Here is a 491,457-nt window from a genome sequence, read left to right as displayed (position 1 = left end):
GGCGAATTTTACTCTATTTGAGGATTTATGGATTGTGTGCACTAGAAAAAGACTCTAAAACATTTACAGTGGCGCCAGCGAAAATGATCGATAAAACCATCCAACCAGATATAATAATTGTAAGCAATAAATCGCGCTGCAAGACTACGGCATCAAACGATAAAAGCGTTTCATCGCTCAATTACCTCTCTTGGTGGATAAATAAATGGTTCAATCAGCTGCCATGTGCTGAAAACTGAGTAAAATATTTCTTTCTAAAGCTCATTTTAAATCTTATCTTCGCTATTAAGCTTCACACATTCTATAGTTCTCACTTCGAAGGAGCGTCATATCGGAAGCAAAACTCTTCCCCGCCGAAAACGGTATCGCCTGGGCGTCCTTCGAGCAAACTTTGAACCTTTCACGATACACACAAACCACAATCGCTTGACAAACCGGAAATCGGTAACAAAGTCACCGAATAGAAAACAGTTCCATCCTCATGGCGATCACCAGAAGATTAGCAGATGAAACGGGAATAACCAGTTCTGGTTCTGGTCTAAGCACAACGAGCGGAAAGACATTTCTTCGCTTTTTTGAGCGACCTTCACGCCAAGCGAATCCGCAACACGCTAGTCTAGCCGTTATCATAGCACACCCAAAAAAAAGGAGAAGAAAAGGAAGTGTACGGAAAGTTGGTGTGGCTGGTACGGCGAACGAGTTATGGTTACGATTGCAAATAGCGGGTTATTATACCCAATCAATGCCAAAAATGGTGGTTTTAGGAAGAGGGAATAAATTATACGTAGAGTAAGGATTATCATTAGTGGTAGCTAGTAGTGTATCAAAGTGAGCTGATAACAAGCACTATTTGTTGGTGGTAACGGGAAACTCCTTTCCAGACAATCCTGCATGTAATCAAAAGGTATTATCAAGCAGGACGAAAGAGTTCGGAAAAGCTTCACCAAACAACACCATCGCTTCAGTTTGTTCCGCAAAAGAGGGACTGTTTTTGGGTGGAAGAAACACGACTCCATCTAGTCAGACTTGTGTCAGTCATGTGAAACGATTTGTAGTGGCCGAAGATGCTACGCCTATCTCCTGATCGTTCGATCAACGATCAAGCAGACCACGCGTAACTGCGTCGTCCGGTTTGAAGGGCAAGTGCCTGCTGCGATGAGTTTCAACTTTTCGGTCATTAGTTCGACAGCGGAAGAAGATTTTGTGATATTTTGAGCTTAGTTATTGCAACTAAACCATTTAAACGCATGCAAAGAATAAGAAAGACACTCACTCGCTTAGTCTCATTTTTAAAGTGTTTTTATTTTTGAAATTGTTAAAATTGTTGTAATGTTCTTTTTTCTCTCTTTCTCTCTTTTTCTCTCTTGTTGCGTTATTTCTCTTTTTCTTTTGTCACTGTTACGTTGTGTTCTTCTGTAACCTGTGATTGTGTGAGTTTTATCTCTTTCTTTGTGTGTGTTTTTTTTTTTCATCCCACCCATAACGTCCCGCTAGCGATCATGAAACAAAACCAATCTATAAACCGTTTAGATTAGAGTTTGCAAGGGAAACTTGATAATAGTGTTTAAGGTTAGTTTTTGTTTTGTTTTGTTCTTTGCTTTACTGTTTACTGTCATAACTAGTACGTGAACCTTTGCCGAAAGAATGCATTCTGTTTTGTTTTTATCTGGCGGCGGATGATCTAATTCCTTTCCAAACACGTTTCTACATAATCCCAAAAAGGTACAGAGTGTGTAAGTTGGAAAAGGGAAGAGGTTACTTTAAGTATATTTATATATGTTACAAATAGATGGATACTGACCGCACCAGTGGTGAGCTGGAAGTTAAACAAGTAACGCTTTCAGTGCTCAATTTGTTCTAATAGTTTGTCATTCTTTGAATGAATTTGCTTTGCAAGTAGAAAACAGTTGAAAAGAGGGTATTTTTATGAGGGTATTTTTTTTATTTCTTCTCTTTTATGCTTTCTTTGGGGAGAGATTCGGTTTGTAAGTAAAGTGCAAGTGGTTTATACAATTTGGAGAGCCTTCAGGGTGTGTGTTTGTAATTGCACAAGTAGTTCCCGGCTTTTGCACTCCTTAGATCATTTATATACGACCACACGATGACCGGAAATTGTAGGATATGCTTTTCAGTCGTAAAGTTTGCTGTTCGGTTCTGTTTGCCAAATTGAGATGCATTTGTTTTTTATCTGTGTTTCTATCCCTCCCAGAGCTAAATGATCATCATGGTAATTTGATTCGATTTTCTCACAAATTGGGCTTTATTTCACTCAACGGTTGGCTTGAATGTGTAAGTGTGGTTTTGCTTGTTTGTTTTGTATCTCATATTTACAATTACTTTCTTAAATTAAATACAGCACAAAACACAGTAAGATGGCCAAAGTGCAAACAAGCATTTCCATTTATGAACGCAATGGTGTGTCTTGTTGTTTAATGCTCATTCTAGCGTATTTTTTTTTTTTTCATTTTCAGCTTGTTATATGCAACTTATTTACTTTGGTTTTCATCTTTCTCAGGGGAGCCATAACAAAAAGCACAGTGCTTATCTCGTTTTTGTTAAACCATTTCCTTCCAACTTTACTCTTTGATAATCGCTTACTAGCCATTTGTCTGTTGTTTTGTTTTCTTCGTTTTTGGTGTTCTATGTTTATGTTATGTTATACCTTTTTCTCATCATCACCTCTTTTACTTATATTCTCTCTTTTTGTTTCGTTTTTTTACCTTCTTTTCTCTTTCTCCTTAGACTTGTGTACGTTGTTTCTATTGCTAGATTCTGTTTGAATGGTGCAGTTTGACTTCCAACGGTGCTGCTGTGCAAATCGCTTACTTAAATAGTATCCGTCTTCGTTACTCCTTCTGCATCTTTCTTATCACTACACTCGTTCTCGTCCCCAAAACGCGTGTAAATGTATGTCAAGATTGTGAACCGTGCATTTGCATTGTCATGCATTATTTTCAATGTGTTTGTTTGCTGCTTTTGGTATTCCTGTTACCCACTGTTCCTTCCATTTCTTTCATTAAACTTTACCAATATTAACACGCACTATGCATTAGCAATAGGTAGAATAGGAAGATGTTTTAACGCACACACCTCTTTCTAATACCACTAGCAAGGTGACTTCTTTTCTGTTTTTTTCTGACCCTCCAACGTGCACAATGAATGAACAGCAAATGGTACAAAACTAAAGTAACGCAGTAAGTGAAGCACGTGCTCGTTTTGTTTTACTTTTTAATTCGTTTCACACTGGAGCAAATAGACCATTTGGCTTCACCATTTAAGAGAACGCTTAAAGATGCAAACTGTTTTAAAGCTATAGTTTCTTGCCTGCCTGCACAATCTTACACGAGTGTTAATGCTACGTAAGTGTTCTCACTTCTTGCCGGTTGACGACCGGCATTTAGGGAGCTTTTTTATTCAGTAGGAAAGGTGACAAAACTTGTCTAGCTTAATCGTTTGAACAAGAAACAGGAGAACACGCTTTCCGATAGTGCTTATAGACACGTTAAAGTACGCTAGTTGTATTCGGTGCCTTAGCCTCTCACTTTTCTGGGAAGGGAAACGAAACGTTTGCAAAAACGGGATGGATGCAGCACGGAAGCTAAACTGCTCACAACCGAAATGCTTTTCATCTCTTTATTCTTTATTTGTTTCTGTGCTGTGTGTGATTTTGGGAAAGCTTTCCTGTGTCTTCCTTACCTTCAGTGTTTCATGGGGAAGGGTTGTGTTGTGTTCTATAGACTTTGCACCTGTGCATTACTTTTAGACGTACACATCAACCGACCAGGTGATAAACAAACAAACTATCAGACTTTTCTCAAAATTCTCTCCGATGATTGCTGATTTATCGACTTCGACGATGTAGGTATGTGAGAGGGTGGCCGAGCTAGAGCTAGAGAGATGAACGAAGCGCACCGCTGCGAAAAGCTTTCCGCAGCCAGGCGTCAAAAACGAGTGCTAGTAGTAAGACAAACAGTACTCAAGTGAGTGTGTGGTATGGAGATTTGTCTCTATTCAATTATCAAAGGTGCATCTTCCATCTGTTGCCAGTCAACATACCGCAGGCAAGCACGATCGAGTTTGGTTTGCACACACTCACCCACACACACACAAAACAATTCAGTATGGTTTGAAAGATTTTTGCTTTATTTTGTCTTTGTTTAGTTGTTTCTCTGCTTGCCGCTTGTTCAGCTGCTTGACTTCGTCTCCGCGCAGTGTACAGAGACACGCCACTAAACTTGATTTGTCACAGGAAATGCCATTTTTATTTAAATGTTCTTGTTTTGTAACTGTTTGCTTGTTGTTTTTTTGTTGGTGTTCCTTACTTAATGTTTTTGTTTTTGCTGTTGCATATTTTCACTTTCATTTCTCGTGTCTTGCCACTGCAATTGCACACGTTACTGCTTTTTTCTTGTTTTCATTCATCGAACTTTTAGTTAATTGTGTATCCATTTCGCATGGGATGTGTGGAGAATTTATTTATAATATTTATTTATACCTTTGTATTCCTCTCCTCCTTTGCTTTTCGTTTTTTTTGCTTATCTTTTATGTCATCGTGCTTCTGAGCGTATGCATTCGTTTAAAAATATGTTAAAGCTTGCTTGTTTATTTTTATTTGTTCTCTTTTCTTTTTCTCTTTTTTTTGCAATCTTTTCACGTTCTCTGTTTTCCCTTTCCGTTCTATCCGTGCCGGGTGTATGTGTGTGTATTTGTTTCTTTTAGTATATTTAAGTGCTTGTTTGCTTCATGCTCATTTCACCTCACTATTTACCGCTTCTTTTTTTAACTTCTTCTCTAACTGGATTCATTCTTTAGTACCATTTTTCTTGCTTTGCTTGCACGAGTAATTGGTAGTTGAGTTGATGTTTAGGGGTTAGGTAGATGTCACCGGTTTTATTTAATCGTTTGATAAGTATGTGCGCATCCTACAAGACTAGGGCTCGTGGAAAGGCGTGGACTCTGTTCAAACTATTAGCTTCACTGATTCGTGCTGATTAGTTTCTAAAATCACTCGTTGTCGTCCTTTCCAGGTGTGCAGGTGTGTTTAAAGTGTTTTATTAAGTACTCTATGTTGAAGAAATTTCATTTTAATTTCGGTTTTGTTTTGGAAAGAAGTACAGGACAGTGATCCTCGAGAATCGAAACAACTGTGTGTGAGTGAGAATTGTGTATACGTGCATCTCAAAACAACCCTGTCCTCTAGCGTGATTGGGAAACGTTATCACCTCCTTATCTCTGCTTACAACATGACAACAGATTAAGGTAAGAGAAGAGAACAACGAGCGGGATAATAAAGGTAGTTGCTCTTTCCATTGCTCTATCTGTGTTCCATTGCTCGTATGTGTGTATGTTTGTGTAGTTTTTCGTGTTAAAGGTTAAAGCGATCTTCCAATGTTAGCCAAAATGGAGAGAGAAAATGCTCTTCATTGGGTTGTGATATTTGTTGTATTTTCGTCTTCCTAAAAACCTACACTACATGCAGAAAAGCTACTCGACAATCGCTCTCCACGCCGCCCCGATCGCCGCTACTGGTTTGGAAATGGTTTGGAATGAAAGAACACGTTCTTGGGTAGATTGTTTAGAGAGGGGAAAAGGTTCATTTTGGTTAGTTGCTCTATCCACCTGTTTTTTCTTCTTCTTCTTCTGCTGCTGTTTGCTCACTGGCTCATCCGTTTTTCTTCCCCTTTTGTTTTGCTGTCAATGTGTTTTTTTTTTCTCGATCGATCGCGAGAATCTTGCTAGTTAGTTATCACTATCAGTAGTAGAAGAAGACCCATGATTGCTTATAGCGTCTTCTATCGCGTGTTTTTGTTCCACCTTCTTCTAAACGCCTAAAGTGCTAAGAAGAAAGTAAGCAAGCGGCAAAGAGCGAGAAGGGAACGAGAGAATAATAAGTATAATTGTTGTAAGTGTGTACGTGCAAAAGAACCCCGTCTCGTCTCTTTACACTTTTGTTTGTATAGCTTTGCTTATAAGTCGCTTTGCCTTTTGGTGTATAAAAATATAGTTAAACTGTTTGCCGTTTTCCCAGTTCCAGCTATCCAAATGTGGATGTGGTTGTGTCTCTGTCCTCTGCGAGATTTACTAAAGCGGCTTGGACGGGTGTGTACCGCCGTTTTTTGTGTGTGTATGTATTTATTTGTAATGTTTAAAGTAGAGTGAGTAGATAGGTAGAAAGAAGTTAGTTCAAATTGCATACTCTACATCACTATGAACACCCTTCCCATTCGCTTTGCAGTGTTCATTTCTCTATATCAAAGGTTCTGCATCTACGCAAAAGTGGGTAAATTTGGTTGCACTTTTGTGCGCTACAAGGTGGCCCTAGCTAGATAAATTCTTCAATAGATCACTCTAGATGCTGCACACTGGGAGATGAGATGTGCTTGTGGTTTGTGTTCGTTTGTGTAGTTTATTTAAAGGGAAAGTGTTTGTTTTTAATACTTTTGGAGTGTTTTTTTAACGTGCCTGCTGTCTCTTGGTAGGTTCAAGCTCCTACTGAACCTGAACCGGGGAGGAAGAAATGTTCGTTTCTAAAAAAGAGAGAAATTAAACTGGAGAAAAAACACACACACAGGAATGCTGTGTGGTTTGAAACGTTCTTGCTAAAGCAACTCCTCAAATCTGATTTCTGACACAACCGTTGTTTTATTTCCTTCTCCCTTTTTTTAGTGAGTAGTTTTGCGTGTGTGTTTGTTTACCTCCTAATTGTAGCATTGAGAAATTGCATCCGTGCACTGTGTGTTTAGTGGTGTATGATTGTGGGATTTTTGTATTGTATCTTTTTTTTCCCATGGACGTATTAAGTTGTTTTTTTAATGTGTTATTTGTTTGTTTTTGCTTACTTGTTTTATACATGGCTTTAACCTCAACAACATTTGCCATTTTCCCTGATATGATACTCTTTCCATACTGTTCTACGAAATCAAAGCTACCAGCGAGCTGCTTAGGGAAAATGAAAATGAAATAAAGAGCAAAGGAGGTCTGCAAGGCTGTAATTGGGGCTCATATTGCACCCAATGACACCCAAAAAGGATCAATCAAACGTCGCTTATCTTCTGGTTTTTTTTACCTATTACAGTACCACGATGTAATCCCAAGTCGGGCCAAAAGCTATCAGAAAGATGCTCCGACCTGGCCTTAACTGACAGTGACAGGGGGAGGGCAAAAATTATGCACCAGGCTAGCCTCATCTGTCACGCATCACCGCTTCCTTGCATCATCGTTGGAGTCGCTTGCGCGCGTTTGTACTTCCCCAATTAGGAATGCTGCTGTTTTCTCACAGCCCACTGTGCCTTGCGAGTTGACTTTGAACCATTTCTTTTCGTGTAAAGACTACGCACACAACAACAACAAAACTGCCGTGAAAATGAGCTCACACGTGCCGGGGGCGTGATTTTCGTTTTTCGTTAAAGAAGGAACTGATGCGTAACTTTTGCTCCAATCGGCACCTCAATCCTCCCCCCGCTTGAGCTTTGATATGATTTTAGTAGCCAATTGACACGCTGGCTGCTGCTGCTGCTGCTACTGCGCGTTTGTGACCGCTCGTGGCCGGAAGCCTTCTTTCTCAAAGTTTCTGACAGGTGCTTTGCCGTGCAGGGAGGGTGCAAAAACAGAGCGGTACAGGTCTGGGAGTGCAATCGATTTGATCGATTGAATTAGTTTTGGGTTTATTATTTATTATTATTATTTTGTTCAAACAAGGAGTTATTATTGCTTTCAAGAGTAGAGGTTTTGTGAACGAGATTGCTGCTGCATTCATAATTTGCGAAAAACTACCAAAAATTCAAGAGCAAACGCTTCACAAGCAGAACAAGAGTGGCGATCGAAAGGATCGTGGATCGTTCGATCCCAGTTCTTTTTTTTTTTGTTAAAGCTGTGCACCGTACGATAGTTATTGCTGATGAAGTAACCGTGTCATTCACTGCTCACATAGCTGCAATACTGTTCGTGTTTCGTGGAAGCGAAAAGACAATACGTCAACGAGCAAACGGGACCGCAACCGTACGGTGTAATAAAAACGCGTTACATTTCATTCTTCAATCGTTACAACGTTGGAGAGAGATTTTATACCTTTTTTTCTGTGTTAGCATTCCGTTTGTTTCTTCCTTTGTGCTGCTGTCGGTATTAACTTCATAAAACACTCAACAAAATAGTTCCACAATATTGCGCCTGTCGTTTACAAAAGCTCGAAATGGAGCTATCTTTTGACCGACATACTGCTTTTGCTTTTGCTCAATTCCCCTCCAATTGTGTTGGTTGGCTCTTCTGTTGCTAACTTCTTGCTCGTTCTTGTTTTATTTAAATGTATCCTTATACTAGCGCTATCCTATTTGTGTTGTTTTCTTTCTTTTCTTTCGCATATGTTTTGCTTCCTTCTCATAATTTGCGTTAAATGATGCAATGATTTGAAGATTTGATGTTTTGGTTAGTAGGTTTAAGTACGCAGTTTGTCTGTTTCCTGTTTTTATGTGCTTTTTTTTGGTTTTTCATTTTTTGTTTTTCTTTCTCTTTTTTTCGAACCGTTTTTTTGTTATTCCTATTCTACTTCCTATCGCAAGAAGAATGTAAAGAATGCTTAAACCGTTACCTATCATTTGTCATCTATCAATTTTTCTAGTGTTGTGTGTTTTATCTCTTTTATGTTGTCGTTTTTTTTTTGTTTGTTGCAGATGGAGAAAAAGGTTGTTTTTTTTGTTTTGTTTTGTTTTTGTTTCAGTAACTGGAACTCGTCTTTAACTTTGTCGCTTGAACTTCGCGCTTAAACTGTAAGGTAAGTAGGTAATAGTATGCACGTATGTATTGTAGGTATGTATGTATATGCATGAATTGTATGTTTGCATGTATGTATATATATATAGCTATAATCGCTTCTCTCTGTCAAATATATAGTTTTCCCATCTTTTTTTTTCTACAATCGTGTACGAATGTGCTTCAATCAACGTTACTTTTTCCTTCTTTCTCTCTATTTCATCCTTCATTCCATTTTTCTTATTCGCTTAGCATTATTATATTATTGTTTGTATATATATATAATCATTAAAGTTAGTTAACGATCCGCTTGTATGTGTAGGTGTGTGGATTCGTGATTTGGAAAGTCGAATAGTGCAAAATGGCAAGTAGCTGAGAGAGTGTAAATTGTTTTTAAGTTCAAAAGTTCTTCTTTTTTCGTTTTGTCACATGATTTTGCTTTGCTGCTTCTATTCTCCTCTTTTCATTTCCTTCTGAACTCCGCTTCCTTTCTGCTTCTTTTTCTTCTTTTTCTTCTTTTTCTTCTTCTTATTCATCTTCTTTTTCCTCTTTTTTTCCTATTTATCTAAACTCCACCATACAGCACCTCGTTCTTTGCTCGAGCAGATTGATTTGCAGTTTATTTTGCTTTCGTTTCGCTTTTTCATCCGCTGCCTGCAAAACGGCTCGTTCATCCTTATCAGTTATGGAGGTTTGTTGTTTTTGTTGTTGCTTTGATTTGATTCAACCGCGACCTCGTTTGACCCAGTCGTACCGACAGTTTGCTTGTAGATAGATTTTTGAAATTTTATTACTCCTTTTCGAAAGTCATAAGATGGACGCACACAGTGTCACCCTGGAGAGACTGAACAAAACATCGAAAAACTACTCCCTGCCTCCCTCCCCCTCTTCCGTTGTTGTTGCTTTCAGCATTCACTGCACTGCACGTCCTTTTGCTTTCGGCTTAACTACGATCGGCAAATGGGGGGGGGGGGAAAGGCGAGGGATGAAATTTACTCACTAGATCGCGTTTGAAACAGACGTTTTTGAATGGCGTATGTGGCTACGTTGTGTCAGTTTGCTTTTGTTTTGGTTTTCTTTTACACACTTTTGTCGCTTCGAAACGTTGTAAAAAAGAGATAAATAGTTAGCTTGTATATATATCTATATATGTATATGTCACTTTAATGTATATAATGTCTACATTAGGTAGCTTCGATCGCTTTCGTTTGCTTGTGTTTGCTGTTTTTATCATCCTTGTCCTTCTCTTCTGTTCGCTAAAGAGTGTGTAATTATTAGCAATATCTTTACATAAACACACGTACACATGTCACACACACACACACACACACACACACACACACAAATTCACACAAACTAGGTGCGTTATACTAGCACACCGTTTGCCTGTACGTGCTTTTCGTGTGCCATGTGTTTGTTTTGATAGTTACCAGTTTCTAGCATCTAGATCAATTTAACAAAAGTTAACAATCAAATAGAAAATCACTGTTTGACGCTCTACAACCCCAGCTCCAACTATTTTGCTATATACATCAGCCCGTCAGGTTGAAATACTCGTCTACTCGTCCGTTTTTTGCCTTAGAAAGAGAAAAGAGCTAGCTTAGACTCTAGTTTAGTAGCTTATTTGCTCCTATTTATAGCGTGTAAGTTTAGGTTTCTCGATCTCGTCAGATATAATAAATAGATGTTGATTCTGTTTCTGTTTGTTCTACGCCTCAACAACCGCTACGCTTTGCTCTAGTAGTGTAAAAAAGTTGATTTTCATCAGTTAAATAAAACAATGAACCAGTAACAACTGCTCTACAATCTGCTGTACAATTGCGCCCAACTGGCCCAAAACGCGCAAACCTAATCACTCGGTTTTGCTTTGCAAACTACGCTTCTCTCCTTTCCTATTTACAGTACCTTACCACTGCTAACATTACCGTAATCGACCGAGAGGATGGCCAGTCACTAGTGTTTTTTTTTTGCTATAAATAATTATTTCTAGCACTATTTCGTACCGTTCAGTGTCGAGTTCAAACTTTTCTAAACTCTTCTGTCTAACTCGTCTTTTTATCTCAACCACATCGCATTCCTATCACGGGAAAATAAGTCTATCTCTGGCTGTACAGCTGTACTATGGCAAACACTGTCTCGGCTGATTCTAATAACAGTCGCTCGCGAGATAGGCGAACATTTTACACGTGTTTTAAAAAAGAGCTTAAATCACATTTTTCTCAGTGTTTTGTTTTGCTTTTGTGTTGCTGTTGTTCTACTTTCTGTCCCCATTTCTCTCTCAATGTGTGTGTGTTGTTTTCCCAACCACCCGCACAAGGTGGTGTGCGAGAACGTTATTTAGACTAGATTTTCTACTAAAAGTTCAGGTATCAGATTAAACGTCTCCCATCATCAACACGCTTTAGTTGCAATATTTTTTGTTTCACAATGCTGCTGCCGCCTCATCATTATTTTAAACGAGCTGCTCGTTCAAAAGATTCCGCACTGAAATCTCTCAACACAATACTAGCGCCATCTAGCTTAGCGGTTTCAGAAACATTTCACGCACCGCACAGCGCTTGCTGTGAAACATTTCAACCACACCGGGTAACGCCGCTTGAAACAATGGTAACGCAACATAACGCAACGTTGGGACGGTTTTGCCTTTTTAATGTTTTAAAACGTAACTTTGCTTAACTTTCTACAAGTAACAAAACAACAGAAACAAATTAACACTCACACTACATGCGTAACGTCAACGGGTGTGTGTATGTGTGTGTGAGAACCCAAAATCGGTTAAATAATCAAAAAAAAACGTGAACAAGTGTCCTGACAAAACAAATCGTTGTAAAAAGTAACGCAATTAATTCGACAACAATTTTCCTTTCTTACACGCCTACGCCTAGCTTCGATGAGTTTCCATCAAACTGGCTGCATTCGGGCGAGCGTGAACAGTGTTCCGTGTGGGTAGCGCCATCCGTACGCTCGCGTCCTGTTTCAGTTCACCTTGGAGCGCTGGTAGGTGGTGGAGCCTCGGGCTGTTCGTGACACTGCAAGCTTTGGAGGTACTCCACCCTGCGTAGGTGGACCAGCCTCTCTTTTTCGGCTCGTTCTCTCTGTAGCCTGGATGGGGATGAGAAGCGAGGAGAGATATGTGAGTAATTTCAACCGCTACAAATGAACCTTTTTCAATGTGAGGTAAATTAATTGAACATAAATATCACTTTTTGCTATTAAAAAGGATACGCAATAAAATAAACATTTAATTGAACCAAAACGTATGACAGTAGGATGAATATCTCACCAAGTTAGTCATTTGCTCATCCCAAGTACTGAAGGTAAGCGTATGGATTAGAGTGATTTCACGGTTAGTATGCATAGTCCGCTCATGTAAAACACTCTTTACTGAATCGTTAAAACGCATGCCGTGTGTTACTTACTTGTTTTTCGATTGTCTCATAAACTGCTGGATCTTCCTAGCGGCCTGATTTTGTGTTCGTTGCGAATAAGTTCGTCTAGAGGAAATGAAAGAAAAACATATCAGTATTGCCTGAGTCACTGCCACTGCTCGCTCACTGTCTCGAGTCAAACCACTCACTTCAGGGGACCCGACGGACTCGGTTCCTTCGAGCCGGAACCACCTGGCTGATTGTTCTGCTGTTGCTGCTGAGGCGATTGTTGCTGCTTCTGCTCGTTGCGGAAGTTCTGGTAGTACGTCTCGAGACACTGGGCGGACGCCTTGTCCTCCTCGCTGCTCGTCACCGGCTGCTGCTGCTGTTGGGCGGTTTGTGACTTTTTGAACCGCTTGTTCTCACAGTACGAGCGATAGCCGTTCTGGATGACGAGGGCGGCCTGCGTCATCTGCCGGTAGTACGCGTACTGCTTGTACCGCCGGTAGTAGTTCTGTATCACGACGGCGGCTGTACGCTCCTTGTCCTGCTCCTCCATGCGGCTCTTGCGCCCCTTGTACGATCGGTACGCCTTCTGGATGCATTTGGCCGCCTCGTACAGCTCACGCTGCTCACGATCTGTAGTAGTTTGCGAGAAAGTTCGTTCAGTATTTGTTCAATTTTTGATAGTGTACAAAGTGTGCCTCACCATTTAGCTTTAGGTTAGAGAAATCGGCTTCAAACGGCCGTACAGTTGCGTTCGATGATTGGAGAAACTCGGTGAAATCCTGCGTAGTTGGAGGTGGACTCGGCGAGCCGACGGGATGATCTTGCGGGATCGAATAGCTGGCAGGAGACTGTAGCGGACCGGACGATGCCGGGCTGAGGCTTGAGCAGGGTGTACCAACGTCATGGTAGCTGTGGCAATGAATACACAACAAAACCGTTAACAAAGGTCCAAAGCTGCCTCGAAGATTTTATAAAGCCTTACCGGTAGTTATGATCACTGAACTCGAAATTGAACTCCTGATCGAACTGCGACGAAGGGAGCGAATCGAGCAACGGTTCCATGAAGGTGTCGTTCAGTATGCCCATACCGGCCGTATCCTCGTTCAGGGAGTCCGGCAGCGGACTGCCAAGGTACATGGTTTCTTCCGATTCGTTCTATAAGGCACAACAAACATTAGAGACATGCTTCACGCCTATAGAATTTATACTAACCTTGATACGCTCTGGCATTGCGGCTATGATCTGTTCGGCAAGTGTAAGCACCTTTGCATCGGAATCCCCTGTGAAATAAGGGAAGGGCAAAACAGAACCGAATCAGTGATGATGTTCCAATGTTTCGAAACCGTACAGTAGTTCAGTAGATCTAACAACACATCACGACACAACATTCCACTACGAAGCACAAGCAAAAGCGATATCATAAAGTGAAAAACAAAACCAAGCAACGGTGCAAAACAACTTACCTGGTGTAATGAGAAAAAAGTGTTCTTATTTGTACAAATACCTTTGCATGTGTGGTGTTGTGTTGGTTGTAGTGTCTTTTTGCGGTGCGATTCAAGTATTGATTTCATCACATAGAGCAATGAGTTGTTTTCGTTTAGAGTTATTGTCTTGTGAATGCTTCAGACACAATACCCTATCCAACGTATTTACAGTTGAAATAATAATTTAATATAAAGTGAAACAAAGGTGCAGGTTGTTTAGTTTTGAGAATCGAAAGATATCCTTAGACAGCACTTTGAGATACACTGGAAAACTAAACACATATTAAGACATCAAGAAGATAGCTAAAAACACATAAAAAATCTCTTCTAAAACACAACAAAAAACCAACTAAATATAAACAAAACAAAAACGCAAACATCTAACACACACGCGCGCACACCGAGAGATAGTGAAAGAAAAGATACACGAAGAAAGAGAAAACTAGAGAAAGACAGGTAAAAGGGATACAGAGGAATAACTAAAACTAAACAACGACCAAACCAAACCATCTATTCCTGAAGGGACAAGAGAGAGTGAGAGAGAGGAACGGGGAATAGGATAACTAAACACAACTAACAAACAACCAAACAAACAAACAAACCCACAAACGTATAAAACAGAACGCCTAAAGGAACAAATCCCCGACTGAACGGCGACTGACAGTGGTGGTGGAACTGACCTACGGCATTCGTCACGGCACCGGCACCGTTCCCACTCGTCCCCGGACCCATATCCATACTGTCAGGCAGCTGATGGTGACAGTCGTCCTCCTGCAACGAGTCGGCGTCTTCGCACATCGGGCTGGTTTCCGTAGCCGAAACCTCACCTGTGCAATCGAAACACGCGGTACAGTGGTGTGTACAACCGTGTGTACAGTAGTAGTAATAGTAATTGGCAGGAAGTACGTAAGTACGGACGAATGCAAAATAAGAATTTGGAAGAAAAGGAAAAGAAAAGAACAAAGAATTGCGATAAAGAAAACACGATAAACGAAGAGCAGATTTGTTAGCAAATGTAGGAAAGAACTTGAGCGCGATCAGAACGCATCAACAGGATAAATAAAGCGAGAACAAATGTAAGTAATCCTGTTCGTAAGATTGGTTCACACACTTGTGCAGGATTGCCATGTCATGGCTGATAACCAATCTGCAACCTATAATAGTGGGAAAAGTTCTACTACTAAATGGAAGAAAAAATCGATATGCCATTCCCGAAAAAAGCGTTTCAAATTTGAACCCAAAGAAAGGTCTAAATACTACAATGTATTACTACCGATTGAAAACGTATACGCCAGGGTTAGATATGAAATTTAAATAATGACGAAAATTCACACCTGGTACGGTGTTCAGACAACAAAAACTGATAAGCAAATCGATAAACTGGCAAGAAGGTGAAAATAGCAATGCAAGAAAGCCATCCTATACTAGCTAGTGATGTGTTTTATGTTGTGAAGTTTCAACAAGAGAGCTAGATAAGTACGCGTAGTCGCGAGTAGTGTCAGTCATGTAACAGATTGGATTATAAACAAGTTAAAAGAGTTGTAAAATGCACAGCGTTTAAATGAAACAGAGCGTTCCTCCTTCGTACCCCATCCCGTAATATTGATCATCGTATATCCTGATCATTGGATTCACATAATATTTTTTTTCAAAGACAGTATCAAAACTACAAACGTGCCACTACTTACACAGTGCAAAGTCCATCTTGCGCAACGGTGACAGCAACGAAACATTGCTCGAAACCTGCGACGGCGACTCCGTGGTGCGTTCGCTTAGAGATAGCGAGAAGCTGTCCGTCTCACGATCGCCCCCGGCCGTGCTGGACGGTGTGCCGGGTTGATTCTTGCCACTGGGCTGTCCACCACCACCACCACCGCCGCCAGATGCGAGCGGAAGCGACATGCTTCGATCCATCCGGTTTGTGCGCTGTGCCTCGCGGAACGCTTTCCCGGTGCGGCTGAGCGCCACCGAACGGTTGTCCATATTGATGCCACTGTCGATCGACGAGCGCTTGGAGAGCCGCGCACCCGGTGGGCTTTGACTGTGGAGTTGAAGCGAAGAATGCAGATTCAGCACCAAGAAAGATCCAGCATTTCAGCACTCAAAAACATACCTCGAGTAGACGGCACCGGGCCGCAAGAACACACCGTCATGGCTGCGGTTGCTGTCCGAGTTCGGTGACAGTGCGTTCGAGAGCATCGGATTGGAGTTGGTGTTCTCCAGCCCGTAGTGTAGCCCACCGCCGCCCTGCGACCCGGTGGACGAGCAGGAACCCTTCATCTCGCTGTACGGCGAAAGACCCGTCGGCGAGAGGGACGGATTGAAGGCCGCCACCAGACCGAAGTTGTCGTTGCTGCAGCTATCGCTGTTCGCCCCGTGCAGGCCCTCGCCGTAGCTGAAGATTTGGTTCAGGTTCAGGAAGTTGTGCATCGTCCCGGATGCATCGTTCGTCAGCGAGTGCAGATCACTGCTCATACCACCCGACTGCAGGTTGTTATTACCGTCCGGGGCTTTACAGTCAGCTGTACTACTGTTGCTGCTGGTGTTGCTACCATTGCTACTGCTACTATTGCTTTCGTTCAGATTGCTGAGCAGATCCTGGGACGCTTGGGCCGGCGAGGCCGACGGTGAGGAGGCGCTGGAAGAGTGGTTCGAGCAGCTGGTTGGCAATGCGTTTGGCGAAGCGGAGGAAGCGGAGGAATGCGTGCCGGAAGAAGCCGTCGTCGACGACGTGATGGAGGCAAGCGTCGGAATGGAAGCACTGGTTGGTGTGCGCTGCTGCTGGCTGAGCCGCTCCTTCTCCTGCCGCTCGAGCTCGCGGGCCAGCTCACCGTGGCCGTAGTCGCGCGCCACCTCGACCGGGCCCTTCTGCGCGTTGTTGCGCACGTTCAGCGCGTTCTGGTTCCACTTGTACAGTATGATCGCCGTCTCGGTGTGGCCCCGGGCGCAGGCCAGTGTCTGAGGAGATAGGGGAGAGTTGAAACAGAGCACGTTTGCGCGTGGTAAGATAGACTTGCTTGAAGCCGAACTTACCAGCGGCGTGTAACCGTCCTTGTCCTGGCTGAGGGCATCGATTTCAGCCTCCAGTATGACATTGGAGTTCTCAGCCTTCCAGGTAAGCATCGTGCGTACCAGCTTGGCATATCCGAGAGCTGCCGCCAGATGTAACAGCGTCATGCCCTGGTGTTTATCGATGAACGGACCAGGTGTTACAGAGCGCCACATTTTAGCGGTAAGCGTTTCACAGTAGTTCACAAGTCGATCCTCAAAGTTATTCTGCTTGAAGAGGAGCGTATCCTCCGGCTAAGGAAACAAGCGAAAACATAAAGAAAGGTTAACACCCGGTCCCAACGATCGACACACGAGAGCCAGCGCCCTACTCACCAGCTCTCCCGGCTCAACCTTTATCTGCAGCTTCTCGTCGATCGACTCCAGCCGGTTGAGCAGATTGAACTTGTACAGCATATCGTTCCCGTTGCCCTCGCACTTCGTCTCGAACTTTGGCGGAGATTTGTACTCAAAGTTGACCGCATTGGATATCACAAAACCATCACAGGCGACCTGCAGCGTCACGATGCCGACCTCGTGCGCCGGGCAGTAGCACCGCAGCACACCGTCCTGCACGAGCGTGGTCGGCACCGGGAACGAGTCGAATAATACTGTATAGGCGGAGCTGGCACTCCACGGCCCGGTCACCAGCACCTTGATGCCACCCTCCGGGTACGCCCATTCCGGGCTAAAGTCCGTTATGGTGGACGCGTTCGGCAGCGGCTGCGATGACTGTTGCTGCTGCGATGCACTCTGTACCTGATGCTTGTACTGGCCGAGCTCACTGCCACTGTCACCGGCGAGATCGCCCGCCCCACCGGCAGTGTCGTCCGTCCCGTCATCCGAGCGCAGGAACTCGCTCTTCGCATCCAGCTCCAGCTCGGGGAACTCTACCAGCATATCGAACGCGTCCAGATTCACAAACACATCGTCATCGACCGTGCCGTGATTATCGCCACAGTTCTCGATAAAGTCCATCGGATTGATCTCCCCGTTCATGGCGTCATCGGTCGGCGCAGTGTCGTGGCCGGCGACATGCCCCCCGAGCGGCATGTTGGCGCTCAGCGTCTTCTGTATATCTTCCTGCGACAAATCGAGCGTTTCGTTGAAGAACGGTAGATTGTCGTGGTGGTGCGTTGTTGGGGCACCACCGGAACCACCAGCGCCACCGCCGCCACTGCTACTTTCCATGCTTTGTACCGGACTGGCCATCGGTGTCTGATCCTGATAGCCAAACAGACTATCGAACGATTGCTTATCGGAGCTGCCGCCAGTGGCGGATGACGGGGAGCTGTTCGACTGCTGGGACGGCTGTCGCTGCTGATGGTGCGATAGTGAAGGGACGGGCGAAGATGACGCGTCCATCATTTCCTGCTTCGCCACCGAACCAGCGGATGATTCGGTCTTGATCGACCCATCGTGGTCCTTGCCGTCGTTCGCTTTCTGGTGCTGCGCCTGCTGACAAACGTACGACTGCTGCTGGTTGCCTTGGTTCAGTATCAGCAAGCTGCCCGGTCCTCCAAGGTTCTAGAAATGAATGGCAGCGAAAGAAAAGGGTCATTATAGTAATTTTCCTCAAGTCCTTAACACTCCCTTCGAAAAAGAAAAAAAACGCACCTGCCCCAAGCTAAGCACCAGCGGCGGTGTCGATGTTGCACCGTTACCATTGACCGAGATTCGATTATGATGAACCGTCGTACCCTGGCTCTGGCCGCCGTTGCTGCCTCCACTATTCGACAGCGTGCCATTGGTAGCGTTCGAATCGCCGCCGCCACCGCCGCCGTTCGATGCACGATTGCTGCCCTGACCGGTGGAACCGATCATTGATATATGATTCTCGTTGCTGCCGTTAAGATTAATGTTCGCATCGCGAGCAGTCGCAGGTACGCCGTTCGTAGCGTTCGGCCGGTCGGTGCCGTTCGACGCCGTCACTTGACTCGAGTGGCCGAGGGTGGCTAATTGATTGCTACCGACACTGGTGCTTACGCTGGTGTTGCTGTTGTTGGTGTTATTATTACTGGTACTGTTGTTGCTGTTGCTGCCGTTACTACTGCTGTTGGACGAATTACTGTTACCGTTCATCGTAAGCGTATGTTGCTGTTGGGCATGAGGATGCCCGTGGTGAGGATGCCCATGCACATTGGGATGCTGCTGGGGATGTTGGTGATGTTGGTGCTGTTGTTGATGATGTTGCTGCTGCTGCTGTTGCTGCTGCTGCTGCTGATGCTGATTGCTTGTGATAATCATGGCCGACCGATGCCCACCGAGATGATTGGCTTGCGAGCCGACGATGCCGTTTGTAATGTGACCGCTGACACTTGTTAATTGTGAGCTACCGTTGCTGATGCTCAGCGTCCCCAGGGCGGAAGCGTTCTGATTGCCGCCGGGCCTAATTGAATTCTGCACCGAGGTAGGAATGACTTGGAAGTGTATCGACGTGTCGAGCGTCTTGGGCGTGATGGCACGCGCCCCGTTCGGGTCGAGGATGGTGTGCGAGGACGGGTGTTGCGATTGCTGCTGCTGCTGCTGCTGCTGCTCGACCCGTCCCGTCGCCATCCTTCGATTATCCAACCATCGGGGATACATCTATGGAAATGGCAAATGGAGTGTACATCAATAGATTGTGCTCAAACGTAATTGAGATTTTGTGGTTTCGAGTGAGCGGGTGAGCGTAATACCTACCCTGGAACCGATCAGTACGTTCGGTGCCGTACCACCACCACCGCCCGCATGCCCATCCGACCGCTTGCCCAGCTCCTGGACGCTCTTGGCCGCGCTGATACGGCGCATCGGATGCGAGCAGGACTTCCCGTCGGCACAGTTTGCGTCCGGGCAGCCACACTCGAGTTGCTTCACCAGCGCCGTCTGGCGGGCCATGCGTTGCTTCTCCATCAGCTGGCTCACGATCGCTTCCACCGTTTCGGCGGTCGAGATTTCGATCTCGTTCGCCGTGTCCGGTTCGTCCTCGCTGAAAACTGTGGGGAAAACTAAACATCCAGTGTCGTCAATAAATGTTTCACCCTCCTGATTTTGGTGTTCCAAAACTTACACATTGGCTTCAGCTGACTGACCAACTCCTCCTTGGTCCACTCCTTCTTGTCGCCCCACAGCGCGAGGTTGGGCGTGATCACGGCCATCTTGTTGTCGTCCGGGTACGGCACGTTCAGATAGTGCACCAGCACAATGTCCGGATTTTGGAGCAGCCAGTAGCAGCGCCGATGAAAGGTGGGCAGGATGGCCGAATGGACGTAGCAGCCGTAGATGCACTCCGTACCCTGCACCTTCAGCTTCATGTGGTCTTCGCGCGTCGTTTTGCCGTCCTTGCGCTTCTTCCAGCAGTAGCCGTCGCGCCGGTAGCGCACCTTTTTGCGCGAGTACAGCAGCATCGAGCCGCTTTTCGGTCTGCAGCAAAACGGGGAATAGAGAATGAAAAAATACCATCACTTTCCATTAAAACGACAGTGTTTAGTGTCATAATAATGTTGTACCAGTTTTTGGAGGTTATTGAATAACAAAAACCCTAACACTCTTAATCTTCCCGTGCGCTTATTCCACTTCATCATTAACCACTTAACTTTGATGCGTTCCAGGTATCCCCTACCTCCCAAAGAAGTCCCTTTTCGCACCAATCTTCCCCCATCAGAAACACCAAACCGTTCCGGTAGAGCGACCTCCTAAGTCTTACACACACACACACACCTCACACAAACCAACCACCAACCGACACAGGTACGGGAGTGGAAAAGAAAACGGATCGTTACCGTCGAATGAAATTTAATGACCCATTTTAATTTCCATTTGCTTGCGCCCGGGCTTGGCACGTGGCGATGATAATCCGGCAAACGTGCCGGCACTGTTTTGGTCCTTCGAGCCGGAGCGGAGAAAAAGGTGACGCGTGGTAGAAACCCTCCTGCGGTACGGTAAGGTGTTTAAGGGCAAATACATTCCCTTCAGAGCGGAAGGTATTTAAAGGTTTGCGGTTTGCACACGTCCCGTTGGTCCGTCCGTTGGGACGACTGTGTACTAAAAATGTGAAAATTGGGCAACCTCTCCCTCTCGTGGGGTGGTTTTCGGTTGATTGGATATGTTGTTAAATTTAATTATATTGACATCAACTTTCCGGAGGCGTGGTAAGGTTTAAGGAGTGTAAAGATCAATGAGCTGGTAGAGAGTCCATTTAGCAGACCATCTTTGAGTGCAAAGAGCTCCCTGACCATCCCTTTCGGGTCAGATCGTAATGACATAATTATCAATCGCTTTTACAGGTGCTTCAGTATCAATTACGAAGGCGTTACACCCGTTTTAACTGAATGTCTTTCATTACGGACGTGCAATTAAAGGACGTGAGGGTGATTTATACAAAAACCTAAGTATTAAACCCGTTTTGTTGTAACGATGCACGTATCATGTTAGAAAATGTGTTCCGACACCATTCACTTCCGGCCAAAAGCCGGTCTGAGGCGTTACAAAAACACCTACCTAGAGCAGTTGTTTAAACGCCTTTAATCGCTCGTTTTAAAAACAAACCCCTCGCCATAATTACGCGAGAAGGGCTTACCTTTAATTACTTCTTGCTTCTTGTGCTGCAAACTATCTTCATCTACTTTCCGCAGTTAATTAACTCCCATAGGCCGGGTTGCCTGTTAAGCAGGGACGTGTTGCCATTTTTCACTCCTCACTCAGACAAGCAGCACAGGCGTGTGCTGCACAGTGAAACGTATTACACGCAAAACTATTGTATTGCATACCATTAGCTAACCAGCGCACCGGGGTTTCCAGACTAACTAGCTTAACCCAATTTATTTGTCAACCGATGGGAAAAAGCCGACGCCAAGTAGTTTATCGGTGATGCTAATAAATTTCCAATCCTGCACACATCCATACGCACCCCACATTGAGCTGCGCCTTCGAAATGGCCGGCACACGGGACCCACCGCAACGTACACACTTCCGGGTGGAAGCGAATAATTAACTTCTCACATATTTTTCCCAAGCACCAACGAACGCAACCGAAATGCGCGGGGCAGCGATCGCGCGCGGTACCGCTCGAAGAACAAACGCGCGACAGTTTATTTTCCACCCACCCCTTGCTGAAAGAAGCCACCCACATAGTTTGCCAGCGGTACGGCAGCAGTACGGTGCCACTGCTTGCCACAGTTTCCAGTTCCAGTGGGAAGAGCAGCGAACGAACGCACCTAGCGGTAGATCCTGGTAGGCTAGGATTTCTAAGCGCGCGCGAAAGGATATAAATTGCCTTTTTAGTCATGCATGCTTCCTCCGTGTTTTCCATCTCACACACACACACACCCAGACACGCATACACACTTATACAGCGGAACCGGAAAGCGTACAGCCTAACTTGTTCCCTCGAACGGCTCTGTTCGCAAGCCACCCGGAGCAGGAATGCGTTCGTCGAAACTTTCCCATCCGGTGGTGCATGGTAAAGGGTCTTTAATTAATTCGCGATGCAAAGTGCATACCCGGGTGGGCCTGTACGGCTGGGTGTACGCGTATGGAACTGGCACACATACACTCACACACTCAAACACACAAACACACTCAAGCAGAAAAGCTTTGCCTTTCCGATTCTAAAGGCTGCTAAAGTACGCCAAGCATTTGAGTTTTGAGTAATTGGTCCGAGCCAATCATTGTTGAGGGAAAATGTTTGCTAAATGGTGCTGTGACCTGTAGCTGTACCGGCAACACTTAACGCATCACGCATCATATCGGAAAAGGCTAATAGGAGGTGAATTATTGGGCATCAAAGTGTATGAGAAGTAATGAGGCTTCAAGGCTCGTAGAAAACAAATAACAATCAGAATTGTCAAAATTGAAAGATTGCTGAAGCAATGAGTTCTCAGACAATTGGGAAGAATTAAAAAGAATAGAAAGAACTTTAAATCATGCTTCATAGTCATTGAAAACAGTAAAAGTGTGAAAATATAACGCCAAGAAATTAAATAATTAACAGAAAAAAGAATATCATCAACAAAAAAACAGCAAAAAACACAATCATCAACTAAATAAATGAAGCGTACTACTAAACATAAAACATATTCCATTGTCCGTATAACCTCAGAACAAGCGATAAACTTCGCTGACCAGTGTCACTGTTATCTAAATCCCATTTGCTGCCCATTCATAACGTCGGACTTATGAAGAATAGCGCTAAACAGAACATAAAATGCCACGGAAAAACGCACACAGCACACGGAAACCTTATCGGTCAACGAAAAACTAGGTCGTCCCTATCGTAAGGTTTACCGAGCAGGAGAGGGGTCAGGGAACCCCCAAAAATGACCACATGCCCCGGTAGGCACACGCTTCAGCACCGTAAGCCTACGTCAGCTCTTCAAAAAAAAGGGATCACGGCAATAAATTTGCTCACTAATGCAAACACCCTATAAACCATTCGCTACTCTTCCAACTGTGTCTGTGTGTGTTTTTGGGGACACTAAGAAGAAGGGTCCTTTATTTACACCTTCCATCAACGGAACGGCACGAACGGGTGCAAGCCAGCTCATTCCACCGAAGACGAAAAGTCCGTTCCATCGGGTTGGGAAATAAAATGTTTAAAATTACATCACACAATAATCATAAATAGGTATATCTTCCGGTGTCCACAGCTCCACACAGACACACTGACACGTTTATGTTGATAATGTTGACAAACCTGTATGTGTGTGTGTATGGGTGCCCCAAAGTGTGGAACGCTTTGAACTGTGTGTTGAGGGAAACGAACCCCACTGCCAGCAAGAATCCAAGCATCATCCGCGCCCTTGTTGAGCGAGGTGATAAAGTGAAATTAATATGTGTTTGTGCGAATAAATCTTCCCTCGAGAGTCGAGCAAAGGAAGGACAGGAATGAAAAAGACACCCTCCCCGAGCTGGCTGGTCCCGAACAAGATGTCCCAAGATGTGATGAGTGAGTCGTTTATGGTGCGCTTCGGGGTGGGCGAAGGATGCCACCTGTCTGGCAAAAGAAACCGTTCGCACTAAACACGCTTGACAGGCACGCCGGCCTTTTTTACGGCACATCACTAACTCCCTCTTGTTGTCGCTCTTTGGTAGCGAGAATGAAAATCATCATAAACCGTTTACCTCAGTTTGTTACGCGACACGGACAGTTAACCTGCTAGGAGAACCAGTCGTCTTCATCGCGCACTGCCGCTGAATTTATGAAATATGTTCGTTTATGTTTGTCTCCCACGGGTGCTGCCCTACAGCCCAGAGTGGGAACAGTGGTGGCTGTGTCTCGACATATTCTTTTCCATTTTGTTCGCGAAAGGAGGGTTTTATGGTGACAAGAGTCTCTGTGTCTCTGTCCAAGTTTATTATTAATTTGTTCATGCTTTATACTGAATAAGATGGGTTGTTTTAGAAGAGGGCAAAGAGGGCAAGGGACACATTAAGCATACATCTAGAGCGATATGGTATGGCAACTTTAAACGTACCTCGTTTTAACTTCCTTCGACTGCCACTCGGAATGTTTATCGAAGCTGATTAGGATGGCCGCAATTTCCTGCAAATAGAATGAAATGCAGAACGATAAGTAACAGTAAACAAATACATGAATTTTGTCTTCATTTAGCAGTGTAAACTATAAGTTCACCATCATCGATTGTAACTGATTAAGATATGTTTGATAAAAGATAAAAATCGAAGTCATTCATTGTGCTAAAACTTGTTTGTAAATTGTGTTTAATTAATAATTAAATCTATTTCCAAACTTTGTTTTTTTTTGTCATTTTTTGCAACTTATAGCCCTTTTATAAACTTCCTTCAAATACACGAAAATTACCTTAAATCACCCTCAAAAACCATCCTTCTAACCCATAACAACTTCACCTCAACCACCGTGGGTCGGTTCGTCTCAGCTGCAAGCATTTAATTTACCCAAAAACACACACAGACACCATCCACGATCACCAACACGGACGCCTCATCTCGTTCTCATTAAAAGAAAAAAAACAGAAACACATCACCCGCCACCAGTCCGTTTTGCTTCGAAAAGTTTGCCCCTCGGTTTTCCCATTTCCCATCAAAACCCCACCCCCACGATCCACCCACGCAAGAGGAGCAAAATGCTTACCACGCAGGTACAGAAACGGATCCTTTTTTTTGTGTCTCACATCTCACAGCACATAGTGCCATCCTGCTTTGGGGAAAACAGCAAGGCATCCACCCTCCGGTTGGAATGTTCTGCTCTCGCCTCGCAGCCCGTACACACGAACATAAAGCACAACTTTCTCACGCTTCACCCACTGCACCTCATCCTCAACCGGCTCCGGGTGCCCTAATTGGGGATGTTTTATTTTGTTGTTTTTCCCCCCCAACACCAGCCACCAGCCGGGCCGATAAAGACGAGACGATGAGCGAGCGCGTCCTTTTGCGCTTACCTAGCACCAGGGAAAAGCAACTATGTTCGTCGTCGTCGTCGTCGTCCGTCAGTCGTGTTATCAGACGTTTCATCGTCGTTAGGTCGTCTCGTTTTCCGACGACCAGCACCACCAGTTTCCCACGCAAGCTCTCTTTTTCCCTACCGCGCGGGCAAAAAAGCAACTTGCTCGCTCGCTTTTTCCGGTACGGCGCTCAACCATCCCGTTCCTGCCTGCTGTTATCTCTATGGCGCGCCTGCTCGGGCCCCCTTTTTTGTTGCTATCACACACATTCGCTTCCTCCCGCTCACACGCTCTGGCGAAGGGATGGGGATCGTTTTTCCACCAACCAAAGCGCTGAAGCTTTTTGCCGAAGCTTCTCGTTTTGGAAGCAGAAAAAGAAGAAGAAGAAAAAACAAGAGACGAACCAGCCAGAGGTCGTGTCACCCAACCAACCGTTCACCGTTTTGTTCTTCGTTCTTTGGCTACGTAGGCGCAAGAGGGGTTTTTTTTTCGTCCGCGAAGGCGTATGTGCTTTTCTTCTTGTTTTCCGGCGGACTCGTTTATCTAATTATTTCGGGCTGGCTTCGGTTGCTGGGGTCGCTCCCCGGGGTTAAATTTATGCATTCCAAATTCCGTCTTCAGCCGTGCGCCGATTTGTGATTGTGAAATTCTCTTCCGAAAGGGGGAGTTTACCCACAAACTTCCGGCATCTGGCCTAGCACGGCCACTGGCACATCAAATGGGCGTGGGAAGCAGCGCTACGTGAAATGCCTTATTTTTCTGAGACCCACGAATATCCGATAAGACATTGAAAAAGGCGAAAGAAAAGGATACGATTGCACCGAAGCATTGAGAAGGTAGTTCAATTTACTGTGTTTTCGTGCAATTGGCTTCCTCCAGCAAACTTCGCGGGTGGAGTAATGATTTTTACTTTCCCGTCGTTCCTTATCTGGCCTCCAACAAGCCGCTCCAAAATCGCGCTGTGGATGTTTTAGGGACGAATCGAGCAAGGCACGAAAGAAATTGCCAAATAGCAAACTGAATTGGAATAAATTTAATGTTGCCGCACGTAAGTAAGTAAGCGTGCGTTAGCTTCGGAGCAAGTGGAAGAATGCCTTTTTTCCGACGTTGGTCGTTTTTTTTCGAGTGGCCCAGTTCTTGCAAAACCTGCACTCTTGCCGGCTACGTGTGCCAAAAGTAACCAATTCCGGGGCGACATTTACTGTGACATGCACTCTACCACACTTCCTGATTTGCTCTGTAAGCATGAAATTCAATCTTCCTTTTCCGCTTTCCGTTCCGATTGAGACTCCTGGGAAAGCTGGGAAAGATGCTGTCCCGATGAAACGGTCCACTTCACTACCGCTTGTTGCTGTTGTGCGTCTTGTCTTGTCTTGGCTAATGAGATGCAAACGACAATCTTTTGTTGCAGTTTTACAGCGCCCAGAACATCGCTGGCTCATCTCGCTAGCAAACCGAGGACGCAAACCAACGTGGTTAATGTGCGATTCTGTTGTAGTCTGCCGTGCCGTTGCATTACCCGATTTCAATCAGGAGAAATTGAATGCAATGAGCATTGCTTTGCCATCGTGCGCGAGTGGAATGACTTTGTACAGATTTTCATTCCCCTTTTGCAGCATATGGTTTCTTTTACATGTCCGTGTTTTTTTTTTTTTGTGAGGGACACTACAGCAAGCTGCTTGGTCGTGTAATGCCAGCAATCTGATAAGTAAGTGGTGCTCTCTGGCAGTGTAGTTTAATTTAATATTTGCATATGGGGAAGTTTGGTGAAGCGTTTGGAGCGCTTTGTTCGGGGGAAAGTATGCATGGAATGGGGAATGTATGATGACAATCGCACATTACGACGAACGATAAGACATCATGTATGTTTAAACTTCCAAACGCTTTAAGGTAGAATACATCGTTGAGCATAATCCATATCATTACCAGTCTTACTCATCTTTACCCATACACACACTGTACAACCTTTGGGTAGCTCAAGTACATCAAAAACAAGCCATTCCGATCACATACTCTTTCGATTACACAATCAAACATGGGAACACAGTAAGCAGATCCGCTTACGGTTCCTTATTACTTCCCCGACCCTTCAAACCGTCCAACTTCATCCCGGGAAAGAAGTCACCCGCTTTGAAGAACAATAAAATAACACTAACATAAATCATGTAATCGCTTACTATCGAACGTGAATGGAAAGCAAGCCGAGCCCGCTTGCTCGTTAGAACAATGTGAACGATGAATCTTCACGAGCCGGCAACGAAAAGTCTGCTGCCATCAACCGATCCCGACCACTCGCACCGAGTGAAAGCACACACCCTCCTGGAAAAGGAGCATAAAACCTGTACGACAAATAGTAATAGCCCAACAACGGCCATAACAATTTGGCATCCCGTTTGGCCGCTCGGGCGACGGTACAAAGCTGAGCCGTTCTATCTTCATCTCGGCCAACCGATGCACCTTTCTAGTGAGATGTATGGAGAGGCAGAGTAAGTACGGGATGATGCTCCTTTTCTTCCTCTTCATGCGTGTGTGTGTGTGTGTGTCTCTATGGATTTGGCGTCGATAGAATTGCTCCGATAGGCACACACTTCGTACCCAATCGTACCGAGCAATGGAAAGAATTGTGAGACATTCCTTTGCCAGCAACGAAACCGTCCCATCGACCGACCGACCGACCAGCTTCCGGTCTGGCTCGCACATCCGCACATAATAACACACTGAATGATGTCCTATAAAATTTAATGTATGATTATATTAAAACCGTATTATTGTTTTTATGGATTTTATAAATCTGATAAAGTAGGTGAGCTCCGGGCCGGCCCCGAGCGAGCAGACGTAGAACCATTCTCATTTTCCAACCCATTCACCCGATTCCGGGGAAGAACCATTTGGCGAATTTTCCACACCGTTCAATTCATCCTACTCCCAGGGGCAAGGGGGATGAGTAAGTGTCTTGTAAAAGCGCTGAGCGCTTTGTAGGGGAAGCCATTCAGGTTCGGTTCCTTTGCTGCCTCCATTTCCTTTGCAAAGCTGCTGCTTCTCGCTAGCAATGAGCGAGAATTTTCAAGCAAATATTTTATGCGCTCCGTTGTGATTAAAGCGTGCGAGACCAAAACCAATCGAGATAAATGATTATGTGGCCGTTTTCTTTGCTTCCCTTTTTTCTGCCGTTCTGGAAATGAATGTTCCAATCGTAGTCGTACTAGTTGTATGGCTCTTTTATACGGCTTTTCTTTCGCTCCGCTTCTCTTTCAATAAAGAAATGTACGACGATGCACTTTTGATCGATTTGAGCAACGAATCAATTGAACATGCACCAAATCTTCCGTTTCTTGAGTGAATTTTAATGCACCGAACGTCGGTGTGGGAAATTGAACAAACACGCGGAACAATGGTCTTTTTCATTTTCGGTCCTTCCCGCTTTTGGCTTCGGTTTGGCCTGATTTTGCCAATGCGCATCTAATTCGAGCTCACGAATAGGCATGAATTTCAATTGGCTGTTTGATCAAATTTGAGTGGCTTTTTTTGTCTTTCGTCTAACTCCTTGTAGGCATTTTGGGTGACAAGAGTTTTAAAACTAAAGGCAAACATTTTTAACGGCTCAGATTGCACTTCATCCAACGCCTTCCACGGATAGAAATTGCAGGTTTAAATCTTTCCAAGAGCAGTATAAAAAAAACATTGCAGCATCACATTGCATACTTTTAGGCGCTACAAACCGTATCTTTTTTTAAAGCTTCGTTGCATTGAACAGCAAATTCCAAAGTGCTTTAAAATATCCTATAAATTGTAAAACTCTTATTGCAATAAGCTCGTTTAATCCTTGAAACAACCAGCAGCCTAACGCTATGAAAACCTCAATCAAAACACACTTTCATAGCCCAAAAGCCCTTATCAGAACGCTACCCTTAAGCTTACGACCTTTTCTCCGCTCGGCAAGGCCACGATTCGTGCTGGGCGCATATTGCATGCGCCCTAATTATCACTTATCGGCAAATAATCGTTACGAAATTATGTAAATACTACCACCAATTTTCGTTCGCCTCGTGTTTCACCTCTCTCTCTCTCTCCCTATTGTTGGCTGCCACCAATTTGTACCCACAACAACAACGACCGTCCAACGGGTCCGGTTCGATAACGCACCTCGCACGCAGTTCCGCTGGTGGAACAGAAGCAGCAACACACAGAGAGCACGCCCCACTCACCATTGACGGCTTATCGAAATCAATTTAATCACTTTATCCAAGATCAACGGCAAGCACAGTGGGAAAGCGTGAAATGCCGCCCGCTGGACAGGAGTTGGGCCGGTTTGCCGGGCCATTTCTTCTTCCGCCACGATAATTATCGCTGGGGCCATAAAAATTACAACCATTGCACTAAGCCTTCCTGCCGTGCGCTGGAGTCATTGAGCTGGCGTTGTTTTTGTTTTGCTGTGTGCCATTTTTTCACCCCTTGTGTTGATTCGTTTTCCGCCACAGTACAGAACACAACAAACAGCAAAACGGCCCCACCAAAAATAGTTGCGCTCTTTGGCCTTTTGTTGAAAGGCTTTCTTTTAAATCCAGCCGCGATTGAGCCGCGGTTCTAAATGTAGCAAAACAGCGTGGAGTTGTTGCTGTTGTTGCTGCGTGAAGAATTCTACCAATCTAGCTTCGATTTCCACGGTACGGTAGGCCCCGAAAAAAAAGGCCACCAAAGCAACACGGACACGGGCGGAGTGATTAATTTTTCCTGTTTTCCGTTTTACTTTCCAGCGCTTTCCATCTTTGACGCTTTCTGGCATCAGTAAAAGGTTAGCTGTGTGAGTGAGTGTGTGGGGTGTATTTTCCATACACTTTACCTATTTTGGTCCTAGGTGATCGGAGCGGTAGGCTAATCGGCGCTAATTTATGACCATTTATCGTGATTCGCGGCCGAATACTTCCGTCAGAACAGATTTACCCCCAGAATGTCTTAATAAATTAATGGAAGGGAACGAGGACCGTGCCCTCAAGGAATGTGTGTTGAGAAGCATTTTTATTGCGGGTCGATTAGGGGAGCATTTTTTGTAGCATGATCAGCAAATTAAGGACGGAATGATGTTACACATTCTTAGCTGATAGTGAGAAAACTAAACACGTGGATAATATGGACTAAAAGATGAAGAGTGACGTAAATTGATGAAGAGTTATTTCAATGAAAAAAGCTGTAATAGTGGCAAAAATTCTACGGTTTCACCGAAATACTGTTACATATTAAAGTCCTTAGGTAACATTCAGAGAGTACTTCACCTCATGAGAGTTGCTAGAAGAAAAACAACGAATCCACGACATGAAAAATATCTCATCTTCAGTCTACCACCAACAAGAGTCATAAAAAATGTATCTATTCACCACATGCCTGCGAGGTGCTTGCTGTGACGACATCAAGTCGTATAAATTTCATCCCTGGAACCTGTCCGACTATTCCGGCACTGTTCAAAGTTTAGGATGAAATGGGAATAAAGAGCACTGAACGAACAAAAAAAACGCTTCGAAAAAAGATTGCACTGAGCAGTACGTTAAGCAACGGTACGTAAATAAAAACCATCTTCACACAAGCACAGCACACAAAACCCCCCCCATTCCCAACAACACAGTCTCAGGCTGGCGAGAACGTCTCCACGAAAGCCACGAAATAAAAACACATACATCCTCCACGACGTGAAAATGAAACTCGACAACACTTGAGCCGCTGGTGCCGAGTTTTTGCTGCCCTTTCGCGCAGCAAGATAAAGCCGGTCGGTCGCACAAATTTCCCGCTCTTCCCGCGGCACCAAACATAGTCACATACACGTGAAGCGAAAAAACAACAGAACAACCGACCCCGACCCCGTCTCCGGAAGGATGAGATTGGACGCTCGGCACCAGCGAACCAAAGCCAAGTCCACTGACCTGTAGGATGCACTTGTTCCACCCAAATGGGGCAAAAGGAAGCCACGGCGCTGACATATCTTGTCGCCAAATCTAACCCCACCCAGCAGTGTGTGAGTGTGTTGGTCCCCCACTGTGAAGCTCCACAGTGAGGCGGTACACACATCGGACACATTGGCAAGGCACCATGAGCCCGAACTGAACGGGCAAACTTTATTTATTACATAATGAGAATTTTGATAAAAATCAAGTTGCACATCCGGCTTTGCACGTTGTAAATTTTCCCATTCACAACTGGATGGGCCGGCATCCTGTTCCGGCATTTCGCACCAGCGGTGTTTGTCTTTTCTTTTTTTTTTCAGCACGGGACATTGTTTTTCTTTCCCTCATTCTCGCTCTCCGGATCTGCGAGATATTGTGAAACCCTTTTTTGTCCCATGAGCTCGCTCGCCTTGATCCGCCTTGGTGTAGCGCGGTAACGATGCTGTGGGATAGCCTTTAGCCTTGATCCCACCCCAATCCAGCACCGCTTCGGGAGCGATTTGGCGATAAAAGTGGAAGCTCGTCCCTGTTAGATGAGCAAGTGCCGTCCCTTCCGTTTGCCGTCGTGTGTGAGTAATAAGGGACTAGTAAAGTGAAGTTCATAAATTTTGCATCGGCCCCGTTTGGGGTCAATTATGAGCGAGGTGAGCGATAAATTATTACCGAAACAATGAATCGTGTTCATTAAACGTTCATTATTACACACTCACACACACACACACACTCATTTTGGTTGCGAGTGCTGAAGTTCATCGGTTAAGCATTTAATGCTTTGTGTGCGAAGCGTTCTATGTAAAGATTGTATGGCCTTCCGATCTAAACAATGAAGAGTATCCTCGATGGAGGCCTCGAATGTGATTTGAAATATTTATTAAAATAGTTTTATAGTTTATTTTTTTGTCTCCAACATTTTATGGTTGATTGTTGTTGTCAAATGGTAAAAATAGCCATTATGAAGTGTTATTTTCAAAATAAGTGGCATTTTTCTTGCTCATTGCATACCTTTAGGCGTCTAGTAATGTAATCAAATATCAAACATCATTTTTCAATACAAAATCAATACCTGTCTTTCTTATTCAGATACATGTAATCTCATAAACAAAATGAATAATACTTAACAGTTGTAATTGTCATAATCGACTACAAGAGCATCAAAGACTGGAGGAACAAATTAACCCCATACATAACTACAATCCAATTTACACGATCACCTTTTCCAGTTTGTAAAGCAAATTGTAATCCCTTTTTCATGAGCACATTCCAAACGGAAAGATTCTCATTCTTTGCTCGTTCATTCCGACCCGTAGCCCAACGACAGCTTTCTCGGAGAATCCCCTGCTAACAGTCCCGAAGGGCGACAGCAATTATGACCACCACCACCACCCGGCCAGCAAGAAAACGCTCCTCTACTCCCATCGTCTATTTTCACATCTAATCCCACTAATCTTGTTCTTGCCCGAAGTGCCAACCGCTTTCTCAAAGACACTGGCAAATGGCCTTGCTTTATCCGGCTCTCGTGTCCATCATATGGAGCCAGCGTGTATGTCCCGATTCTACACAACCTTTGATATTCGTGTCCCTTTGGCCCATCCCCACCCTCCCCCACGAGGTAGAATGTGAAATTTATTTTAATGTGCCACTATATTTATATCCATTTTCCTAGATTATTTTTCGCTTCCGTCCGCCGGTGGCTCGCTTCACCAAGCCCATGACAACCCATGGCCTTGATGACAGGACAAATGAATCCGTCCCGAACATTACCATCATGGTGCACGGTACGATAGGCGCCGGGGCCAAGCAGAAGCCGATAGCTGAACGTCGCTGCTGCTGCTGCTGCTGTCTCAGCATATCCCGCCAGCAATCAAACCGTTTACCGAGACCCGAACGAAGCAAATAAAGCACCTCACGTCGTCCATAAAAATCGGCCCATTCCGCCTCGGTCTTTGAGGCCGGCACGGTCTTGGACCGTTCGAATAGTGACCCACACAAGCCGCCCAATGGGTGAAAGCGCCCCATGTGCTACCGGGAGGTCAGATACTCGTGCAGGGAGCGGTAAAAGAAACACACGTTGCTCCCTCACGCCCGATGCCAAGCTTGTCACACACATACAAACGAACCGGGCGGTAAGGCAAGTGAAACAACGAGCTGGCAATAAATTAAGACATAATTCACCTCACTCGAACTAAGAATGCTGCTGGGCCTGTTGGGACATTTTTGTGTGTGTTTGTGTGTGTTTTTTTTCTTCGCTCCTTCATTCTTTTCTTTTCCATTTCGCTTGGCTCGAGAACTCGCGCGCAACAACAAGCGAGGGCTAGCTAAAATTGCAAATAAATGTCCATTCTAAACGTGTGGAGCAAAATACAATCGGTGTGTGCGTGTTTATGTGTACGTGTGTACGTGTGTATGTGTGTGTCAGATAAGAATGCTTTTTGGGGAGACCGGAAAATGAGAACGAACCGTAGCAAAAGCGGAAACTGAATCTTAAGGAAAAACACTCAACCAAAAGAAAGAGAAAAATCCAAAAAGTCCCATATTTCATTCGAATGTTTACGGAGCTCAACCAAAAATCACTTAATGTACGCTTCAAAACACCCCGGAACGTGTCTTGGAATCAAGACCGCCACTTGTCCAGAAAGGATAGCATAGCACTATGAAGTGCACTTGCCATTGCCGAGCGAGCGAGAAGTGATACCAGAAAAAAAACTAGAAGTTTGCACCACAGAAAAGCAGGAAGATAAAATTAACCGTTCCGTTTTGTTTGGTACAAATTTATGGAGAGCTGCTTCTGTTCGCTACCCCACTAGCGAGTGTGTTTGGGGGAGCTTTCTTGGTTGTGGCCCTTCCAAATGCTAGGAGAAGACAGCGGGTCAAAAGCATGAGCATGTGTCCAGTTGCTACTTTTTTCCCCTCCTGAAGAGCTTTTTAGACGTCTGGATGGCGTTGCATCGTCAAGAAATTCGTACACATTCATTGCCTTTTATCTGATCGGACACGCGGCAGCCATTCAGCCTGTGCCTGTGCCGTTCCTCAACAGAACGTTCCGTACGTTCTCTATCTCGTTCCTCATCTCTCTAGCAGCAGCGGCGAGCGGCAAGCTCCTTTGTTTGAGTTGGCTAAAATTCACGCAAACCTCGATGAAACAAACTATCCATTCTGGTAGCTGGAGGTTTGCGCTTTCCTTTTTTTTTTTTTTCTTTTACACCACTTGCCAATAGCGAAGCGCTTTGGCTCGTGTGCACTATATTATTTACGTTTGAAAATGGGAGAAAACGAACTTTCCCCTTACCGAACTTGAACTCGTTTTAAAAAATTGGATGCTTTACTTCTTTCTTTTTTGGAAAGCTAAACAAAACGACATTCCAAGGCACCGATCAAACGGGTGGTTTGCCTTAGCAACAAGAGCACAGCAAATTCCACAACTGCGAGAAACTGCAAATTCAACAGCATCAAACGAAAAACTTTAACAAGCCACAGAGAAAAACAGGTGGACAGGGGAGTTTAGTATGGGTATGGGCCGAAAGTGTTCCAAAGCTGATATGTGTGAGTGTTGTGCGAGAGCACGGCCAAAACAGAAATACTATCATAAACAGTACGTGGTCATTCAATTTTCCACTTCATACCCTTTCGCAACGGGTGCCACTTCCGGTGACCGGTAAGCGAGCCACACAAAAGAAGAAGGTGTATTGGAAATAAAAGTATGTTTAGCCACGAAAACCTCTTACGAAACTGGCTAAACATACACACACACTCATATATACTATTCTGCTTTTTTCATACACTTTTTCCCATCTAAACACACCCATTCCTTCCTTTTCCATCCATTTTAGTATTTTTCTTTTGCTTTTTTGTTGTTGGAAACTCCTTCCCTCCCCCCATCGGTTTACCTTTTTGATATGAGGAATGGATTTTCTCTTTCAACATTAGCTTCCCGGTTTTATGCCTCCAGTCTTGGCGGGGGGGGGGGGGGGGGAACTGTATGCGTTTTGTTTGTGTTGCTGCCTGCTGCTGCCGCCCAACGCTCCACGCCAGCCAGCCTGCTGCTGCCCGTTGCACATATTTTACCGAATTTTATGCCCAAAAGTGAATGGGTAGGAAAGGAAAAAGATGGGCAGGGACCCACGGGCAGGGACAGGCAGCAAAAAAAACCATTTCAATTTCGTGTATTTTTACGATCAAATTAGAATAACTTAATTCGGAACTAAACTTTCACGTTCCGTTTGCCATACGACGTCGGAAACGTCGGAACAGAAGAGCAAAAGAAAGAGGAGCGAAAAAGGAAATGAACCACGCGACCTATACTCCTTTTTTCGCTTTTAGGCAAATGTGTTTCTTTTTTATGTGGTCATGCACACATACACACACACACACACACACACACACACACACACACACACACACACACACACACACATTCACATCCCTTCGGCCCAAATGTGGAGGCGCATGGTTGATTACCTTATCTTGTTTCATCTTTCTTTCCGGCGTTTCCGTTTGCGGTTCGGCCTTTCGCGCTTACTACTCGTTCATGCACTACTCACAAGAGGTAAAAGATCTCCATCAAAACCGCGGTATGTGTGTGTGAGTGTGCTCACCATCGCATCGGCACCGAACGTCAAAAATTGGACATTCAGTGTAGGCCGTTGCTAGCCCAGACGTTAAAGTTCATTTGCATTCGATTCGCGTCATTGGAGGTGTATCTCGCGAGTTGCGAGTCATCAACCGCTTTTCCCACAAGGAAAACTCCCCGGAAGGTATGTGTATATGCGTGCGTGTTTGCCACGGTGAATTTTACGACATTCCTATATATATTGAACTTGAACGAGATGGAACGAGCGAGAGGGAAAACAGCCTGAACTGCACACCATCGGAGCAGTAGTAACATTAACTACCACACATGGATTCGCAGTTGCATTCCCTTCACCGTGCTGATGCTTTCGGCGTGTCGAGTATCGAAAAACGATAAGGGTTGGTTGGCGTGCCGATTGGTACAGTCGTTGTCAAAAATATTACCCCGTTGGATATATTTAGAGAAAAATTAAACATAAAAAGTCAACTGAAGTATTACTCGATAACATAAACCAAGTTTTTATGGAATTAACTCTGTTTACGGCTCTAATTGGAATTTCTCAATTAAAGATTAAAAATAAATTTGTTTGTAAGACACCTTATTGCTCAATACTACTACTGTTGTGAGCAGAAGTGTGCCATGGTTCTGTTCATACAACTGTTCCAACCAGTGCTCTATTTGCCCCAGCAGTACACTTTAGCGGATGTAAGTCAGCTGCAGGCAACGTAGGATGGCACAAAGTACACTCACACACACACACACACACTTGATGCCACAGCACCAAAGAAACATCACCTCTCTTCGGGGACCGATGATGAATATGATATCATTGACTGTAACATGTGCACTTGCCGCTAATACGATGACGCCAACGACACCCGGCGTAGCAGGTTCATTTCGTTGAGTGAAGCCACTGTTATGCCTGTGTACGGCGGTACTCGAGTCGCGTGCAAAAGTGCGCTCGTAAACTTATGCGCTTTGGTAGCGATGCGGCTGCTTATCGTGATGAAATGGCTCGAGCTTCTCTAATTGGACTCGAGAAGCCGGTCGAGCAAGATGCCACTGGTTGTGGAAATGAGTTTATAAAAGGTTGAGCATTTTAGGGAGAGTTTTGTCATCCGCTGTACTTCTACATGCCAGCTATGGCAATCTCGTCTCCAGGACAAGCTCAACTCCATCCCATCCCTTTTTTGTCTAACAGGAACCAGCGAGCCCGTTTATTACCACATAACATTCTAAACATATGGTTTGTCCACTTTGAGCATGCCGTTTTTTTGCTGAACACCGTTTTGGAGAGTAGGTAAAAACGGACTAGGATTTTAGTTGGATCAACTGTCCCAACGCGAATGAAGCGATTGGGGTTGACTCCAGCAAACAACGAACGCCTTCCGAACCCTTTGTGCTCGGAACCACTGCTCACCATACAGACATGGTTTGGTTAGATGAGATTATCTACCTTTTTTATCCTTCCCCACGTTCTTTCGGGTCATTCTTTTTTTCTCACACCTCTTCAAAGCAGATAAGCTGGAAGCCTTTCACTGATAGCAGCGTGGAGAACCGAAACAAAAAACTGACCCAAAACCCCTCACACTCCGGTGAACGACCAACTGTCATTAAAATCACATTCCTATTGCTCAACTGGTGTCTCGTAAGTGCCTTCAAGTGTGAAATTAACTGTACCGGTGGTACTTTCCAACTGGTATGCTACTCTGTTTTCACTCACGTCGTTAAAACACAGCAGCAGTGTGTGCAAAGATGAGCGGAAATGTCACGTTGTTGCCCGCCGGTATTGTTATTTATGGTGAGTAAATTTTAATTAGCAAAGATGTTTAGTAACACGACTGTCCGGTAGAAAGTTAATACGTTGTCTCTTCAAAATGGAGGCATCGTGGATGGTGATGTCGTCAAGCAATGAGTGTAAAATTATGTTTATAACCATACGGATTTCCTTTCAAAAATGGCCCTCTATCAATGAGCACAAACAAATGTAATAAAGGAAACCTTTGCTTAAATTTTCTTGATATAAGATACACCAAAATCTAGTACAGTCATTGCTTTCGGATCATTGTACTAAAGAGAAACCAAATTTGTTGTATTATTTTCCTTGCTTCCACTTGTTAAACGCCTAAATCTATGCAAACAGTCAAACATTTGTCTTACTAATAAGAAATCAAAGAGAAAAGGCGATAGAGACATTGTTTTGCATAACTTTAGGCGCTTTTTATTTCAACGATACATGCAGAGGCTCTCCTGAGCACGTTGCAAAACATTGACTTGTTATACGAACCTTGATAGTACAACTTTTGATCGGCGATTATAACGCTTTAAATCGGATCATCAACTTCGTCAGTTTCCAATCGACAACGTTGTAAGCATAGCTCGAACTAAGCCTATGCCCATAGACTGGTATACCACTCTGAAGGTCATACCTTCTAGAAGAGGTAAACTCTTGGCTTAACGCCATCCCGACAAAGGGGATTTGCGTACCCCTTTCACATATCCGTTCCCCCCAGTGGACTGTGTTTATCGTTTGGCTTTTGGTTTCAACCGTAAAATTCGACTTTTTTTTTGGCGCTCTTACCGAGAAACAGTATCGATGAATCTTCGACAACAGCAAACCAGCGGAAAGCGAATAACTTTCCCCGAGCGGGCAAACAACAGTGGTCGAGAGTTATGGGTGACTTTCGCCTAGCCCCCGGAAGCTGGGCACACATTTTTCAACGACTCACCGTACCGAGTGCGCTCCGAAACCGTTGTCCACCGAACTGTTGCACGAGTAAGCACGAGCCGTTGCTCCGGCCGCAGGGATAAAGGCTTACGAAAAATCATATGCACCGATGCAAACAGTGTACACAGACTGCACATCGTCTTAGGAGGATCGAATCGCATACACACACACACACAGCACGACTGGCTGTGGTTTATTGTAGCGTTACGCTAGGAGGCAGTTTTGTTTTTCTCGCTCCGTCTCCCGATAGTCTCTAGACTCGTGGGAAAGGCAAAATATTTATAGTCACCCCTTCTTCCCTAGCAGAGAGAAGTGTGCTGTCTGCATCGCGGTTTGCTCTGGGTTGACCCTGGACCATGGAATCCAACTTCTGTCGATTCTGTCGAGTGATTTTCTATTGTTGCCCGCGTCCCAAAGGCACTAAATCGAACTGATCGTATTGGATTGTAAACTGTAGCGCCTGCCGAATGCTCTGTTTAGGGAGAGGAAAGGACTAAAGTTGTCTGTTTTATTTGTTTCTCTAGAGGGACTATTTTTTGTGGGGGTTTTTTTTCTTGAGACGGCACAAACATTGATCTTAAATGCAAGGAATGTAAAACAGAACAAAAACATTCGGTTCGGGTGACGTTTATGATGGTGTCTGGAGGATGATATTCATCGTCTTGTTGTCTTTTTCTAGATCTTCATAATGGTATCTGGAAATCCTTTTTCCTGAGTTCCCAAAATACTTTTGGGCATTTTTTGTAACAATTTGTTATATGTATAAAGAAAACAGATTGTAAGCAAATATATATTACTGGTAGGGTATTTATAATAATTTTAAAATATTTTACATTTTATAATCAAACATCATGTTTGAATCATATGATTGCTTTTTTATGTAACCTCTACAACAGTGCTATTCCGCTTCGCTTCCTCGAAACATTGCACAATAATTGTACCACCCGCCACGAAAACCCTTTCCCGATGCCTAATGAAACGCACCGCCTAAATGAGGTTATAAAATATGAATTTTATCACCACCGGGAAACCGGAAGCTCAGCGGAACCGACTACTGCCTGAAGCCCTCGAGGCATCGAGGCGCGAAATACGCACACACACACAAACAACCGAAGCACGATGGACACAAAATTAAACCACACATCATCATCCACCCCTGGGACCAAACACCGTCACCGAAAACCATCTTGGACTGGTGGTTCGCGTGCTCCCAGTTTGTTGCATAGCCGTGTGTTGGCGGCTCCGAAACTCCAACCAAGCTGTGGGGGAGCAGTGAGTGCTCCCGTCGGGCAGGTGGCAAACTATCTGGTCATTCATTGTGGCGACCCTGCCTAAGCACAGGCTCGTTACTGGGCGAGGACACTTATTATTGGCAGGACACGTTCAATCCGAACCGTCCAAACACGCTGGCTACCAGCACTAGAACTGCCGGACTCGAACCCTCTGTCTCGCTCTGCTCTCTCGTCCGCTGTCGGCTAGTAATCCTTTGGCAAGAGTTTATTATTGCACGCGCGCACACATTCCTCCCGCACCAGCACGGCTCGCGCAAATAAGCTGCCACTGACCGTCCGGTCCCCCTTTTCCGGCACCTCCACCACTAGAATGGGTTTCGAATTTTGAGGTTTCGTTTATGCTTCTCGCACCTTTTTTCCTATGCCCCTTTTTTCGCCCCCTTTGGCGCACCTTCCCGTGTGAGCTCTGGGTGGGTGAGTGTATTTTCCGCCGAGCATAACATCAACAACCCTCTTCACGCAGAAAAGCGTCTCCCACTCGTACTGTTAGCGGGGCGAGGCGGTAAAGCGGAAAAAGCGGGTGATTTTCCGCCCGACCGCGAAACACCAAACGACCCCCGGAGGCTATTTACTTCCGCTCATCTATTCCTTTCCGCCCAAAGAGTTTAGAGCAAAGCACGTTACAGCCCGCTACACTAGGGGCTACAGTGTGGGTCTTCCTACCCATCACACACACACACACAAACACACGACCTGCATTCCGTGGCCACATTTGTTGTCGTCCTGTGGATGGTTTGTTGCAGGTACAGTAATGTACACAAAAAGTTGCATCAAAAATGAACTGTGTAAAATATTTATAATTAAAAATCAATTGATCAAATACATAAACTACTAACCTACAAAACATTTAAACTTACATCACATTAAATGATAACACATCAGCCATTCTTACATAAAATTCCAAATTAGCTTATTCAACAGTATTATTTGTATCGATCGAACGTGCTTGAGTTGCATTGTTAGGCTTTATGCACCCAACTGCACCCAACTGCTTTTACTTCACACTGCCAACAACATTGTACACAAAAACAGCGATGCACTGTGCTGTGTGCACCAGCTCGGAAGACGTCAGAAGTTTTACCTGCTCGTCAGCCGTTCTGCAATTTTCAACCCCATCGCATCCACCCGAGCGAGGGCAAAGGCTTGCCCTCCAGTCGGCCTGTCACTTATGCTGACGTCGTACAACGGCACAACCTTTAGCGGAATGCTAGGGATGAGCGAAGAAGTACGTGAAACACAAAACGAAGTCATTGAAGAAAAGCGGCAAATAATGCCACTTCAAATCGGAAAATTTGAACGAACGGGCTGTGAAGGGAGGAAATTTGCCAACTCGCAGGGACATACATCGAGCAAAAGCAGGATACAAAGTTAACAGTTCCACCATTGAACCGTTGCAGCAGTAAGGCGTTACGAAGCTGCCGAAAAGATGGTTGCACATTTTTGCTTAACTTGGTTCCTCGGCACACAATTTAAGGAAAATAATGCCGATCACGGCATCTCACACACCGGGAAAGGTTTTTGTAGTTTCGGTTGTTCTTTTTTTTGCTTCTTTTTTCTGCCTCAAAACGCCAAGGGCAAATGTATAATCTAATAAGAAAAAGGGAAACAGTATATAAAACAATTCAATCGAACTTATGAAACGCCTGCCGCTGTGGCCAAGCTTTATCGACCACACGTCGGCCGCACCAGCCGTACCTGCGGGCGGGAAAGTAAACACAGCTGGCAACGAACCGGGTGCAGCCAAACTTTATTACTAGCTTGCGAGGTGTGAGAGACTCCTTTTTTTTGTGTGTGAAGAGCTCAAACGTGTACTAGAGTGCGATTTTCACGCTTCAAAAAATGTTGATACAAAAATAAATCAATAAGCGCTAGCTTTTGCTGAGTCTTTATCGCTATAAAGTAATCCGGGGGAGAGTTAAGTAAACAGTTTCTCGCTCCAAAATCTGCTTGGATTACTGAAAAATAAAAACATCCGATAAAGCACAGGCTAAAACATTGCTAAACAGTCCCTTTTTAGTTCGTCGATAAGCGCTGCTATGTTGTATTAAACAGGATGCTAAAGATGGGGGGGAAACCCCCGTTTGTCTTTCACTACTAACCTCATTGGTATTCCACCGGTGTCGCTGGGTTGGGAAATGGTCTGCCCGGGGTAAACTCTCCAAATTGTCCGGAAGTTTGATCGGCTCACCATCTGAAACGGCATCACAGGCATATCGGAAGGGATGGGAAGAGAAGAAGAAGAAGAGGAAAAAAATGCTCTGATTAAGATCGCGTTCAATCGATGCAATTGCAATGCTTTGCTGGCAATTTATTGTTGTTCGGGGAAGGGTCATATTTAATTAAATTGGATCCCAGTTTCTGTGTTTTTTTTTTGGGATTGTTGCTTGCGTTTCATTATTATGTGTGCAGTTGAGTTTGTGTTTATGTGCTTAGTGTTTATAATATTTTGATTGTATATTATTTACTCAGAAAGACATGTTTTCCCCTATTCCTCTAATGACATTCCTTGAGGCGTTGCTTTAATGAATTAATATACCTGATTTGCATGATAAAATCAAATTTCCTGCCACAACCAACACCTTCGCCGATCGCATTGAATGATGTATCACTTGGGCACTGCCCACCAAACCAAGAAATGAATAGAAAATACAAATGACAGCAAAGCACACAGCACGCGTCCATGTTTAGTTTCCGCATTTGCACACCTTGCGTAAGGCTCCGTTTGCCTGCGGTCCAGTGATAATGGGGAAACGATAAAGCGAAATGTGTTTCCGGCCACCACAAGCGGCTACTAACGGTGAACCATCAGCTTTCACGCTCGTACAGCCACAATCGCTACTCGAAAGCGAAAAACCGAACCGGAGCAGTTTGCCTTCGATTTCAGCCAGCCAGCACCAACACAGCTAACACAGCTAATTCCCCCCCCCCCCCCCCCCAGCCCTCCATCCGGCGTGGCTAACGAGGCCTAATCCACGGATCGTTAACAAATTTCCTTCCGCCTGGTGGAATGTTTCCGGCCGTTCCGGCGCGCTTGTGGATGCTTTGCACCAGCAACTGCCTAAAACCCGATCGCTACCGGTCACTTTCCACGCCGAATGCCACCCCAAGATGCCTTAATCCGTTTTTATCAATAACATAATTTTATTTTGCCACTTCGTTTTCATTTCCTTGTCGGCGTGACACGTGATCCAGACGGGGGAAACAACACCTGGAAGGTGATTGATGTGGGCCGTCTCACGCGGCAATGGTTTCTGCGCGACCTATTTCGGGACCATGCGTAGTGCATGTCAACTGTGTCACTGTGTCAACACTCTGCTGTGCAAGGCGCTGCTGGAGCGTGTCGACGTTGTTGGCCACTGTTTGGACAGCGCAGGCTTCCCGCGAAGCGCTTGAGAACGAGCTTATAATTGATTATGATGTAACTCCGGCTTGCGTTGTTGTGTTTTTGCTGGGAACTGGCAGGAATTCCGGGAACGTAAAGTCACGTCACTGACACGAGCTTTCCCGGCAATGCTGACGGATATCTATGCAAATGAGCGGAAATTTAACGTCAACTTAAGTCAATGCTTTTTTTAGGGTTCAAAAAGGGCTGTTACGTTAGGCGTTTTTAAGAACCTGAACAAAGGATACAGCTTTGTGTGCTAGTTAGCTACGAGGATGAGACTTTGATTTGAACAATGTTGTCTAGTATGTGGAATTATACAATATAGCATTATTTTGAAGTATCTCTGTCTATAGTTTAAAGGATCTCTTTAAAATAATTATACTATCTTGAGAAGTAACTTGAACTCCACATTGCATCTCTCTATCGGATGAACGTCCTCCAGGTCCTTCCGCTCCAAGAATCGTAATTGAAAGGATCAATTTCACTGTCTTTTCCAGCACGTGCCAAGACCTGCAGCAAACTCTGCCCGGAAACTAGCAATCAGCCCCAAGTACTGAAGCTGTTCATTCCCTTTCCCAACCCAACCGCAAAGGGCGCTCGCCCCAGTCAATCGACCGACAATCACAAACAGTTGTAGTTGGATGCTGTAATTGTTGTGACAGACGCCCTGGCAAACGGTAAAACTTTGTCGTCGTCGGGTTGCTGTGGAGTTAACTCTTTTGCTTCCCCTCCAGCGTTGGAAACCGTCGGACTGGAGAAGCTGCTGGTCGTGAAACTTCTCGCCAACGTACCTTCAAGAATACAAAATGTAACGATTGCCGTTTTGGAGCGAGGCGACAACAACTCACACGAAAAAAAAACCAGCTTGATCGTGCTCCGTTTTTTAGTTAAATGAGCTCAATTTAAACGACCACTTGAAAGTTCCTAGAAAATCTGGTAGCAGGAAGAGGAAGAAGAAAAAAAACCGTTGTTGTAAAAACTTTTCGACCGCGAAAGCGGAAAACTTCCGAAACCCCTCGACAGCCGCCGACAACGGTTCCGGAGTGTGACCAGTTTAAACTCGCGTTTACAAAGACGTCGTACAAGACACTCCTCAACCCATTCCGTCCCACCTGTACCGTGTTACCTCGCTGCATCTTACTTTTTACACCACAACCCTCCCCCACACATACAATCCCACCGGACACATTTCATCCGATTGGCCGCCGAACGCCAAAGCGCAAAGCGAAAGATGACAAATTGATGGTCCCACCGAGAGAGTCACACCAGCCGAGGGCAATATGCCACCCGTCGTTGGCCCCTGCACTTTCCCAACCCGGTGCAGAGGGTGGACATACATTTTTAATGCATTCGCCAACGGTTGGAATCGGTACATTATGTTCGGTGTAGTTTTGTGAGGTTGCGAACTTCTGTCAGCGCTGGGAGTTTGCTTGGCTGGCGGCCGGAAGGGGCAGAAGTTGAAGCATTTTATTTCTATAGAACATTTTCTTACAACTTCTAATCCGAGGAAAGGGTGATCCCGTGTAAACTCAACAGGAGCGTTTTCTTGTTCTTATTCCACCAGAGCTCGCTGTCTTTTAATCTTCCGTTTGGCCATCTGGTGGCTCATCTACAGGATGTCGTAGAATTCTTCAGGTTTTGCCTTTTCTTTCGCTTCAGGCGTCCAGAATGTCAATGAAGTTTGAGATTCCCGCTAAACCTTTCTTTACTTTGTCCTTCCAAAGAGCTTTCCCCATACAGTACAACAGGCTTTTTTGTTTCACAAAAGAAAAGTTCAAATAACCACCAAAACAAAACATTACAAATTAGCCGGAAAAACTTATTATTATTTCATAATGACCCCACGCCAGCCAAACGACACCACCGCCACCACTCGGAGTGTTGATTTTTCGCGTGCTATTTTCCGCTGTTCTGTGTAAAATTTTCTTTCCACACTTTGGACAGTGTGAGGTTTTTATTTTATTTCACCAGCTCCTTTCACAGGGATTTCCTTGGTGTGAAAACTTAACTCAAACCACCTCGCTCTTGTTTTTTTTTGCACCACCAAACGGCTACCGTATCCGTACCGGAGCGAATTAAAAACGACAAATGAAATGGCTTGGCCCGCTTATTAGCCAGCAGAGCATGTTTACACAACATTAGCACCCGAAACTCGCGAACGGACCGGTCTCACGGGCCGTGCGCTGGTCGATGGGGAGATAGTCCACCATCAACACCACCACCGTCGGGTTTGGAAGAACAGTTTAGTTTAGGCGTGAAATATGGCGGCTACTTTCGGTCACGAAACGAGCAGAAACCAGCACCTGGATGTTGGTCACTTTTTTGTAGTCCTTTTTTACAAGTATGTATGTAACGTAGGCTACACTTTGAACAGCAAATAGCGCATGATTATGATTGTTCGAATTGAGTCCGCTTCTCGCAGACGTCCTTTTTGAGTTTGATTTCTCACATTTTTAAATTATAATTGTTCAATTTAAATCTAAAACAAACAGATACTCTTTAATTTTACACGTAAACAGTCATTAGTCAGACGCTTCCCTACAAAGCTGTCCACTCATTAGCATCGCCACCCGTCCACAAAACGGTATTTATCGTGCCGAATTAAGCACGCGGTATATTTTCTTATTACACACAAGCCTCCAGATCAACGCTCGGCGAATCTCTCCCACCGGGAAGCCACGACGCCACGTGTTCCTTTCCAGCAGTATGGCCAACAAGTCCGTTCACATATGTCGTCGCGTTACCGTACATGCACATACACGTACGATTCTGGCAAATTCTCTTTGGCGACAAGTGCAGCACCAGCAACAAAAAATCCCTCCACCCGGTGCTACACAACACTTGCATCCGGACGCCCGGTACCCCGGTCCGGAAATATAAATTCCACCCACTCTGTGGCTTACGGAGTGCCACCACATGGTTTAAAAACGTCCACTTGGAGGCGGCATTCGCGCTCGGCAAAAGGACGAATGCTAGAACTTTGCTTTAGCCCAGCACGCGCGGCAACGTACGGGAGGACATCTTTGGCGAAATTCTCCAGCCCAGGGCAACAGTAGGACAATGCTTCTATTTAGCTTTATTGTGCAGGAGAATAGCTCTTTTTTGTGTGTGTCTGTAAGTGCAAAAAACTTCCTCTTACGTCCAACCGTTACGTGCGAACAAAACGCTTTAATGTCGTAAGGGAAGTGGCTGTGCTATGTTGTGTCGCGCACAATTTGTATGGCGACATGCACCTTCGAATCAAACATGGAACTAGCATATGTTGTAGATTCAAACCGTTGGTATGGCCCACGAATCGTATGTACGAGTGTGCCGATTGCTTGGTTTCGCTAAGCACAAATTCATTGGAATGTACAATTGCAGTGGTGGTAGTAGTGGAACGCTTTATGTGCAACACTTTAACGTTGACGATGCGTTTCTGGCATTCGAGTTATTTTAGGCGTTTAATTGCTTCTCATACCAAAAAATATTTTGTAGTTTTGGAACCTTTTTTGAAAACCCTGATTTTATCGTAATTTCTTATGCCTTTCACTACACTTTATGAATCTTTATTAAAGTCCATTAAGACCTCCAAAAAGCATCAAGAAACTTCAAGATTGTCAACAACCAGTACCTGAAGTTTCAATTTATCCTTTAACAACCTTGCTTTACATTGCACCGAACGGCATCCTCCATTGTGGGGAAGCAAACTGTGCATTCAAGTTGCACTAAAAAAGGCCTCGAGGCTCCAATCGAGCACCCACTGCAAGGACTTTTGCAGAAATGTCGCACGGAATAAGGGACGACCCCTGGCACGTTATACATTTTCTCGCGTGGTGCTGGTGGTAGAGCACATTGTCCAAACCAAACCGAACACACACACACTGTTTCCGCGCATGGTGTCAGTATTAGCGGGAATTTGTAGATTGGATTCGGAACCCATTCGTTTACCCATGGGGGGTGGCGGTTCAAAATGGCGGTACGCCGAAACCATGTAACCGTACACAACCGGTTAAGACAAGGCTGCTAAACCTAAAAGGGTTTATACGAGGCAAAGCACATGGAGGTCAGAATTTACTATTTCTAATTCCCATAATCGTAAAATATACACACTTGAGCGGAATAAATAATAGGCGATCGGGCGAGGCGAGGTTGTATGGGGTATGGGGCCTGAGCGACAGAGTTTATCCTGTCCGCGAGCCTACCGAACTAACAAATCGCCGTTTCGAAATCAAACGCGAGCTCGTTTCATGTGTGTGTGTGTGTCGGCTGAGGCTTTCTTTAGCCGAGAGTGTCCATGAAGAGAAATTATTATTCGATCCATTCTTCGACCTTGCTTGGGCGGCTGGGTTGGCTGGGACGCCAAGACGCTGCACAATTCGTATCCGAAACCGAGTGAGATACTTCCACTGTGTGCGTGGACGTGCAATGTATCGCTGGCGACACGGATGGCATTAGACTTGTAAATCTCTCACGCGCCGCTACGAAAAGTCGTCGATTTACAGGCTTTACTATTATTTTGCTTTTTCATTTTCACCCCCTTGTCGGCCCTCCCGTGTCGCCTGCATTACAAAACGCCCCAAATTGGTCGAAAGGACGAGCTAGTTTTCTTTGGACGAGCACAGTAAATTAGCTCTCCAATGGTCCCAAGTTCCATTGCTTATTGCCTTACAGAGGAACGACAAGCAGAGTAGGCCTAAATACATCTGAAAGACTACAATGAATTCTAAATTGAAGCCAGTTTGTACACACTCACACCAAAAACAGCCCTCATTCGCAATTCGGTACGCTCTCGCTCTCTCGGTATTCTCCAGGCAAAAGGCATGAAGATTGATTGAAAAATCCTGTCACCACCGGCTTCACTCCCAGATGGCAGCTGTTCTGAACAGAGCCCCACACACCCTCAAGATTCTGGCAAAGTTCTGTAAAGGGTGCTCAATATGAATTCGGATGCCGTACGTGTACTTCGGGACAGCATTAACCAACAAGAATGGGTACTTTACGCTGGGATCGTGACACGATTGACGGATGCCTTCGCCCTTAACTAGTTCCGGATAAAATGGAGTGTTTACTTTTGGCAAAAGCAAATAAAAGCAAACGCAACATACACACACAAACCTCCGCCTAATCTGTGAACTCATCCAGCAAATGGATGCTTGAACGCTGCGCGAATAAAAACAAACCCCGTGGCCCCGGACCCTGATGATTTGGCACGGCATTCAAATCGTCCGTTCGCGACCGTATGGTGACGGTAGTTGTACTGGTAACTGCCAGTGCCTATAAAATTAGCTACTGATACTGGCTGGCTCCTTCCTGCCCACCCTCAGCCTCACTGATATTATCCACTGCTCGCACATGCATTACCCTGATGAAATGAGTTTGCCCCCGAAAAACCAGCCACGAGCAGCTCTGCTTTCCCCGAAGTCGGCGCAAAAGTTTTGAGTTATTTCTAGTACATGAAAACGAGCTATGAAATGGAATTTTACGGCGCTGTGTATGTCTGCTCCTTTACCCCACTTCCCACTAAACCCCTGGGTGGGGAATGTTTGCCACCACAATTAGCGGCTTTTTATTGACAAGCGCGAGCCATTTTACTGCTAGACGCTTTCGGATCGGACCGGCTACCACGCGGGGAAAGGCAAGCGTGAGGTTTGTTCCACGCCCTTCACCCAGCGCCCCAGAAGAATCACCGAGGTCACCATATCGCCCGACTTGCCATTTATTATGACCACATTTTGCATTATGACCCGCGGATATGACGCGGGCGTTTATGGAAGCGTTTAAAACTTATGCTTACCGTGCGGGAGGGAGCGGCAGGGAGCAGCCGTTGGACAAGAGAAAACAGATAAATGAAGAATAAAATGAAAATGGTACAACATGAACAGTAAACATGATCGTAAAACACAAACCGGTTTGGCACAAACGTGCGATGGAATGGGCGGGGCTGATTGTGCGCCACTGTTCGGGTTTATATGCGCGTGTTTTTTCCTGCCGGATTAGAACAGTCGCGTACTAGGTTTGCTTTTCCTTTTTTATGACTGTTGCTTTGCTTTTTATTAAGCATTTTTAATATTCTCAACTGCTTTTGTTTGTTTTGGAGACTCTTTCTGTTTGTTACAGATGTTGTTTATTGTGCAATTGACTTTTATCATTTCGATAGTTGGTATTTTGCTTAGTATTTATACTTTTTTTTTCTTTTTGTCCTATTTTTACGTTTTTTTACGATTTTTACGTACGTTATTTACGTTTTGATTATTATTTCTCCAATTTGATGAATTTTTAAACTACTTTTCAGTCCATGTTTTATCATTTGTTACTTTTATATTATTATTTTTCGATTTTTTGTATGTGTAGGTGTATAATAAATCTCCTAAAGCCATTTTTGAGTACCGAAACAATATCACACACTCATTCAATACCATTCAACAAGTAAAAAGCTGCAAGTTGAATGAACGATTGCTAACCAAAACCAACAAACAGTTGTAAACTCATTGCTTTCCTAAATCCATAAAAAACGAACAAAACGACAACCAAACAAGAAAACAAAACGGAAGCGGAAATCTCATTCTCGGAATCTAACGCGTGCAGCGCCCCAACTCCTCTAGCTCTAATCGCTAACTGGGTACACGAAAAACGTGTTAAAAACTAATAAGACACATTTAATTCAACCACACGCCAGCGAATGGGACGAACGAATCGAAGAGAGCACACCCACACGCTCCCGCAACGTGCACAGTCAGTGTGTGCAGAGATTAATGGCTTTCGATTGCGAACTTTTACGACTTGATTCTAATTTTATTGCCCAAAATTATGGCCGCTTCAGCCGCTTCAGCTCCCCCGTTTTTCCGGCATAGGTCACAAACTTTCCAGGAACAAACCGACAAACCCGGGTGCCGCCTATGTAGTAGATCATCAGTGTAAACATAAATATGCTTTCGGTTTTTGGGGTTTTTTTTGTTGCAGGCCAAGCAATAACAAATCATCTCCGGTCTAATGTACTTTCTACCGAGCGTTTGATTTGCTGGGTGCCAAAAGTGTGTCATGGAATGGGTTTTTGTTGCTGTCTACTTTTCCCTTCCCTTTTCCTAAATTGATACTGAAGCCGAAAGAGGGGAAAATCCCTCACTTCAACATCATTGACACTCACTCGTAGCAAAGGGGTCGATTCCTCACCTGAATGCCGTTTAATTCTGCACCAAGTACATAAAAAGAAGCCACAGAGGATAAAACGGGGCTTATTAACCCAAAATGACAGCTAGCGAAACCCGACAAATCGGAAAATCGTGACCGGTAGCATTAAATTTATTAATTTCCCTATCCCTGTTGCAATGTGTCTTCCACCACCACCCACCCATGTACTGACCAAAAATTATGCCAATCTGTTTATCTCTCCCCCATCACTCACTCCTTCTCTCTCTCTCTCTCTCTCTGACTGGCCGTCATAATGATTGGACGAACTTGTGCCTTCCTTCCCAGTGCGTTCGGTTGGATGGTTTGTGGCAGTTTGTCAAACCAATGGCGTCATTAGACCATTTCGTCGCAGCAACCATTTGCCGTGCACGGTTTCGGTGGTGGTACCCGTAGTATCTCTCGCGGTCACTTCCCTCCTCCCCTCCCACCAAAGACCCATATCACCGGGTGACGATCGATCCTCAATGCCGTGAGAGTGCGTGAGCGGGTCATAATTTTTACATTTATTGCCTCTTCTACGAGCAGCGCGTAAATCTCACCACACGACGAGTGATTGACTTCAGCGGGCAAAGGCGTTAAGGAGCAACGCAAATCCTTCATAATTTTCTCCTGTCTTGCCGGCATATCTGCCACACCAGTGCATGTACTTTAGCACCCTTCGCAAAGTCTTAGCCTACTACTTAAAGGCACTAAACCGTGGTGCGAACTACAGATACAGGAGAAAACGAGCCCCCGGTCAGGCAGGGAAAAAGCCATTCCTCCTCGCAAGAGCATCATTAATTAAGGTCGTTTAGAGCGAACACACAAAAAAACAACAAAACACCTCCAATAGTGCTACCGCTAGCTATCTGATTGCCCTGTCGCGAGCGAGCGACTGGACCCGCCGCGAGACAGCTGCTCGTTGTTAATGGGGAATATAAAATCGGACGACGGGTCTCCCACCCAAACTGCGGGGCCCGTCCTTCTGAGACAAAACAAGTACCGATGGGTACTACTGCCGGTGGGGAACGGTAAGGGGACGGCTTTTCATTTGGAAAATAAAACGAAACGAAAACTAAAAATGGACTCACATTCATATGAAAAAAAAAGCCAGAACCCCCTGCGAAACCCTCCCACCCGCTGTTCGGCTTGGTTCGTGCGAGTCCTGCGCCCCGCGTTAAGCACCATGGTCAACTATAACAGATTACTGTTCTGCATGTAAGAAATGCCATAATTTATAGGCGATGATTTATGCTACTCGCGGTCGTAAATCCGAGTTCCGAGCTCTCTCTCTCTCTCCTTCCCCCTTCCACCCATATGGTTGCATGGTTGCCGGTCGCAAGCAAACGGTCGCAAGAGCTCGCGTAAAATTAGGAAGCGCCTTTACGAGCGGTCTACCCTTACACGCCTTGCGTGTCCTTTCTTCCTTCCGGTGCCCCTTGCCCCTCGGGGGTATGTGAGCTGTTTATGAAAGCAAAAAGAAACCTCTGTGTACAAAAAAATAAGCAGCAAAGCCCAAAGCAGCTCGGGAGGGTCGTAAATGTGTGAGCAGTTTGTGTGTAATGAAAATAAAAACCTAGCGGAAGGTCAATTTTGTACCCACTTTTAATTGATAAGACATCGTAAAATAATTGAATTAGAGCACGAGCTGTGTGGAACGCACCGTTGAACTCTGAAGATCGATAAAGACGAGAGAACGATGAAAGTGGCTGGCGGAAAAGGTTGAAGAGCTGTGGTTTGATTATTTTTTGGTTGCCTAAGTCATTGCCACTTAAAGCACCAGAATCATTATCAAAAGGATACTAAACTATGATGAGGTAGTTTTTTCAGCTTTTTATTCTATAGCGAACCTTATACAATTGTTCAATAAAATGGATCTGAATACTTTTTTATGATAAACATTATTATTGCAATTACATAAGCCAGCAGCAACAAAATATTGATTTAAAATTGTGTTTAGACACATTTCGAAAATAACTATAAAATTGATCATACTTCAGACGAATGATACGTCACGACCTTCATCAACAATTCCTATCAACAAATCAACAATTACTAACTTTTTTTCTAAACTTATATTACGTCATAACCCAAACATTTTTTAAGTTTTTTTCTTCATTTTTTCACACTATCAACAATTCATCGAACCAAAAACAAAACATTTCCTAACATTTTTTATTGCTGCAATTCCAACATCTTCCTGTTGCATCCAGAAAGTCCCTGTCACGCGCAACCACAGACAATGTTGCCGAACGGATGTCCTTTCCTCACTGGGGGCCCGCTCGCTACACAAAACGCCGTAAAATTAGCTGTTTGCTCTTCACCCATCATTAGCAACCCATCATTAGCACCAGTGCGCGCTGTAACCAAAGGACTCTCTCTCCCTCTCCCACTTCGTGTTTCTCATTTCGTTTCGTTTTACGCCAGCCAACTGGCGTTGAAGTACTCGCCGAATTGCCCGATCGGAACGTACCCGGAAAATACATGACGCCGAATACCTTACGTGGGGACTCTACCTTTCCTTCCTTCCTTCCCACTTGAGCTGGTGGCTAATTTTCCTAACCAAACAAAGAAAACCCCACCATTGACTTTCGATCGGCAGCAGAAACGCGGTGCACCGGTGTTTGAAGCGAGGAAGAAGTATCGGGAGCAAACAACGGGTATTGGTGTGTTTCCCCATTCCCATTCCGTGCCGTTTGAGCATTTGCACTCCTGCTATTTCTACCTCTCTTTCTCTCTCACCTTCCACCCTTTCTTTCCCCCTCTCTTACACGGTTTGCAGCCCAATCTGCGGGCTTTAAAACTTGCATGCTAAAATTCTATCATAAACAATTTTAATTTGTATACATTATCATATTCAAATAAAAATGCTATTAACTTCCTTGCTTGCACCGCTCCGATACCGCTCCTCCCTTCGCTTTCGCTTTAAACACATACACTCACACACATATACACAGACAAGAGGTTCGTGATTGTGGAGTTTCTGCCTTTTTTCCTGCCTGAACTTCGCCCCAATCACACTCCCAGCGGGGTCCTTGTTGGGTGATTTTTCTCTCTCACCATCCTGACACACCCCGCAGTGAGCAAATGCTCTATCCACACACTCACAGACACATACATACGCTCAAAGCAAACAAAATACAACAAAAAAAAAACAAACGAAAACCGAAAACTAAAGAACTCAATTTTAATGATAAAAGTTGATTTTGCCGTTGCTTTGAGGAGAAGTTTTGTTTTGTAATAGTTTAAAGGTGGTTTTCTAGGTTGAATAATTCCTCTACTTCGCTCCTTGTATAGTATGTGGAGAAGGAGCGGCTTTTTATCCAAGATCTGTTCAAAACATTGTGCTGAAACTCTTTCGCTAAAAAAAACAAAAAGAGAGCTCACCAAACTGCTACAAACTAATTTGGCATAACTTTTTTTAACACAGTTGTTTCTTCCTCTTCATCCCTTTCAAACAACGGCTCTGTTTGGACGGGTGGGCAGTAACGGCGCTAGGCGGTCATAGTTTTGCACTTCCGGACTTTGTCATTTCCCATTACAAAAAACACCTCCGCTCTGCGTAAGCGACACACCGGGCCGGCGTCGAGAGCCTTTGACACGGCGTAATTGATGGTAGTTTAATGCTAATTAAGTTATCAGCAAATGCCACACCACCCTTGTGCGCTGCTCGCCAATTTTTGAAAACAAAACAAACGGTTTTTTTTTTTTATTTTCCAATTCCAAAGGGGACCGTTTGCAACTGTCGGGTGGTGTGAAAAGGTGGATTCTATTTTTTGTGTGTGTTTTGTTAATTTCCCTCGCCGGGGCTACACACTTTTTTTTACTCTTCTAATGTGTGTCACGCTTCAAGCACTGTGATCTGTGTGCAAGGACGCGCAGACAAACACACCGGCACATAAATTCAATTCCCATTCGACTTTAATTGGCTAGCTCTGCTCGGTGCTAATGATTTGATTTATTTTTATAATAAATTCAACAATTAATCCACCGATCGTTTATAACAATTTAAAGTCCGTCAATAATTTACGCAATTTGTTTATCGCACGCTCAATTGCACTGCGGAGCCCTGGAAGGGAGTAGGATGGTACAGCAAAGGAAAGAGTGAATAAAAAAAACAGTAATGGAAAATGCACCTCCCGGAACCTTTCCGCATCTCGTGTATTTGCTGTCCATCAGTACAGTTGGTGATTGTGCTTCACTCACTGCTCGCGCTTCAAACCTCCGTGCACTTATTATTCCGCTCACGATCAATCACGGACGAAGCGCGGCTGAACAGGAAGTCCATTAACACACATTTACCCCAGTGCACTTTGTTAATTGAATATTTTTAGGATGAATACTTTAATTTAACGTACACACGGTGTGTCGTCTGGATACGTTTATTCTCTCTCTCGCTCTATCTCTTCCTGAGCATTGTTGCATCTCCCGGTGCAGGATGCATTTGTTGCCCGCTGGTAGGGCGGGAGAAAATTGGCTCCGTTTTCACTGAAATGGGCATTATTTAATATCAGTTGTTTCGATGTTTCCCCTTTTTATTCATCACGTTTTTTTTTTTAAATCCACATCTTTTTCCCCCCTCTATCCTCATCTTTGTTTGCAGAAATACTTTTTTGTGTGTTTTGCTTTTGCTTCCACACCATCTATCTCGCACCATTTCAACGCGAGCTATTATTTTCCTGTTGGCAGCTTCAGCCTTTTTGCACAAGGACAAACTCGCGGGTGGCGCGATTTATACTGGCCGTGTGTGTGTGTACGTGTCGCGCGCCCGCCTGCATATTAATGCTACTTTAATATGAAATTATACGAACCGTATCATTTACTTTAATTACAGAATAATTAAATTGTGGCCCCCCCTCCTCGAAATGCTGCTTATTACTCGCGCCTGACAGCACGCGTTAAGCTTTTCGCGTCGCACGGCTGAGCGTGTCTGTGTGTTCGTGGCACATACGGTTTCGTTTTACCGGACGGAACCGGCAGTCGATGGAACGCATCCAGCATCCAGCAACGGTTCGTTGCTGCATCCCGTGAAAGCGGCAACACAAATTTGAGATGCAACAACGGAACGGCACGATTAAAATAACAAAATGAGGTGAAACAAGAAACAACAACACGGTGTGCTTGCCACAATTTTCCCATTTCGTTTGGGAAACCAAAAATCCAAATGTGTCCGGGCCAAGGATCGTGATTCGGAGATAAGTGTTAACTGTTGTCCCCTTCCTCCCCCACTTCCCAATTGTTCACATCTGTTTATGCCGGTGGGGGCTTATTTTCGGCGTATCATTTCGGTGACGGGCTGTTGTTTGGGAGATTTTCAATTTAAATTTATGAATTGTTTTAATAAGCCCACGGACAATGTACGTTCGGTTTTGTTTCGGCAGGAATGGGTAGCTTCGCTTGCCATAAACACCGTTTGATTCAACATGGTTGACATTTGGGCAAGTTATCGGAGTGTTAAATGTAGTGTTAAGGAAGGCTTTCAGACAAATCCTTTCAATTTAATTGAAGTATTACTTGGAATTATAGTTTCATTTGATGCGCTTAATACAAAAATCTTTCTTGCTATTGCTTACTTGTTGTTCCCACAGTCATACACCAAACTCCATCGCCAACGACTCCAAAAATGTATCAAACACTGACAAACCGGAAACACGGCAAATCCAAACATTCCAAATGCCAGGGAAAGGAATTCAACAGGAACAGCATAGCAAACGCTCACTAATGCAATACCTCCCGACAGAGACCCATCGATCACCAATTTTCCCCGAAAACAAACTCAACCATAGAGCATTCAGACCCGTGCTAGTTTACACGACCCCAAACTCGCTAGACGAACCAAAAGTAACAATTTAGGAGAGCCGAACCTGGCCAGGAAATGTACTGTTAAACTGTTATTTATTTATACCCAAATTTATTCACACACCGTCTCTCTCTCTCTCTCTCTCTCTCTCTTTCTTTCTTTCTCTCTCTCTTTCTTTCTCTCTCTCTCTCTATCTCTATCTCTCTCTCTCTCTCTCTCTCTCTCTCTCGAGCCACTCGAGCTGAAGAGTTCAGAACGTAAACGGACATGCAAACCGGGAACGTGACCCAAGCGTCGGCTGAACGTCAAAAGACGACGAATGGACCGTTTGCCCCATGTTTGGGTGCCGGTTTCAAATAAATAATTCAAATTTGATTATGCTCATAATTACATTGCTTGAACGGCCCAAGGGGGATGGTTGTGATGGTATCGTGCAACTGAGCTGCCTTGTAGCAGCTTGTGCGAGGAAGGAGTGAAGGAAACATCAACCGGTGGTAGTGAATGTTGCAACTCGTTTGCTTTGCATTTTTCTTCAAAACCAAAAAGCAGGATTTTCTCAAGCCTTTTTTATTCAAAACGTCTCGAAGTATTTTCTTTTATTTCCTTTTTTGGGGGGGGGGGGAGAAGATAATTGAATTTAAATCGTCCTACCATGCAAAACCGACCCGATCGCTGGACGGTGATAAGTGACGGTTTGTGTGCAATTTGCAGAACGAGATGCACTTCATAAATCAAACACCGAAAAATTCGGGGCGAGAACGTCCAACACGTTGCTGACAACGCCGAAGGAAGTGTTTGGAGGGAAGAGCAAAAAAAATAGTGTGCAATTTATTTTATTTCGGGCAGCAAGGTTTTCCTTTCCTATTTCCCCTCCTGCCCATGAAGATGAACCTTGACAATTGGCAGAACATGTCGCTGACAGGTTGGGAATCGCGATAGATGATAAACACACCTGCCGAACGGGGCCCGACAGCGAACGGCAGGATTGTGTTGAGTGATGAGGGTATTTGATCGATTAGGCCAAAGGTCGGTTGACACTGCACAGAAATAAGGGCCGCTGGCTCGTTTCCCTGTTGAGCATCACAATGATGAATCTGTAACATACAGGGCTTAGCAGGGAAAGCAAAAATTGCAGCATAAGAAAGTAATCGTTTGCAAATGTTGTAGCATATTAAATTCGTTTTAAAAAAGGACCTTTTACACTAAACTTAAATACCAAACCGACTTTTCGGTTACTTATTAATCCTTTGCACTAGCTTCTCGCAGACGCTTTGAATAAATTTCCAATAAATCACCCTCGCAACCGTGCGGACCTTTTCGGGGCAAACTTTTGTGAGCAATATTCGCGAAAAGCCGCCCGTTGCCCGAGGCAAACCTCTTTCACGCCGCCTCCGACGTGACAGCCGTCCGACGACCGAGCACAACTTTTACGCTTCCCTGTACCGACGGCGAACGAACATCGCCCGGATGGTCCGATGTGTGAAAAATATTTTAAACGTGCACTCAAATTATAGAAAATAAATCATCACCGCCCTTGCCGAAAAATCTGTACCGAACAGGGAGCGGAGCCGCTTCGGTTGCGCTATTCCTTCTGCTTTCGGTATGTTTTGGCATTTTCCCGGCGTATATTTTAGACAAGAACACGGCAAGATAAGCAAGGGGCCCTAAGCTTAGAAGGTTCCGCCATCGACAGCCACAGTTCACGGTACTCGATTGGGGAGCAAGACGGCGTGGGGTTTCGGCGGAGAGTTGCCCCTACGACTCGATTGCAAATTGAGGCTTTTCGATGCACTCGCTGCACAGAGAGTGCCAGAGTTTGAGGAGATTAGCACAACTCCCGTTCGATCGATCGTGGTTGTCTGCACCTGATAGCAAAATGCATCCAAACTGGGGGGACCCCTTCTTGGCGGGAGCTTGCCGGGCGTACTTTTCATTCACGCACGTCACGCACAGCGTCGAGGAAAAATTAGCTAAAAATATGTATTTTGTAAGGAATCGGCCACGTCAGTCAATCGTCAATCGAACAGCTCTCCGTTTGAAACGGCAAAAGGGGAACCATTTCTCAATGGCAAAAATCCCAACCACACACACACGCGTGGTTGATTTTTTGACAATAAAATAATCCTTCTTTCGGGGCAAACAAAACCATTTAGCTCTTATAAAAAAAAAAACAAACACAAACACACTATATCTAATGCATTTGACAACTTAAAAGAAAAGGCGTGCGTTTGAAATCGGTGCCAACGGTGCCTACGCAGGTGCCAACGGTGCCTACGCAGGTGCCTACACCACGGAAAGGGCGCGCTCGTTTGAAGCGTTTTATTTATGGCTTAGTGCACAAATCACTCCCCAACAGGGTATCACCCGGTTTCCTGGTTGAGGTTTAACCTTCTTTTTTGTATTCTAATCACCTCGCAGTTTCATGTGCTTTTTTGGCACGACTAAATGGTGCACTTGCTACCGTTTGAACGATTTAATGTTGGAGATTTATGTACATTCTTTTCACCCTGTCACTAGGGGTACTGACGTTCAATAGTTTTGATGATGGGTAGATAGTGAAGAGTGAATGGTGGTGAAATGGCGATTCGTTTCAAGAAGGCTCATAGCATCACCATGATTTTTGGAATGTGTTTTTTTCCCGTGCAATAAATACAAACGGAACTTCCAATTAATAGTACAAGTCACATCACAATGCGTCAAAGATGTAACGTAAGTGATGTGCGTAGAAAACGTGAAGCAACGATAAAAGAAACATCATTCCATATGAAACTGTTTGCAATAAAGCAACATTCTATCGGCCGTTATACGTCGGAAGAGTACCGCTCTAACGTATCAATTCACTATTCAGTGCACGGCGCGACCAATTTGTGGTTAATATTCACGCGATATGCTTCCCTATCACGAGCGGCACACGCTTTGGCCAAGCATTTCTGAGCGCTTGATCGAAACAAACCGCATCACCGCATAAACAGCCGAAGAACGGGGGGAACGCTTCATTACGATCCGATCGCTAAATCAGGTTCCAGCAATGCTGGGCGTATTTTTTTTTATTAGTACGAGTGTCATTAATGGTGACGTTTTTGTGCACAAACAAATTACACGCCGTCCGCTTCCGATGACCCCGCGGCAGGCGAAGCCATTCCCAGACAGGGAGCGCTTAATGTTACAGAACATGAAGAGAGAGGGAAGAAAAAAAAACAATAACCATCTAATGGTAAAAAAATGGATAATGGACAATAAAACCGTCCCCTCCCGTTTCGCTAGACGAATGCGTTATTCATGCCAATCATTCACTTCGGTAGAAGGTAAAAGGATCAAACGCAGGAAAACCGCAACCGAGCGAAAGACAGTTAGTGGTGAAAGTGAAAATATAAAGAAACTGATGGCGATTCACAAATCACAAAGCGCTTTCGACGCCCTTGACACGGGGCAGAAGCGAAGTAATTTCGAGCAAAAGTATAGCTCCAACCATAAAAAAGAACTCCCCCGCGTAACGATTACTGCCATTGGGTGGGAGTGAGGTTTTTTTTCTCTCCCACTCCTTCCCAGACTATCTTTACTATCGCCAACACCTTTTTGGATGCATTCGGCCCTATCCTTTCTTCCCAAAACAGGGTTATTTCTTTTTGTTTCCCTTTTTTTAGTTGGTTCACTGAACAAACAAAGCCTCCGATGACAGTTTCAATTATCCGAACAATTAATTTGCTGTCGTAAACATAAAAAAGAAATTATGTTTATTTTATGCTCCGGTAATGTAGTACTACCTTTTTATGCTTCATTACTTTCCCTTTTTTATTTGGGTGGTAAAGCGCCCGCAGTAGGTTCTGCCGCCGCCGAGTGAGATTGAGAATCGTTAACGAAACTCTTCCCTCTCCCCCTCCTACCCTCTGTTAGGTTAATACGACTCTGAAATAAGTGGTACTTAAATTGTTTGATGATCAACTTATCGTACACAACAATCGAACAATCGTTATAAAAGAAAATTATTGCTTCCTACAAATATTTTACTTCATAAGTATAAATATTATTCAATGAATATTTAACTTTAGTGAAAATCTCCGTATAGGTTATCTCAAGAGTAAAAAAATGTAAATTAATCGTAATTGTAGCTAAAAAAGAACACTTTTTGTATATAATAACACCTTTTATGTAGAAACTTACTCACTAACAACACGTTTTATAGAACAAATCATCATAAAAACATCTTTCTAATGTACGAAGCAAAAAAACTCAACTCACACAACATTGAAATTAGGGCCAATAATAAGCTTAAAACTCTCCCTTTTCTAGGTCAGACCAACGAACTACACTTACAGAATGAATAAAATTACATCAAACACGTACATCGAACCATGTTTCCCACATTCCTAAAAAAAACCATTCACATTGGCTCGGCAACAATTCGTCATTCGTTCGTTGACGGAAGCGTTCTTGCTCGGCTCTGACAAATGACAACAGTACACACAGAACCAGAACACAGAAAACAAGCTCCAAAAAACAGCACAAAACATGTTCACACACACACACACACACACACACACACACACACACACACACAGCGATGAATCAACTAAACGGAGATGCCCAGTTGCGAGCTGAGCTCCATCCATCAGGCCGCGATGGAAAACATCGCTCCAAATGCAAAGCATAATCACTCGTTCATCAGCGCACACAAACGGTGGCGCGAACAGCGCTCAAAACATGTTTCACGAGCTTGTTAATTTATTGGTGCCAAAAAAATACATCCAAAACAACAACAACAACAACAAGACACCTTTTGCATGACTTCCCGTTAGCTACGGGCGTCCTTGCTAAACAGGGAAACCATTCGCAGCGGTGTGTAATCAAATGCAAGGATATATAATTTATTTCTGCCCAAAATAGCAGTGCTCTCACGACGAAAATGGCTTTCGGGTTGGTTTTCGCGATCGAACCATTCTCAACGAGTGTGATCTGAGGTAGAAAGAATGAGTACGAAAAACAGACCTTTTAACACCACCGTGTTTGTTTGAGGTGTTTTTGGGTGGTTGTTTCTTACAAAAGCAAACACGCACACCACTATTTACACTGTTTGGTGAAAGATTTTGCCACCAGTCGCCGACCACTTCTCGCCTAGCTGGGCCCCGGATATTTGCCATAATTTGCCACTACCGGCTTCCTTCGGAAGTCCGACCGGCCCATCCAAACTGGTCGCTTCCGGGTGTGAAAGGAAGTGAGAGTGGCCCAGGTTTCTAATGATATCTATTTAACATAATGTTTAGAAGCTTTTTATTCATGAACTGTCCGCGGTCCGGTTAGTTGGGCGAACATTTTTCGGCACTCACGCTGGTCGGTTTCCTTCCCCCCAAACTTTTTGGCCCCACCTTTTTAAGTGACTAGAGGGATATTTAGTAACCTTCCACCATATTTTCGGGTGTGCTTTGTTCACACCAAAAAGGCCAGTATTTTTTTTTTTTGTGTCCTGACAAATCGCGACCAACTTGCCGTGGCAGGGGTTTCCTCTGTTGCTTTTCAACCCGTTCCAGCTGACTGACCACTGGTGCTGGTGAAATGCAATTATTCTGTAATTTGAGACACCCAAAACGCCGTACGAGTCTTTGCATGGTGTTGCTTTTACCGAAACGATAGTTTTGTAAATTCGAGAAAAAAAACGCGAAAGCAAATACAACAACACGTACAGTAGAAAAAAAGCAAGCTAGAATTTCAATTTTCGGGACTTTCGTGCTTCCGGGGCTGGTCAGAAATTCGCTTATTTGACCGCGTTAGCGTTCCCCTAACACAAAACAAAACCCAGCACCATAAATTTCTTCACCTCCGGGCGGGAATGCTGCCATCGATATGCAACTTTCCGCTTCTTTGCATTGTTGTCTTCTCTCTTTTTTTGCTATAAACTTCACCACGACTATTACTTTTCTCCTGCTTTATATTCATTTGACTTTCTTTCGTGTTTTGAGAGCTTTTTTGGGACGTTGTTTCTGTTTCAATTTCAATTGCATCCTTCCGCTGGTAGGTCTATATCAATGCATCTTCCCCGGTTGTCTCGGGAAGCCGGGTTTGCCTTTGCCAGCGCGGTCCAATTATTTTGATTTATCCGTAAATGCATCGCACCACCGCAGGACGCTGAGATATTTATTTATTGAGTGCAACTTTACTACTGGCCTGGCCATCGCACGGTGATGGTATCGGACGAAGGGACAGTTCGGATAAATTATCACACCCAGCTACGGGAAGCGTATTTATGTCTCTCACTCGCTGTCTTTCTCCCTTCAGTACAATAATGAACTTCCTTGTGCAAATAAAGCATTTCCCTTGTGATGGAAAACCGTGCAAGAAAAGGTGCCGTCCATACATTTTATCCTGTACTGTACTGTAAACCGTTTCCGCTTTTGTCCTGCTATGGGTGGAGCCACTATTTTTGGTACAGTAATTATCCTAAAGATAGGTTTTTATTTCCATTCTATGCACATTTGCATAAACTCCACTTGTTGAAAATAATTCATCCGCTCCATTCCTCTACATCCCTTGAGGAAAACAAAATACCATTTTCCCCCAATAGGCAGAATTCAAAGAGAAAGAACGATTACCACAAAAACGGAAAGAAAAAAAACACCTCCAAAAAGCAATAATCCAAACCGGTAAGTAAAGAGTCAAAGCGGTATGCAAATTAACCACCGAAAATTTTTCAACAGCTTTCCACGCGCGCGAAAAACGGAAAGCCAAATACACACACACTAACAACCCTCACGACCATCAGGGCCAAGTCTTTCATCTGTACGAGGAAGAACGAGCGCTCCAGGGATCTAGTAAGTGTGTCCCGTAGACTTCCCGTGGCTTCCGTTCCGTTGGTGGAGGGAGCACCAATTTATTTCCTCGATATTCGACATTTTGTTCATTCTTTATTCCTGTAAACCCTTTTTCCGCCGCCAGCCCCCCCCCCCCCCCCCCCCCCGTTAAAAGCCGTACCCCGGCTCTGCACTGGTCACTGTTGAAGGTCTATCCTTACCACCAAAGCTAAACAAAAAAAACCACCTACAAACAACAGTCAACAGTCATTGCTTACAGCGGGGTGAGATGTTTTTTCCTTCCTTTCTCTTTCGTGTGATCCTGTGTATTTCTGAGGTTCACTTCTTTTTTGCCTCCTCCACGGCTTCCGGGCGGCATCTTTCCAAATCCCGAAACCGGCTACCAAGTGCGCGAGAATGCAAATAAATAAAGGTGCTAACAGCCCGGCCTGACCGGAAAGTGGAGTTTACACCATCCACAAAACGCTACATCGGCCTGTCCTCGCTCGCTCGGTTGTAGGCCGATTATGGGTCTTACAAGTTCGGGGGAAAGGTGTCCCCCGAACGGAAGCATTATGGGAGCGTGTCACACCATTCTTCCTTTCCAGCTGGGAAGGGTGTCCGGGTTCGGGACACAACAGATACTTCACACCGATGGCACACCGTCCTGAGTGGAGAGAAAAAAACAAAGCAAGTCCCGTCCACTGAAGTTGAATATTTATTCAAAAGGTCATACTTCCGCTTTCACACGTAAAGCGGTGCGAGGACTGGGAATCGGGTATCAGGCTTCTTTTTTTGCGCTGTGTCTTCCATGCTAGGTCTTTCTCCGTAGATCGTTTGTTTACAGATGACCTAAGCTTGGAGCCGTCGACGTCGTCAACTGCCTCTCGAACGCGTGCGTGTGTATAACGACAGTTCGAAACTCCCAACCCTTACTCCTGATATGCTGTATGCTCCAACCGGACTGACTATTTGCTTTGTACCGATTTTGAATTTTTTATTTTCAATTTTTCTTCCCTCCTCCCCGCACTTACACAGTACGATTTGTGAAAGTGTTTACAACATCTAAAGAACACCCGGAAGCACATTTACAACAATGCCCGAGCGAGAGAGAGAAAAAAAATCTCAACGCAAGCCACGCGTCCCCGTTAGCGCGCCTTTCTTCAAAGGTTGCCGTTGCCGGTGTCAACGTGTTCTATCTGGATTTTTCCCTCCCGTAGCGCTTCCCTTTTAAACCTCCCGCACCAAGCAAGCGGTGAAGTCCGAGTGCATATATTTATTGGCACCAAAACAAACCCGGTTCGGTCCGGCATTCCTGGCTTGCTTGCTGCTGCTGTCGTCCGACCTGAATATCAAACACGCTGGGACGGGGACGGTAGTTAAGACGGGTAGCATATTTTTCCTTTTCATTTGCATGTCATTTAGCAATCGCTCTTGAAGCGTACATATCAAGTTTGCATGGGAGGTCATCCTTTTCCCTGGGATTTTTAGCTTTTTTTTTTTGCTTTGTTTTGGACAGCACACACATTCACATATCTTTGCGGGAAGGTTCGTGCGTGAATGGTGCAAATTAGCATGCATCACACGGTAAAGTGAGCGACACTTGTGTGCTGAAAGTGGCCCCTCCGGATAGTCAAGTGGCTGATGTGTGTCCTACATGGCTTTTTATGGCTGATAAATTGATGTTATTGCTCTGTGTTACGAGAGGCTACGAGAAGGGTTTTTGACAATGGACTACTATTACTACTACTTGCGTTAGGTGAACAAAGAGCTGTGTTGAACGTCAGAGTCCTTCGATCGTTTCACATACCTGCAGACAAAAAAAAACGGAAATATATAATAAAATTGATTGAAATAAATGATAACGTGTACATTAAACAAAAATAACGCCATTGTACATAGAAATAAAGCTAGTTGAAATCCAAATTTGTTCAAAAATCTGAACGATAAATTAAGCAAAAGTTATACAACTCTAGCTGAGTGGTGCTTGTCTCTGTACTAAAACAAATCAGGACGACCCTCAACTGGGTCACTGTAATCCCATGTGTAACGCAAAAACAAAACACTAAACCCCGATGACCTCGCACACAACGTGCGCATTGGTGTTGCAAATCAAATTTATCACCTAAACTGCCCACAAATAGATAGGTGAGATTAATTTATAGCCTAGGCAATAATTTTTCAAATCACACCAACGGTTAACCGCCCAAAAGCGGACGAGGCACGCAAACCACCAGGAGCCAGTGGGAGAAGGTGGTGTGGGAAGGACCACTGTGGCTTCGCTTCCATGTACAGTTTTTTTGCTCGTTTTTTTTTTTGCAAACCTTTTCCCTAACATTTGCCGTCACATAATCCAAACGGTGTTTGGCGTGTAGGTTTCCGCTTTTTTCCCCCTGCAATTTCAAAAGAATCTACACGCTTACTTTAAGTTCTATAAAAAAGCGATACAGCCCTACTTGCCCATTGTAGTAAACAAAAGCTCGTTTGCGAAATGGAGCCAAACGAAACGGGGTTTAGTTTTATTTTCACTTTGCTGCACAGCGCCGGTAAACCCCGTAAGCAAATGCTTGTCCACAATTCGAATCGGTTTCCAATTATCCGTCGATGGAGCACCATTAGAAAGTGCAGCCCGTTTTCCAGCTGGTTTCACTCAAACCCCGAACCGATTGAGACACCTTCAATAAAATGTATCAACACCAGGTTTCGGCCAACTGGCGCACCTGGATTCAGAGTTCAGCACCGTTCAACCACACCGAAACGGGGGTTTTTAGGCAGCGTAGCCTGGGAACCGAAGTGCTATGTCGGGGAGGGAGGTGAAATAAATAATCAAACGAGCCGCTGGAATTGCTTTCCGATAAATTGGCTTTTTCTCGTTATAAATATTCCACACGCGCGAGAGCCACACACCGACACGCACGCATACTCCTGCCGAGGGTGAAGTGGTGCCGATTTTGGTGCAGCGGGACGCCCGGCTCGAATGTGTCGAAAAATTCAAAAACCACCCCAACCACCAACAGCGCTCTTGCGAGCGTTTGCAGCGATTCGCATCAGCTTGTGGCTGCGGTGACAAAGTGCCACCCGTAAGCATGCCATGAGCCGGGGTGCTTGCCGCCCCAAAACCCGGAACACACCCGGATGAAGGCCAGACCAACCGCCTCTTTGCACGAAACCGCCTCCCGGTGCATCTCGAACGCTGTTGCGTGGGTCACAACACTCGCACACACACACACGGGCAGTGGAAATTAATCATTTTCATAATTCAATGCTGATTACATCTATTCATTTTAATAACTCATCCCGTGCCATCGAATGCCGGGGCAGTCTTTGGGGCAGCCATTATTTGCAGCCCTAGCGTTGCCAATGCCCTTGCGTTAACACTACGAACCTTGTTGCCAGAACGCCGGGACTTCCCGTCCGCTGGACCGGGTGTGGAACCAGAAACATGACCCCACGTGCGTGCCGGTTGCGCCATGGTTGGTCAATGTTTGTTTATTTGCACGATGCTGGGTGTTGTTGCCGTGCGTTGCCGTTTTTAATGATTTTTTGCTGTTGTGCCACTATTTTCCCCTCTCCCCCATACCCTGAGCACACACGTATGTATGTGTGTGTGTGTTTGGTAGCATGTCCATGATTCTAGTCCATAAATTTACTTCCTTCCGGACGTTGCGTTCGGTTGTCGAAACGTCGATGGTGGCAGTATGGTGCTGACCTTTTTCCCTTCTCACTTCATTTTCCCTGCCACTGTTGACCACCGGCTCGACATCAATTTTATTGTTACCGATTATGATTTATTAAGCTATCAAGGCACGTCGTCACTTGATTCGTCCGAGCCCGACTCTCGAACCCGACCAAGCCCTTGCTGGGCCGGGGACGACTATATTTTACACTCATTTTACAGTCACCAACAAACGGGCTAGGGGTCGAAACGGTCACTCTCAATACGGTACCGCCGAATGGGTACGATCGAAAATGATTTCAGCCTGGCCAGGTCACGCCGATAATGAAGAACGCCTTGCCCGCTCCTTTTGCTGACTATTCATTTCCCGGGTGATTGTTGCAGTTTTAGGAACGGCGAAAGCGTTGAAGCCTCTGCCCAAGGGACGAATTAGTTGAGGCGCTTTCCAAGAGATACTTTTGTACGACATCTTACCTTTTATATCCATTGACAAACTACTATGCTGGTTTTGGAACGGAACAGCTATCACTCAATAAACGGAATGCTTAAAAGCTGAAGGTACATAGACAGTCTGGTGACATCTTCTCCCCAGAGATACGGACAAAATTCACAAAAACTCTCACTGGAGCAGTTGTTGTCAATAAAAAATGGCTACAATTTATTGCCTCAATCACGCGCTATTTGATCGTTTAACCTCTCAGGAGATCAATTATTGTACTTTAAAGAGTTTACACATCATGTACTACTTCTTCTCTTATTTTTTTTAAAGTTTGTATATAAAATCCCATGAAAATTTGTCTCTACAAATCAATTTCGCTCATTAATCCTTGCTACAAAATCACCAAAAACCCTTTTCAAGAAAATTTATGTTAAAATTGCCAATTGAAACGCTTACCCTTCAATTGAAATGCCAAAAACAATTTCCATTTAAACAGAAGCTCAATCAAACGGCACCAATAGCTGCCCAGCACAGCCCCGCAGGTCTCCCAATTTGTTGCACATGCACACCACAGCAAAGCGATCACACCCACTTAACTCTGACAAGACGTTTTACCCAGCAGACATTGTTGGACAACAACCAAAAAAAAAACCTACAATAAACGATAAGAGCCATCTTTCCAAATGGGTGAAGTCTAATTTGACACCCAAAATGCAAAACCCAAACAACATTACATTCCAAATCAAAACAGAAGGGTGAAACGATTGACTGAGCAGCAAAAACCACACGAACTAGCTAAGAATCGCGCTCAGCTGCTGAAGACGCTTACAAGCAAACGTGGGCAAGGTTACACACTTCACAAAAAGGGGGTAAGAAAGTTTCACCCCCTTTTTGCTACCAATTTTCATTCGAATTTTTTGCCTCCTTTTTCTGCACTTCGTCGTGGCAGTGTTCACTCATCGTTCAACTATGCTGCCACTTTCGTTAAAGAGGTATAGAGCAAAACAAACAGCAAAAAATCATAATAATGCATAAACGAAATGGTTACACGAAACCAGGCACCATGTAATGCAATCGTAGGAAATTCGCCCGAAATGCTTACCCAAAGCCACGCCACGGGATGAGATACCAGGGGGGCGGTAAGTGAACGCACACGCCACCAAACAAGAACCCTTTCACACACATACAAACATTCCCCGGCGGAGGAATGTTATCGGGTTTTGCCGAGAAAAAGGGAAAAATAATGCACGACTGCTTTTTCCTTGCAGGAGCGTGTTTTCATTCATTGTAGTTTCTTTTTTTTTGGAGGGCTCTTTCGGAGCAAAACCTCGGGAGCAGTGTCACGCTGGCAGCACCACGATTCCACATTTGAGATTGTTCGATTGTTCCGAGGCACAAGGTTGATATCGCGGAGAGGTAGCAGGGAATGAAGCAGCAAGGCAAGGAACGTAAATAGTCACACATCAATTTTTGAAAACGTCTTATTTATGCAATTCCAATTTGCCACCTTTCATTTGCGCTGTATGCTTATCGAGTGGGAAAACATTTCGTTTCGGTTCGGAGGCGGGCATCAGTGAGCGACAAAAAAATGAAAAAGAATCATTCATGTACATGATATGATGTTTCTTTTCTTTCTGCAACTCAAAGAAACTATTCCAGATAATGTAAAAATAACCATTTTTGTATTACAATCTTGACCGAGGAGAGGAGAGAGAAACTCACATACTCGCCAGACCCTTCGAATGTATATCATTATCACAGTGTTGTTTTTGGAAAAGTTAATACACTTTCACCGAAAACAAAAACCGACCCAGCAGATACAATCGTATCTCCTGCTTTGACCAGCCACCTTTTCACAGCTGCCCGGGTAAGTGGTAACACATTTGCCTAATGTAATTATTTCCAACACCAGACCACTATTTTGTCTACCACCATTCAGCGTTCGCGCTCAAGGCAAGGCTGGGTATGGTGTTTTAATTAAACATTTACCCAAAATGAACTGGCATGGTATTCATAGCGCCATCTGGACGTACATCATGGGTAATTTAATACACTAAATGTGGTATAGTTACAATTGAAGAACTATGTTAAATGAATATTCAGCTCCAATGAAAGTAACAATTCTTGATGGATAAATTAAACATATGCTGATGTAAATAATACCACTTGAGAAAAATCTAATCTTTACCACATGAAAACTAAACTTCCTTCATTTAGTAAACCGAATCTACAAAATAGTTTCACCAGCTCAACACGTTTCTATGCCATTTAGATTTTTGCTACTTTGCTAATGACCACCGACCATATATTCACTACGTATTAAACCGTAAAAACCCCAATGCGAATAGAAGGAAATAGCCAAAGCGAAACACAGCCCCAACCATCTTCCGACACCACCACCACACGCTGGCACAAAACGCTAGCCGGCAGACAGGAACATTCTGTTAACAAATTACATTTATGAAATTAATTACTTTTTATCTAGATGAAAATATAGATCCAGCCGGCAGACCCCGACTGACTTCCCGCGGTTGGGGGTGTTTTACTCTCCCACCGAAACCGATGTTTTTGTTAGTGTTTTAGTGTGAAGAGTGTAGAGCGTAGTATAAAACACCAAAATGGTTCACTTTATTCAGCTTTGCGCTTCTAGATAGCCCACAAACTGGCGCGAGTCGCAAAAAAAACTACGGATATGATATCGAAAAGGCTCCACACTGTCAAGCTTTCACTGTCTTTATGGCTGCCACGAGGCTTTTGGCTAGAAAAAAACAAATAGAAGACAAAATAGTGTCTGTACAAAGAATGGCCCAGTAGTTCTTCGGGAAAGAAGTTTGATGCGAAGCACTTTATTTTGATGTCTCATCATCGTTACAGGAATCAGCTCAACTTGATGGTTGAAAAATTACAACTCACTTTAATGATTTGACTTTTTGTGTCTAGAAAAGTTTATCTATAGAAGCCATTCCAGCAATTTCTACACCAATAAAACGTTTGCTGCTTATGATGGCTTTCACAATGCTGGAAATTTTTTCCAAAAGCTCAAAGTTCACTTCAAATTTCCTTAACATAGTTTACCTTCTAAGTCATCAGCGCCATCAAACAGCTGAAATGTAACAAGTCAGCTGGCAGCGATGGTCTGGTGGCCGAACTGTTCAAGATGGGTCCGGAGAGGCTTGCCGTCATCATGCATCGGCTGATTGTTAGGATTTGGGATCAGGAAGAACTACCGGACGAGTGGAAACTGGGTGTCATACACCCAGTGTACAAAAAGGGCGACAGGCTGGACTGTGCTAACTTCCGGGCCATCACAGTCCTGAATGCTGCCTACAAGATCCTGTCCCGAATACTCTTCTGCAGACTTTCGCCTCTTGCTACAGATTTCGTCGGCAGCTATCAAGCTGGATTTGTTGGAGGCAAATCAACTACCGACCAAATCTTTACTCTACGGCAAATCCTCCAGAAATGCCGAGAGCACCAGATCCCTACGCACCACCTGTTCATCGACTTCAAGGCGGCATACGATACCATAGATCGGACCGAACTATGGAACACCATGCAGCAGCACGGATTCCCTGGGAAGCTGGTACGACTGTTGCGGGCCACTATGGACGGGGTGCAGTGCAAGGTGAGAGTGACAAACATGCTGTCAGAAGCGTTCGAATCTCACCGGGGTCTGAGGCAAGGGGATGGACTCTCCTGTTTGCTGTTCAACATCGCTCTGGAAGGTGTCATGCGAAGCGCGGGCTTCGACATCCGGGGCACGATTTTCACCCGAACTCTCCAATTCCTTGGCTTCGCGGATGACATCGACATCATCGGGCGAACATCTGCGGCGGTGTGCGAGGCGTACACCCGACTGAAACGCGAAGCCGCTAGGATTGGATTGAGGATCAATGCGACGAAGACAAAGTACCTGCTTGCCGGGGGCTCTGACCGTGATAGAGCCCGACTCGGAAGCAGAGTATCAGTTGACGGCGACGATCTCGAGGTGGTAGAGGAGTTCTGCTACCTTGGCACGATCGTAACTTCGGACAACAACGTAAGCAGCGAAATCCGAAGGCGCATTGTTCAGGGAAATCGTGCCTACTACGGGCTCCACAAACTCCTGCGATCCAGAAGACTCCAGCAACACACGAAATGCGCGATATATCGCACACTGATACGTCCGGTGGTCCTCTACGGGTACGAGTCCTGGACTTTACTGACGGAGGACGCCAATGCACTCGCCATTTTCGAACGGCGGGTGCTAAGGACTATCTTTGGCGGTGTGTGCGAGCACGGCGTGTGGAGAAGGAGGATGAACCACGAGCTAGCTGAGCTGTTTGGCGGTGCAGACATCCTGACGGTCATCAAAGCCGGAAGGATACGCTGGCTGGGGCACGTGATGAGGATGCCGGACTCATGCCCCACCAGGAAGGTGCTCGTCAGCGACCCGTTCGGCACGAGGCGTAGAGGAGCACAGCGAGCTCGCTGGCTGGATCAGGTGGAGTCGCACCTGTCGGAAATCGGATGCAACCGTGGTTGGAGGACTGCAGCCCAGGACCGAGTTTCCTGGAAACGAATTGGCGACCTGGCCATGTCTACGAGACGTGCTCATTGAGCAGGCCAAGAAGAAGAAGAAGAAGTTTACCTTCTAGAAGTCCCTTTCGCCTAAGTTTAATCTTATCGTTTCCTTTTATACGCCCACCCTTTGCCTTTATATCCCTTTCGAGCAAGCCAGTTTAAGATTTTATTGCTTCCCCTATTTCCCGTGTAGTCCCGCGCGAGAACAGCCAGCCGGGACGATCTGCATCCCAAGTGCAAAAGGTGTCACTTTCGAAATAAAACCCGGGTGTGTGGATTTGACCGGGCGAAAACCCCCCACGTTGACAGCGCGCATTTGCCACGTCCATTTGAAAGCCAGTTTAACGATCGCACCGAGCGACGTATCTTGCTGCCGATCCCGAACCGACACGTGCTTCACGGAAGTGGATATTTCACAAATATATAAACCTACTTACGGTTCGGTTGTAGTTTTTATTGCTTTTACTTTTATATTTACGGCTGGGCAACAACGACGACGACGACGACGTTTGTTCGCCCGAAACAGCTGCACCTTCGGGCAGTGCTCTGAAGGCGTCGTGAAAGTGCTTCGAAACGGTTGGGAAAGACAGTCACTAGCAAAAAGGCATTCTTCAGCAGTCGAATAGTGTCAACGGGATGGAAAGAGCTTTCTTGAGATCAAGCGATGTATCCCGTTGGTTACCCTCCAACTGTAATATCGATTACATTTACGGTAATGCAAATTGAGAAACGGAAACAGAGAAAGAGAGGAAACATATCGATGCAAACGGCTGCATCTCGTAAGCCTGGTTGACATCTAATTCAAAGCTTCTTTTTGCAGGATAGCAGAAAGAAACGAAACGATTTTAAATATCGATTAGATTGCTTCTGAAGAACACTTCCCTTACAACAGCTATTTAAAGCCCGTACAAAAGGATAAATGTGTGCAGGAAAACCTTAAAAAAACCTACTTGTGGAGGAGTTTCTGCATGAGAAAGACACTTCTTTTCACCATCGGCGTAGAGTGAAACCGAGCGAATGGTAACACAAGCAGAACCAGCACAACCTTCCAACACCGGTGACATTTATTGGCTGCATATGTGTCGACGGCGTCCAAGTAATGGCCACCGTGACTTTTCGTCATACAGTGAAGGAGCTCCCTGTCAGCCTGCCTTAGAACCTTTGTAGAATGCAATGCAATCGGAAAGATTGTTCGTTTTAGCAAACCCAGCTAGACACCGCTAGTTGCTGGATGGTTGTAAAAAGTGTAGCTTTAGTTGGTTTCTTTACGTAGGTTATAACACTCTTATAGCATAGGTACGAAACAGAACTCGAAACTCTTTTATGTTCAAACTGGGAACCGAAAATCAGTGCTGGCAGTTTACTTCACTTCGCTCTGGCCATCCCCATCCTGTCGGTTGCAATCGTGTGCAGTAAAGAATCTGACCATCATCACATTAACCTCACATTCCCAGCTCATCAAACATTCATTTTGAAGCGAATAGGTGTCTCGGAGCTGTGAAAAGAACTATGAATAAAAAACGCATTTTATGCTAGTTTGTAGACCAGCTTAACAAAGGTTTTGTGGTATGAAATCGTTATCAATGAGATGTACGTTGTAGAAAAGTAAAGTCTCAGTTGCATTAAGTTATCACTCTCTAAATATTTAACTGAACTATATGTTTACATATTCAACAATAAAACAGTCCACCCGTTTGATAGAATAACAACCAAAACGTAGAGAAAATTGCAAAATTGAAGTGAATTTCTTTTAAAGGTCTAAGAAGGAACTCTCTCAACTAAACGCGATACTCTAACGTAGCAATTCGGTTAGCTAAAACGAAAAACAAAAGTTTCACCCAACAGTTGAAGCTTCCAGCAAAGGGAAACTGAAAACTGTTAAAAAAGTTAAACCCACTGGCGTGCATTTGCGTTCAACTGTCCGTGGGCTGACTCGCATTCATTACTTTACAAATTGCTATTTTTCATCAATCCTCACCTTAAAAACTGTGCCACTGGAGGTCGAAAGCAGCAGAAAATAGAAACGCCAATCGTTGTGCAACAAAGTTTACTTGGTTACAGTGAAAAAAAACCCTCCGTAAACTTATCCGACAGTAGCAAAAACATGTCCTCGCACACACACACACACAAACATTCCAGTGTGTGTCTTTGTGAAAAATTTAAGTTTTCCAACCCACACCACCGTTTGGAGGGGATTCCAATGTACGATCCCATGGATTATGACGGCTTGGCGGCATAATCGAACCGACCAAACGGGAATGGATGGGAGAAGCAGAATGAAGGCAAAAACAGGTTGACTTTTCACTTACAATACCAAGCGTAGTTAGGCAGTGGTGGTTCGTTACAGAATGGAAAAACGGGGGAAAGAGCGAAGCTTCCCGATCGAAGCAGGAAGTCGAACTGGCAAGTTCCGGGCCAAACGAGTTCAACTTTCTGTTTCTTTGGACTTTTCGCTAAAGGAAAGTTTTCCCCAGATGCCCTCCTCTTCCCTTCAGCTCTGCTCTGCGTTACCACCAAACGTAGGGATTTGTTTGTTCTTTCGCTTTCCTTATCCATGGATTTCTTTGTTTTGTGCTCTTACCGCTTTCCTCACTCAATTCAATATGCAACTTGCAGCAAACGAGCTGCCTCTATTGTGGAGCCAGTTTTGGGGCTTCAACAAGAACAAAAAAAACGCTCGTCCGTAATTGATTGTTTGATGTGTGCCCGTTAGCTCGTTGGCACTCGAAGTAAAACATTTGCAGTGCAAAAAAAGCCTTCTCCGTAATCATAACGTACGCCAATGTAGGTTAGCAATGACTCGCGATCGCGAAAGAGATTGGAAATCTTTAAGCGCTGCAAACGCTTACGGCTACTTACTTGCATTCAGTGGCATACTGGAGGTCATGTTGAGCCCGTGCAACCGGGGATGGCCCGCGTGCATGCCGAGGTAGTGCCGCGTCAGCATATGGTGCGGATGAGGCGGATGTGCATGGGCGGCGGCCGGATGATGCGCCTGCGATTGCTGCGGGTGCATCGTGTGCATCGGAGGTAACGGTGGAGGTATCGGTGGTTGATGATGACCAGCTGCTGAGCCGCCACCCTGCTGCTGCTGCTGGGGATGGTGGGAGTGTGAGGACATTTGTGCACCGGGTTGCTGCTGTTGATGCTGTTGCTGCTGTTGCTGCTGCTGCTGCTGCTGCTGCTGCAGGCTGTTCATGGTGGGGCCACCGTGGGCCGGCTGCGGCGGATAAAGCATACCGTGCCCGGCCAGCGGATGGTACATCCCGGGCCGGGCTTGGTGATGCGGTGGTAGATGCCGGTAGCCGGCCATCATGGAAACCGGTGCGTGGTCCAGCTTTCCGGTGTTGACGGGGTGCGCTGTTGGGGTTAGTTGTCGAGGCAGCTAACCGATATGTTTGGTGAGTGTGCTCACCGGGGTTGAATTTTGTTTTATAGTTTATATAGTTTCCCGCTTCGGTTTTTCTAAACCATTCTCTTAACGAGCGCTTAGGCAGCTTCACTGATGCTACGCTCTATTAATAAGCGCTTAAGCAGCTTTCTTTTTGCTTTTATCAACCTTTATACTTATTGTTTTTGGAAGGCTTGTCACGCGCTTCGTAACCACTCAATCGCTGCCGGTTAACCACTAGCTGGCGGACATTAATTCTCGCATTGGCTCAATGCGCCCTTATCCGCCGCCCCGGTAACCGTCAATAAATCATACATTTTTCCAAACCTCTTCCACTCACTCCAAACACCAAACATTTAGCATTTTCATTCCTTGTTTTTCTTCCCACGGGAGGGATTACGGTTTGTTTTTGAAACGGGATTTCGTTCCCGTTTTTTTTTTCTATTTCACGTCACGTACGCACCCACCACCACTGGCGGGCTTAATGTAGCACGATTATCGTTAATATTACTTTACTATTGTTATTAATATGTACGCTGTTCATCCATTTGCTTCGCGCGCATAAATTATCCACTCACATTGTCTTCGGACATAATGTCATTATGTTAAAAAATGTGTTAAAGGGTCCCCGCTCGTGTCGCTTTTCCACCGTCCCTTTGTGTTGTGCCCACTCGGTGCTAATAATTATGTTATTATGTCGACCCAATGTCGGCCCCACTACGTGCATACGTGCAACGGGTGCCCGCTGCGGGTGCAGGTCCACCGCACCGGATTTGGGAATGGGCTGAGCGCGCAATGCTCGACCGTTGTGTGACACGCGTGTGACACTAAGCCGCACGTGATATTTGTTTGAACTGTGCTGAACGAACTAGCGTGGTATGTGTTTTATGCGTTTTTTATTTGCCTCTTCAAACCGCTCGCGTGTTAGGTTTCAAGTTAAAGGAGCATTCTTTTTACATAATTCACTTCACAGAATGCATTACCGTGTTGGCCCAGGTGCGTTCACTTGGCTAAAAAACACTTTTTTCACTTCACTTCACGCAACGATGTTGTCACACTTTGACGTTTCAATTATCAAATCTCGCCGTGCGCTATCGTGCATCATTTCTATTGTACCTTTTATTGCTTCTTTTGATATTTTCTTCACTTGCTGATTTTTTTTTCAATTTTTTCCTCCCACAGACCACAAATCACTCTCGCTCACTGTGAGGATTGACTCCTTCAACACCGGTCTCAGGTGCACTCACTGTTGATTTATGATGATTTTACCGTTTTATCGCTCAATCTAACATAATCTAAAATGGAAGTACGTTTAATTGCTGTCGAGTTTACTAAGTTATTGGGCGCGGCTTACGTTTGAGTTGTTTCGCTACCGTTTTTTTGCTGTTGCGCCCATTAGCAGTAGCAATGGTCCTTGCTAGTTGAAATTGAGTTTGAGCCATTGCCGGTGCTAATGGGCTGTCGGTCGGTCGGTCGTTCGCATACACGCTTTCCCTCGCACACACGTACGTGGTTAAGGATCGATCACGAAAGCTTCAACCAATGCTTCACACAATGGCAATCCCGTGCCCCTTCTCCACCTACCCACACGTACACGCACACACACACATATGCCTCACGCGGTCTTAAAACGGTTAGGATATTTAATTACAAGTCATGCAAGGACCGGCGTCGCACGTGAACGTACCGTCGCGCATTTGTCGTTGGCCGCTTGAAAACTCCAACATAAACCGCATGGAGCATGCGGGGGGACGGGTTGGTGTCGCATGCAAGATGGTTTCAAGGTTTCTCCTCACACCGAGCGTACAACAAAAAAGAAATGCGGGGTAACAAACCGGATAAGATAATGTCAAGCACCGGGGCCAGCTCACAGTCGTTAAGCGCTTTGATGCTTTGAATCCGGTTCAATCTAATCTGCCCGCTTCGCCTGCACGCTTCTCGATAAAGGGGACTGAAAAAGGTGTGATTTATTAGACGCAGATTGTGATAAGTTTCCAGTTCTGCTTGATTCCATCAGCGCGAACGATTAGAATCATATTTCTACCACGTGTCACTCGTGTCAACGATAATACCACGGGGTTTGATCGACTTGATCATCTTATCGATTTGAACTGAACAATTATGCGTTTGATTATGTGTGTGTTTGTTTGTTCCAAAATGCCCGCACTGTTTGAACCATGCTCAAGTGGCGCAGTTTCAACTCAATTGTCCCCTCTTGCTCGATTATACAAATGACCTACAGCCAATCGTAAAATACAAACGACTTTGCACACTTCTAACCCGTTCGCTCAAAGACACGTACCAAATTTGGTTGCCCATTTCATAAATATCTAAAATTTCGGCAGTCGTATACAACCTCATTATCTGACACGCCGGATAAAACTAAAGCTCTCACACACACACACATACAATCACAAGCGCCCCTCGTTTATTTGGTTTCGCGCAAAAAAAATTATCACCGAGGTTAAAAATGTATAATCGACGGCTCGGTTGACCAATTCGATTTCCACGGCAAAGAGAGTTGCAAAACAAAAAACATCCTCTTTTTATCACATCGCGTAACTGGCTAACCCTCTCCGCTTCTCTGGTTGGGGTACCATCTTTACGCGTTTGTCACGTAATGGACTTAAATAAACGCTTTTTTCGGTTTTGGTTAAGTTTGTATTTTATTTCATTTACGCATGATGCTTTTGCACACCCCTTTTCCGTATGCGAAAATCACCAAATACATACACATTCACCAACACGAACACGACGGCAGATGATCCTTATTTATTTTAACAATTTCCTTCCCTGCCCTACTTTCCTGCTACTCATCCCTTTTCGAAACGGCGTGAAAATTATCACCAACCGTAGCTTTTCCTGCCACCGCCAAGATTGCCTAAAATCGTAATATACGCACAAACACAGGCATACATTTATTACGCTACACTTTACTGGTGTTAATATTTTCTCCTGCCCTGCCTTTTTTATGTTTTGTTTGCTGTTTGGCTTCCACCTTTTTTTATTTCATCTCTTCGCAACGCATCACTCACGGCACGGGAAGGGGCGGCGATATTGCCGGCTGCGCTTTTACTGCCATTTTTCAATGGCTTTGATTTGCCTTCAGACACCTGCTGCTTGAACTGCAGCCTGCAAGTTGCTGAATTGCCCACTTTCGTCTGTTTTATGCCGTGCGAGTTAACTTGTCTCGTAAAAAGTACGGACCCACACTCACACACACACATACGCTTGCACATAAACGGCTCTGGATGATGGGTGAAATAAAATTTCCCAAATGTACACAAACATGGTTTATTTGGAGGAAAGTGAAAGCTCCACACTCGATTAGCTGCCTGTCCGCTTTATACGCTTTGCTACACACAAACCGGGCGCACACATGATTGGCGTCCTTCCGCAGCAACTCATTTGCGAGTTCAATTAAAAATTTCATATAGTAAAACGTACGGGCGCTTGTTCAAACAAGCAAAGACTACACACACAAAAAAGCATATCAATAAATGGTAAAGGCATGTTTTATGTGGTGTTGATCAGCTGGGTAAAGCATGCTTTAGCGATCCCCTTTACACAAACAAGCTATAATTTTTCACACTTCCCACTCACTATCAGTACACCCAGTGCGGGTCCCAGTGGATACTAGCAAAGGGATGCAAAAAACAAGGACAACACGACAAGTGTCCATGCAACCAGACCGCACTTCACCCCTACACGAACCAGCGTCATCAGCATCATTTGGTGCGATGAACCCCCGTTTCTTGGCGTACTCTAGTCTATTTTATTTATCGAAAAATACTACACTTCTTCCAACTCTCTCATGCCCATCCGGCTTTTATTAGCGCTCAAATTTTATTGCTCTATTTACACGCTTTCTACGATCCTTTGCGATGTTTCATCACAGAGTACTCACACACTCTGGAACACTGGGAGCACAGCAGAGCAGAAAATAGAAAGCAAATGATCGGTTTCACACCACCGCCGCGGCGGGTGACTTGTGTGAATCAAACGGGTCATTGAAAACGAACCCCCCGTCCGTCAGTCTTTTTGCACAGCAAACACACTGAAGAACAAAAACCCACACGACGGTTTTATTTCATGTTTGACTTTCGATTTCGGTCAATGCAAAAAAATCGACCCCCAATCGTTGGTTTTTGCTTGGGATTTCACTATCGAAATCGAATTCATTTGCACCCGACCCATATTTACGATCAAATCTGAGCTGGGTGGGAAAGCATGCATGGGGGGAAGATTTTGGAGACAGTTTTATTTTTACGACGCCACTAGACACCATCACACCACCGGCCAAACGTCCCATATGGTCTGGTAAATGTGCTTTCTTCCGTTCCTTTCCTGTGAGAAACAGCACAGTGAAATCGACTCATCGAGAAGTTGACACGGGGAAAGGGGTTTGCTGCTCACTTCACACCATTTTTATCGATTTTGCACTAGTTTTTCCTCCTTCATCCCGTTGCCCCTTAGCTTCGCATAAAGTCGTGTGGTTTATGCCCCAAGAATTGACCCGAGCCCCCGGCACTAACTCTTGATTTTGTCTGCTCGATTTTCTGTCGTTTGGCCACACTTTTTCCAATGCCACGTCTGGGGATGACATTTTTATTGCAGCTTGAATGTTGTGCACCAAACGCCACTATCGAAGAAAATCTTCACCCAATCTCAAGTGGCGGGCTTTTCTCTTCTAACAATCCAATAACATTCACATTTGTGGTTTAATTAATTTACGATTCCGATCATTTGAATCGTTTGATTGCAAAAGCAAAAAGAACATTTTCATTTTTGAAAGCCAAACCACAAACAACTCACTTGAACGGTCGCACACTCGCTTAACACGGCGGAATAAAATAAAACGAAACACGACGGTGGTGCAAAAATCACTGCACGCCCAAAATCCCACTACACCTCGGGAGACCGCACGATGGCCTCTGGCAGAGCATCAGACGATTACGATTACACGCGGACACCCAAACAAAGCCGCACAGGGATGGATGAGGATGTGCACAATGAGGTGCGAACCATTCGCCCATGGAGCAGGGCAATCATTTGAGGAGCCAATGATAAAAGGTAACTATCATAATGGCAATTAAATTGTGTAAATATTTACTTCGATTGTTTGAAAAAGTATGACATATATTTCATATTGTTCTTTCATAATTGTATGCTTTCATTATTTAAAAACTAAAATGAAATTATTGTTAAAGTAACAGATTATTGATTGAAAAAAGCTTCTATAATGTTATCAGTGATTTTAATTATTATTTTCTAATATGAATACTTATTATTAACAAAATCATTTAACTTCATTCCACGCTTTCCTAACTGTAATTAGCTCAACGGCCCCGTACCGAACTGGCTATGTGTTTGTTGCATCCTCACCATACCTATAGTACCTGGTCTTATCTGTCTTATCATGGCGTGTATCTAGCTTAAATCCAAACCTCAATCGGCAAGGGTGGCCACGAGTCACGATAAAAACCTCGCGATGCGCCAGCCCAGGGTTTTGACAAACCATGTCCTAGGGAGGGAAGGGTGTACGGCAGGTTGGCCAGCACCCCCTAGGGTGGCGATAGGTTTACGCTACTTCCGATTCAGTTCAGTAGCAGCAGCAGCAGCAGCAGAGAGTACAATACGAATAAAAACCCCCGAAAAACGCACACATACACACAAACAATCGCGCAAACGTTTAGGGGCATCGCGTGCAGAAAGACGCGTACATTTAAAAACAAGCAAATTGCTTTAAAATAAATCTAATCTATTTATCTGCTCCATTAGTGGAGGCCAAGCGCAAGGTTGCAAAACTTCATCAGTTTTAATTTAATTTTGATTAGTTTTTTATCCATTTTTTTCTTCTTTTTTTGGCTCGTTCACATCAGCAAACAAGATAACATAATTTGGTAATTGACACAGACACCTAGCGCCTTGGGCAAGATAAAGGTAGAATGCTTCATTTTTATACCATGTCGGTATCTGTCTCACGAGTGTCCTCCACATGTTTTCACTGTTTAATGGGTCTGTATGCGTGCTTATTATCACTTGTGCGATAAAACAGTATCTCATTCAGTAGGAGAAGGCTGAAGAAATATGCCAAATATGAATACCGCGGACACATAAGTGCTGTGCTGTCCGATACGCACATGTCAGCCGTATGTTTATATCGTACCGGGGAAGCCGTTATGGGAAAAGATAAAAAAACACCATTAGCACTGTAATTAAACTTATTTCTGAGACGCAATACCGGCCCCGGTGAAGGATGATGAAATAATTCAACATAATGCCAAGGTCGATGGGCTCACGTGTACATTAGCGTATTATTTCGTCAATTCTTACGATAAGGAATGTGATAAGTAGTTTAGTTGCGGTTAACATTGGTTCCTTTTTTAAATTATTTAAGTGAACAAGTCATTCATAGTAAAAACAAACGTTTTACTCACACTCTTGCATCACTCACTACAAATCCAAATTCCCCCACAGTAAGAGACCATTACTCATCGTCATACTGCGCCGACAAAATGAGACACAGCGCACGTACAAACAATAACAAACACCTTTAAGCCCTCCTGTCCGACTGACAGATAAGCCTGGTTACATGCTTTTTTGCCACGATTGTTAAACAATCGCTACAACCCCCCGGGACAGCAGCCAGCCGTACTTAATCATCCAATAGGTAGGTTCACTGCCCGCCATTCGCCGAAAGTCGTGCCATTTTCCCACAAGAAGGGAATGTCGAGCGGAATTGTACAAAAGAAAAAATGCAATCGAAAAGCCAAGTGCACTCCATTACGCAACAATTTGGACAAGCAACATAATCTGCTTGCTTTATTTCATAACTCATCGTTTCCTCCCGCGCCGACAATGTGTACAGACACACACACACACACTCACATATCACGTAGCAAAAGAATGGGAACGAGGCTTCCCCGGAAAAAAGCTCCATAAGAAAATAATGACACCGAAAACGGGAGGATGAACATTCCATGTCCTTCTCGCCAAGCCAAGCAAACAACAACACAGCACACACGTATGGCGGTGTGTGTGTTTGTGTGTGTGGATGTGTGCAGCAGGCAATGATAAATATTTATCAACAACTATTTTGATTCATGCACTGAGCCCGTATGATAAATGTCACTTGGCAATAAGTACCTCGAAATAATGGCCCATCACTTATCAGGCCAGCGCCGTGTAGCGCGCCGTGTGTCCGGTAGCGGCATGGCTGGGATTTTATTTTGCTTTCGCCGCTTTCCCCTTACGGTCCGAACCGGCTATTCCAAGCAAACTGCCGGGAACGGGGCAATAGTGTTTAAGTAACTCGAAACTGCCCAAACGACCGTTGGTCCGGTTGCAAGGCTGGCAAACGCTTTAAGGCCCTCCATTTTCGATAAATACAGACATGTGTCAACGGGCGACATACCATTACATACCCGGGAAATGGAAACGGATGCTTGCGATTGGCTTCTGCCCGGTCGATGCATTTCCTCCGCGCGAAGAAAAGCGCCCGGCAAAGACTTTATTGAAAAAGTTTTTTTGATCTATGGTGCATGGTGCGGCTGCTCCCAAAAACCGTCGGCAAAACCGGAACGGTACAATATTTTGTCCATTAACATATTCCCGGGCACGGTTTCGGAAGCCTGGATGGGCTGGGAAGGGTGGGCGCGGTGAAATGGCAGTAATCAATTGTCACCCGCAATCTGGCGTGCGTTTTACCCATCGCCCAAAACCCAACAGCACGACCGGTCGCGTCTCTTGGGAAGCTGGGTACGACCACGGCAACGGAATGCCGAAAACAACAAACCACGTCTCATCAGGCGAGTCACCCAACCTAGGCGAGGGTCATCATCGTTATCGGTATTATCAACACCCACTCTCGAACGCCCACCCCAAAAACGGTGACATCGTTTATCAGACCAGCGGTGGTTGTTCGGAATGTGTGAGCGTGTGTGTGTGTGTGTGTAGGTGTGTATGTGTAGGATGTGGGAAAGGCGACCGACACCAAGCTACTTGTTGGACCGATAAACGATCCCTCGGAGCAGAGATAAATGGCAGTCAATTTGTCACATCAGCTGCTTCTGGCGCTGGCTGCCGGGTGAAAGTGTTGGTGAACGGTTGGAAAACAATGAAATCTGCGAAGCGAAAGTTGACACATTACGTCCTTTTTGGGTGTAATCTTGGGAATTCTAACACACGGGGAATTGGGGGTTGAGCTACTACTAGAATCACATTTATTCTTATCAATTTAATGAAAGACACAAAATTAAAGGAAATTGACCATTTTGTCATTTGTTGTGTGAAATTAAAATGATTATGAATCTTCCGCTATTCCGCTTCTAGCTATTAGAAGACTGCTGAAGACGAGTTTCTTCAGAAGGCAAATGCGATCTTCAGGTTGCTTGAAGTTCGTTGGAAATTTCATTTTCTGTCACATTAGTTCTTTAATGATTTGACAACAATATCTTGTGTATCTACTCCATAAAACCCTCAAATTTAAGCGTCTATCCAACTCCACCGACATCTGTACCTTCCTAACCGGTAATTCGATCATAGATGTCCTCGTTTTCACGTATCATCACACTCCCAAATACACACATTTCATCCTTAAGCCTCAATATGTCACGCATTAGAACCGACGTTTCGATAACTAAACCCAACCCGTTGGACCCAACCATTAGGACCCGAGGACATCCTAACAGTGAGTGCATAAAACAAAGCAAAAAGCCACGGTTAAAAAAAAACAGGACACAACTCATCCATTCCGACGTACCGCGAAAGCGCCACACAGCAGGAAATGCCATTGGCGAGGACTTTATTTTAGCCACACGGTGCTCGGTTTTTGCCTGCCACGCTGCCATTTCCGAGCCACATGTTAAACCGCGAAATGTGCAAATGTGACGCATGTTTTGGCAAAAACTTACGCCCTCCTCCGAAAACCCACGTCCACGAAATAGTCAACTCGCATTGGAGGTTTGCCTGGCTTGCTATCATACAGGTTTCAATCAAGTGCCCACACTGACACACGTGGCATGTCCTCGCCGTGTCTGTGTCGTAATTTTTCGCAACATTCGACACACAGTGGTAGACGTCCACCACAGTGGCTGAGAGGGGTGGAAGTGATGATGTCAAGCAAGGGATAGGTTTTAAAAATCACTCCCAAAAAAAAGAACTAACCACGGTTTAGAATAACCGTTTGTGCATTGGGTTTTGTTTTGGGAACACCCCATTCTGTTTACATATGATTATGATTGGGTGTCACATAACCCACCACACTGTTTGACCCTCCGTGTACTTCACAGCTATGGCTTTTCACCCGAATTGTTTTGACTGTTTAATATTAATCACATTTTTCGGCTTTCATATCTCACCAACGTTCCCTTTTCCTCTTATCCGCTAAACGCTAAATTATAATTTGGAATGTTGGAATGTGTTATGGCTCTTTTCCCCCCTCAATTCTGGTTTTCTCTATCTCTCTTTTTTCCAATTTTCGGGTGCTTCATTTCCTAATTTTATCCCACACAAACGATCCCATTCAGCATTGGCCCGTCAGCCCGAACGCTACTGACGTTTTACCGATCTGCCTCTCCCTATAACCAGCATACCTTGGTCACGGCAGAGAGCGGGTATATATGGTGGCATGTGCAAAACTGCCATACGTCGTCGACGTCACGGTCGTCGCCGTCGTTGGCCATCGCGCCATACCTCAGGACATTTGGGGATGTGGCAGACATCAATGGCATAGGCGCGATCTGGCACAACCGGTTGTCGGGTTGGTTTGTTGTGCATTTTTTCGTGCATGCATGCATTTCCACACAATCAACCCGGCCCAGAAGCCGCCCACTAACACATTTCCGGCACCCGCACCCGCTCTCCCCCAATCTCCTAAAACCATTGATATGTCAACACATGTCGGTGTTCTTCGTTTCCGGTCCTCCGGATACAACTCCGACACCTCACGCGTCACGACTTGCGAGCGATGCGTTCTAGTGATGGAAAATGGTTCTGTCGTGTTTGCTCTCTCTCTCCCTCTCTCATGTGGGAGGAGGGCAGACATCAATTTTGGATTTTGGAATCAGAAAAAAATCCGTTCCTTTCCATAATCTTCCCAACCCACCTCCAACAACTAGCAACCCATCCATTTTATTGGATTTGCAACCATTCCGTGCCCAATATCGTGCCATGTCTTATAGGTTTTGCGTTGTTGGTCTAACCTCCATCGAGCGGTGGAATTAAAAAGTATATGTCCGAGCGTACGTTTGTGTCTGTGCACATTTGCACATCGATCAAAACTAAAGCGCCCAGCGCCGGCAAAAAAGCAAGTCCCAGATATTGGGATCGTGCCAACAACAAACAACAAAAAACCCTCCTGGCACACCCATATTCGTGTGCATCTTATATCGAGCGCCTTTCGATTTGCGCCTTCCACCAGCTTGAAAGGCGACCGACGTACTGGATTTTCCTCAATCAAAACATACCACACACACACACACGTGGTGGTTCAAAAACAATTGCAAAACCCCCAAACTTCCCGCTTCCCGGCCGCACAGAAAGCTCTCGATCGGCGAAAGAATTGAACAGTGCCGAAATAAATAAACAAACGAAAACACGCACCTACCAAAGAAGGACCTCGCCCACGGCGTACCCGACCGGCAGTGCTTCTGACTGGGTCAGTTGGGAAAAACATACGAAACGAAATCCCCCTTTATGCTCCATTGCTCGGCTACGCGGAGGGTTTAAAACAGAAACGCTGTGTGGTGGCTCACAACAGCAATCAGTATCGAAATCGAAAGGAACACATTTGCGCTTTGCATGTGCCTCCGGGCGCTGTCCGGGTAAGTGAGTGACGATAGTGAGAAATTAAATTATATTTATAACATTCTTCGGTGCGTGGGCTCGCCTGGTGACGACGCCAGGTTGGCAGGAGTTTCGGGGGCGTATTTCGTTCACCTGGCCCTGAGACCCGAAAACGGACGATTTCGGGCCAGCACTGTCAGGCTAGCTGAACCTGTGGAAACGTAGGTCACGGTGCCAAATCGACGTTCGGCGCACGGGTGCATGCGGTCGATGGGAAAACAAAGAGGGCTATAAAAATGAAGGGAATGAAGTATAAATTAAATGGTTTATTGTGCGAAAAATGGTAAATATGTCGAGCTGCTTTATTACACTTATTTTTAACCAGCTTGGAAGTCCTGGAGCTCCTGAAGGATCAGTTTATTACAATTGTTTGCTATGAATTTCACATTAAAAGGCTAATGTTTTTAAAAACTTGGGATGAAAGTCTTGTTGTTATTTTCAGAACTTGAATTTGAGGCTATATAAGAAGCATTTTCAAATTTTCAATCTTTCGATACATCAATAGCCAATGTTGTAGACATTCTCGTTCAGCTAAAATCACCTATTGTTTGATGACATTTCATAAACACGACGTGAAACATTCTCATCATATTTGATTTATTCCCCCAAAATGCAACACTCTGTCATAGGGGGCAATATTCTAAAAATAAAAATAAAATAGCTAAACCCTCATCCAATCACCAAAAACTCACAACGTCACATGTTTATCATTCCAAATAGGATGATGCACAGGCGTCCCTAATCCACAACACACATATCGAAGCATAGCATTCTTTCCCTGTATCAAAACATGTCTGTGTGTGTGTGTGTGTGTTTATGTGTGTCCAACTCCTACCAATAGCACGGCCCATTTGTCGATAATAATAAATTCTTCCCCTCCTCAAGCACCCACCGCACCCCCATCGCCATCACAAAGCTGAAACGATAATCTCATTCCGTCGTGGGAAATCTGTTAAAATCCGTACAAAAACCACAAATCACCAGCTAATCTACATAGAATAAATAAACAATTTTCTAATTTTCCTCTACCACCTTTCAGGCCGGCCGCTTCCACCCACTGCTGATTTATCTAAAGCATTGAATCATCGCCCCCTGCCCCCTTTCCTTCTCGCCGATGTTCCCGAACGGTGCTCCACAAAAGGTTCATGGATAGATGAAGTGAAAAATTTATTTTAATAGCAAATTTTCTTCTACCACCATACCGCCCGCCCCAGCATTGAGCAATGAACCGGACTCCCCCGGCAGCGCATCGAAGGGTTGCTTTATCAACTATTTGTTTGAATGTTTAACACCAAAATATACCCTCCCACTGGACGTCCTGTGAATTTTTCCGGCCCCGGGCCCAACCAAAACCGAACCGATTGCATAAATCGTTTACATTCCACCACGCGTGTGTATGTGTGTCTATGTGTGCAGGTGCCTCAACCCTGCCCAGGCGCCTGATGCTGAAATGCTTCACTAACATATGCTATTGCGTTCCAACCCGGTGCCGTACCGTATTGGAAAACCAAACACAACACCCCCAACGCTCCAGCCCGATCCCGAGCTAGCCACTTAACTGATTCTCGATTGGATTCCACCGAACAATCGTTTCGTAGGGTAGTAGGATGGGTGTGCGAAGCAGAGGGCTCCACGCACTAACAAACATGTAGGTGCATGTCTGTGTGTGTGTTTGTTAGGAAAATTGGGAAAATCCTCCCAAATAATATGTAAATATAAATCACTGAAATGTTTAGCATCCGAAGTGCCTCCGAACACAAACAAGCAGCAGGACACCGCTATGCCCAACTTCGCCCGCTCCCAAAGGCATGGAAGCACATGTGATTCATCCAATGGAAGGAGGCGCTTGGTGTCCCACGGTGCACAGGGCAATTTATTTGATCACTGATGGAGAGATCCAATGGTTGTGTGATGGTTGTGGTTTGTAACTTTATCTAGTGGGATGCAATTGATGTTTTTCAATAACACTTGTGTTAATCTAACTTTGAACAATTATCATTCAAAGTTTAAAATTTTCAGTATAAGTTCTTAAATGCAATGAAACTCATCACTTTCATTACCCTAAACCAATGCATGTCGGAAAATATACTCAAACGACACATCACAGACAACTCATACGGGTCTCCAATTACACACTGTGTCTCCAATTACCACCGACATGATTCAAAACGCCCAGTAGATTCAGCTAGATAAATATTTCCCCACCCAAACCCTCTCCTCTCCAAATTCAATTTCAATTTAAATATTCCAAAATTTGATTTCTACCTTCAACTCCGATGCAAAAAGTACGGCGCCTCCGTACGTGCAGCAAACGGTGCAACGCTCACAGACCAAGTCCCTCGCTTTCGGGAGGATATGGGTACCATCTGTTTGTCCAAGCAATGTATGTATGTGTGTGTGTGTGCATTTGTACACATGCATGAGTTGTCCTCTTGCTGGGTGTGATAAATAGACCCCATTTTAATGGCGCGAAACAAATCATCACCCTTCGTTTGATGATGGAAAATGCTGGACGCGTGGAATGCACCTACAGGGGACGGACGGGGAAGCGTGTGTACACATTTGACAAACTATTTAATTTGGCAACTATCGAAATTTCGTTACGAAGCCGAACACACCATGGATCGTGTACGGGAGACCGGCAGTCAAGCAACACTAGAGCTATGAGAAGGAAAAAATCAGTTTCATATGCATGCTGCACAACTAAATATTTTAACCATTTATGTCATGCCATCGAACATGAACAGGCACGTGAGGACAGTGAACAAGGGGACGAGATACGATGTGCATACATTCTAGCAATTAGTTTCTCGTTTGCCACCATGGAGGCAATCACCGATCTCCCACAGGGTAGGTATCGCCATTAAAACCCTACACCCTATCCGAGTACTTCCATGCTTCGAATGATAAATTGGACCAATTGTTGTGGATGGGAATTTGTTGATAGATTTCTACGCCACCACCAGCCTCCTATTTGTTCAAGCCCAGAGCTTCCAGCTTCACCCCTTTTCCAACACAAAAAACCTCGCAACATGATGCTCTCACATTTCATTGACTTTCCACCTAACCTGCTGTGGGGATTTTGTGGGGAAAGCTTTCGCCCACATACACTCTCCCGCGTCCATCGAACGCAAAATTATGTTACGGGTGATGATTTGGGAAAATTGTTTGCGGTAGAAATAAATTTGCGTGAATATTAGGGAACAGGACCCCGTAACCCGATGCTGGTTGACTCTGCTAACCAGCGGCTCAATCGGTAAGCCAATCAATTTCGGGACAACCAGTGCGAATGGTACGTGATATCTCGTGGCTTGGTGTGGTTTGCCCTTGGTTTGCATGTCAACTAATTTCGTGTTAGTGTTTTAATGCAAACGTCATTAACGAAGTGTGGTCAATAACGAGTGACCTTATTAGTGGGTTAGAACAGGTTCCTTGTTCATCGTAACATTTATCCATAATGTTGATATTTGCACTCGCATTTTACAGGTAAAATTGAGTTAGTATTCTATTTTTTCCATTTTCATTGTTAACTTTAATGCTTTAACACACTTGTTTATGATACTTTTTTCTAATCTATCAACAATCAGTCAATATAGAGCAGATTCTCCTCTAAAAATAAGGAAAATTCTTTATCACACTTTATCAAAGTTATAATTATAATGTCAGTTTAAATCTATGTACACTTAACAAAGCTTCAAAAAGGAATAGAAGTAAATTATTCTATACAATTGATCACACACAACCATAAAACTAGTGCACTACAAAAAGGTTCAAATTATGCTTTGAAGCTGTATAACTAGTTCAACAATAACAATCAAATCAGCAATCCATCCCTATGATCTCAGTTATCCTCAACTCTAACCACAACCTTCCTGCTCTTAACGCAAATTCAAGTCTCCGAAGACATTTGTGTGTTCATATCTCAAGATAGGGAACGATTTCAATATCGTGTTTTATCTTAAGATCGTATCTAAGCCTTACGTATCGGCATGGTTTTGGCTAATATTTCCTTTTTTTTTTTCTCAAAATACACTTCAATTTAGTTATTCCCTCAAAATACCCATTGCCATTAGTGCATACGAACGACCGACGTTTCCCTTTTTTATTCTTAAACATTCAATCTTTACAAACTTACAAATAGTTTCATACTTCTACCAATTTCGGAAAGATTCATGCTGAATTGATACCGAAACACTTGCACTGTTGTCCTTTTGGGTGACATTTTTTCACTCCAAACTCAAGACTTAAGTACACGGATATGTCTTCATACAATAATACTGACACGTTTTGTTCAACTCGATGCTCCAATAAAGGGGTTCCTTAACCCATCAGGCTTTCATTTCCATTATTCTTGTACTGTTTTGCATTCATTTCATTGCCGCTCTACCGAACCTCGCTGGTTTAAGCTTCATTAAGCGACATCGACCGACGTTGCACGACATTCAAACGTTGGAAAATCAATGTAACCACATTTAGAGCACACACATGGGAAGCAAAGGGTCGTTTGTTCCCGATTTTCGCACGACACCAATTTTTACACTCAACACACATACACAATACACAACACACGACACGCACACCAAAATGCGAACGTATCAAATCGAACCAAAGGGTCTCTCTCTCACTCGGACAGTAATCGAACCAAATACATTGACGACATTTAGACGACGATCTGCAACGAGCTACTGTTTTCGTATATATTTTCCTTATTGTTGCACATTATTTGCTGATGGTGGCAAATATTTTCTTTGCTCTTGCCTCTAACCACCATCCATGGGTCTGTTCAGGGGTCACTACTGTGCGGGCTGCTAATTCTTTCGATCTTTCGGTGGTGCAAATTCAAGGACAGATAGCACAGGTTGCCCTTCAGATGCAATAATTTTCAATTCCATACACCTTTGTCGGCCGTATTTCGACACCACAAGGGTCTCTTCCTGGTAGGTGGGTTGTCCCTTCTTGCTCTGCAACCTCTGGACCTTCCTGAGGCCGCCTGGAATTTATTGCCCTCCTTTAGGACATTTACACCGAACACACGATCGACACACGGACACACTAGACGGCGATGTACACATACACGAACACACACAGACACATGAACGTATTGACATCAATTCACACACACATAGAGTGAGAGAGAGTGGTAGAGAGTGAGTGAGAGAGAGGGCGCGAGGGCGAGTGTGTCTGGAAAAAGACGCGAGGAGAAGAGAACTAAGGGTGGGCGAACACGCGCGTACGCTCCGGGGCGTTCAAGAGCTTCCTATCCCGGCGGAAGGATAAACGGCACTGAAAGTAACGGGTTGACCCTCCGTTGACAAAAGGCCCAGTTTCTCGCCAGCCCGAGCATTCCGATCCCGAAATTCCGACATTCACCACACCGTGCATGGGAGGGCCGGCGGGAAAACGCATGCACCTGGGAAAGCTCATTACGCGTGGGAAAGGGATGAACATGTGTAACACATCCGTGGAGAGGCAAATGACGCGTACACGAGCAAGACAACCAGTGTAGGGAAAATCTTGAAAAAGGATCGACTCTGTTTTCCCATAAAGGATAATTTCATTGCCGCCAGTAGTGGAACAAAGACAACCGTATTGCGCACCTCCCAAAACTACTAGCTCCAACGAGGGAGCGAACGAGCCCACAGCATGGCTTTTCACCATGTGGAAAGCCGTAACCGAAAAGGACTTCGGTTGGCAAAAGGGAAGAAAACAAGGAAACCCGAACCATTCAGCTGTTTTGTTGTGGTTTTTCCTTTTTCACCCGAGCGCAACTCGTGTATGTTCGGGAATTCGATGTTTGTTTTAACGCGCATCGGCTCCACAATCGGCTGGTTGGCGGTTCGTCGATTTTTATCCTTCACGTGCGGCTTTATCCTTGCAAAGCAGTTCGCCCGGTGTACGGCAAGTTGAGTGCAAGTTGTATGCGAAACTCGATCAAACTTGTATGCGACCAGGCAAATGTTGGTCGATTTTGGTGTTTCGGTGAACGGAAACGAATGCATGAGACTAGGGTACGAGGACGAAAGAGTCGATAGGACGAAGGTTAGTGTGGGCCGTGTGCAGTATGGTGGAGATTTACGTGACGACACAGGCAACGAAAGTGCCGGTTGCTGCTGCCGTTTGCCAGGAAATGCTATGTTTTCATTTCGTATGATCCGGACGAAAGACGGGTACATGGACAAATGTACAATCAGACCAAGAAGGGGGCAGAAAATGGATGTGAATCCTACTTCTGTTTGATTATCTCTTATTTATGTTTCATCCTGGTTTTTATTTCAAAGTGTAGATATATTGGAGATGACATTTATTACAGCACAAAATATGAAATAAAATAAGATAGTTGACAACCAATAAAAACTGTTTTATAAAAAATATACTAAATTTAACATAATTTCAGTTTTCCCCAAATTAGTACCTTATTAAAATGAATAAATAAATGAATCAAGAAATGATTCCACTGAAATCGCCTAAGCTAGGATTTCCATAACAACATTTGTATCTTCTCGTCAAATTTTATACTTTGGAACGTTTTACCATCCATCATTCATTTGATGTTTTCATTCATATGATGTTAATGAGTACTCATTCATATGATGTTAATGAGTACTAGTATTAAAGAGGACCATGCAATAAGACATGGCTGTTTTTAGTACATATATAATAAATAAAGCGGGCCGGTCTGGTGGTACGTAACAACATGCCCGTCATGGGTTCAAGCCCCGAATAGACCGTGCCCCCATACGTAGGACTGACTATCCTGCTGTGGTAATGTCATTAAAAGCCTACCTCACTTTACTAGTGGGTATAGGCAGGCCTTGGTCGACAGCGGTTGTTGTGCCAAAGAAGAAGAAGATAAACAATAAAGATGGGTGGGTATCAAATAGATTCTGCTAATCAAAGTTAAATTTACTGTCATAGAAACAAATTTTGAAGCGATTGTTCTAGAATAGAGTGCATACTACTAAACACTAGCAAACCAACATATCTTCATATCTTCGATGCATGTGATTAGTTCCAATGACTTTTCCTTACCTTCCAAACACTCATACACGAATTAAATATGATCAATGTAAATGATTTCCACTCATCCGCCATCGTCAAGCGCCAGTCAACATTCATCAAAAGAAAGATCCACGCGAAATCCTTCTCATCCGTACGAGATTGCATTATTCACGCTTAAGCTCCAACCTAAAGCTCTACCCATCAAAACCACTCCGCGTTGATCGAATAATCCCCATTGGCTTCCGAGTGTCAACCGTGTACCGTGTTTCCCAATCAACCCCCTCGAACCGTGCCGTTCTGCCACCACCAACCAACTGTCCAGTAACAACACGTGCACCTAGACCAATTGGCACCATTGACCAGCATACGTGCGATTCATCATACGTGTCACTCAATTAGCCAGTAATCCGGTTTTCCCGCTACAAAACCAACCTCACTTTCAACCCACACACCGGCTTGTCCTCCAACCCGATAAAGCGTGAAAATAAGTAAACTTTGTCGCTCTTAAGCTTAGTCTGCCACACCGCTCACCACCGAACCGAACCTGCCCACTACACCAAAAAGCAGATACTTTATGACACAGAATTACGCGACGGGTCCAAAGGAAAGGTATTAATGTTCCCATGGTGTCGAAGGTGAGGTTCCCCACCCCCATTCGCCCTTGTCTCGCATGCTGTTCCCATTCCGCAATAAATTATCAATGACTTCACGGCGTCCCACTCACTCCCCAGCTGGACGGGACATTGCGAGTAAGCGTGTCGAGCTGCCTGGAAAGTTAGCGAGACCGATGCGATGGGGGGGGGGGGGGGCACACAATTTCGATCATAAATCATAAGCACGAAGTGAATTCGGGGGGAGGCGGAGAAAAGGCGACAAGGTTCAAGACACGGCAACACCATCCCGGTCCATGATTGTGTGTATTGGCAGGTGTGTGGGTATGGGGACGCGAGTGCGAAGTTTGTTAGTGGAGCAATTTCCTCGAATTATCCCTTCATCAGTGTGCGATAATTTGATTATTGTTGCAGAGATTTACGCGAATCGGCGGTCGGTTCGCGCGAATCGGCAGCGATATTGTGATTTGCGAATGCGACAGAAATGCATTTGGTTTGCCGTTGATGCGATTACCGATTTGTTTTTATTTTCGGCAGTTTTAATGGCACGGAATGGCACGGCACAGTTTACGCAGCGACAGTCATTTTGTGACAGTCTTAATCGGGCTTTCGCACGCTGATGTGCTGTTGTTCGTAGTGCATTCCTTCAGGAAAAAACACCTCATCCTGATCATGGTTTTAAATCACAAAACATATTCTTTAAACAGCAAACAACCTGCGTTAAACAAGCAGCAAAGTCTGGCTCGTTATAATAGGAAAATTGATTGGTTGATTGATTGGCGCACAGAGCTTGCCGGCAGAATTCACAAGTGGCCCGTCCTTTCGACCATTCTCCGTAACTTGTTGAAAACTTGTGCAACAAAAAACTGGAACAGTCTTGTTGTAGCTGGTTCGCCAAACACCAACACGCTCCCGAAGCAGTAGCGGTTCATTATAATATGAATTTTATTACAAATGAACCAAAATGTGAAGCTCATTATTCTAACTCGCCCAACCGTGCACTGGTGTAGGTCGTGCGAAAACCGGCAAGGAAGTGAGCAACATGCTTCTTTCCCGAAAATGCTTCATGTTGAAAGTTCTTTAAGGCTTCCCCATTACTGAACTGACCGCTTCTGCCCTCGAAGTATGCCTCATTATAAGACGCACATCGGCGCTTCGAGGCGCAACTTTTCCCCTTGAGTTGTGCTCGATGGGAAAAAGTTTCCACAACCACAATATACACTAAATTATTTGTTAGGCTTATTTAAAACAGGCCCCCATTTATGCCTCCTCGTTCCATTCCATTTCCTGCTCCCTTCGTAGAACTTTCCAATGGGCCCGAACTCGGCGATGCCCCTTTTTGGATCGCGTACAATCTTGTCTGCCGTCCGGCGTCTGTTTGGCTCGCGCACCACTTCCAGCACGCACCCAGCAGGGACGGATGCCATCGTTCTTCCGGTTTGAATGGTTGAAATAAATTAAATTTGTTGCTTTGCTGCCCCTGGACCATCTTCACCGTCGGGCAAACCCTACGGCCGGCTAGCCAGCACCGGTTTAGTAGACAAATTAAAATAAGCCTCCTTGCACTCCTCAAGAAACCTGGGGCGGCTAGCAACAATCGTCTGCTTCCAAATGCCCCCGTCAAAATAATCTCGTGTAAAACGGGCTAATAATAAGGCTTGAGGGATGTTAATTGGAACTCGCGGTTCAGTTGCAGACCACGGTTTGCCGAAAAACTTCATCCGTAACCGTCCACCCTTGCCACACAAGGACATTGTATCATGCTGCTCCGTAGACAAGCGGCACATAGTATCCTCGGCTGACTGATTTGTTGCGCGCTCGCCGTTGACTGCTCGTGGAACATTTCGTGGTAGATTTTCTGGAACACAAGCCCGTGACACCCGTTTCTGGCATGTTTTGGCTGGCGTGTGACAGTGGCTTACGCTAGCAACGAACGAAATTAACTACTTGCCGCCACAGACTTGGTAACAAATGCCAGCCTAGTTTTCTAAGGTGGGGGCTTTCAAAACAGCTGCCACCAGCAGCAGCACCGGTATTCATTTCCGGTGTAGATGTTGTTTGCAAAGTTTTTGACAATCAACAAACAATTGTCACCGGCAGACTGTACCCGCGGGACGGGTGAGTCAACGTACCACAATTTGTTGCCGGCGGAAAGAAGACCTCTCGTGCCACAGGCACAAGACCTTGGAAGTTATGGGTGCAGGGTGTCGCTTATCAAATGGCGATCGTTTGCCGCCAACATGAGAGTGTAGGGAGAAGACGGGCTAGGAAAGGAGAGAGGGCTCTAAAGATAATTCCTATCGGTCATTTATGGGGCCAGCGTGTTATACATCGTGTGTGTGTATTCAAGTTGCTTGCATGAGGTTGCTATCTGCCGTACAGATTGCTCCAAATGTTGCTGAGTATGCCATGGGATTCCTCGTTGCCCAGGGCTTAAATCACAATCCAGAGTCCAAAAAGCGACGCCAGATGTGTTATACAACTCTTTACTTGTCAAGCTTATCTTAAAAAAAAAGTGCATGTTGACAGAATTCTATTTAAAGCTTCTTCAAACAATTCCGGATTCGATAAAAGACCTAAACGTATTAAGAGTTTACTCTTCCGACGTTTTTTGATGAAGTGATGTTTGAGAAATATCCTCAAGGTTTTTTATTATTGTTGAAAATAAAACTAACGACTTTTAGAAACTATGCAGTCACATGGAAATCAATCATTTCTTCACAAATATTCTTTCTATAACGCAACAAGAATATTACTTACAAGTCGTATAATTTCAAAGGCACCCGTAATCACGTTATGACATGAAATAAGTGAATTCAAAGTAAATACAAATAGCTATTGTACTGCCATGATTTCTTTTATTCATAATTCTTACAAAGTGGAGCTGATTGCTGCAATGTCTCCTTTCAAATCTCATCACAAAGCCAACAATTTGCTATGCTATGTGATCCACATCTACTTCTTTTGTTGCCTAATGCGCTATGTTTTATTCCACACTCAACACCACAAGAATGTCACCGGTACCAGATCCCACTTCATGACTTTGTTTCTCATTTTGTTCACACTCCGAACCACATGGCACCGCACACAAACACACACACACACACGCCGGTGAGTTATGACAGCCAAGTCCTAGCGTATACGCTATTCTTCCACCGTATCGCCTTCTTATCTCCCGCGGTGTTAATGTCAAGCATCAAAAGTAATGAATTCGTATTGCTTCGACGTTAATGGTGGCACATATTTTGTTGTGTCCCGCTTGGACACTAGTCCGTCCCCGTTCGTGTGTGTGTGGGTTGTGTGTTTGTAGTTTGTATTTTTATGAGTGCAAGATTTGGCGGCTTTTACGACGTTCGGTTCCCAACCGGTGAGCAGCGGGACAACCGGCCCAAACGACGCTTGTCTTCACACGACCAGCCACCAGCGTTCTCGGACCGACCGGTGTGCGGCATTACTGTATTTGTCTCACGTGCGTTTTGAAGCTTGAAGCACCAACCACATCAGCAACAAAAACAAAACCAAACAAACAAAATATTACACCTTTGTGCTAAACACTGTCAACGGCAACTGCTGCGGGAGGCACTGCCGTGGTTGAGGCACTCTCGAGGCAGCATAATTCTTTTATGATATCAAATTAAATGCCACCACCCCTCGTTTCGCAAAACGACCACTCGGGGACAAATTTTAATGGACGGTAATGTCACTAACAAGGTCATTAAATCTTTTCGCCCGGTTCGCTCGGCTAGTGCGCTGCACACTCGGACGAGTGGGCCTGCTGTTGTAGTTTTGTTGCTTAGATTATTCATCAAGTTTGATGGTTTTATTTGCAACTCAGTTAATATTTTACGAGGCCACGAGCTGATGAAAAACAAAACTTTGACTCCATTTTGCAGTGGGGAAGTTAGCGTTTCGCTTTCTTTTTCCCCGCTTTTGTCGCTTTAACGGTTTACCCGCGAAACAAACCGCAGATTATAAAACGCACCGATCCCTTATCTAATATCAAACAAAGCATTGGCGCCACGCACCATCGTCGTCAGCACTCCCGAAATAAAAACCCATCCATTAGTCCCATTTTAACCCCTTTTTTCCGGGTGCCGGTGTTTGAGGTTTAACCCCACCCCCACCCATCCTGTGGGGGAATGCTTTATTATACCAGTCTGTTACTACGCTCTGCTGCTTTTCTTTTTTTTTTTTTTGTACTGTGATTATGAAATATTTACTACCATCAACATAAAAATTAGATGCGCGAAAGATCGACACGGAACTTGCCTTTTTTCGCCTGGTTGTTTGTAAACCCCTGTTCGGCTTTTTTTGGCGGGCCGGATTTCCCACTCCATTCCCATGAATGGATTGAAGTTATTTGGGTGAAAAATCACGTTAGCCAAAATCGCGAGATTGCGGTCAGCATACACACATACACACAAACACATCAAAACCAAACCCGAAGGGCGTCGAAAGTGGCCTCCGTTGGCTAATTTATATCCCGGTAATGGTTCCGGTTATAATAAACGACCGACAATTAGTGGTAAAAAGTGGAGCGCCACGCGTCGAGTTTGGCTACTACTACCTGGTTTTAGCGGGAAAGGGTTAAAAAGGCAGTGGCACTGGAGAGCTCACGGCATTAGATAAAAAAGAGAGGAAAAAAACCCCAAAAAAAACTAACTTGACCCCTTCAATTCAATGATTTAGTACGCTAACTGATTCACATTGACTATTTAGCAGCAGTACAAACGAATCACGCCACCTTTTTTGTTGCGCTTTCTACCATTTCAGATCTGATTCCATTTCGATATGGGGATGGAAATTAATTTGTTTGCTACCAGTGACACTGCCCATGATAAGGGCAGTTGACGTTCGGTTTTATAGGTACGCTTTGGGAACGGCGGTCAGGGTACAGGAAATACCCAATCGGGTGGTGATTAATTGGTATAAAATAGTTGTGTAGGCATTAGGTGATTAAATTGTACCCCTTTAGATTGTACGATAGCGTGGTACATTTTAATGACTGTTAGCCAATGGTGGTCTAAACGATTGTTGGACAATCTGGGCAACATTTGGTGTAGATTGCCGTTTTTATGAACCGTGCTTCGCTGATAAACAGCCAGGTTCTTTGTTTGAAAGTTATGATTACTGTTTAGTGTTGATTAAACACACGCTATCAAATAGAGGGTTTACTTACCTAACTCAAACTTTGTATAGAACATATAGGAATCATTGTCTCATTAACTCACCTGAAACGAAATGAAAGAACCAAAATGTGAATAAACTGATTGTACGGAGATGTCAGTTAGAATAATTGCAATATTTTCAATGGATACATCCTAACAAACCACTAAATAATAACAAAAATGATTCATTTAAAACTTCAAAAATTGTAAAAACATTTCCTAAACACATTTTTCTTTAAACCGCATCCACCATTTCTTTCCTGCTTTAACATGCTACTCAAGCATTGCTGCTGGAAAGCGTTAAAGTGCAATCAATTCGATAACTTCCAACCAAGTGTCCCTTGTTCAACCCCTTCATACCTAAACGAAAGAAGGGTTGAATGAACAATATCAACAACAAAACCTCTTCCCGTCAACTCACTCACTCCGAGTGAACGTTGTGTACCGTCGTGTACGCGTCTCGTACCGTATTCATGAGAGCAGATTTATCCGAACCATACGCTTCCGTCGTTCCCTTCCCCAGTCGTCGTTATCACAAATCATATTTCCCTGCCGTTCGGTTTCGACACCGACCAAGCATACACACACACTCACACTTTACAAGCGACCGACGACAACAGTGGCACTGACTCAAGGAAAGCAACGTTCCTTTCACAAACCGTCTTCAACATCCTCTAACCAAACTAACAGAAGTATCATCATCGGTGGCATATGGTTTTTTTTTTCTGTGCGTAGACTAGCACTCCGACAAGGGCAAAAGAAAGGTCAAAAGTTTGCCCCATCTTCCCCCCTTACGCAAAGTAAGAAAGCTAGAGTCGTAAACTTTTGAAACTGATAAAATAAATTTGCTTCCTTCCGGTCCGCGCCCATGTTTGTTGCCCGTGTTCCCACGGAATGGAGCGCGGAAGTAGACGGCTACTCTCGTTGCTGACGACGTCAACGTGGTTTTATGATGTGATCTGTGTGTGAGGTACAGCACACACACACCCTTAACCTTCTGTGGATCAATCGGGATGTAATGGGATCAATATGATATTGGCATTGCAATATTGCGCTCGAATCTGTACTTAAAACAGATTGTGAAAACATTGATTCTTCCGAAGAGTTATGTCTTTTGTTTATAAACTTTCTATCTTATTTTTTTTTTAATCGTTTTTGTATCTCGTGTCACACACACACTCTCTCACACACACACACACACACACACACACACACACACATTATTTAATGATGCTTGAAAGAATTAACCAAACATAATACAAACAATCACACACGACACCCTACTTTTATGGCTTTTAACTCACACATAAAACCTCAATCCCTTACTCCAAACATCCTATGCAAATGATAAACGTAAACTTAAATTGTCAAAGCAACCTCCTGAAAGAAAAGGTCAACCAGCATGACGAGAGGAGGCAGGAAACATGCCACTTTATTGTACGACATTCTCCGCAACGGAAGCGAATCATTCTCATTCCCCGGGACTTACTTGACTGAAAAGTTTTGTGTCAATATTCTTTCCTAACTTCCGGCCGGCGCTAGCGCGCTTAGCCGTGGGTTGGGTGTTAAAATGGGCAAGAAAAATGCCTCACACCCAATGGCAACGGCTCAGAAGCGTTTTAGATGCAGGGGGTTGGCGTTTCTATCAATGCCTCGGCTTCCCAACGCCCTCGCCCTCTCTGTGTTAAACCAATCGAATGCTATTATTAACAAACGCGTTAACACGCAAAGTTTATTGCTATTGTCTGATGCTGGTCGCAAAACAGAAAAATGTCCAACTTTTTATCAAGTTATTAAAATGGTTTCCTTCCCCTCGAGGAGGTGGCACAACTTCCACGCCTCTTTTTTGGGGTAGTAGCGAGAATGGGTGTAAAAGAAAGGACTTTATGGCTTTATCGAAAAGAAACGTTTGTTTTGTTTTGAGTGTGGCTGTAGCTGTGCGTGTGCATTCAAGGGTCAAGTGGAATTTTATGCCCATTTTAACGAGCTTGTTGACAATAAAGATAATTTAAAATACAGCTATATTTTCCGCACCGAGTCTGAACTCGTTGGGAAGCGCCAAGACAGGAGGATTTTACCGTCCGACTTGGCTTGGAACAGACAAACAACTTAGTCTTTGAGTTCTTGTGCTTGAAAGTCCATTTATTCATGCTTATTCCTGACTTATATACTAATTTTCTGCTGATCGATCGCGATCAGCAGTTTTTATTTGGTCGATATTGTTTACATTAGAATTGCTTACAATTGTTTTCGTTCGGTCGGTCAGTTCCCAGGCCGTGATGACCTAATTATGCGGCGCTGTCATCAACATCCTGACCCCCGTAATTCCTCGTAGAGGGGTTACTATTTGGTGACGGTTTAAACGGCGGGGGGCGTAAAGTGTACATTTTAGCTCGTACTTGTTTGATAATAAATGCTATGGTTATTCCTAATATTAAAGTGGCGACGCAGGCTATTGTACTTGTAATTATTATGAGGTAGAGCTGATCTATATTTGTTTCTTCTTTTTGCTCTGCGCTTAAATTCAGTATTTTGGCCAGCGGCTTGAAATACATTTTTGTTTCTACAGCTTCAATTTTCATGGTTGGCTGGATTTCTATGTTCTTGGTCTGTATTTTACAGTCTTGGCTAAGTGTTATTACCCCAGCTTGATACGCGGGATGTGTCAGTGTTTTGTTACATTTGAGGTATATTTCGTTAGGATGAGAAGAGTAGTATAGGATTTTGTTCGGCTGGGAGAGCTTTACAAATTTGGTTATTGAGTTTTTAATTGGTTTTATACCACACAAGCATTCTGTTTTTATATGTCTGAAAGATGAGGATATACAATCCAAATCTCTTCTAACGGCTACATCGGAGGACACGTGATGAGTGCTATTGTATCGCGTAATATCTGTAGGGTATATATAGTGTATATCGTTTATAGCTATTACATTTTCATCTAAGTCCAGAGTTGTAAAGTTTTTTAGGTTTGGTATTACAGTGATATGGAATATTTCGAATCTCTCTTGCGAAACGATGACGTTTTCAATATGTACTATTATTTCTCCCCTAAATAACTCTTTGCTAGAAATTCGGGGGTGGTCAAGAATTATATACCCATCGGGTAACCTTGATTGTATCTTCTCGGAAATTTTCGTCGAGTCGAATATGCTAAGGGGCTGGATTTCTAACTCTAGATACCTTGTCGTAATGTATTGTACTATGTCTTCAGCTAGCATGATTGTTTCTGTGACATGCTTTATAAGTACGTTTTTTTTGTTTTCATTGAAGCTTTTATTAAGACTCTTAATACCTTCGTTCATGTGGTCTATTTTCATATTAAGTTTGTTTCTAAGTCTGTCACCCTGCTTGATTTTATGAGTCATGTCTTCCGATATATGTTTCAATTTCTGGTCTTCAGAAGCTCTAAAGAGGGCTAACTGTTCGTCAATATCGTCTTCTCCAAAAAGAATACCTTTCAAAAATCCAAATATGCCGCTAGATCGTTTGGTTCGTTTTTTTACTGCAGTCTGTGAGAGTTGAAGTGCGTGTCGAATGTTTTGTTGTAATGTCAATTTCAAATTTAGAAGATTAGTGTCCATGTCGCTCAGTGCCTTGAATACTGTGGTCACCTCTTTCTCCATTGTCAGTAAAGTCTCTGTGTCATTTTCGGGGTGTATTTTCGTGTGGAAGGTTGTTTCCCAAACACCCCTTTTCAAGAGAAGCGTTCCTTCGTGGTCGAAGAATATACCAGCTTCTTCAACTGGTTTAACTGAAAGATTGTCTGTTAGTTTCCATGCGGCTAACAGGCTTATAATGCATAGATACCGGGCCATTATAAGGTTTTACGAGATGCTTCCTCCTTTTTGCAGGAGGAGTTTTTAATTGTTCAGCTAATTTCTTGACGTAGGCGATGTTGACCGGTCTTTTAACTCCCCACGAAGGTACGTCTGCAATTTTCTTGCCCTTTACTTCTAGTACTGATAAGTTGATCACAGGGCGTTTGTATTCGCCGTTTTCAACTTTAATCTTTGCGGATCTAACTTGCCCGTCTTTAGCGGGATAAACTTCTACTACCCGGCCCTTTAACCACCTACCCACGCGTTGTTCGTCTGGGAAGACGACTATGTCATCAGGTTGTATTGGGTCTGAGCGTTCTATCCACTTTTCTCGTTTGGCTAATGTTGGGAGGTACTCCTTCAACCAACGTTCCCAATAGTTTTGGGTGATAACTTGTGCCTTCTTCCAGTTGTTTCTGCTAGCTTCAGCTGCTGAAATCCCGGCTGGCGTAGGTTCGGCCTCTCCGGAACACCCTATCAAGAAGTGAAACGGTGTGAGAGGTTCGTCGTCTTCAGTTTCGAGGGGGATGTGAGTAAGAGGTCTATTATTGAGAATAAATTCGATCTCGATAAAGGCCGATCTTAATACTTCTTCTGGCATATTATCATTATTTGGCAGCAAGCTCTTGACCTCTCGGACCATTCTCTCCCATACACCTCCAAAGTGAGGCGCGGCCGGGGGATTGAAGTGCCATTTGATACCGTTGGTTGCACATCTTTCGATGAGTTCCGTTATTTGCCTGTTTGCCCCAACGAAGTTTGTACCATTGTCACTGTATATGTGACAAATCTTTCCACGCCTATGCTGCACATTTTTTAGGCACATTATGAAGGAATTTGTACTTAAGTCTTTAGCGATTTCTAAATGTATAGCGCGCGTTGTCATACACGTGAATATCGCTCCCCATCTTTTTTCTACCCTTCTTCCGATTGACACTGTCATGGGTCCAAAGTAATCTACACCTGTATGGGTGAAGGGTTTTTTGAACACAGCGGCTCGGCTTTCTGGAAGGGGGGCCATCATCGGGGCAATGGGACGTGCGCGTTCATTTTTGCAACGCTGGCATTTGCTGATCACGCTTCTTACCACGGCCCTAAGGTCGATTACCCAAAACCTTTGCCGGATTGCCGCAATAACTGCTTCCATTTTTTTATGCATGTAGCGTTCATGATAATGCTGTATGATCAATTCTGTCACGTGATGCCTCTTAGGTAATATTATGGGTTGTTTCACGTCATCGGAGAGGTAGCATATATTTGCTAATCGTCCCCTTGCTCGTAGTAGTCCTTCTATTACTTGTGGATTGAGATTCTTTATTGTGCTGTTTTTAGAGACTTGTCCATTGAGTGAAAGCTGAACTAAATCATCTTCGTATATCTCCCATTGTGCCTTTTGCAATAGGAGTTTTTCTGCTTTATCCAGGTTTTCCTTTTCTACTATCGGGGAAAATGCTAATCGCTTGACCTTGCTTTTCAAAAATTCTATATATTTTAAATTGATTGCCAGTGATCTCTTCAGTCTTAGCCAATTTGAACACCATTCGGTTTTTATAAAGTTGAATGTTCTCTTCTCTATGGTTTTAATCATAAGATTTGGACGGATTTCTTCATGAGTAATGATTAGCTTGGGGTCCCTATATTCAATTTCCCTTTGTTTAAGAAATACTGGGCCATTCAGCCATATAGATTTTCTTGTAACTACCTTAGTTGCTTCGTCTGCAGGATTACTTTCGGAGGAGACCCACTTCCATTGACTAGCATTGGTAGTATCTAAAATCTCTCCAATTCTTACCGCCACAAATTGTTTGTACTTTTGTGGATCGGCATTGATCCATCCTAGGACGGTTTTGGAATCTGACCAATAATAGTCCCTATCAGTGGTAATTCTTAATTCCTCTTTAACAGTCTCGGCGAGTCTGACTCCGAGTACTGCTGCTTGAAGTTCCAGCTTAGGAATTGAGAGTGGTTTTATTGGTGCCACTCTCGTTTTTGCCGCCACTATGTTTACGTCAATCCCCTTTTCTGTTAATGTTCTTAAGTACACTACTGCTGCGAACGCTTTCTCCGAAGCGTCAACGAAAGTGTGTAACTCAGTTACTTCGATATTGCTAGCCACCGAGTAGCATCTAGGTATTTGTATGTGTTCTAGTTCCTTTATTCTTTCCTTCCATCTTTGCCATTGTTCCATTATGCGTTCTGGTACTGGGCTATCCCAATCCAGTTCTGTTTTCCAAATTTCTTGGATGATGACCTTCGCTTGCGTAGTATAGTTTGCCGCTAGCCCCAATGGATCATATATTTTCATCAAGTAGGCTAGCATTTCTCTTTTTGAAATTATGGAACACGGGGTATGCTTAAGCTTATACCTTAACACATCGTTTGTTTTGTCCCAGTATTGCCCCAAAATTTTCTCAAAATTCATATCTTTATTAGAGATGTGCAGCAGCTCTTGTTGTGAGGATCTATCATCTGGGATGCTTCTTATTACCTCCTGACAGTTAGAAACGAAATTTCTCATAAAGAAATGCGCTCTATCATGTATGAGGCAAACCTCGTTAATAGTCTTGATTGCATCATTGATAGTCCGAAAACTATCAAGATAATCATCAACATAGTGGTTTTTTACTATTGCTTCCACCGCAGTGGGGTATTTGTCTTTATATTTTAAGGCGTTTTCATTTTTAACGAACTGGGCACAAGCAGGAGAGCATGTGGCACCGAAGGTCATGACGTTCATAACGTATACTTGGGGTTCGTTGCGTGGATTATCCCTGAATAAAAATCGTTGAGCCACTTGATCTTCTTTGCGGATCCGTATCTGATGGAACATCTCCTTGATGTCCCCTGAACAGGCGATAGGGTATTCGCGAAAGCGGATTAATACTCCAAAAATTGACGTAGTGGCGTCTGGTCCGGACAAGAGAGTAGAGTTAAGTGAGATCCCTTCGTTCTTTGCAGCTGCATCGAAAACCAGTCTTGGTTTTGGAGTTGGCTTATTTGGATTGATGACCATAAAATGGGGAATGTAATTGATCTTTGGATCTCTATTCAGCAATTCAAATGGTGTTAGTTTACGAGCGTAACCTTTCTGAACATAATCAGTAATTTGATTTTTATACCAGGTTTTCATCTCGTCATTACCTTTCATTTTCCGTTCTTGACTTTCGAGCCTTCTTAGCGCCTGTGCGTAGCTGCTTGGTAAGGATACATTGGGATCCTTCCAAAGTAGGCCAATCTCATACTGATTATTTGTATATTTCAGTGTGTCATTCATTACACTTAGGGCTCTTTCATGGTCCTTTGATTTTGGGGTGAATTTGGTTTCCCTTACGCCAAATTCTTCTGTTGAAAAAAACCTTTTCATCAGGTCCCTCATTGACTTTTCTTCCTCCTCTTTCTTATCCTGTATTGTGAAAAGATGTTGATTTTCTTTTGCATCACCATCTCTGCACTTTCCAAATACGACCCAACCAATGCGTGTTTTGTGTGCCACTGGTTCATTGGGCGCTCCTGATTTGGACTCCACAGCTTGCGTGTAATAAGCATGTGGAAGTCCTAACAGAATGGTGGGTTTAGCATTTTTGTAGCTTGAAATATTTACCGTCTTTAAGTGGGAAAATTTTCTCTTCAACACGTTTGCATTGATGCTTTGAGTGGGTAGGTCCAGTTCTTTTACTGTCCTAATGTCCTTGACATAAAGCAGCCTGCCGTTTGGACCTCTGAGTTTCAGAGATACCGACGTGCTTGTATCCTCTACCTGGTTGCATCCATTTGTCCACGAGAGTGTTAACGGCTTCCTTGGGCCATGCAGATTTAGTTTCTGTCTTAGGCTTTCTGTCATGAGGCTCGTTGAGGATCCTGGGTCTATCAATGCAAATGTTTCGATGGAGTTGTTTTCGTTATAGACAGTTATTGGCAGAACTTGAAATAGGTATTGTTCCGAGTTTTGATGAAAATTTAAATGTGCTTTTGACGCCGCGCCCATTGAGTTAAATTTTTCTTCATGCAATATGGTGTTGTGTCGTCGTCCACAACCATCCACTGTACACTGCGGCCTTGAGCGACAGTTAATGGCCGCATGGTTAGAGAATTTGCAGCAGTTAGTGCAAACGTTTTTCTCCTTCAGCATTTTCCATCTTTCGTTTACTGAGGCATTCTTTAGCTTGTAACAAGATATGGTTTCATGAGGACGGCTGCAAATTAGACAGCCTTTATTTGAAATTTGATGGCTGGCTGAATAGTGAGTATTCAGCCTCGCCGGTCTGTCTCTTTGTCCACCTTCCATAGCAAGAAGTGTGATCGCCACGTCTTCTGTTGGTTTCAACCATTTGCTGAAATCTTTCAAGGTTTTGATTTTGTCACCTTCCTCGTTAAGTGAATCTCTGAGCCACCTGGTTTTAAGGTCCGGAGAGAGTTTTGCGACCAGATCTGTAAGGAGCCTTTGGTCCATCAAGTACTCCGTTTGGTTCAACATGGTCATATTTTCCACCATGTTATTCAGTGCGTTACAGAACTCAATAATCGAAGATGGATTTTCCAAAGATGCCCGTTTAACCACCATAAGGTCTTTTAGTAAGGCGTTAAAAATGCTAACTGGGTTGCCATATAACCTCCCCAATCTTTCCAAGATTGCATCCACGTTACTTGGGTTCAACATCAACCCGCTAACGGATCGCAATGCATCTCCCTTAAGGTGAATTTGGAGCCGTGTAAGGTTTTCCAAATTCGAAAATTTTTCTGTTCGAGTGGTTTCTTCGAACAGTAGTTTAAAACGAGGCCATGTTCTATAATTGCCATAGAAATCCGGAAGTTTTAAAACTGTCTTCTTGTGTGGAGCAAAACCCAAGTTTGCCATTTTATTTACGTTTGTTGTAAGTGTCTGTAGGTCGTCTTGTAGGTGAGTTGTGTCGGATTGGTTATGTATTTCTTCATTTCTTAATATGTCTTCTAGTCTTTCGATTTCCTTCTCATACCTTTCGTTTTCTTCTCTAGTTCTTTTTTCCGCTTCAGTTTTTTCTTTTAGTAGCCTCTCTGTTTGCATTAAGGCCTCCCTATTTCCCTTGCGTTCCACAGCTATTGTGTAGCATTTTGGACACACATATTTTTTAACGGGACCTTCTAGCTTCAGACATTTGAGATGTAACCATCTGTCACACTCAATACAATTAACTTGTGTGTCCCACTCATCGGGGTTCTTGCATAGCTTGCAATTGCCTTTCGGGTTGCTTTTAAATATGATATCCATACTACTCACTTTGCGTAACCGGTGGATAAAGTAACTGGGCTGTCGCTGCCGATCTGGATGGGTGTCGTCGTGCCGTTGCTGCTCTTACAACGCCCCTGCTTGTCCTCCTCGAGTCGTCTTCAGGTGATCCCCCGCGGTGTCGTCGGTACCCCTGTCTTCTGGTCGCCTTCAGATCCGCTGCTTGGGTAGTATTGCCGCCACGCTTTTTCGTTGGATAATCGGGTCTTCCGGGGCGATGACCATTGGCTACCGAACACCGTATCAACACACGTCAATAAGCTGGACACGTACTACTCCACTAGTTCGCACTCTTATCAACACCTTTATGTTTGTGGTTTCCCGGAAATGCTAAAGCCGGATACGGTTTAGCTCGAAGATTTCTTTTTTGTATGCACGTCCCGTATTGTTACACTCCCCAACTGTTGATCTTTTCTTGATCCGCACATTTACTTGTGTTGTTGTAATTGGAGTACACTGCCGGTGCTTTACGGGAACGTCCGTAAACCGCGGTCGTTAGCGTCTTGTGGGTTTTATTACGTTCTCACTGCGAATGTGTGCCACACGCGTAATTGTTTACACTGCACTTTGTTACTAGTACGCTACGTAATGATTTTCGATCAGATGTTCTCAGGTCGTCCGTTTTAAACGCCCTTTCTGAGGTTGCGTTTCACTGCACACACACACCCTTTTTAACGATATAGCGAACGTCGTTTTTTTTTTTTTTTTTTTTCACTGCACACACACACCCTTTTTGTTTTGTTTACAAACCTGTGGTACGACCGAAACGATATAGCGAACGTCGTTTTTTTTTTGCCACCGGTGTCTTTATTCAATCACAATATATCGGTGATCGTACGGCGCCTTACTGAATTCTGTCTCTGTACCTTGGACTTCTTAAGCACTGTTTCAGGCGTTTTTTGCACTCGTTTGGTTTGTTGCACTTTACGTTTTTGGATACTATTATACATTCGCGATGTTTTCCGCTTTTACGAACCTTCCTCCGTTGGAGCGCTGGTTGTTTTTCTCTATCGGTCAGGAATACGTTCGTCAAGATCGGAAGCTAACCTCCGACTTGTATGTTCCTGCCGACTCTGGGTTTCAAGATCGGAAGTTAACCTCCGACTTGTACGTTGCGAGGTCTCTACTAGTTCCTCTCTGGAGCCACCATATATTTTCCGCACCGAGTCTGAACTCGTTGGGAAGCGCCAAGACAGGAGGATTTTACCGTCCGACTTGGCTTGGAACAGACAAACAACTTAGTCTTTGAGTTCTTGTGCTTGAAAGTCCATTTATTCATGCTTATTCCTGACTTATATACTAATTTTCTGCTGATCGATCGCGATCAGCAGTTTTTATTTGGTCGATATTGTTTACATTAGAATTGCTTACAATTGTTTTCGTTCGGTCGGTCAGTTCCCAGGCCGTGATGACCTAATTATGCGGCGCTGTCATCAACAACAGCCATAGATGATAAATATTGCCCCGCAAACATAATAATGGCAAAAACAGATGCTCGTAATGCTAGATCTATGCTGTTGTATTTGACACTTCGTTCAACACTGGGAAGTATTTTTAGTATTTTTACTCTTTAATTCTTCAATGCAGTAAGTATCTTTAGAAACATAATCCAACTCAAGTGCTTTAAGCTCCTGAACAAAAAGAAATCAGTCAGTTATCACACACACAGACACACATCGATAGGATCGTAAAACTTCCAACACACAATTTTTTCAGCCATTGCTATTGTTCCCGACCGACCACAACAAACAGTAGTGCATCGTCATTTCTCGTTTCGGTTTTATGTCTTTTCGATTGATGTGTCGACTCAGTTAGTTATTGACTGTTCATCTCAATTTGATTCGCTTTTTGTTGAAGATGAAAGAAAGCAACCACACAGAAGTAGCGCTAAAATTTCGCTAGCCCCCTAACCCAATCCTACGGTAGTGCTTGGTGGTTTTGTGCAGAATGGTACTGCTTGGTTTGATGGTATTGAAAATTCCTTCCGAAAAAACTCCAGTAGTTAGTGGGACGTGGAAGAAAGTTTAACTGCTGGGGAAGGAGAACGTATACACAGGGCAATAACTCTTTTTTGAAAGTTAAGTTTACCGAACAAAACGAGTTCGTACAAATCCTGTAGCCAGCTGTAGCCAACGTGCCCTATCAGTATTCGCTTCACTGCAACTCAATCAAACACTGGATAAAATTGGAAAGCGCCACTGTTTTTATCTTGAAGATTGAACGCTCAAGATCAAGTTCCTTTAAGGATGTTTAACGAATCATTTTTCATCAAAATACAATAAAAATATCGTTGAGATGTGAAGTACAATAAGCTTGTTTGATTAAAGCATCAACCTTCTTGATTTGTTTTGGCCTTCTTTCGGAACTGGTCGCTAAACTCCTCCAAGCTTTATAAATTAAACAAGGTAAAGATTAAGATTTGTTGTTCTTCACTATAGATGCAAGTGTTTCGTTCGTTCAAAATAGAAATCATTGAATCGACAGCATCAAATGTATACCTCAATCATGATTGAAACTATAATATATCCAGAGAAATTTGGATGTTTGATTTATTTTCAGATAATTTATTATAAATTCTTAAAATTTCGAGTAAAGAACTACCAATTGCCAAGTTAATTATCAAACGTTATCAACACGCTTTTCCAACCATGGCGTTTATGCTCATCATCCAACCAAGGGCATCTCTCAAAATAGCTTGAAAACTCATTCCTGCTTTCAAGAATCATGCGCCCTCCCACATTCTAAAATCAACAGGCAAATCGTTTAACCTGCCAAATTTAATCAACGAGATTTACACCTCTCAAACTGATTGCCACGAAAAAGGTGTTACACTCAAGCGGTAACACTAACAAACGCAGCTTAACCTGCCCGATCGATACTCCTTATCCCATCAGATAATCTTACCGGAACGGCTCCACACGCCCAACCTTTGCTACCCTTGCTTCAATTTGCAGCAAGATTAACGAAACACGGGCGAAAAATAGCGGAAGCAAAGTTCTAACAAAACAGACATAAAACAGCTTCCCAGTGTCCGCTCGATTTGATGAGAGTAAGCATCCTGAGGCTACTATTACTCTACTATCCCCCGGGGCACCAGCACCATCAGACTTGCTGGTTTTCGGCCGCCTGAATGGAAAACTCATCACTCATTGCGAAGCATTCCCTGTGCCAGTATACACGCGCACACAGCCCGTGTCTGGTATCTTTGGCCATAAATCAAAATAAAGCCTCAAAAGATCTCCAACCCTGCATCCAGCCCCGAAAATCTATTTCCCATTGCTCGCGGACCATCTCGGGGGAGATTTTTGTTTTCTGCAACGGGTGGCTCCCGTGGCAAAGGAGTCATTTCCCGCCCGCGTAAAAACTGCCGACGGCACGCGGCATTCTTGCGAGGCAAATTGAATGACCATCACCCACGACACGATGGCATGGGGCAGCGTTTTCCCAACAAAACGTTCCTCTTCATTTCTTTTGCGATATGACGGCCATAGGCCAAGATTCGCTGCTCCCTTTCGACCCGTCCCTTCCTGTCTTGATGTGCCCTTCTCCCATTTATTCCATTCAATTTCGTTAAGCACCGTCATCATGTCGCGGCAGCTTTGAGCCACCTCCCCGGGGCGGCGAACGTTTCACGCAAACAGGACGAGCTGTAACGGTTCCGTCGCCATAAAAGATAAATCGCCCCAAGGAAATGGTGTCCGGTGAAATTCCGGTGCGGTAACTGGGCGCCGTGGCAAGGTGCACGTATAATGTAAAACTGGTAAAAATGTCTCATTGCTTCCGCACGGTGGAGACGCGCGCTTACGCGCGGGCGAAGTAAAGCCATGTCTTCTTTTCTTCCGTTCACAAGTTGATAATTTAATTAACAACGATTTACCGAACAGCCGGGGAAAACGGGAAATCGCCAGCCCATCGTGCCCTGGTGGTAGTTGGTCCACCAAGTGTGGAGAGGTTTATCCAGGGGTCGAGGGAATTCGTTTCAAAAAGGGCACACAAAACCGTGGGAGGGTTTTTTGGGAAAAACTAATAACAGTTTTTTTTCCTCGTCCGTGTTCTCTTTCTGTCCTCCCCCGTAAAAGTTCTTTCGAGCCGAGCACAAATGATCTTCACGAAACGAGCGAACGGCCTACGCTACGCTTAAGTAATTAGTGTCCTCGAGATGCGACTTGAATTTTAATTTGTTTCCACACGCCGATACTGCCCTGCTTGGCCTTCCTCGCGCCAATCGCTTCATGCGATCATTTGTCAGGCAGAAATGAAATGGTTTTTCGCTCATCTTTGTATTTTAGGATTGTTGTTCTTTTTTTCGTCAGCTAACTTGAACGGAAAACGATATTTAGTTTAAGTGGAGCTGTTAAAAGCACTTGGGATTAAAAAAGAGCTTAGTAGTTTATTTTCTTGTATATTTTTTTAATTTTTAAACAAAGAAATGATTCAAAGAAGCATAATAAACAAAATAATCTAAAGCAGAACACTTTTTCATTCTTTTTATGTATATCTGTTAAATTTTCAACTGTATTTTGTATTGTAACCAATTCTTCTCTGTGTACATATTGTAGTGACTAATTTAAGAATTATTTAAAGCTTCTCAAATATCATTCCAAGGCAAATCTCACGAAACCTGTAAAATATTTTCCTAGAATAATAAACTGAGGCTGCTTCAAAAGTCCAAACAATCTGTCAAGAGTACTTTCGCGATGGTCCAAGTGTTCCAGACATCCCTAGAAGCTGGGCAATTAATGAAAATACGATCTCAACTTGTCGGCTCAACACTCTTTATGCTTATAATCGCAAACAAGGAAGAAAGGCTTTTCCTTCCACAACCAGGAGCTCTTCACATTCAAGGCCAAATATTGCCTAAACTGTTTGCGATGAAACTGTTCTCATTAATGTTTATAGCTCCTCGTGCCAGAAAAGAAGCATCAATCGTTTCAGCAACGGCATATGGCCTCAATTAAAATCTTCAACCACGTCATAACTGCTACGAGAGCGTGTGACAATGTTTTCTAAAGAAATTGGATCCTTATTTTCACATTCTGTAGCACTCGTAAAAGCCTCTTCATTATCCAAAAAACACATTCAACCCCGTTGCGAACAAACCCCCTCTGAAAATCGTCAAACGATGATGCTTGCTCGTTAAGTGCACCTTGAATCATCATAAAGCTGCCGTCATTATGCCGCCTCGTCCAACGTTCGCGCATAATGAGCGTAGCCCGTGGGGAAGGCGGTTACCTACTTTAAACCCGACATTTTCACCTGCACCACCTGATAATTGATAAATGATTCCTTCCACCTTCAAGTGGATCCGGTTTTTTTGCAAATCTTGCCAAAGACCCGACACACCGGGAGCATCAAAATGCTCCCCCCGTGGCGCGCTGTACGACCTCCCACCGCTTGAGCAAAAGTCAAAGCGCGCGCGTCGTCCCCATCGTAAACGCCTTCGCGAACGGAAGGATGCTGGCACAAAAATTTATCCACTGCATTCTCTTGGCAAGCAGCGGCAAGAGGCGACCGAACAAAAGTGTAAAGCTAATTAGTCTTTAATGGGTAAAGTAATGTCATAAGCTTCGCCAGGGTTTTGTTCGCGCTTTTGTCGCGTGATGAGATGAGGTTTTGCCGGCACACCCGCACACGTCGCATCGTACACCATGGCTTGCCGGAGAGGTATACCGGATCTTTTGAACCGTTTGCATTGCTTGTCCGCCCATTTGCTCTGCGCTCTTTCGTTCTGTCGCCGTTGACAGACGGGGCAGCGTTTCATATTTCTTCTTGCAAGTGGTTCAGTCTCCATTGCCAAAGGGGCAAAAGTGGCCAGTGGCGACTGAATGTTTCGGTGCGAAGAAAATGACAAAATCCCCAATAATGAAGGTGCTCTCTCGCTGCGATGAAGTGAAGCTGATGACGATTTGCCCCTTCGGACTTGACCTGGGGAGATGATTGCATCATCATCATCATCAGCAAACAACTATGCCCTTTCCTCTGTTACCGTGCTACTCAATGAACTGGCTTGATCTTATCCTGTTTTTGCTTCGGCTATCGTAAACTCTACCTCGTTCCACTGCGCTGCGAAAGCATATCCACATTCAATGAAACTGACACTCGAAACGGGAGCTTTTCAGAATGTTTCGTTTTTCCTTTCTAACTCGACTCGAGAAATGGGAAAAAACACCTGCACGAGACAAGGATAGAGCGAGAAAGAGAAATAGCATCATCCGACATTGGCTAGAAACTGTCTGAACCCAAACCTGCCCCTCCACTCGCATGCAACTAACCGGTGGATGAAAAGGTTTCAATTGCTCCATTGTCAGAGAATGTCTTCATGTAACTCATTTCCCGGTCCCCGGTTTTTGCCCTACTGATAGAACGATGGAACCGTTCCGAGTGAATCATAATGCGAAAAACGAGACAGCAACTGCCATGCGGTACCGGGCGGCCGGGAAGGTCATTTACTTGCCCTTTGGTCCCGGCTGTGTTGATGAGTGATGACAGGGCCTGACAGATAAGTGACGAAAGGTCCTTGTCGGAGAATGTTGCCGAGAATCAACATTTACTGCTCGCCGGGTTTCGCCTCATCCTGCGCGCCAAAAGCAGCATTCCATTGCCATTCTGACCTTGCAGACCCTTTCTCTTCTAGAATCCGTAGCAACCGACCCGAACCGAACGGTGGACACACGGATGATGATGATGATCGCAAATTAACTGCAGGTCAACTGTTGGACGAGTGTGTGGCACGGGTCGAATGGACCGGTTACAGCTCCGACCGGGTCAGTGATAACCTTTTCCCCATCCGAAGGTTCCAAAGCAGTGCAAGGATCCTTCTTTCAGGGCGGAGATACTTCACAGATTTGTTGGGAGAGATTTACAAGCGCTACAACGCCAACTCAATCGTGCTGGGATTTATCCGGGAGTGGCAGAAATTATGTAGACAAGAAATTAAGTCTTGAAAGAGCACCATTTCGCAATTTTGATAGTGAATGAAGAACTTTCGGGCCCACTTTTTTGCGCTTTCTGATGAAGAACGGTTTCGGGAAAGGGTTTTTTCAGTCTTTCTGATGACGAAACAATTGCAGTGAAAGTTAAGCTATACTGTGTTGTGTTTAATTTAATCATTAATTAACAATTCAATCCAATGCGCCATTTATGGCTGTGCCCTTTTCACATTCAATAAGAAAGATGTCTCTGTATCGGTCCTCAGGAATTAGCTTACGTGAGTCTTTTTTGTTGACTTGTGTTCTTCGTTTCATTGTTTGGGTCGTTCGTTTTAAGAATTGCTTTATAATTTTTTTTATATGATTATTTTAGTCTCGTTTTACATGAACTAATGCATAAAAAGCAGTGTTTCTGCTTTTCTTTTTAATCTCTTTCAGATTTCCTGAAGGAAATACCGAAACTAAATAATCGAAACCGATAACCAATTTGCACACAAACCACGCCACGCTTAGCTCAAACCTACAAAAAATCCCAACAAAAGACAGGTGGAAAGCATATCATAAATAAAATCTATCTTCTAACACTCACACACACTCACACACACTCAACACACATCTGCAGCACTCGCGTCGCACTAGATTCGTGGAAAGGAAGTGAGCTAAATTCGATTAATTATTGATTGGCAACCGGAAGTGCCGGGCCCGGGGTCGCAAATTGAATCCCCCGACCGTTGCCCTGCGGGACCAAACACCGAAACCACAGCTCGAGAGTTCAAGCATGCATGACACACGGCACGGCCGCAAACTCAAAGAACTATCTAAAACCCCGCGTGTCCCGTTCTCGGGAACCGTTCGGCACGACACACCAGCCCAACCGTGATCGCATGTACTAATTATTTCTTATTTAGACAAGTTAATTCATTAGCACGCCAAATTGGTATCGAAAGGACTGGCCCGGAAGCCACAAGGCACCGGGACGACACGAGAGCTATCGACACCGTCTGCCCTTGAACGGTTGTGCTGCCTTGGGAGAAACACACAGACACACATTGGGAAAAAAGAGGGCGACGAGAAAAACGTGTAGACAGCAAAGTCAGTTGGGACTAACGGACAGGGCGAAAAGAAAAAACCAATTGACTTGGGTGCTTCAAAGCCTTCCCGAGGACGACCAGGTCCAGGGAATCGTCCAGCACACCGGAACGAAGCGTTGGTGGTGATTGGTTTCAGCGTGCCAGCGCGCTGATGGTGTCGATAATGACACCAACGATGATGAAGATTATTGCACTGATGGTGGTGTTGATGGTGTCCATTGGTTTGGCTTTCTTTTTGCCATCCCGAGCTAGCCCCCGCGAGGACAGAGCGGAATAGAACGGACAGTCGGGAAATCGACTCTTTCGGCAGGGTTTGGTTTCGTTGGGCCGGTACGGTTCTTTGACAGCGTATTAGTAATTCAATTTCCCGTCCTTTCCATGCTTATGGTTTACGCTCAAAAATTGATAAAGTAGAGACCATACGTGAGAAGGCTGCCCAAAACGGAAAGCGACTCTCGGCCGGTTTTGCACCAGATGTGGTTGACAGAAACAAGAAAGCGAACCGGAAACGTAATCCTCCCAGAAATATTCAAAACAAGGAGTTAAAGAAGAGGAAAGGGTACTACAATAACAATGTTTTGAAGTAGTTCCTTTACATTTTGAATAGTAGAACCCTGTTACTTCATACAAGTAAGTGTGATAATAAAATAATATTACTTCGATAAAATATACAAATTTGTGTTTGAAAGGAAAGGAAACACTTTGAACTAGTAAACAAAATTTGTCAACAAAAATCTAGCTAACCATTTAAACTTACAACATTCCAATACTTCTCCAAACGAAACTGTCCAACATCGCCCTCCCTATTAGTCATTCACCACAGGCAATCAATACCAATACTAGCCGATGAGGGAGATGATACTTTCTGCAAGCGCATCAGAACCGAACCCCTGCCCAACTCAGGGAACTACGAAAACCCAAAACTGCTGACTGTTCAGAATGTACAGGATTTTTATCGGTTGATTTCTGGCAACCAAACCCACCCAAACCTCGGGAAACGAACGTGGCCATCAGGCCACATGCTCGATTGTACAATATTTTGATTCCCACTTCTTCCCCGGCGGTTGAATGTGGTGAAGGCACCACTTTCCGCTGTGGGCTTGTAGTAGGACATCGCCATTTGCCAAGTGGTTGCAATTGAACTTTGCACTTGCACTTCCAGTGCTGAGCCTGACAAATTGTCCAGCTGCCTTACACCACCTTTCCCGCACTTTCCCGCGATACTTCCATTGTCAATGGCAAGCGAAAGAAAGCCATCGTCGGCACACAAGATGTTTCTGGTGATGATTTTATTTAATAATATTTGTCCTTTTCACCCCCAACCCGGATCGATAGATGGCATCGATCGATCGTTCGAGTTTATGTTTTGGTTTTTGAAAGGGGAGGGTAGTTGGGAAAAGATGCTGTGGTCCTCAATGCTATGAAATGATTGGTGTTTGCATGTATGAGAAGACTGGATGTAACGGTAGATGTAACGGTTCAGGCACAGTATAGTAGATGTACGATGCAGTCGTAACATGAGTTATGTGTTCAAGAAAATAAACAATATACAATTAAAACAAAGGAGCAATAATGCTTTTTTACAACATCAATTGAAATCTTAACTCAACACGATTATTATTACTCTTATTATTATTATAATTTCATCCTAGTAATTGCATTTTCCTTCAGTTATTTAAGCAAAGAATTTTTCTTGAGATTCTTTACTTACTATACCCATAATTGAATCGAAAAATTTACATTAAAAAGCAGTATTATTCAATCCAATCGAGAGGTTTCTCATTTTTCTTGTTCTTTGCTCCACAATGCAGTAAAAACAAACAAATTCCAATCAATCCGCCGTTAACGACCTGTTCAAGGTTTGCGAAATCATTTGTCGCCACATTATTTATCTCCCTTCCTTCCACGAACTGATATGTGTTTTATTTGCATGCCAAAACAAACTACCCAACGAAAAAAGGGCCCCAACTTCCTTGCGACGGTCCCATAATTCTTGTGACAGAATGTTTGCCCCTTTCTAGCCCTAGCATGGGAACCTTTTTTTGTTTTGTTTTCATTTCGCTGGCACATCGGCAAAGAACAAGCGAACAGCGAGCTGTCCCACAGCTCCCCTGTCAAAAACGGGAGTTGATAAATATCGTGTCGAAAAGCGTGTTCCTCGTTGATCAATCGTTCCCGTAGCGTTTCCACCCGCCGCCCAAACAAACGCTCGCCACAGAGCAAACGCGCCGTACCGCGCCGATCAATGTCTCGTTACACTCATTACCAGGCGGCTCGAGGACGGGATTCCTCTATTTTTTCCCCGTACTTCTGTCCCCTTGGTTTGTCGTCTATCAAAGCAAACAAAACGCAAACGCTGAACTAAACGAACAGTACAATATCTACAGATCGGTAAAGGAATACCATTCGCGCAACCTTTGCTTTGAGGACGACTGGTTACGTTCAATTTATTCAACCTCCTCCAGGGTTGGATGCTTGTTTTGGTCGTTCCAATCCATTGGTGTCGACTCCCGAACCTCGCTATCCAAAATCACTTTCTTAACCGTTTCGAAAAGATAGAAAGAAAATAGAAACCTCTTGCAGAGCTCTACCGGGGAGAAGGGGAAGCAATTGTGATCGATTTTTCTGTTCTTGTTTTTTGCATTTCTTCTGTATGGAGTGACTCTGCCCAAACTTCACCATTGCTCGCACAAAGAAGGACTACACACACTTTGAGTGGTGAAAAATGGAGCGTTAAAGGATTTATTTTTGTTCATTCGGTGTTTCTTTTTTGGCTTGCCTTTCTTCACCGACTGTTTGATGTAGAATTGCTTTTTTCCAGCTCCTCCACTCTTCTGGGCCCTGTTTACCTCTGCCGAACCCTAAGCAGTGCAGTGTGTGTGTTGAATTAATTTGGTTGTTTTTGTCACTCGCCCAGTCGCACAAAAGAAAACGAAATCAATTTTTCCTTTTTGTCCCGAGCTGCACCCACTCACACCAATTATCCTCGCGTTTGGGGGTTCAGTACGATTAGACGGAGAGAAAAAATCAGATCGCAGACCTCCGCTTAAGCTCAGTCAGATAAATCCAGTGGAAAAAAACACGCCCAACACGACACGCGAGTGCAATTTGGTGATTTATGTTTTCCTGCCTGTACTGTTTTTTGTTTGCCTCCTCCGCGTGCCACTGGATTTCGGTTCATAATTTATGAGGTGTTTGACTTGCAGTTGTTCACCCTTCAGCGCAGAAAGTTCACAGCTCTCACAGGAAGCATTGATTGCGTTCGGAGATCGTAATGATGATCGACCGGTGCCGTGCCGTGGAGTGTTGCACCGTGAAGGAGACACACGGGAGTTTTGTTTGCCTTTCCGCCCGTCGATCAATACTTTTGGGGGTGAATTATTAATGTCCTGCCAGTCGGTGAGTCGGTGTGGAAGGCAAATATTAAAAACCTCTGGTGCACCGTTGAAGAAATCAAACAATTGCTGGTGTAGTGAAAGTGGTGGAGCAAATATAATTTCGCACCAACAAACAAAGTGAAAACTTCAATTGGAAATACTGGCACACCTGTTAGTAAGCGTGGTTTTATTGTTGCCACTGTCGGGTAAGAAACAGAGATTAATGCATACAATTTGTGAAGTAAATCACTACCAACAGACATGAAGTCTTACTCTCTCTTACGTGTCAACAAAACTCAAGAGCTTCAGTCCGGTGAGATTCAATGGGGCAACACTTAGCTAGTAATCAAAATTGAGTCAACAGAATTTTCTGGAATCACTCTTCTTAGAGTTGAAAGTCCAAAGAATGTCATATGGATCTAATCTTCAGCATTTATTAGAGGTTTAATAAGGTCCTAAGAGCTCTAAAATCTCTATAATCATTCAAAAAATATAACCCACATCTTCAGTGATCATCAAAAATGGTCCTTCCATTTCCAATCCTACTCACCTGCACCCAGCGGCATATTGTTCGTCTTGTGGACCACTTTCGCCACCACGGTCGGTTCCTTCTTTTCATCCGCCTCTTCCTGCACGCGCCGTGCGATGGCTCCGCCGCCAACGCTGGCCGATCCAACCGGTGCCGCTGTCACTGTAACCACCGTCGTGGTAGGTGTCGAGACCGGCTTCACCTTCGCCAGCGTAGCACCGCCGGCCGTCGATACCGAGATGCCACCGGAAGCAGCAGCCGAAGCGGCCACCACCGTACTGCCAGCCGTTGCGACCGTACCCGCCGTCGTAGCATTGCGTATCACCAGGATGGACTGTGACTTATCAAGCCGCTTCAACGTGCGCAACAGTATCGGTCCCTCGGTACCGTTCTTGCTCAGCCGCTGCTGCAGAAAGATTGGCCCGGTAGTGCTGCCCGTCGCAGACGACGAACCCACCTCGAGTGTCGTGCCCTTCTTCAGTGCATCGGACTGTAGCAAAATCGTGCCACCAGCTCCACCGACACCGCTAAGGCCCTCGAGCGTGCCGCTCTTGATCGCTGGTTGAAAGAGGATCGTACTCGCCCCGCCACCACCGGTGCCGGTGGTCGCCTCGGCCAGTGTCTTCGTTGCATGTGCCTTGGTGATGGTCGTACCGCCGGACGTCGTTGTTAGGCGCTGGTGCTGGAGAAAGATCGGCTTATCCTCGTCGCTCAGCAGGCTGAGCAGCTCGTGCGTGTTCTGGAGAATGATTTGACCGTTCTCGGAGCGTGAACCTCGCACGAGGATGATGTTGCTGTGCTGCTGCTGCTGCTGCTGTTGGGGCTGCGAGGTAGCCACGGTAACGGTGGCCGGACTCTGGCTAGTCGTGACGATCTGCGAGTGAGCGATCTGCAGCGCGTGCGTTTGCAGTGCGCGGGACGCTTCGGCCGAGATGGTGACGCCGGACTTTTCTAGCCCGCTCAGCAGCGTCGCTCCGCTGGCAGTTACCATTGTGGGCGCGTTGGACGAAACGACCGTAGCCGCCCCGGAGGCCGTCGCCACCGATTTGCTGCCCTGCTGCTCATTGCCACCGTTCGCTCCGGATCCCGATGCATTGCCCTCCTCGGCCGTTGGACCTGCGAGGGAAGAAAGCAAGCGAAAGAGTTAGACATCTTAGTGAGTTGTATATGGTAGATGGTCATTTTATGATATTTATTTTAAATTCCAAAATCATTAAATGCATTATAAAGTGTTTATAAAATACACCAGAATTGTACAAGTACACTAATCAAAGTCGGGACCTCCCAAGGACAACTACTCTTCCACACTCCTGTACAACAAATCATGCTCTAAACAATAACATTTCTACTACAAACACTTCTACAACCCTTTCGTGTCTAATCTAAAACTACCGGAAACGAGTTCATTCCATTATCGATACGTTAGCTCCATGCATTCAGCAGCACTTTCCACCTGAACACGATGCGAATAACATAAAACAAAACAAAAAAGCTACACCCAGAAAGGAAGGAAACCCCTGTCACTGGCCGGATTTCTGCCCGGTTAAACGGTACAAAATATGGCCACACCGGCGGTAATTAATTTCCCCCACGTCCGAAATGGAACATTTAACTAATTTCGATCATTTACAAATGGCTCGCAGGGCTATAAAATTTCCCCAAACTAACTGCCCACTTTCCGGGAATGGGGAGACAAGCAGCTCCGTCTAATGTGCTACATCCCGTTTCCAACGAGCGAGCAAGTGCTAAGGATCAATTTAATGACCGAACTATCGGAAATATCCACTCGCCATACCATTACTCTCTCTCTCTCTCTCTCTCGCTTGCCTTCTGTCACTCGCGCTCGCTACTACCTCAGAGCCATTCCGACAGCCAGCATCCTAAACACAACACACGGCTATGCCACAAGAGAACGTAGAACGTTACGGGTGCACCCAAAATGCCGGAGTTGTAAAATCAGTTAGCATCGATAAACTTCCGGTCTGTGGCAGTTTCGCCGCTGATGGACGAGTGAAGCGAGTGTTTGGTTTCTTCTACCCTCCACAGTGTAACTGTATGTGTGTTTAACTACCGAAAGTTCTCTACCACTTTAGGCTAGAGTCACACACGCTACACAACCAGCCCAATTCCAGGGAAGGGGAAGCGATGGCAGCGTAAAGGTGTAGCAAATGTTTTCCCAAACAAACTATCACCTCGCCAGTACACCGGAACCTTACCACAGCGGAATACAATCCCTCCCGGCAAAACCACGCTGCAGCCCGTCAAACCGCTGTGAAAGTAAATTACGATACAAACAACCAATAAATATCCGTACCGGAGTGGGTGGATGTTTTTGAACCGGGGAGATGGGGCTGATTTTTCATCGGGAAGTTAGCGTAAATTGAACGAGCCGATGGGAGCGATAAGTTGGAATTGAATTGATTTAAAGAATTTTGAGAGGGTTTTTATGCTGCAACGAAACATTAGTGCATCTTTAGTTCTATCTTTGTATTCTTTGGTTGAATTGAATCATCGTTATTACTGCAACTTTACTTAAAGCAGGTAATAAATATGTGTTGATAATAATAAATTAATCATAATCAGCAAATAATGATATAACACAAAAATACCAAAAAAAAGGACTGATAAATGTAAACTAACAACGAAATTCTTAGTCATCTTTTTACTACATAACACGTAAAGTGTTCCCAAACAGATGTTCCTCGAATAAACCTATCGGACAAGAACATTTTGTGCAACAATTTAGGTCTTCAAGTTTTAGCTCAACCCACATAAGAAGAAGATTCATGAAACAAAGATTGATCAATCTTTGCGGAAACCAATTTTGTCTCCTTGTGGACAGTAATGTATTCATGGCGTAATTTCTCCCATTTCTCTCTTCAAACTATTGCCCGCAAACGCATTAACCCTCACCATGCAGCGGGAGGAAAAGACCATTAGTTCTCTTTTGCTACCATCGGAGCACCGTGCACAGCTCAGCCGTGCAAATTTACGCCACCGATACCGATCGCATCTTAACGATTGAACCAATCGACATGCAACCGCAGCAGGATCGCCCTGTATCGCCATAGTCAGTAGTCTTGCAAAGGGGCTCCAACGATAACTCTGTCAACTCAACTTCTCCAAACAGGGACAGAGACAGTCAAACGGGAACGCAAAGCCAGGATTCGATAGGATTCATCCCCGTCGTTGAGCTGAACACAGCGAAGAAGATCCCCTGGAGTAGTCACTTATTAAAAATAAGACATTCCCTTGCAGATCACGTACACCTTCGGCCCCGGAATAGGCTGTGTCATTCGTTACCGAAAGGGGAGTACGTCTTTCCTCCTCGCATGTGCGCGTTTCATCCATGCACGCTAAACGTGCATAGTTTTCCTTAGTGGAAAACTCAAACGAATCGTACGTTGGCCGGTTTTTGGGGAGCCAAAAACAGCACCGGCATTCGAGTCTGAGAGGACGAGCCCTTAGGCTTGCCTAGCATATCGTCTCAAGGGTTATAATTAAAACTTTCTGTCCAATGTCTCCCTGTCTCTCTCTCTCTCTCTCTCTTCCGCCTTATCCGTAGAATCGTTCGGCTAAGCTACTTCGTATGTCCCGCTTTTCTATTCCACACAGTTACCACTTGCCGGGGGTCCGCGAGTCGCATACATTCGCAACGCAAATGAGCTACACAGCGGCTTTGACCGCCACATAAGCTCTCATACCCTTTTCGGTGAAGCAGTCGCTTTTTTGTCCACAGGATAGCCGACTCCACTATTCTCCCTTTTGCTCTACTTATCTCGCCCTGCCACTGGCATTATCCGCTACGGAGCTCAGTTTCGGTTAAGCAAAGCCGTAGGCAATCATCACGAATATGATAATTGAATCTAGGAGGTTGAAACACTCGCCCGGCACGATACACTCTTCCCTACACTCTCTTGCAATCGAACAACTCCCAGTTCCAATTTGCTGGATTCAGCGAGGGATGGTAGGATTGGCTTAGGATTAAATAAAAATCGGGAAAAACTGTCGACAAAACCAGCCAACCAGCACTACCGCGTGGTGGCTTTGTAGCACAGAAAAATTCACTTCTATCTGGGTGGAATTTACCCCGTATTCAACTAGCCCTCGAACGACCGGAAGGGGCGAGTTTCGTTCAAATGGGACGGTCACACAGAAAATCCAAGCCGAAAATTGTTCATCCCACCGCCGTGCGGGAACGTGGGGCACGTGTGTGTACGTGCTCTCGCATAGTGAATATTATGCAAAACTAAAACAAAAGCAAACAGACACCAATCGAAACAGGATCCACTGCGCTGTGACATCAATATGAAAAGAGAGAGAAAAAAGACATCTCAACTAGAGAAAACTGCCAGATTGTTTCACATTCCAATTGTGACGAAAAGTTTCGCGTAATTATTTCGACTTTTGAGAAAATACGGCATGCCGCAGAAAGACCACACTTAAATTGATCTTTCACTTTTTTGTCTACTAACGGGCGTTTTTTGTTATCTCTTGTGATAATTTCCCGGAAATTCCCGTTCCATCCCGTTTCGTTTTGCAAGCCGGCAAGGCAAACACTACGCCGAGTCCGTCCCTGACTTGCATCAGCGTGACAGCGAGGCAGCAGATCTGTACTTGAACTCACTCTCTATTCACTCTATCTCTCTCTCTATCTCTACAATCATCGTAAACTTTGTCTAAAATCAACTGAGATGAATGGTTAATGACGACAGATGTCGTTGAGTTGTTTCGCGGAACCGGTTGAACCATTCTAAGGAAGCGCAGCGTGATACAAAACGATCCCGGCTATGAAACCTTGTGCAATAAAACGAAACAAGGGACAGCAGGGAAACATGAACACGGAAAAAACAACAGAGTGAACAGGGGGTGAGTGCCTTTCGCGAAGTTCACAAACTAGCGAAACGGAGCTGTAAAGTTATGGGTGGAAAATTAAATTCCACCGCTGTGTACCGTTTCGCTGAATTATAGTTGTGTTGTTTCTAACTTCGTTTGTTGTTGTGTAGTTTGTTTTGGTTTTGTTTTTGTTGTCGTTTGTTTTAAATTAAATTGAAAACTAGGAAATGTTTTATTGTTGTGAATTGTTCGTTCAAAAACACGTACATAACATTCTTATAAGCTTCCGATGGGGTCCCGATGGTCCAATAATTGGAACGACAGTTCACACAAGGTCAGAAGTGGATCTTTTCTCATTCAGACTATATGTATGTAGGGAGGACAGTTTCTTCTGCTTTTTGAATCGTCAATACTCACTACAGAAACGGGTTAAACTCTAATATCCTTAAATCTTTTCGATGCTTTATTCACTCCAATGACGAACCAGCCTGTGAGTTAGCAGGCACAAATTGTTTCCTTTCCCTTTCAGCTTCAAGCAACAAGCGTACCTTTTACATCTACCAAAAGCACAAACTCGCCTAACCCACACCAAAAGCCACAGAGAAACCGGATGAAACCAACAAATGAAAATTCCCGCGAAAAAATAAAGTACTAAACAACTGGAAACGTATAGAAGCAAGAGGAAAAAAACACAATGTGCCATAAAAATATTTAATAAAACACATCGCGCACAACTTTACAAAAAATACGGCGTTATGTCTTTCCCATTGCCTCTTTTATTGAAAGGTAAGGTATTTCGCTTCCGCCTTTACGCTTTATTGCTTACGCCGAAAAACGAAACGATCCTTATCCTTTGCGGCCATTCGGCGTGTGGTGTGTTTTTTTGTACTGGCATGGACCAGAGCAGTAACATATTACCCTTTAGCATCGTGACCGGAACTGACACTTTTAGAGGCAATATTAGAATCTTTCAGTGTGTCTTGTGGTGCAACGAAAGCGCTGTGCGCGTAAATGGTTCTTAAATTTAAAGTTTAAAGCATACAACGACTCAGCAGCGGTTTGATAGAGAAAAACATCTCATAAAGTGTTTTAAGGATATACAGTGGAGCGCCGTTTATACGGGTACCTTTTATCCGGCTTTCCGTTTTTCCGTGCTGTTGAGAAATGACAGTTCAATACAAAGGTGACATTGCGTTATGAGGAGGATATTTAAAAAAGCAGAATATTACAAAAAAAACACTATAATTCATGGCAATTTTCAAATATTCTCATGAGAAAAACTGAAGTTAATAAAAACTGGGTTATTTTTATCAAAAAATAGGAATTTTTAAAGAACTAATCAGAAATTGGTGAAAAATATATCATTTGACCGTGTTATTCACTTATCCGGTCGAGGTCAAGTACCGAGAAGCCCGGATAAACGGCGCTCCACTGTATTACATAAAGTACGACGATATATTAAGTTTAACAAATTTGATTTAAAATCTTAATTTAAATTGTATGCTATTCCAGTTGCAAAGGACCGAACTCAAAACATAGCTCTCCGAAATTAACTACCACACCAACTTAATTCAATAATTAATTAAACGATCCAATTACATTTCAACTATCCTCAAACTAGTGCTCAACCCCACACCAAACTACCATTTACATCCTCCAAATACAGGACATGCTCGGCAATAAATGTATTAATATAAAATAAAGCGCATAAATTATGTCCACATTGATTTATACAGTACTGCTTAGACAAAACCCCCTTTCGGCAGTAAAGAAAATGGGACAATACAAAACAGTGGCAACAAATAATGAAAAAAAACACGCAAAAAGACACTCACACATACATTCTGTAGCAATGTGGTCCTTTTAGACACACTGCTACCGGCCTGTCGCGCGCGCTATACTAATTATGACTTTGTGTGGTTTACATTTCTCAACCCACCGCACCCTTTACTCATCGGCTCATCCAGGGCCGATGTGTGTGTGTGACCGGTAGCGGTTAGTTGCCACCTTATCCCTGCTGGATAGCTGAGCTAGTCCTGCAATCAAACAACGAACGAACTGTTTGCTTGTACTGTTTCACCCCGCTCCAGGCACGAAGCAAGCAACTTCGAGCGCCGAAAAACACAGCAAAACTACGGATTTTCCACAAACATGCACAATAAACGAAGAGCAGTTTCCCGTTCCAAGTCCGGCGCGGAATGAGAAACAGAAGCAATGCACTCTTATTGTTCACCACCGACGATGGTTTGCATCAAACGGGCAACGGGCACACTCCGTCGTTTGCATAGAAACGTCCATAAATGGTGGCAGTACAACAGAAAAATGGCACAGAAAACACTCCCGAAACAAGGACACCGACACTTACACCATCCCGTTCCGTGTACCGGTAATGCAACCGAGGATGTGTCCCTCTTCATGTTGTATCTGTTACAGGAATATCGAAAAGCCAACCACTTCAAACCCGAAGGAGAAAAGGAAAAAAGGGAAAAACACAAACCGGCACTCGGCTCACCGCACTAGTCGCTAGTGCTTTGGTTTCTGCCTGCCTGCCTGCCTGCCTACCATAGTGGACACTCCGACAGACACAATAGCGCTGCATTCGGGATGTCCGGTTTTCACCACAGAGCCGGAAAGCTGGCCGAAAACGGACCATCGTCCTTGGTCCCGGGGTTTCGCTCAACGTTAAAACGTCGTCGACTGCACGCCGTGGCTTTTTGGGGTGGTGATAAATGGAACGGTGGTTTGTTATTTTATTAATTTGCTGAAAGCCGTACCAAGACCACAAATGGCCCCGGACTGGCAATTGTTGCCCTTTTATGCTGCCTTTTCCAGTGTCCTTACCCGTTTTGTGACGCTGAAAGATGTTTGTTTTTCCGGGGTGTAGGTTTTGATAGTTTTTAATTTAAGGATGAGTTTTTGCGTGGAAAATTCCAACCGTTTTCTCCACATTTGTCGCTCTGTAAATGTGTGCAAATCCTCCAGAAACGATACATTACTTCACGATTTTTATATCCATCCCTCATCATAATTGCCCCATTGAAGAGCCCCACAAACATTAACTCATCCCATCAATTTCAAAACACTACACACACAGACACAAACACGAAAAAAACAACCCTTCCAAAACAGATATCGGACCGGTACGATCATAAACTGTAATCTCTTTCCATAATTGAGTCACATTAAAAAACTCTTACGGTCACAAGCGGCCGTACGTTCGTTCCCCGTTTGGCCGTTCGATAAGCTCCCAGGACAGATCTGACCGGTGCGATAGGGCGGGCAGGAAATTTATGGCTGACCATTGGCTAATAAATAGAATGCACCATAAATAACCTGCGGAATGACCTAACGGGCCCGGGCGGCAAGACCAGCGAGCCCGGCGTACTGGAAGCTGTGTTTGAAAATTGAGATGGTGACATTTACGAGATGGCTAATAGAAATTTTATTCCTATTGCTAATGGAAATGATGCGAAACTCTTCTCCTTTTGTGGCGCTATCCTTGCTCCATTTAACAATGATAGTGCCATAGTAGTGGTGTTGATCGGATAGTGACCGTTTAATGTATTACAGATTGCAATGCAATTTTACAACTTTGTACAGTATTTCTTCCGTTTTACATTATACGAACAAGCTATTTGCAAACAGCGTATAAATGTTTAAAGGTCATGTGTCACCTCTTTCTCAGCCGCTCCTGGCAAACCACGCATTACCAATTTAATATTAACCCTCTTCACGTAATCCTTAACAAAAATATGTTCCTGCGCACTAGCTGCTGGGTGCGCAAATTTATGACCAACATTTGTATTCCGTATTCGAACAGCCTAATTCCGAACATCCCTTAATCGGTACCATGGGACAACACGTAACGTAGAGTGGGACATAAACAGCTCTTGTTTACATTTTTAACAATTTTTACATTATTTTTCGATAAAAAAATGCAATAAATTGAAATATTAAAATAAAATGCATCATAAACAGTTAAAATAAAACATACAAAGTGGGTATTGTGCTTTACAGGAGTTAAATAAAGTTCAAGAATGATAATTATTAATATGACGAATGTATAATGAAATGACAGCAAGCTAGAGCAAGCAAGTCTATCAGACACATTTCCCTGAACTTTTCCTTAAATTACTTAAAGTACTATTATCACTTAGAATTTATAAAAAGTATTGAAAAAAAAACTATTTACTCCGATAACTCCTTTTTTGTCCCATAGTTACCCATCCCATTACAAACAAAGAACAAAGATATCATTACACACATACCATTGTTTCCTTGACAAGAATCAAGAACGTTTGCTATCCACAGCGCGAAGCTTAGATAAATCTCAGTACTATCCATTGCTCGATACCCCATTTCGCATTTCCCTCCCACCCCCTCACAATCGCTTTGTTTATGAGCAGCTTCCGCAAAAACCAGCTGAACCTAGAATTACATATCTCACCAGCCCAATTCCCCGTCCCTTGAAGGCCTCCGGGGGCGACACAACGTTGTAGATTTGAAATTATTAGCTGCCGTATTTCTTACTTACACGCTCACGCATTTAATCGCACAAATCCTGTGCCGCTGCTCCCACCCCTTTGCTCGTGGAAAGCGACCAAATCCTGGTGCAAAACCAAAACCACCTCCCCACGGATGGATGGCGTTACCCGCACGGACGATCTGACGATCCGCACATTCGGTCGATGACAACTAGCGAGCGAGCGAAGAAAATCCATCTCAAATTTCACACCACACCAAAACGCCGCAGGAACGTTTTTCGGTTTCGGAAGTTGTCTTCGCGTTCCCTCGGGGCGGGAGTGCAAAAACCGCCATCGCCATGCTTGATCCTTACACTTGAGCACACACACACACACACACACACACACACACACACACACACACACACACACACACACACACACACACACACAAATTCCCCCATACATGCATGTGTACATCATCATGGTTCACAGCAGCGACACGACAACGAAAGACAACATTCGCTCGGATTCACTTGTCACCAGGCTCGCCCTCGTCTCTCGGGGCCACCGATTCCTCTCCAACTCCTTGCGGGGTGCGCGCGCGCTGGCACTGATTCAGTAACTTTGCGGAAAAGTTAATAAAAAATTAACAACTACTCCCGGAGAGCGAGCGAGCGAGATGCCGGTCCAAAAACCACCCATGGTCCCCTCCAAGTTCGTTCTCCTTGTTCGCTCCTCTCGTTCAACATCATCACGAGCCCGGTGACTGGCTGCTCGCGAGCGGCATACATTAGGGTACAAGTATCGCTGGCGCTGACAAAATTATCTACTTTCCGTGCAAAACTTTCCTCAACAGTTTTCCGTCCACCAGAACCGGGCGGCTGCCCGGGCTGGAAAGCCACGTGACGTGCGGGAGATTCCACCACGGTGAAACCGCCGCAGCCACGAATAATAAGTTGACACGTTCCATCGCCGGCATCGCCCTGGTTACTGCTTCACGCCCCGCGGTTTGGAAGGTGTACGGCGTCGCTCGGCGCAGTGGTGTTCGCTCTTTTATGGGTTTTGTTTTTAAAACCGTGTGCGGTGCTGTGGGCGAGTGTGGGCGAACAGTAAAAAAAAAGTAAGGGGATTTATTTCGTACCAGCAGAGCAGAACGGCAATTTTTGCTAATGATAGCCGCGAAACATGATGAAAGATTCCGATACTACTTATCGTGTTGTTGTTTTACTGTTTTTCTCCACTCGGATCAGCTTCTTTCTGCGTGGGGTGTTAATTTTAACTTGAGGGAAAGTTTTCCATTAATTTTGTGCTAGCTGATTGACGCTGGAAGCTTTTACTTTGTTCACTGTCTTTAATACAGTAAATATGTTATTTTCAAAGTGATTCTCTTGTCTTATTACATCTTTGTAATCTATTTGTTAAGTCAATGTGATTAAGTTTGATTAACTGCTTCTTTCTGGTCTTTAGATAAGTTTTATTGGACTTGTATTTTATGATTTAGCTTTGATTTAGATAGCTTGAATTAGTTTTCATTATTTTAATATTTAATTTCAATTGAATTGCAGATTTTCTCTACAGTTTCTTCTTGTTCTACGATGGTGTAGATTGTTTCTTCAGTTGTTCTTTGTTTTATAGTTATATCATATCATAGCTATTGATTTCTTCTATGCTTCCATCGCTTTTTACCGTCTTTCGTGTTTATTCTTTCAACTGTGTGGTTGCCGCGCTTAACTACTACAAGGTCTACTTAACCTTGTCGTTATAAACAAATTAATTCAATTATAGAGTAATTGAAACCTATACGGGAAACCTATTCCCATGCCAAAGTCTCCACTCATTGTATATAGACACATAAACCCAAAAATATTGCTAATGCGCCTATCCTTTCCTCAAGTGCTCTCTGACTCTCTCCCCCGCACTCTCTCTAGAGCCGCATAAACACGTCCAACAATTTGTTACCGCCGTTACCGTCCACCAGCGACAAGTACTTAAAAAGTAACAAATGTTCAACTCATCAAGATAATCTCCCCGATCGCAACCAACAGGCGCACAACACTTTGCCTCACGCTTTCATGAAACATGCAACGGGGAGGGCAAAATTGAAATCGCATACCCAAAATATATGCAATCCTGGCACCACGCTCCAAACAGGACGGTCCGACAAACCGGTACTCGCTCGCTGGCTTCCACCCCTCAAAAGCGCTCCGGTGGCGGGTTTGGGTCAGCAAAAAGCGGAGCAATAAAATGTTAAACATACTCGCGTATTATGCACGCTCCTTTACCAGGGCAAAATGGCACCATTCGCATACCGAAACAGAAACACCACCATCGCAACCCGCTCGACCATGCCCGGCATCCGGCACCAATTGGCACCCGCAGAACTCCGGCCAAGCGCTTTACAGCGGTTGGACTATTTCAATAAAATACAAATATTTACTACCCACCACACTCGCCCACGACGCAGGCACCACGCCAACTGCCGATTACTATCGCTTCACAGCGCACACACACACACAAAGGAACACTACTTTTTTCCCATCATCTTCCATCGTTGACGATCCGGCACAGCGAGCGCATTTGGCATGCCCGGGACAGATTAATCTTGTTCAGAAACAGATTTTCCTTTTCAGGTAAATTGAAAATTTGCGGTGCAATAAAGTCGACAAGTAATGGGTTGCTTTCACGCGGCATTTTCGCCGAAAAGCGCGCTGAAACTGTCGTGTCTCGTGTCTTGCGCGTGGACCGCATTGATGTGTGTGTGTTTTGTGTTATTTGCTTGCAAAGTAGTTTTTTTTTTCACTTTGCGACTCTCCTCTCAGCGAGCTTAGCACAGTTTTTGAATGAAAAAAAGGGTTTAAAGGTTGTGTAAAAGGATACTGCATGTCTGAAAAAAAATTGCTGAAAAAATTTCGGGTATAAAAACAGTTAAATAAACTGTAATTTTATCAAGAATTTCATTTCAAAATGTTTTTGAACTAAAATTTCTGCTCCTTTCAGCTTTTTGAGAACAAAGAAGTGATCGATTTTTTAAATGCCTTTTAAATTCTCATCTTTAATGCTTTAGACTCCAGGAAATAAAAAAAATCTGGTATAATTTTAAATCCCATCAGTCAAAAACATTCGAGGCAATTTATTCAATGCGTAAATGAGCAACAATTCAAGTTCCGGAAAGGGCCTGCTTCCCTTATTCCGATAAATATCATTCATAGCCTAACATTCCGACACAATACACCTGCTTATCAAACCTATTTTAAAGCTATTTCAGGCCAATTCACTGCCCACACCCACCGGTCATCAATTCTCATTACGCGGCCATTGATTCAACCCTTCCTTCACACCGTCGAATCTGATATCTGCTCGCTCGCGCACCATTGCAAGATTAGCTACTCCAAATGAAACTCTAATCAATCGGTGCTAATTCTCGGAAACCGATTCACCTGCCTACGAGACTGCTCTACAATAACTCCCCTCCATCCCGTCCTACACGTTTCGATTGCAATCCGCGAGCTGGAGCAGGCAGGGTGAAACGGAAGTCCCGCACCTGGCGCGTAAGTGTCAAGCGTGCCAAATGGCGTATTATGTTCCAATAATTATTCATCATCATTAGTGCATTAATTGATTGATGTTGCGAGAGCCACTCCTCCCTTGAGTGCCGTGTGCGATGCAATGGGAAATTCCACCCCAATTGCACTTGCACACAGACACACATTCACACACACACTCGTGAACAGTATCTACAATCCAGTAGGCATGGCGTTCCGCGCGTTCCTTTGCGCGATCCTTGCGTGACCTGAAATGTGTCTTGTGTGCGAGTGTGACCGACCGAGGGGCACGGATGTTTGCAGTAATTGTGCCAATTGGAACCAATACGCGCCCGGGAACGTCTTCGCGGGCTTGCTCCAAGCATCTAGCGCCAGCACCAACCAAGAGCACCAAACCAGAAACCCGCAAACCTGTCGTGAGTGAAACCGATTCCGTGCAATTACCTTCCGATGATTTATGTGCAGCTAACCGAACCGGGCCGAAACGGGCCCATAGGCAAAGGCGCACCCCAAAGAAGTTGGCCAAACGAAGTCATCACCCGGAACACATCTTCCTGCCGCCGTCCGCGTCCTCATCAATCTTCACCCGGGCCCAGAAGACCGTGGGAGAAAATCGAACGCTTGCAAACGCTTCGCGGCGCACAACCAGCTCGCTCACAGCCCGATAACCCGAGAGGCGCAAATATGCCAATTGGAAAATGGAACGATAAATAATACAGCCATAAGTACCTGTTGTTGTTTATGTGCTTCGACGTTATTTGTCTTCGGGCTCACGCGGGGTTCGGGCACCTCCCGCCAGCGGACCGTAAACCGGTGGCTTCCGCTTCCGGTACAGCGATCCGAAAGTTGCTCACATTTCCGGCACCTTTCATCCCCTTCCTGCACAGGGGAGTGGGGGAGGGAAGGGCGATTGTTTCCTTTCGGTCGCTTCTTACGATTCCATGATTCCTTTTGCCGAAAGGGATCGGGCGACCGGCTAGACAGGCTTTTGAAGAAGATTTAGCCGCTTAGCACACGGTAACCGAGAAGCATACGGTAGGCACGGGCCTGCTTACCATTATTGGCAAAACCGGTAATCGCAACTGGAGCCCGTCCGATCCCTCCCTCTCTCTCACCCGCCTAACCGAAAGAAGATTGGGTTCGCATTACAAGCGGCACGGCACGGCTTGCGAACGAAATGGGGAAGTGAGTTTCGGAATGATTGCGATCTATTTCTTGCGTACACTCCCTTCACCATCCTTACCGACCTTTCCAGTGGAAAATTGCGTGTCCTCAGTCCCGGGGACTACGTGGGGATACAATTTACGCGTGCAGGCATGCGCTCCGAACACCGGGTCCGGGATGGAATTGAGCCGCCACTGTCGAACTGAGCCGTATGCATAAATAAATTAAATCAAACTCAGGCGTTCCGGGTGAACATCCCGGATAAGGCTGGGAAGATAGATGTCGAGCTGCTAATAAATCAATACCAGCTACCAGGAATGGGAAAGGATGGAGGAAGCTTTGTGAGGAGGAGATGAAAGGTTGGTTGGTGTGTCATCGGTGTGGTTAAGTGATTTATCATTTGTTGAATCGGTTCAATTTATGTACATATTTCACCATTGCCCAGCAAGCCAGTTAGCATACTAAGTGGACGACTGGGGTGGGGGAGGAGAAGGCTTTTTTAACGCTTTCTTTACGAGCTTCCGAAGGTTAACCGGGAACGACCTTCGTTCAAGGTTGTTCGTTTTGGGGTTTGGGGCTGGTATTTGGGTACTTTCAATCGATAACGATATCGAGAAGGTAAATCTGGAGCGTTAGGATAACAGATAGAACTGTCACAATATTTTTGACCAATCTACTGGGTTTGTTCACTTAGGGTTAGTTCATCAATGTTAGTTCAGTTACCATTTATTAGGCATTTTCGAATAATCTTTTGATATTTATGAGTTCCAATTACAAAGGCAAAGTTCGTTTGATGCCCCTTTATGTGTAAAGAAATATTGATTTTAATTTCCTTATTCTGAGAACATGTCAATTTTGTCAAGATTTGTAATCCATTAACCATTTTACACCTCGAAGAGAAGGTTCTTAGTTCCTATAGTTGAGCACAATCAAAACTGTCGTTACATACCGAAGGTGGTAATATTTAACTTCTTAGAATCGGATTATGGAGCATTAAAAGATTATTCTAAGATAGCTTCAATACGCAAACAATCCATCAAACATATCATTTTATTACCAATGAGACCGTATTCTTCAACGTAATGATGCAACAACCTGGTACTGTGTCGGATTATTGGGCAGTATTATTCGGAATACTGATTTTCAATATGGAATAAATATTTCTTCTTAAAACGATGTAAAATACACCGTTGTGCAACATGCATTGAACACGTTGTTATAATATTTCCTAAAAAGTGTTTTCAACTATCATTCTGATTGTTTGACTAACAGTATCAACTCCCCAGATGATGCATGTGACCTTCTAGCACCCTTTCCAAAGTAAGACTAATCCGATCCAGTGCTTTTTAAGATGATTATGGTACCGTCAGTCAATAAATCGTTAGCAATCCTCGCTGCCAATCATCGACACCATCAAGCGCACCGACGAATGCTCATTACACATCGTCCTCAATTTCACTGCCACAATTCCTCATCGCCCTGTCCCATCATTCCGTACAGAAGGACCGCTCCAAACACCGTACCAAAACCACCACACAACCGATCAAAGCCGTCCCTGTTGCATTACAGCAGCAGCAGCACGGAGCAAGCCCGACACAGCATACCACAGCGTACTTTCCAGCGTGGAGCCTACCCACCCAAAACCAATCTCTCATTCCCATCGCAAGGCACCCGTGGAGTGAGTGTCCGTGGGGAAACGCCAAAAAGCCTTCACCTCCAACGCACACTCAGTGGTGGTGGTGGTGTGGCCGGAAGCAAACACACCATCAAAGTGCATAATAAATCATGCTCAAGCTCAGTCCCCGTTTTCACTGGCTCTTTCTCTTTCACACACTCTCCCCGTGGAAGTATGTTTGACAGCTACCCCCAAAATCCTCCAATCCACAGCAGTAACGCTCGGTCAGCCACTGGGGGGGGGGGGGGGGGGGGGGAGGACGGTTCCGACTACGAACCAGCTCGTACCGGTCGACTATTTGCTTTACAGCACCGTACCCGTTGGCCACCTTCCAATTGGAATCAATACCGAGGTGTTCGAAAAATTCATTCACTGCGAGTGCGATTCTCTGGAATCCGGTTGGGTGACAGGAAAACGGTTCCGGTGAACAGTGGAAAAGAGGAAACAGTACCAGAAATCAAGTGTTACAACATTTACAACATCCTGCCCATCATTTCCGTGTCATCCGCGCGCTTCCCATGGTTGGGAAGCAGTAACGACCCAGCTAAACAAGCTGACACCGAGGCCGAGGTGGTATAAGGGTGGGTGTTAGATATCGGCATGCCAGACAGCTGGTTTTCGGTGCTTTCACCGGGTGGGTTACCGTGACACCAAGCTGGAACTCCCTCGACGCTGGAATCGGAAATTCCAATTCCAATTGAACTTTGGCAGCAGCGGGAATGCAGTGTGCAGACGAAGAAGCGATCCTGCTCTAACGACGATTGGAGTTGGTTCACTCTTCTTTTTTTATTTTTTGTTGCAGACTTTCCCAGAACCGAGAAGCGGTGCCTTTTCCCATTGGGATCCAGCGAAGCCCTTCGTGGAAGTGTGTTTGTAAATGGGGAAAGTTGGAGGGAAAATGATTTTGTGCAGCAAGTGGACGGCGAATTGCTGCAGGATCAAAATTCCTTGCCAGTTTTAGGTAAATGTCGTTTGAATCTAAACTGTCTGCTACCAAAGGTAGACAAGAGGGAAGCATTTAGGAACAATCTATATTTAACGAATATCACAATACATAAATTACAGAAGGTGGAATAAAAACTAAACATGGTTCATTCAGCCGAATTGACTTGAATATTTTCATATTGCATACATTCAGGCGCTTCAAAACAGCCGAGAAGGGAAGCTTTAGAAAATACACTAATGCTTCATCTTTAATAAACAACTTAAAGCTTATGACTTTGGGGCAAAGAGTGGAAAAATCATAGAACATTTATACCCCTTTATCCCATAATTCATTTCGATACATTTTAACCGCATCGACTGCGAAGAGCAAATAGCAATTTACAAAACCTCCAATACCAATACACCAACACATCCTTTCTTCATCCTTGCTACATGTTTATCGTGCAGTTTTATACGGTTCCCGATCTAGAAAAGTCAACAAAATCCCTTCCCTTTACGACTTACAACGTTTGAGTTTATTTTAAGTAAAATTAGTAACACAACCAAAAACTAAACCTAACCCTTCCATTCCAATTCTAACCACGCAAACGGCGAGGTCGCTCTGCGTTACCTTAGAAAGGATTTGCCGAGTGTTCATTACGATGATATACGGTGCATGACAGGGAGTAATTTATAAAAAGGCAGGAGCGTAACATAACAAAACTCCGTAATAGGTATGATACTTCCTGGAAGAAGGGAACGCCGTGCCGGAGTTAGTTTTTCTCAACTAGACTCCCATCTCGACCATGATGGATAGCGCTCTAACACGACTGAACGTGAGCCCCTCGAGGTTATGGGGACGTGCTAATGAAAGTGGAAGGACACATGTAATGTGGTTGAAAATTAGCTTTACGTAGAAATGGAGAAACAAACTGCGGAAAGAAGTAACGGCCATCGTTCGTTTAAAACAATAATACAGCACCACGATGCAATAATTTAACGTTTTAGCAAATATGTTTCATTGCCGGACATTTCTTAGAACAAAAGCAATCAAATATGACCTCAAACTATTCACACTATCTGACACAGGTCAAAAATGTGTATTGCCCTTCCATACAGTTACAACCAGTTCCACACCAGTCGAAACAAAAACGCTCATAACCTATCAGATGCTTTGATCTTGTACGTCCAACTATTTCACACCCCATTACAGCGCACATAAATGTTCGTTGTGACTCTGTGTGTATGTGTGTGCCTGAGAGTAATTTGAGCGCGTTTGGTTCGTTTTTGTCCTACAAAAGTGAACAGCTTTCCGGATGACTTTCAGCGATTTGCCGTATCGCGTTTCCACCTTCATCCCTCTTTTCTACGCTTTTCAAAGGCAAACTCCGGGACGAAACCCCGGGCGAGATTTACGGATATTTTTATCATCCGAATTCCACTTCAGAAAATTAACTTCTTTTATGAGGCTCTTAAAAAAAGTAACGTTACATTGGCCCGGGCGCCCGCTTCCGGGAAAGGACAACGGGCACAAGGGTGCACAATCGCCCCGGCTATCTGTGCAGCAACGAGGCGGATATGAAGCAGGAAATGAGCATTTTGGGAGGACGAAGAAAAAAGATGGTAAACTTTACTAATCCAACCGGCGGCCCCGGGAGTGTGGTTTATCTTGGTCCTGAAAGCGAACTAATGCCCGGAAAGATGGTCGACGGGCGATTGTTTTGCAAATGCTTGAGGAAGTGAAATGGGAAGTCGTTCTTTTTTTTTTTTTGTTTCTTAGTTTGTCTCTTGCTTCATTTTTAAGCTACTCCAGACGCGTCCAGAAATATTTCTTTGGCTTGTGTTTCCTTTTGGGTGAAGCGCGAAATGGAGAATAGGAAGACAAAACGAGCAGTGGAAAGTTCCACATGAGAAAGCGACTTTTTCTTCCATGCTTTTCGAGGTGTCTATGTGTATGTGCATTTGCAATTGACTGGCTGAAATCTTTTCTTTGGATCGTTTTTCTGTCCCACATTCAATGCAAACGTGCCCTGCGAAAGCATAGAACAGAAACATATGATTGCCGTGCGTTACTCTTGAAGCCATCAATGCAAGCATAAAACAAGTCGTCTTTCGCTCCCGTCAAGTACACGGCCACCGTTACGGTGCCACTGGTGCCATCGGAAAAGTCATCATTTCACTCGCCTGGTGCCTGGCCGGGAAATATATAGAGTCTAGACTCGAAGAACATCTCTGGAAGTCGTGCTCGCCGTACACGGTTGCCCTTTTTCTTTGCCCCTTCTCTGATTGAGTACGGCTGTGCACTGAACGAGGTTTTCCTTTCAAACAATAGAGCTTCCTTCAAACACACACACACACACACACACACACACACACACTCATTCAGACAAAAACACTTACCCAGGATTCCACCCTCACAATTGATACACACCCCCGTAGAGCAGGACGAGCAAAACGATTGTCGTCGTCGTTATCGTCGACTGGTGTCTTCGGCATCAAGACATTTCGCTCCCATTGCCGAGAATGCACACAAATCGTGAAGCTATTTTCCTATGCACACACACACAGAAAACTAAGAGAGTAATGATGCGTGGAGTGAGGTGAGATTAAACGGCCAATATGCCATCCGGATCTTGAACGTTTCATCCTCGGGATGCTCGTCGTTTAACGGACTAATCACAAACGTCAAACAAGCGAAGCAAGGGGGCCATCGTCGACGGTCGTCCTTTTCCTTACCTCGTTAGCAATAAATTGAGCGTAAGTAATGGAATCAATCATCCTCCATGGGCCCGAGCTCAGCCGGGAAAACAAATGGAGTACAATTACGATTGGGGAGTTGTTGTGCGATAATGGCAAGGATGAGTGAACGTAACGATACCAGAGACAGTAATGAGAATGACTCAAAATCAAATGAATTAATGAACTTTGTTATATTTTTAGTATATAAAACCGAAACGGGCAATTGATAACACAAATAATTCAATAAGCGTATTAATTACTTAAACAGATATAAACAAAAAGGTAAGTGGTTTCTTTACAACAACAACTTACACCACACTTAAGGTGTTCTATTTTGATATTCATTGCACCCATTTAACACACAAATGAAACAATTTGCTAGCAGCCAAACAAACATTAATATTTCAATTAATCCAGCGAAAAATCGAATTACGACGCCGAGGCCTCTACACCGAGCAGCACAACGGTCTCGTGCAAAGAAGTCTACAAACAAATGCAATTGCGTTTGCCATTCCTCTCCCGCAAAAAAACACATGCTGCAACTTTTTAGCCCAAAAATTAGATTGCTTTTCTCGACGTTCACAAACACAAACGGTTTGCGGGGCATAATGAGCAACTTTAAACGAGTTCTTCTGCCCGTTATTGTTTACAGCGCAAGCGGGGAGGAAGGCAGTACACAACCTTACGCCCTCCTCGCGCAAGTTTCCTCGCGAGTGCTAACTACAACTAATGACAATTGTTTTGCATTTTCCGTCATTTTGCATTTCTCGTGTTTTTTGTTTTATTTTAATTTTTGTTCCTCTTTCCTTTGCGCCACCCATTTAAATGGACTTTTCTTCTTGTGTTTTGTTTGCCCGACCGGCCCGGGTCCGACTTGCCGAGTTTTATTGTTCTATTTTAGCACTTTTGCGTGCTGTTGTGCACAGCACGCTGGGTGCACTCCAGGTTTTCTCGGGTTGGCGTTTAATATTTTTAAGCAGTTCGTGCCTTTCGTGGGAAAGATTGCACGGGCCACGACGGGCAAGAAAGCAGAGTTAACGAAACGCGGCATCGTGCCGACCGAGCGCACCACGCGGTGCATCCACCACCCACTTTCGTAAGTAATTTACGATGCATTTACCACACACAGCCAGCAGTACAAGGTGCGGCTGGGGCGCACTGGGGTGAGCGTGAGTAAAGTGGCATTTGTGCGGGTATTACATCCACAGGGCCGTACGTGCAAATGTGTAGCACACGTATGGTGGTTCTGAAAACAACAACATCAGCACCGGCACGGTAAATTCCGTTTACATCCAACTCCACACAAGATGCTACGTGGAGTGTACGTGCGCAAACAGGGTTAGTGGAAAAGTTTCACAAAGGTGGTGAAACTTTTGAAGGATTTTTGGTTGTTTAGTTTTTAAATGTAAAGCAAGTACAAGCAAACGTAGAACCACCCAAACGGTACTTTATCTTTTTACTGATGAAAAAGGGCCCTTACGAGAAGCAAAATACTACAGAGTTCTATTTTACATACAGCAGAGTCGTACTAGGTTATAACTAAAGGGCATAAATTGTCCAATTGGATTGTCTTCTTTTAAAAATAATTACAGAAAAATTTAAAACCGGATACTACATATTCTCTCACCAATCAATAAGATTGTGGACTTCATCGAGTGTTCATTGTCAACTGTTGCTCTCTCCATATTCGATTTCTAATTATAAACATCGCCTCATGCCTGGATGGATGGGGCACTCTCCTCGCCTCTCACAAGTCCAGCAGCAAACACAGTGTGCCGATTGATGGTGGCGAGTGTAAACGAAAACAAATCAAACACCCACCCATAATACCAAACAACAACAAACACCACAGTTTACCCCTCAACTGTCAGCAGGGTGGACAGGGCGAGGATAAAAATCTTTCCACCAGAAATTCGTAAACCATTTAGCGCCGTAAACCCAGCTTAAGGAAAAGAATCCGCCACCGTTTGGGGTAAACGTTGTTGTTTTCATGTAACCGGGTAACTAGGTGGTTTGTTTTGGGTGTCATATTCAAGAAAATTAATTGTGAACCATGTAGCCAGGGCGTTTTTCAAATTGAATTCTCTTTTAGAACCTGTATCTTGCTACCATTTTTACCAGAATGCAGTTCAGAAAGTGCGAAATATTTCACTTACGTATCTGAAGACTAAGACAATACACAGCTTGTGACGTCATCGCTGGACGCCAGACGTTCTTCTACTTGATTGACGGATGTTGCAGCAAATTGACATTCATCTTCCCGTACTTGATTAGGTGTAGCGTTGCATGTGGCTTGTTGAGTACGCTGGAAGTAGCAAAGCAAAGGAACAAACGTTGTAGAAAATTCAATAAATTTCAATAAATGGAGAAACAAAAAAAAAACGCGATACAAAGGTAGAAACGGTACGGACATTAAAGTAAAACATAAATGCACCCCCTGCTCTACACACCCGGCATAAAGCTCGAACCACGAACAAAGGCGAATTACATGAGCGAAATTTCATTTTCTAAATGGCATACAACATAATTCCGCCCATTTCCTAGGAGGCATTACCCTCATAATAATTTAGATTATTTTACCTTTCACCTCACTTTATCTCTACTCGGTGTAGGGAGTGCGTTTGCCGAGGCTAAACGAAAAAGGGTTTTTAAAATTACACTCCCACTGCCCCAGGAACCGAAATACCAGCACCAGCACGCGGTACCGGGTTCCGAATCGTTTTTTATTAGTTTAACCTTCATTTTTCTTCCAACCAGCTAAGATGACTTTGGCCATCGCAGCGAAGACTTCATTGTCTTGCGAACGTTCTGTGGGCCGAGGGAATTGCCGGAGAATAATCCCTCGCTTTTGATAAAACGATAACCCCGAGAAAAGGTAACATCGCCCCTTGCGTATTCATTGCTCTATTGAATCTCTCTCGCTCTGTGAGCGACCGAAGACAAAATACAGGTGTGTCGGGTAGATGGTTTAAGTCAAAAGGAAGCGGTATCTTTTATGATAGACCTTTTAAAATAACAGTGGAAAAGAAAACAATACAGCAAAGGGAAACATTTTTATCCAAAAACTTTAACAGATGGTAGATGCATATGCTCAAGGTTAAACGTACACTGAAAAATGTTATCCTACACCCTTTACCCATTCTGTATCACTCCGATTCAACACAGCCTTTAAACATGTTTTATTCCTTCTTAAAAATGTACCTTGAAAACTCACATAACATCCTTTCCTTATTCCCTCCTCTCACAAATCATTTTTCTTTCCACAACCGGTGGTAACGATTGTTGTAACTTCTTCGACGTAGACGAGCGGGCGCTCAACAAATGCATGAATAATAAATAACTTAAAAGATCATCATTATAACTGTCGGGAAAAACGAGGAAAAGGGCGTTAGCCGAAGCCGCAGATCCTGGGGACAGATCGGTTCGATAGAGTAAAGCGATAAGAAAAGTTACCCCACCGGGTAATGTTAAAGCAAAGGAAAGGGGACTTACCTTTCTGCCCCTGTAGCCGCTGCCTTTTATAACACAGTGGACCAACTTTTGGAACACGCGTTTTGTGCATAAATTTACTTTTCCTTTTTGCTCGAACGCTTTTCAGACTTCAGCCGACTTTACAGATATACGGGAAGCGGGAACTTGGCGGTAACGAATGGAAACTGTTTTGATGACAAACCACAAAGACGAGGAACGTGCCGGATCAGATCGGAGCAAAAGGTGTAAACGTGATCACAATTCTTCCCCGGTTGAAAGGTGAATCCGAAATGATCGATCAGAGGAACAGAAGATGGATGGAAAAGTTTTTTGGTGTATAGAAAGTTTTTTAATAGAATTGGCAACAGATTGTTGTTGTTGGATTTAGCAGAAATACTAAATTAAAAATGTTTAGTAACATTATTCTTTAAAGTAACTGGAGTTCTGATTTTTATTAATTTATGTAATTTTCATTACACGTTTTTTGGTGAAGCGACCTTATTATATTTGTATCGAATCTTCAATCACTGTTTGAAAACAATTGAAAGCCTTCATCACGGTGGCAAAAACACATCACGTCTGGCAGGCCTGGTATTGATTTGCCTTTACCCAAATAAGCCACTCAGTAGCAAACGTTAAATCCAAGCTGGAGGTCTATAAAAAATGATCAATAAAATGTAAAACCTCATACGCATAAGCTGTGTCAAGGATGAGAATATATATAGTTTCCCTCTTGATGAAGCGATCCTCGCATATCAGCGACAAACAATAAAAAAGGATCCATATTTTCCCTCCGCGACGGTACGATGATATCTCCAATCAGCGGGAAACCGAAATCGCTCATCGCTTGACAACCCAAGCCACCGTCTTCACCGGCCGGACGAGGTATGTGACTGTGTGTCTGTAAGGGTGTCTGTAAATACTAAACGAACAACAACAAAAAGCAACAACTTCCACTGCACCCGCTTACACCATTAAGTAACCATCCCAAGCTCTCCATTTGCTAGATGCTCCAAGATTTCCATTCCGTTTCCAGTCGCTCGCGAAGAAGCAGCAGCAGCAGCAGCAGAATAACTTTGTCGAATAACTTTTCAACTTTGTCATAAATTTGGAGCCAAACGAGCGTTTCCTTTTGCTGCCGCAATCTCCTCCCCCCCCCTCCCTCTCCTTCTACCCCTTGAACGCTCTTTTGTTCCCAAAGGCTCGTAAGAATGATTAACGGCCCCTTGCAAACCGTGTCCCGTGCATGGGGGTTTGTGGGTTTTGTTTCTCAAAGTGAACGGGCAAAAAGCGACAGAAGCAGACAGTCGTTGCCGGTGAAGACGGTCAAAATGTGGGATACAGACTTACTAAGTAAGTAGCGGAAACCATTTCGGTAGTAAAGCCTGCATGCCTATGCCATGCCTTGTGAGCTGCGGGGCAGCTTCGAATAAGTGGAAATTGGGATCATGCGTGCAATTACCTGCTGTTTTAAACTTGTTTTTAGTTTACACGAGTTTCGATGTGGATAAGTAGAGCTTAAAGAATGAAAACGATTTATTTTGAGTACAATTGAAGCTTAATACTATTTCACATTTTTACAGCATTTAGTCTAGAAATGCTTGTAACTCAATTCCCTAATCTCTTTTGCTCTGTAAGGTTTTACATTTATTCTGCTCTGTTAGGTGTCATCCTTTTTTTGAGGTGTAAAATGACTTTTTGAGGTGTAAAATGACGTATTGCGTGATATCAAGTTATTTTGCTCCATATCATCCAATCTCACACAAACCACAATACTTGGATATTGGAAGCAGTGGATACGAAAGAAAAGTTTGTTTTTTTTGTGTCGCTTTATTGACTAACTTAACACCGCTGCGTTTGCGTCTGGCTAAGCCGGTTGCTACAAACAGAATGCCGTTTCAATTCGAATTTCACCGCTCGCTCTTACCACTACCAGTATAAATTCATCGCATACGCGTTTCTACCTGCTCGCCGGTTTCTAGCCTCGTGCTCTTGCTCCCACACTTACTTGCCAAACAAGGCTACACGTACACCAATACACCTAATGGCGATTCGCTCGACTTATTATATCGATACATACGTACGTGCCTACCGTCAACTACAAATGTCGTTCCGTGTGGCACGATGCATCCCTCTCTCTCTCTCCTCTTCATCTTCCGTTATCAACGGAACAATACTCTAACATTTAAATAACAGTTCTAAAGTTGACGAAATGATGTTAAGACGACGAGATTTTTCTACAATTGTCTACTCCAGAATAGTTTCCATAATATAAATTATTCTAATATTTATGTTAACAAAACAATACAGCAATATGGATAAAAGCCTTCGCCGCTCTGCACACATTGCTCTGCACTTCAAAACATTCTCTTTCATTCATGATGCCTCAGGTTCCTTTGCACTTTAAACATCCTCAACCCATTCACATGCTACATCCATCCTCCATCCATTCTTCCACTTATTATCTTTGTTTTACCGAACGTACAAAATTTTGGATAAAGCAACGAGGAATGTAGGTTAAACATACTCATCCAACATCACGGCGAGATACACACAAAAAAGCCCCCACACCCACAAACCGGGGCTCAGCGCAACAGCGAAGCTCATCAAACCATCCAGCCCCGCGTTCCCCGATCCAACCCGGGCCGTATTAGCTGTGGCTAACCGTTAATTCATGAGCTATTTGCCGCGAGTTTCGCTGTAACTCGATTCCTTCAGCGCCGGCTCAAGGATCGAGCTCATTCGCCGCGTCCGCTCGAAAGCCGCCTACCGGTATTAGCACGATGTGGTTGGCCTTTAGCACATTATACAGACCGACCGAAAGCTCCGTTCGGTTGGACGGGTGTGGGCGAAAACGGGGTCTGGTTGCAGATGATGGAAGGGTCGGCTGTCGGCGGTGCCGGAATTCACTCTGACGGTAAGAAGATTTATGAGCTCGTGCAACAGGATATCTTCATAAGTGTGCTTCCAGGCACACTCCGTACCACCCTGCGTTCCTCATTCGCCCCCCATTAGCGAGAGAGGGAGGAATACCCGAGCACTTCCCGGTTCCGGGGATGAAGACGGTTGCGCTGGTGCAAAATGGTGCCGTTTACGTCAGCGCATAATCGTTGCAACCGTCAAAGACGTTCAAGTGCGACCTTCTTCACAGCGAGCGAGCTGTGTGTGTGTGTGTGTACATGGCACAACCAGCTTTCATATGCAAATCCGTCTCACTGCCTTCTCCTGATGCATGAAAAAAGGCTAACGCTGCTCCGCCTTGTGTATACATGCACCCGTGGTGCACCATCCGCAGTCCTGGAGGGGGGGTGGCAATAATAACAACAGTAATGGAACAGAGCAAAAGCAAAAAAGCCACCGGGACAAGGTGTCGAAAGTTTTTCATCAATCTTTGACTGAGAAGAGTCGCTGTACGCGGTGTGAACAGGGTCGCCCGTACTCGTTGAGGCAGAGATTTATGAGATTTGTGACCAAACTTTCAAATCCGACGTCATCATGCAGCCGCGGGAATCGCATCGTGATGGAGGAGGTGCAACGAAGACTGATGGAAACTAAACGGTGCACTCCCCCCTCCTCCTTTTTTTCTAATGAACTTTACTGACGAGTGCGGGTGCGGCAATATTACGAGTGTTGCGAGCAGTTTTTTGTGTGTGTGCCATCGTTACATTTGCATGATTTATCCAGAGTGCTGCAATTGACGGGCAGGAATTCTTGTGCAAAGATGCAATAGAATTTAATCCACCTGGTTTCTTTGGAATATGTTACAGGATGTATTTCCACCGAGGCGATAATAAGCATTTCTCAGAAGCTACACTACAATGCTCAGGAGAATATTGTTTGCGTTATGGTATGCTGATACTTGAAGGATTTCCAAGAGTTTACAAGAATTTGAAGCAAAAAAAGTGTGCTCCTTATGCGTTGTATATTAACATAAAGCTTTATCATTACATATAGGGGGAACAGTTTAATTAATGTCATTGGAAGAATATGAAGAAAGACACCCGAGATTCTTTGACATCATTCATGATGTTCGTACCTCAAACTCAATTGTTTCCTTTTTTAAATAAATTTAGGTTCCTTAAGTTCCTTAGTTTTCTTTGATTTTCAATGGTTATTCAAGACTTTTGTTATAAAGTGATCCAGTATGGAATGCAATCTGTGGTTTTTAATCCCGTAAGATGCAGGATGCTCATAACAAGTGTTGGTTTATTCAAAAGTTCATTTTGCTCAAGCATCAACGGTTCTTTATACTACTTTATCAAACTTGATAACTAAAATTAACGCAAAAGTCAACATTACACCTCCTCAACATAAAAATAACGCCTCCCACACGTATAGTTCCGTAATAGCTGATGATAATCTTAACCCTACCAGCTGAGCTTGTCACGTCCTGCGTGCTTTAGGTGAGCGTATACTCCTACCAACCATCGATTCCTCCAGAGTGATAAACTTCATCAATACACGAAATGAAGAAAGAAAACGACTGACAAACGAACATCTCAGCCCAAACACGTACACACATACATCTTTCACACGCATTTCATCGGACGAGCAGCTATAAACGGAAACCATCACTCAATAGCTCGATAACTACACAACCAATCACTTACCTACACCAACGCCAACCCCCCCAACGGTGTGGGTCACATGGTCTTCACCAAGCGAAACGATGGCCACCATACCGCCCCCATCGCATCGGAGGACGCAGGACGAATGCTAAGGACGGATATTTGATTATGTTATTAAGTGAACAAATATTCCCTCGAAACGATGTTCCCTCGTCGATGTGTCTTGCTGAAACCGAACTGCTTCGCCTGTTCCAACTTCTTCCGGGCGGCTTCACGTTGCCGTTGTTGACAAAAACGGATACAAACACAATTTTGTGTCTAGCTTCTTGTTACTATTCGATTTCCTTCCTCTTCAGGGTTGTGTTTTTTTTCGCTCTCTCTCTTCTCCTTGCCCGGGTGACACAACACATTGGAATTCCTCGTTCGAGAGATTAAGCACGCAGTTGTCAATTGATGAAAGTCTAACAAAGACACACCAGCGCAGTCGAGGCACGCGATTTAATACATCGACTGGAGCTTTCTGGGCACTCAGCACACTACAGTCAATGTGCTGTGTCTTCGCCCCACCTTTACCAATGCGTGGGAGAAAAACTTCCAAACAGATTTTGTGCCTTTTTTTTGTTTATCTCCCGGACGGATGTCAAGTTTTGTTGCCATCCCCGTTCAAAGACAGCCTGGACACAAGTTTTCCGTCAAACGTAGGGCCCAACCCCCTGTTTGCCGGGCCAAAGACAAATTAACTTTGCAGCGTGGCTGAAGCATGACCGGGCCGGGTCGGTAAAATCGAATCATGGAACGTACAGCGTCCCATTGAAGCGCGTTACCAGCAAATGTCCTACGGCGCTTCGAGTGGCGGTGAGCGTTGCCGAACCGTAGCCGGAACCAACCCGAGAGATGGTCCCATCTTACTGACAGTATCAATTTTCGGTCAAGCATTGCGTAAAAGGACACATCTCTTGTCGCGATAAGAGAGCAAGAGAAAGAGCGAGGGAGAGAGAGATAGAGAGAGGGAAGGACGCTGGGACACAGCCCGAACCACCGCACCGACGTCAATGCCAACGTCAAAATGCGAAGCCTGCCCAAACTACCCCGACTCGTGCCCTTGTTGTACACTTCCCGGTGCGTTCTGGCGTAATGTGCCAGCGTTTCTTTGTGCCGGTGGCATCGTACTTTTATGTTGCCATTTTCCTGCTGCGCCTACCAGCCTCCCAAAATGCTGCCCAAAATGCGACCGCCGGGCATCGTCAGGAAAACGCATGTCCCGGGACGGAAAATGTCAACGTGGCTTGGTGCCTGTGTCCGCTCGGCTTGATGGAAAGATTGAGCAAAGAACAACTCGAAACGAAAGCAAAAACAAAAAACCAACCAAAAAAAAGCCGAACCACATGAACGTCTCATCCCAAAACCCGATACCGACGAAGCGGTAGAATTATCGATTCCATTTGCACTGGGCACCAACGGCAGGACAGCGTAGCCCGATTCCGGGCACGTACCGGCAAAGGGCCGATCGAATAAGCTCGGAAAAATCCACCGAATTAGCATCCGCTTGTAGAATGAGGATTTAAGCGCTTCGATTATTTTGAGACACTGAATCGGTACTCGATCAAAATCCGGCACTCCCGCTGGCTTGGCTGGTGCGCTCTGGTGGGTTGTGTTTTCGAAACGGACAGCGATTTTATCACACACGCACACACACACAAACACCTACCGTACCGGGCTGTCTAATGAAACTTCATGAGGGCACTGGATTTTGGGGCAGATCCGAACGCTGGTTCTCGTCCTGGTAGCAATCGGTCTGTAGAAGAGTGGGTTTGAAAGCCCTTTAAATTGTCCCATGGATTAGCATTTGAGGAAAAGGTTGAGAACATCAATTTTATTTCAAAAAGGGAGTATGTCTAGCACAGCTCATCAGAAGGATATTGTGGATTATGAGGGATTAGAGCAATATTGTGTTAATAATTATGATTTACTACGCGTTCAACTACTAAACATCATTTCATAATTATATAATCATTCATCATTGTGATACAATTTTCTTGTACTCGATTACCACTAACTATTTAAGGTCAACTTTCAAAGCCTCAAGATGTCTAATTAAACTACGCTTAGGGGTTTGTTATTAAACTACATTCTCAACCTTCTCGGTATACGTTCTTACCTTCATTTCTTATGTACATAAATGCCTCCTCCATCCTAACTTCCAGCTTTATCCGGCAAGTGATACTATTTAAATAAATTTCCACCTTCAACGGTATACAACCGGCTTCAAGATGTTACGCTTCGCCTGAGAAAACACCGATTGTCCTTCGCGGCGTAATTTAAACGTGGCGTGCAGTTTACTGCACGCAACATCCCCTAAAGCTACCACCATTTGCAGCGATACGTTACACGCCACGGCACCACCGTGCGCAAGAAGCCGGGCAGGGCAGCGATACATTCTTGCCAACTACTTGCTTCTTCTAGCAAACACCTTCGATGTTCCTACCGGGATGCATTCGATTCTCTACAATCCCGTCTCGCAGCGAACGCATTATAAAGCAACCTGGTGCGAGTGCCAAACCGGGTGCCACACAAAACCGACAAAGACACCAGGCACGCGTGCTGTAAGCGTAACCGTTTTGCCAATAATTTTGCCCGGACCCGGGAAGGTGATCCCGTACAGCCCGGGTGGTTGTGTGTGTGTGTGTATGTACACAGCCGAAAAGGTGCAATACAACGCACAACAATAACAGACCGACGGGAGGATTTCTCCGCGGAAGAATAGAGCCCGGGGAAGGGATGGGAGAAGGGCACGACAGCAACACGGTAGCGAAAATCTGTTCCGCTATTTGCATAAACAACTTCAATATTAATTATGGCGAATTTATTGCTAATTTAAGTCCCTACATTCGACTACCGCGTGCACCGACGAGCCGGCGCGTGTGTGTGTGTGTGTGTGTGTATGTGTGTGCCGTGTTGCCCGAACTCAGTCGTCCCCGTCATTACACGGGCTGATACACACTCGCACGGGACGACACCTTTTGGGGAGGAGGATCGATGGGCAGATGACGGTGTTTGCTCAACGGGAAAGGACGAGAAGTTGCTTCCAATAGAGTCGCATTTTGATACGACACTGGAGAGCCTTCCCGCTTGTACGTTTGAGTGTGTGTGTGTGTGTGTGTGTGCCAAATATCAAACAGTCCCTTTGTTGAAGCTTCCGTGCGGATGGGTCTATTTGTGCAACTTGGACGAATATTTTAGACATAACAGTGGAATTTTTAGTGGACAAATCAACATATTCAAATATTAAAAGTCATTGAGCAGCTTTCTCACTGCTTTCAATAAATATTGAAAAAAATAAACTCATTTTAAAATGAAAAAATGTCAATAAACGATATAATAACATCAGTAAGGACCTCAAAATTGCGAAAAGAACGGTCACATTCGGTACGGCAAAGATCCAGATGAATACATCTGCTCCTAATTATTTCAATCACCTGCTCATCACTTATCTTCTCGTATATTAAATTATGAATATTTATACACCAGCTAATCCAGCCAGGCAGACACATCGTTCCCACTCCCCAACTCTACCCATACCATACCTATACCGAGGGTACTCTTTAATAAGCAAATTAACTAAGCTCATTACCCTGCTCACGGTCGGCTGCACGTACACGGGATCTAATTAATGTCACACCTCTCTCACACTCATATACACACACACTCATAAATGTCTAACCCCGTTTATGTATCATGAGCCGAAGCAAAGCGTTTAATTTATTTAACACTTTAACCACTCGTTCCCCATTAACGATTTATCTTCATTCTAGCAGAGCATTAATTTTACCCAGCGTGTGTGTGTGTGTGTACGTTTTTTCTTTCTTTCTTTTTTGTGCACGATCTCTCACTCCCTTTGTTGTTGGCCAAGTTCCGCCACCTTCTACTGTTTCTAGAGATCATGCTGTGAAGTACACGCTTTCGTCACCTTTACAATTCTTCCTGCTACAAGCACCATGGCTGTACCATGGCTATGATACACTCACCTGGGCGTGGAAGGTAGTGCAAAAGCGACAACAACAAAAAACACGAAACCTTCCCCAAAGTGACGTGTCAACCGGCCAAAACGAAACTTGTCCATAGTGCCCCGGACGAGTTGTGTCGAGTGAGCCACCGCGATGCTTCTCGCACTGCTCGACCGTGTGCTGCTCAAAACCCATCGTCACTAAGAGCCGGGGGTCGTTCAAAGGACTTTTGCTACACGCAATCCCGCCCGCGCAAGGCCCTTGGCAGCGGCGTTTGTTGATGGTGAAGAGAGTCACCCGGCCTGTATTGCTGTCACCGAGCGTTTCGAGCGTCTTCATTCGCTGTGTGTATGTGTGTTTGTGTTCCTCGTTGTGATACACTTTATAATGTGTGCACACACTCGAGCGAACGATCAAAGGACATTATTTCTCGGGGAGCACACACACACACAAACACACAAACACACAAGCAACATATACACCCTACTTATGTTGCTCGTGATACTTTAGCAGTCGACGGGTATTTTGGGGGAAAGGGGCAGTACGCGTCTTTGTAGAAGCGTGTAGCAGCACGAACATGCACGAACCGTGTGCTGCCGCCACACGCGACAAATAACATCATAAACACCGTCGCCGACAATGATGACGATGTTGCCGTGTCCGCCGCCCGACCAAGACGTCCCGCCCAGGCTAACATGCGCCAGCTTGGACCTTCTCTCGGATGGTGTAAAATTATGAAGTCAGGAGCTTGCTGGCAGGAGCAATATGTTTGGGGTGAAAGTTTACAGGAAGCAGCTATGTTACCGATACACTTCCTCTATCGATGGATGCCATTTTGTATGTGGTAGCTTGCGGGAAGGATGAATATTTGAGATGCAAGCATAGAGAAAGGAAGGCAGGAAATAGCACAATGTGTACAGATATGGCAAGAACTATCAAAGAAACATAACACAACATTTACGAAGGCTGTGAGAAGTTGCCAAAATTAATTTCTATAGGAGAAGTCTTAAATATTGGGACAATATTAACAGCTTTCATATATCTCAACCTGAAGCATACATCAATAAATTTAATTAGCATTAGACTAACATTATTACATGATTATTAAACGATTGTCCTCTCTAAAATGATGGTTCGTTCATGTCGAATAGTTTGTTTTATTGTAATCGTTGTACATTTGTTACAAAAAGCCCATAAAAACCGAGCTACTAAAACAACACCGATTGTGGTCAGACAATCAGTACGTATCGCACAACACGCACTGTCAACTCCATCAACCGTAAACTACCAACCATTTACACCATCATCAACACCTCACTAGAAACAGTGCCCCGTGCACCGATCAGTAAGCCACACATTACATTTAGTTGAATTACACGATGAATTAAAAAATCATACAATACGTTCCCATTCCACCCCGTACCTCCAGTGTGGGGTAGAATGCGCACGGAATGGAGTGGAAAATCCCCTAGCCCCAAAACCGCATCCGCGCAAATGCATGCGTAAGCATTATAACGATCAAAACAGTTAGTGGGCCGTTAACTGATACTAACAACCGGTTGACCATAACTGGCTGGAGCGCAAAACCATTATTGCCCTAAAAATAGCTTCCACAGACACACACACAATCCCAGCTGTGTACACCCTTCGCGCACGAAATACGTGCGCACGACCCACAAAACACGCAGCCGAAGCCGGGGTTGAAGGCCTGGCCACTTCCAGGCATCGATTGGAAATTGAAACTAGCACAGTTTCCACATTGCCTGGTTGTGTGTTTCATTGCCAAAATACAAAAGTGGAAAACACAACCTTCCCGTTCATGCGTGAAAACGATTGACGAAAACTTGACGTGTTTGAGGAACATTTTCGAGCGATCGATGTACGGAAAAGGGGAAAGTGAATTTTGGGTTTTTTTTGCTTGCTCCAATTCGCCACACGGGTCATGTTTGATTGGTTGGTTGGAAGGTTAAGTGGAAATGCTTGCTCACCGGAAGGTGAAAGTATCGTTGAACCATTTAATCGATGAGTTGTGTTTTTTTGTGAAATATACATTAGTTTAATATTTTATATCGTATTTTTAATTATTTTTTACCACAGCAAATGCTTAGTTTGTTTTCCAGTTGCTGTTAGTATTAATTTTACTCCATTAATTTGTTTTATAAATTTAGATTAGTAAGCTTAAAGTATACTAAGATTATTTGTTAAATGAATAGTAAATTCAAGTTAAAACTACTGTTGAAGTAACTAATCATACACAAAGTGATACCGTGCACTGATCGATTAATTAAATGTACCTAGCGAATGAAATTGTCACATGTAAACGGCCCCTTGTCTCGAGGCCCCCCCGAAGCAATCAATGGCACGTCCCATCGCCATGAAACAACGCTCGCGAGCAACCAACACCACCGTTCGCAATTGATTTATGCGTGTTGCATGTGCCATTCAGGTCCCATGCAGCCATGCTGGCAGGCGCTGCCGTGCGACAACATGGAATCCCCATCAACATAATCACCATCATCGGTGTGTCATATCGATGCCCCGAACAGTGTGCACTTCACCAGCAGTTCCCTACGTCAACAGTTACTTCGACGTACATATCAACCCACACACCCGTTGTGTGCGAGTTCGTGCGTCAAAATCTGCAAGTTACAATTCATTCACCTCCGCGCGAACCCACCACAACACAGCGCTAATCGCTAACGACATCAACCCGAAATGGTAGTTCGCGGCCAGCCAGCCAGCCAACCCGGTCCGAACCGAGCGAAAGATCCACTAGATGGGCAACAATTATCCCAAAGAGAGTGATAATTACGCTTACAAGCATTTGCACGCACGCCGAATCGTCGACTAAATCGGCCGGTGCAACGTCCAGCCCTGTCGAGCCTGTGTCGGCGCTTTGGCTCCTCCTCTCTCTCTCTGCAATGGAACTACACAAGTCGACGGCCAGTACAAGGGTTTGGGGATACCCCCCGTGGGGGCTTCAGACACGGAAGTGGCGGTACATAATTTCTCAGCTACAGTACAACAATCTACCGCCTCTACAGACCGCTCGAGCGCTCGAGGTAAGAGTTCAATTCCGAAACGATACAACGGGGCTGGCACGCCGGTGTATTTCTGTGTCCAGTGGGCAAGCCTGAGAGGGAAACAGGCGTGCGCTTTCGTGACCCGGGGACACATTCCGGGAGCGATTGCAAACATGCAGTTATGCAATGTTTACTGTTACGGCCGTTTCACTGCGGCGGGCAGGGTGCATACGTGCATACGAGCGCGTGCATACACTTGCGGTCCAGTTGTAGTTGCAGCCAAACGCAGCAATGGAGGCGCCCGGTGGCGTGTGAATGGAAAAGAACAATGAAAAGAGCATTGACAAAAAAATTAACCATTTTTCACTCGCTTTGTACAAGCAGAAAATACAGGTTTCTAGTAGAGAATGCACTCATCGTAGCTTGGTAAGGGTTGGAAAGATAATTACCGAACATTAAGCGTAATTAACATGATTTCCTTGTAGTGCACGTGTATTATCGTATCCAAAAAGAAAAGAATACTATAGTTGATCAAAAAAGTCACCGTGTTGTTTTTTTTTACGAAGAGCAGGAGAATAATTTAACTTCATTAATAAACCGTACGTATGTACGTTTCTCAAGCGAAACGAGCCCACCGTATGTGATCACCACCTACAACGGCTCACCTCCAAACGAGATTGGGGTTTCCCTTTTTTGTTGGCTTTGTCCTCTCATTTCCTTTTTGGCAAAAATGTTAAGTGGTGGTAAAACATCTGCTCGCTTCATGCATGCTCGGCCGCTTATGCAATTGGAAACTTTTTTCAACCACCACCTCACCCTTCTCACCACTGGGTTCACCCAAAAATGTTAATCGAAACACGGATGCACGGACAACCCACGGGGAGGGGGGGAGCAAACTGGACCGGTTGGAGTTTAATGAAAAATTTATAAGCTCGCAGGCACGCAAAGACGACTGACTGAACTATGAATCCCGGTTTAAAAGCTTCCGGTCGCACCCCCCCCAGAGAGCTTTAATATTTAATCCTAGGCCGCTGAGCTGAGGCTCGAGATATGTTCGATGTGGAGTGGAGCGAGCATGGATGGTGGTGCATGTGGGTGAATAAATAATGTTCTGCTGAAAGCTTGGCGTTTCCTTCAAAATGTCTTGCTAAGTGGAAGTTAAAACATTGATGGGCTTTAACACGTGAAAATAGGAAAAGAAGGAAGAAAAAAAACCCTCGCCAGCGCGTGGTACAAGCAATCAAACGAAATTAGAATTCAATTGCATGGAAATGAAGAAAATGAAATAACTTTGTTGTCTCTTTTTTTGGGTGGGAACAAGAGGATTCCAGCGACAGGAATCTCACTGTCATGGATCTTGTGTTATTCACCTGTTGTTGTGCTGTTTGTTTTTGTTTCGGTTTCAACTTTTATTGCAGTGACATTGCTGTGGAAAGGAATGACAAGCAACAATTGGTAACAAGATAAATTCATCTACACGTTAGTCAGCATTTCCACGCCCTACTCATAGACGGCGAAGCGAACGTAATCGTTTTCTATGGCGGTTACATTACAATAAACATTCGAAAGAAATGTAAGACTTGCAACACATTTATTTTGAGCTTGAAGCTCAAACAAGTTACGATAAACTAGTAACACAAGCATCAAAAGCTGTTAGCGATGCTATCTTCTTAATGGATTAGCAAGTAACAGCGTGACCCTAACCTTTAAAACCCAATGTTTTTCAATCGAAATGAGCAAACGCCGCAAGCATGCTAATGAGGCAACCGGTGCAACATGCTCTACACCATCGATCGACAGCCAATCACCTACTCACGTTCCCCTATAGTGGCCCCCAGTCACAATGCAGCTGGTGGAATAAACTTTTCACTCCCTCCCTAAAAAAACTATTCGCAACGCAAGCTTCCGACATGTAAACGGGCACTAATCGACCCGTAATAAACCGCAATGTAAAGCAAACACGTTCGCAAGTATGCAAATAAAGCCTCTGCTTCCCTTTCACTGTATCCCCTACAGGATACGTAGTACGTTCGTTGTTCGTGATAAAGAACACACGAGCTCCAAACCTCCAATTGGGGAGTGTTGCACGTACGCGCGTATGAAAATCGCACTCACCGCTTAAGCAATAAAAGGGGAAACACACACACACACACACACACACACGGCCAGTGCAGCAATTCAATTATTGTCACAAATTGCATCCTAATCCACAATAACGAGCCACATTAACGCAGCTGTTATCTTACTGTACTCTTGTCCTCCGGAACGGTTTAAAAGTGAGAACGGGGAGTGCGGCGGTGGTCGCTTTTGTTGTTTTGGTTTATCCAGCAAACCCCGCTAGCTGATCTGTGATTTTATTGCCGCGGATTTATTGGCCAGCATGCATGCATAATACCTCCTTCCTCTGCTGGCATATTCAAATAAAATCGGCAACCAACCTGTTCAAAATTGACAAAAAAAACCTTAAACAGCCCAAACAACAAGCAATCCTTGTGCCTTTTGGCACCGACTGTATTGTTCAGGTGTGTGAGGGTGTGTTCGAAAAGGTCAAAAGCGGAAAACACGAATTATGCTACCCACCTGGTTTTTTTTAAATTCCGTTTTGTTTTCACTGTACATTAAGCGGGCTTTCTGTAGTTTGCGTTTTTGGGTGGGTGCAAACGGGAAGAATATTTATTGCATTCCATATGCGGGAAGTGTCCGGGAAGTGTTAAAATATTTGACCCAACGTTCGATGCTGGAAGCTGGACTGCTGGAGAATTTATGTGAGGATTTAATTCGAGCCTGCTTTACTACACCGCTCGGCCACTTTTTTGCAATAAATTTTTGCTCCAAAATATGCACGCAAAACCACCAAACATGTACACACTTATCTGGGCCTTTTCTCGCCCTAGCAAACTGGTTTGTGTCCCAGCCTCACCCATTATTACCAGTGCGAAATTGCGAAATCCGTTCATTCAATCTGCTCATAATTTTATGATGCTTATCGTCGTCGTACAAAAAGCCCATAAATATATAATTACATACATCTCAGAGCGAATAAATTAGCCACGCGGTGCTTGCTCTTCGATTTGGCCCACCCCACCACCGGACGGCTGTTGTGACAAATTTTAGCACAATACACATCATTTCTCTTCCCCTCACATACACACACATACAGCGCACAGCACAGCACAGACAGTCAGTGTAGTGTAGCACTTTATTATGATTAGTGTTTTCCGAATTGATTAAAAGCGATAAAACTGCAATAGTGGCAAATTTGCAGAAACATTTCACCTCCACACACACGGCCTGCCACTGTCCATTAGCCGTGTGCTCGCAGTGCAAAGTGTACCGGTGTGTCCGGTGCCACCCCGAACTCCCATTACCCATCGAGATCGAGCAAAACTTTTCGCAAACGCTATCGAAAAAGGGACACCATACACGCTACCAGTGGCCCTTATTTGTTTAACGATATGGTTGGCACACAGACACACACACACACGCGTTTACACGCCGTGTACACAAACTCACATTTATATACTTAGGAAAAACGTTTTATGCACCTGAACCTGAGGCTCGGCCTTTGCTAAATTGGTTATATGAATTAGGGAACGGGGATTGAACCGAACAGCCGGAGGGAAAAGCATGAAAGGGCAGCAAAACCTAATCATCGGTCAGCTGCATTCAACGCCCCCTTTTGTTGAGTGCAGCTGGCGGGGAGCGGCGTGCTAGTGCTTTCCCTCACCGGGTGGAGCCGGGTGGAGCAATCGTTGACGTAATGCAAGCGATAAGCGACCACCACTCTCGCCTTAAGGCGGGCGAGCAGTGGCCAGTTAAAGGGTGGCTCACAGCCGTACCCGCTGCTGTTGGGGCAGACTGGCGCAGGCTGTGGCAAGTAATGTGTGGCACACCGATAAGACTGCTAACAATGCACTCTGATAAGATGTGGCTGTGGGTGGGTGTGTGTGATTGTGTACATTGCCACTCGGGAATCGCACCATGGATTGTTTGCAATCTGTGAAGAGAGCGAGCGAAAGAGCGTAAAGCTTGTAACAGCGAACTCGATCGATCCGGTGCTGGTGGCAAAGGTGAACGTAATTGGATAGGAATTTTTCAATCAGCAGCTGTGTGGTTGCTGCGGTTTGGGTGGATGAGTGTGTGTATGACCGAGGCACCGATACGGTCAGTTTGATAGTTTTTCAATGTCCTCGGGCAAGATTCATTATTTCACACAGCACACACACAAACACACTGCAAGATGTGAGATTTTTGTTATGTTTTGCTGACGGAAAATTCAATTCACATTGTAACAAAACGTGTTTATTCGAAACTAAAAGCTGCTATATCATGTGAACTACAGAAAATTAATCATTTCAATAAAGAATAATGATTTAAAGGCAAACACAAAATTATTTATAAAAAATTACCCAATCATAAAGAATGGCACGCTTCAACATGTTAAGAAGGAAACAAAAGTAGCATAAAATTATATTTTTATTGTTTTGGTCATGGCTCTTTAAAAACAGGTATGTACCATGTTAATGTTCCCAACTGCTAAATATTGTATCGCATCAGTGTAAGGACGCAGATTGATTTGTTTTAAATTCCAAAAATCACAAACATTTCAATTGATTATGCCACTTCATGTTCATGTGGTTACTATATTTTTGTTTTTTAAAGTAAATCTTTTACATTATCTTACCACAACCGCACGAGATGCATTGAAAGATTTCGTATGTTTATTACAAATTAATCAATTGACCATTACATTTCCATAATTTACATTATACTTTCATAGATTGCTTTTTGGCCTCATAAGCCGCCACTAACACACTTCTAGATCATCTCCTATGATTCAATTTCACAAATTTCCTTTATCAACACACATCCATGGAAACGCTGTTGGTAAATCAGTGTAAATTGATGCATGAAAACAAACAAACTCTAGACGAACGCTGAAATTCCGATTTCAGCATCAGCAACCAGCAAGAGCCGGCTACAATCACGCGCACACATTCACTTACAGCACTTTCCAACACACAAAATCATCCTCCATCGCGTGTACCAACCAAACTTGACCTTCACCGCCACCGATTTGTGTGATTAAGATTTAACGCAAATAATCCCGCCAAACTTTGGAAGCGGTGTGCTAGTGTTGCAAAACTTTTCCTTCCACCCATCCACACCCCCCCCCCCCGCCCCCCTTCCAACCCGAACCAATCTGCGCTCACTTCCGGGACAGCAGCACTCGCCGGCAAATGGGATGAGCTTGTAGTTCGAGATGCTATCGAGCTTCTTGCGCCTTTAATGGCCTACTCGACCTTAATCTGCCTTTGCCATTGTATGAGTAGACGCACCCACCACACTTCATCAGTCGGCTTTCCCGCCCGACCCGTGCTTCCCAACGCAGTGCTTTACATTTAGTTTTGCCTTCCAGTAACACGGCCACCCTTTTCTTTGCCATTTTCCTACCCAACCTACCTACAAAAGCGTGCTAAAGTGTGCTATTGTTGGAGGGCTTGATGAAACTTTAAATAAGTTCCTGCCCTATTGTGGGCATGGGGGGGACCCCACTTCATCTCTCCCTCTTTCTCCCTACCACTTGTAAACAGTACGTGATGCGCGATGAAAAGTGGAAACCGAACGTAACAGCTTCGTACGTACGGGTTGTACCCGTTCGGTTGCTCGGAGCGGTTTCCCTTCGCAGGGCAACGACGCCAGTCGTCGAGTACGATTTTCGTCGGGCAATGAAAACAATTACAATAAATTACCATTAAATGAATCGCATGTAACGGCGATATTTATGGTGCTCAGCATAAGCACGAGCCCGGGTGGCCGGTGAGGACGGGGGACAGGTCGATCGGTGTCGCCGAAACGTGCGGGTGTTCGTTTATGCTGAATTGGCTATCGGTATGGTTGGAATTTTGCGTCACACAGCCCCCAAATGAACTTCCGTGTTTTGCCCTTTTTTTCCTCCATCGGCTTTCGCCGCTCCACGATTCCGATTCTGATTGGCTTGCTCGAGCACTCGAGTAAAGCTTTATCGTACCCGCGCCGATGTGTGCTCTCTATGAACACGGACAATTCATAAAACGAAAGCTAAGAATAACAATTGGCTACCGAGCGTAACCGAGGTTCCCGGCAATCGAGTTTCTCCTCCCGCAACGAGAGCTTATAAACGCACCAACACACACGCACACACACACCCGTCGTAATATGGCGGATTACGGAAGCCGGAATCACCTTACCCTCCCGGCGTGTGGAAAGTGTGGAAAAGGAAGCTGCACGTACAGTGGAATTGATTTTCCAACAAGCAGATTTATGCGTCCCAAGGAAGAGAGAGAGAGACACGAATGGTACCGAGGGCCGTTGAAAAAACAATAAGGACGAGGGAGAGCATTAAATGAACAGCTGCAAATCCAATCCCCCCCGGTAGTGCGCGATTCGGGACCGGAGTGTTAATAAAATGGAACAATATTTATTTTCAATTAGACACGGGTAGAACGCCCGTTTCTCTGGTCGCTGGGTTTAACGTTTGATGTAATGGTGGGTCGTTCTCGATGATCGCGTCACCTGTGCGAGTGATGGAACAGTGTAAGGAATAGATTGAACAGTTTATGTTCAATTGTGTACAGATAAAGGTGTTTACACTGCAAATATTTTAGAATGCATAAAAACCCAAAACTACGCATCATACACAATTTGGTGCCGTGACCAGGATCGCCAAACTAAACCTGCGTGTTTCTATTAAACAACACCCCTGGGAGGTCAAGTTCCATACACAACAATCGCTTCATTCGTTTCCTTCCAGTGTTCCATTCCATTACGCATTCTACAACCTCCCCTTCGATACACAAACCAAACCTCAAATTGTCTATCAATTTAAGCTTAATCCCGCGGTAATCAGTTTAGCTCCCGCAGCATACATAAATCTCATCGTAGTGGAAAGTTTTACTTAATTTTCGCTCCACCGTAACACACACACACTACGCAAACCCGCTTATACACGTAATAGGGCCACCACCCATTTGCGCTAGATAAAACATTTTTACTCCCTTAACACATCCCCCCGCACCCCAATGAATGCCCTTCTTTGACGGTAAAACTCGAGTGACAACAATCAACGCGTAGGGGAAGAATGGAGGCCAGAAGAAAAAAAACAGTTCCCATCCCCGCCAAACGTACCGGAAGCAATGGCGCTTCCGTAGCCAAAAGCTTTACTTTTCGTCGGCTTAACATCTCTTCCGCTCGATTGGCTGAAAATCGAGGATTACGCGTTCGCCTTCTCCAGCAGCCTCAGTTCGGAGGAAAATTGAACAAGAAAGCACAGCAAAAAAATCAATCCCGCAACCATCGCTACCTCCTGCTGGGGCGTATTTTTGCTGCTCTAGAAATTACACGTTCCAACCGTAGCTTCGGTACGTCTGTGTGGCCTCTTTATTCCACGCGCCTACGCCTACGTCAACGCCCCACCCGGATTCTCCACCAAAATTCCACCACCGATCATTACAAAAGAACTTGACAATTTTGCTGACTGCCAACTTTTGCCAACCCTTCTCCTCCCTACCCATGTAGCACGCACAACCTTTCAAACCCGCAACTGTTATCGAGTGCCGGTGAAAAACTTTCTCCCGGAACAAGCGGAAATCCATATGATTTTGCCGCAAAAAGACAAGCCCACGGTTGGGTTACGGGTAGACTAAGGAAATCATCGACTTTTAATCCCGCACAGGGAGAAAAGATAGAGCGAGTGAGAGAGAGACAGAGAACGAAACCGAATTTTCTTGGCCAATTTCCGACCGGAAAGGTACACCGGTATCGGAAAATCAACCAAAAAGTCCCTCCCAGCCACTAGCATAAGGGATTGCCCCTTTCGGGAATGTTATCTGTAAGCCCGAAGGCAAAAACGGACTATTTTCCAGTGCTTAGGTATTGTCGAGCAGAACAAAAAATCAAAGATCACAATCCGCTATGCGTCTAGAAATAAGGAAACCCCCCACCGGAAAGGCTGCCCTTTCTACGCATACTCAGGTTCGATTATTTTGAATACAGAAACATAAGCTTTACCCTTCCCGGTGCCACCAACCAGCACCGGGCCAGCAGCGCCGTCAAATAATAAACTGGTTTAAAAGGCTTTTCTTTTTACCGGGACCTACGGAGCATACGGAGATACGACCCGTACCACATGCACGGACGCTCGCTAGCTCGATTTTGTTAGATTAAATTATTAGTCTCGCTCGAACGGCTACGCAGCAGTGCGCCGCAGATAGTGGATGCTGTGCTGTGCTTCACGCATCGTCTGCTGCTAACGTATTGGACAGCCGAACTATCGATAAATTCACATTTTCGGTTTGCTCCCAGCCGAAGGTTTAGAGAATTTAGAGAAAAGATAAACCAATTCAAGTTTAATGCACGCTGAAAGCGTCGATGGTTCCTAATCGGAGGGAAGGAGCGGAAGAAACTTCATTCGTGATCGTGCGAACAGTTGAATATGGGATCGCCTTCCTATGTTTTATGTCTCACGCATAATCTGCCGTGCCGTGCTGTCGGCCGCAATTCGGGAAGTGGATTTGTAAGCTACGGCAAAACACTAAATTTTGATAGTGAAAGTTTTATAGCGTGTGTAGTGTTAATTAGCTATCGTTTAGTTTAGTTTGCTCTGCTCAGCTAAATGTTATATTTCCCATGGTTGTGAAATTCAGAGCGCATTCAGATGAATGCGGTAGAAAATGTACATTATTTACTAAGAAATCGTTTCAATTAAACCGTTTAAACCGATTAACATTTACAAGTTGCCCTCCGGTGTTAACTGGTTAAACAATTAAATTGGATAATTTGGTGCCATGACCAGGATTTATATCGTGCAACGTTTCGCTCTTTCTGTTCAACAACATACCAAATATATCTAAGCAGGTATTGTACGATTTAATAAAAGCCATTTCTCAAGCTATTCTGGTCCTAATATTTTCCTTCAAATTATAATTTGTACTATTTTTTCTTTATATTTTAAACAGATGGCATATATTTGTCATGATTGATTAGCGCTAGAGCTGAAATATAACTCACAGAACCTGATTAGTTGCAGCCGATTTACTTTTAGCAACTACACAATATTATTTATTGACAAAAAGGTGAATTTTCCTTTTCCAATAAAACAAATTATTTTTAACCAATCCGCTCTTTGCAATCACAAATAACAAACGCATAAAAACACAGAATCCAATGCCCCAAACAATCGAGAAGGCTTTTGGTTCGCAAAGAAGCCCCTAAGCCATCCAAAACACGCGTACCAGCTGCCAGGCCACTGGTGTGTAAGCTGATAGCCCTGGGAGCAGCAGGGTAGAAAAATCTGTTTACATGAACGCTCATTTGTGTTTCAATGTTATGCTGGATCGTATCGCTTTCACTCCAGCCACGTTGCTGCTTCCTTCTACCTACGCCTCAAGCCTACCTCGCACAGCATAAACATACCGCATACCATGCCAAGAAGGCGAAAGGGAGCGAAAAAAAAAACGGCACAGTAGTGTGCTTCTTTTTTTATCCACCATGTAAGGAATTTCAACCGTGCACCATGAAGCAGACGGTTGGCGCATTGTTTTGCACATAAATTTACTTCCGACAGGCGGGTGGTCGGTGAATGAAACCAAAAACCCGAAACACCCTTGCCCCGAATCCGACAGCACGAGCACGTGAAAGGTCAGCTTGTTAGCGTAAGCCGAAGGAAAAAAAGCCGTGTCAAGATAACACACCGAAGAAGATGGGAGGTTAGGAAGCAAACAACACAACAGTCTGTGCCCTTTTTTTGTTTTGTTCTTTTTGGTGAATCCAAGTATCGAAATAATGTGGCAGACACAAGGCGTAGAAAAAAAAACGGATACATCAACACAAAACACAACCACGCACCCGTTACGACTGGAAAGGTGCAAGCTCGTTTTGATAAACTTTTCCCATCAACCGTCAGCTTTCTAAATTCGCATATCGTGGAACTGGAATTGTTTTGCAGCTGTCAAGGGCGAGGGAAATATTCCTGCGAGTGCTTCAATTGTGCGAGTGCGATAGTGCTAAAGAAAGTATCAACGATTCACAACAGCGGTAAAACCCAACTCCAGCGCAAGAAAACCCACGTTGAAGGGTAACCATAATCACGATTCTCACGTTCCGCAAGCTGATGTTGTTGCTTCGGCAACACCATTTCCGTACCATTCGGAATGGTGTGAAAATCAACGTTTCGCACAGCTCGGAAAACAGCATCCCAAAAAGCCAGAAGCAACAAAGAAAAAGCGAAAAAAGGCACCACAATATCGATTCCCCGGTTTGGACATGGCGTGATGTGTCCTACAGCTTCACCTACAGAAGCATTGCACCACGCACACACACACACACACTCAGTGGTTTTGTCTATCCGTGGTACGTTTGAATGTGGGAAAGTGGCGCAACGAACGCGGTACCGTGGGACCGTAAAACCGGAAACATCAAATCAATACGACCAATTTACAGCTTGCTTCACCATCTCCATGTTTCCCGACCTGTACCGACGGCGAGTCGAGAGTGGTGGCGAGTTTTACCGAACAAAAAAAAAAGGCAAACGGATAGGAAAAGTTCCGACGAAACAACACAAACGATGATCACAATCGATTGGGTGAGGTCACCCAAATGTATGGCCAATTGTGGACGGTGTCGAATTGCAAGCAAATGAAAAAAGAAAGTGGTTGAAACATACGGTTTGATTTTTGATTACATTCCCCGCAACGAAAGAACTGCTGAAAACTAACTTCAATGAGCTACCAGGAGTAAATACACAAGATTTATGTAAAAATGATGTTTTCGGGTATCTTATCATTAGAAACGTATCAAAAATATAATGTAGAAAGTTGTCTGGTAGAGCTGTTAAATATAATAATTTTGAAGATAGATCAAAAGAGTAATTACTACTATAATAAAAGCAAATGATTAATTGAAAGAGATCTATACATTAAAGTTGAAATGATATGGTTAGTTTAGTACGTTTGATAACACATATTTTTATAATTATTCAGTATACCAATTATTTTGCTTCCAGTAATTCACCCTCCGATGTCCGATCTATTAGAAAACGTGCTTTATAAACCATAAATCAATATTGATATTAATTATTTCAACATTGAACCAAAAGATAAATAATTGGATAGTTTGAAACGTTATTTATTATTTCACGTTAGAAAACTAGATATTACAATACAATTAGTAATAAATTCAATCATAAAACAGTCCGTAAAAGAAGGAAAATGCTAGATTCCTGTTGAAAATATCGTTATTTAAATTACCATCTCAATTATTTTTAATATGAGTTTTGCACTAGTTTCACCAGATCATTTAGCAGTCACCTAATTTAAATACTTGCGAAACATTCTTCCCCAGAGCAAACCCTTTGTGCTTTGCACTTCCGTTCGCTTGAATTCAATCCCTGTGCGCAGCACCGTGGCAGAAAGTTTCCACTTCTGTACCGGACAACAATACAACCGGCACCAAACTCGAAAACACCCTCCACAATTTCTATCCCGCCATATACCGTCTACCGGAGGAAAGAAAAAAAACCCCATCTCATCTACCCACTGCTCTCAGCTAATCGCTCGTGACGTGGAATCCACTTCCTTCCTCTAGCTCTTTCTCCCTCCCTCAATCTCTCTCTGTCTCTCTCCTGCAAGCCAAAAGACCGAGAACAAATCACAGATTTCCCGTTTTATTAACTTTACCATGTCATCCATCATCCGGACCGATCCGGTTCGGGTTGAACGGCAAAAGGGACCGTAGGATGGCGTGAAGAAATTCCCACGAGCGAAAGTGATAGGAAACAGCGTGTTGTTCTACACACAGCACAACCTTTACGAGCCTGGAGAAAAGAAGAAAAAAAACGAGCAGTACGAACTAGTAGCTGCTGTGCTGTTTCACCGGGGAACTAATTGTTTCTCGATATATCCTTATCCCTTTCAGCGGGGAGGGAAGGCATGCAAGGAAAGGAGAGTATCCCTTTCTGTTTCTATTGTTTTGGGGTTAGTAAGACAGCACAAAACAGCACACACACACACAGACGTCGACTAAGCGGAAGCCGTAAGCTGACTGTAAGTCAAACTTCCGACACCGAACTCCAACCCAGCTGCGACGGGACGAAAGAAAAGCGAGAAAAACACATAGCCAAGCAAAAGGGGGACTATCCCGGTCCCGGCGGCCGCTTGACCACTTGCCACATCATGCCGTGCCGTGGCAAGCACGGGAGAAGCGTTAAGCCCGTTCCGACACCTTGCCGAGTGTGAGAATGAAACGTCGAACATCCTTTTTCCCAAGCGCCCCGAGTTTCCCACCATTGCCCTGCTCCACCGCTCATTCTTTCCATTCGTGTCGGATGTTCCGGAGAAGAAAAGCAAACAACCGCCGGCCGGACCAGAACGGAACGGAACCAACAATCCAGAAATCCCCAAAACACGAACGACGCACGTGTGCATTTTATGTACTTGCAGCATACGTCCGCACGGTGTCTCTATGTGATGAGCTGTGTATGCGTGTGCGTGTGTTTGTGTGTGCACAATGGCAACATTCAGAACAAACGGGCTGCCAGCTGCTGCCACCCTTCACCCACTTTGCAAACGAGTCCAACGGGAAGGCTTCCAGTTCCGACACCATAAATAAAGGACCACGTTTCATGTATGTGCGCTTTTCGGTACCGTTCGGCCTTACCCAGCCATGCGCCCAGTGCATGTGCAAATAATTATGATGACGCACGGGTTGTGAGGATTTATGTGTGTGCCAAACCACCGACCAAACGTACCAATTCACACAGGGAGACACACACACACTCACACGCATCGACTTACGTCCCGCGCTGTGCACGTTCCCGGGCCTGTGAGGCTTTTTGCGAAATGCGTACTATCGGCGGGTAGGCTACCGTGTCGACCAGTGACGCTTTTGCGAGCGTACTTTTGATGGATTGAGCAGTTTTGGGAATGAGAAATTCGGTTGTGTCAATTGGTTGATCAGACGCATCATGTGAATGATATTTGTCGCGTGAAGTACTTCTTCACAGCCTCTACAGCCAAATTTTGAAGCTTTCCTGAAGCCTCAGATCAATATCCTCAAATTAATGCCATTATATAAAAACTTAATATATTAATACACGGCACTTAGCTTTAGGAAGTGCACTTGAGCAGACTCACAACTTTTGAGAAGCCCCACATGTAGGTAGTCTCCGAAATACGCGGAACCTGATATACGAATAGTTAGAGATAAGCGATTTTCCAAACTTAACAATTCTTCTAACAAATTGTACCGATTTAACATTAACGGTTAAAAGCAATATGATGTCTAATAATCTATGCCAGGGGATAAAAACACCGACTTCAAGCAAAATGACAAGAAAATAAATATATTATGGCAGAAAGCCACAAAATATAACTTAGTGATTAGAAGTACTCGGTTTCTACACGTTTTGCGTTAATAGCCTATCTCGGCTACAGTCTGCATAGTGTGTGCCAAGTTCCCTTCATCCAAGACCTTAATACGCAGCTAATAATATCAGTTGATCTTGATGCCTTAGTATCTAACGAAGAGTCCTAAAACGTGCTTTAACATGCGTTTACTGGTTGATTAAAGCCACCCATCAAAACTCCAATGTTAGTATTAATAGACAGTTTTATAAGCGTCTTCAGAATGTTTTAAAAGTTTTTCAAATTTCAAGACTGTTTAGCATCTTCAAAAGACATGTTAAAACTGTGTGGCTTAGTACACTAATAATGAAGCATTCTTTAGACATCTTTAAGTGTCAGAAGATATATGAAATGTGTCATGAGCTGTGAAACGATGTAATACAAAACACACACAGGTGCTGTTCTAAAGTCAACAAGTTTTGAAATTCTAACCTTCTATTGGAGTACACAAATAGCCAATAGAAAGTCAAGCTCATATGAAGCTAAAGAAGATCCAAACATACTTTAGTGTAGTGCCAAATGAGCAGAAGAAGGACATGTCTTACTTATGTCTCAAAAAAATACCATTTAATTATCTATTTTATCTATATATGAAGCCTCTTATGAATATGACGTATTCCACACACTTTTCAATCGTCCCTTGTCAACGTGTGCCACTCCCGACACATGCCTGCTCGCAACCAACCCGAAAAGCGACCGTGATCCACCGTCACGCCGCGCTTTTCGGCTTCGATGTGTCCTGCGTCCTACACTCCAACCTCCTCGGTAGGCAGGCAGCGCGAGTTCTAAAAGCAGACAGATGAAATGGCGGTCAATCGAAAATAGTTCCCCGTGGAATTGACCATCCTTCGGCGGGCCCTGGTCGGAACTGGTCGTTAAAGCCGGAAAGCATCCCCTCGAGGGAAGAAGCAGGCAGGCTGATAAACACTGTACGCAAAAGAGAGAGAGAGAGAGAGAGAGAGAGAAAGAGAGAGAGAGAGAAAGAGAGACAAGGCTTACCACCACCAAAGGGTGGATTAAAAGACAAACGGAAAATAGCATAATAAAACCCGGCCGCAGCGTATGTTTGGGTATGTGTGTATGTGTATCAAAGTGTATGTGGGCTTTATGTATTCGATGTATTCGCAATCGGAAATTGCATACGGTACCAGTGAAACGAGGTGAAGACAGCAAGTGGGAAGTTGTGGAGAAGTGGAGAAATGAAAAAGAAAGGTGTGCCAAACACTCCCCTTCACCATTCCCGCTTCTCCCCTCCCGCGCTGTTTTTGCTACACCCATTTAGCCACGACAACTTCAGAGTGATAGTGACCTCTCCGTTCAACCGTTCCCCCGGGTGATTCGCTCTCCATCTCTTGCTCGCTCGCTCTCTCCCATTCGTTCTCTGTTTGTGGTTCTCTTCGGTTCCCCGGTGCTGTTTATAATGCTAATAAAGTTTTGCTTAATTTCCGTGTAGGTCAAGGCTGTGTACCCCTTTTGTGTGCGGGTGGTTGGGTGGGCTCGACGTTGGTGTTTGCCCGTGCTTTCGTCAGCAGTTTTATAGATATTTCGGGTCGTGTTTGAGTGTGTGCGAGGGAGGAATGGGTTAGGAAAACCAAAGCACGGGCACTAAACGGTGCGGAATGCAAAAGGCACCGGGAGCCGGCCAAGAGAACAACCTTGCTCGTAAATTCTGCCCCCCCGGCTCGTCCATCAGCCACAGCGAAAGGTCTTTGCGGGTGCGTAACCACGGCCGACGGCCGAAGGGACAACGGGTTGAAACGGGTGTATCGATTTTCACCCGTAGCACACTTGCGAGCTGTTTCATTTTCATGCCATCACATCGGAACGTACCGCAGGGATCGCTGAGTGTGTATCTGTGTGTGTGTATGTATGGAGGACAAACCTCTGGTGAAACTTTTTAATACCGTCAGCTACCCCCCATAAACTGGAGCACACTTTAATTTGATAGTCAAACGGCATTCGGTAAGTTTTGGGGGAGCTTTTTTTACACCTTTTTTTTGGCAGTTGTTGACTTCTTTCGTGCTCGAAGAAAACACGAACTTGTGTCGGATTTCTACGTGTATGTGTGTGTATGTGTCTGTGTGTTTGAATTTTTATTTTTGCTGAACCTGTCCGTTAAGTCTACATTTGAGCAAACTGGTGCTGGGGGCCGCTCCCATTCCCAGCCAAGCCCTTTAGGTAGTGCCAACTATACACAGCTCGGTTTTTTTTTCCCTCTGCTCTATACTTTTCATTTTCCTCCTTCCCTTTTTTCGTATCAGTGGCTGCGCTTTGCTCCCTTGAGAGTTGCACATAAAACCTTCCCCTCGCCAGCCTAGCTAAATCGAACGCAGGAGCCGCCGGGGTAAAGTTTAGGCCGCCGGGCGAGCCTGTTTGCCATAATTTATTCGCTGTCACCCTGTCACGCTTTTTCGAGAGATGCCGGCCATTTTTGCCGCGCTTTTGTTGCTCGCTGTTCGCTTCCGCGCCGGGGTAAAAGTTTGTGAAACTAAAATTGACCAAAATTGCATTAAATAGAGCAGTGCTGCCGCCACTCGAGCTGCAATCGGAATGGGTTTGCATTTTTTTTTTTGTTGCTTTTATCGTGTACGTTTAGGCAAGACCGTTGTTGCAGGTAAGAGCAGTATTTATTGATGACGATGAGTATGGAACTGTTCGATACAGGATGGTTTAGAGATTTGCTTATTTTTAAAACGATTTAATGTAATAGTTTTTACCTAGAGAATAGAGAACAGATAGAGACAAAAAAAAGAATGCTGCCGTTTAGAAATTGTAAAAACACTAAATTGAACAAGACAACAGAGCTCAGATTATATCCAATAAAATAAAATTTAATTAGACAAACAAGCACACTTATTAACACACTGTAGATTATTAAAAATATATCTGAACCGCACACAACGTTTACATGAACAAAATGGACACAAATGGTCGATTTTTCGCGGGTTTATCTTCACCCGCACTAAGAAAACGTTAATTAACCTTTAAAAAATAGTATCTCATGGGCCAGTAGACAAAATTTGACAATTTTATCAGTCAAACTCTCACCGTGATGGTCAACAAAGTAAAGCAACTTCGTTTAGAAGAGTGCGCGGTCAAAGAACGGCACCCCGTAGCGTCTAAAACGGACTCCGTGCGACAGTTTGTGGACGTCGTATAAGCCTGTTCTGGCATAGGCAGAGTTCTACTACATCTTAACACTATACGACAACAGTCAGAGCCTCGAAAGATAGCCCAGATCCGAATGGCGAACGAGCCTGAGCGACTTGAGGTGCCAACGGAAGCTGAAAATAAAAACTGAGAAACAAGTCACTATTTCGCTGCGTTCGCTAGACCGGGAGGTCGATGCAAATACCGACCAAAGAGTGAAATAGACCCTGGGAAAAATGAAAAAACATATCAAGAATAAAAAATCACGTCTACTAGCTTTCCAGCGGGATGGTCCCATGGTACAGTCGTCAACTCGAACGACTCAATAACATGCCCGCCATGGGTTCAAGCCTAGAATGGACCGTGCCCCCGTAGCAAAGATTGACTATCCGGCTGCATGGTAATGAATTAAGTCTCGAAAGCCTGTCTATAGGCCGGTATGTCTGCGTAGGACGTTACGCCAAATAGAAGAAGAAGAAGCTTTGCAGTGGCAAGCAATGGGGCCAAAACTCAATGCGATCCTTTTACGCGAATTTCGAAGCAATTTCTATATGACACACTAGTTCACGAAATGGCTCAACATCTCCCATCTGGGTCTTTTCGATTGTTTCTTTACAAACACGATCCGAAAGCTCTACTCCAACTAGTTTGTCGCAGAAACTTGCGAGAAATTGATAAAAATTTAACGTAGACCTTAAAACATGCCAACATGTCCTGGTCCGACATAGCGAAAATTCCGGATAACTGACGACAGGCAGTTCGCAAAGTCATATATTTATTTTTCACGTAAGCTTGAATAATTACCTTTCATGAAATTATCTCTCTTTTTTGTATTTTTTTTTTTGTACAGCCAAACTACTCTACTGCAAACGTTTATACGAAGTTAGTGCAAATTTCAAATAATCTTTGAGAAGCAAACATCATTTTTAATTACATTCAAATATCCCACTTAGACCCTAATCAATATTCTAGACCAGATTTGCGTGGCGCTTATTTATAAGTGTCTAATTCTGCGAAGAATACAACTTCCGTGTACAGTAATTTCAAGATCAATTATTTCCCCCTCCCCCACTGTCAAAAACAACTTCCCCATTAACCTCATCCGGTGAATCGCATCGCCTCACCTTAAAAGCGGTTAACAATCAACCGGGTCCACGGAAGCTCCAGCTGCTGCCCGACACGACACGACCCCGTGGCATAAATTATTATTTAACACCGGCAATAAAGAATGGGCGCACGAAGAAACAGCCAGCCCAGTCTAGCAGCCCCAGCTTGGATGGTAGCCGGGCATGTGACGCGTAGATCCACACTGTCCCCGGTCCAGCATCGTCTGCGCTTCGTCTTATTTGCATTTTATTTATGGCTTTAAATTATTCACCCGCGCCACACCGTTCTCTTCGGGAAATTGCTTCCACAGCGTCCACCAGGACATCCGTGCTGCATGGTGGAGTCGGCTCGTGGTCTCATAATAAAAGGAAGAGCAGTCCACTCCACAAAACCACTGCTCCTTCGAAAGCTCCACCAGATACGCATCGATGACACAAAAATGAGTGGAAACAGATTGCCGTCCAAATTTCTAGGCTAAAGGACAGGCATGCAAAAGCTCAAAATAATAGACAAAAAAATAACGACCAACGCATCAGCGTGAGGTAAAATGGAACGTAAAGCTTCTTTGCATTTGCCACAAACAGAAACGCACCACGTGGGAAAGATGTTTCATCACGTGGTTAGGCAAAGGTTAGCCTGCCTACCGGTAAATATGCTGTCGCCTAATCGAAAAGTCCTGTACCAGCTGCGTACACTGCGGAGCCCCCGTTTAAAGGCCTACGCGAACAAAGGCTGGTATGCATACGCACACGAAAAAAACAGAGCAGGAAACGCGCCAGATCGTTTCCCTGTGCTTCGGTTGAGTGCTCTTTTCCAATTTTATGTATCTGTTTCTTCGCTGCGTTGTTTTCCATTATGATGACAGCAAACCAATGAGAAAAAAAGAGTCTCACATATGCTTTGGAATTTTATCACCTACATCGTATCAACAGAAAAAAAAAAACTCCTTCCCATGCCACGAGACGATAGACGCAAGGCAAACAAGGCTCTTTGGTTTCTTCCTGCAGCCATTTTTTCCCTATGTGTGTGTGTGTTTTTTTGTTGACACCATTACCAAGGCTGGTGTGGTTTTTGCATTAGCCCAGACAATGTCCTGCGTGCGTTGAAAGGTGTAAAGAAAAAATGGAAAAATGTCCTCCTCTACCACCAACAACCCCGCGATTCACTTTACAACGCGCCCGAGAAATCAATCACGAAGCCTCGAGGCGGTCCCGCATGTTTGGTGGCTGGGTTTCGGGCAAATCATTTCTCCCATGAGTGGCATTTCACGTGTTGCCGCGTACGATACAAAAGCCTCTCCCTGCCTCTCCTCCCCGCACATCACGCCCACTAACAACACGACCCCCTTTGGCTCTCTTTCTTTCTCTCTTTTGCCCATGTCCTTCGACAACTGCTGGCCTTCTGGCTGACAGGGAGTCGTCATTATTTATTAGCTTTCCTCACCGCGTTCGCTCTCGCCCGATGTACTGTGGCAAACGACATCCACCCATCCCCCAATAACGCTGCTGAACGTTTCCCCGTTGTGAATGGGTTGTCAATATTCGTCCGCTTCCTTCCGTCTCTCTCTTTCGAGCACAAACAAGCGTGTCTGGGGCTGTTTTTAGTGAGGCTCGGGCGGAGAACGGTTGGAAAGAGCTGCATGAAACGCTATCGATCCGTCGCACGGTTGTGTGAGTGTAGCGCACCCGCTCACCCGTTGAGAGGCTTCACATTGTGAGTGGCTTTGAGCGCTCCGAGGCGGTCGCTCACGCTCACCCAACGACGGCACGCACGGGAGAGCACGATTAGGCTTTGTTTATTTGTTTTCTCGCTGTTTCTTGACACACTACTGTTTCAAACACACACACACACACACACACACGATACGAACTCGATGCACGGGACGGCAATTCAATGAGCGCCAATTTTCACAACGTCCCCGTGCCCCAGGAAGGCCTTTGTAGGGCAACATAGCGAAATGGGAAACAAAATGAGAACCGGAACGTAGGCATGAGGAAAACAGGCATAAACGCACACAGAAGCACGGCAGGGAATGGGATCAAATACTGATAAAATGGAAACAAACGAGCTTTTACGGGAGGGAAGGAAGGGGTTGTGGCAATTTGAGAACGCCGAGACTAGGGGGGAGCGCCAGAAACAAGCGTTTCACTTATCTGCTTCTTGTGATCTGCTGCGAGTCGTGCGAGAAGAAATTTATTCAATGAAAATGCGATCGATGATGCTTTGTAACACAAAATATACACTTGCCCACATATCACCGAGCAGACCGTTGCGCCGTTTCCGGGAGTGAACGGGAATCTGTATGTTTGTGTTTATGTGCGTGTGTGTGTGTTTTTTTATTGGCCCACGCGGTTATCGCGACTAGGCAATGGAGACGCATGGTGCTTGATGCCAGTTTTTGGGAGTTTTCATAGCTTTTTGGCACAAAGAATGAGTGGAAGAAAAAAAAATGCCGTTAAAACACTGCTTCCCAAACATCAAGGTCTGAGTAAATAGAACAAAAAAACACACACACACAAAACAAGACGCAATCGATTGAACTCTCGTTTCGAGGGCGAGTTTATTTGTTTGTCGTTAGGGAGCAAATTGCCGGCCGTGGCAATTTAAATTAAACAGCTTCCGATGGGAGGCTGTATATATAATTTTTTTTATATTGTTTTGCCCGCTTGGTTGCTGTTTTTTTTTTTTTTTTTGGAGATGGTGGGAGCTGGGATTTGAGTTTTGATCGTGTAAACCGAACGGATTACCGCTGTTTCACATTTATTGCAAACGAGCTTTTGATGAAGTGCCGAACTGGTGCTCGGGTGGATTAAAATCAATATCTGCTCCCTGGTAGGGCTGTGAAAACGGCGGGAAGGGTGGATTGTGAGAGGTTGTAAATTTCTATTTAGATGTAATTAACTGTGCTGCTGGGGGGGGATTTGCATCATTTACTGTTAAATCGATTAAAAAAAGCGCTACATGGAAAAATCCGCAACAATCCACTGATGCTTTTGTGGGGAGGAAATTAGGTAATGAGGTGTGATGTTGACAATGTTTTATGTATGTTTTTGCACAGCTTTGACACTGTGTGATCAAACATATCTTATTAGTGTCATTTTAAAAGGCTACTATAAAAAAAAAGATTAAAATATGTTTGCGTAGACTTTTGTTAACTCTTCTTATATTACCTTAAACTCTATGACATGATGGCTACTGGGAAGCTGTTCTTGGCCGTTATTTAATAATTTTTTATGCCCAAAAAGATGTCACAATAAATTTTAATTCCGAAAGAACGATTCCAATGAACTACTTATTCTTGCCTGGTGCCACTGCTGTATAAATAGTCCCAATAGTCCACAAAGGTAAACCTAAATATATAATAAATTACGGACGTATTAGCAAATACATTCGCATAAATTTATCGAAGCTGTTTAATATGATGGCTTTCAATTTTTCAGCATTAAAATCATGTTAATTTATTCCCATGCCTACGCTCATTCCAAATCAACTAAATAAACGAAATAAAGCCGCTCTCGCTGTCTGGAATAAATAATCAATTGTTCACGTTCGCTGAGACACACTCGATAAAGCCAAAAGCTCCCTCCACGGTGCGTATCTTAGAGTACAGCATTTTCCGCCACAAGCCACAAGCTACATTATGCGTGACCTTGAAACATCCCATCCTCACTGCTACGGCTTAAGTAGAAAAAGGCTCAAAAAACGCACACTCCAGCAGCAACCGTTTTGGGGGAAACTTACGAAGCGTAACACAAGAGCAGGCACAACAGAAAAAGAAGCCAAAGAAACCCCCAGGTCCATGTTCCGCCTTGCTACATCACGCTCGGGTCGCGCCACAGCAGTTTCTGCATCATAATCTTCTTAATAAATAGCGGATCTGTTACAACAATTTAAACATTCTTCGCATTGCTCGCGCCGTAATCGTGCTGGCAGCAGCATTTCGTGCTTGGAAGAAAGCAGCACAGCAAGAAGCGGAGCGTGCGTGCGTGCGTGCGGGCATGTGGAATGAGAATTTCCATTCGGTCGCAGCAAAACAAATGGCCGAAAGTGCCAGAAGCGATTCCGGCCGACCGCGGTTCCGGCAGGTCGGCTGGAATTTAGGAAGCTACAGAGCAGAGCGGAGCGCGCTACAGAGCCATAAGCGAGCGTCTCAAGGCACGACAGTAAAAAGGACATACCGTAAGGTGGTTTTCTTTTCCTTTTTATGTTCCCTCCCACCCAGCCCTTGTCTATTGGGTACAGGCATACCCTTCGGCGGACTGCGTTTATGTGTCACCGCCCCCCCCCCCCCCCCCCCCCCTCTCAAAACAGGCCCAGACCAGTCTCTTTTGGGTGCTTTTCTGGTGTAGCAAACGCTTTAACCTGCCAAAAAACGACGACCCAAGCGACGCTGTGTTTGCATACAAACGTGCTAGTAGTAGTGGTGCAGCCGATAGATAGCAGCACCCGTACCGCCCACGGTTCGTCGGTTTTCCACCTCGTCGGACGCACGAAAGCAACCAAGTGAGACCCCGCCAGGCGTACGGACCACGGCTCTAAATCCTACCTCGATCGCCTGCAGCAAGAAACACCCGCTGTAAGGTAAACCAGGCGGAAGGGTGGTGGGAGCAACAAAGTGAGGGAAAATAATGAAAAGAAAATATAAAGAGCAGTCAGCACTGAACAAAGCAATGGAAAGACACATTTGCTCGGGGACGCACCAAACGGTTTCACTTGTTGGAAACGCTTTCACGGACCTTTTTCCGATTGCGAATCCGAATTTCAAGTCACACGGGCAACGAACGATTCGGGGGTTTGATGATGATTTCTTTCATTCTGTTTTCGTTCAGTTTCCTCTGTGGCAACGGTGGCAACTGTGGAATGATGACAATAAACGCTCAACTATCGAATGGTGTGGCCAATGTCACAGGCCTCCACAGCATTGATACCACATTTTTTTACGCATCCATAAGTGTGTGTGTGTGTGTGTGTGTGTGTGTGTGTGTGTGTGTGTGTGTGTGTGTGTGTGTGTGTGAATTCTTCACATTTTTACGGTCCCATGTTGCACCGGCCTTCACAAGAGCCGACACGAAACCGAAGCTGTATTCAGTTTCGATTTTTCGAAAGACCCCAAAGAAAAAGGCTGTTGTTCGTATTTTCCCAGGCACAAACTAAGTGTGACGCTTTCGTGATGATGATGATGGTAGTGATGCTCGGAATGGCGTGAATTGCCAGCGTCCTTGGGTGTTGGAAGTTTTCACAACCAACCCGAAAACGGAACGCCCAATGCTTCTTCCACTGTCGCCGGCGATGCTGACGCTCCGGCCGTTTTCTTTTATCATGATATCGTTTACACGGTTCTTTGTTTTGCTTCGGCAATTTCTTCCCGTCTCTCTAATGATGTCTGCATCTGTTTCGCCTCATTTGCATACCCTCCCACCGGAGTGCGCGCGCGGTGTACGCGATGTACGGGTATCATCGATAAGGCTTTACTTTAAAATATTCCAATCCTGTTTCGTCTTCTCCGGCTAGCTTTTCTACCGTATCGATTCAGCTACATAATCATGGCTTTGATGATGTCCCAAGCAAAATCAATTGACGTTGATTTGATACATGCATTAACACTCATTTGAAATTGACGAGATGTTTACTTATTTATTTATTTTTTGCAGCAGAGGAAGGAAGGTTGAGTTTTTTGCATTTTTTGGTGTGTTTTTTTCCAATTATTTCTATTTTTATATCCTATGTTTTCGTTTTTCCCCTATTATTCCGTACTTTAAAGTGTTCTTAAAGGTGATTGGATTTGTAGACTTTTATAGAAATTGCGAAGAACTCATCAATTTCATTTCATTCTTTCCTCATTTCTCTAGCTTGCCCTTTCCAACGCGCTCAAGTCTTACAATCCACCACTGCCCCCAAAATCGTATCGCCCTAACCAAACCACAACCTCCAACAGTCACCAAACGCCCTCCAGCAGCACATCCGGAAAATTAGACACAACTGTCACTAAAATGGAAAACGTGCCTGCCATGGTCATCTCCCAGGAGGGCGGACACCATCCCAACTGCTGGCCTTATCCGGCCATTTCTTCTCGCTCGGCCGTGCCCATTTACGACCATAAAACGTTGGCCTATCTGACCCGGGGTGTGTACCACCGAACAAAAAAAAACGGAAGGAAGGAAGCAAAACCCAACACTTATATTGCCCACAGTGCCCACGGTTCCGACATCGGTCAAGCCAGAGCAAGCCAGAGAGCAAGCATGGTTGCCGGAAACCTCATTCAAATAAATTGAACACATTTCTTCAAACATGCACATGGCGCTCGGTGCCGCTGTTTGGTGTGCGCTGTAAGCGCTTCAGCCTTTTATCGCCAAAATCCAAAGGCTGAGCGGCGTCCGCCTCAGCGTGGACGTGAGCAGCAGCAGCAAGCCACCAGGCGTCTCCACCGGTCTCGTCGGCCGATATATTCTATTTTACACATTATCCGCATGAATAAACACCAGCTGGTAGGGTTTTTTCGCTTTCACAAGTGGTGAAATTTTCCACACACACACACAAACACACACACTTGAGACGAGGAATTGTAGAGTAGAGTAAAAAAAAGCACGTATCTTCCCCGTTGGCAGTTCCACTTTTTAAGTTTATGGTTTAATCCAGGGGCTGCCAAGTTGGAAGATGCCATTGAAGTAAAGATAAGCATATGTAACAGATAGCAAACAGACTTATTCGTATGCCTTTATGATAGACAATATACATCTTTTAATTTAACTCTATTTTATTTCTGTGCATCGTTCTACAAAAAGACTAAATTGAGCCTGTGGGCAGAAAATAAACCCAAAAAAAAACAGAACACACATCTCAAGCCCTACCACCCAAAACAGTAACTAATTAATGCGCACCAACACACATTTTCATTCACTATCAAACAATGCGCAACAACAAATCGCTTCATTTCCTGTAGCAAACGTTGCCAGCGTTGAACAGTTGCCAGCGCAAAACACCTTACCGCTCGCCCAGGACAAATTGCACAATGGCCCTTAAAAATAATATCAGCCATGAATCATAATCTTGAGAACGAATAAAAGGCAAATCAAAACAGGTTTGACAGTCACGTTTGATGGTAATCGTATTTAAAAAAAAAGAAGAAGCTTTGCTATCTAAACTAAAACAAATACGTCCGAATGGTGATACATCCGGTGGGGAAAAGACAAAACCACGCCACAACGAGTCACCAAAATATTATTTGCTCCCATAGCTGCAGCTCAGCTGTTTCGATAAATCATCCAACCGAATACGAAAACGAGCCTGTCAACAAACCTAAAATCAAGCAAAAAACATATATTTTTAAAAAATAAAAGGTCAGCTTCCTTCGGCCGTGCTGTTTGGTTTGATTTTCCAATTGTTGTGTGTTTCGCGGGGGGACGGGGGGAGTTTGCGCGGGTTCGGGCGCGCTCAACTTTAATGTGCAAAATATAAACACTGCTATCGCGCATCGAACAAAGAGCACCAAATCGAGGTCAGCATCATACCGTAGGCGCACAAACAAATTTCTAGTCACGGCGCGATCGAAAAAAGGGATAGCCATGCCATTGTTTTTTTTTTTTTCGCTCACTGGCTTTGTTTTGCATGGCGATCCGTTATCCGGCCGTTATCTGCTGCCTGTGCTACACCCGCGCGAAATGATATTTTTTGCAACTTTCTTCCGAGCAGTGATTGCATCTTTATATCAAGAGTAAAATACAGGGTGAGAGAGAGAGAGAGCGAGAAATAGCAACACAACTATGCAGCGTGTGTGAGTGAACAAAACTTCCCTCATCTGCCGGCCCGACCCCGCCAAAAAATGCCAAACGGCGCTAACCCGAGACCCCAAGACTAAGAATAGAAAACGGGCAGTCCCGGACCCGTGGTCCCCCATCGCACGCACAATGTGGGGCAGGTACCGAGGGGAGGAGGAGGATTATCGCAACAATTGCCGTACCGGTAAGCCGCCTGCCTATCGGACGGCGATCGGACATTTCAGCACGCGCCGGGTCGCTCCCGCTGTGCAAAACATGACGGAATCGGCATCGAATAAATGCGGCCAAGTTTTCTGTTCGGTCGCTTTGTTTTTTTTTTCTCTCACTTTTTGTCTCCAATCGAGGGTTGCTCGTTTTGCTTTTCACACATTTTGCCCGTTTTTCATTCCCTTTTCACACACAGACACACAGACACACATTTAATATCACCAGCCTGTGCACAACGGGTTGCTTTGCGCATTGTAAACCCTTGACTGTTCAATTGCGGCTTATTTAATATTTAAAACAAATGTGTTTCTAAATAGTAAAACACCTTCTTTAGTGATCGTGATACATTTAAGTACTTTCTAATACACATTTTATGTATTGGAACTGGAACCTCCCTTCCTCTCCAAGGGTTAGACAAAGGGAAAATACGCGATGAAATTGTAGCGCATTTTTGGCATGGAATCGCAACGAAATGAAACAACGCGTGGCTAAATTTACGACGACAAACGACGACACCGGCAGAGAAGCATTAGCAGCAGCAGCGGCAGCGGCAGCAAACACCGAGATCATAACAAACAGCCGCCCACATCGGGCCCCAACATCGGCATGGGGCAGCTGGCAGTGTGTTTCTCGAGCTCGAGCTGCAAGTGGGGGGGGGGGGATGCAAGGGTTTGATACGGCGGCGTAAGGAATGCGGCGTATTGCAGTCCGCAAATACGTGAGTAGGTGAATGGTGGTAGAAAAGGGCACGAAAGGGAAAGAATATCCCTCTCCCCCTGTGTGTATATGTATGTGTGTGTATGTGTGTGCAACGCTCGAGCGTTGGAGTGAAAACGAGAAGGACATAATCTTTTATTAATTGTGACTTAATCCGCATCCTGGTTCCGAACATTCACACACGTACCCTGTGCCAATATTTGTGAAACAGAGAGAGAGAGAGAGAAAAAAAGGTGAAGAAAGAGAGAAGTATGGTCAAGTTTTCCTAACAAAACAAACACCTACCTACATGCACGCGTTGACCTCTTTGTGTGCCAATTTTTCGGGGCAACACCCAGCTGGTCGCTGTTACTACCGGATACTAAACAACAATCACCCGAACGACTAAGCCGGAATGGACTGGTGGTACGAGTGTGTATGTCTGGTAGTCGAAGAGAAATGCTAATACAAGGGTTTTACGAGCTACTTCCACCGCAAACATCGTAGCCCATTTTGCTCCAACGATTATTTTGAACGTTTGCCACCTACTTCTATTCCATCGTCAAGTTTTTAGATGTTGTCCAGATGATTTTCAACAAATACTTTGTCATCTAGGCAGTATAAACGCATTCCAGCTGTGGGAAACACTATAAAAGTGGAGTAAAAGGTAAAAATAAACAATCTAATGTTGAAAATCTTCTTGGCGATTCAAAAAACCTTCGGCCATAACATGATTTAGTAAACAATTGCATTTTTTTTAAAGCATAATACTACAATACAAGGTTTTCCGAATCAATTTCAAATGTTTTAAAACATTTTTCATTGCTTGAAAGATGTTTTTCAGCTAGTAATTGCATCACAATAATTGATCAGTACTTCCACATGATTTTCAACACGTCTCAAGCTGGATTGAGTTTGATAGTTCTTTGTGATGTGTTGAAAATCATGCGTAACAATTGAAATGTTATTATGATGCAAATACACCATTTGTCAGCAGTTGAAAAACATCTTGCAGGTGGTGAATAATGATGTGCACATTCGAAAGCGACTTGGAAAACCCTGCAATGACCCTTAAATATGCCTCCAGAAGCACTGTAACAGTTCCAAAAAAACGATCAAGGTACTACCGAAACCTACAGAAATGAGAACCGTTTTCACGGCCACCGTAACAATAGCGATAAGTTCTCCCTCCCCACGAAGATAACCTTGCCAAGCACGCAACGTGTGAAACGAAATGAGCTTTCTTTTCCGAGCAAAGTGTTGCAGCTGGTCCGGGCGCCGAGGGATGCCACAGACCAAACTTTCACCCCCTCCCTCAACCGGTGGGGAAAAAATGGTAGTGCCGGCGAAAAGATGAGCCCAAGATAATCGTTGGCTCCGGTGTTTTTTTTTTTTTTTGTTTTGGCGAGAAGTTGTACCGCGCTGGGGCCAGGACTGTATTAATGCAACACAAACAATCGACACACACACACACACGAACGGAATCCACAATAGCACACTCGTTAATGTTCTGAGACAGTCATATTACCGGGTGGAAGCAGGACCTTTGGGTTGTGTGTGTCTGTTTATGGTTGGTGCGATTGGTGCGATTGCTTGTTTATGTTCGAAAGGCCGCACCAGCTCGAACGGTTCGAACGGTGGAAACCATCTTGCGAAAGGGCCGATTATTTGATTTGATGTGTTTCGGGCGGAGCGACGTTTCAGGGTCACTGGTACCGTTTCTTTCCCACGTTCACTGGTGTTCGCTGCCGGTCGAGTCGACGATTGCGTGCCCGAAAGTCTTTTGAAGAAATAGACAGACATTGATTTCAAAAAATACCCAATCCTAGCTCCCCTTAATGATGTTTAACCCAATTAAAAAAAAGCATTATTCAATGTCAGGCGATGCTGTGATAAGCACCGGACAAGACCATTTAAAGTATCCGGGGAAAACAAAAAAGGAAAAATCGGTAAATTATAATGGCAAAATCGTGCCTTAAAATTTATACCACCCAGCGCTTTGCTGTGCGAAGGCAAATCATTTTCCAAACCTGTACCGTAACCCCCCCTCCCCCCTCTCAGTAACCTTCTATCGCCTGTTTTGCGGAAATAAAAATAAAGCCACACGGCTTATCGCGCGTGAACCTATCAGCCTGCCGACCCACACCCGTTCGGCCAAAACCCATAAAATCAACCGCTCTTTTCCCTTCCTTGCCGCTACCGCTTTGTTCCATTCAGCCGCTCGAATTGCCACTTTAAGCTAACCCTTTTCGGGTTGCTTTTGTGTAGAAACAAAACGAAAACCCAAAGAGAAAAGGCTGGTAAGCTTTCCTATGGCAGGGCGTTATGCGTAACTGTCACAAAAGTCACGTGGAAAACGAGCAACAAGCAACAGGGAGGGAAAAGAAAACAGCACCGAGAAGATTGTGTGTGTGTGTGTGGGTCTCGTGGGAGTTAATAGGAATTGAAAAAGAACGAACCCCGTACGATAAAAATCCCATTCAAAATTTGCTTTCTTTTTCAAATGTGTGTTCTCTTCTCTTTTGTCTACTCTTTTCCCTCCCTGTTTTTCATCAATTTGTTTAAATCGTTTCTTTGTTGTGTCTATGTATTGTTGTTGGTTTCGATTTGTTTCTCTTTTTTCATCTAAGAATTCTTTTTCTTTAATTTCCTCCTTCTTTTATTTACTCTTTTATGTAAACCCTTGTTTGCTATAAAGTTTACATTATCTTTAATTAACAATAAAAAAAGTAAAACGTCAAACTCACCTGCTTGCATATGATGACTGTTGTTACTTGTCGTAGTTATTCGAGTATGTGTGTGTTGGATGTGGGATGGTCTATTAAATTGACTACCCCAAAAAATGCTGCCTATTGTTGTTGTTGTTGTTGTTGTTGTTGTTGATGTACAACGAATTGTTGTTGCTTTAATTTCGCTCGATTCGCCCGATTTCCGCTAATCTTCAAGTCCAAGGATAGTATTGACGTTTTTTCCCCAGGCATTCACAGACAGGCGAAAGAGCGAGACATATGGCGGCCCCAACGATACATGTGCTTTCTTTAGCTCACTTGATACACTTCCACACAATCACATCAACTTGTATCACACACACGCACACGTATGAGAGAGAAAAAAACACACACACACGAACACGCTTACACTGCACACGCTCTCTCTTTCTCTCCCTCTCTTTCGTTCACTTCAATGGTTGGTGTACTGGCACGTGTATGTGTGTTTAATCTTGCCTTCCTTTTCCTTCACCTACAAAATACGTGCACGCTCTGCCGCACAGCACAGCAAAGGATCATCAGCTTTAGTTGAGAAAATGCTTATTTTAACTTAATTTGTAACTTTTCATTCAGGCGAAACCCGCTTGCCCTCCGGCGGTCGGTCCCGGGCCAGCACTCATTCCACTTTTTTTCTTTTTCATTTAAAGGATAATAAATTTTCATTCTTCCTTTGCCACACAGCAAGCGCTTTATCAAGCGGGTCACGCACTCTCCACTGTTTTCCTCGGTTATATCCCCCCCCCCCCTTCCCCACGATTTCACCGATAGTCCCGATGTGTGTGTGTGTTTGTGTGTATGTGTGTGTACACCCCCTCACTAAGCTCACTAAGACCACTCACAGCAGCGGAACTCACCGTAGTGGTTGAACTCTCAGACACCCAGCGAAGTGGTGGTCGGTTAAGGGTACAAAGCAACACGGGGGGAAAGGGAAATTAAATACGAACCTACCGACACACACTCACACACACACACACGCTCACGGGACATAACGTTCCTGCAACAGGAAATTGTGGCGCCGATCTGATTCTCCCTATTTGAGAAGGGACGGAGCTTTACGTGTGGCGCTCACTCCCACGTGGAGCGGAATGCCCGTTCGGAAAATGAGTGCCCATAATCACACATAGTCGTGGCTCGCTCTCTTTCGCGCTCTCTCTCTCTCTCTCTCTCTCTCTCCCTATCCACCAGTGGTCGCTCTCACTCGCACCTGCGAAACACGAAACGGCCTAGCCTGAAAGCCTACACAGCCTGATGGACCGATGCGGGAGCGAGATGGAACCCCGAAGCCCGAAACAAAGGACACCCCGTGGACGGCCGGTGTGCGTGCAAAGGATGCTGACGGCTCTCCATAAGGGGGGGGAGGGGGCATGAAGCAGGGTGGAACAGTGGGAGTTCCAAAACCACGTTTTTCTACCCAGCAAAGGCAGCAAAGGGGAACCCCAGAACATACACACACACACACGCGAGAGTGTGAGCGAAAGGGAACGATCGATAAAATCGAGTACGGGAACGAGTTGGGATTTGTGCTGTAGGTTGGGAGCCCTAGTTCTCGTTCAGTGCAACACAGCAACAACAAAAAACAGAAAGAAAGCGTCAACGGGTTTCCTACAAAGCCACAGCGCACTACAACAGTTTTGGTGACGTATGTGTAATGTAAAGCTTTTCCCCCAAAACGTCCGTTCCAACAAACACAGCGAGCACTTTCAGCTGGCGGAAGTAGCAACTGGGTACATACACACACACGCGGACGCACAGACAGAGCAACGGAACACGGGCAAGGCTAGCACGGTTCCGTAAGGGCTACAAAACACTACGGAAAGCGGATCATGGTTTCGTTTTTCGAGCCCACCGGAATGGGCGGGCGCTCAGAGAGCTAAGAGTAACAAAAAAACTCCACACACACACACACACATACAAACACACAGTTCGGGAACACGGGGACGACCGTCTGGTCTGGTCTGGTCGCGGCTGACACGACTGTGGCGCGTGTGGCGAACCGAAGCGAAACCGAATGAATGGGGCTTGCGTTTTCCGACCGAGCACGGGGCCAGCCAACGCTGGCAGAGGTTCACGCACTCACGCACTTTTTCTTCCCTTTTTTTGTATTGTTGACAAAAAGAATGCGAGAGAGAGAGAGAGGGAGAATGTGAGAGAAAGAACGTTATGGGGAGAGCGAACTTTAAGGATCGAGATTCGAAGATTCGTACCGTAAACAATGTGCGTTTGGCTTTTGCACATTTGTGCAAGACGTTGGCCTGGTACAACACCAACACATCGTCCACAAGACACAACACAGGAAGTTCCAAAATTTTCCCCATACCAAACGGGGAGGTGGATGGGCCAGATGCAATCAATAGAAACAAAACAAACATCCAAAAATAGGTCCCAAGGAAAACTACCCCGCGGGGGCAAGGATATACGGTCTGTACACACACACACGCGCGCGCCTACTGTATTATTCATGTGTTGTTCACCCTGTTCCTTGCGTTGATTGGTTTGGTGGGCGGCGAGCCGATGGTGCGGGAAAGGGAAGCAAGGTAACAAATGCTACTAATAACGTACACCTGTCACAACAAAGCACACGGCACAATGGAATTGGATTTTGTTGTTTTGTCGAAATCCCTTCCAGCGAATGGCTACACTCACGGATGACTTTACACACACAGACACACATTGGAGTTCCAGCTGAGCTGCCTGCTCTCGAGAGGAAGCAGGGGAGCCTCTCACGCCTTAGGCTTCCATCCTAGCAGCCATATCGCTTCTGTAGGTAGGCTTGTGCTCACTCACAATTTCCTTCTCTCTTTTGCTCTTTCATTCACTCCCAATGACTTCCCAATCACACACGCACCCACTACCTTTCTCTTTCGACTGAGCTCCGTAGAGCTGGTAGTGTTCAGCTTCGATCGCACCTTTTTTGCTGTTGTTGGTGTTGTTGTTGTTGTTGCGAAAACTGCCCTTAAATCAACAAACGAACACATGGAACACACTGTTGGAAACAATGAATTGGGGGTTTGCTGGTTTTTTCCATTAAACTGCTACCGGAATGGGGCAGCACTACACACAACACCGCCTCTGGTCGATATCCCGGGAGAGGCTGGTGCGAAAACAGAAAATACGCGAACCCTCCACTCGCACTCGATGGAGACGCCAAACTGTGGGTCACTCACCACTCACCACACGGTGACAGCTCACCAGACGTACCCACTCACGCAGTGAGCATTGGATATAAGTGGGGAGCAGAGGGAGAAGGCGGTTGAGCACTCTCGTTTTTACTATCGCTCTCCCTCTCTCGCGCTTTATGAGCGTGAGAGCCCTGTTTTTTTGTCTGTTCCTCTCACACGCACACCAACGGAGGCGCCTGGTCGTGGATGGATGGCAAAAGTTGTGCCCGGTTCCGTGTGCTCTCTACTGCGAAAGGTACGTACGTGATCACACTCTACTAACCGAGTTTTTAGCACTTTTTTCACCCATTTTGAGTCACTCTCTCCCGCTCTCTCTCGCTCTTGCGCTCTCTTTCATTTGCACTCTTTCGGAATTGTAACATTTTTACTCTCGTTCTTTTTTTTGTTTCGAGATCGAATGGTGGCGCTACTACTACTAACACCATTTCTTCGATGGACACTTCAAGTGCCGGAACAACTCAACAGAGCGATTGCCTCACCAAAGCCATTCTTGAACGTGGCATTATATTCGCCGGACGATCTTTCTTTATCTCTCTTTCTCCCACCGTGAAGATATCTGCTGCTACTCTTTCCTCACTTCCCGGGTTTTTGAAGCAAATTCACCGCAACACACCGAAACACACAGTAAACAAATCTTTTCTTTACACCCATTTGCACTTCACGGCAGCATCACGGGAGACGGCCCGAACCGTCCGAAATCGTGTCCAAATCTTGCTTGCTCACCCGTGCATTGTTTCACGGCACGGAAACGGATTGTAAACAGGGAGCGCGCTTCGATGCAACCACCTTCGAGAAAAGGTAGAAGAAAAAAACGCCTTACCTCCGAAAGTGTGCGTAATCTAAACACTGAGATTAGAAGAGAAGAGGAAGAACAAACACAAACAACAGAACCAACAGCAGCTACCCCAAACAACGGTCGATACGGCTTGTCGTCCGTCGGTCGTCGCTTCCCTTAACTCGGCCCGAACTGACAGCTGCTGGCTGGTGCCACCAATACCGGTGCAGCACGTTTCACGTTGCCCCAGTCTGGGTGGCAAAGGGGTGAGTCGAGCGAGCGAACGTTGCTGCTCTTGCTGCGTGAGTGTGTTTGTGAGCGTTGCTGGGGGTTGCTGGTGATGAAGATATGCGTGAGAATGGGGGGAAAAATGCTCCATTCACTACTCACACTTGCAATGCTCACTTCTCACTCGGAACGTGAAGTTATCCTCAGCAACAGAGCATTCAAAAGGTTTTGAGGTTTAAATATGTTTTTTTTTCAGTGAACTTTTTTAATTAAAATATATTTCTTGAACATACAAATATCAAAAACACTTTTATGTTACTCCGCGAGATGAGACAAGCAACGAGAGTTTAATCTAAAAATGCAAAATAAAATCTATTGCAGCACTCTACCATACAATACGAAACGGTTAGGATCAGCCTCGAGACTGCCTAATGTAATCTTCAATAAGAGTCTGAAGCTTTCAGCGCACCTGATAGTGACGCGAGAGAAAAGCGATAACCACGACAAGCAAAAACAACAGCAACAGCAGATAGTATTATCAACTACGGAAATCTCGTGACGTGCCCTCGCGGGCCAGCTGATCGTGTAGTTTAGATATTTACCTTTACCAGGTGCAACGGCGCCCTACAACCGTGCAGGAAACACACACCGTACAATCTAATCTACACTACAGACTACACCACGTTGCAAGACCTTACAAACATTTCTATTAACTGTTAAAAATCATATTTAATTTTCATAATTTTCTTTCAATTTTCTTTAACCTTTGAATAACACATAACACAACACACATCATCGTTTTTTTTTCACTTTCGTCGACTTTTACTTTCTTTTGTTTTCAACAACTAAGTTTATCATCTTAATAGTTTACGCAATAATAATATTATTATTCATGTCATATTATTATATTCTTATCAACGGTGTCTTTTGTGTTTTTCATGATGTTGTGTTCACCTTTTACTATATTTATATATATTTATAGCATATGCTTGTGTATGTGTTTGTTTGTCTGTAGGTTTGTGTAGGTGTATGTGCTTTTGCATTTCGTTAAAGTTTGCACGCTTGTTTCTTCGCCGCTTCTTCTTTTTTGTTTTTCTCCATTAGCTTCGATAGTTGAATATCAGTATTGTTTTGTTTTCTTTTCTGGTTTCCATACGCAGTTATGTAAAGTTTGCAAATGGGGTGATTGTAGTATAATTTTTTTAAACCTTTGCGAAATGATACTAGTAGTTCATTGGCCAAATAATTAATGTGTTGTTCTTGAGGAGGCTTTTTTATTTTAATTTTTATATGCAATGCTGCAAACAAAACACAAAATTAATCATTTTTAGGACTTTTTAATTTTCACTTTGATTTCAATAATTTATCGCATACAGTTTTGAATCGTGTTTACATCTTTCTGTACCGCTCAAAAAAAAAAAAGAACCTATAGTTATCGCGTCCTAAACCATACGTTTATAACACTCCGTTCAACAGAAATGCCTGGCCCTTTTTCTTTAAATTTTGCTCCGCATTTGCATTTTGAAATTTTCCGTACCTCTAATACTCTGTGTAATAATAGTAGCCAGATGCAGCCAACAATAAAAGAACAAAGAAATCACTCAATACAATTCAGCATACAGTAGTGAAATGTTCGGAATTTCGCCAGCTACAACAGAGAGTATGTTCTCTACATCTCGAACATCTAGGTAGCATTGGAATGGATGGCGATACGATTTAGTATGAGACAGAGGGGTAGGGAGGGAAGGAATAGGGGAACATACATATATACAGAAGCAATAAATTCGGCACAGCTCCAGTTGGTAGATGTGCCCCGCCGTTGTTGTTGTTGTTCGCTTGCTGAATGGAACAGTTTTGCCATCAGTTGTACACGCACTACAGCACGCAATCCCACTTCTAACTAATCCTTTATCTCCACCCTTCTTCTCTAACTCAAGCTTTGCAGTGTTCGCGTTCTAGCCGGGAGTTCGGTCGTCAGTTTGCTCCTGTTACTCAACGATTACTGATGGCATTTTTGCAATAAAGATGCTTTTTAGTGCCGGAGTCGGAAATTTGTCCGTACTACGTCTACTAGAGGTCTCTCCGCTACACTCCCGAGCGCACAAAACGGTCAAAGAGATTCGTCCGGCAAACAGATGCAATGTTTGGCGTTAGCGTTTTGTTCAGCGTCACTCGCAGGCGAAAAGACCGAGACCGTACGTGTTGGATTGCCACGCTTTCGCGGCTTCCGAATACAAGCACGGCCGCCTTAAAGCGCTAGCAGGATTAACGTAATGGGTATGCCCTTTAGTATGCTTTTTCTATACTAAATATTATACTTTTGTTTACGATAGGATCGTCTACGGAACCTAACAAACACACACACATGGACGAGCGGGCGCGCGCTGGCTCGCACATGCATCATGGTGCAGCTTATACACAATGGATTCGATTATAACACGGATAGCTTGCTACTAGTTGCTCGTCAATTATGCTCTCGGCTTTAGTGAAATAACATACTTTAACTTTTATTCGGTCCGGCTGCAGCCGCAGCAGCAACAGCAGGTCGGCTGACCGAACGTACTTGCTGATTGCATTATTGTTTTGTATATTCGACTGATAACGCCCCGCTGCTTAACGCTTTCTACGTGGTTTGCGTATCGCCAAAAATAAACACAAAATTTGCACGTACTTGAAATCGAATCGAATAAATTTCTCTACAATAACCGAAAAACACTGTTTTGTCATTTTGCTACATTGCTTAAACGGAAAGCACCGGGGAAAAGAGATGGAGCCTTTTATCGGCAGCAGTAAAGAGCAGTGTGTGTATCGTAACAAAACAAGTAAGAGCGCAATAAACCTTTTTGCTTACTTTCTGCTTCAAACACACACATCCAACATGGATAGGGGTGTGTGTGTGTGTGTGTGTGAGGGCTTGAAATTTGTATAATAAGAAGAGCAACAGAATCTCTGAGGCGTATTGGGAGTCATTCCTTTGCGGGTTTGTGTCTTAGCAACGCGTTTCGTACAGTCCACTGCGGCCGATGTAGCGCACCCATTTGATCACATCATGATCGGAGTAGTTCAGTTTCGGCTCGAATACCTTTAAGTAGCGGACCTGAAGCGGTGAAACGAAAAGGTATAGATTTACAAAAATGCACAAAATAAATTATCTTTTCTACGAAACAAAAGAACGGCTAACTTACCTTGAAACCGGATGGTGCAAATGGAACCTCAAAGTTCATCGAAATCGGTGGCCGGGTCCATTTCTTTTTGGTATCCGTTTCGAGCAGTTCAATTTCGGCCGACAGCTGCGTTTCCTTCATACCGGCCATACGTTTAATTCTGTTTTGTTTTAGAATGGAAAAATAAATACTGAAGTTACAAAACCATCGCAAAATAAGACAGAGAAAAAGGCAACTCACTTCCATACGATCGCATTCTCGGACGCCTTGTACTTCGCCTTGCCCTTCAGGCAGATCAGCTGCACGCCGGACGTGTTCAGCGGCGTCGGTATCTTCACCTCAATCTTCTGCCCGAGCAGCGACGGCTTGAAGTTCGACTTGAGCACCACCTTCACCTCCATCTTGGTCCGGCCGACCTCCCGCACCAGCGGGATCACCCGGAATGGCAGCGAGATGTCCTTAGTGGTGCGGTAGCGCATCAGCTCGAACTCACCGTCCGGCGGGATGAAGCTGATCGAGTGCTCCGTCTCGAACTTGCTCAGCTTCACGCACTGGTGGAACTGGCAGTCGTCGATCACGACCACCGGCTTGCCCGACCGGGACGCCTCGTTGTCCGCGTTGCCCGAGATGCCGCTGCGGCCCTTCGCCTCCATCACGATCTTATCGTTGATGCCGAACTTGCACTCCGGCATGCCGGACAGGTACGACTTCATCACGACCTTGCCGGCGACGTGCGCGGACAGCACCTGGCCCTGCGGGCTCATCAGCAGATTGACGTACTCGAGCACGTCGAGGAACAGCTCGTTCCGGCGGTACTTGATGCCTTCCCGCCGCCATCCGATCTGGCCCGTCACCTGGGACGTTATCTGGGCCTGCTCCTCCTTCGTCGCCGTCTTGATGCCCTGCTGCGTGATGAACGTCTTCAGCACGCCCGTGTCCGAGTTTTGCGGATAGCCAAAGTCCAGAATTTCTGCGTGGGGAAGGAATCAAAGCACGAGCACAGGAATAGAAATCGTAAATAAATAAAATTAATCTGTCACTCTGCGGCCAATGGCTACTGAGCAACAACATAAATAGGGAAGTGCAAGCAGCTCACCATCCAACAGCTCGTAGATCAGCACGAAGTTGTTCTTGATGTTTTCCTCCGAAATCTTGCCAAAGTACGACTGCATCACGTCGATTATCTTCAGCAGAAACTCAAACACCATGGCGGCGTTCACATTCTGCTTCGTTACGGCCGCCAGCCAGATATTTGCCCGCTGCAGAGGGAAGTGAAGAACAAGAACAAGAGCAAGAAGAAAATACCGCCCGTGCACACGCACAAACCGATTATTTAATTTAGTTAATGCCTGACACTCCCTCCTTCTGACAGTTTGCCAGACACCTCGACCCTCTCGCCTACCTTGATATGGAAAAAGCTCGTACGGGCGATGTTCGTTACCGGCGACCGGACCTGCTGCCGGGCGTGGATCACATTCACGCGGAACGCATCCACCGCATTCCGGCCAATGTCATCGCGGTACACGCGGGAGATCAGCACCTCTCCCTTATGGTTGTACACGAACAATCCACCGATCATGATGGGTGCCTGCTGCCGTCGGTCGGTGCCGCGCTATCAGTATATTGTTGGTCCCAAATGCAATGCACTCGGCCAGGCGATGGAATCTATCCTAAATTCTCTCTCGCTCCTCTCTCTCCTTCTCTCTCTTTCTCTTCTTTACGCAATCAACAGACGCGCTTCCGTCGTACGAGACAGAAACCACCGGATAAAGTGGCTGATTTTATTGTACTGATGGTTGCGCCCCTTCCTGTCCCACACACACAGCCCGTGTGCCTGCTTATCAAACCTCTCTCCGGATGGGAAGGCAACCCGCGCGCACACACACACACTGGAAAAGAAATAAGAGGAGATATGTTTTAACGCCCACTTTGCATACGCGGCTCCATGTCCCCTCTCTAGGGTTGGCAATCCCAAAAAGGGCGGAGAAGGCACGAGGGGAGCATAGGAACCGAACTTTCTTTGCTTCTTTTTATTTCCCTTTCCGTCAGCAGTATGTGTCGTTGGAACTTGTGCTGGTACAATCGATTAAGGGAGAGCAATCACTAGCAAAAGCCTCTATTATTAAATGTTCTCCATAAGGGAGAATTGATTTTTCGACGGCGGAGGAGGGGAACAATCAATAGTGGGGTGTGCGGGCGGTTCGTAACACTGCAAAGGGAGATCTTTTTCCCTGTTTTATCTTCACTGAAGCACAATTCATGCACATTTCCACAACACGTTTCACCATTTGCCGCTTTAATTGTGAATCACGTACTAGAGCTTGCCCAACAAGGAAGGGCCCCATATCAAAAATGTCTTCCAACACGACGATGTTCTCGTGTCTCCACCCGCCGGGATTGATGGGTACGACCATTGCACTGCCCAAGCGCTTCGCTGCTTCGGGATAGCTTTACTTTTCTTCCTCCCTCACTCCACGTTAACCCTTACCTTGGCTCCGAAGACACACTTTTCCGCGCACCAACCGCACAAACACACTTGCGCACCCGAAATTAATCCATTTTCTTGGGCGTAATTAATCGCAAAAACATTATCACCGCGGAGGAGAAAAATTTCTGTACGATCTTTTTCTTTCCCCCTTCCTTGACTTCTCACTGCTCGCCAGCAGCAAATGACACAACCAAAAATTTCTTCCCCCGATTTGACAGCGGCCCCTGCGGCAATGTCGACTGCCGTGGCGCCGTATGTCGACTGCCAATCGGCGGGTCGGCTGCCCGATGGGTAAAATGTTTGATTGTTGGACGGATAGCCGTTGCTACAGCTTGTTAGTGTGTTGGGCCACATACGTTGTTTAAACACCGACGAGCCGACGTGACCGCATAAATAGACATAGAGCGACAACGATTCACGTGACAATATAATAGCTCTAAATTGTACTCCGCATAGATCAAAGTAGCTCATTTCACCCAGTCAACCAATTTGTTTTGAAAGGTTTGAAACCACAAAAAATAAGTTCAAATGTGTTCAATTTTTTTTTTTTGCTTTTGGCTCGTAAACAACCTGAATAATTCTATTCTTTCGGATGCAGCAGAAATGTCGCGCGAGACGAGTAGCTCTGTTTGCCAAATTGAGCAACTTTTTGTCGTGCGAGACGTCATCACACGCGACGTTGTCGCTCTATGTCCATGACACTTGGAACAAAATCAGCTTCCAAAGTTATCCCTTATTTTGAACGAAAAAACATTAAACACTAGCGCCATCTCTACAATGATTCGCATACTACTTTGAGACCAGCAAAAACTGCTGAATTTACTTTTTGTTGTATTTGGAATGTATGTGTTGTATAAAATGATTTTCCCGCCTGTTTTGTCCAAATATTCCCAAAAAATCTTGCCTTACACTTCCATCCAAGCAGCCGCAAACAGAGCTCATTTTAACAGAAGTGATCGCCTCAATAGCAAATGACAGTGCTTTCGTGTGGGACATATTTGTAACGCAGTCGGTTCGTCGGTGGTTTAAGTGTATGTGTCTAGCAGTTTATTATAAATAACTTGAGTCTTGGGACTACAGTCAGCTTTTACACCCGTTTCGAGCAACGTTCGAATCTCATGCCGATTGTATCGAATCATGTGCCGCCTGCTTCGAATCGCAGTCCACTATGCGCGTAAATTGTCATCAACACAATACGGACGTCACACGAAGCGTAAACTCAAAAATTTTACGCTTGATTTGCATGGGAGAGCGTAAACTTCCTGTAAAAAGATTAAAGGGTTGTATGGCTGAAATCCAGTTCACGCCACAGGTGGACAAAGCGCTCAAAGTGAAGTGGAAAAGGAGGGCACAAACGCTCACTTGGAAACGCGCACTGTCAGTCGGCAAGTAGAGTCGGCAGGGGGTAGCGAAAATGAGCGAGATGCAGCGATATTCGAACGTCAAAAACCATCGCCGTGTTGTACGGGCTCGGGCGTATGTCACAATTGTCAAACAGCCGCAAACGGTAGAAAGCAGCAAGAAGAACAACCCCGAAGAAGCGGATAGAACTTTTTTTAATCATACGCCTACTTTTTCCACTGCTTGGTACGAGTTTCCTTTCGTTTGTGTTACCGATTTGTGTTGCCGCTCGGTTTCCCGGTTTTCGGTCGGTTCGTTCTGCGAGACATCCTCCCTTTGTCTGTCCAAGCAATAGCATCCGCGCAGGCCGTTTTTATTTGGTGAATTTACGCGAGCTTACCATTTGCAGCAAGCGCGTCCATCGCCTTCCCTTCCGTTCTCGTTCCGCTAAGGGGGACGGCCGTCGTCCTGTTTTCGCTCGCTCTTCTACCTCGGGATCGGCAGCGGCAGTGTTGTGTAGTTCAGAAGACGGCTTTAGGAAACCGGATTCTGTGCACCACAGAACGGCTTAACGGGTGTGAACAAAAAAAAGTACAACACCGGATGTGATTAATAAGGGTTTCGTTTTCGGAAGAATGTTGCGCACATAAAGTGTTCGGGGCCGGGGCGTCGTCGTTTTAGCTACAGTGAATGCAAATATATTACCGCTACCCCAAGCGCGCGCGTATGTGTTAGTGATTTTCAATCGAATTAATCCTCCAAGCGAATGCGAATCATCGGATCAAGCAATCCGCGAGTGTGAGAGAGCGAGAAAAACGACCCGCAGGGTGCAACCATCATCAAACCGCCGCCAGCCGCCGCAAGTGGTTTATGGCTGTGTGCATCCGCGCTGCACACTAGACCGTGCGCCTGTGCGTGTGTGTGTGTGTGTGTATATCATTGCATGCAAACCCGCGCACTTGGCTACCTGTTCGATCGCACTGCAGCGTAGGAAGCTGTGCCGGAACGGGAAAGGAGAAGGAAGCCGAGCAAAAACACAACAACCACCTTCATCTCGGAACACGTTCCCCATCCCCCCTGTTCCACCTGCTAGCCAGTAGTGTGTGAAAGAAAAAGAAGAAGGATGAGTGGTGCATCCAAGTGTGCTTAGAGGAAAAAGGATTTAGCCGCCAGCAAGCCCTTGAGCTGTGTTTGTATGCGTGTGTGTCTCTGTGTGCTTTATCCGACCGAACGAAACGCCATCCCCCGGCACCAGCATCCGTCCGTCCGTCCGTGCGCCCTTTTTGTCAATTACCCATACACCGCACCGCAAACAACCACCATCCTTAGGCAGCAGCAGCAGGAACCCCCGGGATACGGGACAGGAAAGTTGATCTGTTTACACTTGCTCTTGCCATCCGACGTCTTCGGGGACCGGAAAGGGCAATACAAAAAAGGTAAGTTTACTTTTCTTAAATTCCCTTTTTCTGTTCCAGGTTCTGTAAGGTAAAAACGGCTCTTCATTGGTGCGCTGCTTCCTTTCGTTCCCGATCGATAGGACAGTATAAGCAGGCCGGTAAAAGGAAGCGTGAAATGTAATGAACTTACGCACACGAGCTCACCGGAGGTGGTTTAATTTAGCGGAAAACTAATCTTCACCTTGGAAATGGTGGGTGGGACGGACACAGGCGTGTTCGTACACCGGGTCAAGCGGATTGGTGTGATAAATGATGACCCATCTCAGCGCCTACTGCTACTGTTCCCTTAACGCCGGGGTGGTGTGATGATGTGCACCAAGCACGCACCACTTACTCATACAGACGCACCACGAGCAGCGTGACCGGCACTGGCCATTTTTCGTCCCCCCTTTTATTTCTTTCTTGCTCTTTGGCCCACCTCACGCGTCAAAGCCGAGATGATGACGATGATGTCGAGATGGACGCGGTCGAGTAACAGGAAGAGATGAATTATATGCCACCATACACCACGCACATGGATAACCCACACCCTCCCGGTTTCGAACGGAGGAAGACATACACAGACACTTAAGTGAAAAGAAGAATCCCCAGCTGTTCAGGCGAAGCAAGTCGCCGACGAGAGAGAGAAAAAGAAAACCACGCATAAAAAGGACGCACGAAAATAGATTTTTGCCAAACGAGAGATTGCTGCGCCCCGCTCTACTCCGTTTTTTTAAACCACCGGCTTACATGCGGCAGCCAAAAATTGGCCATTAATGTGGTGTGGAATGAAAGGATGCTGCGCTGTGTGGACCATCAACCTCCACCCAGACTCTGTCCCTGAAGGGGTGTATAGATTGAATGAGATTGAGTGGATGTGTGGATACGCCTAGAGAGAGGGTTCTTTTGCGCTTCTCTAAGTGCGTCCTTTTTACATACCTCAACCCCACCACCGCATCGCCCATTCACATGTGGTCAAAGAAGGCGTGTTTTTGCTCCCTTTTTGTTTGTTTGTACAAGATCGTCACCCGTCGAGAGGGTTTATTAAAGCAGGCCACGATAAGGCATATTTATGGCTGTAAACAATGGCGATATGGGCGGGGAGGGAGGGCACACAGACGAAAGGGTGGAGGAATGATTGTTTAGAGTAGATTAGTAGAGGCTATATTTACTCACCTTGAAATCGTGATACAAAAAAAGGGCCACAGCTCTCGGATTGATGACGCGATTTTTTTCCCTTTCTTTCTTTCTTTCTCGTTATCAAAAAGAAAATAATGCACCGTTTCCTTTATGTTTCGCGATTGGAAAAGTTTATATTGTTCCAAAGCTCGGGGGACCCGCATCTTAGCGTGTCAAAAAGGTTATTAGTCATCGAGGGAGCTATTTATCTTGGTAGGGTTTTTGTTTCGAGAACTCACAAGCGTCTTAGACGCACACACACACACGCATACGGTTCGTTTGCGTGCACTGTTCCGAGCATCCGTTCGCGCGAGAGATGCCTTCGCGTAGTACGTGTTGCAATAAACACTTCTTCCAGTGCTGCTGCTGCTGCTAGGTCGCTAAATCCGTTAAGTGGTGTTGCCCATATATCCCCAGGGGAAATCCACTTTCAATTCACCTAAGAGCTCTGCATCAGGCCCGAAAAAGGATGTGCGTGACACCACCACCAGCCACTGTAGCGGTGCACCAAAAAAGGCGGAAGTTTCGCACGTGACGATCGCTACCAAGACACTCGCTGTCCGATGCGTTCGGCTCAGTGTTTGCTTCTTAAATCCAAAAATATGTATTTGGTGGTGTATTAAATATACATCCTTTAATAGAATAAATGAACATTTTATTTACATTTAAACAAGCACATCTTAAAGTGATTTTGAATACAAAATAATCCCTAACTTATTCTGCTAACAAGCAGTGATGGGAATTAATAGCTGTTTGATTATGGTCCCAGAGAAAAAAGTGCAATCAACCGCACCCGCCCCTAAGACCCGCTTCCCTCGCTTTCTATTGACCTAAAAAAAGGGGAGGTAGAAATTAGTTTGTGATAGTAATTGACCTTAATTGTTTCATTCATACAAGCGCTCAATACTGCCGCATGGATGGCACACACACACATATCATACACGCGAGGGGCGCTAGCAAACGATCAAGCAAATAATTTCATGACTATACTAAACAACAATCCATCCATTGATCCGTTGATTAATCCTTTTGAATTAGTTGTTTCAGTTCTTAAACTTGTTTGAATATAAATAAATTGAAAAATATACAAAACTGGTTAGAATCGGCAAGGAGCTTCTGTTTTCATTTAAAGGAAAATTATAATAGTGTAAGAATTACATGGTTCAGCTCATATTATTGTCAAATTTTAGACATTATTTCTCTTTTTTGCTTAATTTTTGCATGTAAATAAAAACTCAAAAATTTGTAAGAAAACCAGCTCTATTCAACATTCGTGAGATGTTTTTCGACAGCTGTCTTATATTTTTGACACTGTTGTGCTGGTTATAGCGACTTTCACGATAGTATTCTTTTTTTTTTTGCATGGAATTTGACAGTTGGCGGCTGAAATCATGTCAGCGCTTTATTCAAAACAACACGCCAAACTAGACTCAGGTTTTCAGTATGATAAAAATATAAACAAATACCGATTCGTCCCGGCATCGATCAGGTTAGCTCATAAGTTTTTGAATTTTTCTGTTGAAGCTTATACTTTTTGTCCCGAAAGGTTAAAAGCCGTTAGAAACGATGTTTAAAAATGTATTGAAAGTAGTATGACTTATTTCAAGCAGAAAAGTGAGAAATAAAACGATTTTGAAGTGTGTCTTTGTTTGTACACAATTGTCGAAATCCAACATGGTGGTACTGTCAATTGAGTGTGGCAAATAGAGCCTGTAAAATGAATATTGTTCCATCGACAGGCTGAAGTTTCAGCTTTTTACTTAAATCATCTTAGGTACCAATATTGGAAAGTGACAACCGTGTCCTATAACCAGTGCTGCAAAATATCATAAGCATCACGTGATGTTCACCGCCGAAAACAATGAACATCCGTGGTATCTTAGAGTGCTTGATTCCAATGCGATACTCTGACTGACAAGCTGAGCTTAATGGCAGCGCAAGCATAATCATGATTTTTTTTTCTGGCTGTGAACAGTGCTGCCAAATACCACATTTTCAGTCACCACCAACACGGTGAACGACTGAAACGAGTCAGTTCCAGTCAGCACAGAGCGAGAAAGCATGCTCATTTTGTTGCTTGGAACCTCTCGCAAGCATCGCATATCTCTCATGACTAGCGTGATGATCACCGACAGAAAATGTCTCGAACAAGTGACTGACCAAGCGTTGGTTGCACCTGAGTCTCACCTCTGATTATCACAGTAGAGCATCTCGTGACGCTGACATAATTTTGTTTCAGCCGGAATTTGTCATAACTACGTCAGTCAGACATTTTGCAGAACTGATCACAGTAAAAAAAAGTCATGACAAAGCGACTGACCAAGCGTTGGTTGCACAAAATGTCACCAAGCATGTGATGGTTGCACCAACTGTTTGAGTCTCACCTCTGACCATTACAGTAGAGCATCTCGTGACGCTGACATAATTTTGTTTCAGCCGGAATTTGTCATAACTACGTCAGTCAGACATTTTGCAGGACTGATCGCAGTAAAAAAAAGTCATGACATAGTGACTGCCAAAGCGATGGTTGCAAAAATGTCACGATGCATGTATTGATCACATCAAACGTTTTGAGTATCACCTCTGATCTTCACAGTAAAGCGTCTCGTGACGCCGACATGATTTAGTTTCAGTCGGAATTTGTCATAACTATGTCCGTCAGACATTTTGCAGAACTGATCACAGTAAAACAAAGTCATGACATAATGACTGACAAAGCGATGGTCGCAAAAATGTCACGAAGCATGTATTGATAGTAGTGACATTTTGCAGCACTGCCTGTAACTATAACGTGATACTGTTTATACCAAAATTAAAGCAACAACAAAAAACCCTCCAACAACTAATGTTACATGGTCAAGAGTGGTCGTAACTACCTTCAACCGTTTGCCAATTACCTGATAGACCGTGTGTATAGTAAATGATAACACAGAGATTCAAACTTGGCCGGCTTGTTTGCCAACTCACTCAGAAGTTTTCTTTCATTCTGATAGATTTTTATCGGAAACTTCCCCAACCCCCGGCTCCAAGTGTTTGTTGATTGATTACGTTTCTAGGAAGCAGTGCCACTTTCCATTCTTCCGTCCATTCTTTTTTGTACACCATACAAGACCATCATGATCGTTGATAGTTTTCTTTAAGTTTTTCAAGATTCACGATCATTTCGAATCCGATCATAGTTTTATTGTGTTGCAACTGAAAATGCAAACTACTCTCGGTCACACTTTCTTCTTGCTCTCCTCCCCCAATTGGCAAGGGTGCAATTGCTAGAGCGCAATCTTTGATATCGACGTGTCGTGTCTCTATCGCCCGCCTCAGCAAACGAATGTGCATCCCTTATCTTATCGTGTCCTGTCCACTGCGCGATGGTGGTAGCCCCATGCAGTCGTCGGGAGTTAGCATCCGTAAACTTGTCCGCCCTAATGTGACATCATGCTACAATTTACCCTTTTTTTGCGTTTGGTGAATGTTTTTTTAGAACATTCTCACATGCTTTAACTCACTCTTTTTTGCGTTTCTCACCTTTTTTGCAGCTATCTTTCCCCAACACGGCCCCACCGCAGTACAACAACAAGCAAAAAGCACGCGAGACACAAAGCAACGATCGGGGCGGCCCTCATCAACTCCTTATCACAACGCCCACCCTCGCACGCAGCACCCCGACCCCGCCCGACCGAGCTCCGATGACGGCGACGATGCTTGCCAGCGATGCTTGAGCGCGTCCGGTTCGGTGGTTTCAGTGGCACGTACAAAGTAAGGGGCGCCGAGCTGGCTCGCGACAGGAAAACGCAAACGAAACCGGTGACCGTACTTTTCCTCGATGAAAGTACGCACACGTTCCATCTGGACAAGCGCGCCAAGGGCGCCGAACTGCTCGACCAGGTCTTCCAGCACGTGGAGCTGTCCGAGCGGGACTACTTCGGGCTGCAGTTCCCCTCGCCCGATGATCTGCACGCGGTGGGCAAGGGTGCGGCGGCCGGTGGCGGGAGCGATCCGGCCACTGCCGGTGGGTCGACCAGCAGCAGCAGCGGCTCGAGCAGCAGTACAACAGGACCGAAGGGAGGAGGAGGAGGCGGCGGTGTGGCGGACGGTGGTGGCGGCGGCGGCGGTAGTACCGTTGTCTCGCCGGGGCCGGGGGCACAGTTCCCGACCGGACGGCAGCCGGTCCGGTGGCTCGATCCGAACAAGCCGTTGCGCAAGCAGCTAAACGATGCGCGCACCGGCCGGCAGCATGCGGACGGGGGGCCGCTGGTGCCGCTGCTGCTGTTTCGCGTCAAGTTCTACGTCACCGATCCGAGCCGGCTGCACGAGGAGTACACGCGGTACCAGTTCTATCTGCAGATACGGCGCGATGTCTATCAGGGCCGGCTGCCCGTCACACTCAACACTGCCTGCCTGCTAGCCAGCTTTACCGTGCAAGGTCAGTATGATGTTTTGTGTATGTATGTGTGTGTTTAAAATGTAATTCTTCACCTTCCCACCTACAGCTGAACTAGGCGATTACAATCCACTGGAGCATACGGCCGGCTATCTGAGCGAATTGCAGCTACTGCCGGAGCAGACGGAGGAAGCGGAGCATCGCATATCGGAGCTGCACAAGCTGCATCGTGGCCAGCTGCCGGCCGATGCCGAGTACAACTATCTCGAGCACGCCAAACGGCTAGAGCTTTACGGGATCGATTTCCATCGGGCAACGGTAAGCGAGATCGTGCAGGAGAACGTTTTTATTACCTTTTTCTCTTTTACAATCTTTAATCCTGGTTCCTCTCGTTCAGGACTCGTCTGGCAAGGAGCTAGCGCTCGGTGTGTCTTCGCTCGGCTTGCTGGTGTACCAAAACGGTACGCGCATCAACACCTTCTCCTGGTCGAAGGTGGTAAAGGTGTCGTTCAAGCGCAAAGATTTCTTCATCCAGCTCGCACGCGAACCGGTAAGGAGTTGTTTGGATGTTACAGGGTTTGAAAAGTCACAATTAGATGTTAACAATCCATTTTCATGCAGCGAAAGCCTGTGAAGAAGCGCTGCGGTACGGTGAAACTTTAATTCTGACTTGTAAAAAACCATTCTATAATGCTCAATTGAAGATTTGAAATTAAACGTTCTGTTTTCGTTTGCACCTAAAACGCATCTTCCAGTCCGAACACTACGATACACTGCTTGGCTTCAGCATGGGCTCGCACCGTAACGCCAAGCTGCTGTGGAAGGCTTGCGTGGAGCATCATTCGTTTTTCCGACTGAAGAAACCGCACCGTTCACCACGTTCCTTCCTGCCACTGACGCTGCGTTCGAAGTAAGCAATACTAACTGCTCTCCCTTACAGTGATGGAAAAAATAAAGTTTTCCGAAGTTTTCTGGAATCGATTCCTTATAGTAGGTCAGGAATCAGTTTCCGGGTTCGATTCTGGAATCGGCTTCGGAATCAAAATCAGAATCGGTTTCGGAAAAGAAATCGGCTCTGGAATCGAAATTGACTTCGAAATCAGAATCGGCTCCGGAATCAGAATCGGCTCCGCAATCAGAATCGGTTTCGGAATCGAAATCGGCTTCGGTATTGGCTGCGGAATCGGCTTCGGAATCAGAATCGGCTGCGGAATTGGTTCCTGAATCTAAATCAGAATCGGCTCCGGAATCAGAATTAGCTCCGGAACAAAAATTGGCTCGGATCCGGAATCGAAATCAGGTTTGGAGTCGAAATCGGTTCCGGAATCGGAATTGGCTTCGGAATCAGAATCGGCTCCGGAATTGGCTCCGGAATCAGAATTCGCTCCGTAATCGGAATCGGCTCTGGTATCAGAATCGGTCCCGGAATCGGCATCGAAATTGGAGTCGGTTTCGGTATCTCCCTAAGAATAGACGTTTTAGTCCAATGATGCTACGTATTGATAGCCGCAATACGGATTCAGGATCTTACATTAGTCTATCACCGCACGTACTAACGGTTGCTTCTACTCCTCCCACGCAGATTCCACTATTCCGGCCGCACCGAACTGCAAGCCGTAACGGAAAGCCGGCAGCGGGGCAAGGTGGCAAAAATATTCATCCGCTCGCCCAGCCGGCGCCTGCTGGCCACCATTTCGCAGCCCCAATCGCCCCAGCTGAACGGTAATGGGGCAAGCGGTGGTACGGCAGCGGACGGCAGCGCTACGGGCGGCTCGGGCAACGAGGCAAGCAACGGTGGGGCGACCATCGGCTCGGCCGCTGGGAACAAAAACCAGCTCACGTTGCTGGCGATCACAAAAGCGACGCGCACGTACGACAAGGTTACCTCCAAGACGCCCTCGTCGATGCCACGCAAAGCCTGGGAGCAGCAGACGGACGAGTGAGTGTGCCTGGGAATGACGGGGGAATGTGAATCTTTCTCTAAATCGTGAAGCATTAATCCCTGTAATTGTTTTTCTTTCAGTCCTACCTTCATCGAACACTGTGCCCGCACGTCCGTGCCCATGTACGATTCGCCTCCGGCCTACGCCGGCCTCAATGGGAGCAGTTCGGGCAATGGAATGGCGGCCGATGACGACAGTGCCGGCCTAGTGACGATCCACCTGGTGGCCGACGAGCAGGGCCGGTTCGGGTTCAACGTCAAGGGCGGCATCGATCACGGTCTGCCGATACTGATTTCACGCGTCGCACCGCACACACCTGCCGACAAGAGTACGCCGCGCGTCTGCGAGGGCGACCAGGTGGTGCGCATTAACGGGCGCGACGTCGGCACGATGGCGTACGAGCAGGTGGTCAGTTTGATACGGGCCTCGCGTGAGTATCAGGGCGGTGAGTTGCTGCTGACGCTGAAACCGAATGCCTTAATCGACTACCCGGAGGAGGAACCGCTGTACCAGTACGTGCCGGAGGAGAGCGACATCGTGCGGGCGGGCCTGCTGAACGGTGACCAGCTGTTCACGCAATCGCTGCTGCTGCTGCGCGATGGGCTAGCTTCCGGTGCGCTGCTGGCACAGTACGAGCAGCTGTACCGGAAAAATCCCGAGCTCGCCATTACGGAGGCACGCAAGACGGAAAATATGGGCAAAAACCGATACCGTGACATATCACCGTGTAAGTGATTGAGTTTTTCGAAAGTGTATTTGATGGTCTTTTTTCAAAATTAACGTGTTTTTACTCTCCCCCAACCAGACGATTGTACGCGCGTCGTACTGCAGCATGCGGAAAGTGGCGACTACATTAACGCGAACTACGTCAACATGGAGATACCGCCGGCCCGGAAAACGAACCGCTACATCGCGACGCAAGGCCCACTCCCGACCACGGTGAACGACTTCTGGCGGATGGTGCAGCAGGAGAGCAGCCACCTGGTCGTGATGCTGACGACGGTGAAGGAGAGCGGCAGCACCAAGTGCCATCAGTACTGGCCGTCGGCCGAGGACGATCCGCTCGTACCGTCGCCCGGCTTCTCGATCAGCTGCCTTACGGAGAAGCCGGACGAGACGGGCAGCTTCGTGTTTCGCGATCTCGTCATGACGGACGAGCGCACGAAGGAGACGCGCACGATCCAGCACATGCAGTATCTGGCCTGGCCGGACCATGACGTGCCGGCCGACCCGAACTTGTTCCTGCAGTTCACCGAGCGGGTGCGGTCGGCGCGTGAAACCACGCTGCCGCTCGAGATCGAGGCCAGCCTGAAGAACGTGAAGCTGCGCAGCGTGGACGAGAATGGCGGGCTGGACAACTCGGAGCGCCGGATCGTGCATACGGACAGTGACGACAGCCCGAACGATATGCCGTCCTCCACGTCGGTGCATCAGTGAGTTGAAAGCTCCCTTTTGTTAGAGTTCCTTTTTTTATAATGTTCAACCTTTTTGTCGCACTTTTGCACAGGTATATTAGTGCTTCTAATCCGCCCATCATTGTGCACTGTTCGGCCGGTATCGGGCGGACGGGTGTGCTGATACTGATGGACACGGCACTGGCACTGATGGAGGTACGGGAACCGATCTATCCGCTGGACATTGTGCGAGCGATGCGCGATCAACGACCCTGCATGGTGCAGAATGTGGTAAGTAAACGAAGGGGAAAGGTGACAAATGTGAGGTTTAAAATCATTTTTATTATTTGTAAAAACAAAATGCATAACTTCAGGCGCATAGAGTCTATAAGGAATAATTCTTCAATTTGAAGCTTATCAATTTATTTAATTTACGATAAGAGACACAGAAACAAAGCCGTTTGTTGCGTTGGTTAATATATATTTTCCATGCTTTTCCAGAGCCAGTATCGCTTCGTGTGTGAGTGTATCTGTGCGGCGTACATGCAGCAGGCAGCCAAGGAGCAGGAAGCGTCTGTCCCAAATTCTCCCACGGAAACGCGCAAAGCGGCGTCAAAAACAACCCCCACCACTGGCTCACCAAGTAATGCCGCTGCACCAAAGCCCGTGCCGAGCATAGCATCGCCGGAGGAAACGATGCTCGATACGCCCGCCGACAGCGAACGCAAGGCACCGCTGGCAACGGAAACGACTAGCATCAGTACGGCCACCGTTTCACCGTCCAATGGACACGAGACGGTCGCTTAGAGAAGCCCACAGCCCCACAGGCTGAAGCTTGGCCTTGAGTGGTTGGCAACCGTTGGAACAGGAAAAACAAAACGGTATTAATTTATTTCATCTTCGCATATCTCTGTGTTTTTTCCGCCCGACCTCAACCTCGGAAGGGATTGCCCGGTAGTGGTTTGGTAAAAACACAAGTACGTTTAGACTCGTAGTGTGTCCCTTCGACTACGGCGCTACCAGGGGGTCGTGGAGCAGTTGGGGCTCGTGGTTCGTCTTTCTTAGTCTTACACGCTGCGTGCGTATATTATTCGAATTATGTAACCTATCGTGACCTCGTGATGTTGACAATTTGGATCGTGTTCTGCACTGGAAGGCGCCGACACCCGCAAAGCAATAGAGAGAAAGAGAGCGAGTGTGCACGCCGTACGCAAACGAACGAAACGAAGTAATAGAACAAGTTGTGATTTAAACAGTATACCGTTCTTGCGACGCTAGAGACGTAAGGAAAAGAAACAGATCGAACGAACTACAATAACGTGGAATGTCCGGCGGAGCCGCCGCCGGCGTGTGAAGTGTAGTGCATCATCGGCGGTGGTGACACGTGTTAAAGTTTTTCAGCTACAGCATCCCTCTATCATCCCATTTGATAATGCTTCCGTTTATGTTTTTGAAAAGAAAAAAAAACGCGATCGATTTTGATTACAATTCAACAAACAGAACCTTGGATGGATATACACAATCAAACGCACACACACACACTCACTCACACACCAAGCAACCGATCCGACCGAAGCAAGACTATTCTGAACGTTTTTTATAAACTGCACCGAAAGCCTTTTTCGAATTTATGTGAGAACAAATAATAATAATAATAATAATAATTACAATAATAATATTATAATCAACAAATGACGCGAATCGAGCAATGCAGCAGAGCTCCAGAGTATATGAATGAATGAACGATGGAATAGGAAGCGAATAGAGTAGAAAACTATTAGAGCGCACTGCTTTTGGGCAATGCTTCCCGACCTCTGAACCCTCTTGTCAGGATTGTGAATGTGTTATTTATAATCGGTAAGAAATACAAACAACACACAAAACAAAACATCAAGTGCATCGTAATATGCGAAAACAAATACCCGTTGGTACAAGATAGTGTGGCCACACGCGAACAGAGTAGGACCCAAGTGCATGTTCGACGCAGCGATTGGTTGGTTAAGCAGCAAAACAATAATCGAACATTAGAGCGGACGCACCAGGGCTGCAGGAGCAGGAGGCAGGAGCAAAAGTATGTTGGAGTTGAATTGTGTGAAATTTTACGAAGAAAACACTCTATATGTACACGTGCTGAAGCAGCGTTGTGTTACAGCAGGCTTGTTACAACCCAGAGTTAGTGGTCCGTTGAAAGAATACAAACGTTTGAGATTTATCAATTAAATGAGAACGTATTGAATGGCGCAGCTGGCAGCAGCAGCATCAGGGACGGTATTTTATTAAGCTATGCTACGCTGTTTCGAAACCAAACCCCGGTAGCAACAACAGCATCAGCCATTTGTGGGGTACAGCCTCTCTTGGTGCGTACCGGAGCGCAGCAACACAGCAGAGTGCTTGCATAGAGCAATAAACGAATAACAGCAGTCAATGTTTCAACAGTGGGTGTACATTTGCTAAGAAATAGTATTGATTAAGCCGTGAGTGAACAAGGATGCCGGGTATGAATCAATAAATGAAATACGCGATACGCAATGGAATGAAAGAGGCCGGTTTTGTGTCCATGGTATATGAGGTATTGGGTAAGTTATTTTTCCTTTTTACCTTTCTGTTTATGATTTGCTTATAAATTGTGCTCTCTTTTGGATGGTTGAATCATTTTTAAACTTATTCTATTTGATTTAAAAGAAAATCCACTGAACGACTACGCATCCCGCAGTTTGAAATGCCATTCGAGCAGTGCATTTCGAGCACCCGCAATGCAACTGTCAAAAAGGTCGAAAAGGTAAACAAACGCAAAACAGTCGTGCCGCGCGGGCTGCGGATGTGCCTTCCTACGTTGGTAATGTTAATTTATGGCCAAACATTTGCAATTTTCCCGGTTTAACATTCACATTCAGTATGTTTGAAAGTAAAAGAGGCCTTTCATTAGCTTTGTAAGTAATAAAACCGCGTAGCTTAAGCACTGCCACATCCGATTCGAAACGCTTCTAGAGAGTGGTAAGACGATTAACCCTTTGTAGATGAAAATCTGTACAGTAAACGTTCATAAAATAACCGTTTTTTCTTCTAGTGGTTCTGGTGAAACATGCATTTATAATTCTTCCTGAACTGATCCGTTGCAATGCATCGCGATGGAGTTCCACGACGAGATCGTTATAGAACGCACCAAAATAATGGCCGTCAATGCGGAAAATTCGTTCCAGTATGAGGAGGTACAAATCAAAGAAGAAATTGCATCTGATTCAGAGGAAATAGTACCGGTAATAAGCAACGGAAAGAAAGCAGGGGCACAACAACAAAGCAACAGCAAACATCACGTGCACGAAAAAGATATTCCGTGTGGCCTTTACCCATTGGAAGATAACAACAATAATGCAGGCAGGCAGGGCAGTGCTAAGCATCAATGCGAGAATTGCCTCGAATCGTTCGACAGTATCGTTCGCCTGCGTCGGCACGAGCGAAAGCATTGGATGAAAAGCTGCCCAATATGCGACAAGACGGTGCAGGTGGATAATTTAAAGTTTCACATCGGTCGTATGCACGGTAGCGATGAGCGGTGTGCTGAAAAACGGCCCTTCCAGTGCACGGAATGCGATAAATCGTTCTTCCTCCCGAACCACCTGTTAGAGCATGGGCAGACGCACCGGAAGGCAAGCTGCCCGGTGTGTGGGGAATCGTTCAGACCGTCCTACCTCAAGAACCACATAGCTAGAAAGCATCCGGACGGTGACGCGGGACTTTCGAAAACCCTCACCGTGTACCGTTGCAGTGCATGCAAGCAAACGTTTGTCAGTAAATCCTTGCTCTGGACTCACCAGCAGATGCATAAGAAGGTGGAGTGTACTATATGCAACAAAACGTTCCGGCAGGATGGTATGAAAATGCACATGGCCACCACCCATCGGGAGTATCTGTCGCCTTCGGAGACTCCATCGTACAAGTGTGATAAATGCGAACGGACATTCCTGTACAAAAAGCAGCTGACGAAGCACCAACGCTACCACCCCCGCATGGTAAAGTGTGCGATTTGTGAACGGTCGTTTAAAACGAACCACTTCAAAATCCACACAGCAGAGGAACATGGTGCACCGGAGTAATGTGTGATTGTAAAACTTTATCGAAGCAAAAGTAGTAAAGAATTTTGAATTTTAAATTTGCAAAAATCGCCTATTCAACAGTGAATTATTGTTTTTAGTACTTTCTGTATTAATTTTAGTACGCTTCTGTTTGACAGCACCACGTAGTGATGTGCTTTCTGGCGTAGTGGTGGGAGGTCATACTCGAACTCACTCGATTCCGATTCCGTGTTTCGAATCGATTCTGGAGTTCCGATGCTGGACTCGATTCCGATTCCGGAGCCGATTGAAGAGTTGACTCCAGAATCGGCTCGGGAATCGGAATCACAATTGCCTCCAGAATTGGCATAAGCTCCGGAATGTGAATTTGAGCACCTGCTCGATTGGGCATCGTACACACTCTATTCGTCACTCGGCACATACTACACCTTTCGTACTTAATGTGTGCGACAGTGTGCGTGTACACACTGTCGTCCTCCTTGACGGTGACCGGTGGCAGCGCAACTGCCACGCCAAGTCCAGGGGTCGGCACGGCAGTCCACAACACCTTCTAAAAGGCTTCGGGCAATGCTGGTCGGACCTACCTTCTGGAGTTGGTTCCCACATTTTCAGAATCGAATCGGAGACAACTCCAGATTTTTTTGGAACCTTTTCCCATCACTAGAATCGTTCTGTCATTTTTGTACTAAAATCAAATTGTCAACAAAGTGTATTTACGTGTGCAGAATGTAAACAAACAGTAGGCACTGAAACAGTAAAATCCCAGAAAATAAGTTTCTGAGAATGGTGATTCAATCATCCAGGTGGACACATCCTTTCTCGTAAAACAGAAGAAGCATTATCGCACAGCGGTAAAGTAGTTTTGGGACTAGAGAGAAATGCCTAATGTGGAATGTGGAAGCGTTCTGTCTCTAAGTTTGGCCAACCAATCAGTTCAGCAAGCATACATACAGTCTAATCAATTGACTCCTTTCTTTCAAGGAAACAAACGGCACCGGCCAAACAAAAATGGGAAACAACCTAACAGAACAAATGGATATGGAACCGGCTCAAGATATGGATCCATTAGCAATTGATAGCGACACTATCAAATTCAATGAAGTTTACATCAAAACAGAGATGTTTCCATCGGAAGATGACGATCCATCTTACTGTGGCGAACCACAGCACATCCTCCCTGTTTCTGCTGATATACAGCTTAAAGAGGAAGATATATCGGAGGATGATGAAGCTGGTTCGATGTACCCGGATTCTGGTGACGCTTTCGAACCATTCTCTATTGTTGGTGGCAAACAGCAATATTCGAAAGGCATGTGTTCTAGTTGCTCTTCTTTGAACAGATATTCCACTCCACCGAACGAAACACCAATGGAGAGAGAACAGCGAATTCGTCGAAAATATCATACCTTTCACCGTATTCTGAAGCTGCCTGACGAGCTTCGTGACCAGAAATGGGCGTGCCGTTGCTCGCCAGAGTTGGGTAGTAGTGCCATTAGGAAACAGCTTTCCCGGTGTATTGAGGATTACAAACATTTCAGATCCTACATATCCAGATATGACACACCGCCAAGGGAGAGCAAGCACGAGCGAAATCGACGCATAGCCAGAAAGAATCAGGCGATTTACATGTATCGGCAAAAAATGCGGTCGAATGGTATCGTGTATACAATGAAATCCAAGAACGACAGATCCTCCAATAGCTCTGCACGTGCTCACGATAGGGAAGAATATTTTTCCAATGATTCCGTGGCATCAGCACCGACGCTAAACAAGAAAAACTACAGTATCGCACAATTGTCTAGTAAAATCCGTTATAAAAATACACATCGTTCCGAACGCCCGCTAATAAGCGGTTACGAAACTCCACCAGACGAAACGAAAGAGGAGCGAAAGCGACGACTAGACAGAAGGAATCAAGCGATATGTCGGTACCGGAGAAAACTCAAGCTAACTGGTAAGATGCAGACAAAGAAACCAAACAATGACAAAACATGTACATTTAAAAAATCTGCACTTGCTTCTGATGATGAGGAAGATATGGGCAATAACTCTGAGACATCAAATTCCGACGAAGAGGATTCGAAATACACTCATCTTTCCGAACCGCCGCTACCAAGCGGGTATGAAACCCCACCAGAGGAGACGAAAGAAGAGCGAAGGCGACGGCTGGCCAGAAAGAATCAAGCGATGTACTTGTACCGGAAAAAACTGAAGTTATTTGGTAAGTTACAGGCAAAGAAATTAGAGAATGACAAAAGCTGTGCCATTGCTAATTCTGAAGTTGCTTCTAATGTTGAAGAAGATTTAACCAATTACTCCGAGACACTAAAGACGGAACAGCAGATAAACAACATTATCATACAATTGCCCAGCAAAGAATGTGCAAAGAAAACGCATCTTGTCAAACCGCCGCTACTAAGCGGGTATGAGACTCCACCAGAGGAAACGAAAAAAGAGCGAAGACGACGACTGGTCAGGAAGAATCAAGCAATTTATTGGTATCGGAAAAAACTCAGGTTAATTGCTAACAACGTGCACACAACGCAATCCAAGAACGACAAAAGTAGTACCTCCAATAATGCGCATCCTTCCCTACGGCCTCTGATAAGCGGCTATGAAACTCCGCCAGAAGAGACGAAAGAAGAACGAAAGCGTCGACTAGCCAGAAAGCACCAAGCGATTTATTTGTATCGAAAAAAACTCAAACTAACTCGCAACGCGTTCAATAATCCGCATCTTTCCGTACGGCCGCAGTTAAGCGGCTATGAAACTCCTCCAGATGAGACGAAAGAAGAGCGAAAGCGTCGACTAGCCAGAAAGCACCAAGCGATTTATTTGTTCCGGAAAAAAATCAGGCTAACTGGTAAAGTGCAGACAAAGAGATCCAAGAATGACAAAACATGTACCTCCAATAATGCTACACTAGCTTCTGATGATTATTTGGCCAAAAATTCCAAGACATCGAAGTCGTTAGTAATTAAAATCAACAGTATCGCGCAATTGTCCAGCAAAAAGCGTTCGAAAAACACGCATTGTTCCGAACGGCCGCTAATAAGCGGTTACGAAACTCCACCAAACGAAACGAAAGAAGAGCGAAAGCGACGACTAGACAGAAGGAATCAAGCGATATGTCGGTACCGAAAAAAACTCCGATTAACTGGCAATGTGCTCACAATAAAATCTGAGAAGGAAGAAACTTGTACCTCCAATAATTCTGAGATGGCTGCTTCTGATAATGGTGAAGAAGAAGATTTGGCCGTTGACTCTGAGGCATCGAAATCGGTACTAATGAAAATCAGCAGTTACGTGGATTCGTCTGACGAAGAGAATTCGAGCAAAACGAATATTTTCGAACCACCGCTAGTAAGCGGATATGAAACTCCACCAGAGGAGTCGAAAGAGGAGCGAAGGCGACGACTAGCGAGAAAGAGTCAAGCGATTTGTCGGTATCGGAAAAAGCTGAGGCTAACTGGTATCTTGCCGGCAAAGATATCAGAGAATGACAAAAGCTGTACCTCTTATAATTCAGAATGTGCTTCTGATGATGAAGAAGATTTGGCCAATGGCTCCGGGGCATCAAGATTGAAATTGGAGATAAACAACATTATCACGCCCAGCGAAAAATATTCGAAAAAGAAGTATCTTTTCGAACCGTTGCTCCTAAGCGGGTATGAAACTCCACCAAACGAGACGAAAGAGGAGCGAAGGCGACGACTAGCGAGAAAGAGTCAAGCGATATGTCGGTATCGGAAAAAGCTGAGGCAATCTGGTAACTTGCCGGCAAAGATATCAGAGAATGACAAAAGCTGTACCTCATATAATTCTGAATTTGCTGCTTCTGATGATGAAGAAGATTTGGTCAATGACTCCGGGGCATCAAATTCGAAATTGGAGGAAAACAACAGTATCACACAAGTGCCCAGCAATGAGTATTCGAACAAAACAAATCATTTCGAACCGTTGCTCCTAAGCGGGTATGAAACCCCACCAGAGGAGACGAAAGAGGAGCGAAGGCGACGACTGGCCAGAAAGAGTCAAGCGATATGTCGATACCGAAAAAAACTTAGATTAACTGGTAACGTGAACACAACGAAATCTGAGAACGACAAAAACTGTGCCTCCAATAATTCTGAATTTGATGCTTCTGATGATGATGCAGAAGATTTGGCCGTTCACTCCAAGTCTGACGATGAGTATTCGAATAACGCTCGTCTTTTCGAACCGGCCCTAGTAAGCGGGTATGAAACCCCACCAGAGGAGTCGAAAGAAGAGCGAAAGCGACGTCTAGCGAGAAAGAGTCAAGCGATTTGTCGGTATCGGAAAAAGCTGAGGCTAACTGGTATCTTGCCGACGAAGATATCAGAGAATGACAAAAGCTGTACCACGTATAATTCTGAATTTGCTCCTGAGGATGAAGAAGAATTGGCCAATGACTCCGAAGCATCAAAGTCTGATGAAGAGTGTTCGAAAAACGCGAATCTTCCCGACCAGCTGTTAGTAAGCGGGTATGAAATTCCGCCAGACGCGATGAAAGAAGAGCTAAAGCAACTCAGACTAACAGGTAGCGCGCAGGAAAAGAAATTAGAGAATGAAAATACCTATTCCTATAATAATTTTCAACTTGCTTCTGATGATGAAGAAGATTTGGCAAATGAATCAGAGGTATCAAAAGAACACGAAGAGGATTCGAAAAATGCGCATCCTTCCGAACCACCGTTACCAAGCGGGTATGAAACCCCACCAGAGGAGACGAAAGAAGAGCGAAGGCGACGGCTGGCCAGAAAATATCAAGCAATGTACTTGTACCGGAAAAAACTCAGACTTACATCGAAATCTGAAAACGACAAAACCAGTACCTCCAATAACGCGCATCTTTCCGTACGTCCGCACATATGCGGTTATGAAACTCCGCCAGACGAGACGAAAGAAGAGCGAAAGCGACGAATAGCGAGAAGAAATCAAGCAATCTATCGGTACCGGCAAATGCTAAAGCATACTGGCAATGTGCACACAATGACTTCCGAGGATGACAAAACCAGTACCTCCAATAACACGCATTCTTCCGAGACGAGACGAAATAAGAGCGAAAGCGAATATTAGACAGAAGAATGAATCGATATGCCGGCACCGGAAAAAAACTGACGTTAGCTGATAACGTGCATACAAATTACTAGACATCAAAGTAGTACATGAATCATAGTAACCATATGTGAGAAATAAAATTAAGCTGGTTCTGATCTTCAAACGGTACATAAGTATTTGTCCTCTCATTTGTCCGAAGATTCAACAAATAAAGGGATCAGCTTGTCTACACACTGTAATGGGTATTGAAATATTGAGAAAAATGGCGGATGGAGTGCCGTTCGCGAAATTGAATAGTATTACTCTATAACTACTATAGGAATTTTGATTGGATCACCACCAAAGGGAGATACAGGTCCTCAGCACGTTGGAGTGAACGACGAAAACTATGGGACGAAATGGTCAGAAGAAAAAGTAAATGAATGGTTTCAACAAAGTGGAAATATGTGTTTGTGGAAGAGTTGGCACGGCAAACAATTTGCAACTGTATCTTACTATGAATTTTCTTGGTAGTACAAGTGATAGGTTACCGGAATCACACTCACGGCTCCAAACCGGTTCCGATTTTGGCAAAGTGTTAAGTGAGGTTTTCCGAAGGCTGGCAATTCCAAAGATACAACCTTTTGTTTCGCCAAAACCCGTATACAGAAACATGCGTTTAAATTACACCAACGGTTTTAGATTCGCCCGTACTAACAAAATTCGAATTCGCTGAAACCTGTTGCATTCGCCCGTTGACACAAATGTCATTCCTAACAACCTCTTCTGTCACTCCGAGTTTGTTTTGGTTTGATGCTGAAAGAGGGAGAAAATACAACAAACCGTAAATAGTTTTCACCATCGATTGTGCTTTGCAGCAAAAAGGACCTTAATTTAAGGTGATTTGTTTAGTTTGTTGCTGAGATTCGCATTCTTGCAAGTACGAGAACACACGTTGAAGTGGTGATTTAAAGCATTTTAAACAAGTGGTCCAAACCTCCAGCCTGCTGTAAGAATGTCCCGTTTCGTATGTACCGCGTCTCGGTAGAAAGGACAATAACAATCATACAGTGATACAGTGAAGAAAGCGAAAACCAAACCAAAATGGATATATTTCAAAACCAATGCAGCGAGAGCTTAGGCTTCGATTCGATGGTAAGAGTGACGTCATTTTGCCGCAACAACACGTGCGCTCTTGTAAATTAATTCTCCCCAATTCTCTTTGTTCCCTCCGTAGCTTTCGTCGAACCATCTACACTCACCGCTGCACGATTCGCCCTGCTCGCCGACGAACCCGTACGCACCATCGTCGCCCTACTTTTCCTCCATCTCGCAGCAGCCGACCGGCCACACCAGCGGACCTAACGATGTCATCCTGCCGAGTATTTTCGTCAAAATTCCGACCCAAATCAACCAGCAATACCAGCAGCAGGAAAGCCGGCTTCTCCGGTCCACCCATCATAGTACCGCGAGCGAAATCAAGTGTGAGGAACGGTCGGACTCGATCAAGAGCGAGATAGCAGATACGCGTTTACGGCTGGCGGGGAATGGTCTTGCCAGCGCCGACCACCGGCTGCCGGACGTGATCGATAACTATCTGAACGATACGGACCGGGTGGAGCCGGCGGAGATGGAGCCGAACGTGCGCACGTGTGACCGATGCCCTTTTGCCACCCTTTCGGAGGTGCGGCTGAGCGAGCATCGACGCGAAAGGCATCCGGGAGGTGGTGTTGGCGTAGGGCCACAAGAGCCGCTGGCGGAAAAGCTAAGCTGTCCGGTGTGCGAGAACAAATTCTACAAAAAAGCCGTACTGGAGCTGCATCTTACCGAAGACCATGAAATGTTGGCCAGCGAGGTCGCAGCATTGGGCCACAGTACCGTCACAACCCTCCAGTCGGAAAGGAGTACTGCTCCGGAAGTTAGAATCGAACCGGCGAGCCAGCAGAACTGTGTCGAGATTCCGCCGGGACCCCCGGCTGCTACCCCTACGGCAACGTCCACGGCGACACACAGCAAAAGCCGGATCTACATAAAGGACGTACAGTTGCTTAAAAAGCCGGACGTGATTGCACAGGAAAGCCATGACGCGCAGGGCCAGCAGCTGCTGTCGACGGAGCAGGAACCGTCCGCGATAGCGCACGGTACGCTACAGGAAGGCCATCAGCTGTCGCTCGGCGAGGACATGTTGCCATCGCTCGATCAGTCGCTGGAGCTACCACCGCAGCAGCAACCATGCGCCGTCAGCGGGAACAAAATCTTCATCCGCAACGTGTCGCTGCTGCAGAATGTGAATTTCGTCGCCTCGGCGGAAAACATGCTCACGAATGGGAACGGGAATCGGTACGGTACGGCACCACCACCATCACCACAACCACCACCGCCGTCCTCCTACCTGAGCATGGACTGTGCGAACGATGGTTCCGGGGCGCTGCTGGACACGATCAACGGTGGGTATGGTGGAACGATTGCAGCACAACCTGCTCCATCCGGAGTAGCACAATCAGCCCGGGGCAGTCGTATCTACATCAAAAACGTTGATATACTACGGAACCACCCGCTCATAGCGCTCGATGACCCCGGGGTGCCGTGCACGAATTCGCTCTCCACGACGACGTTCAGCGAATCGATTGCGACGAGTAGGGCGAGTAGCTGCGAGAGTATCATCTGCACGTCCACACCACCGGCCACGGCGACGGAACAGCAGCAACCACCGACCGTGCCCGTACCATCGTCCATGACGAACAGCTCCTTAGGAGCAGTGTCACAAGCGAACGATCAACCGCTTTTGCATGGCACCGAAATAAGCTATGCCACCGTTGGAGCGGATGGGATGGGAAACCCGGCCCGGCCATTACCACTATCCGTGGATCAAGGTTCGCAGAACTTGCTGATGCTGTTTTCCACCTCGCTGGACGGTACGCCGGGCGGTGGATCGGTTGGTGAGCCTAACGTTTCCTACCTGACCGCAAGCTCCAACATGACCGTGCAGCAGGGCGGCGAGTACGGTACGCTTCCACCACCACCACCACCATCGGCACAGTGCGATGCTCAGCAGCAAACCACCGACGACGTACCGCAGCAACAGCCAAGGAAGAGCAAAATATTCATCAAAAACATCAGCGTGCTCAAGCAGCCGACCATTCATCTGAAGTCGGTCGACGAGGTGAATCTGATGACGTACGACGAGCTGCAGAACATACTGCCTACCGTCGGCGGGATGTCCTCCCAGGTGGGGATGGACTGTGGAGGAGGCACCATTGGTGGACCATTGGAGCAGCACGAAGCTCACGAACAGCACACGCTGGACGGGGCGAACCGGTTGGACAAACCGTTCGGTGGGCTGATTGAAATGAACGCGCACCATTCGCCCGAGCTGGTGGAGCACGATAATGTCGAACAGCACGGCGATGGCGACGACGATGACGTTATGGATGGGTACCACGAGTCGGATCTCGGCTACAGTGAACTGAGCGATGTGTGCGACTTTACCGAAGGTTTCAACGATCGAGACGATCCCGGCGGAGGAGGAGCAGGAGGAGCAGCAGGAGCCGGTGGTATCGATATGACGGCGTGCACAGCCAATGATGACACGAACCGTAACGGTCACTTGGTGACGGAATCGACCCACTGTGAGCCAACGCTTCCGCCCGGGTCCGGCTTTACGGGCGACGTTATACTGCTGCAGGAAGAATCGGATGCAAGCGAGAAGATCACGCCGAACCACGAATGGACCGCGATCGTCGAGCCGGCGAATGGCGGTGGGCCACCGTTGGGGCAGGACATTTTGCAGCAACCGATGGAAATGTCTGACGGCAACGAAGCTAATCCGTTGCGACGAGAGGAAGATCTGCTGCTTGGCAACTCTCACCCTCATGTGATCAATCTCGATCCTCCCAATGAGTATCATCCACCGGTTGGCGATAGTGAAGCGATCGTACTGGCCGCTGCTGTGAATCCATCGATCGGGGAGACCCAACAACCTGTGGATGCATTAACACCATCCCAAGAAGAGGCGAATGTGCCGGCTGTCACCGCGCTTGCTGAACCAGATCGTCCCCGTACCCGTGGACGGCCAAAGGGGGCGAAACAGACCGGCATCACCAAGCTGAAGAAGCTCTACACCAACCTGACGGTCGAGGAGGAAGGCTACAAGTGTGACCTGAAGGACTGTGGCGTGCGGTTTCGCCAGCCGGATCGGCTCGACTACCACCGCAAGTGTCACGTGGTGGCGCCCGACAGCCCCAATCCCATCCACTGTCCGGAGTGTGGTTCGCTCGAGTTCCGCAACTGGAACACGCTGCACACCCATCTGTGGCGGGAGCACGCGATCGACATGGAGCTGTACGCGTGCCATCTGTGCAGTTTCAAGACGCCCGTCCTGTGCCGGCTGAACAACACGCACATGAAGATCCACTCCGAGGAGCGCAACTTCAAGTGTGCCATCTGTGGGAAAGCGTTCAAGAACAACAAGCAGCTGCGCAATCACCGCCGGTGGCATCGGGAACCACAGCAGCAGCAGCAGCAGCAGCAGCAACCGCAACACCAAGAAGCACCCGTGGTGGAGGAGCAACAGCCGGTCAGTCAACCACCACCGGTGGAAGAACCTCCTGCGATCGGCCCAACCCAATCGAACGATGCGTCCCAGGGCGACAAACCGAAAGCGAAACCCACATCCATCCAGCAATCCACGATGAAGTGCGTCAAGTGTGGGCTGCGGTTCGCGGGCAAACGCCAGCTAAGGACGCACATGGACGCAAAGCATCCCACCGAGGCGGGCGAGCCGGGGTCGACGGAGGTGAGCGCCGCCAAGCATCGCTGCCTACTGTGCGGTATGGTGTTCCGGACGCGCTACCTGCTCCAGTCACACGCGGCCAAGCACTCGGACGAGAAGCGGTTCAAGTGCGAGCATTGCGAGTACACCACCAACGACCACAACGCGTTCCGGCGGCACAAGATGCGCCACAGCACCAAGGGTGGCCATATGTACAAGTGCAGCTACTGCGATTACAGCAGCATCCAGAGCACGACCTACCGGAAGCACCTGGAGCGGATGCATGCGGAGGTCGCCTCGGCCCTGCTGTACAAGTGTGCCAAGTGTCCGTTCGTGTCGATCAGCGAGGCCAAGTATCAGCTGCATCGGACGAAACACCAGGAGGAGGGAGGGGAAGCGCGAGAGAGACCGGCGGCACTGGGGGTGGAACCGTTGCAGGGGAACGACCCTGAGCAGCAGCAGCGACAGTGCGAAAGCGTTAACTCGGACGTGGTGATTGTGGAGCAGCAGCAGCAGCAGGATGCCGTTGCGGACGGGTTGAGTGCGTCACCGATGGATGTGGAGCTGCTGGGCGTGGATGCAGCTGGCGGGGGTCTACAAATCATTCAGCATCCCATCATCCGGCCGGCAATGTTTGCGAACAATTTCTCCAAGGTCGACAACTTCTACGGCTATCAACCGGCCCAGCAGCATGGTCAGCCCTTCGCGCCTTCGCCACGTGGTATGTGCCCTTCTCCGCAAGTGTCTTGCGCGGTCGGTTTGATGCCTACGCCAACCACTCCCATTCCTGTGCCAGTGTCCGGCCAGCTAGTAACCGAGCAGCACGAGTACGTGCATCTAGCTAACGCAGTAACCGGCGATGTCCTAATGAGGGAGCTTAATTAGGCAAAGAAAAGCGGTATTAAGCGCTGCTGCGCTAACAAGGCGCGATATGAATGTGATATTTAAGCAGTACTAGTGGTTAGGAGTAAGTGTAACGCAACGTAACGCAATGTAACGCAAGTTACTATGGAGCAAAACAGTGCCATCTGGGTAAGAATTTTCCCCTGTTCTTATTAGTTTGTGTACTTTTTAACGTTTTCTATTTTACTAGCGTGTTTGTTTGTTTTTTCCACAATAATGAAAATTAATAATCGTGTAAATTCTACCAACTTAATATTTAAGAGTAAAATAAACAAAATGGTTTCCATAAGAAGGGCATTTTTGTTTGTAGGGATTTTTTTCATAGGATGCTATTTAGTAGCAAATGTATTTTTTTTATTTTAATATAGAGCCAGTAGAATCCAACTCGAAACGTTACACCGTGTTCGAATCCTTTGTCGAACGTTTGTCGCCCGAACGGAGTGCCAAAATGGAAACCGGAAAGCCTTACCTCGGTCGGCCCCCGTCCCTTTTACGTGTACAAACGCACCGTATTGTCGGCACCGGACGAGAACACCCACGGCTGGGTCGGATGGAACACCACGTCAAACACGGAGAAATCGTTCACCACCGCATGGTTCTTCAGCCGTCTCAGTGGCACGATCAGTGGGTTTTGCAGTAAATCACTGAAACAGGGCGTAAAAGTGAGATGAGATTAGTACTACTACTTTGAAAACTCCCACACGGGTTTCGAAAAAAAAAAAAACACTTACTTGTACACCATACCGTGCGAAACGATCACGCTGCGATCGTCGCCGGCGGACGCAAACAGTGGATAGCGCGGATGGAACGCCACACTGCGGATGGCGGCATTGTGTATGCGCAGCTGCTGGTACGGTTTGGTCGAGAGGTCCAGATCGAACCACATCAGCCGCTTCTCGTACGTGCCGATCAGGAGATTGTCACCCTTCGGATGGATCGCCATGCTCGAGATCCATTTGCAGCCCGGGTACAGCTTCTTCATCATCAACTGTTTCACCAGATCGTACACGCGGATGTGTCGTTGGGTCTAGAAAGCAAAGCAAAAAACACAAAAAACCGGTCATTGGAACCGTTACAGACTTGGACTCGAACCTTCCCGCGCGTTTAGAAACTTACCGCCACGAACAGACACGGCTTGATCGGATGGAACAGCACGCACTGTATCAAACCCTTGCTCTTCGAGAACGGTACCTGGGACCGGCGCTTGGACAGCTGGTGGATCATCACCGACCGGTACGCCCCGTCCGGCATGACGGTGGCAAAGTAGTCGCCCCGCCCGTGCCACGTCACCTGGCGCACCTCGCGGAAGTGTGTGATCACGATCCGCACGCCCAGCTTCTTCTCCTCCTCCGTCACCTCGCCCCACTGGACCGCCGACCGGATGCGCTCGCTGTCGACCGTGTCGGACCGGGGCGCCTCGGTCAGCAGATCGTCCGTCTTCTTCACCAGCATGTAGTCGCCCACCTTCGGGTTGATGAGCAGCACGCGCTTACCGCTCGCCGCGGCCACCAGCGATATCTTGCTGTTCGGGCACCAGGCAACGGAACGCACAATGTCCCCGGTCGGGATGGTGCGGATGCAGCGAGCGGTCGATATTTCCCAAACTGTCGCAAGAGGAGAGAGAACAATTTAGCTATTTTACTGCACGTTTGTGCACACGCACAACACTTACTCTTAACCGTCATATCGTCCGACCCGGTGACGATGTACTCTCCCTTCGGTTCCACGCTGATGCACCGGATCAGGCTCGTGTGCCCGGTGTAGATCAGGTTCTGGAGCGTCGGGAACGGTTGCAGATCGCGCGGCGACGGCAGCTTCGGTATCAGATACTCAGCCCCGACCGCCACGCGCGACCGTCGCATGCGCGGCGCCAGATACAGATCCAGACAGCGCAGGAACCGCTCCTTCACGTACCGGGTGTAGCCCGGCACCTCGCGCAAGCTGTTGTACTTCTGCGGCACGTACGCGCGCTTCCGCTTCCACGGCTGGTTGGCGAGCTTGTTCCACTCCTCCAGCTCCTTCTCGTCGAACAGATACTCCGGCGGCGGGTTGTACGATTCCGCGTGGCCCGGCAGCATGCGCTTCGGCGCCGCCACGTGATCGTGTATGCGGCGCATCTCCTCCTTGCCGTGGTCGGTCGTCCAGAGCATGTAGAACTTGGGCTGCCGGCGGATCGCCTCCAGCCGGCGCTTCTCCGCCATCGTCTTCATCCAGCCCATCTTGAGCGCGTGCACGTACCGGCCAATCTTGTGCTTTTCCGCCTTGCTCGGCAGGAACGACCGCTTGCTCTCCGGGATGTTGCGTATCGGCATCTTTTCCACCTCGGACGTGAACCACTCGATGAACGGCTCGTAATCGTCGTACTCCGCGTCCGGATTGCGCCCGGACATGATGCGCTTGATCAGCCCGATGTCCTCGTCAGATAGGACCACCTTCTGCCCGGTTTGTGGGTCGGTGACCGTGCGCCAGAAGTTCGGATCCTCCATGCGCTGCAGGAAATCGTCGATCGCGTCGCCCTTCTTCGCCTTGATGATCTTCTTCGCGTCCCAATCGTACCCGACGTGCTTGTACTCGTCGTACCAGTGCATCGGTATGTTGCCGACCGTATTGCGGATGTCCTCCTCGTCCGACGTATCGCCCGCGGCGTACTCATCCTGGGCCGCCTTGCCCTTCCGCTTCGGCACCGGGGGAAACACGCCCAGGCCGCGCGTTTTCTTCTCCCCCGTACCGAGCACATCCTCGATCCGGCCCAGCTTCAGGTCGTCGGGCAGTGGTTCATCGTCCGATTCGAACTGTTCTTCACGCTGCTTTCGTTCCGCTTTCGCTTTCGCTGGTTTTTCCTTCCCATTTTCTTTTGCTTCTTCTTCTTCTTCTTCTTCCTCTTCCAGTTCATCATCGCTGCTATCCTCCAGGTCGCCTTCATCTTCCTCCGGCGAGCTGTCGCTGTTCACATCATCGGCCGAGTCGGCTTCCTCATCATCCTCACCGTCTTCTTCATCGTCATCCTCTTCCGCTTCGCGTTCCACTTCCTCCAGTGTCGTTCCCGCATCCTCTTCCTCGTCCTCTTCCTCCCCGTCCGAGTTGAGGCTCTCAAAACTCAACACATCATCCTCATCGTCGTCCGTGGCGTACTCGCCGTCCGAGTCGCTACTATCTTCACCCTCATTCTCAATACTTCCGAGTAGATTTTCCTGCAAAAACCAAGCAACAAAACAACAAACGATAACCAAAAACACATTCCAAGGATGCTGTTAACGAATTCGCAGCCTTTTGGGCGGTACCGAACCTTGGCCCCATCCATACCTTGTCCGACTCGTAGTCACTTTCGTTGCTGTTGTCCTCGTCATTCGACTCATCCAGCGGTTCCTGTTTGGAGGTGATCGGTTCCGGCTTCGCTCCCCCCTCGGAAGCTTTCCGTTTTATCGCCCGCTCTTTGTTGGCGACCATTTTACGATGGTAAATTAAACGCACAAAATGCTTACAGTTAAATATTTCCCCAACATACACACCACGCGCTGCGTGCGGCTTTTGCACGTGTTTTGAAGTTGTTTACGTCGTATGACAGCTGTCAGCCGCCTGCGGTACGCGGTATGCGTTATGCGTTACGCGCAGCGTTATCATGTGGCACAGTGGAAGGTTCTCGATTTTGTTGGGCATTTATTAAATTTATAAAACAATTGACAATTATACTACAAATTAAGGGGAAAAAGTTAATTAATAAGTTAATTGTTTGTAAAAAATGAAAAAAAAAACAAATATTTAAAGATGGGCCAAAAGTGTTTTAAACCGAACAAAAGCACCAGCTTAACATGACTTGGTAATATGAAGCTACCAGCAGCCGTTAAGCAGCTAAAATTGGATTGAAGCATGAGTTCGAAATTTGATAAATTGAACGAGTATTTAAAAGCACTTATAAATCATGAATCATTACAAAATTGGCTATAGAATTCAAAGTTTTCTCATTTTTTGATATCAATAAGGAAGATATAATATTAACTTACATGTTTACTTCAGCCCATCAGCCGGTTTTATAATTACGTGGAGCACCGTTTATCCAGGCTCATCGGGATTTGACCTCGTCCGGATATGCGAATAACACGGATTATGAGTCAAAGGACATATTCAATCACAAATTACTGTTTTTATCTAAAATTTTTATTTAAAATTTATCTAATTTTTTGATGAAAATAACCCAGTTTTTATTGACTTCATGTTTTTACAATGAGAATATTTGAAATTTGCCATGAATTTAAATGTTTTTTTTTGTTATGACAATGTCCTCTGATAACCGTCCTTTTCACGAAAACCTCCTCAAAACGCAAAGTCACCTTTGTATTGAACTGCCATTACCCAACAGCACGGATAAACAGACAGCCGGATAAAAGGGTACCCGTATAAACGGCGCTTCACTGTATTTGAATTATTCCAAGAAAGCAGCAAAAGTTTCATCAAACGCTTGCACTCCATACACAGCTCCCTTCACTGCGCTTTCGCATTCAAGGGTTCCCCCCCCCCCCCCCTCACTGTGACTGTCGCTGCAAGCATCAAAATCCATGTTGTTCGAGGAAATTCATAACAACACTAAAAACTAACACACCGCACAACGTGTGCCCCATTCAAGCAGCGCGGCCTCTTCTAGGGAGCAGGGGGTGGGGTACTCCGGGAAAGGAGGGATGGTGCTGAGAAGCTCGCAAGCAGTGTGCGAGCAAGAGTGTGCGAGTTGATGGAAGGTGATAAATTTTCCAATTGTTGATGTAAGCCACCACGCGTGCAAATGAACGAGATAAAGGTAGAGGGAGAGAGAGACGGAGAGCGAGAGAGCAAAACGGCCATTAGATTGAGGGAAAAATGCTCTCCGGAAAATTGCTACCCCATAGCAGCTCACACCCATAAGTGATGCGCGCAAGCACACACACACACACACACGCACATACGCACAGCTTCAATGTGCTCTGCGGTTGAGGGCTGGTCGCTTTTCCACCTATTTGGTGGCAGCTACAGTGGAGCGCGTAGTTGTGGTTGGTCGTATGCACAGTACGGGTAATGATTTACAGGTGCTGCAGGTTGTGTGGTACGGGTTAAGCGAGAAGCCGACCGTGAGATGGTGCGATAAATCGAAGGATGCTAAGGAAAGAGTATAGAGATGGGATGGGTGTTTTTCTCGCTCTCTCTAATGACACCTATCGCTAGAAAGAGAGACCAAAACGAGAGAGCGAGAAAGAGAGTAAAAGAATGAAGATGAAGAGAGCATTTTCGCAGAATGCAGAGTGCGAAAAACCCGAAAATCAACACACTGCTGTAAATCGGTGTAAGTTGTTCGCTCTGCCGCTCTGTTGCAGGAGAGAGAGAGAGGGAGGAAGGGCATGAGAAACGTCGTATCTCGTACGTCGGGAGCAGGCACCGCACGGGCTGGCATTGTGGGAAGCGTGAAGAAATTGAGCGCGCGAGCGAGGGAGAGCGAACAAATGCCCGCGAGAGCGAGAGATTTTCCAAACGATTTTTTGGGGGCGATCTGCTCCGCGCTCAGCAACGGGACCACAGCACAAGCGGGCCAGGCGAAGGATCGGGAGTTAGTATAGTGCCAGCGGACTAGTAAGTAGTGCAGTGGTTAGCAGTTAAAAATAATTGCACCCTTTGTGGCCCACCCGCCTTACCAGGTTGCTGGGGCAGGAGGAGCGCTGATGCTGGGAAGGAGCGAAGTTAATGGTGTAATAGACGAGGAATAGAAAAGGCGGAAAACCCCTCCCGAAACGGTACAGCACACGGGCTGCTGCAGTGTTTTAAAAGTGATTTTTTTTTCTTCTCCAAATGGCTGTGTTTTTGCATCCCCTCCCGAGCTGTCAAAAAAAAAAGCGGAACTCGCTCTCCCGCTCCGTCGCTTCCTCTCTCTTAGTGAGTGAGGCGTGAGGGTGCACTGAAGTAAGGAGGAAAGGGTGGAAGGGAAAAGAAAAAGCAAAGAAAGGCAACCCTCCTTCCAGCTAAAGAGAGAGAGAGAGAGAGAGAAAGAGAGAGAAAGAATGTGGCGAGAGTGTCCAGTGGAGCCGAAACCCGAGCCAAGAGAGCAAACTGTGTGCGAGCAATAACACGGGTACAGATGGGGAGGGTGAGGTGAAACGAGCATATTCGAGGGAGCAACTCCCTCCTTGTGTATGTGGCTGTGTGTGTCTATGTGTGTGTGTGCGCTCCCCGATGGAGACGGCAGTGTTTTTTAAACGGCTCGCCTGCGAATGCCTCTCCTAGCTCTGCTTCTGCTGTGTGTGTGTGCGTGCGTTTCTGTATGTGTGTGTGTGTGTGTTAATATTTTTCTACCCTGCCACTCATCATGAACCCCCTCCTCCCCCCCCCCCCTCCCCCATTACTCAACACTCGTTTGAGGCCCCGCGTGTATTGCGACGAGTGTGCGTGCGTACGTCGCGGTGTGTGCGTTGTGGTTGTAGTTAACGCCATATTGGTTTTTGTTTCGTGCCCAACGGAAACGGAATAAGCAGTTGGGCCGACACCACGGGCACCACCCCGGGAAAAGGGTTTTTTTTGTGTTGTTTGTTGGCGGGCGGCTACTTACAGCACGTTCGCGCTAAGCGGAGAAACAAGCAACCGTCCCACCAGGCGGGCCCGTGCGGGAAGCGATCATCATCATCCTCGAGTTTGGTGGGTTGGAGAAAGGCGAGGATTTTCTTCGGTACGTTTGTGGTGCGGTTTTGGCCACCTCCAAGGCGGTCGATCTTGGCAAAGAAGGAAAAGAAGAAGAAGGAAGAATCAAAACCTCGAAACAAGGGCAGCAGTAGTTCCACGTGCAGCATTTGGAATATATTGTGCTTGTGTGTGTGTGTTGCCCTTCCAATGGGCTGGAAGAAAGGTGTTCCGCATCGTCCAGCGTGTACGCATGTGTTTGTGTGTGTGTGTGGTGTACCTGTGTGTAAAGCGAAAATTTGTACAGGCAAATCTTTTAATCCCAGCAACCATTTGCGGCGCGCCACATACGGGGAGGGTCGCTTTTTTTCGGTTTAATTCAGCTCGTCGTTCACTGCACCGTGCTTGTGTGTCCCGTTCCGTTGTGGGAGGGGAAAACTGGGAAGTGTTTGTTGGGGAGGAAAAAAAGTGTTTTTGTAGTGGCGGCCTTTCGTGCTGTGAACACGGAACATGGCTGTAGCGTGAGCCGGATTTTGCTAAGGATGAAGAGCAAAATCCCTATCACAGTACGTGTGTATGTATGTGTGTCTGTGTGCGTTATTAATACATCACCAGCCTACCTGCCCAGCGCCTGCTGGGATGCTTCAATCGGCATCATCGGCAGCGGAGCGTCAATAAAATGGGCCCGCTGGCGGGCGTATCTTTGCATCGGCTGTTATCACAAAATCTACCATCGTTTGTTCCCGTGTCTTAGTGTCGCTTACCCACACCAGCACGCCGTGGCGCGATGCTCTCAGCACACAATCATAATAATGTAGCGCTCCAGCCCGAAACCCGAAGCAATTTTGTGCGGAGCGGGCAGCATCTTTTTCTTATCAGCCTGGTGTGGTGTGTGCAGTTTGCTAGAGTTTTCCCAACCAAGTTAGGTGGGCAGGGGTGTGGAGCAGCTGGGATACAGTGTATAGAGGCCCCGCGGATGGGGGAGATTATTGGAAAGCTATTGGGAGGGGTGCTTGATCACAAACAGTTCCAGGAGTTTTCGTCCAAAAAGGTTTTCGATTCTTTCGAAGGCCCCACAAATGATTGTGTGTTTGTGCGCGTGTGTGTGTTTGTGTGTGAGTTGGTGAATGTAATTTTAGGAGAGCAAACGAAACAGAGTGAGCTGCGGGAACAGGAGAACGGCGATCTTAAAAATAGAGAGCTTTCCAACAAAAAACAACCGGGTGGTGTGACAGAGGGGGTCGGGAGAGAACACAAGGAGTGCAGACAATGGAGGGTGTAGAGTGAAAGGGGAAGGTAGAGAAAGAGAAAGAAGAGAAAAAAACGCTGGAGGAAATCGTGGATTTTGTCGGGTGTGTGTGTGTGTGTTCGTTTTTTTTATAATGGAACGAGAAAGTGCGAGAGCTAGAGAGAGAGAGAAAAAAAAGGATGGAAGAAGCACAAAGGACGAAGCAAGCCAGTATTGTACGTTAGTGGACGGCTGTGTTTTTTCCTCCCCATTGTAGTAATCATAGGCAAACTAGTGAAGAAAATGGGTGAGGACCAAATTTTGAATGCATGCCTACTGACCCGAAAAATGCTGCTGGGCTCAGCCGAATGGGCCGTTATTTTTATCCAGCTCTCCTCCTACCGCACCCCCCCCCCTCCCTCCCACCGCCTGTTCAGCTTCTGGCCGAGGGGCACAGTGATGCCGCTATCTACATCAGTTCAGTGCTATCTGCCTTCATGAGCCATCGCTCATCATCGCTGGGAGAGTGGATGTAGAAAACAATGGAGCAAACAGCTCCACGCTGTGATGTGTGTGCTTGTAGTGCAATGAAGCTGAGTCGTTAAAGTGTTATCTCATGTTTCCTTCTTTTTTTCAATCTCGCCAGGATCAGGAAGCGTTTGTGTTTGTGTGTGTTTGTGTGAAGCTAGTGCTTTAGTGCAAATAGAACCTTAGGTGCAAGAAACACAACCAAACTACACTGCAGTGGCTTATCTACGAAGTACCGCGTGCTTCAAGTGTGCGTGTGCGTGTGTGTCCATTCGTGTACGTGTACGTTTGTGGCGGTGACGGTGCATCCTTTCGGCGGTCCCCGATCCCGCTTATCAGTCCGTGACCGTGGCAGGCAACATTGTGATTTAACAGCCCCGATACATCGATCTACAGCGTTCATCTGGGACGGCGCCTACATCTCAAACAGCGAGAGAAAGAGAGAGAGAGAGAGCATAAGGGCAAGAGACTGGATACAACACACCACTCATACACACGCGTCGGTCGGTCACAGCTTCTCCAGCCATATTGCACAGTGCGTGGAATCAAGCGCTCCATTCATCGATTCCGATGCCACCGCTTTGCAGCCGACTGTGCACGTTGGACCAGCCCGACCAGCCTGAATGGTAGGCTACCGCCGCAGCACGCGACGATGGGCGACCATACGCCAGTAGTAGTGCAGCACTAGTGACAACGGTGACAAAAACTAGCCAGCATTCAGCCCAGCTCGCTCGCCCCTGCTCCACGATATGCACCGACGGTAACGACGCAGACTGCTGCTAGGGCGACAGTAAGCGACCAGCATCGACGGAGCAAGCAGAAACAGCAGCCATAATCGCGCAACGCATAACTCTAAGCACAACCGCTCACACACTCATCCACACAAACAACATCGGTCGAAACGTAACACAACGAGGTTTAATGTAACGGGCAAAACGGGCTTTACTGCTGCTGTTGTTGTTGTTTTTGTTGTTGTAGTAGTGCGGCAAGCAGACGGAAGTGAACAAACGCACACACGGCCCCACGGCGTGTGACAACGGTCCTAAGCAAAGCGCGAAAGAAATCACCGATAGAGCAATACTAAACGATAGGCTCTGGAAGCAGCAGCAGAAGGTGGTGAAACAGAACGAATTTTTACACACAAAAATTCGTTTCGACCAAAACAGGTGAGTCAGAGCGGAAACGGTTGTTTGAGTGGTGGTAGTGCGGGTTCCCTGCGTCCGTTGGCTCGCGATGATCGATTTTTGTTTTCATTATCTTTCATTTCATTTTCACGTTTTATTTTCTTACAAATTGAGGCTTTCGTTTAACTTCACACTAAGGATAGTTTTAATGAGCAATGAAGTGTGTTTTTTTGTCACAAATGGTTGGAACAGACTTCTATGCTTACAGAAGCCGGCATGTCTATTTTAAAGTTAGGTATATCTGTGCCGGAAACACTTAAAGACTAGGCCAATCAGTGTTGAATTTGAGTATAATTCCCATTCCCATACATTTCTGGGTTCGTCTTACAATTTATTCACACCTTTCCTACAGATTGTTGGTTCCTTCGCCACTATTTATTGGCATCGTTGCATTTAAAAGCAATGCCAATGATCTAAATGATCTTGGGAACGATCTAAACAAACGGGATTTTGTCCCACCAATTCTAAAAACAAAAAAAACCTTGATAAACTCAGTAACGCTTTGCCATTTAAATAAAATTGAAAGATATTCAATTTAAACGGGTACAGCCATGTGTTCCAACCCATAAAAAAACTCCAAATTGTTTTAGGATCTATTCATTCGAATTCAAGAGCTATAAATTTTAGCTTTTTTAGTGTTTTGTTGATGCATAAAGGAGTGGATTACTTTACAATAATCAAGTTGAGCATTTTGAATTATTCTTTGCTGAAGCCATTTCCGTAAAAACTCCTTTTATAAAACGAGCAATAGATTTTTTTTTATAAAGCTCATTGTATTTAAAGTTAAAAATAATCAATCCAACTCAATATAAGCAAATCAATTGAATCAAAGTATTGACGAAAATGGAAATATTCCCACCGTACACGAACACAACTCTCGAAAAGGTTTTAGATTTTTTTTTTTCATCGACCAATTTAGTAAGAACATGTACGCGCTGAAAGCAGTTGAAAAATTGATCCCACCATCGCTGTAAAAGAACCGTCGGCCTCGGTGGCGTAAATGCGTCGTTAGTGTTTTCCACGGAATTCAATTATTTAAAGCTTTTGCTGTTGAAGCCAGCCCAGCCCGAGCCACCCTTGTTCGTGATTCGTCACCGTGCACCGTTCAGCGTGGTTTGACTTGGAGAGCACCAGCAGCTTTCCAATATAGGTGTTAATCCGCGCTTGAGGTACCTTTCAGCCAGTGGTAGCGTGACCTACCAAACGTGTGTGTTAATTCGTACGCAGCCCCAAGGACGTACAAGGCAGAACACCGTTCACTAATCGGCGATATTTGTTTGCTTTCTCTCACAAACACACACACACACACACGGGTGCACATAAACACATATCTGGGAAGTAAATCCGTCCCCCGGGAGGACGTCCTTTCGCTCCGGGTAATTCGTGGAAAAGCCTTTCTGCGCGCTTTGTGCAGCAGCGCTACGGCACCAAGATCGGCCCTGCAGAAACTATGCGCTGCGTGTTTATGCTAATGCATATCGATTGCCTGGCAAATAATTTTTCCCCCCCCCCCCCCCCACCCTACATGGCGGGAGGAACCGATTGCGGTTCGGTTGCGGTACTGGGCGCCTCCATCGCTCGGTTGACAGATTGGCTAACCGTGTGAAGGGGGAGTGAAAGGATCGATTTAATTTTTGCAAACCACCTGCGCCACAATGCTGCTATCCAGAATTTTATAGCACTCTGAGGCAGAACATTGCTGCACCCGAACTCGACGAAAATGCTTTAATGATTGAGCATATAATGGAATGGATGAATTATAATGAATTACGCGCCAGAGTTTAATTGAAAGATGAAATTTTGATAGCGCTTCCGCTTGAAAACAAATAATAATCATGCATATTGCAATTGTAATCTAAATAGTGGCACGTGGTTCAATTCATATTGATAGGAGATTAAGTTAGGACGCCAAAATGGTACAATCGAATGCTGTTTTTCTATGCTACTGGCCTTTCAATATTTTAGTACCTAAAACCAAGTTGCAATGGCTAATAATTTTTCAATTACTCTATATATTAAACATATTTCCTGTGTGAATTATGATAGAGCAGATAGTTAATAAAGAAATGATTATTTTTACCCTTCAAAAAGATACTTTTTCAAGCTACAATCAATTAAAAGACCTCAATAATAGACTTTACAAAGCAAACAAACTATTACGAAATGGCAAAGCCCTCTCCCAAATGGCTCTTGCAAACATTACACAACACAACGTGATCGATCGGCTTACGGTTCGATTCCTAATTAACCGTGTTGACCTGATTCCTCCAATAAAAGAAATCTGCTCGGCAGGGCTGGCTGCCAAGGGAAGATTTTTCCGAAGGCAGCGTGCGGGCATCGATTGGTTCTGGCTGTGCTGGCGTTACACAGCAACAAGCAACAACCGGCCGGCTACTGACGGTTGCCGTTCCTTCCCTTGCTTCTGTGGGCGGCTTCCCAAAGCGGTCAAATTCATAATTCACAACCTACCCTCACAGCCCCTCATTTCGAGCTGTGGTGGAATCGATCGCCGAACCTGGTCGGAATTTAGGTGGCCGTTCCTTTAGTTTTGATGATTTATTCATTTGCAGGACCTTTATTTTTACCCTTTCGCTCGTGCTGGGGTCATTTTTTCTGATTTTTTTTCCTCCCTGCCTCTCTTTTCCCATTGCGGTCTCGTCATTATTGGTCACTGTCTAGTGCGATTCGATTGAACCCTTCTTCCTGGTTTGTTTCCACGTTTGTTTTTTCTTACTTGCAGTAAGCATTCCTGCGTGTGGGCTCGCCGTGTGGGCGATGGCGCTTGTGGTACGAAGGGCGACCGGTGTCAGCCCTGTCTCGCTAACGATACGCTCATAAGGCTGAAGTTGTTCGACACGCGAAACAACTTCCATCGCTTCTTCAAGATTGGGTAGGTGTGTTTGGCCGCCGGTGCCCGCCGGCATCCTTCGCTGGTGACCACTAGGCGACCAGGCGAACGTGTTAATGGGCGGTTTCTGTTTTATTTTTTGCTTTTTTTTTGCTTTTTTCTCTCCACCAATCCTGTCCCTTTTGCAGAATGTCCTGCAGCGTAGACGGACTGCCGGCGGGGTGTAGACTCCGGGGCATGGGCTCAACCGTTCAGAGTGGTCCACTTAATTCGTCTTTGAGTGGGACGCAAGAATCAAGCAACAATGTCGTGCCGCTACAGCGAGCGCCATCGCAGAAGCCGTGCTGTTTCTGCTGGTGCTGCTGCTGCTCCTGCTCCTGGTAAGTGGTGTCAATCCACAGGCCTCCCCTGTGCTGACCGTGCTCAGCACAGCACTGTCTTGTTTCTCCCTCTCTTACTCTCTATATCTCTCTTTCTTTACATTTTCCTCGATTAAACACATACACGCCATCGGAACGGATTGGAACGGATCGATCAAAACGCTACAACGAACATCGTGTACGAACGCTCCTGGTACTGGCTTGCACCATCATCAACAATATCCTGCTGCACAGGGCTAAGTGGTAAGTGCTATTGAGCTAGCTTGATTTCACATTTTACGCCCACCGCCATAGCGGTGGATAGCGGGCAGCAGAAGTATCCATCCAACTGTGCGCTTTCTTGAGTAATGCGGAGGGTCAATAACTTACGCCCTATCCTGATGGGGATCCACAAAAAAAAACACCCCGTCTCCGATTGGAGGAAAAGGTGTTTGATTATATTTATTAAAAAATACCCCCACGGTGGGTGGTACTAAATCGTCGGTTGCAGGACGTAACAACAAAAAAAAAGGTACGGACAGCACACAAAAAGGCTGACGGCACAATAGAGGGACGCTCCGGGTTTGGGTTGGCTTAGACCGGGACGGAGCAGAACATACGATCCATAAATATTGTGCCGGAAGCCGGAATGACCGGTAGGAATGTCGTTGTCGGTGTCTATTTTTGGCCCCCAAACTTTGGGTCTTCCGGGGAACGATGATTGGTTAAAATGGCTGGTGTGCTTTTGTGCGATGACCGGTAGAATTTGTCAGTTGCATGTTACATGCTACACGTTGGATAAATAATACTTCGGAAAGATGATTTACAGTCTGATTTTCCTGGTAAATTAATTTTACCCTCAATGTGATCCCGTGCGCATTTTTTAGACGCTTAAAGGCGTTTCCGTGTAATTCAGAGAGCCTACCTTACAGGCGCATATGTAGCAGACGCGTTTACGTTGTGTGGTTGAAAGATTGAAAGGGATTTATTTGACAGCTGATAAGTGATAGGTTTAAATTCATGTGATGTTGCTCGTCAAATTTAGATTTCAATTCATGTTAAGATTTAAATTTATTTTAATTGTTCGACTCTTAAAACATGACCGGATTACCCCTATATTAGTTATCTCGTTGATAACACGAGCTTGAGGGAGAAACGGACTGGCCATCGTAACGACCTAATAATAACACAAAAATAAACTAAAAACAGAAATATTAAGGACAAAGCTTGCTCTTTAGTAGTTACATACCAACTACAAAAGATGTATTGCATCTTGCCTACCTTGCAGGCGTAATTCAATAGCTCTCTGGTACACGCCACGTTATTATGTTACACATTTGATATCTTCAAACATCGTAACGTAACGACCTAATAATAACACAAAAATAAACATTGTCCTTCCTTTTGTCCAAAAATCAGCAATATTAACGACAAAGCTTGCTCTTTAGTAGTAAATTACTGCCTACAAAAGATGTATTGCATTTTGCCTACCTTTCAGGCGTAATACAACGTCTCTCTCGTACACGCCACGTAATTATGTTCCGCAGTAGATATCTTCAAACATCCATTAACAGAGATTGAATTGAGAAACGTCATCGCCACTGTAAAATTACCACTACCAAACCACGCAGCTACTGCAGCGCCACATGATGTTCAATGAATGCATGTTCCTAGGCGCGGAGGCGTGTACAGTGCGTACTGGTCATCTGTGGGAAAACAAAAATCGGTAGATAAGATTCTGCTATCCGCACGAGTGTGTGATTGGAAAATTGGCCACTCGAAGATCGAAATGTTTGTGAATGTGTGTCTGTGTGTGTGCGTTAAGGTAGAAGAGCGGAGGGAAGAGATGAAAAGAGGGACAAAGGACAGTAAACGGGTAAAACCGAGCGAACTGTCGGTGTGTGTGTGTTTGGGTGCGTGTATGGTATCAGCCGCCACCACCATTGCTAGTTATTGTATGAATGAATGAATGGATGCTTTTCTTCTTGGTCTTGCCGCGGATACTCTTTTCCTGATTTTGCCCATTGCTGTCATGCCTGGCACTCGATGACAAACGCATGCTTGTGCTCTTCGAATTCGTTCACTACTGCTGCGTGCTCTCCTTCATTGTCTTTTCTCGCCCCTATTTTCCTGCTCTCCCGCGTTATCTCGCTGCTGTTTTGACTCTCTCACAGCTTTTGCTCGTTTTTCTCTCTTGGAAATCTTTGGAATGTTCTGTTATTTTCATCCACAAATAAGACAGCGCGCGAATGTCGATGAGTATGTTTGCCTCCTTTGCGTGATTCTCTCTTGCTCTACAGTATGCTAATTACTCATTCACTTTCTACCCTAAATTAAAACAATATTTAAAACAATTTGTTAAGTTGCTGTGGCATTGGGAAAAAATGAAAAGGAAAGCACTAGTTTTTTCTTACTTTCCTTCTGCTCAGCTCTGCTCAGGTGCTCTCCCGCGATACCTTTCATCTCGAGCACTCCACTCTCATAGGTATCTCTTCATTACTCAGCATTCGATGTATAAGCTCTCTTTCTCTGTCACTGTATCGCTCCCGCTTACTCTCAAACCAATCCTGCATATTATTGATAATAAAATTACACACCTGTATGAGTGATTTCTTCCCAACTCTCCATGGCACGCGAGCGAGAATACAAGAGGCGTGCGTGAGAGCACACTTCGAAGCCTTCCCGGGACAATCAACGGTGCAGCGGAGTGGTTGTAGAGGGCCCAGGACCCAAGTGTGTGGGTTCGCGCTCTTTCCCTGATATTCCCTCGATTTAACTCACACACTGACACCTTTACAACACTCACTCACTGGGTGTGTTTGTGGTGGTATGCGTGCCGTATTCTGCGTACTGGCAAGCGTTTCGTTAAGTTTTAGCCCACTCACCACCACCACCCTTCGTTCACCCATTCACCCACCCTGCGCGAGCTTTCGGGAACGCAAACTGAACGAAACTTTCACTCTTGCCCGATGTTTGCTCCAGCATTGTGTGTGTGTGGTGTGTTTTTTCCACACATTTCTGCTGTCTCATGCTGTCTCTGTTGCACGCATCGCTCGTCGTCGTGGTCGATGACGTGTAGCGCACGCCGTACATGCGATGCATGCGAGGGCCACATTTCGCATCGGGCAGAGGGAAGATAGATATGCGATGGCTTACAGTTGCGCCCACCCGCGCGCACTGTGCCGCTGTGTGGTGAAGATGTAAAAATGTAAACAAAAATCCATCAACCCACCGACTCGCGCAGAGAGGGTACGCGGAACGCAAAGGCACGGTTCGCTGGGCGACACCGAGTGTTGGTGCCCCGAAGGGTTAGGGACAGTGCTGGGTGCCGCGTTGGGTTTGGCGTGCGCGCCTGTCAGTCGGTGGATTCATTCGCTGGTCACCGTTCTAGGCGTGCGGTTCTCGGTGTTCTCGCGGGGCTTACACTCGGTGTTGGATACGGACGTGGTGGTTGTCGATCGTTTGAGGGTTGGTTTGTGGAACGCAATGAGTAGAGTGTGCAGTGATTGCAAATAAATACATTTTTGAGCACAAGCTTAGCAGTGCGACGGGTTGATGATCGTGCAAAATGGTGTTGTGTTGGAAGTTGTGCTCAAAGTGTTTCAATCTGATGTATCTCTGGTTGGAATGATTAAAGCAAAACATTATTTTTGTGTTCCAAAATATCATTCCAATGTATTCACTTGTGTGTTAGCAGTGATCGTACGCTCCGTGTTTGAAGTGGATTATATTTATCGCGCTACAATCGGGTGTACACCAAAACAGCAAATAAATCTACGCGCGTGTTAGTTTCCAGTGTCTCAATACCAAAGCATTACGTGCACGTACACACCAATCCAGCAGATAAGTTTAGTCCGAAGGGAATGGAAATTTCAGTGAAGATGCAATGGAGAGAAACATACGGCCCTCACACACCTTGCTTGCTCTTATCCTCGCGTACTCGCGTTCATCTGCAGCTGTGTGGTTTGCTAAATTCACCAAAACTAGTGCGCTACACAACACACACATACTTACACAAAACACCATCGTCTGATGATCACAGAATTAAAAGAAACAACGAAAAAACAGTTTACCCTCCTCACACTGCACAGCACTCAGCGCGCTCTGCCCGTGCTCCGTGCCCGGTCAGGGTGAGATTGATCGTGATAATGTTTATTACCAGCAGCGGAGCCGGAGGTGAATCGTGGTCCCCACTAGGTTTCCTCTTCAAGCTGGCAGCGAGATCGTAGGAAAAGATCAATTGCACAGCTCGCCCCGGAATGTGCGACTTTTTGGAGCGTGTGCTTCGTGCCTTATTTTGTGATGTCGATCGGCGCGGATGGGGATGGGGAAGCAAGGTTGGAAAGGTTTACAAATATTCCTCTACCTCGCACGGCGCGGTTTCCGGCGACTGTTGGCCCGCACGTTGTTCCTAGAATTATCTATCCGCATTTGCACGATGGGTAGTGAGCAGATGGGCGTTTTACTTGAGTGTGTCATTTGAGGGAAAGAAGAAGCTGTGAAGCGATGTTGAATAAGTTGTATCGCTCCATCATCAACCTTGGGCTGGGGAATTTATGTGTGTCTGTGTATGATCTTACATTATATGCATGCTGAAATGCTTTAAATAATCGTTCAAACTGCAATGATGATTCCACGGCGCGGTGTTCAATCTACTCATGGAGACGCCTGGTTACTTGTACCGTTTTGAAATATTGAGCTGTTTTGCCCAATCGGTTCGATACAGTTAATCGATAAACGGAGCAGGATTTAAAAAAAACAATGTTTTCATACATTTAAAATTAAATTAAACTAACATTCACTATATACAGCTATATACAAGGTTTTCATGGAGACGCCTAGTTGTTGAATCGAATCGCAGCATTCATAATATCTTTCCGTTTATTGCCTCTTCTCTGAGCAGAAAATGAATTTTTGAACCCATTTTCAGCATCCTTCAAAACATAAAACGTTGATTTTCAATCAGCCTTGATAGCTAGCTGGCGGCACATAAAACCCTCATATGCAGTCTCCATGGAGGCGCCTGGTGATCAGTGCTGGATGTTGTTAAATTTTACCCTTTGCTTTTTAAAACGTACTTCAAACTATTTTCATCTTGCACCTATACGACCACAGTGGCACTTCCTTGAATGACCCGTTAACACGCCTTTTACGACGCTATACCGCACATAAAAAAAGCTTTTTTCCCCAATGACGTGTTTCATGGGCGAGATGAATCAAACGCGCCATGGAAACGAATAACATCCGTCGCTCGTAGCCCTCCACTCTGGCGGCAGTGTAAAATCATCGTCTGTAATAGTGCCATTTGTGTTTTTGTTTTATTTTTGCCCTTCCCTTCATCTTAACATTTATGCGCGTCTAGCGCATTGCATGATTGCAGCCTTTCAGGCTTGGTTTGCCTCGCTGCAACGTCATCATCGTCACAACTTTCAATCACGCGCTTGCTTTTGTTCGCGTTTGCTCAAATCAATCACCGTGATTGAGCTGTTTGAGAGATCGCTTCCTTCACACTCCACTCCTTGTCCATCCAATCGTGCCGTGGTGCTAACGGGAACCCGATAGTTAAAGTGCTCAATCTATCAGCCGCTGCCTTAATAGGCAGCATTCCAAAGGCTTCGTGTGTCATCCGGACGCTCCCGGTGACATAATCGATTAAGGCAAGTGTCATTTGCCACACAGCAGGCGTCGTTTGCCTGCGTCGGTTCGATCGACTCCCAGGCGAACATCGTCCAACCGGCTGCCGTTTGCAAGAAAACGGGCGTTGTTCCAAACACATGCACCTAATCAACAAGTAGTGCATCTGGACGGTAACCTTGCTACACCGCCTTGCCCTTCCCCCGCCAATCAGCCGGAAGTCGGTGTTGTTGCACCGCCTGCAAGGGTATATCACCTTCGTCCGGGTTCCTTGTTGCTTCAACGGTGGCGTCTAATTTTATCGTGCAGTAGCGTGCACATGTGGTGTTCACCAATGCAGCTAACGGGGTCGCAATGGGACGAAATGTGTAGCTGCACTTTGCGTGATTCCACGTGCAATACAAAGCGACGGGCAGGCAAGGCAGGAACGGCTCCATACCTAAATATACCTCATATTCGAGGTCTAGTTTAATGCCGTTCCATGATCGGGATGGGATGGACTGCGGCAAGGTTCGGGTGCGGTTTGGGATGGGACTTTGAATAACATAAAATCGTGCATTTGAAAGCGTATTTCAAGCCGGAGTTGATTTTTGCGCTGCTAAATTGGAAAAGTTGTGTGCTGCTACTGCTGCTCGCACAACATACAAGTGTTGCTTGATGGATTTATGGGGTGCAGTTCAGTTGCCTGTTGAACAATACTGCTTGTACAGTGCAGCAAGTGCAGCTAGCGAGTGAAACTAACGTTGTGGGATGTATGTTTGTGTATGTCGTTTACGAGGAAGTCACAAAACTGTGTGTTTTACAAAAGTTTCTGATCCTGGTTCGTGCTGCTGGCTGTTTGCCAACAGCAATTTCTAATTAGTGTTGCTGTCATAATTTAATTACATACAGCGCAACTATTGTAAATTTGTTTATTTGACTATTATAACGCGTAGATGGATGAATCATACGATACAACTATTGTAAACGTGTATATTCACAGTAGAGATCATGAAACTGTAGAACATTTGCTTGCAAACATGAATAACCACAACAATTCGCAGAAATAATGTTTAGACCTCTTCAACAACTGGTATAAAAATGAAGTAAACGACTTTTCAATGAGGATTTCATCCTTTGATTTGGCTATGTTTTTCATGAAGCGTTACCATAAGTTATCTAAAATAGGAACAAAATCATTACAGTTAAAAAAACTAGATCGAAAAGATATTGCTCAAATCGGAAACCCGAGCAATAGCCTAAAAAAGGGTTGGTACCCCCATTTGAACACCCGCCTTCCTACCCGTGGAATTCTTACGGAAGTGTTATCATTCTCATTAGGAATCGAATTTCCCGTAAAGAACATTACTCACCAAAAAGCTTGAAGAGAGAGCTTAGTAGTTATTACTGGAATTCTGGCTCGATCTATATGTAATTTCCGCGGTGTTCTTATTAGAAGCCTACGTGCCTTGCTAGCGTTTGATATGTTTTCTCTTATAATTGTCGTTAAATTAAACAAACTTCCAACTGGAATTTTGGGTTATGGGGTTTCTGGTTGAGCCGCAGTTTAAGGGTGAGTTCTACCTATCTCATTTTCCCATAAGGATGTATTCTGCCTATCTCCAAATCTAACAAGCATAGAACCACATCCTTCATGCAGTGATATTGCATTTAAATATTCAATGAATTGTTTATTTCTATCAAACCCATTAATCTTCATTGTGGACAGCTCTATTGTCCTGCGTGGAAAACAGCAACAAAAAAACCGCATTAAAAAAAAGAACTCGCACAAAACCGTGCTGTAAGTAAATCGTCACAATGAAATGTGCGTTTCCCCGTACCGTCAACGACAAGCGGGAGGGAGAGGTTGGGCGAGCTCTGTCGGATTGTGACGGGGGGAACACAAACATCTGTCATAAAACCTTGATGGTGACAGTTTTTCGGACGCCAATCGTCAAACCGCCACCGTGTTCATAACGATATTTTATCGATTGTGCGTTGCGTTGCGCTGGGTTGCGATTTGTTCGTTTCGGTGCGTCTCACTATCGCACTACCGGGCGATATTAATGTCCCTCAGTCCCTCGGCCAGTTTTTATATCGCTGCGCGCGTTTAAGCGTTTCCCAATGCACACGTGTAGCACGACTGGGAAGGCCAACGGCAGCGTGACTCGTGGGGGCAATGGTAAAGAATGAGGGGGGAGGAAGCAAAATTTTCACAGCATTTGGGGCTCGCGATCGCGCCCACCACCGGCGCCAAGGAGCGGTATGGGGAGAGTGCTAACGATGATGACGGGTTTTTTTTTTCGTAACGCTTACAGCTGGCACGATGAATTAAGGCTTGTAATGGAGGGTAGGGGTAGTTTTTCCTTCTAGCTCCTTTCCAACTTTCTTGAGCCGTTTTCTGTTGTTCCTTTTGCCTTCTTTTTTTTACGCCACAACGCTCACTTTACGAAACAAACAACAAAGCGCTATTGGGATTTTTCGGATAGTTACCAACAGTGTGCAACACACAGGCAGTGGATTGTTCGAGGTTTACTATTTAATGCCTCACTAATGGTTTTTTTTCTCTCTCTTGTTGTACCGCTTACAAATGGTGGTGGCCTTCTTTGAATTCCTTTTTTGCGTCATCCTTTCTTGGTAGGAAGGAACCTTCAAGGATAGCAAGCTAGCCTCACTGGAACCACGGTGCGGAAAAGATCCGCTTGCCTAGAAAGAGGACGGAAAACTACACAGTCAGCAAACAAAAAACAACAATCAGAATGGCCCCGCGCAAAAAGAGCCGCGCAAAAAATCTTTCCACTTCTTTGTTTGCTTGTGTTCTCTTTTGTTTTCTTGTGAAGGATGATTTTTGGGAATTTTTGTACGCTAGAAGTGGGCAAAACTTTAGGCAGAAGCACACGCAACAAAAAAAGGTCAAGAACAGTGAACCGGTGACATCATTCGTTGGCACACACGAATGGCTAAGCAATAAGATGCGGCTAAAATCCGTGCAGCCGTGTGTGATTGAAAGCGTTAACGAGGCCGAAGCTTCTGCCAAATTGGGCGCACGTTGGTTGTGCTATTGCAAGGGATTTGGAGTTTTCTGACTGCAAACACCGAACCGCCGGATGGCATTGAAGGTGTGCAACGAACAAACAAATAGAAATGACCGTGGGAGAAAAGAATAGAACCTGCCTTTTGAGTGTTTGTGGTTGGTTGCACTGTTTGCCGGATGACAAATCCTGCATCCTGCACTCATCACGGCATCCATTCGAGAGTCGCCATTCTGGCTTATAATTTCCCATTTACAAAGCACCCAAGTCGTTACACTCGCGGAATGCGGATGCAATTTTGTTGCTCATTTATCAGCACAGCACGATATCGTTGCGTGTACCATGTGGAGCTGTGTAGTCGTTATGGAGCAACAGAAGAAAAGCAATATTTATAACTGCTTAGTAGTCAGTTTTTGTTGCACCAGTTTGTGTGTGTATGCTAGGGCGTAGCTGCATCAGCGCTCTCATTTGCACATCAGCACAGTATGCTTTATCTTCATCATTTCCGTTCCGGCATCCTTGACGGCGGTGGAGTGGAGTGTGAATATTTCTCGGCGATTTGCAAGTATGATAGTACAATGATTTACCGCGCTATCACTTTCTTGAACTTGTTCTTGAGATGTGCTTTGGTAGGGGGTTTATGCGGTGCTACGAATATGAAACAAGATTTTGTTAACTTACAGACAATTCTGGGTTACGCTTTGGGGATTTGTTAAGGTTTTCATTATTGTTTAAGCACTTGAAGGAACCATTGCGTCACTTTTAAATGTAATAAAAACCTGTATAATAATGTATAAAAGCCATCTACATACTTTTTTTTACAAAAAACGATGAAATGTAACTGTGATTGCATACATTTAGGCGCTTCAAATCATTTTTGTTTCCTTCTACAAAACTTTAGGTGTAGAACACAGTAACGCTCATAGCAAGAACACGGGATTTTATCTCTTTAATTCAAGAACAAAGGAACAGTAATTAATTAGCTGTACATGATGTGTCCGACGAATCATAGCCCTGTCGTTGCCTGTCTGTGCCTGAATTATAAATCCTGTACACACGAGATATGCTTTAACCGGTGAGGACAAAGGACGTTCTACCGGATTGATGGTGGAAATCTTTTCCCAGCACATATTCTACCCCGCCCACGCCAGCTCGCATAGATTCCTTTCATCCATTTTAATGCACAATGAACGCGCTTAAGCCCTCTGTGCGAGAGGTAAGGGATTAATATCGAGCTGCCTCAAAAAGCCTTATCGCGTGCGCTCTAGCTACCGCCTCCGACAGCTGAGTGATTGAGAAGAGTGCGGCCTACGGCGTTCCATTCGGCGCTAATCCGACACCTATATCCGAAAACGTTACCGATAAAACGGGGCCAAAACGGGGAAGTGGAGCCGTCTGCCTGGTTCGGTTGCGATTATAAACTGTCGGGATGCTAATTACATTTCCTTCGCCCGGGTACAAAGACACAGAGAAAATTGCAATGTGTGTGTGCTTGTGGGTGTGTGCACTAAATTCCTTACTCAAGCACAAATGACACCCGGCAATGTTTTTCGCTGAATTGAATTAAACCACTATCACACTGCACCGGCAACACACAGCCCTGTTCCTTCACTTTGAAGTGTTCATAAATGACCCATTTTGCTCCCGCACTGTGCAACTGTGCTGGGTACGGAGAGGGGAGGGAGGGAAGACGCTGTGGAGGACAAGATGAGCCCTAGAACAGTTCAGCACTGCACTGCAATGTAGCCGTTGGCATAGATACGCTGTGCGGCGTTAGTAACACACCTGTCTTCTCCCACTTTTTGCAGGCATGGGCTATGAGTTTGAGGCAGGAGAAATCGGAGAGAGTGAAATTCAATTAAAAATTAATTTTAAAATCTCACCCGTTCCGCATCGTCATCTGTACGTTGACGGTAGCAGTGTGGTGTGCAGGGTCTTTGCACTGCCACTAAGGGTACACTACTGTTTGCCACTACTGGTAGTTGACCTGCCTGCGAGCGCTGTGATTGGTGATGGTGGTGTTGGTGGCGGCGGTGGTGAATGTGTTTGCCATGAAACTGTCACTATAAAACATCATCCAGCTTGGACGTGGAATGGACGTGCAGGGGTTTAGTGTCTTTTTTTGTTTCAATTTTGCTCTCTTTCACTGACATGTCACATTCCAATCAAGCGTATTTCGTATAAAAAAAAAGTTTTGGTATTTATAAATGTAAATAAAATGCTAATATGATAGAGAGTTGAAGAGGTAGAATATAGTTTTAGCTTTTAAAAATGCTTTAGGCTACAGTTTGTGATGAAAAAGCAGTAAACACTGCATGAGACGATATGCCTTATATCTTCTTATAGACCAGAAAATTCCAAATTATTACCTTTTTTTTATTTGTTTTTACTATTTCTTACATTCAAATTGATGTGTTTGCCACTTTTTTAATATCAAAAGCATTAAAACTCTACAATTTAAAATCCTGCCAGCTTGATTTCACTTTGATTCATCATTCCCGTTCACATCCCTCCTTCACGGTAACTACACAAAAGTACACAGTATATGTGTGCGTGTGTGTGTCCATCCTGACCCTCTTCACTAACAATTCCCCGAACGCCACTTGGCCTACTCAGCGAAGCATGTGTGCGTGTGTGTGTGTGTATCTCTGAGCACTATAGATGACTGACATATGCCTTTAGCGAGAAAAAAAGGGATGAGACGGGGGCACGGTAAAAGAAATAGATCAATCCATTCACCCGGCTAAAGCACCCACACACGGAGTACCCATTTCAAAGGCGGCCCTAGACGAACGTGAACCGAAAAGTCAGCAAAGCCCTATTTTACCCGCGCCCCCTCCGGGGGGAAGCAGCACCTCCAGGGTCACTTCACTGGAGGGCGTTTTCGTTTCGAAGCGATGTGTACAAGGCAGGAAGGGCGAGAATGGTTGGTCGCTCCATCGCGATTAGCTTCGGCAAAGGCAAGAAATTGTCACTCTTCCGTACGGTTGCACCCGTGTGCCCTCGTTGCGGGTTGCTGACAGATTCAGCTCCTCGTTTGATTTGCTCGGCGCGCCTAGCACGCCAAACGTTCACGGGCAGGCATGTTGCAAATGATGGCCAAAGCCTTGCCGGGATCCCTCGCTTCACGTCGTGGGCTATCTGCTATTTTTATTTCACTTTTCAAGGCTTAAATGTTCCCCCGTCTCGGTTCTAGCACCCCATCCTGCTGCCAATGTGCAAATGTGTTGTAAGATGTAAGGAAGCAAATGAGAAAAGATGTTGTCCGTAGCGAACGGTGTAAGCAATGGAACTGTTTCGCTCGCCAAGCTCAGCGTGCTGTTTGAGGCTCCATTTTGTGTTCTTGCTGACTCACTGGTGCGATTCTAATAGCCTCAAAGCTTTCGCTGTTCGCGATAACTTGCAAAATAAAACGGCCCAGCAGCAGTACGCTCATCAGGTTGTCGATTTGAATCCATCGGCTCGAGTGTGTTGATTGATGAAAGAAGGCAGCCGCTTGCGCTGTTGATGCCACTGCTGCTGCTGCTGCTGGTTGATGCCTTCTGCCCCATGATGAGCCCCATGATGATAAACATTATGGGGCTTCTTTGCTTTGTTGTTTGGGGCAGGTTTTCTGGAAACAAGCAACGTAACGAAACCTTCGGACGAAACCCCTCCACAGTGAGTTCCTGCTTTGATCCGATGCCAAACATTGGAACAGAGAGGGCCCACCCAATTCAGGGGCGTTTGGCACCTCATCGAGCAGCATTATCTGGCCACCTGGGGGCAGCAGCCCTTCATCAGGGTCGGGCGATGTGTTCGTGAAACGGTTGAATGACTGGACCGGTTAAAAGCGCTTTAAATAATTGCCTGTGGGTGGAACACTGCTAGCTACCCCCACGTGATCGGGTTGGATTTGGGTGTGCTGTGTGCTGACGGGGTTTATTTTTGCGCAACATTGAACCCGAATATCCTGGGCGAGTGTGTGTGTCTGTTTTTTTTGTCTCGGTGACATGCATAGTGACTTCATTGAGGAGCTATGTAACAGTTTGTTTTCTTTTTTTACGTGTGTTATTTTTACTATGGCAAGGTTCAAAGAAATTAAGAGAATTTAGTTCCGTAGGCGTACAATGAAACGAGAATAGTAAGGCCGTTGTTCGATGTTGACTTTCGCATTCATGTTAAAAATGTTATAAACGAGCACAGTTTTCAGTGAAGTTTGATGCTATTTTCAAATTATAACTGCCTCTATAACAGAGCGGAACTAAACATTATCATCACCATTCAAGGAAATGACTAAAAAATTGAAATTGAAATCCGTTTTAGCTCAAAAGCCTATATATATAGTCTGCAGATCCTGGTCACGGCACCGATGATGTCAATTGCATCTCCTATTCAAACGAACCCAAAGCGATGGAAACGCTTGGATTTCCTAGTCATCAATTCGATTCAAATAATCGATTACATTACTGACCACCACCAACATGATGTTGGGTAATGTTTTTTTGCCATCCCAATTCCGTTTGCAAGTGGTGCGAAAAAGAGCAGCTTCTCTGTTTGTGCTTTTCCAAGCAAAAATTAAATATTCCTGTTAGAGAGCCCCCTCAATTACGAACATAAACTGTCCGTGTTTGCCCCGTGTTTGCTCAAGCAAAACCACAAAGCATGCAACCCTTCCGTCACCCGGCCATTCCAACCCACCGAGTGCAGGGAGTGTTCCGTTTCAAGGCTGCGCTGCGAGCGCCATTGTAATGACGCTTTTAAACCACTTTCATGTCACCGCGCATCAGGAAGCGGCAGGTTGTGCTTGTCTATTTCCTTCTGCTCTCTCTCGCCCACCCGCTCGCCCCAGCCCAATGCTTCATTGTCCTTCAAAGCCCTCTAAGAATGTGGCACCGTACACTGTACGCTGGAGTGTGTGTGTGATCTATTTCTTTTGAAACAATACACCACACACTACCACCTGCACCAAAATGTAGAGCGCCGTTTCAAAGGAGGAGAGGTTAAAACAACAGCAGCAAACAAACAGCGAATGAACAAAAAGCACCAAATTTCCACTCCATTTTCCACACGTATGGGGTGCGGAAGGGAGCAGAGAGAGGGACAACTAACAGCGGGCAGCGATGCGTCAAGGTGGAGGTGGAGCAACAGAAAAACAAAACACATTAGTGATAGGAATTGGCTGGCACGCTTCAATGCACTTAACCTGCCCTAAGGACAATTGTTTAGCCAGCTAAATAAAGACTAACCCAGTGCAAATAGATTCAACAACCTCTGGGGCAACCTGCTTGGGTCGGGGTTGTATGTGGCGCTTGCAAAAGCACCAACCACGGGTTGACTCCTAACAGTCTCCAGGCCTGGGCCGGTTCACCAGGTCAAGGAAGCGCAGGGAAGCACCAGAAAGCAGCAGCACACTGCAAAATCCAAGAACAATACGAAAAGGCACCGACTTACTTACGGGTTGGGGGAAATGAATAAAACAACAAACGAAACTTCAACACCGGAAGCGAGAGTTTCTTCCTTAGCGCGGCCTTTCTCCACCGGCTGCCCTTTCCCTTCTGGGTTTGGTTGCGCGTTGCTGCACCAGCTGGACACCCGCGTGGGTTGTGGTGCTTTTGCCCTTTTTGTTTTCTGCCGGCAGGAGTGGTTGAGCCATTGTTTTTCTTTGTTTCCGTTTTTTTTTGCTTTGCTTTGCTTTTTGCGTTCACGGGAAAGGGGGAGTTGCGTTCGTTTGCATGCCCTCGGGGGAGGGACGTTGGCGCGCGAGCGCCCACTTGTTTGGGGTGAGTTACAGCTTGTCCCATGCCTTGCACGAACAAATGTATGTGCGCCGGCCAAGCGGTGAAGTAAAATAAAATCCCTTTGCCCTGTGGTAAAATAATAATGAAGGATATCCAGGCGAAAGGTGATGGTGTGTTGCAGGAGAATTTTTACTACAAAGAAAAAGGGGGCCAAAACCATCGTTGTCGTTCGAAACTTTCGGAACTCTCGGAACCAAACGTTTTATGGAAACCGGGTTTTCAGTTTACAGACGCTGGGGCTTGTTGATTAAAAATTCAAACCGAACGTTGCCAAACAAATCGCCCCACGTTTGTCTGCAACCATTCCTGGACCAGAATGTGATATCGGGATATGGTCAATAAACGGTGAAAGGTTGTTTTCCAATAACCGTGTGTTTCTCGTTTCACATCACTAGCCCGGGTCCGCACAAAATTGAATCGTGTCGAATGCAAAAAGGTTGACTGTTGCTGTTGTTTGATCCGCTGTCCGTACCGTCGAAAGGACAGTAGGAACTTCAGTGTCACTCGTGTGATGTCTTTGGAACCCATACGCTGTCACGGTTCCTATCGCTTTGCTATCATTCACGATCACGAATGGGTGTAACGAAAATTGATACAAATTGAATGGAAGACAGAGGACAGCTTTGAATACTCTTTGCTAGTGTGAGAAAGTGGATCAAGACAAGGCTTGTTTATCGGTTCGGGTGAATGAACATCGCTGGAGCTGAGGGATTGTGTGATCAGTTTTATTTGATGAAATCGTTCCTCCAGTGTGGCAGACCAATGGCAATGTGTCTTTTTTTCGTTTGAATTAATTTAATCCATATGGGAAACCCGTCCTAGCACGAATGGTCGAAACTTTTTACGACATAATTGAAATATTACCTTTGCAAAAATTGATTACGACAACAGCTGAATGTCTAAAGCATCTCTTTTAAGGAGATAGTTCAGATGATATTTCATTATTCAGCAAACCTAATTTAATGATTGGACGAAGCTTACAGGGTTTCCCACGATTTATTGGTTGGTTCCCATCAACTTTTGGTGGGTTCCCATATTTTTTTGGTGCGTTCACACGATTTTTGGCCATTTCCCAGAATTTTTTGGTCCAATTGTATTGATATCCAATCGGAAAATACCAATAAATTATGGGAACGAACCAAAAATCTATGAGATACGATCAAAACATCGTGGGAGCGCACCAAAAAATCATGGGAACTGACCAATAAATCGTGGGAAACTACGTGTAATCAAGTAGTCATTGGTTACAGCAACCGTGGTTACACTGAATATCGAATAAGAATAAGAACTAATCACAGATTGGATCCTGACCACTAACCTCTGACGTAAAGTCTTTCCCATATAAGAAAATCTTATAAGTTAACGCCCAACGTTCACTTCAATGTCTGGACATCGTTATTTAATTTATCAATAATTAAACTTTGTTATCCACACATTCTTCTTGGTCAATGTTCTTACTTTTTAATTAAGTCGATCACAAACTCCCGCTGAAACTGCCATGTTTCACTCCAAGGCATATCAAACTGGATTGAGATACAAAACAAGTTGAAAAAGACGTTCGATCAACGTGATCGTGTGTTCACTGGCACAACCTCAACGAGACACATGTACTACCTTCATCGTCAAACTTCGTCCCATCCGCATCGACAACCGAACCGAACCCGTTGGCACTTCCATCAAAACAAACCCATTAAAACTTTATTATCACCCGGTTGGCATAGCACGGGCTGGGACACGAAACGTGGTCCAGAACTGAAACCATGTGGCCGCTTCATCGCAAGCGCAAACCTTAAGCTTGACCAGGGGGCCTGGCGCTGGGCCGAAAAATCGTTGCGTCCCAAAGAAAAAAAACACACACACATGAAAGTAATGTGCACACATTTGTGGCCAACTACTAATAACCGCTGCTGCTGACCCTTGTTTGCTCACACCAAGTGCCATACAGCACGTGGCGGATGCCGCCCGTAACTGACATCATCACCGTCATCCGGGGGGGGGGGGGGGGAGAAAACCCATCATCAAAGTAATTAACCTCAAATATGATGCGCCCGGTTCACGTATCTCGGGTGCGACATCCTCCTCCTGGGGACGTTCCTTCGTGTGTGTGTGTCCAAGGGATGATTCAATATGAGTTACGTGGTGGCGTCTGTCGCGCAAAGGGTATATAAGTTGCTGCCAAAAGGGAGAAGGATAAAGTTTGGCGAAATTTTCGATACACGGACGAGGGAGGAAGCGTGCTGAAAGCGTAAACAGAGCTGTCACACGTGTAAACCCTTGTTTTGACAGATGGCGATGGTCACTAACACGCTTTTGACAGATGCGACAAGGTAGTGAGCGATGAAGATGTTTGATGTATTACTGTAGTATTGGCAGATGAGCAACTATTATGTTAGTGGTAGGACTTTGTACTAAAAATACTGAGTTTAAATGAGAATAATTGGAACAGCTGAAAGAAGCAAATTGATTGGAATGAATTGGATAAATGGTTCTACCATCTTGTTTCATTCGGATCTCAGAATAATTCATCATTCGTATAATTGCTAAACACTCCGCTGTATATCCCATGTCCCGTGACACATCGCCATATCGTTTCTTCCCATGGACCGGCCACATGAAACGTCCACAGATACACGTGAAGGTGGGTGTGGGTCTAAGGCTGTCTCTAACATGAATTCTAGCGCTTCAACACACCGTGCATCTAATGCCGGAAATGAGCGCCAGCCGGTGTCCGGTGCTGGCTGAGGTAGACAATCACTAAATTGCCACTAATACATGTACCCTTCGTGTCACCCACCCGATCCGCTTGATTGTGTCCGCCCACTGCTGTTTAGACAGCAAAATTCTCTTTAGCTAATTTTATTCATGTTCAAGAGTGTGTCATTAGTGGGGCCTCGGACGTTACGCTTTGGGCAATAAGACGCAAAGCGGAAGGGTCGGAAAATGCAAATTGATTGTGCAGCGATTGTGCAGTGCAGTGCCAGAAGTCAGGTGCTGTTTGCCCTTTGGTGGTTCCTTCGGTGGAGATAGTACGATTGATAAACCATTTCGCCAGCTTGTGGTTGTGCATTCAGATGCCCCAGGACCTCTTTAGTGTTTGGTATTTACATTTCCTTGTGACATTTTGCGTCTATTCCCCACCGTAATGCAATGTGCAGCCAAGTGAATAATCCTAGTGCAAAGACAACATCAAACCCACTACTACCACGACTATCTTAATCCCTTCCAGCAGTGCAGTAAAATTTAAATCAACCAACCAAAACAACGTCAAAAAGTGTCCCCTCGTGTGCGATTAAGATTTCCGCGTACCGTCCACGTAACGGCGTGTGTGTGTGTGGGTGTGTGTGTGTTCGCCAGTGTGTGCCATTCCCCCCCCCCCCCAAGTACTTACCCCCCTGTTTTGGATGTCGCACGTGAAGCAACGCTTCCGCTCGCGCGCCAACCTTCTCGGAAAGTGGGTGGAAAGACAAAACCTTAAGTGCTGCGCAAACATGTCGAAACAATAGACTCGGGTAACAGTGTGTACGAGCGTGTGTGTGTGTGTACGTTGATGAAGGTGTGCCACTATCCTGGCGGGCAAGCTGGGAAGAGCTGAGCTTCGCTAGCCTCGCTAGCCTTCCCGCTGCAAACCGGCGGCCCTGCAAAGTGTGACAACGCTTCAACCAAAGGCGCTCCACCTCCAAACCGACCGGGTCAAGTGTTTGCACTGTCACATTAACTCAAACCGTTGGCCATTTTGTGCGCTCTGTGCCAGTGGGTTGACTCTGGCCTGCAACTCGCAGTGTTCACAGGTGTGTGTGTGTGTGTGTGTGGCTGTGTCATCGTAAACGGTAATCCATCCACTCCGGTATGGCCGAAAAATGGCGCCAGGCGATTGGAAAAATTCGAAAGGGGTAAGAGTGAAGTGGAAAAACAACGGGAAAATGAGAGAAGCAGAGCGAGCGATTGTGGCCGTTAAATGCCTAATGGCGGTTTGAAGTAGAGGAGAAGATTGTTGCTTTTGAGGCACCAGGCGCGCTCTCAGGTGGAGTGTTATCTTAATTGGTGTTGATTTTATGCTTAGCTAAATGTCGATTGAATATGTGCGGAGTGGGGATTGAATTATTTATTTCGATTTGAACGTTTTGTTTGCGATAAGATTCCGAGAAACTAATTTAAAAATAAAAAAAAAAACAATTCAAATAATCATTCAAGCAATCTTGCCCAAGTGTCCTCCTCCTCTTTAATTCTTGTGGTATAATTCTAATTTTTCCATCTTCGTTGCCTAAACCTAGATTTCTGTGTTCCTTTTTTACATTTTCGAGTTGTCTGAAAGTAGTCTAATTAGTAACATATGTTCATTACATGAATATGAAATGATTTTCCTTTGCTATGAAACATAAACGGCTACACTGTGCTTCCCGAAAATATCTCTACAAGGCTTATAGCTGATTGTTGTGCTGCCTTTTCAGTGACATTTAATAATATATTCCATCGGCAACAGTCCGTTGGGTAGCGGAAACCCCTGCTACACAACAGTGGTAGTATTTGCTATCCACACACCTCATAAGCCAATCGACGTTTCAAAACCAAATAAACCCGCCTGCGGCTCCAACGAAAAGACGATCCGCTCCCGATGGTTCCCTGCACATACACACTCTTTCTCTCACGCTCTCTACAGCCCCTCCAGCAGACCAAAAAAAAGGTCACCCGGTGACGCAAGGCTTCGTTAAATTTAGCAAAAAGCAAGTGTGGTAGCATAAATTCAATAATAACCGCTACGTGACAAATCTTCCATTCTCTGCTGCTGCTGCTGCTGAATAAAAAATAACGGATAAAAGATTGCATTCCTGGCGTCCGCTTCCTGTGCCCTTCCTGTGCGCGATCACGTGCAAGACAGTCGGTGGGGCCCATTCATCCCATTGCTGTTTTCCTTTATTCATCCTGCTCCGAATTCTCCACCACCCGAGGGTACAGCCTCGACAGCTTCTTGATCCTGGGGGTTGGCTCTCAGCGTGCAGATGGGGAAAATCATTGATAAATATTCGAGGACAGCAGAGCCCCCGTGTAGGATGACTTTGGCTTCATGCCATTCTTCGCTGCTGCTACTGGGGGCTGTCTGTTGGTCCTCTCTTTCGCTCAGTCTCATTTGCATGTGCGTTGCTCTTCTGGCAGGTGTGCGGTAGATATATATACATATTTCCATATTTTGTTTGCTCGGGGATGCTCGGAAGCTTCGTTCATAAATTTTATATACCGGAACTGTAACGATCAAACCATAAACACAAATACACACACATATATATGTACACACCTTCCATGCCCCAGAAACGGGAACGGGGCTGCAGATGACAGAGCAGACAGAGATCGCATCCATTGATTAATTCAAGCCCTTTTGCTAGCCGGAAAATTATCCTACCGGTGGGCTGTTATTCTCCTATCCTATCTTCCACAAATAAAAAAACCCCCCAAAACATCCCTCCACAACGGAAGCATTTTGTCACTGTGTTCGTAATTTATTGTCAAGGCTTTACCGGCCGGCATAAGTATGAATACTTCATGCAGTCAAAGCAGAGCAGTAAAGCCCGGAAGACAAATGTGTGATAATAAACAAAAGTACATTTAGCTAAGCTCTCTAGCAATCAAAAAAAAAAAAACAGGGAGACTGTCGGGAGAAAATGGGAAAATTGAAAAGTTGCTCATTAGAAAATAATCAATCACTGTCAACGATCTTGCTCTCGTGCACCTGCCGGCATAGTAGTTGTATAGAATTAGTAAGGGGAAAAAACTGTTCTAATTTTTGTCATCCAGCATCTAAAAAACATAAAACTAATTTTCGTCATGCGTGCTGTTTTTCTTTCTTTCTACTTTCAGTTTGGCTATAAAAAATGCAGAAGACAATGGGCCTACGAAAAAAGACCAAGCTAGTTCCGATACCCTATTCGATGGTGAACAGTGAGTAGTTTCTCTTGCGCCCGTATGAATCTCGTGTCAATTACGTACTTTTGTTTCGTGTGGTTTAGTGTGTGTTTCAAGTGGTTGATTTCAAGTCATTATTTATATGTTTTTTTCCTTTTTTATATTATTATATATTTATATAAATATATTATATTTTTTATATTTTTTGTTCAAAGTTTTGTCATTTTGTTTAACTATGTTTTATTTATTTCTTCTTCTTTTATTGTATTGTTCTTTTGTTGTCTTATTGTTCTTCTATTTTTTTTGTTCACTCTTTATGTTATTCAATTTGATGTTGTTTTTAGGTTGAACTTTACTTTTTAATTAGCTTGTGCTTTATTAGCGTTCATCAAAAATTGTATCGTTTATTTAGATTACTTTTTGGCTTGCATTTTTGTTGAATTTGCCATTCGGTCTAGTATACTTTAGAGGATCATATATTTTGTTTGCCATTATTTGACGTTTTGAATTCATTTTCAAATATTTAAATACCTCAACTCGGCCATTTCAAGTTCCCATTTATTTGAACTTCCGTTGATGTATATTGTTTGCGCTATAAAAAAAAACTGAACTGAAAACTTTACGTCTCTATTTCTTGCTTGAAATTGTATCACTGTGTTTGCGATTTATTTTATTTTTTCTCTTTAACAATTATGTGTGTATAACATTTTTACAATGCTGTACACCTTTGATATTGGAAACTATTTTCTCCTACACATCGCTCACCATGCCCGTTGTTTATTCTATTATTATTTCTATCAATTCCATCACCTCCCATCAGCCCTTAGCCGCCTGCCCCCTGTGTGGTGCTGTCAATGTGTAGCTATTAATTAAAATTGAACAAATGAACAGCTTTGCACTCTCCCGCTTAAGCATACCTACCCAAACCGCTGAAAAGCGCTCATTTCCATACACGTTTTTCTTCATCTCTTTCTCTCTCTCTCTCTCTCTCTCTCTCTCTCTCTCCCTCCCTCACCCGCAACAAACACTTCGTTGCCAGACCAACGCTGGAGGAGATACGCAGCTGGGGCAAAAGCTTCGACAAACTAATGCGAAGCCCCAGCGGGCGAAAAGCGTTCCGGGAATTTCTGCGCTGCGAGTACAGCGAGGAAAATATACTCTTCTGGCTGGCCTGCGAAGAGCTGAAGAAGGAGACGAACCCGGAAGCGATAGAGGAGAAGGCTAGGTTTATTTATGAAGACTATATCTCGATTTTATCGCCGAAAGAGGTAAGCAAAACCATGCCGTGTTGGAAGGGGGAAGAAAGCACGATAATTACTTGACATTTCGCTTTAATTTTACCCCGTGTCTCCTTTTATCCACAGGTATCGTTAGATTCGCGTGTAAGGGAAATAGTTAATAGGAATATGGTGGAACCAACGCCGCACACTTTCGACGAAGCTCAACTACAAATTTATACACTTATGCATAGAGATTCGTATCCAAGGTAGGATTTATTAGATTATTTTTAAAGAGAAATTAAATTGCACCTGAAATAAACATCAATTAAAATGACCCAATTGCTTTTGCATTTCAGATTTATAAATTCTCCTCAATTTAAAACACTGGCCCAAATTCCAGACGGTGTGTCGGCGTCCGGTTCGACGGCCGAAAGTCCCAGCAATTAGAGCCACCGCGTGCGCGTGAGCCAGCTTAGTTTTGCGGTAATTAGTTTCCCCCCTGCGCAAACCATGTGTTCACGCAGCGATCGTTCGCGTACAGATGCAACGGGAAAGAAACGCACACAGCCTACTACTGCAAACGCCCAGCCCAACAAGGATGGATGGTTGATCCGCTGCAGAAGGAGTCTTGCCTGATCGTATAGCAAGCGCAATGGACACTGGGAGGCTTTTTTTTAATGTTTTTAGTTTAAAATGTTACGTTTTTTACTCGTTTTTTACACCATTTTGCTTCACCGTTTGGTGAAGGCGATGCAGCAAGAAAACCCCCCCAAGAAAATGATATTTATTTGCAAGAACGAAACGAATGCTTCGAACCGGCGCCTCATCCCGGTTAACCCGGTGGTGCCCCGTTACAGCCCGTTAGCTAGTAAGAAGCATTAGGTGGCGAAGCAAGCGGCCCGCCGCTAGGAGCAAAAGCAATCCGGAAAAGAAGGACTTGTCGCGACAAAGCAGATGAAGCAGAGCACAACCAACGAGGAAGAGAGGTGGAGTGGAGCACGGTTTTTTTACGTAAATATCTAAACAATCGTATTATTGCGCACAAAAACACACACACGCTGAGACACACGCTCGCACAAGTCTACTTATAAATTCATACATACCGTTGCGCTCCAGCGCTTGTGTGTGTGCGTGTGTGTGAGTGGGAAGGTGTGTTAGTGTGGGTGGTTGAGTGTGTAGGAGAGGAACAATCTGTAATGAAGTGTAACAAACAATCAAGGGTGCGACGAGGAGGCAGGCACACATTTCAGGTGAACAGTAAAAAACCAAAAAGCACTCATACACCCACAAACCATATTTTAACGTCCCCTTGAGACCACTAGGCTACTATAATTGTTCGTTAACTAAAGAAATACAATTTAATATAGAGAGCAAACTAGAGACAGTGACAGAGAGGGGGGAGAGAGAGAGGGGGGAGAGATTGCAGAAGAGGGAAAAGTTTGACAATGATTAGTAAGAGAAGACGAAAATAGCACAAATTTAACACACCAACCTGGTTCACCTGAAGCCCCCCCACCCCCAGTAGCTATCTCAATCGTGTACCAATGATAAAGAGTTTAGTATTTATTTTTCCTACCTACCTGTTTGCTTGTGTTTTCTAGAGATTGTGAAGGTGGAAAGATGAAAGTGAAACATAAACACAAGAAGGATATAGAAAACGTGTTTATAGATACAGAACGAATCACACACACACACACATACACATTTGTACACAAAAACGCCTAATCACAACGATGCAAGATGTTAGAATTTTGTTTTTATTTTAAACTCTAGCCCTAATAGTGCGTTAGTACATTCGTTGTTATTTTTTTGTTTAGTTTTTCTTTGCGCTAGTCACACGAATTTAAGCTCTTGTTAAGAGAGAGAGAGAGAGAGAGAGAGAGAGAGAGAGAGAGAGAGAGTTAAGGAACGAGGGAAACAGAAAGTTTATTTATTCCTGTTTGCTTGTTGACCCGTGCTCGACTCGAGTCAAACTGTGCCGATAGTTTATTCTGGTCGTTAAAGCTGTTTATTGTATTCTATTTAGTAAGATGTACAGTAGCTCCAACAACATCCCCACACACGCACCCATGCAGCTTTAGTTACCTGCCAATCAATGGTAGATTATGTGGGGTTTTTAGTAGTTACTTCACAAATATTTCAAGTGTGAAAAGGCATCTTGATTTGATAGTAATTATAAATCTCTATGTCCGAGGGCCTAGCACAGTGAATCCGTTTTGCGAATGCTTTATTGTTGTGACCACACACGTACACACCCACACACACATAGCAAAACACATACACAAAACATGCGTGAGAACGAGGGAAAAGGGAAAGCAAGAGTATAGTAGATGTAAAACGAACCAAACAAGCGAGCTAATTCACAACTTTAGGCAAAATGTTTAGTCAGACGCTCTGAAAAGAAAAATCCTTTGGAAAATTAGAGAGCAAAAAAGAGAAGATACTGTTATCGTGCAAGATGCTGCGGAAGTAATAGAAAGAATGCAAAGAGCAACACAATGAACCTGATCGTTTCTTCTCCACCACCAATCAGTCATTCAGTAGTAGTGAGCTGTTGTAGTTGTAAGGGCGGTGTGGTGCAAACAAAACAAAGCGTGGTGAGAAACGCGAAACATGCCCCTTGTCCTAGGGGCAGTTCGTTAGTTCAACAGTTTGTAGTCTGTATTTATAAGATTTCTATTTTTTCTATCGACAACAAGCGGAAGATGAGGTCTAGCGGCGCGAAGTAGTTGGCAATTATCATTACCAAGAATAATAAAACAAAAAAACAACAACAACAAAATACAACCAAAACCCAATCATAAGCAAATGCAAACGGAACAACGGCGGGAAGAGTGGCAAAGCATGGAAGAGGTAGCAACAAAAAGAATAACAACAAACAACAACATTATAACATAAGCACACGGAGCAAAACAATACAAAGAAAAGGAAAATAAAACCAGCGGACGGAAGAACGAAACGTGCAAACGTGCAAAAACAACCATAAACCACTAAACGAATGATACAGATGACGGAAGAGCAATAGTGAACAAGAAACCCCACGAAAAAGCATAAATACATTCACCCCAAAACAAAACAAAAAAACGTTTACAACATGTTTTTTTCATTTTCAAATAGGCGTAAATCGTAATCGGGTGGAAAAGAAATCAAACTATCACAATACAGCAACACAATAGAACAAAGAAATTAAATGAAAGAGAATGAAAGAAAAAGTATAATGTAGCGAATGTGTTTAAATAAAAAAAAACAGAGCCTATACAAATAAAATGATACATTAACGAAACGTGTAACAGTGGGGGTAATGGAACATGCAATAACACAAATATGATAATTAACCAAACAGTCCAAACATGTATACAAACATGTATAGCACAACGCACCACACAATAAATGGGGTAGGTATTCGAAATTTACCTGCATTTAAGGAGTATGTAAGAGCAGCAGCAGCAGCAGCAGTCAGTAACGAAACGCAATCGTTATCTGTGTGTGTGTTTGTGTGATTGTGCGGCGCAGCGAGAAAATGATAGTAAAACAACACGTTAGTAGAGATTATTAATATTAATGTGAGAGCAAAACCTATCAATAACAAACACCCTACAGTAACTTACAACAGCAAACCACACATTCAACACACTCCCCCAGTCATCCCAGGCCAATGGCACACAATGTTTAGGAACACTTTTTGAGGGTTCGAGCTGTTGATAACGAGCAGAACAGAAGTTAAGGAAATGGAAACAGTTTATGTGTAATACTTTGAAATTAAGTTTTGGAAATTGTTTACAGTTGAGTTTGCTAGTTGAAGAAGTAAGAGCAATTTTTGTGTTTAATTTTGAAAATAGGCAGCAAATAAACAAATGAACAATGAAGAACAGCATAGAACTATGAAAAGAAAATATTAAATTACATAAGCAGAAACAATAATAAACAAAAACAAACAAGAACACAAACAACAGCAAACGATAACTGAAGAAGCGCAAAAAGAGAAGAGAAAAATAAGAAATGAATCCAATTGTGAAAATGGGACTTTTTTACAACAACAACCATAGCAATGAAGTGGAAGAGTGGAGATGAATAACGTTAAAGAGCTTTTTGTTATAGTAACAAAAGCAACAACAACAACACAGTGTACTAAAACACACAAAATAGAACAGAGAAAAGGAACACTGTGTAATAAGGTAACAACCATGACCAAATGGGAGAAATGCAAAAAGGAGAAACAAAAATCACGCACACGTGCAAAGGAACAGATGAGCATTACTGTTTCTTTTTATACATCTTCTTTATTTATTTATTTTACTTATCTTCAGATAGGTTCGTGGATATGTTCATCCTTCCTACATATGTTTGTATGTATGTTTGTATGTGATAGACAAAGCGAGAGAGAGAGATAGAGAGAGTATGTTTTAAGTAATTTGAGTTTGAATATACTACCTCTAGCCCAACGCCCAACTCCCCCTCCTCCTCCTCCCCATATCCCTCGAAAAAGCTGGAGCAAACGAAGGTGTATATTTGTGATACGTTAAGTGCTGTTTCGTTTCGAGTTAGAGTTTGTGTTGTGTCTTCAACGAATTCCCGTTCGAAATAGTTTCCAACACGACTACTTCTCGTTCTACTATATTTCTTTTACCGCATAAAAAGGGGGGAGAAAGCGTGTTAGCATGCAATAAAACAGTGTTAAACCTATAGGTAATCGCGTCGGCCCGCGGGTATAGCGTTTTGTAAAAATATTTAAATCAAAGGAAGAAAAAAATGCAACAAAATAAAACACACAGATAAGGGAAACAGTAGCTGACAGCTGACATAGGGATGAGGAATAAACCAGTGGAGCAGTATTTACTGCTTTCCACTAAGTAAGCTAAAACACAGCTAAAATGCAACAAAGCAAAAAAACAGCACCAAGAGACAGAATCTGTAGAGAACAGAGCTTTTTGTTTAACCTTTTTTTGTGTGTGTTTGTTTTTGTGTAACACATACACTGATTGTTAGGGGTTTTGTTTTGATGGAGTAGCCAAGTGAAGCTGTTTCATTCTGTTCGGGTTAGTGTTTACCTTCGTTACAACGAGTTTGTTATTCAACACCGGTAAACGCCGTTTCGTAGTGATGGTGCGTTTTAGCGACGCACGAATGGTGGCCCTTGTTTAGTGTTGTTTCCTCATGTGTGCATGCAGCACGAGAAAGTGGAAGGAGAACTTCCCTCAAAACAATATATAAAAAAGTACTAGTAGCTGTAGTAGTAGTAGTGTACGTTATCTCGTAAGGTGAACTAGTCAAGATGCTCAGCTACAGCATACAGAAACTGCTGCAATGATGAGTAGTGCAATGGAAGTGTACACGGTTTACGCCCTGCGCACGTTAGCCGTATGAGCAGCAATGCAACTCTGATCAACGATTGCGCATTGTTTTGAACCACTTCTTGAACCTCCTCTGGATACGATCCACCACACCACTAGCAGCCTACTACGATGGCTCTTTCGCCCGGTTCTCAGCAATCACGGTGTCAGTGTATGTAGTAGCAGTGTTTGTTTACGAATAGCACGTTGGCCCTCTTGAGCACGTGTCTGTGCAGCGTATCTGTTTAATCCCCTTCCCATATTTCCCCGCCCCCAAAATCTCAGCCACTCACGCCACACACTTGGGTGATTGTATTTTTGATGCAAGTACAACGAACTTTTCCAAATTTCAAACTCCAAACTCTCTCCACCTTCACGATGGGGTGTCCACCACCAGGACATAGCAGTCATTTCTAGTGCAAGCAAAACCCCTTATTCTCATTCTGCCTAAACAAAGTGAAGGAAAAGAAGAGTAAAACGCAACGATACTGTTTCAACAATTTTTGCACTTGATTCGATATCTGCTTTCCTGCGCTTTCTTCTGCTAGAATCGTTCCTTTTGCGGAACGAAATGAGGAAATGTTGTTTTTTTCTTCTATTATTTTCTGTAATTTATACAGTAGCTGTAACAGATAAGAGAGAAACAAAAAAAGCACACTCACACACACAAACACATTTAAATTAAAAGAAACACACATAAATTTGCAAGTGAGTTAAATGTATAGGGGATGTAATGAAATGCAAACGCGAAAATTGTAGAGATGATAATGAAACGAATATGTTAAAAAAGGAAGAAAAAAGAAACAAAACAAATTCAAATCAATGACAAACGGAAAACAAACAGCATTCTATGCATACTGCAAGCATGGTGAAGATAGTTTATCATAGGAATTCTTCAAAAAAAAATGGTACACCTAAAATACTACACTATTTTAAAGTAACAACAGACAAATCGAAACACACCGGGTGTTCGTGCAACTGGTACGATTACCCAAATACAACAGTAAACGTACACATACACACAAGCACGGCAACACACATACACACCAACACACACCACATGGTCAGACAAAACAACACACATACACCTATAGGTCCCATTTAGCATCTGATAAATAAAAATGTAGCTTATACAAAACACAAAAGTGAGCCAGTCTGGTGCATGAGCGTTATGGTGAACGAGGCGTCAAGAATGTAAGTGTAACACGTTAGAAAACAAACGAACAATTTTTAGAGCAAAAAGAAAAAAAATGAAACATTAAAGGGACAAAAGGGTGACACAAGTAAGAGGAGAAAAAAAATAAACAAAATCGTAAGTTAATCTAGTTAAAACTGGAACCAATCAGCGTAGTGCAGCAAACGGAAACGAAACGAAACAAAATGCAGAACTCCCTTATAATGTAACAGTAAATTGTAGCCTAAAAGCAAACAGCAAACCAGAAGTATGCACCGGATGCAGCAACAGCAACACAATTGGGGCTGTTTGAGATGGAATGATGAACGGGAACCGGAAATGTATGCACAAAACCAAAACCCCTGAAGCCCCACCCCATTGGCAAACTATAAACTTAACGAAAGGAAAAAACACAAACGTGCAACTGCAACTCTGTTTACACTATTCTATCTCACCCACATTCCTGGCGTAAGATCGCGGGAAAGAAATGCAGAAGTAATACTTGCGTATTTCACGTTCAACTACAAATCACTAGCAATGCAACAACAAAACAGCAAAGAGAGAAAAACAAACATACATAATATACATTTAACTATAGAGCAAAACCACACCACTAAAGAATCTTACGAACATGAATTCTACTATACAAAAAAAGAACAAATATTCACAGAAAGAGAATGAGAGCGAAATGTAAACCCCAAAAGCATTATAAGCTTGGCAAAAGGTGCAGAACAAAAACAAAACTCACATAAAAAAACATCTTCTTCTAACAAACAAAGAAACCCAATCGTACCATACTATCACACCTTTACAACATATAACTCCATTTAAATGATAAACAAAGAAACAAGAAGAAAATCAAACGATAACAGACGCGTGAAGCTGCATATAATTTATCGCTAGCAAAACTACAAAAGAAAGAAAAAACAAAACAAACAAACGGTATCGTAAAAAGGTGGTGTGTCGCATATTAAACGATCAGCAGGCAGATAAACAAAACGTAGAAGAAGCCTGCAAGCAAGCGAACCCACACAGCAGGCAGTGGAAACCCAAAAAGAGAAAAAATGAAGTAATTAACAGAAGTAAGAAAGAAGATTCCGAAGCAAGAAAAATACGCAGGAGTGCAGGTGGATAGAAAAACGAAGAAGAAATTAAGAAAAAATAAAAAAATATGCGAAAAATTCAGCAACTTGTTTTATGATTTTATTTGCCTTTAAACAGATTATTCCAATTGATGTCAGAATTTTATGTATTGTTTTTTTTTTTTTTAATTTGGTTTCTTTCTGCCAGTGCCGCAGTTTGAATCAGTCACATGTTCGTGGCAACGGACGTGCAATAGCTCCATGTGTCAAATTCAAATTTTGACAGCACAGAATGGCGTGTGTAAATTGTGCTTAACAAAGCGCGCGCGCATACACCGGCCTGTTGTTTTGTCAACATATTTGTAGAAATTGGATCACGCAAGTTTGTCGTACTCGTCTCGCGTTTTTTTTACTACGCTTTTCTATTTTTATAGTGCAGTATTTTAGTGTTTGATGTGTTTACTACTTCCACAAAATGTCTGGAGAGCTGGAAACGCCCATGCTACCGGCAACGAATGCTGAATCGAGCAAAATAAATGCCATCGACAAGGAGACGGTCCATCGCATCTGTTCCGGGCAGGTATGGGGGCACGAGTTTCATTCATTTCAGTTCAAACGCTGCTGAGGTACGGAAGCTAATGTTCCTGTTTACTCTCAGGTTGTGCTTAATCTGGCCATAGCTGTGAAGGAATTGGTGGAAAATTCGCTCGACGCCGGTGCAACGCTGATCGAGGTAAAGCTTCGCGGATGTGGTGCCGAGCTGGTCGAAGTGTCCGACAATGGAAGCGGTGTTGAGGAGAAGAATTTTGAAGGACTAAGTAAGCTTCCCGTTCTCTTGCTCGATTGAGTAATGGCTTCTAATGCACCACCTTTCCTTCCCATTTTTCTTTCCAAAGCGGCCAAATACCATACCTCCAAGCTGAAGGAATTCACCGATCTGGAATCGATCGAAACGTTCGGCTTTCGGGGGGAAGCGCTCAGCTCGCTGTGTGCGCTGTCCGATATGATTATCACCACGCGCCACAGCACGGCCCCGCACGCCACCAAGCTAACGCTCAATCACGAGGGACGCATCCAAACGCGAGCACCCTGTGCCCACCCCGTCGGCACAACGGTCAGCCTGACGAACCTGTTCGCGACACTGCCGGTGCGGAAGAAAGAGTTCCAGCGCAACATTAAGCGCGAGTTTCAGCGCATGTGCCAGATACTGCAGGCGTACTGTCTGGTGTCGGTTGGTGTGCGCATCATCTGCACGAATCACACCGCCAAAGGGGGCAAGTCGGTGATCATGAGCACGCAGGGCTCGTCCCGCGTGCTCGACAACGTGACGGCCCTGTTCGGCACGAAGCAGACGGCGGAACTGATGCAGCTCGTACCGTGCATCGGCGGCAACGGAAAGATACAGGATCTGGAAGCGAGCGACTTTGACGATAGTATGGCACTGACGCAGGAGGAGGTGGACAACTTTAACCTGTCCCGGTACAAGATCGAGGGGTACATCTCGAGCTGCGCGCACGGGTCGGGCAGAAGCACCAAGGATCGCCAGTTTTACTTCATCAATTCGAGACCCTGCGAGCCGAAGCAGATTAGCAAGCTTATTAACGATGCCTACCACCGGTACAACGTGCATCAGCAACCGTTTGTGTTTCTGAATCTCATGCTGGACCGTTCGGAGGTGGATGTGAACTTAACGCCGGACAAGCGGCAGGTGCTGGTAAACAACGAGAAGATCCTTATGCTGGCGATAAGGAAATCGATCAAGAAAACGTTCCAAACAGTGCCGTCTTCCTTTACGATGCAGAACCAGAATTTAAGCGATACAAGCCGGCTGCTTAACATTTCGCTACCCTCCGACAAGGACGACGAGGAAGAGAATGGTGAGGAGCGGGAAGATTTTCTCAACTCGAGCTCAAGCGATAAATGTACGGCCGGGGATTTGCTGTTTACGTTTCAACCGCCAAAAATGGCTAGTGGCTTTGGCGGTGGAACCGGCGGAGGACAAAAGCGGAAGAGAAGCTCCAATTGCAGTGGCGGAATGCAGAAGATGATTGATTTCCTGAACACAACGAAAGCTTCGCAGAAAAGCTGTAACGATAGCATGACAGATGAGGAAGAGGCGACGATGCGCTCGTCAAAGCAGGCGAAGAATGAAGAAAATCCGTATGATTTGACCATTCTGAAAGAGCCGAGCAGTGAGGAAAGAGCCGAACACGTTGTAAAGGAATCGATTAAAGTGATAAGGTGTACAAACGGCAAAGAACAAGACCCACTATCCCAAGAAGAGCGACAGCGGGACGAACTTTCGATGAAGGCTAATGCTGGGACATCCTCTCAAGAATCCGTCACTGAGCTCGTTTCCTTTCTGAGCTGTAAAACCGAAGCATCGGACTCCTCTTCTCCGTCGCTCTCACAAACCAGTGCATCGCGCGCAATCGATGATGGGATGGAAATTATACCAGAATCTAGCAGTGAAACGTTGCTTTCCCTTGCCGAATTCGCCGCCCCAATCAAACGGGAACCAAGCGACAAAAGCATTGCATCCTCCATCTCCACCAGCCAATCGATCCTGCTCGACGACGAGCTGTCCGACGAGGAGCGGCAAGCGAACGATATGCGGCACCGCAATCAGCAGCAGCTGTCCGTAAGCTGGGATTCGCTCGAGCAGCTCATCAAGCGCGAACAAACGTTACAATCCGCCCGCACCGCGGATCAAAACTCGTTGACACGGTTGCGATTCAAGAGCAAGATCAACCCGACCAGCAATAAGGCGGCCGAAAGTGAGCTGCAGACGGAAATAACAAAGGACGATTTCGCCAAGATGGAGATCGTGGGGCAGTTTAATCTCGGGTTCATCATCGTCCGGCTCGGCGACGATCTGTTCATCGTCGATCAGCACGCAACGGACGAGAAGTACAACTTTGAGGATCTGCAGCGAACGACGGTGCTGCAGAACCAGCGGCTGGTCGTGCCGCAGCCGCTCGAGCTGACCGCCGTCAACGAGATGGTGCTGATCGACAATTTGGACGTGTTCGAAATGAACGGATTCAAGTTCGAGGTGGACGGTGCGGCCCCGACGACGAAGAAGGTGCGGCTGATGGCGAAACCGTACAGCCGGAACTGGGAGTTTGGCAAGGAGGACATCGACGAGCTGATCTTTATGATGCAGGACGCCCCGAGCACGGTCTGCCGGCCGTCCCGTGTGCGGGCCATGTTTGCTTCCCGGGCCTGCCGCAAGTCGGTCATGATCGGGCGAGCACTGTCCTTGCGGGAGATGGAGCGGCTGATACGCCACATGGGAGAAATCGATCAACCGTGGGTAGGTGGATTGGGTTCGGTGACTGTGGTCCTTTTATAAAAAGATTAATTGTTTTGTCTTACAGAACTGTCCACATGGCCGTCCAACGATGCGACACCTGGTGAACTTAGCAATGATCCGCCAAATCGATCCAATCCCCACAAGCAATCCAATCAAGGATGAATTTACGGATGATAACAAGTGAATAGAACCCCGACCATTTAGTTTTACAAGCAGCACTCACCGTCGTTGTGCTCCTGTGAATGTATTCCTATTGCCATTAAACGCTTATCGTACGGAAAACGTTGAACCCGCTGTGTGCCGTGGACAGTATCACACCCTTCAGCTGCGGATGCCAGTGCAGCTCCTTGATCTCGCTCTGTCCCTGGTGGATGAACAGCAGCTGGGGTGGAAGATCCTTCAAGTTCGGATCGTCATTCGCATCGTCCCCATCGTCCTTCTCCACGGACAGATCCCACAGGGCAATCTGATCGTCGTCACCACCGGACGCCAGGATGGTCGATTCCTTCGGATGCCACTCGACGGTCGTTATGTGGTCGGTGTGGTGCTTAAACGTTGCCACCGGTGTTTTCGACTGGAACTGACGCAGATCCCATATCTGCAGCACACCGTCATCGCCACCTTGTAAAGCGAGAGGAAAGAAATGGAAGAAACCGTTAAACCAAAACCGCCTAAATCTCAACCCCAAAACACACAACCACATACCACTAGCGATGAGCGGTTCGTTGCGATTCCAGCTAATTACATTCACATCGCTTTCGTGCGCATTCTCCGCCGTCAGCATGCAGGCTTTGGCGGGCGCCGCCCGACAGTCCCAAATGCGGATCGATTTGTCCACCGAGCAGGAGGCGAGCACATTCGCTTCGTTCGGGCTCCACTGTATATCTTCGACCGAGTCCGTGTGTCCCACGAGCGGCCGCTGGTCCACATTCCACGCGCCCTTGTCGTTCGGGCGCCAGATGTGAATATCACGCCGACAGTCGCCCGTCGCCAGCATGCCACGCGTCGTCGGACACCAGTCGATCGCGAAGCCTTCCTTCTGGTGCCCGGAAAAGGTGAAATCTGGCTTCACCCCGTCACCGGTCTTGTTCTGCTGGTACGTCTTGCGCGCCCTGCTATCGTCGATGGCCGCCAGCTGTTCGTTGATGTTGTAAATGTGCACCTTGCCCATCTCGCTCCACGAGGCCACGTACTGCGAGCTCCCGAACGTGGACACACGCAACCGGTTTACGCACCCGGGGTGCTTGATCATCACGCTCGTCAGGATGGGCGTTTGGTCCTCGTTCACGTCCTCGCTATCGCTCACCTCCTCGTCATCGTCCGACTCACCGTCGGCCGACTGTTTCGAGGTGCGCGTCAGATTGGCCATCTTCATTACGATCACGCTGTTCACGTGCGTACGGGCCGCTTGCGTACCGGCGACGACATACGCCGTCAGGGGGAACGTTTCCCGATCATCGCCGAGCGGATCGCTTACAATGTCGAAGCTGAGGCAGGGTGCTCCGGTATGTGCCTGGTGCAGCATAATGTACGCGGATTCGTCGCACACCAGCTCCTCATCGTTGGACAGTTTACCGCCGGGTAGGTAAACCTTTGCCTTGCCATCCTCCTTCTCCTCCTCCAGATCCTCATCGTCGTCCCCGTCGCTTGCATTTTCCAGATCAGCGTCCTCGATGTTTTGATCCTCGGCCACCTCCATCTGTTCGTCGGCTTCCGACATGGTGAGTAGACTTGCTTTTTTGCTTACTATTCGTAAAATCGATACACTTGCAATTCAAAACCCTAAAGAGAACGCTGTGGACTGCCCCGGCAACGTAAACAACAACCATGTGCTTGCGTTGACAGGTTGGGTTATTTGACAGCCGGGACAGTGCAGGGTTAGAGATTCCATTTTTGCACCATAGCGTACAGTGTGTGCTAGAATTTTGCATACAGCAGGCCAGTTGCAGGAATGAAATATTTGGTGTTTATTTTTCGATTTTTGTATTTGTCTATTTGTTTTTTACTTGATTTTAAAAAATAGTGTATGGTTTTATGTGAATGGTCATGCCATGAAAATGAAATCAGTCAATCGATGGTGATGTTTGAATATGAATTCTTCTATGGCTAAACCATTGTCGGAAGTGATACTGAGTCCTCCTTACCGGTTCTGGGACTGGTCCTAAGTCCATAGTGCAACGGGAATTGAACCTACACCCATATCGGTCGTGAAACAAAACCATAACCCGCATTGGTCCAGAAACTGATCCCGATCCCAAATCGGTCCTAGAACTAATACCGAACCCATATCATTGATGGAACTAGTCCTTTCCCAAACCTTCCATAGAACTGATCATGAACCCATACCGTTCCTTTATTAGATCTTATATCTATATCAATCCTGGAACTGACCCCCAACCCAAATCGGTTCAAGAGCTGATATCGAACTCTGAATTCTGGAACCTGTCGTGTCCCAAAACTGATCTTGAACCTATACCGTGCCTAGAATAGGTCTCCCTTAAGGGTCCTGAAACTGGTCCCCAACTCATACCTGTTTTAGAATTGATCCTGTCTCGAACCTGCACTAAAACTGTACCTGAATCCATACTGTTCCTGTAATAGATCTGACATTCATACCAGTCCTGAAAATGACACCGAATCTATAAGGGTCCTGGAATTGGTCCCCAACTCATACCAGTTTTAGAATTGGTCCTGTTTCAAACCTACCCTAAAACTAAACCTGAATCCATACCGGTCCTGGAACATACATCGAACCTACAAGGGCCCTCGACTAGTTCTAAACTCATATCAGTTTTAGAACTGTTTTTGGACCTATAACTGTCGTGGAACAGATTTAAATCCTATTCTCAGGCTCAGGTACCGAATCATTTACTGAATCCATATAAGTACTGGAACTGATACCGTATCCAAACCATTACTGGATCTGATCCCGGACCCATCTCGCTCATGAAACTGCTCCCTTTTATTGTTATGAATGTATCGCTGATAGAACGAATTACTAACCTGTCCCGGTCCCGATTAATGTATTCAAATGAAAGGAAAATATGAACGTGTTTCGGGTACCGCATTTGGCACTCAATGTGCAATTTATTTCGCAAAAGTGTCTGTATGTTTATAATTTTTGGTGTAATACGATCCATTTTAATACTTTGGTATGTAACAGCACGATTAGTCCGAATTTGCTTTAAAGTTGTCGATTTTATAAATACTATAAGTACAGTTGGGGTGCGTCCCCATAACCCGTCCCCGTGTCAATCACTGCCAATCGAAGCCATATGCTGCCGGTGCTGGTACGCTCCGGACATTCCAACGCTTCCCCCAACGTGGCAACCGCTCCCACCGGCCGTTTGATACTGCTGGTGCCCATGGTGATGTAGCTGGTGGTGATGCTCCTGCTGCCCAACCGAATGCTGCTGCTGCTGCTGTCGATGGGTATGGTGAGGCTCCTGCTGGGGTTGATGGTGAAGGGTGGCCGAATTTCCCACCATCCCCATCGCTTCTCCCCCAAACCCCCCGTAATCGGTAACCCCAACAACGCCATCCCCCAGACCGGGAACGGTAGAACCGATGCGATTTTCCGAGAATCCACCCAACGAAGCGGCAACGCTCAGCGGCGACGGTGCGATGGTTTGAGATTTGATACCCTCCGACACAGCGACACCACCGGAGGTGACATCTTTGGGATGATGGTAGTCGACCCACTTGCCCGGCTGCCGATCAGCCGCCATGGTGGCACATGTGGATTGACCGACATTCGGTGGCGTAGCTGTGAACGCGGCAGCCGTCGTTGACTGCGTTCCGTGCTTGCTCGATTTGCTTGTCTCGTGTGGCTGAACTTGCTGGAAGATGAAAGGCCATGCCTGTTGTGAGGGGGAGGAAAGGGACGAATGAAATGGTAGCATTAGATGAGGAAATATACTGTGGGAAATGTGAAGCGAAAAGCGACTGAGGACATCCCGCTTTTGAAGAGGGGGGCGACTGATCGTCATATGCGCTAGGATCTGCGCTAGGTAATGCGATATTTTCTTCAAGTGCATACTCTCGGCAAGATGACCGCGAAAGCAACAAAATATCTTACCACCATAAACAGCGGATGTTGATGCCCAATACCCAAACACCGGAAACAAATGTGCAGATGAGAATTTTTAAATAACAAAACCTTTATCGATCGGCTGCGGTATGTTTGTTGCATCAGGATCTTCAACCTCTGAAACCAATTACAAATGAAGATTCCCTACTTTGTGTAAACGTTGGTGTCTTTTTTGTGGTACTTCAAAGCACCATAAACCATAAACTCTACAGAAGGAAGGAATTGCATTCACGTTCCTTTGATTTATTCTAACAAATCTTCGTGGGTGATGAGTTGAGTTTTTGTGTGTTAACAATTATTCCACATCCTTAACATAAACGATCGCATAAACAATCATCATGCTTCCCATCAATGCCCATTGTCCGCAAGGGAAAATGCCACACGCCAACCATCCAGGCTGTATCGTCACCAGAGAGGGCCCTCGCCCAAGTACACGCATGTTTACACGCTTCGGGCGCACAAAGTGTTTGTTTGGATATCGCTTTTCAGCGATCCCGTAAACAAGCGTCCCGTTTGTTAAACAATTAATCGCCTGTGCGGTCCGTACAGGGTACAACCCCATGGTGGCACAAGGGTTGGAAAAGGATTGGTGGTTGATGTGTTTTATCGTGAAAATGGAACTGAAGGAAAACCATTCAGGCAAGGAAACGGTTCGCTCTGTATCGTTACCGCCAGCCGGCATTCGTCATAAAAATGCGCGTCAAAGCATCACATTTCCATGCTTCTCGAGCCGTTTGAGCTTGAGAGCTGCTCGTCATCTCTTCTCCGGCCGCGTCATATCCTGTCATATGTTGAGATGAGATTTTTTCCTATTTTCCAACACGTTTTTTTTGTTTTTGGTGTTGCACATTGCTCCCCGAGATTGATCTTTATTTCTCACACATTTCCTTTTTGTACCTTGCCTGGCGACGAAAAGAGGCAATTATTGAACAGTGGCTTTTCCCGTGATCTTCTCCCTCAAACGCTGAATCGTATGCTGCACTTCACTAATGAGTCATTTCCTCGCCGTTAGACGCACTAAATGGGGGCAATAAGCCATAAAAACGCCCGCCCATCGCCCTCGACGCGCCTATTTGTTCATCTCTAATGACTTGTAAACATCACATTTCCGAGATGAAAAGTTATAGCACTCACGATCGTTTTCCCTGGACAGGGGAAAGCACGGACAGGGAGAGGGTGGAAAGTGTGTAAAGAAAATACGCGACGCCTCGTACCACATTTACCTATCAGGAAGCAAGTAAACCCGGCCCCTTCGCCCGAATCGGTTGATATGATCCACCTGGTACTGCAGTGATGCGCGCCTTTGTGTGGTATGTTCTCGCGTTCTCAGTCCTCCCCTTTCGCGTCAATTTTCTCAAGCAAGCCTACGTCTCATTGCTAAATTTACCCCGGCTGTGTGAGGTGCTGTGCCGGTGACGCTAGTAGTAGTAGTAGCAGTAGTAGCGTACACGTACTTACCGTTTTGGGCGGTTGGGCCAGGTTGGTAGAGAAATCCTCCACCGACTGGCCGTCCAGTGTGGCGGCCAGGTAGGTGATGTAGTTCTTGGCCAGCCGGAGCGTGTCCAGCTTGGAGAGCTTGGTGTCCGCCGGTACCCACGGGATGTTGCGCTTCAGGTTGAAGAACGCTTTCGACAGTACGCGCATGCGGGCCCGCTCACGTGCGTTTGCTGCGTTTCGTTGGATCGGCGTGCCCGGTTTGTCGTCTGCGCACCCGTTGAGGGGGAGGTGGGTTGAGGGGGCGATGCGCGCCAGCGGAAACGAGAACGACAAGGGGAAAACATTTCTTTGTAGATGACCAATGGAATTTTTTATCACACACACACACACGCACCGGGTGGATTATTTCATATTTGTTTAGTGGTTGATTCGATTATAGCGAAGTCAGCAATGCAGCACACACTGATCAGTTGTGTCCGGGTTTTGGTAAGCTGGGATGTACGGCACTAGTTGCCATAGCAACAAAATGGTCAGGGAAGATGCTATGTCTACTTATAGTGCATGATCTCAAACTCAAATTACAGATAACTCTCTGTAATATTCAGACTCTTGCAGACGCCTTTTGAAGATTCTCTAAGTCGAATTTATCTGAATTTCATATGCAAAATGAATACGTAAATCCTCTAAGGAGAATTTTCAAATGGAAATCCACAGAATGATTTTATTTGGCGATCAAACGAAGCCATATTTCAACACTATGGATACTCCATAGCAAAACGTTTATTTAGTTTACTCAGGATCATTGTAATCCGTAAGTCCCTTGATCATCGTACACCTTATAGAGACTTCGCTGTAAACAAATATCTGATTTAAGTTAGATAAATTAGAATAATTTATGTAACTTTTAATCACCGTTGTGAAATGATCCTTCTCTAATGTGTCCGACAGATCGCGTGCGCCCTGCCGATTGCATATGCGATCATCACATATTTGTTTGCTATATTTATGCTGAAGTTGAACATGTATACTATCATGGGATAATTATTAGATACAGGGTGAATTACAGCCATCTAAACTTGTATTTCTAGTGATATACAGTGACATGTATAGAAGACTTTTGATGGTTAAAGGGACTTAACTAAGCACGATCATGTTTCTTAGCTATATTGATCAAATCTGGAATCGTATGTACATAGTAAAGTAAGAAAATGAGCGTATAGTATGGTTCATCGTATGTTATTAAAATTCAAACTGATTCGCAGTTATTTTCTCGAAATTTTCGAGAATGGTTATCTCTATATGTGCATTGATTATGTTGAAGATCATCTAACTAGAACACACTAGAAACTGCAGCACTTCTTCTGTAATTTATTGTTTCATCATTGGCCATTGTTTTATCATATAAGAGACACTAGGAGTACTTTAGTATAGAACATTGGCAATTGAACATGATTGAATAGCCGTCAAGAACGTGAGAATTGAAATGTATGTGTTAGTTAGAATTTAAACAACCACACTATATTTAAACAACCCAGCAGAACTGTGCACTTAATAATGGACACTGAAGCTGAAAGCAGATAAATTACCATTTGAACTGAAGTCATCATCAAACCCGTCCTCGAGCAGATCAAACTTGGGCGATGGAGCCTTTTTCCGTTTCGGCATAGTTGTATCACAATTCTTCCTTTTAACCAATCTATTGCACTTTCAAATAAAGTAGATATTTTTGTGACCAAACTACACAGTTTTAGAAACACATACACTTTTAATCACGATCACTTTATGTTTCTGTTTGCATTATTTTGTATGGTTTATTGCTGTTCACTGTACGATATTTCTAAATATCATCTTTCGAATCAATTTCGATGTGCTTGGCGATTTTTTTAAACTACCCTTCAATTCAAAATCTTCACTTTCAATAATGAGATTAATTAATTCACCATTAAATTCAACCAAGTATCTATTTGCGATTGATGTCACAAATCTTTTGCAGCGCAAAGGATTAAGTGATCGTTACAACCGTCAGGGGGAATAGTTTCGTTTCAAATGAGCTAGAGCTAGACTTCCACTAAAAACCGAGAGTCGATCGACGATCCTCATAGCAGACCATAGATTTTCCCAAAAGGATGGCATAGCCACGCCCACTCATTTCCCTGGCACAAACTTATGCTGCGCGATGATCGTCCGTTATGCAAATACAGTATGCTGCATAGAAGGAAGGGTAGTAAAATTAATGATTTGCTGATTTTATTACAAATAACGATGTAGTTGATGTATTGTACTTATATTTTATTTTGTTATGTTTCATGACAATTAAATGAATCCAACGATCGAGTCAAATAGCCTAAATATCCAAAAACTTTTGACAAATTTTGGTAAATTTTGTTTTAAAAAACCTAAAATTAAAAGTTTTTTTTGCAAAAACAATTAAAATTAAACAACCAAAAATTCCCCTACAGAGAAAGAAAGCATGTGCGATGAGAGACAGCGTGCAGCAGTACGCAACACGCCACACAAAACTCTGTCCGCATCGTGTCGTGTCGCGTGTCGAGTTGTCTCTGGGAAACGAGCTGTAAAATTTTATGACAAATTACGAACAATTTATTACCCATCCCACGCGGGGTCGGAATGGTCGGAAAACGCTCACCCTTGACTCCGTGCCTTTTTACCGCAGCATACGGCCCATCACCTCTATTGACAGTCCATTTGCTCCGCTGATTCGTCGATTCGTCCTTTTTCGTCCTTGTCTTTCACCCCTCTACGAGGATCCTGTTACTCATTACTTCTACTGAACCATCTTTCACCATGCACTGTGTGCAAGTGCGCGAACACGAACGGAAGAAAGTCGGAGATCGGATAACATTCCCACAATACGTGTGGAACTCTCGCGCCCCCGCCTTGTGGTTGATCGTTTCACGCGTTCAAGTGGGGTGAAAACGGTGACCATAAATTATGCAAACCGTCGTGTACCGCTGGACCTCTATAAATCCTTTCGAAATCCTTCCGAAAAACGCTCAAACCCGAGGTCGCACCCGTTTGCCCCCGGCGGGATATGTCATCTTGGCGTGTCATTCGGTCGGTTTAAACACGATGTCAGTTACTAAGCTCTAGCGGTTAAAAAGATTTATTTGTATATTCCCAGCATCCGTTCACCTTTCGGATCAAACGGACTTCTCAAATGGCAATCGGCATCGTACAGCTTGCCCATCACCTCGATCTGGTAGTGGCCCGACTGCAGGAACTGGTTCGTGATTGGGCTACTGTCTGCGCGCTGCACGTACGCCTGGCCGATCGGTTTCTGGAGCGTGTAACCATACTCTCCGCGCCGCAGATGTCCCACAATCTCTCCGTCCCGATAGACCGCTTCCAATCCCCAGATTGGTACCTGAGAGGGGGACAGAAAGATGATAATTTACAGAAAAAGACGCACCCTGCAAAGGTCTTACCTGTTCCCGCAGCGTAAAGAATGCCAACCGCCGACTGACGCCATTTTCGCGCTGTCGATCCACAATTTCCTTGCCCTGATACTCGCCCTCCTTTCGGCACACAAAGCCCAGGTTGGCCTCGATCGGCGTGTCGTCCGACCGGAGATCCGAACCCCACAGATGGTAGCCCTTCTCGCTGCTGAGCGAGTACAGTGCTCGGTAGCCCGCGTTTCGCAGACTCTCCTTATATCCTGCCTTCATCAGCGCGTTGTACACATCGTTACAGCTTTCCTCGGGAATGTGCAGCTCGTAGCCCAGCTCGCCGACGAAGCTGACGCGCAACACACGCACATGGCAGCTGTAGTGCGGATTGATCTTAATCGTCAGTATGGCGGTAGAGTTCATCGGCAACAGCTTCTCGTTCGATAGATCAAAATCGGTGATCTTCTGCAGAATTTCGCGGCTTTTCGGTCCCTGAAGTGATAGTACGCCCAGCTCCTCCGTGTGATCGCTCACCACTGCCCGGAACGCTTTCTCCTGAATGGCGGCCAGGATGTGACATTTGGTGTGGTAAGCGGAGGCACCTCCCGCAACGATGTAGTATCCACGACCCTGTTTTGGAGATGGAAGCAAAAGAGTCACTTGCCGAGTACACCATTATAAGGCTCATGACACTTACCTTGAAGATCGGATCATGCAGTCCACCCAGTCCCGACTCTACGATGCTAACCGTGACATCTCCTTCCACGCCACCCCGTTTGTTTAGAGCGCAAGTATAGATGGTCCTGCGCAAAGGAAGGGCTCAAAATGAAGCCTCTATCTCGTGTACAATAGCTCCAATACTTACTTGTTGATCGGTTTATCCAAGTTGGCGGTGAAGATCCATTCGGCGGCCTCCTTTGCCTGGCTGCCGGTAAGGAAGAGTTTGCAGAAGTAGCTCAAATTGAACAGTGCAGCATCATGGCGGCAGGTGAGTGCTTCCTCACCGATCTGCAAGAAAGGCAGGAAGGTTTACAATCAGTTGCAAAAAATTGTGATTTATATCCCGTAGCCGATTCCAATGTCACAGTCGGTTGCAATTCCGGATCCAATTCCGATATCAGTTTCGGATTCAATTCTGATTATGGAGCCGATTCCTTTTCCAGATCCGAAGCCAATTATGGTACCGAGTCCGATTCCTATTTCGGAACCGAGTCCGTTTCTAGAGCCGATTTCGAAATCGGCATCAGATTCTTAATTGATCCAAATCCCAAAACCTAATCGGGAGGTTTCGATTCCGAGGTCCCACCACTAGTTCCCTGCGAAGAAATCATACCAAGTCGTGATGCTCCGAAAATCCAAACGTGTAGTCTCCCTTCAGTGCTTCCTCGTAGTGTGTGTTGGCGTTCTTGGGATGATCGTAGTAGCCATACCAATCGTACGGTTGCACCACAACCGTCTCATCCGGTAGGAAGTATCCCGGCCGTTCCCAGCCATGTCTTTCCTCCATAACTGCGCCATATTGTATCATTTGCTGGAAGTCAAAACAAAGAGAAAAACGTTTGATCAAACCACCTCCTTTTACCTCCCACCATACTAATGATCCTTCGCCTACCTTGTGGAATGGATCGACGGTAAAGTTTCGCCCGGCCAGTGGCTCATCGTGCGGGAAAACGATGCTATAGTTCTTCGTGTACGCCTCGTGGCTTCGCTCCGTCGCCCAGTTCAGTGCCTTCTTCTGTTTGGGTGTGAAACGTCGCACATCGTACGCAAACATGTGCCGGTCGGGCCGATCGTGTATGATCCACTGTGCCAGCTGTTCCGCACAGCCGCCACCCAGCATCATGCCGGCCGAGTTGTACCCAACGCTGTGAAACAGCCCACTGACCGTCGGGTCCGGTCCCATCAGCGGTTTGTGGTCGGGCGTGAACGATTCCGGTCCGCAGATCGTGCTCTTGATCCCCGCACTGCCAAACGCCGGGCACAGCTTCACCGCACCCTGGATGTGCGTATCGAACACCGAGTAGTCGAGATCGTACAGCCCAAAGTGGAAGTCACCCGGCACCCGGTTCAGCATGATCGGATTGTTCTCGTACCCGCCCATGCAGATCGATTTGCCCTGGATGCGGAAGTACAGCGAAAAGTCGTGATCGCGCACATTTGGCAGCATCTGATGGATGGTGTCCATCGTTTCCGACACGACGTACGCGTGCTTCATCGGTATCAGGGGCAGAAAGACGCCGAGCGGTTCGATCAGATCCCGGCCCCACACGCCCGTCGCGTTCACGACCGTGTTCGTGCGGATCGTACCCTTGTTCGTGAGCACACCGCGCACGTCCTTCATGCCGAGCAGGTTCTCGCCGGTAATGATCTGCGACACGGTACAGTCCTCGACCACGAGCCCCCCATTAGCGGTGGCACCCTTCGTCAGGGCGGTACACATCATGGCCGGATCGACGACACCGTCACCGGGCGAGTAGAGGGCACCGGTGAAGGAGGTCGGGTCTAGCGGTGGGAACAGCTTCTGGGCCTGTTCCGGCCCGACGATGTGTGACTCGATGCCAAAGCATTTGCCGAGCGTAGCCAACCGGCTGTACTCATCCAACCGCTCGGGGGAGTGCGAAATGAACAGCCCGCCGTTGTTAATCCAGCCCGAATTGTGGCCCGTTTCCTCCTCGAGGCTCATGAGCAGATCGCGCGTTGCCGCTAGCAGCCGAATTTCGACATCGTTCGGTCGCAGGCGCCATACCAGACCGGCCGTGTGCCAGGTCGTACCGGCCGTTAGTTTGGACTTTTCGAGCAGCACCGCCCGGACGCCACGCTTTGCCAGCTGGTACAGTGTGTTGCAACCGGCCGAACCGCCACCTGGTGGGAAATAAACAAAGCGCAAGAGCTAGTAAACGGCGAGAGTTCAATTTGACAATTATACCCCGAACGAAGGCTACTACGATCGCGTTAGCGGCCACAACACCAGCTGCTGTGTAGTGGAATTATTGTAAATTAAAAAGAAAAACCCTGAAAACAGACGCACCCCGAACGATCGTACCGGATTGATAAGGGGGTTTGAACTTTAACCGCCTGCTGAGGTTCGTGCTTTACAGTGCTTGTGTTGTGTTCATTGCACCTATTTGTACTGTGGATGTAGTTCAACAAAACAGAACCTGCCTCCTGCTACTTTTGCCATTCAGTTCACCGATCGACGCAACGTCAATCGAAAATCGCACTGGATCAGCGATCGTCGAGCGATTGATGGCTTCTGGACGGAAGGTCACAGTGGTTATCGTGGGCAGCGTCTTGCGCACGATGGCGACGCTGCCGTCTATGGGGTCGCTGGTTGTTTCACCAGAGATTGGACCCCGGCAAGCCGGTTTTGTTTTTCTTCGAGCTAGCGTTTTGCAGGTTTATTTTCCGTTTATGTGTTTTTTGCGTGTTGATCACGTAAATTCCCGTTGCTTTTGAGGCGATTATCAGAATCAGAGTGGCAATAATAACCAACTAAAAAGGAGTGCGCTAATCTCAATTGACTGGAAGTTTTTGAGTAATAGCAGCGTTGTTTAATTTACCAAGATTTGGATGGGAACATTTTCTTGTCCTTATAATACACAGAAGGGTCTTTGAAACCTGCTACTACTAACCTATGATCACTACATCGGCACTTTCGGGCAGTGGGCTTTCAGTGGAATATTTGCGTGCAGAGGTCGCTGCAGTGATGGCACGTTGCTCGCCACCCGCAATGTGACTTTTAAACTTTGCCACCGCGTTCGCTCTCAGTCGTAACATTTTCGTAACTTGCTTTACAATTTGAACTTCACCAAACCAAATGTTTTTGCTGAACTTTCAACTCTATTACTCTTTTACGCTTGATTATGATTTAATTAATCTCAATGTTGTGTGCCACACAATTCTTCGTTGCGACCGGCCCGTTCCAGACGCAACCAAACACTGATCGGCACGGAAGACTTAAAACCATAACGCAACGCTGCCACGCTGATATTGCCAATACGCGGGAGAGGAATTGTGGACCCTTTGATAACAATATGCCTTGCCGCCACAACAAGACGCGGGCGTTCGGAGGATGCGCAATGTGCGCGCTGCTCTGATTGTGGTGTATTACTGCTGGAAGGAAGTGCAAAAAACAGCATGTTGATAATCCGCAAACGGCACAGAACCACGCGAAGGTTATCCCCCGGTGTCAGCGGTGTTCGTATCAAGCGCAAGCTTCCCTAGGCAGGAGGAAGTGTGTGGTGTGTGTGTGACTGTTTTACGAAGGCACCTGTTCAAGTTGTTAGAGCTGAATTTTAGGCGATCGCGTTCAGTGAACGATCGAAGTGAGTGGCTTTGCGTATTGCTTATTGGGATGGTCTCATTTTCCCAGCTTTCTAGATCAAAGCGCTTACTCAAACCGATTTAGTTCCTCGTTGCGTTAATGTTATACCCGAGGATCTAAGCAGCTTGCTTGATCCTGGTTGATCCTGAATGCTTGGTTTACATATGTAATCAATAAATTCCAGGTTCTTAGTGAACCTGAAGTAGCTACCTACGAGTTCTGGATAGACAAGAGAAGAGTCTCAAAGTCTCTATGTTAAAAATTGGGATCCTCTGGCTGATATCTAGCTAGTAATCGGTGTTATTATTACACCTGAAATGCCATCTCGGACAGTCTCATGGTACAGTCGTCAACTCGTACGACTTAAGAACATGCCCGTCATAGGTTCAAGCCCCAAATGGACCGTGTCGCTATACATAGGACTGACTATCCTGCTATGGGGAAAAATCAATAAGTCACTGAAAGCCAAGCCCACAAGTGGTAGGCGGCAGGCCTTTACCGACAACGGTTGTTGAGCCAAAGAAGAAGAAGAAGAAGAAGAATAAGAAGGCCATATCGGAGACATATGTCATCGATTTGATTAAGCTCCAATTTGTAGAGTTCCTTTTCGTTTATTTCGTCCATTCGCTTCGATGTTTACCAGTCAACTGCCAATGGTTCTGGTCTATAGTACTCTCCTCCCATACCGAGCAATGACAGCTTTTCCTTCTGATCCCCGTCATTGTTTACACTATTTAATTTGACACATTTGTTTACTAGTTCATTGTACTAAACGATTCTGAGGTTCGGTCTGAGCGGTAGCAACGATCGCCCCGTATCCTGGCTATCCTGCTGTGTTACTTGTTGCACCTCATAAGAAGAATTCCTTCTCGCTCCTTATTTTTCAACCTCTTTCCAACCCTCACATGACGTTTTCGTTTTATTCCGTAACGTTTGTTCACTGCTGCATTGCTCGGTTTGTATCGTTCTTACGGTCGACCACGTGGTGGAAGCGTATTTCTTTTTTAAACACACGTTCTTTAAATATAAGTCATTTCTTACTCTACAGTAAATGACGTCATGTTTGTACGATAGCTAATAATCCTTCGCGATCTTTAATTTCTATTTGAAAAGTAAAGTTAGAACAAACGGTTTTGTATAACACTTCATACTGGCATTGGCACAAAAGATAAAATACCAAATTTTTGACCAATATTGCGCTACGAAACTCCTGCTGTACTCACTGTCAATAGTGTCTAATACTAACAAAGTACACTAACTAGCACCACGGTGGTATAGGATCTTCGTGTGCATCCTGTTTGCTTTGCGAGTGTATTGTGTGCTTGTACAGTGTCCGTGTCCGTGTGGTTTGAATGTATGTGCCACAGTGCCGATCGTGTGTATCGTATGTATTACCACCACCAGCCTTCATGCTCAGTCGTGTGTCCGGCATTGTCCTTTGCGCATCGTTTATCGTTCGTTTTATCCATCGTTGTGTGAGCGTCTTTTCGTTGTAGAATAGAGAACAAAAATGGTGCGTTACGCCCTTCAGTGCAATCTTGGGTTGGGTGTGCAAATAATAATTAAACTACTTTTTCGGTTGTTTGTTGGTTCTCGCGCTTAGCGTGAAGTAATCTCGATACAGGTAGGCCAGGCAGGATGCCAGATTGGGAACGCTTGCTGGCAGCTGTTCACCACCGAGCACGGCATACAGCCGGACGGGCTGATGGCACCTAACCAAGCGGTGGAGGAAAACATGGCCGCCTTCTTTCAAGACACACGCTCCGGCCGGGTGGTGCCGCGCAGCATCTTCATCGATCTGGAGGAGTCGGTGATCGACGACATCCGGAACAGCTCGTACAAGCAGCTGTACCATCCCGAGTACATGATCATGGGCAAGGAGGACGCGGCGAACAACTTTGCCCGCGGGCACTACACCGTCGGCAAGCAGATCATCGACCGGGTCGGCAACACGATACGTAAGCTGTCGGAGCAGTGCGACGGGCTGCAGGGCTTTCTGCTGTTCCACTCGTTCGGCGGCGGCACCGGGTCCGGGTTTACCTCGCTGCTGCTCGACCAGATCGTGATGGACTATGCGAAGAAGTGCAAGCTACAGTTCGCCGTCTACCCGTCGCCCAAGATCTCGACCGCCGTGGTCGAACCGTACAACGCGGTACTGTGCACGCACGGCACGATGAACACGTCCGACTGCTGCTTCATCATGGACAACGAGGCGACGTACGAGATCTGCTCGAAAACGCTGCAGATCGATCGGCCGCACTACACCGATTTGAACGCGCTCGTGGCGCAGGTCGTGTCGTCGGCCACCGCCTCGCTCCGCTTCAAGGGCACGATGAACGTGGACCTGAACGAGTTCCAGACGAACCTGGTGCCGTTCCCGCGCGTCCACTATCCGCTCGTGTCGTACGCACCGCTCGTGTCCGCCTCGAAGGCGTCGCACGAGAGCAGCTCGGTGGCGGAGATTGCGAGCGCGTGCTTCACCGCGGACAACACGATGGTCAAGTGTGACCCGCGGCACGGCAAGTACATGGCGTGCTGCATGCTGTTCCGGGGCGACGTCGTGCCGAAGGACACGAACGAGGCGGTGGCAGCGATCAAGAAGAAGCGCCACATCAGCTTCGTCGACTGGTGCCCGACCGGGTTCAAGATCGGCATCAACCAGCAGGCCCCGTCCGTGCTGCCGGGCAGCGAGCTGGCCAAACCGAAGCGGGCCGTCTGCATGCTCTCCAACTCGACCGCCATCTCGGAGGCGTGGGCCCGGCTGAACCAGAAGTACGACCTGATGTACAAGAAGCGCGCGTTCGTGCACTGGTACGTCGGGGAGGGCATGGAGGAGGGCGAGTTTTCGGAGGCACGCGAGGACTTGGCGTGCCTCGAGCGGGACTACGAGGAGGTGGCGGGCGATACGGTCGCGTCCGGGGAGGAGTATTACGATGATGATGAGTATTAATGGGCGCGGCAAGGCGCCGCGGTTGATTGAGAACGTTGAACGTTACGGGGGAAGACGGCTTTTAATAAAATAAGAATAATTTTTGAACTATTTGTTATTTGTATCTGGTTTTACGATAACGTGCGTCTCGCGGTAGAGGAATTTCGGGAAAGAAAGAAAGAGAGTGCTGCAATCGTAACTTCGGATGAAATAGGTCCTTAACCCTGTCACGAGACGTACATTACATATAAAGTTTTGTTATTTTATTCCGTAACGTTTCGCTCCATTTTGGTAGACACATAGAAAAGATTTTTTTGTAAAAAAAGCATCTTTGTTAAAGGTAAAAAAACACAGCAATTAAACACCTTTTCCCCATACAGATAAGAATAAAAAAAACATGAACGCTTGTGTGTGTGTGGTGACTCTTCTATCACGCCCCGGAAGCTACGTTTTTTTAACACAATATAAAACATTTAAACTAACGTGAAACAGTTTTAGAGCCGTCCCTTCCTCCCCTTAGTGAGGCGCTCAGAAATGTATGATGAATTTAACGCTCTCTCCTATCGCTAACGCGTGCTAGAATTGTGCCGTGGCACCTAGAAAGGCATAGAAACGGGGCATCACTCTTACAAATTGGGAGAAAGAAACGCAACAAAAAAAAATCGACCATACTTGTGACGCACGAACCACGAGCCCGGGGAGCTCTAACAATACAAAGAGTAACAAATGAAAATCTTTTATGCATTTCACAGGCCAATGTAAGGGGCCCTTACACACTGCCATCCTTCTTTCGTTCCCTTCGGCCCGCATTTTGTTTCCATCCCTCCCCCCAAAAACTGTGTGTATGTAAGGTAAGGCAGTCGATGAAACTTTGGTATCCTACTTTTCATAGAAGAAAAAAAGAGGTACATATTATCTTGCCGATCGTGTTTTTAAATACGTTTTGTCGCAATCTTTCGCTATTCTCGTTTCCGCCGGCGCGTTCGTCTCGTGTTTCGATATGGATCCTAATATGCTGATTTACAATCAGCACATCTCGTCGCCCGTGCCGAGAGAATTGGTTTCTGGATGGTTTTTTGTTGTATGTTTTCGTTCGAAATTGGCTTACAGACAGAGAGATAGTAGTAGATAGCGAAGATAGTAATAGATAGTGTTTATAGAGAAATCAATTCTAAATATGGTTGGCCTTTTTAGAGTTTAGCTTTTGTTACCGTGTGGCGCACACGGGTTTTCTCCCTGGCGCTCTGAAATCCTACCTTAATGCTTGTATGTGTGTGTACGCTCCTGTTCACCCCAAAACGCCATTGGAAAACGTTTGGTTTTGTATGAAGGCTTTTGCTTTGCTTTAGATTGTTCCAGTTGTTGCGATTTTCTAGTGTTTGAAACTATCATAAGAGCTTCTTGGATGGGTGCCATTTCCTTAGTAGTTCCACTATCCTCTTTTGTTGTCCCCTTTTGCTTTAACTAATCTCCCTTCCCGCAACCACACACAGCACCTTTGTATTGCATACTATAACACGAACCCCGTGGCCCTGTGGGGGTCCTTGTTCCGTGGCCGTTGTGCGATGCGATGTTTGTTTTCCCACACATGCCATTTCTGTTTTTTGCTTTACTACATGCACTCCTGACTCGCATTCATTCAAACACTTTCATCCACTTAACAGTACAGTACTTGGAAATGTGTGTGTGTGTAGCAGCTGCTCGGTGGCCCCCATGTGTGTGCGTGCGCAGCCCGGGGGGACTTACTGGGTGAAGTAGAACCGATAGAGGATGGTGGCGAGCAGTCCGAGGATAAGTGGCACTATCCACTGCTTCAGTTGGCTGTTGCAAAAACGGGTTTGAAAAAAAAACGAAAGAAGTTAGCGTTAATTAGGTGATAAAGCTCTGATAAAGACAATGCAGTCACTACTCACTTATCATCCTGCTGGTCCATTTTCCAGTCCGGTTCCTTCTTGACCGGGATCTGTTTTCGTTCCGCTTCGATCAGTTCGCCAACTTTGAATTTCTTCATCATCTCCCGGGCATCGCTGCTGTGGCCGACGTCCTCAAACGCTTCCGTTGCTTCTCTGCCGGCTTGTTCTAGCAGCACCTCCTCGCCACCGGGATGCTAAAAACGAGAAGCCGCAATTGCAATTAGATTAAAATTTAATTTAAAATGATAGTTGCGATGAGAAAGACTTCAATTTTTTAAGAGTTTTTTTTTATAAAACAAAACACAATTATTATCTTTGTAGCGCAAATAATCTTGCATATCTTGGTCTCTCCATGGTGTGTATGTCTCAACCGGTATGCTACCTACTCGTAGCCTCGCTTTGCAAACTCATCGTGACAATACTGCTTTATCTTATCGTGTGTACGTCGTCGCGCACCAGCACCGGAGGTTAAATTCGTCTAAAAGGGTACACGATGGAACTTTCTACGCGCTTTTTGCGGCTGCGTACGTGACAATGTGATTTTTTAAAGGATTAAATAAAATATCCTGCATTGAACTTAATGTCCTCATGTAATCCGAAATGAATGTTTAAAGCTATCAGCAGCCAGTCAGCCCAAGCATCAGCTGGAACCAACAGCTGTTCCTTTCCGCGTTAAAGATCTCTAGATGCGTAAACAAAACAATAGAGGCGTACCGAACAGGGCATGCGTGATGTTCAATTGTTCATGTTTGCATGATTCCGTCAAGGTTAACACAGTTCAGCAGCTCGCGCTCGATCGCGCTTGGGGGAGCTCTCCATTACTTGGTGTGGTGCAAAACAGCGCGCACCCACACAGCACAAAGCCATTTGGGGTGGAAAACGACGCTAGTGGTGCGATGCTATTGGAAATGTAAACGAGACAGATTTCTAGTCTTATGCCTAATCATCTTTAACCTTAGCGTTTTTTTTACGATGGCCTAGCCGAGGTCTGTAATAAACTTTCCCTCGGCAGCAAGTGTGCTTGTTTGCTGCAGTCTTCTTTACTACTCCTATCGCGATGCACATAAAAATATTGATAAAGTGGCTGTTGCTGCTGCTGTTATTGCTGATGACTTGGCAGCTTTCGTCTATTAAACATCAATAGATCGCTCAAAAGAAAAATGACCCCGTACTGGGCGTGTACACGTTGATGTGTCCGGTGACGATCGACTGGCACGATCCGCGCATGATTAAAATCGACAAATCTACATTTTTGGACTCCATACAGACAAATTCATTAAACCGTTAACGTTCCAGCAGAAATATGCACACATACGATTTGACCGTTCGTTACGAACAGACACCACCCTCCTCGCTGGCCAACGACGTCTGCTCGGTTGGAAGGGGGGCCTTCTAACCTTGAACTTTGATCAGCACCGAGCATGATTTGCAAATATCGTACTGCTTGCTGGCAGGCAGCGGCTCGACGGTTCCAGATGATACTGCAGAAAAAACAACTCCGTAGTTCTACCCCTTCCAAACCCCAATCTCCGTCTCCGTGTGTTTGTCACATCGTCTTCTTTGCCATCGTATCTTTTACGCGCGATCGTTGTCCGGCAGTTCAAGATCTTGCCTACTATATGCGCGCTTCGGTGTGTGCCCTACTGTGTTGTTTGCATTGCAAATCGTCCCCCACCTCCCAGCGGACGGACCACGGCCATATGATGGTGATGATGATGATGCTGCCGGAAAAGCCGTTTTAAAACGATTATCCAGCTGTCGTCGAGTTATGCAATGTGAAAATGGGGCGCGATTTCTCTTCTCTAAAACGGGGGCCCGCGAATGGTTTGGTCGCGCCTCTCCCCCATCTCATCCTGGAAACGGTTCATTATCTTGCTCATTTCTACTGGCCGGAAGGAGGTTGTGCCTCTGGTGTGGTGATTATCTATCTTTACTCGTGGCACTTCCACGTTCCCTGTCACACCTTGCCACTGTGACCACGTTGAAGGCACTACACGGCCTGCCGTGATTCCTTCTATTGACCTGCTCCCTTTCGGAGCACCCATCACCCCTCGGCGGGATTTACCTCGTTCAAAAACTCCGTCACATCGTAGATGTCGTTGTGAATCACAATCCAGGTCGATTTGTTCGTGTTGTGGGACTTTACGTCCGCCAGCGAGTACGTTTTCACTTCCGACATGGCTGGTGGGGTGGGTTTTGGTTGGCTTAGGTGTTAGGGGGCTGCTGCTGCTGCTGCTACCACTGATAATGGAGGAAGAAAGCTACACTACACCACTTGCACTTGTTGTGCTGCTTTTCTTTTTTTTTCTTTCCCCGAGGAGAGCGCGACCGAAATACGCGTGTACGTTCGTTCCGTTCGGCTATTGTGTGACGTTTAAATGCCTTTTCGTGCTAGCTCGCACTGTTCGCGGTGGGGTTGTGTTGAACGGGCTGCAGCGATGTGATACTGCTCCGGGGGTGGGGTAGCTGTCAAACGAGCAGTGACAGCATCCGTTTACCACTCCGCGTTGGGCGTTGCGGTGCGTGTTGAGCGCTTGAAATGGTTCCACGTAATTTCAAGATGGATTGAATGGAGTTTCTTTTTTTGATGATAAATTTGCCGAAAATGTTTTGTTTACTCTTTAATGCAATTAAACATTTATCTTACTGCGGTACTTGCGCAAATTTGAAAAGAAGACGATAAAACAATTTCATATGATGCTACCATCTTTGCATGCAACGAAAACCAATCGATCAAATCACAAATCCTCTTTGGATGTTTGTTTTTTCTACATAGGTACCGGCAATTGTTTTCTTTTCTTTACACTATTGATAAACAGCTAGAAAAGTTAGATTTTGTTTCAGTAAAATCGATTCCCTTGTACATTCAGTATCACAATAATGGACCAATGCTGTCGAAATGATCATTCACGGTAATGCAATTGCAATTGCATTAACCTATTTGCATATACCGGTGCATAAGCCGGCACTCTTCTCAGTGAGGGGGCAGTGCATATCCTAACCCCTTACCACTCTGCCCTAGTGCTTTTGTTGGATCTTCCTCTGGCTGTTTTTAATTGGTTTTGCAGGAGCAGTTTTAGAAGTATCGATTTTATGCCCGCAATGATGCATTGCATGTTGCACCACCGTCCGGCTACCGTGGCCCGAACGAACTATGTTGCTCTTGAAAAAAGCATTTCTATTTGGTAAATAATAACAGCCCTCCCCACCGTCTAATGGTGCTAATGGTGCTGCATTATATTGTTGTTGAATTCGTTTCATTTCCCCCCATTTAAATTAATGTTTATTTTATGATGCTCCGGAGGAGTCCGCACTATTGATCGCACTTCGATTACGGGTTGCACGCTCAGATGCTATCAGCGGTGGGGAGGAGCTCTCGGGATGTCCACGTATGCAAACAGAGCGAAAAAAGTGGTCATCCGGCTTAATTACTTTCACCCCCTGCCACCGGGGCAAACAATGCATTTCTCCGGCCAACAATGGAAGAAAGGTTATCTCTTCATTTCAACCCCCCACTTGAAAACACGCACACCCGCAGTAATTTCTCCCCTGCCCGCTAGGTACATTTCTCAAGGTTAAAAATGGTGCACCCACCAACCAGCCATCGCGCATTTTCCATTTCTCTAGCATTTTTATTCTTCCTTTCGCGTTCTCAGTGTTCCAGAAGCACACTTTTAAAAGCAAACTTGAGTACGACGATACACATAATTGTATAAAATAAAACAGGAATACTCCTTTTCCTCCTTCTTCTCCTTCACACAGTGATTAGAGAGTTAGAGAGTGTGTGTTTGTGTGTCTGTGAGTGTGTAAATGCTTGATTGTTTCAGTGTTAGCCCGCGTGTGTGTGAGTGTTTGCACCGAGAACAAGCGCTTTACTCGTACACCCATCCTTCGGTGGCCGGCGTCCAGGATACCAGCTCCTCGTCCTTGAACCACAGAGCGATCTCCTTGTTGGCCGATTCGACCGCATCCGAGCCGTGGATGATGTTACGTCCGACCTGGACGCACAGATCGCCACGGATGGTGCCGGGCTCGGAGTCGGCCGGGTTGGTGGCGCCCAGCATCTTGCGGCCGGTCTTGACGGCGTTCAGGCCCTCCCAGACCATCGGCACGACCGGGCCGGAGCTCATGTACGTGACCAGTCCGGGGAAGAACGGACGGGCCGACAGGTCGGCGTAGTGCTTCTCGAGCAGCTCCTTCGATGGCTAAAGAGAGAGAGGAAAGAGGAACAATTGATTGATTTTCCATTAGTTACAGAGGTCAAAGAGCACGTTTTTCTTCCACTTCAAACCGTCGACGGCGACACTTTTCTAGGTTATGTGGTTACGTGGAGCCGGACCGGAGCGACCAAGCCCGGGGGGTTTCGGGAGTTCTGCAGCGGCACTTTTTACTTACCCACATGAACTTCATCGCGACCAGCTTGAAGCCCTTGGCCTCGAAGCGCTGCATGATCTGGCCGACGAGTCCACGCTGGACTCCGTCGGGCTTGATCATGATGAAGGTACGTTCCTTGTTGGCGGCCATCGCGGATGAGAACAGCGAGAAAAATGCGAGAAGTGAAGCGATCATGCGAAAAGCTCGGACCTATATATCCCCGAAGCGCTGCTGTGGACGGGGCCGCTGGCTAAAAATACGCTGACAGCTGTCTCCCGGCTCTGTCAAAGCTTCGCGGAACTGTCAACCGGGCGCACGGTGGCAGCGGCCCATCGTTCCTGTACATACCTTGGTGGAAAGTGGGTTGATTTTATTTTTACAAAATGCAGTTTTACGAAATGATGAACATTTTCCTGGAGAATATTAAGAAACAATTCACATGGTTTGCATGATTTTATTTTTAAAGTATTTTTGTTAATTTCCGTTGTTAGCAAGGCTATTTCAAAAACGATGCCAACTTTCAATATTATGGGGGGGAATCTACTTTTTTCATAATTTCCATACGCTCACACAAATTAAATTGCATAAATTGTGTGCAAAATGGTTCTTCTTTGGTTGCTCCCTCTGGAACAGCTGATGCGTTTTGTAAACAAAGACAAGCGAGCAACTGTCAACTGGTGCACACCTCCCAGACCCTACATATATATAAACCTGGGAAATGCATCCAAGCAAAATTTTCCACTGGATGCACCGGCTGGCACTGACAAACACCGCCGCCAGTTCGTGTGCGTGTGTGTGTCTCTATTGCTGAGGTGCATTGGGGCGGAGCGCAAATTCGTGAACGTCTCATTAAAATCGGTAAAGTTATATGAAATAGTGCAAATACCTGTCCACGAACGGTGCCGGGCAAGCCTTCGAAGCGTGTTACGTTGTTCGTCTAGTGAGAACAATAGAAAATAAGTGGAATAGATGTGTTTTTTGCGGTTTTACACATAAAAGCCCCAGGGACTGAACGTGTTTGTGGAGCAAATTTAAGGAAAAACAAAGCTTCTGTTTAAATATATCAAACTTCCGTTACTGTCCATTTTCTCGAGGGAATAAACTGCTAATGGCACCGCAAAAAGTTGTGTTTTGTTCGTTTCCTGGCAACGAAAATGATTGGCTCTAGCAAGGACAGAGCAGCTAATCGCCCAGGCCTACGAGTCCTAGTTGGTACATGCCAGTTAGCGACCAGGCCGTCGCGATTATGCAGGAAGTGCTAATTTGGGGTCAAAGATGAGTTCAGGTTGGAAATATCTCGTATGACCCAGTTTCAAACGACTTTCAGCTTCGAGTTCGTACGAAAATAGAAACAATTGCAATTTTCTCCAACGCATGGAGAAAAATGGTTTCATAATCAACCACCCAAAAAAAAGGACACCTGTAAATAATGTCCTGAATGTTGGAGAGAGTGAGATAGATTCGCTGGTTTAGATTATGTAACTCTCTCCTACATTGTGTGGGAACGCGAAAAGAACGATCACTTTGTTGCACCCTAGGCCAAACAACATTGTTGCAGTTGGCTAATTCCTTGGTTTTACCTCTGGCGGTTAATCATCGGAACTGATCGCGAACGGTTTCTTCCTTCCCAGCCATGTCCAACATCGATATCGTGCAGCCGCTGTGGGATCTGAGCACTTTTACCGGCCGTCTGAAGCACTACTTCTGGATAACTGACCCGCGCACATGCTTCGCCACCGATGAGGAGCTTGATCGCGCCAAAGAGCTGTACCAAAGTGTGAAGTAGGTGCTGCTGCTGCTGCATCTGACATGATTGTTTTCTCTCACACATTGTCATTGTTGGACTTTTCCAATTGCAGGGCTGGCACTGTACCTCAAAATACAACGATCGATCAGATACATTATGCGAAGAAGCTGTACGAAAGCGCCTTCCATCCGGACAGTGGCGAGAAGCAGAACGTGTTCGGGCGGATGAGCTTTCAGATGCCGGGCGGTATGGCCATTACCGGGGCCATGCTACAGTGGTACAAGTAAGACTGCCTGTGACTGCCATTTTGAAGCACTTTTTTAATGGAATTCCAATTTTTGGTTTGCAGAACAACGACCGGAGTGGTATTCTGGCAGTGGGTGAACCAATCGTTCAATGCGCTCGTCAACTACACGAACCGTAACGCAAACTCGTCCCTCTCGACCACCCAGCTAGGGGTGGCTTACGTGTCGGCCACGACGTCCGCCCTGGTGGCTGCGGTGGGCTACAAGGCGTACCTGCAGAAGCGGGCCACACCATTGTTCCAGCGATACGTTCCGTTTGTGGCGGTGGCGGCGGCCAACTGCATCAACATACCGCTGATGCGCCAGAACGAGCTGATACACGGCATCGGCATTGAGGATGAGAATGGCAATGTGGTCGGTTCGAGCCGGTTGGCTGCGGCGAAAGGAATTGCCCAGGTGAGTTGGGGCGTGGGCGAGGAGACGAACCCTTCTTTGCTTATCACAGTTTTCCTGCTCCTTTTTTGGGAATTTATTCCTCAGGTGGTAACTTCCCGTATTGCTATGTGTGCACCGGGAATGCTGATCCTGCCTGTCATCATGGAACGATTGGAGCAATATCAGTCCTTCCGCCGTATCGCGATTCTTCACGCACCATTCCAGGTTTTGGTTGTCGGTTGTTTGTAAGTATCAGAAAGAGGTCCTCCCGGCGGGGCATAATTTCGAGAAAAAAGTGCTTTACTCACAATGTCTCTGTCTATTGCTAATGCTTCTCAGCCTAACGGTAATGGTACCGACGGCCTGTGCGCTGTTCCCGCAGAAGGCAGAGCTGAGCACGAGCGTGATGAAGCTGGTCGAGCCAGAGTTCTACGAGGAGATGTGCAAGAAGAACGAGCGCGTACCAGAGCTTGTGTACTTTAACAAGGGACTGTAAGCGCCCCATCATCACACTGTGGATCGATTGATTACCTCCACTAGCCAATTTGTATGCGAGCGCACAGCCGGAAGCTAGTTCCATCCTCACACAAATGCATCAAATGCAGTGCAGAATACAATAAACGATTCGTCATCAGGTAGAAAGTTAAAAATTCGGTAGTGGATCCGTATGTTCTTGTTGCATGGAGCGACTTCGCTGGAGCCTCTTTTTAGTTCTTTTTGACACAAAGATTTTAAGAATATGAAGAAATGCTGTTCATTGGAATAGTGAAAAGAAATCCATTTATTTGTCTATCTTATCGTGAACTCGCTCATGTCATTCCCAAAATCGTATCGCACAACTTCCCTGGACACTGCAAAGGAACTGATAACCGCCCAAACCACGCAAAATGTATGTTGTTCACGTTTAGCTTGGATATTTTTTTTAATAATTGTGCGCTACAAAATATAGTTTTTCGCCGATTGATTTCAAAACTTATCAAATTGATTTCCGTCTTTAAATTTTTGTTTGCTTTGTTTCAATGAGGCGGCGCTGTGGCAGACTTTCAGCAAGACAACCAACCGACGGACTCTGTAATCTGATCGTTGTTTTATAGAATTACTATTTATTTCATGAAATTATATAGCCTTTTGTTATCATTCCTTCATTTTACAATTCTAAAGTAAGTTATTTTGAAAGTTGTGCATTTTTTTTTAATTCCTCCATTCAGCACATTTGTACCACTAGAACTCCCACTGTGCGCTGGCTCGCCTGCTGAAAATGGTCCTCCAACTTTGACAGATCAATTGCTGTGTGCTGAACATATGTGTGTGCGTGTGTGTGTTCGTGCGCCTGTGTACATGGGAAATTGTATATGTCCGTCTTGTCTCTGTGGGAAGGTGCGAAGAAAGTTTTGCGTTCGAGAACGTCGAACAGAACGACGCATCACCGTTTTATCGTCCTTTGCCGCGAGTTTTTATCGAAATTGCTGCCGAGTAGCTGATCCAAGGCATTGCTAAAATGTGCCACGGCCCGTAATTGCAGGTGCAATACACACACAGCAACCATAGGAGAACGTTTTCGCGTTGTGCCTACCCTCCAGAGCAGTATCCGAGAGCCAGTGCCCCAAGCAGAACAAGTGCAGTGGAAAATGTTGGCCACCGCTCGGCGTAGCTGGGCGTGCGGTGGAGATGCACGGAAAGCCATGGAAAATGGTGCCTAGAAAGAGGAGGCTATACACGGGCAGTTACCCCCCGCAAAGAAACAGATGCTGTCGTAGTGAAAAATAGATTCCTCTACAGCTCTCTGCTCTTCGTGCAGTGTATATAGTAAGAGTTGGAGTTCTCCCCCCCTTTGACCCCACCAACCTTCTCTATTGATGTGGCATTTGTGGTCGGTGGGGTGTGTGCTGGTGTTTTAGTTGATTTGGTGGGTCCACGAACGATACAAGAAAATTGTGTGAACAATTACGTTCAGTGCTTTGTGAGAAACAGAAACAAAAAAAAGACCCGTATTCGTTGTGGCAAACTGTTCGGTTCATAGAGAGACAGAGAGCGAGAGAGAGCGTGAGACATAAACGATAGGGTGAGAGGTCACAGCCACAGGTCAGACAAAAAAAAAAGAAACAGTGGAAGAATTGCGGTGCAGTGTGGTGGACGAACATTAAGCAACAACGCCACAATCGCCAATTATCTCGGTGCACCAGACACCCAAACACCCGCCCCAGGCCCTGCAATCATCCCTCAGCAAACGCGTAAAGTTGATGCCAAACAAATAGTGTGTACCGACGGTGGGAGTGAAAGAGAGAGATAGCGAGAGAGATAGAAAGGGCCCGGAAGGGATGCAATACTGACCTACAACAAAGGCGGTTGGAAAACATTGTAAATGAATGAATCTCTACACATTGAAGCAGCAATGAGCACTGAGGATGGTGTGTAGTTTTCCATTCCAGCAACAGTTCCAATTGCGTTCGCTACTTTTGTCTGGTCACTAACCAACCCCCCCCTCACACACACACACACACGTACACTTTATTCTATTTTAGGATCATCATTTTCCCAGCTTTACGTTGTGCCGCTTGTTGCCGTACCGAACCGAGGAGGCAGCGTCCCGTCCCGATACACTCCAGGCAGCGCCAGTGCAGCGCCACTGCAGCGCCGGTACTATGACACACCGACAGTCGGCCACGTGGTCACCGTTCCTTCGGCGCACAGCCTGCTGCGATAGGGAAAATGCTGGATGCGATTGTGTACAACGGCTGCACGCATCGATTGCTGCGATTGGTGGTAGCGCTTGTGTTTGTGAGCACGCTGGTGGACTTGCTAGCCGCGTCACCGACCACCGTGTACGATAGTTACGGCGACAACCGGGCGCTTCCGGTGCGCGTAGACGACCGCTCGAGCGGTGGCACCTTCTTCTCATCCCCGCTACATCCGCCACTTTCCGCACAGCAGGGCGCAGAGGAAACGCTCCCCCCAGTGCAACAGCAGCTGGTGGTCGGCGGTGGCGGCGGCGTGACGCGCGTCCCGTGGTACGGCCTGACCGAGCTGTCCGACATTTTGCTGCTCGGTGTGCTGGTGACCGTTGCCGTGCTCGGAACGCTACTGTTCGTTGTGTTAGTGTTGGGCCTGCGGGCCAAGTTGCACCTGCTGCGGCAGGACCGGGCTGCCGCTGGGGACGATCGCGCGGAACTGACCGCGGACTATGCGCAGGAGTGCAGTGCGATCAAGTGCGTGGGAAGTGGAGGGAAAGGGAAAGTGATCAAAACACCGCCAGCGTCGCCTCCAATCTTGCTACTGGAAGCGGGCGCAGTAGTGAAACCGGTGCCGACGACGTGCATTGCCGTGACCGGGGTGGACGGGGGCCGTCGCCGTACCGAGCAGCATTTAAACCAGTCCGACAAGCGGCACCGCTCGCCGGGGGGCAGGGGGAGCAAGAGGCGACCACCACCGGTCGCCAGTGGGCAACCGTTGCCGGTGGCAACGGTAAACATGAGTGCGTCGATCGGGGCAACCGCGTCGATCGATTCTGCCACCAGCAGCGCTAGTGGGCGCGAAACCACCGAGCACGTTACCATCGACGACAAGGACAGGCTCCATCGAGGGCAGCCGCGTGCCGAGCAGGGCGAAGAGCAGCAGCAGCCAGTGTCACCGCTGCCATCAGCACCACCACCACCGTCAGACAAGCGGAACGTTCTCAAACGGCAAGCCGTAGCGGAGCTGTCCGTTTTTGCCGGTCTGCCAGCGCCGGGAACGCCCGGTAGCGGATCGCCCACCGCCTACCTCCAGCTCCTAACGCCACTGTCCGCCTCGTCGCTCTCCACGTCCGCCGCTACCACCGACAATAATGCGACCCCGACGAAGGGCGAGCCCGGTGGGGGCAGCGCGACCGGCGGTGGTCCCCTGTCCGCCGCGGAATCGATGGCCGCCGCACGGTTCGGCTTTTCGCCCCGCTCGATACACTCCTTCACCATGCAGACGGCCACGTACTTTCGCTTCCCGGACGTGGACGATTTCACACCGACACCGCGCACGCTGCCGAAGCGGCACGGGGGCGCCGGCGGCGACGAAACCTGCTCCACCCCACCCGCCGTCGATGCGCGCACCGAAGAGGAGGAGGAGGACGGAGGTGGCCAACTAAGGAGGACGGAGCGTGAGACAGCGGCTCCCAAGGTGGCGGTGTTGGCTCCATCGCCGGGCTCGATGCCACTACCACCATCGCCACCGGCGAAAGGAAACCCCAAAGAGGGTGAAGTTACACAGGACGTCGTGGCCGCTATCGTAGAACAAATGGAACAACTGCATGCACCACCATCGCCACCACCTGCATCCACCAGTATTGAGCCGCATCGTCCCACGGCACGCATCTGCGCACCGATGGCGAACAGACGCGTCCGGCTGAAATCGATCTCGCTCGACTCGGAGGGGGCGCGGCTGGTCGAGGAAAACCTCACCTCGACCATACCGGTGCAGGAGCTGGTCGGGATGGCAGCGCACCGAACGGGCGGATTCGACAGTGTCATCGACGACGATGACGATGACGAGGAAGAGAACGAACGAGATGATGACGACGACGATGATGATGATGGGCATGACGAGCGTGCAAACGCATCCGCCGCACACGATGAGACTGACGAGGACGAGGACGAGGCAGCCGCGGCTGCGAAGCAACGGTCGGCGGCACGCGCGAAACGCGTCCGCAACATTTTAAACCTTCGACTGAACATCCCGCCCCTGCCGACCGGTGGCGGGACCGGCTCGATGGCAACGCAGGGCAGACCGCCGCCGCCGGGCGCCTCCCAGTCGACGGGGTCGGTTGCGAAACCGATCGTCAAAACGGTCACCGTTACGGGGTCAGTTTCGAACCCCACGATGAGCACCCAGCAACAGCAGCAGCAGCCCACTTTACACCACCGCCACCACATAGAGGACAGCAATGAGCAGTTTTACTTCGAGTACTTTGACTACGGCGACGAGGAGGACGAAACGGACGATGAGTACGACGAGGTAGAGTACGGCGAGGAGCACGAGGACAATAACAACAACAACAACAACAGCAGTAGCAGCGGCAGCCACACGGTAGCGCTACCTCCGGTCCCGAAAACGCCGACCCTTTCGCAGTACAAGCAGAAGGCGAGCTCGCTCGACTCGGACAAGCTGAAGATCTCGATCCAGTACGGTGGCAGTGGTGGTGGTGGTGGAGGCGGTAATGGCGGTGGTGGCAATTCCGCCGTGTACAGCTCCGTCAGCTGCGGCGGCGGTATGAGCACCATCATGAGCATCGCACAATGTCAGGGACAGGGAATGTCCCTGCACAACACTTACTCGCACACACAGCAGCAATTTGGGCAATTTCAGTTCCACCAGCAACCACAGCAGCAACTGCAGCAACCACAGCAGCAGCATACATCGCAGCAACCCGCCGGGCAGTTGCAGCAACCCCGACGGGTGTCTTCCGTTTCCGTGCCAACGACGCCGAAGCGATACCAGTATCGGACGGCGGCAAACCATCACTACTATCACCACCAGCAACAGCAGCAGCAGCAGCAGCAGCAACACTACGCGAGTGGACAATCAAAGCTGAAACCCTCGTACCATCCGGGGCCGGCACCAGTGCCCTCTGCGGGCGGTGACAGCGGTGGCGCCACGGCGAACGGCAATCGGAAGGAGAAGAAATCACCGCTCGGGCTGAAAGCGATGGGCGGCTGCGGCGGGGAAGGTGGAACGACACCGACCCAGCCCCAGTCCCAGTCGCCTTCCGAGCAGGGCGGCAAGCAGGACGACGGTACCAAACCCTCCGTACCGACTAGCGGGCGGTCGAGCATACTGCAGCGACGGGGCTCCAACCACAGCCTCACGCTGAATCTGGACGTGTACAACCGCAGTGGGGGCAGTGTCGATCTGACCTCCTCCAGCTGTACCAGCCTGTACCGCGGGTCGTACAAGAACCTGCACCAGGTACAGTCGCACACGCAGCTCTACCAGCCCGCGCACCAGCACCCGGTAGAGCCACCGGTGCGCGTCCAGTGCCACCAGGCGTCGCCACAGCAACCAGTGCCGGGTTCGGCGGCGGCCGGCGATGGCACCACAACCACCAGCGGTACCATGCACAACAACAACAACAACAATAACAGCAACGGCTCGAACGCTAACACTAGCAAGAAGAATCTCCTGCAGCGGCGCGGCTCCAACACGAGCCTCACGCTGAATCTCCGCTCCGGGGTCGGGGCGGGCGGTGGCACCGGGTCCACCTTCGGGCTGAACCGCTTCAGCAGCCACAATTCGCTCAACACGGGCATGGCCAGTGCGCTTGGGGCGAGCAACAGTCATCAGCACCACTCGCAGCAGCAGCAGCAGCAGTACCACCAGCAGCAGCACCAGCAGCACCAGCAACAGTTCCCGTCCTCGTCCATGGTACGGTTGGCCGGTTCGCGCAAGAGTCTGCTCGAGCGGCGCAACTCGAACGCCAGCCTGACGCTGATCAACGTCAACCAGCGCACGCTGTCCGTGTCGAACTGCAATTTGCGCGGTTCGATCTGCAGCCTGAACAGCCTGCTGACGACGCACACGCAGAACGAGCCGGGCCCGTCCGACATGATGCTGGAGGAGGACGAGCTGGACGGTAATGGCGATAACGATCATCATCACTACCATCACCACCATCATCATCACAACCATCACCATCATCATCATCATCATCACGGTCAGCATGGTGGTCATTCCGGGCCGCATCATGGCGGGCTGCACCGTGGGGGTGGTGAGGGTGAGCTGCGGCGGTTCGGAAGCAGTGTGGATGCGCCCTTTACCGGAACCGATGGCGGTGGAGTGCAGTCGGAGATGGGCAGGGCGGGCTCGCGATATAATCAGGCACACGAGCGCTCGGAGCAGCAACATCTTCAGCATCTTCATCACGCCGTTGGTGGTGGTGGTGGTGGTCATCATGAGGAGTCGCGCAGTGCCCGGCAGCGCAAGTTCCGCAGCTCGGACAGTCTGCACAACATCAATGTGCGCGAGCAGGGACCGCACGGTGGGCATGGGGCGGCCGGTCCGTTGCAGAGCCGGCTGATGGACGCCGACAGCAAGCTAATGTCCGGCAGTGGCTATCCGCAGTGCAGCTGCCAGTCGTCCTTCGATGAGCGCCATCATTACGGTAAGTAATGGAACATTTCCTCACGTACCTTTCAACTCCAACCATTTTGCTCCTCTTACTTTCTCCTCCCTTAGGATCGTCGGAAAACTTCAAAGAGCACCAGAACAAGCTGTCGATCCATCGGGGACTGTTCCAGAGGGACCCCGCCACCGTCACGTCCACCTCGTCGGCCAACAATCTGTCCGCGCTCGGTACGGGCACGATGTACAGCGGCTGCTGCTGCCCGTGCTGCTGCGGCTGCTGCGGCTGCTGTGGCGGCGTGACCGGTATCGGCAGCCACCTGGACGGCTGTTGCGGCGTGAGCGGCCCGCTGAAGGTGGGTGGCAACCTTAGCAGCAGCAACTCGAACGTGCGCAACATCTCGACCAAACCGCTCAGCCCGCAGACGACGAGCGAGGATTTCAAGATCTACCTTGCCAACATTCAGTTCCTGCAGAATGCCTCGAACGTGCTGACGATGGCGTACCTGCGCAAGCTGCACAACTTCTTTACCAAAACGTACCGCAAGATGGTCGCGGCGACGGCTACGGCCGCCCAGGAAGCGTTCCAGCAGCAGCAGCAGCAGAAGGAAGACGCGGCGCACAAGGGCCAGCATGAGAGCACGAAAGCGGACGGGGAAGCGGCGACGACGGCCGGCACGAAGATGATGCTGCTGCACAGCGACAGCCTGCATCATCCGCCGGTGTGCGACGACGAGTCGTACGAGGAGGAGCACAAGCGGATGGTGCTGAAGATCCATCAGGAGTTTTGGGACCTGCCGACCAACTATCAGGAGAAGCCGCTGGTGTTCGGCTCGCAGGCAAAGAATCGCTACAAAACCATCCTGCCGAACGAGCATTCGCGCGTCATACTCGAACCGGAACGGTCACCGGCGGCCGGGGGTGAACCGTACATTAACGCGAACTACATCAAGGTAAGGCACACCGAGCAGCAGTCTCCAAAGATGAATTGTGCAATTGTGAATCCGCTTTTTCTTTCTTTTTCTTTCCCCCCTTCAAAAAAAAAAGGGTCCCGATTATGCGAACAATAGTTACATCGCTACGCAGGGCCCCCTGCCGAACACGATCTACGAGTTTTGGCTGATGGTGTACCAGAACGTGGTCCGCACGGCCACGGTGGCGGGCCGATCGTGTGCCAGCGCCGGGCTCGAGCAGAAGATAGTGATGCTGACGAACTTTGTCGAGAATGGGCGGCAAAAGTGTGCGATCTACTTTCCGCAGACGGCCGACGAGTGGGTGGCGTTTGGCAGTGGGGCCGATATCGATGTCGGGGAGATGTTGCGCGAGAAGGATACGATCACGGCAAGCATCGCAGCAGCGGAACAGCAACCCGAAGGACAGGAAGCTGTTGGCGGCGTTTGCCAACCGGTGACGGTGCGGGTCCCTTGCGCCAGCTGCTTCTTTCTCGTGCACAACGTAGCGGTGGAGCAGCGCAACGGGTACACCGTGCGGACGCTGAACGTGATCTACGGTGCGAAGGTGAGCGACGCGGACGCACCGGACGGGGACGGATCGCGGGCCCTGTTTGAGCTGACGCAGTTCCGAGCGCACCATTACTGGTTTCCCGACTGGCCCGACCACCGTTCGCCGAAGGACATTAACGTGCTGCTCGACCTGAGTCTGGACGTGCTCGGCTCGAACGTGGTCGATACGCCGCGGCCGGAAAGCAGCAACTCGCTGAAAGGCAACCAGCCGGGCACGCCGGGCCTGGAGGAGGTAATGGGAGCCGCGCAGCTCGCAGCACTCAGCTCCTCCTGCACACCGACCGTGCTGCCGATCGTTCACTGTTCGGCCGGGATCGGTCGAACCGGCTGCCTGATAGCGATACTGAACGGGCTGCGACAGCTGCGGCTGTCGGTGATGGCGCACCAGCGCAAGCAGCAACAGCTGAAGCAATCGCAGGCGCAGACAGGGGAGGCTGGCCATGGTGAGCTACAGTCGGGCGGGAGCAAATCGGCTGCCGACCGGATGCAGGACGAGCTAGAGCAATCGTTACCGCTGCCACCGGTGCCCGGCAGCGGCTCGGAAGGCCGTCGGAAGTCCACCGTCCAGATGGACGGTGCGACGCTGCTGGCACCGAATGCCGCCGTTGGGCGAGGCGGTCAGCGCGAGGGTAGTGCCGTAGTGCGCGAGTCTGGCCAGGTGGACATTTTGGGCATCGTGTGCAACCTGCGGCTGCAGCGGGGCGGCATGGTACAGAACTCCGAGCAGTACGAGCTGATCCACCGGGCGCTCTGCCTGTATCTGGAGAAGCTAACCCAGGATGGACAGATTTAGGGTAAAACAAACAAACAAAAAACAAAAACAAACCATTTTTGAATCTTTGTCTACATAGAAACTGATTTGTATTTGCTGTGAAAACTTAGGAAATGACAAGCTGTTGTTGTTGTATAGGAGAGGGCCTGCGTCAGTGGGAAGCAGAACCACCAAGTGTGCAAGAAGATACCAAAGAATTACAAAGTCGACAAGGATGGCGGGAATCAAACAATCAAACTAACGCGCGGGCGATATACAACAAAACAATACGCTAATACGCTAACACCCAGTGGCTGGGGGACGGGGTGAGCAATCGTACATGGTAGATCTGACTAACTCTTAGTGGCAACGGTGGGGTAACATGATAAAAACAGCGGGTGACTATCGTTTCGTGGGGAGGGCAGGGCACACGACCTTTAAATGGAACCACGTAATGGAATTATAAATTCAATGTGTGTTTGTCCTTACGATGGATGTGCAGGAGTTACAAGGGGGACAAGGCAGCAGCAGCAGCAGCAGCAGCAAGTATTCTTATTGTATGGGATTGAATTAGTCACAACAGAAAAGCAAGTGGGTGAAGATGAAACACGATAACTTAATACATTAAACTAAACTGCAAAAATTTAACAACACAAGGGAAAAAATCAAATGGTAGAATCATTGTACCGGACACATCTGCTAATATATAAATGTATGTACGTGTGTAGTGTCTAAGGGGGTTTTTTGGGGAGGGGGGGGGGGGGAAGATGGGAGTTTTATGGGATTGGTATAATGGGATTTTACAATACATTTGAGGGATGAGGGGGGCCGGGGCGGGGGAGAAACTCACACACACAATCACACAATGCCGCAAACAGAGCCAAGATCCCGCCCGCTCGGCCCACCCACCCTCGGAAACACGAATATATTGACGAATCAAACAGACAGACAAAAAAAGGGATAAAACAAGGGAATACGCTAAGGGAATGCGCTTTATATATGTTTTAGTGTAAGCAACCGTATGTTTGTATGCATGTGTATGAGAGAGGGAGAGAGAGAGCGAGAAAAAGTGATGAAGTATAATATAGATTAATGGTAGGGACAACTAAATTATTGCATAGATGGAGCATATATATATACATATACACACCAAACAGCAACAAATCCACATACACACACACATACCTTACAAACATCCTTACAGGGGTTTGCAGCAGTTCTCATATCTGTGGAGCACTTTATTGGCTCTTTTTTACAGGAAATGAACTTAATGTAATGGGAATTGGACCCTACAGCACCCTTGTTGGACAAATCCAATAGGAATTTCCCAGGAGCCTGTCCAAAAAGGGTGTCATAGAGTGCAAATTTCAACTTATACAGTTCACTTCCTATAAGAAAGAGTCAAGGAAGTGTCCCACAACTATGAGAATGCCTGGAAAACCCTGTTTACTTATGCCAATGGAAGGACAACAATTGTGGTGGTGTTTGTACCCCAGTAAAAAAAATGGAATAGTATGGGAAAAGGCTGGACATTTTTTATTAATTTAAATTTAACGGCATAGAATAAATGTTTTTTATTTGTAAAGTAGAAAACTTGCCCAGAATCGGAACGTATTAACTTATGAGAAGAACAAGCAAACTAAACACTTGATCATAGAAAGCAAGATGAGCAACAACAAAAAACCGTTTGGCAAACATTTGTAGTGTAGAACAAAAGGGGAAAAGGAAAACAAACAAACAGATTAGAGTGTATTTCGTAGCAAACTTAATGGCACGCTGCTGGCAGATAAGGAGGAAACAGCCGAATGAGAAAGAGCACAAAGCAAAGCCCATTTACTGTGGATCCATTTTTTAGTGCGCGAAGAGAGTAACACCCCCTCGCAACCTCGTAGATTGAAGTATTTAAAATAGATATTTTTAAACAAACAAACAAAACAACGCAACCTAACGCGGCATCACAGCTGCTTCTTCACTACCTGTGTACCGGTATTTTGTGAAATAGGACAATTTTATCGGGAAATTACACTAACACACGCGGCACTGTGCGTGCTTACCAGCCCCAGCCAAGCATCCCGCGTCATCCCACGTGCGCGGGGTGGGTGACCGTCACCGCACGTGGGCATTACAGTACAATCGAACCACAGCCTCCAGCCAGCCTCTGGACAGTCTCTGGTGTGCTCAAAGTATGTGTTTTTTTTTCTATGTTAAATTTGCATAAGCGCGCAATGTTACCACACATACACACACACACACACACACCGGTAGTAGAGGAGGATAGAAGCAGCAAAACCAAAATGGCAATTTATGGCGCTGCACGTGGCGTAAGTGTTGCGTAGGCTTTTTGCGACCTTACTGCGCCGAAAGGTCGGTTTTGGTGCGTAGAGAGTTTTGAAGTGGCTTCACCCAGCAGGCCAGGATGATTGAAAGCTACTGCACCGCGCACAAAACTTTAACGCCAACGCGCATACGCGACACTGGGTGGTGTGGGGGGCAGAGGTACAACAGCGATGAAACCAAATGAAAAGATGAAACACAGAGGAAAAACACGAGCAAAACTGAATTGCAAACTAAGAATCAATCAACCACAGAAAACCAACCACAACCAACAATATGTGTGTGTAAATAAATGTGTGAAAAAATAATTTCGCGTTTTCTTGGTTTCCGTTGCGCGAAAGAGCATGTTGGAGCCAGAACATGGCGAGCTGCGCAGCATCTTGGAAGGATCGTAGTACACTGTGCGTTTTGCACCTTGGAAACGGAACATAAATGTCACCAAGTACACCGTAGTCGCCGTACCGAAGTCACAACAGGTTAAAGAACGTGTGTTAGATCCATTTTCAATGTATTATAAAGCGTAAATTAAGTGTCGTGAGTAAAAAAACAAACAAACGTTACGGTTGAACACCTCCACCACCGGTGGTTGCTGGTGCCGTCCCAGAAGTTCCGGCCGTGCTGCCCTGGTCCAGCTCGAGCTGCTTCAGCAACCGGTACAGTGCGGCCGCCTCCCGTATCCGGCTAAACTCGATGCAAAACGCTTCGATCTCGATGTACAGCTGCTTCACGTCGATGATCTTGTTCCGGATCAGGCTCTGCAGGAACACGCACACCAACCGTACCAGCCGGTTCTGCATGTACTTGTCCCGGATCGTCGAGCACGTGCCGATGCTGTTCACGATGTACAGATGCACGAAGTGCACCGGCAGATCGACCGACGTGGTCAGCCGGTTCACCACCTCCATCGAGTGCAGCGACAGCTCCATGTCGACGATCACGTCCAGGTACGCATCGATGTGGCGCGTTTTCAGCATACGCATCAGAATTTCGATCGCAATCGTCGGGTTGTATTCGATCAGGTTCGGGAGCTGTCCCAGCGGGGGAAACACAAAATTCCAATTAGTAATTTGTAACATCATTTCCGCTTGCTTTAACCCGTGTACCTTTTCCGGCGTGACGCACGACAGGTGCGTCTGCTGCGTGTCCTTCTCCAGCTCGTTCACCAGCGTCTGCTGGTCGGCAATGCTGAGCGCCTGCCGGAACGATTGGTCCAGCAGCGTCTGCAGGCACTTGTACGGCGTTGGTTCCGCATCGCTGCAGCTATTGTACACCGGCTTGTGGTACGAGGGGCTGCCCAGATCGAGCCAGATCAGCTCATCCTCGCACGTGAGCAGCGGTGGCGCCACGGACATGAACGTGGGGCCAAGCGCGTTCAGCAGCGGATTGCTCGGGTTCGCCGTCATCCCGTTCACCAGCTCCTCGATGGCCGCTCCGGTGTAGTTTTTCAGTGCCGGTTCGCGGCCAGGCAGCACGGGCAGGGCGGGAATGATGTTGGCCACATTGGAGCGCACGGTGAGGGGGAAATCTTTCAGCCGTTCCGCTGCCTTCGCCTTTACGTACGCAATTTCGGCCGGCCCGACCGGGGTGGGCATTGCGGCAAACGCTTGGCAGAACAGGCGGGGTGACTTTTTGTCAATCTGTGAGTGAGGAAATCAGTGTGTGTGTGAGTGAGTTGCTTGTTTTGAGTGAAATGAAGAATGCTTACGTCTGGGTCACCGTTCGATAGTAGCAGATGAATGAACTTCAGCTCCACCATCTGTGCGGGGGTGCTGCTGTTGGCCGGCAGCAGTCCACCGAACGGTTCTAGGAACCGGGCCAAAAACAGGAAGAAGGGTGATTCCGCCTGCTCCTTGCGGCGGATGTCGTACAGCACGTAGATCCCTGCCAGCCGGTGAAAGGGAAGGGCGAGATCGTTCTGCAGCAGCAGCAAAGCAAGCGCTGATCCGACTGAAAGATAGAGCAACATAGCAACCTGAATTAGCGGGATTCGCTCCAAGCCGGCCGGTGATATGTCCACCGTCCACCCCTCTCTTACCCTGGAACCAGTTGCCCGCATTGGTGAACCGTTTCTGAATGATCGCCGAGACGCTTTCGAACGTTTGATGGTCAACATTCTTGCCCGTTATTAAGCTGCAATGCAGAAAAGCAATGATGATAAACACACACCCAGCTCTGGAAGCGAACAAATGCAGCCTCACTTACTCGTACAGCTCACGCATGTTGGCAGCTTCGTTTGGTTTTAATTAACTAATAAGGAGAAAGCTTGCCACTGCCACCACCACCATGCGGACAATTGTCAACAGCTGACTCGGCGGCCTATCCCGCGGCTCCGTAAGGCGACCGGTGGAGCAAACACCAAAACAATCCCTTCCGTTTGTTGTTGCTGCAAGTTTGACATAACAGATGGCGTGGAAGGGCGAGCGCGCGCGCACACACACAAGCGAAAACAACGCACGGGAAGAGGTTGCAAAGAAGCAGCAGCAGCAGAAGAGAAAATCGTTAACTAGGTTGAAGGATGGTCGGGTACGGGGGGGGGGGCTTTCACCATGGCAGCATTGCGGAGCCACACAAAAGAGTGTGCGTAACCATGTTTTCCCATGCTCAACAGTAACTAACAGTAACACTTCCCATCTGCAACCCCTGGCAACGGCAAACAGCGTTTTTCGAGGAACAAAAAAATGGATCCCTGCCTCCTCATCCCCCCCCCCTTTCTGCCCAACGGAAGATTAGCGTCTATTTTCGGAAAAAGATGGTTCTTTCACCCCGGAAGATGCAGAACATGAATGAAACTGGGGCTTTTTGTCCATGCAGCTGGCTTTTTAATTAAGCTGTAGTGTATAATTTATTTGTTCCGTCATTTTGTGTAAGAGTACCAGGGGGGTGGTGGCGATCGATTGGTCTTTGCGTGTCCCCGACCCCCCCTGCGTGGGGATTGTGGTGCTGCTCACGCTTAACACTTTTACTTTTTGGAAGTTATAATACCATACGCAAAATACACAATTAGAAAGTAATAGGTAGTTATAGGTAGAGAGGCATTGGGGGTTTTTTTTTGTAAGTAAACGGGATTTTGTGTCGTCTTTTTCTTGTTTTTTTTTGGCAGTACACTCTGCTAGCCCTTGCCCGAAAGACGATAGGCTAGCGAAAGGGAGGGGGTGTGTGTGTAAGTGTGTGTGTGTTTCCATTAAAAGCTAACAATAGAAGTTCGAGGTACACAAGACATTAATAAACAAAATGGAGCACTCTGCGCCCTCCGACCGATGAAGATCGTCCCGGGCGCGCACGCCGGAGGTGTGTCCCCCGGTGCGGGCAGATGCTTCCGTTTGGGTGCCGTAGAGTATGATGTAAACACAATATAGAAAAGCCGGAACCTGCTGGCCCGCGTTGCGGGGATGTGGGAGGGTTGGTGCTCCCCATTCCCGTGCTAGTAGTAGTAGTTCACTTGTTTTTTTCTACTTCTTTTGGTTCCGTTGCAAAGAGCAGAGAGATGTGCAATGCAAAATGCGCGTTACTTGCGGCGAGTGGTTGTGTGTTGGATGTAGTGAGGTGGGGTAGGGAGGCAGGGTGGTGCGCTCACCCAGCTCACCAGAAGCCCTGGGAGTGACCGCCCGGTGGCACGCGGGCCCGTTCCGACGTCGCCTGCTGCCTGTCCGCCGATGCTCCGCCACCGCCATTTGATGATCCATTTTGCGCTGGTGCCGATGATCCGTTGTCTCCTCCGGTGGACGACGGTGCGGCGCCACCACCACCGCCTCCCTGCTTTCCCGTATCGAGCGACTCGTTCGGGTCCATCGTGCCCATGACGGCGTTCATGTTGGACGAGTTCTGCTGGTTGTTCTTCGGCCGGGGCGGGTTTTGTCGCACGTCCGACGAGCCGAAAATGTCCGAATGGCCACCGCCCGGGGGTTTCAGCACGCGGCTCGAGGGTTTCGCTTCCGCGGCCACACCAACGTTAAAGTTCGTCGACATGATATTGCGTGAGGAGTTTTCGGGCGTACGTCGAAGGGGTACTACACAGTGATGAAGCACAGTCTGCAAAGTGTTGCGGTGTTCCTCCGGTAAACGCGGACTGAAAACGAGAACACTTAACACAGCGTCGGGGTTTGGAAAAATGCACCAGAGCACGCCTTGTTCCCTTGCACGGCAGGTCGCTTTTGTCCCTTTTTTCTCCCCTGTGTGTGGATCAATAAACTGAAGCGTCTGTGCAAGGTGCAGAAAATTTCGGTTGGCGTTTCACGGCAGTTGACAGATGGACAATGGGTTTGCTTGAAATTGGGTCGCACGGAGGGATACGCCAGCAAGTCACCAAGCGTGACAACTAGCAAAACGATTTTGTTTGAAATTTTCACTGAAGTTAAGTAAAATAGCAAATGAGATAATGCTGATTTTTAACGCTTCAAATTGCGTTATCAACAGAGTTATTGAGAATTCAACGTTTGGATCGTGTCCCAAAATCGGTTACTTTGGGCCACATTGGTTCGTTTGATTGCGAACGTGTTTTTGAATTCAACGATGTAGGGTAATTTTGAAAAATTGCTTCAATATGCTCTAATTGTATTGACTTTTCAATGCCTGCAGCACATGAAACACATTGGAAATTGGTGCTTATAAATGGGTTGGAGAGAATGAGATCATGTTGAACTGAAATCGGATGATATTAACCCATTTCCGTGTGCCATTTCCATAAACTCCGCATGATGTCATCGAGCCAGACATGACATCATCAAAACGCAACAGCCGAGCTAATAACGACTATTACCTGTTGAGAATTGTGGTTGTGATGCGGAGAGGAGCAAAGCTTTGCATCTCCTTACCACCGGACCAAACAGTCCTGACAATTCCAAACGACTCCCAAATGAAACCCCCTATCTTCTCACTGTGGATGGGTAAAGCGTAATCAATTCTCTTTATTCTTTCCGATGAAAATAGTTCGTTACATCCTGCCCGGTGTATCATATAAATCCTTTTGATTTCGCAACATTCATTACAGCCTACGATGGCGAAGGCGATGGCATAAGGTCAGTTGTTTGGTTTCTGGCAAACCAGGTATATGCTGTTGTAGTGGCTTTGGTGCATGGAGGTGGGATTTTGCGAGTACGTCGTCACGATGTTTGTTTCATTTTTCTGCCAACGAAATGATTGATGTAATTAATGATCAAAAGTTGAGGTCATGTAGTGGTCCGAAATGAAAATTGTGCTTACGAGAATGATGAAACCAAGAGAGCGAATAATTTCCAGCAAATCCTCGTACGTCGGCTCGATGCTGCCCTCCTGCGGCACGTCGGAAAAGTGGTACAGCAGCGGTCCCAGATTCACCCAAATGCCGCCGGGTTTCAGTATCTTCTTGATCACCTCGATAAACTCGATGATGTTGTTAGCACAGTCGATGAAGAAGCAGGTGGCTATACACTCCCAGTAATCTTCGTCCCGGTATACCTGTCGCAGTGGACAAAAAATGGAAGATTAGCCGGTTGATTATACTTTCTGTCAGCGTTTGCGAACGATGCTTCCTCGCCGTACCTGCAGAAAGTCTCCCGCCACCATATTCATCGTCCCTTTGGGTGGGAATTTTGTAGGGCTAACATCGGGAAAGGAAACCGGAACGAGCTGATTGTGCTGGCTCAGATTGTTCACCACCTGGTGCACCCACGGATAGATTGTACACTGATTTGCCACAACGCATCTATAGAAAAGACAAAAAAGGAAGGTGCCAAAATTAACAGAAATGTACTGAAATAGCAATACCCTCCCCACCCCGTCATACCTGTTTAATACAAAATTGGACGCAATAAGCATGAAGAGCGAAAACTCATTGCCCTCGCAGTAAAACCCCTGGCAGGCAAGCTCGTAAATTAGCCGCCCTAGCCCGGCGCCGGGCACCAGAATTTTCACCTTTGTCAGGTCACTGCAAAAACAAACAAAACACACAGCGCGCATTGACAGTGATTAGATAATGCTGCTATCAATTGGGGCTGCGGCCACCGCAGGGCACAGGGGTGTGCTGCACGAGACTCACTATTTTGCCGGGTTGAAGAAGGCCGTAATCTCCTGTACGATTGGGCTGTAGCACTGATCCCGCTCCAGCTTGCCCTGCTCGCTCCAGTCGCGAAAGATTTGCTTCAGCGTGATTTGCACCTATGCAGGAGTAAAGAACCACCACGTGGGTGAATGAATTTCGTCACTAATCGGCTTTGTATCGGTGCCGCAACGCTACCTTTTGAAAGTCCTGATAGCGCAGCTTCAACCCGTCCGCCGGCTGCAGCTCGGGCTCGATGTTGTGGTCCGCATTTTGAAACAGACAGTTGGCGTCCTGTATGATCTGCTTGATCACTTGCGCGTTCACCTCGACGCAGCGCCGCTGGTTCTGCAGGTGCTCCCGGTAGCTGGTCAGCATCTGCTGGTGGGCCGGTGGTAGCGTCTCGAGAAAGCATTCCTTCCGCTTCAGTTCCGCCATCGAGCTGTGCCTAGAAGTAGAGGAGCGGACGAAGGCGTTAGCATCACTTGCAAGCAAAAACCCCCTCGTGGGACCGGGCGTCACGTTTTCCTGCACGCGTTTTTCTTACCTGTAGTACTTGAAGGCGGCGATGATTTTGAAAAAGTTTCTCCGCTCCTCCTCCATGTCTTCGATCAGGCCGGCTTCCGGATCTTCCGGCACTGTTTCGGGTGCGTGTCCTTTTGAAGACGAAGACGATTCCATGACGGGGTGTTTGGGTTGGTTTCTGCTAAAGAAACAAAACAACAAAAAAGCACCTCCTGCCCGTCGTTCAACCGTGGCGTATCCAACGATTGCAAATCAAAACAAAAGCAATCCACCGCTTTGACAGCTCGCGCCGATGCTCTGCCTATTTACGGTGAGTGGTTGAGCGCTTGAAAAGCTTCGCTGTTCGTTATTTGCAAAAGTGGCCCTTTTTTATCGCATTTGGAGTCACAAAATCACAAAATTTGCAGTAAAAAAATGGAAAATTTCGGGAAAATCCATCCCACACAATTTGTGCCAGTCGCGTGCAAAGAGTTTTGCGAAAATATTGTGCCATTTTCTGCCACGCATGACGTTTTGGGGCGCGCGAGCGGACAGAAAAGAGAAAGAAATAGCGATACAAAGAGACACACACACACACATGCACATGCACACCCATGCCCACACAGGACAGATTGCGAAACATGACAGCAGGTCGGGTTTTCCACGGCTGACACAGGCTGCTCTCGCTCGTGTACGTACTCGGTAATAACTCGCCGTCGTCCCTCCCCCGAAAAAGAGCCCCGTTTTTCCAAACCGTCGATGAAAGGGGCTGCAAGCAAGCAAGCAGCAGCAGCAGAAGCATCAGACAGTGGCAGCAGTGCAATCGTGCAAAACGTAGTAGTAGTAGAAGAAGTGCAGCAGCTGGTAAGCTGACGGTGCCGTGTGGCTGTGTGTCTGTGTGTGGGTGCGGGGAGGAAGGCTGGGTGCCCCTTTGCGGTCACGACGGTGGTGGGTGTCAGGCCCAGGGGTCGTGGTCGCATTCTCGGCCACCGTTCGTTCGCAATCTCGAAATCTCCCAAATCCGAACGGGGTTGCGGGATGGGGTGAAAGTAATAGCAGCAGTTGCAGCAGCAACAACAATAACAATATCGTGTGTCCTTTCCCCGTCGTTTCCCGTACCCGTGGCAGAGAGAAGAAGAGGAAAAGTGCGTACCGCCGAGCCGCGAAAGTGCGTGAAAAGTAAATTGTGTTCTTCGCAGCAGCCCCCGGGAGTGTGTGTGTGTCGTGTCTGTACGCGCGCGTGTGTGTGTGTGTGTGGTGGGCTAGGCGAATTGGGGTTACCTACACCCGCGGGAGAGTCGAAGGGCGCGGGAGGGATTTTTGAAAAAGAGGCAAAAGTGCAAGTGAGTTGTCGAAAAAGTGAAACTCTTAGTTCCATGGCCCGAGCGCTGCTTCGCCCTGCTGCTGCCCGTTTCGCGAAAGGGGGTTGTGGTTTCCCACATTTCCGGCGGCTCCTTGTCAAGGGGAGGGTGCGGAAGTGGGGACACCCCGTGTTCCCGATACAGGATGGGAGGGGATTGCGACGGAAAGTGCACACTTGCAAAACGTCGGCCCAGATAGTGTAAAGGGACACTCAGGTCAGGCCAGATATAGATTTTTTTGTTTCGTCGTGGTGCGCCGTTCTCGTCTCTCTCGCTCGCACACACACATGGAGATTATTTAAAATATTTTTTTTCCACCGTGATCGAGACGGCCCCTATTTCCTGGCCTACTAATCCCGTCCTCTTCCTGCTCGTCGCTGGTGCTGTTCGGGAGAAGAAATCTAAAAGGAAAAGAAGGCCTGTCCTAACACGCGATTTGCACGATTCTGGTCTGGTCAAACCCGGATGTAACACAGAGTCGTAGAAAAAAGCCCCCTTTTTGTGTGGGAAGTGCGGGGGGTGATATGCGTGTATGTGACGAGCAAATTAACCGAAAGGAACTCCATCTTTTGCCACGCACAAGGACATACGGTTGGCAAATGAGCAAAGGATGGGGGGGGGGCATGCCGTTTTTGTGAAAGGCGCCACACCATCACACAGCAAAACGCATACACTATCAATAACATACATCCCCCATCCCCCAACCACCACCGTTTTGATCGCTCATGTCGGTCATCGTGGTCGTCGTCGTCGTCGTGACTGCGTGAAGATTGCGGGTTTTCGATAGTGTGAGGGGGCAGCGCAAAACTTTCGACCGAGGCGCACGGAGGAGAGCAAAAAAAGGTCAACATTCCGACCCCCTCCTCCCCGTCCCCTGTGTTGCCCCTTCTCTAGTAGCCCAGACGGATTATTGCGTGCGTGCGTGGTACTTTGCTGGTGAGAAAGTGAGCGTATTTTGCCTTCCCCCTTTGATTGATCCAACCCCCCCATTACCGTCTTCTTCTAAGCTGCGGTGGTGGAAAAAGCCTTTGCCACCGCCAGTGGTTGTCTGCATGATGTCCCGAAAAAGTCGTTATGAGTCAGCCATGTGTGTGTGTGTGTGTGGGTGTATGTGTGGTCCGTTCGCGATCGCGTATGTGTGTCGCGCAGGGCCTGCTTGCCCGGTTGTGAAAACGTCATCGCCTCCCAATACCACTGCAAATACGGACCGAATGCGTGTGTGTGTGTGTGTGTGTGAGAAAGAGAGAGAGTGAGAGAGCGCGCGCACACCCGAGAGGGACAGAGCAGCAACTGTCATCCAACACACCTTCTTGGGTCGCGCTGGTTGTGTGCTGTAGTCGCGTATTGTTTGCCTTTGCCCGCCGTCTACGTCGGTTGTGTTGAAGGTGGTATTAATTTTCACGTCATCAGGACGATTTTTTGTTGCCCACAGTGAGTTAGTAGTGTGCATTCTGCGTGTGTGTGTGTGGATCGTTCACGCATCACTAAACCACGAACGGAATTCGGTGACAACGAACGACGACGATTACTACGAAACCTACTGCTGCTTGTTCAACACCATCGAACAGAGCGCAACCAGCTGATGACGTTACACACCTTTCCGCGGTGTTTCTGTGTGTGTGTGTTTGTGTGCGTGTGTGGGTATTGGTCGCGAGATGTCACTTTGCATTGCGTTGCGTTTGATGGGGTTCAGTGTTTTCTACTTTTCCTTACGGTGGGGACGTTAGGGAAATGATGCACAACTGCTGATGGGTGAGCACTGACTAAGAAGCGCCAAGCGATCACTCTTTCACTACAGTTTCCCAGTGTTTCCACCTTTGGGGTTTTGTCTCTATATTTTCACTTTTAATTACAATTGGAAAACTAACTAATTATACACACACACACACACATCGTGGAGGGTTGTGAACGGCCACGGTGTCATCGTCAAGCTCGACTGAGGATGAGGTGTGTGCGGGGGCTAAAAGTAACGCGAATTAATTCACCGATTTCTGTCGGTCATTCTGGACATGCGGTGAATGTAACGGCGGATGCATTGTGTGTTTGTCTGGGTGTGTGTGTGTGTGTGTGTGTGTTGCATACCAAGGGAATACGGCTGCATCAGCTGGCCAGCCAGTGACAAGTCCTCTCGCTTCAGGAAAGTGAAGTGCAGGTTGTTCACCGTGAAACAGTGGCTGTATATGTGTGTTGAGTGTTTCATCAATACGCTTTGATAATCGAACAACATGCGACGTTAAAAGTCCGACGTCTTTCTGGTCCATGAAGATTAGAGCAGATTCGATTTAAAATAGCACTTGTAGAGTTTCAACCTTTTGATTTGAATTGACTGTCGCGCTTTGATGTTATGTAAATTTTTAAGTAACTTTTTACACCGACAAGAAGTTTTTTTCTATTTGAAATTAATGTTAATCCTGACTAAGTTTATCAGCACAAAAACCTTTGATCACAACCATCCAATCAGCAAGCAAACAACTATCATTACACCTTTTTGAAACGGAATTTGTTGTGGGCTTGAACTCACGATCAGTCGTACACAAGGCTGAGCGCTTGCCAAAACACCAAAACCCCATAATTAGCTTGCCCCGTTTAAAGTTCCTTCTTTTATTAACGGATGAACGAGGATGACGTAAAAAATAGTCCCGTTTTCGAAACCAAATTAGCCCAACGAGACCTTCAATGCTCGTAAAAGCTTTTCTGGAATGTACAAACTAAAAAAAAGTGGCTCTCGTTATTTTAAAAATAATCGAATGCCCCACTCGAAACATCCGCGCAGCATTCTGGGGATGGGGATTTAAATGATTAAATTTTCCCAGGCACTGGGGCAACCCAAAGCGGAAGGAAAAAGCGAATCGAAGAAAAAAATAAAAGGAAAAACGAGCTGCTTTGGAATTTCTAGCCCGTGGCACCCAAGGGGCTATACAGTGAAAGACACAAAAGGGGAGGAAAAGGGGGGGTGAAATCGGCACACCGCTGCAGCAAAAAAGGAAGTAACAGTGAATGGAACGCACACTGCAAATGGCATGTGAAGTGGTGGTCTGGTGAAAAGAGGAGAAGGAGAGAGAGAGAGAAAAAGAAAAAAAAAAGCGAAAGGCCTTGCCCACCCCACCTTCTTCAGCCACCAAAAGCGTACACACCCCTGCGGCCATTCGTGTAGCAGCAGTCCGGGCGTGCGAACACACACACACAGAGAAAACACACACCATTGCTCCCTCCTAAAGTGAATTGTTTTTCCTTCTCGCAGCAGAAATCGACAGCAACAACAACCACCAGCAGCAGTAGCCCCAGACGGTGGCAGGCCAGCATCAGCGAAACGGCAACGTGTCTAGCAGCTTTTCCTTATCCGCAAGGGAAACGCGCAAAACGAGTCGAAAGTGGAATCAGGTGTAAATAGCAAAACGAAGAAGCGGAAAAGATAAGCGAAGGAGAGGGAGAAAGAGAAGCAAAAAGAAAAAGAAAAAAAAACATCATCTCCGATCATCATCCTAAGAAGGGTGAGAAAGCGTAGTGCGCGCGGTGAGAAGATCGTGTTCCGTTTGCGCTGTGTGGTGAGTTGGGTGAGAAAGTTTTCACGATCGTTTCAGTGGTGTGTGGTGCAGCGTGATTGTGTGTGCGTGTGTGTGTTTGAAAAGAAAAGTGCAACCGTAAAAAAAGGGGCGCCCACCTGTTACGAAGGGCTTTGCGTGGAAGAAAATCTGCTCAGTGCGCGCATAACACACGCGCACACGCACGCAAAGCGAACAGCAGCAGCAGGTGTATGCGTGGCGTTTTTAGTGGTGTGCTGCGTGAAGTGCGTGTGTCACAGTAGTTTTGTTTTTTTGTGTTGTTTGGTCGAACAGCTCGATCGTGATCACCTTTTTATTCGAATCAGCTCATCGTGTACGTAAGCGTGTGTGTTTCTCGTGAGATTGTGTGCGCCCAACACAGTCAGAGCAGCATCTCGCACGGTCAGCCGTGGTTGGTTTGCTCACCTCGTGAGCTCGCGTGCATCGGTGAGAAGATTTTCGCTACCGTCGCGCCGCTCCCCTTCATCTTCTTCCATCATCTCGTCGCCTACTGGCCACGGTGCGCGCGCGTGTGTGTGTCTGGTGGTTTTAGCGCACGGAAGGAAATGTAATGTGTTTGAAAGCTAAGACACAAGGTAAGTGCCCGAGGAAGCGGTTCACCATCTGCATCCTAATTGTCCCGTAGCTGTAGGCATACAAGATGCCCCTTTTTGGGCTTTTCATTTTCATTTCGCCCGGAACGCTGTGGGTTTTGTGCTTTAAGCTGCAACATGCAACGTCAGCCATTGCAACCAGCCCGAAACGTGTTCAAACAAGTCACGACACAGACACGCACATACACAGACCCGGAGAAGCGCACTGCTGACGTCAGAGCTAATTGCCGACGAGCCTGCGGGGCGCATTGCGAAAAACCCGGGCGGGCGGGAGGGTGCTTTGTGCATATGGAAAAGCGTAGAAGCGGCGACACACGCGGCGGCCGTGCATGATTCATGGCACATCGCATGAGCTTTGTGCGAGAGGCCCATATTATACGTAAGCGTGCACTCTGAGCATTTGCATTCTTCTGGTCGGCCCTCGGCCCTGCTGCCGATCGGCACGGGAAGGTTCGGGAAGGACTGCTGCCGCCACCACGTGGGGCGGTTGTTGCAAAACTATGCGCATCGAAAGCGAACGTGGGCACCGGGAGAGAGAGAGAGAAGTCATTTACCCGTCGCCTTGGCTAGGTTTCTAGGGTAGGGTCGTCGGCTGGAACTGTAGCAATTTGGCAATGGCGGCGACGGCGACAGCACGACAACGACCGGCCCAAACCGGGTGCCGCTCGTCGGAGGAAATGTGAAAAGTCATTAAAAGCGCCCGAAACAGCCGAAGAACGTGGCATTGAGCCTTCTTGAACGCTCACACAGTGGTCCAGCAGTGGCCCTCCTCCCCCCGAAGGCATTATGCAGGAATCCGGTGGGATTGCTATTTAATACGATTTTGGTGGGAGACTGAAACGATGCCATGCGAGACACGGGGTTTTTCATTAGGATCGTTACGGTCCGCCCGGGGTCTCGCCGGTCGTTTGCCCAAAACTGGTGTTTGGCCACGCGTTTTTCCGCCAGCAAACGCTCCGGCACCGGCTGACAGCAGCTTGTCGTCGCTCACTCGACGACGGTGAAGTGGTTTTCCTCTTTGCATGCCAAACGAGCCACAGCAGCCGCCGTTTCGCACCTTTTTGGAGTTGTCTCCCATAGCAATCGATGACAAAGCGAAATTAGGTGGCAATATGGATTTGTGCACTGCCTGCCTGCCGGCTGCTGGCCGGCTGTTGGGGCTCCGAGGTGTCCGAGTTGAAAATAGAACCGAAACAGAACGGACACTGCCGGCTCCCCCCCCCCCCCCCCCCCTGGGGCGTCCAGGGTCATCTAGCGAGACGGCTAGGTTTGGAAATGAAGACATTTCCAAACGAGTGTGTGCCTCTACCGGGAAAGATAATCCCCTTTGAGCGCGGTGCCAATAGTGTGTATGCGTGTGTGTGTGGTTTGTGACACGAAACGGTTTAAATTGGACGGCTTTTGTGCTTTCTATGCACAGGCCGGCACCACAGAATCGATTGTTTGACAATAGCTTAGATTGAGAGATTTGGCTCGTCCGAAGCGGGCCCCGGTTGATTGATAATACAATTTGATGGGGTTGTTTGAGAGGCTTTGGAGGCTTAAAATGCGTTTGTGACGATTATAACTTTGCTGCCTTTTTGTGCTTGGATGGATATGCTGGTTGGCTATGTTGTGCTCTTCCATTTATAATGTATAAACATGAAACACTAAAAAGATATGTCCAATGGTTTCCAAAAATGTAGACATTAAGTCTGATGTTAGCTAAAGACTCGACAAACGTGTACCCTTTATTACCAATCAATTTCAGCGGGGCTTTGTGGTGTCGTGCTAAGCGTTAGTTCCTTTAAAAGACAGGTTGTAGGTTCAATTCCTCGCGCGCGTGCTTAGGTTGAACTTTGTTATTGTTTCCGTCGCTTTATTTCCAAAATACACGAAACGGAAATTATCAAGGACACACAACGCTCAAATTGCCATTTTGTGGATGTAGCAGAGAGGTCCCATTGACATTTGTTGAAAAGGTTATGGGGAAGCTTCTAAATTAATTTGGATGTAAAAAAAGAAGTGACTCCCCAGCACCACAGACATAAAACGAGACTCACTCTCCTTCTCTTGAGCTTTTTAATCAGGCTTTTACGTGATTCGAATGAAAACGAACGAAACTCTGCTGTATGTGAAGCCAGCAGCAGCACCCACAACCCGAGGGATGTGTTTTGTCGGAAGACGATGGGATTCCCCTTCACAGTGTGTGTGTGGTTAGAGCTGACAAAAAAGTCCCCCACCGACAAGTTAAGTAGCGAAAGCATATCAGCATAAAAAATAATCAACTTTGTTGTGTGTATGTCGTCGTCGTGCCCCACTGCTGCTGCTGCTGTCACGAGAAAACATTAGCTAAAAGCGCAATTGAGCAAACGGCATTTATTGTCTCGCCAGGAGAGCGTTCTGTGTATGATTACCCTTTCAGGATGTGTTCTCAGGGCTTACCACCTTCCTGTTAGCACCACTGGAAGACATTTTTGGGAGCTTTTTTTGTTTTGGTTTTGTGCCACACACGATCGTTTGTTGGTGGGATGATCCCAGAAAAGGATCCAAGAACACTTGAAGACACAGTGATGTGTGTGCTGTAGGTAATGATCTCTTTTTTGTTGGGGTTTTTCCTAACTGGGGTATCTGTTTCTGGCTCACCCTGCATCGTTGACAGCAATAACGGTGTTAAGTATTTCTCCCACGGCTTCTTTTCGAACATGTCCACCGGTTGAGATATCCTTTTTAAAGGGCGGGCCGGCCGGAATGTGTCCCAATGTATTACAGCGGGCCACATTGTGCCACGGTTTGAGTTTGATGTTAATTTCCGCGTCCTGAGCTTTCCAGAGCACACGGGGGCTGGGTTAGAGTGTAAGATAAAACAGCCCGCAAACGCTGGGGCTTGACGAAACGAGGAAGATAATGACTTTCGTTTACACTTTCTTTTTCCTTTTTTTGGGGGGTTTTCGGTGTGTTTGAATAGGTCAATAAGGGATAGGACAGAGACACGGTGTGCTGATGAACAAAAGGGGGAAAATTGGGAGCTTATGGTAGAAAAGGGTTCCGGGTTTTCGGGGTGGATCCCAATTAAATGGAATGAAAATGTCACCGAGAAGTTTTGCTTTTTTTCTTCGCCTTCTCCTGAATCTTCCTCATTCCCCTAACGTGTGGTTGCGTTTTGTTTTTAGCACGAGAAGAAACTTTTTCTCTTCCCGAAATGTCCTTTCCCATTATTTCCATGGGCTTTTTTCATGTGGTAGTATTTTTTCACCTCCTTAGTGGTCCTCATAAAACCGTGTTTTTTATACTATTTTAAGTATGGTAAAGAACGATCTTTATCATGCGTGTGCGCGTGGCTGGTGTGACGGGCATCTTCCCGCTAGATGCGGGAAAACAGAGTTTGTTTGCGGAAACGGAATGAAAGGATAATACAAACCCTTTTTGCCGATGACATCCCCGTTCCGATTGCAACCACCCTCTCGAGTCTCAAATTCGGTCAATTTTTTCCATCTCTTTTTGGCCGTGCAGGGATCTTTGCGTTGGTAAAAGAATGTGGAAAAATTAATAAGCAGGAAAGGAAGAAACAAAAAAGGACAATCTAAGCTCTCAATGTCAGCGGGTAAACTTTGGCATCAACAACAACAACAAGAACAAAAGGCCGAGAGGACAGGCCATGGTTTATGATGTTTCGTTACGCTGCTGCTGCTACGGCGGAAAAGTTGATGATAAATTTGCATTTTCGCCAGTGAGTTAGTTACTACCGGGTTTCACCCAGCTTTGCTCGATACCCTAACCTCCAACCACTGCTTCTTGGGTGTGTTTGTGTATTTTTTGCGCTTGTAACGACCCTTCGGACGACGGGAGTAATTATTCACGAATCTTTCTTTAGTCCAGTTGCTGGGTGGCCTGCCGCTGTTTGTTAAGAAGGTGGATTATTGAGTATGGCAATTGGAAATTAAATTGGCACCAGCTACTAACGACGGTTGCACAGAGAGAAAGAGAGAGAGAGAGAGAGAGAGAGGGAGTGGTAGCACCGTGGACCGAGCGAACAAGAAAACTGTAAAATGTTGTACAGCATAATTGGGTGTAGATTTCCCAGCGGTCGTTTGAGCACAGTGCCAGTAATTTGTTACTGTGCGATATTTTATTACTGCTTCGTCCGTGATTGTGTGATTGTGCGTTCGGGAGAGGATCGTAGGAAACGCTGGACAATGGACAATGAGGGTATGGTATGAGATGCATTAAAATATGATACAACATCCAGGAAGATCAACCGAGATGGTAAGATTGGTAGGAGTTTATTAAATTTTGGTAATTAGAATATGTAATTGATAAAATGTTATTGGAAATAAGAAGAACCAACGAGAGAACAGTATAACTTGCAACAATCAGTCAATCGATAGAGTAACTCTCTTCAAAAGGAAATAACAATAAGGAGTAAACTATATAAATAGTTGGTAGAAGATTAATAAATGTTAAAGAAATGAAACTCCAATGTTGCTACTACATGTAAAACAATCCTTAGAACTTGATAAACACTCAAAGATAATAAAACATTGGAGAAAAGGTTGAAACAAATGAGGGAAAATGAGAAAAAGTATATAAGCATATAATAGGCATTTAAAAAGCAAGGAAACAAATATAAGTAAAAAGATAAATAAAATGGTAACAATAGAAACTCGCTACAAGATAAAAAAATATAAGTTTATAGCAATGATTATTTTTCAACAAAAAAAAACATGGGTACGATGTAGCTTTTTTCAATGAAACATCCACTAGGTAGTAGGCCAATAAAGACTCTACTTCCTGTCGGTGTCGTTGAGTGATGATGAGGAGGGAAAGCCTCGTCAAGTGCACTACACACTCACATACACACACTCACGCACTACACACTTCAGGCTTCAGCTTTTCAAACTTGCAATTTCGAGAGACTCGTCTGACCAGTCGCGAGACCCCTCACTCCAAACCCATCTTGGCTTACTTTTTGCCAGTTAGATCATCATGTTCGCACCGGGGCACAGTTTTATTTTTGCTTCCTTCGCCTCGTTACCAGGAAGTCTCGTTAAACACCTCCCTTCCCCCCGTCGTAAGTTACACGCACTTGCGGTTGATTTCACGCATCCAGTTTCTCTTACACTGGGAAGCTAGCTGGGCCGTGTGTGAGTGTGTGTTTCGGTCGGTTGAAAATCGAAATTGGTTCACTGCGTCGATCGCGTGCGTGGCGTTGTCGCTACTACACTTACTCCAGAGTTACTACTTCTTTTACCATTTTTTCCACCACCACCCTCCACAATCAAGTGATGGAAGCAAATCGAATTTAGTTAAAAAGAAAAAACAAAAATCAGGCAGCAGTTTCATTTTCGTTCGGTTTATTACATTTTATTGCTCCTTGTGTATGTTGTTTGTTCGTTTCGCTTTTCTCGCAACCGGTGAAATTGTGCGCAACAGGGGGTTAGATGGGTAACACAGTAGCTGCAAAACAAATCCTTTCTTTTGACGAAGGCAAACTAAATCCTCACCCTTCCCGGCGATCGACGGCCGGGTCGTCATTTTCCATCGGTTTCGTCATCTTTTTAGCAAACAGTTTCCATGCCCCCTAACGCGTTACTGCCAGTAAGAAAGAGAGGGAAGACCTACTACCGTCTTAAATATGGGTTGTTCGCTACTTTTGGATAATTTGTTGTGCGCGTTCGCTTTTTTTTCTTTCTTCTTCAGTTGTAAATTCCATTCCAGCAGCTCGCTCACGCCGCTTGCCTTTCCTGCTCGCTGTAGTGAGGAGGTAGTAAAAGTGAAAATGGTGTCTTTAGGCTGCGCGCCGTCCGACTGTCTTCAACCGTGTGTGTGTGTATTGCACAATAGGCAGGAAGTAAAAGCGTGTGTGCGTGCAGTAAGACAATAGGAGGAAGTGGTGGAGCTTTTCCGTGCGCCATCAGCAGCCGTCTTTGCTTAGTGTGTGGGTCTATTTATTTGCAGGTTGTGTATGTGTCTTGTTGTTCGGTTTGCGCTTGTCTATTGCATTTTATTTCTTTTTGGGTGATTTTTTTTAAAGACGTTTTGTACTGTATCAACCTTTTTTACTTGCCAAGGGCTGTTGAGAGTTTTACTTCCGGTTTTGCGGCATTGAGGAAGCTGTGGGTTATGCATTTTTCAGGGGTTTGAACTAGTGATGGGTAAAGTTGGCAAACACCCGGAGTCGACTCCGATCCGACTCCGTTAAATTCGGAATCGACTCCGGAGGTAGATCCGCGCTGCAATATCCGGAGTCGTTTGGAATCGTCCGAAATGGCCTGGAGTCGTCCGGAGTCTCCGGGAGTCCCCCGGAGTCGTCCGGAGTCGTTCGGAGTCGAAATGTCTGATCACAAGCACATTAAACCACACGTTTCCTGTTGACTCCGACCAACTCCATTTCCGAACGACTCCGGACGACTCCGGACGACTTCGGATAACTCCGACTCCGGACGACTCAGAACGACTCCGAACGATTCCGAACGATTCCGGACGACTCCGGACGACTCCGAACGACTCCGGACGACTCCCGACGACTCCGACTCCGGGCGGATCTAGTGGTTCCATTTTACCGGAGTCGGAATCGGACTAACAATAGTCGAAGTCGGAACGGAGTCGTGGGTGCGCTCCATACAGCACATTACTAGTTTGAACCCCTTCTACCAGCGCTTTTCGTCCATTGCCAACGCTTTGTTTTTCTTTAATTTTAAGCCCAAAATCGGAACGAGATAGATTTCTTTTTTACGGGGTGTTTTCTCAACAACAATCGCTTGTGTTCGTCTCCCGGGGTCGTTCTATTGTGTGTGTTTTTGTGGTAAAAAGAGGAGTGGAAGCTTTTCTCATTTATTTTCCTTCGGTTTGATAAATATTTTTCCGATTTGTATTCCATTTTTGTTTTTTTTTATTATTTTGGTTCGAGTTTTTCCTTCCGACTGCGAACGTTTTGATATGGCGGTCGTGTTCAAAAATTGTTATTTTATCCATCCGCTATGCTTTGTAGAGAAAGCAACGAACTACTAAAAAGTGAACAGAAACAAGTTTGAATGATGATTGCATTGTTTGTATTGCCTTTTTAGTTCAATGTTTCTGTCTGTATTTTGATGCTTATTTCATCTCTATCTTTGGACCTTTTTTCCTATTCCGATGCCCAACCACCGAGCATGAAGAGTCTTTCGGATGTTCCCATGACGTAACCGAAGTATATGGGGCCATTTCAAAAAAAAAAACGTGGGCGGACAGCTGGAATATAGTTTTAAAAACTATTGTTTCTGTCATCGCCCCCATTGGTTGTAATCTTCCTTACCATCTCCCCACTAGGGTAAATGTCATAAAAATTGTCAACTTGAAGAAATGTAACGAAAAGGTCCCACCTCCCTTCTGCTTGCGGCGCTCGTTGTAAAACCGATTACGAGAGAATCGGTGCGGCGGGGGGGGAGGGTTTTTTATGCCAGTTTTCTTTCGTGTCTGCACCAGACACTCCCGAGGGCCCGATGTAAGCGAGCGCGGTTGTTGTTTGGGAAAAACTACAGCACAAACAAAGCAGCAACAACACAACCACCTTGTTTGAAAGGGAGGGCACAAAAAAACACTTACACAACCACCTGGCGGATTGCGCGGTGGGGCTTTTCACCCCTTTCTCCAATCGTTATATGAACTTCCAAATTGCTACTGCTGGCTATTGCATGCACCCATACACACTTCTAGCGAAATATATTATTTTGTACGCTTTTTTTTTGGTTGTTGGGGGGTACGCCTTGCGGTGAAAAGAAAAGTGCTTTCATTGTGCCAGCTATATCAACCGGTACACCTCGATGCGATTTTCCACCAAGGGGTTTTTGCTGGATCCCAGATGCGGAAGAGAAGTATGCCGCGCGTGAGCAGTAGGAGGGGAAGACGTCCTTGTTTCGGACGGACAGACTGAGCAAACGGAGAAGCTAACGAAAGGAAAGGGATGCCTGTGTTAGGGTACAGGCAGCGAAAGGGTTTCTTGGCTGCGTGGTTGGCGCGTATGAGTGTGTGTGTGTTATGCTGTGGGCACTAATTAGTGTTTCCATCACCACCGACAAACGACGACGACGACGGCGATGACGACTACGTGGCTGGCACGTAATCAGGCCATTACCGGTTTCTGAAGCGGATGCACCACACACTTACCCTACCCACACGGTGCATAGTGGTCGCACGATCAGTCGCTCCCTCTCGCTCTCTCTCTCTCTCTCACTCGCATTGTGGCTGTATTTTCTGCAGCTGCAGCTGTGTGCTGTCAGTGTACATTACACCTGCACCGTTTTATGCGCAAGGAATCTCCGCAATATGGTGGCTGAGAGGTGTTGGGAGTGCACAGTGAAGCGCACGAGAAGAAGGGCGGTTTTGTAACAAAACTCGAGAGGAGTCATAGAAAATGCCAAAGGGAGGAGGAAGAGCGCGGGTCGGTTGGTTGGTGTGGAGATACGCGCGTGTGCACGAGATGGATTACTAACAGGTTGCTGCTGCAGTGCTGCAGAGTTACTAAAGGTGTAATGCACTTCTAATAGCCTGTGTGCGGTTGGTTTACGGCGAATCTTGGCGTTTTTCTTGTTTTATGGCGCTTTAGTGGCGTTTCTCACATGATATGTTTAGAAGCCATTTAGTCGGGACGGGAAGGGCTTTAAAAACATACAACTTTACTCTTTCTTTTTAAATTGTAGTACATAGTTGCGTGAGGGCTAAACGATTGTCTAGGTTTATCCATTTTTTCTCTACTGCTCTCGTAATTTGTTTCGCTTCTTAAAAGTTCATCTAAAAGAAACGATTGCACAATGCGGTTTCCCTTTTTTGTCCACCATGAACGACACTCGCTGTGAATGCTAGAGCACCAGCATTAACTCCAACGTAAAGATACGGAAAACCGCATCATCTTTGCTTGCAGTGCCCCCGCTATCACTGCTGTGGTTTGGTGATGGTTTTCACTCTCTTAGCGGAGTGAGACTTGTACACTTTTGCGTCGATGTGGCATTTCAAGCCGTTTGCTGTGATGATGGTAGTGTACGATGCGATGTGGCCGATGAGGCGATCATGTTGATGACTGGGAATGTCACGAGTTTGCTGCTTGCGTGGGAGCAATATCTCGGGCTGCTCGGTCTTGCTATGCTTCATCTTGAAAAACATAAGGAAGTCGTAAAAAATGCTTTTTCTGTGTTTTGATCAGTGTGATTCCTCAGAGTATTTTCGGTGTATTAGCTGTCCGATGAAGCCATCGCGGTTTGAAGTTAATCCTTCCAACTTGAAGCAATGCATAGGGAAATCTCAATTTAACTTTTGTGTAACATCTGGCGTGTTACATCGCAGGATTTATTTTAAAAGAGACGCAAGCCTCACAAACGGTCAAACTTAGCTTCATTCTGGTCAGTTTTCGTCAGATCGTAAACTGTTCGAATAAAAGCGCATTTAGCACAACCCATGTCAACGTTGAATCTTGCTGCCGGGGATGTATCGACGGACTGACACACGCCAGCCCGTGGTTCAATTCTAATGTAAGCCGTTGTTAGAATTTAGAGACAACTGTATTGTCACTTGGCATACGACATGATCCTATCCAACAGAGGCGCTTGTTCGTTTATATACTTATATTAAAATTTGTTTCAAGTTCTAATTTGATTAAAAACGTCAAACTTTTCTAACAAAGAATATGAGATTCACACACATTGAGGTACATACTGCGCCAATCTGTTGCACCCTTGGCACTGCAAATGTTGTGTGGTGCTCCTTTAATGATGTCTCGTTTAGGAATAGAAATATGAAGGATCACCGAACTCTGAAGTGCCGAAGACACGACACTCTCCAATCCATACAGAAGAAGAAGACTCCGTGCGCATCTCTGGGGTGCTAATTTGACGATACGGTCACGTTTGCACGTTTCTCCGTATCAGCATCATATCCTCCCCTCCCATATCCATTTTGCATCCTCAGGTTCTCGCTCGGCACTCACCATCCTCCTAAGCAAGGGGAGAAAAACTCGTCGACTCTCTTGGTGATGATGGTGTGTGTGTATGTACCCCATCATGTTTTGATTGGATGGCACATAATTAGAGCGTATCATGATGGTCTTTGGATGGTCTCCATTGCCCCCAACCCACCTTATTCTCCTTCTTTTCGATGCAGATCAGGGGATGAGGTTGTGCATTTTGTGGCTTTTTTAGAACGTTACCGGAATGTGAACGAGCGAACCTGTGATTTGCAATTGAGCCGTTTGCATCTACGATATTTCACGTATCTTGAAGTATACTGTTTGTTCAGTTAAGATGAGAGAGACAGTTGGCAGTTGTTAGAGGAGCATTTACTGTAGATTTCGTCAATTTCGTACCTTTGGGGAAAACCTTCCAATTCTAACTGGAAATTATTCCTTCTCCGAGGGGACTGCCCACTGACCACTTTTCCCGCAAACAAAGGCTACTTTATGACCATCAATTTCGCTGCGTCCCTAATGTCCTGCCCGGGAACACATTACGCATCAGAGAAAGTGTAATACTCTGTTCGTAGTTTAGTGGGTCGTTTTATCGGAGAAAAACCATTGCCCGTCCCAACAAAAAACAAGAAAGAAAAGGCTAACGATTGCCCTACGTTTTGTCGTCCGTTTACGGTTTGCACCAACGTACGTCAGCAGTGAGGTTCTTGCTCTAACGCTAATTAAATGACCCCAGGAGAGCCTGTCTCTTGGGGGAGGACTGAAGGTGACCGTAAAAGGATCGAACGCCGGTAGCATCAAGTTAGGGTCGTCTGGACCGGGACCGGTCAAGTGGCGCGGGTATTAAGTTTGCCATGTCGACCGTGTCCCTCGTAGCATTGGCAATGACACGGGGTCTCGGCACTTATCATTAGACACTGGAAGCACCAAAACGGTGATAATGACCCGAATAGTTAAATGGCTCTCTTTCTTACTTTCAAAACCGGACAACGATTTGTCCGTTACCGGACAACTTTTGGTTGGAGTGTTTTTTTGCACATCGACTGTAGTCAATAATGTCTTCGTACTGCCATTCCTAAACGGTCCTGAAATGAAATGAAGAAAAATGCTAAAAGCCAATCATACGAAAAATTCAAACCCTCTAAAACCGTAACGGCAAAACGCATCAGAAGCAAATGAGGAGTAAATTGAGGTTTTTTTCCCTCTTCACAATTTTTGCCCCTTTTTTGTTGGGAGAGTTGGCTTCAATTTTCAGTTCATTTCATAGTAAATGCCACTGAAGAGGGTTCCACCAATTTCGCACACAGTGCTGATCGTAATATGCTTGTCTTCTACGGCTAAGGACAAGGTACGAGTGTCCTTTGAAGGTTATGTCTCGATTTCAAAGTCCCTCTGGAGGTTCTTTCTTTGTTATCAGCAAGGGATGGCTTACCCACATGTGAATTTGGAGACCAAAACGACAAAAAAAAAAACAAAATAAAGGATATTTTCTTTACCCTTCAACATGCTTCCTTGCTCGCTACGCTTGCATGTAGTGTTCTTCATTTACCAACAAATTTAAGAAGGTTTGATTTGGTCCTGCACAAGACCCTTTTTTGCTGTTGTTGTTGTTTGCTTTGGTTTTACCGGCCCCAGTAGCCGTCAAATGTCACCCAAGCACCGCCGCCTTATGATGATGAAAATATTTGAGGTTTTGCGAACCGTGCCCCTGCCTTTGGTGTTGTCACAGCCTCTGGAATATTATCCCGAGGATCAGAAAATTCAATTTCGTCCGTAACGCGATTTGCCGTGGCATGAGTGGCATGAGAAAATGAGCCAAACGGCGAAGGTGTTATTGTAATACGACATTATTAGATATGTATGTGTGTGTGTTTGCTTCAGGTCGGCAGGATGATGTGGGGCCTGGTTTACATGCATGGTACCAAACACATGATGGGATACCAAGGGACCTTTCTTCCCGCTGCTGCGCACCAATGAACTGTAATCGAAAGTCCTGAGCGAGACCCCGGGACATCGACATCATCGGCTTTTCGACTTTTACTAGATCAAACTTTTCCTCCCGCTGGTGGTGCTGTGCGGGCTTTATCGTGTTGCATTTTCCCTTCCTTTGTGTTTCTGCGTTGACTTTGCTTTGTTTGTGGGTTGTGGGGTTGCCCTTGTTGGAATGGAATCTAACCAACAAGCAAGCACAGAACAACAAACAAAAAATCCCTAAAAATTGTAACATTTGTGAGGTGGGGGATGGATTTCATTGTTTGTGTGAAAATCCGAGAACGGCAGAATGAGTTTGGACGTGTGTAAGCCTTCCGGAAGCAGCACGTGTGTGGCTGTGTGCACTACATAATTCGCCTGTCGGCACTGATCAGTGTGCAGCATGGCGTGCGGGCAGTGGAATCGTGTGGAAAATCTTTTTGGCCACGCGATCAGTTTCCCTTTTACTCTACAACAAACCTGGTGGTGGGTGGTGTGGTTGTGTAAACCTTGTTCGTTGTTGGCGGTGGCTGGATTACGTGACACGAATACACACCGAAAGCAAGCAAGCAAGCACCAAATCAAAATGGGGTCAAAAAAGTACGGAGACCAGGAGGGGGTTTCTGTTACGACATTACGAATTCGGAAACGAAAAACCGTACAAGAAAAACGGTTCCATCAGTTAGTAAAGCGAAAATGACTTCCTTCCTTCCGTGTGTGTCTCGTTCGGCACTGTGCTGCACGCACAGGTGTGGAAAAAACAAAAGCATGTCGGAAAAATGGTCCGCAGCTAAATCATCCCTTTTTGGAGGTACGTTGGGTTTTCCACAATCCGTTTTGTGCTGGGTAGGTGTGCGAAAAGTGTAATAAAATGGTGTAAAAAAACTTTTTTTTTTTCTGCGACAAACGGACGAGTCCGTTACAGAATCAGTTTGAGAGGTTGGGCGAGAGGATTACTATGAATGTTTTCAATTAGTTCGCGGAACTGTCGGTCTTTCTGAAGCTCAGTGAGTTTTCCAAGATTGCGCTGATTGTATTACTTGAGAATTTGAAGAAGAAATGGCATTCTGTTTCGGAAATTGCTCCAAGAAGCTTGGCTTGAATAATTAAATCCATTTTGTTGTAAATCAGTGCTGAGTTTTGTCTTGTTTTGCTTACTTTTGACAGTTACAACAACGCGGCATCGCCACAAAAACCGCAGCACCGTCTCACGATCGAAACCCCCACCAAGGAAGACTGCCGGCGACGTGCGCGCCTGTCCACAACGTTTCGTTCGCTTTATTTGCTCAAATCAAACTCTTTCACAGTGTGGCGGATGTAGAGCTTAAAGTTTTTGATGGAGATTAAATTTTCTCCCCCCTCTCCTTCCGTCGTTAGTTTTCCAATTTCACAAAGCACAGTTGCTGTACCGCCACCAGCCAACCAGTGGGCAACGTTTTCAAGAAGGGTTTTGTCGTGGGATATTGCGTTCGATTGCGTTAGCAAAAATCTCGGTCTCCTTTGTGAAAGACCGGAACGGCGCGACCGGGGCGCGGGGTTAAGTCCGGGTGTAATTGTAATTTTGTCCGCCGCTTTTGTTCGCCGCTTTGCTTCAGCTCGCTCGGAAGCACCTTTTGCGGTGCGAGAATGTTGCTGTATTGTTGGCGTCCGCGCGGTTTTCGGGTGAAAGCGAAAGCTCTCCTAGGGCGGTGTTACAAGGGGTACAACACTTACCTTTAGCGCTTAGCTAGCTTGCCTCATTTTCAATGCATGAAGAAAGTACGAGGAGTGGTTTAGTAAGCGGAGAGCCAAATCCACCCGCGAGCACCTTGAGATGGCGGAGCAGGATGGAGGGCATAAAAATAAACCATAAGAAACAATGGTTCATCAAGCTGCTAAATAACGATAAAACTTTAACCGACCGGAAGGCGCGTGCTGCTGTGTGGCGCTTCAATCAGGCATCATCGGCTTAGCGCGAAGAAGGAGCAAACGATTCCACCCAACCCACCTTTTGCTCCCGTACAAAACGTGGGGCAGGAGGGATTGGAGATGGGAAGCGAGAGCTTTCCGTCCATTTTGGGTGGAAAGCGCAGGATAGCGCAAGATAGACAAGTTTGGTTTGCCTGTGGCTTTCGTGCTGTCGCGTTGCGGAAGGAGGATGTTTTGCACACACCGTGTTTTACTTGTACGAAGGGCTGGTCTGTGTGTGTGTGTGTGGCTTGGGGGGGAGAAGTAGTGGAAAGACGACGATGGACGGGAAAGTACGCAAACACTTCCACTTCTTGAGATTTTCGTTTGAGGCGCTGGTTGGTGGGAAGTGTGATGATGGCGCAGGGAAAGGGAAAACCGCATCAACGTCAACCGTCTTTTGCCATCGTGGTGGTGGTGGAGAACTGCTGGCAGAACCGACCACAAGATTCTCAAGAAAGACGCTTGCAAACCGAACCTCCCTCTACTGTCAAGGGAGGCAATGGCCGATGGTTCACACGATAGGGTAAGGATGGAATTGAAATTGGTTACATCCTACCAGCATCATCCTGCCCAGTCTTGGTGCGCGGGCGCGCTCCTGCTCCATCAAGCAAGCATCAGCAACTGTGCATCATTTCACCGTACGTTAACCTTCGAGGGCACAGTGTGTGCAAGTGCAATTGGTGCAATGATGGTTGTAATATTGTAGTTTGGTCGCAAAAGCTTGGGGTTTTATTATCTTCAAGCGATATTTTCTCAATTTTAGGAGAATTTCTCCTCTCTTCTCTATCACCAGGACGTATTCTGATCCATTCTGAATAATGATTTGATGTCAGTAAGAATAAACATTAATTAGAGTTGTGTTTAAACATGAATCCGAGCCTTATCAAAGTACATTGAGAATCATGTCCTTAGTCGTGGGTCCTAAGATCTAACCTGAAGTAATCCTATACATAAAGAAACGGAGCTATCATGCCTTCCTACATCAGTTTTTTTTTCCTTTAAAAGGATATGTTTAAATTCGTACCTTAAAAACAAGACTTACATTAAGAGGTTGGCTAGAATTGGGATCCGTAGAAAATACAAAAGATATTTGGGAGCTAAGCTTGAAATGTTTGATGAACATTTTTCAATATTGTAGCGACTTTGGTTTTATTTTACCGCTTTAAATGATCTTAATGGCTTAGTTATGTGTGTTCTCAGTCAATTCCACTTTACAGTTATCGTATCCTGGAGCACTCTAGACGGAGGTGGCAATCCAATCTTCCAGAGAATCCAAGATCCAATCAAATCTCAAGAGATATTTTCCAGCTGTGATTGAGATCTGAAGCCATTACGTTGGAAGGGAATTGCTCTGGAATGCTTTGGAGAAAACTGTTCCGCTACTATGTAGCAGCTAAACGATAATTCCCCTTTAAGGGTTCATGTCATTTGACTTCTACCTTCTACACCGATACCATCAAGTACGGTTACGCTAAAATGGGCATTTCGGGCCTTGGTGTGGAGATAGTTTGGCGTTAGCGTTGATCGTTCTTCACCGTTCATTTGCTCGCTGTTCTTGCCTTTTCTCATCCTTCCTTTCCCCAACCCAGTGTTCGGTTGTTCGGTTGTTGGAAAATGTTATTATTCGAGATGTCTTGGGAAATCGTAACGTTCCGACAGGTTTGTGGCTGTCGGAACTGCGTGATGGAGGAGGGGTTGCCTTCCGCGGCGTTGTTAGTAATTTCGGTTGTTACGTACACTTGTGTCCTCTTTACGCACGATCTAATCGAAATTGGCAGTGAAGTGGTTTCTACCTTAACGCTCGGAATTATTCATACACAAACACAGATACGCTTGAACACGCACAGACAACTAATCCTCGCCCAAAACAGCAAAGAAGGTGGCTCCGACGGGGCTCGTTAACGAAAGTGTCTCGAAGCCGAAATTTTGAGGTGAAAGTTTTGTGTCTCTCGGACCCTTTCCCCTTCCAAACGGGCGTCAGTCACGCTGCTACCATCTTGCTTCTTCCCTCAACTTTGTCTGCCAAAATGAAGGAAAAAAAACATGCGGACAAGAAATTCCGGACTGTATCTAATTTGTTTCTTTCCTTCACTGTTTTTGGTCTCGTTTTTTTGCTTTGCTGCACCCCTCAGCCGGAAGTACCCCTCCCCCCTCCGTGGCCGCGGGAAGTTCCAGTAAACTGTGGAGAGAGGCAGCGTGGAAATAATTGAGCGAAAAGCGACCGTAAACGAATTGTGGCGGGCGGAAGGAAGCAATGGCTATGCTGATGGTCATGTAAAGAGAGAGAAAAAGAGAGAGAGAGAGAGAGAGAGAGAGCGAGAGAGAGAGAGAGAGAGAGAGAGAGAGAGAGAGAGAGAGAGAGAGAGAGAGAGAGAGAGAGAGAGAGAGAGAGAGAGAGAGGGAAGGAACAAGTTTGGAATTTGTTTGAGCTTTCCCGGCGTCGTGCTGCCGGACCCCTTTGCCCCATTGAATGCAGAAAAGAATGAAACGAAGGAAGCCACCGGCGTATGTTCGTTAGGTTACACTCTCCCGGTTCACATTGTTCCGCGAGCAGCGCCGAGCACACTTTCATTAGAGGTAAAAGCATACAGCAGTTTATTTTGGCAGTGGGGAGAATGCAGGAGTCCGGGTGTTTCAGGGAGGGAGGGGATGCGGTAAAATATTACAAAAGGTTAACCATAGTCCCCGAGGAGGTCTTGGAAAATTGAGAAGGAAAGGAAACACAGCTTCCTCAAAAAAAAGGAGAACATTATGTTGTAATAGTTGAACATTGTAAGGATAAAAGTTCCGATTTCCGGCTTCCGCCGATCGCTTGCTTTTATCCTCCCCCTGGGGAGAATGGGGTTTGCCATTGTTCGGCGTTTGTGTGAAGCCTTGGGAGGGAGAGCAAAACAAACGTATTTGTATCGTAAAATGTGTTGCACGACGGTGCCGTGTGCCGCACGATGGAACAGAAAAGCTTTCTGAAGTAACCGGAACAGTGTGTGCCGTTTGCTCGGTTTATCATTTTGTTAAAAGAAAGTTGTGTTTTATTAAAATAGTAGCTGTACTACAAACGTTCAACTCTATCTTTATCGTGCACAAGATGAAATACAATCTTCCTGGTAAGACGTCGCTGCCTTGTTCGGGGGCCCGTTTACCATTCCAATATGTTCCCCCCGATTGCAAGCTTTTTCCGGTTTTCCATCTAGCGAAGCATCTGCATAAGCTGCCGCGCTCGTTCACGAGATCACCAGCGCCCTAATAGGTCTGGTGGCTGGTGCTTTTGCCACATTATCTGTGGCATTTGTGGCATTTGGCGCTGCGTACGCTGCGACACGGTGTTGGCGACGGACGGTATTGCCTGCCTGCACAAGAAGTTATGAATAATAACTACAACAGATCGTGCAGCGCGCGTGAGATGCTATTCCGTTGCCTGGTATGCTTGAAGGAAGAATAGAAGGTAGTCGTGGTGGGAGCACGGGGCGCATATTATCGTTGGCTCGGCTTCCGAGTGAATATTCCGCGTGATAGGTGTGTGGGAAGCCATGTTTGGCGTGAAAGGGAAGCTGTGTACGAAGAGACGTGCCCGTGTGCCGCTGTGTCGGTGTCCGCGTTTGGTTTGGTGCGTCGTTCGGCAAGCTTCCGTTGGGCTAAAACTTTAATGGAAAACTGCCAACCTAGCAGACCTCCCCCACCCCAACCCACCAGTTTAGCCGTGGCTGCCCGGTTGTGTATGAAGTGAACTTTTTTGGAAGGAAGGCGGTAGAGCAAGCGGAAATTGAAGCGTGATTGCAAAAGGGGAAAGAAAGTTCCATTACTAACAGTGAGTAGCGTATGTGTAAGTAGGATTTTATGTAAAGATTTTTGGTAAAATGCTATTTTTTAAGAATATTGACTAAACATTTTTCAATTACTTACTGATACTAACATACAAATCCAAGAGAAATAATCGTAAGGTTAGTGGTAGTAGTAAAATAGGTGTAAGAACAAGTTAATAGCAGAGTTATTGTTCAACATTTGCTGACGTTGTTATAACATCTGACTACGTCTGACGCAACCTTGGCCTTGTATTAAATGCTTGTTGTATTTTTTAATTAGGTAGTAAGGACCGAACCGGTCTCGTAGTACAGTCGTCAACTCGTACGACTTAACAACATGCCCGTCATGGGTTCAATCCCCAAATAGACCGCGCCGCCATACGTAGGACTGACTATCCTGCTATGGGGGGGAATCAATTAGTCACTGAAAGCCAAGCCCACAAGTGGGTACAGGCAGGCCTTGACCGACATCGGTTGTTGAGCCAAAGAAGAAGAAGAAGGACCGAACAGTCAACTTACGTGGTAATATACAGTGTAAAGCTCCAAAGTTCAACAGAATTGCGGCGTTGGTACAGTGTGTCGCAAGTGGATTTTAAAAAGCCGATAGCTGGCAACCCTTTAGTTTATCTATGATTGTTGACAGTTTCTCTCATATGTTTGAAAACTGCTAACGATATATGAACAATTGGAAACGTTGAAAAAGTATCAGCAGTTCTTGATAATGCTGTTATTCAGGCAAAAATACCTTTGTTGTACCCAAAAGAAAAGACTACTTAATTGTGCTTTGAACAAATCTTCGCTTGACAGAATTTCGTGGTTTGATCTCACCCTCAATATTACACCCATCACTGTGTTATTCAATTTGCTTCCTCTAACAACAATTGAATGTACCGGCCCCGGTGGTAGTTGGAAGATTTTCGGCAAAAAGGGTTGTCCTGGGAGCGGAACCAACTGCACATAAACTCACGCGTTTGCCATTCTTATCCACCCGCGTGGTCCCACGGCTTCCCACCACCGGATCCGGAAGTGGCTCGGTGTGGTTCGTTCGGCTCGCTTCGCCAGTCTCCAGCCTCCCAAGGGAAGCGACAGAAGCGCCTCAAGCAACGAGCAGCAACAGCAACGGCAACGGCAGACCAGCGAGCCAAGCGAGATAGGCAAAGGAAAGGCTCTTAATTGTGCGGAAAATTGGGTTCATTGAAAATGAAGCTTTTGCACCATCGGCTTCGGATCCCCGCGCTCGTCTTGCAGCCGGCAGCCTCCCGTTCTGCCGCCTTGCTTTGGCGCACGCGTCCTCTATCTTTGCGTCACGTTCTGCATGCGTTTTCACTCTCGGGACTGACTGGTGGTGGTGGTGGTGGTGATGGCTAGCTGATGGTAGTGGTGCATCGTGTACCCGGGAGGACCAACTTTTCCCACCCCCCATATCTCGCACGGATGCAATGGTTTGAGCGCGTGAAGTGTGAAGGCGCGTGCGATATCGCATGAAGTGGCAAGTACGCGCCTTCGTTGTTCGGAGAACCAGCGGGGAGATACACAAATTGGGGCCTGCTGCTGCTGCTGCTGCTGCTAACCGACAATAGCACTCTTTGGCTGATCGTTTCGGGCCATAGGGCAGGAAGGAAAAAGTTTGCATACGTGGCGAACAGCTGGGACCGAAGGCTGGTGGTGGAGGAAAAGAGAGAATAACACAGAGAGTGTATCAATACAAGGAAAGCGGGGAATTCTTGCGGGAAATGGCAGGAAGAGGCAGCAGGGAAGGTGCATAATTGCCATATAAAGTTTTCCGATCGCAGGATTTCGCTTTGTTTGCGTTTGCTTGGTGTCGTGGGAAGTGTGTAGCGTGTGAAATTACAGCCTGCTTCAGGGTTTTACTCGTTTGGTTAGCAAAACTTTTTATCTTTAATTAGTTCGCTGCTGGATTCTTTGTTTTCGTTCGGTTCTTTGGTGATTTATGTTTTTGAGATGTTTTTGAGAAAAAGAAATATAGCCGATAGCAGGAATAGAGCAAAATTAACTACCATTTAGGTATTTTTGTTTATTATGAACTGTACTCAAATGTAGGATTTGTAGGTACTTTTAGCTGTTTCGTTTGGTGTCTTACTAATGCTGCGGTCAGTCCACTTGCTACATCTGAGAATTCTTTGTGCTCTTAATGTCAAGTGTAGGGCATATGAACAGAACTGATTATTCTGGAATCATTGCACTAGACCCGGATGGGTTGTAACGCCAAAGACTAGACTTATTTGCGTGTTCAGTATTCATTCTCAATCAGTTTTAATAGGCCCTAGAGAAGGTTGATATTAGACAGATGGTATTTAGAACTCAAAATGTCCAAGATGTTTCTGTAACTTTGTACAGTGCTCTGTTTGTACTACGCTGATCGACGTCCTTTTCACGCTATAACTCGTTAAAGTTGCCTGAAATTGCATTAGCGCCTCAGAATGCTGTCAGATATGTCTATAAAGCCGATAAAATTACCACGGAAAATATCATTTTTCAGTTATGAATCATCCATTGGTAACTATCGGCTGTCACTCGCATTGCTGGAAGTTGCCTCAATGTCCGTCCCAAAAACATTTTTGCATTGTATAATCCAATGTATTTTTTTCTCTTCTCAAACTTGTCTCAATACACTTCTCCCTTGACATGTGTGCGACATTGACACACTTCCAGAGGTATTATTTAATTTTCACAAGTATACTTCATTTGACGGGTGGCAAATTCGGTTGCAAACCACCGAGTTGGGCAACCAACAAAATGATTCCATCAATTCATAAACCAAACTACGCGGGAATGGAATCCAAAACCGGAATACTGATTGTTATTTTTCATACGGGTTCTCCAGTTCTAGCCAGAGTGCCATGGAAAGGATGGTAATAGTGGTAAGCGTGGTGGTTGCAACAACAAACAAACAAAAAATCATTACCAACCTCTACCAAATGTTGTCGCGACAACACTCCTTATATCACCCACTCACCCAAGGCAAGAGCCGCGCGGCAATCGATTTCTTCTGACAGGGTACGAGACAACAATGTTGCACTATACGTGTCTACCGTCGGCCCACCACCACTGCCCTCTTTACCCTCCTTATTTGCTATACTAAAAGAAGAAGAAAACGAAGAAATAGTACGTTCAGGGTCTAACCGGGTCATGGCGTGTCCAACGTGGGATCCATACTATTTTTCTCTCTCGTTCTCAGTGTTGGTATGTTTCTTTTTAGGTTTATTTCTTTCCAACGTTTGTATATCCTTCAGTTTTGTGTCACTGTTGGCTGCGTTGGCTTTCGTTGCCTAGCGTTGGTCGGTGTTCCTTGTAAAAGGAAAGCGGGTGGGGTTGGTTTTTTTTTTTTTTTTAATCGCATCGCTTGCCCATGTTCCTACCAGTGGATGGAGCTACTTAAGGGATTTTGGTTTTAAAAGACTCGCGTTCTGTGACTGTATCTTTGCGTCTTTAAATGGGGCGAGGAATTGGGGGATGGGGGTCGTCGAGGCTTATCTAATTATCTTCTTATTTCTTAATGCTGGTTTCGTGGTGAAAACCCCTTGGCAAAAGCACCATTTACAGTTTGCTGTACTACATTCGCAGAATGAGATTAAGGATAGTAGAGAGAACGAACGAACGAGGGAGTGTTTCAGTTCCTAAGCGTGGTACTAGGATGAAGTTTGTAATCTTTTAATCTGTGGAATTGTAGAATAATATTTATTTTTAATATTTTGAACTGTAAACATAGTTCAGGAAACAATTCTTGCTTTAAAAATCAAATGTCCTTTTATGCATGGCCAAAAGAAACAATGATCAGAGCCTTGATTAAACACAAAAGGAGAGACACTGATCAAATACAGTTTGGCCTTATTTATTCTGATTGTTATTATTCCCCCGTTGCATGTGGTGTACAGCATCTTCAATTATACTTTCTGTTCTGATATTTATTTTAATACGATCGTGCACACACATTCAAAGAAGAAGCAAAAAGAAAATAAAAAATCAAATCCTGGCATACTCTCATCCCTATATACTGTTTCAGAATAAAGCCTTTGTTCAACCAACACAAAATGTGTGTCACTGTCGAGGAAAGAGGTGCATTGTGTGTGTACGTGTACGTGTGCTGTGGCCCTTTGTATCCGGGTCGATAGGTTGTTGATAATTGCAATTCCTTTCTGCATCGTTCTCTCAACCTGTGCCAATGGGTTTTTTGCCAATGCCAGTGGGACGAGTGCAATTTACAATTTCGATCCAAATCCACAGCTCTTTGATCGGGAATGGTTGTTGGAATGTTTTCAAAATCACATACATGTTCGGCATTATTTTTTGTATGTTTCATTTACCGGATTATTATCGGCACAGAGATGTTGTCTGCCTTTGTTTGTGTCTATGCTCCCACCGTGCAAATCCTCCATATATATCGTCCTCCCGGAAGTTTGGGGCTGCTGGGCTGGGTGATGATAGCTCGACGGGCCCGGTCGGAGATTAGCTCGACAAATTCGATTATATTGCGGAAGGGATTGTCAAAGCCGTCTGCTGACATTAGAGGGATGATTGTCCGAAAATAAGCTTTCCAGCCCCTGCCGTGTACGAAAAAAAAACAAAAAAAAAATGAAAGCGAACAGTTGGACCCCCCAAAAAAACGAGACGGCGCTTACGAAAGCGAGAAAAAGGGCTTCCTCTCTAATTCGGTGCACACGAGTGGGCCATCGCCCATCGCCCCGTCTTTTCTTGCTCCACTCTCCCTTGGGGGAATAGACCCGCCAATCAAGCCCGCTAGAAAGCGAATCGAGAGTGAAAATGAAATGCCTAGATGGCGGCGATGACGATGATGATGATGATGATGAAAACGATGTTGATGTTGATGAGAGATGAGTGGAGCTGTGTCGTGCGGGTGTGATGCGCTAAGATTATATATGGAACTGAGGAAGACATTCCACTTCTCGGGCCTTTCGCAACGAGCGAACAGCGATGGCTTTTTAAAGCTTTTTTGATTGAACCGGCAATGGATGGACTGGCGCTGCGCTCTGTCCGTTGGTTGTTGTGCTTTCGTTGGACGTTGGATAGCGTCATGAGTGCAAAAAAAAAAAAACGGTTTGCCATGCGTCATTTGACAAAATTTGTGGCGCGTTTATCTGTGAGGACGATTGAAATGTTTCTGAAAGAGCTGCAAGAATGTTTCATTATTTAATTTGTAAATGTTTGCATTGATAATGGCTCTAGTTAGGTGTTGTTGCTTATGCGTTCGCCCTTTTTGAGATTTATTAAAAGATCAGACTAAGAATTATGAAGCTGAGTCTCATGTGTAATTCATACAATTTTGACAGAGTGCATTAAATTCTTTCCATCATCTACTCTTAATCTTAAGCTACTGATTAGTCCACCTAAATTGTAGAATTTTAGACAAAATGGGTTCATAAACGGAATCATCAAATATTCTAAATTAAGCAATTGCCTTATAATCGAACCTTAGACAAAGATATTGCTGTCTTTGATACAAAAATAGTTTAAATGTAGATAAAGTGTAGCTTCAACCACTGCCTTTTCTCTATAATATCTCCCAACACACATGTGCAATGTGTTGTAAAACGCGCACGACTCCCTCGCAGGCACTTATCATTCCACGCGATGATCATTCTTCCGTGCCCCATCAGCTCAATGTCAACGTCAAACCGGAGGCGCTACACAAACACACACACACACACACGGTACATGCGTACCACCCCTCCACCTTATGTGTCGCAGGAAATGGGCATCATAAAGTTCACCCACAAAAACCAACTCCCCACAAAACCTCCTATCCGTTCGGAACGTACGAACCATCCTCTCACTCACGTCGGAATGCCGTACGCAGGCCCATTTTTGCCCATTTCTGTCAAACTCTGGTCGATCGTGTGGGCATGTGTCTGTAGTGTGAAGTTTTGGACAACGAGAGCACGGGTGCGTACACACGATTGGGTTGGTATTACAAAAAAACGGAACTTTCCAAGCATAAATTTGCCCAATGCCGCCGCCGCCGTGGGTGCTTTCTCCTTTTTGGATTAGTTCGAAGCTGGGAGTCTTTTTTTTGTTAAAGCCTAGATGACGGTGTGTCTACAGAGCGCGACATTCATATCCGGCTCGGTACGACCTTCCCAACGACCTTGCCTTGTTGCCTTGTTCGTTATTAGTATGCGTCCGTTGCACTACGATCGAAATGGAAACGACGGGTGCATCTGGTTTAGTGATTTGTGAGAGGACCGAGCAAAAAACCAAAAATTGTGCATGAAAGCGCAAGTAGCAAGGTAAAAAATGGATCGACGGGTCTGTATGGGGACTGTTTGAGTGGTTTGAAATTAGATGAAACGATTTCCTGTTTTTGCCAGACCTGTGTGGTACTTTCTCGGTCTAGCTCTCGGGGCACTATTAATCATGCGCTCGCGCGTAGCTATCTATTCGGCTTTTAATTCTTCCACTTTTCTCCATTCATTTCCATTCACTGGCGATGCAAACCAAGATATTTGCCTTCCATTTTGTTTTTTGTTTTGTCTTCTTTTGCTTAAACTACTTTCCCCTTCTTCCGTTTCGTTCACAGAATGCCAATACAGGCGCCCCAATGGACAGAGTTTCTCAGCTGTCCCGTTTGCTGCAACGAGTTTGCAGCGAATCTACGCCCACCGATCAGTCTAGGATGCGGCCACACGATCTGCCGCACCTGTCTCGCCACACTCCACCACAGGCAGTGCCCGTTCGATCAGGTATGTACTGTTTCTATATTGTAAGTTGACGTGTTAGAAATTTACAATGGTTACCAATTTAGTATGAATTTTAAGAGGATTTTTTAGGAAGAATTGAGACTTGGTGCAGACTTACCGTATGTTAAAAACATCTATCAAATGATACGCTTTATATGGTACTAAGTAAAGAATAAGGCTGAGTTGTAACATAAAACAAACACGCTCCAAATTGACTTCCTTCCTAAAAGCTTCGAATGAAACCATTACGGCGAATCTTTAAATAGCTTCCATCAATACAAATTTGCTTCCCGTTTCACTTTATAATCTAAACGTACTGAAGTGAAGAAAAAAACATGACGAAGTTGCAAAAAATGAGAAACGTTTTACGATTGAGAAGCAAAAACAGATCAAAAATACACGCACACATACGCACCCACAAACCAGCCAGCATTGGTACCTTCCACCCGCTCCGGGACACCCCGAATGTGAATAACTCACGTGGAAAAAGTAATCAAATAACGACAAGTCAAGGTTGAAGCACAAAGTAAAACAAATCAACTTGCTTGTTGCAAAGTCAAGCCGCCATGAAGCGACGACGACAATAACGACGGAGGAGGACGAGGCAAGAATCCCCATAGCAAGGAGCAATAAAACTTTATCATCTTCTCCATCCTGAAAGGGACTGCCACATGCGGCAAAAGCTCGTGTATGTGTGTGTGCGTTTGATCGCAGACCTGTGACACGGTGCGTCCTGGCACGATGCACGTGGCTCGGGAATGGTCGGTGGAAGCGTCTGCTGCGTGATGTCATTCAATATTAAAGTTATGACTCTGCTGCTGTGCCTGATTCCGGATGGCACCGAGAAGCACCCACCGGTTCGGACCCCATGGGGGGAGAGGCCTCTCGGCAAAGAGCACGCAGAGGGATTTAGAACATTAGCTTTTTCCGCACCGTACCTTTGCATGGTTTGCGCTTTTCCCGAGTGTTCCGGGCGTGTGTATTTCGGGACGGTCCTTTTTTTTCTCGTGCCGTAGCGATCTTCCGCCTGCTAGTTAAAGATTTTATTTTATACGAATGTAAAGAAGGTGGCAAAAGGGTTCATATGCTGGTGATTTTGGAATTTTATTTATTTCCACCAGTTCGTTTCCGTTCCTTTTTGTTGTGTGTATATCCGTGTTTGGTTGCTTCTGGGTTGCGTCGGGTTGCAAGGGCTTTGGGTGCGAACGAACACATATCTATATGGAGAACTTCTTTATGCGAAATCCTTTGACTTTCTTGCTTCACCGGTTGTTGGGGAGAATCAGAAATGTGGAAAGCATCAGTGTTTGGGAATCGGGGCTCTAAATCCTTTCCTGTATCTATTGGCAAGCTTTATCGGCAGACGGATGTATAAAGGATATGAAGAGCTAGAGGTTTGCACCTTTTTTTTTGCGGATGTTCAAATGGAAAGTTAGCACATCGTTCTCGTGCGATGAGATGAATATATTGAAGTTGGTTCTTTGAAAGCACGAGAAAACGTGTGATTGCTTTTTCATATAGTGTGCAAAAAAAAGCGGAGGAAAAAACAACTAAACTTTGTATTTGTTCTTCATATGAATTGATGTTCATTAATATTCACTGTTATTCATATATGTAGATATGAACGTTTAGGTAACGAAATGAGGAACTTGTTGATTAAAATGGACAATAAACACCCTTCACAAATGAAGGATGCATAGCGCCGTGTTAAGCGCCTGGTCTGTGGCAAAGCAGGTTGTACGTTCAAATCCAGTGTAATCTGCTGGGACAACTCCAAGTCAAAAGTAACTTTACGGTATAGAGTTTCCTTTATTGTATGAAGAATGATTTCATCATATTTGATAAAACAAATCACACATCACGTAATACATTTAAGTTTTTCCGATTTATAAGTGTGTAAAAAAAGCCAAAAAAAATACAAAATTCGTTCTATATAGCAGACGGACCTTCTGCTGCTTGCTGTTTTTCTACATGAAACCAAATCCAAAAAAAGACCATAACCGAACTGAGTAGCAGGGACAAGAGAGATACCATGGGAAATGTTCCAAAAAATAAAAGGCTTCTCTCTTCTACCCTCCTTTCCCGGACCCCCATCCTGTATATGGCCGCGCCGTGTAAGCTCCCTAGCTTCCCACCTTCCCAAACGTGTGTTCTACGTGGCTTCAAAAAATTTCCTCTCTCTAATCTGATTTACAAACATCCGCCACAAAACAACCGACAACCGACCGTTCCCGCGGACTGTGTCTCGTGACACGGCGTCGTTTTCTCTCCCATGCCCCCCCCCCCCCCCCCCCCCTCTAACAGTGGTCTCTTTTATCGTGTACTCTATGTGCCGACCTGGGGCGAGCTTTTCCCCTCCCACTCCCACTGCTTCTCTCCCAACCATTGAAGCAGTTGAAAATGAAATTTGTATAAACCCGTCAATAGTATCCCCCGGTTAGTGTGTACACTGGGTGGCAGTGAACACACACACACACACACAGCTTAGAGGAGGAGAAAAATAGAAACAAAAATACAACAAAAATGTACAGCCCCCGGAATGGTGGAATATCCAGCACCAGGAATGGTACTAACTGCCGCTCGAAATTCGGCCTCAAGGCGAAGGTATTAAATTTTGATACCTTTTGCGTTGCGCTTCCTTTTTTTGGTTTGGGTCTTGTGTGTGTGTATGTGAAGTTCATTTGATATCCTATCAAGTCCCTGCTATCCGGGGGCACATTTCTCCACACCTGCTGCTGCCAACCCTTATCATGGAAGAATGGGCCTCGAGTGCGTGTGTGCAGTAGCTTTCTGGTAGCGTTACGGATTGACGAGATTGTGTCCTTTTTTTGTTTGTTGGTCGTTGGTGACTTTCCCGAATGTTCAGGGAGAGGGAGAGAGTGTGGAACCGGTGAACCGGTATAACACCTTTCTCCCGAGGCCCGTTAGCTGTGCGTGTGTGTTCGCTTAATAGCCCGAAGTAAGGGGGAAAAGGCATCCTTTTTTAAGCATCCAGCTTTTTCCGCTGCTCCATTCCATCCGTGTTTTCGGCATTGTTTCGATTGGATATGATTTTTTTTGTACCGCCCGCCAATCGACAAGCTCTTGTAGTAAGTTGAGCAAATCCTTGCCGAAATACGTTAACCTTTTCCCTCACCCCCTCTACCCACACTGGCATTTGCCAGGAACGCGACCCAACGATGTGGAGGTGAGACAGAAGGTCGATCCTGAACACATCCTGCCGGTGTTGGGTGACGGTTTCTATTTAACCGCGCTTTGGTTGTGTAATAAAAAAAAAATGCGGAGAAGGAAGAAAGGCACGCTGGTGGAGCACACGGCCACCAAATTGTAGCTATTTATGTAATGCGGCTGAAAAACACGGACGTAAAGGATAAGCGGTTCTTGTCTCTGGTGTGGCGCGTGGGCGGGGAAAGTGCGGAGATTTTCTACTTTACTGTCTGTCCCGAGTCCCCAGTTCCCGGTTGTGGGTGTGTTTATGTTTGTATTATTTAGCATACACGCATCAGAGATCTGATCGCTCTGACGACACAGATGAAGCGTGTCCGTTTTTGGGTTTGTCCTTTTGCGTTAAACTATTTAGCTCGTTGCGCGCATGAAATTTTGGCGTCAGCGGGAGTTTGAAGAGGGATTAACTTGGTTTTGTCATATTTATTTTTCCTTTCCTGTTTGTGGAGTGAATTTTTAGGATAAAAATCCACTGAAATTTCATTCTTTTCCATCAACTAGATTATGAATTTGCGTAATAAACTGAAACACGTATGTAACGCAATCCTTGTTACTGTGTATGTGTGTGGTTATAGTTACAATCAGATAAATGGTAAATTCATGTTCCGTATGCTTTCGCTGGTGCGCTGTTCCGTTTTTTCCGTTTCGTTCAATCACAATTACGCTTCCGGTGGCGTACTCGACGCGCCCGTACGCCGTAGCATCGGTGTGTGGTGCATCATAGAAAACAGTTACCCGTGTAGTGTATTACCCATGGTGTGGTGGTACGCTGTTATGACGCGAGATGTATAAAAACAAACACCGCGTAACACGAAGGAAAGGCAGTGCAAGGCAACGATGCTTGGCAAAAATACAAGAAGAAAACAACGGACCAAATGGATTTGTATCGCTTAATATGAATAAGTTTATATTACGTTTATGATTTTCCGCAGCGATGCGTCGCGATGGAGGAAGCGATGGCCACATTGGCTGTAGTGTTGTGTTGTTGTGCTGTGGTACTGCGCAATGTGGTTGTAAGACACATGGGCACACTGTACGAAGGTTTACGATACCGCCGGTACCGATAGCTTGTGGTTACGCGCACATTATATGCTGCCAGTAGTTATGCTTCTTACTGCTGCTGTTGCTGCTGCTGCTGCTGCTGTCGTGGCGCAAAGTAATAATAAATACGAAACTCGAGACGTTACGGGAGAAGATTCTTGAACCAACCAGAAGAGTGTTTTGGTTTGGAGTGAGACCTTTGTGCCTTTTTTTTTCGCTGCCATATTGTGTACTGTACTGACAGGGGGAAATATCGTCCTGTACTGTACGCTTTGCTTCACCACGTGCAGCGGTTGCTGTTGCGCAAAGATAAGCGTTCGATTTAGCCTCCCAATGCCTTTTGCGTGTTGCTGCCCAAGCTGTCTTGGGTGGTGTGTCTGGGAGATTCACGTACACACACACGCGCGCGCGAATAAATCCAAATCCTTGTTGAAATGGTACTGGTTGTTTGTACGCGAGCTGGAAATGGTGAGAGGTGGTGTTTGTTTTCCCCAGTAGAGCGCTTTGTCCCAAATGGATGAAAACCGTATTGAGAAGATAAATCGCATCCGTAAATCGTAAGAACGTACGAACATGCTCGCTAACCGAATGGAGGACTAACTGAGGCTGCTTCTGACTGTAAGAGGGAGGTTTGTTGCATTCTTCACGGTACTTGAATTGGTAACGGATGTCAACCACTTTTTGTGCTTTTGTGTGAAGTGCTAAGCACACCACTCACGTGTCAGCAAAGGGGTTTGATTTCCGATATAATAGCATCTATCGTGCTTTTTTTGAGGGAATGCTCTCATCCATTTTGGAAATTCATACGCTATAAACGACGTTAGATCTGGATATGTATACATTAGGAGGTCCTGTGTCTTGTTGCTGGAAAACGATGCTGGATCCGAATCGTTCAGACGATCTGCTATAATTCCAATTTTATTGAGCATGTTTTATCATGATGTAGCAACGTGTCCTTTACGATCGAATGGTGTCTTATTGGGAATTTGAAATGGAATGTTGAAGTTTGAAATCCTAAGTAGTGATGTGCTTTCTGAAGTGCACCCAAGGTTCAGAACCCATTCCGGTTATTATTAGTTCCGTGGTTGGTTGGAGTCTTCCAGACACAGAGTCGTCAGGAGTCGTCTAAAACTAATCGGCTCCGACCGGTTACGACTCTGGAAGTCTTCGGATCCGACAGACTCACACGCTGAACGACTTTGACTCCTGTCGACTCTGACTCTGGACGACCACGAATCGGCATAATTCCAATACTGGACGACACCGACTCCAAGAGACTTAAACTCCGGAAGATTCCGACTACGGATGTTTCCATCTCCGGAAGATTTCGACTCCGGATCACTCCAATTCATCAATATTGGAGGATCACTGCTTTATGTATTGAAATCAAATTATATCTAATTCTTTATTTTCTTGCTTTCTCTCCCGTTCTACCGCACAGACTGTTATTTCGACTGATTTAGACTATCTACCGATTAATAATGCATTACTGCAGTTGGTCAGTACACCAGGAGCTTCGTCCGCACCGGCATACGGTACGAAAGGCGGAGCAGCAGCAGGAGGAGGAGGAGGAGGCAGTGGGGCAGGCAGTGCCAACAATTCTACCAACAATGGTGGCACTGCATCACCGGGAGGAGGAAGCTCGCAGGGCGCTGTTTGCGGGAGCAATAGCAGCGCAAGCAGCAGCAGCTGTAGTAGTAGCAGCAGCAGTAGCAGTAGCAGTAGCAGCAGTAGCAGCAGTAGTAGTAGTGCCAGCAGCGATGGTAATAAAACCAACAGCAGCAACAGCTCGACTTCTTCCTCCGGTGGTGTAAACGCTCCGCCCGGCGCCAATGCGTCCGCCGGCATCATCGCCGACCCCGACCTCAACTCGACGAGCGTCCAGAGCCTCAGCCCCGAGAACCTGCAGTACTACAAATCGGCCAAGGGATGCATCGAGGAGCTGGCGCTCTACCTGAAGCCCTGCCCGTCGGCCGGCAGCGGCTCGGTGGCGGGCGGGAGCGGCAACGTCGGCGGAGGCTCTTCGGGGCCCTCGGGCGCCAGCCTGCTGTCGCGGCAGATGCAGCGCAAGCTGGTGATACTGGTCAACTGTCAGCTGATCGAGGACGAGGGCCGGGCCCGGTCGCTCCGTGCCGCACGCTCGCTCGGCGAGCGCACGGTCATGGAGCTGATCCTGCACCATCAGAACCCGCAGCAGCTCAGCACGAACCTGTGGGCGGCGGTGCGGGCCCGCGGCTGCCAGTTTCTCGGGCCGGCCATGCAGGAGGAGGTGCTGAAGCTGGTGCTGTTAGCGCTCGAGGACGGGTCGGCCCTGTCGCGCAAGGTGCTGGTAATGTTTGTGGTGCAGCGGCTCGAGCCGCACTTTTCCCAGGCGTCCAAAACGAGCATCGGCCACGTGGTGCAGCTGCTGTACCGGGCGAGCTGCTTTAAGGTGTCGAAGCGCGAGGGCGACTCGTCGCTGATGCAGCTGAAGGAGGAGTTCCGCACGTACGAGGCGCTGCGCCGCGAGCACGACGCCCAGATCGTGCAGATCGCGACGGAGGCCGGGCTGCGCATTGCGCCGGACCAGTGGTCGTCGCTGCTGTACGGCGACACGGCCCACAAGTCGCACATGCAAAGCATCAACGACAAGCTGCAGACGCCGCAGTCGTTCGTGCAGTCGGTGCAGGAGCTGATCATCGCGCTGCAGCGTACGGGCGATCCGGCCAACCTGTCCGGGTTGCGGGTACAGCTGAAGCATCTGGCCGCGATCGATTACAACAGCGAGAACCTTGTGCCGAGCTGGGCAGAGTGTGCGGCCGCGCTGCAGGCGGTGAAGCGGGTCGTCGCCGGGCTGGTGGACTTTGTGCAGCACCATGGCAATCGGAAGCTGCAGGAGGCGGGCCATCTGGCGCACAACCGCAACTACAAGATCAGCCTGTGCCGGGATCTGAACAACCGGGGCACGTGTCCGCGTGGCCCGAATTGCACGTTTGCCCATTCGGACGAGGAGCTGGAGAAGTATCGGACGAAGCTGCGCAAGAGCCACGGCAGCAGCAGCAGCGCGACGGCCAGTCTGCGGATGGTACCGAATGGTAAAGACCATCATTCGAGTGGCACTGGGGGAGGAGGTGGAGATAGAGATAGAGGTGGTGGAGGAGGAGCAGGCCAGACAGGAGGGGCAAGTCGTGCACGTTCGACGGTGGACTATCACGGACACTCGGGAGGTAGCGGCAGTAATGGGGATGGGGCGAGTGGCAGCATGCATCAAAGCTCGTCCTCCTCGCACGGTTACCATTCATCCGGAGAGGAAGCATCGTCGCCAGTGCGCTATCACAAGACATCACCCGCCAGTGGTGGAGGAGGAGGTAACAGAGACAGTGCAGGAAGTCAACATGGCCATCGAATGATGGATAAACCACACGGTTCAAGCGGCAGCGTCGGCTCGGGAGCAGCAGCCAGTGGTGGTGCTAATGGGGCTGGAGGTCCTCACCCATCCGGATCCTTCAGTGGAGGAGGCTCGATGTCAATGAATGGAGGAGGCCGTGGAGGCTACTCTGTTGGTGGGGGTAGTACGTCAGCCGGACACTATCCACATGCTGCTGGTAATGGCGGTGGCTACTCTAATCGTGGACCGCCCCATCATTCCAACAGTGGTCCCGGTGGTGGAGCTGGTCCTTCCTCACAGGGTGGTGGAATGCAGCACAATTCTCCCCAGGCGATGAGATTCCGTCCTCCACCACACATGGGTCCGGGGGCAGGTGGAGCTAGTGCTAACGGTGGCGGCAACTATCACCCAGGTGGACCGGGCGGCCCAGTACCACCGCCACATCCCGGCATGCATCACGATGGCGCTGCTAATGGAAGTCATCACTCGGGTGGTTATCCGCCTTCCGGACAGCCAGGAGGCGCTGGACACGGCCCTAGCGGGCATCAGATGGAACCGCACCACCACCATCATAGCCCGTTGCCAAATTCGCTGCACCATCCTCCGTACTTCGGTCCGAGTGAGTATCCGGAGGGTGGAAAACATGGGGTGGAGCATGGACCCCAGCACGGTCCGCCACATCACCACGGCCATAACCATCCTGCGCAGTCACGACGGCCCCCGCCGAACTATGCCGGCACGGATAATTTCACCAGTCCGCCCCACCACCATCACCTGGGCGGGGGACAACACCACGGGAAGGTGGGCCCCGGCAGCCATCAGCAGCAGCCCGGTGGTGGCAGCTATGGAATCGGAGGACATGGAGGGCCAGCACCGCTCCATCCGTCGTCCGGTGCAGCACCATATGGGGCTGGTGGTAGTCCCAAAAATGGACACTCCAATGCGCCCACAACCGGCCCAATGGGCTCGAAGTATATGGGCGGATTGCAGCACCAGGGGGGCCAGCAGCAGAACTATCATCATCAAAAGCTGGGCCCGCAGGGGCGTGACTTCAAGGAGAAGCAGCATCAGCAGAGCAATCGGGGACCGCATCTGGTACCGTCGCAGCATGGCCATGGAATGCCACCGCCGATACCGCCGTCCGCCGCCGGCCCACCGTACTCGGGCGGACGTAATGGGCCGCTTCCACCGCCCCCGTATCTATCTTCCCCAGGGCTGCCCGGAATGGGTGGCCCGGAAACGGTGGGCAAAAGTTCTCCCGGGCAGGTGGCACCCCCTGCGCCACCACACCACAATGGCTACAACGGGTCTCAGCCGGGTTATCAGCACAATCACGCGCCGCCCCATCACCACCATCCGCATCACCATTTGCACCACGGGCCGCCTGGAGTGTATCAACCGTCGTCGCGCCCGTCCGTCGGTGGTGAGCCACCGGCCGGCTACCTGGCCAAGACGTTCTTCGACACACTCGGCACGGTGGCGGGCAGTGGTCCGAAGAAATCGTACAACCAGCAGCTGATGAACCAACATCTGAACGATATCGGCATGCCGAACCCGGCCCTCGCCACCAGCAAGGACATGTTCATCCGGTCCGATTCGCTGCTAGCGGACGATGATGCACTGATCGTGGCGGAGCAGGAGTGTAACAATGCCGCCCCGTACGGACCAATCTCGCGCATGAATCCGATCGGTACGGAACGCATCGACTTGGGGCTGACGCCGCGAGGCCAGCCGAGAGGTCACCAGCAGCAGCGGGCTGGTCTGTGGTCCACTACGTCTTCCTCCTCGCTTGGCGACAATCCTTCGCCGACCGGCGGCGGAAACGGTAGCTCGTCCGCCTCCTCGCCTTTCTACCCTGGCAGTGGCACTCCGTCGATGCCGCAAAACCATAAGCATTCGATGCAGCAACCGTCGTCACACCTTCCATATCATGTACACCACCACCACCAGCAGCAGCAGCAGCAGCAGCATCAACACCCGCACCATCCATCATCTTCCTCCGCCGCCGCTGCCGTGTTGGCGAAGATGGCGCCCGAACCGAACAACAACACACTGGACTTTGATCTGTTGCGCGCGGATAAGAAGACGCTAGAGTACGATCCGGCCGGCGGCATGGCCGATTGCTGCGACCCAGTCGCAGCACCGTCCGGCAATGGTAACAACAGTGGCTGTGTAGAGCAGGATTTCCTGCTACAATCATTGGTTTCGCAGGGTGGGCTTACCGGGGGCCATTACGGGCAGCAGCAGCCGCCGCCGCCGCCGCCGCAACAACACTACCACTCCATGATGGCCAACTCGGTGATGATGATGACGGAGCGAAGCGATTCTCCCCAACAGCAGCATGCTCAACAGCAGCACCTGCTGGCGAAAGCGGGAGATCAATGCAATGGAGGAAGTTTGGGTGAACGGTTGGGTGGCAGTGCTGGATCAGCACTATCGCCCGCCGAAGATCAGCGCAAGCTGACCGATCTTAAGGTACATTTGTAATTTTTCGTCCGTCCTTTGCGTAATACATTTAATCATTTTGGTTGGCATTCCTCCCCATCTAGAGTCCGCAGTCATCGCTATCGGGCATACAATCGCCTGGCATGATCATGTCGGTGACATCGGAGTCTTCCGTCTGCACGACACCGCCGATGGTAGTAGGCGGCACCGGCGGTCCCAACGGCGGCACGTCCATGTGGAACAATCTGCTGGAGCTGTCCAGCTTCAAATCGTCGCCAGACGACACGCACGATCAGGACGCGAGCTGCAACGCGAACGGGCGCAGCAACGGCACGGCCGGTTACCCCGGGCTGCCGTTCGCGTCGGCTGCTTCCACCTTTATACGCTCGTCCGAGCACTACAAGCTGCCGAAAATGCTGATCGACTCGGGCAGCGGCCAACAGCAAGGTTTCCTGGGCCAGCCAGGCAAGGGTGCCGCACCGGGGGCTAGCGATACGCTCGGCGATGTTGCCCGCTATCACGAACTGATCACTAGCAGCCAGCCGGCATCGCCAAGCTGCTTGAGCGACCGTGTGGCTAGCGATGATCAACGCAAAATGAACACTTTCAAAGAACTGAACGACCTAAGGGTGAGTTGTTTTTTCTCCAGCACTTTGATAGTTTGTGGTCAACGAAAAAAGTCCGCTAAAACATTCATTTTATTAAATACCTTTTTTTATTCAAGATTCAATCATCTTCCGTGGCGGGTATTACGTCCTCGGCAATTCTTACCTCCGTGACGGCCTCATCGTCCCCGTCGGTCGTATCGTCTGCCGGTGGCTCCGATGGAGGCGTATCGCTTCACGTCGACCAGTCGGCTGCATCGCTGTGGAACAATCTGCTCGAGCTGCCCAGCCTCAAACCGATGTCGGGCGTCGTCGGGCTGGATCAGGCCGGCGCTAACGATCCGCTGCTGAGCAGCCTCAACACCAGCAAGGGTAGCAGCTGCGAGGATGCGTACGACATTGCGGACGATATGCGCGAGCTGGAGCAGCGCCTCAAGTCGGTGATCGACGAGAATGGCATATAACACAGGGAGCTGGCGGGAATGCGGCTAGTGGCAGCAATAATGGCGGCCGCCCAAGCCAGACCATATCTGTAGGATACAATCCAATACTGTCTGCGTGTGTGTTTGGGGGGAGTGGGTTTGTTTGTTTTTTTTTTTAAATGCTAATGACGAATCAATTGCGGATTTGAGACGTTCGGACGTCGAACGTTGCCAACCCCCTTTTAGTGTAAGTTACATCAGTTCAGTCTGTTTCACAACTCGTTCTTTCTCCGTCTCTCCTTACTCGCTAAAAAGAGAGAGAGAGAGAGAGAGATTTACGGCAAAAGTTGCCGTACCTATAATAGGAGCCTCCTGTGGGGGAGACCATTAGCTGCCGCGATAGGATTTGCTTAAAGAAATGTTGTTCCGTTGTATTTTTACATGTTGCAAAACCGATTGAAAAGCGATCAGCTCGAGCTGGCGAGAAATGAGTTTGGTTCTCCTTTTTTTCCCCCCGTGTAGTTTTTGCTAAGAAATGTGTTTAAACATTTTGCTTTTTGGTTAATGTTTAATTCCTGCATAGAAAGGATCATGGACTGATCTGTGAATAACGTTAATTTAGAATTGGTTAAGGTAATCAGCTTTTTTATGATTATTGGTGTGTGCTAGTTTCGATAGAGAAAGACAATTTGGAAGAAGGGAAAAGGACGAATGAAACTGTGCTCCGATACTGAATCGCCGAGATGGACTGGCACGATTGTGAAATGCCTTAAATACGTTAAAAAGAATGCGTTGCTGAACAGTGGTTTTTTTTGTCTTGTTTTCCTTTCTACTCTGCTTTAAAACATAATCCCCAATCGCTCAACGGTGAAGACACTAGTAGACCTTTTTTAATTAATGGAAATAGTATATCGTGTTATTACTAATACCTGTTTCCTATTTCCAAACGGGACGGGGTGGAGGCACCGAACAGTGTGTACCACATGCGTTCACGCGTTAGCAGTCTTTTTCTAGCTCAATTTACACGCAATATATGCTTAACCGTGCGTGCTCCGGTAATTCAGGCTAATAGTGAGGATATAATTTTAACGACACGCTAGCTCCCAACGACCCTGTTTGCGAGCGAACGATTGTTCTGTGTAGGGATACTACACTGTCCCTACTCTAGATAATGTTACTAGGTGATTAACACACAAGCACAGTTAAAACTTGTTTTTCTTCTTCTTCTTTTTTGATCGCTTATAAAGCTTTTTAGACCGTAGTAGAATGCTTGGGTAACAGTTTGCAAATTTTATAATTGTTTGTTTGTTTTCTTTTTAAATATTATATATGTATTACATATCGTAGCATCATGAACACATTAATCGTTATATGGATTACACACAGTTATTGAGTGACGAGTTGCGTTGAAAGCGCTTGCTTTTGATTTTAGAAAAAGCATAGCTATGTTTTAAGATGTTACAACTACATTAGTAATTTTAGCATACATTTTCCCCATTGCTCAGCACGGTAAAAGAGAAGGAGGGCGAGAATTTAAAGAGAAAACGAGTAATTGATTTTACAACCCGGAGCTATACAATACTCTAAACTTTCGTTCCGACTGCCCGTGATTAGTAGTGCTCCGATGCCCTCCCCAAATACATCTACTGGCATCTACTGTTTCATTGCCGACAAGCAACAGTACTAGCACTTATGTTTGCAAATAAGTTACTCTTACCCGCGCAGCATATATCCGTTTGCAGCGTTGAGAATTGTTGTTACCCCAACACGTGTGCGACGGCGTGAAGCAGCCACCTAGCTTAATTGTATCCGAGGTCACACTTTCATTCGATGAAATGATGCTAGTTACACTAGCAAAAGAGTGAAGAATGAAAATCACACATAAATGCTCTTATACGAATGTACAGTGTAGCAAATTGGAACCCACTTTGACAGTAAAGATCGTGCGGGATTAATTGTGTGAGTGTGATTTACAGTTAATAGTCCAATTTAAACACCGGCAACCGGTGTGCCAGATACTCTCCGGAACTCGTTTATGCGCGCAAGGCAGCCCGCGCTTGTTCATTAGAGTATGTTGTATATTCTAGTAAAAAAAAACAAAGTCACAAACCACACGTGCATATACACCTTAGACAGAAGACAAACAGACTATTAAGATGCTACGCTAAACAAAAACACAAAACACATGCAAACGTACTCTAGTGGATAGGGAATGATCGATTTTTCAGTTCCTGATCTTTTGTGGTTTTACACAAAAAGAACGTGCAGGAGGATGAGAAAAAAGGAGTAGTAAAATGCTGTAAAATTAGTAGCGAAATTATTATTACCACTTACCGTAAATGCCGAGCTGCCCATCGGCTCGGACTGTTCGCGCTCGGAACGTTAACAAACAAACATACTTTGCGATTTGCATCCATGCACTGTAACCGCTCCAATGCTCGCAAATGGTGGTGTTTTCATACTCGCGAGTCTAGCAAATGAAGGACAGAGGGAGGGATAGGACAGTTTCGTGCCAGGGAGGAGGCCATTTGTTTACGATGTAAACTGGAATGACGGTTAGCCGGAAGCTCATACACACAGACACATTCTCGCAGAAGCGCGTGTTGTGCCAGCGTGGTTCGATGATGCTATTTGCCATCAAGTCGGCACAAATGCATCATGTAATTTTATTAGCATCCGATGTTACTCTGCATATATACAATAGGTAGCTTATTTTGTTTCCGCTCAGCAAAGTGACGTTGGTGACGATCACACTAGCGAGCAGATTGTTTTAACTAATGTACTAACGATATAACCGCCTCTTTGTTACTTTGCGCTACGTATGCAAACCCTTTCCCAACTGTTGATAAGTTATATCCCCTGTGCGCTTTTGGGTGGAACTGTTTGCTGTTTGGAAAGAAGTTTAACCATTTATACCACAAGTTTGCCAACTGCGCTTACCCCTGGGACAGCGTTTCAGTCACAGACGCTTTTCACGGGCGCGTGCAGCAGTCAAGGCAAGAATAATTGTACTCGTTTTTCTTTATTTCCTTTCTTAAACCCAATGGGTTGTTGGTGAATGGTGTATACATTTTGTAAAAATATTCTATTTATTTCGTAGGAAACGATTCTGCTACTATTCAGCGTTTGCGAAACGTTCACACACTTTTATCCTCGACTGAGCAAAAGAAAGCTACGAAAGTGAGTGAGCGAAGAGTTCAGTTCCCCGGGAACACGATGCACACGATGCCGTTTGTTTGTACGAAATAGCGAGAAGAATTTTGCAAAATGCAAAACAAACAGAGTGGTCAGGATGCGGAACCAGAACATTTGTTAAGATTTCTCGACACTCGGAAGTTTTTCGTTTGAAAACAAAAGAAATCAAGAACATGATTGTGTAACCACACTACTGTGTATTACGATAAACTAAGTGAATCAATTTAATGATTCCCATCGCTTCGCCGCCAATCACGCCGAGAAGGGGGGGACGAGGATAATCAATGATGAGATTCTGTGTTAGGCTTGCAATATTGTCTAGTGAGTATGCGTAGCGAAAGAACGTTAGCGAAATTTGCTGCGTTAATTTTGGAAGAACTGTGGTAAGACGGGGAAGCATTAATGGCGAAGCACCACTAGTAGTAGAAGTCGTAGTAGTCGTAGTAGTAGCATAATAGTAGCAAGCTTTTACAAGCCATTGGAACAAAACGTTGATGATTGAAAGATGTTACACATGAAAGACAGCCAATCGAGATGGAGGGAGAATTAATCATTTCCTCTTCTAGCTAATACGACGGGTAACGGTGCGAGCTAGCAAGATAGTAAAACCGGCAAAGCAAACATATGCAAAACAGCAAATCACAACTATACACTTGAAGAAGAGGAAAACAAACACTAAACAAATCGAAACAAACACAAAGCGAATGATGTGTGTGACTAATGAGTCCAATTTGTAGTTCATAAAGGTCACAAAGCAAGGCAACAGTAACAACAAAACGAAAACACACAGAGACACACATAATTAGCATCATTTATACATTGGTATATCCTTCCCCCTCCCAACTTCTATACACGGCGACATACAAAAGTGCATAAAGGATGGATGAGATGGATGAAACAGAGTTAACATTTAATATATATATATGAAGAAAAAAAACAAGGATATATACATACCTATAAACATATATTTGAAACAAAAAAAAGTATATATATATATATTTTTAATATTCGGAAGTTAAGCAGAAGAGAGACATATATAGAATCTGAACGAGATGGCTATTAACGTATTATATGTACAACCAGAACGGTGGATAAACAAACAAACAAACAAACAAAAAAACAATGAAATGAAACAACTAGGTAAATGGAAGCAATAGACAAAACAACTCTTAACAAAAAAAACAATACAAGATGAAACAAAATAACAACACAAAACAACAACAAAAAACACGTTTTCCCATTGGGTTTCTGCGCAACAACAGCCACGATCACCACGCGATCGCGGGCATGATCACGAAAAGACAAACCACAAAGCAACCTGAAGCAAAACACGATCAATCAAACGGTGAGAAGGGAAAAAATCGATTCAAAAGAGCTGGCGTAAGTGTTTTGTTTTGCCATTTATTTACTGCCCCTTGTATTTTGTACTTCAATTTGATTATCCTGTTCGATTTTGCTGTTAAATTTAACGCTCTTTTTCATACTTTCGGTTCCCATTTTATAGCGTTTGTCTGTTTGTCTGTCTTTGTTTGTTTTGTTTTGTGCTTCTTATATTGTTTTCGAGTTCTGCAGCGGGTAACCAAAAGGGGGTAGAATTAGTGTGTAGCGATGCATAGCAAAAGCCTATAGTTTTCTAACCATTACTGGTCCCCTTTGAGCGACATTTAGGACGAGGTGGGAAGGAGAAGCAGTGTCGATAGAGTGAAATGACGACGACGAAGACAAGATAGTGAAGAAAAAATGAAATTATGTTATTAGCTCTTAAAGACGCTTTTTTATATATATTATATGATATCTTTTCCCATATTTCACACACTCTGTCACTAGCGATTACAGCGTGTTACAGGTTCGTTTGAGCATGATAGGGAAGGAATTTAAAGCTGCGTTTTACGCAGCCCCTTTAGGCGCGATGCGTTGATGAACGTCGAACGTTCGGTTTTTTTGTTTGTTCTTTCTCCTTCCTATAAACTATTATACTATTATAATAACAGCGCTTAAACATAAACCCCTTTTTCCCAATCATTACACAGTGTGTATGTGTGTTGTAGCTCAAAAACCACCACCCGGAATAGGAATTTAATACAATTTTTAGCGTTTAGTGTAGTTGATCTTTTTCGCGTTGATTGTTGATCGATATTTTATTATTATTATTATCATTATTTTACTTACACCACTCGTTTCGTCGTACGCCACCAATGCGCTTTCAAGCGCAAAACCTCTCGCCCGCCAGCGCAATTCTTCTCTTTTATTACTGCTTACTACTGCTAAGCGATTTGTTCTGTTGTTACCTTTCCTCTTATACTCTGTGTTCCTTTAAACGAACTGTTTAACTTATTTACACACCCAAAACCCATTTTCGTTTGATATCTTCGCTTGGACCCCCATTTCGGTATTGTTTCGTTTGTGCAACGGTGTCGCAAATGGTATGAACTATATATGTATAAGCAAAAGGGATAGATAGATATCGTTTCGTATACTGGGTTTAAAGATTAAAACACACAAACACAGATATAATTTTTCCTCCAAATACTTGCTTCCGTTTTTGTTTTTAACTTAGGCGGCAGAATTAGGCAATGCATCGGCAAATAATCATTCAATTGTTGCGTTATAAAAACCTCCAATCGAAGGGGAAATTGTAATGGATTTAGCAGAGATGGTTCGATTGGTAACAGCAGCGTGTGGCGAGAAGTATTTAGCAAAGCGTTTAAAAATACCGTACCAAGTTAAACTGACCCGATCGGAAATACAAGAGTTACTAGCGTTGAAATTAAGCTCCATTCTTTTTTTCTGTTTCTACTTTGTTGTTATTTTGTTTAGTTACCTTTATTTTCTTCTCCTCGCTTTCGTTTGTTATAATATCACATATTTAATTATTATGTTATGATTCAATTTGTAATTTCTTTTTATCTATTTCCTTTATTTGTTATTAACTTTTTTCTTTTGTTTTCTTTTTCAGTTGTCTTCGTGCTCTAACGGCAAATAAGGCTAGCTACCAGCTCAAAAAGAAAACGGAAGGGTTGTAGTGTGTTTAATTGCGCATTTAACAACAATCAAACAAACCATTACATCGTGGAAAAGTGTGACTAAACTAAACTAAACTACATTCTAGTATAACTAAAAACCATGTAAAAAAATCGGCACGCCAGCATATGGCGCTGTAACTGGCTAGCGATTTACTACTTACTCCATTTACATCATCATTATTCATTCGTATCGAATAGAGTAAAAGCAAAAAAACCGACCGACCGAATAGTGTTATCAATGTTGAACTACCAGGCGGCAATCTTAGAAGTAGGAGTTAGATAACGTAAAACCAAACCAAAAAAAAAGGAAAGCGTAAACTTTGTTAATGAAGTAAAATCAACTAAAGAGAATGCAAAATAACTGGCCGCACACGTGTACGATTTAAAAAGAGCAAATCTGATGTGAAAATGATAAAAAAAAAACATAAACTAAATAAGAATAGCTACCCCATAAAACTGCATGAGAGTGTAAATTGTGGTAACTTTAAAAGAAAATAGTGTGCATAGCTTAAATCTTAAACAACATCCCCCCCACCCGTTGGTTTGTTAACAATTTTTGCCCGCAATGCCAGTGCCATAATAGGTGAAAGTGTGCGGAGCATTTGACCAACCACCTGTGTGTGCGCGCCTCCAAGCTGTGTAAACGAGGCGCAGTAGTATAGACGTAAAAAGGAAGGGCAGCCACGAACAATCTATATCATCTTATACAGTGTTTAGATAGCGAGAGCGAGGGAGCATATTAGGGCCGGCGACCCATTTGGCGGAACTCATAAGGGAGGGTTAGGAAGCTCGAACCTCTAAATCATGATCTTGCAACAATTAGACCAATTCAGAGCGTTTGGTTAGTTTGCCTTTTTGAGTCGCTCCCAGTTTCCTTGCAAAAAAATAAAAATAACATCGTTTTTCTTTTTCGCTGCGTATCGGGGAATAAGAAAAAAGCGCTTGGACAGAAAGCAGCACTAAAAAAAACACAGACGACTATTAGCACAGGCCCGGTTTGCGATTTTGTCTTTTGCTAGTGAGGAGTTCACTTCGTTTGCTACTAGAGTAAAAGTGCCTTTTTAAGAGAAAAAAAAACAAAACAATACTTGTAGTTAACTTTCATGTGTATTCGCTATATATACAGAGCCTGTTCAAGAGCAACCTAAAGAAGGAAACAAACAAAACAACAACAAATAATCATCATTTATACACTCTCTTACACAATGCCGTACATAGTGTTAAACAAAACTAATACCAACATGTTAATGATCATCTAACGGATCGTTTTTTACGTTTAAATCCACTCTTAGCAGCAAAAAAGCTAGCAAACACTACTACACTACTAAACCGAACCGATCGTATCGTAGATTCTTCCCCCAGCTGCGCCCATTTACACGCTTTATCACTAGAAGCTCTCGATGCGCCGTTTGTTAGGGATGTTATTATTGCACTGTTGCTACGGTTTGATACTTACCCGCAAGTTTTGCCCTGTTCTTAGAAGCATTTGTTAGCGTGTTTTAAAGCTGTTTGTGCTGTTTGAGTTGTTACCTAGCGATAGAAGACGAAGAGGAAGAAGATGTTTGCGTCACCGTTGAGACGAGTTCCTACGAAGATAAAAAAAAACAACGCTGTATAGCACTTTCTGCGTCTGTCCCGGTGTGCTGTTCGATTCCCCGATATGTAGCAGCCAAAAGGAAAAAAAAGGTTCAGCTCTACATTAATATCAATATATTAATATATCCTACGGAGCCCCGAGTTGCCCGCACATACAAAGAAAAAGAAACCGAATAACCGAACCAAATCTACAAAACCTTAACAGAAACATTGTTTGCGTTGATGATGGCGCGCGTGGCGCAACATGTTTTGCCATTGGTGTGCAAATGCAATTGCAAACGGATGGCGCAAACAGGCCGCACGCCCAGCACGCACTTATTTCCTTCGAACTTGTGATGTGAAATTTAGAGTTAACATTCGTTCATCCTCCAGTTTTAATGGAAGGTGAGCATCATACTTTATATAGGTCTCGGTGGGTGTGGTGGTGTGGCGTTTATTGTACTTTCAGTGCGAAGCGATTCAGCGAATGGAATGGTGGTAGCAGTTAGCAGGCGTAGCAAATAAACAAAAACACAGAAACACTCTGATTAACTGCTATCATATTAGAGATATAGAGTGCTAAACTATCCACTAAACAAGTCTACACCCAACGTTATCAATCAATCAAGAATGCTACAACTGCAAGGGTGCGGTGCATTAAATCATAATCCATAAACAGTGCAAACACACCTTCCCACTTCGAATCAAATCCAGCCAATCCAGCCCTAAGTAATCCCCTAAGTTGCTGTAGCAACGGACTAGCAACACTTGACCACTTCAAGCGATGGGAAAGAAAGCCACTCGCTGAGCACGTGGAGATACGTCGGGCGTTTAAATATGGAATGCATTCACATTAACCGTAAAAGCAAAAGCCATTGAGAGCGTTAAACAGAAGAAGAAGAAGAAGAAGAAGAAGAAGCGACTCCACTGGATCGCTGTATCAAGCTACTATAAACTTATACATATACTTAGCTAATGCATAATGGTAACGATTAAGTCCACCTCACAATGGTAACTCAAGTAGCAATAGCAAAACCAAGTACATTTACGTGAAACTACGTGAACAAAATAAGCAGCAGGTGAGTTTTGGGGGTGATTTTGGTTAGCGAAAGCTAAATGAACACAAAAAAAACGGTAGGAAAGTAAATGATTTCGTAACGAAATCTGTTTAACGAAAAGTGGAGTAAAATAACAAGAAATAGAACAAAAGTAAATATAAAAGTAATCCAACGGTAAATAAAATATGAATAGAAGAAAAGGAAGAAGTAAAAGAAGCATAAAATGTTATCATAACGCCACGCGACCCTGCACGCCAACACTACAACACTACCCAGCGCGTGGGGGGGAGGGATAAATCCGAATGCCGAAGAGAAGAAGAAGAAGAAGAAGAAGAAGAAGAAGAAGAAGAAATAAACATTAGTTAACATTTTTACAGTTTCTCCGGCTATTTTGTATACACAAAGGGAACGTTGATATGAATGTGGAAATAAAACAAAACCAAAATCGTACATATATAACGCAATATACATACATAAATGCATATAATAAATGTGAACAGATGAAGAAAGCAAGCAGAGGTAACGGGAGAAAATTGAAGCTAAAACAACAACAAAAATGCGTTCACACTGCAACTAACATCAAAGGTAAAAGAAATGGTTTATGGAAAAAAGCTAAACATTTGTTTTAAAAAATAAGAGTTTGTAATAAATCAACAAAAAGGCCGAACTCTAAACGCAAAGATGTAATCGAATGCAGAGCGATGTTTTCCTGTTTTACAAGCAAATAAACATACAAAAAAAAAACGAAGGAAAAATGCAAATCAGAATAGCATAAACGAATAGAAAAGCGAATGAATAATGAAATGAAAAGAGAATAAAAAAAACTACATCAACAAGCACACAGACACTAATGCAAAGACGCAAAACACAAACAGCAGAAAAGTGGAACAGTAAAACAGAAAAGGCAAAAACAAAACCACTACATCCATATTTATCATATTTACATTTTTAAGCTTAAACATTTACAAAAGTGTGAACATATTTAGTGGGAGGAAAATTAATCAAGAAAACGGAGAGGAGGAAGAAGAAGAAAAAAGGCGAGTTAAAAACGTGTAACCGTAACATAATGAAAACTCTTGTATAGTATAAACTTGTAAACGCCTCTAAGCATGCCATGGTTTTCCATGTTTCCTTCCACCTGTTCGTTGTTCCCCTCAATGCTATATACTTAATTCTCTCAAACTAAAATCAAATTTAAAGAAGAACAAATCTTTCCACTAAAAAAAAAGTTAAACATAAACTAAAACACAATTAAATGAAATGAACTTATTACACTGCTGAAAAGGGAGCAGAAGGGAGGGAGAAGTAATCAGGAAGTAGATGATGAAAGCAAGCAATTTCTCATTTTTATATTTACAACTTCTTCTTTAAAACAAAGCAAAACTGAAACATTAAACTAAATAGTAAGTGTTTGTTGAATTAATCTTTAAACTGTTTCTTTGTGCGTTTGCGGAAGAAAGGAGGAGTGAAGAAAAGTGGAGAAAGCTGTATGCTTCTATACTAATGGAAACAACTAGAAAAAAATGGAGAATGGAAAAGAGAAAAGTGAAACAACTGTTCCGTTACTGTTATAAAGTGGGGGAAAACACTAAAATATCAAAACGATAACCAAACATATGGCGTTTAGCAACTAAACTGATAACAAACAAAAGCAGAAGCAAAAACCATACAAAACAAAACTCAACTAACCTAAACAATTATAGCCTCGAACATATTATAGGTGTTTTTGGTAAACATTTTTTGAACACTAATGCTAAAGCCGAAGCCGAAGGACTTAAAGTAAAACGAGTAATTATAGTACAGTAAACGATAATGTTAAAATGGCTACATCAGATTTTAAACCGGTGGCGGCGTACGAAATGCATTTGTCCAGTGCAGTGAGGGAGAAATGGGGGGGATAAATATTAACAGATCGCAAACATTTTTGAATTAAAAAAAAAAATCACGATAAATAAACAAGGAGCGGATTTAGAAAGGAAACAACAGATTTGCCGATTGGTGCGCTAGCTGCGTTGCGCGAGCGTGTATCACTTAAGCTTGTTAATTTGTACGAAAGAAGAGATTTAAACCATGCACCGAATTCGTTAAAATCGATTCATTAGATTGTTGCACGTGTTTGTTTTAGAAAAGAAGCAAAAGATCGTTTTTTCCGTTTCCGTACTGTTTAATCTTTGGTCATTTAGTCTGGAATAATGCAAACACATAATGCTGTTTTGGAAGTTAGAAGATTAGTTTAGGGTGAAGAATTATCCCTAAAGCTCCTCGTAGTTTGCTCGCTTGCGGGAGAATAAAAACGAAGAGTAAACTAACGTAAAAACGTAATCGGCGAGTAGAGTCGGCGCGAAAACAAATTAAACAGGAGAAGAAAAAGGTGAAGAAAGATGAACGGAAGCATTTGTTTTAAAAATGCGTGTAACATTTGTGTACTTTTACTGAAAGATTATTGTACTTTATTGCTGAATTTAGGCATGAGCGGGAGGGGAAGCGCGAACATGACGCAAAACCACAAGATGGTAGCAAACAACAACAGTACTTAGCGTGTACCCCGGGCGCACACGTGTTTCGGACGTTGCTGCGCATTCCGTTGCCAGGGACAACGGGTGGTCAGGGCGGTTAGAGTTTTGATCTAACGCGAATGATTCATTCACTTAGCGCCATCTAGTGGGAAACGATAGAACCGATACACGATGCGCGATAGTTTGCAAGTACCACTTTGAATTTAGGGTTAAGTTTTGTTAGCACAGAAACAGAAGATGTACGACGTTCTGTTTTCAGCGAAACATATGGTTGCAACACTTTAAAAAGAAGGTGAAATATATAGCGCAATTGAAAATCGGTTCACAGGTGTCGCTGTAAAACGGGGGGCAAAAACAATCAAAACATAGACAAATGCAAACGAAAGGTAGAGGAATTTTGCCAGCATCAATAGCGTTACATTTTAGAACCTTTAATAAACGTAGCTCAACAATCACTATTCCCAACCACTAGCAAACAGGCAACAACAAAGAAACGAATTGTATTAATACAGAGAAGGTGTCAAACGAAACACAGTGCGATCAGTGTAGAACCGATTTTAATGCGCATTTAGTTAGTTAGATTGTTTTACATTCTCTCCTTAATTGTTTGTTTTCAATTTCAATCGCTATTAAGCCAACATGTATCGTTAAGTGAGTAGTTTAACTACGACAACAACCGACCGTGAGAGTGGTCGCTGCGAACAGCAAAATGAACGTTAACAACTTTGTCTAACTTAGAGCATAGAGTATAGAGTATAGCACAATTAGCGAATTAGTACATTGACGTACGCTAGACGGTGGTCGTCCATGCCATTATTGGAATGGTATGATAAATACGGTAACGGAAGATGAAATCCTAAAAACTTTAAAATAAGAAACAAAGATCGGAAATGATGCCATCGAGTTTACTTTTTGCATTTGTTTCGTTCAGTGGCAAAGCTTGCCGAACGGAAAGCGCGAAACCCGAAGTCCGTGAAAAGTGGTAACATTTCGGAATTAAGGTTTTTTTTGGGTGATATTTTGCACCTACCTGCATATATCACGCCTCGGTTTGCCGAGAGAAAATCGGTTTGCCAAACCACACAAGCGCACAACAACAACAAAAGACGCCCCGTGATGTACTTAAACAATTAAAATATATTTAAAAACAAGATAATGCATTATTGTAAACACACACCTAAACTAACAAAACAAGTGTAAAATTACATTTTCAATGAAAAGGACATAAAAAATAGAAGAACATGGGGCGAAAGGGATGCATTAAACAAAACAGAATTGGATGCAAATGGAAAATACGAATATTTTTAACGTTGCGAAAACAAAACCTTTGATTACATTAATCATTAACTATGGCGATAATGTTTGGAATGAAAGCAAAAGAAAACGAAACAAACTAACATACACACAAAACATAAATTACCAGCGCATGAATAAAATGGAAAATTCATTCAAACATGATATTATTATTTAAAACAAATGCAAACAAAAACATACAATAATCAAGCGAAGATGGAGTAAATGCAACAGAAGCAAGAAAAAAGCAACCAAAACAAAGAAACGGAAATATGAAAGAGAAGTGAGTATGTTTTTTTGTGTATAAGAAAAAAACATAAATACACACACACACACTCATAAAAAATCACAGTGCGAAGCAGCAAAAATCAAGCCAATAAACAAAGTTAAAGAACCAAAAAAAAAAGAACCAGAAAAGTGGATTGCGTGTAAATGATTTCTTTCTGTTCATCCTGTTGTTTCCTCTTTAGTTAAGCCTAAGTTCGTACAGCACAGTTTTGTTTCGCAATAGTTATTACTATTTATTCTTTTACTAACACACTGTTTCGTCAAGGTCACAAGGGGGAGGATGGGTGTTTGTATTTTTATTACTTTTTTTTGTTGTTTGCTTCAAAAAAATACTTCTTCCTGTTTGTGCGCGTAGTACTCCGCCAATCTATATTGGTGGTAGAGTAGTTGTAGAAGAGCGGAAGAAAAAGAAAGAAATGGTGATTAAATTTAAAACAGTCAAAAACATAGAATCGGTATTTTTATGTTGCTTACATTACATTAGAAAAAATCTTAGCTAAGAACAAAAAAAAAAAGAAATTAAACACACACAATCTTTCTCTCTTTAAACGAATATCCAACGCTTTTGCGCGGTGTGCGTGTGTGTGTGTGTGTGTTGGGTAGTATTTCGTACTGGGTTGTGAAAGAAACCTCCACCAAAGCAAAGGTAAGTAATTAAAATCGTAACAATAACGACTGACAAAGTAATTTCCCTGCTGTTGCGCGTAAGAAAGAAAGGAAGCACCATTCCTGTACAAACATCAAACAATTTTTAATGCTTTTTTGCATAGTTTTTGGAAGCAATCGCTCGCCTTTCTCTCTCTCTCTCTCTCTCTCTCTCTCTCTCTCTCTCTCTTTCTTTCTTTTGTTTGTCTCTCTCTTTGTGCGCAAAAAATGTGCGAAATATCATCGCGATCAGCTGTTAAATTTGGCTTCAAACGGTTGAAACGTTGTCCCAATGTCCGCTTGCATTTGCTGTAGAGTGCACTACCTACTATCTGCCCTGTTTTTTTTGTGCGCCATCAAAAAGTGTAATATCAAAAACCGTATTCGGGATGGAAGTGTAAGGGTGTGTGTGTGTGAACGAATCATAGGAAGGGAAGCATGTTAAACATTTAAAATAATTTTATAACAAACAACTCACTTAATATAAATTACTCTAGCCGACGACACAAACTGTAAAAGTTTTTTTGTTGGCTTATAAAAGGGGGAAAACATGACGACAAATTGATTAGTTGCTGAGGACACTTTTAGGTCATACTTTTGAGCATACTTTTGAGGTGCTTTAAATTATGTATATTAATTTCGCACTGTCAAAAAATGGTTCAGCGTGGCCTAGCCATGAAAGCCGGCACGCCACGCCCACTTTTTCTTCGCTAAAGTGTCAAACAAAGTAGCCTATGATTTATAATTTCCTCAATTCAATAGGAAATGCAAACGGGTGTTCAAGTAAGCCACAGTAAGGGGTAAGCAAATCATAAAAGAAAGTTCACTTAGTTATTTAAAAAAAACCATACTTAAACCAGAAAAAAAACAAAAACGACCCCATTTCTGGGGCCGATTCTTCCTATTGTTTCACGTGCTACCGCGCATTGTGCATCTCCGTCGTGCGTTTTGTCTCATCGTCATTGCGTTTTGCGCGACTCTGCTCCTATTGATTCCTTCTTTTCTTTTCATTCTCAAAACAACAATCATCTCAAAATGTACCTTATTTTACAAAGTGCTTGTGTACGATGTTCTCACTGTCTGTGTTGTTGTTTTTTTGTTTGTTTGTATGCTGGATGTGTATTTTAGGTAGATGTTTCTCCGCCCGGCTACAATATATGTCTGGATCTTGGACCCAATAAATAAACTGTTATAAAATAGCTTATATATCCTTTTTGACCCCCACCGGCCATTTTCCCTGCCCCGTTTGAGAGCTGCCCTTCCCCTTCAAAATGGTCCTTGCCCTTTCCGATCCTGCATCCAGCTTGCTTGCTTGTATGTGTTTCGTACGGGGTAGTAGTAGTAGCCTTACCACAACGCGTCGCCACAGTTTGGCACAAAACAGGACAGGACACCGTTGCAACACAGCTAGCTCGGGGGCAGCATGCAAAAACCAATGCCTCCGCAATAGCTAAACCAGCACTCGCCTTCCCGTATGGGCGTATATCCCACATCCCGTTGTATGTTTGTATGTATATATAGCATCTAGGCATGTACAAAAAAGCTGCCTTCCCTGCTTCTCTCTCTCTCTCTCTCTAGTGCCTCTCTCCCTTTTGTCCATTACACAACAAAAAACTTCCGCGCGCGCGTTCGCCTCAGTATGTAGGGGGTGGGTGTAAATAGAGTTTTTGTTTTGTTGGCGGGGCCGGCGATGGTGGTTCTACTTATCCTTGGACGATTCGGCAGCGGTCGGTTCCACCGGTTCGTGGGTGGGACTGTGGCCATTTTTCAGCTTTTCCGCACCGTACGACGAAGCTTTGCTGATCTTGGACATACCGATCGCCTTCACCATCAGCATGTAAACTGAAAAATAGAGAGAGAGAGAGGTGAGAGAGCGATTAATTTTTGGGGTTTTTTATCCCATCCAAACCCATTGTTTGATCGAATACTTACAGGCAAAGAGAATGCCGGCACCGATCGAAAAGTACAGAATCTCGCCACTGAACAGCAGCATCACCAGGTAGTAGAGCATCGGGGTAAGGGTGGCCACCACCCAGAAGGCAGTATTGACGAGCGTCGTCGGTCGGCGGTGCAGCTGCAGCTTGGGCCGCTCGGCCACGCCGGAATCGGTAAAGAAGCTACCGGTCCGGTGGAAGCTGTCCTGCATTCGGTCCTTCTCGCGGAACAGATCCTGCAGCCAGACGGCGGCGTCTTCCTCGCGCTCCGGCAGCGTCCCGGTGGGGAAACGGCGCACGCACAAGTGCGCCTCGATCTGTTTGCCGTTCAGGATGTTGAAAATCGTCGGCTTAACCTGGAATTGTGGAAAATGTTAGCTCAATTCGGCCCGAAACCTGAATCTCACCACCCATTAGCCGTGTACCTTCGAGTCCTTGCTAATGGCCAGCTGAATGTCCAGCACGGCCGGACACTTTTCGCGCAGAAACGGCAAGCTCGCGGTGAAACCCTTCGTGCGAGGGATCAGATGATGCTTCAGCGGCACCATACCCTTCTCCTGCGCAAACTTCACCGACGCTTCGTGCTTCTGCTCGGTAAAGCGCGTACCTTCCGCGTTCAGCAGCAGCCACACCGGGTCGGGATAGTCGAGGATTTCGTTAATCTGCCGGCCAATGATTTCCCGATCCTTCTCGAACGAGCGCTCGAGAAACACAAACTCGGCAAACTTCCACGCCCACCCGATGGTGGGTATGTACTGGATGACCTTCTTCGCGTACGCTTTGCAGTTGCCCAGCACGCGCACCTTCTCGCAGAACATCCACCCGAGCAGCCAGTCGATCTCGTACGTGTGGTTCATCAGCAGCAGCACGTGCTCGGTGCCGCAGTACTTCATGTCCTCGTCGCTAGCGTACACGTTTAGCTTCGTGTCCGACCACCAGTCGGCCAGAAAGACAAGCTCTGTGGTGGGTTGGAAAGGAACAAAAATTGAGACCAAACCGCCCGGCCTCAACAGAAGCGCTACAGCTACTTACGGGAGTAAAACGAATAGCAAAGATAGTAACCGATCGTTCGATAGAGATGCTTGTTGAACGGCTTCAGCCCGACGTACAGGATGCACTGTACGGTGTTGATGATCAGCCCGGAGGTAAAGAATGAAATCGCAAAGCAAAGGTGTACAAGCGTCGACTGCTTGAGCATCGACAGAAAGCCTGCCATTTTGTGTGTGCTTTTCCAAACACTTTTCCACTTAAACTTTACTGCTACTTGTAGTATTTGGGGAGGTGGGTTTGTTTGTGTCTTTTTGGAAAGCTTGTTCCTACACTCTGTCTACAGTCTAGCGTACTGGTTATTGCACTAAAGGGGTACTGAACGAAACGCGTATTGCTGCCCCGCGCAAAAGGCAATTGTAACGGAGAGAATGTAAACCTAAAGACGAACGCCAAACTACTTGCGTGCAACGCGTGAAACAACTACGATTGTGTATGTTTGGGTGCGCGGTGAAGGGGGACGTAGCGGCTAGGTGACTCGGTTTAAACCATCATAAGTGAAGCCAAACTATATGCACAGAGCTATTTACTGTTCGCCGGTAGCACATGGGAAGGGGGTCCTGTCTGTCTTTGCGTGAAATGGTGCACGATCTTACACGCTCATTACGGGTGCGCGCCTTTGGAAGAGTTTCAACAGTTCCCTAAAACGAAAAGAGAAGAGCTTTATTAGTGTGTGTGTTTTTTTTTACCAGAAACATGTGATTGCATTACGAAAACTGCTGATGTGGAACGCGCGGTAGAAAAATCACGACCCCGAGAGCTGCGGCTGCTGACGCGAAGTGAACCTACCGCACCCGGTCAACGCTGGACTGGGCGCGCGCTTATCTCGCTGCAATCCCCCTCTGCCCCTAGAGGGACGGACGCTCGACACGAACAACCACCGAACATAGCCGGGAGGGACGGTCAAGCGATAAGAAAGGGCGCATACTAATCCCGTTCGGCTCGATCGAGACGGGAGACGTGTCGGAGCGAAGTAAATGCAAAGCAAAAAAAAAAAACAAATGTCTTGTTGCTCCTATGCTCAGACAACTAATCCACGTACGTATTGGTGGGTCGAAAAATTCGATAAAGTCGAAAAATATGCTACACCTCTGCTAACACATTTATCGTAAATCTTCACACACCACATGACAAGTTTACGTTAAATTCGCTTTTCTTTTTTTGTTGTTGCAACGTAACCCGCCAGCTGGCTTGACGGACGGTACGGTAAAAGATACCAAAATAGAACCTCCATCATCATTATCGTTTACCTGTGAAAGGGGGAATCAATCGCTGGCGGAATGGAATTTTGGAAAATGACTTGGCGCTATCATTCGCGGGATATCTGATATCGTTGGTAACAAACAAAAACACTAATACCGGTGGGAATGTAAGCGTATTGGGAGACGATCGTCGCTCGGATTATGAAGATGAAACTTAACAATGTGATCTATATCGGGAGAAGCACGACTAGAAAACGAGATTCATCAAATTGTTACTGTGGTGTGGGATAGCGAATCGATGCCTTGTGATTGGAATCTCGGCATCATCTACCCCATTTACAAGAAGGGAGATAGGTTGGACTGCAACAACTACAGGGGTATAACGGGGTTGAATACCGCCTATAAAATAGAGCAAAAATAGGTGTTCCGCACGTCGAAGAGTTAGTCGGAAACTATCAAAGAGGATTCCGAAACGGAAAATAAACCACTGTTCAGATCTTCACCATGCGGCAGATCTTGGAGAAGATGGCTGAATACAGACACGACACATACCATCCCTTCATTGACTTCAAAGCAGCATATGATAGCATTGCCAGGGTGAAACTATACGACACTATGAGCTATTTTGGAATCGCGACCAAACTGATAATGCTAGTTAGAATGACTATGACCGACGTCACTTGCCAGATGAAGGTGGATGGAAAACACTCAGGACCTTTTGCTACCACCAAAGGTCTGCGCCAGAGGGACGGGCTTGCCTATACCCTTTTCAACTTGGCGCTAGAGAGGGCCATCCGTGACTCGAGGGTGGAGTCCGCGGCAACCATCTTCTATAAGTCATCTCAGATGTTATGACATGGGCTGATGATATAGACATCATTGGTCTGCGGCTCTCCTATGTAGCAGAAGCATACCAAGGGAGCGAGCAGGCGGCAGAGAGCCTCGGAATGCAGATAAACGAGGCAAAGACCAAACTGATGGTGGCAACATCAGCGGTCCTACCAATAAATGATCAGAATCTACGTAGGCGTGACGTACAGATAGGTGAACGCACTTTTGAAGTCGTCCCAGAATTCACCTATCTTGGATCAAAGGTCAGCAACGACAATAGCTGGGACTATACAGTACTTATATAGTACCGGCACTCACATACGCCACTGAGACATGGGCACTGTCTAAATCGGACGGAACCCTCTTAGCCGCGTTCGAGAGGAAGATGCTCAGAAGGATACTTGGTGACCTTACTGTCGTGCAGCGTATCAAGCTGGCATGGCTCCGGTGGACTGGCCATGTTGTACGCATGGAAACGGACGACCCAACCCGTAAAGTGCGACCCAGCCCGTCCACAAGGACAGAGGAGGCGTGGTAGGCACAATCTGAGGTGGCAAGGTGGCGTGGAGGCGTCCGCCATTAAGGCCGGAATAACGGACTGGCAGACGAAGACACGAGACCGTGAGCTATTTCGGACGCTCCTGATGCAAGCCAAGAAGATGGCTCCAGTATGGTTCCAACGAAATTATAACGAACCACGCAACTGGCAGATCAAAATCACCTATTCAGCGTGAAATATGGCTAAATAGATTGTTTTCATATAAAGAGCTAATTACGCTTATCGTACAGCAGCGCTTATTACTTCAACAGCAAATTCGTTACGCTTCAATGTTAAAATTCATTGTTTGCAGTCAATTATGAATGACCGTTTTTCTTCGTTCTTCGTTCCTGCAGTATCTAAAATTGGAGAGAGAAAATCATTATCACTTTACTGTGCTTCCAAAAAACTACACAAAAAAATAGAAAAATAAGATGTTCCTTTCCTCATTGTTTGTGGCTATAAATGCGAAAAAAACATGGATTCATTCGCAACATTGATATGCCCTCTTACGCGCCGTCGCCTGTGGAAGATAAAGAGGTTGCTATGGTGTACAATCATAGCAGACAGCGGCCAGCGTCCTAATCTATCCAATGCGCGGGGTGAGGACTTTGCACCCAACCAAAGGGGGGTTTGCTACCACAACACAAGACTGGGGTGGATTCGATGATATCAACAGCGTCACGTTATCGATACTGATTTTATACAAAGAACGAGAATTCGCACTTTCACGCTTCGCTCTACTGTGCCTTATTAGAGATATGATGAGAGATGTGGCATTCCATCATCGTCAGCGTCATATGTTTCGCTTCCGATCTCGCCAAACAAATCATCCAATTTGACTGTATGGTAATTCTTCCGCCCGTGGGGATGAAAACATGCCGACAACCGCATTATTGTTATCTTCAAACACACGCACTGGCCGCCCGCCCCATTCCGATACATTGCGTGCTGATAAGTCAATCAAAACCATCGCTTCATCAATCAATCGCAGCAGACGAACAGGCCCCCCACAAAACCGGCTAGGAGTAGTGATTCGATAGACGTTTTATGAGGCTCTTTTATGCTCTTGCGACCTGATTCACCTGTCAGCAGTAGTTGCTGATGGAGGGAGCATTGGTGGAGCGTGGCAGCGTGATATCAGCAAAAGCAACAGCAAAAAATGCCGACATAAACAAATCTGTTGCTGATTTGCTGTAGCCGGGAGCCTTACCGGGAGGGGTTTATTTTTGCACCATATCACATGCAGGGTTTGCCTTGCCTGTAACCAGTTCTTTTCTGTCCTGACGCTTAACTTGCCACACTTGGACGTGCAAATTTGGCCACGTTGTGGAGCTACCCACCAACTTACACACCCATTTAATACACTGCGTAACAAAAGGGGGGAAGAACGCAACCACCGCTGCTCCGCCACCAGAGAAAGAGCTCGAAACTCGTGCGAAGTCCATGGTGACGTAACGCCCCACACACAGATTGCCACAGCATTGCATTGCACAGGGGGACGTGTTTGACGTCGTCGCTGCATACTGCAACAAGTGCAACCAGTTCGTCCAGAGGACTTGTGAGTGGAGAAGAAGAAGAATAAGAGAAAAAAAAACAAAAACAAATCCTTAATAGCCGCCAGCCTTTACAACGACGGGCTTGGTGGGTAACTAGATGGCTTTTTTACTACAGGCATTTGCTGGATTTTCTTTTTGTTGCGTGAGCTCACGCACTACACACGAACACGCACGAACCCCATCCACAGTAATGGTGGGCCCCGAAAAACAGTTTTCGTGCTGTTTCCTTAGCAACCCCTAGCGTCCAAAGTGCATTCCGGGGGGCCGGTCGAAAGTCTGAACTTGAGCGGAATTTATAATTACGCATGTTTTATGCGCTGCCTCGAGGAGGGTAGAGTAAATAGTTCCATGCATTGACGACGCAATGATACTTGGGGAAGTGCCGTAAAGCGTAATACCGCTAGTTGGGGTGGGTTGTTTTCTTCGTTACACGCGCTTGAGGAATGAAACAGAACGGGAACAGTGGAATGAGGTGAGCCGGGGGAGGATGGTTCCGTTCTATTTCCCGCTTGACGGTTCCGATAGATCCGTACCAGGGTACCGTAAAGGGATTGGGGTGAGTGTTATTGATACCCTTTAACAGGCGTTGTTCATGGGTTTGGCCTTGCCTTACCTTGTGTTTTTTTCTTTCCTAAATGGTGTCCGCCTGTTGATGCTGGACAATCCGGAAGCGGCAGTAGCAGCAAGAGCCGTTCGTTTGTACGACGAAGGACTACTGCATCCACGTTCGCTACGCAAACTACGCAACAAGCGCCGTCAGCCACACCGCGAAATCGATAATAGCACGAGCACAAACCGATTGTTCACTAAGGGGCAGAGTAGAGTCGATGAAATGGATTTGCAAAACAAGTCCACACACAGGCACCGTGCACCGTTGCCCGTCGTTCGCTGTCTGCGTGCGATTTCACCTAAAAATGATGACGGCCGCCACGAGCCGATGGTTCGCGACCGACCGGGGAGTGTGTTGGCAAAGGGGGCGGCTCAACAAAAAGGGAAACTTCTTCTTTGCCCTCTTCTTGCGCTTCCGAAAAGGGAGGATGAATAACACACCGGTACGCGCGCTGTTCGTCGGAACAGGTAAGGAAAGGGAGACTTCCGACACACGTGGATCGAACAAATGGAACTTCTTTCACCGACAGCTGACTACCAGATGGTTTAATTTACTTGAGCGCTGCTCACTGATCAACTTAGAACGATGTTTTGCCTTCCGTTCTGTTCCGCTAACTGTTTACTGCCCTTGCCCACGGTGTGATGGTATTGGTGCGCATTCGCTGTCAGTGGCTGGCGAAGAGGGTGCGGTCTGCTGCTGTTTACGTTTGGGAAGAGCGTCGCTAATTTATTTTATCTTTTAACACCTGAAATGTAGAAGAAAGATCTTGTTACTGGTCATAATATAAAAAAAACTTTAAAATTCAAATGTTGTCCTATCAGCTTTCTATATTTTTAACAATTTTGTCGATATTTTTCAAATTATTATCTGTAGTTGGTGTCCCACTGTGCCCTACCACTGTTGACAGTTCGAAATTCGAACGAAGCACGTTTTTTTATTTGGTACGAAATGTCAAAACAAACCTTTTCTTCCTTCATCGCACGGCGTGTGCGGTCAGGGGTTTTGTTTAGCTCCCGTGGAATGCGTTTTTCGTGCTGAAAAAGGGTAGTTTTCCGGCAGTATCTGTAGTACACGTGCTTCAGAGCACTTTCATAGGAATTTGTGGTGTTTGTTTCGTTTTTGTTTCCCTTTCGTCACGATGGTGAAGCGAAATCACAAGGTAAGTTGCGGCGTAGTTGCAAAGTGAGGTTAGGTGTGCCATTAGCACATGCTCTGGAATGTGTGGAATATGCGTGTGCATGATGAAGATGCGACCTTGCATTGATTTCCTCCCTCTCCCGCTCTTCCACAGTTCAAATCTGGCGAGGGTGCCATGTACTACACCCGGAAGGCCGCCATGAACAAGCTGCAGCTGAACATCAAAGACTTCCGGCAGCTGTGCATCCTGAAGGGCATATATCCGCGCGAACCGAAGCACCGGGCACGTGCGCAGCACGGTTCGCGCGAGATGAAGATCCTGTACCACAAGAAGGACATCACCTTCCTGCTGCACGAGCCGATCGTGTGGACGCTGCGCGACCGGAAGATTTTCAACCGGCGCATCAAGCATGCGGCGGCGAAGCAGAACATGAACCTGCGCGACATACGGCTGCACAACTACCCGCAGCTGAAGCTGGACCACATCGTGAAGGAGCGCTACCCGACGTTCATCGACGCGATCAAGGAGCTGGACGACTGCATGACGCTGCTGTTCATGTTCAGCACCTTCCCGGCGACGAAGATCATTACGCGCGAGCTGACGCGCATGAGCCGCCGGCTGACGGTGGAGTTTATGCACTACGTGATCGCGGCCCAGGCCCTGCGCAAAGTGTTCATCTCGATCAAGGGCTACTACTTCCAGGCGGAGATCAAGGGCGAAACGGTGACGTGGATCGTGCCGCACTACTTCCCGTACTCGCCGCACCGCGGCGAGATGGTCGACCTGAGCATTATGAAATCGTTCGGCGACTTTTTCACCGTGATGGCCGGGTTCATCAACTACCGGCTGTACCATTCGATCAATCTGGTGTATCCGCCCCAGTTTGCGCACTCGCTCGACTCGGACGAAACGATGGGCAACGAGCAGAAGTTTGTGTCGGAGCGTATTGCCGCGCTGAACGTGGAGCTGCTGCGCTCGGACGGTGGCAACGGGGACACGGAAGAGCCGGAGCTGCTGGAGTGGACGGGCAACGATGAGGAGCTGCCGCACGTGAGCCAGATCCGGCAGGAGGCACAGAACGTGAACAAGCTGAAGACACTGTTCAAGGGGCTGAAGTTTTTCCTCAACCGGGAGGTGCCCCGTGAGCCGCTCGTGTTCATCATTCGCTGCTTCGGCGGTAAGGTTTCGTGGGACAAGACGATGTTTGTCGGCGCCACGTTCGACGAGAGCGACGAAACGATCACGCACCAGATTGTCGATCGGCCGAGCATGGAGAAGCAGCACATCTCGCGCGACTACATCCAACCGCAGTGGGTGTTTGATAGTGTTAATCAGCGCCGTCTGCTCCCGACCAACAAGTACTTTATGGGGGCCGTTTTGCCACCGCATCTGTCGCCGTTCACGAGCGCGAATGCGCGGTACGTGCCGCCGGAGGAGCTGGCAGCGCGCAAGGCCGCCGAAGGGGAGGAAGAGGAGGAAACGTTCGAGCCGGCGGAGGTGAATGCCGACCACGAGCACATTTCGGACGACGAGGAGGTGCAGGACCCGGAGAATGAGCAGGAAATGCAAGACTACGCCCTGATGAAGGCGTTCAACGACGAGCGAACGGATTCGCTCAACAGTGGCAAGAAGGAAGGGGCGGATGATGCGACCGACAACGGTAAGGACGCAGCGGAAAAGAATCAGCAGCAGAACGGTGACGGCGAGTCGGACGACGAGGATGAGGAGGAAGAGGAGGAGGAGGACGTGATGCCGAAAAAACAGAAACCGGTCTCGAACAAACCGAAAGGCATGGCGGTGCGGCGCGGCACAGTGTACAGGGAGAACGAGGCCGAGAAGAAAATCGTGGACAAGCAGGAGGAGGCGCTGCGGGCACGAATGGTAAAGTCGAGGCATCGCAAGCTGTACTCGAAGCTGGTGGAACGGGAGAAAAAGGCGGACAAGAACGCGCGGCTGCTGGCAAACAAGCGGGAACGCATCGAGAAGCAGAAGCGAGCGGAGCAGATGGAAAAGCAGAAGCAGCAGCGGAAGCAAATTTTGGCCTAAAGACAAGGCCATGGAGCGAAAATGATAAGTATATTATAGTTTTAAGCGTACACACACAAACCTGAAGCTTCGTGGGAAGAGTAATAAAACGTTGCATTTCTCCTACTTATACTATCGACAACAAAAAAGGCGAACCACGCGAGTGAAAGCATATTGCTGTTAACATCCGAAAAGGAAAGGGCTCGTTCCTTCAATGTTTAAAATGATTCGTATATTATGAACAATTGTATCTGGCATATTACACTTTGCTAACGTAATTGTGTCCCTACTGCCGCAGCGTACACGATCAGTAGTATTAGTATCGTGACCGTGATTTTACTGACTTATCTTCTAAATTCCGTACCTTTTTGCTTAAAGCTTAGCGCTACTACACCACAGAACTGTTGCTACACTCACTCTGCCACATTAGCTACGAACCTTTACCGCTGCCCTTGCAAACCTTGCTGCTGGTCACGGCCTACTTCATCGCAAACGCAGCAACTCCTATGCCTATGCTACCTTTTTTCTATTCGTGTTTGGTGTGCCCAGAAGCACGCACACCCCTAGTCCAGTCTGTATCCATCGAACGCAGGCTCAGCACATCGTCGATCCTAGTAACACATCGTCTGCCCTTAAGTATTTGATTGCGCAGCCATCGTCTGCTGGTCTGCTTTTGAGAACTGTAAGTACAACACATCGTTGAGAGTGTGGTGCAGCCGGGATTTGCTTCTTTTGCTTGAGCCAATCAGAGTGCTAATTCGTTCTATTCTCCCCTAGCTTTCCCTAGAACGTGTTAAAATGTGTTCGTGCGTTGAAGTGAACACGTGAACCTTTTGGCCTGAAAACACCCTTGCTCCTTGCTCCCCCCACCGGTGAAGGACTCTTCCGTTAACCGTCGTTAACCACTGCCTCGCCCGCTCAGTCCGTGCCGAAGTACTTCTGTCCGAAATGGTTCGGTGCGACCGGGTGCAGCTCGGAGGTGAGAATTTTCAGATCCGGAAAGGCGGTCACCACCATCCGGGCGGCTATCGGTGTGCAGAACAGGTTGGACAAGATGATCGAGTTTTCCTTCACACCGTGGTCCTTCAGCACGCTGACCGCCTGCATGTCGGAAGGGGTAGAGAAGCAACGGGCACGGACAAACAAGGTAGGATTATTCATACGCCTATTTCTCTCCCTGTTGCCAGGGCGAAGGGTGTCTTTACCTGTATGACGGTGTTGCCGGTTGCCATGATGGGGTACATGAGCAGTACCTGTCGCCGGGCGATGTCGTCTGGAAACCGGGCGTACACCACCTTGGCCACGTGCGTTTCGGCGTCCGATTCGACCAGAATCTTGCCGATTCGTATCGAGCGGCAGCAGTCTCGCAGTCCCTGAAAGGAGCGCAAATACCGTGATATCGGAGTGATGCTGGTTGGTACTGACCACAAACGGGAGGTGCCGCATGAATGTGCGCTTACCTGCTCCATAGCTTCGCCGGAACGGATGATGGAAACGCCACAGTTGCCGGACCGGTACCGCAACCCGTCGTAGATGGCGCCGGTCGGCGTGATGACCGAGCAGTCCGAGTACGGCAGCTGGTTTAGGCTTTCCTCAATCACCAGCCTAATCAGCCGGTCGGCGTAGAATTTGAAGTCGCTCCGCGTGGTGTTTCTAAAATTAGACCCCGTCGGTATCCGGTATATATATTCCACATTATGTGTTTGCACGGTGGCGGGGGGAAAGAACACGAGGAAAACATCGTTTGTGAATCACACGAACTGCATTCTAGTGCGTATGCGCGCATTTCGCTTTACAAAGTGTGTAACGATGATGATGTTACAAGTTAGCACGGTTCGATCACATCGTGATCATGTTTTCAGCGCCTGCTGGCTGTGATGCCACCGCATCATCATCATCATCATCATCGTCATCCACACATCGTCGTGACGCGTTTACTTACTTGTCCCGTATGATCGTCTGCAGCTCTTTGATTTGGTCGTTGCTGTCGATGATTTTTAAGTTATTGCCATAATCGCTGGGATTTTGCGACAGTGCCACCGGGGGCGGCGTGGCGGTACCGTTGTTTTCATTTGCACTGCACATGTTTGTGTTGGATGGCAACTAATTTTCTTGCTCGCTCACTCTCTCTCTCTCTATGGACCGCCACGGGCTAATTTGCTCTCGATAGTTTTGCCCTTATTTGCTTTGCAATTTACTTCCGCACAGTACGCGTTAAGTGCTATTAATTTGTGAGGTACCGTTTGCACGCCGCACCACCGCAGGATCACGCCCTCTACAGCCTACCGGAAAGCAGCCAGCACACACGGCGAGTTAAGGGTGTGTGTGTGTGGTGTTTTGCGTCAATGTAGGTCGGGTGCCGGGCCAGACACAGAGACACGCGTGCCGTCGTCCTTCACTGTGGCGGATGTGAGTGTGAGAAAGGAAGGGTCGACAGAGGGAGGTAGGGTTTTAGATCGTCCCGCAACCGTCGGTCTACGCTGCTGTCCGGTCAGCTGCTACCACCACCAAGGAGCAGTCGGCACGTCGCTTTACGGTTTTTAGGGCGTGATGGGACGAAAATGGGACACCCACGTTTATTTCACTGCAACACAACAGCAAGAAAGAAGAGAAAAAGCCTGCACAGCGGCGATGTAAGCATCCGCACTAGCGGTCTGGTCCGGTGTGACTGCTGGTCTTGTTATTATTGTTCGTATGCGGGCTGTCAAAGCGGTGCGCAACCAGAGTGACCAGAAATACCGATTTATCTGTATTCCTACCGATTTTTATATGCCTATTGATTCACAGATGACCGCCCTAAAACTACCGATTTTCCATTTATTCTACCGAAAATCACAGATATTTGATTTTTCAGTGGTTTAAGCTTAATCTGTGGCGCTTGGAATACTGTTTCAAGGATCGCTATCCTCATTTGTTACGTATCGCGCTGATGCACGTTTGTTTGCCTGCAACTTGAAAAATGCTACATGCGTTTGGAATTCAAAATTTTATCCGTTAAAATTTAATGTTCATAATAAGTAGAAAATGTCAGTTGTGTGAATTCCGAGAATTGCTCGTCAAAGAAAATCATTTAAATTTGAATTTTAATCTCGCTGTCGGCGGTTAAAGCTTACCCGACAGACAAAGAGAATGAAATTTTCAGGCGAGGGGTAGGTAGAAACACATGGCGGGGGTCCGGCTCAAGATCGGATCCGAAGTCCGTTGTTTTGGGCTAAATATTAAAATTGATGGATGGAGCGCTACCACGGAGAGAATGCGCTCTATTGCATGCCTTTAAAATGCACCAGGCGCTTGTAGGGATCAAGAGTGAGAGAGAAGTCTAGTGAAATCAGAGAGAGCGAAAAATATTTATATATGCAAAAATGTGGATGAGATGGGAGAGATTGAACGAAAGCAGAGATAGAGATGGAGGAGGCGCGCGGAAAAGGAGACGGACGTCTACCGGTAGCTAGCGGTAGCTGGGATCAAGAGAGAATGAACTCCGAGAGTGAATCGAGAAAGAGAGCGTGAGAGAGAGACAGATCGTGAGATCAGGGAGAGAAGACAAGTCAGGCGACAGGGAGAAATAAAGGAGCCTCGGGTCAGTCTTGTGGTTGATCGCAACGAGATCGGTAGAGCGTGAAACAAAAAATTGAATAAAAAAGCCTGATAAATAATTGAAATGTGTGACGATTACGACAGCGCTCTCACTGAAAAGAACGCTCGCTTGCGCTGTTTCATTGTATTTTCCTCATACCCCTTCCTTTCCGTTTCTTTCGGCTTGCGCTGCGCTGAACTGGTACCCCACTTGATTCCAGCGAGTTGCGCTGCGCTGGACTGAACCCCCCTCCCACTCGTTTCTTTCTTAGCGCGCTGTGCGCTTCCCTTCACACGGATTTGGTGCACCCGAATCAAAAGAAAAACTTTAACACATCAAACTTGGTTTATAAATATTTTATCACTTGTATTACAAATAAAAGCCACTTTTGATTCATAGCTTCACACAATCTTCCTTCAAACCACACACATTATTTATAAAAGTCGCACACTTTTTGATTCTCTTTGCTAGTAGAGTAAAAAGAAATTGATCGTTAAAATAATTGATTAAATTTAAATGTTTGCGTTCTCAACAGTGCTCCTGCCGAAATCTGCCAATATAATCTGGCCACACTGGTCCGCAGGTCAGGCGAGCTTTTTGGCGGCCACCGTCGAAAAACCGTCGCAAAACGTCAAAACCGGCGTCGCATGTACTGCAAACCGACGTCGCCAGCGAGCGAAACTCGCAACGATTTCGAGGCGCTGGCGACGGTCGTTTTTGACGTTTTGCGACGGTCTTTGACCTTTCGAGCGAGCTTTTGCCCTGCGGGCCAGTGTGGCCAGATTATATTGGCAGATTTCGGCAGGAGCATTATTCAGAACGCAAACATTTAGGCAAGCGGTAATCGCTGATGCGGGCGTGCGGGCGTTTCCTGAAAATGTATGGAATTTGACACACGCAGCGGGTGACAGTTTTCAACCGCATGCGCCAGAATCAAACAATTTTGATTTTTCCGCACGCACGTCCGCACGCCCGCAGTAGCGATTACCGCTGCCTTAACCTTCGTTTCTTTGACCAAAAATACACCCCCATCTTTATGACCACCTACCCGGATAGGTCATACATGTTGTATGAGAAATTGCACTTGTGCGTGGTAAATTGTGCATGACTTCTGTTTTGGTTGTTGAAATGACTTCAAATTTTCAGGGAAGCTTGAAGTCAGGTGTATGTCGGGGACCGCCTGTATATGAAAAATAATTTTGATTTTTTTTATACTGGAAAGAACAAAGTTTTATGCAGCTTTCCTGAAAAATTGAAGTTTTTTCTGTTGAAAGTATGCAATTTCCTACCCCTCAAATATAACGCATATGCGAATTGTCAATTGGGCAGGGAAACATTTCACCAACACTGTAAATACATGTAAGCGATTCATTCCGCCAATGTGTTTCGTACAATAAACACACACTTAAATACAACTGCGCAAGTGTCCTGCTATTTCTCCCTTCCAACATTTTTAATAACTAAAACAGAAGATATGATCAATTTACCATCCAGAAATGCAAACTCCCATACAAAATGTATGACCTACCCGGGTAGGTGTTTTAAGAAGCGCACTTTATTGGTCTGCTGCTCACGGCGTGGCAATGGGAACTGAGGGTGACGCGTTTCCTGTCTTTTTCTACCTTAAACATGTGCTCTTTGTGACAATACGTATTTGTGAGATTTTGACAGTTGTGCGATGTTTTGCAGGTGAGCACATTTGAATGTGTTGTGGGCAGCCGTGCCGACCCCTGGACTTGCCGTGGCAGTTGCGCTGCCACCGGTCAACGTCCAGGGGGACGACAGTGTGTCACGCACACTGTCGCACACACTAAGCAGCGCAAGGCTTAGTGTGTGCCGAGCGCACAGTTAGAGTGTGTTTGCGAGCCGATCGAGCTCTCGGCAGGGGCGCTCGGTGCGGCTGGTGCGCGGCCACCGCACTTGCGGTTTTAAACTGTTAATTGTTTGTTCATTGTGTCTTTTATTTATTATTGTTCGTTTATAAGTGTAATGAATAAATACAAAAGTGTAGAACACAACAGAATGTAATTGGTACACACTTAAAAATATTTCACGACCTCGGTTAAAAAAACTGCCGAAATCCGTCGGCTCTTTCGATTCTTGCTGATATGTCAGTTGAAAAAACCCAGTAGCCGAAAATCAGTACCATTTAAAACTGAAATATCAGTTAAATAAAAATTTGAACCGAAACTCGGCAACACAACATGCCGAGCACATACGTTAACACTGCTGTCACCGAGATAATCCGTCAAAATAACCGAGATTTCAGCTTTACTACTTCGATTAGCCGAGGCTCGGTATTCTATCTGTCATTCGCCATTCTGTTGATCTCGTGCTAATGAAACGAAAACCTTTCGGAGTGATGTTGTGATGTAAAATAAATAATGTAAAAAAAAGTGAAAATGAGTCTCTCAGCGTGAAAAAAACGAGAATCAGTAGCGTGCGATCGAGCACATGTATGGAGCGGGGTTGGGGCTAGGAAACTCCATCAGCGCACGCAACCGGTGCTCTTCAGAGCGTCGCTCTAAATCCCTATTTAAGGATCAGATGTGGAAGCTAATCCGGTTGGTTCAACCATTGCCAGACCGTTCAGACTTCCAGGATTCATTTCCGGTCACCTACACGAGGTAAGTATCAACACTCGATCACATGAAATCTAAAAAGGGTTCACTCAGACTTGTTTCACTCTGCCCGCTTTACAGAACCGTGCCTGTACCAGTGCTTGCTCCTTGTCCGGCTCATTTTCCCCAAGTGCCACAAATCCACTAAACGACCACTAAACGGCTTCTAAACGACTCAAGTTCTCTACCTAAACGGAATATAGAAAGACTTCGTTTAGCATACGGCAAACGACTCATGCATTCTAAAAATAGCAAAAAAGCTGGTGGCGCTCTCTGTTGGTGGGATACCCCAACCAGTTGAGCTTCATCGCTTGGAGAAGAGCTTTCTCATTTCCTCTGTACTGTTGTATGGTTTCGCATTGAAGTTATGCATCGCTAGAACTAGAACGGCGATACGATTGTTTAAATACTAAACTTCAACAGAAATCACCAGCACTGAAGCAAGTGAGATTTGAGTTATAGTCGTTGGTGTTGATACCCACGTATCTGACCACACGACCATTCATGTAGATTTTTGCTCAGAAAGTTAGAAGGCTATATAGGTCATGATAAGATGAAACTTGTCGAAACACATTGCAAGAAAAGGATAGCAATATAATAATGAGTTGTAATACGCCATCTATTGATCAAACCAATGAAGCTGTGGAGCTTTCATTTTTTTTCTATGGATATTCAATTTTCCAGTCGTTTAAGCTTAATCTGTGGCGCTTGGGTCCTGTACCGGTACCACATCCAAACGCTGTGCCCCATCCGGCGGTTGAATCGGCGCCTGTCCCAACGCTTTCCATCACATCAAAAAAACCCATTTGATACGCAAATAAAATCACTAAAATAAAAATAAAATGTTTTTATATTTAGCCGAAATCTCGATTTGCTCTAACCGAATATCTCGGTTAAACGTAAACGTCAAAACAAAATGACATTAACCGAGATGTCGGCAACAGAAATTTAACCGAGATCTTTGCCGAGATCTCAGTTGTGCAGATCTTGGCAAAAATTAATCGACATTCGGCAAACTTTTTTAATTTTTGGTCATAAAGATGAGGGTGTATTTTTGGTCATAGAAACGAAGGTTAAATGGTTGCGTTCTCAATAATTCTCCTGCCGAAATCCGCCAATATAATCTGGCCACACTGGCCCGCAGGGCAAAAGCTCGCTCGAAAGGTCAAAGACCGTCGCAAAACGTCAAAAACGACCGTCGCCAGCGCCTCGAAATCGTTGCGAGTTTCGCTCGCTGGCGACGTCGGTTTGCAGTACATGCGACGCCGGTTTTGACGTTTTGCGACGGTTTTTCGACGGTGGCCGCCAAAAAGCTCGCCTTGCACTGTGGGCAAAGTGTGGCCAGAAATACCGATGTACATATATCTAGAGTTTGAAGGAAAAAATCTCAATTTTTTTATTCATGGAACTATAAAACTCAGCCAAACTATCAAATCAATCTAAATAATCCAGCGAAAATCAAATGACAGCACGCACGATAAAATCGTATCCGATGGAGCACTGCAGCGGCCCTAAGCGGTCGCGTAGAGCCCCGAGAAAAAGAACTTGCCACCACTGAGAAGAAAATGTGCATCTTAGTCCTTCTTTGGCTTTGAATTCCTAGTACAATGTTCCTAGTGCAAGGATGCATATTCTCGTGAGATGGAACTTTTATTTTACGCATTAGCACTCTCCCCCCCCCCTGAGTTTCGAATTTTAACCTACCGAAAAATACAGATAAAATATTGGTGCTCCTACCGAAATCCGCCAAAATAATCTGGCCACATTGTGCGCAACTGCCAGATCGGGATGTATTTTGTACCGCGATAAATTTTGCTGCCAGCTCTGTGTTCTAAAAAAACGTTTCAGTTTTTGAACATAGTCAAGGGAAACGGTGATTGACGCGGGTTTGTGAATTTTTCACAGAAAGGCAACGCTTGCGTTCCGCGACATTACGATCGAAGTTAGCTATACATTCGTGCTATAACATAAACATTTGGGATGAACTGAAACATAAAAAATGAATTGATTTTAAGGTTAATTGTTCTTTCCCGTAAAAATCAGAATGAATGGGTCTATTTTTTTATCTGCATATCTATATTACAGCATTCTAGAACTGTTTCCCACCGAGGAGCTTTTGGAACAGTAGAAGAATGAACTACATTTCGTTAAAATATTAGAACCAAAGTTGTGTAATGATATCTCTAAATTTACCCGACAAGCCGTCACTGAATCCTAATCAACAGGTTTGACAACCCTGTACGTATCATTAAATTTTACAAAATTGTACATCTTTGGATAGTTTTCTCGACAAATCACCATCGAAAGTCTATCTTGATCGCTAAACTTTGTTTTATAAATGTTATTGACCATTTCACATGAGATTTGATGAGATGAGATGACGTTGTAAGTAACGTTGCTTGAACACGTGTAAATTATGGTAAACCATGCGTCTCCACCAAGTTTTCAAATTTCGATCGTTTATATGCTTTCGTGTGTATTGCTCTAAATATTGTTTTTTTTTTTATATTTCTCCGTCTTATTGTTTGTACCGATACAGAGTGGTTATATTTATTGTTTCTTTCATTACGAGCATTTCAAAAACAGACAAGTTCGATTGCGGTTAAGGTTTTGATTCAATTACATCATACATTAATTCTACTCTTTTATGGATATTGGGTATTCTGGTATATTGCTGATTGCGACGCGATTGGTCCAATCGCCGTCAGCATACATCAGGTTCGATTAGGGCATTGCCCTCGCAAAGCGTCCTCCTCCGATGGGCCAACGGTGATGGATTTGGGTATTCCCACGATGGAAATGTTATTTCCTTGCTACCTTGTGGCACTTCCAAGAACTGATCTATTGGAATAGTTGAGAACGGTGTATGTTTGATCACCTGAAACGCACGTATGATCACACATTTACAACCGTTCTCACTCTGGCCCAGCAAAGAAGAATAGCAGAAGAAGAGGAAGTTGGCTGGATTTACGACCGCCGTTCGTAAGCGTAATCTGTTCAGTGTGTAGCATGTGTAATTTTTACGCGACTGTGTGCGACCGACCCTGCTGGTCACACAAAGTGTTCTTGCGCACTCAGTTCCTGGTTACTGTGCAGCAGATTTTTTGTTTGCACGGCTGTTTTTTGATAGCTTACATGGTGCTCTTGCTAAAATCAGTGTTGTGAACGGTGATAGTCGTCGCCATAAAATTTTACAAAATAATACTTTTTGAAGCATCGTATTCTAAATTCACACATTCATTCGACAGTCACGAAAAAAAAAATCATTTGACACGATGATATTTTTATACTAAATTCATTTGACTTTTTGATTTTGCCGTACATCAAATGAACTAGATCTTCATCGAAAATGGGTCCTTTTTCGCGTTTTCGCGTGAATTTCTATACTCCTGTAAGCGAACACCATTGTCCTGGTTGACTTAGTGAAAATATCAAGTGGTCTAATGGCTAAGTATCGATAAATGCACGATTAAGCAGTTCTGGCGTCTCATGAAAAATGTCAAATGACATTCATTCTAATTTTTTTTGCAATCTTGTCATCGCAAAAGCATTGAGTGTTATTGCACAAATGATTGTCGCTTTTGGAAAGTCGTGTCATGGTAACCATGAATATCTTGATCAAAAAAATATTTTGACAGCCGCTTACTGCGAATATCATAAAAAATGTCGACAATTAACAACACTGGCTAAAATAATATTCGAGATCGCATAGAGTTTACTTCGCTCGCTGTAGCACCGTAAGTGTGCGGAAGTAAACGGAATGTGTGAAACATGGGTTTCGTACAAATGATTTCATCTCCCTATGCTGTATGCAACAGTTTTTCGAACAACTTTCAAAAAGGTATCAAATTGTCATCGCTTTTTTGGTGCATAATAGAGCAAAACAAATAAAAACACCTTTTCGAAGCTAAGCTGGCTATGAAAGTGCGCACAACGGGCGCAATGCAGACGACGAACCACAAAAACAGCCGAACCTAGCCGAAGCCACACGGAAGTGTCATACAAACATTCGGTTCCAGCACGTTCCACGCTTTATGTACGGATGATTCCTGAATCCGTTAAAAAAATGCTTGCGTGTTTGGAAGTAGCTTGCAGTTTCGCTTACTGCCTTACCTGCAGTATGATTGTTTTGAATATGGGATCCGTTGTAACGCCTAATTCTGCACATGTTATTATTGGTTAGTGTTAATTGATAGTTGGTTTGAAACATGCTTAAAATGTTACAATTACATTCGCCGGATCATGTACGGAAAGAAACATGGCATCAACTAATCTAGAGGTATCAATAGCGTGTTACGTTCATTACGAATATATTCTACGTGTGGTATAACTAAATTATTAAACATCGGTCCCTACGTGGCTTGACCCCATGGCAGTTATCTAGTTAAGTTGTATGCTATGACTGTCGTAGGGGAAGAAAAACGTAGGGGGAGAATGTGATCAGTCAGTCAAGTTCTTTCAAGCGGATTAAACGGAAGAATCAACGGAACGGGTTAACTAAATGTTTTTAGTGCGGTTTCTCTCCAAGTTAGTAAGAGGTTTCGGAGTAAAAGGAGCGGATCCCATATTCGATGTTCGTTGATAAGGATTCCTATGTGGAATTGAGAGAGGATCCGTTTTCAGCGACATTTAGAGTGATCGTTCACAGGAACTTACGATCCATATTCGAAGCGTCGTTGATTCGAACCTTTTGTACGATGATTGGAGCTGAAGAGTGTATTTCGAGTAAAATGTCGTTCACTGCTGGTTCCACGAGGCTGGTCCATAATCACCCAACACTACTATAGGTATGGCGACATTTGAACGAACGAATGGTACGCATCGCAAGCGGTGTGAAATGAACTGGTGGCTGGCGGCATTTGCTCGTGCCTGCGGTTTACCACGGCGTTAATCCATTACCAACATCGTAGATATCCACGCGTGAAATGAACGGTGGCCTTCGGATTTAGTTGTAGAACAGGTTGTGCAAACAAATTCCAGAATATTGGGGTGGCACGTGGGATATTTGTGCAGACACATCTAAACTACTTAACACGTCGCTTGTTTACAATGCCTGTGGCACATTTCTATGTCAGCGGCTACATGGCAGTGCACCACTTGTGCCAACAAATGATTGTATGACCTTTGGGAATTGGAAGGAAACGAGCGAAATAGTAACGAAAGAGATAGTGAAAGAAATAAGCGAGTGACACAGGGCAGAAAGACAATAGAACCGAAAAAGAAAAAGAGAAAGAGCGAAAGAGAGACAGAGCGAGAACGATTGAGAAAGAGAGAGAGGAGATAAAGCGTAAAACCGTATAAAACAGGATCCGCTGGCCGGTAAGGAATTAAGAAAGGCACAGACATCGCATCAAGATGTTCCGAAAGCTGATCGATTCCATCACACTCCTTGTTGTTGTGCTTCTGATGCAGTCTGCAGCGGATTTTTTTCCCTGTCTGCACGGAGTCGCACAAGCACCACCACCAACACCAGCGCCAGGAATGCCACCGCCACCGCCGTAAGGATGGCACGTTTCTGCAAGGATGTTTCTCTCGTAAGGATACACCGGTATACAACATCACCGCAACGGCCTCGCGAGCGTCCAACGCAAACACACACAAACTGATTGAACTTTATTGAAATTGAACATTGCACAGGAATAAAAAGCGCACGGAACCTTTTAGACGAAACCAATTGGTAGTACAGTTAGGGCTGGCAGTTTATTGGCGCGTAGCGATGGAAAGAAATGGTGTGTGTGTGTGTGTGTGTGTGTGTGTGTGTGTGTGTGTGTGTGTGTGTGTGTGTGTGTGTGTGTGTTTGTGAGTGTGTGTTTGTTTGTGTGTGTGTGTCGTGTTCAACAAACGATCTGAGGATTCGGAAATATCCAAACAAGATCCAGGGTGGAACGGTGGGTACCAATCGAGACAACCCATCACTACTGGCATGCCATCATTTGTTTACAGCGACGTTTCGGTTTTGAGCGTCATCGGACGAATATGGGATTAGTGATGGGACACAATTCTCATTCCAACGCACCCGGAGACTACCGGTTCCAGGACGAGGCGAACGTACGGTATGATACAAAATTATCTTACGGCCAGAGCATGGACTCCGCTCGCCGAAATCCGTTCGCCGCGACACCCAATCTACACTAATTTGCACTGATGAAAGAGTGATGTCACTCATTTTTCATTGAGGAATCCGTTCGTTTTGCGAATTCCGCGTGGTTTTGCGTTGCAGATTCTTGTGTTGTACGCTCATTTTGAAGTGAGCGACGAACGGTTTTCGGCGAACGGAGTCCATGCGCTGGCCGTTAATATTTATATCAATCGTTAATCTTTATTCATGCGTGACTGTTGACAACAGCAGTTCGTAATTGTTTAGTCAAGTGTTGTGTCCTGTGGATTTTGTTTTTACTTGTGTGTGTAGATGAATGTTCGTAGATTCTCTCGATGTGATAATGCTTGAAGTGTTTTGTATTGTTTTTGTTGTTGTTGTTGGAAAATGAGCTTTTGTCGCAGTCAGCAGCGTATTTTCGCTTGGTGACAGTGCTAAAGTGCTTGTGCTGATAAATGTATGTGATATAATATTTTACATAAGTTTGTGCGCGAGAAGTGTACTGTTGCAAAGTACAGTTTTTTTCCCGTGTTACGCGGATTCACAGATACAGGGTTACGAATTATATAAGGGAATAGTACAATCACTTAGGGGAATGTTGCAAATCGGTAGGGGAATATTGCAAGCAAGCTGTGGATGTTTGCAATCACTTAGGGGAGTGTTCCAATCGATTAGGGGAATTTTGCAAGCGTACTGTGGAGCTGTCATCAGACTGCTTATCATGTTGAATTATGGCTCCGCAGCAGGATTTCTTTAGTTTATCATGTGTACAGCAGAATCCCACACGAAAACAACTCCAAATGATGTTTAAAAAAAAAAAATTGTCGGTATCAATGCGAAGCTTTACACCGGCACCCACCGTCTGACGACAGCTCTACAGTAACCTTTGCAAAAGATCCCCTAATCGATTGCAACACTCCCCTAAGTGATTGCAAACATCCACAGCTTGCTTGCAATATTCCCCTACCGATTTGCAACATTCCCCTAAGTGATTGTACTATTCCCTTATATGATTCGAAACCCTGTAAGCGGTTTTATAAATTTGGCATTGTATGTGTTTCAACATCAGCGGACCTACCAATAAATATTCAGAACCTACGTAGGCGTGATGTACAGATGGGTGAACGCACTTTTGAATTCGTCCCAGAATTCACCTATAACAGCATGGTAGGAAAGTTGGGCGCAAGGATGCTGGCTGCCAACCGGTCATTCTACAGCATTCTACATTCTACAGGCCTCAAAGAACCTGTCGCGACGGACGAAGCTGGGACTCTATAGTACCTACATAGTACCGGTACTCACATACGCCACTGAGACATGGACACTGACCAAATCGGACGAAACCCTCTTAGCCGCGTTCGAGAGGAAGATGCTCAGAAGGATACTTGGCCCCGTATGTGTGGAAGGACAATGGAGGAGCCGCTATAATGACGAGCGATACGAGCTGTACGGCGACCTCACTGTCGTGCAGCGAATCAAGCTCGCCAGGCTCCGGTGGGCTGCCCATGTTGTACGTATGGAAACGGACGACCCAGCCCGTAAAGTCTTTTTAGGCCGTTCACAAGGACAGACGAAGCGTGGTAGGCCCAAACTGAGGTGGTAAGATGACGTGGAGGCGTCCGCCATTAAGGCCGGGATAACGGACTGGCAAACGAAGGCGCGACGCTGGACGAGGCGCGGTTTCGGACACTCCTGAGGCAGGCCAAGACCGCAAAGCGGTTGTAGCGCCGGATAAGTATGTATCAAATCAGTACAATTAGCTTCAACAATAAAAAATGTAAAAAAATGCTTTTTTCTGTAAAAAAAATCAAATCGCTTTACATTTAGAACGATACGATAGTCTATCGTTCATAATAACGTCTTCTTATTCTTTGGCACAATAACCGTTATCGGTCAAGGCCTGCCTTGTACCGCACTCTAGTGAAGTGAGCTTTGACTTTCAGTGACTTATTGTTACCATAGCAGGATAGTCAGTCCTACGTATGGGGGCATGGTCTAATCGGGGCTTGAACCCATGATGGGCATGTTGTTAACTCGTACGAGTTGATGACTGTACCACCAGACCGGAGCAACGACGCATAACGTCACTTTCATGAAAAATAATAAAAATTGTAAGTGTACGAGCAGTTTTTGTGAGACTGCTGCACTAACCTGCCCAATACTGGCACAGTTACCCTACTAGTATCTTTAAAAATCTCTCAATCAACCATTGTGTGACTGTGACATGTTTTTTTTCACTTATATTTCTCTTCTTCTTTTTTACAGTTCGGAATAATCAGTCAACGGCCTACACCCCTGTTTAACTGCGGCCGCGGGATTAATTTTAACTGTAATACGGTCATTGTTCCAAAATGAGTTTGACACCACTGGTGTAGCGTGTATGTCTGTCAGGCGTTTAATTGGTGAGGAAAAAAAACATTATCAGTAAACATAACATTATCTTCTTCCGTAATTGATTTTCTTGTCATCGAGTGTATAAAATGCTGTGTTAAAATGTGGCCAGATTTTGAGCAAATATTTGATCGTGCAATATTTTAACCAGATGTAAAAAAAATTTAAGCGTATGTGAGCTAACGCTCTGGAGAGAGGAATCGAGACGCTCAAAACTGAGATTTACGCGCAAGTGAAGCGTAAGTTGGACACAACTCTGCCCAAAACAGCAAGCGAAGGTCGACTTGCGTGCAACTTCTGACACACCACAAACCAGTGAAACAGTGCAGGACGCAACTTTTGCGAATTGGGCGATGGTAACTAAGAAAAAAAAGGGATAAATATTGGGTATAGTAATTTTCAGACGATTACAGGATTTTTTGAGTCGGTTGTGTTTACAAAGAAAAGTATTCACGAGTGCTACGGCACAAACATAATAGCTATATTTAAACCACTTTGGTGCTTTGTTATACGTTACACTACGGAGTACAACATACGCAAAGCGGGCATTGCACGTATAATTTCTCTTGCGGCCACCGATAGAAATCATCATCCTCACTACGGACGTCACCCGCTGACAGCCCCATGGTCGATGGTGAGCTCGTAGAACGATAATTCAATCTCTTTAAGCTACACCAACAATAAAAAAGATGTTTTAACATTTTAGTAAGCTTTTGATCACAATTGCTGTTTTTCGGTTCCAAAATAGTAAATCCAAAATTATTTCAGACCGTTGCTATGGATGGTACAGTTGCGTTACCTTAGAACCTTAAATATAATGAAAAATCAATTACTTTTCTGCACATATTCGAATGTTGGTGGTGTTTTCTTTCATTTTTACATATCGCTTACCGCGTGATCGACGTATTGGACGGCCCTGCACGTATCATTAATTTACAGTGAAATCTCTTTAAGATGTACAGGCCTATTATATTACATTACATTCGATTCCGTCGGAATCACTCAAGTGGATTGGGAGCAAAAATGGTATGATTTTTGTCATTCGATTCGACGAATGTTTTGTCGGCATTTGTGTTCTTGCATCTGTGTGGTTGACAGTTGGTCGAAAAAACCGGCGGTCGGAGTAAATGTAAACAAAAGGATTCAGCACTTCTTTCAAAATATTTTTTCCATATTTTTTTGACAACGGAGTAAATATAAGTTGATAAACTTATGTTATACATAATTACAAACGTAGGCAGTGACTACAAATCTTTATATAGTTACATTGAAACGCGCACCCAACAGCTGTCGGCAGAAACTCACTCGAATGAACTTTCCTGTTTGAACAATACGGTACCGATTCTTGCTTCGTCGACTCGAATCGGCCGACGGGCTACTTGAAAGGGATCGTTGCTAGCAAAACGATACCAAAATGAACATAATGAACGTGCTAGTGAATCTTCTCGAATGCCGAACGCAATATAATAGGCCTGGTAGTCTCTTCAAGATGAATTGTTTCTTTAACATGAACATTTTGACGGTTTCGTCATATTCTATACATGTTGTGTATTTTCAAGATGAATGTCTCCCTGAGGCGAATGTTCTCTAAGCGGCATGTGCAATTTGGCAGCCTAAATTCTCTAAGATGAATTTTTGGATGACAGTTTACAAAAAAATTGGTCAAAGGATGCCATGTTTTTCCCGTGGATTCTTGGATACTTCATAGCAACACGTTCATTAGTTTTTCTCGCCATGAATATCTCTAAGCTGACGGTCACGGTTGAAGATTCCCCCTAGAGAGATTTCACTGTGCACAAAATGAAACATATTTTGGCATCAATTTCCACAAATTGCCACCAAAAGCCTAAAGCGGTCAATAAACTTTATTTTACCAAAGTTAACCACCATGTCACACGAGATTTTGTTACGTCAAAGCACTTCAACACGTTTTGTACCATGCGTCTCCAAGGTTTTTTTTTGTATTCCGACGAGGAAAAGCAATTGTTTTATTTGCGCGCGTGCTCGTTGCGCTGAAATAAAAATTATTATCCAGTTTTTGTTCCTTTTTGATATCTTTCTCTTTTTCATTGTTCTAATCGATACGGAGTGTTTATATTTATTGTTTCTTTCGTTACGAGCATTTTCAACACACACGTTCAATTCACGGTTAAGTTTATGCAGTAATGCGTGGCCGTTGAGAGTTTAAATTTAAATTTATTTATCTGTTTTCTTTTATATATTTTACATATTCTCATCTACTCCTTCATCATTCCGTAGCTAACAAAAAGAAGAAAAATTCCTCCTTCCACTTACATACACGACATCGATGATTCACTAATGAATTCGTGTTTATGATCAATGCCAATTTTCTTTTGCTAAAAGCGTCATATGTATTGTGGCACAAGGTTAACTTAATTTTCATAAATTCATAAATTCATGACAAGCATTTTTTAACTGGTATATACGGACCCGCTTTGTAACACGAGAACGAGATCAATATTTGTAGTGCCGATACGTACTCTGGCTTTGGCCGTGATCGCAGAAACTTACGAACGATATTTGAAGCGTTTGTGCATCGGAACATCTGAACGATATCGGGAACTCTATTGGAATGGAACTGAAGCACTAGACATATCGTCGGTTTACCACGGAGTAAATCCCATTACCAACACCAACGAAATGTACTTATTTCCCCATACCTTCAGATTTGGTGGTTGAACCGGCCATGTTTGTGCTGCACCACTTGTTCAAACATTTTCAGGAACTTTTAGGTATTGCGCGACTTGGACGTTGTTCCAAGAAATTCACCACACACATTGCTCATTTGCGATGCGCGTGTGAAATTAGCCACCGATTGCACTTGTGTCCGCAAATGGCGGTACCACTTTTGAGAACGGGAAAGAAAGAACAAAAACTAACGAAAGAGAGATCGATAGGGCAATAGAGTTCGAGAGCGAGGGATGTTATGAGAAAGAAAATGAGAGAAAAACGATGGAAGAGAACGATTAGAGGAGGGAGGAGAGATAGATGGAGAGAAGTAGGAAAACAAATTTAGAAAGACAGCATGTTGAGTTTACGTTTTTTTTAGTTATTTATGTGTACAAATGTCCTCCTGAAGGGCTTGTGAAAATAACACACAGAGACAGATACAGAGACAGAGAAAGTGTAAAACGGTATATAAAAGGATCTCCCGACCGGTACGGAATTAAGAAAGGCAAAAGCATCACATCAAGATGTTCCGTAAGCTGTTCAATTTCATCACGCTTGTTGTCGTCGTGGTGCTGATGCAGTCTGCAGCGGATTTCTTCCCTTGCTTGAACCCAGCACGTGCACCAGCACCAGCACCAGCACCAGCACCAGCACCAGCACCAGCACCTGCACCAGCACCAGCACCAGCACCAGCACCAGCACCAGCACCAGCACCAGCACCAGCATCAGCACCAGCTGGTACAGGACCAGCTTCAGGATAATTATGGCACGTTTTTGGAAGGATAACCTCTTGCAATGATACACTGGCACATAGCAACACCGCGACGGCCTCGCTAACGTCCTACGCATTCACACACACTGACTGAACCATCCAGGATTCAAATTGAACTTTGTAAGGGAATAAAAAAACGCACGGAACCTTTTGACGAAACCAACTGGTGGTACAGTTATGGCTGGCAGTTTAACGCGCGGAGCGATGGAAAGAAATGGAGTGTATTAACAAACGATCCGGTCCGAGATGAGAATACTTTAGCTAAATGGTATGGATGTGCTTTGTCAGCAAAGTGCAAAGCAAAGTTATTATCTACAGTTACGAGAATTCAGTTCGATTGCGAACCACTCCAGCTGGCAGAGTAGGAATCGGAACCATCCAACCGGAACCAACGATCGGGTCTGGAACGACGGGGTAGCGGTTTTGAGCGTTTTCGGACGAATATGGGACTAGCGATGGGATACATTTTCTACTCCAACGGCCCCGAAGTCTACCGGTGCAAGGATGATGTCATCGTACGGTATGATAAAATACTATCTTAATCTATATATTAAGTTGTGCGTGACTGTAGACAAATGCTGTTCGTGACTGTTTAGCCAAGTGTTGTGTCCTACGAAAATACTCTTTTTTGCTGTGTGTGTAAATGAATATTCGTAGATTCTCTCGATGTGATAGAAAAACGGTATGAAAATCAGGACGTTGTCGCAGTCAGAGAAATCTTTCCGTTGGTGACAGTGTGTAATACTTCTTGTGCAGATAAGTGTTTGTGATATAATATTTTACATAAGTATGTGTGTGTGTGTGACGTCGGATGAAGTGAACTGTAGCAAAGTACAGTTTGTTCCCGAGTCACGCGGAGTTGGAGATAAGTGGTTTTCTACATTTGACATGTTGTGTACAATTCAGTACAGTATATCAGAACAATTCGCTTCAATAAGTGGGAAATGCGAAATGGCTTGCTTTTTTGTATAAAAAAATGAAATCGCTTTACATTCAGAAACATCAAAATTTTCTGCAAGAATCGTAGGTAATAAATTGTAAGGTGTATAAAAGTACTATACTTTAGTGATGAGCGGGTCGAACCGAACCTCCCGGATCTGAGCCATCCGTAAGCGACCCGAAGTCATTCAGGTCGACCCGAACTCTTTGCACCTGCGGGTCGGCTTTAATTCTGACTCCAACCTTGCGCACCCGCGGGTCGAAATCGATTTCGACTGGCTCCGGGTCGGGTCGTGACCCATCGTAATGAATTGTATGACTCATCACTACTATATTTAGCACTTAAAGCGCCGCGTCATATGAAAGTGTATGACAGTTTTGCTCTCCGCTCAGCTTTGTATCTGACGCTCAGAGATTCTCTTTAGAAAGAACTACGAACGAAAGATCGAACATGCGCTGCGCCGCTTATCGTAATGGAACCAAAGTCTGATAACAGTCGCATGAGAAATTATCGCTCTCATTCCTCTCTTGCTATGTGTTATGTGCTCACTCGAAACACGGCGATGTCAGACAGGCGGTCAAAGTGTTAATCAAAAATACTCAAACATAGTATTAGTATCTTTAAAAATATCCCAATCAACCATTTTGTGACTATCTCCATTCTTGCAAGTTTTTTTCATTGATCTTTTTTTTTCTTTTTTACAGTTCGGAATAACGAGGGATTGCGGCCGCGGCATTAAATTTTTAAAACGGTCTGTGACCTAAAATGAGTTTGACACCACTGGTGTAGCGTGTATGTCAGTCAGGCGTTTAATTGGTGAGTAAAAAAACATTATCAGTAAACATAACATTATCTTCTCCTGTAATTGATTTTCTTGTCATCGAGTGTATAAAATGCTGTGTTTAAATGTGACCAGATTTTGAGCAAATATTTGATCGTGCAAGCTGTTAATCAGATTAAAAAAAATGTGAGCGTATGGACTTGTAACGCTCTTGAGAGAGCAATCGATCATACAAAACTGAGATTTGCGCGCAAGTAAAGCGTGAGTTGGACACAACTCTGCGTGAGACAGTAGGCGTATCAAAAGCTTCGAAACTGGCGAAGGTCGCCTTGCGTGCAACTTCTGACACTCTGCATACTAGTGATGTGCACCACGACTCCGATCCGACTCCGGCTATTGTTAGTCCGATTGTAACTCCGGCAAAATGGTAACCGCTAGTTCCGTCCGGAGTTGGAGTCATCCGGAGTCGCCCGGAGTCGCCCGGAGTCGTCCGGAGTAGTCCGGAGTAGTCCGGAGTCGTCCGGAGTCTTTCGAAGTCGAAGTCGTTCGTCAGAGTCATCCGGAGTCGGCCGGTGTCATCCGAAGTCGGACGTCAGAGTCATCCGGAGTCGTTCGTAGTCGTTCGTGTGCATGGAAATATCTCCGGACTCATCGATTCCGACTGCGGATCAGTCCGGATCAGTCGAATCCGGTTATAATTCGGAGTCGGAATCATATTTTGCGCACCGGAGTCTGAGTTGATCCACGACTCCACTCCGGATTACCCATCACTAATCATCACTACAGTAAACCAGTGCAACAGTTCAGGGCGCATCTTTTTCGGCGATGGTAACTAAAAGAAGAGAAAAAAGTTAAATATTGGGGATAGCAATATTCAAACGATTACAGGATTTTTTTGGTCTTATATGCTGCTCTATTATTTTTATAAACCAAATACTCTCCTACACATATTCGTGTGCCGGTGATGTTTTCTTTCATCTCTAAACATCGGTGACCACGTGTTTTAACTGTCAAAGTACTTCAACACGTGTTAAATTATGGTAGACCATGCGTCTCCACCGGGTTTTCGCATTCCGTTGAGGAGAAGCGGCCGGTTTATTTGCTTGCGTGCATAGAAATACAAAACATTTTGCATTTATAATCCTTTTAATCCTCGATACGGAGAGGGTACACTTATCGTTTCTTTCGTTACGAGCATTTTCAACACACACGTTCAATTCACGGTTAAGGTTATGCATTAATGCGTTGCCGTTGAAAGTTAAAATACAATTTTTAAGTTTATTTGTCCTTTTTAGCATGTTTTTATCTACTTCTTCATCCTTCCGTAGTTAACAAAAAGAAGAAAAAATCCCTCCGTCCACTTGCATAGCGACACCGATGATTCACTAATGAATGCGTGTTTATGATCAATGCAAGGTTTAATAAACCATTTATTTTGCGTCGCCTGGTTGCTGCTGCTTAGCTATATACATTCTTTGGTATTTTTAAATGTGTTTTGTTTTGCTAAAAACCGTCATGTGTGTTGCGGCATATCTACGTGAAGGCAACTTAAAACTTAACCTGCTGCTCGCTTATAGCATTGGAGGCATACTTAACTGTAAAGTACAGGCTGTTTTTCATTAATGTAGTAGTTATTGTTACTTTTTTCCTCACTATCATTTTGACACCGAAAGCACACCGATTAATGCTTTGCTACTTGGCTATGTTTGTGCTTGTGCGCGCTTTCCTATTTGCACTATTTGCTCACTTTCTATTGCTGACGGACAAATTTTCAAAGTGGCCAGCAATAAGGCATAAGTAAAATATGGCATAAGTAGTTTACTGGCCAACTGTGTTGTGTGTGTATGTGTGCACTAATTATGTGAGTGGACGTGTGAGTGAATGTGTGAGTGACTGTGTATTGGGTTTGGAAGGAGCTCGGTCGCCTAGCAGCCGACTGTTCCGCGGGACAATCAACTCCAGCTGGCGTCGTTTGAAGAAGCGGTGCCATATCACATGAATCAATTATCATCATCTTCATACTCGTACAGTGCCGGTGCGGGAGAGTCCATCACGAAAAAGTCCATACATTCTGTGTACAGGCGTCCTGGGGAAACAAAAGGAAAAACAGATCATATTAATGGTGATAATACACTTCAGCACTTCAGGAGAAAAAGGACAGATAACATTCAAGAGAGGGGGGAAAACAATGAAAGTTAGAAGGAATGGACACTTTAGATGCTTCGTTAGTTAGGCATTTGATGCAGTTCGGGTTAGTACGGGAAGGGTTTAGTCCATGCTTGCCGGTAGCATGCCGTTTCCTTGCAGCAACTTGTATGCACCTGGTTCTCGACAGTGTGACCATTTTCTAGCTAAAAGTTACAGCTATCATTTTTTTTTCATATTTGGTTCATTCGTCCTGCTTTGACATTTCAACAGCTCCCCTATCTGATCTGTGTTTTCTTTGTTTTCTTTGGTTTTGTGTCTTTTTGTTTGTCTACATTCAGTTGCTTGTTCTTGTGTTCCATGAAATATTTTTATTGTTATTGCAATTTTAAGTTGTTCTATGCCTAATTATTTCTAATACTTCTATCGTTTCATGTTTTGCTCCTAGCAATGTCTTATTGAATTTATTCAATCCATTTCATTTTTAACTTTTCTTGCCATTCTCAAACGAGCATTGTAATTTTGTCTTAACCAATGGAAGATTCAAATACAAACAAAATTATCTTCTTACTGTTATATTTCCTTTGTCCTTTGTTAATGTGTTGGTGTAAGAACCAGACGAAGTACATAATGTTGTTTATGTTAGTTATATACATACATCTACACAAGCGAGTTATTTGATAATGTTAGAATTGTGTTAAAAATAGGATGGAAACAGAGTTTAGCAAAACAATTAAGTTTAGCACACCATTAGGTAGTTAAGTAGGTACAGAAACGTCAAGAAGGCGCTCACCTTTGGTGATCGAGGATGGTATGGTGGCAATCGGTTGCCCTTTTTTTTTGGAGCATTTTGGAGCAGCACCCCAAAACAAAGGTCAAACATGGGTGGTTTGATTGCTTGCGTTCGATTTTGTGTTTGTTTATGCTTGCTTTGCATCATCAGTCTTATGTTCGTCGCTCGATTGTCGCTGTGCTGGCTTGCGTTTGTGTGTGTGTGTGTGAGCAGTCTTTAAGTTCGGGCAGGCTCTAAGCTAAGGCGAGCGTACGATTGGGAACAGAATGCAGATTCGTTGCAGTCCGTCGTTTTCTTCCCACGCACACTCACACACAACATTAGACAAAAAATTCATGCTTTCCATGTACGGTGTTCTAGCTTGCCTTTATTTGTGGTACCGTTACTCTCACTGCAATGATGGCGATTTTTCTTTTCGCTCTTTGTCTACCCATAACAGTTCCAGTGTTGCCTATCGCTCCAATATATTTTACTGAGTACCTATTAATTACTATTATTATTATTATTATTATTATTATTATTATTATTACTACTGTTACCACTAGCACAGTGGGAAGCTTTCCCGGCCCACACGTTAGGGCATCCCTATATGCACGAACATGATTACTGGACTAGCAATGTCGCTCGATTTTTGCGCTTCGTTGCCTGGCTGCCTGAGCATCCTTTTGGGCCAACTAACCTCTCCTATAATACTCATGCGTGATTGTTTGTTCTATGAGATTTTGAAAAGAAAAGTGTCTAACTATCGACTATCTAACGCTTCTATTTTCATTATTTACAATAAGAGCAATGAACAATGAATAGCATGTTCAACATGTACAACTGTGTTGCTGGCTTTCCAATACTAATATTTAGCGCTCTTCGATTTGCTTTGACAATTGAGTGGATGCGCCATACGACGGGAAAACAAGCATTGGTAACATTTGAGAACATGTGCTTAATAAACCTCTCCGCACATCTCCAGTAACGGGCGAACTTTGACGTTTGAATGTGAGAAAAGAGCTACGCAGTGGGATGGTTGCGACAATAACTAAGGAAAAAGCGAGAAACTACCCAACACCTTAACCAACAGGCTCGCAAGCGATGGATAGGGAAGAGAGAAAGAGAAAGTGTGTAAGAAAAAAGGAGAGAGAAAAAATGTGTATTTTTGTGTGAAAGAGAGAGAAAGAGATAGAGATACTGTTACGCATCTTTACGTTTCATGTCAAATTGCCCAGGGAGCAAAATCAGCCGTGTCGTTCTGTCCATCAAAGTTGGCCATGCGAAAAAGCATGTTGATTTTGTTGCTTGGGTATCAGTGCTGAATAGGAGCTTTGTATTGAAACTTCTCATGAAGCTTTATGTTTTAATTTGCAAGACGATTTGGCTTAGCGCTATACATACACAAATGTCGATCCACTCTCCAAAACCATGATCTAGAATCCCAAAAACCAATTGAATGTCATGGAATAGTTTTTTGCATGCTGATTGATTAACACGTTCAAAGTGTGATGATATAAAACCGGGTAAAAAGTATTTACGATACCATTGTCAGGGTTAATTTATATACTGCTCGTTTAGCTGTTGTGGTAGAATGACAGTTAAATCATTACTGAAAGGTTTGAAAGCTCGTTCGTTAGGGAAAGTGTAGAAGAAAGAAAAAAATCCAACACCTTTCTGCATTGGGTTAGATTCCTTGTACCGTTTTCCAATGTCATATTGTGCCATAACAATAGTAGAAACAAAACAAAAAGACCAACACCAATTTACACCATGTCTCCACATAAATCCACAAAGAACATTGTTTAGAGCTTTGTTTGTTCTGCTTATAGGTAATTTTCTCTCGTTCAAATTTCCACAAAAAAGCTTTTCCTCCATCCTTCTTTCCGGCCGCCTTTTCAGGTGCAAGGTGATGATCCGGGAGTGCGTTGGAATGTTTTACTTTAATTGATTCGGTTGCGTTACACGATGTTCCGTTTGCCGTTGTTTGATTTCCTTCATGTTGTTTCGTTGAGAACCCATTGAAGTATGCTTTGCTTTGATTTGCTGCTTTTCTTTGTATTTTTTTTAATGTTTCTTTTATTTTGTTATCTTGCTTTGCTTTTATTCCGTCTGCCGTCTGCAACACTCTGTACTCGGAGTGCTGTATTCTTTTTCCCCCTTTTTTTACTATAGTTTATATTAAACCTATGATTCGGTTTACTATTACTTCCTTGTCCGGTTTTGCAAAATGTTCACCTCCACTCTGTGTTCACCTTGCCCCTCGGAGCTAACGGGAGAGTAGTATGCTTACGTACACATAAAACAATAAATAGGTTTCACTTTATACATTATACACAAATTTGTACTATCAACTTTTTTCCCACCCCCTTTTCCTTTTCCACACAGCGCACACCGTCACCGTCAGCTTTTCCGTTCGCTGCCGCTGTTTTATACTTGTCGTGTTTAACGCTTTGTTTTAGCCTACCTTTTTATCCTGTATTGTCCCATGTGCACCAGTGTACTATACAAGAACAGGCTAGCTATCTTGGTTGTTAATTCCTTTTTCATGTTCCTAATCCGGCTTTGCCATTGGGTCAAAATTGTTTTGTTAGAACGTTCAGCTTTTGCTGCGATTGCGTACTCCCTTTGCTTTACAGGCTGGTATTTACAAAACCAACGACCAAACGTCTACGGTGGAGAACGATAGAGAGAGAGAGAGAGAGAGCGAATGAAGGGAACTGGCTAGTGGAACTGGAAAATAAGTCACTTTAGCTACTTCCATAACCAATCCGTTCTTCCCGCTGCTTCCTATCGCTTTCTCAACACAACGTCCGTCCGTTGGTACGTCGCTTTAGTTGGCATTTCAAATGTAATACCACAGCGTTTGTGTATGATTTTGTGTTTGTTTACCCTACGGCTAGGACGATTTTCTACTAGTGTTAATTTTTGGTTTTTTCGCTGACTAATTACTCCCCCCCCCCCCTCCCATGGCCGCCATCCCCAACAAACGAGAGCAACAATGTCCGGCATTAAAACGGCTCTCAACGGTCCGCGGCATTCGTGTGCGTCGTCGTCGTCGTGGGGTCCGGGCGGTTTGCTTCCTGCGTTCTTTCTACGGAGCGGAACAGACAGCCTGCTGGTGTGGCGGGCCGTTTACCTAAACACCCGATCGCTACTCCAGATGCCGAACCGCGCACCGTGACCGCTGATTCGAGGGAGGTTTTTGTTTTGTTTTTTGTTTTTCATTTCTGTTCGTTCGTTTGCAATCAGGGGGGGTTGGTGTGTGTGGGTGGGTGTGTGAGTGTGTGGTTTTGTTTGCTGATGTTATAAAGCCTTATTTAGCAATAATAACCTGCGTATCGCTGTGATGTACAGTCCTGCTGCTTGTTCGAAGAGACCGGATGAAACTCGCTGTCCTTGTTTTCGCACCGAAAACCGGAAAATCCTTTCGGACAGCTGGGGTATAGAGAGAGAGAGAGAGATATATAAAGAGAGAGAGAAAGGTATAGAAAAAGGGAAAGAGAGAGAGAGAAAAAGAGAAAGGGAGAGAGAAAAAGAGAGAAGAGAGAGAGAAATAGAGAGAGAAAAATAGAGATAAAAAAGGGAGAAAGAAGAGAGAGAGAGAGAACATTAGTGTGTGTTGCAAAAAAAACGTCAAGACCTATTGCATATGGTTTTTTTTTCGATTCGCAATCCATTCATAGGAATTATTGAACGGTTCATCCATAAAATACGTAACGCTCGTAATTCGACAATCGATCATCTCTTGCTTGTATCCATAGCCGTTTGGAAGAGATAAAAGAACAAAGTCACTTTCATTTCTTATTTTATTTTTTAGCGTTACGTAATTTACGGATTACGGCTATTACTGACAATTTAAATTGAACTATCCCGCAACAAGCTTTGTGTGTTATGTTTGTTTGTCTTATACTACTTTTGAATTGTGTTTAAATATTCAAACAAAAATTAATCTTCATTAAATTTTTTGGCAATTTGTATTTTGGAAACATACTGATCAAATAGGAGTAATTAATTTATCTGATTGGAAATAATGTTTATACGTTGGGTTGTAATGCAATCCCCACAACGACCCCACAACGACCAGTCGCTAAAATTAACAAACGAACAAATGAATGCCAATGCCGAACACTTTTGATTTTTTAAAGATTTTTATCCATTGCTTTCGCGATGCCGGGCAACACAAAGCGTCAGGAAAGTGCACCGGAACTGTCGTCCCGGTGGGTTGAGAAACCCTTCCCTGATCGATCGATCGTTCGATTGCAGACGAATGGGTTGCGAAATCTATCATGGGTGGGTGTATATTTACTAGCAAGCCAGCTCCCCGATGCTGTCGATGTTGAAGCACGTGCCGCCGTTGTGGCAGAAGTCGTCCCGATGGCTGTCGGCGCAGGACCGCGAGTAGACCGCAGGAATGGTCGCTTCTGCAACGCAGAAAGAAAGAAAGGGAAAGCAATAAAATCACCCGTAAACGACGATCGCTAAAACCAAAAGGGCATCGCCGAAAAGTGGAAAAGTGTAAAGGTGCTGGCGGAGCCGGACGCAAATCCCTCCGGCTGCTCGCACACTTACTTGGTAAGGTAATTTTAACGTGCGTCGAGTTGAAGACGGACGAATTGTTATATCTATTTTTGGCCCGACACTCGTACTCTCCAGAATCCGTCGTGCTGGTGTTGAAGATGATCAGCTCGGACCGTTTCCTGCGAAAAGGCAAAGATGGAGAGAGAGAGAGAGAGAGGGATTATTGGTGAGACAGTATTGTGGGATTGATAATGAGATCGTATTGAAATGATCATGGGATGCGGTCATGATGAACACTCACTTCAGATGCACTTGGGCGTATTTGGTGGCGTTCCGGTTGATCAGCCGCTTGTCTTTGAACCAGGCCACCTTCGGCGGTGGCTGACCACCGACCTTGCATACCAGCCGCACCCGCTTGCCCTCGACGCGCGTCACGTTCGGTGTGATGAAGTGGATCGCTGGCCGGGTACCTGACCGGTGGAAAACGGAAAGAAAAAAAAAGAAAAAATCGATTTAATATTTATTTACAATGCACTTTTAATAATGCCCGTGAAAACTGCTCTTACCCACCCACAGTCAGTTCCTGCTCCGTCCCATCCCATGGAGCGTTCTAGAACTTGCACTACCAGACTTGGTCACTGCGTGGGGCAAAATCTTTATTTGTGCAACTGTATCCGATGGCTTATTGCTCTTTTAACAAACAAACATTCGAGATCGCTCGGAGTTCACTTCGCTCACTTTAGCATATTGCGCGTGCGAAAGTAAACTGACTGTGCGGCAATTGGTTTCGTACCAATCGCTAAGCTGTACGCAATGAAAGCGAGTGCAGACGACGCAACCAAAAAAACGGCCGAACATAGCCGAAACCATACGGGAGCGCCATACAAACATTCGGTTCCAGCACGTTCCATCCTCCGAGCCAGGAACGTTGCGGTTTCTCCTATCCAAAGACACAAGTTAGGGTTACGATCTAATGAACCAGTCTGTATATAATTTTGGGTTTAAAAAGCTGATCTGCCTTTCGTTTTTGGATTAGCGGAACTGTCCCGTTCAAACTACGTGAATTGCCAAAAGTGCATGTTCTTTTTCCCTTCCTTCTTTTTGTTATTTGATGCAACAATCATGGTTGGTTTAGGGGCCTGCCTAAGACACTAGCCCATGAATGTTGGCTTTCCGTGACTGATTGCACACATTGCTGCACACATGTAGTAAGATGTTCCGTCATACCTTACGAGGCTGGAGCTTATGAAAGGCCTTTTTTTAAACTGGTATGACATGACGGCTGTACTACAAACCCGACCCGTTTGCAAAATAAGAACGAGTTCAATAGTTGTAGTGTCTGTACGATACGAAACTTCTGAACGATGCTGGAAGCGTTCGTGCATCGGAAGATCTGAACGATAACGGGAACTCTATTGGAATGGAACAGAAGCACTAGATATACCGTCGGTTTACCACGGAGTAAATGCGATGAAATGGCCTATGTCGTGGCTAGTAGCCACCTTCGAATTAGGTGGTTGAACAGGTCATGAGCTTCTGCTGCTACACTTGTTCAAGCATTCTCAGGAATTTTATGGCATTGCGCGACTTGGAAGTTGTTCGAAGAAATTCACTTCACATAATGCTAGGCACGATGCAAATTAGCCACCGATTGCACCTGTGTCCACAAAGGGGAGGTATAACATTTGGGAACGGAAGAGAAAGAAGAAAACCTATAGAAAGAGAGATCGACAGGGCAATAGAGTGCGAGAGCGAGGGAAATTGTGAGAAAGAAAAAGAGAGAAAAAGAGGCGATCACGTAGTTCGCCTATTCCATTAGATTCGCCTCTAGAGAACGGTCAAAGGAGCGAGAGGAGAGAGAGAAGTAGCAAAACGGATTAAAAATAAAAGCAAGTGTTTTTTACTTATTTATTTTTTAATTATTTAAGTGTACAAATGTCCATCTGAAGTGTAAAACGGTATATAAAAGGATCCCCCGACCGGTACGGAATTAAGAAAGGCAAAAGCATCACATCAAGATGTTCCGTAAGCTGTTCAATTTCATCACGCTCCTTGTCGTCGTGGTGCTGATGCAGTCTGCAGCGGATTTCTTCCCTTGCTTGAAGCCAGTCGCACCAGCACCGGGACCGGTAGCGGGACCGGTAGCGGGACCGGTAGCGGGACCGGTAGCAGGACCGGTAGTTGATGTATCGGCACCAAGTTCAGGATAATGATGGCACGTTTCTGTAAGGATAATCTCCCACACTGATGCTCCGGCATTTAGCAGCACCGCGACGGCCTCACTAGCGTCCTACGCATTCACACACACTGATTGAACCATTCAGGATTCGAATTGAACTTTAGAAGGGAATAAAAAAACGCACGGAACCTTTTGACGAAACCAACCGGTGGTATAGTTATGGCTGACAGTTTATTCACGCAAAGCGATGGAAAGAAACGAAGTGTGTTAACATTTTGGGCATATTGTGTCTTGAACAAAGGATTTCATCCGAAATGATGGTTATACTCCCCGGTAGTGGAGATGGAATCGGAACCAACCATGCCGGAACCGGTCCGGAACGATGGGTGCCGCGCTGGAGCGAACCCATCGCCACTGCCATTTCGCAGTTGTGTTTACCATGGCTGGCAGCCTTCGTCAGCACGCGCGAATTCGGTGGAACAGAAATGTGGATCGCTGCTCGCTTGCTGAAAGCGCCACTTGTGTCAACAAAACGGGTTGTATCGTTTTTTGTTGCGGTAATGTCCCATGGCCGCCACGCCACGAGCCCGGTTGCAACTAGGTCGGTGCTATCGCGCAGTGTAATGGCACAACGGATATAAAACACCAATCCCCGGACCGCACCAAAGTCACAGAACTTGTGTAGCGCAACCCAGCAAGATGTTCCGCCAACTGATCGAAACCGTCACGGTCCTTGTCGTCGTGGTGCTGATGCAGTCCGCTGCCGATTTCTTCCCCTGCCTGAACGCGGTCGCGGGTCAATTGTCAGGATAAGGATGGCACGATTCGTGCGCATAGATAGCCTCACGCAAATGATACACCGGCATACAGGAGCAGCAACAGCAGCAGCAGAAGCAGCAGCAGCAGCATGAGGTACGAAACATCCCTCGCAAAACCTCTGCAAACAACACTGATTGAACCATTCGAATCTAGTTGAACATCGTCGTACAATAAAAAAACGCACGGAACCTTTTGACGCAACCGATTGGTGGTACATTTTGATTGCGAAAGAAATGAGGCGAGAATCTGTCTACACTGCACAGCCTTCAAAATGTCAAAATTGTATGGAATGGCCTTTGGCTCGATGGGTTCGACGCATCAGCTTTCCATCATTAGCGGGATATGGTGATATTAAGGCAAACTTGTTTTCGATATCATAAAGCCATCATAAACCAGGCGTTATTCTAGTGTTGCGTAGCCGTGTCATAACGATTCGAGTGATTTTTTTTTTGCTTATTTTTTGTATAGACAAGCTTCGATTTGAAGTTCACTTTCTCGACTCGTATCGGAACAAAAGCAGAACATAGTAAGCTCTAATAAGCTAAGCACAAGCTCTAATAAGCCAAGTAAGCAGTGCAGACTGCTGGTGGAGCCAACGAGTAGAGAATTCAATGCCTCAAACCTGTCGGACCTTGCTCTAACAAGTCATGCGGGTACAGGAGGATTGCCCAGATGATATTGCAACATAAACAATGCTATGTTTGCTGTTGGAATCTTCAATTTAGATTTAAATGCAATTCCATCAAATCTTCTTGCTCGTATAAGAAATTGCAGTCAGAATGCTTTACCTGAGTTTCTTTGTTTTTTTTTTTTGTTTCCGTTGTCTCACGCTTGTCTGAATATTTCCTACACCTTTACAGGTTTATTTTGCACCTGTACCCGAACTTCGGCTAAAGCTTGATGTTTTTTTTTATAGAGACTTTGAGCCAATTGGCCTCATTCGCCTCTTTAAAAGCTTGATGTCTTACTTACATATTTTGTGCAGCCTTCATGAATTTCATGAAATCAACATAAGTTTAATGTATAACATAATTGTGAATATTTGCCATAACGACGATTATAAGAATAAACTGCGTTACATTCTTTTACAAATACACCTACGCATACATCGAACACGCTCGCTCCAGTTGCTGTACGAGTTACTAGAGATTTGGCAAAACAAATCGATAGTTATACTTTAAAATTGTCTGTAAAATGAAATTTGAGCAAAAATTACCCAAAACAAATGAGTCTCATCGATGAATGACTTGAACACAACCATCTCTCCAAAGCCTTAGAACTCTCGTAATCGTTTTCTGGGCAGAACAATTAGCAAAGCCATTTCTATTGAATTTGGATGACTTTTCTTTGGGGAATATATTCTTACTAACGTTATGTTCTTTATAAATGCTATTGCCACATTGATGGAGTTGCTATGATTGTTCTTCGCCTTCGGCTCAACAACCGTTGTCGATCAAGGCCGGCCTGTAACGGTCCATTCGGGGCTTGAAAACCCATGACGGGCATGTTGTTAAGGCGTACGAGTTGACGACTGTACCACGGAACCGGCCTTAGCTGTGATTACTGAACGAACCTAATTTCTGATTGAAGTTAATTGCAATTTCTCATTCCTTATCAACTCTTGGAAGTATAAAACCATAAGAGACTCTTAATCATCGCAACCCAAACCAGTTCCAAAAAGCGCTCTAGTCGGCGTTTTCAGTTCTTGCGACTGTTACACATGCTTGCATGTGGGTGTAAATGGTATCTGTCCCACCATATGCCGTGCAGAAGCCATACGCGCACACTTGGAAACTCATTTACGTTGGGAGCGTTGTTTACTTAGCTGCGGAATGCTTCACCCTAAATGTATCCCGCTAGTGTAAAATGCAGTAAAAATGAGTACCGAAAAAATCCACCCAAAAATCGTTGAAAAGTTCCACCGCGCAAGAAACGATCCCCTTCCTGCTTCCTCCTCCTCCCAACAGGACCTCCAATGGTTCGTGCGATTGCATAAACACCGCATCGATCTTTTGACACGTTTTGTGTGCAAAAAAGTGCACTGCTACCGTGCACTGTATTACATTGGTGTGCAGTCGGGGTGTGTTGGGATGGCAAGGCTGCTGAAAGGCGTATTATAAAATCCAGACCGCGAAGCGCTGATCCGCGTCGAACAATAACCGCGTGCGTCGCGGAATCGAGCCCCGCGATCGTGTGTGTGTGTGTGTGCATTGCAAATGCGTGACAATGTGGCGGCACAAATGAAACGAAACGCATGCGTTTGACAGACCTTACCGCACTGCCAGGCTTTGTCACCCCCTTGTCACCATCCCTGGATTGCCCTGGTAGTTCAATTGGGTTGAAATTGGATGTGCTTCAGAAAAGTATTATCAACATTTTCGGCAATCGACCACACGGCGGACACGAATCAAAATTCTGGCACGATCAATGCGGCGCATGGTGGGGCGGGGTGGGCGACGAACCACAACACCAGCCCATTTGGGTTCGTTCGGTTTCGACCGACACGGTATAAACAAATGAAACAAAGCCCTCTGGTCGAAAAACAAGAGTGCGAAGAAAGGGGGGAGGGAAAAAAAGGCACCGCATGCACACACACGCACACACCACACGTAAAGATCCAGCACGGCGAAGAATAAACAGGGGAGCCATCATCTTATAAATAAACGCTCGTGCAACGGAAGAAGTGTAATAAAATAAAACTGCAAGCATAATAAAAATACCGAAACTGGAAATGAATATAGATTGAAATCGATCAATCTCGGCGTTCGGCGTTCGGGCGCAAGGGCACCCACCCTCTTCATCGCTCCAAGCTGGCCGTGCCTCCTAGTGTGTGTGTGTGCGAATGTGCCGATTTGCAAACAATGATTTGTTTATTTGGCCACTGCCGCCGCCGACACGCCGCCAGGAACCACGGACCGATCACGCTTCGGTGCACGCGGAACGCGGCCACATTTTCGTTGGTTTTTGTTTTTTCGCCCGAGTTGCCGATCAAAAAAAAAAGAGCCACGGGCACACTAAAGAAGCGGGGAGTGAAAGGGAACGGGGTGCGGACAGTGGTCATACTTTCGCTCGAATTCGGATGCGCGCAGCATTAAAAACCTTCGCTAGCCGGCTCCGTCCGTCCATCCATCCAGTTCTATGTGTGGGATGTGTCGGCAGCCGGCTCAAAGCACTTGGCGGTGATCCCGCTGTGGGGTAGCCAGACCGCGGGGTTGTGTGGAGTGGGGTGGAGAGGTATGCCATGAAGAAGAGCGAGACAGAGCGCTAGTGACAAGTGACGAACCGAAATGGCATATTTGGCGAGCAACGTATTTATTTTTGACACGCTTTTTGGGCAAATTTAAAACCAGTATTGAATAGTATGAATCATTGGTTGAGTCATTTTAGATTGATATCGTCACGAGTGTACTAGTGTTAAGCTATTTCCTCTACCTCATCTATTAACAAGAAGACACACCGCACACGCTATGAACAAAACGCCTAAAAGTATGTAATTGCCGCTTGCTGTGATCGGATCGCGCGAAAGCATCGACAGGGCGCATCATAGGGCACCAGGCGGAATGCGCGGCATACGGTTGCAATCATTCAAAATGCAGCTCCATTTGCATTCCCCCTCTTTTACTGCTCTCGTTCGCTATATCACATTCTTTGAGCGGACGCCCGTTACAATGTTGCACGCGCGCCCATCTACGCCACATATCGCAGTGATCCCAGAACTTTGCCAACTGCACACCTCAAGCAGCTTAAAATAGAACCCACAAACACACGAGGCACAGGACAGGTGGGTCTCATCTTTTGCGTTCGCGTTCACGCGTTTTAATGCTTCACGCTTGTTCCCCTCCCCCCCTCGGTCTCGTTTAGCCTATTTGTTGCCCGGCAAAACAAGCGTGAAAGCAAAGAGGAACCATTCCTCTAGCGCCACTACTGCACTGTGCCACGGAAGAAGACACATATATGACAAAAAAGACCGACAACCAGCACCTTGTGTGTGTGTGTGTGTAGAATGCATTTTGTATGAGACGGATATCGATTTCATCTTGCCACGCGGTGTCGCTCCGTACTCACGCTCCCTTCGGCCTCTAGGTAGAATGATTGAAAGCCATACTGATCTGATGCCACCCATCCCTCGTACGCTGCTCCGTTAGTAGTGGAAGGGGGGGGGGGAAGCGGTGGAAGGAAGGTGCTTTAACAACCATCAACTGAGAACAACAACGAAATGTACGCCACAATCTTGTTCCGATGTCGAAATACAGCATCCGCTCAGCTCGCTGCGTTCCCGGTCTCTGGGCTTTAGAGACTGCACACTCTCTCGCTGCCGAGACGCTCGAGCTCTGTCTCTAAACGTCCTCAGTCCCCGGGGAAGTTGGCATTTCCTTAGTTGAGCATTAATCGCCAACGCTACGTACTAGATCTATACAGGGTTTTCCAGGTGTTCTCATAGTTATGGGACACTTTATTGACTTTTTCTTGCGTGAAATGAACTTAATGTAATGAGAATTGGACTCTATTGCTCATTTGTTGAACAAATCCAATAGGAATTTCCAATAAGTCTGTCCAAAAAGGGTGCCATGCCAAGGATCAAGTGCCAGAGTCCAATTTCCAACGTATGAAGTTCACTTCCCATAAGAAAGAGTTAAGGAACTGTCCCACAACTATGAGAACCCCTGGAAAACCCTGTAAGCACTGTCACGTACCGGTTTATTAAACGATGAATGAATTTGGCGTACTTTGCTTGTGTGGGATGTCATTGGCACTGGGGATGAATTACGTCCAATAGTGTCCCACTGTCGGCCACCGCCCCCCTTCTTCCAGACAATAATAGAGTATGTGCGTTTGTGTATGTGTGTACGTTTGACCAAATTGGCGACATTCGCGCGTCTGCCGCAGAATCCCACTTTGGCAGCAGTTCAAGGCGATGTGCCGTAGTCATTCATCTCATCGTGCTACGGATAAGCGCTACGGGACAGCGCAGGGAGCGACCCAAGAGATCAGAGAAATCTATTTCGGTTCACCCCAGCCAATGATCGAAGGTTTTCCATCAAGCAAACGACACCACTGGGCCGCCAGACACTGGCGGCGACACCTTCGGTTAGCCAGTCGGGAGCGCCGAGCTGTTGGAAGTAATGCATAAATTGCATCAGTTGCGGGGGCACCCACTTGAGGGTGGCTCTTCCGGGCAACCGGTCTGTGTAGCGTGTGCGAGTTCCTTAACCTTCTTCCTCTTCCTTCTTTCGGCAACGCTTACTTTGTCCGGACTCGCCATCGATCAGGCTTTCCGTCCAAAACCCCGGCAACGATCATGCGGGGCTTTGGTTCACACTGTGCCCGGTGTTTGTAAAGGGAACTCGGCGGCAGCTCCTTCGGGGGGTTCGAGGGGTATTTGGTCTTTTTAAGAACAAAAATAAAACCAATTATGCACCATTTGGCGCGGCATCCGTGTGTCTGCAGCGAGGGAAGACAGCACACCACAACAGCACAACAAGACCAACAAAATGGCAGGGAAAATTGCGGGTGTGTGTGTGTGTGTGTTTGGTGCCGCTGGTATACCTTCAGACAAACCTCTCCTTTTCCCTAATCTCCCTTCCCCCGGGACGGCTCTAGCCGGATGGAACGTTGGAGATGGATGGCTGTCTATTTTTGTGATTTATGAACCAAAAGTGCGTCTGCGAGGTTCTCTAGTGTGTGCGTGTGTGTATGCTTCGTTTGTGCGGATCCCTCTGGTGCTGGGTTGGGGTCTGTTTTCCCACCTAGACAGATCCGAGGGAGGAGTAAAGCTGGGAAGGGAACGGTCGGCTAGACGACAGTTTCAGTTAAAGATCGGCCCATCAACGCGCAGCTCGCGCAGAGGAAAATGGACAGAAATTTAAACTCTACCGGCCGGCCCGCCGTGGCGTGTAGAGCATCGGTCTAGTAGTACCGGGGCACACGGTTTGGCCAACAACAGCACTTGGCATATTGTACGCACGTGATGACTTTATATCTCCTCCCAGCAGCAAGACACCAAACTAGCTTCTCCTCGGTCCTTCAGGACGGTTAGGGCGCGCCAACAACCCTACTTCCCACTAAATGGGCACTGTTGTTAGAACAAATATTGACTCGCGCGCGGCAATAACGCACCAATCAACGCGATTGTAGCGCCGAGCAGCCGGCCGAAGTGGCCGGTGTGGTGGCCACACCGCTTCGAGACGCGCTTGAGTCCTGCCAACCGTTGGCGAAAGCGGATGGCGGTAACCTTTCCTTCCTTTCCGTACAACGCTGCCGACGTTCACGTGACGCCCGATGGACGCCAGGTTTGACGTTGGCAGGCAAAACGGTCTTTCGCTTATGCAACGTGCGTCATCTCACGCGGCGGCATCCGAACATTTCACGCAACGAACAATTCTCTCAATGAAACCTACGCACCTACGCGGAAAAGTTGGCTTTTTGTAGAGGGGCATAGAGAAAACATAAAAATTAAGAGCAGCAAGTGTGCGTTTTTTTTGCGTACCAAAAAAAAAATGGCGCAGTTATTGGTAAAAATTGCGTACGCGTGGTCGCGCGCTCGCTCGCCCCCGGCTGTCCCGCTGGTTGCGCGCAATTAGTGGCAAAATGGCAGATTGACAAACTGTCCATTTAGAGGGAAAACAATATTGGGTAGGGAAGGGGGAGCTCCTTCTCCCCCACCGTTCTTTAGTGTCGCGGGAGAAGGTTCTGCTGCCGCTAGATTGTGCACCGATTGTGACCTTCCGCAGACGGGCAGGCGCAAGACAATACCCGAGATTGATTCACGGCATGCGTGTGCAAGCGTCTGGTAATTCGATTCGGTGCAATCTTGTTTCGCACATCACACCCGGGGGGATTGCAAACGGTCGCGCACATGATCAAAAACGGCAGCAAAACGGACACACACACTCACACACATACGCACGGGCAGTGTTGAGTATTTTTGCGCAAGCGGGCGATCCACTCGATCACGCACGAGATGCAGATGCACTCTGCCGTCATCACCATTTCGGATCAGCAACACCGGGCCTTCATCAAAGTGTTTCGCGCCGGTCAAGAAGGCACTGGCTGTGGTGCGAGCGAGAGAGACAGAGAGAGAGGAGGGTGTGCTTCTGCATAAGTAATTAAATGTAACCGCACACCAGCACTCCTTTGCGTGCGTTGCTGCTGCCGCGGGCCCGCCGCATCGGTTCAATCGGTTGAATTCATGCGCAAGATTGCGCGTGGAATGTGCAACACACAGAGGCGCGCGCGCGAGCGCATGGTCAGATTTTTGCCAGATTTGCAAAAAAAAGGCAGACACGATCGAGCAAATTGAAGCGAAAGGAAGGGCGGATGGGGCGAGGTTTTGATTTCGTGGGTCCATCCATCCATCGTCCCCGGATGGATTATGAGAGCGTGCTCCAGTCGCGCGGGAGGAGGCCGTTTCGTGTGACGCTGATGAGTTGTGCAGGCGGGTTTGGCTTGTATGTGTGTGTGTGTTTAATTATGCAACGCTACCGCCATACAATTAGTGGCAAAAAAAACTATGTATATGATGCAGAGCAGTAGGTGAAATATGGTGGAAGAATTGCCTCAAGTAAGGAGGAGTGCTGCTATGCTATGGAGGAGCTGTACGGCGGCATAAGTTGTAAGGTGTCAATTATGCGCCGCCCGGGAGATGGGGATGGAGTATGTAAATATGGTTTGAATTTGCTGATGGAAGAAGCATCTACTAAAACGCTTTTTTAAACGCTATTTTCTTTACACAACAAAATTTTACATTCCTTTTAGCCTTACCCTCATTAAGGCTCGAACTCGTGTCCTCCAGTGCATATTGCCGATCGCAAAGCACGACACCATGGCGCAGCTTGAGAGAGGCAAATGTTTAATTGAGTAGAGTTAGAGCTGGATCAGTTCCGTAGATGCAATAGACATCTTTTATATTTCTTCTTAACTTACTGTTCTATTTGATTAGAGAGGATTTTTTTTAAAATGTTGTTATTATCTTATTGAACCATTCATTACTTCCGAAACCTATCTGGGAATGTTTTTTTTCTGTATGAGGGAATTTTCCTCCACCAGTTCAAGCTGTAATTTGATGCCGACAGAATAGTACTCGAAGTTCCTTGCCTGATACCAAAAAAATAACAGCAACTGCCAATTTGTATCCACAAAAACGTTCTACCATCGATCGCCGCCACCGTGCGTACGATCGACCGAACGTAAATCAATTCTATTGACGCGACACTTTTCATTCAGTTTTCGACCAAAAGGGGGGCGGGGTGCAGAAAAAAGCACAAACGACAGTTCAGCAACTTCTTCCTCGCTCTACATTGCCCCTCTGCTTAGCTCCCCCCCCCCCCCCCCAAGCTCCCTGGTCAGATTGATTCATGGGCACGATAACCTTGCCGTACTAGTTCGGGTGCCAAACACAGCTTCGACCACCACCCGCTCTCTTTCGTCGTTGTGCTTTGCAGACGAAATAAAGTTACGCCAACAAACAAACAAAAAAAAAAACAACGTACAACTTAAAATAGCACCGTCCAGACAAACGCGATCGGTTAAAAAGTGTGTGCAACCTTAGGCACTTGCCCGCCGCACAACAAGAAGGGCGGTAAGAAGTTTTGTCTGCAGTGGGATCAATTTCCATTTGTCATACGCACACTTGCTTGCGACATAATTGCGACCAACACCGAAATCCAATAGAGCGCAGCGCCAAAGTGACATATCGATGCGGTTTTTCTTCTCCCTCTCTCTCTCTCTCTCTCTCTCTCTCTCGTGCGTTCTCTTTTATCGTGCGACTTCCGGTAAGAGTAGGAAGTGGGGCCAAAAAACAGCAGCCAGGCAGCTTTTTTACTGCAAACGTCAACTAAAAACGCGTTCGATTCGGGGAGTAGAGCGTGCGGTTTTGTTGGTTTTGGTTCGATATCCATAAATTGGGATTTAATTTTGCGAGGTCTTATTGCTCACTTAAAAAAACAATGTCACAAAACTTAAGAGTGGTGGGACGATTGCAAACGTGCGCCTAGGATGGGTAAATAAAACACGAAATAGGAAACGTTGGCGCATTTTTGCCCTGTTAAAGCGCGGTGGGGGAAGCAAGCTCAATTTGAACTAAATAAAAGTAAGAACTACATAGGAAGACGGTGCAAAAAAAAGGGGGAAAAACGGTTTGCCAAATAGCAAAACAAAGCCCGACAGACTGATGAAGGGATAATTTATCCTACCGGGTTTTTGGCGAATTTAAACGAGCTTCGCGAGTGTGCTGTTGTATTCTTCTCTCTCCCTCTCTCTCTCCTTCTGTTTGCGCATTCAATTACGCTTCATTATGTGCTGGCTAGAAGTGTTCAGATTTTGGAACCGAGTGCACTACGGTCGTCACGGTTGGGCGTTACGGCTTGGGCCATCTTGACCTTTTTTTTTTGTTGGTGTCATTTAGTGGATTGTTTCTCCCGGGCCACAGCGCTAATGACGGCGTGATCGAGTGGGAAAGCTGCAACTGCGGGTGCTGGGCGCACTCGCGAAAACCGACTCAAGTGTGAAAACAATGGCAAACAGTAGTGGCGGTTGCTCCCATGTCCACACGGAAGGAAGGCAACCGCCGGCACGCAAGATCACCACTCGGCACGGGGAAGAACCAAAAGCAGCACCGCGACAGCTCTCCGCTTTGATCTTGATGTGTTTCTTCGCTTTTGGAAACATTCAAACAACACCACACACAGCAGCAGCAACAGCAGCACAAAAATCGCAATGTTGCGGATTTTGACAAAACGGCGGAAACAAAGGAAAAAGGGAATGATGGGTTTGCAACAAAAATAAAAAGAAGGAATCGAAAAGAAGAAGATTAGCATTGAAAAAGGGAGCACGGGGGACGGGTGCAGCAAAAAGGGTGGAAGACAGCAACCTGAAGTTGATGGATGCTTTTGTAGTTTGGTAGTGTGCTTGTGCGGTGTGTCATTTTTGCTAACCAATTCACCTAAAGTTTATACATTAAGTAGCAGAATTATTATAATATAAAAATTGCAGACAACATGTGTAGAATTACTTCCAGTTGGTTAAGTTCACCAAAAAATGTGACATTACTCAAGCAATTTTCTAAAAATTACATATTGAAGTGCGCGTTTGACAGAAATTTGAAAAGGAATATTACCATCATTTTTACATTTAATTTATATCATTATCCACACAAAAACGAGCCATCCAACTGTCTAAAACGTTGCTATAAATAATATTCCGTTATTATTATTTTTTTTTGCAACGTTAACAACAGATATCATCGAAGGCTCCACCTTCCCAAGCATGGTAAGCGTAATGAGAAGCTTTGCGAAAAATAATTTTTGCGACAGAGGAAGTAGCAACAACATAAGCGCCACAGTCCACCAAACGCTACAGTATTCTAGTTTTTCGGCCAAATTCGCTGCCCAAAACCCTTTGTCCGTGTAGTCGCCGGTCATGGTGATTAGCGGCAGGCAGGCAGGGCTAGCTAGCTCGAAACCTGCACGTTTACGTGACCACTTCCGGTCCAGAGTCAGTAGAGTAGGCTTGGCACAACGGTAACAATTTTGCAATTTTTGCCACGCGGGAGCATCCGCCGGCATTAATGACGGGCCAGTTGCCGCGGCCTTTTTGCCTGGCCCCTGGTGGGTGGTAGTGGTGGTGGTGGCGGAGCGATGAGATGAGTTCCCGTTCCGCTGTTGTTGTTCCGCATGCAGGATAGGACTGGGGTTTAGTTAGGCTTGTCTTCAATCATTTTGGCAATGAATTTGCAAAATGGTCCAAACGGGGAGAGGAAACCAGTGAATACAAAAAAAATCGCAAACAATTGCAAACCTCCATGCCGCATAAATGTGTGTGTGTGTGTATGTGAGAGAGGAAATAGAGAGAAAAAACACGCAAAATTGCCACAGCAGTACACCGCGCAAGATCGCACGCAATCGCATTGGCAAATAGGACTGCGCGGGAACCGGCGCAAGAACTCCCACAAGATCGTAAGCTTAGAAAAAGGAAGGAGATGGGGAGCGGGGACACTGTGCGGGAGGGCGCAACATAGCGGAACACGATCACACAAAACGAAAAACCGGTCGTCTTTTCGCGACTTCCGGTGTGCGGTCCGCGATGCCAGAGTGCTCGGTTCCAGCGTGTCTGGCGCACCGCGTCTGGCGAAGGCAACGAACCAGAGAAGCGGCTTCACATTTCCACCTGTGTGGCAAAAAAATCAAACACTCGCATACATACACACACACGAAACATTGCGAATTACAAACGTAAATGGCCGTAGCCGATTGGGTGTTTCGGGGAAGGGGGGTGTCTGGGCACCTCGTGTCCCGCGTACCGTGCACCGAATTATCGGACAATATTAACATCAGCGGCAAATTAATTATACCTTCCGTCGAATTTCCGAAACATGCTCCGCGAAACACACTGGACTGGTTCCAGTTGCACCACTGGGAAGAAGAGATGAGTTAAAGAGAGAGAGAGAAAGAGAGACAGACAATCAGAGGTGGTCAAATTTTGCCAACTACTGCGCCACTGTTGTTGCTTGTCTGCTTTCCACCTTTTCCACCCTGCCCTAACTGGATTGTGGGAGGTAGATAGGTTCGGGGTTTTGGCTAACAACAGAAAAAAAAAGAAGAGAATTGGAGAACCCTCTAAGCACTTCCCAACGTCCACCTCCACCGCTCTATTACACATGACAGCCGTCGCACGGGCGAGGAGTAGATCGAGGTGGATCAAACACACACGCGGCACCGCACGGCTGCTGACCGCAAGTGAAACGAATGGTAAATGGTGGTTTGTCAGCGGGTCTTCTTCTTTCTTCTTTTTTTTGGAGGGTGGCCGACAAGTGTACGACAGACACATTGTTCAGGCGGGGGAGAGGTCTGCTTTTGAGATTGGAGCCAAAACGCGCTTTTCCCCTGGTGGGGTTGCATTGTTCCTGCGCTCCCACGCGCAATTGTTGCGCTGATCGGTGCGCTGTCAAGCGTGGATCTGTGAGTGTGTGTGTGTGTACGTTTTTTTGGTAATGGAAGTTAAACTGTGGGACAAAACGAGTATATGGACGTGATCGGCGGCCACAACCTGTTCGAGGTGCGGGTTGATCTCGTGAACTGGTCTCAAATTGATTCCGACCGAATTGGGTAGATTGGGTTGCTGGAGCGATCGTTTGCTGACGGCACTGGGGGAGTTTGAGAACTGGATGATTTGATGAAGGTTCTGATCATGTGTTGATGGGAAGAATTCGTTATGCAGAGACGTAGTCTCTTCAAGATGAGTTGTTTATTTAGGATGAACATGTTGAGAGTGCTGCTACATTTACTTCTAACGTTACATGTGCGATTTAGCTACCTAAATTCTCACAGTACACAAAATTATTTCATTTAGCGATAATAACTAATTCCAATACTTTATGGATTGAATGCTCCATAGCAACAAGATGCTTTAGTTTCCCTAAAATGAACATCTCTCTAAGCTTTAGGTCTCCTTGAACAGAACGGAAGACACTTTACAATATCTATGGTAACTTGAATGATTTGTCATTGGTTACTAGGACCTACATGAGCCAAACATTTGAAAACATAGAATTGAGAGAAACTCTGGAAGCTTTTGCTACTGATGGAGAATTGCTTGAATTTCCAATTTGGCAATCTTCTTAATATCTCGATGATAAAATGCAAATAAAAGAGATAAAAAATGATCCGCTACACCTCAAAACCCTGTTTCTCCCTTACCTAAACGAGTGTATTTCAGTTGAGACGTGACAGGGCGCGCGTGCCATCTGCAAATTTCAATCTCCACTAAACGGTTGCGCAGCAGAACAGCTTCAGCTAGGCGCGGGGGGTGAATCCGCACCAAACGGGCAAACGGTTGAGCGGAACGGAAATGGGCAAGGGCGAATGTAGAGCACGGTGGCCGCACACACACTAGAGAGTTGCAGACTAGACGAGTACAAGACTAAACACCTTCGGTAACGCGGCAATCAAAGCTTCCGCCACCTCTGGCTTTAATCTTCCAAACGATTGGGCGAGTGTTTGTTTGGACACGGCTGTCTAGCCGTCGGTCGATTAGCTGATGGTTTGCTAATGTTTTGAAGGGAGGGAAGTGTGCGGAATCGGCCTCACAGTTCACTTCACAATTTTGGGGTTGTGCCATTTCGGCTCGCCAATGACCGGTGCAATGATGGGTCGTGTCTTGTGGAGGGGACGGGGTTGGGTTGAGGTTGGTACGCGTCTGATGTCTGTAGCAATTATAGGTGTAATGGAAAGACACCAGCGCAGAATTTACCCAAAGCCCGAACTGCTTAAAAAAATAGGTACAATGTACTACATTTCCGTACCCGCGATGATTCCGTGACGGACAGACCGAGATACTAGGAATACGACTATGTTGCTAATTCTGTTCTTAATGATATAGAGATATGTGCAGCGTCATGTGTAAAGAAGGAACTAACGAAAGTCAACTTCGTGTAATCTGCCGGACGATTGGATTGGTCGTATTGGAGAGGTTTTCACACCAGAGAGTCGAAAAAACATAAAAGTTTGACAGAGATAGTAGAGTCAGTATTGAAACATACATAAGCAGATATTAGAAACCTTGAAGAAACGTCTATTGACTGCAGATCATAGATTAACACCGATGGAAACATCGCATATGTTTACTAAAAGTTTTCAGATTTCTACAAGGACACTCAGACATCGTCGTGTGAAAGGGTTGTTCCAAATGAAATAGAGGGTTCGCTGTGTTTCTATGTTTGTGGCAACGGTAGCGTAAAGTATTCAAGATATTAAAATGATACAAAAAACAGTTCCATGTTTGTAGCGTACAGGTTTTCAAAACTACTTTTTACTTAAAATAAAACAAAAAACGTTTATTTATAGCAGAAAAATAGACACTTTAAAGTGTAGCTTTTTCGGCTTCGGACCACAGTAACACTAAAAACTAAAATAGTAGCAAAAAAGTAGGTCATAATATAACAGACACCATTCCCTGGCAGTTGACTAGAGGCGTGTGTGTGTATATTGTTTTTGTAAATTTTAACTAAAACAAAGCATCGTAGTTGATTTTAAAAAGGAAAGCGTTCATTTTGTGTGTTTCGTTCTGCAGACCTTCAAACAAGGGGCGCATCGGAGTACGGTTCGTTCCCAAAACGGTGTGTGGGAAACATTTTCAAGGGTTTTTTGGGTTTCCCTTTCAAGCCTTGACTTTAATTGCGGACGACTTGCGTTAAGGATAAAAAGTGTGAAGCTGATGTTCCTGTTTTTGCTCTTCTTTTAATAAAATGCAAATTCTTCTCGGCTGGTAAGAGTCTAGCTAATACAAAAACCGTTCCGCTCAGTACCGTACTTCTGATGAAACTGCACTTCCCACACTGCCGTGGAAGGAATCGTATCGGCTTATTTTTGCTGGTAAACAAATGCATTGACCACAAGATAAACACTCCAGTCCGTCGCACCTGAAGTACGGGTTTTCCACCTTGAAAAAACGGAAGCGCCATGGGTAGAAGCACCCCACAGGTGGTCCAGGGCATATGCGGCCAGCCGTTCCAAAGCCGGCACATTGATTACCAAACCGAGCGTTGTTGGTGTATTTTTGAATATATGTTTTTTTTTTGGGAGAAGAAAACGATCTATTAATCGACACTCTTGGCGATTGCTAAGCGGATGCCGCCACGGCAAAGAGAAAAACCAAGCGATAGGAAAATAAACAAACTAGCCGCAAAGGCGCGCGGCCAGCATGGCCAGCAACCTATACCGTCCGTTTACCTACCCCCTCCCCACCCCCCCCCCCCCTCTCACAGGACACGTTCTTGACCGCCGGCCAAGCGCTGAGTGAAGTGCATATCCAGTCGGGTGAGCAGTCCCGTAAAGCAGGACCTGCTGCTGGATTCCGGCGGAGTTGGCTTCCGGCGCTCTCGATTGGCGTGCGTACACGATTGATAGGTGTTCTTAGATTCAGTCCGTGCAAGCAGCACGAGCACCAAAACCAACCACACCACAAAGCGCGTACGCCGACGCTGTGCCCCACCCAGCCCAGTGTGTGTGTGCGCTAACGAATACGTTCCAGATGGGATGCATACGCCGTTGGTTTTCGGTCTGTTGGCAAGGGCGATGACGTCAAGGGTGGTGCGCTTTTTTCTCTTCTGCTATTTTAACTGCAAAAGGGCATCTTTTGGGTAGGTCTGAAGTTATCGGAAATTGCTGCATTGGTGGATTTTGTGGAATGTCGTGCTGTAGATACCGGAATTATGGAAGATGTCCAAAGATATATTATGCTTGGGTTTTATGATAGTACAAACATAAATATTGAGAAAAGAGTCATTGAGCTTTGGGCTATACATTATCTCTAGAATTGACGAAGTAGTCTTTAACACTTTAAGATATGCCAAGAACAATTGTCCCTTCTATGCTCCAAATGGACAATAAGTTTGAATGCTCCAAAGTTTTATCACGTTTTCCAATGCTAACCAATATCTCATCTCCCGACGCATAATGTCTTGAGAAAATGTTTCAATCCCAAACCCTGATCCACAGTCAGAACCACATGGCAGGCTCAGCTGTACACCATATATTTAGATTCAGCACGTCAATTTGGAATTTATTATCACAGCTTCTTTGAGTAAGCAAACATTTCGCATTCGCTTTCCCGCGGTGTCTGCGCCCAAACAAACAAATGCCATGCTAATGCTGCACTGCAACGAAGCAAATAGAAATAAAAAAAAAAAAAACAGGACCACTAAAACATTCCCGCATTTCATACCGCGTAAATCATAACGTCGCCCAAATATTCGTCCCCAAACTGGCTTGCAATTAAGTCGCGGGTAAACAAAATAAACAAAGCAGCGACTAAACGTGGTTCGTAAGTTCGGACTATCGAATCGACCAAAAGCGATCGTTACTTTGCTTTGTCATTTTTTATTTTATTTACGAATGTTTGATTCACTGATTCGTCAATCGGTGTGACTGTTAAGTTTTGTTTAATCGCAAGTCAGGCGTTCGAGAAAGAAACACCAAACAGTGATCGAGTGCGTTGAATCGCGCTTGGGTCGTCGCGTTTGCTGCATTCGGAGATTGCTTGCCAGCCAGTTTGTCATCGCCCATAAACTCGATCTTAATTTCATCCACTCTCCCTGACTTTCCCACAACCTAACTATTGCAACGGTGAACGAACGCAGACACAAACAAAACAGAACAGGGATCGGGCAGAAGTTCAGTGGACGCGAAAAAGTCACCAGCGTGTAGATCTTCATAAGCCGCTGATGACAGCGATGCAGCGTTTGTGCAAGAAGGTGTCACCTTGTGGGGAAGCGGAGGCGAAGATTGGGAATTACTGTGTCAAACTGTGCCTACCTACCGGTCGATCTGCGTGAGCGGTCGCAAAGAAAATCGGAGAAGAAATTGGAGAGTTTATGTGCTAATAAAAAAATATTTGAAAAATTGCACGATCGTTGATTTTCCTTTAAGTCCCAGTGGAAACGAGCAGAGAGTCGCTGAATTTGCTGAGCATTTGCCCGCTCACGGCACTCACAGTACTCATGCTCTTCTGAGCGGAGTGGCGACTCTCGCACTCTCAAACTCAATTTTCCACCTCAGACTCGGCGGTGTCTCAGTTGCAGCTCACACGCAGCGCACGATCACACCCCAACATCTCAAGGCATCTCATCTCTCTTTCGTGCGGGGTTTTTACTTCACTTTTCCGACCCAACGATCCCAACGACACGATCGAGAACAAACGCGTCGCCTGCACAGACAGACAGTATACACATACGCACAAACGCACGGAGCAAAAATAAAAATTTCGACTCGAGGAAAACGCGATTTTATAATTAGTCAGCGTAGGAGAGCGGGACGTGCGGCGGTGACTTTTTCGCCATACGCAAACTCGACGGTACTACCACGAGCTACTTTTCCGATCATTTTCCAACCCGGCACTCTCGGTGCTGTGTCCGTGTGGGGTGGTGATTTCGTGGGTGGACAGCAGCAGCAACACAAAGTTTGTGTTTGCCCGTGCACACGTCGCGGTTACGTCCCGAAACCGTTGGAGTCAGCATCCATGGCTTAATTAATTGCCTTCAGCGTTTGGCTGTCGGAACGTGTCCGAGCGCTGTTTGTTTGGCAATTTGGTGTTGGTGCATTGAAATCGGCTCGGGGAAATTATTGTTTGCGCCTGGCCATTGCCATGTTTCGCACAGCCATAATAAACAATGGCTGCTTTACTGTAACCAAAACAGATTTAGTTCGGGATTATGATTGATTGTTGGGGGAAAACTTCAACAGCTGAGGCGACACTAACTGAATTGATGAACTTCTAACTGAACGTTTTCCATAATAAACGTAAGACTTGTTGTAAAAAGTATGCCCCTTTAACCATGCTCTCCGACTCCCGTGGTCTGGCTCGAAACGGTCTTCCGTGCCACTCTGAAACATACGGATTGTTTCCCATGGCCCTTACGGCTGCAATCCAGCTGCATCAAGTTGACACCAGCAGACCCCGTTAGTCGTGCGCGCGAAGCCAAGGCACTATTCAGATGCAGAGAGAGAGAGAGACGTCGATATCTATAACGTTACGATCCACGTCCACGTCCCTAAAACGGGCCCATGTGCGTCCGAGCTCGGCATATCGTGGTAGTGACCGGCTGGTGTAGTGGGCATCATCAGATCGAAAGGGCCGCACAAAAGGGACTGCAACAAAAACAGAGACCCACCATCACCACCACTGCCACGGACCCTGGGAGCCTACTCTTGTCAGTGTGGTGCGTGCTTTGGCGCTTGCACCGCAGGCCGTTTGCTTCCTGCCTGTGCGATCAAACCGTGCCCGAATGGAAAAGTGTTTGGAATTAGTCTGATCCTAGAAATATGAAGAGGAGTCGAAGCAGAATAGATATACTACTTCGGTTTTTTAGACCTATTACTTTGCCTAGAAGAATCGCTTCCAAACAACAAATTTGTTTGGTTTTGTTTGTAAATCGAGCTGGAATTCAATAGACCATGACATGATTCAAACTATCTGCAGCTCATCTATTCTTACTGGAAAGTTATAAGGGTGGGACATTAGTCATATTAGCACGATTAAAAAGTGAGGTTTATAATTTGTAATCTTGATGTGTTGCATTCGGCGAAATATTTGATAATAATTGAGGTTATTCTAAGGCTACCTTTACCCTAATATCAAACCTGCAAAAGCAATGTAACTTTTGAATAAAAGGAATACAAAAACTCCACTAAACTCCACCGATATTCCTAGCAACATATCGATCTAGCTCCAAAAACTGATCACCAAATCAGCCTGAACCATAACAATATCAACACTCGAGCAGTAGCGTCAGCAATGCCCCGCCAGCAATATTAGTAGTAGCAGTACTAGTAGTAGTAGTAATAGTAGTAATAATAGTAATACCAGCAGCAGTCATCTCACCCCTCCCCCCAGCCAAGACCATGTTTGGCAATACGGGTAACCGGCCGGTCCACCCCTAGACCCCCGCTCCGTTGCAGTGTATCAGTTTCTTGCATTGCTTAAGATGCGCTCTGCCCGGGGGCCTCGCATGGCGGCAAACTTACCCACGGCCATCGGGAGACGGGCACTTATTATATGGTAAACGACAACATGCACCTGATATTCCACATTTGGTCGGTTAGGATTTACTGTTTTTCTCCCGTGTCTGCCACCCCCTCCCACCTTTTCGGCCATTGCTTCGCTCCCACGTCGCAGTGCGTTCTTCTGTCTCCCGCTTTTCGCTCATCGCACCGCTGCACTGCATCTATGGTAACGTTGGTGGAGTGTGCAATCTTCACGATCATTCCACCGGTTTCTGCGAAGTTTCTCACTCGCTCTCTCTTTCTCCTTCTCTCACAAACACTCATTTTTTAATGCTCTCGCTCTTGCGATCTTGCTGCATTTCGTTGCGTGGTGCAATGCGTGCGCATCCGTCCGAGTGCCGAGATTTGGCCACCCTGCTCCTGTGCCGTCTCCGCTGTGCTGTCGTTGGTGATTAGGGAATAAAAAATATGATCACACTTGGCCAACGATTTGCACGAACTGTTTGCCAAAAGAGCAGCAGATCGTTCGTTGCTCGACGATTTGGTTTGCCCGAGGAGAACCCGATCCGTTGCATAAACTGCAGCTTGACAATGCATGTACGTGGGGTACCGAGCGGTCGCGGTTACCAGACCGGAAAATTTGTCACGCACAAATCGATTATCTTTGAGGAGCGTCCCATGAAACACGCCCTTGCCGCGACAGCTTGGCGCCAAACTGCAGAAACCGAGGGCAAGGGTGGAATGATTGCCGACCAAAATAGACTTACGAGACAGACAAAATGTCATCCATGAAGGAGGACTTTGTGTAGCGGGGATCTGCTGTTTTACAGCAAAGTTCCAGCAAATCTTCTGAAATAGCTTCCTGTAGGGTTCGTTGCCTAGACCGCCCGTTCACAGTCAAATCACCCAAAAATGCGTAAACACTACCAGCAGCTACTCACCGTAGTTAGGATTGACGCCCTGCAGCACACCGCCCTCCGACCGCTTGGTCTTGCGGATCGGCTGCCCGAGAATGGTGAAGTTGGTGTAGCGCATGTTCGGTTTCAGAAACAGGAAGTACACCTTGCCCAGCTCGAGCTCCTCGCGCACGAAGCCCCGCTCGCGGAACTTCCCCCGAAAGATGTCGCACTCGTTCGCGGTGGTCAGGTTGAACTGCAGCCGCACGGTAAGGCCCCGCAGCGGCCGCCCCTTCGGTGGCAGCTTGTGCAGCGCCAGTATCTCGAACGTGGCGGCAAAGATGGGTCGCCGGTCGCTCATTGACTTTACCTTCGCTTCGCACACGATCGGTGCCTCGAACGCGAGCGTCGCTGGATCGCGGGCGGAACAGTAGCGGCGCTGACCGGGGCCGCCACCGGTACCGTTCCGTCGCTGCGGTCGCACCGGGTGCTGTTGTCCGCTGCCGGTAGACGCTGGCCGGACGCTACCGCCGTATCCGGTCGGCAGCAGGGCCGAATCACGACGATTGCGGCTGGCGAGCAGGCTGCTGGACCGACTGCTGCTGTTGTTTGCCGTCCGCCAACGTCTCCTGTGCAGTCGGCGACGCTCGCCTTTAAGCCGCATCTGGGACGCCCAACGCTGCTGCAGCGAGCGTTCCGCATTGATAATACTACTGTTGCCAGTGGATGACTCCTCCCCGGCGGACGCTGGCAGCGCGATCGGTTGCGGATCGAGCTCGCTCAGCTGGTTTGCTGGTAATGTCCGGCCCGGCTGCTCGGCTTTGGTGTTGGCACTGGTGCGCCGAAGCAGCTGCACAGCAGACGCTTCAGAGCCACGACTGGCCGCCGGTTGCTGCCAGGGCCAGGGCGCACTCCTGGGCAGGACCAGCAGCGGCAGTGGTGGTGGTGGTGATGATGCGGTGGATGGCGCACCGGAGCTAGTGTATAACCGGGGCGGGATCGCACCGCCGGACAGACCCTCCTCCACACGGTGCGCCGGCGCCGAGGTGTGACTACTAACGCTAGTTGTTGTGCTACGGCTATCACTAACATATCTACCACTACTGCTAATGCTGCTGCTGCTGCTAATGCTACTGGAGTGGCCACCGGGTGTGCCCTGGAAGCCGCTGCTGTGATACGGTGGCGGTGCCAGGTGCATCGTGGCGGCACTATCACACCGAGAGAACATCCAAACCAGAATTGCAAGCCATAGGTACATCAAATATTTTACTGGACTCCATTTGCGTAAGTACATGGCGTCTCGTCAGTTTGACTGGTATGTATGTTTGTTTTGTGGGGTATGGTACGGCAATATCTTTGGCCCTAGTCGGATCCGCGTTATTTTGCTTTGCTCTGAAGATCCTCTTGGACGGTCGGGTCGATCCACGATCGTATTTTCTTAGAGCGGACGACTCTTGGAGATACTAGGATCTAGGCTAGTTGCTTTAGTTTCCGCTTAGAATCTTCGCAATGTATGTTGCAGATGCCTTCTTGCCTGTTTGCCCTTGGAATTTGCTTCTAGTGTCCCGAACAGAACACTTCGCGTCGCGAATACTGTTGGCTGGTGGAAACTCAATCGGTTCCCACAAAAAAAAACTTCGGTATCTCGTCTCTTCGGTGTGGCAAATTTGAGTTTGGTACGACCTTGCGTACAGTGTCAGCTGCCCGGACAGCTGTCGGCCCACGGATTGCACACGGACGAGCTTGGGAAGGAGACGCAACATTAACTGTGTGCGGTTTCACACTCGCACAACGAAAAACTGCACACGCTTCCCTGCAAATTTCTTCGTTTCTAGGGTGCCTCCCGATATCTTGGACTGGCTCGGATTTTGGGCAATAATTTAAACTTCTTCGCTGATCGGTAATGACACATGTCAGTTGATTTCTTCATGGTTTTTCTTGCTCTCACAGCACACTGCACACTGCTGGGTCACGGCGACAAGTCGCACTTGTATATCGAAACGCACACATACACACACATGCGCTCACACAGGACGCATACACATATGCACCACAAATCTCGCGATACGTTCCACGGATTGGCGAAAAAGTGAATCGCCGAAAAGCGATAACACACCAAAAAAACAATGCGTTGTACAACACTTCGTTTTCAGCAGACACAGCGCTGCTCGACCGACGCACTCGGTATGGCTGATCGATTGGACATTGGCACTATTGCACGAGCTTTCATCCTGCTATGGATAGGCATTGTTACGCGCGCAAAGGGAGCTTCACCCGCAACTTTACGCCCTTTTCACTGTTAACAGCACACACACTAAACACCACAAGCACACAGGATTTTTTGTTGGGTTTCGATTGAAATTGGCGGCTATTTCACACTTTCACGATGAAATATCTCACTAAAATTCTATAGCACACGCACTTTTCGCTTTAAACGGTAAACTTTCGCTTTCGTTGCACCACAATAAACACCACCTTCACGGGTCAGGAACAAGGCTATGGGTGCGTCAACAATTCGATACTCGGATTGGATGCTCGGGTACTAAGCTCGATCGAGGACACACAATTATCGTGAAAGCCTGTAAAGAAATGAGAAGAATTCATTAGTTAGAATGAACATTGTTCAGATAAATTTCTTACAGGGTCTATTTTTTCGCAGCAGATCTGACCAGATCACATAGAAAACGAAATTATTAGTCTAACTTACGAAATGGATTTCAAGCACTTTCTGCATGAAGTACTCTTGACAGATATTCAATATTCACCCGTGGTTACTCAGGCGATGACTCTTCAACTCTGCTCTGAATAGCCAATAGATTCTCCCCGCTTCCTTTGATTCATTTCGTGAAGAACTTTCACATTGTTAAAACAATAGCCATGGACTCCAACTCAATATGTCTGTCATTTTCTTTAATACAAATGTTCCACTATCACTTTCTAGAATCCACAACAAGTCACTTAATGCACACTTACTGACCAAGTCATCGAAACGTTTTGTCTACACGCGAAAAGCGAACGATCTAGCACGCCCCACCAAACGATCGTGATCGTCGAACAGTCGATTTGTAAAGGGCTGCTTCGCTTTTAGCCCTGCCACTTTATACTCCGCTCGTAGTGCGTACGCATCGAGCAGCTCCAAGATGCTCCAATATGCTCCAAGATGCTCCCGTCCCCGTCTAATCTCTCCTGCTCCAAGATTACACGATCGCAATCCGGGCGTGCATCTTATCCGCAAACACGATCTAAGCTATGTTAACGCCTACCTACGACCATTTCACTTGATAATAGTAAACAACAACTAGCGGCAAACGTGTAGTACATGTGCATCAATTTCGATGTATATTGATACAATTCATGTGTGGGTTAGCTCCCCTGCAATCCCTGCACCGGTGGCACGCGGCAACAAAGAAATAGCAACGGGGAAGTCCGTGGTTGTTAGGCTTTTCCCGGTTTTTTTTTCGACAATATTGATGGCCGGAAAATGCCTCCCCCGGTCCCGCACACACGGATGTCCCATAGGTAGACAGCGATAAAAAATACGATAACTAACCGCACCACTAGCCCTCGGCGCCGGCGAACTGCGTTCTTCGTTCCCACGAGAACTTCCAATCGAAGTGCTAGCCGGATTTCCCCGTCGGGGCGTGCATCACAAGTGCATACGCAAATGCTGCACTTAGCGGCGAGTGCGTGCGTTACAAGGTATACAACACGTAAAACACACACACACATATCTTACACGATGCTCCCCTCGGCAACCCGGCGCTGTTATCGCACCCCCGTACACCGTCGTCTAATTGGTCGCTGTTAATAAATGAGGAAAAATTACCGCCTAATAGACGGGTTGAGACAGGGATTTCCCGCCCCTCCGTGTGGGGGCAGATGTACTTCACGGCGATGTAATCACAGGGTTCGGGTGCATTGACGTGTGCTTACGATTTGTTTTAATTGTATTATCTGTCTCTATAGGAGAGTGGCGTTTATTTTTTGTTTTGTTTTATTTTGGGAACATTTTGGATTCTCAGAATTGCATTTCCGTAGGCAACGTTCTGATGGCGCTAGTTTTTAAATAAACCCTTGAGTGCTTAAATTACTAAGAAGCTGCGACATTTTAGTTATCTGATCAGATTAATCAGATATCGGAATTAGTAGATTAACTATCAAAGATGATAAAACATGTTAAGAATTAAGTCCTCCAAGACATTTTATGTCCAAGATCTTAAACTGTGATTGAAAACCTTTGTTGTAGTGTTCACAAACATCTCTGAGGCTTAGCCATGGACAAGATCGTAATAGACATCTTGGAGACGAAGATGATTCGAAATATTTTAGGCTCTGTATGTCTGAAGTATAATCGAGACATTCGGTATGCACTCGTATCCCTGTGTGATGACTTTCCAATTCTGCTCTTAGTAGCCTGTTAGTTTCTTCCATTTTACTTGGTTCAACTGCATTTTCTCTTAGAAGGCTTTATGAAACGTTGAGATTAACTTAAATTGTTAAAATGTTTATACAAAAAAAAAAAATATGTCAGCAAATTGCAATCTAAATTTGTTTTGCAACAGGTTTCTCTAGGATGATTGAGCATGAACATCATCCGTTCAATTCGTACTTCTATCACGTCCTGAAGCTCTTTGATCGCTTACAGGGTTAACATCCTGCTTCAATCTGGCTTGAGTTACATCTTTTGGCAACTCTCTTCTTTCCTCTCCTGTCCAACCACCTCCAACTATTCCACCGAGCACGTCGGGCGATGATCCGCAGATCCGATCCGCTACGAATTTCGCGCACCAGCTGACGGCGCTCGGATTATTCACCTTCAGCGTTTTCACGCCTCGCGCAAGGATGTGCCACCGTGAGTCATCGGCATCGAGTGTGTCTGGGATTGCCTGCTGGGCGTGCGGGGGAAAAACTGCTATTCTCATCCTCATCCGCCATCGCCAGAAATGGCTTTCTGGGGAAGCGCAGTCAGTCGCAATCGACCGCTTGCCTTACACCCGTACCGTGACGCTTTTCCTTTGCCGCTCGTACGCTCGAACGAGGCCATAGAACCTTTCGCCCGAATCTAGCTCTAAACGGTCGGCCACCGTTCCGGGCCGCTCGCATCGCCATTCGTCCCCTACCCACTCTTGGCTGGCTCAGATCTGACTGTAATTGATGAGCAGTTGGTTTGAACCATCGCGACCAAGACACGAGACACGCCGGCTTACCGATGAGCCCGACGCGGTGAGTTTTTCTCTTTTCTTTTTCATCTTCGCACAGCGTGTATTTCCACCGTGCGCTTTTCTTTCCCGTGCAGTGGCACCGTCATAGGTGTCGCCGGTGAAAAATCACTGCCACCGTCCCTGCCCCTCGCCCCTTGGCGCGGGATGTATGTGCGCGCGCGCGCGCGCTCGAGACACCGTGGCAAGTGTGGCGCAAGACAGTTGGGTGGGCCCCAATTTTTGACTCAACCGTCGAAAGTCGCCCCAAAAAAGACAACACAAACGCGCTCCGACAGTAGAAGAGGGAAAACACACACACGCACGCACGTACGCACGTCGACAATCATTCGAAAGGGAACGATTTGAAAATAGGCAACACGACACCCCACGAGACATCGAAAAACAACAGACAAGAAGCAGAACCGCAATCGCAGGCGGGTGCAGACATTCAGTCACACACCTCACCCGGGAAGGTGGTGTCAAGGGGGTGTGCGACGGGGTAGTATGTGTGTGACAGTCGTACACGGACACTTTTTTGTTGCCTGTTTTGCTTCACTTTCCTTGCGATCTGTGTTGCTGTGTTTTTCACGGTTTTCATGATGATCGCGAGGGTCGCTTCGGCTTGCCAAGGCTCTCCCTGCGAGCGTATTGTCGCCGAACAGACCTCCGGTCTGTGCGTTTGGGTGGAAAAGCGGCAGCAGGCAAGATGATTACACACTTAATACGTGTGTGTGTGTGTGGTGTGTATCTGTATGTTTGTGTAGATCGGGATGTACCTTGACGCGGCATTTATCGTTGCCAAATATTGTTTTTCACCCCGTGGCGGCGCTCACTCGCAGAGACGGGTGATTTTCGGTTTGTTTTTTGTTTTAATTTTTGCTTTCAAAACGGAACTGACACTGACGTACTCCTTGGGGAGATATTAAAAAGAGAGAAAAATATTGCTCGGCCTAGTTATCCGCCTGCCGCGAGACACACACACGGTGACGGAAAAAAGCCTCACCCTTGCCTCGCCTTGCCCCCTGTGTATCCCGTATCGGAAATGGGTAGGAAAATTGGAAACTTTCCGATTTTACGCAAAGATAAACATTGTTTTTTTTTTGCTTTTTGTAAGTGTGACCTCCCCTTCATTGCCGTCACAGAGTGGTTTGGCCTAATTTGTATGTGTGTTTTGGCTCAGTACGCTGCCGAGTGCAGCCGTTAATAGTGCCAATAAAAGTGTATGTGTGTGTGTGTTATTTTCGTTTATTTAAAATTACCATCTCATTTTAATGATGATGCACTTAATTTGCGTTTGACCCAATTTTTAAGCGATAATGTAAACACTCATTTTCTCAGAGCTCAGCGAGTGGCTTTCGTTGGTGCAAAATAACATCATAGAACAAACTCTTGCCGAATTAATTGTATGGATTTTTTTTGAAAGATATTAACTGATGTCCATTTTTCATTCTCCATGTGCAAAATAAGTCAGCCTCAATAAAACATAGACACCACACACTGCTCCCTCGATTGACTGACGGGCAGTAGACAAAGTTAATTAAGAGCTAACACCATTAAGAAGCGCACCTTAAGCCAATGACCACGCTGGCACACCCTCTACGACAGGACATCATCATCAAAACCCCTACCTGGTGGCGGCAAAACGTCCAACAGAAATTAAAAACCAGCCAACCTTTTTATTTATGAGCTGCTGCAGGGTGTCCTCCGATTGCGGGACGCTTCGTGGAAATTGAGTAAAAAAATGGCAAAAACTGTCTGCAGGCACACAAACACGGGCTGTCCGCAAATCCCCAGTGGGGGTCGCAACGCACCCAAATAAAATACAGACACACACAGTCACTCTTGCTGCTCCGTTGCCACACGTGCACGAAAGGAAGGATGGCCGTCGGTTGTCCGTGGAGGACTCGCCCAGCCCGCACGCAACAGCCTGCGCCGGTCGGCCCATACCGCAGACAACGACGCGGTGTAGACGCCGAGGTGTTTGCCCTCTAAAATTAACTCCTCCAAAGGTCAAACCTGCCTCTCTCGCACGCCCACATTGAGGTTTTTTTTTTGTGCAAAATTATATCACGCACCGAAATTTGGCGACGCGTGACAACATGCCCATGCCCGTTCGACCAGTCTAGCGAGCGGGTCTGGCAAGCGCAAGGAGAGATGGGCGGAAAGTCGAATCGCGGCAGACGCGTGATGACAATCGTGAGTTGTCGTCGGTTGCAATTTCGCGTTACGCAACCCGACGGTGGGCAAAATGGCAATGCATCCGACGCGCTGAGTGATGTGCAGCGCCACACCGTGCGCGTGTGTGTGTGTGTGTGTGTTAGAACATTTTGCCCGCTTGAAGTTGAGCCTCGACTTGCCGACGGTGGTAGGATGAGATCATCATCACTGGGATCAGCTGCTTGGGAGGGTGAATCTCGGGGGTTTTAAGCAGAGGCAATTTTTATTAGCTGACAAGATGTGGATTAAGTTACAGTGTCATCCAGCTATTTTTAATGGGCCACGTTTTAAACGTTTTATTTAAAAACGCTTGTTTACACCTTACAATTTTCATACATGCTGTGCATTTTAGCCCATATCTGTAGAAGTGACACGCGAGGCACATAAAAATGCTGCAAATTATCACGTTGTTACTTAAAGGAAATCAACAATTAAGACATAATTGGTAGATATGGCACAGCATTTATTGGACTTTTTGCGTGGCGATTCCGAAGCGTGGTTCATAGTGGTACGGCAAGCAATCGGATCTTCACAGTACAGGTCTAGTGTTCGGATCTAATTCGAATCAAATTGGAATTGCCACTAGTTAGGCTAATTATAGAGGAATATTTGACGACTTTATGAAATAGCGACTCTACAAAGAATATAAAAAATGCTGGAATTCATCACAAAGTTGAATCTGACTAAAATATAACAGTATTTGCAGTAATATTACCAATAAAAATTTGAATGAACTTAAACTCACAATCCTAAACGATACATTCAAACATATGTGATGTTTATAGGTTTAGCGTTTTCTCCCGAGACTGTCTTCCTTTCAAGAATGGTGTATATACATACATCAATGTTTTTGACATTTTTAAACAACTACTCAATCCTCGTAACTCATCGGTACGCTCATCCCCTTGCGATCAAACCGTCATGAACCGTGACACTCTAGCGTGTATCCATTTGGGAGAAGCTGAAGTAAAGCGCAACAATGTAGTGAACCCCAGTCCGTTCTCGCAACGGTCCAGAAAACGGTCCTGGTTCTTGAGGAACACAAAAACAACAAAAACTCCTATCCAGAAAAGCAGCCTACTTCAAAATCCAGTGAACCATGAGACGACGTACGTGTGTGTGTGTGTGTGTGCTTCATTCGTTGCCCCTTGCGGGAAACAGGGAAACGACTGCAACCAACATCGCGATGGTTTTTATCTTTCATCATGATCGCGCGACGCGTAATGTAAATGTGCATTAGAGGAGGATGCGCCTCCGCGTGCGGGAGTGGCGGTGTGAAGCGAGCCATTTGCCTTTGACCTTAACCCAGCCCAAAAAGGTCACCTGCCGCCGCACTGCTGCACGTCCTTTTCGTTCGTTTTACCCCCCCCCCCCCTCCCCCACTCACTCACATTTCATCACTTGAAGTTAACTCGCACGTTTTGTTTGCCCTTCTTTCCGATGCGTGTTAATGTTGTTACTTTCATTTGCTTCCTGTTGCCGATGCCACCGGGGGAATCCGGCATCCGGCAGAAGGTGCAGGGAAAAAGGACGCGCAACAAGAGGACGGAGTCGGTCGACGACGCGTTCCCTTCTGCGTGCGGTTTGTGTGAACGGTTACAAGCGCCCGGAGGAAACCCCGGGGGCCATCATTTTAGGTTGCTAATAGGGCATGAAACAGCTTGTTTTTTTATTTTCTTTTTACATAATCTTTTAATGTCTCGGCGGTTCGGTACAAGATGTTTTAGGGCACATTAGCTGCACATTTGTTCAGGACAGGGAATTAGAATTGTACATGATGATCGTGATGAGCGTGAGGGAACCAAGTTTCTTTGCAATATTCCAGAGAATTGTGTAATTTTTGGGTGCAATGTGATTCTTAGCAGAAATTCATAAAATTTGAATTCATGAAGAAATATATTTTCTTACGTCCGAGTCCCAGAAAAGGACTCCTATGCCCAACAGCGATCCTCTCTTTCATGTGCTGCTAGAATATAATAATCTTCTCTATGATCTCTAAATTTGGCACCACAAAGCATGCCTGCACACTGCGAAAACGTGCGTAACGGGTCACGTATTACATGCGGCTTGACGATTATGGACTGCACAAAATGGTAATGGCCAAGCGCAGTTCCCATCGTCGCACAATTGCTGCCATCGTTCCGCTTCCACTCCGACGCAGTTTTCACAGCCGGTGGTGTACCCGCTCCCCGCGCTCCTACCCTAATGAGTTCCATTTTGGACGAGCAAATTTTAAATTACGACGTGAAAAGTTGTTGCCGTAGTACGGTCGCCCGCCCGCAATGCAGCGACTGAACGTGGGAAAACTTACGCCAACGCGGTGCAGCCACCTGGCAAAGACAAAGCGCAACACAAACAACGGCAGCAGCAGGAGTAGCAGCAGCAGCAGCAGCAAAAAAAAAAAGATGGTATATTAATGCAGCCCTGCCACCGCGATCGATCTATTTTTAAACGGTTTGAACTCTCGCAGCATCTAAGACCGGGGCCGCCGAACCACACCGGAGGATTTTCCCGAACCGAAAGGGCTTCGGCATGCCTATTTGACTAGTGAATGCGCATTGTTTTGTCACACTGTAAAAGGAACCCCCGTCCATATGGCAGGGCCGGCCAGCACCGGCACCAATGTAGATTGGCCAATTAGACGCGTCCGTAAGCTATTGATCGCAATTGACTCATCTTTTTATTATGGCTTGAGAGGCATTATTTTTTTTTCTTTCATTTTGTGTTCGTTGGTTTGGAATCGAAATGATTTCATTGCTTCTGGATTTTTCTACAATTTAACGAAGCCCATAAATTAGTATGAGTAATGAGCAGGTTAGAAGAAATAAAATTACCTAAAAATCATAGAAAAATGATTTAGCGAAAGACGATGCCTAATAGCCCATCAACTAACGGCAACATGGTAAAAGTAATAGAGAAACTTGTAAATCGCTAAATTTGTGGGGCAGTCAAAGCTAAGGCAAAGTAAATAAGGGAGAGAAAAAAGCGGCAGCGAATAAAGAGAAAGAGAAACGAAAGGGGAGATACAAAACAAAAACAACGAACATGAACACACAACAACGAAATGAAAAAAAAAACAAAAACAACAACAACAACAAGCAAAATAGATATAGAAGGTTCGAAGCGGGTCGAAAAGGGAATCTCCCCACATCAACGATCTGCAATTTCCTTTTCGGTCGATTCCGGCTACCGGATCCCAGCTGGATCGTATCAAATCGCACCCTCGTTCCTGGTCAGCCTCATTGCACCCTCTCTCTCTCTCTCTCGCTCTCTCTCTCATTCCTCGATCCCAATGCTCTCCCTTTCTTTGCCGCGCTCCCTTTAACTGGAGGGGAGAGGGAGCAGGTTGTCTGCCGCGCACCACATTGGGCGACGAAATTGTCTTCGACATCTTAAGTGCTACCTCTACGTACTTGATGCGACAGAAGCGTGCAAGAAAGAGAGAGCAGGAGAGCAGGAGAGCGACTCGCACTTGTTCCGTTGGCCCTTCGGGTTGTGATGGAACCCACGGGCCCCGCGTCATGTTGTGGGTCACATGTATGCGCGCCCAACACTTTTCGTCTAACCCTTTGCGCCGCTGCTCTCGGCTTCTCATAAATGCTCGCGTAAAGCGGTATCCCTCGCTTTCCGCACACTGCCCTCAGGCACCACTACTGCATCGGGCAAACTGCGAAGAAGGATCCCGGGGGAGGGAAGGGCTCACAATCAGCTTGGCGTGATCGTGGGATCCCAGCGCGCCCAGCAGTCACAACTTCTGCCGCAGCCGTTTCGCAGCCGCAAGTTTCGCAAGTTGCATAAACAATTAAGACAGAAGACACACATCATCATTTTTGCCAGGCCATTTGCCGACCATTCCCGATGGGTCTCTCCCCCCCCCCCTGTGCGACACACACACACACACACACACACACACCGTGGTCGATGTGTGTGCGTGTACCTTCGAATGTGTCCGTGTGTGGCTCCGTGTGTATGCGTTTTTATAGGCACAATTTCACTCACTAAACTGATTATCTTTAAAAGGAAACTTGCAGCACTCCACGAACGTGCTGTTGCCCTTTTCCTCCTTCTCGATGTCGTTGTATGCGTGTATGTCTGCATGTGCCTTGGCCGTGGTTGCAATTGCGCACGGTTCGAGAGTCACGGGATTTTGACTCCGAAGGCTTTGGTGCTGTCTGTGTCGCGCAGCTGTTCATCGCTCTAAACTGTTGGGTCCATCCTCGCATACATCCAACTCCAATGTTGCTCCGGCAAGGCAGCTGCGTTCCCAAAAAACTAGCGAACTAACGGAACAGATGGTTAGAAATTGAAGTACACAGGACTCTGGTATTAGAGATCTAGATTAATCATAGAAAAAGAGCCTCAAAATCGCGCCCTTTTGCCACAATTGATCTAAACTTAATGCATAGCATGTAACATAAAGATTAAGTTCAATAGAACGTATTTCCCAACAAAAACAAGGCTTCAAAACAGTCACGGAGTACCTTCTTGATGAGCAGATCATGGTGATTGGAGCTCGAAGGTCTATTGGTTAGACGTACCGATTCCGTCAAAGTTAAATCGGTTTAAATTCCCAGCTGAACTGTTCCTCTAAAGCAAGAGTTGACTATCCGTAGTCTAAGAAGCCTATAAAGTAAAGCATGACATTACGCAAAGAAACAAAAAAGATCATAATGATTGCTGTAAGGTCCCGTATGATCAATTCCAGTTCATCTTTCAATGTGTTACCATTTCTGAGCTAACTTGTTGTCGTTCGCACCCCTCATCTTTCGCACTGTGTGAACGTTCAGACCATCTCCACGGACATGTGTGTGGCATTCCAGCTTATTTCGGCATTGCTTGAAACCCTTCGGCTAACAGTATGCTTTCAGTGGCAAGCAAACAAGTGCAAGACGACACGTTCGCCTTTTTGGAGCCAACGCTTTATAAAGACTCTCCGTTGGTGGCTCCCTAAAGGGTTTAATTCGACACGAACGCCCCAAAACAGACACATCTTTCACTTTCCGATCGTACCGACTGCGCCAAGTGTGAGTGCACCCGGGTTTTTACCTTTTTTTGTTTGTAGTTGGTTGCTTTCTGATCCCGTTTTGTTCTTATTTTCATTCCATTCGTTCCCGGCTCAGCTGTTGCACCAGTTGCACCATTTGCATTGCAATCGTCACCGGTCGAGCGGACGAGAAGTGTCTTTGTGTCAGTGAGTGCATCCATCATAGACTAAAAGCTTCTCAGCGAGGGGATCCAATCAATCCACACTCCACGAAACGGACTGTGATTGCTCGCGTAGATGTTATTTCCCGACTGCTTGGCAGAAAGGAATGCCCTTGCATCGGTTTTATAATCTTTAATTAATTCAACACTATTAATTAGCGTGTTGGATGATCATCGTTGCCAGTGGCAAGTCGTGCTGTTTGGCGACGGCAAGTCTCCCCCGAGGGGTGTAGGTTTAATTAAAATTATTGGAGCATTACACGAGCGCCAAACAATCCGACCAGGTCAACTCACTCACTCCCCTAGAGCCCAATTGACGAATGTTGATGATGGAGAAGACAGAGAAAGAGAGAGAGAGACAGGATTTAGGATGTCTTGGAGACAGTTTTTGTTTGCAGACGTTCTTCCCGAATGTCCCGCCAATAAGGGAATGCTCCTACATTCTGAAGAATTTATTGGAGAAGTTATCTTATGGCATGGAACGATTGATCTTAGCATTAACGACTACATCTTGCAGTAGAATGACTCGCTTGGTCGCAGAGGTTGTGGTGGTAGTTTATATTGGTCCTCCCCCTCCACGTGTCCTAAACATAGCGCATTTATTTTTGGACCTTTATTTCGTACCATTACCGGGAATTGCATTTCCCCTCCCCGAACCGGTGAAATTGGTTTTTGCTCGTCGGCAATTCCTAAATTTTACGATCACCGCGCGTAATTAGCTAGGCCCAAAGTTCTTCCGCCCAACCGAGTTCAGTTCCATTTTTGGCCCAGTTTAGTCATCCGTGTAGCGTCCTGCTATGGTTTGTCATTATGTAGGCGACTGAAGGCGAGACTTTGGGGTAGGAACGATTTTCGCACACACCAGTGAAGCAACCAGTGGTCAAATTTGAGTCATGACGAATCCGCATTCGTTCCAAACGCGTGGAAAGCGTGCGAGTGTTAGGGCTAACTATTTATTTGTGCATTCTTAGCCCACCCACCGCTCCGTGCGCTGTGTATGTTATTAGCAAAAGGTGGGCTGAAAGACGGACCGCTTAATGATAAACACTGACGCAGAAACATGTGGTAGGTGTTATACGAGCGGACAGGAATCGGAACTGGAATGTTTGGCTTTGGTCATGTCCTGAAATACCAAAACGCATCAACTGAGAGGAGAGTATGATGCAACCGATTCAGGGTCGGTAATTTTAGAAACCCAAAAGATGACTCGATGGCTATTGTTGGTCTTAGATGCGAAAGTAATGTTCCAAGTGTAAAAAATAAATACTTGCAGCCTTAAGTATGAATAAAAATGTCACATTCCTAATATTTCAATGAAAATTGTGACATCTATTCGCTTTCCCTGCAAACGGCCAATGCAGTCGTGCAATTAAAATGGCCCCCAGTGTGGGTGGGCTCCCTGCAAGCACGTCCAAAGTTTCTTATCTTGTCTGCGCAGCTTAATTTCAATTTAGAACATTTTGTCGCGCCGAATGTTTGGCGGGGGCGATGGTAGATCATCATGGACGCGACGCCTCAACCTCAACCTTTGTGCACGGCCATGCCCAACGCAACCGAAAACCCAACCGAACCGAAACGATCGCCGTCGGCCTGTGCGCGTTCAAATAGAACCCGGCGCGTAATTCTTTTTCACGTTCCTTCTTTGCTCGCTCCATCCTTTCTACTTCCCTTTCCACTGCTGCTGCTACTGCTGCAATGTACGGTTTTAAAACATGCTGTCTAGTGACGCATGATGAATGGTGATGATAATCATAATAACGAGTGTGAAAAACATGAAACAGCAACACACACACACAAGGGGTATCCTTTTGGCCGGTACCGTCGTGCTCTCCCGTGTGTGTCTGCTTAATTTTACACCCCTGCTACCCGGTTTCCCTTGTCCTCGTGTCACTTCCGCACCGTACTCCCGGCGTTTCCAAAAGTGTCCATCGGAAATTAACCCCTCTCGCTGTCTGTCTCTTGCTCATCCCTTCGCCTAACTTCTCTTCCGTTGTGAGAAGTCGCTTCTTTTTCGTCGCTTGCGATCGTCACGCAACGCATCGCCCGTGCCGACACGACACGGCCGGAAAAAAGGGAAATCTTCCGCTGGTCTCGGTCGTCGGCTTGACGGTCCTAGGCTTTTCTTCGCCCGACGAAGTTGTTCAACCAAAAATGCAGCCCATTGGGGGTTTTGTGAGGCAATGGTGTAACGGGCGTTCTTGAGCTCCCGGCTAGATTTTACTACCGCGTTACCATCCTTCTTCTACTTCTTCCTACGCGTCACGCAGCTGTAACGTGAATGTTAATCCGATGAGAGGGACTGTGTGTGTGTTGGTGTGCAATGAATGCACTGCACTGTGTGTAATGCGTTGCAGCTGCACAAGTGCAATGAAATCATCGCCGTACGCCTCCTCTGTCGCGTTGCGTTGTCTGCTCCTCTCTCATCAGCAAGCAGTAACGGTGCAACGAAATTGAAGACGAAAAGGGCAAACAGAAGAAAATGGGAGAAAGACGAGCAGCAGTGTATATGTGTGGGTGTGCGTTTAGCCAAAACGGTTTTCGATATCAATTGCTTAAAAATAACTCAAAGTCGAAGAACAAATGGCAAACGGATTTTAGCCACCCGCAAACCCATCCCAGGTGGTGCTGATGGTGGTTCGATCTAAATTGCAATCCACCAGACTACCGCTAATGCAAGTGGTCTGTTTTGTCTGTCTCTGTGAATGTGTTTGAGCAAAGCGTAGGTGATCTTCCCCCCTATTTTTCTCTCGCCTGGGTGCTGATGCGTGATGATGATGATGATGATCGTCGATCAATCAGCCCGACAGGGTCCGATCTTCAAGGAGACGGATCGTCTGCGCAATGAGGGGTTGCTGTTGTTGTTGTATGTCTGTCTGTTTGCCTTTATGCTGCTGAACTTTATTTTTGCCCGCACACCGCAACAGAAGAAACTCGGCCACTCGGCCGCGGTGGCAGCGAACAGTAGTAACGCATGAAAAAAGTTCTATTTTCACCACCGATCGAGAGAATAGTTTTTAATGCACTTTTACTCACGCGCTCCTTTGCCTTTCCTACTTTGGCGGGAGCTGTGGCGGGAAGCGAGAAAGGATGGATGCAAAGGGCGCAAGTAACAGAGAGAAATTGATTTCTTGCTAGATTATGTTTAACCTATTACAAGAATCTTTTACAATGCAAATGTTATGCTAGCCGTTGTTTGGGTGATAACTTACGTTTGCTTTATTTTCACGGTGTTGTTTCCACCGGTAGCTCCACTTGGATCGCTTCTAAAGGGTTGTTGGATGGGATCGGAGGATCGTCAGGTGGCTCGAGATTCACACTGGCGCACTTGATACAATTCACAACTTCTCGTCGGAACTCGGTCGGTCGATCAATTCTAAAGCACAATCATAATTCTCTTCGCTTTCTCAAACTAAACGTCACTTGACAGACTGTCATTCTATTAGAATTATCAACTGTAAGGAAAATATGGAGAACAAATTAGGATTTTTTTTAACAGAGAGTCTCTCAGTCACTGGCAATCAATTCTTGGGATGTCAATTGCTTATAAAATCACACTAAATAATGTTTTCTTGATTAAACACTTAACAGATATCCCACAACAGTACATCACTTGTCCTTGTACTACGGTCTTGTTAAAAAAAACTCACTGTCACTCTATCGCTCCCTTTCTCTTGCTGTCAACTGCACAAATCCCCACCAAACATCGTTTGACACTTGAGTCTAATGCACTGGCGTTTCTTTCCATCATTTCATTTGCTCGCGCCCACTGCCTTCTCGTCCTTTCTTCCTATCTCTATGTATGCGCGCGCGTGTGTGTGAGTGTGTGTATTTTAATGCTTTTCTTTTCAATGCGATGAAATCGCTAATCACGCACGCACCAACACTTTCTGCTTTACGCGCGCGGCGTGTTCTCGTTCACTTGCGCGAGGTGGTAGTGACAGCTTCGTGGCTGCGCGTTGATTTGACGTTTATTTTTATTTCCACCAACGAGGACGAGCAAACGAGAGACGCGAACATCCCACTCACACACAGACACACAGACACACACACATACATACATACACACAAACATTGAATCACATTAATGCAGCGGTTTTGCGGTAGACTATACGACGAGCTGTGAAAACCTTCACCAATGCAACCTTTAAAGGATCACGATTTAGGGACGCATCACAAGAAGAAGGAAATGGACAGTCAAATCAACGTAAGATAGTGCTGAAGAGGTGAAATGTTAAGAAGATAACTTTCATACAACCGATTGACTTTGAGTAAGCAAAAAACCTGATGATCGCTCTCGAAGCTTCTTCCTGTTCCTGCACACCCCTGTTTTTGAGTGATTTATTGCAATTTGTGGTGCAAAAACCAAACAAACGAACAGCTCCAACAGTTCGAAAAAAACACTTGTTCCGTACCGCACAGTGCACGACTCTTGCACACTCTCCGCGAACGATCGTCCGAAAGATAAATCATTGCCCCAAAAGCGCAGCACCTTGCCACGAACTCGTCGGTGAGGGAGAGCACCCGAATCTTCGGCTGAGAGATGACGAAGAGACAGTACATTTTTACATGTTTTTTTTTTGCTGCCCGATTTGTTCGCGTATTGGCTTCCCTCGCTTTGGCGTACGCAGCGGGCACCGGGCAACGAAGGGGCACGGCACGCAACATGAAGGCTTACACGCGCGCGCGCGCACGCGTTTCAGATTCGCGAGCTCCTCAGCGTAACCCCCGACGGCGGGTTGATTTGCCTTTGGAGTTGGACGGTTTGTTTTTTGGACGGATGGTACTTTTTTTCGAATTTTAGATCTCTCACTCTTTCTCTGACCCTCTGGTTGGACAAACGGGGATGCTGGGGGAGTGATCATCGCAACCACACGGTGGTCGGTGATGAAAATTTGAAGGCCAGCAACCGGCCAGCAACCAAACGAAGAGTTACCTGTCTCGTCAGTATACAGCTCGATTCGACTACGTCCACTCACTACAGGTGAATGGATGAGGATGGCTGGTAACTCACATCGGCACTTCTCGTTATGTAAAATAGAAGCAAGCAGTGCTTTGCAGGAGATATCTTCGCTCTTTAGTTTCTTTACATCCATCAGCTCAAATATACATGTTTCAAGTAACTTCTTATTGAAGGAAAGTTATCGATTGATGAAATATCGTTGAATGTTGTCTATTTTCATCCCATGTTTCCATCATTTTGGCCGATTCTTTGCTTTCCTATGTTTAATTTCCAACCTTGCAACGACACGTTAGAGCCTTGATCGTTCTCACGGTGTGATCCAACGCAGCACCTCAGGCACATTGTAAACGTACGCCGTTCCTCCGGGTGGTTCTTGTCGAACGCTTGCATGCCGAACCCAGGTAGCAGTAGGGTGATGAATAATTAATGCGCTTAAGGCCAGTGGAGGGAGTTGGCTAGGCACTCTACCACCACGTGTAAGTTATGATCCCTCTCGGCCGCTTGTTTATTTCCCTTAATTTCCACGAAGTGTATATAACTTTCAAGGCTGATTGATTGGTATATTACACGGACGTAAGCCGTCCGATGTGTCCAGTCGGAGTGAGTGGTCGCATAAAACAAGTCAATTTAAATTGCTTCACAATAATGCGCGTGCTTTCCGCGCTGCGAATGTCCATTGGGTTCGCTCCGGTCCAAATTATCATTAATTATAACCTGACAAACAAGGCACACCCGAACGTTTCGCGTCCGTTCGGACAAATTGAAATGACAAACTGCGACTTTTAACTATTGGGGGGCGGGGGGGAGGAAAGGGACAAGGAACATTTCCCAGTTGTGATTCCTCCAACTGCCCGATGAAAAAACCGCAACACTAAAAGCAAAAAAATAAACGAATTACCCAAAATCTCAATCTCAGACACACATTTTCCTCACTCCGTTAGCTCGTTCTTCGTGTCGATCGCCCCCCCCCCTTGGGAGTGTCTTTTTCACGCTGCCATCGCTGTGATGGAAATGTGTTGCAGGCCGCTGAACCGCTCCGGGAAAAATGCTTTACGGGGCGCATCGGCCAGAGATGATTTTTCTCCCGCTTTTCGCCGTGCACCCGCGATCTATATTTACATTTCTCAGACATCACGGAGTTCAGCATCTTTCGCCTTATGCTAGTGCGTCCTGCCACCACCAGCACCACTAGCACCACCCTTTCCTTATGATCCTCCCTCCCAGGGGATGCGTCTCAGGGCATATCGCCGCCAGTGAGACACACAGACACAGCCCGAACGTGTGCTGTCTTGCCCCTTCAACACGCGACCGCCGATGTGTGTGGAGTTTTGGGGTGGCGTTTCGGTCGCGCATAATCCTCATGATTGTATGTGTGTATGCGCACTACAGTTGGAGCACTAGTTCCTGCTCCTCCCCAGCGTGGCAGCGCATCATCGGGCATACACACACACACACACAACGGCGCGCACGCACGCACGAATGCGCGAACCGTGTGGCGCTGCCCGTAAGGCGTGAAATTATTAGAAGCCGGCGAGTGAACGTGTGCGCGCTCTAACACACATCAACCCTCAGTCTAATTCTTCGTGTGTGTGTGTGCATTCACCCCCTTTTCCTCCTTTTTTGCACACACACACTAGTACACACACTGGTTGTAGTTCCTTTCGCGAATCTTCACACGTTGATCTCGCGAAATCGTCTTTCCCAGCAGCAGCAGCAGGATGGCTTTGGCTGCTTGCACTGTGGCGGAGTAGGGCGAAAAGGAAGCAAATAAATCAATTTGCCAGACGAAAGCAAACACGGATAATTGTAACCGAAAATAGACTCCTCGGGTGTGCGAGTTTTTTGGCTTGTGTAAGTGTGTGTGTGGTGGCGCGTCTAGGTGATTCGCGCTTTCCGCGGCTTTTATGCGGCGCGCACTGCCCCCGGAACACGAACCCGCGCGCGCGAAATGCTTTATTGAATAATTATCGCCGGTGGGCTTGGCCCCCCTATACAACCCTCCCTCTCCTCCCCATCAACTCTCCATCAACTCCCAACAAGCATACGTCATGTTAGCGTCCAAATTTGATGGCCAATAACGACTGGATGGAGGTGAAAGAAGAAGAGGACGCAACTCAACCGATCGATAGTGATCGGTCCGTGTGGAGCCGCCGGTGGTGTAAAATAAAAGGAAACGAACCCAAATTGGTTTGGCTAGGAGAAGGAGGGAGAGAGGGTAGAGCGAAATAGGAGAGCAGAAAAATAGAACTGCCCGGAACTGCCCAGATCAGCCGGATTGATATCGATATATTGGCAAATGGGTAATGTGAGTAGAGTATGAATTACCGAGCAGTAGTTACCGGGCGCGTTGTTTGCGTGCTCGTTCAATGATATCTGCACCCAATAATTAATTGAAACACATGAGCATAGTTTCAAGCAAAAAACTGATGATAAAATTTTGTGCCTAATTGAATGCTTGTGCTTTTTTGAAGAGGAAATGAACGATAATAAATAAGTAATGGATCTGCCAATAACGTTTAAAGAGCTACAAGGATATATAATTTGCACAATTTTCAAAGCCGAATTTACATGCTCTTGCTGTCATTAATATCCCAAACAAATTTGTACTTGCTTAAACTTAAAGCAAGTTTTAAATATTATATATTTACATGAAATCAATCAAACATGCAATCGAAACATGTATATATTATTCAGTACATTGCAAAACTGTGCACTCTACGTCATACGAACAAACAGTTCATCCAACAAACGGTTCAACAGCATACACACACACACATTTCTTGATCAAGATCGTTTCACACCACACAATAAGCATATCTGTTTTAGAACGCTCGCTGCTGCGTTGACCTTACAGTACAGCGGTTAACGTACGATGCAGCGACACGGTAGGTTTGTGGTAAAATCTCTACCAGAGCCGGAGGAGATACATTTGTAATATTTGCTCTCTCAAACACGGCTTTTTAAGGAAATAATAAAAAGATTGTTATGTGACCATTAAAAACAGCCACAACTTTGTCAACATATGCTCGTTCCCCTTATTTATGATCACTCTTTCAAAGACGGTGAGCAAACACTTAAGACAATTATGGATATAGAACATTAGTGAAATTTGATTGTATTTTCTATTATTTAGGAATCGCAGAAATTAAAATTAGAAATGCTTTTTACTTCAGTTATTTGCTATAATAATGCAGTATTCGATCAATGTAAGGCCAAACGAAGATAGAGCGATCTTAAATTTAAAACTAAAACTTAATCCATACAAGAGATTAGCCGTTCAACATATAAAAGAGAAATCGTGTACCATTACACCATAGAACCAATTTTTTTCGACATAGAAAAGCGAGAAGCAAGGTCAAAGCTCGTCATCCGCTAGCCAGTGTTTCTTCACATCTCCCTACCGAGAATTTATGGAAAATCTCTTACAACGCACGATCTTGTGTGTTCAAACTCTTACAGATCGTGAATTTTGCGGCCAGCGGGGTTTTCATTAGCTTTATGCAGCAAGCAACCGTCGCCCGAAACACCAGGAAAAAGAACGGTGGTTCTTTCGAACGCACATGATGCAGAGAGAAGCAGCCGTATCAACGAGAGCCTCTAAGAATTGGTGTAAGCATACGTAGCACCGGCGTGCGTTAGGTTACGGTTTAGATAGATGAACTTGAAAATTATATAATTACCCTTACGCTCTCGCGAGGCAGATCGATCCACACACACACACAGTTCCGGAACGGCTACCGGAAAGAAAAGAACCGAACAGCCATGAACGGAGCATGTACGGGAAATAAACGGGAAAGTAATCCACAGCGATCGGAGAATCGTCCACTGATTAAGGAGCGTACAAGCAAGAATTAAGTACCACGCACACACAATACACCCACACCTGCAACGCACACCTGTATGTGCGGAAAAGATGCGCGCAAGACGGACGGGCAGTGAAGTAAGTGAATAATTAAATAAATAATCACAAGGCATCAAAGGCGCCCACCACCCGCCGCCGCAAAGGTTTCCGTGCCCGTGGGTGTGTGTGTGTGTGTGTGTGTGTGTGTGTGTGCTCACGCGGTTCCTTTATTTTTTATGTATGTCTGCTCCCTCCCCCCTTCCGTTTCCGATGATCGGTGCGAGTTGTTCCGCTCCCGGGAAGCGCCAACCCGGAAACGATCACTTTTACTGGAGGCATCGAAACTTCGGAAACCCACAGTCCGTCCCACGGTGTGTCGATGCAAGAGTTTAATATGGTTGGGGAAGAAAGGGGCAAAAGGGATATGAAAAAAGGGTGAGATATTAAAATTATGTTTAACACTTACTTCGCACACATATACACACACACACAGACACAGACAGCATGTAATAACTAGAGCAAACGTACGATCGAGTGAGAAAGGAAGCGCGTTATTGTTTGATAGGAAGTACATTAGCTCCAAACTAATGCTCTGTCCATCGGGTTATTATCGGGTTCGGTTGGACCTAGACACTCTTCACACACATACACACACACACACACACACACACACACACACACACACACACATACATGCACACATACACACAACGCACTGCTGGACAGATATAAATTCGGCAAACCATTTCCCGAAACGCAACGTACTGCTACAGTGTGGCCTCGATCTCGATCTGTCATAAACCGCCTTTCGTTTTCATTACTTCATTCCACGTTTTGCAACGGCCACACAGACACACACACATGTACACATACACATGCACACTAACGCGCGCGCGGCCCCCCGTTTCGTATGATCACTCAATTTACACTCGTATTTTATTTTTCTGTAAATAGATTACTTCTTTTCATTTTCTGTTTTGACACGTTTTACGTTTTTTTTCGGGGGCAACCTCATGAAACAGCCAGAGGGGGTGAAACGTGTGCCAGCTTCTGGTCGTTATAGTGAAGAGCGTGTGCTGCACGCACGATTTTGAAGCCGATTTTTCACATGCTCCACTTGGTTCACACACTCAGACACAAAGAAGAAAAAAAAAACCCAATCAAAACCACACAATATGCGAAACTTTAATTTACCGTAGAAACATATATGTGTAGGTACTGTTTTTTTGTGTATTTTGTGTTTGCTTCTTTTCACTTCTAAATCACTTCTCTCAAACTGTCACTTGTGCTTGTCCGGCAGGTACAACACACGCTGCCCGGCGGTGGAACTCGAACGATTCGCTGCTCCTTGCCGTTTTCCGTTTGCTTCTACTTTTCACGAACGAGACGAACGAGGGAGGGCTACCACATGGGGGGTAACGAGAGGACACGGTTTTGCGGTACCACTTGCGGTGTGTGCTTGCATCCGCGTGTTCCACGGGACCTGCGAGCAGCTCGGCGCACAAAATGAAACTGAATCGGAAAAACTCGAATTCGCAGAAAACTGTGCTGCTGCTGCTGCTGCTGTCGGGCCGAGTTTTTGGGCACCCGCGACGCCTCCCTCCCCACAAGGGCTAAGCGCGCGCGCGAGCAGCGCACTCACTCGGAAGCGCTCTCCATCCGAGCAAAACCCCCGTCGTGGAAGGGTGCGCTGAGCGACCGCTCATCGCTCATATAGCGGGTGAGGAAAATTCGAGAGAGCGTCAAAGAGAAGGAGAGTTACTAATTGAGAGTAAAACAACAACAAAAAAAAACACACACACACACTCTTAGACGACTGTGAAGAGGAAGAGAAGGAAAGGAACTTTTCTTTTTTTCGCTTCTGAGTCCCATTTTTCTTCTGCGGGAGAATAGTTTTCCGCTGAGTTCCCTGGTGGGTCAATCTTTGCTCTCTTCGCTGGCGATGATGATCCACGCGCTCACACTTGCTCACCGAGCGCTTACCGATGGCATGATCTGTCCCAGGGCCTCGGTGGAGACGGTGAAGCACGCGCCGCATTCCACATGTTCCGCTTCGGCTGGTGTACCGCGGTGGTGGCGGTGGGTAAGGAAAATCTTAAGAATTCGCTTCGTTTTTGCTTCTTCTACTAAAAAAATTAACATTTGCTCTTGAGCAAGCAAATAAGCGGCGTTCTGCCTCGATTTGTGCGCTGCGGATAGTTTACTAATAGAAGAAAAACAATCTTTTAAAAACCAAGCCTAATTAGGCTAATTAGCCGTTTAAAAGTTTGAACGCAACAAATGTATTTGTCTCATTTTGTATGAATTATGTATGAATGTAAACCACACTTTGGTAGCCATCCATCCGTGGACGTATAATTCATCGAACTTACTAACCATGCGGACGCTTTAGATGCTTTCCCACATCAATCAAACATTGAGATATTTTTATGTACTTTGATAATTATTAAGAATTATTTCAGAGCGGAGAGTATTGCTCCCGAGCAACAATTAACCCCTAAATCCGTCAGAAACCATCACCATTTGGTTGCCATCCATCCTTAGCAGTTTCCCAGCACACTTCTAATCGTGGTCGACCGGTTAGATGCACATTGTCTGTGTATTTGCGTGCTTGGGCGGTTTTTTTTTCTATTTGGCCTTTTTTTCTATCTCTTCGCACCAGTCTTTCTTTTCTTATTCCACGCCGGGTCATCCATCAGCGGCTTCCGAAAAGCGGCCAATTCGAGCGCGGACATACAAACTGCCGGGCAGCAAACAAAACGCGACCGAAACGAACACAAGGTGAAGCGTGCCCGGCCAGCTGGAACGGAGAGCTGGAGCACGCGCTCCTGTGCGCCACCGACGAGACTGGCGGGGTCCCTCCCCCCCCCCCCCACTTCGCCAGTGACTCGCCAGTTTTGATGTGAGGAAAGCGAAGTAAAGCGCTTCACGCGCGCGCGCTCGCTCGCGCCTATGTGTATGTTTGTGTGTCCTGTAGCCCATGACACCGGGCGTCCAAACCACCAAACTACTAATGCCCCACCTGGCCCTGTGCCTTCCCTTCCCCCGGTCTCCTTTCTGCACTCTGTTTCTACACTTCAGAAGAAAATAGAGCTAGAAGTTTTGCGCGACGGCGCATACGCATGCAGCCCCGTGCCCGATCATCGAGGCGGAAACAGACCACAGCGTGGACGACGACCACACAATTTGAACGGAACGGAACGATCTGGTGGCAAACGAAGCAGAGGAGCGCGAGCAGAGGAGTAGAGGAGTTGAGGATATCGGAAACATCGAAAATGCGCTGAAAGGAGGAATGAAATGAACGGCTACTCTTGGTGTTGAAGTGGCAAATCGGAACAAATTGATAACACGTTAGAGGGCTGCTTGTCCAATCCGCAGAGAAAGCGAGAAAGAGATAAAAGAGGCGAGTTGATGATTGGGTTCAAGAGTGTGATAATCCAGAGCGGGACTTATCGCCGTTAAGCGTCAAGTGGTTCAAGTGGCCTTCAAGAACAGATTTGAGGTTTCGTGCTGTTGTTGGATAGCGCTCGAAGCTAAGCATAAGCGATTGGGTGTTGATTCTAATCGTTTTTTGCTCTTTACTTTAATATTGGTCTAATAGGTTTGGCTTTTACTATATCGTAGCTGCAAGAGATTACTTTCTAGAAACAGCTGTACCTATTTCCAGAGGCGTTAAGTTGTATCTATTAACCTAAAAAACTGATCTTGCGACCATCACCGTATGTTCCAACTGTATGTTTCAAACAAATCTAATGCCTGGTGTCTCTCCATGCTCTCCATTTCTTGTAGTTATTTACATGTCAGACTGTACTGTGAGCCTGACCTGCTGAAGAAGTCCACCGATTGAATCCCTGCACAATAGTAGCAAGATCATATGCTTCTACCCGAAAAAAAAAATCGATCATACTCATTAAGCGAGAAGATAGAGGAATACATCGCAGCTAACGAATTCCACAAACTTTGGTAATTATGAAACATGAATACTTATTTAGATATATTCCTGGCATACTTATTTAGAGTAAAAGAGATACCATTTGCCATTTGAATTTTTCCAGTAAGAATGCCATAGAATACGGAGGAATAAGATCTTGCAATGATACAAACTAGTGATGAGTCAAGTTAGCAAAATTCGATTCCGGAATCGTCAAGGGTTGGAGTCCTTCGGAGTTGGAGTCGGCCAGAGTTGGAGTTGTCCGGATTAGGAGTCTTCCGGAATCGTCCGAAGTCAAAGTCGAAGTCATCCGAAGTCGGAGTCTCCGCAAGCAAATTCGATTTCGGACGGAAACTCCGACTCCGATTTCGGACGGAGACTCCAACTCCTGACGAATCCGACTCGGGGTGCTACTAGTGGTTCCGATTTGGCCGAGGCCAGAATCGGACTACCAATAATCGTAGTCGAATCAGAGTCGTAGGTACGCTCCAGAGAGCTCATCACTAATACAAATACATAAACGTATTATCTTCAGTATTATTAAGAGACTTATAATTACACCTGATCATATATAAGTTGGGCTAGTGTCAAGGAAGTTCACATAATTTGGTGCATCTATTCCGTCCCCACTCTAATTGAATTGAATATTTCATTTTCTATCTACCATCAGCTCTGTTCAAAGATACCTTTCGCTGTATGCATGCACAAATATTGCAACGATTCACTGACTTAAATGGTTATGACCTTGTTTAGCCCCCGTTTTTTGTAAGAACACATTGCTGCATCATAAATCCTCCAAATTTGCGTCTCATCCACTCCAATCTGCACTTCATGCTGCTCGTCCAGGCAAAACCTGCCTTCCCAGAACGAATGACCATTTGTGCAAGTGCGGGAGGTGCTTTTCTTTTTCCCAGGATTGCAGACGGCCGCCGTTAAGTTTGTGAAAAACAGTCTTCTTTTAAGTCATGCTGCTTTAAGATTTTTGCTGCAGACCATTTTCCATTAGCGCATTTTAATGCGCCCCCCCCGGGTCGGTAGGAAGCCGCAGCCGAATTAGTTAATCTAGTTAAGCTGGCCTGCTCACTAAAGCGTGGACCGTAGCGGGCACCACTTACGAATTCACGGTTGCACTCGCCGTTGCACTCCATCCATCCGTCGTGTCCATATCTCCAGCTCCATTCTTCGGTTCGTGACGCCGGCACAGAATCCCACGGACGGTGCACGGCGCATGCACCTGATTTGGAGCGCGCTTGCAATAAATTTCTCGCTGAATTATAAGCGTCATAAGTTTGTCCTCGAGTGGTGTGCGAGATAGCGAGAAAGAGACAAGGGCGGGGAGAAGGGGGGGTTAGAGGATCTGATGCAGCTCTGTGTAGTGGGGCGGGGGCGATCTCCGAGCGGGCCAGTCTGGCGGTCGCACCGATGCGCACATGCAATGCGTGCAGACGCTGTTCTTTTTTAATATTCTTATTCTCTGCAATCCACCACCATCTTCCCCTGCTCCTACTGACCATCGTTTTGCTTTGCGCTAACCGTGTGCCGCCAGCAAGGCATTGAATGAGCAATATATAAGCGGCAGTCGGCAGTGTTTTCGGACCTGCGCGACTCCACCGTTTGCAAATCTTAACGATTTCATTATTTTTGTGTGTGCCTCTCGTTTGCGTTTCGTAACATCGGCGATGCGCGCTGAGCTGAGCTGCGTGTGTTCTTCTTTCCCATCATCATCATCATCATCATCGGCTGCCACCCACACTTGTGGTCGGGTGGTTTTGTAATTTGAGAATTTTTCATTCAGAAAACGTCCAAACCGGACCGATCAAGACGGCCCTGATCGGCCGGTGACTCAGGCGGCGATACTGCGATACACAACTAACCTGTCGTCGTAGTTTGGCAGCATTTGGAGGAGTTTTTAGTGGGGGTAGAGAGAGAGAGAAAGGACAGGACATTATTAAGGCACTAAAATGGTAACTAAGGCAGTGGAGAGTTTTTAAGTGATTGTTTGAGTATGCTTAGGGTACGGTTGGAACAGAACAAAACGTGAAGAAGTGTTTGGTGTCATTAGTTGTTAGTCTTATTTGCTGTTTGCTGTTCGACCGATGGGACCGTTGTTTTGGGATTTTGTTCTCCATTTTTGTGTTACAATTATCACATTTTTTATAAATATTTATTTTTAATGGTTAATATTCATATTCCATTATGTGTGTGTTTTTCAAAAAAGATGATTTACTAACATCTTATTACTTGAAGCCTCTTTTCGCTTTTATTTTCATAATTTCCTTTCTTCCATCTGTCTGTGTATGCAATTCTCATCGCCCTTCTTGTTGTGTTGTGCTCTTCTTCATTTCCCCATCCCCATTCTTACCCCGTGTGTCCCCTCCACCGTGCTGCTGTTTTGAAATTCTGAATTTGCAGCCAAAGACAGCTTAATGACAAATTTATTTTGACGAAATATTTACGATCCCACCATTTCTCTCGGTAACGCTTCGCTTGCAACAGATTTTTCCTACCTGTTCGTGTGCGTGCTCGTACACAAACGAGATGTCTGTGTGTGTTTATGTGTATTTGTATTTCTCTTTTGCTCTCTTTGTCTCTCACACCCTTCTCCCGTCACTGTTTTGTTTGCTGTCTCGCCGTGACTCTGTCCCACCGTGCCTTAATCGCTTCATTTTCCGATCCGCTCTCGGGTTTAAGTTGTTGCCCATTTTTCCGCCCCGTAATGATGGCCATGGTACTGGCTGTGCTCCCGTTCTTAATGTTCGTTTACCTCTGGGGATGTTGAGTTTTGCGAATCATCCACCGCATGACTTGCCCATCCGGGCAAACCGTAGCCGGGGGAACGGGCACGACGAGCAGCAGCAGTAGAAAAGAAAGGCGCACAAACCGTTCATATGTTTACATTTTGCTCGGCCGAACTTTACTGACTCACTGTCATGTCTAGTGCGGTTTTAAGAAGGGAAAAGTAGATCGCGCGCGCCACCGGCTTAAACGGACCCGCGGTAGGTCAAACGGTATGGTGGTGAATTGGTGTAGGGAACAACAGTGCACGGGTCATCTTCTCTGTCCCGCAAGGGAAAGACAGGTAAAAAGGGGGCCTCTCTCGAAAGGGGCCGCAGACTATTTCTAGTTCAACCGTGCAAAGATCGCATTACGCAGCGCATCCTGCCAGCAATTTCTGGCCGCTAGAGTTTACTGCTTCTTTTAAGATCTCGGACATCATACACAGAATCTCTGTCTGCATTGTTTGTGCGAAAGTTAGTAGGTTCGTGTGAAAGATGACTCCGTTCCTAATAGCTTTGTGTTGAGCTTTGTAAGCAAACGACAACAGTTAGTTGTTTGCATAATGCATGGTTAAAATTTGAGCAACTGAAATGAGTGTTAAACTCAAATTTAATTGCCTATTAATACGACTAACATTTGTGAAGAAAATGCATCAAATAATTCCCAATGTCTTCTTTCGATAGCTTCCCAATATGCTTCCCACATCTACCTACCCCTCAATGCTTTGCAAACCGACAACAGTAAGGTTGCAAAATTTTATTGCTATTCTAAGCAATATGCGTATAAACACGCAGACAACAGGGGGTGGTGAAACAGCAGCATAAAGAGGCGCTAATGTTTGCCCCGAAAGGCGCCACCGGCACACGCTTGATAATGGACAGGACTGGGAATTGCAAACACTATTGCTTTCGTTTCCCGATATTCCCTTCTAGTCCCCCTCTCCGTTAGCATGGCGCATAAACCGCAAACGAGATCGTTTTGATGTTGGCTTGATGGGAGAGATGGTAGACGTTTTCTTAGCTTCCCCCACACAATCCAACGCCTCTTCTTCTCACCGGTCGGTCGGTTTGTTTTGATTTCCTCGCCGCGAATTTATCGCTCTATCCTTCCTTTTTTTGCACACACGCACACGAATCCGCTAACCGACCTGCGATGAGTGCGTGCGGAATTTTCCCGCACTCCCCAGCCCGCCGGGAGACGCCAGCGATTCCGGTTTGGCACCGTTGGCGCCAGTGCGCGAACCGTGGAATGACCCGAGCGAACCGGGCGGCATTTGTTTACACTTTCCGCCGCGTGCGCGATCGATACTCTACGCCAGCGGGCGTAAAACGGTGCGTTCTCGTGCCCGTTGCAAAGATCTGCTCCTAGACCTGGGGAGTATATAATTTTGCAGCGGGAAGCGGGAGTAAAAGGCTGTGCGTGTGTGTGTTTTTGCATCCCTTTCGGATGGGCCTTACATGCCCTGCGGAACCGATCGACACTGGATCCGGATGGCGTGCCAAAACGCTGCGCCGATTGGGGTAAAAGCGCAAAATAAGGGGTAACATTTGCGGAAATAATGGCTCAACAAGATGCTGGCGTTGAAGCAAAAAAAAACGCAAAATGGGGTAGAAAGGTAAATAAATACCTATTTGCCTACTTATCCTTCCGCTGCGTCCACCCGACTTCTTGCCGTGCTTTATTTATTACGTGCGTGGAGAGATTTCGCAAGAGGTTGTGCCGAAACTTGCTGGAGTATGGTGCTTGATTTCGGCTGAAATCGTTACTATTTCCAAGCCAAGCGTTTGGCAGTAGTGCGATGAGCCTGTTGGCACACTGCTCGTGTGTTGTTTAAAGGTGTGATGGTGATCGTTGATCGAGGGGTAGTAACCCTGTGATGAACGAATTTATTGACCGAAATTCGAAGTTCGTAGAAATCGTTCCCAATCTGCTGTAGAAGGAAAATAATTATTCGATTTTGAGGAAATGTAGGAATAGAAACGTTGTATTTACACAGTTCTAACGCTTCTATCGCACTGATTTTAAATGCCAACGACATGACGTCCATGTTCGTTCCCCTCATGGAGGCGCTAGGTGTTTGACGGGTTGGTTTGAAGAAGAGGGCACTTTGGAGGGATTATATTTTCCGGCTCTATTTAATGAGGAAGGAAAATGTCCACTATTTGGAAGAAAGCGATTTTATCTGCTTCAAACGAACCAGCCTGTAACGGGCAGTTAACATTAACGCCTCTTCCCATCGTTACACCTTTTGCTGGTGGGCCGAAATCTAAACAGCTTCCATCTATTCCGGCTCCCATGAGCAATTGCATTCCAATGTTCTGCCACCAAAAGCGCCCTTCTTCGGCAGTATGTCTCGGTCAATGATGATTCATCGACTATTAATCACGGCTAATTACGTGGGTACCGGGTGGGTTTAGCGCCGCCGGGGTGACTAAGCCCGCAGACGTTCCAAAAATATAGGCTCAGTACAGCTGAGTACCGAGCAGGTCCAGTGCGACGTACGTGAGCGAATGGAATGCGTGATTCATGAGCTATTTTGCATGTGTTTGATGCAACCTTTGGCGCACTAACAGTGATTACTCTTTGTACGTTTATCCTTTGCGCCCTTAGGCGCGTTCGCTATACTCTATCAGTTGCAACCGACTCGAACGCACTCGATGCTCACATTTTGTAATGCAAATAATCTGCTGCCCGGTGCCTTCGGGCTGCAAACGAGATGCTCCGAAATGCACACAGTGGTGGAGACAGTGGACGGTGGCGGCGGTACCATTGCCAAATTCGGCTAGAACGAACCCCCCCAGCGGAGCGATTTGAACACAGTGTCTTGGCAAACAAACAAAAAAATGGGAGGATTTAAGCGCAAACGTACGCGCACGGGACGCGCTTGTCAGTTTGTGCGGCGCACGTTTATGCGCTTATGCAAAACGGGCTGCAAAGATCAAAGCCCTCGGCCGGCAGGGCCCCGTACTGAGGACCCGTAGTCACCAAATTTAGATCACGATGCTCCGGCAACGCACAACGCTGATCGTGCACGACCGTGCACAATGTTTGGTCCGGGTCCAGTACCGGCAGGCAGAAAAAGGCCTGTTTTCGATTGCGTAGCTTGCCGATGTACACACACACACACACAAGTGCGCGCGTAGCAGGCGCCAAGTAGTGGCCACCATTACCTGTAAAGTGGTCTAGAGGAGACTGATGTGGAGAGTTGGCGATGGGCGAGATGGTCAACAAGTGGAAGCGGGTTTAGGCGTGTTCACTTGCGATGCTGTGAATGCATTTGATGATCTTTTTGTGTTGTAGGGCTAGACTTACTTAAACTTATATTACGTTATATTTCAATGTCTATTAATACAGGGTCTTCCAAGTCACTTTCGAATGTGAACGTTGTTACAGGGGTTTTCCGAGTCAATTTCCAATGTCAACAAAAAATTTAACCGTTTGAGAGATGTTTTTCAACAGATGTCAAATGTTGTATTTTCATCACAAACATTTTTCAGTTCTTTCACATTATTTTCAACACATCACAAGCTGGTTTGACAGTTGAAACAGACAGACTGAGTTTGACAGTTCTCTGTAATATGTTGAAAATCATGTGGAAGAATTAAAATTGCATTGTGATGCAAATATAGCACGCGACAGCTGTCGAAAAACATCATGGAAGCGATAAATAATGATGTACACATTGGAGGTTGGCTTAGAAAACCATGCATTTGCCGCTTGCAGGAAGTTCCTGATGTTTCAATTTGATCATAATAATTTTGAGTTTCTTCAGCATGATTTTCAACACTTCATGGGTCTATTTCATCATTTTTTCTACCGGAGTATTGCAGCCGCATCTCATCGCCCGTTGACCATTGAAGTGTTGAAAATCATGCTGAAGAAATTAAAAATTAGTGTTGTGATGGAAATGAAATATCAGATTGATGATTGAGAAACTCTGTGAGAAATTTTCGACACGAACAAATACCTTCAAAGCTATGTTTTTGTTTATTACTATTGAGAAAATGTCAACCAAATAGAGTTGATTTGCAGCACATTCGTTAAATAATATGACGTAGAATGCTCGAGAACTCAAGCCACCATATTTAATGTCCTAACTGTGATAAAATTAAGATGTCATTATGATGTTAGCTGTCAAACTTCAGTATAAAATATACAACAATTATAACTCTAAGCAAATCTGATTAAGCCTATGAAATCAATTGCTAAATTGCAGCACACAAAGCGCTATTTTCAGACACTTACTACAATTTAAATGTCATAAAACACCATCAAACACGATTGAAATGATCTTCAGAGGGTGATAAGTAATAATACAAAATACACACATAATATTTCCGCCCGAAAACGAAACCGATTGTTCTCTAGTTGGTCAAATTCACGACGGCCCGATGCTAACAACATTGACCACCAATGCCGTCCGTATTGTTTCAGAAAGCGAGTGGAACATGAACCCACGTACGCACAAGGAGCATCCAAGCTCGCGTAAAACAGGTCGCAACTGTCCGTGTGCTGCGGTAGCGTTCGCGTTGCAACATTGGCTCCGTTGAGTGCCGTTAGCACAGAGGGTAAACCACAACAACAACACCCACAAGCCGGTTGAGGAGGTACGGGAACCGAAACAGGGTTCGCGGAAGAACCTAAACTATGCTATGCGCCACAGCATCAAAACAACCATGCACATGTAGCCGTTGTCCCACCCTTTTAAATCTCCCCCACTGCCGCTTGGTAGGAAACCGGGCGGCGTACAAAATCTCGAGTGCGCGAAACAAACCCGTGTCGGCGCGTTTACCAATTTTGGCGCACGCTACAAAAGGATAAATATTTTATTCCATCCTCTCATCGTTCCTTTCCCTCTCCCTACATCACGTGTCCAATGTGTGTGTGTTTGTGTGCATGTGCGTACGCAGTAACGCAGTCGATGCACCCGCACGATCGCTACGCAATGCACGGTACGCCACGTGGTGTGTTGCTGCAGGCAGGCGTAGTAAAACCCAATCCGCAAAGGAAGAAAGTAATAGCGAAACAGCCAAGCCAGCCAAGTAAAATCAGTAGTTGGACAGACGGGAGCGAAGGGGGCGAGCGAACATTTTCGACATCTTATGATACAATGTTGTGGTGGAGAGGTTGCAGAAAAAATATTTATAGCTGCACGGGGAAACATATCAACACCCGCCAACACAAGCCACATGATGTGTGTGTGTGTGAATGTGCGCCAGAGCCGCGAACGAGTGCGTTTTCGAGTCCACAATGTGTGTGAGTACGCCTGTCTGTTTGTGGATGAAGCAGCGCCAACTTACTGTTTCCATATGGGAAGGTTCAGTTTTACGCTCCCACGATTTGGCGCTGATAATTGCTGCCAGTGCCCACTGGCAGGAGACAGCGAAGACAGGGGGCAGCGATCGCGACGGAGGTTTGTAGGGATCTTCGGTTATTTTTAATGAAAAATCATAAACAGTTAATTTCAAGCGTACGGCGTATATGTTTATGCTAAATAGTTGAGTGGATAGCATGTGGTTTAGGGCGCCATAACTCTTCTGGTAATTATGTTGAACATGCTGGAAGGCATTGAACTATGTTTTGATAGGAACTGGATTAAGTGTACGTATCGTCATAGATCAAACTCCATAAGCAGTATTAGTAATAATCATAAAATATCGATCCACTAACTTTAGCCTTTGAGCGTCCTAAGTGGTCTTTGTTAGGAATAATGCGAGAGTTTAGGATTGCAATTAGTTTTTGCTTTATAATGTTTTCCATTTGTCTTAGCTTAAGCTAAGTCAACGCTCCATAGCTCAGCTAAATGTCAGAGCTAAATGGCCAGAAATTTGCAGCTTTAACATATTCTCTGAAACATGTAAATAAATGAGGATTACTTGCGATAACTAGGAAGTTGAAGAATAGTTCAAAACTGCTTCATAAGATGTTTCACGATGTATTAAAACTAGTTTTTGAGCAAAAATCAAACATAAACAAACGAATTGTTTCAACACAATCAATAAGACCGACAACGATCAAAAACGATCAGTTGTGTATGGAAAATTATGGTTTAATTATTTCATTGGCTTTCACAAATGGCTAACATATCTCTCATATCTAATATAAGCCCATTGATTGAAATTAGAATGTTGTCTATACCCAATTTGCGTTCCGCAATGTTGGATGATTTCGACAATAGAACGCACACAAAGATACATTAAGAATACTCATTTGAAATGAGTTACAATACTTTTCATGCATTTTAAAACATTGATTCAAACTGTTCTTAAACATCCTCGACAAAGTATATTTCCTTCAGAGAAGCAAAAATCAATCGTACTTGAGCTGAGTTGTAAAAACCTAATTAGGACTGCGACAAACCGACGTTTGTTTACCTTTTTTTCTGACTGAAAACATGTGCCTAGTTTTACGTGTGGTTTTGTATCGATTGTTGACATCTTTCAGTCGCCAACTGTCAAACTGTATACATAATATAACGTGATGAAATCGTTAAAAACTTCATAAATACGTCAAACGTGCCAATATCAAAATGTAAAATCCAGTCTAGTTGCGCCAACACATCTTGGATTGTGTTGTCATGATGATTTTCTACTGGTAAAAATACAATTCGCTTACAGTCTGGTCTCATGATCATGAAGAAATCAATCATAAAACAACATGAAGAAAATTACGCTATTGGTACATCGATACATTGATAAAATAAATAATAAGAAATTTCTATTTATCTTCAACAGTTCCGGTAGCAACAGTGAACCAATAGCGCTCTGTACCTTTTCCGTTCGTACCACTGCCTGGATATCCTGGACCGTTTTCGAAAGCTCCGTTTCGCGGCCCAAGACGCACCATCACTATGGGACCTGGAGGAGGAGGAAGAGGAGAGGGGAAGGCCGGTACACCTATATCTCTCGGGCATGAGAATTATCGACAATAGCCTTGGATCTTGACCATGGGAATGCCTTCCCGGCCACTCCCGCCCTTCCCGCCCATTCCCCCAAGCAACCCGTCCTCGCCGAGCTGTGGCCACCCGCGACCTAATGCGGTCATCTGGATCGAGCGATTGAGAAAACAGGTTTCCCGTTCGCACGCCCGAAAGGTGGGACACCCCCTTGCCCGGGCACTCGCCCCCGGTTTCCCCTTTCCCCATCGACACAGGCGACAGAAGTGTGAGAACAGAAGCTCCGTGGCATGCAGACGAAGGTCAAATATGGAATACGGAAACTTCGGCGCACGGGAAGCGGCAAAAAGGGGGTGTGCGCGTGTGAGTGCGCACAAGACGGCACCAAACTTCCCAAAAGGCTACAACTGCTGCTGCTGCAGCTCGCCTTCGCAACTAACGCAACTGCGTTAGTGCGCTGCAGACCCATTCGTGCGCTCCCACTTTTCCCTCCCCCCGCCTCATCTCCATTGGTCTGGCGTGTTGGCGGCGACAAGGCTCCGATGCTTTCGGGCGGCATCGCGGGTTTTTGATGTGATAATTTATTCATTCCGTACGTATGGTCATGGTGTCCAAAAATTTGGCCTGAATGCGTTCGCTTTCCTCCTCCTCCACCTCCTCCACGTCGTCGCTCCGCCTCTACTGGGGCGGGTGTGCGATTGTTGCTGCTGCTTCTCTTCGGGGTGGGTGTGGGCGCACAGAAGCAACGCGACTGCAACCGGCCCGGGCGTATTGCCGCATTGCATTTGTGTTTTTATTTTCATCAGTTTTGCTTTATTACTTTCGGTTAGTTTGGTTCGTGGAATTTCCGCAAAGTCGTGAAGTTTGGTTTTGGGATGTATTTTTTTCCTTTATTTATTTTTTTTTTATTCATTTGTGTCCATGTGTGTGCTCTTTTTTACCCCTCTCGTATACACTCTTCTCGATGGCGACAACTCCCGCAACTGCGATCGTAACATAACTGTTCACCTGAACGATGGAATGCTGTGCAGTCTGTGCTGGGTCCGTTTCCTGGTGGGACGGGGCGAGCAATGGCAAAAAGGGGGAGAAATGGCCAGCGAACCGGGGACGGCGAAGTGAAATGAACAATCGTACCAGGACACTGGAATTGATTGGAATGGAAATGTGCATTTTTGTGAGACAAAAGATTATGGTAATTTCCAGCGTGGATGTGGATGCATAATTTTTCTTAGAGGCTCCTTTTCGCTGGTGTGGTTTCTGTTGTTGGAATGTTGGATAGAAGCTGCACAATAGGGAAGCTTAGAAGAAGGGAATCTTCATCAGCAAAGAAACATGAAAGTAGTTTACTTTTGTGTTCACAAAATTCCACACAAGCGTCTAGCTACGATTGGTATATAATTCCTCCGTTTGGTGCCGTGACCAGGAAAGCGATAAAACAATCAAAATCGCTTGCGCGGCACAGACGGCGCTATGCTTTTTTGCGTTAAATGGCTGATTTAGTGATAGTTTAGGTCCTATAAAAGCTTTTCAGTCCACTTTTTCTGATTGTGTGTGTGTGTGTGTGTGTGTGTGTGTGTGTGTGTGTGTGTGTGTGTGGTAGCGAAGCATAATTTCGATGCCATTGTTAAACAATTCATTGCCCGGGCAATGGAGGCATTAGACCGATCAGCGGGAAGGAGGGTGTATGATTAATATGGCGTCGCTCGATGTGATTATTGCCGCAGCCGCCTTTGTCCACGATGTCGGCCCCGACCCACAACCAATTCATCAAATCGATGCCGAAAGCCGCGATTGACACTCAATCTCAATAAAACCATTCTCCGTTGTCCATGGTTGCCGATCGACCGTCATAGTCATAGCCATGCAATGGAATTTAGGGATCCTAAAACTCCGTGCTACGAGAAAATGGGGCTCGCCCTTTGCCTTGCCGGGCGGTTGGGAAAAGGGAGGATAACAGCGACGAACGGCCCACTTCCGCCGAACGACCGCGCGTTGATGCTAGACAACAATCGCTCCATCCATCGCCGCAGCATCTCGTGCCTTGGCAGACTTCCTTCGCGCTACACATCTCACACAAACACACACACCAACAGCAGCCGGTTGTCAAGCCGACCGAGCGAGACGGGGCGCGAGCAGGGCTAAATGCTAAACATCAACCCTTAGCAGAAATCTAGCGGTGTCGAAGAAAATCTAATGAAAATATAGCCGCGTAAGCGGAAACTGTCAGGCAACGGTTGCAACGGGGAGACCAACACAAAACAAAGTATTCCCGCCATGCCACGGCACACACACCCCGCCGGGTTGTATGCCTTCTGCTTTTTTCACATTTTTTCCCGCCCCACTCTTTGGCGGCCCTCGCTGATCCAACACACCCCAATATAATGTTCCATCCCCGCCAGCGACGCCGTCGCAAGCATCGTACGATATTTTGTACAATACACGCATTTTGGCGCCAAAAATCCTCCGGCCAGTGTTGATGTCGGACTTGGCTCGCTTTCCCCACCCCTTGGCGTGCGAACCCCTTTCGTCCTCGGCGCTCGCTTCTCTCGCCGCGGGGCGAGAGCGCTTTCCGTAGTTTGTCGGAAGCGTGGGAGATCCCACCCAAGCGGGGGGATGCGAACCTGTCTCGACGGTTTAGTCGCTGTATGTGCGAGCGATAGTTTTTATCTGCCCGCGTAAGTTGTGTCTGTGTGTGTGTGTGTGCTCTGATTCCGTTCCTTCACTTTCGCACGCAGCTTTTTTCGCTCGCGATTCGACGAAAAATGACGCGCCAGTCATGGCAGGTGGAAGGGGGTAGATTTTTCCCTCTTCCCTCTTGGTTTTCCATTTCCTTCCGGATAGTTTCGCAGACAGTTTCGGTGGAGTTTGTTGTTCGGTTTGGGTCCCGGTTTCCCAAACACCCATCCCGCGCGATGGTCGTCGTAGGGTTACAAGTTTTTGTGTAATTCCGGAGTGGTTTCCTTCTTCTTTTTTTCGTTTGCCACTGCCTCGATTGGATGAATGTTGATGAAGTTTGATTTTATGTTTTCGTTCGAGTTGTGGGTGTGTGTGTGTGTTTGCCCGGGCAGACGGCATTAAAGGACTGCTGCAACAGGGACGCGGTTGGGCATTGCAAGGAGCGGGTTGCGGGTGCTGCTACTGGGTTACACCAGCGAGCTCAAATTACTGCTGGAGCGTGTATGGGGCGATGATTAAATGTGATAATCATTTGCGTCTGTCGTACAAGTCCTTTTGTAAGCGAAAATGAAATTCCAATAGATTTGTCAAATTTTGGATTAAAAGATTTGGATTATTTCGATGCAGTAAAACAGTTTCAGGGTATAACAAAAGCTGCGGAATATTCAACAACCAACAATTGTACAACAAAAAGCATATAATTCATAAGTTTGGCTTTTTTATCGTAGCTTATGTCCATTAAATATAAAAAAATATTAAAATATATCTCATGAAACTCTTAAGCTTGGCTATCAACATAAATGCGTAGTTCAGTTGAGCTGGCGACATTGTAACATTGAAATTTTCACAAAGTAATCACGACGCACAAGTGATAGAGCTTCTTGACGCCAAGTGAAATAGCAAAACTGGCTGCGATTGTCATTATGCATTTGCAAACCGCACTGCAAACGCAACGCTTTTTATTGCGCAAAACTTCTTTCGTTCCCGCTCTGGTTCGTCCGATTGTTGCATGTCCACCATGGGGCTGTGCACTTTCTCACCAATAGCACAAGTTCGAGTTTGGAATAATTTGTCAAATCACTCCGGCGAAGATAACCGAGCCGAGCTAGCTGGCTCATGTCGTTTCACTTACATTGTCACCAGTACGAAAATGCGCACCGAAGGTCGCTTTGTTCTCTACTTTCTTGCAAAGTTGGGTAAGAGAAAGCGCGAAAAGGAGCCAAGGGTTGGTGCACAAAGCGCATGAACTCTTTCCAGACTCCAGCTCCGTAACGTAACTGGCTGCTGGCGAGCCGATTATTCGACCCCACGACCTCCATCAGCATCCATTTCATGCTTCCTCTACCCCACCACCGGCAACCGTTTCTCAGTTGCTGCTTTCGGTTTTACTATGATCAGGAAGCGCTGGTGCCATCGGTACGCTGGTTTATGGCACGCTTCCGCCGAGCCAAAACTATTTATTGCTTTGAAACCATTCTGCGCCGCTTTTTTTGTTGTTATTCTTTGTGTCCTTGTGTTTATCGTTCCAGCTGCAGAGACGTTGATCTAAGATACAAATATGAACAAACACACACGCACACACATACACATTCACCAACACTCTCTCGGATAGATAAACTCGGTCTGTATGCCCGTCATCCAGAGGAAAAGTCAACGAGAGTTGATTGCGAGGATGATAGAAAACTTTGGTGCCCAACGAAGAAACGCTCACGGTGAAGGGGATGTGTGGGGGATGGCGGAGGAAGCCAAGGAAGTGAGAATATCCCTTGCGAAGAAATCGTTCCCCCGAGCCGGCAATGATGATGGTAGCAGTTTTTGGCAAGAAAACTACTGCCCCCGTCCCAGGCCTCGCCCGCCCATTCCCATCGAGGATAGGAGCCATCCACCGCCAGCAACAGTATTATGTAAGCCGAGTTCAACAACCTACCCATAAACTGGCAGACGGAATGGTTGCACGCACACACACGTAGCACAAGCGTACACAATAAGTTTGCTGGCATCATTGGGGGGTGTGATCGCGCGGTCGTCGAGTCCTTTCCAGTTGATCATTTTTATTGCTACCGTCGAATTATATTACACGGTCGATGTAACGATGGGGAGGGGCGGGGCGCTTCACAGTGGAAAATGGCAGTAACTTTGTCTGCTTTTTTCTGTGCTGAGTGAATTGCACAATCTTTTTGTAAGTAAATGGATAACAATCTTGTTATTGCAAGGAAAATCATACTTGTTACGAGAAGAAAAAAAAACTTCCCAAATTTAGTTCTCTACTAGACCCGCAGAACTTTTTTTCTATTCCGATTTTCTATCATATATGTTTTGAGTCTATGTATCTGGTGAGTTGTTGATTTTTCGGGTTAGATACTAAACTGGGACTGTGGTATGATGTTGTTAATGTCTCTATGAGAACGTATATTGCGTGCAATTACTTTCTCATATAGTTTACCTATGCAGCTCAGGAAGGAAATTGGTCCATAGTTTCCAAGATAAGAGTGATCGTTTCCATTGCAAATGAAAAGCAACCTACTTTAAGACATAAATCGAACAAATTTTAAGGTAAAATATTGCCTTTTTAGGAAGCATTTTAATCTCTCGGTTGTTGATTTGGTCTCAACCTGATGGACTGTTGTTTTGAAGATTTTCGATTATGTTCAAGAATATATTTAGTTTTACTAAATGAGCTGATTTTTACTAAGCGAGCTGGTGAGCATGTCTTGCGCTCAAGAAGTTTGCGACTAAGAAGTTTGCGACCAAGAAGTTTGCGGCCAGGAAGTTTGCGACCAAGAAGTATGTTTTTACTTTAGAAATCATCACAGATAAAATATTTATTGGTAATTGTACTACATGTATCCCACACACTTGAAATAGGATGTGAGTTAATAAATAACTTAGATTACTTCTAAAGCGTATCTTGACATCATTTTTAGGTACGAAGTTGTTTTTGATGTGTAAAGGCCGGGCTACATTGATCGTACTCCTGAGTGTAATTTCGATTTTCACTAGCGCACCTGGCGGCGGCTGGCGGAAGCTTTTTTTGGTCATCAAGGGAATGGTCGTGCCGGATCTCAAATTTAAGTTGTTTTTTCACCGTTTTTTGATGCAAAAACGGCTGAAATACTTGCACAATATATTCATCTATTAATTACTAAGCTTTTCCAGTCCAGTTAAGGTAAAAAACATGGAAAAATAACATATTTTCTGGAGCGGCTCCAAATTGTTTGGCAAAATGCTTCGGTCAGCCGCCGCCAGGTGCGCTAGTGAAAATCGAAATTACACTTGCGAGTACGATCAATGTAGCCCGGCCTTAAGGAATGAAATCAGGATGCTCTTGTAAATTACAGTTGGTTTTGAAACTATCAACAACAATCCTTTCAAAATATTGAAAAATTCAGCGTAGCCTGAATCCTTTCATCGCTGCTCGAAATGTCCTTAGCTTTGAGGAAGCTTTAAGGAGAAAAGCGCTTACCCAGAGCTTGCTCTACTCGCCGCTAGGTGGCAGCGTTGTTTCAATTACACGTTTTCATTGCTGTTGCTAATTTTTTATTTTTGAATTCATAAATGCAGTAATTATTTTGACCAGAAAAATTTAATGTGGTTGTCCCTAGCAAACAATTTACACTCTGTTTTATGATTTATTAGAAATCGATTGATTAGATTCTTTTAGATGGTATCTAAGTCAGTTTCATTGAAAAAACTAAACAAGAAACTTCATTTCTGCCTCGACTTTTACAAAAGTTTTACATCCTATGGATAACAAGTAAAAGTACAAATATTCACTGTAAATGTAAATATTACACATTGATTTCATAAAAGGTTTGCATTAAATTTTGATTTGCTAACACATACGTATGATGTATCTAGCGTGTGATTCTTCCAAGCGTATCCTCAAACCAGATCTGCCGGCATGTGCGTAGCAAGATCCAAGTGTACGTTTCACAGAAGGATACAGATTTGATTACAACGCAAACAACGTAAGTTCGGAAACGATTAGGGAAAATATTATTACGCCAACACTAACAGACACCTGCCGAAGGGTTCTAATGTTTTCCAATTTGTGTCTATGAATACGTAATGAGAACAGTGTCGCTACGTAGCCGTAGGCCGCAATGCTGGTGAAGCAATTTGACTAGCAAGTGGGGAACATTTTTTTTTATTTCTCGTTATTTTTTCAGCCAAAGGACTGCAGAAAAAAGGTTTTTTTTTATCCTGGATTATTTTATCTCTTTCATTTTAGAGATATCCTACATGTTGGTTGATAATAAAATTCAATGGCATTTATTAATCTAACATAATTATTTTCTAAGCTAAATTTTGACAATAACGTAGGTTGATTTGTCAAAAAAAAATTAATTAAATCAAAAAAAGTACAACCAAACACAAAGATATCTACAGAATTGGTTATTGTTCTTCTCCATGTAGTATGGAACAGAGCATCCAAATGTATGCAAATTTTGCTCTACCATACCATCAACATAACAACATTTTCGCTTCCATGCCCTTACGTTCCCCATTCCTGCACGGTAGCAGGTGATGACAACAAGCTCAGTCCAATACACTAGACGCGCCCGACAGCAGGCAAGTGCGGTGGGAAAATTATTCATCAAAAACTGTCCCCTCCGTGGTTGTGAGCTGCTGCCTGGTGTGTTCACATACCTGAAGAGCACGTGGAAAATATCCCGCCTAACCGGCGCAAACATCCTTCCGAGGGGTTTGCGGACACTTTGGAACCGCAAAACCGGCGGCATAATGTTTACGCCGCCCCGAACAAACAGCACCGAGGGAGTGACAGTTTATTAAATATTCATTCCAGCCGCTGCAACGGCCCGTGTAAACAGCAATCAAATCCCAAAACACCGGCTATTTAGTGTATTATCGTGTTTTAGCATAAACAAATTGTCAGTTTATTGAGTTTCGACCTTTTCCCCCATCGGTAGCTGTGTGTGTGTGTGTTGGGGAGGGTTTCGCTGGTTTGGAGTGATGTTGATGGTTTGTGGAATGGAGAATACTTGTTTGGTGCTACATCATGCTGCAAAGAGACGCCTCATGGACGCTGTCAATAATCTTACTTTGAACGATGTTGAGCTTGTTCGGGACAGGACTGGTGCATAGCATAGAGTACTCTCATAGGTTGACCTAGTTGTACGACAATGGGGATGTATTGTTAGAAAGGAATAGCAGCAGAAATTGGCAGTGGGAATAATCTAAGCTGTCAATTTGATCCAATGTTTGTGTTAGTGGATCAAATTGACAGCTTAGATCTTGTATCTTTCGGGAAGTTTTAAATCATTGGAGATGAGACAGACATTGAGAGGTTCAAAGACTACAGATTAAGGTTATTCATCACAACAAGGGCAAGTATTTCGTGCAAGACAGGAAACTGATATATCAGAACAGGTAATAATAGATGATGAGACAATTTCTATGTATAGTAGTATCAATTTTCTCACAGTATTATTGATGTATGTACACCTCCTAATCGGACCGTATCCTTTAATTTCAGAATCGTGCCAAGATATCACTCCATTCATTAGACCTTATTAGCAAAAGTCATGCATTTTGACTTAATCTGATTACAACAATGGCTAACAACACTCATAAAACATAACTTCCTTTAGCACACGCACCGAAAAAAAACCTCGTATTGTGTCTCGCGACTATCTCTACAGTCACTCGGGGACCGTGAAATTCAATCACGTGTTCCCCAGGAGAGGCAACATATTCGTGTACGCAAATCGATTCGTCTTGAGATATCTTTTCACAACGCACTATCAATGTGTCAAACGAGCATCGGGCCGAAATTTGCATCGCATGAGTGCCTAATCCTGGGAAACGGCTTCCTACTTGAACCTGGGGAACGGCAGGCTCATCTGCCAACCTCGTTATCAGCGTTGCAAGAGCATACCACATCTAATTCAATTGGTGACGAATTGTTCACTACACCCCATTCCGGACGGGACGGCGGAATCAGTACATGATCCCTAAAATGGCAGGCAAGACCAAAATCCCGTACCTACTATAGCGGGGTCCAGCGATTGACACTCGTCCGGAACCCTCCCGAGTTTGCTGCTGGCTCGTCGGGGTAACAACACAGATGACATCTTTCAACTGACTGTCCGCGGGGACGGGGTGCGGGGTTCAAAAAACATAATTTAGATTATTACGCGTGACCAGGCGCCGACAACAGCTCACATATTTTGACACCGTGCTGTTTCTGTGTACCTTTTTGCAGCAACTAACCCTTGAAGGGTTGATGGATTTCATGGATTGTATGTTGTGGTTAGTGAATAAAAACTAGATAAATTAATGAATTGTGGAAAACTGTATCTCTCTGCCACTCACTTTTAACATCAAAAATAGAAATATTGAGTATACTTTTAGGCGTATTCATATGTTTTTTAATCATTGGTTGTGCATTGCGCCCTAAATTATGCAAACTTCTTTACTCGGTTTGCTTAAAACACACCAAAGCAGCTTTTTTTGTTAGTTGGCTAACGATATTCTTCGCTTATGTGTTATTTAACTTGAATATTTGATGCTAATACTGATAATAGTAAGTAACACCTACGAAAAACGTCTGAAAAATCTTTAAAGAACTATCTAACTAAGGGTTAAAATGTCAAGTGTTATTAACGCAACCAAAGATGGCAAGTATCACATGACATCGCCCTGCTGGCGACGATCAGCGTGTCTCATCCATCTGTTAGGATCGTCGCTTCATCCATCAGCACAGCGAGCCACTTTTCCCAGTAGCTTTGCCGCAATCGCGCGAAAATCCCGCCAAATCCCAAACTACCACTAACCAACCGCCCGCTCCGATTGCTCCGCACAATCTCAACAGCAGCAAGCGCCTCCCCCACTCTAAAACACGACATCCTGCACATCCACCGCATACCACAGAGGACAATGAAATTATAACAAGATCATTTAAAAACATAAAATCCGTGACGGAATAAATTTCATCCAACAATCGCCGCCGGCCGTAACGCTTCGTTGTTGCGGCGTTCATGCACCGCTAGCAGTGGAAAAGGGATCGAGCGTCCCTTCCGGTTGGAAAGCGAAACAGACACGCATTACGGACCGCCGGACCTAAACTCAAACCGGATTTGCTTTGAACCGTGCAAAATTCCAACCCAACGTTGTGCTGAACAACACATTTGCCCAAGCAGGGGGGTGAGAAAAAACACCGCAAGAGTGTCCTTTCCTCGATTACTGCGAGCGAACGGGAAGAAGGGAAGGAGCAACTTTTGCCTGCAAGCTCGCGAGTTCCGTCCCCAGCTCCCAGGAAGTTCCAGCTCGGTAATTGAATTAGCCTTACACCCAGCTTCCGGTGGGGTGGTCGCTGACATTGCTACGCGCGCGGGATGGGGCGAATTTGTTTCGGAATTGGATTACAGTTTCCGCATCCTGCGACAGCCGTAATGCGGGGAGCCGTTCTTGAAATCGGACAGTAAAAATCACACAAAGTCAAATTCAAGCGTCCGGAAATGCAACCGGCAGCCGCGTGGGTGTAAATTTGAATGCTAATGTTTACGCAAAATTTCACTCGCGTGTAAATGGCGCCCGCAAGCTTCGGTTTGATGTTTTACCAGTTAACACTGTGTGTCTAGGGCAGCCATGGGAAGTTTTCGCACCCATGACGGTAGCTGCCATCGTAAAATGGAACATTTAACTCTCCCCCGCCCGCTCACATAATGTGGTTTCCTGCGCGGGTGTGGAAAGAACGTGGCAATTTCTCTGTGTGGTCGTTTGCGGAAGAAATTAGCGTTCGTTATCGATTGGACTATTGGCGGTCGAAGGTGACTTTGTAGTGTACGATTGAACAATTGAACCATTTTTCCTGTTTATTTACATGTTTATTATTACCATTAGCGTTCGTTATGCATTTTTTTTACTTATTGGTGGTAAGTAACCATGGGAAATAGGCCACAAAAATCTGCAACAGCCCATTCCTTTCATGGCGTCAATTATGGTAATCAAGGCACGAGGTTAAACGAGCTAATTTTTTATTTATTGTGGCACTTCAAATTTATATTGAATTGCTTATAATTCAATGATTTGAAGCACATTTCAACTGTTTCTATTAATACTTCATCTACTTTCTAATTGTAGCTTGAATAAGGAGTAGTTTGTAACTTTTCCAAAATATAAACAGTCCCACATCACCTGGCAATTCAACAATGGGTGCTACATTTAGGTTTTTTTGATTGATATTTAATGTAGCAATTCGTTGAAATCCCTTTCAGTTTCAACAACTCAAAAACTGATGCAGAATAATACCAATTACTTCCAACGATTTCGCTATGTTGTTGTGAAAAAGTAAAAAAAATCAAGCTCTATAACTTACAATCAACGCAAATAGCCCAACATTTGTGCCAAACGCTGCTGTCGCTGCGCCAGAAACACTTAATGTCCTCTCAATCAGCTTTCCACTTGCTGGCGGTAACGATTCGATCGGAGTTAATCACATACTAACGTGCATCTTGACATCATGTAACTCATTTTTGTTTAGATTGGCCTCACATCAAAGTCTAGTTAACGCTCGGCTACACTGCATTTCCGGCCCTACCGGAACTGACTCTCAGCACACCGCGTCGGGCTGCTCATCGAGACAAGAAATATGACTCTTTTATTGCATTATACCCAAAGGTGGTAGTAGCATTCCGTACCGCCGGTACGGTTTAAAACGCACATTCGCCTTCCACCACACTGCCGGGATATCACGGGACAACAAAGGCAGGGGTCGAAAGTTAAAGTGTCCATAAATGTTTACCCCTTGTGGTAGCGGTAAATAAAACACTTCATCAGGTGGCAGTTACCGCTGTTTGCTAAATCGAAGGGGATTGTTTTACCGAACAGGGTGGAAGGGTGCCGGGATTGAAGAGTGCCATATCGTACCACCTCTGTTGGGCTTTCCGGAGCGACAGACGGGGAAAAGTGTGTGTGTTTTTTAAAGGGGTGCCGAGGATGCTGTTTACGGAAGGTTAAACGTGCTGACATGCGTGTACAAGAGCTGGGCTGGTCGAATTGAAGTGATTTTGGAAACATTATAGCCGAGTGAGGGTCTACTGCAGGAGGAACGGTGTTACTGTAGAAATTACTTGAGTAAATAAATTTAAAATTTTATTTGATACAGTTGGAAGAGATTCGGAGAGGGTTTTAGAACATTTAAAGTTTGAGATGTAGATTTTGAATGATATAGTGTCTGTTGCTGTTTTGCTTAGCAATGTCAATAAGTTTATGATTTCTTTAGAGTATGTTCTGTACTGCAGTCGTATAAATGCTAAACTTCCGCAGATTACATTTATTAATTTGATCCTAAGATCAGAATATCTTTCGATGGTTCTAAAATACTAAAGATAAAAGATTGGTTACATATTGTAGCCAAGTAACCTGTAGCTGGATCATAATAAGCAGAGTATCTATTTAAGGACAGGAACAGATTTATGATTCGTTTCTTGACTGATCCAGGACAAGTCCAAGTAAAATTCTTAAAAGGTAATATGTTCGGTAATAGTTCTAAACCACGTCAGTCTAAATCAGTCCAAGCTAGTATGAATTAGGGATTCGTTCCAGGATCAGTATGGGTTGTGTGTTCGTCTCAGGTCCTCCATGGTTTAACATCAGGTCCTTTACCAGCATGAGTTGAAAATCAGGTTCAGGAACATTAAGCGTTCTGGACCAATTTTGAAGACCGATATGGGGGCGAGATCAGTTTGGCAGTCAAAGTACCTACACAGGTTCTGAACCAGTCCCTAGACCGGTTATGGATCACGATCAGCAACTGGGGTAGGTGTCAGTTTCAAAACCACTAAGATTCTGGATCAGTTCCAAGACCGCTAAAGGTTCTGAAAATGTTCAAGGATTGACAAAGACTCGGTATAAATTCTAGGACCGATATAGGTAATGAATCAGTTTCTGTTGACATTTTACCGCTAGACAAATCAAAGAACATTTTTGTTTTTTTTTTTTAAATGGAATTATAACAATGATAAAGTTAACTCTAAACTTAAATCGTTTAAAAATCTTAATTAAAAAGTAAAAACAATCCCTAATTGGGTTTCAGACTGACTCCAATATTTGTTTTGCATATTGTTTGATGTAAGAGTCTTGATCGCTTTATTGATTTTAGACGTTCATGAAATCACCAATATTAACCTGGTTTTGGTTGGTGCTGCGTGCTTCACGTCTCATCAACTTTTAAAACTCAATCTCAAATCGTAAACCATAATTCACGCCACGCCGGATGAGACCAAACCTTATCCCACACATCGTAGAATTGTGATTTAAATCCCAACCTTCTTGACAGCCACCAGACAGCGACCGCACGGAGAGATCGCGTCGTACGTGGGTAACATCTGTTCCCACTTCCTTCGCGAGCATCTTTCAAACTCGCGAATCGAACCATATGCTACTTGCTCGACCCGCAACATCCGTTCGCGTACTGTCGCCGCGCTAAACCTCTGCATCCCATTTCCAAACCACCAACACATTGGAACACATCGGAAAATGACGGGGAAAGATAATATTTGTGCAACCTCTCACGTGAAGCGAACCAACAACAAAAAAAAAGGTGAAAGTTTCGGCAAAAACCTGTCACAGGCCGAAAGGTCTCGGTCCCAACGCCTATGCCTATCCGATGAACTGACAATCCCTTTAACCCCATTCGCTAGGAAACGCATTATCATCCCTTCTCTTGCGGTTTTTTTTTGCTTGCCTGCACCGCACCAAACTCGTCCCATAATTGCACCGGCTGCGGTGGTCAATGGCACACATGTTACACTCTGTTAACACATATGTAATCTGTAGCCATGAATTAGAGGGAAATCGCTTATAAAAGCATTTATTTTATCATTTCCCTCCCGTCGGCACCGACCCCGCACAAAGTGGGAAGGATCTCGCCGAAACGCTGCTAAGCATCGCACCCCTTCGCACTTCCCTGCGACGGTCATTAACGATGCGCTGCTCGGCAAACCACTTTACCCATTCGGCAGTCACTACTACACCGGCCGACCCTTCGCTCGCTTTATCATCCTCCCTGCGGTAGTTTAATTGTGATTAACCCACCGCACTACCAGCATCAGCGCTGCGAGCAAGCGAAGCAGGCGGGAAACTCACGATGCGCTCACGGAGTTAAATCCTAGCATATGCGCTAGTGGTTGCGCGCCTGAGCCTTCGATAATCGTCCCGGGGGTCCGAGCGTCGAGATCCGAGATCCGTATATTGCACTGCCTTGCCCGCTGGGCTGATGGTTGGGTAGGCAAAATCTGTCACATTTTACCAAGACCGTGCTCATATATGCGATGAGGTTTTTTTTTTTTCAGCTTCAACAGGAATAAAAAACCGGAGCTTCTTTGGCCAAGGTTTTTTGTTTGTTTCCCCGATTTGGGAGGGTTTTGTGCGTACGAGGGTTTGATTTACTATCTCTCGGTTTGATAGGAGAACCTGGGAATAGCCGACCTTGCCACATCAAGTGCCAGAGATTTCCGGCAACCATATGGACTCGGTTTTACGGATGTTCCTTGTTAAATAGTGCATTAATTGAGTACGCCTCCTGCAGGCAATTATCAGACACTTGTGTGGTACATGAAAAATCGATTTGAACAAGAACGTTCATTATTTGAAATATTTGATTTTGAATAATCATTTTAGGAAATTTTTAACACAATACAAAAACTGCATTAATATACGCCTAAATGTATGCAGCATTGTGTTTTTGAATGCTTTCCTGTTTTATTTAGAATGAATAATGATCTTTAATAATATGATAAGGATTTCACATTGTCATTTCGACACAAAAATGTTCATAAGCTCAACAGAATCGAAATTGTTTAATAAAAACATTTGTGACATAAAAATAATATTAAAAATAAAAGGAAAAGACATTATTTTCACCTTCTTTTTCGAAGCAATCATAACGTAACAACCTTTTCAGTGCATATTCTCCGTGATTTTATCATCCAGCTCGGGCACATGTTACTCACGAACACAAGGCTAGCAATCATCTACACCACCCAAGAAAACCAGCATTTTCAGCACTAAAGTTCGTCTCCACATGGTCGAGAGGCGATGCAAGCAAGCAAGCAAAAAACAAGCAATCTCCCCATTTCTAATTGCTATTAGATTATGGTTGGAAAAAGCTGTGCATGTCTCGTTAGTGACACTTCCCTCCGTCTTCCCACCGAAGCTGCCAGCAAACAAAAAACAAAATGGAGTACCCCATTTTCTTATGCACAAGATGTGCTGAATCTACCCACCACACGTGCTCGGGCGTTATTTTATGTCCTCATACGCGAAGCAACTACGACAAAAAATGGAGCAGTTCCCTCAATCTTTCTTATCACTTCATATGCCAGCAGCATCCTTCCGGAATATGTGTGTGCCTGGGTGTGTGTGTGTTTGTGACATGCCCCATGATGACATGCCCCACCAAACGGGGTACATAGGTGAGCAAACAAATAAATACGCGCCCTTCATCCACCGTACAGCGCCGTACAGCATCATCTTACCACACTTGACCGCGGCTGTGCAAACGAAACGCAACACATTCTCGACATTCTTCCCCCTTTTCCTTCCCAACCCTCTTCCCCAAACCTAACATCCAAAACCCAGCACGCTGCTTCTGGTTGATGTATCGAAACAACATGTTTTCCACCGATTTGCCACATTTTCACTACCAGCGAAACAGATCTAGAACATAAAGTAGCGTCCCACACCGCGTCCTCCTCCTTTGGCACACACACACACATGCGAGCACGATTGACGACCGCCCAATAAGCGCCATCGTTGCGGTGCTTAAAAGCGGCAGCTTTTCCGCCAACAACTAAATCCACCATTCTTGCAAGAGGAGAGGGAGGGGGGGGGCTCTCTTTTCGCTGTGAAAAACCTCCACACGTTTTACAACGCAAATATGCTCGCGCACTCCCCCCCCCTGTTTTCGGGGGCTGCACCGATATGCTCCACCCTTTTATTTTACGAACGCAATGAAAGCGCACCTTTGGTGCAAGCGAGAAGAGAACGATGGCAAGAGCGAGAGAAAGAGCCTTTTCGATGCGTTGTAGTGAACCAAGGGACCAAGGGAAACACTAAAATGTCGTCCATGTTCTCTTATCAGCAGCTTGCCACGCCAGCAGCAGTGCGGAGGGAATATATTGTACATAAAAGCTGCTCAACATCGCACCCACTGCTCACCAATACCACCTTCGGCTTTGTTGTGCGCTGGAATGCTCCGGTACGTTCGGAGGACTCAAAAATATGCTGACGTTAGAAGAAAGCAAAGAAAAAAAAATGCACCAAAAGCTTCTTCTATTGCTATTTCATGGGTCTTGCCTGGGACTCTCTTTTACCCAAAGGTCCCCCCCAATCCCTCTCCTTTTTGGGGAAGAAAATTCCCTTCAGCCTGTGTTGTGTAGGAAAAGCGAACACATGCGCTTGCGTGCTGGAGGACGAATTCCTAGCCCTAAACCGCGTTTTCCATTAATCCGTGCCCTTGTGTTGGTTGATGTGTACTCTTCTCTCTCTCTCGCTCTCGCCCACACTCACTGCTCATCGCTTTCCCGTTCGCGCGAGAACCATATTTTGAAACAAGTGAAACAAAGCAGCCGGAGGGCAAAAGGAACGAACAACATCATACCCACCCAGCGGGAAGTAAAAAAAAAGGCTACGAATAGGGAAAAACTCCCTTTTTCTACCGCCGAGAAAGCCGAGCAAATGATGAGGGACAATATTTTCCAACCCTATGCTGCGCAAAAGGGAGTGCGGGGTAGTGGCGTGCCCTATGTTTATGTACATTACGCTCTCGCTCTCTCTCTGTCTCTCTCGCTCGTTCACAGCGTCGCAGACCGCCGACAACAGAAACCATGCGCTTCGATGAAAAACCGGACGCAAGGATTCACCATTTTATGTGAGCGTGTGGCTCAGGAACGATATGTTTCTGATTTTATGATCGCTCCCTCTCTGTTGCTCCCTTTGCACCAATCGTGGCCAAACACATGCTCCGCTGGGTTGAGTGTATGTGTGTGTGTGCTGGTGTGGCACTTGCAAAAACTCGACGAGTTGACGAGCGGACAGGACACAGCGCGCGGCCAGGATCGATGATGGTTCAGTTCTTCGGTAGCGCTCGTAGAAGAAGCAAGCGATTTTAGTGACCCGTCTTGTGAGGTTTGTGTTTGAACGAAATACTTGCAAAGAGTGAAGAGTGTGCGTGTGTGTGTGGGTGTGTGTGTCTGTGACACGTGTTGAACTGTGGAACCGCACAAAACGTGGAACGGTGACATTTACAGATTGTAGTGATTACAAGTGTACGTGTTGTGAACATTGTTGGACTTTTACTTTGTTGCCGCCCAAACGATGACGATGGACGTCAAGCAGTCACGGATGAACGTGAAGATAGCACCACCCCTACCGGACCATCACCAGGACCATCAGCACCTGCACCAGCACGTGGCCGTCGCCAGCAAACTAACCAACGACCGCAAAACCACTACGAAGCGCTCCTTCGACGTGGCGTTTCTGATGCTGCCGGACGAGAAGCTGACGCGCAATGCAAAGCCCGCCAAACGGCCACTCCCACCTGCCCCGCCATCGCCCACCATCGATGTGGAGAGTGACTCGACCCAGTCGGAGGATCTGTCCGTGAAGGGTGGCTTCAGTCCGATCCGTTCGCCCGAAGTCGAGCGCCACTTTCCGCTGGACATGCTGAGCGCGGGCCGCCAGCGAGCGCTGCTAGTGGCCGATGGGTTGGCCGTGGAGCGCCATACAGGTGCTCTCATCCACCACCATCCTCAGCAGCACCCGCAGCACCATCATCCCCATCACCAGCCACTGCAGCCGCCGGCGGGCAGTGAGGAGCGGCTAGCGTACCTGTTCAACACCGGCGCACGGTTCTACGAGCATCCGTTCGGGGCGTTCGGGCGCAGCGACACGGACGCAGTGCAGCGCAGCGCCTTCCAGAAGGTGTCCAGCGCGGTGCCGACGGGATCGCCTCTGCCCCCGCTCAGCCCGGACCGGCACAGCTGCCCCTCGACCAGTCCACCCATCTCGATCAGCCCGTCCAGCTCGCAGACCGGCTCGGTCGGTGGTGGCTTCCGATCGTACGAGTATGGCCCGTTCCTGTCGCCCAGCCCGGGCAGTAGCCCGTCAGCCCCGGCCGCCGGTTCCCCGTCCGCGAAAGCGAACGGTTGCGGTCCCGTGGCGGCCACTGGCTCACCCCTTCCCATGCTGTACCGTCCGGCGGATCCGTCCGATACGCCGATGCCCGGCGCAGGCTACTTCCCGGGCGTTCCACCGTTCGCACTGCCCCCGTTTGCTGGCGGTGGGCCGGCCGCTGCTCCGCCCATCCCGGAGGCGGTGGACGGCATCATCCGCAATCCGGCGGCCGCCGCCATCCTGTCCACGCTGCTGCCCTCCGCCATGAGCACCTTCACGCTGTCGGCGCAGAACGTGTGTGCCAAGTGTAACATCAGCTTCCGGATGACGAGCGATCTGGTGTACCATATGCGGTCGCACCACAAGAGCGAGCACGTGCACGACCATGCCCGGCGCAAGCGGGAGGACAAGCTGAAGTGTCCGGTGTGCAACGAGAGCTTCCGGGAGCGGCACCACCTGACCCGGCACATGACCGCCCACCAGGACAAGGCGGGCGATCTGCTCGAGAAGGCACCGCCGGGCGCGAACGGGAAGGGTGCAGCAGCTTCACGCCACCAACAACAACAGCAGCAGCAGCAGCAGCAGCACCATCATCACCACCAGCCGCACCTTCACATCGCTTCCCCGGGACGGCTTGCATAACGCGAGCAGTGGGATGAACATCTGTTGCGATTTTTGGCACACAAAGGCGCCTGATCGAGCCCCGCGTCGCGCCGGGTGGTGATTAAAATATGTTTTAATCAGCAACTGCTCGTGCTCTCGCTCCCTCACAAGGAAGGAGAGCTGGCAGGCGAAAGCCGCCACCCTACTACCAGATCATTGTGGTCTCTTTTCTGCCCTGCTGGGAGGGAGTTTTCTTTCGGCATGTGCAGCATGTGCCATGGAATAATGGGTATTGTTCGCGTAGCTGGTGCGCGCGACATGCATTTGCACTCGCGGAATGATTGAAAGGAGAGAATATGTTAAATTAAATGCAAAAATATGTATTAATTATTAAAATGTGATATTAAATGTATTTCACCGAGCGAATGTGTGTGTACCGAGTAGGTATGTGTGTTTTTGCGCCACGGTAACAATAATGGTGCGCGCAATAAGATTTCCCGACATGGGAGGGAAAATGTTAGAATAAATAGTACAAGCGACGAACTCTTCACTCGATGTATAGCCAAAAGCAAAGCAATCTTTGTAAAAAAAGCACACAAACACACATTAGTGCACATACACAAACTCACCCAAAAGGTATTTAATAAATGTTGTCTTATCGTACTCGAGTGCTGGATAATTTTTATTAATGATCGCCGCTTTTCGCGGACATTGGCTTCCGTGTTCCACCCCCCCAGGAACAAGCACTTATCGAGCCATCCGAAATTCGATTATAAAGCGCAGCTTTGCAGAAAAAGGCGACTGTGTGCATACCCTGAGCCCTGGCTGGGAGGTTCATAAATCATTTGTTCTGTGCTGTTTTGGTCCTATCTTGCCCCTCTACTGTACGCCGCCGTGTTCATTTGGTTCCATTTGAATCCCTACCGTGTACTTGCCTATTAATTCCTTTTCAATGAGTAGTTACATCGGAGTGTTGCTCCAGAGTGTGGTGTTGGATTGTAGACTGTGATGGTAAAGCGTGATGGTATTAATCTATTTTCTATTCGCTCATTTATCAACTTCACGCGTTCCTTGGCGAATGGTTGGAATTTATCCTGCAAGGGGTGATTTTTACTGTTGTATTTTAATGTATTGTAAACGTTTTCTTTTTTTATTTTCTTTTTAAATTTAATGAGTTTCGCTATTATGTATGTAAAGTATATATATTTTTAAGTTTTATTTTATTATTTTATCGGGATTGTTAATGTTTAATGTTTTTAATCACACATTAATGTTTTCAAAATAGATTTATCAATTATTTATTTAGTTCAATTTATTCATTTATTTTCCGTTTTTACTGTTTTTTTTATTTTCTTTTAAGCTTCTTTTTTGTATTTAATGTGTTATTCAATCTTCAATTGATATTTATTACATTTTTGACATGATTTTTCGTAATTTTTGTGTATCATTCCACCATCGAATGAGTCTAAAATCCTATCCATATTTACCTTTCAATTAAAGCACACACACTACATTAAATCACCCTTTTCCTGGCAGCTAATTTTATCACCCGGATCAGTCTTCGATTAGTGCCATATGAGTAAACTTTCCCTTCTTCGCTGGTCACAGTGAGTGCAGCACAGTTTCTGCCGTATTGACATTACCGCTGTTTGCTGCCAGAATTAACATCTTCTCCTGCATCGCAACAACCAAACCATCGGCTCTCGATCGGTGTTGTAAGCAACCTGTTCGGCGCTCGGCGAGCCTTTGTGCAAACAGTGAGCACATTGTCGAGATAGATGCGGTCCCCTCGCGCTTGCCGCCACACTCTATTACCCGTCAATCATGCTCGCCTCAGCCCGGCACACAAGCCAGATCCTATTAGCACTTCATATTTTCCCGCTCGGCACAGCACACCAAATGGGGTTAACGTATCCCTCTCTCCCTTTTCTATGTTTCATCCTTCATCGCCCATCGCCACGACGTTTATCATCCGCACACAGTGGAATATCTTCGGCCAAGCATTGAAATTTTCATTCGCTAAATGCTTCCGCTTATCTTACCACCCCCTTCGCGCGCTTTTCGCTCCTCCCGGATCTAAACGCTTTCCCGGAAAATTGCCCTCCAAGTGAACCGTTTTGTGCAAATATTGACATTGGCGGGGCGCCACCATTTCGGCGTTTGTGTTGTTTTTTTTTTTTTTGTTGCTCGCTGGTACAGAGTATGTGCGAATTAACACAACAGAGAAGGAAATCGGTATACAAAGGAAAAAAAGGCAGCAAGATGGGGAAAAGAAACGTTTCCCTGCTCACCATGTGTGTATGTATGTGTCGGGGGCTGCCAATTTTCCTGATGGAGAATATGCTTTCTTGTTTACCATTTGGTGCGATAAAAACCGATGCCACCGCGCTACCAGCGCTCTTCCCTTTCGTTCCGCAAACGTCGCAAAATGTCCGCTTGACACACACGCACACACCATACCCTCACACTGCTTCCCCGTACTCCTCTCACTCGACCCATCCATGCGTTTGATGGCAGATTTCATATATCAAAATTATAGTTTATCATATGTGTGGTCGGGCGGGCGGGTTTGTCATGCTAAAATCTGTGCATTCTGCCCCTTTGCCGGCCTCGATGACAACGAGCCCTTCCTCCCGGTTCGATAGTGTCGATGAACGATGGTGCACTTAAAATTATTAAAAACCGAATTTCAATTTCCAAATCGATGCAAACCGCGCACCGTCCGAGTGAGTTGCAAACGGATGGGGCCTTGTTGCCAACAGCTTCTGTCGGTTTTTCGAGCGGTTTTGCAAACGTATGTGACGTGAGGATCGATGCCATTGTCGGACACTGTCGGAAGTCTCTGCTTGTCGTCTGCTGGTTTGCATTGGCGGTATCACTTGACGACATATGTCGTCTCGGGGGCTTTGGTTTTTGGCATCGGCTCGTGCAGCGTGTTGCTTTTTTCTTTTCTTACACACATCCCTGTATGGATGGTTATTGCGTTGGCTCCGTCTGTTTTGGTTGTGGGTACCAGATTTTCCACTCGAACAGCTTTTGTTTTGCCACATTTAAATGCTGTTTGCTCTTTGGATTTAAGTTGAAAATTAAACGCAGGAAAAGCATTCAGCTATGATTTTTATATCGTTTGTTTGCTCTATGTATCGTGTGGCTAAGTTCTTTGTGATTCTCTATGCGCCCAAATGTCTTGCCAAGCGCCTAAAGGTAGACAATATGGCAATAAAATACATTTTTATATCAATTGTGATCCAAAAATCATCGCATTTTTCATTTTAATTGTTGCTAATATCCCCTTCATGGACTTTTTCGTACATAATAGCCACAAACAAAGAGCAAAAGTTTATTAGGTTGCAACAAACTCGTTGACAAAAGCACTGGAAACAAACACGTCGCACATCACTGCGACAGATTTTCACTCACATCATGAACGATGACACATTTTCACATCACTTTTTCGTTCTTGCTGGCCCATAAAACATGGAGCATTTTCGTTTTTCTTTCCCCAACTTTTATATGCACTGGCTTGCCTTTACTCCCTACCCCTCTGCCAACACAAAAGTGTCCGTGTATCAAAAGACGCTGAAAAATTCCTTTGTTTACTCAAACAATCATCCATAGCTACACGATCCACTTGTTCAAGTGAATCTTCCGCTGGGAAAGAAGTATCATATCGAAAGCAACAATTGTCCTGCCCAACGTTTCGGCGCGTTCGTAAGCCGAGGGGAAAGCAGAAGCGTAACTCATCGGCCTTATCCCCCCCGACAACCGGTCCTCCGGTACGGTGGCAGATTTATTAAGTAAAGTTTTCCCAACAACGAGCAGATTATGCTAGGAGGACCCTTGTAACTTTTCGAGTCTTTATCATTTCACCGCCTCCCAAATTCAGTGCTATTCTCCCCCATAATACCCACCACTGTACACATCTACACAACTCAAACTTATACAGTGCTGCGCACTGACCCTTTAGCAACCGTGCAACCACCACCGGGAGCCGTTCAAATCAACCACCCGGGAAAATGACGAATTTTCCCCGACGGCCGAAACCGAACAACCACTCCACTGGGGGATTTATGAAAATCCCGTTCGTCGCCACACACCCAAAACGGTGTGGAACATCTCTTGGAGGGTGCACAAAATTCATTTCCTCCACCGGCCAGCGTGATGTGTTTGCGTTTCTAATTAACAAATTAAATCACTGCGGATGCGTACGGGTGACAGCGACTGGACCGGGCCGAGTCTGACGTTGCCAGTGTGCGTGTCTGTGTGTGTGTGGTGAGATGGCCCGCACTTCAAGTGCGCACCAGCTCCCGTCGATGGGAACCGCAGGTTGGGAAACAAAGTTTGTTTTTCCCGGACAGTTGTTTCCGGTAGGCAGCAGCAACAGCAGCATAAGCCTCACGCAAGACTCGGTGCTCGATAAATTAAATTAAAGCTTTTAATTTATTGAACGACCAGATTAGCTGCTACTTACGGGAATTATTTAATAAATACATAAAATATGCTTCTGTTCCCAAACTCGTACAGCGAACTGGACTTGTTCATTGTTTAAGTGATTTGTTACCTTTGCAGGAGTTTCAAAACCGATTAGAGGATACTAATGTTTGTGAACACTGTCCTTTGCAGCACTGCTTATAGGCGCTAGATGTGTTGTGAAATGTTAGAGGAGTAAATATAAACAGGTCATTTATAAACAAATCCTAAACCGATTTTCTAGTATATGATAAATTAAGTATTAGCTACCGTATTCGTTGAATAACAATATATCGTTTCACTTAACTGGTACTTAGCAGATTTGATACAAATAATAGTTAATATGGTTCTCGGTCCTCGTACCACATTTCCTAATCCGATTTGAACCTAGAGCTAAATGAATTGTTACATAGAACGAATGGAAAGCAAATAAAAAGTGCGCCTAAATGTATGCAAAATTACAAGCACAAATGGTAAATTCCGTCATAATAAAGTTAAATTTGTGCTTGAAATTACATACATTTAGGCGCAATCACAAAAAAATCAGATTAACCTGCCGCACAATTAGCTTTGGAAAATTGAAATGGTCAGCTTTGGTGGTTAAATTTGAATTGATACTTATGAATATTTTAGCCCAAGATAATTCAAATTCTTTGTGAAAAGATAATTTTTAGCGCAAGAAATTGCATACATTTTCTTATCAGTCATTATTGTAATGACGTAACGTTCGCTTTGATATCGTACTTGTAACATTTGCAGAAAGCAAATCGATGCTCAAAGATCGCCATTTGAATAAATCTCTCCCGCCAGTACATATGACAGTACCAATGACATCACAGCACATTTCTACCACCGATGCCGTCTGTTCATTGTTCCCCATTGTTGCTGGCCCACAGTACAGACACACGCGACGGACGGGCGACAATTTCTAGCCATAAAACATAATTTAACGTTTTATTTGCATACTGTCCCCGTTTATGGGCCGCCGCACAAATGCAAGCAATAAGGTAATAAATTTTACGGTGTACGCTCTCAAATTTCACCGTACCCCCCAAACTGTGTTTGTTTGTGTAGTGTGTTTGTGTTTGATGATATTTCTTGCTTGCTCCTGTAAACGAAGAAAATGAGTGCGGCTACAAATTCCATTGGACGTAAAAATTCTGATGCAAATCTCTCCATGCAAGACTGTCTCGGCCAAAGACGCTGTCTCGTACAGTGCAGATTGGTTGATTGTTATTTGAGGAGTACGGGCTTCACAACTTAACATAAAACTCGTGTTAAGAAAATTATTTTTTTACCAATTCTCCTCCCTAAACTTAAGATACAAAAAAACTTCACAATATATTCAAAACAAATACAATCACTTGTCGTGGTTTTGTGCGTGCAAAAAGTTTGTCCGCCAATAATTCGATACGATACGCTTCTTTATTCCAGCATCTAGCCAACGTCTTGAACGATCAGCGTCGCTAAAACTTATTGCTGCGTGTCGGAGGAAATATTTAAATTCAGACCAAAATCGTTTCCAAAATCTTTCTAACCAGATTTGCGGCGGCCAAAGAATTCTGTATTTGCCAAAGTTTTAGCCAACCTCCCCCTTCCCACCAGTCCCAAAAATCAATCGCTACTCAACACTTCCGGTGCCAACACAGTACGGGAGCGCGTTTTGGTCGATTAAAGTTTTGAAGCGCATTTTTCGCACCACCACCAAAACGAAGTTATGTTTCTGGGTCCATGTTGTATCTTGTTCCATCTTTCTGGTTCCACTTTGGCTTCGCAATTTAATAAAGCAATACTTTGCCAATGAAACCGATCAACGAGCGAGTTTTGCGTTTGGGACGAAGGGTGAGATAGAGCAGCAACGCGCGAAATGTTATAGATTTTCTTATGCTTCTTTTATTCCATATTCTTCGGCTAGCGTCGTAGTGTAATTTACGGGCAATCAATAGCGAATCGACAGCCAAAACGATGAATAATGTTTTTTTTTATGTTGCATCCAGGATATAACGCTTGAGAAGCTGATTCTCATTACCAATGGGTGGCGAAATTTGATTAGTGTTGCACTGTCATTTTAACGACGTGCTTGCGGAGCGGTTGGAAAACATATCCCCTTCGTGCATTGTGGCTGTGTGAAGACTTGGGGTGGTTACATTTATGTTTTAAGCTGTGATCTTATTAAGTTTCCACAAATTAAATTAAAAAAAAAAACATATAAAAATCATAGAATGTTGGCAAATGGAAATGTAGACAAAAAAAAAACTCTAAACGACTAAAAACTGGATATTGTTTTACAAATTGCATATCTTTAGGCGTTTTTTTAAGTTAAATCTAAGCCGTCATAGAGTTGGATCATTCAGCCAGAAATGCAGTTCAAATATATTTTTGATCACTATTCACCCATTCTATACACCCCCTCTTTCTCCCTTTCCCTCCTCATCATCATTTCATTCACTGATTGTAATTCCCAAAACAGAATAGTATTATCGCACTCAGAAAGTCATTCGCTGCCGAATCCGGACGCCGAACCCACTTAAATCATTTCTTTGCATCACTTCCCTCACAGATGGTCACTTTTGTGTGAGGCTCTCGAGACAAGCTGACGATACTGCTTGAGATTGAGAAACGCACCCACGCCCAACTATTAAAGCCAACTGGCTTCTTAGTATTCTTCACACACTCCACTCACACACACACACAGCACCGATCAATTCTCGGTTACTTTTCCATCGCTAGACGCCCGCGGCCCGTTGGCCCGGTGGGCGACAGTTTGATTAATGTCTTTTCGATTGACTTGTCCACCTCGGCGCACTCAAACTGAAGCCTGTCGGCGGCGGTGGCGGCTTCAGTCCCGCGTCAAGGGTATAACTACTATTCCTTGCGCGCGCACTCACACACATACATCCGTTACCCTTGGGGGCAAAAACTATTTTCATGCTGCTTGACGATGCTCCCGTTCGGCTGAAGCAATGCAGGGAACGGAATAAATCGGAACATAATTTTCCAACTCCATCACATACCGTCATCATTCTTTACTCGAATGGGAGTTCCGGCGGCAGAGTTGGCATGTAATAAGACACTGAAATTCATTGGTAAAAATAACGCCACGTTTACGCAAGGGTATAGAGTATAATGGTAGCATTCCTTTGCAAGGAGAAGAAGCACACAAACAAATACAAAAAAAAAAAAACAATTAAACATTTCCAATTGGCAAATCGTAACGAGCAAAGTGTCCCACGAGACTTGAATCTTTCTCCTGTCAGTTCCAGACAACTGGAACGTGATTACTCAATCAAAGATGCCATTGAGACATAGTCGAAGGGTAGTTCTTGTCATTCTAGCTTATCTTTACAGTTTCAACATAACTATGAGCGCTATAGAATGTATTTGTTTTTGACTGTTGGCTATACAAACATATAAAAGTGTTGTTTGGTATCATTCAAATGACGTAAAAAACGCTACTACGAAGGGTTTGTCAGAGGTCAATTTGTGAATTCTTAATGTCTCTTCTTATATCATCGTTTTTTTAATATATTCACAGATAAAACAAGAAATCAATTTTTGTGAAATATAATTAATACTTGCAATAAAGCAACACATAGCTTAAATTAAACATTAAGAAGCAACCCAACGCCCACACTACTTCCAAAGCTGATGTTGTAAATCAATAAACCGCTGCATCGGTTCGATTGATCCCATCGATGATCCATCAATTTGCCCAAACAATCTTACTTGTATTTACAAAACACAGCCCTCATCACACATCAACAACGAGACGCTCGTGCTTCAAATAACGCCCGCTCCAGCCGAGCATCGATTACAAATCACCCACAACATGCAATCCCATCCCCACCCCCATCGCGTGCCGTTGTTTGATCCTGTTTTCACACTTCCCAACGACCTGAAAACTACCGAAAAAAAAACAAAACGGCGGCGGCTATCGATTATCACACACGCTAACCGTGTGTGTGTGTGTTGCCTATTTATCGAATTACAATAAAACGGCTAATCTGTTTATCGGACCCAAACCCGACCAGACCTCGACGATCTCCCGCCGTTCGGGCGCGCGCGCGCGCGTTCCCAAACATAAGCCAAGGTGTCAAGCCGCGCGCATAACGCACGCATTATGTGCTGCTGGGAGCGCACACAAACCCTCCCTCGGGAGGCCCTTGTTTTCCCGTTGTTTTGAGGTCGATATTGAGACATCACTTCACGCGCGCACGGGTACGGCCGGAGCGGAGCACGCCATCATAAATTACTCAATCTGGTACTTCCGGTTGAGCTCAAGCACGTGTCCTTTTCGGCGGTGCGCAGACAAAGCGCAAAGAACTGACCCGCCGTTCCCGTCGCTGTCCCTCGGTCCCCGCCCTTCGACCCCGGTTATAGGGAACGGTCACGTGCCGTCAATTTACGGTGGATTATAAACCGACACTTCCGCTGGCTGTGTGATTCGATTTGCTCCTCGTAAACCCCCGCGCACAGGACGACACCGACTGTCGGCGGCAACGCTTGGCCTGCCTGGCCGTGCCGGATGATTATGCTTCATTAATATCAATAAACGGGAAGATGTGAACATCCTCGAGGTGATGATAGCGACGGTGGTGATGATGGCGGTGCTGTTTGGATTTCCCAAACGTGTGCACACACTAGTAACAGCAGAAGGAACCTTCGGTGCAAGGAAATGTCCGATGACCCTTGGACCGAACAGGCTTTGGGCACCGACCGGGGACGTACGGCATTAATATGTTCGTGCTATTATTTATGCTAATTTGATTACGCCACTACGTGCACACCCCCTTTACACCTCGATTACCCCATCGTCACCCATCGCCGCCGGAAAGGGGGAATCGAAATATGGCAAAAGGAAAAGAATTGTATTAACAGTTTCAGAACAGAAGTTTCCTCCAACGATTGGTGCGAATGTGCTGCTAACTTTACAGATAAATCTCTTCCGAAACAATAACACAGAGTTTTTGTGAGTGTGTGTGTGTGTATGTTGTTCCTTTTTTAGATGTTGCTTCGTTACAGTTACAGCAGAAAGGAAATCTTTCCCAGGATGGTGGATGGCAATGGTAGAAAAAAAAATCCCAAGTACTTGAATTACATACAACGAAAAAAGGAAACGGTTGCCTGCTGTGGGGGATGATGTAAGATGGTTCCGGAAGATTCGAAACGCGCACCACCGTTCTCACCGGTCCCCATCGGTTGGCAGTGTGGTTGGGTTGCGATTGCGAGCTTCCTGGCACGCCGGATGTCACGGTACACATATACTGAAAATTCACGGTACCAAACCATCCGGTCGGCTTCCGGGATGGTGTTTTAATTATCTTACACTGGAGTAATGAAATAAAATGATAAAAATCGGTTTTGCAGCAGAAAGTATCGGAACAGTTTTCATAACTAGTCTTGAACAAATTGTGGAATGATTTAATTGTTTTATTACTGTAGGAAAGCATGGAAAAATTAAAATACAATCTTAAGTAATGTAAGCGATAAAATGTAGGGTTAACGTAACATTTAAAAAAAGCTTCCTTCAATGAGAAAACATTAAACAAGTATTTTAAAAACTAGTAACGAATATTGATGTAAACAATCATGTATATAATACATAAATAATAAAAAGTAGAAACCAATACTTCAATACTCATTGAAAAGCTGCATAACAGATAAACAGTAGTAATAGTACAAGTGTACAGATAAAAAGTAACAGTGTAAATGTAACTACACAACGTAACTTTCAACTCTATGACATTTCGAGAGTCTCATGATGTCCAGTCACAGCCCCGGCTGTCGATTGTGTTGAACAAAACTCGCAATTGAATTAAAATTGAACTGATAAATTTAAGCGTTTCAAAAAGTTTAAAAGTATAGTTGGTGCCGTGACCAGGATCATATTGCTATCGCATGAATGCTTCAGATAATCATCCAGATCGCGGGACCTGAACGGCAGTTCGATGAACGTTTGATTAACTTTTTTAACCTTTGAAACTGTCCAACACGCAGAAAAATTTAAAAAAAAAATCAAGTCTTCTTGGTTGAATCTTAGTTCACATTTTAGTGTCAAACTTGCCGTTCGACTTGCTGTTCGAGTACTGTGATCATGCTGAATGTTGTATTTTCGTTGATAATAATTACCGGACTGGTTACGTTGATTTTCACTAGATGAAGAGAGTTTATTTTGCGTATTACAGTTACACTTATTACGCTTATACTCATAACATTATCGATTGAGTCGAACGCTCCATCTTAACGAATAATCTCTGTGTTTTACTCAACCACGTTATCATGCAATTCAAAATTTGATTAAAGCATAAATAAATGAACAGACAAATATAAGATGAATATCCTCATTAGACTTATTAAGTTTTTATATGAATAAATAGCTTAAGTAATTATTAGTATTTTCAGCACATGTTATAAACTAATCATTACCAACAAGCTTTTCCGAAAATGCAAATCCGAGTGTATATTGGGTTAGTTTTCTTGCTCCGTTGTTTAAAAGGACAAACGTTGCGTTTCGTACTATCAAACACATTTTACATTCTTGCCCAGCAGTAGCGTTCTCGCCCATTGTACGCGCAACCACACGGCGGAAACCAGCCGATGCCGACTTCTGGTGCTGTGTCCCGTACGGAAGTTGGCCGCTTGCATCCTTTACATTATTATTTAAATGTCCATTCACCATACCAGTGGCTCACTAGCGGCCTATTCTACTAGTGCTAGCGATGAGCGCATCCGGTGAGAGTAGTACGGCGAAAGCTTCTTCCCCCCTCCAGCAGCTTGAACCACAACCGAGTCGCCAAGCAACGGCGGGAATCGGCAAACTGGCCCCAAATGTAAAACCGGCAAAGAAGAGCGGGTCGGATAAATTTGCCGGAAAACTCTCCACCGCTCGATGTCGTGTGTGTGTGTCTGTGTGTGCGCCATTTTCCACCCATAACAATGAGAGCGCACGGAAAACATTTTCAATTTAATTTTACTACACAAATGTATTACCAGCCAACACAGCCAGTGATAATGGGGCCCGGAACGGATGGGCGCACAATGCGAAGCAACATGCATTGCAAATGCTCGAACCACAGCTCACCCCACCGCCATCAACCCATGGACCCGTCTCACGACCAGTGCCACCAGTTCCCGTTCCGTACACACACGCTGCTTCCTTCCCGGTCCATATTGTCGCCTGGGTCGGTATCTCGCGGGCAACGGTAAAACAAGTGGCAACGGACTGCGGTGTATGATTTATGAGCCCTCGGTTGGCTGTACCGAAGCTGACGTACCCAGCCAGAGGCCTGCTTTCGTTTGTGCGCCCAGTGCCTGCACGCGTACCGGCATACTGATATCGAACGGATAAGGTCAACGGGATGTCCCGGGCTCTGGGCGAGGGAGTAGGCGAGGATTAAAATTTGAATGAGGATTACTGTCAATGTCTCCGCGTCCTGCACTTCCGGGCAGGGCAGCCGGTTCGGAACCGGTACCAGATTTATGAAACATTCTCTAAGCTTTCGGTTCGAGAGTTCGGGCATGCTAGTTTTTCCCGACCATTGTTTTGCTGAGCTGGTGGAAAAAATGTTCCACCGAACGAGTGTAACAAATGCTGAGGATGGAATATTTGTGCTGCTGTTGTTGTCATAGTTAATCTGAGAGATCTTTTGGTCAGCTGAAACTTCATCTGTTCCAATTGAAGAGAAAAATGGAGTTTGGTTGAATGTATTTTTCCTTTTTTTGTGAATTACCCCTCGAGTCAATTCGAACATGTCGAAATTCTTCAACTAAACGCTGTTTCTGAGGATTCTTTAAGGTATGGTGTTACACCGTAAGTATCACTTTCAGTTAGAGTTTGGTCCTCGTATAGTCAATTATTCAACATTTCCTACCACGTGCTGCATCCTTCAGGTTTCAAATTGGATATCGAAACTCCAAGTTCAAAAAGTCGAGTTTTGCTTGTGCATTCAACGACGCCATCTGGTTTCTCGAGAAACAAAACATTCGTTCTTGGCATTAAGAGTTCGAACGTTATTTTGACAGCTTGAAGAGAAATATTTCGGTTTACAACAAGGGAAGTATGTTCAGTGCTGCAAAATGTCACTGTCAATGTCATTAATAATCTGACTGAAACAAAATCCATATCAGCGTCACGTACTCACAATTGTGATAATCAGAGGAGAAACTCAAAACGATTAGTGTGATCAATGACATTTTTGCGACCATCGCTTTGTCAGTCACTATGTCATGATTTTTTTTACTGTGATCAGTTTTGCAAAATGTCTGACTGACATAGTCATGACAAATTCCGGCAGAAAAAAAAAATCATTTCAGCGTCACGGTATGATCAGAGCTGTGACTCAAACAGTTGGTGCGACCATCACATGCTTGATGACATTGTGTACAACCATCTCTTAGTCAGTCACTTGGTTGCGACATTTTTTTGTTCTACAATACTAATGGTTAAAGTGTAAGAAACATCATGAAATGTTCAGTTTTAACTACAATAACGGAGCCACATAAAGTATCATTGATAAACAATGCAACCTATGAATGCAATCAATTATCAAAACGTTTGCATCTTCAATGCCATAGATACGGGGTAGTGGAACGTTCTAAAAATGTGTGCCTATTTTATATAAATCAAGAAAGCCTTACACCAAAAGAAATAATATTTAGCAGAACAATGATTTTGAACTTGAAAAAGTTATTGTTCCGATTGTTTGTATGATCTTTTGGATGAATATGATTATTTTATTTTTGTTGAAAAGATATTCCTACCAAATGTGATTCAAATATTGAAGTAGCGGAACTTGGGGCAAGTGAGCCACCTTAAGCATTTCAAGTTATAACTCACTAAAACGTGTTTTTCAAAAGCCGATTTAAATCTCATAACCATTTTACATCTATTTCCTCACTTATAAATGAGTTTCGCTTGAAAAAAGTGCAAACAAAACAGTTTTTGAAGCGTTTTAAAAAGGGTCCAAAAAGACGTTCTTTTTTGGGCTATGGGGCAAGAGTGCCACTCGTATGGGGCAAGACGGCCACCTGGTTAAAATAACCGTATTTCTTAGATAATAGGAAATAATTACGTTTGTACCACTAGTGTACGTATTCCTACATGTATTTAGTCACCAATGCACCCTTTTTGACCACCAATTGTACCACAATATGGTTTGTTACTGTTCTGTTTTTCTGGCGTGGAATCCGCTCACAATAGCGCACCATTCCGCAGCACGCTACAACAATGTTTACATTTTTGACAGCTCGCGCCTATGAAAGATGGTGGCACACTTGCCCCAAACAGAGATGGCACACTTGCCCCAAAAGTTGTAACTTTTTTGAAATTGAATTTTTCAGTGACAAAAAGAAAGTTTTTTTCAACTAACCCCACAAAAAATTTCACGTTTTCTCAGCTATACGGTGGTGTAAATATTTTCTCGGTTGATTGTTCGCATGATTTTTGAGAGCTTATTTGATTGGATTCAAAAATTATAATATTCTGCTCAATTTTGAAACTCAATATAAATCAGTTCAAAACAATGGGGAATATCGATTGGTCTATATGAAATTCGGCTCAGTATACCTAGTAATTGGAAAGGAACCAACTGTATACACAATTGATCATTAAACTAAAGTTTTTAAGGAAAAATGCTTGGTGGCACTCTTGCCCCGTATGGCACACTTGCCCCAAATTCCGCTACCTTAGCTTAAACAAAACATCCATCGTGCAACAGAAGTACTCGAGCTTCAACAGAATCATCCACACATCTACATACGAAAGCAAGTTTTTCATCCAACCAAGTTTTACTCAATCACAGCCCTTGGATGGGTCTCCCACCATAATGTCTATTTGATAGCAGACCCGCAAGGCAAACCCATTATTACCCGTCCAAAAATAAGACAAACTGCAGTTTTCATAGCAGCAGCAACCGACAAAAAACAAACAAACAGAAGCCCGCACAAAACAAGAAACATACATTCAGAAACATACTGACCAGCGGATGGTATGAAATCCATCCTTTTTATGCTAATACAGCCGGGGGCATGGTGGGCAAGTCCTCCCCGGGCCGCATAGTTCAATTATTATTCATTCGCTTGATTTCGGCCCTTGCTCGGGCAGGGACAATCATGGACGCGCGACTCGCACGGAACGGTTCTTCTCCATTGCCCCGGACCCAAAGCCCGCGGCCGGGAAAGGCCCAACCCAGCACCAGCACCAGCAAACCGCACTGTAGCGCATAAAGTTATGTAAATAACAATATGATTCTCGCCACGGTGCTGCCATCACGATCGTGCGGTTGCCCATGCTCGCCCAACGCCAGTGCGAGAGATGGAGGTTTAATCATGCACAAAGAGGAACACTCCCGAACTCCGAATGGGGGAGGCTCCGGAAAATGCGTTTTCTTCTATGTACTACGGTCGGGAAAATATAATGGGCGGAGCTTAGCACAGCACCAGGATGATAACACGGGCACGGAAAAAGGGACAACGGCACGGTGAAGCGCACGGTTTGATAACACACAGGCGCACTCGCTGCTCTTACGCAACACACCAACACCACTGAAAAGCCTGTGTGAGGCATGGGCGATGTGGCAGGAACCGAACCGCTTCCACCGCTTCATCGGACTGGCAGGGGGACGCAGCGTACAATTTAACGTGTCCATATTTGCACGCTCACAGCCACAGCAACTCAGCAACAGCAGAAGCATATCGAATAGCATAAGTTGCGGGAAAATATTGGCGAAACGCTGTGGCCAAGATCGAGCCGCACACACAAAAAGCGCACTCACACTCTCGCGCGCGAGAGGACCACAATA

General features: G+C 45.7%; 26 protein-coding genes across 48 annotated transcripts; 12 read left to right on the top strand and 14 right to left on the bottom strand.

The window, feature by feature from the left end:
- Nucleotides 1-4,120: 4,120 nt before the first annotated feature.
- On the bottom strand, nucleotides 4,121-187,486 carry LOC120950193 (uncharacterized). 9 transcript variants are annotated; one of them, XM_040368015.2, is made up of 21 exons: nucleotides 186,951-187,486; nucleotides 182,931-183,443; nucleotides 140,900-141,048; nucleotides 119,419-120,513; nucleotides 41,676-41,767; nucleotides 24,109-24,176; nucleotides 19,704-20,056; nucleotides 19,337-19,641; nucleotides 18,272-19,240; nucleotides 16,991-18,181; nucleotides 16,640-16,909; nucleotides 15,720-16,564; nucleotides 15,295-15,647; nucleotides 14,287-14,433; nucleotides 13,335-13,402; nucleotides 13,105-13,277; nucleotides 12,823-13,031; nucleotides 12,323-12,752; nucleotides 12,165-12,239; nucleotides 12,029-12,056; nucleotides 4,121-11,847 (listed from the first exon to the last, which is right to left on the bottom strand). In XM_040368015.2, exons 3-21 carry the CDS (start codon nucleotides 140,937-140,939, stop codon nucleotides 11,722-11,724), a joined length of 6,837 nt encoding a protein of 2,278 aa, XP_040223949.2. In that variant the 5' UTR covers nucleotides 140,940-141,048; nucleotides 182,931-183,443; nucleotides 186,951-187,486; the 3' UTR covers nucleotides 4,121-11,721. The 9 variants fall into 9 exon arrangements, with proteins under 9 accessions (XP_040223949.2, XP_040223953.2, XP_040223952.2 ...); XM_040368019.2 differs by lacking the exon at nucleotides 186,951-187,486 and adding an exon at nucleotides 185,804-186,924; XM_040368018.2 differs by lacking the exon at nucleotides 186,951-187,486 and adding an exon at nucleotides 185,858-186,924.
- Nucleotides 187,487-188,454: 968 nt separating this feature from the next.
- Nucleotides 188,455-192,986, bottom strand: LOC120950194 (AP-2 complex subunit mu). The gene is made up of 6 exons (XM_040368028.2): nucleotides 192,786-192,986; nucleotides 191,700-192,186; nucleotides 191,394-191,556; nucleotides 190,538-191,267; nucleotides 190,319-190,457; nucleotides 188,455-190,230 (listed from the first exon to the last, which is right to left on the bottom strand). Exons 2-6 carry the CDS (start codon nucleotides 191,874-191,876, stop codon nucleotides 190,123-190,125), a joined length of 1,317 nt encoding a protein of 438 aa, XP_040223962.1. The 5' UTR covers nucleotides 191,877-192,186; nucleotides 192,786-192,986; the 3' UTR covers nucleotides 188,455-190,122.
- Nucleotides 192,987-194,271: 1,285 nt separating this feature from the next.
- Nucleotides 194,272-206,995, top strand: LOC120952731 (tyrosine-protein phosphatase non-receptor type 4). Its single transcript, XM_040372202.2, has 10 exons — nucleotides 194,272-195,562; nucleotides 200,275-201,161; nucleotides 201,229-201,437; nucleotides 201,517-201,669; nucleotides 201,875-202,029; nucleotides 202,702-203,058; nucleotides 203,143-203,789; nucleotides 203,868-204,495; nucleotides 204,570-204,747; nucleotides 204,958-206,995. The coding sequence occupies exons 2-10, from the start codon at nucleotides 200,450-200,452 to the stop codon at nucleotides 205,261-205,263; spliced, it is 3,345 nt and encodes a 1,114-aa protein (XP_040228136.2). The 5' UTR covers nucleotides 194,272-195,562; nucleotides 200,275-200,449; the 3' UTR covers nucleotides 205,264-206,995.
- A 167-nt stretch (nucleotides 206,996-207,162) lies between these two features.
- LOC120952734 (zinc finger protein 19-like) lies at nucleotides 207,163-208,659 on the top strand. The gene is made up of 2 exons (XM_040372204.2): nucleotides 207,163-207,450; nucleotides 207,524-208,659. The coding sequence occupies exon 2, from the start codon at nucleotides 207,585-207,587 to the stop codon at nucleotides 208,548-208,550; it is 966 nt and encodes a 321-aa protein (XP_040228138.2). The 5' UTR covers nucleotides 207,163-207,450; nucleotides 207,524-207,584; the 3' UTR covers nucleotides 208,551-208,659.
- A 574-nt stretch (nucleotides 208,660-209,233) lies between these two features.
- Nucleotides 209,234-213,629, top strand: LOC120952730 (uncharacterized). Its single transcript, XM_040372201.2, has 2 exons — nucleotides 209,234-209,380; nucleotides 209,511-213,629. The coding sequence occupies exon 2, from the start codon at nucleotides 209,538-209,540 to the stop codon at nucleotides 213,627-213,629; it is 4,092 nt and encodes a 1,363-aa protein (XP_040228135.2). The 5' UTR covers nucleotides 209,234-209,380; nucleotides 209,511-209,537.
- A 375-nt stretch (nucleotides 213,630-214,004) lies between these two features.
- LOC120952729 (uncharacterized) lies at nucleotides 214,005-219,561 on the top strand. Its single transcript, XM_040372200.2, has 2 exons — nucleotides 214,005-214,745; nucleotides 214,828-219,561. Exons 1-2 carry the CDS (start codon nucleotides 214,695-214,697, stop codon nucleotides 219,244-219,246), a joined length of 4,470 nt encoding a protein of 1,489 aa, XP_040228134.2. The 5' UTR covers nucleotides 214,005-214,694; the 3' UTR covers nucleotides 219,247-219,561.
- LOC120952732 (ribosome biogenesis protein BOP1 homolog) lies at nucleotides 219,365-222,829 on the bottom strand. Its single transcript, XM_040372203.2, has 5 exons — nucleotides 222,568-222,829; nucleotides 220,937-222,455; nucleotides 220,381-220,868; nucleotides 219,996-220,291; nucleotides 219,365-219,908 (listed from the first exon to the last, which is right to left on the bottom strand). Exons 1-5 carry the CDS (start codon nucleotides 222,709-222,711, stop codon nucleotides 219,755-219,757), a joined length of 2,601 nt encoding a protein of 866 aa, XP_040228137.2. The 5' UTR covers nucleotides 222,712-222,829; the 3' UTR covers nucleotides 219,365-219,754.
- Nucleotides 222,830-224,686: 1,857 nt separating this feature from the next.
- LOC120948639 (regulator of G-protein signaling 17) lies at nucleotides 224,687-258,441 on the top strand. The gene is made up of 9 exons (XM_040365212.2): nucleotides 224,687-225,017; nucleotides 227,769-228,816; nucleotides 231,575-231,724; nucleotides 231,871-232,062; nucleotides 232,297-232,305; nucleotides 252,317-252,397; nucleotides 253,401-253,629; nucleotides 253,726-253,847; nucleotides 253,938-258,441. The coding sequence occupies exons 4-9, from the start codon at nucleotides 231,872-231,874 to the stop codon at nucleotides 254,026-254,028; spliced, it is 723 nt and encodes a 240-aa protein (XP_040221146.1). The 5' UTR covers nucleotides 224,687-225,017; nucleotides 227,769-228,816; nucleotides 231,575-231,724; nucleotide 231,871; the 3' UTR covers nucleotides 254,029-258,441.
- A 3,046-nt stretch (nucleotides 258,442-261,487) lies between these two features.
- Nucleotides 261,488-264,765, top strand: LOC120950410 (mismatch repair endonuclease PMS2). Its single transcript, XM_040368404.2, has 4 exons — nucleotides 261,488-261,747; nucleotides 261,826-261,985; nucleotides 262,064-264,483; nucleotides 264,548-264,765. Exons 1-4 carry the CDS (start codon nucleotides 261,643-261,645, stop codon nucleotides 264,665-264,667), a joined length of 2,805 nt encoding a protein of 934 aa, XP_040224338.2. The 5' UTR covers nucleotides 261,488-261,642; the 3' UTR covers nucleotides 264,668-264,765.
- On the bottom strand, nucleotides 264,683-266,336 carry LOC120950411 (glutamate-rich WD repeat-containing protein 1). The gene is made up of 2 exons (XM_040368405.2): nucleotides 265,189-266,336; nucleotides 264,683-265,104 (listed from the first exon to the last, which is right to left on the bottom strand). Exons 1-2 carry the CDS (start codon nucleotides 266,201-266,203, stop codon nucleotides 264,743-264,745), a joined length of 1,377 nt encoding a protein of 458 aa, XP_040224339.2. The 5' UTR covers nucleotides 266,204-266,336; the 3' UTR covers nucleotides 264,683-264,742.
- A 1,196-nt stretch (nucleotides 266,337-267,532) lies between these two features.
- On the bottom strand, nucleotides 267,533-272,097 carry LOC120952657 (translational regulator orb2). Of its 2 annotated transcripts, none has more exons than XM_040372095.2 (3): nucleotides 271,597-272,097; nucleotides 270,032-270,240; nucleotides 267,533-268,343 (listed from the first exon to the last, which is right to left on the bottom strand). In XM_040372095.2, the coding sequence occupies exons 1-3, from the start codon at nucleotides 271,673-271,675 to the stop codon at nucleotides 267,735-267,737; spliced, it is 897 nt and encodes a 298-aa protein (XP_040228029.2). In that variant the 5' UTR covers nucleotides 271,676-272,097; the 3' UTR covers nucleotides 267,533-267,734. The 2 variants fall into 2 exon arrangements, with proteins under 2 accessions (XP_040228029.2, XP_040228028.2); XM_040372094.2 differs by having other exon boundaries at nucleotides 270,032-270,276; nucleotides 271,597-272,092.
- Nucleotides 272,098-273,118: 1,021 nt separating this feature from the next.
- On the bottom strand, nucleotides 273,119-277,396 carry LOC120951228 (sarcosine dehydrogenase, mitochondrial). Its single transcript, XM_040369811.2, has 7 exons — nucleotides 277,050-277,396; nucleotides 275,030-276,279; nucleotides 274,751-274,948; nucleotides 274,283-274,425; nucleotides 274,115-274,220; nucleotides 273,457-274,047; nucleotides 273,119-273,395 (listed from the first exon to the last, which is right to left on the bottom strand). Exons 1-7 carry the CDS (start codon nucleotides 277,192-277,194, stop codon nucleotides 273,135-273,137), a joined length of 2,694 nt encoding a protein of 897 aa, XP_040225745.2. The 5' UTR covers nucleotides 277,195-277,396; the 3' UTR covers nucleotides 273,119-273,134.
- An 837-nt stretch (nucleotides 277,397-278,233) lies between these two features.
- Nucleotides 278,234-280,782, top strand: LOC120949065 (tubulin alpha-8 chain-like). Its single transcript, XM_040366036.2, has 2 exons — nucleotides 278,234-279,254; nucleotides 279,345-280,782. Exons 1-2 carry the CDS (start codon nucleotides 279,252-279,254, stop codon nucleotides 280,689-280,691), a joined length of 1,350 nt encoding a protein of 449 aa, XP_040221970.1. The 5' UTR covers nucleotides 278,234-279,251; the 3' UTR covers nucleotides 280,692-280,782.
- A 136-nt stretch (nucleotides 280,783-280,918) lies between these two features.
- Nucleotides 280,919-285,001, bottom strand: LOC120949066 (cytochrome b5). The gene is made up of 3 exons (XM_040366039.2): nucleotides 284,649-285,001; nucleotides 282,584-282,777; nucleotides 280,919-282,491 (listed from the first exon to the last, which is right to left on the bottom strand). The coding sequence occupies exons 1-3, from the start codon at nucleotides 284,760-284,762 to the stop codon at nucleotides 282,413-282,415; spliced, it is 387 nt and encodes a 128-aa protein (XP_040221973.1). The 5' UTR covers nucleotides 284,763-285,001; the 3' UTR covers nucleotides 280,919-282,412.
- Nucleotides 285,002-286,194: 1,193 nt separating this feature from the next.
- LOC120951225 (nucleoside diphosphate kinase) lies at nucleotides 286,195-287,182 on the bottom strand. The gene is made up of 2 exons (XM_040369807.2): nucleotides 286,979-287,182; nucleotides 286,195-286,788 (listed from the first exon to the last, which is right to left on the bottom strand). Exons 1-2 carry the CDS (start codon nucleotides 287,150-287,152, stop codon nucleotides 286,456-286,458), a joined length of 507 nt encoding a protein of 168 aa, XP_040225741.1. The 5' UTR covers nucleotides 287,153-287,182; the 3' UTR covers nucleotides 286,195-286,455.
- A 501-nt stretch (nucleotides 287,183-287,683) lies between these two features.
- On the top strand, nucleotides 287,684-290,034 carry LOC120951257 (sideroflexin-2). Of its 3 annotated transcripts, none has more exons than XM_040369852.2 (6): nucleotides 287,684-287,815; nucleotides 288,589-288,739; nucleotides 288,817-288,987; nucleotides 289,054-289,405; nucleotides 289,490-289,629; nucleotides 289,724-290,034. In XM_040369852.2, exons 2-6 carry the CDS (start codon nucleotides 288,591-288,593, stop codon nucleotides 289,878-289,880), a joined length of 969 nt encoding a protein of 322 aa, XP_040225786.2. In that variant the 5' UTR covers nucleotides 287,684-287,815; nucleotides 288,589-288,590; the 3' UTR covers nucleotides 289,881-290,034. The 3 variants fall into 3 exon arrangements, with proteins under 3 accessions (XP_040225786.2, XP_040225788.2, XP_040225787.2); XM_040369854.2 differs by having other exon boundaries at nucleotides 287,812-287,897; XM_040369853.2 differs by lacking the exon at nucleotides 287,684-287,815 and adding an exon at nucleotides 287,939-288,242.
- A 627-nt stretch (nucleotides 290,035-290,661) lies between these two features.
- LOC120947627 (uncharacterized) lies at nucleotides 290,662-301,386 on the top strand. 3 transcript variants are annotated; one of them, XM_049605192.1, is made up of 4 exons: nucleotides 290,662-290,761; nucleotides 291,907-296,510; nucleotides 296,585-297,423; nucleotides 297,518-301,386. In XM_049605192.1, the coding sequence occupies exons 2-4, from the start codon at nucleotides 292,094-292,096 to the stop codon at nucleotides 298,784-298,786; spliced, it is 6,525 nt and encodes a 2,174-aa protein (XP_049461149.1). In that variant the 5' UTR covers nucleotides 290,662-290,761; nucleotides 291,907-292,093; the 3' UTR covers nucleotides 298,787-301,386. The 3 variants fall into 3 exon arrangements, with proteins under 3 accessions (XP_049461149.1, XP_049461148.1, XP_040219049.2); XM_049605191.1 differs by having other exon boundaries at nucleotides 290,668-290,906; XM_040363115.2 differs by having other exon boundaries at nucleotides 290,668-291,792.
- Nucleotides 301,387-301,560: 174 nt separating this feature from the next.
- On the bottom strand, nucleotides 301,561-303,496 carry LOC120947629 (CCR4-NOT transcription complex subunit 11). Its single transcript, XM_040363120.2, has 5 exons — nucleotides 303,281-303,496; nucleotides 303,114-303,208; nucleotides 302,784-303,025; nucleotides 302,182-302,715; nucleotides 301,561-302,106 (listed from the first exon to the last, which is right to left on the bottom strand). Exons 1-5 carry the CDS (start codon nucleotides 303,295-303,297, stop codon nucleotides 301,636-301,638), a joined length of 1,359 nt encoding a protein of 452 aa, XP_040219054.2. The 5' UTR covers nucleotides 303,298-303,496; the 3' UTR covers nucleotides 301,561-301,635.
- A 545-nt stretch (nucleotides 303,497-304,041) lies between these two features.
- Nucleotides 304,042-305,320, bottom strand: LOC125906431 (homeotic protein ultrabithorax). Its single transcript, XM_049605193.1, has one exon. It carries the CDS (start codon nucleotides 305,042-305,044, stop codon nucleotides 304,658-304,660), a length of 387 nt encoding a protein of 128 aa, XP_049461150.1. The 5' UTR covers nucleotides 305,045-305,320; the 3' UTR covers nucleotides 304,042-304,657.
- A 638-nt stretch (nucleotides 305,321-305,958) lies between these two features.
- On the bottom strand, nucleotides 305,959-307,872 carry LOC120949871 (carnosine N-methyltransferase). The gene is made up of 7 exons (XM_040367446.2): nucleotides 307,639-307,872; nucleotides 307,290-307,539; nucleotides 307,092-307,210; nucleotides 306,840-306,980; nucleotides 306,596-306,758; nucleotides 306,278-306,511; nucleotides 305,959-306,199 (listed from the first exon to the last, which is right to left on the bottom strand). Exons 1-7 carry the CDS (start codon nucleotides 307,770-307,772, stop codon nucleotides 306,095-306,097), a joined length of 1,146 nt encoding a protein of 381 aa, XP_040223380.2. The 5' UTR covers nucleotides 307,773-307,872; the 3' UTR covers nucleotides 305,959-306,094.
- Nucleotides 307,873-307,951: 79 nt separating this feature from the next.
- LOC120949869 (hornerin) lies at nucleotides 307,952-354,533 on the top strand. Of its 6 annotated transcripts, none has more exons than XM_040367440.2 (6): nucleotides 307,952-308,286; nucleotides 312,198-313,094; nucleotides 337,303-337,465; nucleotides 343,170-347,570; nucleotides 347,645-348,169; nucleotides 348,265-354,533. In XM_040367440.2, the coding sequence occupies exons 3-6, from the start codon at nucleotides 337,304-337,306 to the stop codon at nucleotides 348,607-348,609; spliced, it is 5,433 nt and encodes a 1,810-aa protein (XP_040223374.2). In that variant the 5' UTR covers nucleotides 307,952-308,286; nucleotides 312,198-313,094; nucleotide 337,303; the 3' UTR covers nucleotides 348,610-354,533. The 6 variants fall into 6 exon arrangements, with proteins under 6 accessions (XP_040223374.2, XP_040223375.2, XP_040223372.2 ...); XM_040367441.2 differs by having other exon boundaries at nucleotides 307,952-308,297; XM_040367438.2 differs by having other exon boundaries at nucleotides 307,952-308,459; nucleotides 312,201-313,094.
- Nucleotides 354,534-361,770: 7,237 nt separating this feature from the next.
- LOC120949870 (1-acyl-sn-glycerol-3-phosphate acyltransferase gamma-like) lies at nucleotides 361,771-370,521 on the bottom strand. 2 transcript variants are annotated; one of them, XM_040367444.2, is made up of 5 exons: nucleotides 369,885-370,521; nucleotides 365,127-365,782; nucleotides 364,520-365,052; nucleotides 364,093-364,450; nucleotides 361,771-364,002 (listed from the first exon to the last, which is right to left on the bottom strand). In XM_040367444.2, exons 2-5 carry the CDS (start codon nucleotides 365,308-365,310, stop codon nucleotides 363,860-363,862), a joined length of 1,218 nt encoding a protein of 405 aa, XP_040223378.1. In that variant the 5' UTR covers nucleotides 365,311-365,782; nucleotides 369,885-370,521; the 3' UTR covers nucleotides 361,771-363,859. The 2 variants fall into 2 exon arrangements, with proteins under 2 accessions (XP_040223378.1, XP_040223379.1); XM_040367445.2 differs by lacking the exon at nucleotides 369,885-370,521 and adding an exon at nucleotides 365,853-365,959.
- Nucleotides 370,522-370,834: 313 nt separating this feature from the next.
- LOC120948670 (pescadillo homolog) lies at nucleotides 370,835-373,174 on the top strand. The gene is made up of 2 exons (XM_040365274.2): nucleotides 370,835-371,040; nucleotides 371,173-373,174. Exons 1-2 carry the CDS (start codon nucleotides 371,020-371,022, stop codon nucleotides 373,063-373,065), a joined length of 1,914 nt encoding a protein of 637 aa, XP_040221208.2. The 5' UTR covers nucleotides 370,835-371,019; the 3' UTR covers nucleotides 373,066-373,174.
- An 80-nt stretch (nucleotides 373,175-373,254) lies between these two features.
- LOC120948671 (uracil phosphoribosyltransferase homolog) lies at nucleotides 373,255-375,721 on the bottom strand. Its single transcript, XM_040365275.2, has 4 exons — nucleotides 374,987-375,721; nucleotides 374,505-374,697; nucleotides 374,250-374,417; nucleotides 373,255-374,145 (listed from the first exon to the last, which is right to left on the bottom strand). Exons 1-4 carry the CDS (start codon nucleotides 375,127-375,129, stop codon nucleotides 373,963-373,965), a joined length of 687 nt encoding a protein of 228 aa, XP_040221209.1. The 5' UTR covers nucleotides 375,130-375,721; the 3' UTR covers nucleotides 373,255-373,962.
- An 18,444-nt stretch (nucleotides 375,722-394,165) lies between these two features.
- Nucleotides 394,166-445,823, bottom strand: LOC120961490 (protein vein). Of its 4 annotated transcripts, none has more exons than XR_007451810.1 (8): nucleotides 445,359-445,820; nucleotides 438,573-438,815; nucleotides 422,786-425,319; nucleotides 400,654-400,822; nucleotides 400,404-400,531; nucleotides 400,141-400,255; nucleotides 395,853-399,269; nucleotides 394,166-395,000 (listed from the first exon to the last, which is right to left on the bottom strand). XR_007451810.1 is itself a non-coding variant. In XM_040385215.2 (8 exons), the coding sequence occupies exons 3-8, from the start codon at nucleotides 424,032-424,034 to the stop codon at nucleotides 394,915-394,917; spliced, it is 1,851 nt and encodes a 616-aa protein (XP_040241149.2). In that variant the 5' UTR covers nucleotides 424,035-425,319; nucleotides 438,573-438,815; nucleotides 445,359-445,823; the 3' UTR covers nucleotides 394,166-394,914. The 4 variants fall into 4 exon arrangements, 3 of the variants coding, with proteins under 3 accessions (XP_040241149.2, XP_040241151.2, XP_040241152.2); XM_040385215.2 differs by having other exon boundaries at nucleotides 399,166-399,269; nucleotides 445,359-445,823; XM_040385217.2 differs by having other exon boundaries at nucleotides 399,166-399,269; nucleotides 445,608-445,823.
- A 28,634-nt stretch (nucleotides 445,824-474,457) lies between these two features.
- LOC120961492 (PR domain zinc finger protein 8) lies at nucleotides 474,458-476,851 on the top strand. The gene has a single exon (XM_040385220.2). It carries the CDS (start codon nucleotides 474,788-474,790, stop codon nucleotides 476,225-476,227), a length of 1,440 nt encoding a protein of 479 aa, XP_040241154.2. The 5' UTR covers nucleotides 474,458-474,787; the 3' UTR covers nucleotides 476,228-476,851.
- The last annotated feature ends 14,606 nt before the right edge of the window (nucleotides 476,852-491,457 follow it).

The sequence above is a fragment of the Anopheles coluzzii genome, chromosome 2, assembly GCF_943734685.1.
Source record: "Anopheles coluzzii chromosome 2, AcolN3, whole genome shotgun sequence".
NCBI classification, from domain to species: domain Eukaryota; kingdom Metazoa; phylum Arthropoda; class Insecta; order Diptera; family Culicidae; genus Anopheles; species Anopheles coluzzii.
This window is presented reverse-complemented; position numbering and strand designations above follow the sequence as displayed.

Excerpts from the sequence above, each read along its gene's own strand:
- LOC120950193 (XM_040368015.2), bottom strand. The coding sequence starts at position 140,939 with ATGACGTCACAAGCTGTGTATTGTCTTAGTCTTCAGATAC. Across the intron at positions 19,642-19,703 it reads CAGTCAGCTGAAGCCAATGT|TTTTCCCCACAGTTTTCAGC; the intron begins GTAAGTTTTGGA and ends CTGGATGTTTAG. Across the intron at positions 11,848-12,028 it reads ATGAGCAAATGACTAACTTG|GCTACAGAGAGAACGAGCCG; the intron begins GTGAGATATTCA and ends ATCCCCATCCAG.
- LOC120950194 (XM_040368028.2), bottom strand. The coding sequence starts at position 191,876 with ATGATCGGTGGATTGTTCGTGTACAACCATAAGGGAGAGGTGCTGATC. Across the intron at positions 190,458-190,537 it reads GAGAATGCGATCGTATGGAA|AATTAAACGTATGGCCGGTA; the intron begins GTGAGTTGCCTT and ends AAAACAAAACAG. Across the intron at positions 190,231-190,318 it reads TTGCACCATCCGGTTTCAAG|GTCCGCTACTTAAAGGTATT; the intron begins GTAAGTTAGCCG and ends TCACCGCTTCAG.
- LOC120952731 (XM_040372202.2), top strand. The coding sequence starts at position 200,450 with ATGCTTGAGCGCGTCCGGTTCGGTGGTTTCAGTGGCACGTACAAAGTA. Across the intron at positions 201,162-201,228 it reads AGCCAGCTTTACCGTGCAAG|CTGAACTAGGCGATTACAAT; the intron begins GTCAGTATGATG and ends TCCCACCTACAG. Across the intron at positions 201,670-201,874 it reads TCCAGCTCGCACGCGAACCG|TCCGAACACTACGATACACT; the intron begins GTAAGGAGTTGT and ends CGCATCTTCCAG.
- LOC120952734 (XM_040372204.2), top strand. The coding sequence starts at position 207,585 with ATGGAGTTCCACGACGAGATCGTTATAGAACGCACCAAAATAATGGCC.
- LOC120952730 (XM_040372201.2), top strand. The coding sequence starts at position 209,538 with ATGGGAAACAACCTAACAGAACAAATGGATATGGAACCGGCTCAAGAT.
- LOC120952729 (XM_040372200.2), top strand. The coding sequence starts at position 214,695 with ATGGATATATTTCAAAACCAATGCAGCGAGAGCTTAGGCTTCGATTCG. Across the intron at positions 214,746-214,827 it reads GCTTAGGCTTCGATTCGATG|CTTTCGTCGAACCATCTACA; the intron begins GTAAGAGTGACG and ends TTCCCTCCGTAG.
- LOC120952732 (XM_040372203.2), bottom strand. The coding sequence starts at position 222,711 with ATGGTCGCCAACAAAGAGCGGGCGATAAAACGGAAAGCTTCCGAGGGG. Across the intron at positions 222,456-222,567 it reads GTGACTACGAGTCGGACAAG|GAAAATCTACTCGGAAGTAT; the intron begins GTATGGATGGGG and ends TGGTTTTTGCAG. Across the intron at positions 220,292-220,380 it reads AGCCGTGTCTGTTCGTGGCG|ACCCAACGACACATCCGCGT; the intron begins GTAAGTTTCTAA and ends TTTGCTTTCTAG.
- LOC120948639 (XM_040365212.2), top strand. The coding sequence starts at position 231,872 with ATGTCCTGCAGCGTAGACGGACTGCCGGCGGGGTGTAGACTCCGGGGC. Across the intron at positions 253,630-253,725 it reads CGATTTTATCGCCGAAAGAG|GTATCGTTAGATTCGCGTGT; the intron begins GTAAGCAAAACC and ends TTTTATCCACAG. Across the intron at positions 253,848-253,937 it reads CATAGAGATTCGTATCCAAG|ATTTATAAATTCTCCTCAAT; the intron begins GTAGGATTTATT and ends TTTGCATTTCAG.
- LOC120950410 (XM_040368404.2), top strand. The coding sequence starts at position 261,643 with ATGTCTGGAGAGCTGGAAACGCCCATGCTACCGGCAACGAATGCTGAA. Across the intron at positions 261,748-261,825 it reads ATCGCATCTGTTCCGGGCAG|GTTGTGCTTAATCTGGCCAT; the intron begins GTATGGGGGCAC and ends GTTTACTCTCAG. Across the intron at positions 264,484-264,547 it reads GAGAAATCGATCAACCGTGG|AACTGTCCACATGGCCGTCC; the intron begins GTAGGTGGATTG and ends TTTGTCTTACAG.
- LOC120950411 (XM_040368405.2), bottom strand. The coding sequence starts at position 266,203 with ATGTCGGAAGCCGACGAACAGATGGAGGTGGCCGAGGATCAAAACATC. Across the intron at positions 265,105-265,188 it reads CGAACCGCTCATCGCTAGTG|GTGGCGATGACGGTGTGCTG; the intron begins GTATGTGGTTGT and ends TCGCTTTACAAG.
- LOC120952657 (XM_040372094.2), bottom strand. The coding sequence starts at position 271,675 with ATGCCGAAACGGAAAAAGGCTCCATCGCCCAAGTTTGATCTGCTCGAG. Across the intron at positions 270,277-271,596 it reads TGATGACTTCAGTTCAAATG|ACGACAAACCGGGCACGCCG; the intron begins GTAATTTATCTG and ends ACGGGTGCGCAG. Across the intron at positions 268,344-270,031 it reads TGGCCCAACCGCCCAAAACG|GCATGGCCTTTCATCTTCCA; the intron begins GTAAGTACGTGT and ends CCCTCACAACAG.
- LOC120951228 (XM_040369811.2), bottom strand. The coding sequence starts at position 277,194 with ATGTTACGACTGAGAGCGAACGCGGTGGCAAAGTTTAAAAGTCACATT. Across the intron at positions 276,280-277,049 it reads TGCCGATGTAGTGATCATAG|GTGGCGGTTCGGCCGGTTGC; the intron begins GTTAGTAGTAGC and ends ATTTCCCACCAG. Across the intron at positions 274,048-274,114 it reads TGCATGATCCGATCTTCAAG|GGTCGTGGATACTACATCGT; the intron begins GTAAGTGTCATG and ends TCTCCAAAACAG.
- LOC120949066 (XM_040366039.2), bottom strand. The coding sequence starts at position 284,762 with ATGTCGGAAGTGAAAACGTACTCGCTGGCGGACGTAAAGTCCCACAAC. Across the intron at positions 282,778-284,648 it reads TGACGGAGTTTTTGAACGAG|CATCCCGGTGGCGAGGAGGT; the intron begins GTAAATCCCGCC and ends TCTCGTTTTTAG. Across the intron at positions 282,492-282,583 it reads ATGGACCAGCAGGATGATAA|CCAACTGAAGCAGTGGATAG; the intron begins GTGAGTAGTGAC and ends TTTTTGCAACAG.
- LOC120951225 (XM_040369807.2), bottom strand. The coding sequence starts at position 287,152 with ATGATCGCTTCACTTCTCGCATTTTTCTCGCTGTTCTCATCCGCGATG. Across the intron at positions 286,789-286,978 it reads TCGCGATGAAGTTCATGTGG|CCATCGAAGGAGCTGCTCGA; the intron begins GTAAGTAAAAAG and ends CTCTCTCTTTAG.
- LOC120951257 (XM_040369853.2), top strand. Across the intron at positions 288,740-288,816 it reads GAGCTGTACCAAAGTGTGAA|GGCTGGCACTGTACCTCAAA; the intron begins GTAGGTGCTGCT and ends TTCCAATTGCAG. Across the intron at positions 288,988-289,053 it reads GCCATGCTACAGTGGTACAA|AACAACGACCGGAGTGGTAT; the intron begins GTAAGACTGCCT and ends TTTGGTTTGCAG.
- LOC120947627 (XM_049605192.1), top strand. The coding sequence starts at position 292,094 with ATGCTGGATGCGATTGTGTACAACGGCTGCACGCATCGATTGCTGCGA. Across the intron at positions 296,511-296,584 it reads CGATGAGCGCCATCATTACG|GATCGTCGGAAAACTTCAAA; the intron begins GTAAGTAATGGA and ends CTCCTCCCTTAG. Across the intron at positions 297,424-297,517 it reads TTAACGCGAACTACATCAAG|GGTCCCGATTATGCGAACAA; the intron begins GTAAGGCACACC and ends CAAAAAAAAAAG.
- LOC120947629 (XM_040363120.2), bottom strand. Across the intron at positions 302,716-302,783 it reads TATCGAACGGTGACCCAGAC|ATTGACAAAAAGTCACCCCG; the intron begins GTAAGCATTCTT and ends CCTCACTCACAG. Across the intron at positions 302,107-302,181 it reads CGTGCGTCACGCCGGAAAAG|CTCCCGAACCTGATCGAATA; the intron begins GTACACGGGTTA and ends CCGCTGGGACAG.
- LOC125906431 (XM_049605193.1), bottom strand. The coding sequence starts at position 305,044 with ATGTCGACGAACTTTAACGTTGGTGTGGCCGCGGAAGCGAAACCCTCG.
- LOC120949871 (XM_040367446.2), bottom strand. The coding sequence starts at position 307,772 with ATGGAATCGTCTTCGTCTTCAAAAGGACACGCACCCGAAACAGTGCCG. Across the intron at positions 307,540-307,638 it reads GCCGCCTTCAAGTACTACAG|GCACAGCTCGATGGCGGAAC; the intron begins GTAAGAAAAACG and ends CTCTACTTCTAG. Across the intron at positions 306,981-307,091 it reads TTCTTCAACCCGGCAAAATA|TGACCTGACAAAGGTGAAAA; the intron begins GTGAGTCTCGTG and ends TTGTTTTTGCAG.
- LOC120949869 (XM_040367440.2), top strand. The coding sequence starts at position 337,304 with ATGCCAATACAGGCGCCCCAATGGACAGAGTTTCTCAGCTGTCCCGTT. Across the intron at positions 337,466-343,169 it reads GGCAGTGCCCGTTCGATCAG|ACTGTTATTTCGACTGATTT; the intron begins GTATGTACTGTT and ends TCTACCGCACAG. Across the intron at positions 347,571-347,644 it reads GCAAGCTGACCGATCTTAAG|AGTCCGCAGTCATCGCTATC; the intron begins GTACATTTGTAA and ends CTCCCCATCTAG.
- LOC120949870 (XM_040367444.2), bottom strand. The coding sequence starts at position 365,310 with ATGGCAGGCTTTCTGTCGATGCTCAAGCAGTCGACGCTTGTACACCTT. Across the intron at positions 365,053-365,126 it reads TTGCTATTCGTTTTACTCCC|AGCTTGTCTTTCTGGCCGAC; the intron begins GTAAGTAGCTGT and ends AACCCACCACAG. Across the intron at positions 364,003-364,092 it reads TGCCGGCATTCTCTTTGCCT|TTTACATGCTGATGGTGAAG; the intron begins GTAAGTATTCGA and ends TCTATTTTTCAG.
- LOC120948670 (XM_040365274.2), top strand. The coding sequence starts at position 371,020 with ATGGTGAAGCGAAATCACAAG. Across the intron at positions 371,041-371,172 it reads TGGTGAAGCGAAATCACAAG|TTCAAATCTGGCGAGGGTGC; the intron begins GTAAGTTGCGGC and ends GCTCTTCCACAG.
- LOC120948671 (XM_040365275.2), bottom strand. The coding sequence starts at position 375,129 with ATGTGCAGTGCAAATGAAAACAACGGTACCGCCACGCCGCCCCCGGTG. Across the intron at positions 374,698-374,986 it reads CAGACGATCATACGGGACAA|AAACACCACGCGGAGCGACT; the intron begins GTAAGTAAACGC and ends GTCTAATTTTAG. Across the intron at positions 374,146-374,249 it reads CCGGCAACACCGTCATACAG|GCGGTCAGCGTGCTGAAGGA; the intron begins GTAAAGACACCC and ends TCCGACATGCAG.
- LOC120961490 (XM_040385215.2), bottom strand. The coding sequence starts at position 424,034 with ATGTACTTACGCAAATGGAGTCCAGTAAAATATTTGATGTACCTATGG. Across the intron at positions 400,532-400,653 it reads TACGCCCAAGTGCATCTGAA|GAAACGGTCCGAGCTGATCA; the intron begins GTGAGTGTTCAT and ends GCCTTTTCGCAG. Across the intron at positions 395,001-399,165 it reads TACATCACAGCGATACGCAG|GACGCCTGTACACAGAATGT; the intron begins GTTATTATTGCT and ends TTGTTTCCCCAG.
- LOC120961492 (XM_040385220.2), top strand. The coding sequence starts at position 474,788 with ATGACGATGGACGTCAAGCAGTCACGGATGAACGTGAAGATAGCACCA.